Here is a 467,790-nt window from a genome sequence, read left to right on the forward strand (position 1 = left end):
AATATCCCATGTTCATACATAGGAAGAGTCAATATTGCCAAGACATCAATTCTTCAGTTGATCTATAGATTCAATGCAGTTCTAATCAAAATCCCAGCAAGTATTTTGTGGATTTTTACAAATTGATTCTAAGGTTTGCCTAAGGTGAATCATCTAGTTGACCACTCAATATTGAAAAAGAAGAAGAACAGAGTTGGAAGACTGGCCTACTTGACTTTAAAATATACTATAAAGCTACAGTTACCAAAACAGCGTGGTATTATCAAAAGACAAGACAAGTAGATCAGTGGAACAGAATAAAGACCCCAGAAACAGACCACAAAAATATAGTCAGTTAATTTTTGACAAAGAAATGAAGGCAAAACAGTGTAGAAAAGATACTCTCTTCAATAAGTGGTACTGGAACAATTGGACATCCATCTGCACACAAAAATGTGAATCTAGACACAGACCTTACATTCGTCACAAAAGTTAGCTCGAAATGGATCATAGGCCTAAACATAAAATGTGAAACTCTAAAACTCCTAGAAGATAATATAGGAGAAAAGCTACATGACCTTGGGTATAGTGATTACATTTTAGATATACCACCCAAAGGCATGATTAGTGAAAGAAATGATAAATTGGAATGAATTAAAATTTAAAACTTCTGCTCTGCAAAATACAATGTCAAGAGAATGGGAAGATAAGCCATATACTGGGAGAAAATATTTGCAAAAGATACATCTGATAAAGGGCTGTTATACAAAATACAAAGAATTCTTAAAATTTAACAATATGAAAATGAACAATGCAGTTAAAAATGGGCAAAAGATTTGAACAAATACCTAACTAAAGGAGATATACAGATATTGAGTGAGCATATGGAAAGATGCTTAACATCATACGTCATTAGGAATTGGCAAATTAAAACAATAATGAGATACACTATGCACCTATTAGAATGACAAGGCCAAATCTGAAACACAAACAACAGTGAAAGCCAAAGAGAATGTAGAGCAGCAGAACTCTCATTCATTGCTGGTGGTAATGCAAAAATGATACAGCGACTTGGGAAAACAGGTTGGCAGTTTCTTTGAAAACTAAATATATTCTTACTTTATAATCCAGCCATTGTGCTTCTTGGTATTTACTCAAATGAATTAAAAACCTATGTCTATACAAAAACACAATATTTATAGGAGCTTTATTCATAATTGCCAAATCTTGGACGCTACCAAGATGTCTTTCAGTAGGTGAATGAATAGACTGTGGTACATCCAGACAATGGAAAATTATTCAGAACTAAAAAGAAATGAGCTACCAATCCATGAGAAGACATAGAGAAGACTTAAATGCATGTTACTAAGTGAAAGAAGCCAATATGAAACAACTGTTTACTGTCCAATGATATGACATTTTGAAAAAGGCAAAACTATGGAGACTGAAAATATTAGTGGCTACCAGCAATTAGAAGGAAAGAAGTAATGCACAGGTAGAGCATAGAGAATTTATAAGGCTGTGAAACTATTCTATATAATGTTACAATAGTGGATCTGTGTCATTATATATTTGTCAAAACCCATATATTGTAGTATATCAAGAGTAAACACTAAGGTAAATTATGATGATAATGATGTGTCAATGGAAGTTCATCAATTGTGACAAGTGTAGTACTATTGTTATGTGGGATGCTGATAGCAGGGAAGGTTGTGGCGTGTGTGGGGACAAGAGTTATATGGGAACTCTCTGTACTTTTCCAGTCAATTTTGCTGAGCCAGAACTTGGTGTGCTAGAATTGGTGCACTCAGTAAGTTTAGGATTGAATAATTTTGGTAGGTTCTGGGTTATAGGGATGGTCCTTAGTTGTTCAATACCTGGTCCTAGGATGATTTAGGGCAGGGGAATATTGACTTGGTACATGAAAGTTTCATAAAGGAGATAGTTGAAGATATGGGCTCTGGAGTGCTTTGCATATATATCAAAGGCACACTTGCAAGGGAGTCTTTGCTAACTGTAGAAATTAGCTAGTCCTGGGAGGGGCAGCCTTTGCAGGATCAAAACCCCAAATGCTAGAACATCAAGAATAAAGAAAGTAAGAAAATATATTCAATACAATTTCCTCTATGTAGATTGTTACCTCTACAATTTCCTCTACGTAGATTTTTACCTCTACATTCTTTAAGGATGTTGATCTGAAGTTGTTTCGTTTTTGTCCTTGTATAATATTCTTTTTTAAAAATATCAGTCTCTAAAAGATATATGCCTTCTTTTCCCTCCTAATTCGTCTTTTGCTTTCCTTAATCAGACCCACCAAAGGATTATCTACTGTTTGCTTTTGCAAGAAGTAGTTGTTTGTTTATTTCTGTTTTCTGCTCTTGAATATCTGCTGAAATTTTCTCTATGATCACATTTTCCAGGTACTTTCTCCTTGCTGCTTTTAAAGCATGCCACCATGCACTCTATTTTATTTGAAATTAGTATTACCCTAGCTACTTCAGATTCAGCCTCTGACATTTTATTTATTCTGAATGTGATATATTTGAATATGTTCAAAGTACATTTTCCTTAGAACTTTGAAGATGTGCTGCCATACTCCACCAGATTCTAACCCTAATGGTGATATATGTGATAACATCTTTATTCTAAATGACTCTGTGGTCAATCTGTTGCAATTTTGTAAAGTTTTATTTCTAGATGCTTTTACAACTTTCTCCTTAATTTTCGAACATTTTAACCTGCTTTGCTACTGGTCTTTTTCATTTTGCCCATTAAGTCTTTGATGTCAATTTAAAGAAAAGTACATTTATTCTACTCTGAGAAAATTTCTTTTAATATATATTTTGTTTCATTCTCTCCATTCTGTATTTTCACTTCTTAGGGAACTGGTTTTCCCTCAATGCCTCATTTTTGTTGTTTTTATATATTCTTTTCACACTTTTGAATAACATTCTTGAAACTTTTTCCACTTGGTTCATTATTTCATTTCCATACATTACTCTGAAGTTCTGTCTTTTTAGGTATTCATACTGATTACTGATTTTTTTTCTTTATATTGGTCACGTCTGTACTAGTAGCGATCCCCAACCCTTTTGGCACCAGGGACGGACCAGTTTCATGGAAGACAATTATTTTCACATACGAGGGCTAGGGAGTTGGTTTGGGGCTGAAACTGTTCCACCTCAGATCATCAGGCATTAGATTTTCATAAGGAGCAGGCAACCTAGATCCCTCTCATGTGCAGTTCACAACAGGGTTTGCACTCCTATGAGAATCTAATGCTGCTGCTGATTTGATAGGAGGTGGAGCACAGGCAGTAATGCTCACTTGCCATCCTCACCTCCTGCTGTGTGGCTGGGTTCCAGGGACTGGTACCGGTCCGTGGCCTGGGGGTTAAGGATCCCTGTACCAAAATACCAAATCTGTTTTTGTTTAAAGGTTACACTTGTATATTATCTTTTTAAAGATGTTAACATTTTACTCTGATTGGATCATTATACAACATAGATATGTATATGTAAGATTCATTCTGTTTGTTCCTTGAATATATATTCCTCTATATGTTGAGTGTATTGCTTCATCTTTGATATCAGTTTTATTCACGTTTGTTGCTTCCTAATTCTTCACTCGTTGTGTTGTTTGAAATTCTCTATTTATTCAACAGTGGGTACTAATTCAGTTTTCTTTGACCACCATCTGGTGATTCGAGATTGAAGTGCGGGGAATAAGCTGATAGACAAGGTTTGTCTACTGTTACTTTCTGTATATAAAATCTCCCAATTCTTGCTGGATTTCATCATCTACCTGGTACTTTACTCAATCTCTCAGCCCAATTTATTATCCTCAGTTCTCCTGCCACTGTTTTACATATATGCAAACAGGTGGGGGCAATACATTTAGCTATCCCAAGGTGGTCCCCTGACACTAAGTGGTAGCTGTGCTTTGACTTCCCTCCCCCTCCATATATATGTAACATCTTACCCTAGAGATTTCCCACACAGCTCCTACCTCTAAGAGTGCTACACATGTTTCCGTATGACTTCCTCAATGTCAGATCCATTGACGGTATTGCATATTGCTTTCCATGTGGTGATAGACTTTTCTTTATAAAAATTTCTTCTATTTTGAAGTACTTGTTGTAGCAGGTAGAAAGACAGGCACTTCTACCCAGTGTGCCATCTCAATATTTTTGTGTTTTAAAAAATCCACTGAATCATAACATAAGAAATGCAGGACTGCTATGTAAGTTTAGTTTCTTTTTTAAAAAAGTGTATCCATATCTATCAAAGGGAGAAAGCCCTATCATATGACATGCCACATATAAACCCACTGTCCTTGTCATGTGGAAATATCAAAGATATTGAAATGAGATAAGCTTTAGTTTGAAATCCCAGCCTGCTTAGATACGTCACCTTACTTCACTGAGACTTTGTTTTTTTTTTCAGTTGAAATTGGTCTAATAGCAATCCTAGGTGTTGTTTTGAGTACTAAAGTATGTAACATAAAAGACAGAGTTCAGCAAATATTCCATATTAGAAAAAGAGAGGATGGTGAAAAGTTGGTCAACTGGTACAAAGTTACAATTATATAGAAGGAATAGATTATGGTGTTCAATTGTACAGTAGGGTGACTATGGTTAACATTAAAGTATTGTATATTACAAAATAGCTAGAAGAGAAGCTTTTGGAAGTTCTCACCTCAAAGAAATGACAAATGCATGAGGTGATGGATACACTAACTACCCTTATTGGATTGTTATACAACAAAAATATGTATCAAAACATCAAATTGTATCCCATAAATATGTACAATTATAATATGTCAATTAAAAAAATAAATATATATATATGATATTGCTTGCTATTAGTATGACACTGATATGAAGACTTTCATTGAAACTTGCTCTTGCTAGCAGTTTAAGTAAGAAAAAGGAACCCAGTTGATTCTGTAAAAGAAAAAAACTTTGAAAACATTTTCTATCTAAGAGCTTCCTCTTAGTATTATTTTTATTTCAACAAATATAAATCCATGGGAATAATGCTACTAGGTTTTTATGTGCTTTTGTTTATTTTTTGTCTCTATACAATGTGTTTGCTTCTGGTGTTATTTGGGATTGCTCAAAATTACATAAAATCCCTAATTTGGGCAACATCGCAAGACCTCATGTCACAAAAAATAAAAATAAAAAAATGAGGCATGGTGACGCATACTTATAGTCCCAACTATTTGGGAGGCTGAGGCAGGAGGATTGCTTGATCCTAGGGGGTCGAGGCTGCAGTGAGCTGTAATCATGCCACAGCACTACAGCCTGGGTGACAGAGTGAGACCTTGTCTTGAAAATAAAAATTAAAAAATAAACTACATAAAACCCATTATCGAATTGGCAAAAGACGTGAACAGACACTTCTCAAAAGAAGACATACATGTGGTCAACAAACATATGAAAAAATGTTCATCATTACTAATCATCAGAGAAATGCAAATCAAAGCCACAATAAGATACCATCTCACACCAGTCAGAATGACTAATATTAAAAAGTCAAAAAACAACAGATGCTGGAGAGGTTGCAGAGAAAAGGGAACACTTATACACTGCCAGTGGGAATGTAAATTAGTTCAGAAACTGTGGAAAGCAGTGTCAAGATAACTCAAAAAACCAGAACTATCTTCCTACCCAGTAATCCCACTAATGGGTATATAACCAATGGAAAATAAGTAATTCCACCAAAAAGACACACACATGTGTATGTTCATCGCAGTGCTATTCACAATAGCAAAGACATGGAATCAACCAAGATGCCCATCAACGGTGAACTGAATAAAGAAAATGTGGCACATGTACACAATTGAATATTACACAGCCATAGAAAGAATGAAATAATGTTCTTTGCAGCAACATGAATGCAGTTGGAGGCCATTATCCTAAGCGAACTAATGCAGGAACAGAAAAACAAATACCACATGTTCTCACTTAGAAGTGAGGACTAAACGCTGAATACACATGGATGCAAAGATGGGAACAATAGACACTGGGGACTGCTTGAGTGGGGAGGGGAGAGAAGGCATGGCTTGGAAGGCCTCTTATTGGGTACTATGTTCCCTACTTTGATGACAAGATTATTTGTACACCACGCCTCAGCAACATGAAATTTACCCATGTAATAAAACTGTGCAGGTACCTAAACCTAAAATAAAAGCAGGAAAAAAAACCTATCATCAAATTGCTCTCTAGGCTTAATTATCATACTTAAATCAATATTTCCTTTATAATTGTATCAACTCAGAGACATTGAGTGGTGATTTATGAAAGACTATGTGTTTGTGCATTTATGGAATTCACAGATATGAATATAAATCAAGATAACTTGGATGGACATAAAACCAAGCTGAAAAAAAAATCCTGTTATTTTGTTTCACTTCCTAAACATAAACTACAACTAAAACTATTCAAGTTTGTGTCATTACAAAAGAAATATCTTCCATCGATAAGAAGCTGCTTCCATTGATTTGAAGATGCTTCTCATCAGCTACATTAGTTTAGCTTTGAGCGACAGAGATTTTTAAAAACAAATAGCCCCTAAAATCAGTTAAGATCCATAAGTTTACTTATATTTATATATATTTTTTATCATTTGAAATGTTAATTGAAGCATATGGACTTGGATTTTAATTTCTAGCTTTAGGAAACTATTTACACTACTTAGTGAACAGAAAATCAAAAAGGAGTGTGGCTGTATCTATCCAACTTCATTATCAGTAGTGGAAAAACTGCAACCACATTGCTTATGCAGAAAGCCAAGAATGGTGTGGTTCTGGTTAAAAACATATGATCCATTGCACTGAATATGAACTCATAATAATTCAAGTTCACTACCTTTATCTCCTGAATTCCATGAGGCATAATCACAGTCCCTAGCAATACTACTTGTCTTAGTCTGTTTTCTGTTACTTATAACAGAATACCTGAAACTGGATAATTTATATAGAAAAGGAATTTATGGAGGCTGAGAAGTCCAAGATCTAGTGACCACATTTGATGAGAGTCTTTTCCCTGGTAGGGACTCTCTGCAGAGTCCCGAGGCAGCACAGGGTGTCACATGACAAGGGGGCTGAGCATGTTAGCATGCTAGCTCAGGTCTCTCTTCCACTTTCTAGAAAGCAACAAGTTCTCTTGTCATAATAATCCATTGATCCATTAATACATTGGTCCATGAGTGGATTAATCCACTCTTAAGGACAGAGACCTCATGTTGTAAATACTTCTTACAGGCCCACCTCTCAATATGGCCACATTTAAGATACAATTTCAACATGAGTTTTGGAGGGGACAGTCAAACCACAGCACTATTTAAAGTTGTTTCTTTCTGGACTAATACCCAGAATCTACAAGAAAATCAAACAAATGAGCCAGAAAAAAACAATCCCATAAAATAGTGGGCTAAGGGCATTAATAGAAAATTCTCAAAAGAAGATATACAAACAGCCAACAAACATATGAAAAAATGCTCAACGTCACTAATGATCAAAACCACAATGAGATACCAACTTGCCCCTGTAAGAATGGTCATAATAAAAAAATAATAGACGTTGGTGTGGATGTGGTGAAAAGGGAACACTTCTACACTGCTGGTGGGAATGTAAACTAGTACAAACCATCATGGAAAACATGGAGATTACTTAAAGAACTAAAAGTAGATCTACTATTTGATCCAGCAATCCCACTACTGGGTATCTATCCAGAGGAAAAGAGGTCATTATATGAAAAAGACACTTGCACATGCATGTTTACAGTGGCACAATTTGCAATTGCAAAAACGTGGAACCAGCCCAAATGTCCATCAATCAATGAGTGGATAAAGAAACTGTGATATAGATATATGTGTGTCTGTATATAGTGTGTATATATATACACTATATATATAGTATATATACACACATATATCTACATACATCTATATAGTATATATATATGGTGTATATATACATGGTGTATATATATACATGGTGTGTGTGTATATATATGGTGTGTGTATATATATATGGTGTATATATATACACACAATGGAATACTACTCAGTCATAAAAATGAATGAATTAATGGCATTTGCAGAAACCTGGATAGGTTTGGAGACTATTATGCTAAGTGAACTAACTCAAGAATGGAAAACTGAACATCATAGGTTCTCACTCATAAGTGGGAGCTAAGCTATGAGGATTCAAAGGCATAAGAATGATACAATGGACTTTGGGAACTCGGGGAAAAGGTGGGATGGGTGTGAGGGATAAAAGACTATAAATTCGGTTCAGTGTATACTGCTCAGGTGATGGGTGAACCAAAGCCTCACAAGTCACCACTAAAGAACGTATGTAACAAAATACCACCTGTTCCCCAAAAACTTATGGAAATAAAAAATAAAATAAATTTGTTCCTTTATTTCCCTTTTGTATCCACTAAGCTTCTTGAGCTTTTCTCGTCCAACGCTACCCATATCCCTGGAAACATCTTCACTATATATGTTTTATGTGTTACTGAAAGAAATCAGGAAGGTAAAATCAGATTCATTTTAATGAATGAATAAAATAAAAATACATTAACATGGCTATAATGAAGTGACAGGTTTCAGGACTCACTACCTCAAAGTATGGCACCTTGGCATTCGAGGCAGCAGCAGAAGCAGAAACGTCACTCTCACCTTACCCTGCCGTTCTCTCCCGAAGCAAGCCATAAAAGAAAGCTCTGAACTTACTCTAAAGCAGGCCATAAAGCCTTTACTTCAGAGTTCTTCCTCTCCCCAAAGGAAATAAAATATCCTTATCATCAAAGATACAGAAAAGCTGAGAAGAACCTGAGCAAACATGCCTTGCTAAGTTCCCACCTGCCTAGTTTATTACCATTAGATCACATCCTTTATCCTCTAATCATTTCTCTCCACAACTATCCATTCATCAAATTCAGCATAATATACACAGGTTTCCCTATTTTGGAGGGTCTTCTTTTCTGAAAGCTGCAGTATCATGTAAAATTTACATTAAATACATGTGTAGGTTTTCCTCTTTTTCATTTATTTTTGTTATAGCTGCTTCTGCCATGAACCTCATGATGAGTAAAGAAAAGGTATTAGGCTTTTCTTTTTTTTTTTTTTTTTTGGTTCTACAGAAGATAGAAAGAAAAAAACAAATGAGTATTTCAAGGACTTGTTATGACTATAAGATAAACATTTATATTAACGTTTTAGTTAATTTTTTTCACTTCAGGCAAAGATATGAGTTTAAAACCATCAATAGATATAGATCCTTTTCAAAATCTTTCCATATGGTTGAACATGTAAAAAAATTGTTTCTCCTGTTAGGGGGCAATTAGATGAAAGCATTGATTAACATAACCTATAAGTGGAAAAAAAGTAGATGTGGGTTATTGGAACAAGTCTACCTAAATATGAATGACCTGCTGGGTTCTTAATTAAATCTGTATGCCAAAACTAAAGATTTTCTGCTAATTAGAAAATGAAGAAAGTTAACCCAGTAAAATATACAGAATTTTGAAATGTCTTTCAAAATTTTTATGAAAGTATCAAGTTACTAGAGAAAAAATACACACACACACACACACACACACATTTGTGTGGGAGGCATGTCAAAAACTTGATTTCTTCAATGGTCTCATTAAAAAGGCTGCAAAAACCTCTTGATTCTTTTGAGATAGTCTAGATAATTGAGTAAAGATAAGAGTTCTTATTTGGACAGAAATCATATCATCTAGGACAAGAATACAATGAATATAAATTCTACAAAACTAAAATTGAGATTCTTAATAACAGTATAGCACACACTGATGAAGAAATGGCAGGGGAATCCCCATCAAACTAATATGACTTTGAAAAATACTTTGTATCTGATGTCAACTTTCAATGTGTCTTTACTGCAAAACAAACAAACAAGCGGGGGGAAAGACAAACAAACAAACAAAACCTGTAGTGATCGGGGACGATGGACGATGGCTTACACCTGTAATCCCAGCCCTTTGGGAGGCTGAAGCGGGTGGATCACCTGAGGTCAGGAGTTCGAGATCAGCCTGGCCCACATGGTGAAACCCCATCTCTACTAGAAAAATACCAAAGGAAAAAAAAAAAAAAGCCAGATGTGGTGGCACATGCCTGTAGTCTCAGTTACTTGGGAGACTGAGGTAGGAGAATCACTTGAACCCGGGAGGTAGAGGTTGCAGTGAGCTGAGATGGTGCCACTGCATCCCAGCCTGGGCAACAGAGTGAGACTCTGTCTCAAAAACAAACAAACAAACATCTGTAGTGCTTGTGCACTATGGGCAGAATTTCACTTGGTTTAATATCTTATAATACCATGTTCAAACAATCCAGTAATCATGTCTTTGACACAAAGGAAAAAAAAATATAGTCCTGGCTTTCATGTAATCTTTCTTTTGTAATTAAAAGAGACTTCAACGAGTTTGAAATTTAGTTCTTATTTTAGTTTTCTTTTCTTCTCAACTAGAATGGAAGGATGATGAATGGATCTCAGTAAAAACACTTCATACCTGTCAAATTATTATGTTAAGGATAAGTTTGTAAAAGGTAACACAATGATAACCCTAGAATAATACATTTTCTGCTCAATAAATAAATATGAGCTTTTGTGTTTTCGCTGCTTTGTATTTTATGTTTCTATTTTTCTTATTTAGTATGTCCTTTGGAACTATCATCTCACTGGAAGCTCAGGGGTTCTAGAAAATATTCCTGACAAAATATAAGAATTTATTTTCTGAACTCCAAGCTTTGACCATGACTCAAAATTCCTGGTTCAGATCTATTGACTTTGCTGAACAAAACATTATACAGAATAGTCTCTAGACTACCTCATTGAAGTAATTCCTACCCTCAGCTTGGATTAAAAAACACCTAACAGTTTTTGATGAAACCCTGTCTCTACTAAAAAATAGAAAAAATTAGCCGGGCGTGGTGGTGGGCACCTGTAGTCCCAGCTACTCAGGAGACTGAGGCAGGAGAATGGCGTGAACCTGGGAGACAGAGCTTGTAGTGAGCCAAGATGGCGCCACTGCACTCCAGCCTGGGCGACAGAGCGGGCCTCCATCTCAAACAAACAAACAAACAAACAAAAAACAAAACAAAACATCTAGCAGTTTTTAAAAGAGAAAAGAAAACAGGAGGAGGAAATGCCTGGGGTTCTGTAGACAAGAAATTTGTAGATGTGGCACCAATGATCTTTTCCCCTAATTTTACCCCCAGAAAAGGGCATTATATAGCTTTGGGCAGGTTAATCAACATCAAATTTTGGGTAGGCTAATTAACATCAAATCCTGTGTACTGCTCAAGCTGTAAGAATGAACATGGCTGCAGATATCTGTGATTTTTCTGATCCTTCTTGGATTCTGACAGGCTGTTTTAGGGGACCACACAGGGACCTTACTTAGTCTTACTATACTCTGCATAAGAAGGTTTTACACCACAGCAGCTCCTACTCCTGGAGAGTGTTCGGTCCTTACTCCATTACCTGACATGGTTCCCACTACAGTCATGCCTACCAGAAGCAGGCTTTCTGAATGCTCCTACACCCTGAGGCTGTTACAGCAAAAGTAGGTGCTTGCCTTTTAAACCTCCTTTATTCTTAATGACCAGTCAGAGGAGAACTAATGACTCAACCACTTTATGTAACACAGGAAATCATATTACCCTTCTAGTGTGGCCTCCCTATTTAAAACAATGCACACTAAATGCCTAAGCTTGGATACATTCAACACTGCGTTTTAACGTCTTTTCAAGGGCATGCGATCACAGAAATATTCTGCTAAGAATTCTCCACAACTTTAGGCTGCCACTGTTTCCCTTTTCTTCGTTCTACTAAGAGGAGATAAGCACAGGAAGAATTTTATGAGATGTTCTGTGAAATACATCTTCAGAACTAAAGCATTTAGAAGTATATAGAACTCAGGGCTAACTAGATTTCCTACATTATGCAAAATATTCTCTGAAAATTTTTGCCAGTTTCCTTTTTAGGGGAGGAGGAAATGTCAATCATGAGTTTTTTAAAAATGACTATTTCATAAAATGATGAATAGTTAATATGTACCATGAAGTATATATAATTCTTGGGTAATTTTCAAGAATTGGTTCTCATCTTCAGAGCCAATACTTTCCTTTTAATTATTCATCTAAATTAAATATATTTAAATTTAAATCTTTAGCTTGAAGGGGAACAAGAGTCCTGTGTACTGCTCTAGCTGTGACTGAATCAATTATGCTAACATCAGCATCCAATGATCACAGTAGGAAACATATTGTCTTCTTGACATGCATGGGTTGACTTAATTCTTACAAAATCTCCATGAGGTAGGCATCACTGTACATTCATATCCCATAGGTGAGAACAATTTGATGTTAGTTAACCTCCTCAAAGCTATATAATTCTCTAAGAACTGAATCAGAATTCAAATGAAATCTTTCTGACTCCAAAATGAATGTAAAACATATGTAATGTAGCCCCTTCTAAAGGATATTTCTCAGAGCGTCAAGGCTGTTCTTACAGATCAGACACCTTTGTGGAATATTCTAAGGCCCACATCCAAACACATTTCTGTGAAGTATCTATGGAAATACCTTAAATTCATCTTTCAAATGGTAGTATCTGGTTTAAGGGTTGCTCCTTGTTTTATATAACCCTTAGTGGGTGTATTAGTTCATTCTTACACTGCTATAAAGAATCACCTGAGACTGAAATTTATGAAGAAAGGAGGTTTAGTTGACTCACAGTTCTGCAGGCTTAACAGGAAGCATGACTGAAAGCTTCAGGAAACTTAAATCATGGTGTCAAGGAATCTTTGGGGTGTCGCTTTTCCAGCTGGAAATTCTGTGGCCAGTGGCACCTTTTCCTAAGTATTGCTCAGCTCTGCTGGGCTCTTTCCACCCACTCGGCCTGGCAGCCTACACTCAGCTGTGCCACTGGCCAGGATCCCACACCTGCCAAGGGAGAGCCAGGTGTGGAGCAGCAAGAAGTGTGTGAGCAAGCATGGGGTCTGGCCACTGCCCACAGCCAGGCAGGCCGGCTGCGGCAAGGTGGGCAGCTCCAGGAACCAGCACAGGTGCTGGCTCTGTGTGAGGCTGTGACTGGACCAGGCATACCACAAGCAGCTTTCACTGGGAGCACCACGGAACTCAGGGCACCTGGACCCTTGGAGACACCAGGAACCGCAGATCCTCAAAGAGGGTGTCGCTGCCCTGGCTCAGAGGGCCCCTAGGTCTGGGCTCCTGAAAGAACTCTAGCTCTTTTCTCTTTCTCATTACCTGCAACATGGCGAATGGGGTGGCATGTTTCAGTACTATTTGTGTTACAGCTCTTTTGGTCCCACCATGTGGTGGGTCCTGAGTTCTTGTCCCGCAACCAGAAAAAATTAGGTACATGGACAACTGGAGGGTGAGCAAGGTGAAGCGGAGCTTCATTGAGCTGCAGAACAGTTCTCAGGAGACCCGCAGTTCCACATGCAGATCATCCTGACAAGTGTCCAGTTCTCCGCAGAGAGGAGACCTGTGGTGGGTGGATCCTTCCCGCAGCTGGTAGTCCCAACATCTGTCCAAGTCTGGCTGAGTCTGGGGTTTTCATGGGTTCCAAAGGGAGGAAATGCATGCTGATTGGTCCATAGGGAGTCATGGGAGGTCCTGGAAAAAGCACCATAAGTTCTCACTCCAGGCCGGGGACTCCACCCAGAACTGGAGGCTGGCCCCCAGGCTTGAAAGTGGGGTTTCACCAGGGACTCACCCCTTCCCACCCAGAAGCCTGCCTGCCATCATCAACACACCATCCACGGCGCCCAGGCTGCTCGTGCTGAGTGGTGCCTGTAGGGCTACGCCGAGCCACCCTCAACCCCCTTGGCCTCCCTCCCATGCTAGTTTGTACCCAAAGTCCAGAGGGGACCAAGGTGACAGAGGGCTGGTGTGTTGGCATTGCCCCGAGCATGCACACACCTAGCCAGATTGCAACAGTGCCTGGGCTCAGCTTCAACTTCGCTCCCAAATCAGAGTGGGCACCAGGAGTGAGGAGAGGCCAGGTAGCAGGAGCAGGCATTTCCGAGTCTGCGGGGGAAGGGGACTTCCCAAGCCCCTGAGATCACAAGGATGCCCTGGTTCTGCTGCCCCAGCTGCGCAGCTGCAGCTGTGCCTGGGAGTGCAGAAGCGGGCAGGGCTCCTGCCAGTTCCCAGCTCCTGCTGGCTCTGCAGAGTGTGCAGCCCCGGCCTTGCCTCACCCACTGCAGCTGATGTCCCTCCCCCACTGCCGTCAATGGCAGAAGGTGAAGAGGAAACAAGGGTGGAGCAAGAGGGTGGGGGATGTGCCATACACTTTCAAATTATCAGATCGCATGAGAACTCACTATCACCAGAACAGCAAGGGGGAAATCCACACCCATGATCCAATCACGTCCCACTAGGCCCCTCCCCTGACATGTGGGGATTAGAATTAGAGATGGTATTTGGGTGGGGACACAAAGCCAAATTGTATCAGTGGGAATATATTGAACCTTGCCTGTTAATTTGCTCTCTCTTCTCACACACCTCTTTTTCTTTCATCCTGTCTCAGGAAAATAAATATTCTTCCTTCTTGCTTAGGAGTATTGCCAACCCTTTCTGCTCCCTCCAAGGGCTCCAGTAGTGCTCCTGAATGCTCATGACTGGGCCCTTGCTTCTAAGTCTCTCTTTACCTATAGCTACTTGGTCTTCCCCTGCTTCTTACATTCCATCTATTTGGGCAACAGGTCTCAAAGTTAAAGAATTATATAAAACACTGCTCTAGCATTTTGCTCTCTCAAATAACCACCATCTCTCTTGCATCTTGAGTCTCTCCCTTTCTCCCTCCTACAAACATAGTGAGCTACCTTGCTTTAAACTCAGGCTATCAGATAAGATCACTGGGCATTTTTACCTTTAAGCTGAAACCATGTCTCCCACTTATCGAGCCTCAGTCCTTCAACCAGTCAGGTTGAAGGTTGTAGGTTGCTGTATGTCAGGATGTAGGTTGCTGTAGTGTTTCTAGAAGCTGTGAAGAACTGCTTCTTACTCTACAAACCATTTGGTGATGAACAAGGTTTGGTTAGCCCCCTTATTTGATAATATGCTTCTCACAGTTATGGGAGAATGTCTAAGATTTCACTAACAATATAGTGCAAATGAACTACCTTGCTCTCAATGTACACTAGTGAATAAGATCATTGGTGAATAAGATTACATATGAGTTATACGATAATGCATAAAATTTCACTAACATAACATTTCTTACTATGTATGGCTTTTCTCAAGCTCACTGATCCAAGGGCTAATAATTCTTCCTTGTAATTCATCCTTAAAGAGCTATAGTTTTGATTTTCTAGCCCGTCTTTCATGTAAATGCCCAGGCAATCATGTGAAGTATATTTTATAATTCCCATTATTCTCATTTTTCAAGTGAGAAATCTAAAAGCTAGTAGCTTCTAGCAATTTTCTTAAGGCCACATATTTTGTACAAGCATTCAAGATTACAGAAGTATCTGTGTCCATAATCTTTCTGGAACACCATGCTTAAATGTTTTTTGCAAATAAGAAAATTAAAATGGTTTCTGCAAAAGATTATTGCTCCTATTAGCTCTTTGTTCTTTAAACAGGTATATCACTCAGGACTCTCAGTTACAAGTAACAGTAAATACAAATTAGCTTAAGCAAGAGCATTAACTAATTTGGCTGAAAGTTCTAGTATCAATTTCTAGAGAAATTTGATATCAATGTTAAGTATCTAACCTCCAGACAGGATCCATTGTGTCCAGGATTTTGCCACTGAAGATCATTGATCTTATTTTGCATAATTCCAGGAATGAAAGAAAGAACCCTTTCCATAAAGCTCAAAAAAGTCCCATAATGGAGTTTTGGGAGCTCCTTCTAGACCTGAAGGATGAGAAACTGGTCATGTTACCTCTGTAGGAGAAAGTTCCAGGAAAAGGAAATAGTATGTGGGAAAACCCTAAGGTAAAAAAGAGCTCAGGTTCTTCATAGAACTGAGAGAAGTCCATTTACAACAAGAGGAAGATAACCAGGAAAGGAGTGGCAAAAGATGAAGGTGGATTAGTTAAAAAAAAATACATTCAGCATATATATATATACACATACGTGTGTGTGTGTGTGTGTGTGTGTGTGTGTGTATATATATATATATATATATATATATATATATATATATATGCCCACATACTTATATATGGGCCGTTTGAACCTCATAAGACATGGTAAAACCTCACTTTTTCATTTAAGGTTAAAGTCTAGCTGGTAGGAGATCTTAAACAAGGATATGATTTTTTTCTCATTCAGACTTTGAGAAGATTAATTATTGTGAATGTTGGAAATGGGCAAGTTTTAGAGGATCAACTAATAGGGAATTTCAGCTAGCCATGAGAAGAAAGATCATAGCTTAGATTGAAGTGGCAAGCAAGGGTTGGAAGAAGTAGAGAGAACTAAGAAAATTAGGAGGCAGATGATTAGGGCTTAGTAATTACTTGTGTGCGGTGGACCTTTGTCTAGGGGGATAGTGTAAAACAGACTAATAATTTGAAACAAAACAACAGATATTTCTTGATTGCCTGGGAGACTTTACATTTTTCAATACCTCTAAGCAGAACTTGACTTCCTCAATGCCACAGTCCAGTCAACTTTATCTATAAACTCCTAGTTGCTTCATACTTTTATATTACATGCCCAGGACCTGAAAGTTGTTGAGTTTGAGTTTCCCTTTATAGAAAGAAAAAAAAAAAAAAAAGAAGGGCCTACTACTTAGTCCTTACAATCATCAAAATTTGTCAATTACAAGAGCAGTTACCAACAAAGACTCAGAAGTAGCTGTCAAGGGGATGGAAGGAGAACCAAGAAAGGCTTGCTATATTTCATTGAACCAGTGAAGATAGTGTTTTAAGAAGGAAGAGATTCTCAACCGTGCAGAAGTTTTGCTCAGAAAGCAGTCAAGATGAGAGATCAAACATAAAATGGAAGATGTTCAAAATGTCTTATGATATGGTAACACAGAAGATAAAAACAAAGGTTATTAAAACATATCAGTATAAATATTTGACTTAGAAAATGAAAGTTGCTGGTTGTAATGGGCTGAATCGTGTCACTCTGAAAAATTCAGACGTTGAACTCCTAAATTACAATATCTCAGAATGTGACTGTATTTGGAGATAACGATCTTTAAAGGGATAATTAAGTTAAAACACTTTCATTAGGCTAATCCAATTTGACTGGTGTCCTTATAAAAAGAGAAAATTAGGGCACAAACATACATAGAAGAAAGACCACGTGAAGACAGGAAGATGGCCACCTACAGCCAGGAAAAGAGGCTTCAGAAAAAGCCAACTCTGCTGGCATCTTGATCTCAGACTTATAACCTCCTGTGAGAACATAAATTTATGTTGTTTAAGCCAAGCTGTCTGTGGTACTTTGTTATGGCAGCACTGGCAAACTAATACACTGGTGATTTTAACAAAAGCAACGTCAGTAAAGTGATGGAAGCAGAAAACAGATTTGAGTGAGAAGAAGAACTAATAGGAATCAAGAAAATAAGGAAAGCAAGTTTCTTGGTTTTAATTTTAAGAAGCCTATATGTAGCATTGAATTATCTCTTACATATTCAAAAATCCTATCTAAAAATTGAAAATTAAATATGCTATGTACAGATTTCTATGAAATATAAAGAGTATTTAATTTTGATTTTGGAAAATGTTTTATATGCATGAATATTTGAATGTGTGCATCTTTACTAGAAAATATTTAATGTTTCCTTAAGATACTCTAATTTGAGATAAGTAACATTCAGATTGGGGCTAGGATGAAGTTCTTTTCACTTCCTATAAGGAATATTGTAGTGGATTATGGCCAAATTTAGACATTATGTTTTCTAAATCAAGCATAGGCATACATTTTGTATTGCCTTGCCTGATAGCGGACATACAGTGGATTTAGAATGATTCCCAAACATCTGTGCCATGTGGTTATTGTTGTCATTTAGGGAGTTATAAAGATCTATGAATAGGATAAGGCAAGAAGGAAGTAAAACATCTTATCCAATGTAAGGGCTATTATAATCAAGGGATAACTCTTTTATAAATAGAATATGACACTATCACACAGAGTCAAGATCAAGATGTCAGACAAATGTAAGGACACAGGCAAGTTCAGCCCACACCAGGGAAGCAACAGGAATGATATGTGTACTAGGCTTATGCATATGACTTCCCAGCCAACCAGAAGGGGCTTCAGTAAGCTGACAGCCAAGTGTATAGTTTACGTTAAAAGTTCTGTTTCAAGCCTTGTAGAAATGAATGTAGTTTGAATCACACAAACATTTTTTAAGACTTGGGACATGCATCTCAAGATCTGGCATATGTGCAAGTAGTCCATGCATTTCAACTCCAGAGAAGATAGCTAGTCTCTTCTTGGACTTCAGCCAGTTTCCTGGAAGGGTAAAAGAGCTGGTTGATGGTGAGGGCCACAAGACCAACACAGCTTCCTAAAGGTCTCCATAGTGACAAGAGAGGGCTGGGATGTTGACACTAGGTAAGCAAAGAGTAATGTGTGAGTCCAAAGTTAGTATTCCCCAGAAGCCAACTCCCATACACTTCATAAATGCAGGAGAATGACAGAAGAATTTGGAAGAATCATAGTTAGGAGTCTAAATTCTCTGTAAATTTAAAGCTTATCCTCAAAATTTTATGGCAAATAGAAAAATGGAAGAGTAATTGTAAAATGTAATTAATTAGAGTACATAATTATTTTAGAGCTATGACTTATTCTTAGCAAGTCTCTCATGTCAGTTTCATAAGAGTGATCATGACAGGTGGGCAGCTCCTTCACTGAGTTCATAAAGATTTAACCAAGTTTTAAACAAAAATAGAGTAAATCAATTTATTTGAAGAAGTGATTTTATTTCTAGCCAGGCGTGGTGGCTCACGCCTATAATCCCAGCCGTTTGGGAGGCCGAGGCAGGTGGATCACCTGAGGTCAGGAGTTTGAGACCAGCCTGGCCAACATGGTGAAACCCCGTCTCTACTAAAAATACAAAAATTAGCCAGGTGTGGTGGCGGGTGCCTGTAATCCTAGCTACATGGGAGGCTGAGGCAGGAGAATCACTTGAACCTGGGGTGCAGAGGTTGCAGTGAGCCGAAATCCTGCCACTGCACTCCAGCCTGGGTGACAGAGCAAGACTCCATCAAAAAAAAAAAAAGAAAGAAAGAAAGAAAGAAAGAAAGAAAGAAAGAAAGAAAGAAAGAAAGAAAGAAAGAAAGAAAGACAGACAAACAGGAAAAAAAAAGCAAAGCAAAGAAAAAAGAAGTGATTTTCTTTCTAGTAGGCTATTTCTAATAGGCTAATATTTTGTAAGCTTTAAGCAGACACCAGCTCAATAAAATATTGGAAAAAAAAAACCCACATATATCATAGGTCCTTTCAGTAAGCTGAGCACCCAAAATGGCATCTTATAGTTTCTCATAAATTGCAGTTCAATAATGTTGAATATAATAAAATGGTTATCAAAACTTAGAGCCGTGTTTTAAAAAGTTCCCAGATATCTGGGTAGCTAAGCTTATTTAATAAATTGTTGTGATGTAATGCTACTAAATCACCTAAGATTAAATTTAAGGATTTTTTTAATGAGTGCTCAGGTTTAAATTAACTTTGTATTTTTCTCTGATGTTAAATTTTGATTTGTGCCTTTAGAATCTGTAACTCTCATTCCTTTTCATATGATAAAATCATTTGATAGAACAAGAAAATAAATCCCAAGGTTATAAAATCAACACTACCATTTCTTTGAAATTTTGGCTGCTAAAGGATTCATGTCATTCTCAAACACAATGATAAAGAAATTAGCAATTTTCAAAAATCATGTGACTTAAATCCTTTTTGTTATACTCATTTCTCTCATTTAAATGAGTTTCTGAGAGAACTATTGATTTGTTCTTTTTCTCTGAAAGATTAAACACCTGGATTTTGTCATGTACTCACATTTGAAATTCAGATCATTTGTATATAATGCATTAACTTATTTGAAAAGGCAAATATGACAAATTAGTGTGAGATGATAGCATACTCTGTCTGCTATGATTTAAAGTGGTTCAGAAGCATGTAATAAGCCCCTGAAGCATCTGTTCTCACTGTATTTAAAGTGGCTCACTCTTCAGCAAGATCAGTGATTCCTTATATAAACCTATTAGCAGCCTTTTGATTATAAGAGGATGGACAGTTCTTTCTCATGAGTTAGTTTGCAAATATCAGTTTTCTTTAAAAAAGTCCGAACAGAGAACCAATAAGCTTCTTTAACTTTGACAATTGCCTAATACAATTTAAATTACATTTATTAACTTAGTTCTGCAGCTTTGGAAAGTATTTGCACTAGGCATATCCTATTTCTCCATCTCCTATCAGCTAATGTCCTCGGTAGTCTATTTCCAGTTACATGTGTGGAGATATGAGATCAGTGCAATATATTTTACCCTTTTCAATTCTTGTAGTTCCATGCTGAAATTATTTAATGTGGGATTAGTTGAATGGTGTCTGTCATAGAAAGGGATTGTTGTAAAAACTTTGTTGTCTTTTGCCACCTTTAGTTCACTGCCTTTTTATATCATATAACACTCAAATTTTCCTTAGAAAGGAGTAATAAATAATTTCTGTCAGCCAAAATAATTCAAACTCCTGAGAGGAGTAGAAGGTAATGTGATTTTGGCCAAGCATAAAAACCATAAAAAATCAAGCAAAAAGAAGAAATTCCCAAGATATGCAGTTTAAAACGTTTATAAAGAGATAGGTAAGTGGGGAAATGGTACTGCTTACTGTGGATTTGGAAATTATTTTAAAGGCAACATAATTTTCATGCATTCAAACATGGTATTTTGATTGCTTTACATAGCTCAGTACATGGGGAAAATCTCATACCTGTAAAGTCTTCCAGGTAATTCTAAAAATTGTTAAGTTTATATGAGAAAGTTTTTGCTCAAATAACAAAGGCAAATATTTGTTTTTATGTCAACTTCATATCAAATGAGGAGCAAATATATTTAGCAATACATATGCTTGACAAAAGATTTTTAACTAAGATGTTTATTTTCTCAATATTAAGTGTAAAAGAAGGGATAAACTAGATTCCTGTTTTTCATTCTCTGTGATTGTCTTTTAACTCTACAGATATATTTGGAGCATCAGAAAATTTCACAAAATTACATTAGGATGAGATAATACTCTCTGCTTTCAAAGAGTTCACCATCTAATGGAAAGACAGTTACCAAACAATAAAATAGCTAACAATAAGGGAAGCAGAGTAGCAAAGTATTTATGTCTATGTAGGGCTGTCAGAGAAGGATTCACAAAAAAATAGTTATGCTACTTCTTGTGAGAAAAGAAGACTTACATTATCAAGGTATTGAGGTATAGCTTGGGGTATGTGTTCCTGCAAAAGGAACAAACTGTAAAACGTGTTAAGTATAAGAGAATGAAGCATTCACACGTTGTTTCAATGTTTTCTGTTTATAATACCTCAATTTATCATGGTTTACATCTCTAGGCCAACATCATCCTGATACTAAAGCCTGAGAGAGATACAACAAAAAAAGGGAATTTTAGATCAATATCCCTGATGAACATTGATGCAAAAATCCTCAATAAAATACTGGCAAACCGAATCCAGCAGCACATCAAAAAGCTTATCCACCATGATCAAGCGGGCTTCATCCCTGGGATGCAAGGCTGGTTCAACACACACAAATCAATAAATGTAATCCAGCATATAAACAGAACCAAAGACAAAAACCACATGATTATCTCAATAGGTTCTCATCTAGTTCAACTTAATTGCTTTATTACTCCAATAAATTAACATTGAATTATTATAGGACAATAAATGAATTAATGGCAGTCAGATTGGTTTGTAGAGACTGAGGACAGTGAGGAATCCTAAAGACCAGAAATAATAAAATTTCAATGTGATGCGAGGCTCATAATTGAGAATCTGTATGTGTCTTCAAAAATAATTAGGTCTCAAATTGTGGCATCTAAAGAGTTACCTTGCAAACACTACTTCAACATTGTGATCTCGCTCTTATTATATCTTAGAATTTGATTTTGTGAAACACTACTTCAACATTATGGTCTTGCTCTTATTATATCTTAGAATTTGATTTCGTGTCTATGTGCCGAAACCACTTCATGGTACTAAGTTAGAAATGTGCTAATAGTTCTTGAGATCATGAGGATATTATTTCTCAGCAGATAATGCACTGAAGTGTTCAATTTCAAAATAAATATACTTAAGGTGCAACAGTGCACATTATGAGTTTCAGACTGTTATATTACCATTAAAATAAATTCTAAGAATATACCTGCTTGGAAAATTCTAATTAGTGTGATTACTATGGAACTGGAAATAATTATTTTAAAACTCGTAAGAGCCTATTTTGAAAAATAATCAGCAGTAGAATAAGAAACTGCCAAATGAGTCATTACTTTAAAAAGGTAAAATATTTTTCCTTTGAATTCTGCTAAATATATTATTTCTCAGATTCAAGGACAGTGCATTGAAATTACTTTATAGAATTTTTCTAAGAAAAATATGATATGGGAAAGTCCTGTTCATCAGGAGAAAAAAAAAAAAGAAAAAGAAATTAGGAAATACAGACACATGAACCAATAGGAATTGATTTAAAATTTACTTATAATTCACATTAGCCCTAAACTTCAGTCCAGGAGTTATGACTAATAATAAAAAATAAAGAAATAATTATTTGGTGATCCATTAGTTTTAAGCCAGTAAACACTAACAAATTATTTCCATACTTGCATATATTAGTCAACTTTTCTCACAATAATATGCATATCAAATAACTCTAAAACTCAGTAGTGTCAAATAGGAAGCAATTATTTCTTATTCATCTGACTCAAGATCTGCTGAGACTCAGCTGACTTCAGATAAGCTCAAGAAGGCCTGTATTCAAACTGTGGAATTTGTTTGGTTTGCTCCACGGGCTTCTCCTTCTTCTGAGATCCATAGGCTACCCAGAATATGTTCTTTTCTTGGCAGTGACATTAATAGAAGAGAGAAAAACAAGCCATATGACTTAACTACTCTTCAACATTCTACTTGTTTCAGACCCACTAACAGTCCATGGGCCAAAACAAGTTCTGTTGCCACACTCTACAATGATTGAATGGAAAACAGTATTCTGTTCACCATGAAGCTATCACAAGGGTGGGGATGCACAATCTGGCTACTAAGAAATAACAAATGAAGACTGATAAGTAAATCTGCTACAACTTTAATATTTGTTTATAAAAAGAAAAGTTGGCATGTATTTTTCTGAAAATTTGGATTTTAAAAAGTGTTTCCAAGAATTAATACGTGTGGATAGCAGTAAGTACCCCAAACTAAGAACAGAAATACTTAGAGATAAATAAATGCGTACACATGCATGCATACATGTATACAGGCCAGTCAGAAGGAAGAAGAGGGAAAATAAGCAAACTCATTGAGGAAGTACAGGAAAAAAAGCACAGAGGAGAAATTGGGAGAACCTGCGCTGAGAGATGGCTCTGGTCCTGCCAGTTTCCGGGTACAGCTCCATACCCATGCACCGCTATTGGTTTTGATATACAAGGCCTGCAATTTCAACACCTCTGAGAGAAACTTACATTTTTATCTTCATGCATACTCAATGTGCATAAGTGAAGCATTTTGTCTCGAATGTAAATGTACACAGAATGCTGTGTCCCTCAGATCTATCCTTGTGTTTCAGTGTTACCTATTAAGAGGAAAAAAAAAAAAAAACCAGAGTTAAAATTGAAATAACTTAAATCTTTCTACTTCTCACTGACTTTAAGGAGAAAAGAATTTCTTCATTGCTATTTCTATTCCCACCTTCCAATTATTCAAACCAACTTGCATTCAGAGAATAGCACTGATTGCTGTTTAGCATTCTGTTTAGTGACGGGTATGTTATTCTCTGGATCATCTGTTTGCTATGATCCAGTTCTAGACATAGAGAGGGAAATAGAGCAAAAATCTGGACCCTTTGTATCACAGATCTATGGATTTGAAAAGAGGCTCTGGATTGTCCAGTCCACAATGGATCTGGCAAGGCTGTGTGGACAGATATTGGATGAGCTTAACATTGTTCGCTTTTGTGCTACAAGACACACTACACCCTGCTGGTTAAGGACACACACTTTGAAGCCTCACTAGGTTCAAACTGCAGTTTCTTGCTTACTGGCCTTAGCAAGAAATTTTGCAAAAGGGGATGACTTTTAAAACAGGGTATGTTCCGCCTGTCCTTTAAATGATTATGTCTGTGAAGTACTTACAACACTTTGCTATTATTTCCACAATCTTGGAAAACATTCTGTCGGCATCTCCAGAACATCACACTTTAATCCCCTCCATCCCACAGATTGTGAGTTCTTTAGGTAATGATTCTTTTCCCTCCCTCCCCGTGGTCACAGGGAAAGAGTTGGTTGACCTATGATCTTAGGAGGAATAAAGAGAAGCTAGGAGGAGATACTAAAGTTATTGCACTTTTAAAGTAACTTAAGTCAGTGAATGTCTTCATCTCCAATTCAGTATTGCCCTGAAAAGTCCCACTCGCAACATGGAAGATAACAGCTGGGCAACTTGTCTCTCGAGATTCCATGGCAGTTTCTAAGTATTCCTTGCTGTTACTGTAGGACTTTAAGGGTGCAGTCACACAGGGAATGTGTTCTGAACAGTTTTATCACTTTAGAACCGATGAAGAGTTAATTTGCAGGTGAATCCTGATTGACCTAACCCCTCACTATTTTGTACAAATACTATCACTTGTGAGGTAAACTGAATCACTTGACATATTTAATGCAAACAAACTCTGAAACTGATTGTTCTTCACTTTCCTATGTTCCTTAAGCAAACCAGCCTAGTGACTCTATTTCAACAGTTGCTAATTCTTTTGAAAAAGTATCTACCCTCCAATTATCCACTAATATGTCGCTATCTTTCAGAGGTAGTGACAATGTGACATTTCCAATCACAATGCCTAATGCAGATAATTCCAGCAACTTTCAAAATTTTCTTCTATGGACAAAAATAAAAGAATGAGAACAGAAAAAAATAAATACACATATACATGTATACCTCATCTTGCAAACTAGTTTATTTAGTTGATGAGAGACACAGTGTCAGATGATATTACCTACAATTTAATGGAGAGGTAGTTTCCTTGTATGCTATAACTTCCTTTAGGTAGTTTCCTTGTATGCTATAACTTCCTTTACATAGGGGATTATTATAATGCTGTTTTCTGAGGAAAAGGAAATCTGTCAACATAGAAAGCCTGTATCAAAATACTACAGTGTACCATGCCACTCCTGTATGATGATCCACTGACTATCATCCATTCTGTCACATGGAACTATAAAGAATATACACTTCTATAGGCTAGAGCATAAATCTCACCTTTCTTAAATGTCCTTGTCGAGAATTAGACTTTCTCTAAAATACCTAGCTTTTATCTGACAGTATTTGCTTGCTTCATATTTACCAAAGAAGAAAAATGAAAACCAAAAGCAAAAAGCAAAACACTCAAAGAGAAAAACGAATTTTAAAATATATTCACTGAGTACATGTAGAATATTGATAATATCTTGATTTCACAGTACAAATGAACAAGTGTTATCTTTAAATGAATGGCACTGGTCCAAAAATCTGAATATCTATTATAAATCTTTTATAATCTTTGCAAAAATACAAACGAAACACATTTGTCGCTGACTCTGTGAGTAAAAGCAGTTTAAAGATGAAAATCAGCATATGAATGATACCCAGAAGTTAAGGTGAGAAGTTAAGGTAGTAGCATTTCCTATAAATCAGGGATTATGCACTGTTTTTACTTTATCCTCAGAATAATTACAGTTGCTCAAATACTATTAAAGATATATAATGGGATTTCAGAAACCACAAAGAACACATGTGCAGATTATTTTCAAAGACAAAGTTAATTTATCTATTGTTTGTAAGGATAGAACTTTACAGTACACATTAGAAAACACCTTCCCAAATTGTCTTGCCAAATATATGAGAAAAACTTTTGCAATAGTTCAATATTTTATCTCAATGTGACATTGCCCTGTTCTCAATGATGGCTTCAGAAAATAAAAAGTTCCAGCCAGTAAGCATTTATGTCCTTTGTACAGCCTCTCTTGGTTATCTCACTCCTATTTATTCAAAAATAAAATAAAAGTTAAGTGGACAAGATTTGTATTCCCACTTTTCCATTCCTAGAGCAACTCTATGAGAGACACTTAGGAAAATTTCCTTTCAACAAAGACCTGTGTCTGTGTGTGTGTGTGTGTGTGTGTGTGTGTGTGTGTGTGAGAGAGAGAGAGAGAGAGAGAGAGAGAGAGAGAGAGAGAAAGAGAGAGAAGGCCAAGAGACAGACAGGAGAGACAGACAAAGACAAGAAAATAGCTTTTAAGTAACTTAAATGTAGTAAGGATGAGAGCATTTCCATTGTTTTTATTCTCTGTCGGAGTGTTAGTCATCATTTAATTAGCAGCAACTGTGACCTCAGAACGCCACAAAATACCCTCATAACCTAATGGAAATATTAGGGTATAGATATGGGAAGGAGAGTATTTCTCCTTTTTGCACAGCAAGTATCTACTTTTACTGCATCCTTTTTACTTGACATCATTAAAATTAGAACGGGAAAAGAGGAGACAAAATGGAAATTGTTGATTTCTCACCTTGATTGAAATTCTGAAATATTTGAAAAGTAAGAAATAATAACACGAATAAAATATTATAAAATGGTTTAGGAATACCCATGTGTACTGTCTCATGATTACCTATTAATTGATTTGTGTGATAACTAAAAAATATATACGCAGTGGCCTTCAAACAGAATACACTTTTATCCAGCATTATTGAGAAAAGGTTGATGTAGCTAATGAAAAACTGTAGTTAAGTTTCTCTCTATAATCTGTGCAGCTGAATAATTTTATGTAATTTACAAAAATTAAAGTAGTCTTAGTATTTATTAGACATAAGTTATTCCTTGATTTCCAATACTTTGATGAAATCATTACAGACATCAGAGGTCCTAATATGTTAGATAAACTGGAGTCGTCAAAATTAATAATCTTCCAATTAATGGAAAGCCAGTTACTAAATTGTGCTGTAAATGAGTTCTAGTTCTAGTGGATCTCACAGATGAGTAAGTGTTTTCGATTACTTTTTTTATTACAGTGAAGAAAGAACAACCTTATAATACCGTAATGTTAAAAAAGTCGCAGATCTTGAATCACACACAAATAAAGTAAATAAGAAATTGAGTACAGCTATAGTGTTCTGTATTTTCCATGAATGTCATGAAAATATATATTTTTAGTCAATATAATGTACATTAATGTGTGTGCATAGAAAAATATACATGTGTACACATATATATGTATGTGTATATATGTGTATTTATATGCATATGTATGTCTACATATAGCTATAGCTATAGATGAAACTATGATATATTAGCTTTCTATTGTTCTATAATAAATACAGCTTAAAACAACATATATTGTTTATCTTGCAGTTTTGTGGGCCAGGCATCTAGGCATGGTTTAACAGAGCCCTCTGCCAACCTGCAATTAAGGTGGCAGCCTGAGCAGATTCTTATCTATAGATTCCATTAGGAAAAAGTCCACTGTTCAGCTCACTCAGGTTGCTGGCAAGTGGCTGTAGACTGAGGGCTCCAAGTTCTTGCTGGATGTCTGCTGGAAATGACCCCCAGTTCCTTTCCATGTGGACTTCCCCAACATAGCCTCTTATTTATCATGCCAGCAAGGAGAGTCTCCAGAGCAAGTCAGCTAGCAAATCGGAGTTTTACAGAACAAAATAAAATCCCAAGAGCAATATTCCATCAGTTTTATATATTGTGTGGGTTAAAAGGAAGTCTCAGGTTTCAGGTCCTGCTGTTATTAGTCAGAGTTCTCTAGAGGGAAAGAACTAATAGGATATATACATGTGTGTGTGTGTGTGTGTATGTGTATGTGTGTGTGTGTATACACACACACATATATATATAGTGGAATCTATTAAGTATTAACTCACACGATCACAAGGCTCCACAACAGGCTCTCTGCAAGCTGAGGAGCAAGGAGAGCCAGTACGAGTCTCAAAACTAAAGAACTTGGAGTCCATTGTTCAAGGGCAGGAAGCATCCAGCATGGGAGAAAGATGTAAGCTGAGAGGCTAGGCCAGTCTGGCCAGTCTAATCTTTTCACATATTCTAGCCAAGCTGGCAGCTAATTAGATGGTGCCCACATTAAGGGTGGGTCTGCCTTTCCCAGCCCACTGACTCAAATGTTAATCTCCTTTGGCAACACCCTCACAGACACACCCAGGATCAATACTTTGCATCCTTCAATCCAATCAAATTCACACTCAATATTAACCTTCATATCTGCCCAGACTCAAGAAGAGGGGATCACAGAAAGGCATCAACACCGCCAGGCAAAGATCATGGAAATCTACCCTCAAGTCTGTCCATAAATACCAATTTTGGCTCAGTAAACATAGTCACTGATAATATGGTGGCTCAATTTCATACGTAATTTATATGAAAGGTAGTCAAATTATGGCCCATAGGCCAGCTACCTGTTTTTGTAAATAAAGTTTTATTTGCACACAACCACATCCATGTGTGTATTGCCTATGGCTTCTTTTGGGTAGCAAAGGCAGATTTGAGTAGTTGCAACAGAGACTACCATATGATCCACAAATGCTATTAATAATATATTTATTATCTAGCCATTTAAGAGAATTTGCCAACCTCTAAAGAATAGGTTTAACATAAATTAATTCCTTTATCAAGTAGATTGATTGATTATATTTTTTCCAATAGTTTTTGAAACAATAGATACAACCTAACTGATACGGATGACTACTAACGCCAAGCTTTGTGAAACTGGAAATATGAAAATTTTCTCATAGTAATATAGCACCATCTCATGGAATATCATAGAAACTGTCAGAAAAATTTATTACTGTACTACTAAATTACTGAGCATCAGGAATACTCTGCTTTAACTTTTAAATTCTACTAAAAATAATATGCAAAAACTCTACCTTATGAATTTAAATAAATATATAAAATTAGATACCATCTAATCCAAATCTATCATGATCTAGATAAGGAAACTGGTCTTCTGAAATTGAGTTACTTAAACTTACACAGTAAGTGAGATTTCAGGCTTTTATTAAAAAGTTATAAATGTGTATTTATGTAATGAGTGTGTGCATGTTTAAATATGTTAAATATTTCAACAGTAAGAATACCGATTTCTGCATTTTTAATTAAACTTTTTATTTAGACCAATTTCAGATTTATAGAACAATTGCAAAGATAGTAAAGAGTCATTTTTCATACTTGTAAGTATGCACTAATTAACTTCGGTCTATACCAAAATAATGAAGATGAAATGATTTGGAGTGTCACATTTAACTCTAAATATGAAAGTACAAGAGGGCCTATATTAGTCTGTTCTCACACTGCTATAAAGACATTCCTTAGACTGGGTAATTCATAAAGAAAAGATGTTTAATCGGTTCATAGCTCTGCAGGCTGTAGAAGCTTTTGCTTCTGGGGAGGACTCACAAAACTTACAATCATGGCAGAAGGCAAAAGGAAAGCAAGCACATATTCACATGGCTGGCAGGAGAGAGAGACAGCAAGTACAGTGGGAGGTGCTACACACTTTCAAACAACTGAATCCTGTGAGAACTCTAACATGAGACAACAGTAGGGGGATGGTGCTAAAATGTTAGAAACCACCCCCATGATCTAATCATCTCCCACCATGCTCCACCTCCAACACTGAGAATTGCAATTCAACATGAGATTTGGGTTGGAACACAGAGCCAAACCATATCAGGACACTGAAAAATGGGAACATGTTAAGGCAAATTAACATCAGGGAGATGAGATACAACGCTTCGGCAAACCACTTCATTTAACAAGCTTCAGAAGCAACTGGGGTTTTTTGCATAGAAGGCATGACTGAGCAGAACGGAGAGTGCTGCTTTAAGTATCTGAATGGGGTCATGGGAAAGATGGGTCATGTTCTGTTTCTCGTTTTCCTCAGGCACAGAATGACTTCCAAGGGCCAAAAATATAGATGATTTTATTCCAAGGCAAAGGACATCATTCTAACTCAGTGAAAACAGAATGAGCAAGCCAGCGAGTTTTCTGTCACAAGAGCTCTCCAATCAGAAGCTTAACTCTCCTGGAAAGTTTGGTAGAGAAGAGTGGTACCGGACGGAACATCTTGACTGTGAGTTATCCAGGTTCTTGGCATGTTGAACCAAGAATTGGACAAAATGCACAAACAAAGCAACAAAAGAACAAATTAATGAAAAACAGACAAGTCAACAAAAGAACAGACTAACGAAAAGCACAGATTTATTGAAGTGAAAGCACATTCTACAGAGTGAGAACCGACTCAAGCAAGTGGCTCAAAAGCCCCCGCGCCACCCCCAGTTATAGTTTTTATTAAGCTAAAAGAATTTGGTAACACTCCTAGATGCCCTTTAGAGGCCTCCAATTGGTTACACCCTATGAAGGATTGGCCTGTGACCAATCAGAGGCTGAAGTGGACATCTGGCCCATGGTTAGAGGCTAAAGTGGAAACTTCTGTCTTGTTATCACAGGAGCGAAGATCTGGCCTGTATCCTGCCTCATCTTGCCTAGAACTGGCTGCACCTGCTGTTCTTTTGCTTTTGCTTAACCCTTGGCTACCCTAATTCCCTAGTCTCCTGCCTCAAAGAGGATGCCGTTCAATAGTTGAATGAGAGATGGAAGTCAGTCTTGAAATCTCTGTATTTGGATGTTTATATTTGTGGTGTAGAAATGTGGGTGGGACGTAGGGGATTCCCAAAGCACGAACAGTTTCAGGATGCACATTTACGGGTTGGGTTAAGTGCATTCCCATATATCCTGTCAATTAGACAAATGGCAATTGTGCCTCACTTACAGGAAGGGCAAACAAGAAGTTTGTAGGACGTTCCAACATTTTTAGACATGCTCATACCTGATGAGGATGTCCCAGACCCCACTGGTGGGAAATACTGGCCAGTATTTCTTTAAGAAACCAAGGAGATCAGGATAGCCGATTTCAAGAGCTTCCCTTCCTTGCTCTCACTGAGGCTTCCTGGGTTAAGAGAACCGTAAAATGTGCAGCTTTTGTCCTTAGCAAACTTACACAGGAACAGAAAACCAAACACCGCATGTTCTCACTGATAAGTGGGAGCTAAATTATGAGAACACATGGACACACAGAGAGTAACAACACACACTGGCGCCTTTAGGAGGGTAGAGGGTAGGAAGAGGGAGAGGATCAGGAAAAATTACTAATAGTTACTAGGCTTAATACCTGGGTATGAAATAATCTGTGCAACAAACCCCCAAGACACAAGTTTACCCATGTAACAAACCTGGTACCCCTGAACTTAAAATAAAAAAGTCAAAAAAAAAAAGTGGAGCTTCATAAAATCCAACGAACTGCAACAGTCATAAACGTCACAAGTTGGACAACTTTGAATCATAACCATAAAGAGCAAGTATGTTATGTTAGGAAGCAAATTTAATTTTTTAATTGTATTTAGCTCATTCAGTCTACAGTTTTAAATCCAAATGGACTGTCCCATTTTGGACGCCTGTCACCCCTCAGGGGGCTGCCTCAGCCTGTGTGAAACGTGCTTCTCAGGTCACCTCCCACTCGCACATGCCTGCTCTCCTTACTCTGCTCGGGCTCTGGTGTTCAGAGTCGTGCTACTCCACAGTACTCCGGCCCTAAACTCCACACTGGGCCTCCCCATGCGTGGACACCCTCCTCAGCAAGCTCAGATTTCCACACCGCGCGCCACCTAACCCACCCCATGGATTCCCTCCGCACCTGCGATGGGCTCCTTGCAAGGATACCCTCCTCTTCCTCCTGACAGCATTCGCTGAGAGCCCCGTTCCCTCCTCACTGGGGTCAAGCAGCCCCTCTCCGCAGATGCCCTGCTCATTCCCTCCGGTCTTCACTTAGCTCCCTCCTCTCCCCATTACCACACTGCTCCGCCCTTCCTAGGGCTTCAGGATTAAATTACTCCGGAATGGTTCAGGAATAAAAGGAAAAGGAAGGAAACGGAAAAGAAAGGAAGAGGAAGAGGAAGTACAAACTGAGGCTTGATAATGAATTGAAAAACGTTATAAAATCAATGGTTAGTCTTAGAATGTATTTTTAAATATATTTCATAACCTTATATATCTGGCCTCTAATTTGATTCCATTTATCTTATTTAAAAATCTGAAAGCTCTGGTTTGAAGGTGGCAGTGACAATCTGTAAAAGAAGGAGCACACGCCATGGTTGCCACACCCCTTGAATTACTGTACACCATACCACAATAATTTCTAGGTGTATTTCACTAGTACATTTCAGCCTTTCTAGAAAGTGCACTTCTTCCTCTGCTTTTCTATCATTTTCTTAATTGTATATCAACTGACATTAGATAAATGGTGGAATCCTGAAATAGGTTTGGCATTCCTCAATGTTGCTATAACAAAGCAAACATGAAATGAGAGCTCATGCAAAATAAAGAAGACACAAACTAGTCCAGAAATATGGGAAGATGTAAGCGATCTTCTTTGGGAATCATAAATGAATTTTATTTTAAAAATCATTTTAAAACCTTAAAAAAGAATTTACAAAAATAAGGTTTTAAAAACTGCCATTTTGTTATAAGCAAACCACTTAAATCATTGTCTTTCAAATTATAATATATTACTTTTGGGCAATAGTGTGTGTGTGTGTGTGTGTGTGTGTGTGTGTGAGACATCCCAAAATCTCAATATATGTGTATAATACATACATATGTAACCCACATATATGCATAAAATATATATAAAACCGTCAATAGTTAAACAGTAGTAACCAAAAAAAATTCATTTGTGAATCAACCATTTAGAATCCAGAAGATGTCCTTGTGTTAACCCTGTTGTAACTGGTTATTGGTTTTCAACTACTACTGATTTTTTTTTAAAGAATACATGTGTACACGAATATAATTGTGCATAGATGCAGGAATGTGATTATGTTATCATACTATGTTTTAATAATTTTTCTTCCCTTTCCTTTTCAGTACAGTATGAACCATACAGAAAAATATATGGTTCCTATGGATTCAGAAATGTGGAAAGCAAAGGTGTTTTAGAATACAGTGACAGCTCAGGGGAACTCAATATAGTTCAAATGTCCATGTTCCACCCTAAAGAGTTTTTATTTTAAGAAGTAAACCACACAATTCTAGTAATATGTGTCGCACTGAGAAAAAATTAATACAAAAGTTGAGTTTGGACAGGGCGCGGTGTTTCACACCTATAATCCCAGCACTTTGGAAGGCCGAGGCAAGCGGATCACTAGGTCAGGAGATTGAGACCATCCTGGCCAACATGGTGAAACCCCGTCTCTACCAAAAAAAAAAAAAAAAGTACAAAAAAATTAGCCGGGCATGGTGGCACGCGCCTGTAGTCCCAGCTACTCAGGAGGCTGAGGCAGAAGAATCGCTTGAACTCGGGAGGCGGAGTTTGCAGTGAACCGAGATGGCACCATTGCACTCCAGTCTGGGCGACGGTTCGAGAATCCATCTCAAAAAAAAAAAAAAAAAATTAAAAAGTTCAGTTTGGTTTTCACAATGTTCACAGCAATGATGACGAAGACTCAAATGGTAATGCAGTGTTGCAGAGGCACATGTTTACATATAAAGATTATTTATACACAAGGTGTGCATTTGTATACTAGGTGACAAACAAACAACAGACAATATTCTATTGGCAGTCCTCTCCAAATAACTGGAGAGTTAACAGCAAGAGTAATATATGGCAGTATTCTGAAGTTACCAGCTTTCTACAAAATTTTATAAGTCAAATATTGGACTCTGCTTTTAGCATATAAAGCATATATATTCTTCTAAGTAAAATCATATTCCTTTTTAAATATGACATGATATATTTTGGGTGAAATAGCAAAGTAGTACTTAATAAAGCTGTAATTATTGATTCTTTTAAGCTGTTAAAGGTCTAAATAGACCTCACTCCTCTATCCCACTCTTATTTCCTCCCAATAGTAAAATATGCCCAACTCTCATCTTTAGCACAACCAACTGACTACTTACCACTTCTCAGAATTCTGGGCAACACTGTGATCTGTTTCTACAATCTGAGTGTATCTATTCTACTAAAGCTAACTTTTTGTTAGGCAAAGTAAGTGGGAAAGGGTGTCTTAGGTGCTCCACTTGACTATGCCATTTAATTTCCTATTTGGAAGAATGAATTATATACCTGAAGTCACTCATGCGAAAATCAATTCAACAAAGGTACACTAAGTGCTTTTTAGTATTATCCATCAATTTTACTTTATTTTTTATATTAAATGAGGTACTTACAATTAAGAGCTAATTTACCAGACAGATAGCAAAATGTATACTGCTCTCAAAACATCACTCTCTGCTCTAGAATATATTTATTCATATTCTCCAAACTTCCACTTTTATGTTTTGTTCCAATAGTAGGCACAGAGAGTACTGAACCTTCTAATCCAATTGCATTTTTTTTTTTTTTTGGTGTTTTGCTAGTTGCTTAGATTACCAAATCTGATTTAAATTTTGAATATTTTTATAAAGTGCTAAAATCTAAGTTATATAACTTATTAATGATATGATCCTCTACTCATTTACAATGCAATAGAGACAATAAGATATTTTCATAAATGTTAGCAAGAGTTATGTAAATGATACTGTTTTAGGTGTTCCCGTTATCAATGTATTGCCTATCAGCTCCAAATTTCCTCTTCTTTGCTTTGTCACTAGTGGAGCTAAATCTTGTAAACTTTTCCCCTTCCGACTGGCAAAACATTAAGATTGCCACTAGAGGAAGCCTGCACTGCAGGAAAAAAAAAAAAAAAAAAAAAAAAGCGGGGGGCTTCCCTTTCTGTTTTTAAAAAATTCTTACTCCTGCAATGTTTACCTGGCAAGTGGGAAACCCAGACACGTATGGACAGTTTCCCAGAAAGTTCTGCAGGCAGTGTGGTCACTCCCGGTCAAGGTCAACAACACCTTCAGGGACTGACTTCTAACAACAGCAAAATAATTGACCTTTCCAAGTGCACACAGAGCTATTACCAAATCAAACTATATTTTGTGCCATAAAGTCTCTGTATATTGAAAGGAAATGAAATTTGATACAAAGTATATTATAATACCATAATGGAATTAAATCACAAATCAACAAAGTAAAGATATTTGCAAAATTCCCAAATGTTCAGACATTTTTCGTCGGCCGGGCGCAGTGGCTCAAGTCCGTAATCCCAGCACTTTGGGAGGCCGAGGCGGGCGGATCGCCAGGTCAGCAGATGGAGACCATCCTGGCTAACACTGTGAAACCCCGTCTCTACTAAAACTACAAAAAATTAACTGGGCGTAGTGGCGGGCGCCTGTAGTCCCAGCTACTCGGGAGGCTGAGGCGGGAGAATGGCGTGAACCCGGGAGGCGGAGCTTGCAGTGAGCTGAGATCGCGCCACCGCACTCCAGCCTGGGCGACAGAGCGAGACTCCGTCTCAAAAAATAAATAAATAAATAAAAATTTAAAAGTTCAGACATTTTTCTAAAATTTCTGAATAAGCTGATATCAAAGATGTTGAAAGAGGCATTTTTACATACGTTTAACAGAATGAAAATAAAACTACAACATTAGAAAATGTTAGACACTTTCAACTTTACCAATAATTAGTTGTTGGCCTATCTGAGGAAGCCATTTAAACTCCCAATGCCTTCATTTACTTGATTATGAAATTAGTTGGCTGAGTTTGGGTCTCTTCCAGCTTTTAGTTTTTAATGAATTTATAATAACAGAGCATTAACTCTGAAAATACAATCTCAAGAAGATTTCATTAGTAATAATATTGGAGAAAATTTATGATGCACATATAATTTTAATTTTCTTAGTGTTTGTCTGGATTTGCAGTTCTTACTTCTCAAAATTTAAACCTCATAGTGCTAGCAGACTAACAAAATAATTAGTGTCACATAACTCAGGGGCATTAGTGAAATCACTAACTGTGTAATGTCTTTTGCATTTCTACATTGAGAAAAATGTGTCCAAATATTTTATTGTGTTTTTTTGCCACTTCATTGTCATGAATAGAAACTTATGATTTCATAATAGATTAGCTTATTTTGTCCTGTTTGATAAATTATTTCAAAATTATACTTTATGTTCTAAAAAAAGAAAAACTACAGCACAGATTTATCATTAGCTCTGGTTAAAATTTAACAGCAATATAACAAAATGAAATGTTGCTTAATAAATTATTCATTGAAAGGGAGTTTATTTTAAAAACCTGTTTTTTCTCGTAGGAATCTCTGATTGGAAAAGAAAAACTACATTAGTTGTAAGCTTACTCTGATATTTTAAGGTTTGCATAGTAAAAAACCTTCAGCTTCTCCCTGTTCTGTCTAGAAGAGTATAAGAGGTTTAAAGTATACCAAGTACAGTCCAAGAGTCAGGACAATGAAAAATAAAATACTTTATTAAGCCGCTGTTGACTTAAGTGATCTAAAGGTTTTAATTATTAGGTTAAAGGTTATAGATTACATCAAATTCAAATGCTTTAAGCAAATATTAGTTATCAGGTATCCTTAAAATCAATTGTCATTAGGTAAGAAATAAAGAATCACATCAGATAAGATATTCATTGTAGACTAACTCATGCAATTTTAGAAAATTAATTTATTCTACTTTGGTTTGATTTGCAAAATAACAGAGAGACTTCTATAGCCCTAAAGTTGACTGGTCCTATGATGATGGGCATTGTGTTTCCTTTAAAAGTTTCTCCTTATGTCAACTCTTGATTAAACATTACGTAGCTTATACTATTTAATGGTCATTTTATTTGTTTAGTCCTACTCCCATGAGAACCCATTAAAATGATGGTAAATACATTTTTAAAGAAATAAATTACCATAAAAATGAGAATGAATGGGAAATACCAGGAGAATACCAATCAAGCACGTTAGAAGACCTTAACAATGAGATTTTAAAATGGTCTCAGGATAAAATAGGACAATCCGCTTGTACCTAATGCTGGTAACATTTTTCATCTAATGGCACAGGTTTGTGTCATTGCCTTGGTAGAAAAGGTAATGTAACCATGGCATGACTGTTCTTTGAAATAAGCAGTATTTTTGTACTCACAGTAATATAAATTCAGGTTTTGGTTTTTAATTATTAGATTAAAATTATAAGCAAAATCTGCAGTACTTAATTATCAAATAAAATAGAATATAAATTTTTCTCAACTTTGAAAAAACTGACAGAAATGGTGAGAATAAGAAGAGATGATGAAGGGAAGGGGAACATTAGTGTTCTCATTATATAAGTGAGAAGTAAAGAATTAGAGGTTTCGCATGTTTGGAGTTGCAGAAGTGATTAGCTAAGAAATAGAGAGTGGTGATAACTGAGTAATAGATGGAGAAGCTGAAATTTAAATAAATTTAAGGTTGATATAATTTTAAAAGTGTCATAGGTATAGTCCTTAGAGCTATCAGAACGACCACAAAGAAACCTAACATTGGTTTTTGGTTTGCTTTCGTTTGATTTTTAAAAATAATGAATCTGGTGTGGGAAAGAGGCAGGACACAGAGTTTTATATTTGATAAAACTGTATTTCAAATATGTATGTGAACCATGTCTTTTTGTCTTCTAAGTACCATATCTTAGATTGATATTTAGTTGGATTCAACTTTAAAAAATCACTGTATTTCCATCTTATCTCCAGACCTAAATAGACATAATAACCCAGGTTACCACTGCCATCAAGTGGTGCTTTAGTGGCATTAAGTTACAGAAAACCTTAAGTAACCAAAATAATCAAATCTATTTGAATGAAGAGAAATATTGTACCTTGCCTTCAGTTTGAATGGTGCCCAAATTACAGTATCTAGAACTCTAAGAATAACACTTACCCAAGAGCCTAAAACCATAGGAATTGATCATGCTAAATGATCCTATTTTGTTCACATTAACTTTGTTAATGTAGACAGCTGAATGTGAGAAATAATGATCTGACTAATGTTAATCCTAATGGTAATATCTTGATTTAATTAATACTTTTTATTTTTTGCAAGTTTTCAAAGTTGAACAGACAGTTAAACATACAAATCCTGGAACCAGATTGTCCAACATGGATGGCTTCAAAACTTACAAAATGTATAGTCTTTGGCAGTTTATTAAAATTCTCTGTACCTCAGTTTCCTTCTTTGAAAAATGGAAAAAATACTATTAATATATGTGAAGAGTTTAGAACCACGCCCAGGAAAAGCCTCAGGTGTTTTTATATGAATCTATTATTTAGCCTTAAAAAAAAAAAAAAAAAAAAAAACCAGTGAAGTTAGGACACTATGACTCTATAGTATTCCCATATAAAAGATTCAAAAACAGAACTAGAGATTTTCTCTTTACTATGGTAAAGTTAGGAGCTCCAAACTAATCTTTGTTACAAAATGTTGTAAATAACTCAACCAACAATTAGAGGATTACTCTAAACAAAGACTGAAAACTTAGATTTCTAATGTAGAAAAATAATACATATTAATGACCACAAATGTATTTTCCCTAACTGCACTTGAAATATGTTTATATTTTGTGTTTTTTTCTGTTTTGTACACATGATATATTTAATGAGGTATTTTAAATGAGGACTGAGTAAGGCCTTCCTCTGTGTTGCCTACTGTTTTGCACAATCCCCAACCATTCCACCCTCACCCTAGCTTCCTTTGTTCTCACATAAAACTTTAAAATTTGATTAAATAATAATTGCTTTCAGAGGACCTATTATGTTCCATAAGCTTTACATAGTTGATTTCATTTGATCTTTACAATAAAAATTGTACTCTGCCGTCTGCACTTTTGTGTCTCCACATACTTTTTTAAAGAAATAATCATCTTGATGTAATTGAATAACTTAAGATATTGATATATGAGTGTTGCATTACAATTATATAACAACTATATAAATATTTTAAAATAAGCAACTGAAGAGCATAAATAAAATATATTCTTTGGTATTTTCCATTGTTCCTGTGACTACTACCATGTGAATAACCATTCTAGGCTGCTGAAGAATGAGACGTGTCATCACCATCATCCCAGCTAACAGGTATCCAACTGCCAGACACATGAATGCGGTTATTTAGGTGATTTTACTCAATATTTCTATTGTTTATGCCAATAAGAGTGACAGTACCCTGTAAAGAAGCCACTATGCAATGGGACCCAGAGTGGGTTTTTTTTGTTTTGTTTTGTTTTGTTTTTTGAGACAGAGTCTCGCTTGGTCGCCCAGGCTGGAGTGCAGTGGAGCCATCTCGGCTCACTGCAACCTCCTCCTCCTCCCATGTTCAAGCAATTCTCCTGCCTCAGCCTCAGGTGCGTGCCACCACGCCCGGTTAATTTTTTGTATTTTCAGTAGAGACGGGGTTTCACCATATTGGCCAGAATGGTCTCGATTTCTTGACCTCGTGATCCGCCCGCCTCAGCCTCCCAAAGTGCTGGGATTACAGGAGTGAGACACCGCGCCCGGCCCAGAGTTCTTTCAGTGCTAAAAGGACGTTTTAACGGGGGAAACTTAAAGCTGTACAGCATCTATTTGACCTGTAGAAGGCACCAGCGGCCCACACAGCAGAATTACTGCATTTCGTTCGGTTTAGACTTGGAAATAATAACTCTCCTTGCCCTGCACACTCTGTAGATTGTCGAGGCCAGTGGAAGCCAGCACTGACACTCTCTCCTCTGGAGATTTCACCATGCTATCTCATGACTGAGTTTCAGATCGGGCCTCCAATTCACATAATTTAGTTACATTTATTAAAAGCTTTCAAATTATTAAGATCTTTATTTGTTTTCCTAAAAAAGGAAACGGATTTTAGAAAATTAGGATACAATCCAAATTCTAAAAATTATTAAATAATCGGTAGTGTCGTAGTAAAAAAAATACTCAGAATAGTTAAACTTCATTATTCAGTGTAGCTAAAAACCTGTTTTCCTGAATTAGCAAAAAATTTCCAATTATATACTTAAAGTTACAATTGTTTTCTGTAAATATATTTCTTCCTAATTGAGTTAATATCCCTTCATTCATTCAAGTTATTTCCTTAAAAAGGTATTAAGTGTAAACGCAAAACAGACCAAGTGCATGACCTTTGGCATCAAACCCCCCTAGTCCAAATTTTACCTCTTTCACTAGTTAGCTGGGTGTCAGAGGTCACTTCTCTGAGCCTCAATTCCTTTATCTGTAATTAACAAATAACAATACTTGCTTTATATTATTATTGTGAGAATTACATTAGACAATACATAAAAATGCTTAGCACAATGTAAGTGCATAGAATAAAGTCTTGGCAAACAATGATTCCATTACTGAATAGATACTATTAGTTGTGATTAGTTTATTAATAGTTTTTGTGTAGTGCTTGTTGCAAGGAAAATAATTTCTCTGATGTGTCAATACACTATAATTTATACAGTTTCTAGGAAATCCTTAGCCACATTTACTTTTGTCTTGAAGATTTATTTTCAGTCAAAGAAGACAATATTCTTAGGCCTAGTGAAGAGTGTAGCTACTAAACCATGCATTTTCAAATATACATTTTAAGATAGTAAATAGAAATTTGTTCTCTTGAAATTTTGGAAGCTTAATTCTTGTAATTTTATAAGTAATTAGGTGGCTATGAATAAATAATTCATTAATTGAATATAAACAGCTTAATTTTTGTCTGAATTATGCAAAAGTATGAATTGCAAAACCTTCATCAAGTTTAGAGAAATCTATTACTAAAATAAGAATATGGAAGAAGAGGCATATAAGCTTAAGTTCAAAACAATAATCATGAAATGAGAAAAAGAAAGATATCCTATAATTACAAATGAAGATAAATCAGACCTGTCGATAATATTTATACATCAAGTTACAGATCATTAAAACGATAAAAGAAAACTGCAAGACATATGAGTGGAAATAGATAGGGACACAATTGATAGTAGAATCGTCACATCTGTCAGCTCAGACACAGAACTATACAAAAAGTACAGACTATAAATAAAAAATAGCTAAGTAGGTCTTAGAGTTATATATCAAAATCAGTACATTGAAAATTAACTGGCCTATTTATTAACCATTCACTGCAAAATAAATTGCTAATAAATGTCAAAGAGTAATTTTATATTCACTATTATTGTTGCTGATAATAACAGTAACAATACTATAACCTAGCAATTAACATATAAGACCTACACACAAGAAATTTTTAAAAACAATTGAGTGGCTTGAAGAAAACATATTCTTTGAAATTTTCAATTGCCCTGTGAGCACTATCCTGTGAAAAGTTCAGGCTAGCTTGCTGGAGAATGAAGACATAGCATCACCTTCACCCAACTAACATCTAGCCAATAATGAAGCTATAGATTATAAAGCTATTCTTGACACTCCAGGCCAAGATGAGCTGCCAGCTGACCACAGAATTATCATGCAGCTGACCCATGAAAATAATAAACATTTGCTGTTTTAAGCTACTGAGTTTTTGGCCAGCTTATTCTAACTGATACTTCCTCTTAGGCAAGAGCCAAGACAAGCTCAGGCTGGCTTACTCTTGACATGGCCCACAACAGGTACGGTAGAGGAGAAAATTACACAATTTTGCCTTGTCACCATTGAGAGTGTAGGATGATTCTGAAGCAACAGCAGCCTCTTTCTTATCATCTCCAGAAAGCCAGCCCAGGCCTTGCCTTCTGAGTTTCTCAGACATGAGTTGCTCAAACATGGTGGTAGTAAGAAGAATAGGTTAAGCTCACCAGGTTGGCTTCCTCCAACCCCTTTCTCTTGTTAGAAAGAAAAAGAAAGCATCTTGACTTTTGCTATCATGAAGAATCACAGAATACCAATACTCTATCTACAAACCTTCTTTGGACTTCCAATCAGTTTTTCTTAACTTATCTAAGATCTGTTTAGATGTTGGAGGTGGGTGGTCAGCCAATGATGGAGATGAATATTCCTTTACCTTCTCTTTTAAGTCTCACGTCTCACTGTGGACTGTGCAGCTACCATTTTGGTGCCTTGGCAAAAATAGAGTCTAAAGAAATTCCAGTACAATGTCTTTTTATCCTGACTTTATAGAATCTTTGCACAGGGCAGTCCTTTTGCAATTTGGTTTGGAATGCAGATGCTTATATGGATGTTATGTAATGTTGTGTTATTTATTCTTCCCACTTTGCCATTTTCTTTCTTTCTTTTTCCTTTTTTTTTTTTTTTTTTTTTTGAGACAGAGTCTCGCTGTGTCACCCAGGCTGTAGTGCAATGGCACAATCAGCTCACTGCAACCTCCACCTCCTGGGTTCAAGCGATTCTCCTGCCTCAGCCTCCTAAGTAGCTGGGATTATACGTGCCCTCCACCATGTCAGGGTAATTTTTGTATTTTTAGTAGAGATGGGTTTCACTATGTTGGCCAGGCTGGTCTTGAACTCCTGACTTTGTGATCCACCTGCATCAGCTTCCCAAAGGGCTGGGATTACAGGTGTGAGCCACCGCGCCTGGCCCCACTTTGTCATTTTCAATCCTCTTGTTACCCGACCTCTCAGGAGCATTGTATATGATAGAAATATTTTTTGCACTTGGTTTCCAGAACACAATATGATTCTGGTTTTCCTTCTACCTTATAAACTGATTTTACTCATTTTTTTTGTTTTTGTTTTTGTTCAATTTACCTTGTCTTCCAAATCTCTAATTAACCTTAATGTCTAAATGATCTCAACAAGCAACGTTACTTAAATACCATCGATACACTAAAGAGTCTCAAATTTATGTCCTGCTCTGTCTTCTCCCCCTGGTTTGCATATTCAGTTGCCTACTTGACATCTCCACTTGGTTGTCTCATAGTCATTTTAGATATAATATGTCAAACACAACCTAATCCACTCCTGTAAAACTATTCTTCACTTTTTCTTCCACATCTTAGTAAACAATACTGCCATTCACCCAGGTGCTCAAGCCAAACCTTTGACATCATCTGTGAGGCTTCTCTTTCTCTCTACTCCATCATTTTCTTAGTAAATTTTCACAAATTTCTTCCTTTAAAGCAAATACAAATGTCTCTTACCAATTTCCTACCTACCTCCCTAGTCTAGGTCACTATTATCTCACACCCACATGACTGTAATAGCTTCCTATCTGCCACTACCACTCTCAAAGTCTGACCATGTCACTTCCCTGCTAAACATTTTCCAATAACCTTCTTTAATATAGAGAAAAAGACACAAATTTCTCTACAGCTTTTTAGACTATACATGTTCTGACTAGTGGCTGCCTAGTCAATCTCATTTGCTTCTACTTTCCTCTTGCTCACTCTCTTTTGGCCTTTTTCTATGAGAAAAGCGGAGACATCACGTTACAGGGTATGACTCCATTTATGAAAATGAACATATATGCACAGACAGAAACAAAGCTATTGTGTTTAGATGTGCAGATGGGTATATAGGTATAGAAGTATACAGGGAAAATGTCTGGAAGAGTGAAGACAAAACTGATTGCAATGGTTCCCTCTGACAATGGAATTTCCCAGGGCCAGAAAAGTCATCAAGGTGTAACTTAACTTTTTATGTAGCATTGAACTTTTTAACAAAAAGCATGTACTCATGCATTACTATTATAACAATTTTGAGTTTAAAAGGAAAAATTACTTTTGAGGAATATTATAAAGGCTAGTTGTCTTCTTTAATAAAGTTTAATTCTCCATTCTATGTAAACTCCAAAGACAAAGGGACTATGGACAAGAGACTTTCAATATGTTCCCCATCATATTCATTTTTATTGCTATCTTTCATTTGGAACACAAACTTTGGCTAGTGTACAGAATGTACTCCAGTCTTTAATAATTAATGTTGCAATATGCAAAGTAAAAACTGTGACATGTGGAATCAAACATGTCAGTTTTATATTTCACACATTGGTCACACTCATACATGAAATCTGGACAGGCTTATTCACAGGATCTATCTTCATTCATTGCCATCAAAGTTAAACCTGAAGCCTTTTAACTTCCCACTGATATATGTTCCTTAGGAAATATCAGTATCAATATATGTTCCTTAGGAAAATCAAAACATGCCCATTCAACCGCTTCCCTTCTCATACTGCTGCAAGAGGAACTTGATCAAGAAGATCAAGTTGAGGTCTGAATAATTCTCAGCATCATGCTGAGATTTTTTTTTTTTTTTTTGAGATGCAGTCTCACGCTGTCACCCAGGCTGGAGTGCAGGGGTGCGATCTCTGCTCCCTGCAGCCTCCGCCTCCTGGGTTCAAACGATTCTCTTGCCTCAGCCTCCCAAGAAGCTGGGACTACAGGCTCCTGCCACGACGCCCGGCTAATTTTTCTTTTTTCTTTTTTTTTTGTTATTTTTACTTGAGACGGGGTTTCGCCATGTTGGCCAGCCTGCTCTTGAACTCCTGATCTCAAGCCATCAGCCCGCCTAGGCCTCCCAAAGTGCTGGGATTACAGGCGTGAGCCACCATGCCTGGCTATCCTGCTGACTATTCTTCAAACAGCCATATCCATAATCTCTCAGCAACATCTACTCAGAGGCTGCAACCTCGTTTGACTGCTCTATATCTAGGCATCAGGGCACTGGAAGGGATAAGAAATTATACTTATATCTGCTCATATTTACATAAAGAAACTGTAGAAGATTACACAAAATACTAATAATCATATATTTCTTTGGGGATGAGAACCAAGACAATGTGTAACAGACATGTATGAGACTTTTTGGAATCATACAAATACGCCTGTTCAAAAATACTTAAATAAATGATGTTACTATAAATAACAAGCAGTATAATGAAGAAAACTAAATTGAATATAATGAAACTCGATGACAACTACTGTGGTCAATACAAATGCAGATTTTGGAAATATTTTTGCCTCTGGTAAAGTTTTGGTAAGAGAAAGCATAGATGCATATGTCTGCTCTGTCAGTTCAGAAGAGTTCACATCCTTATGATAATTTGCCTGAAATGTATAGATTTAACTGATTTCCTGGGTGAATTCCAGATTCAGTACCTACTTTAAAACATTCCATTAGTTGTAAAGCAAAATTAATGTTCTAAAAGAAAGTCTCTCCCATTGCAGAATTGATGATATATTCATTTCTCCTAATTATCTCTTTGCTCCTCAGTTATGTTTCTCCTGGAATAAATTTAAAAGGGAACCCATCCCACCTTCAAAATTTTAAAAAATAATAATTGCAAATAAGTTTGCTGTATTCCATAAAATTCTTTAATATTCGTAAATTTCTTTTCTTTAACAATGGTGGACTGAGTTCCCCAACTCTGAAAACAAGCAGAGTTGAGATGGAACTGAACTTTTCTGTACTGCTTCACTACATGAGAGAAGGCTTAAGAGTCTTGTTAGAGTTTCTTGATTATTACGCTAGATTGGGTTCCCCAGAAGCAGGTCTTATGAAGAGAACGTGTGTACACGTATGGTTTTTAAGGAAGTGTTTCCTAGAAGTGTGCGTCATGAGAGAGGTGAGGGTGTGGTCTCTGGAAAATTTCCATCTCAAGGAGTTCCAATTCGATTCTGCAGGGGAGACTCTGAAGCATGAGGTACCCCTCAGAGTTGTCCACACCTGAGAGTACAGAACTGAAATTTAAGCTTCCCACATGGAGTGGTGGGTCACATAAACTGGGTCTAGGTCAGTCTGCTGAAGAAGAGCCCTAGGTCTGGCCACTGAAAATATACTGAGAAACAAGAAACAAGGAGTAGAAAGTGCTTGGGGAAGGGGTCAAGGAAGGGAAGGAAGGTACAGAAACGTACAAAGGGATTAGGAATCGGGGTGGAGCTCCAATGTTTCCTGATGCAATTTTTCATCAGATCTTAATTGCAGATTCAGGATTCACTTATGTACAATCTGTGTACAGACCCAAGACCATTAGGTTTTTTCTAATTGTTTCTATACCTAATATAACTAGAATTCCTTTAATTTCACAGATCAAATCACAAACCTAATATGAAAGAAAATGTCTTAGCATCTCTATTTTTATATAATTTTAATTTTATTAACAAATAATAATTGTATATATCTTTGAGGTAAAATGTGATGCTTCAATATATGTATATATTATGGAATAACAAAATCAGGCTAATAACATAGCCATCACTTCACACATTTGTCTTTTTTTATGGTGAAAACATTTAAAATCCACTTTTAAGCAATTCTGAAATATACAACATATAATAATTAACTATATTCGCCATGCTGTGCAATAGATTACTAGATCTTTTTCTTCTCACCTAACTGAAATTTTGTACTCTTTTACCAACATCCCCCTGACAGCCCCTGCCTCAGACCCTGGTAATCACCACTGTAATCTCTACTTCAAATGTTTAGATTCCACATATAAGTGAGATCGTGCTATATCTTTCTTCCATGCCTGATTAATTTCACTTAGCATAATATCCTCTAGATTCATACACATTGTCACAAGTGACAGAATTTATTTCTTTTTTAAGGATGAATAGTATTCCACTATTAGGATATACCACATTTTTAATCCATTTATTTGTTGATGGGCACTTAAGATTGTTTTCAAATCTTGGCAATCGTGAATAATATTACAATGAACATAGGAATGCAGACATCTCTTCAACATACTGATTTCAATTCCTTTGGTTATGTACCAAAGGAAATTGAATATGGAAATTTTATTTTTAATTCTCCATATCCTCACCAACCCTTGTTTATCAAGGAGGTAGAAAACCTATATACTAAAAGCTATAAAACATCAATGGAATAAATTAGAGATGAAACAAATAAATGGAAAAATATTTCATGTTCATGGATTGGAAGATCCTACTACTACCCAAAGCAACACACAGATTCAATACAATCTCTATCAAAATTCCAATGTTATTCTTCCCAGAAATAGAAAAAAAAAAATTCTAAAATAAGTATTGAAACACAAAAGATGTCAAATTGTCAAGTAATCTAGAGAAAAAAATCTGGAGGCATGACACTATCTGACTTCAAAATGTACTACAAAGTTATAATAATCAAAACAACATTGTATGGACATAAAAACAGATGCATCCCCCAGTGAAACGGGATAAAGAGTTCAGAATTAAACTCAGGCATTATGGTGAACTGATTTTCTACAAAGAGGCTAAGAATATACAGGGGAAAAGGACAGTCTCTTCAATAAATGATTCTGGAAAAACTGGCTGTCCACATGCAGAAGAATGAAACTGGGCCCTTGTCTCACACTTTTTACAAGAATTAGTTCAAAATGGATTGAAGACTTCCATGTAAAACATGAAATTGTAAAACTAGAATAAAACATAAAGGGAAATCTACACAGCATAGATGTGGGCAATGACTTCTTGCATATAATGCCAAAAGCACAGGTAACAAAAGCAAAAATATGCAAACGAGATTGCATCAAACTAAAAAGCAAAAATAATTGGATTTTAACACATCGATAATAAGAATGTCTGATCATTGACCTGAACCACAGAGAAGGTTAAGTGACTAATGATAGTCTGAGAAAAGATATTTGTTATACCTAAAGCTGATTGAGGATCATCATGTAGAATATACAAGGAGTCTAAAAAGGAATAGATTGATAGAAAAAGATATGAAAAAACAATATACCAGAGGAGAAATTTGATTGCTGGGAAGCATGTGAAGTGATATCCATCTTCATCAGTAATCAGAGAAATTCATATTTATTTAAACAAGAAATTGCTCTAAAAACATCAAATCAGCATAAAGTTAAAAACAGAACTTATCAAATATTGGTAAGTATGTAGAGAAATGTAACCCATCATGCCGTGCAGGTAGAAGTGTATCTGATATTAAGAAGCAGTCTGGCGGTATCAATGATGCCAAATCCACTGATAGACTACAACTCAATGACCTGGCTTTAAGAATTATACCCCAGAGTAAAAACTGCACAGGCGGACACAGTTGTATTTTTGAGGCTATGGGGAGTCAGAGGCTATCTCGGTGTCCATAAGAAAATGCATACATAAACTGTGGTGATTAAGCACCAGGAAATACTCTGCAACAATTAGAGCCAATTAATGCATGTACAGCAATATAGTTAATGTTAGGTAAAAAGGGCTGAGGAGGATAATGAAATTTATAGCAACATATACTTTATGTGTTGAAAACATACATATACAAAATAACACTGCATATTGTGCAAGGACATGTATGTACCAAGATAACCAAATACTATGGCATCAGGGTAGTAGAAGTAGAAAAAGGAAGAAAGTTGAAAATAAAATTAAACAAATGACCTTCCAAAGAAAAATTTCTAAAACAAGGATCATGTTCCAATTTTATAACTAGAATCTTTTGAAAAACTTTGAGTACATTTTATTATATATTATATTTGCTGTGATACAAAGATCTATGTAGTAAATTAATTTATTTTCCAAACTCAGATGAATGCGTACTATGGAGCAGGCTTTGTGTCGAGTGTTAGGCTTAAAAAGATAAATGACCTGAGGAGCTTTCGATTCTAACAGAGGACAAGATTCGTATTTAATATAGTTTTGTGTCTTCAGGTGAATTTGGACCACTTATTTTCTCACACAATGAGTATGCTATCTATTTCATTCAATGTAAATACTTCGCCCTTTTGGATTCTGAGACTCAGGGTTAAATATTTAATCCAGTAGCAGTGGTTAACTAAACCTAAGTTTGTGATACAGTTTTCTCATTTCCTAAGCATTTTAGTCAGATTTTTAAATATTTATTTCAAGTGTGTATCAATGCCATTTAGTTACCATGAATTCTTTTAGAAAACAAAACAACTATAAAACACTTAAAAAATTAGCAAATCATATTAAAATACATTTGAATGTTTTTTCTGCATTTTTTATTGTTATCATATTTGATATTGAATTTCATCTCTGCAAAATAACTCTGAACCATATATTTATTACAAAATATTTCAAGGAAACCTAACAAGTTACAAGAGCAGCTTTAAGAAAATCTTAGCGTAAAAGTTTTGGTAGAAGTAATAGAATCTACCAAAGATTGGACTCAGTAAAGTGAAAACAGCACTGGAGTAAACAGCAGCTCAAGACAATAACTGTTTCTGTTGTTTTCATTTCCATTCATATTAATTAAACAAACACCTTCTAAACATATGAGCATTGATAATGTTGGAACAACACTGAGAGACAGATACTTTCCCTCATTTTATATTAAAAGGTAACTGAAGCTCTAGGATATCAGTGGCTTGTATAAAATAACCCAGCTTGACTTGAAGGCGTTTGTGAAAGACTATGTATTAGACCTTAGACCTGCTGTTTAGGCCACCTAGTGCCTCAAAACCAAAACAAAAACAAACCCTGGTTATCCATAATAACGTATATCTATTGCAAGGATGACAGTGCATGAGGTAGCAGCAGAAGTCAGTTTATCAGCTGCACGTCAACCTAGGTCCAATTCTTCAAATTCCATAATATAAAGGAGTTTGCACAACTACACAGAAACATGCTTGCCAATCCTTAAGTCAGAAATTATGGCCACATAAGTCACCCATTTTCCAAAGGGAAGAGTTTGCTTGGATGGTCTGGACATCATATGATGTACTATAGTTCTACTGGGCAGTCCTAGCTATGTCTGCATGAACAGCTAAAGAACCCTATTCGGTCCTGCCCGTAAGCCAAGTAAGAAGGGCCTCTACACCAAACTCATGTATTTAAAGGGTTATACGTATCACACATACACAGAATAAGAAATGTACTAAAGGGCATTCGGACTTTTCTGTTACTTAGCATAGATAAACTGTAACCTACATATCCTTTCTTTTGGTGAACACTGTTCAAGTTTTATAAAAAATCTTGTCAACATCTTTTGTTCTAAGTTCTCAGAAGAAAAGCAAATAAAAAATATCATGAAAGTTTATAGGTTTTATGATGCTACCAATTTTGGAAAAAGACACAGCTTCAGAGTATAGGGGACATTTGAAGAGTTAAAGCTCTTAAGTGACTGAAAAGATTAATCAAGTAAGTTGTTGCAACATTCTTCCCAGATACTAATTCTTGCATAATTAATTATTGTTTCCCAGGAATAATGATGGTTCATTTTATTGTCTCCCTTTACATCTTAATTTGTGGAAACTGATTAAGTAGGAGGATATTTGCAACAGTTGCAAATGGCTACTGAGGAATTTTTTTGGTATTAAATTGCTTCAAAATATGTATTAAATAACAAACAAAAATATATAGACGTAGGAGAGAAAGACCTGAAGTGTAATACTGTTTATTTCATGGATACATAGGTAGATATTGAATAATAGAATTGTAAATAGTTATAGTTTTATTAAAGTAATTTATAAATGTAATTAAATTTTTTAAATTAACTTTAGAATTCTAGATATCTAAATAATTCTGATACTGTTTTTATAACTTCTAGTAATTAAGAGGTGTGGTATGTAGGCCTCCATATGTTTTCTTGCTGTGAGATGCCGAGTATAAAGAACCAGCCTGTTTTGGGATCAGGCAACAGTCTAGGAAAAATTTGCTATGGTCACATGGGTGGCCTAGTACCTTCCCCTAACAAAACATGTGGCACTAGCAATGCCTGCTAAGATGGAGAAGGAAATTAGACTGGACCAAGTGCTTTAAAAAAATGACTGTGGGCTGGGCATTGTAGCTTATGCCTATAATCCCAGCACTTTGAGAGGCTGAGGCAGGCAGATCACCTGAGGTCAGGAGTTTGAGACCAGCGTGGGCAACATGGCAAAACCCCATCTCTACTAAAAATACATACACACAAAAAAAGTAGTTGGGCGTGGTGGTGTGCACCTGTAATCCCAGCTACTTGGGAGGCTGAGATAGGAGAATTGCTTGAACCCAGGAGGCGGAGGTTGCAGTGAGCCGAGATTGCATCACTGCACTCCAGCCTGGGCAACAGAACAAGACATCATCTCAATAAATAAATAAATAAATAAATAAATAAATAAATAAATGGCTGTGTATGTGACAGGCGCTAATATGCAGACACTTTGTTCAGCCCACCTAGAATACAATATCTAATGGCTGGTATTTTTCAAACCTTAAATCAGAAACCAGCAATCTTTCTGAAACAGGAAACTTTCTACTTCTTGAGTTACAGAGGGAAAGGATCTAGGGTCTGCCCATTTGGTAATGGGAAGCCATCACATCACCGTTCCTCTCTATAATTCTAATGTATTAATAATGTATTAAATGGCAGGATGTGGATGCTTATCCAGCGTCCAGTCACAATCAGAGACAACTGAGTAGAAGGTTATTTTGAATATGTCCTCCCATGAACAATAGCCTAAGAGTCTTCTTTTGAAAGGAAAACACAGAAGGAGACAGCGAGATCAATCCTGAAGCCAATATTAGCTAGACTTACCCCTTAGCTCACATGAGTTAAGGATGAAAATTCAGGGTTGTAAAAATAATAGTAACAATAATTATAGCTACCAGTTATTAAGCATCAACTATGTTCCAGAGACTTGACATACATTAATCAACACAGAAAATGTGCAAGGAGAACACTGATAGACAATGTTGATCAATTAAAAAACTGTGAGGAAAATGAAGTCAGTTATCCAGAGACACTGAGCAACTAACTACTAGAGGCAGGATTTCAACCCAAGTTGTCAGAGTTCAAACTTTTTACAGAAGGGAGAGTTTACAGAGCAGGGAATGGACCTCAAAAGTATAACTCCGGGTAATGTAAAGACAATCTAGGTTGGTGATTTGCAAACTTGAATGCGCATGGAATTCACCCAGAAGTCTTGTTAAAAATGAATTCGATTTCAGTAGGTCTGGGTGGGACTTAATCTGAATTTTTAAAGCTTTTGATGGCAAGCATTTGTTCAAACCTCATTATTTGCAGGTGAGTAAAGTGAGATGCAGAAAAGTTAGATGATTGGCTCAATGCCCAGCAGTTTGTTCAATGTGGACAAAGAAAGTATCTCCAAATTGTTCTGGTACATTTTCCAGTTTATTGAACAAATAAATGCTCAAAATGAGCATATAGCTAGAGAATTTCAGTCTATCCATAAATCCATTCAAGATAAATTCTACTCCTGCACAACTGGAACCTCATGTTACCATAATTTATGTACTATAGATTCCAATCTTCTCCCTTAGTTTCTGTTGCCATATTCAAGATTACCAGACAGATTCCTAAAAATTAGGTGAAAATGGATTTTTTCAAGTAAATTATGATTTAAATGCTTCAAAATAAGGCTTGCTTGTTTTTTTGGGTAGAGAGTAATAAGTTTTGTCATTCAAATATACAGAATTTTTTGAAAAATGTCTCAAGTTGGGAATTTGTTTACCATGACATTTTTATTTTATTTTTTAGAGACGAGGTCTCACTATGTTGCCAAGGCTGGCCTCCTAGGCTCAGGTGATCCTCCCACCTCAGCCTCCTGAGTACCTGAGACTACAGGCGTGCACCACTGCACCCAGCTTTGTTTACCATAATCCTTTAAATCAAGGGAACACTAGATACTTAATGAAGTGTATCAACAAAAATAACCCAAACTCTAACTCAATGACTTGGCACAGATTCATAACCACATTATTAATATATCTGTAAAGATTATGTTATCTCCACTCAAAGACATCTTCCTACATAAGGGAATAATAAATTCAAATTTATTATTTTATATTTCTCAGAGCTCATTATCTTTATTTGGAGAAACATTCCTTCTGACTTACGCATTTTAAGTAGATTTCTCTAGAACCTACTGCAATGCAGCTTGTTCTTGGCAAAAAAAGAAAAGGCAATTCATTTTCTGATTTCAGAAATTCTTTTAAAAATAATGTCAAAAATAAATTGAAAAATAAGGGGACCATACTCTGTCATAACTAAAGTGTTTTTCAGAGATAGGTGTCCCAAGCAATGACATCTACGGGATGGAATAAATTCCTCAGGCAAGCTGATTTTCATTTCTCTAATAGCCATTCTAATTAGGAGCAATGTATTTCTCCTGAACATATGTTACATATTCTCACCAACGGAAATGGTGTTTATACGTGGTATTCTTAGGCAAATTGCATCTTACTTGCTTGAATACATTAAGTAATTTCTTGGGGGTTTCTGAGTTGACTGTATTTTAAAACCAGGTCCCTCTCCTCTTTTGTCTTCCTTTGTGTGGCTGCCAGTTCCTAAGTAGCTGTTTTATGCCAAGTTTAATCAAATAGGATCACACCAACCCCAGCAGTTGGGTAACGTTCTTTTAAAGCACATCACAGTCATGTAGCTCTCTCACTCCATTCCGTTTCTCTCCTTTCTCCGTCCTCCCTCCTGCTGTCTGCTTTGACATGATTTTACTTTCTTGTCTTTTCACTAAAGGATTCACCTGAGAATAAATAAGATTAAATTTTACAGTTTGTTATGGTTACTTATCAGAGGAAACGAATAATGCCACTTGTTTCTCCTTCTCTCTTTCACTCTGCCCTCATCCCACACACACAAAAACTAATCACTTTACAGATTTTAGAATGCAAACAAATCATTTAGAAAATTATCATATCATTATGTTCTAATCAACCTGGATCAATAGCCATTTCCTGACATACTATTGCACTTCTCTAGGTCCATACTGTCCCCACTAGTGGGGATGTGTTTTACCTATGTAGGTACCTGTCAAAATGCTATCCCTCCTTCAAGGCCCAATGACCATCTCTTTGCATCTATTTCTGCTTTGTAACTGGTCTTTCTCACTTCAGTGCCCCAAAGACTAAGCTTTTTGAAATCAGTGTCAATATCTTGTTTATCTTGTCTCTCCACAGGAGTTATATTTGTGTTTTATTCATGGTGGAACTCACTGCTAGTTTGATAAAGGTCACAGGACAAATGTTAATAATTTCATGAAGAATCAGTGCTATAGAAACACAGTTGGCTGTCACAACTTCCTTTGAGTGTCACCAGAAATAGTAACCAGCCAGTTTTCTGATCATCCACTTTCTTGCACCAGAGTTCCATTTGCTTACAGATGCTATAGGTGCTGTGTGATTCTGCTGAAAATGTCTTACACAGATGAGGACAAAGCTGACAGAAGGCATTCCAAGGTATAAGTGACATCAGGTGGTAGAATACAGTTAAGTCTAGGAGTCCAAGCAAGAAGGAAGAGCATCATTAATAGCATAGGTTTAGGCATACAAGGAACCAAGTTCAGGGTGTTAACTGAATGCAATGGTTACACCATTTCATAAGGGTTCTATTTGAAAGTCACAAAATTGTGCTGCTTGCCATATTATAATTATTGTGCATTTATGTGTGCGTGATGATTAGGAATATACATACATTCACCAAAAAAAAAAACCCTGAAATTAGGTAAAACTTCCTGATGAACCTATACCTTAACAAAGATGATGACACTTATGTATATATAATAATTAACAAGAGTTACACGATCAAGAAACATTATGTATTCAGGCTACAGACCAATCTTGGTGCACATATGGATTCAAAAACTATATATCATAATTCTAGATCCTCCAGAAGTCAGAAACCCCTTGGTTAGGAACTCAAAATTTGAGGCTCTACTAGCAGATATTGTGGATTTGAATCAAGACTGTAGAATACAAAGTCCAGAAGAGATAGAATGGTGAAATGGAGCAATCATGACAGCATAGGTTAAACCTCAACCCTGTGGTGCAGTCTTTCTTTTTCTTCACTCTTATATTTCCTCCAGTATGTGGTGGATTTGAGCCTGCAAATGTTAAATAAAGTTAACAAAAGCAAAAATGCAGGTGACTCATGCACCTACTCTTGCAGACTTTTAAATATTCTCCATAAAACTCTATTCCACTACATGAGGGTGAATATTTTCTTTCTTTTCTCCTTTGATAACCATAATATTCCTGGTGCCTATATGATACTAGCACATAGTAACTGCTCAATAAATAATAACTGGGTGAATTAGTAAACTTAATTATGACTGAGCTGAATAAATTAATAAATGGGTACCTAGAGACCAAGGTTTATGTGACTTGTTGTTTACTACCTGGATGGGAACAACTTCTGGGAAAACGTGACAAATATCAAAAAGATGATCAATAGAAAGAGTGTCTGTTTTGCATGGCTTTTCTCAATATGGCAGAGAACTGTGACTGCACGCATACTAAAAACTCTGAAAAACTTCACAGAGGGAAGGCCATCAATAGATATTGTTCAATACTACTGTTATGTCAGACTGAAGCTTGAGCTTTAGAGATGACCAGCACTTCCTGCAGAATAAAGAATGCAGTACTGGAGGGAAAAAAAACACAGATACCAATCCCAGCTCAAGATCAACTGATCCAACTAAGTCATTTAACATCTTAGGATGTTGATTTTCTTATCTAAAAAATAAAGAGTTAGATCACCCTTTTTCAGATCTCTTCCAGTTTTAAGAGTCTGTAAAGCTAGTTGATCAGTTTTTACTTCCAAACCTTGTGTGTCTTTCTGTAAGTGCTTTGACTATTAACCTTCAGTAGGGTTCAATTCAAAAAGTACAAGTAAATGATTAGTAGCAACATTAACTGGGCAGCTGTTCCTAACTTTACATTGTTTAACCATCGTTACCTTTCTTTATTTTTTTTTAATATATTTACTTTATTTTATTTTTTTTATTATACTTTAAGTTCTAGGGTACGTGTGCATAACATGCAGGTTTGTTACATATGTATACTTGTGCCATGTTGGTGTGCTGCACCCATTAACTCGTCATTTACATTAGGTATTCTCCTAAAGCTATCCCTCCCCCCATCCCCTCCCCACAATAGGCCCCAGTGTGTGACGTTCCCCTTCCTGTGTCCAAGTGATCTCATTGTTCAATTCCCACTTATGAGTGAGAACATTTGGTGTTTGGTTTTCTGTTCTTGCGATAGTTTGCTGAGAATGATGGTTTCCAGCTGCATCCATGTCCCTACAAAGGACACGAACTCATCCGTTTTTATGGCTGCATAGTATTCCATGGTGTATATGTGCCACATTTTCTTAATCCAGTCTGTCACTGATGGACATTTGGGTTGATTCCAAGTCTTTGCTATTGTGAATAGTGCCACAATAAACATACGTGTGCATATGTCTTTATAGCAGCATGATTTATAATCCTTTGGGTATATACCCAGTGATGGGATGGCTGAGTCAAATGGTATTTCTAGTTCTAGATCCTTGAGGAATCGCCACACTGTTTTCCACAATGGTCGAACTAGTTTACAGCCCCACCAACAGTGTAAAAGTGTTCCTATTTCTCCACATCCTCTCCAGCACCTGTTGTTTCCTGACTTTAATGATTGCCATTCTAACTGGTGTGAGACCTTTCATTCTTTGCACATAGCTTAAAGAAAATCCAAAGCAGGTTGCAAAAAAAAAATAAAATAAAATACTTGAATTGATCAATCTAGACAGTTGATCACTTTGTAATAGTGTTTCTCAAAGGGTAATATTTAGATCTCTGACCTCAGAACCGCCAGAGGCTCTGGTTTAAAATGGGAGTTGCTAGACCCTATGTGAGAGTTTATGAGTCACTGTGTTTAGAGACGACATCCAGGAATATAATTTTTTTAAATAATCACCCTTAAATATATAAATCTTTTGAAAATCACTGGTAATGAGATTTTTTTTTTACCAACACAGCCATGGGCTTTTATGGATTAGAGAAAACAAATAGCTAGTAAAAAACAGAGAAAAATTACACAAATATATCTGACCTAGCCTGGCCTAAGGTGGAAGTTTTAAAGAAAAAGTGTAAAATGGAAGCTAACATTTCTTCCAGCTAAATGTTCCCGTAATTTTTTTCTCACAGCTGTAGAAAAGCCACAATTTTCCTTTTACAAGATTGACAGCTGTTTAATTTTTAAAAGCTGATTAACATTTCTGACTACAGATAAATGGAGAAATAATTCAGTCAAAACTGTTCAAAATTAATCTGTTGCTCTTCTGTTTTAAATGATATTCTGTCATTTCGCACACATTTTTCTCTTTCCTGACATATTTTCCTTATTTTTTTAACCAACCAGGCTGTGGCCTACGAAGAGTCTGTTGAAATGATATACGGGAGGTTTACCCTTTTCCTCATTGGGGAAGCTCTCTAAAGGGCAAAAGCTGCGTGGGACCATAAACTCCTTGAGAGCTGGGTGATGAATGCTCATATAATGAGCGATTTTTTTTTTTTCTTTTCCAATTGGGCTTAGATTAATTTCATTTCTTCTAGTAAGTGGATGAAGGCAGACATATTATAAAGGAATTTTTTTAACATTATCTGAGTTTACAATATCTATTTTAAAATTTGGAACTGATTAGTTTTTTAGATAATATTTTGATCATTATTGTTTTCTTGCAGAAACATTTATAAGTTGGTAAATTGGAATGTAAAATGAAGTGCTTTTTGGTACCTGGTCTGGGTTGTAGACATTACTGCTGTGTGTGCCTGTGCAAATACTTTTTACTTTTGAAGAATTAGTACTGCCCTGCTGTTTTTGTTTTTTTTTTGTTTTTTTTTTTGAGATGGAGTCTCACTTTGTCGCTCAGGCTGGAGTGCAATGGTGCGATTTCAGCTCACTGCAACCTCTGCCTCCCAGGTTCAAGCAATTCTCCTGTCTCAGCCTCCTGAGTAACTGGGATTACAGGTGCACGTTGCTACACCCAGCTAATGTTTTGTATTTTTAGTAGAGATGGGGTTTCACCATGTTCCCCAGCTCAGGCAATCCACCTGCCTCAGCCTCGCAAAGTACTAGGATTTCAGGCATGAGCTGCCACACCCAGCCCTGCTCTCTTAATGTTAGGTATTGCCATTTGACTTGCTTTGGCCAACAGAAAGTGTGTAAAAGTGAGGTGTCCTTTCTGGGGGATGGCATTCAGTTGCTAATGATTGATCCCACAGGGAAATAATGGGCACATGTGTTGGTGTGAAGGTGACTCTCCCGAGAGACACAATCGGAGAACTTGTTTGAAGGTTGCATAGCTGTTTTTGGCCTCTTTAATTGATTGCCAGTTTCTCCTCAAACGCTTGTTCTTAATTGTCAGAGTTGATTCTCCTGGAAAACTGAGGAAGATATTGTAAAAATCGGGCTGCTTCACAGAAATGTCCAGAATGAAACTCCACTGCCTTTATCTTGTGCCATTCATCCTGTTTCTGGAATCCAGTACTCAGTGTATTTCAAGTGGCTTCTTTCATGCAGTGTTCTCATCTATGTGTGCCTAATCTCTTAGAAATTTCTCAGCATCAATGTACCTTACCTATTAGTCTCTTGTATTGGTCTGCAGCTAGCATAGCTAACTAACCAGAGTTTCTCTTTCTAAAATTACAAAACAAAAAAACAGATTGTTTCACTGAAAATATCAGTAAAATTGGTTTCTTGCTCCAGTATTTTGTACCTCTCTCCTGTCACTTTAGTTATCTGTGGGACATAGTGAACCTACTCCCCAAACACATTCCAAACAAAATGTTTCAAACATTGATATGGTTTGGCTGTGTCCCCACCCAAATCTCATCTTGAACTGTAGGTCCCATAATTCCCAAGTGTTGTGGGAGGGACCCGGTGGGAGGTAATTTAATCATGGGGGTAAGTATTTCCTGTGAGTTCTCGTGATAGTGAATAAGTCTGATGAGATCTGATGGTTTTATAAAGGGGAGTTCCCCTGCACACACCCTCTTGCTTGCTGCCATGTAAGACGTGCCTTTCTCCTCCTTTGCTTTCCGCCATGATTGAGAAGCCTCCCCAGTCATGTGGAACTGTGAATTCATTAAACCTCTTTTTCTTTATAAATTACCTAGTCTTTAATAGATTTTTATTAGCAGTGTATGAACTGACTGACACAAACATTAAAACCAATTTCACAATTATATTAACATAGCACATAGTAGTATATGTTGAGACATATGAATGTACATGAAGTAAGTCTAACTTTATGTAAGGCATAAAGAATGAAGATACAAAAACATGACTACCAACAAGTTTAAGAAGAAAATTATTACGAATGCCTTTGATGTCCCCTGACAGCTGAGATTATCCCTGAGTATTCCTCCCCAATCCTATCCACTTATATCCTCTTAGAGATAAACAATTCAGGATTTATCATCCCTCTATTTTTATTTACAGTCCTACTGTCAGAGGCATGTGAACTAGAGCAACTCCATCTTGAATAGGAGCGAGGTAAAATGAGGCGAAGACCTACCAGGCTGCATTACCAGATGGTTAAGGCATTCTAAGTCACAAGATGACATAGGAGGTTGACACAAAATACAGACCTTGCTGTATTTTGTACAGACAAAATAAAGACCTTGCTGATGAAACAGGCTGCAGTGAAGAAGCCGGCCAAGACACCAAAACCAAGATGGTCACGAGAGTGACCTCTGGTTGTCCTCATTGCTACACTCCCATCAGCACCATGACAGTTTACAAATGCCATGGCAATGTCAGGAAGTTACCCTATATGATCTAAAAAGGAGAGGCATGAATAATCCACCCCTTGTTTAGTATATCAAGAAATAACCATAAAAATGGGCAACCAGCAGCCCTTGGGGCTGCTCTGCCTATGAAGTACCCATTCTTTTATTCCTTTACTTTTCTAATAAACTTGCTTTCACTTGACCCTGTGGAGTTGCCCTGAATTCTTTCTTGTGTTAGATCCAAGAATCCTCTGTTGGTGTCTAGCTTGGGACCCCTTTCCTGTAACACTACCACATATATTTGTACTAAGTTTTTGGTTTTTCTGAACTTGGATGCTTTTGAACTTTATACAAATGAAATTATACAATGAGTATCCATGTACATCTTATGTTTCCACTCGATATTATAATCAAGATTCATTCAGTTCTCTGGATATAGTTCATAATCATTTATTTCTCCACTGTAAAAATTCTACTGTACATTGCTCTACTGTAAAACATATATATATATTCATTCCAGTATTGATTGACATTTGGTTTTATTCAATTTCAGTTTTTTAAAAATTGCAGATAATGTTTATATTATTTTGTTTTATTCAGTTTTATATCAGGATTTTTAAAATAATTGTAGATTATGCTTATTTGAATAGTCCCCTGCATACACTTTAAAGTCACAGACTATTGCAATGAACCATACAACTAGTTGTTACTGAATTAAGTTTGAAAAATCTGGTTTGGTCGTGGTAGGTCACTGCAGAGGCAATTTGGTGCAGAATATTTTATGGATGCACACCATATCTAAGAGCCCTGAGTGATTCCATAAATTATCATAGCAAATAAAGATAATTTGAGATAAAGAAGAGAGGAAAATGGCTTCAGCAATCCCCACAGAACAAAACTGAAGAGTTGCTTTAGGAGTGGAGGCAACTGGAGAATGAGAGTTCACGGAAGAATGAATCAGCCTGGATGCTGAAATATATAAAGAGCAAAGCCCCTTCATGAACCAGCTAGAGTAGAGGCCAGTGTAGTTAAAACCTTGGGGAAGGGGATGAATGATACTCCATGGGTTAGGTGGAAAGTACCAGACAAGAAAATTGCAAGTACACAAGAGGTAATGAGCCTTGAATCAGAAAAGGTTTAAGAAATACAAATATATATATATATATATATATATATATATATATATATATATTTTCTTTCAAAGGAAGAAGGAATAACTTTATAGATAATAATAATTGGCACCTTTAACAATAACTTCACTATAAATTCGTTGCTTCATTTTGTAAAACACCTTGAAATGTTTACATATGGAAATTGGTAGTAGGAGCTAAATAACAAAGGCCAATAGAAGTGTGGTAATTAGGAATTTGAAAGGGAGAGAGAGAATTTAAGGAGCCTTGAAGCTATATGGAGAGAGTGAAAATTGGAGTAGAAGAGCAACTAAAAGCATCCTGGAAAACATAACTATACAAAAGCATTTTTAGATTGGGCGATGTCCACTCCTCCCTTACGTCCCATATGGGCTCTTCATAAAGTTTTGTGTTATCTTCACAGTTTTTATATGAAGGGATCTTCAGAGGGGACCTAGCAGTTACTGAGCTATTCATCTCAGCTCCCCCTAGTGTAATACAGATCACACATAAAGATAGAGGAAGAAGCACATGAGATTACAGAAGCGTAAATTCCTGAAATCTAGTCATTACAATTCCTTAGGCCATGGAATTGGCATTTTATGGTAAGCATACCTAGATTTCATGGGGCAGGAAGGCCCCAGCTGACACACTGATAATACTAATTTACATCCTTAAAGAAAGGTTAATTAATATTTTAGTTACAGAAGGGATTATGATGCTTTCTCATTGCAAAAAAAAAAAAAAAAAAAAAAAAAAAAATCCAAACACAAATTAAATAAATAAAAAGGAAAGTTTCTCATCAAACCTTCTCCATATTTCCCCCATCTCAGTATCAGCCCAGAGGTATTCATGGATATTTACTTGATCAATTTCCTTCTTGAGCATTTTCTTTCTATTTTCATACATATGTTGTATTCAGTAGGCCTTTTTAGTATCTATAAAAGGCTCTTTTTTTCTCATGCAATCTTTTCACCAAGAGCTTACAAATGTGAAATTCTGTACTTTCTGTGTTAGAAGGTTGTCTGGGTCAAAAGGGGCAGCCCTCTTACGAGTGAGACCCTAATTTAGACTTCTGGATGTATCCCCAAATTATGATTTATTTCCATATTTTGAATAAAGCTCTTTCCATAGTCTGAAGAGAGCAATTTTTGTGATTGCCCCTTAATGGAATATTGACACAATATAAGCCATTGCTAACAGAATGACTGGAAAAGTGGGTACAGACAGCAGGGAACTTTTCTGTTCTTTTCCCTACTTGGATAGAATCTTATTTTCAAGTGTGACTTTGGATGAAGTGCTCCTAGTCACTCTTAAGGCTGCTATCTACATTCTTAGAAGTTCCTTAGGGAATATTTCATTGCCTCTATTTCCGTGTTTGAAACTAGGACTATCCAGTTTTAGAATAGCTTAACCAAATCATTTTGCCTATAATTTCCTTTGTGGGTATGCAGAGGAATATGTAATAAAAATCTCTCTGAATAAACCCAAATATTCTCCTTTTCAATAATTAGAAAATAAAAATTCTAATTGAAAGCATTGTATCAGAGTTAAATGATCAATGTTTTATTTTTTTTAGTGGTACACAAGATATTGTGCATCTTATAATTTATAACATCTTAGATTTAATGAAATATGGTATTTTAGTCTTCATTGTAGCTATAGGACAAGCATATGAGCCAGTATCCTACAGTAAAATAAACCTACATGAGACTTTGTGTCAGATCTGACCTATGTGAATGAACAGGTTTCTGTTTTTGGTGAGTTGAGTGTGGCTGATACGGCATTGTGCTGGAGTTGATTGTGGCTGCTATTTGGGCTTGTGGTGCATGGTGGTTCAGAAAGTGCACTGGAAGCTTGGTTCTAATCTGTTCTTCAGCAACTCAGTGATTCTGTGAGCCATCTAACATCCACAAACAAATTCCTTTAATGTAGAGACTAGCCGGAGCAGATTTTGCTGTTTGCAATTAAGAACACTAATCAATACATAAACTATATTTGAGAATGCAGCCTATAATACAATTGCTGGAAAAAGGACTAACAATGTGAGAATGTGTACACATTGAGAATGTTTGCATACACTAATACCTTAAAAGATGCCCAAACTGTGATCCTCCTTGAGGTAAGAGACTGATAAGAAAGGAATGAAAGTTGTTAACATTTTATTCTGTGTTGTAGGAATTTATTACAGTGAAGATTATTGCTTTTATAACTTAAAAAGTGATAAGGTTTAAAAATAGAAATGGCCTCTTTCAAGGCAACAAGTCTTTCTTCTGAGGCTTTTGGCTATAGACTTACTGGAAGTGATTTAGATTCTATGGGGTTACTTTTTGTGAGAATAAGCACCCAGTCCAGTGCAGGTGGCTCTTCAGAACACTGTTGCCAAGTCTGCTCATATAATTTAGGGTCCCCATTTGGACACATGCACTCATTTGGCTGGAACAACAAATTTACATGTTTTTGCATAGGCTTAGCCACATCATTCCTTAAAAATATGTGTGTGTAATGGATTTTGTATAAGGGAACAATAGAAAGTTTTCCTTTTTCTTGTTTTATTTTTCTGACATTTATTAACTTACATGTGGTATCTTTGAAATAAAAAGTTTTCCATACGCCAAAGAATGAACCTAGATTTATCGAATATATTGATTATAAATGAAATAAATATTCATTACTGGAAGAATTACCATATTTAGACCTCATGTAAAGCAATAGTCAATTGTATTGCAGAACCAATTCAGAAGTACAGCTCAGAAATAAGCCTACAAGTAGACAAAACTCAGCTTTGTTTTGACACTGAGAAATCTGAGGACAATTATCTCAGAACAAATCAAAACCTTTCTCACCATTTTAAGTTATTAAAAAGTACCTGTCAAAAGCTTCTGGCTAACTCTCAAGAAAAGCTGTTTAACTTCAAGAAATGCTAAAGTAAATTAAAGGAAAAACAAAATGATAGATTCTGCTAAATAAGAAATGCAAAAAATACTCTGTATTATTTGCTGTGCTTGGATATTTTGTGAACAATCCTAAAGGTGCTAGTGGTTAAAATCATGTTATGAAAAGCAGTATGTACCAGTAATGCTAAATATGCATACTTGCCAATGGCCAAAGTAAATTAAATTAAAATAAATCTTTATACATACTTTAAATATGAAGAAAATATAAACTTTGTGATGTTAAACAAGGAGACAGTTTAGGATAATATGAAAAAATCATGTTGCTATTAGATAGAGAATAAAGTGTTTGCGTGTATTTACTGTAATATTTTCTAAGCTGCATCCCCGCCCACCAATGTGCTGATATTGAAATGTTGATGATTTGATTCAAAAACAGCATCTTAGATCAAGGGTAAGTCCTTTTCCTAATAGGCCACTAAGCTTGTGTTTGTTGCTAATTTCACTGAAGCATAATACAGTTTTAAAATTGCCTTTTATTTGAACCTTTTCAAAAAATGTTAATTAGGCCCCCACCAATTTCAAGCTTGTATTGTAATTCTACATGTAGACAAATGGAGTGTCTTATTGATTTTTGTATTCTCTAGATTATAGATTAGTACAATGACAAAAATGCTTATTTACAAAATGTTTTATGATTGACAATTAGTGCATAGCTTTCCTGCAGACACTTATCATCTTGGCTATAACACAATAATGCAATTAGTTTATTATTCAGTACCTAGCAGATTAATGTTCCTGCTTCCACAGAAACCTAAGCTTTGGTTACTGTGATATACAAATGTGAAAATACAAATGTGTTATCTCTTTCTCTTGGAAGGTAGTAATTTTGCCTCAATTCAGAGATATAATATTCAATACCTGGTATAAATGTGTGCTATTTAAGAGTCTACAAAGTTGTACTGATACGCATAAATTTTGCCGTATGATATTTTTATGGAAATTGAGAAAAAATCAGTGTCTTCTTATTTAATAATCTTATCTTCTTTTTAAATTTTACATTATGAAAATTTCTCAGATACCAGAAATTACATTAATCATTTTGGGCAAATAGTATTTTCTCGGGCAAATTAAATTTCATTTTAAATTGTTAGCTACTTAAACATTATCAAGTGCCATTGCTAAAGCACAAATGTTATTAGTTCCAAAAATCTTATATATACTTATATTAATTTTGCTCTATAATTCCAAATTATTATATCTAGGTTAATATAGATTACTTCCTGATTTCCTAAAACATAATTTCTCCAAGCTCCTTGGGTACTTAGTAAAAGAATATGGAATGTTTATCATGTATATTTCATTTTCATTATATCCGTATTTCTCTAGCATAAAGTAATTCTTAATTATAGATTCCAAATAAAGATGGATATAAGTATCTCATATTTCTTTAATGGTTTCTCATGCAAAATACTTGTGAGAATTAAAGGGAACACAATAACCATAACAGATTACAACCAGAAGAACAAAATTTGTCATTATGAAAGAGGATGTTATATCCTCCCACTAAAGAGAAATTATGATTTAATGTTTACCTTTTAATCCTTGCTAGACATTCATCCTTGTTTTGGAGTAATTGCAATGGTAATTGAAATTTGTCCAATACCACAGAGTTAGTAAGCAGTAGACTTGTGATTAGCAATGGTGGTATTAGGAAAGAAAGAAGCTGCCCAAAGTAACAGGAGTACAGAGTTTTGACTTGATACTATGAGGCTAAAGACAAAAAAAGCTCATTGCTAATGACTTGTGTTTAAAAAGGTAAAAATAATGACTTCATTTTTATTAAGAAACCTGGCAGGCGCCACCTTAACCAAATGATTGGCTCCTCCAGTTTCACTGAAGTTTTGATCCCTCTCCTCAACCTGCATATTATCAATGCCTGTGGATCTGTCCTTGGCAACACAAAACAGCTGCTCCTCTCACCAAATTAAAATCTTAAACACTTTGTCGCTAATTCTCATTAAAATTTTGACTGTGATAAATAATCTTATTTGGGACTTAGTGGCTCATTGCTAATGACTAGAGTTTAAAAATCTAAAAATAATTACTTCTTTTTTATTAAGAAACCTGGCAGTCACCACCTCAACCAAGTGATCGAGATTAACATCACCTGTCCTAAGATATACTGATATATATTGTGTATGTCTGATGTAATACACTAAAAAGGACACACCACTTCTGTTATATTTTTTCACAAAATTAATATCCTTACGCTAACCATTTAAAAAATCAGGTAAACCCAATTGAGGGACATTCTACTAAATACTTGACCATTACTCTTTAATGTGTCAAGGTAATAAAAGGTGAGAAAAGACTAAGAAACTGTCATAGATTGGAGGAGACTAAAGAGACATGACAGCTAAATAAAATGTGATACCCAGGACTGGGTCCTGGATCAAAAGAGATGTTAGTGGCGAAACTGGGGAACTTCAAATAAAGTCTATAGTCAGTAGTAGTACATCCATATTAAATTCTTAGTTTCAATAAACATACCACAGTTATGTAAGATGTTAACAGTAGGGGAATCTGGGTAAAGAATAAATGGGAATTATTGCAGTTTTTCTGTAAGTCTAAAAAAAGTTAAAATGAAATCTAAAATAAATATAAAATATGCTCACACAAATTTTTATAAACAAATAAATCTCTACAGTGATATTACTACATGAATCAAACTCTAATATCCATGAATCACTCTACTGCCTAGTAACAGTAAAATGAATAAATATATTGTTACATTTATACAATGGAATACTATTTACTAACGAAAAAATAGACTATAACATGGATGAATATCATAAATATTATGCTGAGAAAATGTGACAATCACCAAAAAGTAATTATTGACCAATTCTATTAATAAGAAATTATAGAATAAGCAGAACCAATCTATAATGATAGATACCATATAAGTGGTTGCCTGGGGCTTATGGTACTGGGAGGGGGTTGTGGATATTGACCAGAAAGAAATTGACTATGGAGTAACTTTTTGGATGTGATGAATATATTACGTACCTTGATGGTAGATGGGCTCCATGGGCAGCTACATTTATCAGAACTTTCTGAACTGTACACTTAAAATGAGCTCTTTTTATTGTATTTAGATGATGCCTTAATAAAGTTGATTTAAAATTCAAAAAATATTATTATCAAGAGATTTAGTTAAACATGCTTTGTTAATTCCTCATAATGGCATAGCACGGTCATGATTTCTGGTGTATAAATGCACTTGAGTGCTTTTTTTTTTCCAAATTTGGCATGGACCCAGAACTATTTTCTGAAGAAAAACCCTCTGCCACATCAGTACTGAGAGGAAGTGGCCATCTGTCTAGACAACTGTCCCTACTGGCTTCTCCAATTTCACTGAAAGTTTTGATCGGTCTCCTTAACCTGCATATTATCAACGCCTGTTCCGTCCTTAGTGAGCAACATAAAACAGCTGCTCTTCTTCTTGCCAAATTAAGATCTTAAACACTTTGTTGCTAATTCTCATTAAAATTTTGACTGTGACAAATAATCTTATTTGGGACATTGCCAGAATAATGAATGGTTATTCTGTTCATCCAGAAGTATAAATTATTTGGTCTTCCTAAATTTGCTTTTAATAAATTATATAATACTTTGGCATAAGACCATCAGCTTGGGTTGAGACAGCTACTAGGAAGAATACATAAAACTCAATACTTAACTACTCAATATATAATTACTCATTCAACTTTTTAAAACACTTCATTTATGATGTGAACTTTGAGGTTCCTGTCAGAAATCCAAGTGGATATGTAAAGCCAGGAATGAAGTATCTTAAGTTCCAAGAGGTATATTGTTTTAAATGGAGAAGAGACTGGGCACAGTGGTTCACACCTGTAATCCCAGCACTTTGGGAGGACAAGGTGAAAGGATCACTTGAAGCCAGGAGTTCAAGAGCAGTCTGGGCAACAGAGAGACCCTGTCTCTACAAAAAAAAAAAAAAAAAAATTAATAATTAGCTGGATGTGGTGGCACAAGACTTGCAGAGATAAACAGAGGTTATCTTACGAAAATCAAAACAATGAACTTGGACTATTTTCTGTATGCAACAGTAGTCCCAGCTACTAGGGAGACTGAAGCAGGAGGGATCACTTGAGCCCAGGAGTTCATGGCTGCAGTGAGCTATGATCACCACTGCACCCCAGCCTGCACAACAGAATTAGACCATGTCTTATTTAAAAAAAAAAAAAAAAAAAAAAAAAAAAAAAAAAGCAGGGGTAATAGGCCACATGCTGTATTTAACAAGTAAGGAGGCACTGGTACTGGCCAATCAGGAGAAACAGCCCCAGAGTGTTGGAGCAGATCTTGAAGATTCCCCCACCCATGCTGCACCAGGTTTCATCACTGGCTCCTGGAGGGAGAGGATAAAGATTAGCAGAGCCTTCTGAGATAGGGTCCATAGCAGAAATGGGTAAAGAGAAAGCATTCAAAGCAATGGTTATTTACCAATCAGTAAGAAGGTGTGATATTTCAACATTTTCATAACCAGGATGCCCGTACTAATGCATACTAGCTGAATATCAATCCTGAATGCAATGGATCATTATATCAGGAAATAGCTTATTATGAAGGTCGTTGGGAAAAATTTCTTTCAGAACAATGGAAATTTATATGGTTCTTAAGCATCTGGCTTTTTTTCTAATTGCATTTGCTATTTTATTTTATTTTTTATCATTGTGGGTGCATAGTGGGTGTATATATTTATGGGGTACATGGAATATTTTGATACAGGCGTATCTCTTGGATGTACTGAATCTCAAAAATTTCTTCTATGAGAAGCTTAAAAAAACATTTTCATCCAACTTCACCTATTGTATTACATAGTTTAAAATAAGATGCATTGTATTCCTGATTTGGTTGTATTTTATTTTTATTCTAATTTATTTATGTATGTATTTATTTACTGAGACAGAGTTACTCTCTTGTTGCCCAGGCTGGAGTGCAGTGGCGCAATCTTGGCTCACCACAGCCTCTGCCTCCTGGGTTCAAGTGATTCTCCTGCCTCAGTCTCCCGATTACCTGGGATTACAGGCGTGCACCACCACACTCCACTAATTTTGTGTTTTTAGTAGAGACAGGGTATCTCCATGTTGGTCAGGCTGGTCTCGAACTTCCGAACTCCTGCCTCTGCCTCCCAAAGTGCTGGGATTACAGGCGTGAGCCACAGCGCTCATCCTCTTTTCTATCTTTAGAAGAAAGTTTCTCATTGATTTTTATATCCTATTGCATGCATTTATTAAACCAATAAATGCTTATTTTAAAATATTAAACGTTTAAAAAAATTAATACATTTTGTATTAAAGGTATGTATTACACACACATACACACACACACACAAATAGGTTAACTTTACTGAGTTTAAGGAAAGAGGTGATAGGTGATATCTGAACTGGGAATTGAAAGACAAAGGTGTTTACTTGGTAGACATGAGGACGAGGACATTCCAGGGAGAAGTCATAGCATGTTTAAAGGCATAACTTTGTGAACATGGCAGAGCATACTTTGAGGCAGTTTGTTCTTTATTAGAAGAAATGGGTGGGGTGAGGAGAGATTTGCAGAGATAAACAGAGGTCATCTTATGAAAACCAAAACAATGAGCTTGGACTATTTTCTGTATGCAACAGAAATTTAATACATAATTTTAAGCATTAGAGAAATGTGAATTAATTTGTAATTTAGAAAAAAATACTTTAGAAGTAATATATAAAATTACTTTGAAGATAGGAGAGGTTAGAAACTGGGATGTAAACTGAATATTTTAAGCCAAATATAACAAGAAAAGTTGTTCCAGGCACTGTGGCTCACACTTGTAATCCTAGCACTTTGGAAGGCTGTGGCGAATGGATCACGAGGTTAGGCGTTCAAGACCAGCCTGGCCAAGATGGTAAAACCCTGTCTCTACTAAACATACAAAAATTAGCTGGGTGTGGTGGCAGGCACCTATAATCTCAGCTACTTGGGAGGCTGAGGCAGGAGAGTTGCTTGAACCCGGGCAGCAGAGGTTGCAGTGAGCCGAGATCATGCACCTGCACTCCAGCCTGGGAGGCAGAGTGAGACTCCATCTAAAAAATAATAAATAAAAAGAGCTTTTACATACATTATTTTGTTTAGCACTGTTCTAATCCCACCACACTTTCCACAGCCCCATGAAAACATTCCTATAACTGTACTAGTATCTTACACCTTTTCTAGAATGGTCTACCCACCTTCTTGCCTTTCTTGGGCAAACTTTTCCCATTCCCAAAATGCGGTCCACGTCTCTCCATTTGGAGGAAGCATTACCTAACTATTCCAGCCATTATGAGTCACTCTCTTCTCTCAATTTTCAGATTCTACCAAATTTACAGAACACTATTAAGAAATTCAATCTGGTTTTGTGTATTGATTTTATCTCTACCACAAGAGCATGTGCATGTTGAGTAGCAGAATCATATATAATAATTTCTTAGGACCTCTCTTCCCACCTTCCTCACAGTGGTTAGCATTAAGAGCACAGTGAAAACCTTTGTGTGATTCAATATAAAAAATTTTAACTTAATTCTTTATGACTAATGTCAGCTGCTAGTAAGAAACCATAAATAGCTAGCTTTAATAAGGTAGAAGTTGATTTCTCTGCATTTAATTTTAAAAGCTAAAATAAAGCAACCATGGTAGCAGTGGTGACTCCATTTGTCATCAAGGAATCAGTGCCCTACCCTTCTGATTCCCTACCCTTAGCAGATGACTTATATCCTCAAGGTTTCTTTGTGGTCCAAGGTAGCAGCTAGAGCTATCCAGGTGTCAAATGCAGGAAGGAAGCAGAAAGGGAGCAGCGATGGACAGAAACTATACATGACAACTCTCTGCCCCACCCATCTGAAAGGTATCTCAGACTTCCTCCCTAACAAATTCTGATAGTATTTCTTTATTCTCCACTAACTCCAAGTGTGGTTGGGAAATACAGTCTTGTAACTGGGCTCTATAAAATCCAAAATAAAATCAGAAGTCATACTAAGGAAGAAAGTTTGAGTGAGTATCCGGTAGGCATTTCACAGTCTCTGCCACAGCCTGTTCAATATTTTCATACATGTTTGGTGTCATTTAACCTAAAGGGCATTGTGCATTGTGCCATATTTGAATTTAACTGAGCTAAATTCAGGCTCTAGCCTGAATTTACATCCCAGCTCCAGCTGTTACCAGTCATTTGAACTTGGGCAAGATATTTTTCCACTCCATATCTCAATTCCCCCATCTGCAAAGCGGGAATAATAATAATACCTACATCATGAGTGCTTTTAAAGATTAAATGAGCTAATAAATGAAATCACCTGACTCAATAGCTGACTGCTCATGTTAGTATTTGTTATTATTGTCAGGTATGTTCTGTGAGGATAGGTCTAATTGCCATTTTGAGTAGCAAGATCCAAATTTGACTCCTCTAATGCCTATTAGGAGCTTTTGTTCAGCATTTATAATGCCTTGCTTTTCTTCAAATTTCAGCATTGTTCTCATTCCTAAAGAATCTGGAAATAGAATATGCGTATTATCATCACTCTTTCCCTCTCTATCAATTGTTTGAAGATGCATTCTTTAAAGAAGCATTCCACAGGAGGACTAGCCCCGCTGCCTGTAAAGAGTTTGGACATCAGGTCCAGCCTGCCCTACCAGTGATTTATTGCGCACCAAGACAGAAGTGCCAATAAAAGACTGCAGAAAAAAAGAAAGAGGTAATGCTCAAATATAAGCTTTACTCCTGTGCCATTTTGCTCAGGATCAGTCTTTCCATGCCTCAGTGGTCTATGGCTTAAAATACTTAAAAAAGCTCTATACAGCACCTGAATCTTGAATACCATAAAAAAGGAGAAATATTTCAGTCTATTATGTAAAACATTATTCTTCACGACAAGACTTGCTATGTATATGAAACTGCATTGCAAGCGTTTAATAGTAAAGTTTTTTTTAATCTTTTTGGTGCCTAAAAGAAGTTTCAAAGCTACAAATGATTTTTACTTGTTAATCATAATAAAGTAGTTTTAATTCTAGACCACTGCAGCATTCTCTGTTCCTTCTCAGGATGACCTGGCATCACTAGCTGGTTAGATTGCTCCTTATCTGATTGGAGTCTCGTCAGGAATTCTCACCTGTTAGAACTGCCAACTGAGGCGACGCCACCTCAGCTCATTGACTCATGGCATTGAAATGAAGCTAACAACTGGGACTGAAATTACAGGTCCTGTGGACAATGGCATCACAGACACATAATCTAGAGCTATGGCTGCATGTTGATCACAAGTTGGAGCTGGAATATTTTCCTTGCATTTAAATTGCTGATGCATTTCTTTCTTGAATCAGGGAAATGACCCATATTTAAAGCATATATTTCTGCAGTTTCTCTAGCCTCAACTATGAGTATAACATGGTATTGAAAACAGCATACCAGTGTATTCCAGGCATGTTATTGCAACCATTACAGTAAACTTTTATTTTTTAAAAAACAAACATCAACTATCTTAGACTATTGTGAAGACAAAGCAACTACGGAGTAAAACAAAAATCTATGGACCTGTCCAACTGTTTTAAGAAGGGAAGAAGTCATGCTGAGAAACATCACAAAGAGAGAAGACTCCTGATTCTTCTCTGCCTCGTCAAGGCATAGTCATTTAACGAGTGCAGCCCTGAATAATCTAACACCATCTCACACCAGCTCTATTGTTTGTTTAAAAATTGGGGCAAGATGCATCTCCATTTTGTATTCCTTTATCCATTTCTACATTATGAAGATGATAAAAATTCAGTATCACCATTTGAACCTAATTTATTTTAAGTGATCTAACTAGTAATAAAAACTGTATAATAATGACAAGTACAATATGATTTATGGCCAAAAGCAGTTATCTGGCAGACTGCATTACTATGAAAGGATTTATGGTCTTTCTTGATGTTGTAACAGTATGTCTGTCAAGCTGGAGGGTGCCAAAGGATGACATGGGTAGAGGTGACTTTCACTCAAAAGAGAGAGCAAAATGAGTTTAGGCATATGATAATTAGCTCAAAGTACTTTCAGCAGTGACCTTTGATTTAGACCTATCTCACCTTTGCTTATACACACATGATTAGCATCCTCACATTTAGCGTCTACATATTCTATTTTATCCCTCTGATATTCTTTATCTGCCCCATTGCCTACCTTTTCAGACTCATAAGTCTATAACACACAGAGTGGGAGGGAGTCGTGGAGTTATCCATGACAGAGGTTCCAACACCTGTGAGAATGATGCCAATATTGAATTAATTTGTGCAGAAAATATTACCTGCAAAGTGAAAAGTGGCATATTGTTATGGAAACACAAATTCTGCACAATGTCTGGCACTGGTAAGTATTTAAAAACACATTTGGCTAGGCATGGTGACTCATACCTGTAATCCCAGCACTTTGAGAGGATGAGGCAGGTGGATCATGAGGTCAGAGGATCACGACCATCCTAGCTAACATAGTGAAACCCCATCTCTACTAAAAAAACAAAAACAAAAACAAAATTAGCCGGGCATGGTGGCATGTGCCTGTAGTCCCAGCTACTCGACAGGCTGAGGCAGAAGGATTGCTTGAACCCAGGAGATGGAGGTTGCAGTGAGCTGAGATCGTGCCATTGCACTCCAGTCTGGGTTACAGAGCAAGATTCCGTCTCAAAAAAAAAAAAAAAAAAAAAAAAAAAAAAAAAAATTAGTGAATGAGTAACTCTGGACAATAGCTCAAGGAATACAGGCTTGAATTGCAAAAGATCCACTTGTTAGCTGCATAAATGGGGATGACCACTTACTATGATGGCAAAAGAATGTACTTCCCCAAAGTTTACCTAACAGGCCATTTTCATGTGTAATGAAAGAGAGAAGAAACTCTGCATTATCAGATAACCAGTATCTTCCTGTCTTTCTGCAGAATATACCAACTGATGCTATGATGGTAGGTCCCTAGAAGGCCTGTGTAATCTGCTCCCATCACTTGAGTTGCATGCTTACCAGGTGCCCAGCAACGAGTACACTATGGTGCTGGCTCTTGGCATTGTAAATATATATTTGAATTAATTATTATATACATTTATGGAAATAGGTATGTAAAAAAAAGAGTTGTTTCTATGAAAACTCAACTGGATCCTTTGAAAAGACTTCATAAACGTGAACCTATTTAAATTCATTTTCAAATCAGTTGTCTTGAGAAAACTAAAAAATTGAGAGAGATGATAAAATATATAAAAGAAATTTGTGCTTTATTGACTCCACAAGTATCTTTATAGTCTTGTTCTACTATAAAGAAACTAAATGAGGAAGTTATATGTAAGGAATTTCAGATGAAGATTAGGCAAGAAGATGGAATACAAAGCAGGGCATTCAGAATTTTAAAAATTGCCTTAGCACAATATTAAAATATTTATATATTAATGCTAATTTTTATAATCAATTTAAATAAAAATGCAGCACATTAAGCATGCATCATTTTTAAGCTTTTTAAGTGAAAGCCTTTTTATGATCCTTTTTTCAACTAACCAGCCCATCATTGGTCCAGATAATGGCAGGAAACAGGGCTTTATCTCAAACATATTTTAAATAATTTTAAAGATTGTAAAGTCTTATAGAAATTTAAAGTATATAACCTATATTCATATTACCAAAAATTCACAGTCAACAAATGAAGAAGTCATCATGAACCAAGGAAGAACTGATTTATGTACAGTTAATTCTGAAGTCAAGATATATACTGTGGCTTGAAAAGAGTGGACATAAAACTTCAGTGCTCCCACAACACACTTATTCTAAAATTGACCACATAATTGGAAGTAAAACACTCCTCAGCAAATGCAAAAGAACAGAAATCATAACAGACAGTCTCTCAGACCACAGTGCAATCAAATTAGAACTCAGGATTAAGCACTCAAAACTGCACAACTACATGGAAACTGAACAACCTGCTACTGAATGACTACTGGATAAATAGTGAAATTAAGGCAGAAATAAACAAGTTCTTTGAAACCAATAAGAACAAAGACACAATGTATCAGAATATCTGGGACACAGCTAAAGCAGTGTTTAGAAGGAAATGTATAGCACTAAATGCCCACAGAAGAAAGAGAGAAAGATCTAAAATCTACACCCTAACATCATAATTAAAAGAACCAGATAAGCAAGAGTAAACGAAATCAAAAGCTAGCAGAAGACAAGAAATCACTAAGATCAGGGCAGAACTAAAGGAGAGAGACACATGAAAAATCCTTCAAAAAAATCAATGAATCCAGGAGCTGTTTTTTTGAAAAGATTAACAAAATAGATCACTAGCCAGTCTAATAAAGAAGAAAAGAGGGAAGAATCAGATAGACACAATAAAAAATGATAAAGGGGATATCGTCACTGATCCCACAGAAATACAAACTACCATCAGAGAGTACTATAAACACCTCTATGCAAATAAACCATAAAATCTAGAAGAAATGAATAAATTCCTGGACACATACACATTCCCAAGACTAAACCAGGAAGAAATCGAATCCCTGAATAGACCAATAACAAGTTCTGAAATTGAGGCAGTAATTAAAAGCCTACCAATCAAAAAAAGCCCAGGACCAGATGGATTCACAGCCGAATTCTACCAGAGGTACAAAGAGGAGCTGGTACTATTCCTTCTAAAACTATTGCAAACAATAGAAAAAGAGGGACTCCTCCCTAATTCATTTTATGAGGCCAGCATCATCCTGATACCAAAACCTGCAGAGACACAACAACAACAAAAAAATTTCAGGCCAATATCCCTGATAAACATTGATGTGAAAATCCTCAATAAAATACTGGCAAACCGAATCCAGCAGCACATCAGAAAGCTTATCCACCACGATCAAGTTGGCTTCATCCCTAGGATGCAAGGCTGGTTCAACATATGCAAATCAATGAACATAATCCATCAGATAAACAGAACCAATGACAAAAACCACATGATTTTCTCAATACATGCAGAAAAGGCCTTCCATAAAATTCAACACCCCTTCAGGCTAAAAACTCTCAATAAACTACGTATTGATGGAACGTATCTCAAAATAATAAAAGCTATTTATGACAAACCCACAGCCAATATCATACTGAGTAGGCAAAAGCTGGAAGCATTCCCTTTGAAAACCGACACAAGACAAGGATGTCCTCCCTCACCACTCCTATTCAACACAGTATTGGAAGTTCTGGCCAGGGAAATCAGGCAAAAGAAAGAAATAAAGGGTATTCTTATAGGAAGAGAGGAAGTCAAATTTTCTCTCTTTGTGATGACATGATTGTATATTTAGAAAATCCCATCGTCTCAACCCCAAATCTCCTTAAACTGATAAGCAACTTAAGCAAAGTCTCACGATGCAAAATCAATGTGCAAAAATCTCAAGTACTCCTATACACCAGTAATAGACAAACAGAGAACCAAATTATGAGTGAACTCCCATTCACAATTGCTACAAAGAGAATAAAAATACCTGGGAATACAACTTACAAGGTATGTGAAGAACCTCTTCAAGGAACTACAAGCCATTGTTCAAGGAAATAAGAGAGGACACAAACAAATGGAAAGACAATCCATGCTAATGGATAGGAAGAATCAATATCGCCAAAATGGCCATACTGCCCAAAGTAATTTATAGATTCAATGCTATCCCCATCAAGCGACCATTGACTTTCTTCACAGAATTGGAAAAAATGAATTTAAATTTCACATGGGACCAAAAAAGAGCCTGTATAGCCCAAACAATCCTAAGCAAAAAGAACAAAGCTGGAGGCATCACGCTACCGGACTTCAAACTGTATTACAAAGCTACAGTAACAAAAACAGCATTTTACTGGTACCAAAACAGATACATAGACCAAAGGAACAGAACAGAACCCTCAGAAAATAATGCCACACATCTACAACCACCTGATCTGCGACAAACCTGACAAACACAAGCAATGGGGAAAGGATTCCCTATTTAATAAGAGGTGTTGGGAAAACTGGGTAGCCATATTCAGAAAACTGAAACTGGACCACTTCCTTACACCTTATACAAAAATTAACTCAAGATGGATTAAAGATTTAAACATAAGACCTAAAACCATAAAAACCCTAGAAGAAAACCTAGGCAATACCATTCAGGACATAGGCATAGGCAAAGATTTCATGACTAAAACACCAAGAGCAATGGCAACAAAAGCAAAATTGACAAATGAGATCTAATGAAACTAAAGAGCTTCTGCACAGCAAAAGAAGCTATCATCAGAGTGAACAGGCAACCTACAGAATGGGAGAAAATTTTTGCAATCTATCCATCTGACAAAGGGTTAACATCCCAAACCTATGAGGAACTTAAACAAATTCACAAGAGAAAAACAAACGACCCCACCAAAAAGTGGACGAAGGATATTAACAGACACTTCTCAAAAGAAGACATTTATGTGGCCAACAAACATATGAAGAGAAGCTCATCATCACTGGTCATTAGAGAAATGCAAATCAAAACCATAATGAGATACTATCTCATGCCAGTTAGAATGGCGATCATTAAAAAGTCGGGAAACAACAGATGCTGGAGAGGATGCAGAGAAATAGGAATGCTTTTACACTGTTGGTGGGAGTGTAAATTAGTTCAACCATTGTGGAAGACAGTGTGGAGATTCCTCAAGGGTCTAGAATCAGAAATACCATTTTATCTAGCAATCCCATTACTGGGTATCTACCCAAAGGATTATAAATTATCCTACTATAAAGACACAAGCACACGTATGTTTATTGCAGCACTCTTCACAATAACAAAGACTTGGAACCAACCCAAATCCGCAGCAATGTTAGACTACCTAAAGAAAATGTGGCACATATACACATGGAATACTATGCAGCCATAAAAAAAGATGAGTTCATGTCCTTTGAAGGGACATGGATGAAGCTGGAAACCATCATTCTCAGCAAAGTAACACAGGTACAGAAAACCAAACACCACATGTTCCCACTCATAAGTGGGAGCTGAACAATGAGAACACATGGACACAGGGAGGGGAACATCACACACTGGGGCCTATCAGGGTGTGAGGGACTAGGGGAGGGACAGCATTAGGAGAAATACCTAATGTAGATGATGGGTTGATAGTTGCAGTAAACCACCATGGCACGTGTATACCTATGTAACAAACCTGCATGTTCTGCACATATATCCCAGAACTTAAAGTATAAAAAAAAAGCCGCCAGACATTATAACATACAGTCAAAATTTTCTAAGTGATAAAAGAAAAACTTCAGTGCTCATCAATTGGAACTGTGACCCAAATTCTCCCTAAACTTCAGCAGGTTTACCAAAAACAAGTAACTATCTCTTCTCTTTCTCTCTCTTCATCTACCTGTAGATGTATAAAATATTTTTATGTATGTGCCCCATAATTTTTACATATATACCATATCTAGTTATGTGCACATGAAAATATACATATATACTGTGCATGTGCCTATAAATGCACTGTTACATATGTCTACAGAACACTCCATTTACTCTGTCATCTTATTCCCGTCAACTCAATTTTGAAGATTCAGAAGTGAAATTGCGGCCAGGCGTGGTGGCTCAAGCCTGTACCCCAGCACTTTGGGAGGCCGAGGCAGGCGGATCACGAGGTCAGGAGATCGAGGCCATCCTGGCTAACATGGTGAAACCCCGTCTCTACTAAAAATACAAAAAAATTAGCCGGGTGTGGTGGTGGACACCTGTAGTCCCAGCTACTCGGGAGGCTGAGGCAGGAGAATGGTGTGAACCCCGGAGGCGGAGCTTGCGGTGAGCTGAGATCACGTCACAGGTCACTGCACTCCAGCCTGGGCAACAGAGCAAGACCCCGTTTCAAAAAATAAATAAATAAATAAGTGAAATTACTTAAGAGGAAACTTCACACCTAGCTCACACCTTCATACAGATTTTCTGTGGCAGCAGGTTCTCAAACTTTCCTCTTGACATTTAGAAAGCCTCACTGCTGATCTTAGGTAATAGAACTTGACACCTGAACAGTACACCCTACATTTTCAGAACGCTTTGAATCTACTGATTAATCTACATACTATCTTTATGAAGTGAATAATTACAATTTTCACAAGTTTTTTCAGGCAAGACAACAGACACTCCATTAAAGTGTCTAATAACACAGGACAGTAAGGAACCATATTTCAACACTATTATTTGCAGAGGGAGAACTACATAGGAATGGTGAAATAATAGCTCACTAAATAATTATTGGGCATAATTATGTGCCTTGTAAACAAAGAAAAGAGGAATTGTTTCTACCCTTAAAGCAATTACAATAGAATCTGATATGTATGAAGAGATTTGTTTGAGGCACTGTTGAAGCATGGGGCAGAAACAACTCACTGTCATTTGGGGGAATGGTAGAAAATGTGCTTCTAAAATAACCGTGATAGAGCATCTTGAAGAGTGGGATTTTATTTAGCAGACAGAGAAGAGAACGATGCTCCCATGAGAGCACTGTGACATACCAATGTACGGAAGTGGGAAATGTCTTTCTCAGCCAAATAAAATTATACCAATGCAGCAGGCCTGGATGAATCCAAAGTTTCAGTAGGAGATTTTAGAATATGTAGAAACCACATGGTGAAGAGCCTATAAACCCATGCTATGAAATCTTAAATCTATTTTAGGCTCCCAGGACTCACTGAAGGAGTTGACATAGGAGAGCGAATGACATGATCCTATTTGTGTTACAGAAGATTCTTTTCTGTAAAGAAGGACTGGCTCAATTCATTAACTTGAACAACAAAGGGAATAAGTTGAAGGGAAGAAAGATGTAAATTGAGCTGCAGCACTGAGAATGAAGAGAAGGTAGCAGTTTCAACTCTCACTTTACAGGTATAAATAACAAAATTCAATGCTTTTAAATGTAATTGATAACTTTCCTTCTCTACTGGCTTCTTAAAATGTGCCCATTTTTTCTCCTCAGGACATTTCTAGATTTGGTTTTGCAATATAGTAGTACATAACCTAGCTCCCTGGGTTGCTGCATGACCAAATGGAGTACATATAGATTCAGAAATCACATAATTCCATACTTCATCTGAAGACTTTCTCGTCTAAAGTGACAACATTGCTTCTTCTTAACCTGGAGTCTAGACTTAAATAAAATTTACAGCATCAATTTCTATGTATATCCCAAATGAAACCAAATTGACCAACAGGTCTGCAGGGAGAACCAGTCAGCTGCAGCATGAGTTCTCACTTCTGTCTCACTTCAGAGAGAAAAGAAGGGCATGAAGTATCAGCAGAGGGTGTTCAGTTGCTCCATAAAAGTAACTAGAGAGGTCAATCAAGTACCTTGTGCCTTGTAAAAACCTTTCCGATTTTGTTCAAAATGAACAATTCTTCTTTTTCAAGCAATAATTTGAAGACATAATTTATATTTTATCATCTAATGTAAAATGTTAAAAAGGTAGTTTGAAAATTTTGAAAAATTGAATAGTTTTAAGAAATTATGTCTCTAATCAGTGCATAAGTACACAAGCAATACACACACGCAAAATGAAGACATCAAAGATTTGTTAATAAATGTTAACTTGCACACGTATGTTTATTGCGGCACTATTCACAATAGCAAAGACTTGGAATCAACCCAAATGTCCATCAGTGACAGACTGGATTAAGAAAATATGGCACATATACACCATGGAATACTATGCAGCCATAAAAAAGGATGAGTTTGTGTCCTTTGTAGGGACATGGATGCAGCTGGAAACCATCATTCTTAGCAAACTATCACAAGAACAGAAAACCAAACACCGCATGTTCTCACTCATAGGTGGGAACTGAACAATTAGATCACTTGGACTCGGGAAGGGGAACATCACACACCGGGACCTATCATGGGGAGCGGGGAGGGGGGAGGGATTGCATTGGGAATTATACCTGATGTAAATGACGAGTTGATGGGTGCTGACGAGTTGATGGGTGCAGCACAGCAACATGGCACAGGTATACATATGTAACAAACCTGCACGTTATGCACATGTACCCTAGAACTTAAAGTATAATAATAATAAAAAATAAATTAAAAATAAAAATAAAAAAATAAATGTTAACTTAAAAATAAGACGTAGCTAAAGAGATACCCAAGGTTATTCATGGGATAGTACTCAGGCTCTATGCATCATGTGGAAAGCTATGACATCATAAATTAAAAGCCAAATAATTTTGAAAAATTGTATTTTAGTACTAGCTCTATTATAGTTCATTTAGGTATGAGGTCTGATGTAGACATGTTTAGTTGCCACTTATTTTTACTAACTTACTTCTATATTAGAGTGTAAAGTAGAAATCATGGGGTCATGTTTACCAATAATGGTAAGAGGAAGATAAATGGCTGACAAGCATCCTATATGTCTTCAATTCATTTCAAATGATTTCACAAGGAGACTTCTTACTTCCCCTAGAACCCTCCATGAGGAAAACCCATGCTGACTTGCCAGCCTGATTTCTCAGAAAATATGCCCTTTTTATCAGATTCTACTCAAGGCCCCCACTCTGCAAACTAACATAAGGGTTTGGGGCCATGGGGGAGGCCTGAGAGTATGAGGCAGCAAGCACATCGGCAGACAGACAGCTTAGTGACATCAGGCAGAGAGCAGCAGCGTGCACCCCAGGTACTGTCTACTCTGCCTTCTTGAACATTAGTTTAGACATGTGAGTTAACCCAGCTGTGTCTCAGTTTTTTCCTCTGTAAAAAGTGTGAGAATTGTAATTACTTATCTCTTAAGGATGTTATAACACTAATTAAGGTCTCCAAACTCTGTGAATAAAAATCATCCTGCACAGATGTTAATTACTATTATTCATAGATTAGCCATGAGGCCAGATGCAGCAGAAGAAGTGGTAGGCAGGTTTTCAGCCTTTTTAATGAAGGCCAAATGGCAGTGAGTAGGAAGAATTATGGAGAAAAATAAAGCATTAACCAAAGACTTAACACGAAGAACATCACACTAGCAGAGCTGCAGTCACCAGGTGTCCACTGAAATGATGGTGGAGGGCACATCCCGTGACTGAAAATCACCAGAAAGTTCAATTATCTGTGGCAATATTTCATGAATAAAAAATATTTTAAAATGTGATTTTGAATCCTAGTGGAGTGAACAAATTGTCAGGAATATTGCTACCCTCTGAGTAATTAAAATAAGACTCATTCACTTAAAATACATCATGTGAGCCTACCCAACACCGTCCTTTTATTATTTTTAAAGACAGGGATTGCAGAATATGGCCAAATTAGACAATTCTAGAATCTTTCTCAATTATTACTTTATAATTGAGCTAGGATATTGCGCCTCAGGGACATTTAAAAGGCTCATTTAAAAAATAGTGTAGTTATTTTCCTATGATTCCTATCACTGCTTCCATATCCTTCTGGCCTCTGTCCATGATTCCCTTTTTGGCTACACCTAGAGAAGCATGAAGGACAGGTCCTCAATCCTCACTAACAAATCAGGCCATGTGAGGTGATTTCCATAAGATTTCTGGATCAGGAAAGATGGTTTGAGTGGAAAGTCTGGGAATTACAAAGACTTTTCCATCCAAAGATTGGAGAATTCCTAGGCACCCACATATTGCAGATTACTTCACATTTTACACTTTCTCATAAGACTTCTGCAAGATGATGTGAGCGTTTTCAATGTTACAAGTTGCTACAATAGTCTAAGTTCAGAAATACGAAAATGCACTTGAGATGTGTATGAGTGAGCAAAGGAATAGGTGGTCCAGTTGGAAGACTCAAAAACTTGCAGTAGGGGTCAGGCCTGAAGAACAACACTTGTTATCTGATATATCTGAACTGTATCTGACAACCATTTATTTTCATGGAGATCAGGTTCAGCATGAATTGAATTTGTATTATATGCAAAGTATAACCATGGTTGTTTTCACATTCCAGCTTCACAAACAACACAAGTACAAAAGGCATTTTTATCTCTTTTCTTTTTGATGAGAAACAGAGGTTCAGAGAACTTAAACGACATTGTAAGATAGTGTAGCAATGTAAGATGCCTTTAGCTTCCAGTCTAGTGATCTACCCAATGGCTCCCTCTGATGTCATAATTATTTAAGTATCCAAAGAGGCCTCTGGGACATGAGTGTGCCACTTCCTGATGGAATCCACCCTTGGTCACAAGAATGCACCCAGGCGCATTAATGCCCCACTTACAGAAAAGTAAAAATAGTAATAGCAGGTTCAAATTGCACCGAACAGCAGTAGCAGAAAGATGAGAAAAGAAGCTAAAATATTCACTGTTATCAAATCACCAAAGAGGATTGTCCATTCTTACAACCGTCATCTACGAAGAATCCACGATGTCAAGAGAGACTAGGTCTTTACCCTCAAAGACTGTACCATCTCTGGGAGGAGACAGTCATGAAACAATCCCCTAAACAGTTAATAAATTACAAGTGAAATAGTGCTCAAATAAATCTAAAAGTTTAATTGCCATAAACTCAGTACGTGTAAAATCAGCTGTTAGTTTTTGTCATGGTAGTCATATTATTTTTAATGTAAAAAATCTAATTTCAATTGACATAGAAGAAAGTAAAAGTGGATAAAAATAAAGCCCATGATATAACATCAATTGACATCCCTCTATCCCAAATGGGATTGCAAGCAACTTTCCGTTAGATTTTGGTGCCCTGGGCTTCCAATGCACTTTGAGACTGCATTGACAGCAGATAGAGTTGGCAGTATAATTACCATGAAGGAATACTAAACTAGATGCCAGAAATTGAATTGGGAATAAGAGGACAATGTACCTGGTAATGTGGCATGGGTCAGTCCCCTGGTGCCAGGTCCCTGCCAGCTTCGACCAAGAAAAAACTTCTCCTGAGCCTACAGGTGAAAGAAATCTGCAGGTTGATCTTAACCAACAACTGTACTTCAAAATACTCACTGTGACAGGGAATCCCTTCCCACACTCTTGGCATTTTAACTGGAAAACTGTAACTGCATTTTAGTTTTGGAAGTAAGTGTGTAGCAGATGAGATATCCTTGTTTGTTTATGTGCCTTAATTTCTAGAATATTCTCTTTATGGGTTGTTAAGATTGCTAGAATTAAGCTGTCTCTTCCTGCACTGCAGAACGGCAGTATACCCAGCACCCTGCCCGAGGCTGGTCAGATAATGAAGCAGAACAGCAACGTAATGAGATATTATAGCAATTCCTAACCCATTCCACACCTGACTGACCCCAGTAATGAGTCAATAAGGCCTGTGGCTCTGTAATAGGAGCTTATGCAGTAGAACATTGAGGCAGGAAGTTGAAAAAGAAAACCTAGAAGCTGTATTAGAGCAGCTCCTAGCATTTTTAATAGGCCAATTCAATCCATAATCTGACCTCCTGTGGAACCCAGTGGCTTTCTTGCTTCCTTTTCTGAATCCCTTCTTAGTTTTAAGCTCCTTATTTAAAAAAATTACAAAAAACAGAGACCTTCTTGTTAAATGAGACATACAAGATTTACAACTTCGAGGTATTAAAAAGTGGAAGTAGAGTGAATGAAAATAAACCTCATGATATAAAATTTAGTTTCTTCTCATACTAATGTCTTACTCTAAACTCTTCAATTTCTAGAATATATATCTGGTAGCATGATACTAGTAGAATTATTGCCTCCATCCTTTGGTTCTACCAATCCTTTCAATTCTTTTAATTCGGCAGCAGTTTCTATTGGTATTCATCTCTTTTTAAACATAATAATCATATGTGAAATGTTAAAGTTGGGTGTTCTGGACAGTTGTGTCATGATCTTAAATTGATTAAATGTGAAAAGGTAAATATCACAGTTCAGCATGTACCTCTTAAGCCATAAATGATATTGTAATTGGATGAATAATAGTATATCAAATGATGCACTGAACATTGATTTCTATGATGATTCCATATGGGATTCTAGCAGAAGAGAAGGATCAATTGAATTACTTTTCCTAGGAGGCTGGGGACAGAAAGTAGTGTCACAAACATTGACAATAAGATTATCTGGAAGAAGGAAACCTCTGTGTCTCCACAAAGAATGAAATACGAGAGAAAAAATGAGAATAGGAAAGGATAGATGTAAGAGAGTAATGAATAACTGCAAACAGAGAAAAAGGATGGTGTGGCACAGACACTGGAGACTTACCAATCATCCAAATTAGGTTTGGGCCTCATGACTAGTTTTGGGGAGTAAAATATGAATGGCAATGACATGTTATTTAGAGTCCCATGTAGCTAAGATAAGTGTTGTACCCCTGCATCTCTTAGTAGCCATGTGTTCCTAGATTAAAGCTGCTATGCAATAGAAATATGATGTAAGCCAAATATGTAATTTTAAGTTTTCTAACAGCCTCATTAAAATTAATAGACTAAATAATTCAATAATATTTTTTACTTAATCTAATATATCTAAGATATTATTCTTTCAACATGCAATCAATATAAAAATAATTATTGAGATACTTGACATTCTTTTTATCTTACTATGTCTAATAAATCCCATGTGTATTTTACACATATGGCACATTTGGATTCAGACTCCACACATTCCAAGTGTTCAGTAGTCACACAGGGTTAGTGACTACTCTGTTAAGTAACAAAGTTCTAGAAAGTCTTGCTACAAGATAAAAGAGGGCTGCTCTACATTCCACTGTCTTACTAAAGAATAGAAGCTGATGCCTCACTGCCAGAAGAAACACGCATAACAGATGTAATTGATTGTCCAATCAATCACAATCAAATGTGTGTACAAAACTTTGAATTATCATAACTCAGGAGCCTCCTTTTCTGCTTGATTGTTGAAAACCTAAATTTGGGGGATGATGTCTTTCAGTCTAACACTAAGGTTATTATTTAATACATCCTTTCAATCTGTCTTCTTTCTGATTTCTTTACTCTTCCCCTTCCTCTTGGTCTTATTTTTAATTTCACAGGAGTCACAAATGCCTAACTCCTGGTGGGGGGTTGAAGGACTCCGATATAGTGATCTGGCAGAGGCAGGGATTGGAGAAGGTAGAGGGGAGTTGAAAAGGGAGAACCATGCATATTCTTTCAGTTCTAGCTGCTTTATGGCCAGGTGTTTACAGTTGTAGTTGAAGACCCATGGAAGGGTAAAGTACCAATTTGTGGACCACTTGATCATCACTAGATGACTAGTTAACACCACCCATCTGACAAACTGTTGAAAGGGTACCCTTCCATTACTGAGCAATTTCTAGAGAAACTGTTGATCCGGCTCATGATTTGATTTGAATTAATTTTCTGGCATGCCCTTGACCTATATGAGAAATTTAGAAATGACTGTCACTCCTGAATGGGACATGAAGGGTTCCTAATTAAAGACTCACCCAAAAACTCCATGAGTAGGTCCCATAGGAGCATCCAATTGCATGGTAAAATGAGTCAAGTACCACTAACTTGACTACCATAATGAGGAGGATGGGCTGGAGGGGTATAACATACCTTTCATACACTTTCTCCAAATCTCTCTGACTCTCCTCTCATTCTCACACCCTTTGCTCCACCTCAGCAGTGGAGAGAAAAACTCGTTCTTCTAGTTCTTATGATCTCCTCTCCACAGACTTTAATAGGACACCTAGCCAGGTCTCCACTGAAATGGCAATTTTCTGTCTTTTCTCCCCTCCCTACACTTCTTTCCCGTGTGTGTGTGTGTGTCTGTGTTTTGTGATTTTGTATATGTGCATGTGTATTGAGAGTGAAGGAGTGAGAAAGGAAATAAAACTCATTCTCTCTCTCTCTATTCAGTTCATTGCCACAGGTAAACATTTTACATCTCACCTTCTCTGTAATTTCTATAGCCTCCCTACAGATAAAAGAGCTTCCACAGATACTCAAGACAGGTGTACGATGAGTTCCTGATGAAACCTTTTCTGCTTGGCTTTGTAAACAGATTTGACAACAGTTTCCAGGAAATTGCATTTGATGTTTCAAGGCTAGATCTGGCTGTCAAGTACGCTGAGTCATATCCATTGAGTCAGAGAGTGCTATGCTGTAAGAGAATTTGTCTAAGATTAGCCATCTTTGCTTTGAGATGAAGAAGTCAGGGGAGTTCCTTAGCAAATGATTCTGAAGAGGCAGAAAAGCTCCCCTTTAGGAGAGGTTGTATTGTCTGCTTTTCTTCAAGATTCTGCATTATTGTCCGAGCTCAACCACCTGGGAACTAGAAGCTTATAACTCAAATCACATTTTTAATAAACATTATGATGGAAGAAAGTCAAAGATGTAACATGGATAGTTTAATTAAGCTTCTGTAGACTCAAAACAAACACATAACTAAGTGCTGGAAGCCTAAACTTTAAGTTCTCAATACCAAAAAAGCAAAATGCCAGCAAGGAAGCCATAGACTTCTATGTAGATATTCACAAGTGAACTAGTGTCTACTGATCTGCAAGAAATGGTGGTCTAGATATGACAAATTGAAACATAATTAGAACCCTAAGGTTACAAATTAACTGGAACACACAAAACAAGATGAGTTGGCTTTCATCTTTAAAAGAAGCCATTTATCAAGATTGAGCATACTTCCTCATATCACAAAAGACTTAAGGGTTCACAATCAAAATAAAAGTACATATGAAACAGAGAAAAAACAGTTATCCTTTCTTAAGTGGCAAATATCTCAGCTGATCTTGATGGGAAAAAAAACAGGGACTGCGACGACATCTTAAAATCACCACAGACCCTACAAATGAAATTATCAAAATGAAAGTGTAGGATTAGCGTGTTCATAATACAAATAAATTATAAATGCTTGAGGTGATAAATATCCCATTACCCTGATTTGATTATTAAACATTACATGCTTGTATCAAAATATCACATGTACATCACAAATAGGTACAACTATTATGTATCCATAATAATTAATAATGAAAACTAAAAATAAATAACCAGGCCTACGTTTATAATACATTCACACATTTCTCATAAGATAAGGTTTTATTTTATTTTTTATTATACTTTAAGTTCTAGGGTACGTGCGCGCAACTTGTAGGTTTGTTACATATGCATACATGTGCTGTGTTGGTGTGCTGTACTCATTAACTCGTCATTTATATTAGGTATATCTCCTAATGCTATCCCTCCTCCCTACCCTTTCCCCACAATAGGCCCCGGTGTGTGATGTTCCCCTTCCTGTGTCCAAGTGAACAAGATAAGGTTTTAAATCAAATCATTATTGTTTCTCTTTTCTGTTAATTATTAAACAGACAGAAATAAAACTTTATAGCTACACAATTTAAAATATAGTTTTTCTATGGAAACAGTATATATACTTGACTTTTTCCAATAATATAAAAAGCTTTGCTAACAAAAACATTACTAAATAAAAATGAATAATATTAAAAATTAAAAATAAAATAGTGGAACGAAATTATTTCCACTATCTTTACCTCTAAAGTGCTCACCAAAATTCCATAATTAAACTTATTTCCAATTCTAAAAACACCCGCTATTCATATACAATACACTAAATGTTTTTTATTAATGTCATAAAACTATATATACTAGCTCCTAAAGAACCTTTAAAAGATTTGTTTACTCAAATAAAATATATCTGGGACAGAGACTAAATATAGATTGCATTAAAAAATATATTTATTACTTATTCCTTTTCCTTCTAGTTTTTTTTAATCAATTTAAATTAAAAGGGATTTATAGAAGGACGAAAAATAATTCTATTTTTTACCATTAAGGAGTAAGCAAGACACATTTATAATTAGTGATAAGGTAACAGTAACCATAAGACACACTGGCCAGGAGATGTTGGAGACTCAGCTCTACTATCCATAAAGTAGATCCCTGAAGACTAATGAGGAATTTAAGGAGTTCTAGGAAAAGTTATTGGACTCTCCAAATCATCACTCTCACCTATGTAAGTCGATTAACAATCCATTATCCTGGATATTGAGACATTTTGGTGGCCTAAAGTCATCCATTATGATGCATAAAGCTGAACAGAAGGATATACTCAGTTGAGAAATAGGTTCTGGTTATACATAAAAGCCTAGGGTAGGTGAAGTTTGGAGAAGAGGCAGCATAAGAAAAGGACTCTGTGATTGAGGAAGGAGCCCAAGAAAGGAAAGACAAGGCAACAACAAAGCAACATTTGGCATCTAGAAGTTCTCCTGTGTATGGCATGCACTGGGTGTGATACGTATTGGTCTTAAGTTATTACCCCTCCTTGTGTCCACTCTCTTTACTATGTGTCTTTAAAGTTCCTTTCATTAAAGGCAGAGTGCCCTTTCCTACTCATTGACTTTGGGATTGGCCATATGACTATCTCAAAAGGATACTAGCAGACATGATGTAAGTAAATTAGCAGCTTTAAATGTGCTTGCATATTCTATTGTCCTTCTGCATGCTGTATGAATGCTCTATGATTAAAGCATGACCCAGCTAGTTCACAGGTCCTGGGAAGAGGAGAGACATGTGGAGCAGAGATGAATTCAATCTGCATCTTGCAGCCAAATTCAGACTAGACAAACCCCAGGAAATCTGCAAATGCATAAGCAAGAATAAATGATTGCTGCCTTAAGCCACTGTTTTGTGGTATTTTGTTTTGCAGCCTCGTTAAGCCAACAGCTAACAGATATACTGATCTGGATACTAGAAATAAGAGAGTAAACAATGCAAAACGCTTGCTCTCAAGGGACTTACAATTTAGTAAATAATATCAATATGTACCCTGAAAGTAAATGCAGTGAAGGATACTATGAAACACCTAACCTGAGTCCTGATCAAGTGACGTCGAAGCTCAGACCTGAAGAATGAAGCAGAATGAGCGAACTAAAAGGACTAGAGAGAAAGTACAATTTGATAGCACACCAAAGGCGAAGGAAGTAAGATATGCAAAGACCCAGGCATGTGAGAGAGCAGAAGATTTTTAAGGTAATTGTGAGCAAATGGAGTGAAGAGTTTGAAGAGGAGACTGTTGAGAGATGAAATGAAAATGATGAGCTGCCAAGTAATTATAATTAACGAGTGTAACATATAAGAAGCACAGCAAGAATGGGTGTGAGATTTTAGTATGGTCAAGTAAGAAGATTATTGGGTTGCTGAGTCACAAGACCAGAGTTTCAGTGTATTCATTTATTTTATTTTATTTTATTTTTGAGACAGTTGTGCTCTTGTTGCCCCGGCTGGAGTGCAATGGCCCAGTCTTTGCTGACTGCAACCTCTGCCTCCTGGGTTCAAGCGATTCTCCTGTCTCAGCTTCCCAAGTAGCTGGGATTACAGGCGCCTGCCACCATGCTCAGCTAATTTTTGTATTTTTGGTAGACACGGGGTTTCACCATGTTGGTCAGGCTGGTCTCGAACTCCTGACCTAGGCAATCTGCCTGCCTCAGCCTCCCAAAGTGCTGGGATTACAGACATGAGTGAGCCACCAGTGTATTCATTTTTTAGCTCTGTTTTCTTGGATATATCACATTTGAGCTTCTACTATTTTGTTGCCATTCAGAAATAGTCAAATCCACTTTAAAGTATTGCAAATATTCTTAATAATCTTAATAAATCACACAATTCTATGCAAATGTTATTATATCTGATAACAAGAATATCCATTTAGCTATAATATTCTTTAAGAAAGATAAAGGTAATGACTAAAGTCATATAACATTTTAAGTGAATTTCTATTTTCAATTTTTATTATTAAGTTTGTAGTATCATTATTTTAAAAGTAATTTCAAGAGTGTCTATCAGGATATGCATGGTTAAATTTTAAAAATACAAAAAAGTAGAGTATTACCAATACTCATGTTATTCTCTCCAATAAAAATGCTTCTCTTTCTTCTCCAAACATAAATAAACACAATGCTAAATTTTGTGTTAATAATTCTCTTATTTTTCTTTGTAATTGTATCTTTTTTGAATGCTTCTTTAAATAATATACTATTTACTTTTGAACATTTTACTCTCTTACTGTGTTTATCCTGTCATGACTTGCTTTTTCACTCAAGATTAGTTTAGGAGCATCAGCCACACTGCTACATGTAGAATATTCAGTATAGACTTGAGTTTGTTTGCTATTAAACTCAGGGATGCCAGGAATGTTCTTGTCCATCTGTTCCGGTACACATATGCAGGGTGTCTTGAGACTGCTCCAAGGAGTGCGACACCTAGGTCACAGACTATGTGCATTTTCAAACCCACGAGGAATACTATTTTTTTTTCCTGAAAAGGTTTACCATCAGCAGTACATAAGAGTTTATACTGGTTCCTTCTTTGCTTGCACTTGGTATTGTGCATTTTAATTTTGCAAGTCATCCTGCACCCATCCCTCCTTTCTGTCTCTTCTTTCCTTCTTCCTTCCTTCCTTCTCTACACTCCATCACTGACACAGAAACTGAAAGATGTCTATAGCTAAGTTTTCTAGGGTGAAGAGTAGAGGCAGGGGGCTTGAAGGAGCTAGAGATGCTTTTCTGGCTTTTTAACACAGGCATTCTTACTTCAAGCTCCATAGTGAGACTATTGTCAGCTTGACAACCCTTATAGAAGTTTTTTCAGACTGCTTTAGCATCATTGATTGCAGAGTAGCATTTAAAAGGTGACCTCCTGAAACAGAGTCAGTGATCAGTGTCAAACGCTTTAGAGATAGAGCTTCTGTTTTGAGAGTCTGCACCAACCGTATTTTGGAAGGTAAGCAAATTGGTGAAATCTTTTACTAACCGACTGCAGCTGACTCCACTGTTTCCATGGAAACCTATATCAGGCAAGGTATTCCAAAGGTTCTTTATTTAAGAAATATCAAATAGCCCCAGGGAGTCACTAGTCATGTCAGACCACCATACCCGCAATAGCAAAGATTATCCCCTGACTGTCAGAAGGGGATAATCCTTCCTTTGGTTTCATGACTTTCTGACACCTCTTGAGAGGAATAAAATTCCATCCCGAAGCTTTCTCTTCATTTTTCTTTCTTGAAGCTAATAGAGTATTCAGAGTACAAAGCAGGAGGAAATAGGGGCTGGAGGATGTAGGCATTCTGCCTCTAGTGCCTCTATTTACTTATGTGAGCTGTCTGGAAATATTAAACACAAAGATTCAGAAGGCTTAGGTTTTAATCACTCCTGCTTACTGCTTATAGTAATACTTGAGTCTTGGGTTCTTCCTTTTTAGAATAACAGGATTGAACTGGATTATCTCAAAGGATCTTCAAGTTATCAACTGAAAAATATGATGCCATGTTCTATCTGACAATAAGACCTTTACACAAACTGATATCCCTTAGAAGATAATCAATAACATGAGCAAAGCTGAAGTTCTAAGAATATAGTTAGCACTGCAACAGGTTGCTGTGCATTGCATAACATTTTCATTTTGAAACAACCTAAGGATATATTTTTATCCTGCATAGACCACTTTGTTGGGATTTGGAAGGATTAGCTTTCTAATTCTACATTAAAAAAAAAAAAAAAAAAAAAAAAGTAGTAACTCTTGGGCCAGGCGCAGTGGCTCATGCCTGTAATCTCGGTACTTTGGGAGGTCGAGGTGGGTGGATCACCTGAGGTCAGGAGTTCGAGACCATCCTGGCCAACATAGTGAAACCCTGTTTCTACTAAAAATACAAAAAATTAGCTGGGTGTGGTGGCGGGTGCCTGTAATCTCAGCTACTTGGGAGGTTGAGGCAGGAGAATCACTTGAACCCAGGAGGTGGAGGTTGCAGTGAGTAGAGATTGTGCCATTGCACTCCAGTCTAAGCTACAAGAGTGAAACTCCATCTGAAAACAAAACAAGTAACTCTTTTTAGTGTTAATCACTGCATATTCATCATTTCCTTTGGCAAATGTAAGAAAGTTAGAAAGCACTAGCACATCTTCTAACTTTGCATAGCAGGAAACGACATTAAATCTGAACTCTGCTCATTTGTTCTCCAACACATCCCTGACTTCTGCCTTGGGCCTCCCTATAAAAAAGTAATGTTATCCAGTAGATAAAAGGGTGTGTTCCTGGGATCTGACAACCTGGTTTCCATTCCTGAATCTGTCCCTTCTGGGATCTTTGAATTTGGGCAACCTCCATATTCTCTCTGACCTCGGTTTCCACATATACAACATAGATATAAAAATGGTGCTTCCATCATAGAGTTGTAAAAAATAAACAAATACTTATGAAGCATTCAGTAGTGCCTGACTATAATAAGCACTCAGTAAATATTAACTGTTATCACTTTATCATTTCAGAAGCATTCCTTAGGGCACCATTTAGTGCACTAAAGTGCTTATTGATAATAGTCTAGTTGCCCAAATGTGTTTTGCCTCCAAAGGAAGCAGTTCATTGTTTACCTAATTGCCTAATGGACTCTAACATATTTTAATTTGTTTGGTTAATAATGAAACCCTATAAGAAGGTGTTATTCTTATCATTTAAAAAGTTATTAGAAAAAATTAATGCATATATTGAATGTGGAAAGCTTATTAAATTACTTCTTTGAAAATATGCTCAACCTATTAATATTTATGTTAGTTATTATTTTAAAAAGCAGTACAAACAAAACTTTCCTATGCTTTTTCAAGCAAACTTTTTTTAGTCTACCCAGAGTCAAACAGCTTTTTGATATATCTTAGTAAAATTCAGACATCTGGATCTTTCTATTTGTTTGTTTTCAAGTAAATTCAACTTTACGACATTCTCATCTTTTTTTCTTCCTTCTCTCCCTTATTCTTTGTGGTTTTACCCTTTTTAAATTCTTCAATAAACAAAGCTAACTAAAATTGTTCAAAGGTGACTTCAGTTATCTAGACCTTTGGTAACTAAAAGTGTTAGGGACCCAAAGGAGAATTTTCCTCCATTAAGCCACTTACCACAAGAATATTTGTATATTTATGTATTTAAATTTATCCATTTGATTTCGAGCCTATTTTATAAACAGATGAAAAGTGCTGTTTTATTTAACAACAAATTTGCTATGTAAAGTTTAACAAACGGTTTGCGAAGTGAATTGTTAATGTCATCAATTTTTTTCCCCACAATACATAATGAATTTCTTTTAAGCAAATCCCATTTGGACTTTTCCATCTCCAATAGGGGCACAATCAGGCCAACTGCAGCAGGAATGCAGCAAGATATTTGGAAGCCCTTCTACATTGTTGTGACTGGCAAACTGTAGGATGCTTTACTAAGGCAGAAAATTCTTTCTCTGAAGTTTTTAGGAACAGGATGAATAACTTCTCTGGGAACACTGCCATCCTGAAATCTGAAGGACAGACTAGAATTTCCAGATTATTTAATACAGTTGCATGTTTTCACATGCTTATCAAACTTTGCCTTCATTGATGGCCTGCCTCTTACAAAAGAGTGAAGTAATCAAAATGTGCTTTGCTTGCCTTTTTCTGCAATGTAGTGTGACTCATAATACTACCTGAATCCTTAGAGGACAGCTGGTGCTCTCATCTTCCAAAACTTATGAGCTGTCTGTCCACTGTGGGAAAAATTAAGTGAACTAGCATCACTATATGTAGCATTCTCTAGTACACAAATACTTATGGAATGACATTTAGTTCTCACAGACCAACTCTTTGAGAAAGATATTCTTCTCCCAACTTTGCAGTAGGAGGGTCAGAGGTGACAAGCTTGTTCAAAGCAAAATAGCTGATTCCAAATTCAATGCTCTTTCCAACAAGCTACATTTTTCTCTATTGTCTGATAACCCATAAAAATTAACCACAAATATGTCTAATTGGAATTTTTCAGGGACTGTGGCAAAGCAGGTGGGGAAATTGTTTTAGAGTTGCGAAAGAGGAGAGACTTTTTCCAGCTCTCTTCAAATTGTGGTAGTCAGGTTCATAGTCCGACCATGCCTGAGTCCCAAATTTCAGGGGTTTTGTTTGTTTGTTTGTTTGTTTTTAATAATGGCATTTGTCCTTAGGTGATTCAGTTGCATGGCAATCTGAATCTTGTAGAAAAACAGCACTATTCTTACCTCAGTATGTTTCTCTCACAGTCATTTTATGCATGACCAAAATAGATCATCTCTTAAGTCTTATTACTCATTTAATCCAAAAATATTAAGAAGCATCAAAAAATCAAGAGTGACACTATCCTACTTAGGCTTAATGGTTACTTTGAAATGTTTCTTTGGTGTCTTTGTCGGCACTTGTAAAGAAACATAAGCACTTTAACTTAATGTTATAAAAATAAGTGCCTAGAGATTAGTCATGCTTGTATGTTTACCTGATGATTCAAAACTTGATTATTCTGGAATGAAACTTCATCACCGTCTGTCAATATACACTTGGGCAAATTCACAGATATAACAAATTAGCATTTGTTAAAGTACATATTTTAGCTTGGAATTCATAATAAATATTTAAAATAGTTCAAATTACAAATGAATATATATTAAATGATGTGTCATTTATTTATTAGGTATCATTATTAAGTGATGCAATGCATATTGAGTGTTTTGCCAGGAGTCTGACACATAGTAAGAGTCTAATAAAATGTATTCTTGTAAATCTAAAGAGCATGACTTTATTTAATGTTTCCTTTTATTTTGCCTTTTATGCTGCTCTCCTCATGATAATTTGTTCCATTACTAATTTTTATTTATTTATTTTTTGAGATGGAGTCTCACTCTCTTGCCCAGGCTGGAGTGCAGGGGCGTGATCTTGGTTGACGGCAACCTCCCTCTCTCGGGTTCAAGAGATTCTTGTGCTTCAGCCTCCCAAGCAGCTGGGATTACAGCCGTGAGCCACTGTGCCTAATTTAAAAATTAGTGGATTTTTAAAAAGAAATTTTTTAACAGTAAGACAACTGTAAGTTAAAAAATATATATCAAGTTGTATTGTAATAATGTTAAAATAAGTTTACTATCCATTTTACTCTCAGATCTTGTGGATATCTGTTGCAACTCTTTTGTAGAATCTGCATATTAATCTTGATTTTCTTCAAGGTTAAAAAAGATTTGTTAATCTTTCCACAAGAACATGAGGATGAATGGGGTGAGTGAAATCCTTTGTCTATTTAGCACAGGATTCAAACAATAAAAATGATATCAAAAAATGATTCTGATTATAATTGTTCATGTACATTTATTTCCATAACTAGATTATGTGCTATTTGAAGGCAAAGATTTGATTTTGGTAATTTTTACATTCACTTATTCTTTCATTTAACAATTATTTATTACAAATTTGTCATGTACTCAGTACAGTGCTAGCCCCAACCATACTAGAACCCATGCATTTATCTCCATTTTACCACTGCCATGAGGATCCTAGCCATCAACACTGCTTGCCTGGACTCCTACAACAGCCTCCTAACTGTTATTATTTTAACTTGTTCCCCCCTATAATACATGCTCTGCAGAGACTAAAGTGATTTCTTCAATTACATAAATACTCAAATGGTTCTGATGTCATTTAAAATAAAATCTAAACATCCTGGCTTACAAATTCATGCATTAGATGGTCCTATCTTCTTCTTGGACCTCATATAACATATTACCTCTTGCCCACTACCTTCAAATCTTCAGACCTTTCATGTCTTCCTTCTTCCTTCTTTCCCGGTCATTCAGATATTAGCTTAAACATCCCCCTTTCTGATCATCCATCTAAAGTAGTCACCCAGTTACTCTTCATCACTCTACTCTGCTTTTAATTCTGTACGTGGCACCCATTGGTATCTGGTATTTCTCTCCCTACCCAAGAATGGAAGTTCTAGAGAGCATCTTGTCTATATGCGAGATTGCATATCTGTCTGTCTTACCCACCAGTGTAAGATCAGTGGCCAGAACATAGTAGATATTGAACAAACAGGTGTTGAATGAAGGGAAGGAGAGGCTACAAACCACAATACCAACAATAATGGTAATTCACATTTTCTATCTACAAGGAGTTTTCCAGTCAAATAGGAGAAAAAGGAAAGTAAGAAAAAATAACACTTGATTCCATGATAGAAGTACACACAGGATGCCAGGAAAAAAGCGTCTGTTTTATTTCTGTGAATAGGGAATGATATTGAAGAGAGAAATGAAAAGATTTAATTTGTAAGATAAAGTAAAGAAGGAATCCAGGATGAATCTTAGGTTGCTGATTTGGGGGACTGATTGACAAAAGTATTATTTCCCAGTATAGAGATAACATGAACAGAATCTGCCATAAGAAAATGTACATTCTATTTGGATGTCTTAACTTAGATACTTGTAACCCAAGCTGTAATGTCTAGTGATCAGTCAGGTAGAGGCATCTGGAACTCAGGAGAAAAATCTGAATATCTATCTATCTATCTATCTATCTATCTATCTATCTATCTATCTATGTGTATATATATATATACACACACTACCATATATAGGATAGAAAGTACTTTACTGCTCATTCTCACATCCATTATCTATTTGCAAATTAAAACAACTCTTTAAGGTAAGTGATATTAGTTCCATTCATAGTCAGATGAGTTATTCTAAAGGCACACAAGCAATAAGAGAGATAGAATTCAAATATTCTATTCTTTGTCCAGTGTTTTCTTCCCTATTCTTATAAACTATAAATATTAGGAATATAATAATGTATGGCAGAAAGAAAAATGTGTTTTTGATGGAATGGTGACAACAAAGAAGAAATACATGCTTTCCTATTTTTTAAAACTTTCCTGTATTTCACACTGAAAGTTGAAAGCTTTGGTGAATTTATGGCCATCTTTAGCAGGAAATACTCCAATAAGATGCTGATTCATCAATTTTCTCATCTTCCTTTCATGTTAGAAATCCATTTCATTAATTTCTTAGGTACGCGTGTGTGTGTGTGTGTGTGTGTGTGTGAGAGAGAGAGAGAGAGAGAGAGAGAGAGAGAGAGAGAGAGAGAGAGAGAAATGCTAAGTGGCAAAGAGTGAGAGAAAAGAGGACCACCAAAGTTATTTGAGTGGTTAAAGCATTAATTAAACGTACTGAAGGAAGAAAAATAATATAGTTTTAGGTTGTTCTTAATCACTTTTGTCAAAAAGATCTCAATGAAATAAATCCATATAGGAATATTTACCAAGAATATCAACCAGCCCTTAAAAATTGATTGCATTTAACCTATAAAATGGACCTGAAGGATAATTGCAGTGGATTTTGAAGAGTGGTCATTGAGTTCAGATAGAGTCAACAGAAAATAACACTGGAGAAGGCATTTCACTTTGTTTGCTCTAAAGTAGAAAGCGTACTTGATGTACATCCAAAGAGGTGTCTAATTGGTTATTATGAAATGGGGGACACAGTCAATAAGAATGATAAATATTTATGGTATTGAACAGGAATGGAGTGGAAAACTACATTCATGGCACTGAGCCCTTTGACCATATTACCAAGAATATCTGCTTTGAGAAGGATTTTAAAACATTATAACTAAAGAAAATAGAGAAGGCACTTTATGTATAAATTTGGATTAAACAATCTTTTGTGCATTTCTTTTCATACTTTTATTTCAACATGTATTACTCTATTATAAAGTAACAAATATATGAAGCATAGAAAATGTAAAATAAATTGATGCAAAACTAATGGTGATTTTGCCATTAAACATAATGGCAAAAAAAAAAAAACCCACACAATTACTTTTGCACCAAACTAATATTATCTCTTCTAACTTAAATCATGAATATTTTTTCCTCTATTACAAATTCAAGACACCCTGGAGTTTAAGGCATTTAGTTCTGAAGACAGAAACTCTGGAATTTAAATTCTGTTACTTACCACAGAGACTTGTGTAGTTTTGCTTAAATTACTCAATTTTTTCTAAGATTGCATTGCCTTTAAATCTAATGAAGATAATAAAAATACCTACCCCATAGCACTAATGTACAAATTAAATGGGATTATACATAAAATACTTAGCACAGTGCTTAGCAAATACTAATTAATCATTAAATTATTTGTATATTTTAATAGTACACAATATTTCATTATAAGTTTATACTCACATTTATTTAACCAATCCACATATGTCACCCCTGAGGTTGCTTCCAAATTTTTCCATTCTTATCAATGCTACAACAAGCTTTCCTGTCACAAAACGTTTATTATTTCCTTTCTTCCTTATGTACTCTTAAGAGTAGATAAAATTTCTAGTTAAAATGCAAGCCCATTTTAGAGTTTTAGTCATTTACATTTGGTTCAGGAAAGAAAAAAAGAGATAAAATAAAGGTGCCTCAGTGGTACAAGGATATGTGCCTGAGAAAACTGTAACTTCACAATGAGGGTGGGAGTTAGGAGAAAAAAAAATTAAAATTACAAAATCATGCCCTTAACTGATGCAACTTCAATTCAAGTGAACAATGTAAATTGCACGTTGGTGACTGGATTAAGGAAAGCCACGTATAATAGGTCAAAGGCTAAGCATTTCGGAACATTCCAGGCTTGCAATAGCAGCCTGAAATAATTAATCCTGCCACCAGTTCTCTTCAGAGAATACTGACAGGCATTATCCAACGAAGGGACAAAAAATACAAACATAAAAAATGTCAGTACCAAAAGTGATGGGTGTTCAGGAATTTTGTTAAATCTATATATAGAACACAAGGTTACACACTTATGTGTCACTAGAAGAAAAAAATAACACAGTCTATAACACATCTTTTAAAGGACCAAGACTTCAAAAATAATGGATCAGTTTGTTTCTAAAGAAAATTGTGCGTAAATCTGATATAAAAACTAAATCCAGCAGTATGTCAGCTGTGTTTGACTCAGCAAGAGAAGGTACAGAGGCTCAGTGAAGAGCTGTGGACAGTCAGTAGCCAGAAAAGAGTCGAGGGATTGGGGCTACATCCTCTTGAATCACATATACTTCTCCATGTTACAATGTATCCACCCCAAAACTGTAAAGTAATCTTGCCATGGAAAATTCCAAAGCCCAGAGAAGGAAGAAATTATAACTATAGAAAACTCACTATCTCCGAAGCATAGCAGTGCATGAAATTATCTATGCAAAGGTTGAAGCATAATGCACAATTCCCTTTGCTCTACATTTGGGTAAAAATGGCAAAATTTTCAAAACAAGAAAAACTAAAAACAAAGATAAACTAATGAAAAACCTCTACAATGAAAGATGTATTTCTACATCCTTACTCTTAGATATTGTATACAGTTTTTTTTTTCTTTAGGTAAAAGATATTGCAACATTTTAGGAAGTGCCCTGTTAAGCTAGTTTATAAGATAAAAGAAGGATAATGAAAAAATATAATTCAGGGTTTACGGAGCCAATAAATGGAGGAAGAAAATAAGTCGAAGTATTCCCTTGATTTTTCTATAAGATGATCTAAGATGGAGTTAGGAAATCGACTAAGTGGATATATGGGTAAGTGAATGTGGGTTAGACCTAAAATAAAGCCCACAAATTATCCCATGTAGCTAGCAGGACTGTTTATTAAAAGCCTCTTAACTATTTGCTGCATATTACATTATTTCAATTAATCCTCTCAACCACTCTATGAGAATACTATATTCCTCCTTTAAAAGGAATCTTGTGCATCTTGTTCAACATCATACAGCTGGTAGGAGGAAGAGTTGAGATTCAAATTTAGGAATTCTGCATGATTCTAAAGTCTGTTATTTTGAACACTCTGCTATTGAACTTTTGGTTAGCAATAGCAGCTCAATGCCAACATAGGGAAGGCTCACAAAACCTGGTTGCCTAAACCTGCTGTGTAAATTTTATATTTATATCTGATATCAAAATAGGTAATATAGCCTTGATATAGGAGCATCTGCATCACCAGATTTCCAGCTTGATTATAAGGCTTCCTAATCCTGCTAAAGAAACTACAGGAGAGACTTAGATATTGGTAGCTCAAATTGATCTGTACTCTTCTATGCAAAAAAAATTAATTAATGCCATTGAAAAGCTAGGATCTAGAACATATATGAAAATGTGAATAATTAACATGGGATATATAAAAGCAAAGATAAGGACTAGGTGAAGACACTTTAAAGATTAATGATAAGAACAAAAATGTGACATGTGATGAGTGGGAGTAAAAGGGATACTGAGAACTGTTAAGACCATGCGGTTGCCAAGGAGACACCAAACCATCTTGTGCATGACCCAGCTAGGAGAAATATTTATAAGAGAGAAAATGATTTTGAGAGAGCTATAAGGACAATTACATTCTAAGGCAGCGTATGAGACAAGAAGACATACTAGAATATTTGATTTTTGAATGCTTGGTAACAAAGACATGTTAGGGAAAATAGAAAAATATTTAAGAATTCCAAGGTTGAAGAACGGTCTGTGTAAAGAAAGGACTACCAGAGAACAATAAATGTATTTTCACCACAAGGCACTGGGGAATAATTATCTAGTAAACAATAGAGAGTGACTTTGCTAGTGTCATTGGGGATCAGCTTTCAGAAATATAACTTGATCTTAAGAAAATTACTTTAAGTCCTGAGTGATTTATTTTTTGATTTGCAAGACTAGATTTGCAGAATCAATTTATTTCTACCTATCATTGAACACATTCTACATGCAGTTTGGCTGTCAGACACCAGGCAATTGGTGATGTTGTATTTATAAAGCAAGACGCAATCACTAAGATTACTGTCATAACAGTTAAGAGAAGATATGAGCAAACCACACTGTACCAAAAAACCTATATTTTTATATAAAAACTTAACTGTGAATTTGGCTTATCCTTGCATATTACATAGCACCTAGAATCTTGTGTATACTAATGGCTTTTTGAATTTCATTGAACAAAGCATAAATACTAATTATTCACTAATCATTATGAATATTAATTAAGTGTAGGCACCTTCAGAACAAGATTTAAAGAAACAAAAACTGTGAAGAACAGTTGAGATTTTTATATACGACTTACTGGATGTTGTTGACAATTTCTCAATTTTTACTGGAGCAAAGATTAATCATTCTTCTCAGTTATTCTTCAAACAATGAGAATATTTCAGCATCTAGACAGCTGAATAATTCCTTGAAAAAATGATAAAATTTATTTGGTACAGTTTAACTGAAAACATTTTTGATGGTATCACCTTTGACACAAAGCTAACATCTCATCAACCTGTGTCAACATAAAAATTGCTTTCTGTTTGATTTGACTGTATTGGTAAATGTTAGAAGAACTTGCAAAATATTATGTACAAGCAACTAGTTACTCCAATAGAACACGCTGTATTTCTCAGAAAGAATCATAAGAATCTAAATTTTGAAAGAATAAACAGAAATTCAGTTGATCAAAAAAGAGACTTACATTAAGATATCAGTATGCATAAAGGAAAATGAATTTATTGATAATAATATCCAATTCACACTTTGACAATTGCAAACTTTACACTTGGTCCCCAAATACCATTGTTATTTATATTCTCACACTGAAGATAGTATTACAGCTGGTTTGTTTCCATCTTTAGGAGCCAAGATGGTATTCATTGTTAAAATTGGTACTCAAAATGCCTCATGAAAAGTTCAAGCCCTAGGTCTTTAAGATCTTCACAAGCAAAAAAGCATTCCTTGCGAAAGAGCCACATTTAATTCATTATAATAATGGTGTCCCTTTTTTCCACCAACATTTTTTCTTAAATAGTACGATATTCACTTTGTTCCTTAAGAGGACAAACTTGAATTAAATTACATGCCAATCAAGATAAACATTAGTCATTGCTTTTTGTCAGATCAACCTATTAACAAAAACTGCTATTACATATAATGCATTTCTCCCTTTTTATGGCCTTGTGGAGATTCATTTGTAAATTTTTCCTTATGGCATTGATTAGGTTTGCCTTAAAAAGTACATTTTGAATGAAATCAATGACTAGAAGCCATTGCCCACCTACTTCATTACCTCAATTTATAGCAGTATGAGGAATATTATTTTGACTTTTTGTGAAAACCTTTTTCTAAACAGTGTGTAATAAATAATGACAAAAGGCCTATAATATAGTTTTTTTGAATGCAGCTTGGTCAAGATCTCAAATGTTGAATGAAATTTTAATTTGATCTAAATAATTTTAAAATCCCATGGTTTTTATTAGTTTATAAAATAAAATATATGCATATATCCTATTACTCTTAAAATAAAAACAAATTCCTTGAGTTTTGAAGCTTATAAATGTTCTCAATTTTTCATATGAAAAGAGTCAAGTAAAAACAAATGATATACAAATATGTTGATCACTGCCAAATGTATTAGTGTTGTGGTATACTTTATTGCTTTAATTAAAGATATGTTTAAATGTACAACACGTTTTGTAATATAGCATAGTTAGAATGGCAGTAGGTTAGTGGGAGCAGTATATGTGACTGCAAAACTTCTGGTACTCTTCTATATGTCAAACTACATTTATCTCTCCATTTCTCAATCCTATTAATTAAAAAACAAAGACTCATTCAGAGTACCACAAAAATCGCTGCAAATTATTTGGCCTCTAGGTATCAGAAGACCTTATTTTATGACTTTGTCAAGCATTATAATTTTTGAAAAATGACAAAGTGAAAAGATTATTCTTAATTATATTGACTACTTGGAGTATGTGGTAATCATTTAGATGTTTGTGTTTTGGAGTGGGGAATGTGTGTGGTTAGGTAAGTTTGCAAGGAAGAGAGTTTGAGAAGTTAGGAAGAGAGTCCAAATGATATACAATGTGTTAGAAAAAATATATTTGTATTTGTCATTCATTTTGCTTTCAAGTATCAGCAATATCGCTTTTGTACAAAGAAAATGAGTAAGCAGCTGCTGCATGTGGTTCAGCTCAGTTGCTAGAAAGTTTTTTTTGCATTTGAGTTGCCCAAAGTCTGAGCATGTTCAGTTGTGATCACCGTAACTCAGGACTGGTTTAATGCAGCATGAAAGTTCTGTTGTTATGTTGATGGAAAAATACAAAATGTCTGAATTATTTCCATTGGTCTTGGGGAAAACTGGCTTCTGTGTCTGGAGCACTTCAATCCTGTGCCTTTTCCAGCACAATTATGTTCAGATTTCTGACTCCCTTTCTAATAGTTAGAGCAGCGCCTTCGTTTTCCAGCTGAGATACTTGGTGCTGATGATCACCCTTATAGTTGGCTTCTAAACACCTGACAAGACATGGAGGGGAAACTGTTTCTCTTGGCAGCTAGACATTATGGCCTTCTCTGTTTTATTTTATACAGGCTTTATAGCATTGTCACTTCACAAGAATAACTACTCTCATTTTACATTGACTAGTACATTACTCTACAAAGCTGGAGGTGCAGCCAAAAAAATCTTTGATCAGTGAGAAGGTATTATACAGATAGAATAGGGAAAAGTGCTATTTTCCACAAGGGAAGATTTATTAATTCTCTACAGCAGTGTCTCATTATTAAATGACTTCTTTTGGAGTGCTGAGTTGTTCATGGTGTGGAGGAGAACTACATCATAATGACTCATATTTGGAGAACAACTTGCTTACACATTGTAATTTAATTAATTTGGATACGGTAAATTGGCACACAGGATTCATCCCAACATCATCGTGCTATTACATACTGCAGAGGCTAGAAAACCAAAACATACACGTCTCATGCTCTCATATATGGAATTCTGGAAATTATATTCTCTATTTACTGCCATTTAGAAAGAAATAAGGCTGGTGACTTGGCTATTGCTGCTGACAAGTGCAGTTGAGGGGATGTCAGATTTTTCTGCATCTGTCACTAGTTTAGTGATTGTCAGGGCAGTAGTGGTCTGAGCAAAAGCAGTTTCCTGATCACTGATCTCATTTAGGACACTGTTGTTAAACTCAGTTACAATAGTAGCTTCATGATTTGCAGCTTTCTGGTTGTGATGGAGGTAGCTGCTTTCCTGACTGACCAACCTAGAAGTGTTTTCTTTGTTCTAATTTGAGTACCAGGCCTGAGTCCCATAAGTTACCTGTTCAGTAAATGTGTTAGTATTTTACTTATAGTATTAAATCTGTATGCTTAAATTATTTCCAGTGGTTTTTATTTACCGCAAGGTAACTCAGAGTAAAGTATTCTTATTTTCTCTGAATTTGACTGAAAATTAGATGATAAATAGAGAATGTTAAAAACTACAGCGTCCGGTAGTTGTAGAATAGTTTATTGTACACTACTTCTCCTTCAAGAAGAATGAGAACGGCTGCACAAAACGCAATATATGTCTGCATGAAGGTAGCTCCAGTTGAATATTGATGATATAAAACAACAATAATAAGATCTTTTGTAGTTTAAAAATAACCAGGTAAATAAAATATATGAAAATTTCACATGAATCAGGAGGAAATATAAATAGAATTAAAGTGTCCGAAGATCCTTTTATTTCCATGAAATGATAAAAAGATACATGCAGGTCATAATCACTAGCACCATCAAAAGACCAATAAAAGAATATACAGCTAACAATCAATAGAGGTAACATGAAATAACAAAAATGATTGATTAATCCAAGTAAAGTTAAGAAAGAAAAGAAAAAGGAAATGAAAGCAGTTTGGACATATATAAAATAAGGAATAAAATGGTACATTTATACTCCACAATAATTTTAATTACACTAAATGGAAACAGACAAAACAGACCAAAATTTTCAGACCTGGTAAGGAACTAAACTTAACTCAGTGTTGTATACAAATTACTAATGGCTTAAAAGAATATAAAAAGACTGAAAGGAAAAAGAAGGAGATGCCATGTGAGCACTAGCCAAAAGAATGTTGGTGGAGGTGTATACTGACATGTTATTTTTAAGTACAAATGAGATATTTGCAAAATTAACCACATGCTAGACCCTAAGAGTATAGCGTCTGGTCATAGTAGAGAATCTTCTTCTAAAGCTATAAATCAATAACAAACTAATAGCTTAAAAATATTCAAATGTTTGGAAATGAAACAATACTAAATGATCCATGAGTCAAAGAGAAAATCACAGTGGAAAATAAATAATTGTAACTGAATAATAATTAAAATATGACATATTTATGAGACGTAGCTAATGCCGTGCTTGGAAAGAAAGTACTGTCTTAAGTGCATATGTTAGAAAAGAATCTCAACTTGCATATCAAGAAGCAAAAGAAAAAAGTAGCATATGAAACTAAAAGGAAGTATTAAAAGAAATATGAGAAAATCAATATTATAAAAAACAATTATTTTCTGTTTTAACAGGAAAGTTGTTTTCTCAAAATAACTTTCAAAATGACAGCAGCTTGGCAAAACTAATGAAAACAAAATATAAAAGAGTACAAATTACCAATATTATGAATCAAAATAATATTTATAATAATAAAGGTATTGTGGGAAATGTCATATCAATACATTTGGAAATTTAGAAAAGAAGGTTAATCTGGAAAAACACAACACATTATAAGCCACCCAAGTAGAAATAAAATCTAAATATATTTATTAAATAACTGAATTCATAATAAAAAATTCACAGACTAAATACCAGGCTTAGATGACATCACTGGCAAATTCTTCCAATCATTTATGAAAGAAAGAATACCAAACATATGCAAGTCATCCAACATAGGAAGGAAGAAAAATTTCCAGACTGATTTTATAGGGTCAATAAACTTGATGCCAACACTTGGTCTCTACTAAAAAATACAGAAAACTAGCCGGGCGAGGTGGCAGGCGCCTGTAGTCCCAGCTACTCGGGAGGCTGAGGCAGGAGAATGGCATAAACCCGGGAGGCAGAACTTGCAGTGAGCTGAGATCCAGCCACGGCACTCCAGCCTGGGCGACAGAGCGAGACTCCGTCTCAAAAAAAAAAAAAAAGAATACTTCAATTAAAAAATACAGACAGATCAATTTCTCTCATTCATAAAGAAAGATGTAGAACAAAGAACATGAACCATGAACCATGAACCTAAATAAAGTATTAGCGAACCAAGTTCTATATATAACAAAGGTGATACAACATAAGCCAGTTGAATTTACTCCAAGAATGCAAAATTGGTATAACATTCAAACATCAGTAAATCTCCACCACATTAACAGAATTAAAATGAAAAATTATATCATCATCTCAATAGATGTTGTAGCAGGGGGAATAATATCCCCGTCCCCCAATGATGTCTACATCCAGTTTCCAGGACCTGTCAATATGTTACCTTATATAGCAAAATGACATTGCACATGTATGTGGTCAAGGTTATGGAGCTTGAGATGGGGAGACAATCCCAGATTACCCAGATGGATTCATTCCTGTATCATGAATTCTTAAAGGTAAAGAACACTTTTCAGCTGCGGTCAGAGAGATACAATGTGAGAAAAATTGCCCACCTTTACTGGTTTTAAAGATTAATAAAGGGGATCATAGGCTGAGAAGTACAGTAGTCTTTAGAAGCTGGAAGTCACTCTCAGCTTATAGCCAGCAAGAAAATGGAGACCTCAGTCATACAATTACAAGGAACTGAACCCTGCCTACAACTGAAATAAGCAAGAAAAATGGTTCTGCCTTAGAACCTTCCATCATGAAGGCAGCTTTGCAGATACCTTGATTTTATCCCAGTAAGACCTGTACCAGACTTATGACCTATAAACCTGTAAAGTAATACATTTGTATTGTTTTAAGTGACTAAGTTTGTGGCAATTTTAGTGTCAGAAATGAGAAACTATTACAAATATGTAAAAGGTATTTGATAAATTTTAATATGTATGCATAATTTTTTAAATTTCTTGCAAAATAACAATATAAAAGCTAACCTTTAATCTGACATAAGATGTCTACTGAAAAGAAAACTGAATGAGCATCCCACTTAATTGTAAAATGCTGAAAGTGTTCTCCCTGGGATGAGAAATGAGACAAAGGAGTGCAATATTATGACTTATATCCAACAGCATTCTGGAGGTTCTAGTCAGTAACAAAAACCAAGCAAGAGAAGTAAAATTTATAAAGGACTGGAGAGAAAGAATAAGATAGTTAAATTATTGTGAATGCAACATTTTAAAAGAATCTCAGGAAAACTACTAGAATTAAAAATTGAAGTTAAGACATTTTACTGGATGTAAAGTCAGTATAAAATTAATTGTATTTTCACATATCAGCAAGAAAAGTTAGAAAATAACATTTTAAAAGTGATACCATTTTGAGAGGAACAAAAATATCAATACCTATGAATTATCTCTTGCAAGATATGTGATACATCTACACATAAAACTATAAAGATTTATTCAGGTGTATTGAAAAAGACCTAAATGAAGTTGTTGGATTTTTCCCAAAATTACCTGTACATTCAATTTTGCATACTAATTTCAAATTTTATATAAATATGTATAGGTCCAAAGGTGAAAATACAAGCTTAAAAAAGAAGCTTCTGGGCGTGGTGGCTCAGGCCTGTAATCCCAGCACTTTGGGAGGTCGAGGCGGTCGGATCACCTGAGGTCGGGAGTTCAAGACCAGCCTGGCCAACATGGTGAAACCCCGTCTCTACTTTTAAAAAAATACCAAATTAGCCAGGCTTGGTGCTGCATACCTGCAACCCAGCTACTTGGGAGGTTGAGGTAGGAGAATTGCTTGAACCTAGGAGCTGGAGGTTGCGGTGAGCTGAGATCCACCATTGCACTTCAGCCTGGGCAACAAGAGCGAAACTCCATCTCACACACACACACACACACACACACACACACACAAAGAATAACCAACTGAGCATGTACTGTACTAATTATCAAAATGTATAATATAGCTAGAGAACTTAGGATAGTATGCTATTGTTACAAGAATGGAAAAATAGAGCAGGATAACAAGATAGACATAAGAGAAATTGAAACATACACACTGCACTCCTGAATTATGATAAAAATGACACTTGAAAAAGGAGAGTGTTTTCAATAAATGATGCTGGGTAAATAAGAAATCTATGATTTAAAAAAAACTTGGCTCAACTTATATCATTAAACATTAATTTCAGGTATATGATGCATGTAAGTATAAAACTTAATCAATATAACTTCTGGAAAAATGCCTTCACAAGCTTGTGTAAGTGGAAGCCAGGTTGAATAATATCATTCAGAGTATAGTCTCTGACCACAGTGAATGAGAAATCAATAAAAATAAGATCACAAGGATAGTAAACAACATAGTATTTTAAATTTTTCACAGTTATGATTATAAGAGAAATTACCTTTCAACCTTAAAGATAAGAAAAATAAAACATAAAATTTGTGGGATGCAACGAAGCAGTATTTAGAGAGAATTTTTATTTAATTGCTTATATTAGAACCAAATGTCACCAGAGGCTGGGAAGGCAAGTAGAGAGAGGATGAGGAGAAGTTGGTTAATGGGTACAAAAATACAGTTAGACAAAAGGAATGACTTCTAGTGTTTGATTGTGCCTGGGGAAATTATAGTTAACAACAATACATTGTATATTTTAAAATAGCTAGAGCAGAATTGTAATGCTCCCAGCACAAAGAAAAAATAAATGTTTGAGGTGATGGGTATCCCAATTGTGCTGATTTGATGAGTACACATTGTATACATGTATCAAAGTATCATATATACTCTCAAAATATGTACAACTATGATGTATCAGTTTTTAAAAATACAGTCTGGGTGAGGCGGCCCACAGCTATAATCCCAGCTCTTATAGAAGGCTGAGGTGGGAGGACCACTTGAGCCCAGGAATTTGAGACCAGCCTGGGAAACATGGCGAGACCACGTCTCTATACATAATTTTTAAAATTAGCTGGATGTGGTGGTATGCACACGTGGTCACAGCTACTTGGGAGGCTGAAGCAAGAGGACCACCTGAGCCCAGGAGGTCAATGCTGCAATGACTCTTGATTGGGCCACTGCACTCCAGCCTGAGTGACAGAATGAGACCCTGTCTCAAGGAAAAAAACAAAAAAACAAAAAGCAAAATTATAAAAGCAGCCATTAAAAAAAGTACACATTGCATTGAGGAAACAATAGTGACTGCAGTCTTCTCATCAGAAAATATGCAGGCCTGAAGGCAATGGAAATATATCATTAAAGTGCTGAAAGGAAAACTGTCATCTTAAAAGTGTATTACCAATGAAATTGTAATTTTCCTTTCAGCACTATTGTTTTTATGTTTTGAAAAAGTCTACTGTGTCATTGATAACTAAAATGTATATATTTATGGTATATAACATAATGTTTTGATATACATATACATTGGGAATGGCTAAATCAAGCTAATTAATATATGCACTATCTCACATACTTACTGTTTTTTGGTATTGAAAACAGCTATATCTACTGTTTAGCAATTTTCTAGTACACGGTACGTTGTTATCAAACAATTTTTATCATCAGTTTTGCCAATATCTGCCTTGTTTTGAAGTGTTTAATCTATTTACATGTATTATAATTACTGGTAAGATAGGGTCTATATCTACATGATGCTTTTTTTTTCTATATATCACTTTTTATGTTACTCTATTGTTCTGTTACTGACTTCTTTCTTTGTTAAGTAGATATTTTGTAGTTTGCTATTTCTTTTTTCTTTTCTTCTTTTTCTTTTTCTTTTTTTTTTTTTAAGACAGAATCTTGCTCTGTCACCCCAGACTGGAGTGTGGTGGTGCAATCATGGCTCACTGCATCCTCGAACAATTGGGCTTAAGTTGTCATCCTTCCTTAGCTTCCCAAGTAGATAAGACTACAGGTGCCCACCGACATGCCTGGTTATTTATTATTATTATTTTTTTAGAAATGAAGGTCCCCCTATGTTGCCCAGGCTGGTCTTCAACTCCTGGGCTCAAGTATTCTTTCCACTTCAGCCTTCCAAAGTGTTGAGATTACAGGCATGCACCAGTGTCCTTGGCCTGTGTGCCATTTTTTATAGTCGTTTCTTTTAGTATATTTATCCCTTAATTTTTACTGGATGCCAATACAATAGTATTATAATCAACATCTGAGTTTATGGAAGTATAGCTCATATTAATACCAATTTAAGTTCAACAGTATAGTAAAATTTTGTTTCTGTATAATACCATTTTCTGCTCCCTCTTTTGTTGTATTAGTGCCATTCAGATTACATCTTTATAGATTCTATTCCCATCAACAGGATTTATAATTACTGCTTTTGAAGTTCTTTTCAAATTAGAAAGGAGAGCAAAAAGTTACAGACAAAAAATACATTTGTACTGTCCTTTATATTTACCTATGTAGTTACCTATTCCAATATTCTTGTATTGCAGGTCTACAGGTGACAAATTTTCTCAGAAATTTATTGACTAAATTTTTACTTTGCCTTTTAGTTATCAATTTAAAATTTAAAAATTTTTAAATTTTACAAGAGAGACATTTTATATTTCAAAAATTAATACAACTAGAAATATAAATATAAAAGTAAAATCCTCAACAAACAATCCAAAGCCAATAACAGATAACTAAGTTTGATTAATCATCACGAATGCAAAGTTGGCTCAATACGAGGATCAATCAATTATAATAAACCAATTTAATAAAATAAGGACAAAGGCCATACAATCATCTCAATTGATGCAGAAAACGCATTTTCTGCATCAAAATTCAACACCCTTTAATGATAAAAAGTTCTTAAAGAACTAGGATAGAAGGAAACTTCCTCAACTGATAAGGAATATTCTTGAAAAACCCACAGCTAACATCATTCTTACTGATGAATAACAGAAGTATTTACTTCTAAGATCAGGAACAAGAAATGTACGTGTGCTCTCACTGCTTCTGTTCAACATTGTAGCCAGGGCAATTAGGTAAGAAATAAAAGAATAAAGATGTCCATGTTAAATAGGGAGAAGTAAACCTATATCCAGTTGCTGACATGCTTTTGAATATAGAAAATACTAAGGATTTTAAAAAACCTATCGAAGCTTATAAATGAGTTCAGCCAGTTTGCAGAATACAAGATCAATCAAGTATATTTCTTCAAACTATCAACAAACAATCTAGAAATAAAATTAAGAAAACTATTCCTTTTACAATAGCATGAAAAAGAATAAAATACTGAGGAATAAATTTAACAAAAGAAGCATAAAGAAGTATAAGACTTGTATATTGAAAACATTGAAAAAATTAATAAAAACCTAAATAAATGGAAAGATACCATGTGTTTATGGATTAGAAGATTCAATATTGTTAAAATAGCAATAACCCCAAACCGATCTATAGATTCAATGCAATCTTTAACAAAGTTGCAACTTCCTTTTTGTGGTGTTATCACAGAAATTGACTAACAGATCCTAAAATTCATATGGAAATGCAAGGAACCTAAAGTGGCCAGAATAACCTAGAAAAAGAACAAAGTTGGAGGACTCACACTTCCTAATTTCAAAAGTTGCTACAAAATTCAGTAATTAAGACAGTGTTCTGTTCTTATAAAAAGAGACACATAGCTCAATGGAATAGAAATGAGAGTCCAGAAATAAACCCTCACAGTTTTGGTCAACTGATTTTAAAGAGTATGCTATGACAAATCAATAGGGGAAAGAATGGTCTTCAACAAATCGTGGTGGGACAACTGGTTATCCACATGCAAAAGATGAAATTGGACTCGTATCTCATATCATATAAAAAATGACTCAAAATGGACCAAGTACCTAAATGTAGAAACTAAAACTATAAAAGTCCTAGAAGAAAAAAGGTATACATCTTCATGACCTTAAATTAAGCAATGTTATTTTAGAAATAACATCAAAAGTACAAGCAATCAAAGAAAAAAAATGAATTAATTGGACTTTATAAAAATTGTAAAACTTTTGTTATAATGGAGAGAGTCAAGAAAGTGAAAAAGATAATTCATAGAATCAGAGAAAATATTTGCAAATCATATGTCTGATAAAGGATTAGTATCCAAAATGTGTAAAGAACACTAATGATAAAACTATAGATAACCTAATTTTTTAAATAGGCAAAGAATAGACAATTTTTCACATAAAATATATAAGTGGCCAATAAGCACATGCAGACATGCTCAACATTATTAGTCATTAGGAATACACAAACCCAAATCACAATAATATACTACTTCCCACCTACTAGAATAGCTGTAATCAAAAAAGGCAATAATAAGTGTTGATGAGAATGTGGAGAAATTGAAACCTTCATGCATTGCTTATGGAAATGTAAAATGGTACATCTGCTTTGGGAAAAAGTTTAGCAATTACTCAAATTGTTTAAAAAACAATTAAAATATAACCCAGCAATTTCATGCCTAGGTATATACACAAAAGAATTGAGAATGTCCATAAAACTACTTGTATACTAATGTGCTTAGCAGCACAATTCACAACAGCACAGAAGTGGAAACCACTCAAATGTGCATCAATTCTGTTTATCAATAGATAAACAGAAGTGTTACAGCCATGCAAAAGAACACAATTGAGTCATAAAAAAGGAATGAAGTACTTATGCTTGCTACAACATGAATGAACCTTGAAAATATTATGCCAAGTAAAAGAAGCCAGTCACAAAGCGCTGCATCGTTTATGATTCCTTTAGTATGACATGTCCAAAATAAGCAAATCTACAGAGACCTAGGAGAAGGAAGAATGGAAGTAGTAGGTTTCATCTTGTGGTGATAAAAATGTAGAAATTAGTGGCAATGGTTGTACCACTGTAAATATGCTAAACCTTACTGAATTGTACTCTTTACAAGGGTGAATTTTGTGATATCTGAATTATAATGAAATTTAAAAAGTAAAACATGAAAAAGATAAGCTATGTCAATCTTAACCAAAAGAAATCTGAAATTATTTTGTTAATATTACACAAAGTAATCTTCAGAAAAACAATGTTACCTGGAAAGGAGGGATGTTAACCATTATACAGGGAACAATTCAGCAAGAAGGCAGAAAATCCTACATGCACATATATACTATTTTGGAGGTTCAAAATACATGATGGAAAATCTAATAGAATGGAAAGGAAAAATGACAAATCTACAATTTTGGTCAGACATTTCAATACTCTTGCCTCCACTTATAAATGGAATAAAGCACAGGGGTTGGGCTGAATAAAAAGAAAATATGTAAGAATATTGATGTAAACAATATTAAGCAAATTTATACAATTGGCAGTTTTAAACACTCCACTTAGCAGTAGGCACATACTGTTTCTTTACAGATTTATTGGGATATAATTTACATACCATAAAATTTACTTATTGTTAGTGTATAGTTTGATGCATTTTACTAGGTTTAGGTAGTTGTGCCCCCATAACAATAATACGATTTTAGAACATTAGGATCACCACAATAATTTCTCTCATGCGGCTTATAGTGAATTGTTGCTCCCTCTCTTAGCCTTAGGCAACCAGTGATGTACATTTTGTTTCTACTGTTTAGCCTTTTAAAATTTCATATGAATGAATTCATGCAGTAAGTAGTCTTTTGCATCTGATCTCTTTAACTTAGTAAAATCTCTTGAAATTGTATCCCGGTTGTTGCATGTATCAGTATTCTGTCCCTTAAATTGTGTGCATTATTCTAGTGTAGAAATACATCACAAATTATTTGTCCCTTCACTAGTTCACGGCCATTTTGATAAATTCCTATTTTCAGCTATTATGAATTATGCTGCTATGAACATTAAGATGAAAAACTTGATGTAGACATATGTTTTCATTTATTTTGGGTAGATGGCTGGGAGTAGAATACTTAGGTAATATGGCAAGTGCACGTTTAAATTTTTAAGAAGCTTACTAACTGCTTCCTAGAGTATGCTGCTATGTCTTGAGTGTGGCCCCTTAAGTTCATGTGTTGGGAACTTAATCTCCAATGCAACAGTGCAGAGAGGTCAGACTTTTAAGAGGTCATGAGATCATAAAGGTTTCGCCCTCATGAATGAATTAATGCTGTTATTGCAGGAGTGACTTGGTTATCAAGGGAGTGGGTTCCTGATGAAAAAAGAGTTCAGCACCTCACCCTCCACCCAACCCCTGTGTGTGATATTGCCCTTCTGCCTTCTGGTAGGGGATGACGTGTCAAGAAGGCCCTCACCAGATGCAAGCCTCTCCACTTTGGACTTCTCAGACTCCAGAACCGTAAGCAATAAATCGTTCTTCTTTATACATTACCCAGTCTCAGAAATTCTGTTACAATAGCACAAAACAGACTAAGACATGGATGTACAATCTTACACTCTTACCAAAGATGTACGAGAATTCCGGTTTTCTTCCCCCCCATACCAGTACTTGATACTGTCTCTCTTTTTGTTTGCTTGTTTGTTTGTTTTGTATTCTTTCTAGTATGTGTGTTGTGGTATCTCATTGTGGTTTGAATTTGCATTTTCCTAATGGTTACTGATATTAACATGTTTTGTTCTTAATAGCTTTTACTATATCTTCTGTGGTAAAGTGTCTATTCAAATATTTTGCCTTTTGCAAGGGTAGGATGTGATGTTTATCTCTTTATTATCATGCTTGAGAGTTCTTTATAATTTCTGGATACAAGTCTTTTATAGGACATAATGATTTGGAAGTATTTACTCCCAGTTTTTGGCTTGCCAATTTTTTTCTGAATGGAATCTTTTGGAGAGCAAAAGCTTTTAATATTAAAGATATTGATTATTTTTTCTATTTTTGATAATACTTTAGGTGACATACCAAAGAAGTTTTTGCCTAATTTGAATCACAAATATTTTCTTCTATGTTTTTTCCTAATTTTAAAACTTTATCTCTTATATTTGGGTATCTCACCCATTTCAAGTCAACTTTTGATATACATTTTTAGGACCACATAGAATGTTCGTCAAGATAGACCCTATGTTTGGCCATAAAACAAGCCTCAATACATTGAAGAGAATGAAAACCATATGATATATGCTTTCTACCGCAACTGAATTAAATTTATAATTTAGATTTCTAATTAAATTTAATTTATAATATAAATACATTTATAATTTATTTTTAACTTATAATATAAATATATACATTATAATATAAATTAATTTAATTTAATTTATATTTTAAATTTAAATTATAGAATGTATATATTCTAAACAAATACATAAACTAAACAAATATATAATATTTTATTTATTTATTTATTTATTTATTATGGGAATTGGCTCATATGATCATAGAGGCCAAGAAATCCCATAGTCTGTCATCTGCAAGGTGGAGAACAAGGAAAGCAAGTGTTGTAATTTAGTCCCAGTCTGAAGGTCTGAAAACCAGGAAAGTTGATGGTGTAATTTCCAGGTGAGTGTGAAGGCCTAAGAACCATGAAAGGGGGCACTGATTTAAGTCCCAGAATATGTATCTTTGAAGGCAGAACAAGGTGAATATCCCTGCTGAAGAAGAGAAAGTGAATTTGTGCTATCTCTACCTTTTTGTTGTATTCAGGTCCTTAATGTATTAGATAATGACCATCCACATTGGTAAAGGTGATTTTCTTTACTCAATTAATCAATTCAAATGGTTGTCTCTTTTGGAAATACTCTTACAGATATTTAAAATATCAAAAACATTAGAAATGTTTTTTCCAGCATTCTGGGCATCCCTTAGCCCAGTCAAGTTGACACATAAATTAACCATCGCAGTTAGTATATTTCAAATGTATATGTATATTCAAATTAAATAATCACAAAAGAATAATAATAAATTTTGAAGTAAATTATAATGAAAACACAGCATATAAAAATTTGGGAAATGTAGATAATGAAGTGCCTACAGAAAAATTTATCATTTTAATGCTTATATTGTGAGGAGAAAACCTAACTCAATGATTTATCCTAGTACATAGGCCAAAGTAGAAGTATCAGGAGAAATTAAATAATATTTTGAACTAAATAAAATGAAAATATAACCTATCAAATTTGTGGAATGCAGCAAAAGCAGGGTCTAGAGTCAAAAAGTAAAATCATAAGATCACATCAATAACTGCAGAGAAATATTGGAGAAAATCAAGCCTCCATTCATTTTTATCATTAGAAAACTAGGAATAAAAAGACGTTTTCACTACTTGTTAAAGAACAACTGCAAGTAACCTACATCTAGCATTATATTTAACAGAGAGAAACTGGATACTTTCCCCCTAAGACTGGAAACAAGGTAGGGACATCCTTCTCATCGCTCCTATTAACATCTTACTAAAAGTCCTAGCTAGTGCAATAAGACAAGAAAAGGAAATTAAAACTTACAGATTAGAAAGGTAGAAAAAACTAACCTTATATGCAGGTAACATGTTTGTCTATGTAGGAAATTCCAAAGAATAAACAAACAAACAACAACAAAACTTCTGGAACTAATAAGAGATTATAACAAGATTGCAGGTAACAAGGTGAATATACAAAAATCCATCACATTATTATATACCAGCAATAGGCAATTGAAATTAAAAATTAAAAACATAATACCATTTACATTAACACCAAAAAGGTTAAATATTTAGGTACACATTAACAAATTATGTATAAGATATATATGAGAATAACCATAAAACCCGATGAAGGAAATCAAAGATCTAAATAAATGAATGTGGGAGGACTCAATATTGTCAATATCTCAGTTCTTCTCAACTTGATATATAAATTCAATGCAATCTCAATCAAGATCTCAGCAAGTTACTTTGTGGATATCTACAAACTTTTCCTACAGTGATATGGAAAAGAAAGAGAACCAGAATGTCCAACACAATGTGTAACTAGAAGAATAAGTTGGAGGACTGACACTATCCAATATTAATATTTACTGTAAAGCTATAGTAATGAAGACAGTGCGGTACTGGCAAAAACAAACCAAAACAAACAGACCAATAGAACAGAACAGAAAATTCAGAAATAGATCTGCACAAATACAACAAATTGATCTTTGACAAAGAAACAAAGGCAATACAAGGGAGAGAAGATAATTTTTTCAACAAATGGTGCTTAAAAAACTGGACATTGGAAAGCAATAAAATGAATCTAGATGCTAATCTTACCTCTTCCATAAAAATTAACTCAAAATGAATTATAGGCCTAAATGTAAAACACGAAGCAATTAAACTTTAAAAGATAACGTAAGAGAAAATCCTTGTGACCTTGTATTTGGTAATGAGTTTTTAGATACAAAACTAAAAAATCCATGAAAAACAAATTAATAAGTTGGACTTCATTAAGATTAAAAATTTCTTCTCTGTGAATACCACTATTAAGAAAATGGAAAGTTAAGCTACATATTTGGAGAAAACATTTGTGAAACACATATTCGGTAAAGGACTTGAATACAAAATATAAAGAAACTCTTGAAACTCAACAATAAGAAAAAATGTAATTTAAAAAACGGTTAAAATATCTGAATAACTTCTATACCAAGGAACATATACAGGCAGCAAATAAGCATATAAAGTGATGTCCAAAATTATATGTTACTAGGAAACTGCAAATTCAAACAACAATGAGATACCACTAATGCCTACTAGAACAGGTAAAATTCAAACACTGACAATATCAAATGCTCTTGAGGACATGAACAAAAGGAATTTTAATTCATCACCGGAGGAAAGGTACAGCCACTTTGGAAGACAGTTTGGCAGTTTCTTACAAAGCTAAACATAGTCTACCCTACAAACCAGAAATTATGCTTCAGGTATTTACCAGAATGAGTTGAAAACTTATGTTAGCACAAAAACCTGAACATGAATGTTTACAGCAACTTTGTTTGTGATTGCCAAAATTAGAAGCAAATAAAATGTCCTTCAATAGCTGAATGGATAAACAAACTATGGGACATTTATACAATGGAATATCATTTAGTGATAAAATGAGCCATCAAGCCATGAAAAGGTATGTGGATATTTAAATACTTAAATATTTACTGTTAATGAAAGAAGAAAAGCTATATACCACATAATTCCAACTATATAATATTTGTGGGGTGTTGAAAGATGGTAGGGAGGAATAAATGGAGTACAGGGTATTTTTAAGGCAGTGAAAATATCTTGTATAATACCAGAATGATGGACACATGACATTATGTATTTGGCAATACCCACAAAACTGTGCAATACCAAGAGTGAATCATAATATAAATTATGAGCTTTAATTAAGAATAATGCCTCAATATTGGTTCCTCAATTTTAACAAAAGTAAGTCACCCATGCAAGATGTTAATATTAGGAGAAACCATGGGCAGGGGGAAGGAAATGTATGGAAACTCTCTGTACCTTCTGTTCTGTTTTTCTGTAAATGTAAAACTGCTTTAAGAAATAAAGCTTATTAATAATGTGTATATTTTTCAAAAACTACAAAAAATCTAATTAAATAGAGATCTATACCATGTTCATTGATCGTAAGACTCAATATTTTTAACACGGCAATTCTACCAAAATTGATCTACAGACCTGAGAAAATTCCAATAAAAAACATAATTTTTATTTAAATTGACAAGTTGACATCAATATTTGTATGGAAATGCAAGGGACTAGAAGAGTCAAAAGAAATTTGTAAAAGAAGAATAAGACTGTGGTATTTGCCATGCCTGATTATAAGATTTACCATAAAGCCAGAGTAATGAAAACAATGTGAAATTGTCGTAAGAATCAATGACATAGCAGAGTTCAGGAACAGACCTATACATATATGACCAACTGATTTCTGACAAAGATATTATGGTCATTCAATGAGGAAAGGATGGTCTTTTCACAAAATAATTCTGGAACAACTGATATCTATATGGAAAAATAATCAGTAATACCTTATATCTATTAATTTGAAATAGATCATAGACATTAAAACTATCAAATTCCTAGAAGAGAACAGAAAAAAAGTAGTCCTGGAGTAGACAAAAGACTACTTAGATGTGACCAAAAAAAACACAAAGCATAAAAAGAAAATTTGATTGAGGAAATAGGGTTTTATCAAAATTAAAGGAGTTTGCATTTCCAAAAATGACATTTAGAAAATGAAATGCAAACAAAAAATTGGAGGAAAATATTATCAAAATATATTCCTTATATATTCCTTGTATATTGGAAGATAAACAACCCAATTAAAAACTAGCAAAATATTAGAACAGACACTTGACAACACAAAATGTGATGCAAGAATGATCAATAAGAACACAGAGACGTATTGACATCATTAGTCATCAGGGAAATTTGGTTCTTCTCAATAATTTTAGTTTTTCTACTGAGATTCTCTATTTTATTCACTTATATTTCCTTTATTTAATTGAGTATATTTATAGCAGCTGATTTTAACACTTTTCTATTAATTCCAACATCTGGGTCATCTAAAAATTAATTTCTGTTGATTGTCTTTTTTCTTGAAACTGGGCCACATTTTCCTGGTTCTCTGAATGTTGAATAACTTTGGGTGGTATCCTGGATGTTAAGTTGTGAAGACTTTGTTATATTACTCCAGTGTTTAAGTTTTTGTTTTAGTATTCATTTAATTTGGTTAGATTTGCATTGCAACATCAGTCACTTGGGTAGCAACTCAAACCTCAGTTCAGTATTTGATTACTGTTTTTGTTTTGTTTTGTTTTAATCTTTGACTGGGAAGCATTGAATCTTTTCCATGCAGACATAATTCAGGGATAAAATGGAGATTTGTGCATAGATTATACCTAGAAATTTGGATTATTCCAGTGTCTCTTTTCTTTTCAGTATTTTATTTTCACTTTCCATCACAGGACATTTCCCCAAACTCTATACTCTATGTCAGGAAAATTGTAATTTTTCTATGAGTGTTTGCCCCTGGCAGTATTGTGTGCAATCTTCTCTCAAGCTAAAAGGCATTGAATGTGCCATTCCTTCTTCCAAGTGTTGATTCCCCTTTAAAATGTGCCATTTTGTTTACATTCCAGTGCTTTCTGTTTTTGCTTGTTTTACCCCTACAGGAGACGTTATCTGGGGGACGGTAAGATCCAGTAAAAGTCTACTCAGCAGTACTGAAAACTTATACTTCAACAGTTTCTTAAAGTGTTAAGCATATATCTACCACTCGACCCAGAAATTTCACTCTTGGGTATATGACTAAAAGAAACAACAACATGTCCACAAAAAACCTTATAAAAAAGTTTTTAACAATCTTATTACTAACAGGCAGAAACTGAAAATAACCCCAAATGCCCACTAGTTAGAAAATGGATATAGAAAATATGGTATATCCATACAATAAAATACTATTGAACAATGAAAAGGAATAAACTGCCGATAACTTACAAAATAAAGAATACATCTCAAAAGTAATATGTGTGCAAAAGAAGCCAGACGTAGAATAGTACATATTGTCTGAATTCTTTTATGGGAATTCCAAGAATATGCAAAGTGAATCCACAGAGAAACATAATCAAAAGTGTAGTTACCTCTATGGGTTGGGGCTGAAGGTGTAGATTGAACATTTCTGATCTGTGCTTTTAATTGAATGTAAATTATACCTCAACAAAATTTTTGAACAGAATGATACATTATGGTCCAGAAGAAGTCAATGGTAATTTCACCACCCATTCAATGAACTAGACATAGAATTGGAAATGGGAGAGCATACTACAAAGCTCATTTTTAAATTTTAAAGCCATTGCAATGGTCAAAACTTTTGAAACATGATAGAAATTTTGATAGATGTGCCTCTAGTCATCATCCATAGAGAAAAGGTCAAGAAATTAAAAACAAAACACAAAAACCCATTTCACGCATAGAAGGTGAAAGACTTATGAGTGTTTGCTCTTCAGTGTCATACCTGCATCTTACATCCACATCTTTTCTATGATGGGTTGCACATTGTATCAGCATTATTTGTGTGTGTATGAACTTTGCTCATTGTTTCTCTAGGGGCCACTTAATTAATGTTTATCAATTTAATAAGCAAATGTCCAGCTGAGCTATAATTTCTCATAGATTTATAAAACTAAAGTGACCTTAGGTGGCATGTGGTTGAGTCTCCTCATTTGCTAATAAAAATATTGAGGTTCAAAATGGTAGAGAGACGTACCCAAGGTCACACAAGCAGGGAACAGCAAATATGGGCCCTCAGATCTGATTTGAAGTCTGGTGCTCTTAACACTATGCAGTACAACCTCCTCAAAGGCTCACCTACTCTTTGACTCTCTGGGGAGAAGGTTTCATCACTTCCTTCATACCGGTAGACCTTTCTCTAATCAGTAGAAAGACATTTATTCCGATGGTTTTCTGACTGAGAAACTATCAGAAGGCCTGTCACTGAGAAAAGGGTATGGTTGTTTATGTACATAATCTTCTGGGCCAAAGAAATACAAATCAAGAATTTAGCCTGAAGACAAGACAAATAATTGTGAAAATCAATATTGGCAGGCTCTTTCTATCTGTGGTTTACTTTTTGGAGTCCAGCACTGTATAGTCAAGGTTTCTTCAGTTGCAAATGACAGGAATCCAACTACAGCAAGCTTAGAAAAGAAACAAAAATCTATTGGCTTAAAAAATGGCATTTCTACCTTGAGACATAGCAGGATCCATGGAGTCTTTCAAGGGCTCTTTTCTCCATCTCTCCATGCTGCTTTTCTACATGGAAGGAAACATAGTCACTGACAACTCTATACCTATATCCATCCGATTCACTATTGTTCATATGACACATCTCATGGAAAAAACCTGACTGGAAATATTTGGGACATATGACCACCCTGGATCAATCACTATACATGAGGAGAACAGGTTCTATTATAGACTTAGCCAGGATCACATGTTCACCTCTGAGAAAGAGAAGAGAGGCACACATTTTACTATCATATCAAGAATCATATGAAAAGGATTGTTCCTCTAAGGAAGGGAAGCTTAGCTGAGGGGAAAAAAAAAATCACTTCGACACAAAGATCCCTCATTAAACTAGAATCCTAACCACATGGAGTCCCCTCCTAAAGTTGTTTGACATCCCAGGGCACTGACTCCTGCAAACTGTATTTCTAAGGCTGCTTTGTCAACTGACTTTCTTCTAGGTTCACAAATGACAGGATTTTGAAATACAGGTTAAAGAGGAGCCACAGTATTTCTTTTCACTCTCAGCTTGTGGAGGACCCTCCAGCATTATTATCTTTCTCCCAGGAAGCATCTCCACTGTGGTCTCAGTTCCCTTAATGCAGCTTGGGCTCCTCATTCCTGGTAAAGCCTCCTCTCTAGCACTCCCCAGCCTGAGAGTGGTAGTACTTTCCTACTAGTAACTATCATCGTGTTGCCTCATCATCCCCTAGTTGGCTTTTTAGTTGTTTGAATCCTTTGTAATTTGTTCCCCATACTAAACTCTCTCTATTGACTTACAACATATAGATGTTATTTTTCTGAAAGAACTCTAAGATGTGTGTTGAGAAGAAGCAATCTCCCATATAAGGACCAGGTTCCCCAAAGAGAAAAGTCATTAGAGTTAATCAGCTAATCTTAAAGTAGGGGGGTTGGGGGGGGTGGGAGAACCTGCGGAACACTCTACTTTAAACTATTGGAGAAATAATCTATTTTTTATTGCTGTTTTTTAGAGACAGCGTCTCACTCTGTCACCCAGGCCGGAGTGCAGTGGTGTAATCATAACTCACTGCACCCTCAAACTTCTGGCTTCAAGCGATCCTCCCTCCTGAGCTGCTGGGATTACAGGTGTGAGCCACCACTCCTGGCCCTGGAAAATTACTCTCAGTGAGCACCTGCACCTGCATGCCTGGTCATGAATGTGAGCTGCTAACACTCTGGTAGGGTGCCTACTCCTTCCTCCCATCCACATACTGTCTATGATTTCCTAGTCTCCTAAGACATCCTTCTTCTCAATCAGGCCATCTTCCAAGGAGGAGTATCAACTCCTCCAGCCTCCCAGCTCCTGGGTGTACCTTGATACTTCCAAACTCACTGCAAGCGTCACTGGCACATGGTATGAAGCAGAGCAGGGGAGGCAGGACACAGAACACTGGGCATGACTGGGGAGGCCAGGCTTTCACAGCTTCATCTGTGATGGTTTCTAATCCTTGCAGGCTCCCATCATTGGGTCTCTTTCCATCTGAAAATGGAGGAAATTAGACCAACTGCTTAAAAAATCAACTCTAATGTGCTAGGTTCTAAGATTCTATGGTTAATTTAAGTGACAGAACCACCTTATGGCTGCTGTTTCATCAGCACTGTGAAAACTGTACAAGCCACACCTCAGAATGTTGGCTGACCTTAAAAACACCTTGTTAGTACTTGATATAGACACTCAAAGTAATTCTAAGTTGCATCTTACTTTTCTTACTTAAAATAAAATGCTCTCTGATTATGAAGATTCATACTGCATGGTATGAATGGTAAAGAATCATTTGTTTTCTCGGTCATTTCACTTTCAAAAGTATTTAAGAGGTAATTTTAATGGTGATATTTCAAGGTCAACATTTTCCGTGCTTTCTAATTCATTGTATTTGTATCGTTCTTCAAAGATTCTTCATATTCATTATCTTTTTAAGCATGAGAGAATTGGACTGTCATTTTTAGTTCTCATATGACACATGAATACACTGAGAGTTATATTAAGTGAACTGTCTCTAGAGCATACGTCTGGCTATCTAGAAAGTAATAACCATAAAGGGAGGGGATCTTTTTTATTAGGGTTGGGGGAAAGGTTTGTTTTATTCACTGATGTTTCTAGTGCTTAGAAGAGTGCCTGACACATACTAGGTGTCAATGAACATTCGTTGACTCAATAAATGAATGAATCTAATTAGTGACAGAGCTGGGTCTAGAATTCTCTACTCCCTCAGCCATTGCTCCTTTAGTGCTGACAAGAGTTGTTCTATGTTCTCAAGAGCCCCACATTTCGCTTGTCGTTTCTGGATGCACCTGTGGTTGGGTTTGTGAGGCAAGGCCCGCGAGCTTTCCTGGTGAGGTGCCACTGGTATCCCCGCCTCACAGCGACACAGGGGAGGGAAGCCGGGGGTCTCTGGAGGTTGCTCCCGCGAGACTAAAGCTGCTGCCTCCGATTTTCCAAGGACGCCAGTTAGGAAGGCCCGCCTGTCCCGCCGCCCGGGCACTGGCCTCACTTACTGGCCTCACTATGTCGCGGGAAGGGACCAGGGCTCTGGAGAACGCCCAGGCCAGCGGCTGGGCGGGGCTCTCCAAGGCTCCCACCTCGCGGTCCCCGCCTGGCGGCCGGCGGCTGCGGCAGGAGGCGGGGCGGCCGTGCTCCCCCTCCCGGACACTGCGGCGGTGGCAGCGCCAGCCCCGCCGCGGCCGCCCACGGGCTCGCGGAGTCGGGCGGGACCTGCGCGGGGCGGGGAGGAAGGGCCGGGGCGGGGCTGCAGCTCGAGAAGGCTGGTGGGGGCGCCGCTCTCAGTCTGGGGCGGGCGCTCGGGCTGCGCGGGCTCTGGGCAGCAGCAGCAGCAGCAGCAGCATCCTCTCTTCCTTTACTTCCCTTCCGCTTCTTTCTCTTCCTTCTCCTTCTTCCCCCCGCCCCTCCCCTTCTTCCCCTAACCCTTCCACCCCTCTGCTTCTTCTCCGGAGGACGCTAAGTCCGTGAGCGGCGGCAGTCGCGACCGCGGGTGCATCCAGTTTCTGCGCCCAGGTAAGAGACCGTCCCCACCTCTGACTCTATGTAGGGCGCCTCTCCTTTTGCCTCGGTCTCTGAGTAGAAAGAGGTGGGAATGGGGAGGGGTCGTGTCTCATCCTCTAGCACTCCTAGCAGGCAGTCTGGGAGTTGGCCGAGCTGCCCAGCCGTGCACCTGGCGGAAGATTCGGGCCTGTCCTATCCAGGTGTCCACTGCGGAGTAGGGGGCAGGACGTTACTGGTACCTGAGCCCTGGCTTCGTAGAAGTGCGAGTGACCTTGTTAGGTACCACTTTGAAACGACTGAAAACTTAGGCCAGGATAGAATACGTGTATCGAAAGCCAGTATTACCTGAGCTGTGGAAAGAAGGGGGGTGGATTCTGCAAAGATAGTGGAAAATAGGAATTCGAGGTAGGAGATTTTTTTGTTCATCCAGCTGTAGAGAACTGCACACTGGCAAGTGAGTGAGTGAGGGAAGCCTTGCCCATTTCAAATCATGTTTCTCTGTAATTCCTTCAGAAACAGCTGGGAGAGGAGGACTGATATTTATAATTGTAGGAAAATGAAAAATCTATGTCTGGTGGTGTTGGAGGGCGGGGCACGAAGAAATGAGTCTGGTTGAGCTTCCACACAGTCGTTTTGCTTTTTAAACGATGGGGGTGGACGTCTGAATCTACAGTACATCTATTCTTTTCTTCCTTTTCTTTTTAAAAGGTTTTTTTGGTGGAGAGAGGGGGACTGCAGTGCTCGCTGCCTTCCTTCCCCCACCTCGTCTTTTGTTTAAGGATGGAAATTTCAAGAAAGAGTGTGTGGGGGGCTAGGAATGGGGAGGTGTATATTTGGGTGTGTATTGGGGGGAGGGGTAGTAAAGGGGATGGAGTCAGAAGAAAACATCCTTGAAAACGAAATTAATGTTATTCTGCCTGGCCATCGGGGCTTCAGGATTTTGTCAGAAAATAAAAAGCTTTCATTAGCAACAAGCCCGTTTGTGACAATTGCTGTGTGCCATCTGTTGTAAGCCCTTAGCACAATGCTTCCAGGACATAGACCCTTTAAAATTGAGTCCAGTGTAAAGCGTTTTTGTTTAAATGCATAAGCATACAAGTATGCACACAAATGTGTAATACACTACATACATGTTACAAAAGGAAATTGGTACTTAAAAGACTGACTTTTAAAAATTGTATTTAAGGGTTTGGAAATTATGTTATGAATAAAATATGTAGTGCAAAACAAAAAAAATATATTGGTGGTGGTATATAACTTTGGGTGTGAGGCAAAGGGATTGATGACTGTTGGTAAGGAACTAACTTAAATGTTAAAGATATAATTTATTTTAAAATGATGCGTCCAGAAAAGGAAATGATTGCAAAATGAAATTGAGGTTTGCAGCCACAGTGAGGCGATGGAGAACAAAGCCTTTTATGTGAGCCACATTATGCAAAATGTCCCATGCATGAGCTGCAGGTACCAGCCCAGTTCAAAAGCATAGTTCTTTCACTATGTCATTTCACTGAGGACAATTATGATTTTTTTGGCAGTCAAATAGATTGAATAAATAGAATCCCTTTAGAATGTTGTTAATTTTATGCCCAAGGAAAAGATTACAGCCTTCCATCAGAATATAACACAAAATAGCACTTTAACTGGGCAATAGGTGTCTGTATTTTGGTAGAAATCCTTATGAATTTACAAATCATGGAAGTTCCAAAAGCCCCAGCCCCATGCACACAAAGAACCCTTCCTTCAAGAAAAAGTCGTTTTTTTTTCATTCAGTAAGGATTATTATATTTGTGTGTGTGTGTGTATGTTGATTTCCTGGTAATTTCATCTGATTATCATAGGTTTACATCTGCATTCATGATTTGTATATTATCAGAGCCATTGTGGCTTCAGGATCAGTGGTACATGCTGTTTATCTGTTGTTCATTCAATTTTAATTTTTCATATTTTACAGTTTGCTACAATATTATTTAATGTCCAAAGTTTTCTTTTTTAAAACCATAAGTAGAAAATTGCTTAACAGACATCTGAAGATCTAAGTAATTTAAAAATAGAGCTACCTTTTATAAAATAATATTTTAGTTATACTGATTTTTATTTTATTTATCTCCTCTCTTATTTTTTTTTCCCTTTTCTTATCAAATAACCTGTTTCTTTATGGCTGCTTTAGTCTTCTGTTTATGTCTAGACTGCCATAGCAGGTCCAGTGTTCTCAAGAATTTTGAATTTAGGATTGTTCATTCTCTCCAGCACCTCTCAGGATGATTTGTTTACAGCACCTTCTCAGGGAGGAGAGAGGGAAAGAATGTGCTGAAAGAGCATGACCCAGTGAAACTGGCACAGCCATTACCTCATCCTAGTAGGTACTTCAGATTCATTGAGGGAGCAGGCATCCTCTCAGTGGAAACCAAACACCAGGAGCACACCCATCTCAGGGCAAAAGCCTTTCTCTTCCCATAGCAGCCTCTACTAATGTCGTTCCACTGAGGTTAAAGGGATATTTTCTCTTTTGTGTATTCCTTTTCAGGGATCTTGAACTTGGTTAGAAGTATGTAGCCAGAAATGAAACTTGGCACAGAATCCTCTAAGCCTGAAGGAATAATTTCATTCCTTTACCCCTTTTGGTTTAAACCAGTTTCCAAATTTTCTAAACATCAGAAGGGAAAAGGAAGAAAAATGTTGGTATATTTTTGTGTATTTTCTTATCACACGTACGTATTTAGTGTTGAATTTTACTAGCAATTAGACAACAGACTGGACATGCTTTTAACAAATATAGTTGCACTGTTGACAATTTAAAAAATCATTATTACATTTGCTTATAGGACAATAGGTGCGTCCTTCAGTGATTCATTGATGTCCGTATAAGACTGACCATATGAAACTGGGGATTTTAGTATTCAAGTTGGTAACTCTGATTATTGAATCCTTTCAATACTTAATTTCCTCTTAACAGATTAAAATAAAGAATCTGAAATAACAGTTACAATAGAAGATAACACCACACCCAGATCAAAACTATCCTCCTTAATGGTAAAAGTAGTCACTTTAGGCAAGTCATTAGTAAATGCATGAACCTGAACAGTTTTGAAACAATCTCAAATTTTTTTGTCTCTGTTACAGATGAGTTAAAGATGCTAATAAACTCTCTGAGTCATATCTGATTCTCTCAAATATATCAAGTCTTTTTGCTACTTTAATTATCTCTTTACTGTTGCTATTACCTTTATCTACTCAATCTAGACCTTTTCATATAAGGGCTGTGTTTTGATCATTTCACCATATTTTCCCTCCCTTCACACCGTTCTTTTAAATTCGATATTTGGATGTTAGACTTACTGTTCTCTAGCTATTTTTGTTTCAGTAATGTTACTCTCTTGATAAAAATTTGGCCTTTATTTTTCATTAAGGAGAGCACTTACTACCATTTATGTATTTATTTATTTATTCATTATGAGAAACAACTTTTGATATTCTCAGTTATCAATTGCAGAAAATGGTTCTAGGCACCAAAAGCAGTTAAAGGGCTGCAAATTAATATGTAGTACACAAAAGGCCAAAGTCAAGGGAGAGAATGTGTATGGAGGTTTGGGTGGGTGGGTGTAGAGGAAGATGTGGAATGAAAGCAAATTCTCAGCTATTAAAAGCTGTCCATGTAGGGTAGAGATGAGCCTTTTTTTTTTTCTTTTTTTTTTTTATTATACTTTAAGTTCTAGGGTACATGTGTACAACATGCAGGTTTGTTACATATGTATACTTGTGCCATGTTGGTGTGCTGCACCCATCAACTCGTCTGCACCCATCAACTCGTCAGCACCCATCAACTCGTCATTTATATCAGGTATAACTCCCAGTGCCATCCCTCCCCCCTTCCCCCTCCCCATAATAGGCCCCAGTGTGTGATGTTCCCCTACCAGAGTCCAAGTGATCTAATTGTTCAGTTCCCACCTATGAGTGAGAACATGCGGCCTTTTTGTCTGAGAGGGTGAAGAAGGAATAAATGTTTTGTTTTTCTGTTTCAACATATTTTGTCCCCATCCCTCCTCTGTCATGTCTTTGAACTAAGGCATGGTGCTTCCTTGTAAAAATTATACAGTATGTTTATTGGAAGGAGTTTTATGGTGAATTAGGTGAATTCAGAATTTTAAAATGATGTGAACACAATTAGATGAATTTGTATGAAAAACACTTTGAATCTAATCTTTGATCTTTCCTGTTCAAGACATAAACTTTCCTTTGAATGGTAGTACTTTAACTGTAATACATTTTACTTAAACGTTTCAGTAAAATTCTATGGAAAGTTAGACAAAACAAAGTGCTCAGAATCCTCTTTCAGTCTGTTGTTAAGTTTATATTGTGGAAGTTGGGGAAAGTTTTAGACAATTTGTTTTCCATTAAAACACACGCCAGATGGGGCACATTTCTTTTCTTTCTTTCTTTTTTTTTTTTTTTTTTTTGCTTTTTGTTATGTTAATGAGCCTTTTAGGGCAAATAATTTACTTTTAAGATCACACACCTTGACTTTTTTCTTTCCTCCTTTTTTGTCTTCTCTCTTTCCTTTCTTCTCTTTCCCTTTTCTTCTTTTCTTCTTTACTTAGATTGCCCCTTCCTTTCAGTTTGTATTGGCGAAATAAACATTGGTCTTTAATATAGCCTGATATTCTTATTGAAATTTATTTTTCATTATATTTATATTTCTCATTTAACGTGAAGTTTTATGCTAACCTCTCCCCCTTCTCAAGGCTCTATCCCTATCTTGGTCCTTTCTTTGAACTTGGCTTTTTTTTTTTGGGACAGAGTCTCGCCCTGTCACACAGGCTGGAGTGCAGTGGCACGATCTCGGCTCACTGCAAGCTGCTTCTCCCAGGTTCACGTCATTCTTCTGCCTCAGCCTCCTGAGTAGATGGGACTACAGGCACCCGCCACCATGTCCGGCTAATTTTTTGTATTTTTAGTAGAGATGGGATTTCACATTGTTAGCCAGGATGGTCTCAATCTCCTGACCTCGTGATCCGCCTGCCTCAGCCTACCAAAGTGCTGGGATTACAGGCATGAGCCACTGCACCCAGACTAAACTTGGCTTTTATATCTCCTAGGCTTCAACAATTTTTTCCTTGTATACCAATCTTTCATAATACTTTCTACCTCAAAAAGGCCTTTAAAAATCGGAAGAAAAGTTACTACCCTATTTCTCCCCATTAGTTTGTATCCAAGTTTATTCAGTTTCCCTTAGGTTGTAGATAGTTGCTCACCCCAATATATCCTCATCAGCCTTCTTTGAATTACTTTAAAGACATTTTGCAGTAAAAAATAATACATCTATACAATGAATTTTTTTAAATAAAAAATTTGACTAGCCAACTGACTTTTTATTATTTTGTTCATCAGACACTATAAAACATGGTTCAACTAGTTTTTTTAAAAACTTAACTAGTAAAGTTACTATGTGTCAGGCAGTCCATTGTCTTTATTTTATGTTAGTTAACTGATTCCACTAATATATACCTATTAAGTGGAGTATGAACTACTGTACGAGCAATCAGTAAATGTTGAACTAAATTAATTTAATTTTAAGTAAAATATTCCTAATTACATTTCTCTGTATAGCATCATTGTTAGCCATCTTAATCTACCTCAGAAATGACCATAAAATACAGTGCTTGAATAGCATGAGTATATTTCGTCACTTAACTGTCTAGGTCCTTTACAGTTAAAGCAAACTCACAAGTAAATGTACAAACTGACTCTATTTGAGACAAAACAATCATTTCAATATGAACCCTTTATATTTATTTAAGTAGTAATGGATTTTAGGTGGCTACTGCATTGCATTATAACAATTTAAAAGTACAACATTGTGTTGTTAATGCATGGTGCTGAAATTATATAATGAATTGGTATGAGAAAGTATCAATTTTAGAATGAATAATATGGTATCATTTTGATTGGTATTAAGGCAATTAAATAATGCTCAGCTTTGACATTTTACTATTTTATTTGAGTATTGTGCCTCTCAAATTTGTAATTTAGTCTTCCCTTAAGAGTTTACTTTTTTGAGCAAAATAATGTATTAAATAATAGGCTGCCTATTTTTTATTGTTGATATGATACACTACATTCTTTTGGCCCACTTTGAAAAACAAGCAAAAAAGTTTTCAGGATTCAGTTATTCATTCTTTTTATCTTAGTAGGTCATCTAGTATAGCCAGGAAAATATTTGATTCTTTAATTTGCTACATAAACTTACTTATTGTTTGAATAAAATTTGCAATATGTAGCATACAATTTCTTTACTTAGTGGATGAGAACATGGAATTATAATACCTGTAACAGCTTCTCAGCCTGCTAATTTTGTCTACCTGGTGTTTCACAAGGGCTAACATGATGGTGGTAGTGGTGGTATTTGCATGTTTGTGTATAATTACTTTCTAAGATAGAGTTAGACTTTTATATATTTGCTTTTTTCATAGATGAAATCAATTATTATGCAATCAGTTGATTCCACATGAGAATAATTGGTATTAAATACAATTTAATAGGGGAAAATGACCAAGTATTTATTAATGAAATCAAATTAGATTAATATTAAAGTATCACTGTATTTTTCTGTTTAGATTAAGATAGTCCAGATTCCATTGTTCATTATTGAAATCAAACGGTAAAGCTAAATCTTGTGCTCAGAATTAGAGCGTCTCCATGTTGATCAAAACGTCCTAAGTTGCAATACTGGCTACTAAAATGTATATTTTAAGAAGTTCAGGTGACACTGCTTTCACATGGAAAATGCAGTTTATCTTCACTTAAACACCAGAAACCAGGACTGATGGAACTTTTAAGAATTTTGCTGCTAGGGAAACATAAAATACTAAGCATCTATTGAAACCTGAATCTCTTATAAAACAACCAGGTGACTATGATCTAGGATTTAATGTATACATATGTAACAAACCTGCACATTGTGCACATGTACCCTAGAACTTAAAGTATAATAGAGAAAAAAAAAAAAAAAGCTTTGGCCACTGTATCTCAGATGAAAGTTTTGCCTCATTCGGGATGAAGATTGTTATAGAGCACTGAGTGGCCTTTGGTGAAACTGAGCAGTTTTTTTCATTTGTTTAAGTTCTTATAGCTTTAAAACTCCGTCACGAATTTAATGTTTTTTCTTCTTTTGTCTTTAGTAGCACCATATTGAGAGTGGTCAATATCAAAATTGGCAGTATGAAGCTGTGTACAATCCTGGAGATTCTTACTGCCTTATTTAGCCCCTTCCCAAATGGTATCATGAGGGTTTTAATAGGAATCCAAAGTTCTCCATTTAAAAAATGGTATTTAAAATGGATAAACTGATTTTTAATAAAGTATTTTGCTTCCTGACATATTTACAATTTATGTAATGGAATAGCTTTTTGTAGCCCTGTTAATTACTGGACTTAGAAGGACTGTGTGTTTACATATCTGGAAATATTTAAAATACTATTAAATGCATTCTTTTTATAATTAGTTAATTATTTTCTACATTTACAAATGAGAGCTACAAATGTATTTTTTATTTCTGTGCCTCTGCGCAATCACTGAAGAGGCATCAATTCTCAAGACTTGCTACTTCTATTGAATTAGAGGATGTTTGATGGGGAAAAGAGACTATCAAGAGCAAATGTTGTGAACCTGTGGAGTACATATAAGTAAACTGGGATAGTGACCATTTCAGTGATTTTCCTTATCTAGTTAGTAGTGGAAGCAGGCCTGAGACTCAGTAATTCAGGCTCAAAATCAGTGCTTGGTAAGAGGTGTCACTGAAGACTCATCTCATTCTGACTGCCGTTCCCAACTCTGCTTGTATTTCTGTTCTCTGAGCTGAGGGTGGAGTGAGGTGGCAGTCATACCTGCCCAACTTTGTGACTCAACTGTGACTCTCACATGGATATAAAAGAGGGAGGAGCTCGGAATTCTAGGGTCATTCCAACCAGCTGCATGCCAGCTACACTACTATAAGCATTGAGACTAAATCTGATCCAGGAAACACTTACAAAGCTACTGCTCCAGGGCCATTCCTGTGGTTTGGATCTCTCAGGATAGTAGTTTAAACTCTGGGGATGTGTGCCCAGACTTGGAAAGCCAATGAGCTTTTCTGTGAGCTTGAACTATCCATACTGATGCTTCCAGACTGATTTGAGTCTGTGTTTAAACTTGGCTCAACATATAAGGGGAATGCAACAAAAATAGGCAGGTTGAAACTTTTTTCTCATCTATAGTGCCATTAAATTTTCTTAAAATTGCTTTCCTTTTGTGTTTCCCCCAGATTTAACATTTTTAGCTAAGAGGAAGTGAGCTAGAAAGGCTGTGGGCCTCTGTGTTTGTGCCTGTTTCTCACTTACCTTCCTACTCTTACGTGCCTTCCTGTTTCTCTGCTGACAGTGCTCCATCCCTCTTGGTGGTGGTTGTTTTTGTTTTTTTGTTTGGTTGTTTTTTGTTTTGTTTTGTTTTGCTTTTTCCAAGACTTCAAATTAAATAAGAATTGGGTGTTGCTGTGGTTACTGTGTTCAGCAGAGCTTCACCTGCAGCCATGCTACTTAAGCATTATAGAGCCTTTAGTTGACAAATACTTGAAAGCCATAAAGAGCATCTTGAAGGAAAGAAATTAAGTAGAAATTGTGCTTAAATATTCAAGGAGAAACATATTCCTGGTCACTGAAAACTGAAACCATACCACTGTCGAGAAAATTAGAAGAATTCTAATGCCACCGTTCTGTTAGAATATTCCGTGTAATATGTCTTAATTCTCTAGACGAAAATGTCTAATCATCCAACAGAATCAGAGTGACTGTTTTATCACTGAGTAGATAGAACAAAGTTTCTTATAATTTCCGTATACATTGATGAAAAATGGGTTGTGCATATTGTCTTCCTCTGAAGTGTCTTTATGTGGTACAAGGAATAAAACCACCTTAATTGTATATCAAGAGTCAACACATATAAATGCGGATCTCTTAAAGTAAGATATTTCATACTCTTCTTAGTTTATTTTATTTGATGGTCTGAAAATTTAAATAATCTGTAAAGAATTAAAATAATGCCTTTTAGAACATGATATTCTTACTTGGGAGGGATTCACTCTCTCTTCTACTTGAATATCAGGCTAGTGTGTCCTTTCTTAGATCACAGCCTATGGTTCATTCATTTATTTATTTAACAAATGGTTATTGGGTTCCTAATATTTAGCAGGCACTTTTCTGAATGTGGAGAATATCAGAAGAAACCGTATAAATTCCTGTCCTCATGGAGCTAACATTCTAGCAGCAGGAGACAGACTTTAACAAGTAAAATAATAAATGAACATTTCAGACACAAATAAATGCTGTTGGGAATATACAATAAACATATATAATAGAGCTTGTCTGTGGTGGGATAGGCTGCCTTTGGAGGCATGAGTGATGAGAAGTAGCCAGCCACAGGAGTACCCGGAGGAAAAGCTTTCAAGTGAGAGAGAATAGCCCTAAAGCAGGACGAAGCTTGATACATTTGGGAAACAGAAAGACCAATGGCACTGGCTTTTGACCCCGATAAGGAGTTTGTCTTTTATTTAACTTGCACTGCATTGTAATTTTTGAGGTTGTTAAAAGCAGAATTTTTTTAGGATCTTGTAAAAGCTTTCAAAGATTAATTATATCTTCTAAATCCCTCTAGATATATCTGTATCTTATTTGCTAATGTGTTAAATCACAAGAGAGAAATAATTTAGAAAATCAGAAACCAATGGTGGAAACAAGAATAGACTTTTGGTAAGCTGTTCTTATCTAATGCTGTAATGTAACTCAACCTGTATCTTTTTTTTGGCTGTTGGAGAATTACATGCATAATTAATTTTAATCACTTGTAGTCTCTTTGTACCCCAAACTAAGCTTTTCAAAACAATCTAAACAGAAAAGTACAAATTCGTGTTTGAGAGCAGTAGTCAAAAAAAAATTCCATTCTCAATATGAATGTGTCCTTTGGCTATTTCCCGACAGCAGATTTAGTTGTAAACAAGGTCAGGTGCCAAGCAACAACCAACATTAAATAACAGTGTAACACACATTTTGCTTCTTAGAGACAACGGTCTAAATCTCCTGATAATTTGGTAAGTGAGCTGATCCAATTTCATGATAATCTTGAATCATGTATGAGATTAATAAACAGTGTACCTCTTTATGCATCTATTGCTTATACTAAAATATTTAATGCACTTTTCAGATATTTATGGCCTTAGTATAATGCTCTATTGAGTTTAGCTTTAAATACAGTTTGCAGACATTTGATTGATTATACTTTTGGCATGGTTCAAAGCTGTTTACTTTTTTCCTAAGCATGCCTTCAATAAACAAAATTATTATCGTTATTATTTTATTATTATTATTTGTTTGAGATGGAGTCTTGCTTTGTCGCCCAGGCTGGAGTACAGTGGCGCCATCTCGGCTCACTGCAAGCTCTGCCTCCCTGGTTCACGCCTTTCTCCTGCCTCAGCCTCCTGAGTAGCTGGGACTACAGGCGCCCGCCACCATGCCCGGCTAATTTTTTGTGTTTTTTAGTAGAGACAGGGTTTCACCATGTTAGCCAGGATGGTCTCGCTCTCCTGACCTTGTGATCCACCCACCTCGGTCTCCCAAAGTGCTGGGATTACAGGCGTGAGCCACCATGCCTGGCCTATTTTTAAAATTTTTTTATTTTGTCATGTTATGGTAGTTACTGGACATTTCCAAAGTATCACATAATTTAGGAGCAATTAATATTTTTATTTTATAATGGGGTATTTAATTATTGTTGATTTTTCTTTAAGCCTCTTTCCTTGACTTCTGTTTTATTTTTAGTATTATTTTTTATTATATAAATTACTTTAATATGGAACCATTCGATATAGGGATCTCCCAGACTTGCAGTTACTTAAATGTTAAAAATATGGGACAAGCGTGGTTACTCATGCTTATAATCCTAGCATTTTAGGAGTCTGAGGCAAGAGTTCAAGACCAGCCTAAGCAACATAGTCAGACCCCAAATCTACAAAATAATTTTTTTAAAATTAGCCAGGTGTGATATTACGTGTCTGTAGTCCTAGCTACTCAGGAGACTGAAGTGAAAGGATTGCTTGAATCATGGAGTTTGAGGCTGCAGTGAGCAATGATTGTGCCACTGCACTCCAGCCTGCATGACAGAGCCAGATCCTCTCTCTCTCTCTATATATATATGTTTTATATATGTGTTATATATGTTTTATGTGTTATAGATGTTATATACATGTGTTTTTATATATATATAAAACAAATCAACAAATAATTCAAATATATATTAAAGTCTGAATAGTATTCTTGGAATTATATCCAAAATGTGGCCTTTTTAATATTGAGATATTACTAAGCATCAAATTTAAATTAAAATGTATTTCAAAGAGTTAATAAAAGAGCTTTAAAAAGAATCAGAAAAGTAATTAATTTCTTCTATATAGACAACCCTGCTTGTGCTATAGAATATCAAATATACAGCATATTGGGCTCCTCTAGTTGATAGTCACTAGAGATATAAGACATAAAACTAGTATTAAAAATAATATAATTTACAACCATATGAATGGTAAAAAAATAAAGTATGTCTTGTAAGTGCTAGCAAATTCAGAGGAGGGAGAGTCATTGCCATGTGCAGAAGTGAAACACATTATGTCAGAAGCAGCATGAGTGTGTCTAGGTTTGGAAAAGCACCTAGATAGGACAATAGCAATAGCAAAGGCACTGAGGTGACAGTGAGCAAAGCAAACCAGATTGCCTATAATAGAGGGTTTCTTTTGGAGAACAGTTGCCTGTGTGGGTGGTGCTGGATTTGTAGAGGTCCTTAGTAAGAGATTTGGGTTCATCGTAAGGCCACTGGCATCAGTGAAGGATTTTTGACCTGGGAAATGGTGTGAGGAAGGTGAAATATTCAGATTAGCAAGAAAAATTTGGGGAAAGATAGTGGCCTGCCTAGAGTTTCTACATATGGTGTAGCATAGAGACATCAAACTATTTAGACTGGGAAACTAAGGGACTTCTTTGGAAACTTTGGTTACAGATATTTTCACATACAATTAAGAAAATATCAACATTAAAGAATGGGATAGTGTGATGCTGGTGGAGATGGGTGAGAGTTAGAAGCCATGCAGAAATGTCAGTCAGTGAATAATATAGGCTTCTATTGGGGTTATGTCACATGCATGCCAAATATATATATATTTAAAGGCACTGGCCTTGGAAAATAAAGGAAAAGAACAAAGATTAATTTCTATTTAATTCCTTCTAATTTCTAGACCTTAATGGAAATGGACTTCATGACTTCACAGATAAGTTAGTAAACAGTTATTGAAAATCAGTTGTATGTGTGTATATGTATGTTAACAAATTGTCTTTCAGAAGATTATAAACACATCTTGTTAGATATTTATTTCTAATTTTAAAGATTTGCACTAAGACCTGTTAATATTTTTATAGTTAATGTACTGTGGTAGGGATTGGCAAGCTATTTTATCAAAGGGCCAGAGAGAAAATTTTTAGGCTTTGTGGGTCACGTATAGTCTCTATTACAATTACTCAGCTTTGCTGTCATAGCAAGAAAGCAGCCACAAACAATAGATAAACAGTTGTTATCATGTTCCAATAAACTTTTATTACCAAAAACAAGTGACAGTCCCATTTGACCTTCAAACTGTATTTTGTCAACCCTGGCATATGTTGTCATGGTTGAACATGAATCCAGAAAATAGCTTTGAAATTATAAAAACCATGCTGTTAAAAGATAAATACATGAAGACTATGTGAAGACAATAGTTAATATATTTCCCTTTATGAAGTCCCATGGATGGAATCTTTAGATTTCTCTCAAGTCAGAGCATGTTAGATACTGGAGACTCTTTCCTAAGCCATTAGCTTGGTTTTGTAATCAGTGTTTGTGACGTTGATTGTGTCTCCATTTTTTTCTTGGCTTCTAGTAATCTCAGAATAAAATCGTGTCCCCCTTCAAGTAACTGTGTAGAATCTTTAGTAGACATTTCATACACTAACATTTTCATGCATCATTTTCTTATGATTTCTCTTTATCCTAATTTTGTTGAATCTTTTTATTAAAAGGTAAAATGTAAATCAAGCTATATTCTGTGTTTTCATCAGAGATCTACTTTCAATGAAAGTCTGTGACCAGAACAATATTCACTTTTCAGAAGGAAAAGATGGCATGGCCTTTTTGGTCATATTGATCATATTGTATTGTCAATTAGGACAGATTGCATTGTTCTTGTTCGGTTTTCACAAGTGAGACCATTTTCTCAAAAATAAATTATAACGTGTGTGTGAATATGCTGTTGGAGGACATTTGTTAAATATGTTACCCATGCACTTAAAAAAAGTGGGGTGGATTTTTTGATTCTGAACCTTTCACTGTTTGTTATCAAAAATGTCTTTTAAACCGTTTTGCAACCCTCTCAACTTTAGTGATCCTGGTAGGAAGATGCTAAGACCCAGGTGTTTTGTCTTATAAGTGCATGGTCATGAAAATATTCTGAGAATTAGAATTTAGATATGTAAGCACTATTTTGTCTCTCCTCAGAATGCCACATGAGGTTTTCTCATTCAAACTGAAATCTGGGACTTACAGTATAACTATGAATTTTGATTTTGTTTTGTTTTACATATTCTCAAGTGAAATTGTACTGTTGCCTTCTAATTTCGATAATAGGTAGATATTGTGGATGCATTGGAATTATAATTAAACAATTGGCCTAATTTTCACTGTTCTATTAAATCAATAGTGAGATTGTTTGACTCTTCCAGAAATAACATGATGGACAAGAAGGCTCCTCATGTGACCATTAGCCCGAAAACAAAAAGTTATTAATTAGCTGTGACTTGATAATGATTCTTAGACATAATCAATGGGAGTGTCGAGGGAAATGGCAATATTCTTTAAAAGTTAAGAAAAATTGAAGAATACTGTACAAAAATACGTAAGTTAGAAAGTTCTTTGTTGTCAGATAGTTAGTGGTTTGTTCCCCCTTATCAGGACTTGTATTTGAGATAAGTTGTTCCCCTGTAATTATCTTGCATTGTTTAGAGTCACAGAGAATTAGAAATGTAACAAGTTGCATTTCAACCAGATGTGGAACATAGACGACACCTTGAGTGATGAGCCATGTGTATAGTCAGAACCAGATTTCAACAAATATTGTTGCTTAGGTGCAGTTGCAAGGAAAGTACAATAGGCATGAGACTGTACTATTGTTATGGTAGTGAAATATATAAAGTATTTCAAATATTAGCAAGAGGTTAGATTAAGCTAAGTTAGTCAAGATGAAAAGATGGTGTTGTACTTTGCTAAAGTGAGTTCAATTTTTATTTTCCTGTGGCAAAGAAAAAATTAATATTTTATTGTAGATATCAGATACTTATGGAAACAGTCTGTAGATAAAGATGTGAATGTAAATGGAGTATGAATATTTAACCTTGAGGATATTATTTTTATTATTTTAAAGTAATTATTTCAAGGTAAAAATTGCTTAGGATTCCTGTATTATGCTGGGTTATTTTTCGCATCCCAAAATATTTCAAACATAAGAGCAGCCACTGGAAACTTTGTGATGAATAAATATTCATGACTTTGTATCTTGTGATTAAAACATAGTTTATTATGTAAATAACTTCACTGATTTTATTCAGCATCCTTTTTCTGGGAATATAATTAGGAAAAAACATTGAACAATTGCAGTTGCCTTTCTAAAAATATTATGCACTTTCTTAAACCTGAAGAGAAGGTGCTGTATGTCTATGGAGAATCAACTCTCACCATTGAGCTGAGGAGCCCTAGTTTAGGCCAAGGCACATCTGCAAAATGCTTCTCCTTAGAAAAGTACTATTGGCTTAAACAGAGTGGCAGCACTTATTCATGCCATTTCTGGACTCATGTCAGCATCCTCAGGATGGAATGAAAAGTAACCTTACAATGACACGGCTCTCTGGTGGTCAGATTTGCTGTTACATATCATCTTCATAAAATCTAGGAATACATATATTCAGAACACAAACAACATTTCAGATTTTGAGATAACTATATTATTTTTAATATAATCTAATAATAGAATAAAATAGACCTCCTGTTGGAAAAATCCATACCAACTCTAATAAAAATTTCATTTTGCTCTTAAAAATAACATACAGATTTTTATTCGGTTGCCATTTAACTGCTTAAAAATTTGTAAGTTAAACATTTGAAGTTATACATGAACAGTGTAATGCCTCCTCATTGATGGTATGTAAATAAAGTTTCTTCTCTATTTCTGAAGTTGGAGAGAATAAAATGGAGAACAAAGAGGGGTATCATATGGTGATCGCTTTGTATAACTCCAGTTTGACTGAGTGCTGTTATTTCTGTGTACCCACATTGCTGCTCCGTTTTGTCATTTATAAGATTATACATTTGATTACCTAATTCCATAACTACATGTGGTTACTAAGGTCCACACTTATTAATACCTATACTTCTTTGAACAAGATGCCTAATATATGTGCGTGTATAAATATGTACATATATATAATTTTTAAAGGATAACTTTGCATAGACTAATAAGGGAAGTACTGGAAAAAAATCTAAGTTGAAACTAAATTATGACTTTCTTGGCCCTTGTTTCATTATTTTTAAGGTGACGATAGTTACCAAAGATCTCTTGAGTTTTTTGTTTTGTTTTTGCTTCACATCTAAGAATCTGGAAGTCAAATTAAAGCTATATTTTAGGGCAAAGACTTATTGTTTCTCAGGAAGTGAGAGTGAACAAAATACTCTATATACCACAATGGTAGCTCCATAGAAAAAGGGAATGTCAACAGGTTTACCATACATAAGGGATGCTGATCACTTTTAGGTCACATTAGCCATTTGAGAACAGTCAGAAAGTAAGCAACTGTCACCCTTTATAAAATTGTATAAAGTTTATAAAATTTTAAGTCAATGTTATGTTATCCCAGTGCTTGGTACTGGGATATCCAACATGAATAGATAAAGACAAAGCACTGAATTTATGTGGAAGAGAACGTAAATAAAATAACATCTTACTGACTCTTATTTATTTTATGGTTTTGTTGTCCACACAATAACTTTTAAAAATCATGATAAGTTACAAACTGTTCCATTATACTGTGTTTAGATTTATCACTCTGTATCATTGTATAGGCCGCATAATTTTTATGGAATAGTTCACTGTTTAAATATTTATCCTTGAAACATTCACTAATTTCAGTTTTGAAGTAGGGAACAAGACACCATAGTCACTAAATAAGTTTTGTTTCCTTGTTTGTACAGTATCTGCAATAATATTTTATTCTCTTATTCACCATGATATCCCAATTGTGTCTATGAAGGGAATGGTCAATAAGTATTTTTGAATAAATGAATGAATAGTTTTAGAGACACAAGCTTAGAATCCCAAAAGGTTTAACAAAACTTGTTTCATCCTATACCAAAAAGGAAATGGTGACTACTTTTGGAGACAATAAGATTTGAAAGAATTAACACTGTCTATTTCTCTTAAAAAGAAAAAGAAGCCTTCATTCATTTGTCTAAAAATATCCAATTTTTGCCTTCAACACAGAAATCCTTATAACACCGCCCTCTTATTGAGTCCTTGAGAAAGTCATTTGACCCTCTGGGCCTTAGTTTTCTAATAAAATAAGGGGATAAATTTGTCTCCAAGACTGCTTCTATTTTATGGTTAATTGGAAGAGCATTGCATTAATTCACACTTTTACACAAATCAGTCATCTTAGCTACCTGTTTGCTCAGAAAAGACTGCAGTAGTTGGGATGCTGGACAGGTAAGTTTTTTATTTTTATTTTTATTTTTGTTAGGGGAATCTGAATGTCATAAAGGAAGGTTGGAATTATAAGGCACCTTCCAGAGGAAACAAATCTATCCATAGCGAGCACTTACTTTATATTCAGCAAGTTTTTATTAAGAACCAGTTATGAGTTTCCTACTGTGATGAGCCATGTTGGCAGTACAAAGTAAAAGACAATCCCACATCCCTGCCCTCCTGGAGCTTGTTACCCAGTCAGCCACCTCACATCCTTTTGGTTACTAAACAGACTATAAATAAATGCTTATCATATCACTAAGTTACATTTTTAAAAGTCTTTGGGAGTAAGAAACACACATTTGATACACTTAAATAAGAGCCCAGTCATAATTATAGTTGTGTGTTAAAACCATCATTTATGGTCATGTATAAAAATGATGATTGTAATATATAACCATGTAAATAATGATACAAGTAATCAGAGCTGTTGGAAAGATGAGACTGAGACAAAGCTTTGGGAAAAGACAGATACAACTTTACATTCTTTGTAGATTATATTCACCCTTCCTGTAGCTGGTGTGGATTTTTAAAAGAATAAAAAATATTTTTGAAAAAAATAATTTGCAATAGAAAGGCAATAAGGTTGTTTTTCTTCACCAATGTACATAATACCATGTTTTATTTCTTTGGGCAGTTAAGTCTTAAAACAATTCATTAGATGTATGGATAAAACATTACTCATAAATCCTTTAAATTTTTTGTAATATACAGATGATCTACAAATGTCTATTTTAATACTCTGAGAATGTCTTCCACTTCAAATGTAAGTCCTTTGGAGGACATGACGCTTTGGAAAAGAAGGGAAAAAGGAGGTATGCCCAAAGGATTTATTGTACTGCTTTTCAAAGTGGAGGCCAGCTGTTTTTGGAACTAGAATTAAAATGTAAATTATCAAAGGGAAATAATGAGAGCCATTCCTTTTAAACAATGCCCAGTGCAATCAGAGTAAGAAAAGGATTTAGGGAGATTTCCTACTATGCACAAGTCACAAATGATGAAGTGAAAGGCTGGGAGGGAAGTGATTTGCAAGGAACTAAGTGAACACAACCCACTGATTGTCTAGGACACTTAGAAGTTGAATTAATTGAGGAACAGACCTTCAGTTCTGCTGGGCCTAAATCCAAATCACAAGATAACTGTGCATGGAACTTAGGAAGTCACTACATTAGTACTATAGCAGGACTGTAAATGGAACTACAGTGCTGGCATGAGTTGCATTTCAATTCATGTGGTTTTTGAATCAAAACAGAGGTCTTTTAGCACAATGCAGACAGTCAGTGCCACATGGGAACAAAACAGAAAGATTATATATGTTTCCTCAGGATCATCTATATTAATTATTGGACAAATACCCATAAAAGCTTTTAAATTTGAGGATTTTCACAAATAAATTAGTTTTTATTATGTTTTTCTACAAATTTAAGTGCTTCAGAAAGGCCCAAATGTTCTAACCAGGGCTACATACATAGAATATACTCATTTAACTATTCCTATTAAGTCCCAATATTTAACACCAATCAGATGTCATAGTTATCTGATGAGGAAATAAAATATTGATGAGGAAAGGAAAAAATGTAGAGATACTGATTTGCAATTGGTTTTTACACAAGTAAACCACTAAGTTGAGGGAGCTAAAGAACTTTAACCTCAAAAATTTGGGGGGTCTAGAGGCCCCCAAGACATTAATCAATGATTTTGCCTTTTAGTATGGGTTGGTGAACAGTTTCTATAGTGTCCAAATGACTAAAGATCAGATTGCAGTTAATGACTGAAATAATAAGGGATTTTGTTAGCAAATAAATGTTTAATTATCAGCTTAAATTTTGGCATTATCTCCTCATCCTCTACCTCCAGTATTTTATTAAGGTCCCTGACTCTTCTTTCTGTTTACACTTTCACTGGATGATCTTTTCCATTGTCCAATATTTAACAACCATTCATATTCTGACTACTTCCTAATCTGTATCTCCAGTTTGGGCATCTTCCCTGAGAATCAGGCTAATATATCCAACTGCCTGCCAGGTGGCTTCACTGGTCTTCTGCAGGCACCTGAAACTCAACATGTTCATAATGAAACTTATTTCAACATCCACCCTTACATTCCTCTTAGAGTCCCCATTTTAGGTCATGGAACTAACTATTCCAAGTCAGAAATGAAAAGTCATCCTAGACTCCTAAATATATATTTCTTTCAAATTTTTTCTCCCTTTCATCTCTACTGTCACTGAATTTGTTTTTCACCTTTCATCTAAAATATAGCATTTGATTTCCTTGCCTCCAAACTTTTCCTATTAAATTTCCTATTTATATGACCCAGAGTGATCTTTCTTAACTGCATATTTAACCAAATCACTCCTCTGTTTAAAATCCTTCCTCCAGTATTAATATAGCATATAAAACCATGCAAATCTGGAAGCATGCTATCTCTTCAATCTTATTTTCAGCCACTCCCTGCCTATATTTTTGGCCTCAGAAATACCAATCTACTGTAGTCTCCACACATTACTTGCTCTGTTCTTCCCATTATAGTTTTTTTTTTTTTTTTCCTCCTTGGCTAGCTGCTTTTAATCTTTCAAAACCAGCTCAGTTTTTGTATTTCTGTCCCACTGGCTATTTATACTTCTTGCAGGAAGTACCCATCATATTCATTTTTGTAAATCCATTTTCTAGCACAGTGCCTGGCATATACTATGTACTGAATAATTATTTGTTTAACCAAACAACAATGCAGGTTCACAGTTCTGTTTATCTTTTGCGAGTGATTACTTTGATTAAATTGGTGCTTGTCTACTGCACTGTTTCTCTCTACAGAGCTAACATCAGTCAAATGCTTTAGTATAACAAATATTTTTATCATACTTCTTAATATATGCTACCAGTCTCTTCAACACCCACTCCCAAAGAATACTTGTTCCATTATTACACCCTATCCTGGATAAACTACTTTCAACCTCAGTTTCTTCACTTCTGCCGTGGGGATAGTTTATTTCCCAAAGTTTTGTGAGAATTAACTGATGGAGAGCTTATGTAAACATGGAAGCATGATGTCAGGCACACATCATTGGAGTTGAGTAAATATTCAGTGAATTTTCATGAAACATGAAGACTCAACATTTTCTGAAATATTTCAACACTGTCATTGGAAAATAAAGATGATGAACAGCTGCTTATAGGAAAGAGGTGAGCTAAAACTTTAATCTACCAGAGGAGGCTACTATGGGGCTCAGTTTCCACATTTGTCATCACTTTGGATTCTTTACACTTAGCAAATCTCCAAGCAAAACCAGCTTTAGGAATATGTTATTTAAGTACTGAGAAATAATTTTAACATTTCCTTTATATAATAGTTAAGTATTTTGTTTCAATTTTAGAGATTTTCATAAGGTCAACAGAGATGTCTGTATGCTTGAAATCTATATTGTTTTGCTCAGGTTAATTTAATTTAATGACAATAAATGATTTACCAAGCACATTAACCATTAACACCAGCAAAGTAGTCAGAAGTTTAAGACATCTGTCTCAAGTTAATGCAGGAAATTAAAACTCCCATCTTTAATTCTTTCTCGGGGACTAAAATTTGAAATGTATATGTCTCTCTAGTTCAGTGTTTCTTGTCTTTGCTCAAGGATTAATTACATTACTCAGTCTCAATGAATAAGGAAATTAATAATTAATGCCTAAATATTACATAGGTGAACATTTTTGTTGTACTAATTAGTATCTTGTAATTAAAAGTCTTGTATGACAAGTATGTGGGACTGTTGGGTGAAATAACCATACATTCCAGTTAGATTCAATAAGTCAGTATCATTTATGGGGAGGAAGCTTATTTGTCTAAAATTAGAACCTGGGCTGGGCTGATATTTTGAATCAAGATCTGAAGTGAATTTTGGTTGCAGTTTAGTAAAATTACTTTAAGATATTTTGTCAGAGGGAAAATGAAAATTAAAGTAAAATTCAAACCTCATTATAGTAATTACTAAAGGAGTATGTAAGTTAATTGTTTAACTTGAAATTTAATTATAATGACTATTTTTATTTTTCAAACTGAGTCGTCATTGAAACTTAATTTGCTATTCAATCATGTATTCTTTAAGGAAATTTGAGACACTTAGTTTCTTGGTTAAAACTTCTTATCGGGAGCAATTTTTTAAAATAGCATATTTTAAAAATTTTAAAGTACTTTATAAAATCTCACACTTTCAAAAAGAAATGTTTGATTGTCACATATAAAAAAGCTTAAGTCAAGCGTTTTTGTGATGATGTGTTACCATCACTACTCTGATAGACATGGGGTTTTTTTTGTTTGTTTGAATGCTACATTGTTTTTACCTGATTCTATAATCAATAAATTTCCTAAGGACTATTTAGTTGTAATTCTCTTGAAATTAAAAAATAATATATATGGATCACTCAGATTTTGATTTAGAATCAATGAGAATATTCATATTGTGATACCTTATCACATAAGTATCTAATTAGCTCCACTTAAAAATGGCTTCCACATTTAAGTAATATTTAAAAATTGCTAATAAAGCCTAATCCTATTCAAATACTTCTAATGGGCAATAGGGACACTACAGTCATTTTCGCCTTCATGCTCTCAAGAGAGAGGTTTACGTTCACATTTAAACCTGACTCCATGAGATGCACAATGTCATTCTCTGCTGAGGTAATGGTGAAAGTGAATATGACTGAAAGCAAAAGCCACATCATAATTATCATGCAGAATAGATTGACAAGAGTATGGTTTCAGTGTTTGAGTTTTCTTAAAACCCTAAAGCTATGCGGCACAGGTTTTTCAGCAGAGAAGTTGCAACACATTTAAAACATATAGCCAAAAATGTGGGTGGAGACAAAAAAGTTGGTGCTCTTGTTTCTTATGGAAAAGTAAAAATCACTCAGAACGCGAGATCCTCCTGGGCACATAAATAATCTGTATTAAGAGTAAGATGTTATTTTTATATAATATCTTAACTGTGGTGACTTATTAAATATGATCAAGAAAATCATATTCTACCAACAGGACTGAACTCGAGAATAATAATCAGAAGCACTGGCAAACCATTCGAACACCCACATCTTCCAAGAAAATTACTCATAATAGCAATTTGCATTGAGGTATTAGGCAGCGTATTTTAATAATATGTGGGCTCAAACTCAACAAGAAAATATAGCAGTTCTTTTATTTTTGTCTACAGACTATAAAACATACCGTAACCTAAATGAACAAAAAGCCACATGTTTTTTGACGATCAAAACCTAAGTACCTACACTTCCTGCCCATTATAGAATACCATAAAAAAGTCAATGTTCCATCACAAGATTTATCTGCAAGAACCCAAACAATAGATATTAGAAATAAAATATTTGGATTTTGGGGGTAGTTGTTTAAAATTGTTCAATTTAATGCCATAATATGGTCATAAACTTGATGTGTTTTCAGAAAAAAAAAGTAAAATTATTTAAGAAAAGTGTCAGTTTTCATATAGTTTCTTACTTTTTAAAATTAATCATATTTCTATTGACTAGTAAACCTCAAACACATGCATTGCTAAATGTGGTTCTGGCTTACCATACCTGGTTTCTTTAGAGTCATATAGACTTTTAGTCAACAATTTGACTGTAGTTATGTCCAAAGTTCTGCCTTGGAATTTTTCCTTCATTGACCTAGCTTTAATACTACATTTTATATTTTATCCTTTCCATTAAAAAAGAAGGATCCCAAGGGTAGCTTGAATATATTTTTCACCCTCCAAACCCCGACATCACCAATCTCAGTTCTGGAAAAAAATAGAGCCACTGCATTAAATTACTTTGGAAAAGTTAGGTATTTAATGACTAAAAATGAAACAGACTGTACATTTTAAATTGTAGAAAATGTTTGATTTAGAGGCTTAACCTAGAACTGCCTAGACATGAATGAGCCAAGGAAAAAATTTATGGTAATACCAAAAGCATTTAAAATTACATTATTAAAATAGGTGGAGGCGAAATGAGGTCCTAGCTGACTTTTCTCACCACCCCATTTTGGGTAAGTACATGTTTTTTCTCAAATGATGGGAGGTTTTTAAAAAAAAATTTAATTGTGAAACTAATAATAGTAGGAGGGTGTGACGTAGAAGGCTGTTTGAGAGAGAGAATCCTACTGCTGTGTTTAAATAGAGTACCTTTGGCCCTCTATTGAGATTTAATTGACCCATCCAAGTTCAAAATTAAAGAGTGGTATTAGTTTTCCAAAACTTCAGAGGTTTGACAGTGTCACTTCAATAGCAGATATTTTTCCGGATACTACCTACCTAGGTAATGTAGGTACTTCAAGATTACCTAGGACCTCTAAGGCCAATCTTTTTTTCTGGCAAAGCTGCAGCTTGCCACAACCCATATCTTGATTTTTCTTTCTGGAGCTAATGTATAAGTAGATAACTAAAAGCAGTAAAGCACTAGAGTAACTCGTTCTTCTCCCAGGCCAAAGTTCTACATGAATGTGAAATTATGGCCTTCCTTGGTGCCTGGACTAAAACATCCTTTTTGTTCAGCCCCAAGTGACATTTCATTAAATTGATCATGAACTTCATATTTGATAAAAATGTGGCTTCTTAGTGGCTCACAAGTCTGCAGGCTTGATTTTAGGAAAGAGGCCACTTTCATAGAACTACCAAATATTCTCCTACCTTGAACTGCTGAAGTTTTGCTAGCCATATCTTGTAAACTACCTGTTGTGGATCATATTGGTCTGTTTGGGCTCAGAATTTCACTTTTAAGGTTTTGCTAGGGATAAAATATAATATGTTACATAACCCCAGGCTATTGAAATCTCCTTTGCTAGCATCTTGGTAGCAACTCTCGCATTCATATGGAGAAATTCTTACTAAAAATTTGAGTAGCCAGCAAAAGAAACAATAGCATTTTGTTTAGAGGATCTCAAGGAACAGCCTCACATGTTGATGGAGAGGGTAGTCATGATGAGGGTATCAATTCTTGATACTATTCTTAGTGATTTTGCTAACCCCAAGGGTCCCTTAGCAGATCGTCATTCAAGCCAGTGTCAGGTTGTTTCACAATTCTCTAAGTTTGAGACTATCAGTACTTTCAAGTAAGAGACTATCAGTTATGTCCTGATCACTCAGAGAATAGTGGAAGATAACTCCGTGCCATAGCTAAAAGAGACACATCAAGGACTGCAAAGTTCAGTAGAGGGCTCATCAGTTAACTCGTAACTTAAAATTCTGCTTTTAAAGCAGCCCTTCCCAAAGTATGGTCCCTGGACTAAGAGTATTGGCCTCACCTGAAAACATATTAGAAATATAAATTCTACTTCATATCTACTATGTTTAACAAGCCCTCTGGTGATTCAGATGCACACTAAAGATTTGAAAGCACTGCCTTAATGTGTAGTATCATCCCTCACCATGTAATATACAACAAGTAGAAGAAAAATCTACTGTCCTACAGCAGCATTGCTCCAGGGTAATTCAATGCGGCATTGAACCCGAAAGATGATACAAATAAAGAGGTCTGTTGTTGAAATTCGGGCAATGTATATAAATATGTAAAACATAAAATTGCTCTCACATAACCACTTGAGATTGGGAGGTAGATATCTGTTATAACCGTGAAAAGACCATTTCAGTAGTTTTTCCCCTCCTGTTGACCCTAAAGCTGGCAGCCATTCTTCTTGAATGCTCCCCAAACCAGAATAATTAATAATTTACTACTTCCCAAGGAGTAACAGAACAACATACCTGGACCACATACTAGGACTAGAGTCTTCACTTGGTTGTGTTAATTTCTTGTAGCTGCCGTAAGAAATTACCACAAACTTGGTGCCTTAAAGCACTGGAAATTTATTCTCTTATAGTTCTTGAGGCCAGGGTTCTGAAATCAAGGTATTGGCAGGATGGTAGTCCATATAGAGGTTCCAGGAAAGATCCCATTCCTTGCCTCTTCTAATTTCTATTAGCTGTTGATGCTTCTTGGTTTGTGGCTACATCACTCCAATCTTTGCCTCCTTTTTCACGTGGACTTCTTTTTGTCTCTCAAATCTTCTTTGTGTGTCTCTTATAAATGGGTACTTGTCACTGGGTTTCGGGCCCATCAGACCCAGGGTCTCTACATCTCAACATCTTTAATTTACACCTGTAAAAAAACCTTCTTCCAAATAAGGTAACATTCACGGGTTCTGGGAATTAAAGCACGGACATATCTTTTGCGGGGCCACCATTTAACCACCATACCATGTGGTAGCCACTTGCATACTTATGGTACTTATGGCTATAGTTTTTGGATTAGAGAGATATGGGGGACTCTGTAACTAAAGCCTGCTTTTATAATGTCATTATTAGAGTCCCATAACTAACCAGGGTAAGTCTTGTACATACTTCCATTAGGTCTTCCCTGACTTGGCACATGATTTTTTTCTAGGCACTAGAATATGGAGTTTCCAAGTTCAGCACCTTGGTCTAAAGAGGCAACGGAGACTCAACCATTAGGTTATACATTCCCAGTCTTATTTAGCACTGTATCACCTAGCACACTGACTGGACCGTAGTAGGTGCTTAGCACTTTAAAAAAAAAAAATTAAAGAAGGAACAATAGAGTTAAAAAATTGTTTCAGGCCCAACAGACACAGGCATTTAGGGAAGGAACAAACTGTCACACTCCTTATTCCAGAACTATAAAATACTTGAGAGGGACTGCTTAAGAAAGCGGGATGTTGTGAGAATGCCTTTCCCTCTCCTTCCATGTCCATAGTCTATACCAATGATCTCAAAACCTTTTGATGACATACGTATTGCTAAAACAGTATTGAACATACTGCCTAAATGCATAGTAATTTGTTTATTGTACTTTTAATAGTTTCGTAGTTCAGAACTTGTTTTATTTATATATATATATGTGTATATATATAACGATTGAAATTTAAAAGAGCAAATTAAGCCTAAAATAAAGAATAATTTCAAATATCTTGCAAATCACAATGGCTTAATATCTCAAAGAAAAATGTAATTTGAGTGAGTTTCATCATTAATGATATTGGATATAAAGCTATATTGCAAGTAGTGTTGATGATTTCCAGTTTCTTTGTCTGACTTCTCATCAGATCTGAATATGTTTTCATTGTGTATGTCTGAAAAGATTTTGTATTGAAGGTTAGTGACACTTTTTATTGCTGTGTGTTGCAGGAGTATACTTGTTTATTAGTATTATCTTCCATTTGTTCTTTATGCATAGGGAATTTTTTAAGTCACATATCTTTTTTATTTTATTTTATTCTATTCTATTTTATTTATTTATCTGAGACAGAGTTTCACTCTTGTAGCCCAGGCCGGAGGGCAGTGGCGCAATCTGACGTCACTGCAACCTCCGCCTCCGAGGTTCAGGTGATTCTCCTGCCTCAGTCTTCTGAGTAGCTGGAACTACAGGCATGTACCACCACGCCCAGCTAATTTTTTGTATTTTTAGTAGAGATGGGGTTTCATCATGTTGGCCAGGATGTTCTTGAACTCCCGACCTCAAGTGATCCACCTGCCTCAGCCTCCCAAAGTGCTGGGATTAATAGGTGTGAGCCACCATGCACAGCCAACTTTTCCTTTTTTTAATAGATTATTTAAATAAAAACCTCCTATCCACTGGCCAAGGCACACATAAACTGTCACTCATGTAATAAACCAAGAGCAATGAACAAGAAGAACTTTTTCTTACTCCCTTTATTAGGAACCATCCAGTCATCTCTTGGCCTCAGTAACAAGTGGCTTTTGACTTATAGGCCAAGTGAAGTCTCCAGTGTCAATTTACAGATTAGTAACATTTCATTTCAGTTGTTCTCCTTAGGAAAAAATTATAAATATAATTTCTAATATCTGCTTCCTACACTTCAATATAAATCACATATTTTTACTGCATCACTTAGTACTTGAATATCTAAAACTCTTCATTATTTGCTTTTGTTCAAGTATATTTATATGCCCCTCAGAATGTCTGTAATGAAGATGGGGTTCATGTCTTATACTTCTTCAGTATCTTCTATATCATCCAAGAATATCTTGTAAAAAGTTAATGCTCAAAATACTATGTGATTAAGGACTGTAGCTCATTGGTAAGTCTGACTTTTCTATGACTTTTTTGATTCATTACATATATTTAATAAATCAGAGAAAAATAGAAATCACCTCAGTCTAGCTTATTAAAATGGGCAGTATAGTATATAATATCAAAAAATAATGGGATTACAAACTGTAAGCTACTGCAGAATTGTAATTATTAGAATTATATAATTATTAGAATTTCTAATTCTATAATAATTGTGTTTCTAAGTTATGAAATAATTTGTTTTTGTTTCTTTTCTTTTCCCAAACCATTAGCAAGTTTGAGTTTTATTCCTTATTTCTTCTGCTGGGTATGTGAAGACAGTATCTGCTGGCCTGGTAACCTGAGGAATATAATCCAAATCCACATACATTGAATCTGAACAATTGAGTTATTTATCCTCTGATACTGATCTAAGATACACCTAGTTAAGATACACCTAGAGGTTCTATAAAATGAAGTTGGACCATGTTTAGGGAAAAATTTATAAAAGATAATCTTCATTTACTCATCACACCCATCCACTCTCCACCTTCTCTACACTGGTGAGGGGGTGAGTGTGACCCTAAGTGTCTGCCCATCAGGCTGCTACTCCTCTGGCTTCCTGTTGGATTCAGACAATGGGGAACAAGAATAGGTGATCAGCAGGTGAGAAAGGAGCAAGGCCAGCTCTTTATTTCCCCCTTCCCTCCAAGCCCTGCTGCTAAGATTCCCACAGTATCTGTGTCTCCCGGGTAAGTAGTTCAGGCCCCCTTTCCTGGCAGTAGCTCTGGTGGGGTCTGTTTACATTGTTCCCTCCCCTTGCTCCCATGGCTCCGAGATGGTAACAGTTTTCTACTTTTCTAGTTCTTGGCTGTTGCAACTTCCCTCTTTGGTTTCCGTAACCTTATCCGTAGCTCTTTATAAGGGATCCCTTCATCAAAAGCCCACTTTTCTAATTGGAGCCTGACACATACATATACTAAACAGAGCTTTAGTGTTTAATACAGATACTCAGCAGACTTGCTGCTGGGTGTATATAGGCGCAGCTGTAGAAGGCTAAAAATAGCTCTGTCTGCAGCATTGTTTTTTCTTTTGAAATTCTAAGCTCCATTTTGGGGGACTCAGTAAAGACTTTATCTTTAGGTGACAGCTTTTTTCTTGCAACCTAATCCTCTCTCTACTCTCACAAAGAACCTGATATTGGTCACCAGTTACCCTTGTTACTGACCACAAAATATTTTAAAATCGATGAATTTTAGAGAGGCATACATCAGCCTAGAACTCTGTTTTTCAACTTTCTCTCTTTTAGATAAAAAGATTGTATTGATTGTTAATGCAATTTTAGAAAGCACCAAGTTCTGTTTGCAAGTCTAGAAAGCTGTTTGCAAGTCTAGCCTTGAGAGTAAACCATATCATTTCTTTGAGGTTAGGAGTGTGAAAGGGTATGAAGTGACAGTCTAGGTATTTTTCTCCTTTGGAGATGCATCTGTGATCTCTACAACTAGACAGACTAAGGGAGAGCATTGACCTATATGCAAATACTAAAGACCTATTTCTAGGAGCTATTTGGTTTCAGCAGCTCCTTCAAGGATGTAAAACCCACTTTCATCCAGTCCCCTGGCAGGTCCATCTCTCTAGAAAGACATTCTATCAGAAACTCTCCTCTTTCCTGTTAAATATAGATCAGTTCCTTTCATCAAAACATCTCTGAATACATTTTGCATTTTTTCACATACCTAGAAAAAAATCATCATGGCATTTTAGTACCCCTTTAAGGTATCCTGAGGCATATGATATCCCTAGGCATCCCATTTTCTTTTTGCCTCTGATAATGACAGTGCTAACGAAGTGCATTTTTTGAATGAAACTTCATCAATTGTATTAGAATAAAACCATATTAAAGGATGGATCCAGCTTTTAGTACTCTGGATAGCAATATATTTGATACCTCTAGTATACAGTCCCATCTCTTATAATGCTTCTCTTCCCTTCAGTTTTTAGCCTGCATACATACCTCAGTACCAGCCGACGGTTCTTTATGCAGCCTTAAACATGGAGAGAAGTAGAGGGGACTGTTTGTAAATTCTTAACTTAACACCTTTGCTGCAATCTTACAGCATTCTTTTATTTAACAATTAAAGGGACACACTTAGTTGGTCACAGTTGTCTCTATAACACTATTGATCTTTTATATATATAAATAATTTATACCTATCAATTTTTTTATTCTTCTTTGTAAAAGAAATTGGAACTATTTAGCCTTAATCTTTAGTTTTTGCTCAAAGTTCTTATATTTCAGTCCTGCAATTGTATTTCTTTCTCTTTCTGTTTTCTCCTGCATGTCTATATTTTAAATGTAGGGTAGCCAAAAAGTGATTTCTGTGGCTTATATGAAAACATAATTCGTACAGAGTGGAAGTGTGCCTTATGGTCTTTGTGATTAATACCCTGTTATTCCATCTCAGGATGACAAAATAATTGTAGAGATGTTGTTGTTCCTTTGATGAGCTATCTGAACCCCTGGATATTCTCTGCTTTAATGGTGCATAATCAGCCATCATCTATCTTGTATTTTCTTTGTTTAAGAAATTAATGACAAACTGGCCGTGATAGTAATAGTTTGGCATTTTGCCTGGCAAATTCATTCCTACGTAAGTTGAATTTCATGTGTTAAAAAGAAAGCTTTTTTCCCCACTTAAGAAATAAAATATCAGATTCTACCCACTTAATATCAAAGTACTTTAAGATTGGAATGTACAGTTTTAATACACAACGATGCAACATAACAACTTAAAAGGGCTGGAAGAGGATTAAGATTACACACACACACATATATATATACACCTATGACTGTTACTGTTTATACTTTTTTCTAAAAATTAAAGCCTACATCATCCCAAGCATTTATATGTGCCCATTTTATCCTTCCAAATAAAAAAATTACATAATATTCTCTTAGTAACTAAAATTCTTGTTTGGAATTTTTTATTGATAAATTATTTTTTTAAAACGAAGGATTCCCTATTCTTTCTTTACATAGATGGAGTATCATGTCAGGAAAAGTGATATTTCTCACATGAGCTATCTTAATGTGGACATGATTAGGGTACACAGATGGCACTATACGATAATCTTTCTACTGGACTGAAAAAAAATAGAGGACAAATTTTAATGCAGTTAGCTCAGCCCAGGAGAGAGTGAAAAAGTTCAATTCTAAAATAAGAAAAAAGGAATCTTATATTATTCTTTCTGGTGTAAGGCAGGATTGTTCAACCAAAGCTAATATGTTAGGAAATCATCAATGTATTCACTGAATATTGAATATATAAAGAGAGAGATGAAATCTCTCTCTGTCACCCAGGCTGGAGTGCAGTGGCACAATCTCTGCTCATGGCAACCTCTGCCTCCCGAGTTCAAGCAATTCTCCCTCCCTCAACCTTCCCAGTAGCTGGGATTATAGGCACCCACCATCATGCCTGGCTAGTTTTTGTATTTTTTAGTAGAGACGGGGTTTCACCATGTTGACCAGGCTGGTCACGAACTCCTGACCTCAAGTAATCCACCCGCCTCAGCCTCTCAAAGTGCTGGGATTACAGGCATGAGCCACCGCGCCTGTCCTGAATACTGAATATCTTAATAAATTCCATTGCATAGGAAACTAAAAGAGTCTTTTAAAATATAGAATACATAATCATATGTAGTTGCATTATTATGTAAATATATGATAACAAATATTTGTGTACTAGACTAAGGGTTAAACATGTGCATTGCACTCTTCCGTGTGTGTCTGTGTGTGTGTAATAATTTACTCTGTCTTTGTCGGCTTCAGCTGCCATAACAAAATACCATAGATTGTACGTCTTAAACAACAGACATTTATTTCTCACAGTTCTGGAGTCTAGAAAGTCCAATAACAAGGTGCCAGCAGATTTAGTTCCTGGTAAATGCTGTCTTCCTGGACTGCAGACAGCCGTCTTCTTGCTGTGTCTCCACATGGTGGAGAAAGGGGAAGAGCAAGCTCTCTGGTCTCTTCTTATAAGGGCTCTAATCACATCATGAGGACCTCACCCCCATTAACCTCATCTAAACCTAATTACCTCCCAAAGGCCCCATCTCCAAATACCATCACAATGGGGGTTAGGTCTCCAACATAAAAACCTTGTGGGGACATAATTTAGTCCCTAGTGTTTTCCTCATAACAATCTTATTAAGTAGGTACCATTATCAACCTTATTTTACAAATGAAGAAACTGACATGAGGAGATGATGGATAATCTATCCAAGGTATCACAGATAGTAAGTAGTAAAGTTAGAATTTTATTTTGTGATCTTATTTTGTCTTTATGAACAATCACATTTTAAAGGCACATTAAATATAATAGATTAACAAGTGGTTTCATCTCTGAAATTGTTCCAGCTCTGTGCTGTTATGTCAAAGCTGGCCTCTACCCATGATAACCAGAGTGAAAGGTGAAAGTGTACTATTGTTTCATATTTATCATTCCTTGTAATGATCCTCAAATGTTCAAAATATGGATGCATCTTTAGGAAGATTTCCTAACACAGTTCAAAAATTATTAGCATGAAGTACTTGTATAAAATGCAGAGCATTAATAAAAATCACAGCTTCATATTCTTAATATATGTAGAGCTGGATGTCTCTGACATAGAAATATATTTTTTAAAGTTTCTAGTAATGTTTTAAAAATCCAGCTTGTAATCCTGGTCCTGAGGAATGGATGTCTTGCTTGTGGTGATTTAGAATAACTGGATTCTCATTCTTAAGGTATTAATTATTCACTTGGCTCTACACCTTACTGACCCACATTATCCTTGCGAGTACTACCATTCTACCACTACTACTACCACCGTTACCGTGAATGGTTTTTTGGATTTTCTAAGTGCCAGGCATATTATTAAGCATGATATCTACACTATTTCATGTAATCCTCAGAATGTACCCCAGTTTTATTGACAACTGCTTAGGACCCAAGGTCAAAACCTCTGCGTCTTTGATCTAAAGCAGTATAAAAAGAAGTGACTATCACTCATACTCCCTGGCATCTTGTCACACTTGTGCCTTCGAGTAATTTTTTAAATGAACTTTATCATGTAGTAAGGTATATCCAAGGTGCTAAATGGTGAATCCTCTCACTTTCAAGAATCTGAAAGGATTTATAAGATCTTCCAGTGCATCCTTAGCAGTTGTAATCTCAAACCAAGAGGATTGGTTTTCTGCTTATAGTATTAAAAATATCAGGTCTTGGGGGGAACTTTAGATGTCACTGTTCTAGACCTTCATTTTACTAATGGGAGAACTGAGGCCCAGGGAATGAAGCAACCAGTTTAAGGTAATGTACCTCACTTGTGGTATAATGAAAAACCATCATTTTACTACTCAGGCTTGTAGCTCTGAAACCAGTGTGGGTCCTAGTGAATCTATGTTAAATATGAGAAAGAATGGTGGAAGCACAAAGGCTGCAAACTGGGTCTGTGTCTGTGATTAGGGAAAGCCTGCAAAGATACCGAGACATATAGGCCATGTGGAAGGGAGGAAGAAAAGAGCCAGTGACAGACTAGGAGTAGCTCTACTTTCTCTGTTCTGTTTATTGCACTTTTCCTTGATCCCTCAAAGAGGAAGTGTTGTGGTCATTGTTGTTCACTGTGATCACATGTTAACAAGTAGAGGCCACAAGTTACCTGCTTATTTCCTTAGGTCAGACATTAGCCTATGAAACAATGTGCCTTCCTCATGTGAAACACTTAGCTCACAATAGCATGTTATAAACTGCAAACTCCACGTAAGTCACATTCAAAAATTGGGAGTTGGGATAAAGAACAATCTTCATCTTTGTGTCATAGTCTTTGTTATAGATAAATTGTTGTCATTGTAGGAATCTTAGGGAAGTAAATTGGTGGCCCACTTCTTCCAACACACACACATGTACACACACACACACACGCACAGATCAAAAGAAATCAGGTGGATCACTTTAAGGAGAACCCCATTCCACTTATAGGTAATCATTTTAATCACAGTTAATATTTAGTTAGTGTTTTACTGTATAAAATGTGTTTCAATACCATTATTTCATTGAACATTACAACCTGTTTTGAGGTGGTAGTTATTCCTTTCTTGGTTTTACAGATGAAGATATTAAGAATCGTGAAGGGCATGAATGGTTTGGCTATGGCAGCTACCCAGATGAGCTTTCGCATGGGTATTGGCTCGTCTTTTCTGCACTTTCACTGAGTCTGGCAAAATCTTCCTAAATTACCTACCACCTAGTCTGGAGAGGTACCTGTTGACCTATGTATCTTATCTGGGGAGCAGTGAACTAGCCGCTAGAAAATGACTGCATACATGCACAATTGCATCCTATGTTATTGCCTATTTTTGGAAGCAGGAATGATACAGTACAAAAATGGAGGCCTAAGGAAGTTCATTCAGTTTAGATTTTTTGAGTGAATGGGATACTTTGGTATAGTAGAAAGAATATTCAATTGGTGGTCATATAATGAAGCTCTGGACTGCAACTCTTATGAGTTCTGTGACCTGAATATGTAGCTTATTCTCTCTGAGCATCAAATTCCTCATCCATTAAAAGAGGACAGGGATATCCACTATATGTACTTCATAGGATTGTTGGAATGACTAAACTCTATGCATCACATGAAAGTTCTCTGAAAATGGGAGGATACCTGAGAAGTGTTCTAGAGGTAGGGACATGGAGATGGGGAATTAGCCCAAGTTGTGTCCTATTAGTGTAGATACCTGAGTTGCATTGCCATCTTTGCCTTTCCTTCTTAAGTTAGGATGGTCCAAAGTGAACCACAAACCATGGGCCACAATATGCTACTGCCCTTCTCAACCACTCAAATGAATTGCAGCTGTAAAGGAAGATATCTCCACAGTGTGTTTTTATCTTGATTTTATTGGGACTGCCAAATTTTTTTTTTGTTAAATTTTAAAAGGCTGCACTATGTTTCCAGTATTGATTATTAGTGTGTCCTGAGCATTGGGATAATAATACAAATAAGTAGGTAATTTTTTTTTCACTTTGGCAGAACTCTCTGCTGCTAAAATGCCAGAAATCCCATTTAATAAAGTAGAATCATTGTAAAAGGCTTGGCTAGACTCCCAGAACAGGAGGTTCCCCAGTGAGAAACCACCTGTTAGTAAAGTCTTCATCACACTGTTTGGAGTCACAGAAGAACGTAAATTACCCAGAGGAAGCAACACAGAGGGTCTGGAGGGAAATTACCTCCTTCCTAACAACTCAAAGACTGGATAGTTATACCACTATTGTATGAGTGGTTGCATTCCAACTATACCCTCTGTAACTAAAACTTTTCAGAAAGGAACTGTTCTAGGGATAGGGACATGGAGGTAGAAATAATATCGAGAGCAAAGGAAATGGGAAAACTGAGATTAAGATTAACGCCAACCAAAATATGGTCCATGCAAAGTAATTAAGTAACTAGAACTCATTCACAGTAAGAGGTCAGGCTGCCCATTGAGAAATAGTTGAAATTGGCTAAAGGGGATGGTCACTGTATTTGAATAATAAAGCAACTGGGAGTTTAGGAAATGTTAAGATATTTTGGATTTTCTCCAGCATCTGTGTTGTTTACCTCTAATCACAATAATAATTCATATGGGTAGAGCTCAGTATTTCCAAACCTGAATCACACAGGCTGCCTCCTGCCCATCAGAAGTCCCATAGAAGTGTTTGAGGCATACAGTGCTCCCTCCACCTGCCTGAGAAGCAGTGAAGGATACTGGTTAAGAGCATATGTTCTGGAGTAACTTTGTGTAAGTGCTCTAAGCTCTTTATACCGTAGTCTTTTCATATGTCAAGCAGAGATGATACATATATGTAGCTCATAGGGCTGTTGAGAAGATCGTATGATTTTTAATACATGTAAAGTGCTTAGAAAGGTAATGTTATCTGACAAATAATCATCGAACAAAGTTGAATGATAGGGACATATAGATCAAGCTATTGCTATTTGTGAAATTCATTTTACCTCTGTAAGACATTTTAATTTTTTCCCTAGTATTCTGGCCCTTTCATGCCCAGTATATATGGGGTACTAATTAAGAGAATGAGTTATGCAGTCCAACTGTTTGTGTTTAAATTATGGCTCCACTCTTTATTAGCTCTAACCTTGGGTATTTAACATCTCATGACTCTGTTTTCTTATCTATAAAATGGAGATAATACCAATCATATAGTTTTGAGGTTGAGTAGTGAGTCAATGAAGTGAGACATGGAAAGTCCTAGAACAGTGCCTGGCACATCCTAAGTGCTCGTCCAATGCTAGCTATCATGATTATTATTATTTTCCTCTGGAACTCACTTTTTCTCCATAACTGGGACCACTAGATGCTCCCTTAAAATCTACCCCTTTCCTAATATTCAAGACGAAGCCTGGCCTAAAGTTAAAGATCCAGGAACACAACTCACAAGTCTGTCTCAGCAGTGCATCATCCTGTTCTGCCCTCCAGGCAGATTCAGATCTTGGTGTCTAGCTCTCATATGTGGGTTTCTACTGTAATTCTTTTGTCCTGATTTCTATTCTAGCACTCTATGAAACACTCCCGGGACTTTTCCATCTGAGGTGCTTTTCTACTGCCTTAGAGAACAATCACATTACTGAGATTCATTGGCAAATCTCTCTGATGTGCACTGCCTACCAGGCCACCATGCGTTTTTTTGATTAGTAGCAGTTTGGGAATTGCAGGCCCTAGTCCTCATGCCTGTAGGACTGTGCTAGATATCCTGTAGGTCTTGGACCCATCATGTTTGACTATTCCATGGAGCTTCTACTCTTAGTACTTGAAACCCTCCCAGGACCATGGAGAGTCTCTCCAACTCTTAGCCCCTTTCCTTGTCTTTCTTGCCCATCAACCACAACCTCTGATGAGCAAATAAGGCCTATTGCTAGATTAACTGATATTCTATGAGTCCAACCTCCTTTACAAAACAAATACTTGGAGATTCAACTAAGTGGAGTAAAATTTTTCAACTCAGCACATAAATTATTCTGTTTAGAAATTATAATTCAGTTTTTACAAACCTATTTTAATTTGTGAGTACAAATGTGACACTTCATTGTGTGTGTGCATGTGGACATAGTTTCCTCAATAAATTCTGGAATTATCATTTTCATGAAGTAAGAAGTATATAAAATAGATGAAGAAATTGGCTGTCATAATGTATGAAGATTACTAATATCTGACTAACCGTGTTTACAATGGCGGTCTATGTCAGCTATGCCTATTCAGAGGAAAACAACATAGGTGGTTTTAAAAAGAACAAACTTGTTATTTGGGGCATGGGTATTGGTTTCATAAGGTAGACATTGGCCCTAGAAAATCATTGCAGTGCAATAAATTTAGTGACTCAGGTGCCTTAGAGCTGAAAGAGAAAAAAATCCCTTAGTAATTGGGATATGGGAGAACTAGGAGAAATGATCTTCCCTTTCCCTTTCCCTTTCCCTTTCCCTTTCCTTTGCTTTTCTTTCCTTCCTGCCCTTCTCTTTCCCTCCCCTCCCCCCCTCTCCCCATCCCCTCCCTTCCCCTCCCCTCCCCTTCCCTGCCCTTCCTTCCTTTCTCTTTAATTTTTTCTCTCTTTTTTCATCTTTTAACTAATTTATAACAAATTTTCTCTTTCTCCTGTTTGTGGTAAGTAGAATCTTACTTTGTGGGTAATTTAAAAATGGAAACTTCTTTGTTGTTTTTTTGAGACAGAGTCTCACTCTGTCTCCCAGGCTGGAGTACAGTGGCATGATCTTGGCTCACTGCAACCTCTGCCTCCCGGGGTCAAGTGATTCTCCTGCCTCAGCCTCCTGAGTAGCTGGGATTACAGGCACACACCACCACACCCAGCTAATTTACAGGTGCGTGCCACCACACCCAGCTAATTTTTGTATTTTTTGTAGAGACAGGTCTTCATCATGTTGGCCAGGTTGGTCTTGAACTCCTGGCCTCAAGTGATCCACCTACTTCAGCCTCCCAAAGGGCTGGGATTATAGTAGTAAGCCACTGTGCCCAGCCAAAAAATGGAAACTTTGAAGATATTAACTTGTTTCACTGAAAAGTAAAAATAAAAATCTCATTAAATACTCCAGAAATCCTGATTATTAATTAAACTTAATTATTACTACCATAAAACTATTCACAGTGGTTCAAATTAAAAATAAAGCATTTGTTTAAAAATCTGTGCTCTCCAAAATTAACTACATGACCATTTGCATTTGAGTTAAATAAATGTAATAAGATTTGAAATTTAGTTACTCAATTGCGCTGCATTCATTTCAAGTGCTCCAGAGACACATGTGGCTAGTGGCAACCATGCTAGACAGTATGGTTTCACATAATTTTATATTGGATCATTGCAGAAAGTTTGACTGCATAGCGTGGCTTTAAATAATTCCTGTTTAAAATTTGTAGTTTAATAGATTCTTTTTTTTTTTCTTTTTTTGGGATGGAGTTTTACTCTTGTTGCCCAGACTGGAGTGCAATGGCGCAATCTCAGCTTACCGCAACCTCTGCCTCCTGGGTTCAAGTGATTCTCCTGCCTCAGCCTCCTGAATAGCTGGGATTATAGGCATGCGCCACCACGTCTGGCTAATTTTTGTATTTTTAGTAGAGATGGGGTTTCTCCATGTTGGTCAGGCTAGTCTTGAACCCCTGACCTCAGGTGATCCACCCGCCTCGGCTTTCTAAAGTGTTGGGATGAATTAATTGTTTTTGTTGTTTGTTTCTTTTATCTCTAATCTTCCAATATTTCAGCCTCTTCTTTTGCCACTGTTCTGGTCTGTTGTATTCTCATTCATCTCAGTACTCTTACACATGATATTCCTCTGAATTTCCCTTTTTCTTCTAATTTTTTTCTAATCCATGAAATTTAATCCAGATATAGTCTGGCAGAAAACTTTCCCAGGCCTTTACTCTCTGGTTTAGGTGCCTTTAGCGTCTAAGGGTCTCAGTAGTACCTCATGCTTATTTTATGAGTCATCACATGTATCAAAACTGTATTTTAATTCCTCTCCTACCTTGAGCTGCTTTATAAAAAAATCTGGTAAAATATATTAGTGTTATTTCAATTCAATTTTTGACAACTATGAAACATTTTGTTCCAGTTTTCTTTTTGAGAATAAATGTTGGGAGAAAAGGGGAAATTGGTGTTTGAATATGAAAAAGAGAAATAAAATGGATGGCAGATGGTTGGACTTTTCAATTAGGCCTTATTGGGCAAGATCAGGAAAAATAAAGGAGGTAAAAACAGGTTTCAGAACTGCACTCCAGTGGTATCCTTGAAAACTGAGCCATGTGTAAAAAGGACAGTGACTTTGTCATGGATTTATCACAAGAAGACTTAATGCCATGGACCTAAAAATATTGGACCAGAGGTTTGAAAAATACTTAGTTATTCCAATTAGGTTATTTATAGGCAACCACAAACCTTTTCAGGCATGCACACTACTTTGTATCTCTGAGAGCTCAATAGATCCTAGGAGCTGGGATCCAAGAGACAAAAAAAAAAAAGTCAAGTCTCTAGTCATGCAACTGAAAAGCATTGACCAATTAGAAGACCACGCCATGCTTTTACTTTGGATGTTCTCTTCCACAAATCTTTTACCAATTATTGCTATTATGGTAGCAGTAATTAGCTATTAAACTAATCTAATTATGACTAGTTTAAGATGCATAGGATATAATTGATTTAGTATTTGGTTAGAGTTATGTTTTTGATTGCTTGGGTTTAGTAAATAAATATATTGCAAAGACATCATTTAAATTATAATGTTCTCCACTTAGTTTTAAGATTTTCAGTTGTAAATAATCTTATAATAGTGGCTTTTGGGAGCCCAACCTCTTTAAATGAAAAGGGATTTTTGTGTAATTATCTGTTTGTATGCCTGCTCTTCTGTCAACTCCCAGCAAATGTACACACACACACACGTACACACAAATACGTGCACACGCATATGCATGAACAACTTGAAGACATGAGTGTGTCTTTTATTTATGGATCCTCAGAATCTATCTCATGTGGTTATTTGTTAAATGTTGAGATGAGAAAAGGCAGGAAGAGATGGAGGAAAAAATGGCAAAAATTGTTTCTATACTGAGTCCTTATAGTATCATTCTACAATTATAAGCTTGCTCTAACCACCTCATATTTGTTCTTTAATTAATAATATGGTCTTTTAAAATTTGTTCTGATAACTCATGCTATTTCTAATTTGTTTTATTTCATACAAAACTATAAAAGTCAACTTCTTACCATTTCTTAACTTGTCTCACGAAAGTGTTCCTTTGGAGAAGTGTCCCTGCAGTGCTTTCTGGTCTGCTTTTAGGTAAGGTCTGACTTCTGCCGCTAGAGGCCTGAGAATGTTTTTCTTCTTTTTTTGGTCTCTCTCTCTGGGGAGGAAGCAGCTTTCAACATATTCTTTCCTTGTGAATTTGTAAAAGTTGAAATCAAGGCATGCTTGTTAGTTAGTAATTATAATTCTTATATATACCAATGAGATATAATCATAATACATTTACAAAGAGAAATCATAAAAATGTATGCACTGAAATTCACTGCCCATATTTCACATATGAGGAAACTGGAATCTAACCTAAATTGCCCAGGATAAAAGGGTAAAACCTGAGTTATAACATTTTAACTGTTTCTAAAAGAAATCATTGAAATAATCTATGGTAGTTGTCTAGTCCCATTTTCTTTTTTATCTTTGTAGATGCCTCTTTGTTGAAAGTTTGAATGTTGGTAAAATACTATTATTTGCCTGAGTCAAATTAGAGACTGTAGATTCAGCAAAGTAAGGGAAATTGTTGGTGTAGGGATTGCCTTTTAAACTAGCTCTCAGTCGCTAGATTTAGAGTGGTTTATATAGTTTTTGACATACAGACATCTCCCTCATTCTGAGACATCTAATTATAAACATGACAAATGTTGTAGGTGTTCAGATCACAGAGTTTAGGAATGACTAATGGATGACTGGGGAAAATTAGCTGTATTACTGTATTATTTTTCTTCATGAACAGATCTGTTTGCCGTAACAAGTCCAAAATTTCAGACTGTGCTCTATGCCATCCCAAATGCTTTGAATGATTGAAATGGTTCACTAAAATAGATGATTATATGTTAGTATAAAGAAAAATTAGCTTGTCCTTGTGGACATAGTTTCAATGTTAGTCTTTTTTTTGGAGGAATTAGCACAGGTACTTTGAAAACAATATCGATTATATTAGGAACTCACAACCATCTATTTCCAACTCTTGAATTAGTTTGATAAAAATCTCTACATGTGATTAAAGTAATGTCAATGAAATAATTTAGATTTATTCAAATTATACTACTTAATGAAGAATACATATTGCAGTCAGGCCCATTTTTGTAACATTATTAGGCAATATTTGCTGTTTGGTGTGGGAGAGTTTGAGGACGCTTGAAGGTGACATTGTTTCTGTTTTCCTGAAAGAATGAAGCTGGAAAACAGTGATATTACTCTACAGATATTAAACTGTACATGATTGGCTGATTCCAGTCCAGCATTCAATTAATTATACTGTATTTATCAGTAACATATTAATAATAAAATTGCTTAGGTTAGAAAAAAAATCAACTTCTACTAAAGGTTACAAAGAATGGATTTTAAAAATACCTAGTTATATTATAAGGTCATTAAAGACAACTAATATAGTTTTGAAAATACAATGACATTAATTAAAATTGCCTGTATTCCCTCAAAACTGAAATCATCTCGTAACATCTTTCTTAAAAAGTGTTCTTTTTATTGTTGGTGTAATTATACTGCTGTGTATGTATATGTGTATGTGTATATAGGTATACTCACACATTCAGATAATTATAATTGTGTGTGTAAATATATACCATTCTGTATCCCACCCTTCTCATGTAATATAATAAGCTTTCTTTTCAATGCTGCATGCATCGTATTATAGGAATAGACTATGACCATTCCCCCGGTGTTGGGCATTTTAGTTTTTTCCAAAGGTCATGGATTAATAAAATCATAGAGCTGGAAGGAGACTTAGGGAAGATTTAATCCAGTCCCTTTCCTTTTATAATTAGATTTTTATGGTTAGGACTAAGGTTTTAAAAAAAATTGCCTGAGAGATTATTTTATTTTCTTTAGGAAAATAATATAAATGACATAGTTCCGGAAATACTTTTGTCTTAAAAATAAGTAAAAGAAAAATAAACTAAATCAGTCAAGGCACATTCAAAATAGAATAAAAAATGTGCATGAGTAATCTATCATTGGAGTGAGTAATATATCATTTGCTATAAATATATTTTCACATTTTAAAAGGCAAAATAATTGCATATAACTTTTCTAGTTTCTATCATTGTAAGAGGAGGACACACAAAATATGGTATTGCATGAAAACTGGAAAATAAATTTCTAGTCTACTTTCTCTAAAAATTCTGAGTTAATTTCATGACTATATAGAGTGAGAACATGTTGAAAAGTAAACCTGGGTTTTAAAATTGTTTCCATTTCAATAGTCTAAGTTATTACAAAGAACAATAATACTTTCTCCATTCTAGGATGTAACCACTTGGCATTTAACTTATTTTTCATTTTCTTATATTTGTTCACTACACTATAATTTATAGCCTCCATAGCAGTTTAAATGACAATTTGGTTAGCAAACACCCTTAGGTCTAAAACACATGTTAGTTCTTGAGAGATTTCCCTTCGCCTCTTCTAGTTGTGCAGAGGTGTAATTTTTTTAATGGATATATCAATGGGCTGTGCTTCATTTTCCAAAAGCACTGTGATGGTGAAGCCAAGCCTCTAAAAGATCAAGGCCCAGATCTTCCTCAGGTTTCACCTTAGTTAAGACTGTTGCACAAGGAGTCCAAAGAATCCGAAATGCTGAAATTTGTTCTGGGCTATGAAGAATATTTCCTTACCAAATGACCCAAAGCTATCATTGAATTATGACTTCAAGTATGATCAAACATTTAGCAGGCTGGTTTGTGTTAAAGTCCCAAGACACTACTAAAGAAATGATTATTTAGTCCAAAGAATCATAAACTGTAGGTTTGTCTCAGTTTCTTACAGAGTAGAATTTGATTTTATCAGCTATTAATGCCTACATTTATCACCTAAGAAAATGGAATCTCTAGTATTAGCTTTTGATTAAAAGACTCCCTACAAATAACTGTCTACACTTACCACATTCCTTCAATAAAAGTAGCTCTAATCCATCCTGAATACTTTTTCTAGACTGATTTTTCCCTAAAATGACATTTGGAAATAGATATTGGGAAGTTTACTTGCCTCTCTAAGACTTAGTTTTCTTATCTGTAAAAAGGACTAATAGTAGTATCTTCTTTATCGGGTTGTAGGTTAAGCAAATAAAGTGGCTGGATCACATTAAATATCCAATAAATAGCTACATTTATCAAGGACCTACTAGGTACCAAGTACTTTACATAATCATATGATGGCAATAATACCCATTTTTCACACAAAGAAAGTAGAACTTTGGATGGCAACTTAATTAAGAGATAGTGGAGCAAAGATTTAAGCTAGCTTGGTCTGAGTGATTCCATGATCTAAATGCTGCATATTTCTTTCTGCATGAAAACACTTAAAGATAGGGAATACATTTGTTTCATAAATAGAGGAATTGAAAACAAATTGTGGAGTTTGTCTAATATCATGGCAGAAAGCTAAGAAAACAGTAGAAGATCGAATTCTTGACTCTTTCTTTCTTTCTTTCTTTCTTTCTTTTCTTTCGTTCGTTCGTTCGTTCGTTCGTTCGTTCGTTCGTTCGTTCTTTTTTGAGACGGAGTCTCGCTCTCTCTCCCAGTCTGGAGTGCAGTGGCGCGATCTCGGCTCACTGCAAGCTCTGCCTCCCGAGTAGCTAGGACTACAGGTACCCGCCACCACGTCCGGCTAATTTTTTGTATCTTTTAGTAGAGATGGAGTTTCACCGTGTTAGCCAGGATGGTCTCTATCTCCTGACCTCGTGATCCACCACCTCTGCCTCCGCATGAGCCACGGCTCCAGGCCGCCACTTTCAAAATAGAAGAGCTACCTGGTTCTCACTGGATGAGAGGGACTGAAGACTTGAATTTCTGTCTTTCCTCACTATCCCCTCTGCCATGTTCCTTACTAACATTTCCAGTTGCCCAGTGGCATTTTCTCTTGAGTGTTCCACTGCTACATTAAGCTCAGTATGTCCCAGTCAAAACTTGTCACCTCTTCCACACCTTCTCCGTCTTGCCGAGTTTTCCTTATTTTTAAGGAGAACACTTCATACCCATGCAGCCACCCAGACTCTAATTGACAGAGCAAAAGCTTTCTCTCACCCCCACATTTAATTTGTACAAATTGTGTCACTTATTACCTTTGCTGTGTCTTCTTTTGGACTTTATTTCCACCTCACTTATTCAGGCCTTCTGTCCCTTATTAAATTAATTGCAACGACCTTTTTCCTGGGGTGTTTCTGTTCAGTTTCTACCCCTGTCATTTTGTCCTACATAATATACCACCAGAAGATGCTTTCCAAATTCCATCTTCTGTCCTATCACTCTCCTGATTAATCATTTCTGATGTCTACCCAATTCTTAAAATATAAATTTCAGCTTCCAACAACATACCAATGAGCGCTACTTAAAATATACTTTTTTAGATTTGTCTCTTCCTGCTACTCCCAATCATGGCCCTGAATCTCTGGCCAGCCTGGAATGATCTCACCATTTCTCACATACTCTTTCCCCTTACATTCTTCTCATCATCCCTTTGTTATGCTACTCTTTCTCTGTATTACCATTTTGATTCTGTTCTACCAGGTAAAATCTCATATATGCATTATTCCTAAAGTATTTTATTTCTTGGCATTTCTCCTTGGAGTAGGAATTGTTTACTCTTTCTTGTCTAGATTGAAGAGGCAAGAAAATGAAGAGAATAAGAGCATGGACTCTGCGACAGATCACCAGGGCTCAATCTCTCTTCTCTACCACTTACTAGCTGTAAGACCATGTGCAGTTTCTTAACATCCCTTTGCCTCAGTTGCTGCATTTGCAAAATAGGGACAATAATGGTACCTGTCTCGTAGGTTGGTATGAGGATTATATTAAATATAAAGCACTTGGAACAATGCCTAGCTCATATGAAGTGCTACAAGAAGTTATTACATAAAATAATTAAGAATTGGCTGCAGCAACTGGTTTATACTTACCTTATGACAGAGATCACATTTTATGTCATGTTATTTGCATGCATGTCTTACCTAAGCCTGCTCAGTCCCTCAGCCCTAATTTGAGAATGAGATTTTTGCTTTTTTCATTGTATTTTCCCATGGTGGGGTGGCACTTGATTCTTGAAAAATTCAACTTTCATCTCGGTAGTTGACTAGTCCATTCTCAATAGAATTATTCTAAAATTTGGGCCAGTTTTATCTGATCATTAATTTTTTCGCATCTCTCCAAGTAGGCTAATTTCAGTTTTTAGAAAACTAAAAAGTCTCATGGAGGATTTTTTCAGTTTAGTGTTTCTTTAAGCACACAAAGCCTTACATTCAGTTTATCAAGAGTTTGTCACTTCAACACTCAGCAACATGAGTCATGATTCTTATATTTTTGCAAACTGCACCAACAGATAATGATATGGTACCTTTGGAAAGAGTGTTATAGACTGCATCTAATTTAACCATATGGATATCTTTGATCTGGATATATATTACCCTTAGTAGGTGAGGAAGCAGGAGGCAGAGGCACAGGGCAACCAAGTAATGTTGATGGGACTGCTCCAGTGCCTGGGGCCACCAACATGTGGGAACATTTCTCTGTGACTCTTAACTTCCAGCTTCCAGGATAACATTCAAGATGATATATCAGGACCACACTGTAAGTTTATGGCTGAGCCAGAAATTGAACCAGGTCATGAAATCTTATTAATAAGAACCAGAGAGTTAGAAGAGATTTGGGGAATCATCTTGTTCAATTGTAAATGCGTGAATCCTCTTTAAACAGATTTATGACCTGAGCTTATTTGGGCCTTATTTGAATTCCTCCATTAGGAAACTCATTATCTCTTGAGTCAGCTTACCCCATTTTCTCATTGCTAGATGGAACTTCTTAGTCTCAGGCCATAGCTTGTCCTGCAGTTTTCACTCATTTGTGTAAGTTCTTCCCTTAAACTAGATATAATATGTTCCATTATCTTCCATAAGATGTTTGTTCCTGGTTGCGAAGACAGATTCCATGCCCTCCAGTGAGTCTTCTTCTCTGGGCCAAAATATGCTTAGTTCTCTAAAACATTTCTGATATAACTTTTTTTTTGTATTTTGTTTTTTAAAAACACAAAAATTTCATTTTGGGGTGCCATACTCAAGTAAGTATATGCATAATCCACTTTTTTTGGTTAATGATTAATGTGCTCTATCTTCTTTCCATCTCCATCTTGTTAGGAAGAGAAGCAATGATATGCTCATTCCATCCTTTATCCTTTCTTACTCTCCCTCTGCACCTGCTGCAGCCTCCCTTCACAGCCAGTCAACGTCTCTTCCTTTCTGTCTTTGTCTCTCATACACACATCCCTCCATACACCCATAGGAATGTCAGTGCCTTGGTTCCTACTCAGGCTAAGAATTATCTAAGCAAGTGTAGTTCATTCTTGCAGGCTAGGTGTTATAAAAATAATTTGTCTTTCAACCACACACACTAGGATTTGAGTTCTAGCATTGCCACTTACTAGTTATGTTTCTCTAAGAGAATTATTTCAACTTGATGCACCTCCATTTTATCAACCTACAAAACTGAAGTTATAATTCTTGTCACACTGGCCAGTATTGACTGTTAAGTGAAATAGTAAATGTGAGAGTGCGTGGCTCACAATAAATACTCAAGAACTACTTGTTTCTGTTCTGTAGGTCTACATTCTCAACAGCCCACCTACCAGTTTTATTATGGTTTGCTGCATCAAACACATATGTTTGCTTTCAGAACTTAGTCATCCATATTTGTTTAATATAGTAAATCTTCAATGTTCAAAATTAGTATAGCATGTTTGAATTTAAACCCTTGTAATTGAAAGAAGTGAAAATCCAAACAGTGCTTTGGGCAAGGCAAATGTTGTGCAGGAGATGATCATTAGAAACAGCTTGTCATGTACATGCACAGTGCCCCTTGGCACTGTTTTAAAAGTGGGAAAGAAATGGTTTTACATATGGCAAGGGATCTTGTGTATTTATCTAGCCAAGCATATTATTAACGTGTCTTCTTTAGCAGTTTGAGTTTGTGCTATGCTGTAATTACACATACATCTCCCCCCTCAAGGACTTCTCTTCTGCCTTACTTAGGAAATTAAGTAAAATATATATATATCTCATATATATTACATATATATTTTTATGTATGTATAATTATATATAATTAAATATTTTTTCTACTTTTTCCTGTATTTTTCCCCTGTAAAATAAGTGATGTCACTGAACTGCATTGGGTAAGGGTAAAATCTCATCAGAAAGATGTCCGGTCTTTGTCATCAAAAGTTTCTCAACCTCACCCCCATTAGCAGCCACTGCCCCTGGTTGTTCTGTCTCCATCATAGCTCCCTTGCACCGTGTGCTTTCAATTCTGAGGTCATCTGGGGCGCTTGGTTTGGCTATACTAACTCCCAAGTCCAGCTTCTCTGCATTAATATATCTGGATTCCAAAAGTAAATACTGAAAGGGAACACCTTCTTGAGGGCAAAAACCACTTGCATGTCATCTTTCCCCATTCATCTTCTCTAATGAACACAAACACAGTCTTGCTTTTGACAATGACTTACTGTTTTTCTCGTATCTCCTGAACATGCCCTTCAACTTGTTCTCCATGTTGGAGTAGACTAATTTTGGAAAAATACAAACTTATCAGTATTCATGTCCCTGTTGAAAGGTCTTTAGTAGCTTCCCATTTGTCTTCTGGTACAAAGACAAATCTTTCCATAACTGACATGGTTCTGCATGGTATGACTCTTGCTTATTTTCCTAGTCTCACTTATACCATTCTCCACATTGCCACATTTTACCTCAAATACACCATGTTTCTCTTTTCTAAGGCAACATGCATTTTCTTCTAGTTCACATTCTCACCCACTCTCCCTCTTTCTGGTTAATTCTGACTCATCCTACACAGGAAGGGAATCCTTATTCAAACTCCTTCAGGTTCCTTTGCCTCAGAATACTCACTTCAGGTTTTAATTATGTTAAACCTATTAATACCTGTCTTCTCTACTAGACTGTAAGCCTTTTGAGAATGGGAACTGGGTTCCCAAACCGACTGGTTTTGGTCACCATGATATCCCCAGTGCCTAGCATGGTGCCTGACATGCATTTAGTTATTGACTTGTTAAACAAAAGTAGGTGCTGCTATGGTAAGGGAGGAATATTAAATGGGTTTTGACCATTAACTGTTCTAAAATTGTAGGTAAATTTGGTAAAGAAAGCTATTATTTCAAAATTAATTTACTAAAAGTTTTTAAGAACAGTGGGAGCTTTTTAACCTAGTACTTAAATGATTTTTCTCATGTTCCCGACCCTCCCCTTAATAAAAGAATAAAAAGGAGGGAACATGTTCTACAAATACTTTATTTATATTTATTTTCTCTTATTTGATATATGTTATTACCTTAAAAATGTATTTCTTTGAGAATGAAAGGTTAAATTAGGTTTTAAAATGCCAAATAAGGAGAAATTTTAATGATAAGATCAAATATATATAAACCTGGTCTCTATTAGTAGGAATTTCTAGCTTTAAAAAGTCCTAACATAAGGACATGAAAATGAGATACTGTACTTTTGCTGCCGTGTTGAAAAGATAAATAAATCAAGTTTTATGGTTAAAAGGAGTTTCACAGCCAATTTTGCTATTCTCTTCACCACCACTTCATCACAGTGATTTTCCATAAGGGTTAATATGCTAGATATGTTATGAACAGCTGACAATTACATATCATATAACTACTGATTTTTTAAACAATCAATTTTATTTTGTACATATGAGGTTTACAACATGATGCTATGCTATACATAAAAATAAAAGATGATTACAATAGTGAAACAGATTAACATATCTATCATCTCACATAGAAGCTATAGATTTTTAATTTTCATTTGGAGCCCCTCTGGGATATTGTTACTGATGGCCTTCAGAGCAAGTGTGTGTCTGGGCCGTTAGCCAAGGATTTAAGTTGGTGACTAGGTTTATTAAGGAGAAAATGGGTCCCTTAGGATTGTTGAAGGTATATAAACACCAAGCTGAAAACTAGAGTCAGAAAGCTGTTGAAGGCCAAGGTACTTGGCTTCCTGCTTCATTTCCACCAGAGTTCTGAAGGGTATAGCCAGCCCTGGGTTATGTTGGAGTTGTGAAGTGATACTTAAAAAGCTCATGGCCAGGTGAATCTCAGGAAAAGTGAGAGCTTGCAGTCTGCTTTTTGTTTTCAGAAGATTTAAGAGCACAATTCATCAAAGTACTGACAAAGGCTTGAGTGTTGAAATACCTCTTTGTGAATGAAAGAAAGAGAAGTTAAGTACTAATGACCAAAGACCATTTGCCCCCTTAAACCTTGAGGGAGGAGAAAAAAAAAAAAAACAGGATTGTGTAACACAGAGATGAGTAGTTAGAACTACTCAAAAAAAAAAAATTATTGTTGTCACTGAAATTGCTTAGTCATTGTTTTATATCCAAGAACAGTCAACTGTGAGTTGGTACAAAAGCGTTATCCTATTTAATATAATGCTAGCAATGAATTAGAAGGAAGTTTAGAGATCTTCTAGTCAAGGCTGTTTTATAGGAACGAACATAAGTGGATTAGCAATTTTCAAACAAAGTACAGAGATTTCTGATTGCTGTTATGTATATATTTATTGTTTTTACATTCTTCTGATTCTTTCAACATCAGACCAACATCTTTGATGGCTACGATTGCAGTCTGAGCTCCAGGACCAGGATGCTACTCCTTGGTGACTTCATACCCTTCTTAAAAGTATGTCACAAATTGTCCTCCCCACATCAACTATTACTGCACTTCCTGCTTAGTGTTGTGCTGTATTTTGGTCTGGTCTGTCTCAAGTACCTACTGGCATTCCTGGAACCAAGTTTGTTCATCCATAAATCCCACGTTTTACAGTGATTGTCAGGTTATTGGGGGCAAATATTTATACTTTGGTGAGAACATAAGTGGTAAAAAAGTGGTCTGTGCCTTTCTACTCAGTGACTTTTAGAGGATTTTACTTATGAGTAGAAATGTTGCTTTCCTTCATTCTTCTTAGTATTTTAATATAGATTAACTAAATAATGAAAATCCATTTGTTAAAGAGTTAAGGTCTTGAGGGTAAAAAGTCTACAGCAAGACCTAGGAGGTAGAAGGAGGTATAACAGCATATATATTTAAAAGTTTTGCTTTTATCACGTATGTTTTCATTAAGAGATCTGTACAATTTTATGTTGTGATTTGTCACCCCCAAGTGTCTAAATTTTAATTTAAAATTTTATACTTAGGGATATAGAAACAGATAAAGATAAAACAGAGATGGGTAGTTGTCTACTCTTACAGTTTTGGCCTACCAGGCAAAAAGTTACAGGAATTATTAATAGAGCTCTCTAAAGTGTTTATGAGACTAGTTTGTGATATATTTAATAAATACCTTAGATATGAAGTAACTAATGAAAAATTAGAACATAGGAAACAGAACTAAAATTATTTATCACTGTCTTAATAGCACCTTATTAAAGAATGACTAAATGCATATTTGTATCCTTGTATTTTACAGCATATATTTTTTAAAAAATTATCACATATTACTTCTTAAGGTTTCACTAGGAGAAAATGTGATTATTTCTAGCTTACTGTATTTATTTGCCTTATGCAATCTTTGTCTATTTCTGTGTGGTTTCACCAGTTAAGGATCTACCCCACAATGCTCTACTCACATTCCACAAACCTGATTCATGTGGTTTTCTAACATTGAGCCGATCTGAGGAGGCAAACTTTAGAAATAGTACTTATTACCTTAGATGCTCTCTATAGTGGTTAACCCAAGGGGAGCTTGAGATATGGGCATACTGCCAGCTGTTGAACCGAAGCAATTTTGGCTACAACTGATTTGTGGTTTGATCTATGCAAATGTACTTAACTTTGGTCTAAGTTTTAGGAAGTCACTGCAATTCATTTGAGCCAAATGTGGTAAGTGCCTAAAGACAGTGACTTTACTGCATATGTTTTGTCAGCTGGATTTTTTTTCTTAGATAGTGAAAGTTATGAGTCCTTTGTATAATTTATGTGTTACAGCATGATAGAAAGGCAGTTATATCACTTTTTAAATAATTATTTATTGCTTATTCCATCAGCCCAGGAACAATGCACAGTCTATAAAAAAGGATTGTCGATGCTGGTTTCTGGCAAATAGTATTCCATTACATTCTAATATAATAGTATGGACCATTATATTCCATATTCTCCTGCTTTGATCAGTATTGTTATAAGAAAGAAAGAGAGAGGAGAAGTATATTATATATGAGTATGTGTATGTATTACAAAAATTAACTGTGCATATAAATAACAAAGTATAACTTTATTACATCACAAATACTAGGACAAGCAGGTGCTACTTAAAGCTTGAAATGGGTGATTTTCAGGCAAATAAAATAAAATCCTATTTTACTACACAGTGAGTAAAATACATGGAGATTGTTACTACATGCATACATGTATACAAACAACTTAAATCTATAAATAGGCATGAGGAAAGCATATATATTTTTCTCAATTCAACAATATTATTTCTGAATCCAATTTGGTCATGATTTATCTTCTCCTTCCTGCCAGAGATAATTTCAAATATCTTTTTCACTTTTTGCAAGTAATGAGTTTTCACTCTAATATTATTCTTGATTGGGTGAAAGCATTTTTTTCCTACCTAATAATTTTCTATGTGTATGAAGAGGAATGAGTTTAGCTCCACTTCTTATCTTAATCCTGCAGTCTGGAAAATTGATTTATAGTTATATATCTTTAAACACAATCTGTTACACTAAAGTAATTTGCTCCTATCATGAAGTTTACATGAAAATGGTAACATCCTACTGTGTGTTATACATGTACACAAATCACAAGTCAGTGAATGTAAAACCATCTTCTAATCAGTTTTTAAAAATGCATATTTGTAAGATTGTGTCTTTATTCACGGTAAAAATATATAAACTGTGTATAGAATTCTCTTCTTGTTTTTATTTATTTAAGCCACTGTATACAACTCTGAACTGAAAGGTCAAATACTCCCTTTCATCTCTGCTCAATGCAATTATCCTGAAACTACATTACTTTATAATATTAGGGCAAAACATAGTATTTGAAAAAATAAAAACATTTAGAAATAAATGTTTAACAGAGATATTACTATTTCATCTAAGGGTACATATGAGAGGGAAAACCTCATAAAATGTAAAATCAGAAATTATATAAAATAGTGAAGTACAGCTTAGGGATCAAATCAATATTATGTTCGAGTAGGAAATAACCATTTTTTGTTTGAAGAACAGGCAATAAAAAATTCAACCTATTTGAACTACAGTTCTGTTCTATTAATGTATCAATTCTAAATAAGCATCAATCTTTGTATCTATATATTCCAATTTTAATGCATATTTGACTTTTAACACTATGTAATTATGTCAGCTTGTATGGAATATATTTATAGTACTTAATATATTTATAGTACTTAAGTACACTGGGTCACCGTGTAGCAGTATTCCAGAACCTTCTATGAAGGTCTCTAGAAAAACTGTAAATTTCTTTTCTCTAGGAAAAACTGATGGGAGGTCAGTCGGTACATGCTGAATGTTTATTAGACAAAGCTTTCCATTTCTCTCTTTCAGAGAAGACAATTTTAATACAACTCAAAATGCTTTTTTAATTTTAGATTGAATATATTTTATTATACTGGGAACTTCTCATCTCAAAAAAAAAAAATTCCTTATCATCCAGAATAGAGGAAGATGTCTCTAGAATAAACATTTAGAAAATACTTTAAAAATGGGTATGAATTTTAAGCCAAAGCCTTCTCGAGAACATGATTGTAGATCCTAGTTTTGGAAATGAGAGTTCTGTCCATCTTAAAGTGATAGCAGTCACTTAGAAGATCTGTTGACCTCTGACATAAGATTGTTTCCTTTACTTTGGAATTAAACATCTCAGTAAACCGATGCTGAAGAAAGAGATCCATTTACAGAAAGTGGTGAATTAGTCAAACCTGTAGTAGTCCTCCCCACGATTTGTTTTTCTTAGTTTTTTTTTTTTTGTTGTTGTTGTTCTACTATACTTATAATTCAGGCTGTAATTTAGGAAATACACTGCTATTTGCCACTAGCCATCCTGAAAGTGAAGTATGGTATCCTGGTCAGAGGCCTATTTCCCTAATGGTGATTAAAACTGGGCAGAAAGCCCAATGTAATAAAGCAGACTCCAAGCTTTTTCACCAACCTTGGTCTGGGAAAAGCAACATTAGAGGTTTTATGTCTTGAAAAATGTACAACGTCCATATGATTAAGTGCTCTTCATTTTCTTCTCAACCTCAGGGTGCACATTCAGGCCTTAGTTGTGCCAGCTGTTCTCTTAACCCATCACCCAAATATTGCTTTTGAATATAATCTGTCTTGACACAAAGCCTTTTAAGTTTTCTTTATTACAATTTATCTTTCTTATACTAAATTAAACTTCATTTTCTCATTTGAGAAAAGTGAGCTCTTTGGAAAAAAATAAAAACAAAGATTTTTTTATTCTGCACATGTTAAGGCAATTCCTTTTTCCTGTCTTAATTGAATTCGGTTAAGCATTCAAAACCTTCATCACAAAGATTGGCTGAGCTATTTTTCTTTTTAAACAATGCCAAGTCTTGTTGGCACCCATGACGAAGACCATACTGTGAGAGGGCAGGCTGCCAGCAGGTTTAGCATTCAAGTCCACAGTTTGATGACGTCTTCCCCAAGCTTCATCAAGAGTCTTGCAGCAGAGCCACCTTGCAGGCCATTGGTGTGGGTACTGTACAAGTGTTAGTTTCTGTGCTTTTCAGAAGATTTGGAAACAATGAAAGTGATCCATTCACTTTTTCATATACAAAAAATTAATGATGGAACTGGGAAAGCTGAGTGAAGTGTATACCATAGCCTGGGCCACTTTTGCAACTTCTTGTGAATCTGAAACTATTTCAAAAGAAAACATTATACTGAAAAAAAAAGCCATAAAAATGAAATATGAAGAAGCCACACTGTAGTACATAAATAAGGCTCTATTAAAAAAAATTTTTAAATGGCAGAATAAAGAATACATCATGAATTTTTTTCTTTCCATTGCTTTAGCCACATGTGTGAGAAGCTCATGCTATTCCTAAATCCCTTTACAATTGTCTTTAGTAGAGGGCACAATAAAGAACATTAGGCTATTCTTTAACCAAAGGGAAGTAATTTTAAGTGGAAATTTAAGTCTGTCTTAATCTCCACCTATGCTTTCTTCTCTTTACCCTACCTCTCTCTCCACTTCTCTGCATCCCTTCTAACATTTTTCCTTCTTTGTCTCTCCACTCTGACAGTTCTGGTGTTAAAAATACTAAAGGTTGAGTGTGGTGGCTCCCGCCTGTAATCCTGGTTACTCTGAAGACTAAAGTGGGAGGATCACTTGAGCCCAGAAGTTCAAGACCAGCCTGGGCAACACAAGTGAGACCACCTCTATACAAAACATTAAAAAAAAAAAGCCTGGTGTGGTGGTGCATGCCTATAGTCCCAGTGACTCAGGAGGCTGAGGTGTAAGGATGGCTTGAGTCTGGGAGGTTGAGACTGCAGTGAGCTTTGATAGGGCTACTGCACTCCAGCCTGGGGGGACAGAGCAAGACTCTGTCTCAAAAAATAAAATGAAAATACTAAAAATACTGCTAGATTACTCTTATTCTATTGTATTAAGAAAGTGCTACTTGGGCTAAAGTTTTGTGGCACCTCATTAGGATCAGTTAGGTGTGGGGAAAATAGAATGAAAAACAAACAAACAAAAAAATTCTGGTAAACATATCATTATTGCTAGTTACCTGTAAGAGAATGACATCAATTTTAGTGGTTAGGAACCCAGCCTCTAAAATCAAGCAGTCCAGCTTAAAATCCCAATCATGCTCTCTCCTGTGACCCTTAGCAAGTGACTCTCTGTGCCTAATGTCGTTATCTTTAAAATGGAGATGACCATAATATTATCTACCTCACATATTTATTTTTAAAACTATGTGAATTAACACTTCCAAAGAATTCCCAGCATAAAGCAGCGCTCAGTGATTATTAGCTTAATTATGTAATTGAAGACAAATGTTTACTACTGCCAACTTTAAAATGTATCTGGATATTTGAAATACAGTTTACAAAACTTCACTATAGAAGAACGTGAAACAGGAGCAGTAAGAGATAACATGGTTGTGTCATGGACACCCAGCACTTCACAGCTGCTGCAACTCTCCTGTTGCAGAGTCCACTTTCTAAATATATGTAGGGCAGGCATACATAAATAATTTAGGTTTTTGATGTTTATCATACATTATTAAAATACCAACTTCTAGTGACTGCTATTTTCAATTCGCTATGAGGTTCCACATTTTTGTTTTGTTGGTATGTCTCCCATTTCCACTCTAGATTTAATTATCTAAATAGAAATGTTTTAATTGATGTCCTGTGATATTTGTTTTAACTTTGAAGGAAATTGCCCATATTTTCATGTCTGATGAAAATTAAATAGCCTGTATAGATTCTTCCAGGGTTTGAAACAACTTTTTTAAAAGGTGTCTAACATTTACCCAGTCACAGAGTTTTATTGGCTTGCCTTCATTTAAGTAGTTTTATTTGTTGAGAATCAATTAAGAAACGGTTTTAAACAATGAATAAAGTAAATATTCATATCTTATGTCTTAACATATGTGTATTCATTTTCAAGTTACAAAAGCAAGTGATATTTTTTCTTCCATAGTTAGACTTCAACAAACATGGAGTATTTTATACCATGGAAAATACATTGGTTTCCCTTTTAATATTGATCTATTTTTTCCTTATATGGTTGTGCAAAAGACACATATCTCTCCTTTTCATTAGATTCTGTATTTAATTAAAATTAACTAAAGAAGGGATTTTGTGGGGTTTTGTTGAAATTGGCATAGGAACCTGCTGAAATATTAATATTCTGCATCACCTATATAAAATTTCATTACCAGAACTTCATTGACATTTACATCATTCTATTAATGCAATTATATTTTGTCATATTACTATTTGCTTAATAGATAGGAACCATGATAATAAAGATAATTTTTTGATCAATTGTCTAGGGTTAGGCAGTAATAAAGAATGAACAGGAAATCTGAAATTCAAAATACATGGTAGTTACATTTGCTTCATTAATTTCTAAATCTTAAAGTAACAATGTTGATTTCAGCATTCTCAGAACCAAGGGCAGGATATATGAATAAGTCAACAAATTATAGAAAAATTCAGAGATTCTGTAATTAAATGCAGTATGCCTGACCCCTGCCTTGAGATAGAAAATAGCACAATTTTGAACTACGTAAAACAATATTTTTAGTCCTGTGTTCTATTACTAAAAATAAAAATGTCAAATAAAAATGTAAAGTTTTTAAATTAACATTTTATAAGACTTGGTAAATTATAACTTTCTTCAGCCTTAGCAGATATGATAGATGAACCTTTTTCAAATTATGCATCAAAATAAAATTGAGTTGCTAGTAGAAAGCCCAAATTATTTTGCACAACTGAGCCTATAAATGTGTTTTACTGCTACTGTTTCCCATGTTTTACTTAAATAAGTAACATAAATTTGTTTAATTAAAGTGTGACAGTTTGAGCTGCATTTGACATTTGTCACAATTTTCCTCATCATTCCTTGCCTAATAATGTACATACTCAAATAGCTGATAGGCTTCTAGCTAAAAATGCATATTGACTAAGAGTAGTTAATATGAAATCACTAGACTGTCACTGTGTCAAAGAGGGAGAGCTTGATAATGTTCTGCCAAGGATGAGGGTCTTCCTTAGGAGAATGATAAATAGAACTTTAGAATATAATAATGTAGTCTACTAGACTAGTAGACTCCACTTAGTACTACACCCATTAGCTTTATTAACTGGGACTTTTTATTCCTTTTGGAGGGAAACTACTAGGTTCTAGTTTACACAAGGAACAATAAGGTCATTGTATACTTTTTCTTCTTACACATTTAATTTTGAATAGCATTGAATTTCTGGCTGAGTCTGTGGATACCTGGAAAAAATATTTAAAGATGATTACAAGCTCGCATTGCTTTATTTGTTGTTGGAATCACATTTTTTTTCCTTAGAACCTTGCAATGGAGATGCTCTAAAGTTTGTTTGTTTTCTTTACTACATACTGTATGTTCTAGTCCATTAGCAGGATTTGCCAAACATGATGCTGCTTTATCTATCAGCCATTTTGTGTTGTTTGAAGTTCATAATAAGATTTGTATCAATATTTACTATAATAATCAGGCTCTTTCACCTGTAAATAGAAAAAATTTAAAAGAGTTTAGACGAAAATATTAATGCATATACGATATAAAAAGTCCACAAGTCCTGTTGGTATAGGGATGGCAGGAACCAGGTTTACCATTGTAATCATTAGCTTAGTCTTGTTCTTCTCTCTTTCTGTTTCTCACTCTCCATCCCACTGTTTCCCTCCTTCCCACTCTTCCTCTCATTTTCTCTCCATTTTGCTGCTCTGCTTCATCTGGAAATGCTGGGTTCATCATAAGGCTCTTTCTCCATGGTGAAAAGAGATACCAGTACCTTCAAGCTTACAAGATTGTTACATGTAGTAACTGAGAGGAAAAGAGACCATCTCCTGTACAGGCTTCACGTATCAGGGAAGACTGTTTTTGTCCTGTGTTAGAAATTGAGTTTCAGTTGGCCGAGTGCGGTGGCTCACGCCTGTAATCCCAGCACTTTGGGAGGCCGAGATGGGCGGATCACGAGGTCAGGAGATGGAGACCATCCTGGCTAACACGGTGAAACCCCGTCTCTACTAAAAAATACAAAAAACTAGCCGGGTGAGGTGCCAGGCCCCTGTAGTCCCAGCTACTCGGGAGGCTGAGGCAGGAGAATGGCGTAAACCCGGGAGGGGGAGCTTGCAGTGAGCTGAGATCCTGTTACTGCACTCCTGCCTGGGCGACAGGGCGAGACTCCGTCTCAAAAAAAAAAAAAAAAAGAAATTGAATTTCAGTGAGACCGACTCTGACACAGAATGTAGCTTGCTGAATGTTTCTTGGGATAAATGTCCATTGAAGGGAAGGAAGAGGAAACAGGAATGGGCAGAGGGAGAACTTGAGCTGCTTTGCAACCCAGTGACAACATCTCCCAACAGAAGAATGCTTTTCAGCTTGCCTCCTATTGGGTGAAGATGGTTCAGCCTTCATACTCCTGCATTGATCCATCACTGGATGTGGGCCACCCAGGGAAGGGGAGGCAATATCTGAAGGGGCCCAACACCGGTGCTTTCTCTACTGACAGTAACTTCCCTTGTGGCTAGGACATTGTTTCATTGATGGGGACTGGGCAGTACACCAAAGTGCCACTCCAGCCTAATGTGGCCTGAATTCCCAGCTCTCAACCAATCAGTGTCCCCAAGAAATGGAGTCCATGGATTGACCTATATTATCCTGTGACTGAGGCTGGGGTAGGATTGGACTGTGTGTGGTCAACCACATCTAAACCACATAAAATTGGCTCCCCACAAAAAAGATGAATTTGACTCCAGATGAAGGAAGGGAAATGCTGAACTGAGATATACATGACAACCTCTGTCTTAAGTCACTTAACTATGAAGCCAGCTTGTCTTTAGGTTTCTAATGTAAAGGGAATTATGATAGTAGAATACATTTTTATTCAGAACATAGAATTTGGATATGTTTTATCCCTAAACCTATCTTCTGTGTTATTGAGCATGTATTAGCTCACCATATAGCATATATTAAAGGACAGCCAGCTTCCATGAACTTCTGTTCATATAGTGTTGATGATGCTACAGTTATTTGTGAGTTAAAATACATGAGAATTCTCTTTGTTTATTTCAGAATAATGTATTCCTATGTGTATGTATACATTTATTTTACTGTGGAACTTCTTTTTTTTTAAGTAGAACATCTTAGAAAAGAAGATACACTAGGAAAAGCTGGGGTGATTTGACCAAAATCTCAAAGACAGCAGTAGAATCAGTGTTGACACTTCACTATTCATACTTAAAAGGTAATATTTGTGGTTCTGTTGTAGAGACTGATTATGTGTCTTAGCTCTTTTACTAAATGGTAACTCTCTGAAGGCAGAGTGCTATGCTTGCTTTCTATCTCATGCAGTATAGATATCCAACATTGCACAATATCGACATGAAAAAATGTTTGCATAAGTGACTGTAAGTTAATTGTGCTGATTTTTTTAAAAAAATTCATAGTTAATGTGAGAATTAAGGTTAAAATTAAGTGAAATAATGTCACCATCAGAAATCCAATGTCAGCAGCATTGACTTCAGTGTTAATACATTTTAACCTCTCAGAGTCAGCCTCTCTAAAAACTATGTCAGTCCTTTCCCCTTTGACACATGTGGCAATATGTGTTCAGGTTGATATATTGTTGGTCGTAGGAAGTGAACAGATTTTTGCAAACATATTATTGAATGAAGATTTAAGCCCCCATTTTATACCAAACTTTCTGATGCACTCTTAACACACATTATCTCATTATCTCAAAGAACTCTGAGAAATTATTACCCCCATTCTAATGATGAAAAAACTGAGACTCAGACATATTTAATCACTAACTGATAGAAAAAAAGTCTTAGGATTCAAACACATGGCCTGGGCTCTTTCCATTCTACCAGCTACCTTGAATTTTTGCCTGTTTCTATAAGATTAAACAATATTTGTAGTAAATAAAGCTAAATACTAATATACTACATGATAGTGGTCTGTTTAAATGAACTATCTGCATTTTACAGAATCATTGCCTGTTTTATGAAATATTACTGCCTTAAACATACTGCATTTTATCTTGTCATTCCTACAGCTGTCCTATTGATTAGGGAGATGTAGATTTTAGTATCTTTTTTAGAACATGACATTTTATGTTAACAAAGCGCTGAGTTTAGAACTAAAGTTCTGAAATTGTCCTCAGGGCTTTGCTAAGTCTAGATTATTCATACAGCGGTAATGACTGTAAACATGATCTGAAATTCTCCTTTTAAAAATATTTTCTTAATGTGAATTTTGTGCAGCCACCACAGAGAACAAATTATGTTTGCTTATACTTTTATTATTGGCTGTAATACATGTTGATCGAAGAGAAGAATGTGAGCATTATAAAGTATACCTTGTTTTAATGTTTATTTTATTACTGGTCCTGATACCTAGATTCAATGTTACAGTTACTCCTTTGTTTAAAAAAAGGTGTTTAGCCTGGGCAACACAGTAAGACCTTGTCTCTAGAAAAATAAAACAAATTAGCCAGGGATGGTGGCCTGTGCCTGTAGACCCAGCTAGTCAAGAAGCTGAGGCTGGAGGATCCCTTGAGCCTACGAGTTTGAGGCTGCACTAAGCTATGATTGTGCCACCACACACCAGCCTGGCTGATGAAGCGAGACTCCATCTCTTAAAGAATTTATAATTTAATTTTTTAAAGCTGTTTTTAAATTCCTTATTGTATTTTGTCGGTACAGACTACCTATTGTGGGTCTCGTTTATCTACCAAAAAAAAAACGACTTTTGAAATTGGAGGCAAAAGTGTAATAATTTACTGTTCAGTTTTGCTTATGACAATGCCAGAGTTTGTGGTAGTCTTTGGAAAAATTTTCAAGTCACATGAGCATCTTTTGCCTTAAGAGAGCACACACCATTTACTTTTATCCATCCTTTCATCATGGGGAAGATAAAATGGAACACATGGAGCCAGGAAAGGTGGGTGACAGCTGGAAGAAATTTTCTTAGAGGCTTCAGAGCCCTTCCAGAGGATTGATTTGAATCCATTTTCTGCCCGTTCCCTTAGCTTTACCCAGGTTATCATCCCTGCAGGTAGCTGGGAGCTGGATCTCATTGAACTTCTGATATGTTAGACAACCCTAGAACATTCCTAAATTTCCTTAAGCTTGATTCCTTTTTTAAACAGAGGTAAAAATCTTTACCTCCTCTATTTCTTCTAAGAACAATATAAAGAAAATGCATTTGCATTTGAAAAAAAAGATTTTTAACTTTTGTGAGGGCTATTTGTGTTGACTTAGGAAATTGACTTCCCCCTGAGTGCAGCAGAAAGGCACAGACTGACTTTTTACAGCACTGAACGTTTAGTGATAGGTGTTCGGTGGTTTATATTTCACTACCAGGAAGTCAAAGAAAATGTATCTGATGGCCAGGCGCAGTGGCTCACGCCTGTAATCCCAGCACTTTGGGAGGCTGAGGTGGGTCAATCACTAGGTCAGGAGTTCGAGACCAGCCTGGCCAAGATGATGAAACCTCATCTCTACTAAAAATACAAACATTAGCCTGGCACCGTTGCGGGTGCCTGTGTTCCCAGTTACTCAGGAGGCTGAGGCAGGAGAATCGCTTGAACCCGGGAGGTGGAGGTTGCAGTGAGCCGAGACTTCAACATTGCACTCTAGCCTGGACAACAGAGAAAGAGGAGTCTCAAAACAAACAAACAAACAAACAAAAACACCTCTTTCTCAGTGATTTTGCTTGAGGGCAAATTACTGCAACTCAGCAAATACTTATTTTGTGCTTTTATTCTGCCTTTTAAATAACCTGGCCTTCTTGATTTGAGATTCGCTAGAAAATAAGGCCTCCTCAATTATTTAAATGTCCATTGGCAACTGTTAGCAATAGTGAAAAAAGAAATCTTCTTAAAGAACTTAAATGTGTTATCCCTGATCCCAAAGGCACACTGAAATCGGGCCGATGGAAACGCGATGGCAGTTGTGCACCATGTCTGCAACTGTGGCAGACACACAACAGAAGTTAGTAATTGGGCTGCTCATTACAGACAAGGAGAGGCCTGTTAACTTTCTGTAACTGCTGGAGCATGTCTATAGTTTCCTTGCTGTGGCACTAGATTCATCAAGTGCTGAGTCCTCCTGGAAGTGACGGGCTAACCTGCTGTACAGACTGATTCTGACTGTCCTCGTGTGAGTCACATTGGGCAGTGTTTTGGTGGTACCTGACTGCTGTCAAAGCTTATTTCCCTCTCTGTTAACTGAGGATTTATGTACCAACAGGAATTTAATCAGTACTGTATTTTAAATAATTTTGTGCTTGGCTCAAACAAGAAGAGTTAATCAATTCATTAGGGGTGGATTATAAATCCCACCTCCTATAACTTTTCTTTTTTTTATTGTGTCAGAAGTTTGGAAATAAAATACATGTTATTATTGAAAACATTTTATTGAATGAGGATTTCAAAATTTAGGTCATTTCTTTTCCTTTATTTCTGAATTGTTTTCTTCTGCATGACATTTGACACTTTGTCAAGCAAACAATTGAGGATAGCCCATTACCAAAGATTACCTGTCATTGGGAAGCAGGTGTTCACACTGATGAATCAGAACCGGATAAATCTAGACCAACAGAGATATATGTTTGCTTGCAGAACTAAGCAAGACTTTATATGTGGAAGAACTAGAAGACGAACAGATATAAGCTGTTAGTTTTAGTGTTGGCACCAACACTGCTGCTGTAACCCCACACTAGTCTCCAAATATTTTTGTGCACATTCAAAATTCACATGAATTTGTCATTTGCACTTTCTAACGTAACACTCCTATGATTAATCTGTTTCTGGACAGTTGTAGATCAGGGATCCGTTCATTCAAAATGTTCCCTTCTGAAAGGGCAGAAGGTTAGGACCTAGCTTTCTTGCTATGATAAATGTCTTTTCAACTTCTGCTTCTTTCTTGTTGCTTAAATTGGGATGGAGAAAACTCCCAACTACCATTCATTCTCTAACCTCATACCCTGCTTTATCTTCTTGATAGCAGTCATCGTTCTCTTAAGTATTTGTGTTCCACTTTAGGAATGTAAGCTTCAAAAGTGCAGGAACCTTGTTGACAACTTCTTCACCACCATTATATCTCAGTTCCTAGAAAAGGGTCTGCCTTGCCCTGAAGCACGTCTTCAAAAAACATTAGTTAAAAGAATGAATAACTAACTCCCTCGTATATTCTATTTGCTTGGGAAATTTATTTTTATTTTATTTTTTATTTTTGAGATGGAGTCTTGCTCTGTTGCCAGGCTGGAGTGCAGTGGTGCGATTTCAGCTCATTGCAACCTCCGCCTCCCAGGTTCAAGCGATTCCCCTGCCTTAGCCTCCTGAGTAGCTGGGACTATAGGAGTGTGCCACCGTGCCCAGCTAATTTTTGTATTTTAGTAGAGACAGGGTTTCTCCATATTGACCAGGATGGTCTTGATCTCCTGACCTCATGATCTGCCCACCTCAGCCTCCCAAAGTGCTGGGATTACAGGCATGAGCCACCACACCCGGCCAAGGGAAAACTTTCTTACAGTAGAATAAAGATGCAGGTATGTCTCGGTTCACAGTCAGGCTGTAAACATTCTATTTAGGTGTTCAGCACCACTTCAATTATACTAAAAATGAAATTGGCCAGATTAGAAATTTAACCATCATTTATAATGTTTTGCTTGTTATTTAAGCAAAATATTACTTAATATGTTATTGAAAAATTACAAATATAAGATTGTTTATATGTGAATTATAGGGGAAAATGTAAGTTGATTTAAGCCATTTTCATTCCAATATAATACTTTCTGCTCCAGTGCTACTTTGGGGGAAAATTAAAGCATTAACTCTTGATTAGTACAGTTGAAAGATAATGGAATCTGGCGAAGTACTTAATATGTAAGAGGGATTAACAGCAGATCTGTGTCATAGATTAATATTTTCAAACTTATGGGAAACCCTAACTTTTGCTGCAGCTACATTTATTCCAGACATGGGATTTCCTTTTGTAGTGTATAGATTCCATCAGAATTCTGACTGTTTTTGGTCCCTTGTATGTAACATGAAATGCAATAATAATATTACAATGGATGAAAATATTCTTTATAATAAATAGGTCTGAAGTCAATTCTCATATACCTCTTTTGGGGATTTGCAATTTTATTTATTTTATTTTATTTATTAAATTTATTTAATAAATAAGAAATTAAATGTAAATATTTATTTAATTTTATTCATTAAATTATGCAGGACTTTAGTTATAACAGCAACACAGAAGGAGTTAAATACACCTGGACTCACCCAAGAGGAAGCCGGTGACTCAGAGATGTGGGTCCAGAAATCTGTGGAATGCTCCGTATTTGCTTATTAGTAGTGCATTTCCAAAGTTTTCAGGAAATTAGAGCTTTGGGGAACAGATTTACTTTATTGTCAAGGATTGCCTATAGCTGTACATTCCTTTGAAAATCAGTTTTCACTCAGATGACAAAATGATGCTTTGGTAGGGATAGGAGGATGCGTACTTTCCAAATTGGAGAAAATCTAGGTTGCGGTATTAATCTTAAAAGCACCCCAATGGTAGACACAGCTGCCTGCCTGACATGTGCCTCAGGTATATCCTACATGTTTACAAAGCTCAGTTGCAAATCTGAGTATTAATAAGAAGATGTTTCATGAAAGCTTTTCAACAAATAATTAATAATGCATTCAGTTAACCATAAAAGCATTTCAAGGAAAAACGCAGACTTTGAAGATGAATAATTTGAATAAATGGATAAAAATAAGCTTAGGGGCTTTTGCAGGTTCATCACTGAACTCTGTTACTTCATTATCCACATAAATACAGTGTTATTCAGATACATCTTAACTTTCAAATAACTCATACATCTTATTGCTGTTTTTATAACCCTTGAATAGGGTAGCCTCTTAAACTATTTATATACCTAACATTGATAAAATAAAAAGTAAAAATAAGGAAAAACAAAAGGACCTTGGTTGGGAATATGTAAAAATTTTTTGCCGTACATTTTTGAGGTAATGGCAACAAGTTTATTTAAAAAATAAATATTGCTGGAGTCCTGGGCAAGATGGCCGAATAGGAACAGCTCTGGTGTGCAGCTCTGAGAGAGACCAATGCAGAAGGTGTGTGATTTCTGCATTTCCAAGTGAGGTACCCGGTTCATCTCAATGGGACTGGTTAGATGGTAAGTGCAGCCCATGGAGTGTGAGCGGAAGCAGAGTAGGGTGTCACCTCACCCGGGAAGCACAAAGGGTCGGGGAACTCCTTCCTCTAGCCAAGGGAAGCCCTGAGGGACTGTACCATGAGAGACAGAGCTATCTGGCCCACATACAACGCTTTTCCCATGGTCTTTGCAACCTGTAGACCAGGAGGTTCCCTCGAGTGCCTACACCACAAAGGCCTGGGTTTCAAGCATGAAACTGGATGGCTGTTTGGGCAGACACCAGACTAGCTGCAGGAGTTTTTTCTTCATACCCCAGTGGCACCTGGAAGGCCAGTGAGACAGAACCATTCACTCCCCTGGAAAGAGGGCTGAAGCCAGGGAGCCAAGTGGTCTAGCTCAGTGGATCCCACCCCCACAGAACCCAGCAAGCTAAGATCCACTGGCTTGAAATTCTTGCTGCCAGCACAGCAGTCTGAAGTCGACCTGGGGCTCTCGAGCTTGGGGCGGGGAGGGGCGTCTGCTGTAACTGAGGTTTGAATTGGTGGCTTTCCCCTCACAGTGTAAACAAAGCTGCCCGGCAAAGCTACCGCAAAGCCACTGTAGCCAGACTGCCTCTCTAGATTCCTCCTTTCTGGCCAGGGCATCTCTGAAAGAAAGGCACCAGCCCCAGTCAGGGGCTTATAGATAAAACTCCCTTCTCCCTGCAACAGAGCACCTGGGGAAAGGGGTGGATGTGGCTACAGCTTCAACAGACTTAAACACTCCTGCCTGCCAGCTCTGAAGAAAGCAGCAGATCTCCCAGCACAGATTAGAACTCAGGATTAAGAAACTCACACAAAACTGCACAACTACATGGAAACTGAACAATCTGCTCCTAAATGACTGCTGGATAAGTAACAAAATTAAGGCAGAAATCAATAAGTTCTTTGAAACTAATGAGAACAAAGACACAAGGTACCAGAATCTCTGAGACACAGCTAAAGCAGTGTTTAGAGGGAAATTTATAGCACTAAATGCCCACAGGACAAAGTGGGAAAGATCTAAAATTGACACCTTAACATCACAATTAAAAGAACTGGAGAAGCAAGGACAAACAAATTCAAAAGCTAACAGAAGATAAATAACTAAGATCAGAGCAGAACTGAAGGTGATAGAGACATGAAACACCCTTCAAAAAATCAATGAATCCAGGAGCTGGTGTTTTGAAAAGATTAACAAACTACATAGACCACTAGCCAGACTAATAAAGAAGAAAGAAGAATCTAATAGACACAATAAAAATTGATAAAGGGGAGATCACCCCCAATCCCACAGAAATACAAACTACCATCAGAGAATACTTTAAAACACCTCTACACAAATAAACTAGACAATCTAAAAGAAATGGATACATTCCTGGACACATACACCCTCACAAGACTAAACCAGGAAGAAGTTGAATCCCTGAATAGATCAATAACAAGTTCTGAAATTGAGGCAGTAATTAATACCCTACCAACCAAAAAAAGCCCAGGATCAGATGGATTCACAGCTGACTTCTACCAGAGGTACAAAGAGGAGCTGGTACTATTCATTCTGAAACTATTCCAAACAATAGAAAAAGAGGGACTCCTCACTAACTCATTTTATGAGGCCAGCATCATCCTGATACCAAAACCTGGCAGAGACACAACTAAAAAAGAAAATTTCAGCCCAATATCCCTGATGAACATCAATGCAAAAATCCTCAATAAAATACTGGCAAACGGAATCCAGCAGCACATCAAAAACTTATCAACCATGATCAAGTCGGCTTCATCCCTGGAATGCAAGGCTGGTTCAACATGTGCACATCAATAAACGTAATCCATCACATAAACAAAACCAATGACAAAAAACACATGATTATCTCAATGGATGCAGAAAAGGTCTTTGATAAAATTCAAAACCCCTTTGTGCTAAAAACACTCAATAAACTAGGTACTGATGGAACATATCTCAAAATAATAAGAGCTATTTATGGCAAACCCACAACCAGTATCACACTGAATGGGCAAAAGCTGGAAGTATTCCATTTGAAAACTGGCACAAGTAAAGGATGCCCTCTCTCACCACTCCTGTTTAACGTAGTAGTGGAAGTTCTGGCCACAGCAATCAGGCAAGAGAAAGAAATAAAGGTTATTCACATAAGAATAGAGGAAGTCAAATTACCTCTGTTTGCAGATGACATAATTCTGTATTTAGAAAACCCCATCATCAGACCCAAAATATCCTTAAGCTGATAAGCAACTTCAGGAAAGTCTCAGGATACAAAATTAATGTGCAAAAATCACAGGCATTCCTATATACCAATAATAGACAGACAGCCACATTTTGAGCAAACTCCCATTCACAATTGCTATAAAGAGAAAAAAATACCTAGGAATACAACTTACAAGGGATATGAAGAACCTCTTCAAGGAGAACTACAAACCACTGCTCAAGGAAATAGGAGAGGACACACACAAATGGAAAAACATTCCATGCTGATGGATAGGAAGAATCAATATCATGAAAATGGCCATACTGCCCAAAGAAATGTATAGATTCAATGCTATTCCCATCAAGCTACCATTGACTTTCTTCACAGAATTAGAAAAAACTACTTTAAGTTTCATATGGAACCAAAAAAGATCCCGTATAGCCAAGACAATCCTAAGCAAAAAGAACAAAGCTGGAGGCATCATGCTACCTGACTTCAAACTATACTACAGGGCTACATTAACCAAAATGTCATGGTACTGGTATCAAAACAGATACACAGACCAATGGAACAGAATAGAGGCCTCAGAAATAATGCCACACATCTACAACCACCTGATCTTTGACAAACCTGACAAAAACAAGAAATGGGGAAAGGATTCCCCATTTAATAAATGGTGTTAGGAAGACTGGCTAGCCATATGCAGAAAACTGGACCCCTTCCTTACACTGTATGCAAAAATTAATGCAAGATGGATTGAAGATTTAAACATAAGACCTAAAACCATAAAAATCCTAGAAGAAAACCTAGGCAATACCATTCAGGACGTAGGCATGGGCAAAGGCTTCATGACTAAAACAACAAAAGCAATGACAACAAAAGCCAAAATTGACAAATGGGATCTAATGAAACTAAAGAGCTTCTGCACAGCAAAAGAAACTATCATTAGAGTGAAGAGGCAACCTACAGAATGGGAGAAAATTTTTTCAATCTGTCCATCTGACAAAAGGCTAATGTCCAAAATGTACAAGGAGCTTAAACAAATTCACAAGAAAAAAATAAGCCCACCAAAAACTGGGCAAGGATATGAACAGACACTTCTCAAAGTAAGACATTTATGTCGCCAACAAACATATGAAGAAAAGCTCATCATCACCGGTCGTTAGAGAAAAGCAAATCAAAACCACAATGAGATACCAACTCACACCAGTTAGAATGGCGATCATTAAAAAGTCAGGAAACAACAGATGCTGGAGAGGATGTAGAGAAATAGGAATGCTTTTACACTGTTGGTGGGAGTGTAAATTAGTTCAACCATTGTGGAAGACAGTGTGGTGATTCCTTAGTGATCTAGAACCAGAAATACCATTTGACCCAGCAATCCTATACTGAGTATATACCCAAAGGATTATAAATCATTCTACTTTAAAGACACATGCACATGTATGTTTATTGCAGCACTCTTCACAATAACAAAGACTTGGAACCAACCCAAATGCCCATCAATGTTAGACTGGATAAAGAAAATTTGGCATATATACACCATGGAATACTATGCAGTCATAAAAATAATGAGTTCATGTCCTTTGCAGGGTCATGGATGAAGCTGGAAACCATCATTCTCAGCAAACTTAACACAGGAACAGAAAACCAAACACCACATATTCTCACTCATAAGTGAGAGCTGAACAATGAGAACATGGGCACAGGGCAGGGAAAATCACATACTGTGCCCTGTCAGGGAGGTGGTAGGCAAGGAGAGGGATGCCATTAGGAGAAATACCTAATGTGGATGACGATTTGATGGGTGCAGCAAACCACCATGGCCCATGTATACCTGTGTAACAAACCTACATGTTCTGCCCAGGTATCCCAAAACTTAAAGTATAATTTAAAAAAAAAAAAAAAAAAAACAGCTAAATCCCGCCAAAACCAAGATGGTGATGAGAGTGACCTTTGATCATGATCACTGCTATAGTCCTACCAGTGCCATGACAGTTTACAAATCCGATGGCAATGTCATGAAGTTACCCTATAGGGTCTAAAAAGGGGAGGCATGAATAATTTACCCCTTGTTAGGATATAATTGAGAAATAACCATAAAAATGGAAAACCAACAGCCCTCAGGGCTGCTCTGCCTATTGAGGAGCCATTCTTTATTCCTTTACTTTCTTAAAAGACTTGCTTTCATTTTTAAAAGCAAATAAATAAATACTGCCATCTTCCAAAGTTTTTGCCCCACTGAAAACACTTAGAGAAAGAACTATCAGAGATTGAGATATTTTCATTTCAAAAATTTATCATTGGTTTTAAAGTTTCTTCAAAGCACGTTTTCCCCTATTGTTTCTGCCTGAATTTGAACATGCCAGAACTCCTTAGAGAATTATATAGGTAGGAAAATCTATCAGTGCTCTAAACTTAAAAACAAAAGATGAAAAAATAATATAAGCTGGCCATATATCCATATATATGTATATATTCCACTTTATCTGTGATTTTTATTATTTCTTTGTCTTAATAAAAGACATTGGTAAACAAAGCTGCCCAGAAATTTGGACTGGGCGGAGCCCACCACAGCATTGCAAAGCTGCTGTAGCCAGACTGCTTTTCTAGATTCCTCCTCTCTGGGCAGGGCATCACTGAAAGAAAGGTAGCAGCCCCAGTCAGGGGCTTATAGATAAAACTCCCATCTCCCTGCGACAGAGCACCTGGGGGAAGGGGTGGATGTGGGTACAGCTTCAGCCGACTTAAACATTCCTGCCTGCCAGCTCTGAAGAGAACAGCGAATCTCCCAGCACAGTGCTCAAGCTCTGCTAAGGAACAGATTGCCTCCTCAGGTGGGTCCCTGACCCCTGTGCCTCCTAAAGGGGATATACCTCCCAGCAGTGGACAACAGACACCTCATACAGGAGAACTCCGGCTGGCATCTGGTGGGTGTCTCTCTGGGACAAAACTTCCAGAGGAAGGAGCAGTCAGCAATCTTTACTGTCCTGCAGCCTCCGCTGGTGATACCTAGGCAAAGAGGGTCTGGTGTGGACCTCCAGCAAACTCAGCCGACCTGCAGAAGAGGGACCTGACTGTCAGAAGGAAAACTAACAAACAGAGATATTGGATATTCAATCTTTATAAGCTTAGTTTTCTCCTGGGAATAAAAATAGTGTTTGCTGTGTTTCGTCTTTGTGAAGATTAACTCAATAATTCATCTGACAAACTTTGTAGAATGGTTGAGTTATATTAAATACTTAATGCTCATTTCCTATAATTCTTGTTGTTTTGTATTAGAATGGTATTCTAGCCTTCATAAAACAAATTCTGTGATTTAGACATTTGAAAGTTCTTCATTTTCAATTGATACTCATTTATTTCTAGTTGCTGCATAACCTAGTCATTTTATGTTCAGTGTGGTGACAGCAAATGGGTGAAGTAGTTCCAATTTCCCAGCATGTAACTGACCTTCTTTAGCCTTAACTTTCATTTCCAGCCATTGTTATGGCAGCTACAGCAAACATGTCAGAGTACAGAACATTCCATTAAGAGCCATACCGCGTGCCTCGCTTCCTACGACGTTGTTTTATATGAATAATACAATGTCTAGAGGTGAAATTAGTTGGAGTGCTCATGACTCAGCCTCTTTTTCCGGGGAGTGAGTCATTCCACATTTATAGATTCCTGACTTTGTGCCGTATACCACACTAAGTGCTTGGAATACAAACATAGATTTGCTGGGTCACTGACCCAGAGCAACCCACAGTCTGGGCAGGCAGGATATGGCATTCATTAAGAACAATATGGGCTTACACATAGCCAGCACTGTATTAATGTTATATGTACCTGTCAAGGCAAAGTGTGATTAAATATACAATAATATGAGCTGTCTAGACAACTTAATTCTATGTTTTGGAACATGTACCTCTGACCCTTCAACCCTATATTGATATATTTTGCCTAATTACATCACCACAAATTTAACTTCTTTATTGTTTTGTTTAAATACTAAGTTTTTATTCATTTGCATATCACATAAAATCATACCCTCCATGAATAGGTCAGTTGCCTTTCCTTTATTATTCTGCCAGAAACTCACACTTAATATGTCTAATAAAGCCCATTATCCTCTACTTTTACCCAGCAACCTGATCTCCCTTCAGGCTTTCCTGTTTCTAAGAATGTCCTGGGAGTCTGTTTTTCTTACACTCTCAAAATTCTCTTGGCTCCTTTCTTCATCCTGTGCCTTTCCTGGCCAATCAATCCTTAAATTCTTTTTTTGTGCGTGTGAGACAGGGACTCTGTTGCCAAGGGTGGGATTTCAGTGGTGCAATCATAGCTCACTGTAACCTCATATGCCTCTGGCTTCAGCCTCCCCAGTAGCTGGGACTACAGGTATGCACTACCATGTCTGGCTAATGTAAAAAAAAAAAAAAAAAAATTGTTTTTGTAGTGGTCTCTCTATGTCGCTTATGCTGGTCTCAAACTCCTGACCTCAAGCAGTCCTCTGCCTTGGTCTCCCAAAGTGCTGGCATTAGAGGTGTGAGCCACCATGCCTGGCTTTAATCCCTAAATTCTGTATGGACTGTAAATACTATTATGGACTGAGTTGTGCCCCACCCCAGTCATATGTTGAAGTTCTAAGTACCAGTGTGACTGTTTAAAAATAGGACCTGTAGCAGATAATTAAGGTTAAACAAAGTCATGAGAGTGGGGCCCTAATCCAGTAGGGTTCCTCTTCATAAGAAGAGGAAAAGAGGGTTCTTTAAATTTCCCCACCCATCTTCATGTCTGTCTTTCTCCACCATGTGAGGACATAGTGAGAATGTGGCTTTCTACAAGCCAGGAAGATAGCTCTCACCAGAACCTGACCATGTTGGCACTTGATCTCACCCTTCCAACCTCCAGAACTGTGTGAAAAAGTAAATTTCTGTTGTGTAAGCCACATAGTCTAGGGCATTTTATTATGTTAGACTATATTAGGCCATTCTCTTGCATTGCTGTAAATAAATACATGGGACTGGTTAAGTTACAAAGAAACGGGGTTTAATTGGCTCACAGTTCTGCAGGCTATACAGGAAACATAGTGCTGGCATCAGCTTCTGGGGAGGACTCAGGGAGCTTTTTCTCCTGGCAGAAAGCAAAGCAGGAGTGGACACTTCACATAGTCAAAGCAGGAACAAGCAATAGAGAGAACGAGAGCTAAAGAGAGAGTAGAATGGGAGGTGCCACACTCTCTTAAATGACCAGATCTCATGAGAACTCACTATTACAAAACAGCACCAAGCCATGAGGGATCACCTCCATGATCTGAACCCCTTCTACTAGGCCCCACCTCCAGTACTGGGGATTACAATTCAACGTGAGAATTGGGTGGGGACAAATATGAAAACTATATAATCCTGCACCTGGCCTTTTCCAAATCTCATGTCCTTCTCACATTGAAAAATACAGTCATGCTTTCCCAATGGTCCCCCAATGTCTTAACTCATTCCAGCATTAATTCGAAAGTCCAAAGTCTAAAACCTCATTTGAAATAAGGCAAATCCCTTCAATCTACAAGCCTGTAAAATCAAAAAGAGTTATTTATTCCCAATATACAATGGGGGTATAGGCACTGGGTAAACACTGATATTCCAAAAGGAAGAAATTGGCCAAAAGAGAGGAGCTAAAAGCCCCATGCAAGTTCAAAACCTAGCAGGGGCAGTCATTGAACTTTAAAGCTCCAAAATAATGTCTTTTGACTGCATGTCTCACATCCACAGCACACTGGTACAATGAGGGGGCTCCTAAGGCCTTGGTTAGCTCTGCCCTTTTAGCTTTGCAGGGTGCATCCTCCCCACACCCCATAGCTGCTCTCACAGGTTGTTGAGTGCCTGCAGCTTTTCCAGGTGCAGGATATAAGCTGCTGGTCTGAGGTCTGGAGGGTGGTGATTCCCTTCTCACAGCTCTACTAGGGAGTGCCCCAGTGTAGACCAGATGTGAGGGTTCCAACTTCACATTTTCCCTTAGCACTACCCTAGTAGAGGTTCTCTGTTGGGGCTCTGCCCCTATAGCAGGCTTCTGCCTAGGCTTCCAGGCTTTTCCATACATCCTTTGAAAACTAGGTGGAAGGTGCCAAGCCTCATTCACTCTTGGACTTTGTGCACCTGCAGGCTTAACAACACATGGAGGCTGCCAAGACACAGCAGTTTGTGCTCTCCAGAGCAGCGGCACGACAGCGTCTGGGGTCCTTTGAGCAGAGTCTGGACCCAGAGCTTCCAATGCAGTACGGTATCCTGAGGCTGTGCCAGGCAGTGGGGCTCTGGACCTGGCCCACATATTCATTCTTCCCTCCTAGGCCTCTGGGCCTATGATGGGAGGGGCTTCCATGAAGGTCTCTGAAATGCCTTCAAGGCCTTTTTCCTGTTGTCTTGGCTATCAGCACTGGGTGGGGTTTCATTATGCAAATTTATCTAGCAATTGGTTGTTCCACAGCCTGCTTGAATTCCTCTCTCAAAAAAAGCTTTTTCTTTCTCTGCCACATGGTTAGGTGGAAAATTTTCCAAACTTTCATGCTGTGCTTCCCTTTTAAATATAAATTCCAACTCTTAATCTTTTCTTTGCTCCTGCTTCTGAGTGTAGGTTATTAGAAACAGTCGGGACACCTATTGAATGTATTGCTGCTCAGAAATTGCATCTGCTAGATACGTTGTATAGTCACTATGAAGCTCAAACTTCCAAAGACCCCTAGGGTATGGACACAATCCAGCCAAACTCTTTGCTAACACATAAAACGTGTGACCTTTACCCCAGTTCCCAGTAGTTCCTCATTTCCATCACAGACCTCATCAGCCTGGATTTTGCTGTCCATATCACCATCAGCATTTTGGTCGCAATAATGTAACTAGTCTCTAAAAAATTCCAAAGGGGTTATTCTCGTTAATATTGATTGAGGTTGGGAAGCGAGGTTGTCCTGTTAGGGTTATAAAGATAGTTCGGGTGCTGTAAGCGCTTGTTTTTTCCTTCATTTTTCTATCTTCTTCTGAGCCCTCCAGACTGTTCCAACCTCAGCTTGTTACGCAGTTCCAAAGCTGCTTCCATATTTTTGGGTATCTTTATAGCAAACCCCACTCTTCAGTTCAAAGTATTAGGCTGTTCTTACATTGCTATAAAGAAATACCCAAGATTGGGTAATTTATTAAAAAAAAATTCAATAGGCTTATGGTTCTGCAATCCATACAGGAAACACAGTGTCCGCATCAGCTTCTGGGGAGGCTTCAGGGGGCTTTTACTCATGGTGGAGAGCAATGCAGGAGCAGGCACTTCACATAGTGAAAGCAGGAGCAAGCCAGAGAGACAGGGGTTGGGGAGGAAAAGAAAAGGGAGAATGCCGGGAGGAGGTGGCACACACTTTTAAGTGACTGCATCTTGTGAGAACTCACTATCCTGAAGACAGCACCAAGCCATGAGAGCTCTGCCCCCATTATCCAGTCACCTCCCTCCAGGCACCACCTCCAGCAATAGGGAATACAATTCAACATGAGATTTGGGGGGAGACAAACATCAGAACTATATCACAGTCTCAGCAGACTAATACACATATCCATGCAATAGTTTTAACACTCTCCTTTGTATGGACACTGTCTCCACCTGAATTGTCTTCATTACCATTCACCTGGACTTCTGAAGGAGCCACTTATATGAATACTTATTTAAGCACTCCCCTCTCTGATCCAATCATCTATATAATATTACCAGATTAAATTTCCTAATTATGCCATTCTTGAATTTAAAACCTTCTGCGGTCCACTTTCACCTACAAAATTAAATATATTTAATTGAATAGCCTCCTCAGATTGTCATTCAGGGTCATTACTTCCTATATAGAGCCAACTTAGCTTTCCATCCAATTACTGCTCTTCTTGTGTGTCATACTCCAGGCTAGGTATTTTTCCAAACACCCCCTGGGCTTTGATTCTTCTGTTACTTTGTTTCTGCGGTGTCCTGTCCATTGTCTGAATTGGTCTCCTTCCCACTCCATCTCCACCTATCAAAATTCCTTACCTCCTTCAAGGACTAACTCAAATGCAACTTCTCTGTGAATCTTTATCTTCATAACAGGATTTTTCTCCCCTTCATTGATCTCCCAAAAGCTCTGTTAGTATTTCCTTGTGACAATAGGAATTTTTTTTTTCCATCATGGCTTTTTGTTTTTTGGCTTTTTCACAACCTCCTTTATCCCACTAGATTCTAATTAAGTGAACTCTTTAAGATTAAAGAACACTGGATCCCTAAAATACCCAATGATGCTAAAAAAACAAAACAAAACAAACAAACAACAACCAAAAAACCCTACCCAGTTGGGTACGGTGGCTTATGCCTGTAATCTCAGCAATTTCAGAGGGTGGATCACTTGAGCCCAGGAGTTTGAGACCAGCCTGTACAATATAGGGAAACTCTATCTCTACAAAAAAAATAGAAAAATTAGTTGGGCATGGTGGTGCATGCCTGTAGTCCCAGCAACTCAGGAGGCTGAGGTGGCAGGATCGTCTGAGGCTGGGGAGGTCGAGACTGGAGTGAGCCATGATCATGCCAATGCACTCCAGCCGAGACAACAGAGTGAGACCCTGTCTCAAAAACAAAAAAGAAAAAACAAAAAAACAAAAAAACAAAACAAAAAAGCCTATTCTGTATCTTAAAAATATGAGAATTACAAGAATTACAAACAAATAAAAAACATTGCCATTTTTAATGGAATTTTAAAAATATCTTATAACTGCAGTATTGCCAACATTTGTTTCTGTAAGGTGTAACTCCAGTAGTAACTTTTGTGTTACTTAAGGAGCAACAATTTCTGTAACTTTAACAAGGCAGAAGCATAAGAAATATAAAAATTGTGAATTTTCAGCTCACAATTAACTTTGATAATCCAATAGCTAAAAATTATCTGCTATTTTCATTTTGTCCTCCTTGTGAGGTATAATCAGGCCTATTTTAGTTTGACATAGGCTTTATAATGTTATCTGACCATCACAGTATGATTAATAATATGGAGGCATGAAGTCATTTCTCATTGGGGTGGGGATGTGGCAGGAGGGAAGAAGAGCTTTACCAATCAACTCAAGATTATTTGCTGACATTTATCTTACCTTTTAGGTGAGGAGAAAGAGACAGAGGATGGAGAATTGGTGCTTTTAGTATGCTGATACCTTAAGCCACCTGGAAGCAGATGCTAAATCCTATTGAAAAGAATTTTATTTGTGTTTTGCTTAGGGCATTGTTTAGCAAAATACTACATGAAAACTCTTGACCTGTGTGTTTGAAATGGCAGATGTTCACAGTGAGGACTGAGCCTTGGGGCAACATCAATCTTCACAATTCTGTGCCTATTTACTCAATAACTGGCTTGGTTGGGGGGAAGAAAAAAAGTTCCAGGGAGTCATTTACAAAGCAGCTGCTCCTGGCACTGCAAATGAAAGTGTTCTTCTTAAGATAAGAAAAGCAAGCAAACAAACAGAAGCCACAGGACAGCTTGAGCCCACCAGGTCAAAAATGAATACCTCTATTCTCTCAGAACTGTGTTTCTAATTTTTATATAAAAATTGTATATATTTAAGGTGTACAACATGATGTTTTGAGATATATATATATATATATATATATACACGCAGTGAATTGATTACTAGAGTGAAGCAAATTAACATGTCTGTCTCCTCACACAGTTATTGTTTTAAAAAATAAGAATACCTGAAATCTATTCTTCTAGCAAATTTTCAGTATACCTTACAATATTATTAACTATAGTCATCATGCTGTGCATTAGACCTCTAGGTTTAGTCATCCTGTATAACTGTGACCTTATATCTTTTGGCCAACATGGCCTCATTTTGCCAACCTCCCCACCTCCTGATAACCACCATGCTACTCTGCTTCTATTAGTTCAGCTTTTTAAGATTCCACATAAGTGAGATTATGCAGTATTTTTCTGTGTCTGGCTTATTCCACTTACCATAAGGCCTTTCAGGGTTTTCCTGTTTTTGCAAATGTCAGGATCTCCCTTTTAAAGTCTTAATAATATTCCATTGTGTATAGTATTTCACAATTTTTTAATCCATTCATCTGTTGATGGACACCGGTTGTTTTCATATTTTGGCTATTGTGAATAATGCTGCAATGAACACAGGAGTGCAGATATGTCTTCAAGGTACCGACTTCATTTTCTTTGTGTATTTTCCCTGTAGTGGGATTGCTGGATCAAATTGTAGTTCCCTTTTTAATTTCTTGAAGAACCTCCATACTGCTTTCCATAGCGCTTGTACCAATTTACATTTCCATCAACAATATACAATGTTCCCTTTCCTTTTCCCCACATCGAACACTTACTTTTTTATTTTTTTAATGATAGCCATACTAACAGGTGAGAGATAGCTATTTCATTGTGGTTTTTTATTTTCATTTCTCTGATGATTTCTGATACTAAACACCTTTTCATAAACTTGTTAGCCATTGTCATGTCTTCTTTGGGAAAATGTCTATTTGGGGTCCTTTGCTCATTTTAAAATTGTTGTTTTTAGTTGTTTGCTTTGAGATATTGTTTCATGTGTGTTCCTTATATATTTTGGATTTTTTTTTTCTTTTTCTTTTCTTTTTTTTTTTTAAGACACGGTCTCACTCTGTTGCCCAGGGGGGAGTTCAGTGCACAGTCACAGCTCACTGCAGCCTCGACTTCCTCCTGGGCTTAATCGAACCTGCCACCTCAGCCTCCTGGGTAGCTGGGACAACAGGTGCACATCACAATGCCCAGCTAATTTTTTGTATTCTTTGTAAAGATGAGGTTTTTCCATGTTGCCCAGACTGGTCTCAAACTCCTGGACTCAAGCACTCCACCCTCCTTGGCCTCCCAAATTGCTGGGATTACAGGCATGAGCCCCCACACCCAGCCCTATATTTTGGATATGAACCCCTTATCAGATATATGGTTTGCAAATATTTTCTCCCATTGTCTAGGTTACCTTTTTATTTTGTTTATTGTTTCCTTTTGTGGACAGTTTGATGTAGCCCCACCTGTTTATTTCTGCTTGTGATGCCTGAGCTCTTGGTGTCATATTCAAAAAATCATGGCAAAGTCAATGTCAATAAGCTTATTCCCTGTGTTTTCTTCTAGGAGTTTTATGGTTTCAGGTCTTACATTTAAGTTTTCATTCCATTTTGAGTTGATTTTTGTGTATGATGTAAGATAAAAGTCCATTTTCATTCTTTTGCATGTAGTACCCAGTTTAACCTAACACAGTTTGTTGAAGAGACTGTCCTTTCATTGGAAGTTATATAAGGCAAGGATGGGACTTTATTTTCTTATTCTCACCACAAAGGGTATTTTCAACTGCTTTTTTAAATTTGACATAGAATTGGAAAAAATACAACAGTAAGCACCTTTATTCATTTAACAATATGTATTGATATTTTGTGTGCTGAAAACGTTGGGTTCAAATACAAAGTTCACATATCTGAAAGAGTATTAATATTTTGAATACAGTTGGTTTTTGAATCATGCTGTATTGAAACTCTATCTCTACTAAAAAATGCAAATACTAGCTAGGCATGGTGACGCGCCCCTGTAATCCCAGATACTCGGGAGACTGAGGCAGGAGAATCACTTGAACCCAGGAGGTGGAGATTGCAGTGAGCTGAGATCGTGCCACTGCACTCTAGCCTGGTTGACAGAGCAAGACCTTGTCTCCGAAACAAAAAAAAAAAAAAAAAAAAAAAAGAGAGAGAGACTAAGGAAGATTTTTCTTGGAGATGGGGCTTCCAGTGTTGGGGAGGAGGAACACTGGAAGAGGGACAAGTAAGTTGGAATGTCTTTCCAAATACATCATGGAACACATAAAGAAGTCAGGCTCCTGTATCATAAAACTCAGCTTAAAAAAAAAAAAATTCCACAATATCATTTTGTTTTTGCTATGAAGGTATATATTTGGGAGTGCATGTAGAAGAAATGAAATCCAGTCTATTTAAAAGAATATTAAAGATATCAGGATGCTGATCTGTGTCAAAGAGCAATTAGCAAGAAGTAGCTATAGTCAAATGATAAATTGAGGCCTAAAACTTGCAAGTAAACAAATGGGCAGGTTCAGGTTAGACTTTCCCTGACTCCAGGCAACTAGTGAACCACTTTCTCTTTTTAAAGAGTTGTTAAGTGGCAGTATCATCCTGGTATTCATTGCTCAGTATGCATTTATTGATTATAGAGCAGGTTTTTGTATGAGACATCATGAAATCCTAGGATGACAGCATCACTTATTTTATATTGTAGTAAAATATATGTAACATACAATTTAATATTTTAACCATTTTAAATGGTTCAGTTTTGTGGCATTAAGTACATTTGCATTGCTGTGCAAGCTATCATTTTTTCCCTAGTGAATATTTAGATCTAAATCACAATCCCTTTCCACTGTCTCCTTTTTTCTTAGGGGATAATGATTGATAATATGATTAAAATGAACACATATGCAGTGTATCCACTCTGTCTTTCATAGCCTAGTGTTCTTATGTACATTCTGTTTTAGCCATCTCTTGCACACACAATAGTGCACATGCAACCCAGCCACACATCCACTGAGTGTGTTGAATCACTGTCCTTCCTGCTCTCTTAGCATTTTTTCTTCATATTTTAGAAACATATTTTTCTCTTTTTTCCTTTACTCTCCTAGTATTTTTATTTTAAATTTCTCATGCTTTCTCTTTAAATTTGTGGAGCAAAACAAAAAATAAACAAATAAGAAACTATGCTTAACAGGAATGTTCCAAATATTCTCAGTTTATGGCACCCTTAGTATCTCAGTAATTTTGTTTTCAAGGTGCCTCTAGGCCAAAAGATGTACCTGACAGTTTCATTTAAATAACATAATATGTTTAAGTCCTAACAACTTAATAGCCTTTTGAAAAAATAATACACATAAATTGAAAGCAAATCTATTTTTGTTTTTGAAAGCAAACCCACAATCACTTACTAATGGGATTTGTGCCTGTTGAATACTGCCCAGCCCTCAAACCTTGCAGTCACACTGGACACTATTATTCTTATTTCCTTTAATTTTTTATGGAAAAAAGGTTTTTGGTAATTCTTACTTCATGTTGATTTTCATGCAGTATTTGCTTTTATATCACATACATCATCAAAACCCAACCTTGCAAAGCTGTAACATCATTGAGAGGAATGTAGCATGATCTAATATTGAAATTGCAAACCACTTTAAGTTAATAGCTTTTATGCTGCCTAATGGATATTGCTGTGGGTTTTTTGTTTTTGTTTTTGTTTTCATATATTGAAAACATTTTGGCCAGGCGCAGTGGCTTTTGCCTGTAATCCCAGCACTTTGAGAGGCCAAGGTGGGTGGATTGCTTGAGTTCAGGAGTTTGAGACCAGCCTGGGGGACGTGGTGAAACTGCATCTGTACGAAAAATACAAAACTTAGGCAGAGTGGTTCACGCTTGCAATTCCAGCTACTATGGAAGCTGAGGTGGGAGGACTGATTGAGCCTGGGAAGTTGAGGCTGTAGTGAGCCATGATCACACCCCTGCACTCCAGACTAAGTGACAGAGTAAGACCCTGTCTCAAAAAAAATAAAAGATAAAGAAAACATTTTACCATTCCCCTGAGAGTTTACAATGGTGCCCTGGGCCACCATGACAGTTAGGGAGCTGTTGGCTTTATAGCCAAAAAATAGTATTTTTATCCAAGTAAAATAATGTCAGTTGTTTGAAATCAAGATAGATATACTGAAGGCATTAATCTTAAATGTCCTTTATAATTTCAGATACTTAAAAAAAATCTCCACAGATGTATCAACCTATCATTTCGTTATTATAGGACAAAGTTTACTTTTCTTAAACACCTGCCCTTAGGATTAAAAATCAACTATTTCATATTCAGTTGTATTTTCTGTGGTTTACTAGTATTTTCTTTGTCTTATTTTATACTCTTCTTTTCAGTAAATAACTAGTTTTAGGCTAATTTAGTTTTTGGACTTAGCATAGGAGTCTAATAATGAAACATTTCTAACGTGTACAAGAACATATGCTGTTTTCTATCCAATTAACTCACAAACATACTTCTAGAACCTAACTTGCTTTTTAATTACAGACTGCCGTAGATGCTCCCTATGGCGAGTGGAGTCTCTTTTGTCAGTTTGAAGTTGTTTTGTTTACTATCTGTTCAAGAGGCAGGCTGACTTTTGGCACCAAAGTTTTTTTTTTTGTTTGTTTTTTGTTTTTTTTTTTTTTTTTTGTCCCTGGTTTACCTTCTTTAAACCTTGATTTGACAACATGCTTTTCTGCATATTTATTTCTCAGCATATTTTAGTAGCAAGGCTTAGGTGCAAGAAACCAATGGAAAGATTGATCGTTTACCACTGGAATTGTCTTATTTGAACTTTACTACCATTAGCAAAGGTTTAGACTGATTGTCAACCCAGGACTAAAAATCTACAGACTCTCTGTGCATATTAAATCAGATTAAAGACCTGTGTCAGTCTGTACAGACTTTTCTAACATAAAAGAACAGAAATGTATTTTTCACAGTTCTGGAAGCAGAGAAGTTCAAGATCAAGGCAGCAGCAGATTGGTTTTGCTGAGGTCCTGCTTCCTGTTTTTCCCTCCGCCTTCATATGGCAGGCAGAAGGTGTGAGAGCGCTTTCTGTGATCTCATGCATAAAGGCACAGTCCACTTTTTATATTTCTGGGATCTCTTTTGTAGGGGCACTAATCACCTTCCAAAGGCCCCACCTCTAAATATCACATTGGGGGACTAGGATCTCAACATATGAATTTGGGGTGGAGGGGACATAAGCATTCAGTCTTATGACAGGATCAAAATGCATGAGTTTTATTATTTTTGATTAAACATCTCTTAAGAGCAATGGTAGTATATTAGGAACAGAATGTGTTAAAAATTCTTTTTGGTTGGTTGTTTTAGAATATGAGCATAGGAATTCTACTTTAAATAAGTATAAAATAAAAATAGGACGTAATTTTGGCATTTAATGTATGTTTTTTTCCAATAAAATGTAGAACGTACTTGTAAGCTTAAAGTTGTATTATACGTAACCGTTGTGTGGATGTGTTTCAGTCAGTGCATTTTACGGAGTGAGGAACAAGTCACTTCTGATTTTATCTTCCTCGTTAGTGAAAGAAAAAGCCAGATTGTTCAACTGATTTAACTTACTGGGTATTTTTCTCTTCTTCTTTTAGATTTTATTGATCTAATCCAAAGTATCTTATAACTTCTGGCTGGAATTAAGGTCAGTACTGTATTTGTGTCAATCATGAATAAACTGTGAAATAAAATAAAGGCATCATGGGTCTTTAGATAGCTGCATCAAAAATATGCTTGCAATGTGTGGTAAAAGCTGAAATTTAGTAAAACCTGGATATATTTCAGAGTTGGCTTACTAGCAAACATGGTTCCCTGAGTACTGTTTGTTTTTCTAATTAGTATAATTTATTTGGTTTTTGAATATTGAATTTATTTCATCTTACTACTACCTGAGTTTCAAATAATGAAAAAAAAATCCAACTCAAATTCATTTGTTTAATTAACAGAAATATTAAAAGAATGACTTCTTGGAAGTCTGACCTTTCAAAGAATGGTCAGCTTGCTGAATTTGCAGGAAAACATTTTGAATTCCACAATTATATACCCAACGAGGATGTATTCCCTAAAGAGGATAGAGTTGAAAACGTACTTTTCAGTAAAAAATTTCAGTTAGCAGAGTGTCAAGATGTCATTCCTTTTGTTCTGTGCTTTCGCTAATTGGCTTTAATTGAGACTTGAAACTAGCTTAACTGAGTTTAGAGTAATAACAGAACCTCAGAAGGCCCTCACAGCAATAAGCTTGGGATTTTATTTATGCCTTCTATTTTTTTTTTTGGAACATGTATTCAGATTAAAAAAAAAAAACTAAACACTGAATGAAATGAAGACTTTTATTGCTTATAAAAGAACAACATGCCAGGTGTTGCTAAACTTTTTGTATAGGCTTTTGATTAATAATTAACATAAAGGAAAACATTAGCTTTTCATTTACCCTTACACTAATCAGGAATTTTCTCTTTAAAGCCCATGTTTAACCCTTCCGATTGCAGTGTCTGTCATATAACAGGCACACTGTAAATATGTACCTTTTCTGGCCTCAATTCTGACCTCACTTTCCTGCAGCCAAATGCACATAAACACACAGACACTCTCTCTCTCTCTCTCTCTCTCTCTCTCTCTCTCTCTCTCTCTCACACACACACACACACACACAAACACACACACACACAGATGAAAAACTACGATTATTTCTCTTTTCAGGTACAAACTGTGCTTTCTATCTTTGAAATCTGTATAGAATGAAGCAAATAGAATATATTAAAATTATGCCTATAGATAATTGGAAACTTAATAAAGAAAAAAGGTGAAATGTCTACAAGTATTGATTTAAAGTCTATAAACTATATTATTTTATTAAGTGTTTTCATTTAGTTCGGGGTCAAATTTATTGAAGTCTCTCTTTTTTATTCACTTTTTAGCATATACTATGGAGATTTGTGAACATTTAAATGTGCAATTTTTAAAGACTTTTTGAACTTTTTTCTACTTTTACCCCTTACTAGACCCTATCCCATCCACCTACAAAACCAAAATTACAAGTAGAATGAGATTTTTGTAAAGTATACATCATTGAATCAGTAATGTTTTTAATGCACAGAGTTAAGTTTTAATAATAAATCTGTATGAGAGGTAAACTTTTCCTTTCTCTTCTTTAATAAGAAGTAAACTCTTCCCTTCCTGATTTTTTATTATATAGTTGATATGGTAAACACAGCAGTTTGCAATCTCATCTTGCTTTGACCACTTTCCAGAAAGAAAACTGAAAAGAAAAAAGATTTTTGTTAGATTATAAAAAAAGTAACCGTAATGCATAAAAAATTTTCATAATCTGATTCCCTAACCATCTTCCACATGGAGATTTCTGTTGTGAGAATATGAAAATTGAGTGTGTTTGGTCAAGATGACTTGCCTATTTTCAAATTAATAAATACATATACCAGTGAAAATAAAGTGTACATAGAAATGGAAACATGTTTAAACCTCTCTTTCTATCAGGTGTTCCCACTTGGATATGTGTGGTTTAGTATTTATTAGTATTGTTTTCCCTTCTATCTGAAAATGAAAATAATATTAAATTACATTCGATTAATCAGTTACCTAAATCACATTTTGTAAAAGCAGTTAAATGTAGTAAGTCTCTTAAAAATATATTAACTCACCAGAAACAGCCAAATTATCAAAACAGAATATATATAATGGAAATTACCATTTTTTTCAACTGTAACTAAGTACTTTTGGTTTAAGATGAGAGTTGCCCTCACAGAAAAATCATGTTTTTTTGTGAAAATATTAGCTGAGCAAAATAACTAGTGTTGTCAGATAAACACAAGCTGCCGATAGAGGTATATAAAATAGAACATCAGAAATGCCATTGCAATATTTTATCAATTCTGTGATGCATGTAATTTTACATTAAATTATGTAAAATTAAGTTATGCTATAGTTAAATTGACAGCATTTTTTTTTTCCTGGTAGTAAATGAGGTGTGTCTTGTAATGAATGGTATCTTAGATTTTATGAAACACAATGTTACTGAATTTAGACTGGAAACGTGTTTTAATCTCCTAAAGTTATTCCAAAAAAATGTCAGAATGAAGTCCAGAAACAAGGAAGGTAAATTTGGCATTGATTCTTAGCAACATTTTAGGCCACACTTTTTGCCTTTTAAAAAAATATGTATTGGTTTTTCTGATCTACTTCTTTTTCTTTATTATTAATACTACTACCAGCATTTTCGTATATTTTCCTCCAGTTTTTGTCATGGTTTGTTTTCATGAAAGGTAAATTAAATTTTCTATTCTATACATTCCAGTTACTTGAAAAGGTGATTTTTAATGGCTCTGTGATATACTATCCTGTGGATATTTCATAATTTATTTCACCATTTGCCCATTGTTGGACATTCAGACCATTTTTAATATCTCACTATTATAAATAGCACTTCAACAAATACGCTTCTAAAATGTTTATGTTCATTGCTGACATTGTACTTAGGATCAATTTGTAGAAGTGGGATTATGTAGTGTAAAGAAATAAATATATTTGAGGTGACTAATGTGTACATTGTGAGTGTTCCACAAAATTATATACCAATATGCACTTCACTGGTAGCAGAAGCAGTCTGAGTTTTGCAATACTCATGCCAATATTGGAATTAGGATTTTAAAAATTTCACAGTTTGATAAGCAAATGATGGCTTCTCAATTTTAAAATATAAAATAGGAAACAAGTGCTTGTAAAGGAATACTCATGGGTCATTAAAAGTATCAATCTAAACAGCATAACTTGTTTTTTAGTTAGAATGAATAGGTAATGTTAATTTCATTGGTTCTGCCACTGTCAGCCTGGGAAGGCTGTTTGATCTTATGCTGTTGAAGACAGAATCAAAAGCTAAATGATTTTCATCCTTATAAAGATAGATGATCATGTTAATTATATTAATTATAGTTTTCTTGAGAAAGAGGTTGAGGACTCTAAGGAATGGGACAAGGGAGATGATCTTTAATAGAGTTCTCAAGTTTACTTACAGTGGAAATACTGCTCAACAAGTGACATGAGGTGCAATAGCTTTTCTGGAATTGTTTGGAATGCTGTGAGCAGAAAAGGACTAATATTACTCTACAAATCTAAAAGTAAAATGTCATATTGTGTGCTAGCTAGTGCTTAGATATTTTATAAATTTCTCTCCTCAAAATTTTAAAAATACTTACTTTTCTATATTGATACTATCTTTTAGTCTCATTTTGCAAAATCAAAAGTTAAAAAGAAAATATTGGATATAACTTGTTACTATTTTGTATGCGTTTCTTCTTCATCCTATACACTAACCTTTTATCCTTCCTCTAATGCAGTCAGTACTTAGCATATATATTCCATGAAGACCCTACCTCCAACCCCATCCTATCTTGCTCCCAAAGAGGGATCATGTTCGTCATACTGACACCTAGTGCTAAGGGATACATTGCTTAACACAAGGCTGTCAGTGCTATAAGACTTCCCCTGCCTTTGTAATTGCACTTGACTATATTAAAGTGTTCTGGTGGTATCGGTTGAAGTACCCGAGCTTGAAATTAGGTGAATTCATGCTTTCTTGGTGCTTAGAATTCTTAAAGAGATGATTTCCTATGAATTTTTTGAAGAGATGGAGTGTCCCTCTGTCTCCTAGGTTGGAGTATAGTGACACAATCATGGCTCACTGCAGCCTCAAGCTCTTGGGCTCAAGTTATCCTCTCATCTTAGCCTCCTGAGTAGCTTAGGACTACAGGCTTGTGCCACCATTCCTGGCTATATTTTTTATTGTTTGCAGAGACTGAGTCTCGCTTTGTTGCCCAGGCTGATCTCAAACTCCTGGCTTAAAGCGATCCTCCTGCTTCAGCCTCTGAAAGTGCTGGGATTACAGGCATGAGTCACTGTGCCTGGTCAGCTGCCTATGATTGAATCATTAATATTTATCCGAAATTATTTATCAAAGCCCTGATTTTGATCCAGTGCTCCAGCACAAGGTGGATGCTGTGCTTCTTTTCTACCTGGATCTAGTCCTTCCTGCTAATTCTAATGATGCCCTCTATACTTCTAGACTGCTAAGCTGCTTGTGGTGTTCCTTGGTCAAGCCCTCTGATTTTATTATCTGTAAAATGGAAACAAAAATAACTTACACTTCATTTTAAGATTAAATGAGATATGGCCGGGCGCAGTGTCTCACGCCTGTAATCCCAGCACTTTGGGAAGCCGAGGCGGGTGGATCATGAGGTCAGGAGATCGAGACCATCATGGCAAACACGGTGACACCCTGTCTCTACTAAAAATACAAAAAAATTAGCCGGGAGTGGTGGCGGGCACCTGTAGTCCCAGCTACTCGGGAGGCTGAGGCAGGAGAATGGCGTGAACCCGGGAGGCAGGGCTTGCAGTGAGGCGAGATCGCGCCCCTGCACTCCAGCCTGGGCGACAGAGCGAGACTCCATCTCAAAAAAAAAAAAAAAAAAAAAAAAGATTAAATGAGATATTATTGTGAGTCTTAAAAATTGTAACTTTTAATCCGCTTTTAAGCGCTCTATAAAAATATGCTAATTACTTTATTACACATTGTATACTTGTATCAAAACACATTGTGTCTGATAAATATGTACAATTATAATAAATAAATTACATTTTAATGCAAAAAATAAAGACTCTTAGAACAATGTCTGGCATATGGTGATTGCTAAATAAATAGGAGTGTTTGCTCCATTGAGCCTTGAAAACAAACAAACCAAAAAATACTCTATTAAAGTCTTTTATTCTAGATTTTACATGTGTAATAAATTCTGATGCTTCTCTTAAAACAGAAAATAAAATGAATGAGGATCTTTAAATTATTCTTGTAAAAGCTTCAAATTATATACATTAAAGAAGCCAGAACTTATGTGTGTGTGTGTGTGTGTATATAATGTATGATATATGTAATTTTAAAAAATATTTCTTTTACAGAGATAGGGCCTCACTCTGTTGCCCAGACTGGAATGGAGTGCAATCATAGCTTAGTATAACCTCAAACTTCTAAGCTCAAGTGATTCTCCTGCCTCAGTCTCCTAAGTAGCTAGGACTGTGGTAGCGTGCACCAGCACACCCAGCTAATTTTTTATTTTATGCCTTTTATAGAGACAGGATCTCTCTATGTTGCCCAGGCTGGTCTTGATCTGGCATGAAGTGATCCTCCTGCCTTGCTTTTCCAAAGTGATGAGATTACAGGCGTGAGACACTACACCCAGTCCAATATATAGAATTTAATGCTGTATTTTAAACTGGCCAGAAAGTAATTTCTCTATGCTCTGCTGAACAGTGTTATATCTTTCATTAAAGAAGCTGTTAACCTAAACAGCATATTGCACAATTAAGCAGACTTACACTTAAAACAAAACAAAACAAAAGAACAGTGTAGAAAATGCTAATACTCTAATGAAATAGGAAGTGGGGAGAGGAGGATGTTCTTAATGTCTAACCAGTAAGCTTCAGTGCTTTGAGCTTTCCAGAATCAATACAAAATTTTGATTAGCTTCTTGGTCAACTTCCAGTACCTTCTCAGGGAGATGCTATATTTCTCTTCCAACTTGCTTCATGTTGCTTCACACATTTCTTATAGACTTGTTATGCTTCATGTTATGATTATATTTGGATAGGTCCATTCTCCCCTAGCAGCCTATAGGTTTTTTAAGGAGAAACTGGAGACTACCCTTATGCGTGCTATCTCAATAGGGCTTTGGAGGAAATGGACACTTAAGAAATGCTTATATAATGAATTTCCTTAAAATTCATAACAATTATAAAATTGTGAAACAAAATATAAACAATTGTATTACATATGAAGACTAAATATAGAGCTACATATATGTGTGTATATATGCGTGTATGTTATAATAATCATTAATCACTGTATCCTCTTTCTTGGCACCCTATCTTTCTCTCTTGAAAAAACAAAAAACAAAAAAAACCACAGATCCAATGCTTGTTCTTTAAGATTCTTCCAGTGGGTAGTATTTTCATATTCATCTTTCATGGCATCAACAAGCCTATTTCCTCAGTATGCCAGGCTGTCAAAATGAAAGAGCAATTCTGGAAGCACATATCCCCAAGATTCTTCATTAGGTCATGTGAAAAAATGAGGAGGGATAGCAAGTTTGTCTGCCACTCTCACTTCAACCTCCTCCCCATCTCTCCTGTTCTAAGTCATGTCATGAGCTATTCTGTGATAGTCATGTTTTTAACAGGAAAGGATTACTTTCTATTAAAAAGAGAGAATATGTATTTATGATGCATCAAATTTCAGAAAGCTTCACAAGAGAAAGTAAATTATCCTAAGGATTAAATGGTCTTTTCAGTTTGAAATGTGATTCTGGAAGCTTTGTATTTCTCCTTAAAGTGGTAAACAAATAATTGGGCATTCTATAAATCTTTCCAGAATCTCAAAGTCACTTTGTATCATATGTAAATCTAATCATTAGAATCCTGGATTTTTGTTTTTAATACAAAGATATTATACTATGCTAAATGTAGGAATCAAATAAAATGACAAAATAATCACCTTTTTCATAAGTTTTCTAAATTTCCCAAATTAAACCTAATAATTATTGCAGCTTCAAATATCTTAGGGGTGATTATTGTTTAAAGTCCTCTCTTTTTTTTCATGTGGGAAAAGAATGCTCTAGCTGATTCTTCATTTCTTAATTAAATATAGTATCAAATGGCTGCAAAAGACAACCACTGGCTATGTTTTCATACAAACCCCATGCTTATGAAATCAATTCTGTGGATTTAATTCACTAACCAGCTATCTTTATTCTTTTCCTAAATTCGTCTGTAAAAAAGAATCCCATTCCAAAGAATAACACAGCTGATCTCTTTGCAGCCCATTTATATCATTAAAAAGTATTATAACCTAAATATGGGCCTTATATCTTATTAGGGTACTTTGTAGGATTTAAAAACAAAAGAAATGAATTTCTTTATTATGTAAGAAATTATTTATATTCTACTTATTGCAGAATAAGAACTGCATAGTAGTAAAAGGGATAAACTCTCTTGTTCCTTTGTGAATCAACGTGAGACTTGTTAAGCTTCATCAGTTATTTACCTGAGAATAGAAGATTATCCATCGTGTATTAGAAAAAAGGAATATGACATATAATACCACATGTGATAGATAGGTAAGTAGATAGGCATGCTGGTTTCAAATAGTTTTGCCAATGCACAATACAAGGACTTTACTTTCAGGCATGCTTTCTGAGTCAATTTTGTTGAAGAGGGTAAAATTGTGTGCCTTTTCTGAACTAATCTCTCCCAGTTATTAATAATACAAAAATGTTGAAAAATCATTTGCCATAACAAACCGACATGGATTAGGTTTCATTCCGTATTATTCAATGTCTTATGGTTATCAACTTTGTGTTGCTTTAGAGTCTTCTTTCTTTTGACCATTTCAAATCTAATTAGTGAAGAGTTGAATAAAGAAAACACTGAATGCATTATATGTGTACATTATGTCTATCTTCTTTCTTCTTTCTCTCGTTTATCTAAAGTTGTATACCTGTCAAAGTTTGTAGTTCAAAACTAGAGCAAGTGATCTCTTAGTACATTGCTTTTTGAATATTAATAAGTGTATTAGTCCATTTTCACACTGCTATGAAGAACTTTCCTGAAGTTGGGTAATTTATAAAGAAAAGAGGTTTAATTGACTCACAGTTCTGCATGGCTGGGGAGGCCCCAGGAAACACAATCATGGTGCAAGCAGAAGCAGGCACTTTCTTCACCTTCTTCACAACGTGGCAGGAGGGAGTATGTGCGAGCACGATGAAGTGCCACACTTTAAAACCATCAGCTCTTTTGAGAACTCACTCACTATCATTAAAACAGCATGGGAGAAACCGTACCCATGATTCAATGACCTCCCACCTGGTCCCTCCCCTGACATGTGGGGATTAACACATGAGGTAAGATTTGGGTGGGGACACAGAAGCAAACCATATCAGCAGGTATTTGGAACTGAAAGTACTATTGTCTTCATTTTATGAATCGAGAAACTTAACCATTAAACCAGAAACAATTTTTATTTTTATTTCATTTATTTACGTAGAGACAGAGTCTTATTCTGTCACCCAGGCTAAAGTACAGTAGTGTGATCATGGTTCACTGCAGCCTTGACCTACCCAGCTCAAGTGATCCTTCCTGCCTCAGACTCCTGAGTAGCTGGGGCCACAGGTGCACACCACCATGCCAAGCTAAATTATTTTCTTTTATTTTTTGCAAAGATGGGGTCTCACTATGTTGCCTAGGCTGGTCTCAAGCTCCTGGGCCCATGCAGTCCTCCTGCCTCAGCCTCTCAAAGTGCTGAGATTACAGGTGTGAGCCACTGCACCTGACCCAGATAGAATTTTTATAAACAGAGCATTGCTCTGTGAAGTATGTTAGTTCTTAGAAATACAGAAAAGTCTTTTATGGAATAACAGTAAGTAGAAAAATACACATTTATCTAAATGTAACTACTTACCTATGATATACATCATTTAGTGATGGCTTAAACTATAAGATATTAATCTTCAGAATAATAAAGAGAGTAGAGAGTGGGCTTGATATCATTTGCTTAAAGATCCTTCACCTAGAATGAATATATACTTTTTCCACCTTTTCCTCAAAACGATTGCCTTCTATTAGTGTTCTGCCAGAAGTAGCTCTCTGGTACAATACTAAGGTGCAAGTACCAGCTGATCTACTTTTAAAAAAACAGCTACGGTGGCATCTTTAAGGGGTTTTAAGTCAGCCATAAGGAGTATCAGACCAATAGAGGAGAATAAATTAAACAACAGGAATAAAAAAAGGGAAGGGGTAAGGAACTTATTGAAAATAAAGATGTAAGAATTTCCTCCTTTAAATTTTATTTAAGTTTTGGAAATATGGGGTAAAAAATGAGTCAGCGAGCAGGATGTTTAACTTGACAAGCAACTTCATAGTTGCAAGCCATTTCAAATTTCATTTCGACTTTCCATTATCCCTTAGAGACTCGAAGACCTAATTTAGACCGTCTGGCTACACTATCACAGGGGGAGGATTTGTGCATTTAGGGTACCCCTTGGGGTTTTCTACCTGTTTGGAAATTAAGATGTAAAGTACTATTGTAGTATGTTAGAGGAGTGTACTGGCAGGCAGTTAATTTCCTTAGGTGAAATTAATGCTCAGAGAGAAATTGTACTTACATATTCAGGCTAGGCTATTACATAGGCACTTCAATGGCAATGGAGTGAAATTACCTTTTCTTCTCTTTCATACAAGTGTTGTACAACACAAAAATTACATAATCTTCCATGTTAATAATTACTAATGTTACGTTAAAATATTGTATGCTATTGAATGATTACGCATGTACTGGAAATGTACACCCCACAGGGTATTTACCAAGTTTCACTATCAGGCATCATCCTCTCTCTTCCACCATATCTGGAATTGCTGTGTTCCTCTTTCATTGTAGAGACTAAGTAGATATGTATTAATTTTTTGATTTTCTTATATTTAGATAGTTTTTGTAAATTTTCTTCTTGGTGATCACTGAAGTTCTCCGTTAGAGACTTAGTGGCAAATGTTATTTTAACTTTGTGCTTAGAAAAGAAGGACACTCTTCACCTTTACATAAATATAAAGAGGATGCAAACATCAAGTACTTCATTGATTAACAAGAAAACTTTTAGAAATGTCATGTGTTTTGTCACCACAATGTGTGGCACGATACTAGCCAATGGCATAAAAAGTGTTTGAAATGTGATGTGATTTACTTTTGCTTTCAGAAAAGTAAACAGTTTCTCTTTGGATTGAGCATAGTATCTTCTTCATTTACATGTCATGGACTGCTTAGAGAGTTTTTACAAGTTCGTTGTCTATCTCGTAAAGCCCACATAATTGTAGTTTTTGATATGTATCTCTTTATTTCATCATTTCGACATAGCCATAAATGGTATCCCACATAGATATTCAAACAATGTACCATTTACTAGGACATAGGAATCCTAGTCATTAGCTAACATGACCCCACGTGGAAATACACCGCTTTACGGAGTGGAAGGGCAAGGGAAGCAGATGGGGGAAGAAGTATGCTGCTCAAAAAATAGAAAAGTATATATAAAGAAATCCTAGCCATGAGGTGAATGATAGCCAAACAGATGTTTTTTAAAAAGTAAAAGAAAAAAACAAAAAGTAAAACAGCCTGGATGATAACACATTTTTGCCTGGTCCAGCCTTTGGGAAACCAAATTACATTCTTTCATCCCATAGTTTCATCATGTATTTTTATCGGAGAAAGAGAATTTGTACATGATAATATTTCTAAATCACACTCTAAATCATTCTATGTACTTTCAGAATTAAAGCTTTGCACACATGAAGTAAGCCTACATAAGAAGGTGCAGTTCCAATACAACAGAGTAGTTATTAATAAATCGAGTAGTGAGGGTCCAGTTGTAGTTCATTTGAGAGCAAGATTCTGTGAATGCTTTAAATGTATTAACAGTGGTTACTTTGCTCTTCAATGGCTTACAGTCAAGAGAGGGGAAAACTAATGCGTATAAATAGTAACTAATACATGATGATACGATCAAATACTAAGCACAGATATAACTGTATAGAGTGACCCAGAGAAGATATAATTGATTTTGACGGGCCAAATTTTTTAAAAGGGACCTTCAGCTGGGTTTATAGGTAAGTAGAATTTAAATAGCCGCAATAGAGAGTTGGAGGTACAGAAAGGACATTTCTTGAAAAGGGTCTATGGAAACCAAAGCACGCATAAGGGAATGAGAACTCAGAAGTTGAGAAACTTGAACAGAGGGTGCAGGACAGGTTTACTGTGGATCTGTATCCTGCCTCTTCTTTTCTTCCTTCTTTCTTAGTCTTCCACTTTTTTTTCCCTACAAATATTTGTTGAATTACTAGTATGTGTATCTCTTCTTTAACTGTGAGCAGAAACCCAATTCATCATGAGATTTTTCGTCCTCTCTTCATGCACACAGAATAGTTACATAGATATATACTGCTGTGAATGTCTGTTTCAAAAGCTTCCTTTAATGAAAGTCTATTTTTGTTGCAGATTTTAGGAAGAGAAAAAAATAAACATGGATATCTCAACATTTGGAAACTAGATGTTCCAACTAACCCTCTTGATGTCTGTAATTATTTTATTTTGGCACTAATATTATCAAGCTTGTTTATAATTAAAGATAAATGAAATAGTAAAATTAACTACTTTATCTCCTTATTTAAATTTCAGATGGGAAATTTGGAATTTTACTGTTTAAGTCCTTTGTTAAATATCTAAAAGGGCCCTACTACAGGGAGACAGATTAATTAAAATCAAAATTGTTGAGGGAATATAATTAAAAACAAAATCTTATCCCAACCCAGAAGTCCCCTCCACCAAAGTAATAGAAAAAGAAAACACTTCTACTATTAGGCATCAAACCAGAATGTGATGAACATTACAGGCAATCCACTAAGAGATTGCAAAAACCAAAAGAAATCTCACTTTTCTATATTGCCAAGTAGATGTAGCCAAGAGTGGGATTACACACATGCTTTCAAGATAAACAATAACCAGTACTCAAGTAAAAGGACTTGACTGCACCATCCTAAATTCTTCAGGTAATTGGGTTGATCACCTGTGTTAGCTAATTGACTTTCTCCAAGGAGAAACCAATTTCTCATCCCTTTATAACAGGAAGAAATTTTGCAACTTGGAGCAAGAGTAACGCTGAAGATAGGCTCCTGTCCTCCCATAGGAACTGGGAGATAGGGGAGCTTTCTCCCTTGATGTTTGCATTTCAAAAAGATAGTTCCAAGGTTCTTGAGAAAACATTTCTGAGTTGCGAGGCTAATGGGAGGCTTAGTTAGCCATCATTAAGATTTACATAAATTTGCAAAGAAGAAAGAAATTCTATAAGAAAAGGGAGAGTAGAAAGCAGCCTCTATCTACCCTTGTTTTCAGCATAAAGATTTAAATAAGAAGTATATTTGTCCTTACAGTGTAAAATGAATGAAATGAATGTTTTTTAAGAAAAGTAGTCAATGGATATTTTGGGTTTTCTGAGTATATTGTCAGTATATTCTAAAACAAAGAACAAATAGGCTTTAAAATGGAAAGATTTAAGTAAAAGGATCACTACTCCTTCACACTCATAGTAACTTAATTGCTGGGTAAATTATTGGGGGGTAGTACTGCTCATATTTGACTTTTACAAGGGAAAGCAGACCTTGTGGAGAGCAGAATGGATCATATAAAAAAGGTCTTAAATTTCTACTTGAAATGTGTTTGAGACTGGACATCACAGCTTTCTGGTGCATTTAACTTAAATTGCTCAACTGCAAGATCTCCAGTGCTCATTCAAATGCTAATGTGGGCCATCTGCCTCCCCACCCCCACCTTTTTTTTTCTAGCAGGAACAAGCTGAAGGTCACGTGACCCTAATTACTGCAATTATGAGATTTCTGGGAGTAATCACTTAGGTTGCACCCAGAGTGAGCATCTGCTGATGATAAATAGATCAGGAGATTACTAAAGACAGGCTTCCCTGTAAGACATCCAGTGATTAATTTCTTAATATATATACATATGCACAGCTAAATCCATATGCTCTAATAAAAGCATTCTTTTCCTCACACTTTTTCCTAAAATGCCTCTTTAAAATGTAGTAGGAACAGCATAAAATGTGTATTTTTTTGTGTGCAAATATAATTAGAATTCTAAAGAGGGACATAGGGAAGATTTAGTAATGACTAATAATGAAGTAGCAGCCTTTACCTACACAAATTTTAGTTCTCTGTACAAGGAGAAAAGAATGTCACAAGGGCTTAATCTTTCCAGCAAAAGTATTATTTCATATTATTTTATTTTGTTTTGTTTTTATTAATTTTGAAATGAAGACCTAATTTCTAATGAAAAGGTTATGTGCTTAAGGGAAGATTCTTCAGGCCACTTAAGACCTTCCCAGCAAGATGAATTCTTTTCCCTTTCGAGAGGTCATTTGCTTATTAAAAGGTGGTTGTTTCATAGGATATTTTCTCACAGTATTGTTTACTTTGCTCCCTATTACATTTTTTCTTACTATAAAGGACTTATAGTTTTAAATTTTATTGTGTATTAATTGGACTTATTTTTAACCTCTCCCATCTCATGCAGTAATTTTTGAATGACACACTGTCCATGCTAAATATCATGTTGGGAGATGTGGCAGTATTTTTGCAGTACCATTGGTTGGTCTCCCCATGTTGGTTAATGACAATGACATTAAAGGTTATGCATAGTGTCTTTCTTCTTTTGAAAATCTCTCCTTTTGCCAATTTGCCCCCAAAATATGGTTCAGAGCTTCTTATAATTTCCTTTATAGTATTGAGGCAGGCTAAGCTTATTTCCAGTATGTGTAAAATGACTCTGAATGAATTATTTATTCACTAAACAAATGCTTTCTTGAGCACCACATCATGCTGAGAAGTATGCTAGAAGAGAACAAGAAAGACACAGTCTTGCTCACTTTTATTCAGGTGGCAACAGCCTTCCACGTACATACATGTACTTTACAACACACTGATATGATGCACCAAAATATAATGTATCATTTCCCAAATGATTTGACCGCATTTATTAACAATTTCAAAATACATCAGTTGATGGTTTTTAAAAGTCGTTTTGTGGCAGCACCTGTCCAATCCTTCCTCCCCCACCCACGCTTTTGTCATTACTAGGATATGATTCAATTTATTCTTCAGGCATAAAGGGGGTTTGATTGGATTTTAACCTTTTCTCTCCTTTTTATCTGTCTTTATGCTTCCTTCCTTGCTTCTTGTAAACTCTTTAATCTTATTTCAAGAAAAAAAGTCTTTTAAGCTGCTTTAGTTGTTAGGATTGATACCTTTCTCTTCTAACTTTTCAGAGAAAGAACCGTTAAGAGACTTTGCAGTATCGGAGCTCTGTCAGCTGGGCCCCTATGCCTCTCAAAGATAGCATCAAAAGCACATTCATGATCCATCTCAACTGATAAACCAGGAGATTGGGATTGTGTGATCAATAACACATTACATGGTCCATTCTATAGCATGTTTTAAAGGAGAAACTGTTTGCTAAATTCCTTAATTTTTGTTTTCATAAGTACTAAAGCTCCCATGGTATTCTTTTTCCAATAAAATTATAGATTAAATACGTAACAGTGTAGTTCAGTTCAGCTTTGTAAGACTTCGTATTAATTAAATCATAAATTACACAGAAAAATATTTTGACAAGCCATATTTTTAGAGCTTTGGTTCAGAAAATATTGTTTTCATAAATAAAATTCAAATGGGGGAGAATTTGTTCATTCAGTTTTAAAGCAGCAGCAAAGACCTGTGTCAAGCTACTTCTCACACTGGATATAGAACAAGATTCATCATTTTTTTAACTAGTGTCCCATTAGGATTGATGGGCCTCCATTTTTTTTTTTTCACCAGCTGGATCTCAGCTGTGAAATGAGAAAAATATGTTCAGTAAAGACAGTAATATAAATTCCAAGGAGCTAATCAGATTAGAAAGGCATGGCCATACACTTCTGTATCAAAGCAGAGCCCTATTTACAATCTCTTAATGGATTGGCCAATGCAGAACCAATGGCACCTGTCACAAAACAGCAGTTTGAACTCTAAAAACTAGAGTATCATAGATGCAGGAAAATAAAATGATTTGGAAGAAGTCTTGCAGATTGGGATAAGTGAGACTTAAATCACAGTGAAGTAGTTGACAAGTCATAAGCCTCAGGTTGAGGAAAATATTGCCCCTTCTTATATGATGTTTCAAGAAATATTAGTGACAAATAGTTTTTAAAAATAACTTTTGAAAGCGCTGTGTAAACAAGCATTGTATTTCTGATTGAGCGTTCAAGTCCATATATGAAAAAAGTTTCAAAATAATATATGTAAGAGGCCTGCCCTTGAAGGTCTCTGCAGTTGTAAGGACATGGCCTAAGACCTCAATCCAGGATATTTATTTAAAGCTCCATACTGAAGTTTTTGTTTTTGTTTATTTATCTTTGGTAAAATCTTAAATTTTCCTCATTAAAGGAAAGTATCAGTTGATGCTGCCCCCTCGGTAACATAACAGTTGCATTTAAACTGTTACAACTTACACGGGAAACCCAGACCACTGAATCAGAGGGATGTCAATTAACTCATTGAAGCCTACAATTATTGGTGATGGAGTAAGTGTAGTTGTGACTCTAATAAATTTACAGTTGTCTTTTCCTGTTTATGGTTGCCAATCTTGGTCTTTAGGTATGACGTATTATATACTTAAAAATCTGGTAAGGAACAAATTAAAATCTGACATTTGTGTTCAGCTTAAATTAGTTAAGTTAGTAAATGGTTCTTCAGCCTTATTTCCTGCCATCTCTCCTCCCTTTATTCTCTGTGTTTTTTTCTGTTTGGAGTGAATGCTTAGACCTCAGTTACTCAGAGTGGTCTTTCCTACACTGGGCCAGATACCTTCACTGTGCACTCCCATAACACCCCGAATGCAACCTCTCATGGCATTTCGCTTTATTCTCCCTCCCTAATCAACATGTTTTAAAGATTAATTAGATTCCTAGTTGTTTGAAGTCAGAGACCACACATGCCTTGTCATTACTGTCTTTCTGGAACTTAGTGCATTGCCTGATATAATTTTAGTGTTATGTTGTCTACATTCGCTCTTACTCTCATTGCTGTTGTTGGGTTGCTGTTACTATTCCAGTGCCTTGTGTGCCCTTCTCTGTTGCTGTCCCGAGTATTCCCTTTCTAACCACCCTGTCTGAGCTCCTCGGCCTACGTCTTCTGCATGCAGGAGGCTGGACCCAAACACTAGGCCCTTCTCTTGCCCATCTCTTCCAACCTGCAGGAGTTTCTTCTTCTGCGCTGGAGGCGCCTGTCATATTCAGCAGTCAAACTGCAATATTTACTTTTAAGGAGCTTGACAGATAAAAAGAAATCTCTTCAAACTGCATGAGACCTATTCGGCTCCATTGGGCTTTTTATTCATTTATTTTTCTCTTGCCAGGTGGTCCGAATCAAAGATTGAAGTGCCCTAGATTTCCAAATTTGTCTTCTATATATTCAGTGTTAAGTGCTTAGTGTTGTTTATAATTTAAACATAACTTTTATAAAACTCTATTTTGAAAAGCGATGACTAACTATGGATATACATAAAAAGGATGTTAGCAGAAATGAAAAGTTCCGTTTAAGTCCTTCTTAAGGCTTGTCTCATTTAGACAAACAAAAGTTACATTGTTTGCCTCCTCACCGATGACTGGTACCGTTTTTACTTCCCCCATTTGCTAAATATTCAAAATTTATTTGAGCTTATTTCTTTTTAAAATGCAGTGAAACAGTTTAGTACATCAAAAACTACATATTGTGGTGTGAGTAAATGTTGTTTCACAGCTTATTTTAGCATTCTAGAAAGGGTTGGCATGGAAACCTTGAGAAGGCATTTTAGATGCTCAGTGATACATAAAGGCGTTCGTTTTGAAAGTCCTGTGTATCTTATTTATCCCAATCTAGAATCAGTTTTAACGGTTATTTATATCTAATTTTAGAAATAAGATTTTTTTCAACAGGCAGAAGTAGTTTCTTTAGTCTTTTTCTTTTTTCTTTTTTTTTTCAAACACACATAATCCAGAATCAGGGAGAGTTTTCAAGGATTAAGCAATATAATTCACTGGATAGAGATATACATTGGAATCATTTAGATTTGGTTTCAAATGCTGGTTCTTAGCTTTATGATAATTGCTACGTTAGCCTCAAAACGTGAGATTAAACATTAAGATAATAGCAATAAAAGGAAATAAATAAGGTCATACATGCAATACACTATACAGTATAATATGTTACCAGGTAATATATGTAATATGCTTGCATAAAGTATACATTCATCAACTTTCATTATTATATGTGTACAATAATAGAGCGGGAAAAAGAAAAATTCAATAAATAACTTTGACTCAGGAACCTTTTCATCATTCATCCTCTTTTCAGTCTTTCTGTCTTGTCTGAACATTGGGAAATGGTGGTTCAATTGAATTTCCAGACATTCACTAATTTATTTATGAATAAGCTTCTATGGATTACAACAGGGTATGAAAAAAGTTAATATCAATTTTTTTCAATTCATTACCTGTTGTGTTTGTTATTTAGTTGCTGGTGGATCTCTCTTACCCCATGATAATTAGGGACCATCAGTGTTCCTAGGGATCCAGAGACCTGGTTTCAATTTTTGTCTTGTCTGCCAAGCAACTGTGTTACCTTGAATAAGGAAAGTCAAATTTTGAGACCTGGGCTTTCTTGTATATCAATTAAATGGAGATGAGCCATATGAGTTTTAATATGCGTTCTAGCTTTTATCCATATTTTTTCCACTACGATATTAGAAATTAAATAAAGACTATTCTCTATCTACTATCTCAGCAGATATGCTCAGAGGTTGTCAAACATTTTGTAAATGACTTGTGTTAAGTGAATTAGCTACTAATTTTTTAAAAACTTAGAGTCACAAAACAACTAGCAAATAAATGACAATTATTTCTAAATTTGTTTTTAATATAGAGATTAATTTTTCATATCTATATTTAGAAATGACATCTTCTAATTTTATCTATGTGTAAAACAGCTGAAAAAAATTGATATAGTCTATACCAAAATAACCCGATAATAAAAGTAAGTTGTAATGGGAGAATAACCCAAAGAAGCAATTTTCATGTGAAAAATTTTGCAGTGTATGAAGAATTGTTATTCACGGAAGGCTAATCTGTTGGCAGTGTCTGTTGCTGAGCTGAAGAGGGTTCTGCCAAAGCAAACCCATTCCTGAAGGGACTGAGCCTTCGAGAGGCCTTGAATTAGATATGAAGATAATTCTGCCTCTGGAAAAAGATATCATAGCGTAATTATATAGACATTACTCCTCAAAAGCTCCAACCCTTCTAACTAAAGCTTTACCAGAAGAATCCCAAAGAAGATAAACTTTCAAAATTCCACTAAATAAAAACTCCATTGTCCTTTCAAAAAATGTATACATTCACAGGGAATTTTGTATTGTTCAAGATTATATAAATAACTTTGTCCAAACTCTTAGTTTCTACATTTCTTTACAATTTCTTTTTTTCTCCTAAGAAAGTCTGGGGAAAAAACTCTTCACTATAGTAACTGATTAGTTCCATTTCCTGTCATATTTCTTTTCTTGTGGTTGCTGGTTTCTAGCCAATTCTATTTTTGCATTTATTTTTCCCCATTACATTCTGTTTCTTTTTTTTCTGGGTAGAAGAATTTTTGTGCTTTTCATTTTGTCAAAATAGAATTCTTCTTATGTCATGTCATGATTTTGATATTTTCAAGCTTAAAAAGCAACACAGAGGAGGTTTGTTTACATAATGAAGCATATCATGGGCTTTTTAAAGAAGGTCTGATAATTTAGAAAGTATTTTCAACTAGCAGTGGATTAGCAATGCCTATTTCTTTCGTAAGTCCTATTCTTTTGAGCATAGTCAGCTTGATGCAGCTGTGGTTTAAAAGAGGAAACTAGGAGTCTAGGAAGTGACCTCATGAAAATGCAGAAAATTAAGAGATTAAATAATAATAATATACAAAAGTAAATAGCATATTTCACTAAGTGTCCGAGTGCCTGAGAATTCTGAAAGTGGAGGGAAGTCAAATTTAAAGAATATAAAATTAATATCCACATATGAGCACATAGAGAGAAGTACAGGAGTGGGAGGCTTTCATTTTTTGGTTTGTCTGTTTCCCTCCCTCCCTCCCTCCCTCCCTCCCTCCCTTCCTCCCTTCCTCCCTTCCTCCCTTCCTCCCTTCCTCCCTTCCTCCCTTCCTCCCTTCCTCCCTTCCTCCCTTCCTTCCTTCCTTCCTTCCTTCCTTCCTTCCTTCCTTCCTTCCTTCCTTCCTTTTAGAGCACTCTAGATTTATTTGGGTAAAATATGTGAGCATTTGCTTAGGATATATGCATTTATAAATGTAAAAGAGCAAGGATTCTCCCTGGCAGCAAATCTTTCCTTGGATCATTGAAAACCAACCAAACAGTGTCTTCTAACTAGATTATTTTCATACTAGATCCTTGCAGAAGTATTAGCTGACCTAAGTCCTGTTTTCTGCCACCCTGAAAGTGAAAGAAGGAAGTGCTGCTATAATAAGAACTGTAACTAAATCTAACAGCATCCCTGTTTTCTGATGATGGTCATCATGTGTTAGAAAAGTTTCATTTCATACCTGAGATGTAAGATGTACAAATGTCTTTCCTAAGCTTGATCCTCCATGGCAGATCTATGGATGGAATATAGCAGGGAATCTGTAAAACTGACCGACTACAAAAACAACAAACACTTTTTCTTCTGTCACAGAATTACTTAATTAAACCAGGAGACTTGTGAATATATGAATAGGACAGAGCTCCAGGCAGATGGACTTTTATTAATTCCGCACCCTCACTATCTGGAGCTCTTTATACTAATCCTGGCATCTGGGGGAAAAGTGATTGCAAAGTTACACATTAGAATTGCTTCATTTTCTTGTGGCAGTTCTTAGTGTGATATCTGGTGGACATCCTTCCTGTATCACCCTGTGTAGAAATAAAAAAGAACACTTAATCCTCACCTACTCTACCCTGTATTTTTCTCCATAGCATTTCTATATTACTGATATATCTGATATGTTTTATATTTTTTTGTACAATTAATTATTGTTTCACCTAACTAGAATGTTCATAGAGCAGGAACATTTTCTGTTTTGATCGCTGATGAGTCCCTAACGTCTAGCCGAGTTTTTGGCACATCATAGTTGCTCAATACTGTCTGTTCAATGAATATGAATCTAGTCACTATTTTCATGCATACAGCGATGCCTACTGTTCTCTGGTCTTCCCCTCACAGCCGTGTACTCCACCTCTCTTCTTTCTCACCACTTGCCACAATTCCCTTCCCACTAGCAGCTTTCTTCACAACAATGAGGTTACATTCTTGATTAAGGAACCATCTCTTCTAGATCTTTCTCAGGTGCTTAGTGTGACACCATGTGTGGCTATGCCCTCTTAGAGGTGAGGGCGGAGCTTCTAATTTGGCTTCTTTATGCCTTTGCTTCATGAAGGACAGTGGTTCTCAGAGTGTCCCCTGAACCAGCACCATCGGCATCACCTGGGTACTTGTTAGAAATTTAAATCTTTGGGCCCCACCCCAGACCTAGTGAATCAGAAATGTGTGGCTGCAGCTCGGCAACCTGTGTTTTGTCAAGTCTTCCAAGTAATTCTGATGCTGAAGTTTGAGAATCAGTGAGAATATATAGATTGCCTCCTGGTTTTGTTTTTAACCTTTCAAAATCCCTGTAATTTCTCTGAGTATATTTCTTTGGGAGATCAAAAAAGATTCATATTATACAAAATTCTCTCTCTAAGTTAATGCAGGGGCTTAACATTTATTTACTAAATTATGGGCATGGTAGGCATAGATTATGTGTCCCTGTAGAATCTTGCAAGGTAGAAGCCATTTTCCCCCCAACCCACCCTGGAGAATAGGCAAATTCAAGTTTCTAGAAGACTGGGCTGAAATTCCCATTTTTTTTAAGTGTATACCTACTCCCTTCATCCCCCCAAACTTCCCACATGGTATATATATAAATTCAACCCTAGAACCTGTTGTAGGTGAACCACAGTTCTTCAGGACAAATACTCAAAATCAGTAATTGTATGTAAAGCTAAAAATTAAACTACTTTGGAATGGGAAATATTACATAGATATTATATAGTCTTCTTTCTTGGTAATTCTATGTAATTCTGTTTTAGAGAAAGACAGGAATAGTTGCTCACTTTAAAATTTTTATGTACTAAATCTGCTTTAATTGATAAAATAGCAATAGAATTTTATATTTGCTTTTTTATTAAAACTACTTCTGTCATTTATAGGAAAATATTTCAGGTGCCACATTTCATTCTTAACTTGTTATAATTTGGTTAACATATTGACAGTTCAGCCTTTTGAATGCTTGGCTTCTAGTCCCCAGACCTTTCACTATAGCTGAAAGAGCACCAGAACTTGGGTTCTTTCTCAATAGAGGACCTGGAAGGATAGCTGGGCCCATGTCATCTTAGGACTATATATATATACACATGTGTATATATATGTGTATATATATGTATGTATGAATATATATATATGTGTGTGTATGTGTATATATATCCTCAACCATTTTTTCACATTTTAAAAAGCATAATGACATATCTAGCCTTTTTCTCTGGGGAAGACCAATTAATTATATTTCCTTAAGAACTTTGTGTCTGAACTGAGAATGAGGAGGTGCTACTTGTCTCTCAAATGGAGTTTGCTGTAGTACAGATTAGAACTGACAAGGATTTTAGTTAGAAAGAAAAAACTGGTGGTGTGGATGAAGCAGCAACAGTTATCAAATGTGGTGGAGCGGACACTAAAGCTTCCTTGCTTGCAATATTAGAGCAACAAGGGCATTCCAATTTGAAAAGAAGTAAGCAAGTTTAGGAAGACAAAGGCTATTGTTGTCAAGATTATAAATTAGCAAGGCATTCAGTCAAAACCAACTTATAATTAATGCATTGTACATCAACTAACATGATAAGTAAACTTCTTAACAAACACTTGTATGTGTGCTTTGATAAAGAGATAATAACTGAACCTGTCAGGTGAGGAACATTACTGGGTGTAAGTGAGAAAAGCATATATCTCCTATGGAAATCATCCATGTTACTGTTAAGTCCATTAAAGCAACTCTTCAAGAAAAAAATATATGGGTCTGATCACCACAAATGTTACTTATTGACATATCCAGTCTTATAATGACACCAGGTCTCCTAAAATTCCTTTATAATTATTCTAAAAATAAGTGGGAGGCAAGCAGATTCATCATTCACTAAAGGGCATCAGCAAGATGAAAAATGGTCCATAGAGAAGCAATAAATACTTTGAGCAAATACATATGTCACTAAGTACCTATAAGCTATTTATTTCTCATTTTGGCCATAACCTTTAATTGTACTCCCATCTGTCCTAGACCAATTACTCACATCTTGACTGCTGAAGTCATTTGTTATAGCCCAACATTTTCTTTTCTTTCTTCTTCCTGCCCCCTGCCCCATTAATGACTGTAGAGGAGAAACAAACTCAATAATTCTATGAGTATTGAGAGCAGAGTTTTCCTTAGGTATATTTAATTTTGCCACATGAGGAAGAATTACAAAACATTTAAAATAACAGTAACTTAAGCCAACTCAAGTTTAACATAGTGCTCCATTATCATCAAGGACCCAGATGCTCTCTGTATTTTTGCCCTGCTGTCCTCAACATGCAACTTCCATTTTGTTTCCAAGATGGCTGCTTCTGCCCCCACTGTCTTATCACATATGCATCCCAGATAGCAGGAGGGAGAAATGCAGAGATGGGCGTGACCTCTCCCTTTAAACATATTTCTGACTAGTCACACATACTTCTTGTTCTCACATCCCATTGACCAGACCTTAGTTATTTCATCGTACTTTGCTATATAGATGATATGTAGTCATTATTAAAAGTAAACATGTGCCCAACTAACATTTGAGGATTCTTTTACTTAAGAAGAAGGAGAGAATTGATAATGAAGGACAATTTTTAGCTTCTGCTGCATGAGAATTAGCCCTATTTATTTGTTAATCAGAGGAGGAAGTGCAGATTATTAGTGCTGCAGTGAATGTTCACTGTTCAGTTACATGATTATGGGACAAATATAGACAGGAAATTAAATATCTCTTGCAAATTATTTAATTTGAGATTTTAAAGTTGTCTGCTATTCATGAGGTTGTGTATTTTTCTCAGCTTGAATTAAAACATAAATTCTACTAATTTGTATTTATAAGAGAACAAATATTTATGAGGTTCCATGCAGCATGCAAGGTTCCCGATATGTATTATTATTTTTTTATAAGCATCCAGTAATATAGGTATTCACCTTTTTTGTAGTTGAAGGGTCTGAAAATTAGAATTGGTTAGCTTGCTCAAGGTCACATAGATAATAACAAATAGAGTTGAATTTTGACCCATGTCTGTTAGGTTGCAAAATATGTCTTTTCTCCCATATTGTTCTGTTTCCTAGTTGCTTCTCAGTATTTATTAGCACTGTGTTCAATTTGTTTCATTCATCTTTAGATTCTCCACGTTACAAACAGTATATTTAGCTGCTGATCGAATGAATGAAATACAAATACAAAGTCCACTATTTTCGCCAATGCTGTGAAATGCTTTTATTATTTGTAGACTATTTTAAACCATCTCATGCCTTTGCTGTGTTTAATTTCTGATTAATGGCCAACATTTTATTAAGCAAATTCAGTGACATGATAGATGGGATATTCCAAATAGTATTTTTTCTTCATAAGGAAAATGAAAGAGAAAAAGAAATGAAAGAGGAAAGAAAAGATAATGTCTCTCTCTTTATTTCTAAGTTCTTATTGCACCTGACTGTCCTTGTGTTGTGGGCTTGTTTTGTCTGTATTCTGTGTCCCCAAACGTCTACTCTTTATCTTGCAGAAACTTTTCCTCATTATTTAATAGCATAGTCTTCTAAATTTGTCATTTAATTTGAGAAAGCATGTGTAATGCCATTTAGTGGTTATTACATTTGATTGCTAGAGTAAAGAAAATATAAACACTTTTTTTATGAGGCTGAATCAGACTTTCATAAAATAAGTTATAAAATAATTAAATGAGTGTTTGCCAAATTTATGCGTGTCAACCTTGAGAATAATGAGCCAGAAGCTGAGGAAAATTTACCTTCAATACCCTTGAGTTATTTAATCTTTGGCTCATATGACTTATTTGTCAGTGTACTTTACAGTAGTTTAAAACATTTGTTATGTTAACTGAATTTTGAAATTCAAATAATGATGTTTGGGATATATGGATTGCTGATATAAGCTACTTTTACAGACAATTCCTCTTTTTGTTTTTAATGTTAAATTTAAGTGAGCTTAATTATTCAGGTACAAATAGTATTGGGCATTGACCAAATTAGGGTACTTTTATGCAACCAATCTTAGACTCCTAAGGGCAGGATCTTATTGAGAAAAGATGTCTTTAAATAGTGTTTTCTGAAATACTATAATATAAATGTTGATTGTTTCCTCACTTTGGCTAGTTAGAAAACAGGACTTCAGCCAGGCATAGTGGCTCACGCATGAAATCCCAGTACTATGGGAGGCTGAGGTGGCGGGATTGCATGAGTCCGAAATTTTGAGACCAGCCTGGGCAAAATAGTGAGACCCCATCTCTACAAAACATAAAAAAAATTTAGCCAGGCATGTTAGCTGTGTTTGTAGTCCCAACTATTCAGGAGGCTGAAGCAGGAGGATCACTTGAGTCTGGGAGGTGGAGGCTGCAGAGAGCTGTGACAGCACCACTACACACCAGCCTGTGTGGCAGAGGGAGAGCCAGTCTCAGGGGAAAAAAAAGAAGAAGAGGAGGAGGAAGAAAAAATGAAAATGAAAACAGGACTTCAGCTCTTATATGTTCTAGGATCTGTTTATTTCATATACACTCTTCTTCATCATCCTCATTTTCTTTATCACATGCCTAATGCTAAGTGTTAAGCCCTTACCATGTGTTATTTCATTGAATCCTTTCGCAGTTCCAAAACCTAGGTAATATTGTTATCCCTATTTTAAAGATGATGTAACTGAGATTGGTCAAGTTAAACAATTTCCCCAGGGTCTCATAGCTTACAGCTGGCTGGGCCTGGATTCAAGTTGAGACAGTCAGAAATCCAGAGCCTACCCTCTAAAGTATACTATGATGCCCATGTGCCTAATCTCACAGATTCTTAAATGTGGAACTGGCCATGTTTCGATGACCCTGCCTTTAGTGTTGTCTCACTAAGTCTCTTCTCTCCTTTTTAAGCTGGCCTCCTAGAATTCAAGACCACAAAATAACCTCCTGTTCCTCTGCATAGAAATCAATGTGGACTAGTTGTACAGGCTATTTGCATTTCACATTTTGATTTAATTGGTTGATTATTTTAATTAGCCAACACATTTGATGAATTTTTCACCAATGAACTGAGTGGTGATTTTCATGTATCTTAAAAACTAGGCTTAGCCTGCTGCCTGGTGAACTCATGAAATAGCTGGGATTTGCCTACTCCTCCCCACCCCCCTGACACAAGCACTCTCCCTTCAGATCTTTTCTTTTTTCTTCAAGTGGTCCACAATGCATTCCCCTTTGTACCACTTCAAAACCAAGCTTTGAAAAATAAGTGCAATTTTACTTTCTCATTATTCTTCTCTACTGCCCCCATTTCCCCAGCCAAGGTATGTTTTTATTATTCTTATTTTTAATTTATTTTTATTTTTTATTTTTCAGATAGGGTTTTGCTCATCACCCAGGATAGAGTACAATGGCATGGTCTCAGCTCACTGCAACCTCCGCCTCCCAGGTTCAAGCGATTCTCCTGCCTCAGCCTCCCAAGTAGCTGGGATTACAGGTGCCCACCACCATGCCTGGCTAATTTTTGTATATTTAGTAAAGATGGAGTTTCACCCTGTTGGCCAGGCTGGTCTTGAACTCCTGACCTCAGGTGATCTGCCTGCCTTGGCCTCCCAAAGTGCTGGGATTACAGGCTATGTTTTTAAATATTGTTTTTTCTGGTTTCCTAATTGCTCTGTTTTCAGTACAAACATTTTAGAAAGTACAGAACAGTATAAAGAAACAGAAAGAAATACAGATCCCATGATTCTACCATCCAGATGCAGCTACAGTATGCATTTTGGGAAACTTCCTTCCAGCCTTTAGTTGTATGAAAAATTTCTAAGACATGAGGAATTATTTTTTAATAGGATACAGCCCTTTGAAACAAAAGCAATGTTTATGCTCAAGGCATACTTATGATTCTGGTTCAGATATGCAAAATTGTCTCATTGTTCTAGGGGTTCAGTGAGGATCTAAATCTGTCTGTGTTAGGGACATCGATGTGATGCCACCCTCAAAGAGGACAGGAGAGGTGCTGGAAGACCAAAACCATTCCTGGGACAACTAGGATGAGACAGGGGTGAGGGGAGCTGGTCTAGGTAAGAGAGTTGACAAAGCGAAGATAGGTCTTTCCATGAATTTTATTAACACAAGGAGAGTGAGAGCAGGAACCATGCCCAGTTGGAGGGAATGGGACCTGAGTGCTGGCTGAAGGAACTAGGGCATCCCAAGAGACCTGGCTCCAAAGGGCTGTCCAGCAGCCTGGCTACCCCAAAGGGCTATGCAAGATACCAAGACCTGCAAAAGTGCTCAGAACCTCCACCTTCAAGCATAGACCAACTTGATTATTCCTGAGCCCTGCAAGTAACTGATGTGAGACCTTTTGTTAGTTTGCCATTAGTACAGTCAACATTTCTTGAGTATGTGTCCAGCACTGGCTAATCTATCTCCTGGTGTTATCTTATTTAGCCCTTACAACAAGTTGGTTACTGTTAGGATATCCATTTTACAGATAAAGAGTCAGAGTTAAGAGAAGTTAATGGTTTTGCCCAAGGCCACTTGGATAAATAGAGAAATAGGAAATCCAGCTCACTGATTGTCTCATTCTAATTCTTACTCTTCGCTGCCACATGGTCTGTGATTTAGTCATTTGCCAGGGGGTTATGGTAGTAGTCTAACATACTGGAGGAAACTGTTGTGTATGGGGGTGGGTGGGAGGCAGTATTTTCTGGAGGTCTTCAAATTATTTTACCAAGGTAACATTGCTTAGCCCTTCTAAATTGCTCTATATAAACCAGGTCTATAAATATGTCAAATATTCAAACTAACTTCTGACTTAGAAGTATTCTGAGCTCTTGATTCTGTCAACATTTTTCCTTTTAATTAAGCTGGACTTCAGTTTTATTCACATAGAACAAAGAATTATATAATCAGAATATCTCAATTGTCACAACTTGTACAAGAGTTACAATTCAAAATTTAACGGAATCACTGACCTGAAATAGGAGTTTTAAAGTTAGTCTGCAAAGACAGGAAGAAATACTCATGAAACATGAAATTTCAAGGTCATGTACCCTGCCTGCCATCATCCCAAAAATGGAATACATATATTTTTTTAACAGCTTTATTGGGATATAATTCATATACCATATAATTCACTCATTTAAGTTATACAATCCAGTGGTTTTTAGTATATTAACAGATATGTGCAACCATTGCCACAGTCAATTTTAGAACATTTTTATTACTTCAGAAAGAAATCTCCTAGTGTCTTCTGACTACTACCTCTCCACCCTTTCATGTCCTCCCTTCTCCTCTCTCCCACCCCAGTCTGAAGCAACTAGTAATCTACTTTCTGTCTCTATAGATTTGTCTATTCTGGATATTTATAGAAATGGAATGATACAGTATGTGGACATTGGTGACTGGATTCTTTCAGCTAACATGTTTTCAAGATTCATCCAAATTGTGGCATGTGCTCACTTTGTTCTTTGTATTTCATTTTTTCTAAGGGTTCACACCCTTGATGCCGATAACATGTGCTTCCCTACTTATCCTGGACAACTTCACTGTATAACCATAACATTTCCAAGGATCACTTAGAATTATAAATGTTGTACATTGTGGTAGACAGGTCTTTGATCCCTGCAAAGCTTTAAGAACACTTTTCACTACTTCAGAGATGCCCATGTCCTCCTTAGCATCTTTTCATCCCTCATAAATATATTTTTCAGCCATTGAATGCTTGGTTCAGTGAAGCCTTGCCTTGCAGTCTTGCAAAGTGTCTTTTTTTTTTTTTTTTTCTGCAGAAGAAAGCTGATCAATGTCTGTGAAATAAAAAGAAAGCTTTAAAACAAACAATTAGAAAACAGTAGGGTCAATCCATTTTGAGGAGGTTTGTAGTTTTAGACTCCATTAATAAATTACAAGGCCAGAATTAAACTGATATAATCAGTGTCTCCAATTGTGTCCTGTTACAAAAGAAAACAAACTGAACTTATGCAAATGACTATATTGCCATAAAATAATAATACTCCTGAATAGTTTCCAAATTTTGGAGAGCCCAGGTAGACAGAAAGTTAAATTTTGCTCAGAAATGTATACTTTTACCCAACTTCTTTATACTATAAATAGCTTGAAAGGATTTTCTTGACTCTTCTTCAGTCAGAGCAGTCTTCCAAACAAAATGTTGTTTGTTGACCTTGGAACTGCCCTCCACACACCACGCAACTCTTTGTCAGTCAGGTGAGAGCTGTTTATTGGGCACTGTGGAATCCAGCAGCTTCTCACATGATTCCAGAGTCTGGTGAACAGAAGCCACTTCTGTGTCTTGGGTGATGGTGAGACAAGACATGGTGGATCCCTCACTAAAATTTTAACTAATAGAATATGAAGCTATTTCAGAGCCTCGCTTTGTGTCTTAAATTTAGTTACTTGTTAATCTAAAGAAATTTTAAAATATGATAGTTTTTTTTTTCATAAACCTGTGAAATATCTAAGCACTAAGTGGGCAGACAGAACATAAATTTAGGTTTATCCAAGACAGAAGTTTTCATCTTCACCCTTTGTTTCAATTTCCATCCTATTGGGTTGCGTCGAACCAGTGTTTCCTCACTGAATATGTTCATTGTGTGTGTACGTACTATAAGGATAGCTCACAGCAGTGGGGGCGTGTGTTTTATAGGATTTTTTTCTGCATAAGAGTATACAGGCATACCTAATTTTGTTGTGCTTCACTTTGTTATTTTTGCTTTATTGTGCTTCACAGATAATGCACGTTTTAGACATCGAAGGTCTGTGGCACACTTACATTAGGCAAATCTTTCAGCACCATTTTTTCAACAGCATGAGCTCACTTTGTGTCTCTGTGTCACATTTTGGTAATTTTCGCAATATTTCAAACTTTTACATTATTTATTGTATCTGTTATAGTGATCTGTGATCAGTGATCTTTGATGTTACTATACTATAGTAGTTTTTGAGACCCCCAAAACTACAAGAATCACTGAAAGAAACACACAATCAATTTCCCATGTGAGTTGAATTAATTTATGCCTCGATAGGCTTATGTGCAAATCAATAAGGCAATTAGCATAATTAAGAAAAAAATAAAAATTCAGAATTTCTGTACTGAGACTATATTTAGGTAAAATGGTTAAATGCACCAGAAACTTTCATCCAATCCTAATGAAAGATAAATTGTATGATTTTCTGGATAATGCAGTTAATTAGAAAGTAATTACAGGTGTATGTGTAAATTGTACTCTCTTTCTGTCCATACACGAGTTTTGTTTATGTGATTGTATTACAGCCTCCATCATTATTTAGCACAGTATTGAGAAACTAGTAGCCATTCTTTTAATATTTGGTTTGTAATTGAGTCAACTCATTTTGTAGGTCTGACATAGTCATGGGGTGATTCTAATAAATCCTGGACTTACAGCGAAGGCTCTCTCACTGATATTCTTGTATATGTCACTTATTATTTCCTTCATCCTCCTCAGATTCAGCCTTTAATACATTTTATCAAGAAGCAGCATTACTATGTTAATTTCCTTTTTATTCTGTTGCTCATAGAAGCATTAATAAGCACAGAAATAATAATATCAACAATATTTGATGTTTGGCACCTATGCCCAATACAATGCATATGACTATCGCTGATCTTCAGGTAGATAATAGTTTCCAGCTCACCAAGGTTAAGTAACTTACCCAGAGTCACAGTCAGGCAGATTGAACCAAGTCTGTCTCACTTGAACATCACTGTAGAATATTTTGATCATCCATGCACACCATCTTTGGCTGTGTCTTCACACAGAAATCTGTTGGTTATTTTTTGCTGAGGAGACTTTGCATTTTTGGATTCGTGCCTATGAATATTATCTCTGTTAAATACTTTACAAATGGTTAATACAATTTATGATATAATGAAATAAATGAACTGAAACTTGAAAATAATATTTAGAGAAGGGAGAGAAATGTCAGAGTAGGTTAATATTTTAGATTCATGAACTTTGTGGTGACTGACTTTAAAGGTTAAAAGAGTTAGTGAAATTTTGCTATTTTATATTGTTGGTTCATATTCCATATTTATATCATTGGCTCAAGTTCCTCAAATGTTTTTTAGCAAAATAATAATGATGAAGTGAGCTTAATGTCTGCTATTTTTTTTTCATCAAGTTGAAATAAGACACAATTCAAGAAATCAGTGGGTCAGAGCAAACGGACAGAAGAGTACTTTTTTTTTTTTCCTCTGTGTATGACTCTGGGTATAAATAGAACAGTAATAAATTGGTTTTGGAAAAATGTGGTACATATTGGAAAAGATGAAGGCTAACACCTGGTACACTTTGGATGAAAATACGTATCAAACCTCCATATTATCCCCTTCTGCCTCTGCAGTTAATAAAAACACATGGTGAAATCGAGATGCTGAAAAAAACAAGCATTTTTCCTAACACTGATGACACTGATTTAATCAAATCTGTCATTGAATACCCTAAAGTTTGTTCAATGAAAAGGATGTGAATTAGTTAACTTAAATATATATAGATTAGAGTAGTTAACAAATAATATCACTGTTGCTTGTAAGTTCGGGAAAAATAATCAGTGGTTTCCATCTTGTCTTTTAGAATCTAGTATAGATTACTAGTTTTATTAACTTTTAATTAAACACTATACTTATATAATAACTGGTTTTTCAAAAAATATTAGAATGAAACACATCTTTTCTGTGTGATCTTGATGTTTAAGGCAGAATGCAATATCATTTCCATAATTTATGATATTCTGGACTAACATTTTAATTTTTCTCTAAACCTTGTGTTTATTTGATCTGCTGATCTTGCAGTTGTCCAGAATCATTGTCACTTTGGAGATTGTTTTTAAGGTTACCTTAAAATATGCAGATTGTTTCTGTTCTTATAAAATGCCAAGTATAAAGACCAAAGTAAATAATGTATTAAATATTAATGGAATTGCATTTCTGTAATTGTTGTGAATGCATTCTGTAGGTAGTGAATTGTTGGGTCTAATTAATTATATATTTACCTCTGCTCCTTCACAATTTGGCCACTCTTTTGACCTAATTTATGACATGAGTCAGAACAGCTGAATTAATCATTTAATGCAACTAGTATTTTCTGAAGAAAATGAATACTCTCTATGCTGAGTATCTATCTAAAGTCTAGGAAAATGAAGTCAATTTGGCCAATTTCAATGAGATGCTCATTTGAGTATTAAATAGAAAGTTCCTAAAGGACTATTCTCTAAAGAATAACTGAAAACTAGTGCTTAATTTTTAAGAGCAAAGACTTCATGGGTTGTCTTTTATTATAATTATCACTTGAATGAATGTTCAATTATATAATTGAATTATATTTCTAATTAATCTAATTATATTTACACTTACTAGTAAATATCAATTTTTAAAATTAACAATCTGCTTTTTTATGTCAGTGATGATGGAATAGCACAAATTTGTTATTGACAAATTCATGTAAGACTCATTTGTTTTATTGCTGAAACCACATAAAAGTCACATTAGTGCTGGCTGAGGTGGCTCATTTCTATAATCCCAGCACTTTGGGAGACCAAGTCAGGAGGATTGCTTGAGCCTAGGAATTCAAGAACAGCCTGGGTAACATAGTGAGACCCCATCTCTACGAAAAATAAAAAAAAAAACTAGCCAGGCGTAGTGGCATGTGCCTGTAGTCCTGGCTACTTAGGAGGCTAAGGCAGGAGGGTTGCTTGAGCCTGAGAGGTCGAGGCTGCAGTGAGCTGTGATTATGCCACTACACTCCAGCCTGGGTGACAGAGAGAGACGTTGTCAAAAAAAAAAAAAAAAAGTCATGAAGTTTACAGTAGTGGATTTTGCCCAGAATCTGTTACTGTGAGCTTGAATTTAGATAAAATAGAAATATGTAGTGACCACTTTCTTTCCATAATTATAGGTCTGAGGAAAAGTTAGATGATATTTTAAGGAAAGTAAAAAAGGTAAATTTCATATTTTAGCATTTATATAATGCATTTCTGGATATTGTCTCCATTAAAAAATTAATGAAAATCATAGCACTGGCCAGGCATGGTCGCTCATGCCTGTAATCCCAGCACTTTGGGAGGCCCAGGCAGGCGGACCATGAGGTCAGGAGTTCGAGACTATTCTGACCAACATGGTGAAACCCCATCTCTACTCAAAATACAAAAATTAGCCAAGCGTTGTGGCATGCGCTTGTAATCCCAGCTACTCAGGAGACTGAGGTGGGAGAATTGCTTGAACCTGAGAGGTGGAGGTTCAGTGAGCCAAGGTCGTGCCATTGCACTCCATTCTGCATGACTGAGCATGACACCGTCTCAAAACAAAACAAAACAAAACAAAAACAGAACTTTATCTGATGTTCATGTCATTGATTAAACATATATAGGGTTGTTAAATGATAGTCCTAAATACACCAAAGTGTCTAATGCACTTAAGAAATGCATTGAGCATTTTCAAAATATATTTGCTCTTGATATCCTCAGTCTACTGTTTTCATTATACAGACGTACGTTGGAGATACTGCGGGTTTAGTTCTAGCTGCCACAATAAAGCAGGTCACATGAATTTTGTGTTTTCCAGTGCATATAATAGTTATGTTACACTATACTGTGGTCTATTGAGTGTGCAATAATATGTCTAAAAAGTACATACCTTAAAAAATAGTTTATTGCTAAAAATACTAATGATTTATTTTATTTATTTATTTATTTATTTTGGAGACAGAGTTTTACTCTGTCACCCAGGCTGGAGTGTAATGGCACAATCGCGGCTCACTACAACTTTCGCCTCCTGGGTTCAAGCGATTCTCCTGCCTCAGCCTCCCGAGTAGCTGGGATTGCAGGCACCTGTCATCATGCGCAGCTAAGTTTTGTATTTTTGTAGAGATGAGGTTTCACCATATTGGCCAGGCTGGTCTTGAACTCCTAACCTCAGGTGATCCGCCCACCTCGGCCTCCCAAAGTGCTGGGATTACAGGCATGAGCCACCCGCGCCCGGCCATAATGATCATTTAAGCTTTCTCCAAGTCATAGTGTTGCTGATGAAGGGTCTTGCTTCAATGTTGATGACTGTTGACTGATCAGGGTAGTGGTTGCTGAAGGTTGTGGTGACTGGCAATTTCTTAAAATAAGAAAACAATGAAGTTTACCACATTGGTTGTTTCTTCCTTTCGTGAAAGGTATCTCTGTAACATGCAATGCTGTTTGATAGCATTGTAACTACAGAACATCAAATTTGGAGTCAATCCACTCAAACCTTGCCTCTGGCTCATCAGCTTAGTTTATGTAATATTCTAAATCCTTTGTTGTCATCTTGACAGTGTTCATAGCATCTTTACCAGGAGTAGATTTTATCTCAAGAAACCACTCTTTTGCTCATTCATAAGGTGCAACTCTTCTGTTAAGGTTTTCTTATGAGATCACAGCAATCCAGTTACATCTTCAGGCTTCACTTTTAATGCTAGTTCTTTTTCTATTTCCACCACATCTGCAGAATATTAATTCTTCAATGAAGTCTTAAATCCCTCAAAGTCATCTGTGAGGGTTGGAATTAAGTTAATACTTCTTTTAAAATCCTGTTAGTGTTAATATTTTGACCTCCTACCATGAATCATAAATGTTCTTAATGGCATCTAGGATAGTGAAATTTTTCCAGAACATTTTCAATTTACTTTGCCCACATCCATCAGAAGATGCATAATCTGTGGCAGCTACACTCTTATGAAATGCATTTCTTAAATAAGACTTGAAAGTCAAAATTACTCCTTGGTTCATGGGCTGCAAAATGCATGTTGTATTAGCAGGCATAAAGACAACATGGATCTCCTTGTACCTCTCCATTAGAGCTTTTGGGTGACCAGGTGCTTTGTCAATGAGCAGTAACCTTTTAAAAGAAAACTTTTTTTCTGAGCAGTGGGTCTCAACAGTAGGCTTAAAATAGTGAGTAAACAAACCATACTGTAAACAGATATGCTATCATCCCGGCTTTCCATTTACATCATCCAGGCTGTTCCATTTACAGAGCAAAGGCAGAGTAGATTTAGCATCATTTTAAGGGCCCTAGGATTTTTGGAATGGTAAATGAGCATTGACTTCAATATCAAGTCACTGCTGCATTAGCCTGTAGCAGGAGAGTCAGCCTGTCCTTTGAAGCTGTGAAACTAGGCATTGACTTTCCTCTCTAGCTATGAAAGTCCTAGATAGGATCTTCTTCCAATAAAAGGTTGTTTTATCTGCATTAACAATCTCTTGTGTAGTGTAGCTGTCTTCATCAAAGATTTTAGCTAGATCTTCTAGAGAACTTGTGGCATCTTCTCCACTAGTATCTGTTGCTTCACCTTTCACTTTTATATTATGAAGATGGCTTCTTTCCTTAAACCTCATGAACCAACCTCTGCTAGCTTCCAGCTTTTCTTCTGCAGCTTCTTTACCTCTCTCAGGCTTCATAGATTGAAAAGAGCTAGGGCCTTTTTCTGGATTAGGCTTTGGCTTAAGGGAATGTTGTGGATAGTTTGGTCTTCTATCCAGACCACTGAAACTTTTTCCATATCAACAATAAGGCTTTTCAACTTTCTTATCATTTGTGTGTTTTCTGGAGTAGTACTTTTAATTTCCTCTGAGAACTTTTCATTTGCGTTCACAATTTGGCTGTTTGGTGAAAGAGGCCTAGCTCTTGGCCTATTTCAGTTTTCAACATGCCTGCCTCATTAAACTTGGTCATTCCTAGTTTTTGATTTAAAGTGACAGATATGTAACTCTTTATTTCACTTTAACATTTAAAAGTCATGGTAGAGTTATAAATTGGCTTAATTAAAATATTGTTTTGTCTCAGGGAATAGGGAAACCTAAGAAGAGAGAGAGAAATAGGGGAATAGCCAGTCGGTGCCACAGTCAGAACACACAAGACATTTAGCCATTAAGTTCATTGTCTGATGTGGGTGCAGTTTGTGGCATCCCAAAACAATTACAACAGTAACATCAAAGATCACTGATCATAAATTACCATAACAGATATAAAAATAATGAAAAAATTTGAAATACTTTGAGAATTGGCAAACTGTGACACAGAAACAGTGAGCACATGCTGTTGGAAAAGTGGCACTGATGGACTTGGTCAATGAGTTACCACAAATCTTCAATTTGTGAGAAGTGCAATATGTGTGAAGTGCAGTAAAGCAAAGTGCAATAAAATGAGGCATACTCAGATATTCATTTTGCAATGCTGTATAGTATTCATAAATCTTCTTAGAATACAACACTTCCTTTTACTTCATCACTGCTGTCTTAAACCAACATGTTGGGTAATAGAACATTTGGAAAACATTCAAAACTATTTTGTATCTGTTTCTGTATTTTAGGATTGTGTCAGGTTTCTTTAGATACCACGCATGTATTTTAAAGATTTAAGGTCAGTTTAGAATGATATGTTTTTCTTTCAATGTACTTCTCTGTAAAAAACAGCATTGAAATTTTGCTTTAGTACTGTATGAAAATGTGAGATCAAGTTTTATTTTGTACTTGTTTAAACAATTGTGTCATAAATCCATGAAGTCTGTCTCTCTAAAAGCTTTCATTTTAAATGCTTGTGTCTTTTTTTAAAAAGGAAAAAAAACAGGCCTGGCATGGTGGCTCACACCTGTAATCCCAGCACTTTGGAAGGCCGAGGTGGGCGGATCACGAGGTTAGGAGATCAAGAGCATCCTGGCTAACATGGTGAAACCCTGTCTTTACTAAAAATACAAAAACAAAATTAGCTAGGCATGGTGGTGGGCGCCTGTAGTCCCAGCTACTCAGGAGGCTGAGGCAGGAGAATGGCATGAACCTGGGAGGTGGAACTTTCAGTGAGCTGAGATCATGCCACTGCACTCCAGCCTGGGTGACAGAGTGAGACTCCATCTCAAAAAAAAAAAAAAAAAAGGAAAAATCAACCTTTTTCGTTTTTGTTTTGTTTTTTGTCCTCTATCCCAGCAACATCAAGGGAATCTTAAACCTGACAAAAATAACAAAATGGTATTGGGAGAAATCTTTTTTGCAGTGGGGAAGGAACCTTCACTTTGACTATGAAAAGGAAGTCTATCTATGATATAATTTTATTATATGAGCTTAAGGGCTTTAAAATAATTGTTATTATTTTATGTATGATCTCTTGGAGCTGGTTCTTTTCATCATAGCTCTCATAACTTTCCAAATTGCTGCTTAGGCCAGCGTAGAAGGATGTAACCTTGAGCAAGTCATTTTACCGAGGAAGCCACAACTCCTCTTCTGTAAAATAGGGACTCAGTAAACACTAATATATATTAGCTATTATTTCCTTAGAAGTCATTGAATTATTCGGTAAAAGTAGAAGAGCAAAATAATAATCATGGACTGCTTAACCTTAGATTTCCCATCCATTTCTTCAAAATACGCTAACCCAATAATGTGATATAAATCTGTAAGTAGTCAGCATTGTAAACCATCAATATTTTTATAGGGGTTGGAATAGATATTATGTGCACATTGAAATACAATTACGGCAAGTACTTGATTACTCTGGGCTTGAATAGCCAGTGTCTAGATTGCATCAGCCTTTGTAAAACCTGAATATTCTTCTTCTGGCCATTTCACTGCTCATTAAACTGTATACCAGAACATGAGCAGTGTGAAGAGATTCAGATAAAATGGAATTCAAACTATTTTTGCCTGTTAGAAAAAAAAAAAAACCTGTTAATTTTTTAGGGAATTTTAGCTATGGGATAATAGTAAGAGTTTTCTTTTTTTGGTGGGTGGGGGAGGAAATCTGGCAGTGATCAGATTGTTTTACACATTTAAATTAGGTTATTTATGCTCTACCACTTACTGAAGGTAGTTGTGAGTTTCCTGTAATGTGCTGAATCTTAATTTACACTTTACCATCTGTCTATGCTTAAGATTTTAATAGATTTTGCCCTATAGTATCCTCTTGCAGATGAAATCCATCTGTAGGAAAGCATCCACTTTTGTGCATCTACCTAGCCTGCACTATTGGGTCTCTAAACCAGAGACACAAGTGTTAGTAAAATTCAATCATTTTTATTTTTTAATGCTACTTTGTTTTGTTTTATTTTCATAGTGTAGAGCTTTGAATAAACATTAATTAGTTGACCTGGTAGCAACAATATTGTGGTAACGATGCAGATGACAGTATTGTAACGTTATTATTCAAGTCATAAGGCTAGTGTCTTATTAATCTGAAAGTTTGATTTCTACATAAAATAATTTGGCTTTTCTCTTGCAAGAGTAAAAGATGGTAACAAATCAAAATAAAACCTACCTTATTGTTTGTTTTTAGCACAAAATTGCTGCAGTATTTTTTGTTAACAGTTTTAACTACTTATTTTAAAAAGAGAAGTTCAGGATCTTTTTGTGACATCAAATGTGCACAGTTATGCTTTATAAATTATGGATTGAATGTGAGAAAGTTAATAGTACTGAATTAAATTCACATACAACACCAGATGGTATTTAACAAATTTAAGAAATGCAACTTTTTGTCCGGGCACAGTGGCTCACGCCTGTGATCCCAGCACTTTGGGAGGCCGAGGCGGGCAGATCACGAGGTCAGGAGATTGAGACCGTCCTGATTAACATGGTGAAACCCCATATCTACTAAAAAAAATACAAAAAAAAAGTTAGCTGGGCTTGGTGGCAGGCACCTGTAGTCTCAGCTATTTGGGAGACTGAGGCAGGAGAATGGCGTGAACCCTGGAGGCAGAGGTTGCAGTGAGCCGAGATTGTGCCACTGCACTCCAGCCTGGGTGACAGAGCGTGACTCCGTCTCAAAAAAAAAAAAAAAAAAAGAAATGCAACTTTTTGTAATTTGTGGTCACATATATTTTAAATGTGTATGAATGTTGTTATATATACGCATACATAAGTATATATATATATCTCTGTATACATGTAGATCCCCACTGTGTACAGACATATATACACACACATATATATACATATTTATATGCAATGACAAATTATATGTTTGTGCATCTTAATGCTACATATAACAAATCAAATGATTATGTAGTTATGTATTATCAATATTGTCATAGAGATAATGTCTGTGGAGTCAGTGTCTGGACAGTGTCTGTGGAGTCAGTTAAACTAAATTTTAATTGGGTCTGCCCTTTACTGCTTATACGATTTTTCATCTCTTTGAGCCCCAGTTGCCTCACCTATAAGCTAGTGCATATCAAGCCATATGCATATCATATGGAAGGTAGATGAGACAACAGGAGATGCTTCAGGCACAGATCCTGGGACTTATAAAGGCTCAAAGTTGGTCACTTTCCCTTAGGAGTAAAGCAGTGCAAAATTTGTTTGATTCTCAAAAGGCCATACTATGTTACAAGTCAGAAAAAGAATCTATATGCATGGCTTCCAAAACCATGTGGTTATTCTCCAAATAATCCAGACTTTAGAAGAATTAAATAACTGAAGTTATTTCTCTTTTATTTTCCACTGGTCTTGTCTTTGAGTAAAACAAGAAGATCAACAGAAATATGAAATTACAGATTTTAATAGCCAGTGGCTAGGAAAATGGTTTAAGCATGGAGCACACTTTATCATACTTTCCAATGAGCCAATAAATAGAATAAATTTTTAAAAATTAATTTGATACATATTTGGAAAGAAAATAGAATTCTCACTTTACCTGTCCAACTGGAAAAAACTGCTCCAATTATATATATATCCTAAATTTTATTTTTATTATAGATACCATAAACTGGCATTGATGCATCCCCTAAAATACTCTTGTTGGCTCTTGCAGGGGACGTGTGAAGAGATATGCTCGTGGAAGCATGCACCTTGAGGAGAGGGTGGCCTCTGTGCTCTAGCCTTGAGGGACTTTGACATGCTACTTCTCAGACATCCTTCACACAGAGCCACTACTCCCCACAAAAAGAAGACCTACAAAACAGTCACCTGAATTCTTTTTTTTTTTTTTACATGTGTTTGCTTTGCCAAATAAAAGTCCCCAGACCACCTCCTTCCGCTTAGTTTTTAAGTTCCTCACAAGTTGCCATTTTGTAGTCATCGTAATCTTCAGGGTAAATGAACTCCAAATAATCAGACATTTAAGTTATAGCAAAATGTAAAATACCAGCAGATTTTAAAGCTTGAAAGATCTAACAAAGAAAAAAGGGATATTTCTAATAAAAATGATGTATTGATGAATATTAATATTGAAGGTTCTGGAGTCACATCACAGGTTCAGATTCCTGCTCTACTACTTATTTGTGGTGTACCTTTGAACATGTTACTTAACCTGTCTGTGCCTTAGTTCCCTGTCTCAAATGGGGAAAATAAAACCACTGACCTTGTAGTGGTTGTAATGTAATAAGGATTAAATGAGAATTCCATGTAAAATACTTAGCACAGCTAAGTTAAAATAAGGGTTAATTTTTGCCTTAATTCCACTACTATTATGATGTTTATTAAATGTGGTTCCATTGCATAGAACTCATGAATGTGCTTGAAGGCTGGAATTCTTTCACATTTTTGATGCTAGAATACAGTCAGTCTTTTTACAAAAATGATATTGATTGTGCAGCAGTCTTTAAATGGAAGAAAGAAAATAAATGAAACACAAGGCATCTCCTTTTCTCATTTTTTAACTCAAACAGTGAAGCTTTATATGGTGCTTTTCTCGATAAAGCACCAGAAATAAATTGAGTGCTGTTTATTAGCTGGACGCAAAGTGTCCTGATTGCTTCAGTTCATCTAGTCATGTAAATTATTCAGCATTCCACACTAAATTGGACTTCAGGATCTAAGCATCAGTAGGAAGATATTTTCTGAGTAGCTTAACCAAATGTACATGATTGTAATAAAAACTTCTAAGGCAATCCTATAAGGAAACAAAACACTCTGATTTGGTAAGGAAAATGGGGAGTTCCACAAACCTCATATTTTTATTTAGGCACAATTAGCTTACATTCAGAGGGACAATTAAGATGACAGCCTGCCTAGAAGGGCTTTGCATTTGTTTATTTGTCCTGTTCCTGATACCCAAGATATTCTATCTTCTTTCTAAATATTATTTTCTTTGCTAAACAAATAGCAGAGCTTTTGCTCTTAGCTGGATCCACACATAACCTTGTGAATCATTTTCAGATGTCATAGAAATGACATAAATACAGAATGTCAGAAAAATATTAGCCAGAAATGCAATCGATTGTTCAATGGTACCGTAAGAGACTAATATGCCTGATATGGTTTGGCTGTGTCCCCACCCAAAATCTCATCTTGAACTGTAATAGTCATAATCCCCACAACCCCCCATGTGTTATGGGAGAGACCAGGTGGAGGTAATTGAATCATGGGGTGGTTTCTCTCATGCTCTTCTTGTGATATTGAATGAGTTTTCATGAGATCTGATGGTTTTATAAGTGTTTGGTAGTTCCTCCTGTGTTCATTCTCCCTCCTGCTGCCTTGTTGAAGAGGTGCTTTGCTTCCCCTTTGCTTTCCACCATGATTGCAAGTTTCCTGAGGCCTCCCCAGCCATGCAGAACTGTGAGTCAATTAAGCCTCTTTCCTTTCTAAATTACCTAGTCTCAGGCAGTTCTTTATAACAGTGTAAGAAAGAACCTGTATAGTGCCCTAACATATTTTTGTCTTTCTGTGTTTCTAGAATGTTGACTTTTTTTCAATCATAAGGCTCTTTGCCCTATAGTCACAAGATGGCTGCTACACGTTCAGCCATCACATCTATATTCCAGGCAAGAAAAAATAATTGGTAAAGGCTTTCTCCTGAGGATTTTTGTTTTGATTTAGGAAGAAAGGCTCTCTCCAGGAGATTTTTCCCTAATATTTTCTTACCCACTCCTAAACCTATCACTGGGCAAGGGAAATGACTGTGAAGTAGACAGTGAACAGTGTCTACCATGCCCTCTTTCACAAATGAGAAAACCAAGGTCTCTTCACCTGAACAGACTTGTGCAAGGCTTCAGAGTAAACTGAAGAGAAAAAGATGATCATTTCTGGCTCTGGTGGCTCCCACTCTACCAAGCTGTACTCTCTCCGTTAATCAATTAAGTGTTTATTGAAATCGTCTCTAGAACTGTGTTATTATTCCCAAAAGTCAATCTTAATTACATGTAAGGAAGAATAAGAAATCTAAAGTATATTAATTAATAAATCAGCATACCAGATATCTGGAAAAAATACTTTGTAAAAGATATTTGTTTATTCCTTCAACCTTTACAGAACCTGATGTAGATTTAAATGTCAGAAAACTTCTTGAAGCATATTGTTTTCTTCTCTGCAGCTACTGTATAGTCTGTCGCCTGCTATTTTCATGGCAACAATCACAAGTTGGACACTCTTTTTAGCTATAACAGGACTATACTGAATAGGCCAGCTGAGAGCTATTTTACAAGAAAATTTAGCAGTCACTTTGCAGTAATGGATATTGGTTTGTGGCACATCCGTTCTGGTTTCTGCCTTGTTAAACACTTTAAAACCAGCTCTAGTTTAGTTAGCTTCTCTTTCCGACCCTCTGGGGACTGTAAGTTTACTCATCTTTACAGTTGGTGGTGAGCAATTTTTGATTTTATGCCGCTTCAAATTATGGAAAAGGGACTGATTTATTTTAAGGCAAAGTGACAATATAGTTTGTAGATTATTTCAGAATTTTAAAAGGCATTTTTAATAGTTTAGAGAAAGGAAGCAAACATCTTGTTAATTCCTTATTGTCAATCCCGGGGGAAGCTATAGTGGTAAATTAGTCAACCACGTTTTACATTGAAAACATTTATAATGTGATTGCTCTTGGTGTAAGACACTTAATATAATGCCATATTTAAAAACAACATCCTGTCTCTCCTCTGGGACCATCAAACCATACTCAAAACATTGGAGCTATTCACAACATATCTCTTATGAAAAAATGAATATGCAGTGAATCTATACACTTAATGATTATAGAAATAAAGTATATGTAGCTTTATAAAGTAGTATAATGTTTACTCTAAATTTTAGTAGTAAGGAGTCATGAGTTCTGTATTAAAAATATATTATTAGGTCTAGTTTGAAAGCTAATTAAAAGACTCAAAGAAATAGGACTTTATTGCATATTCTTTCACAAAATTGAATTCTAATTCCTACACTTGATATTTACTCTAAACCTGAAATAATTCTTCTGAAATATTGATAATGGATATGAAACAACCTCCTGGATAGTATTTCTTAATTTCTAATCTAGGGTAAGCCAGATATAGCTGAATGTTTAGAAAATGTTGCAAGAGATCATTTTTAGATGATTAATAAATAATCAAGATTAGTTCCTGTAGTTAACAAAAGGCAGAAACAGTTGCAATATTCAGAAGTCCCAATAATAGAATGGTTTTGTCATGGATTAAATATTTCTAGAAACACTTCCTACTTGTAAACACTTGTTACAGTTCTCATAATGTACTTTCACTTGATTTAATATATATAATTAAGTAATTAAAACTTCTCAGTTTGGTCAGATCTCAATTTCTCCAAAATAGAGATATTAAATCATGTGTATAACTTGCATCAGTGATTTTAATGTAGGTAGGTTCTCCTAGTCACATTGAGGAGGTCACCCTGACGCCTTCTCATATCATCCCAATTTCATTTTTGTTCAAAGCAAAATCTAATAAGAGGAAGAAAAATGATGCCAATGCTGTCAGATCTCAAACACCATCTGTAAAGAATTCCATATTACCATGCCATTAACTGTGTTGGCATAGGAAGAAAATACTGGATTGGGTACAAATTTACAGGACTAGGTAGAAAACATCCAACTTATCCTTTTTTATTAATGCTATATTTAAGCCTACAAAACTGAAGGGTTTAGCTATTGTTAGACAGAAATAGATTGCATATGGTATCTGTTAGAAAGCATCATCCCAGTAAGAAAAAGCGTGGTCTTGATGGCTCACTTCTTCCTCACTTTTTTATTTTCATCAGTTGCTTTTTACTACCTTCATTTATCAATTTCCATTTAATTTCTTTTAAAGGTAGCATACATAAAACATTATTTCATATTGCATTATTCACCCTAGAAAGCTCATTGCATTCACTTGATAAGGTACATTTCATAATTTTTAAAAAGTGATTTCATTTTGTATGTACTTGTCCTTGCATAGAGCCCAAAGAGCTCTGTTCTGTTTTAGAGGACATTTTGATAACTTCCTTTATGTGCAGAATTAATGTAGGCAAGCTGCATAATGCTATTTATTTTCAGGATTTGGTTTTCCAGTTTAAGTAAGAATTCTCATTTTAAAGATTAGCAATCTGGTAGAAAAAGTTTCTATAATTTGAGCAAGTTTGCATGCACTAAAATGTTCTCTCTGTGGAAGTCATAAATGGTTTCCTTTCTGGGGAAACCAGCATATAATATGGCCAATTGAGAAAGAAAAGGGACCAACTATTGAGAGTGCGTGTGATATGCTGTTACTTTGTGCACATCAAATTATTTATTCCATATAATGATCTTGTGAAGTAGGGACTTACTAAAGTCTAGGTTATTTACCTTCCCTTCCACTTTACAGCTAGCAAATAACAGAACTCCATTTTAAACTGAAGACTCATCCCAAAGTCATGCCCTGCTCAATATACCATACTGCTAGTAAGATTAAATGGCTCAAAGTAAATAAATACACTTTTTGATGTAATAAATTATTTCTGTTTTGGTATCATGGGGCATGAAGTTTCTACCAAAGCAAAAGGTTGCATAAGTGTTTATTGACAGAAAATATTCTAATTTATTTCTCTACTATAAAATATGGATAAGAACATCTGTAAACAAAAACATCCGTAATAAACTAAGAATTAATTATAGAAAGACCTAGCCTTTTAAACTTTTTTTGTTGTTATTATTTACTGTAACACTAAGAATTAATTATAGAAAGACCTAGCCTTTTAAACTTTTTTTGTTGTTATTATTTACTGTAACGTTGTCAATTGCTAACCTCTTATGAACAAAAATGTCTCATAGGGCATTTGGAACTTTTACATGTAACGACTTCCTGCATTCATCCATCTGCTTCTATTTTTAAACATTGGGGTTTACAGACATTTAGCACAGTGCCAGGAATATAATATATTTAAATAATATTGAATTTATGCTTTTAATAACATCAGCGCTTAGAATGAAATAAGCTATTCAATCTGTCACCCTTTTTGCATTTGTGTATTACTACCATCATCTCCCATATAGTCTCTTCTTTTAAAATTCCTATTATGTGTGTGCATAAGACTTATTTTGAAAACTACTTACTGGCCAGGTGCAGTGGCTCACGCCTGTGATCCCAGCACTTTGGGAGGCCAAGGCAGGCGGATCATGAGGTCAGGAATTTGAGACCAGCCTGGCCAACACAGTGAAACCCCATCTCTACTAAAAATACAAAAAATTAGCTGGGCGTGGTGGCACACACCTGTAGTCCCAGCTACTTGGGAGGCTGAGGCAGGAGAATTGCTTGATCCCAGGAGACAGAGGTTGTGGTGAGCCAAGATTGTGCCACTGCACTCCAGCCTGGGCAACAGAGCAAGACTCTGTCTCAAAAAAAAAAAAAAAGAAAAAGAAAAGAAAAAGAAAAAAGAAAAATACTTATTTTGAAAATCAATTAAAATTGAAATTAATTTAGCTGGGAAAAATATTAAGACTCTAACAAGCGCTATTTGAGAGCACTACACTGTCACAAAACTGTTAAAACATTAAAAAGAATATATTTTTAAGAGGGAGTATGGTACAGTGAGAAGAGCCCTGTACCGTAGATCATTAAAACAGAGATCCTGGTGTTGCCTGGTTCATAAACCAGATGCTTGTGTTTATGAATGTATGTATGGAAATTTAAAAATTCCTGGGCTCAACAACTTTACAAGAACATATAAGATAACATACAGGGAGGTGCTTGGTAAACGATACATTGATTTCCTAATGTAAATGACTGCTCTGATTATTGTTGCTGTTATTAATAGCACCAATTAATGGTAGTGCTTGACTTAATAAATGATAGTAGTTATTGGCATAACTTCTCAGTTGAAGTCCAAAAAGTGATTTCAAGTAGCTTAAACTATTTTTATGCCTCTATTTCTCTTATTTTTGGGCTATCCCTCCTATACTTACTTAATTTGTCCTCATCCCTAAATGATGTATTTGAGAATGTTATCATTGCCTAAATAAATGTATTACATTGAAAAGAAGAAGCATCTCTAATTTCTTGATTGTTAGTGGTATGCTGGTAAAGTGGCTAACAAGGGGAGTGGGGAAAGATATAAAATGTCCTAATTTGTAGAGTTAGAGGATTTCTGTATGTAAATACTAGTCCTGTGGCCAGTTTCAAGCTGCCATCATGATGTCACTGACCACAGAGTTGGGAAAAGAAGCTCACAACTGACTCGAGAGTGGGTGGGACCTGGGTCCACCATATACACCATGGACCAGGGATCCAATGGGTGTGTTCAAGATACCTGTTCCACAGTGTAAACTATACTGAGAATGAAGGCATGACAGAAATATACAGTTCGATCTCAGGAGATGACCTTTTAGCCCTTTGACTCTCATCTTAATACCTGTTTCTGTTTTTTAATAAAGCATTGAAATTCAGTCTTTTGGGTATTCGAATCTAAACTCTCCCCACAGATCCTGGCTTGGCTCAGCCTGTAACCCTTGGCAGCTAGATGGTCTCCAGAAGAAATCCCCTGTTTATTCTGTCTGCTCCAAATTTGGCCCACCACTCTGGCCACAGCGTCCTGTATTCTAGGACTGCTCTTCTCCACTCTGTTCTACCTGAGGGTGTAGGATTCAGACAGATGTAAGCATGGTACCATTGTGAGTTCAGATGGATGCTGCCACAGTAGGCTGCTGTGAAGAATGCAGACTGGAGAATGAAAGTCTAATAGCTTGGTTTGGGGTCGGGTGCAGTGGCTCATGCCTGTAATCCTAGTACTTTGGGAGGCAGAGGCCGACAGATTGTTTGAGCTTAGGAGTTTAAGACCAGCCTGGACAATGTGGTGAACCATTGTCTCTACAAAAAATACAAAGCTACTCAGGAGGCTGAGGTGGGAGGATTGATAGAGCCTGGGATGTCGAGGCTGCAATGAGCTGTGCCTCAATTGTTCCACTGCACTCCAGCCTAGCAACAGAGACTCTGTCTCAAAAAAAAAAATTAAAAATAAATATAAAATAAAAGCCTGTTTTGGGACTAAAATTTTAGATTCATTTTGGTAGCAGGTAAACTCTTGCCATTGAATTTAAATACACAATAACTATCTGATAAATAGTATATATATATAATTTATATATACATTATATAATATACACACGTCTTATGTATATATCATATATAAATATATATATTATTTATTTATATATATATGTAATTTACTTTCCGCCTCGTTTCAGAAGGGATTTAAAGTGTCAGAATCTTAGGGGAGGCATCGAATGGGCAAATATAATCATAAATCCTGGTTCTTGGGGCTTCTAACTTCAAGTCTGGAAAATAACGGATGGTTCATACAGAAGACAGCAAAAGGGTGCCCACTGCCCGTCATAATCCTATCCTTCATTTTATAATCCTAGGTCTGTTTTTTGGTTTATTGTTTGTTTTGTATGTTTGCTTCTATTTACTGCCTAGAATTCAACTATGGGGGTTTATTTGATAGAATTTATCCACTAAATAAAGATTTATTGCACTTAAAAAATGCATGTATTCTGAAGAAGCTAAGATGCCAGCAAATATTAACTCAGTTCAGTTATTTTTTAAAAAAATTTTCCACTTTCCGGGTGGAATCTGCTGTAGGGGAAGCTGTTTTAATGGAGGCCGAGCGTTGGACAATTTTGTGTTATGGAAAATTCTGGGAAGAAGGAAAGACCCAGATGGGACTGTTTATTGAGGCTTATGACTGGACTGGAGGTAAGGTAAATTAGCATTGAGAACATACAGAACTGCAGGCAAAGTTCTAGTTTTTTAGTAATAAAGGGGCTTATCTGTATGTTTTCACTATGAAGGAGTCAAAATAGAAATTCAACTTTATTACTTTACTTCACAACTCAAGTTTCTTTTATTTATCCATTCAGCATTTGTTAAATTGTTGGATTCTGCTAGGCGTAGAGGTACCAAAAAGTACTTTCAGCTCAGATTTGTACTATCATTCAAAGACATCACAAGTCTAGCCAGGAAAACCAAGCAATATTTAATATTTGTCTTTTTAAACTGGAGAATGCTAATATTCTACTCCCATCCTTCAAGGATGAATTACAAAATCTAGTCACATTCTCAGCATCTGCAGTTTGTAACTGGCCTGGCATCCAGAAAGACAGCCTAGTGGTTGTATCCTAACTATCCTTTTAATGGTATTAGTTCTGGAAAAGCTGGATTTTCTGCTTGAAAAGAAATGGAAAAGAGAAAATCATTTTTAGTCTTTCTTTTCTTTTCTTTCTTTTTTCGAAGCAGGCTCTTGCTCTGTTGCCCAGGCTGGAGTGCAGTACACCATCATAGTTTACTGCAGCCTTCAACTCCTTGGCTCAAGTGATCCTCCTACCTCAGCCTCCCAAGTAGCTGGGACTATAGGCACATACCACCATGCCCAGCTAATTTTTTAAATGTTTCTTGTAGAGACAGGATCTTGCCACATTGTCCAAGCTGGTATTGAATTCCTGGGCTCAAGCGATCCTCCTGCCTTGGCCTTCCAAAGTGCAGGGATTGTAGGTGCAAGCCACTGCATCCGGCCCCAGGTCTTCTTTCTTTTGAAGATTTGTGATTCTACCATTTATTAGTTCCATTGCCTTAGGCAAGTTATTTCATTCTCTGTACCTCAGTTTCATTATCTCTGAAATGGAGACAATACTAGGATCTGCATCCTAAATCTGTAAGTATTACGTGAACCTTGTAAAGTTCTTAGCAGTGTCTGGAACATAGTAAGTGCTACAACTCTGCCCTCTACTGCTTAGAGAGAAACGTGAGGCCCAAACATGGGTGCCAGATTTCAACCTGAAACACCTCCACCCCAGCATACACACACACATATGGGCAACATAATCTGGCCTATTAAAGAAAAAAAAAAAGGATTACACAGTGAAATAAACAATCAAAATGGAAAGAAATATCTTAACTAGAGATAATCTGGCATAAAACCATTGTAGCTGACAATCGCATATTAAACCCCAAAATGTTCTAACCTACTTTGTAAAAATATTTAAACTGCATATATAAAATTATGTTTTTACTGCTGAGATTCTTTTTAAATTATTAAACAATGCAGAACAAAACAAAATAAGAATATTTAAGTATAATACTTATCATTCTCCTAATGAAAATACAGAGTTAGGTGCTGTATATTAAATATGTATTATTATAATTATACATTATTTGGGTCAATGAAGTTGACATCTACCAGATAAGGAAACATATTTTGAATCTCTGTGTTAACAGAAGATACTGTCCTTTCTTTTGAACTATTTTAAATAGTTTACCATAGTTAAGTCATACTCAGTAGGATCTGGAAAATCTGTGATCTCACATTCACTGTTAATTCAAAATACGCTGAATAAAATACTATTCAGGTTCATCTGAATCTTTGACTTATGGTTTCTAATTCTGAGACCAGACAACAGACTTGTGGCACCATCTTGTTCTCTCACATAATGTGAGCATTTTGGCTGCATTGAGAAGCCTAAACTTTAGTCCAGTACGTGTGTTTGATGACAAAATGTCTCTGTTACCTGTCTGGTAAGAAGAGAAGACTCTCGTCCAGTTCTTCACAGATGGTATGGAGGTAGATAGCAGGAAAAAAAATGTATTTTTTCTTTCTGCTTATGCTGCTACATTCCAACTTGGTTATAGAGTGTAAGCATGCACATTCACACCAGAGTGAATCGTGTGGAGGCTCTTGTCCAGTATAGCCACTATCCAACTCCAGCATCAGGCATCACTGGAAGACTCATCAAGGCCTTCTTCCAAGTGGGTTTACAAGTACCAGAATAGTCTGTAAAATGAGTCCTTGGCATCCTGAAATGGCCCTGGATCCCGGGGGCTCTGAAGAGTGAGAATGAGCCAGGTTGTCTTCAGCTTAGATTAGGTCCTGTTTTACTAGGCAGCTAAAGGTAACAGGTTGAAGTGATGTAGAGAGGAAAGATGAGAGAGCCTTTAATGGCTCAAGTCCACGAGCAGTGTGGGAGTGGAAAAAGCACAGGATGTGCACTGAGGGAGTTAGAATTCGGCTCATCCTCCTCTGTGCTCTCATAGTGCCTTATGAAAAACTCATCGCAGAGCTGAGCACATTGAACTCTAAACAGTTTTACGTGCCTTTCTCCACCACCGTATCACGAGCTATTTGGAACACACACAATATTTTCTTCTCCAAACTTTTAATTTTGAATAATTTTAAAGCTGCAGGACAATTGAAAGAATAGTACAATGAATGTCTATGTGTCCTTCACTAGATTCACTAATTGTTAACACGATGACATGTTAATGTGATCTCTCTCATCTCTTCAGGAAGATATATATATAGCATATATATACATACACTCATATATCTACATAAACACATACACACACGTTTTTAAAATTTTATTTATTTATTTATTTATTTATTTATTTTTTGAGGTGGCTCTTGCTCTGTCGCCCAGGCTGGAGTGCAGTGGCATGATCTCGGCTCACTGCAACATCTGCCTCCTGGGTTCAAGCAATTCTCGTGCCTCGGCCTCCTGAGTAGTTGGGATTACAGGCACAAGCCACCAAGCCTGACTAATTTTTGCAGTTTTAGTAGAGACAGGGTTTCACCATGTTGGACAGGCTGGTCTTGAACTCCTGACCTCAGGTGATCTGCCTGCCTCGGCCTCCCAAAGTGCTGAGATTACATGTGTGAGCCACCGCGCCTGGCCACATATTCATTTTTTCTTCTGAACCTTTGCAAGACACTTCACATCTAAACACTTCATCTTGTATCTTTACAGACCCATACATTGTCATTACCACAATACTATTATCAGAGCCAAGAAATTTAACACTTATTCAATAATATTATCTAGTATGTAACCTGTATTCAGATTCCTTCAACTGTCCCCAAAATGTTTTCAAAAAAAAAATTAATCCAAGAATAAGCAAGGTTATGATGTTTCTTTAGTCTCCTTTAATCTAGTAAACAGCACCTGCTTTTTAAAAATTTTGTGACATTAATGTTTCTGGAAATACCAGGCCAGTTGTCTTGTAGACTGTGGAAGTTCTTATTTGCTTACTGATGATTAGGTTCAGAGTATATTTATTTTTGGGGAAATAACCAAATAGATGATATTGGACACTTTTTATCAATTTACTTGTTAAAAGTAATGAAGAAGGAATCTGTAGGGGATACTTCAAGGTCATGGGAATATCCTGTTTCGCCACACTCTTTCACCCAGCAGTTTCAGCATACATCAGTGATTCTTACCTGAGTCTATTACTATATTGGAGGATGAAATGGTGATTTTTTTTTTAAGTTTATCATTCTTTCTGCCCTTACTAACTGGCATTCTTCTCTAAAGAAGACTTTCCCCCCAACTCCTCTCCTTTTCTAAAGCTTCTCCCTCTGTCTCCCCCTCCGACATCTCATCTCCTCCCTCCCCTCCTTCCTCCCTTTGTTAGTGTATCTCTATAGCCTCATGGATTTTCCTTCAGTAAATGTCTTATAATCTAATACCATCATTATTATATTTGACACCCAAATTATTTCAAATTTTGCCCCTCCCCTGGGCGTGGTGGCTCACACCTGTAATCCCAGCACTTTGGGAGGCTGAGGCAGGCAGATCACTTTAGGTCAGGAGTTCAAGATCAGCCTGGCCAACATGGTGAAACTCCATCTCTACCAAAATAAAATAAAATAGAATTAAATTAAATTAAATTAAATTTAAAAATTAGCCAAGTGTGGTGGAACATGCCTGTAATCCCAGCTGTTCAGGAGGCTAAGGCAGGAGAATCGCTTGAACTCGGGAGGCGAGGTTATAGTGAGCCGAGATCATGCCACTGCACTCCAGCCTGGATGATAGAGAGAGACTCTGTCTCAAAAAACAAACAATCAGAAAAACCAAATTTGACCGCTGGGAGCCCCTCCAAGACAGTAGTGGTGTCCTTTCACCAAGTCTCATTTGTCAGTCTTTCAACACTTCTCTGCTTTCTGGTGCAACAAGATGTCCAGAGACTCTTTGTATTTTCCCCGTCCCAGTCCTGGAGTCAGCCACATTTTTTTTCAAGGACTTCTTGTTCCTTTTAGTGATAAATGGTATTTATAAATGAAGTATTTGCTTTGAGAGTACTTGGTGAAATATGAAACGCTATATTATTATGACTGTGATTAGTGCTGTGAAACAAGCATTCAGCTTACTTGGAACAGTGCCAAATAGAAGCACCAATATGCATCTGTGTGCAGGGAATAAGTAGGAGGCAGGATATATGTGAGGGGGAAGCCCAGATGACCAGAAAACAATAATTCTTTTCTTTTTAGCTTCACCTGGACTATTTCTTCTGACCATGGTGGCAAAAGCAGGCATGAGGATGGAGGAAGAACACACACAGAGATTCGATGATTTTACACATCCTCTTTTCATTAGTAGCTAGGCTAAAAATAGAGAAGAACAAAGACGCATGATTGTATGATCTATCTTGGAATATCTTTTATTCTTATATTTTTGGTTTTTGTCAAATTCAGGTGAAAGAATGTCAAACGCCTGTGTGTATGTGTGTGTGTGTGTGTGTGTGTGTGTGGTGTGTGTGTGTGTGTGTGTGTGTGTGTGTGGTGTGTGTGTGTGTGTGTGTGTGTGTGTGGTGTGTGTGTGTGTGTGTGTGTGTGTGGGGGGGGGGTGTGTGTGTGTGTGTGTGTGGTGTGTGTGGTGTGTGTGTGTGTGTGTGTGTGTGGTGTGTGTGGTGTGTGTGTGTGTGTGTGTGTGGTGTGTGTGGTGTGTATGTGTGTGTGTGTGTGTGTGTGTGTGTGGTGTGTGTGTGTGTGTGGTGTGTGTGGTGTGTATGTGTGTGTGTGTGTGTGTGTGGTGTGTGTGTGTGTGTGTGGTGTGTGTGTGTGTGTGTGTGTGTGTGTGTGTGTGTTGGCATCTGAACTTGGCAAAGAAAGTGATCGGGTTTGGTAGGGCCTTATTCCAGCTTTTTCAAGAATTCCTCGCTTTTCAATACTGAACAGAACAGGCCATTCTGATAAAGAATCCAATACATATGTAGAAAAATTTAGGCTCATGGAGAAGCTCGGACCAGATTGTCTGATTCATGAAGGTTCTTTAGTTTCTAGCAGTTTGTCCTTGGAGAAGTTATTTAACCTCTCTGAGTCTCGACCTGCTCACCTATAAAATGGAGGTAATAAGAGGACCTTCCTCATAAGGTCTGATTATTATGTATAAAGTGCTTAATATAGTGTAGGCAAATTATAAGCACACATCAAATATTAGCTCTTATTTTTATTACTTACAGATACATAAATGGACATGTCAAGAAAATATGATTACTTCTTATCAATGTTTGAAAATTTTAAAACAGTCCAATTAACAAATGAATTACTCAGTCTTCAAACTATGTTGTCTAACTTTATTTTGTTATTGGTTTCTTTAACTTTCTTCTTTTGAGGTGCAATATTTTTAAAGGTTTTTTGGCTCTCTGTATTATCCAGGACCACCAACTCAATATAAGGCACATTGGTGAAGCACTCAGCATGGCCAGGGACTCTTGTAGGTGTGAAGGGATCCAAAAATATAATGCAATAGTTCTCTGCAAGTAGCCAACTCTGGTGGTACAGATCATTATATAAACAAGGAAATGTTGTTTTGTTTGGTAATTACTATTACAAGATATAGCAAAGGTATAAACTTGGGAAAATTAAGGAATTCCTTAAACTTAAAGGTCATGAAAGATATATAGATGTTCCCCAAATTAACAGTGCTGAAACTCATTCTTCAAAATAAAACTAAATGTAAAATAATTTTGCTGAATGACTAGAATATTTTTAAGAAAGTGTGCTTTGACTCTAAAGCAAACATGAACACATATGTGATTCTGGATATTATACTTTGGGATTTATCACAATGCCCAAGGCACTACAATATTACTAACTTATTTATTTCCCCTGGGCATCTTGTAATTTAAGAGAGTAAGATATCATTTTCCCCTTTCACTGGAGCACATGAGTCACAAAGGTCGCTACACACTGGGAGTGTCTCCAGTTTGAAAAAAAAAAGCTAATGCAGGTCAGGCACGCTGGCTCACATCTGTAATCCCAGCACTTTGGGAGGCTGAGGAGGGCGGATCACTTGAAGTCAGGAGTTCGAAACCAGCCTGTCCAACATGGTGAAACCCCCTCTCTACTAAAAATACAAAAATTAGCCAGGTGTGGTGTTGTGCACCTGTAGTCCCAGCTACTCGGGAGGCTGAGGCAGGAGAGTCACTTGAACACAGGAGGTGGAGGTTGCAGTGAGCCAAGATTGCACCACCACACTACAACCTGGGTGACAGAGTAAGACTCTGTCCAAAAAAAAAAAAAAAGGAAAAAGAAAAGAAAAGGAAAAAAGCGAATGCAAACAGCATCCCTATGAAGCAGCAGAAAAACTGAAACCAATGCCTCAAAAGCCCAGCGGTGATTGCATACCAGCTCAAATACCAAAACAGAACGTTTTCTCTTTCTTGACTCCTCAACTAGTCTTATAATATAAAGCCGTTTTTAAAAATTGGGGGTCATATTTCATTTTTGAAAAATTGAATCATTAATGTTAGTTATCCACACATCTCAGAAAATTAAAAGAAGAAATACATCACCAAAACTGTTTTTGGATATTCCATTGCTTCCTGGGTACCTGATTAGTCATATTATGCACATTACTTATACGAATCTGCTGTTGAAATTTTCAGCTAGAGGATTGAGATGCCAGACCTTAACTCCTGCCAGGTCTTTAGCCTTCTCTCTGCTATAGAATCAGTTTTTATTATATACAGAATATAGGAGAGTACAGAGTAGTAGAATGGAGTTTTAAAAGCATGCCTGTAGTATAAAAGCATATGACTTGAATTCATATCCAATGGTTTAGACTTCCTGTGTCCGTGTTTACTCATCTATAACATGGGTGTAATGAAAGTAACCACCTCACAGAGTTGCTATGAGGATTAAACAAGTTAATGGCTGGTGCAAAAGTAATTGTGGTTTTTGTCATTAAAAGTAACGGCAAAAAGATGCAATTACTTTTGCACCAACCTATACAAATCGATGCTCAAAAATTGCCCTGTGTTTAGTAAGCACTTTATAAAAGATTTTCACTGTTATCTATAGAGATCTATGAGAACAACCTTCCTTCAGAGGCCATATGAATGTAGTTCAAGATTAAGGACACCTGCATCGCCACCAGCTCCCAACCCACCATGGTATACTTCTCTAGCTCATAGTGAAATCCCTTGGCCTCTCTCAGACTAAAACAACAGTGTGGCTGGAATTTCCAAGCTCTGGAATCCAGTCCCAAGCTCTGAAGGACAAGTTGATATTAACATAGCCCCTTGTGGGCGCTGGCTATGCTGTTCGCAAATTCCTCATAGAGGTTTTGGTCTCAACCAAGGTAAAATGCTGTGGAAGCTGAAGTAATTTTCTTTCATCTGAAACAGACAGGTGTCTTATTCACTTTATAGTTTCTTTGTAGTTGAAAAAATAAGCTTTTTATCTATGGTTACCAGTTCCCAAGTATCGAGTGCAAAACTTGCATATACTAGGTGATAAAAATATGTCGAGAATGCTGAAGGTAACTTTCTAACTTTAAGCAATATTTGTAGATTTTATTTAAAGCATATGTTATAAATACTATCTTGGAATCCTCTTTGTACTTTCATTTGTCTCTCAACAGTCAATGTGAAATGAAGGTCAGTTAATCTTAAAATATCCTTGATTAGAGCATTTTTTTTTCTGGATTTTTACCTGTTATTACTGATTGCAGCTAATGAAAAAGGGATAATATAAAGTGGAAAATGAATAGAAAAATGAAGGGAAATTCAGTTGCTTTAAACAATACATTTTAATTTGTAATATCTATATGGAAGACATTGATATAATTCAGTATGCTTTGTTCTCGGTGCAAATTCATATTCACATATAGTTTGACCCCCTTACCTCATTTTTGGAACCCCCTGTTGGTTTCACGTGTACAAGAGGCAAATACCTTTACATCTGGTGAGGAAATAATTTATCCCAAGTTATTTGGAATCATTTATGCTAGTGGTTTTTCAAACTGTATTTAATGAATCAGTGGCACCAGCATCACCAGGATGCTAATGAATGCATATTGGACTGATGGCTTACCTCTAGACTTTTGAGTAGAATTACAGAAAGGCGAGGCCTGGAATCTGTGTTTTAGCACAGCTCTGTGGAGTAAAAAAATAAAAACAAAATCCAGGGGTAGCCACAGCCTTTGTGTCTACTTTCATAGCCCTTTCCCCATAGATAGTGCTGGGGGGCATTGCAATCTTGTTTTATAACATATTATGGTGGTGGTTGTTTTGAACCACAGATGCAAAGAATTGACCTTCTCATAATCCTCATTTCTTTGACTCATGATCACCAGATCATGCAAGCCTTTTTTCATGCTTTATGTTATTTTAACTTTTTTTCCTTTTATTTCTGAGCCCCACTTCCATTATCCTGCCCCTGCATGCCCTCATTGCAATATGTTGTAGAGATGGCCATGCTGTTCTGTTTCTGCCTTTCTTTCACTCAACACAGTTTAGGGTTTCCAACAGCTGCACAGGACGGCAAGACTCCTTCTGCCACCTGTGATGTGTCTCCGCCCCTTTCTGTGAACACCTCAGTTGTCTTGACTCCCACCATCATAAATACCGAGCTCAAGCACTTCACTCAGATTCACCACTTGGCTGCTTCACTTTGATTAGGCTTCATGATTACTCTTACCATTTAATTTGTTTTTAAATCTAGACTTTAACAACTCTTTTTCATTGATTGTGTTTTAAACTGCCTGGATAACATGTATTAGGAGGAATTGCAAACTCAACGGAAAATTTCTTTTTGTTTTTATTTTTTTGAGACAGGAAGTTGCTGTCTCCCAGGCTGGAGTGCAGTGACATGATTATGGCTTACTGTAGCCTCAGCCTTTTGGGTTTAAGCAATCCTTTCACCTCAGCCTCTCTAGTAGCTGGGACTACAGACACACACTACCATGCCCAGCTAATTTTTTTTTTTTTTAATTTTTGTAGAAACAGCGTCTTTCTATGTTGTACAGGTTGGTTTTCAACTCCTGGGCTCAAGCGATCCTCCCACTTCAGTCTCCCAAAGTGCTGGGATGGTAGACCTTAGCCACTATGCCCAGACCAAAAATATCTATACATTATAGATTGAGTTATATCTGTATTTCCTTAACTATTTCCGTCCACGATTTATAGCTTCTTTAAAATGTCAATCATAGGTATATCCTTATCCAAAATTTTTTTCTTTTTCTCACATTTGTCATAAAATTTTGTGCTTTCTCTCTGAGGCCGTTATCTCTTTGTTAACTAACCTGAGTTCCTAAGAAAGTCCAACAAGAAGTCACAAATTCATCCTCTCTAGTACAAAACATCTGTCCTGTGTGGGCATCATTTCCCAATGGAATATGAACTCTTAATACAAAGGTCATAATGTAGGATTGTTTTCTCTTGTTATTTGCTCATCGGGTCTCTTAATCAAAAATGCTACCTTTGAATCTCTTGTCAGACCGCACAGATGTGTAAGAAGAAAATTTTTCTAAGCAAAGATTTTTAAATATAAGTAGCCAAGCATTTAATCTAGGGAAGAATGCAACCAGCTGGTCAATAATGATGAAATACTTTTTTGTCTGTTTTTCATTCTCCCTCACTCAGCGACTGCTGACTATGCACCTCCAGGCCAGAGGCCTATTGAGAGGGACATTCACTCTTTCCAAGATAATCCTCATGATAGGATGCACTTAATTTATGCTGTTGATGAGACTGAACTGAACTGATTTGCATATCATCAATACATGTAAGTCCTGAGTGGAGGACCAACCATCCTAATTAATATATCCCCTGTCATGGACTTGCTGTATCTAGCAAATTCTGGAATAATGCTGATTGCAGGTGGCTGCTGAATATTGACGCTGTTCAGGATTTATAAGGCTGTATTGGAAGGCATGTGAAACTAAAATCTTCCTTGGAACAACGTCCCTGTTTAAAACTACTCTGATTCAGACCCAGCTGGGCATTCAGCAATGCCAGCCATTGAATAAGATCTTTCAAGTGCCTCAGCCTGCTTCACCTGTCAGACTGGCTCAGTGGTTTATAAATGAAACTCTATTTGTTTCCAAAGCTCTTGATACTCCAACTCTTCTCTATCCATGTCGCATATTCTTGCTTCTCCTTCTGATTTGAGTGTCTTAACTCTCCTAACACACATCATCAGTTTTCATTTAATTCTTTTTTCAAGTGATGCACAAATAGTGCTGAATCAGTCCTGGCATTTCTGTGCTGTTCTATTATCTTCACAACCCCGGTTTGTTTTTTCATTTTTTTGTGTTCTTCTTCAGCTTTTTTTCTGTTGTAAAATAAGTTTCTTTTTCATCACACTTGGCTTTAACTCATGAGTGTCAGTTTCTCAAGGTTTTCTTTGGTGCATTTCTTAACACAGGCCTCGCATCCCCTTCTCTCATCGGCCATCAATCAATCATACATTTTGTTAAATAGCTTCAAAATAAAATTAGAAATTATAAGAAAATTGGAAGCATCCCCATGCCACTAGAAAAATCTGTTGTTGAGGCATCAACTGCTTTTTCCTAATATGTCATCTATATGCTTATAAGCATTCCAGTAGAAAGTGTGTATAAACTGGACATTTGATTCCCTTTTCTTTATTTTTTTAGCTTCACTGGGTTAAAAATAAATAAATACCATGCTGCAGCAGTACATACAGTGATCTCAGTGACAATATATCTTCCTCCCCACCAGCGACGACTTCTTCCATTTTTTTTAGGTCAATGTCCACAACACAAATTAACATTATTTATTGTACACCAATGTAAAAGGAGCCTACCAGATATTAGAGAAAGTTGTGTAAAACACATCAAGTTTGGCCCTAACATAAAACCAAGGACCTATATAGATGAAAGTTTATTTAAATATTTAAATGATTCTATAACTATTTTCCTTGACTATGTTCCCCATTACTCTGGGTTAAAATGGAGGAGAAAGAGTTGAAAAGGGGAAGGCAAAACAAAGATAATGGAAAAGTATAAAAAAGCAAAACGCAAGAGTGTGGTAGTTCAAGAAAAAAGTCAGTGGTCCTGGGGGTGGAAATTTCTCTTCCAGACAGATCTGTTGGCCCAGATTCTTACAATAGCTATTTTTGCATTCCATTTGAAATTTAAAAAGTAGATAGACCATGCCTGGAAAAAAAATTGAGTTCCGTTTTACGGAATATTAAATAAAACACTTACTTCTTCAATTATATGTTTGCTATTAGTAGCAAAAGGAAAAAAGCCACAAAACTATGGAAAATGAAACGACTAGAAATATAACATAACATGATCTCTTTCTCGCCAACTTAATGATACTGTTGAGAAGGAATATACATATATAGACGTTGCTTATGTATAATATTTCCTTTTGATTTAAAAGCCAGTATATCTTTTACCTAAAATCCTTTGCAGCTAAGAAATCTGATGATAGAATGAGCCATGAAGTTTTAGTAGAAATAGAAACAGTACGCCCACTCTTCATCTAAGTTCCTGTTTCTTTTCACACTAGGGATTTGATATTCATCATCTTTATTCTTTGGTTCCAATCAATAGGAGAATTTGGGACTTTCATGCACATGTAGATGTACTATTGAATACTTTCTAAATATTCAAAGTGTGCTGTAGTTCTGTTTTATTAAAATATCTATAAATAAATACCTGCATAGATAATTAATTCTCTCTTCGCATCTCTATTGTAACCGTGGTACAAGCACTAGAGGAAGAGGAGACACTAAGAAATTATATATGTAATTCCTGGTGGCCATCACCCTAGGGTACACTGTCCCCTAAACAGCCAAGAGAATATGTCTGGATTTCATAAATTTTTGGAATGTGGATTTCAGTTATTCACAAAATAAATATATGCATTTTCAGAAATCATTCCACTTATGATACTGCATTTATTAAACCATCAAAGTAGACATTTTATTATTTGAACTGGAAATATTAGATGCTGAAAATAAAAGCTATAAGATCTTGCAGAATTTAAGCTTCTTCAGAATAATCTGGTCAAGTTAAGGTTAAAGATTACCAAATTTAAATGGATTGGCACTAGCTGACCTCTTAAGTACTGCTGGCTCTCCAATTCAGTGAAGTTGCTGAAGACTGAAGGAACAAGAGAGGTTTAAAATATTGAGATATATTAATTTTCAATGCTTAGAAAGCAGTCAACAAAATAGCTCCTTTTAGTAGTTTTCAAAAACAAATCAGGCATTTAGATCTACTGTCATGAAATGTAGCATTTGATTTTGTAGCATTTGATTTGATTTCAGTCTTTCATGAAATTGTAATGGCCCCACTTGTGGAGAATTTGATTAAATGGAGGTTCATTTCCTGCTTTCAGGAAGATCAGCCAAGAAATTAATGACTCCAGAAGATAGTTCTGCTTGACTGGTTGACTGCTAAATAAAAATTTTATTTAGTAAAAAATCCTCTACACTAGTTCTCTTAATTTTCCTTCATGGTTTGCCCATTTCTCTTGCAAGTATTGTTTGCCTATAGGGTGGCTGTATCTCCAGTGAATATGGTTTGTATTAACATTTAGGTTATAAGTAAGATAAAAATAAATTTACTAGTTATAACCAAGGATTCACAAGTAGATAAGAAAAACTGCTAGAATAATTTTTGTAGAAATAAAAAAAGTAAGTAAATACTTTTTAAAACTTGAAGTAAAGGAAGAGAGGTTACTCAAACTCCCTATAAATTGCCAAAGATGAAAAATCTAAAATTTGTGTATTCAAATAGCTAACCAAGACCTAAAATAAATGAAACACTTACACTACATGATTTATTTCATGATTTCTGAAACTTTTAGCCCTAAGACTTTTAGGAAGGTAATTTATGCTTTTATATGAGCTTTAGTGTTTTAATTTCAGTGTTCATGCATGCATGAATGAATATTTATTGAACATTTATTGTGCACCAGTTATATACCAGACCTAGTTCTAGGTATTTGGGATATATTCATGAACAAAACAGGCAGAGTCTTGCCTTCATGAAGCTTACAAGTGAATGGGGAAAGACAATAAAGGATAAATATAACAAGTAAATTAATTATATGGCACATTAGAAGATGATAGCAAAATGGAGTAAGGGAGATCGGGAGTAGGAATTACAGATTGCAATATTGAATAGGATGGTTAGGTGAAGCCTGCTTGAGAAGGCAATACCTGAGGGAAAACTTCATGGAAAGAATAGAATTGTCTGAAATAAAAAAGTGTCCACACACCGAAATTTAACTATTAAAAATGTGTTAACTTTTTTAATGGACATGGATTACATAATATGATATGGTCTTTTCTCATGTAATGTTTAAGATTCACCATGATGTTTGATGATTTCTAACTCGATAGAATAAAATAAGGGTATGATTGTGTTAAGATATGTACTTTACTATTATCATCTGTACTTCTAAGATAGTAGTTAATTTCAACAAGATGTTTCAAAACAAACATAATAAGCCCGAATTGTCAAACAACAAAATTCTTTAAAAATACATGAGCATATATTGCACTCATATGATTCTATATCCTCTGCCAAGATTAAACCAGATAGATAGTAATTAAAATTATGATGTTTTCCTCACCTCCACGAATGCTTGTGTTTATACATACACATTATTTAAATATGAACTGATGGAATCTGAAATAATTCTGAAAGTAAAAATCTGTGTTTTTACTCTTATCTCTTTTATGCACAGCCTACTTACATAACAGGTAGTCTGACTAAACTCCCTCTCCTGGAAAAATAGAAAATTCTTAATTCTGTGTTCAATTTATCTCTTCCCTTTCTGCTATCTTGTAAGTATAAATGGAAAATTCTTAGTTCTATGTTTATCTCTTCCTCTACTGATACCTTCTAAGTGTTAGGCTGAATTACAGACTAATTAGCTGAGAAGTCCAGGGATTGAATTTCTGCTCCACTACTTACCAGCTGTGTTCCCCTGGGCACTTTACTAAACCTAATTAGGCCTGTTTCCTCAACTGTAAAATAGAGACACATGACTCTCAGAATTGTTGAATAAAGTAATGTACTCAAAAAGACTGGCACTTTGTAGGTTCTTAATCATTTTATTAGAATCATGTCATATGCTTTTCAAATTGGCAAATATTAGAATAAATAACTGAATGTAAATTACTGAAAAATGGACCAAGCCCGTATATAATAACAGGCATTATAGTATAATGATGGTTTTTGTTTTTTGTTTTGTATGTTGGTGATTCTGAGAAAGGAAAGAGCTTTATGACATTATGTGCTTGTGGGAATTTTGGAAGCCATTATGAAAAAGGCAGAACTTTAAATGAACCAAGAAGGAAGTGTAAGATTTGCGTTGGAAGAGAAGAAATTAGTGATTCCTGAAATAAACTAATGATTATGGTAGGCCTCAATGGGTAAGGGATTTTTGTGAAAGGGATGATATGGGAAGCATCTTAGCTGTCCATTCTTTTGTCATAATAGCATAGTTCTGTAAGGGCTGCTTCACATAAATACTTTCACTTGCTGCCATATTCCTAAAATACACATTTTACTTCCATTTTTCATTTCATGTGTTTTACTTTACAGTTGCCATTTGTTTACTAAAAGCCAATGTAAAACATACTTTCCCTACTAAGGAGAATGTGCCCTTAAAATTTGTTTGCTTAATATACATGTAATCATATAGTCTTTACGCAGCCATGGTTACGTGGTATGTTTGCAAAATATATGCTTATACACAGAACCCTTTTGCATAGTATTCACTATAGATCCTAAAACTTATGAATGAAGAACTTCTAAAACAATGGCACCATAATATTTATTACAATTATTATTATGAAGGTACATTACATTAATAGAGTGCCCTCTACTCCATGTCACTGCCACTCGTGTCAAGAAGACATTGTACATCTTCCAAGTCAATACAGTCTCTCATACTACTTTCTACACAGGTAAACACTATTCTGATGTCTGTCTCTGAATATTTATCTGCTCTGGAACTTCATATATTATTCCATATATTTAATTTAGTATTTACTTTCACTAGGTATTGCCAAACAGTTTTCCAAAGTGGTTGGATTAATTTAAGCTCTCATCAGCAGTGTATGAGAGTCTTAATTGTTCAACTATTATAGGTTTCTTTTCGACCTCTTGAGAGCTTTTAATTCCCAACATAGTCCTTAAAGTGTAATGAGATTATGACTTTATAAATTGAAGTAACAATTATTTTTCATAATTGTAGTTCATGTGACATTGTTTTAAAAAAGAAGTTTGGTTTATTTTACTTTGGTAAAAGTATGTGAGAAGAATAGAACTTTGAGTATAGTTATTTCATAAGCTTAGGTGGTAATGTCATATGAAATCTAAATATGGCTTTTAAGCTAGCTATTTTATTAAATTGCAGTCAGACTTTGAATGCTGACAATAAGAATAACCTGTCTTTCTTTCTGTCTCTCCATTTATACCATCTCATTGGCTTTACCTTGATAAGTGAAGTAAAAGCACTGATGGAATAAAGAAAAATGAGAATTTATTACTTTTAGAATTGTGAAAAATGTGTCAGTGAACTATGAATATCTCTGAGGTTCAAGATGGTGCATAATCCAAAAATAATTTGAAATGTATTATGTACATACATTTGGATAAGAATCTAAGTGATTTAAAAAAAAATCATCATACTAAGATTGTAAATGAAATAGTCAAGCTAAACTCTGATCATCATGACTCAGAAGTATTAAAGCCTGATTCAAGAGCAATTGGAGAGTGATTTCCAGTTATCTTGTCTTACTCTTCACCCTACTTGGTTGGAATAAATTCATCCTTCTCATTGCAGTACAACTCTAATTAAAATCACGTGAATATGTCAAAGATGACCACATGCAATCCATATCTCAATATGCTCTTTGCTTTTTATAAATATACTTTATTTTGTAATTTGTTTTTCATCCAAGGTCAGTGGAGATACTGAATATTTTGTTTAAATATTTCTTACTGGGTTTTATGTATAAGACATAGTTAAAATACATATAAAGTAAGGCAGATAGTTATAGGACTTTGGGCTTGGATAATATCAATATTATTTTCAAATTTTAAGTAAGTTAATAGTCCAGAGCTCAGTGGCATAGAATACCTAGTAAACTTAAATGAAATATCAAATAGACAACAAGCTAACAAATGTAGTCCATTTTGTAATCATAACAAAACTTGTGGTAGGAGTCAAGTGATTCAGGGATTCTACTTTTCAGGAGAAATGTCTCTCAGCAATAAATTTGTCCATTGTTTGCCGTCAGAATTATTTGCATGAGTTTCTCAACATATGGATGTTTTTATAACTAGTAACTGAGCTTCACTGATGGTGTATAGTTGATAATTTGTATAGTTTTTTATGAAAAACAAAAGACAGCCCTGAGAGTGATTTACATATATTTATCCTGTAGATGCTTAGTGATTGTCTTTTAACCCCTGACCAGTTGTTCTTTATCACATAAATCAGGGATCCACTAAAGCACATGTCTTTCATTTATGGTACCATTTTAATCCATTTGTCCATGTAAAAGAAATTTTTAAAAATGGAGATCTACAGACCTGCAATTGAATTTGTTAAGGAATTCAAAAACATTTGTAGAAGATTTTCAGATTCCCACATGAATCAGAGTCTCATGGCATCAAAAAAATCAATAGCTTTTGGAGCCATGCTTCCAACAATTTGTAATAATCTGGAAGGTGCCATGGACTGAATTATAAACTTGTCATATTTTAATTAGTGGCCATGGAATTCAAAGACTTGCTGTCTAGAAACTGGGACCTTTTTATTACTTTTTTTCTTTCTTTTATTTATTATTATTATTATTTTTTGAGAAGGAGTCTCACTCCGTTTCCCAGGCTGGAGTGCAGTGGTGTGATCTCGGCTCACCACAACCTCCGCCTCCTGGGTTCGAGCAATTCTCCTGCCTCAGCCTCCCGAGTAGCTGGGATTACAGGCATGTGCCACCACACTCAGCTAATTTTTGTATTTTTAGTAGAGACGGGGTTTCACCATGTTGGCCAGGCTGGTCTCCAACTCCTGACCTTAGGTGATCCACCTGTCTTGACCTCCCAAAATGCGGGGATTACAGGCGTGAGCCACTGTGCCTGGCCCCTTATTACTTTATTTTTTAATGAGTTATTGAGATATAATTCACATGGCATGAAATTCACTCTTGTAAAGTATACAATTCAGCAATTCAGTGGTTTTTAATATATTCATAGAGTTGTGCACCCATAACCGTTACTTAATTTCAACATTTTCATTACCCCAAAAAGAAGCCCCTACCCATTATTAGTCACTCTCCATTACCCTCTGCCCCCAGCCTCTGGCAGCCACTAATATCCTTCCCATTTTTATGGATTTGACTATCCTAGGTATTTCATGTAAATGGAATTATAAAATATATGGCCTTTTGTAACCACCTTCTTTCACTGAGTATCATGGTTTTTAGGTTCATTTGTGTTGTGACATGTCAGTACTTCCCTTTTTCATTGCCAAACAATATTTTATGAATATACCACATTTTTAAAAAGTTTTATTATTAATATTTTGACTGACAAATCATAATTGTATACATTTATGGGATACCATGTGATGTTTATTTGTTTTTTTGTACAGTACACTGTTATTACCTATGGCTCTCATGGTACATTAGATCTCTAGACTTGCTCATTCTACATGATGCTATTTGGTATCCTCTTAACCTACATCTCTTCATTCCCCGCCACCCCCAAACTGTCCCCCAACCCTGTCACTGGTAACCACAGTTTTGTTCACGCTCTGTAAACTTGAATTATTATTATTATTGTTATTTATATCTCACAAATAAGTGAGATGATGCAATGTTTTTCTTTCTGTGTCTGACGTACTACACTTAGCATAATGTCCTCTGGGCTCATTTACATTGTGGCAAATGGCAAGATCCTGTTCTGTTTTAGAGCTGCATAATATAGATACACACACACACACACACACACACACACACACACACACACACACAGACAGACACAGAGATTAGAGTTTCTTTATCCATTCTTCCATCTACAGACACTTAGGTTGTTTCCATATCTTGGCTATTGTGAATAATGCTGCAATAAACATGGGAGTCATTTTGTACAACTCGTACTACCCAATCCTGCATCCATGTATAGCTTCTCTAGGTATTAGGTTGAACCATATGAAATTGGCATTTTGTAGGTAAAAAGTAATAGAATTTTATCATTTTGTATATTTAAGACTAATGTGCTAATTATGACACTTTTTGTCTTTTTTGACCACAATATATTTTTGTGTGGACCAACTTTGTTGGAAGAGAAAATGTCATCTACAGTAAATAAAGCAAGACAGTGATCAGTGATTTTGGATATCACGATAATTTATAAAATACTTAGACATCTGCCTATTTGATTTAGAATAACAAACTCAAGAATACTAGGGGAAAGCATAAGTATTATTTCTATTATAAATTTTTGAAAGTACAAATTTTAGTAAGTGTATTCATATCTCTATAAAGGTCATTCCAAAATATTTTGGCCATGAGGCAGCATTAATTTGTCGAATTTTATTTTAAAAATCTAAAAATTATCATTTAGCACATTTTAATACCAAGAGAAGGCATGATTTATCAAACAAACTCTTTCTGAGCATTTAAAAGCTGTTAGCCCCATGCTAGGTACTTTGCAGAATTCAAAGGGAGTAGGAGACTGGTCTTTATTTAAAATAAATTTACATCCTATAATAGAAATTATAAAATATATTGATTACAAAATATATGGCAAGGAGTCGCTTACAAGTAAAAGGCAATTTTTATCAGAAAGACTGAATATATAGAATAGGGAAGACAATATGGAATACAATGACTTCTCTTGTGTTTACACATTCCAATTCATATACTAGTGTGATTTTTCATATGCAGTCATTTAAAAAATATTTTAGGTGCTTTGGATACCAGTGTCCCAAACATGTAAAAATGACTGCCCTCATGGAACTAGCAGGGTGAAGTTAGAAATAAATAAGAAAAGTTTATGTTATGATAAGTGCTATGGAAAAAAGTAAAATGCAGCAGGGGATGAAAAGTGGGAAGGGCATGGTTGCAACTTTCATTATGGTAGTTAGGAGAGCCCTGGTTGGAAGATGATCTATGAGCAAAGGCTTTAAGGAGGTAAGGAATATAAGCCTCCATTATTCATTCCTGGAGAGTTTAGGGAGTGATACACAAATAAACAGACCAATATATTTAGGGAATGAAATCAAAGTTCTTTCAGAAGAGGCACAGGGGTGAATTAACTGAATTTGGAAGTATTGCTGAATCAGATTCTTAAAGATCAGGCATCTACAATAAAGCAGATATAACAGAGGGGTGGAGTCATAGTATCTCATCAAAGTGAGAAAAGGAAGTGTGAAGTTAGGTTTCTATTAATTGATTAATTAATTTATTTATTGTTTTGGGAGACGGAGTCTTGCTCTGTCGCCCAGGCTGGAGTGCAGTGATGCGATCTCGGCTCACTGCAACCTCCGCCTCTTGGGTTCAAGAGATTCTCCTGCATCAGCTTCCCAAGTAGCTGGGACTACAGGCATACACCACAACACCCAGCTAATTTTGGTTTTTTTTTTTTTTTTTTTTTTTTTGGTAGAGACGGGGTTTCACTATGTGTTGGCCAGGCTGGTCTCAAACTCCTGACCTCAGGTGATCTGCCCGCCTCGGCCTCCCAAAGTACTGGGATTACAGGCATGAACTACCACGCCTGGCCTTCTATTAACTAATTTATTAAATGAAGTTTCTTGAAAAGGAAATCCTGTTTCCCTCTTTTTTCCATTCCCAGAACCTGTAAAGAGTCTGAAAAATATGTACGTGTGCCATCACAGTTGGTTAAATGAATGGATGAATGGTGGTAATCCAAGGTCTAAAATACTGTCAGACAAAAGAAGGGCAAGGCAAGCACCAGTTTAGGCTTTTGGGCATAAATATGAAAGATCTAAAAATTCACAGAAGTATCTCAATTGTCTGTTGTCTTGTATTCTTAGAATATGACATACCTAAGGGCAGTAATTATGTTTCACATATGGTACTTACTCCATGTTGGAAACAAGTGGGGAAAAAAAAGAAAAGAGAGTGTACCAACTCATTCTCATGTTCTGAGCTAGGTATCCCTAAATATTAAGTGACCTCCAGAGAGTATGATATGTTCTTGGAAGCTGTGCTATTTTTTTAGACTGACCAGGACCCTTATATGTGCTTTCATGATAGAATATGATGCATGTTTCAAGACATAAGTCTTAGGCATCATTTTTTATGTTCAGAAGTGAACAGAAGACAATACATTAAAATAAAACATTCGCTTTGAAAAATCACCTTATTATCCAAAATCACTGAAGAAAAATAGACATTTAACAGGGAGATTGTATTTAAAGGGACTTTTTTTTTTTTTTTTTTTTTTTTTGCAGGGTTGGGAGAAGAATTCTAACCAGTATGTAGGATTCACTAACATCTGAAATCTCTTGTGATTATTACCTGTGGTAGTCATACATTTTTAAAATGTGATTTATTCGTTTTATAGCTACATACTGGGGAAAGAGGGTGATGATGGTGGCAGCAACTGTCTTTTAGACATCAAAAAAGCAGTTTGACCTTATCTATAGATGAGTTAATCTAAAAGCATTGAATCATATGAACTGAATAGTGAAAGAACAGTTTGGAAAGAAAATAAAAACAGTAAAACATGAAGGTCAAAATTCTAGCCACATTTGCTGAGGGGTTTAGAAAGATTTTAAGAAAATTTGCGCCCTCCAGTGGTTGTTTCGGAATGAATTATTATCATTATTATTGTAATTTTTAATTTTACCTTGGCTCTCCATTTTCCAGCTTCATTGTTTTTGGTAACCCAGGAAAGTTTACCTTGTCTATACCTAGAAGGTGCCTTGGGAGACCGACTCAATTTGATTACCCAGTTTTATGCTTGCAGAAAGAATGAGGCCAGTAATGATAAAAGTGCCTAGTATATGATGATGTTCAGGCTCAACAAGATAGGTTCACAAAAGGGCAATCATGCTTGATTTATCTGATTGCCAGACTGGAAATGAAAGAAAAGCAGTGACATAATTACCCCAAATTCCTCAGACCTCAAATACAATCCAGAAAAGATATTTGCAAAAGTCTTCAGAATGATTGCAATGCATTTTAAAGAGGGACATCACTGCGTTAGCAAATACAAGAAGGTTTACAAAATTACAGACAAAGGATGTTTCTGGAATCTGTATTGCTTGCAAACAGAACAAAAGAGAGCAGGGAAAGAAAGTCACTTGGTTAGAGAAGAAAAGCAGAGGGCTGAATCAGGAAACTCTGTGGGTGCCTCGGTTTTGTGACCTTGGTCATATTCTTTGGGCCTCAGCTTTCTCACCTATGAAACAAAGGATGTGGACTAGGCTAAGTGGTTTCCATGAAGCCAGTATTTGGACAGAGGCAAGCGGTAGCAGAATTGATCTCATACAAAAGAACTGTAATTTGAATATTTATGAAAGCAAAATTAGCTAGTGATTAAAAAATGGGGCAGAAAGGTGGCTCAAGGAGAATGCAAATTTATCTTAATGAATTCAAAATACAGTATAAAACTGATAGAGGCTATTCTTTCAAGAAGAAAAAAAAAGAAAAGAAACATATCATCTGTCTCTCAATTTCCTTCCCTGTAGTCTCGTTCTCTCTCCTCTGCCATCAAGACTTTCTGTTTCCCGTAACCATGGTGATGCTTCTTCCCAGCAACCTTCTTCACAGCTGGCCTTTTTGGTTCTCATCGAATTTTGCTCCATTCACTGGTTCAGGTTGCTAACAATGCTGTAAAAATTAATTTATTTATTGACATTTTTCTCCTTCCCTTTTCTCCAGGAAATAAATGCAGGGAATTATTCCACACTTAACCTCCCTACACAAGGGGCACTGTAAAACAGGGATATTCAACTGCTAATTTCAGTTGCTAACATGGAGGGGATACAGATTATGCCAAAGATCATATTCTCTGCCTGGGCCCTCAGGGACTGAAAAGTCCTAGGACCAAGCTTGTTGCCACCTCCTTTTGCTTTTGTATGTAAATGGAATAAAATAGATTGCCCCCAGAAATCACATATTGGCCCTGGTTTTCTAATTCTCTTTGTTTTTTTTGTTTTCTCTCTTGTAAGGAAAACATGGCCAAGTGCATAATTATAACTGTTAAAAGGGTATTGAATTTTCTGCAGAAAAATATACATAAAAATATGCATTTCTTTCATGAACATATTTATTTTGGAACATAAATAAGCAATATGCGATAGTTTAAAAATATTGTAATTATCTGCCAATGACAAATCTCTGATGTCCTTAATGCAGACAATAAAAATTCTCATAAATTAGTATTTAGTGATGTCCAGTTTGTGTAGCTTAACTTGTTTGTAATCCTGTATGCCTGAAAACTGTTTCTGTATTTAAGTGGTGTGTGTGTGTGTGTGCGTGCGTGTGTGTGTGTGTGTGTGTGTGTGTGTGTCTGGCATTAACACAAAGGAGACCAGATGATGACATTCATAGGCTGATAGACTCGACTCCTGGGGACACACTTGGATGGAGGCAATTAAAATGCCTGTCAGGCATTTGGTACCAGAAGCCCCTATGGCAAACCGCTAAATCGTAAGTGAGGGCTGCATCCTATTGTCAGTGAATGATGGCGGAGCTGAGTAGCTTGTCATCATTCTCGAAAATTCTGAGGCTAGTGAGCTCTCTCCCTGTCTCCCACTCGCCTTATTTTCCTGTTCGCCACTGCGGGGACTTCTTCTAATTTGCAGCTTCCCTTTCCCCGGTACACACAGACACGAGCTGGTGGCTTGCAGACTGCGTCTGTCTGGAGCTAGAGAGCCAGAGAGCCAGCCTGTGGGGATAATGCTCCCGGAGAAGGATTCTGCAGCAGTTCTCAAAGGCTAGAATTCAGTGGGGTTTGCTGCATATGCGCTGGTAATGGTTCGGGGCTTTTAATTTTATTTTGTTTCATTTTTAATTCGTTTTTCAAAGGATGTGCTTTATGTAATCTCAGAGTAAAGATGTTTTAAAATTCATTATTGAGCTTCCTGAATATTCGAGTACTGCATTTTTTTTGTGCTACAGACCTCCAGGCATAGATTTATTATTTGAGTATAAAGAATGTATTTGCTTACTGGTGAGTTATAATTTTTGATATTTAGTTAACAAATCCATACACATACATATTTTTTCTTTCTTTTTTTTTTTCCGGTAGATTCTTCAGCTTGTTGTCTCTAACCGAGGAAGCATTGATTGGGAGCTACTCATTCAGAAAATTAAAAGGTACCACATGTTTTGTTTGGATGTTTTAATGAGGGAAAATCAGGGGAGAATTGGAATGTTTTTATTTAAATTAATTTATCTATGATTGGTCTTTTATCCTTAAGCTTAAGTTGATCATTGTCTATTGCATATACCATTTTCTATGCAGATACTTCTATTATCTAAGGTTGTTTTGATTAGAAGATGACTAAAAAATTGTATCTTTTGCCTATGTTGCAAGTTATTAACAAATATCAACGTTTTTGGCTTATTTGGAGATTTTATCGTTGTAACAGCTTTATTTTAAGTCCAAAATTCTCCATCTAAATGAAAATTCATTAATTTGAATTTAAGAGAAATATGCTAAGTAATGATTTTATCTGAACGAATCCTGCTAAGTGATTTGTTTAAATGGTTAAATGAAATGCCTTGCCCTTCCCAGGTAGAATGGGTGCTAGAGACGAAAGCCCAGGGATGACTCAGTATTGTTGTCTTTACAAATAAAATACTGTAACTTCTTTATCTACATTTCAGTCTTTAGCAATGGATATATTTAAAGGTCGAGGTTGTTAGTTCTTGAAAGAACTTATTTTACATTTGCTTTATTTGGAATTGACAGCATAAGAAAGTAATCCTTCATCTTACCATGAATGCACTTGAATCCATTTGATCCTGGGCCTCATGCCTTACATGAAAAACATTAATTTTGAAATTCAGCATCAGAATATATATTGATTTGAGATGGCTACTATGGATATTACCTTTTCTTTAAGACCATCTTTAACACCTATTAATGTCAATAAAACCTATATTTGTAATTTGCCTTTAAAAAATGGAAGACATTTTCTGCCCTGCTGAGAAGAAGATCAGTAACACCTTTTAAGCCTTTCTTTGGGATCTGCGTATAATATTTCCTCTCCAGACTGTCGGTCCAAAGCATTTTACACAATTAGTTTAGTTTTTAAAAAATATACCTGAAAATAATGTCCAACTACTTACCCTGAAATATTGTAAGTATGTGAGTGTACACCTGTGAGTGTGAATATTTGTAGCAGAGTAATACATTGTCCTTTGTTAATATCTGCAATGTATAATCATGAGAACCTTAATTTATTCATTCCACAAGCACTTCTTAAGAGCCTTGCTGCTGTAGGTAATTATTATGGGAGAGAGAGGGAAGGGGTAGATGACACTGTCCTCAGCCTTCCAGAGTGTAGGCAGCATCACATAAAGATTTTTGAACAGGAGAATGAATTCGTTAAAATAAATCAGTGTGTTCTAAGAAAGGAAATTGCATTATTTCAGATATTGAACAAAAGCTAATACTAGTCTTGAGACACATAAAATTATATTGCACTTCTTCCTCAGAAATTACTCAGTGGAATCGTGTATGAAATCCCCCAAACAGGACTGTTTCTCCTAGATATTGTAAAACTCTTGAGACCACTCTGTCTTTTTAAAAGATTTCACTCAAAGTAAGTCAAAATATTTATGTTTGGTGGAAAAAAAATCTATTTGGTATTTTCCCAACTAATTAAATCCAGAGAGCATATATTTCACATGAAGATCTATTTCCTAATCTTCAGACTCATTCAGCAACTCATTATATTAATTTTGAACTTTAGGATATGTGTATGAATTGGAAAAGGGTGAAATTATTTAACTGCTAAAAAATGACTCCAATGCGTTGTCAATAGGAACTAATAAGTTCTGTTAGGATTTGTCTGGATATTGGAAGAAGGGGCATACGATCTCACCAACAGGCCTCTGGCATCTAAATTTTGGAGGACCAGTTAAAAATTCATCTAGCGCTATGCTGACAAAATGCATATAATAAAAAATGAATTTATTAAAATAGTAGATTGAGTGGTCAAATCAGAACAGAATTTGACTACTGGAGTCAAATTCTGGGACCTATATCATGGTTTTTCTAGTCAATATTGTGATGGGTTAATTCCGTTACTGATTTCACTCATTTTTTTTTTCACTTATATTTTTAACACATAGTATAGTACCTGGGTCACAGTAGGAATTCAGTACATATTTATTTAATTATTTCATGAATAAATGAATTTGTCAGCATTTTCCCCCATTGATTTTTTGTTCTTGCCTTTCTTAAAATTATACACTGTGAAACAGACATCTGGTCATTTTTTTAGTTACCCAAAATATTCATTACATGTTTCTAATAAATAATAATTAGATCATTAAACTGGATATAAAAGTGACAAACCATGTGTATAAATTTCTTTAGGCTGTATAGAAAAGGATTTTTCTGGTTTCAGATTAAAATGGAAAGAATTCTTGAAATGCCCCCTTTCACTTTCATCAGCTGGGGGACATATGCCAAACTGCAGCCTGAGCTTTGCTTATGGACGCTTCCTAAATACCACTCCCAGGCTTGACATTGTTTATTGCTTTTCATGTCTTTGGCCAACATTTTGCTGCAGCAAAGGGGAGGAGGCCTTTCCCCCCACCCCTCTCTATAAATGTAATTTGAGAAATGATGTCATACTTACCAGTCCATAATGAGCAACAAAGCATTTAAGGAGAGGTAGGTAGGTAGATAGATAGATAGATAGATAGATAGATAGATAGAATCTTTTGTATATATTTAAGGACTCTATCAAGAAACTTCTAGAATCATATGGTTTTAGCGAATACTGTTCTTTCTTGCTGTCATTTATTTTTATTAATAAAAGTATAATTTTTTATTAACTATGTGACAGACAATATCCTAAGTCCTTAACATATATTATCTCCTTTAGCTCTCCCTATAATCCTGGGAGATAAGAATGGTCTCCATTTTACAGATAAATGAATTGAGACTACAGTTGGGCAAACCCAAGTCTGGCCCCAAAGTCCTTCACATTAAACACTAAATTTTACCACATTTTTTTTCTAGCATATTTTTGGTACCTAGTCATTGTCTTCATGTTCCATGCAGTAAGGTTAAAACAGTATACTTGCAAATATCTTGATTTATCTGCAAGTATAAATCAAGATCTCTCTCTCTCTCTCTGTATCCTATTTATCTATGGTAGAAGTGAATATGTCCTCAAATACTTAACTAATATTCAAGCTCTATTATATTTTAATTTTTATATTTAACTTGAAGAACTTTATTCTTTAAGGATGAACGTCAAAGATAAATTAGAAAGTTTTAAAATAAATGTATTCATAAAGCATTTTTCCATGTCATTATAGTCAAGTGTTATTTTGAATTGCATAATCTATATAAGAAAATTAGAGAAACCAAGTGCTATGTAGCATAACTGATGTTATAACTTGCAAGTGTTTGGGTTTTTTTTTTTTCTTTTTAAAGTGAAATAATGGCAGAAGAATGTTCAGGTGTCCAAAATAAATAAACAAGCAGGCAACAGGGCCATGGGCAGAGTAAAAATACCAATTCAACCTCAAGGATAACTAACTCAGAAAAATCACTGAAGATGCTAACAATTACACAAATATGTATTAAGATTCTCTACTTGCAAAGGAGTATTTACAGGAGAACATTTCTGGAGCTCAGTTGGAGTCAGCAAAATAAGATGAGGAAGTGGTACCAAGGCTCATTGGTACCATAAGAAAGACAAATCCATTTTTTTTTTCAGAATTTATTTTAGATTCAGGGAGTACATGAAGGTTTGTTACCTGGGTATATTGTATGATGCTGAAATTTGGGGTATCAATGATTCTGTCACCCAGGTACTGAACACAGTACTCAATAGTTCATCTTCAACTCTTCCTACTTCCTTCCCTCTGCCCTTTAGTAGTCCCCAGTGTCTATTGTTGCCATCTTTATGTCCACAAGTACCCAGTGTTTAGCTCCCACTTATAAGTGAGAATATGCGGTATTTGGTTTTCTTTAGCTCTGCATTAATTTGCTTAAGATAATGGATCCAGCTGCATCCATGTTGCTGCAAAGGACATGATTTCATTCTTTTTATGGCTGTGTAGTATTCCATGGTGTATATATACCATATTATGGATAATTTGTTAAGGGACTTCATTACAGGGCATGAATTCTAATCATTGGAATGGGACTTAACAGGAAATGCTTCACAGAGCATGAGTGTTTTGAGGTGGAACTTGGGGATGAATAGAAGTGTTCAAGGGGGAGACACGTATGGAGGAGCTCCAGAAAGAACAAACACTAGCAAAGGAATCAAAGGAAGTGAACACGCTGGGAAAGCACAGACTGATCTCATTCATATTCTAGAGTATAGAGCAGAAAAACAGATCTCTTAGAGAATAAAGTTGCATCATATGAAATGGCTAATATTCATCTTTTTTGAATTATAAAATTAGAAAATTTCATTCAGTTCAACTTAATACATTGGAAGAGGGCTTTGAATGCCAGTCGAGGAGATTTGTTTCTTATTCAGTGGGAATCTATTGACTAGTTTGAGCAGGAGACTACTATGATCAAACTGTGTTTTCAGATTATTTGTTTTATAGCTCTGTGTGAGATAAATCAGAACTGTGAGTGAGAGCATGTTGAATAAAGCATCACTTCAGAAGCTGTCATAGAATAATCCCAGGGGAGAAACAGAAGTCCAAAGAGGGTATTGACTGTGGACATGAAAAAGAGGTCATGATAATGAAAGATGCTTCTGAGCTCAAGTTCATATACAGAGTAGAACAATTGCTTGATTGGTAGGAGGAATGAACAGCAGAAGGACTCAAAGGTGACTCTGAAGTTTCAATTTGATAACTGAAAAAAGCAAAGGGAGAAAGTAGCTGAGAGCTACACGAGGAAAGAGTTCTTTTATTTTTATTGTATCTCTAGTCGCTAGCAAAATGCCTAGTACATAGCAGACAGCCAATAAATGCTAAATGAATGAGTGAGAGCGTGAATAAAAAATGAAGAGGTATGTTTAGGACATGAGGCTGGATATGTGGGTGGACTGGGCTCGTAGATTGCAGAACATGCAGATCCAAAGCTGAGAAGGGAAGTTAGGGAGGGAGGGCGTGGGTGACATTAACAAGAAGGATAAGAAGAGGACCAGAGGGAATCTCTTGGCAGTACCTGCATTTAAGATGCAAAATAAGGGACAAGAATTAAAGTTGAATGAAGAATTTTTTAAAAAAGCAAAGAAAGAAGAGGACAGGGAAGGTTACAGAAAACAAAGTTAAAACTCAAAATTTCCAGAAAAACTGAAGAATGAGAATAAAGAAAATGCTGCTGGTTTATTATTTATTTCAATAATTATTTTGTTATAAAAACAAATCCACATTTTGTAAAATTCGTAAAATTTAGAAGAGTATAAGGAAGGAAATAATAGTCACTCATAATTACACAATCCAGAGATTATTGTTAACACTTTAAAAACATTTTGATGTATTTTTTATCCTATTGCTTTTAAAATTTCATAATCAAAATCATAAGGATATAATTTTGAATTCTGCCTTTTTTCATGCAGCAGTGTCTTAAGCATTTCTTACAAATTTTGCTACCTGCATACTATTCTCTCACTTAAAGATTGGACATCTTTATTTCCTACTGTTTCCAGTTTTTCGCTATCACCATAATGCTGCAGTGGAATAGTTTGCACATTACTCTCACACAATATTTTAAATAATTTCCAATGGATAGTTACAACAAAATCACTGTATTCTATTTTGTCAAATTCCTAGACAGATAAAATTTGGTCGTTTCAAAATGAGCCTCGGCTTTCCTCCAAGGAGAATCTGAGATTACGTTAGCACCTGCCATGTGCCAGCATCTGTGAAAGGCACTTTAATTATCACAGTACCTCTGATGTCGATTCTATGATACCCACTTTACTAATGAAGGGACAGAGACTCAGAGAGTTGCACATGTATTTTAGGTCTAGTTTTAAATCTGGGTCTGACTCTAACCAGTCAAATTGTGGAGAAAGAAACAAGATCTTGAGAAATGAATGAGTAAATAAGGATATGAAAACAATAGGAAAATACACTTAAGAAGTCCAGAACTCAAAGAAAAGAGAGATAAAATACGAAAAGCAAGAAAGTGGTGACTTCAGTGGGCTTTTGCTGCTTATTAATATGGAAAATCGCAAGCCAAAGGCAGGGGCAGATAGAGAGGGGTGCTACATGTGTAATCAGAAAAAGGACAAATTTATAGAAAATGTTCTAAAGGAAAGGGTATAAAGAATGTGGACAAGGATTTGGGCTTGCCATGCAAAATGTAGCTTCCTTATAAATAAGAGCAAGGGAAAAGAGAGTGAGACTTTTGAAGTGGCAAAGAAAAAATACGTGAAACCTAGAATATCTCATCTTGACTTTACCCTAGACTGAAGGATATTCATTCAATGAATATTAATTGAATACCCAATTCCACCCCCTTTTCCTGCCCTTATGGAACTTTTCTTCTAGAGAGTGGAGCTAATCAGTGGGCTAACAAATAAAATTACTCAGGCAGCTGTACAGAGAATGAATTATAAAAGGGTAAAAGTAGATGCTAAGATATTTGCTTCTTAAACTTTAAAGCAGAGAAGAGTCAACTGGGGATCTTACTAAAATGCAGACTCAGTCAGTAAGTCTAAAGAGGGGCCTGAGATTCTATATTTTGACAAGCTACCGGGTAATGATTCTGCTGGTCCATGGAGACCATGTTTTGATTAGTAAAAGGCTAGAAGGCAAATGTCCATTCAAGAAAAATGAGAAATGATTGGAGGAGTGGTTGGTGAGCAAGTCTGAAGTGAGCTCTTCTTATTCAGCAACATAGCATACTTTTAAACCTCTTTGATGGAAAGAGTGAATTGCCTCTCTACTCCTGAGTTTTAAAATTCCAGCTGTTGTTTTATGAAAAATCCATTAAATCAACCCAGATGAGCTACTGGCATTACATTCTTTCTGCCCATTCTCAGTGCTTATTATGCCATATCATGAATTTCAGTGGCTTGGGTTTGGGGATGTGGTTCTATATAACCCTGTGTCCATTTCTTAACTCCAGTTCTATTTCCTGCCTCATGATTTCTTTGGACTTTAATGTCCTTTCTGCCTGGATTTCCAGCACAGTACTGAGCTGCTAAATTCTCTGGCCCCTTAGCTCTTGACATCCATCACACTCTCACACTCCTCTGTGGGAAGCTTCCGAGTCTTCACTTTCCATCCTCTTGCCACCCACTCCTACTAAAAGCCCTGGGTGATTCTGCTTAAAGCCATAGGGAAACAGAAGATAGTCTCTGACTTCAGGAAAGCATTTTTTTTTTTTTTCCGTTGAAATCATTTTTTTTTGTGGTGGACTGTTTTGGTTGGTGACAGCAACCTGCATCCCTCTGAGGGATTTGTCAGAACTCTACAGGAGAATGCATCTGTGTGTAGACAATCAGAGTGTTCAGAGGGGCCAAGTATTCATAAAAAGCCTTGACAGACTCTGTCAGGAGGAATGTTACCTTTCTGCCTCCAGTGCTAGACTGTAACTCTAGTCATCTCTTTTAGCTATGGGAACTTGAGAGCACTGACCTGTTTGATTACCTTCACATCACTCATTGTAGCTATAAAATATCTAAGAAAAAAATCAAATAAATGTAACATACCCATCCTTCAAGGCAGAATACTCAAGTGCATGTTAAATATCTGTGGTGTCCTCATCCTTGTTAGCATTTATCCTTTGCTTAAGGGGCTAGTTCTCTCTCTAGACGATGCCATGACCAGGTCTCTAGACTTTGTCATCATTTTATAATTTGGTGTGTACTTAAACAGTCAAATAGGCATGGGAAAAGTCCTTAGAAACTAGAAATTTAAAATTGTAGTGAAGTATCAAATTAGTTTTTATGTAAAGTCAAGTTAAATGGATAATCACATTTCCTCAAGAACACTTAGGCAAGGTCCTTTAGGAGAGAAGCCATGTTAACAGCCACCATGTCACTCTATATGTTGTCTACCTAGAAATTACTCTAGATGCACATGCCAAGTCGAAGCTAAGAAAATGAGTGTTGTACATGGGTGTGTGCATGTGTCAGTCTATTCTTTCTATAATGGACAGCACTGGTCTTCTTTGCATAATCAAGCTGGAATTGACTATTTGCAGAATTTGAATACTATACCCATGCATTCAATTGTTAAGAGTCTCAGGGTAGCACAGAATCATCTCTGGTCTTCCAAGATTGTCTCTCTTTCTCAAAATAGAAGTCTGAGTAAGTTTTGTTTTTTGTTTTTGTTGTTGTTTTGTTTTGCGGGTTCCACTTGGGTCTGCCTCAGATGGTTTGCATTAACCTTTTTTTCAGATTCTCTCCTGGTGTTAATGACTACATTATGACCATTTTAAAAAGCCAGATGTACATTGATCCACCTATGGCAATTACTAAGGAAAAAATACTCCATTTAATGCATTATAACCAAAATATATTTCTTCACTGTGTGTAGGAACTTAAGAAATGACATCTCTTTTTGGGAAGATCTTACATTTTATACATTTTATTTCCCAGGTGAACAATGGTTGTACTTAGTTTTCTTTAAAACTATTTTCTTGCTTTTTATACGATTTTCTCATGGTAAAATTTCATGTTAACATATACAGAATAAGGTGAAACATCAAGCATTAAGGATTCTTCTGACGTAGTGCCCAAGAGCCACTAATTAAGATAATTTTGAACATAACTTTAGGAAAATGTGTGGTACTTCAGAATCTAAAAACAAAACATAAGTAGACTACCTATACTTTAAATAGTGGGAGCATAAATTCCTAAAATAATTGACTTTCCAAGATGACATTTGAGGAAATATGAGATCTAACAATCAAAACATTTTAAAAATCATATAAGAACTCATGAGCCTTAGAAATTCATGTAATTCTGGCTATACTTTTCCTCGGTAGGAAAGTGGATAATCCAAGAGATAAAAGAGAAATAATGCATGTAATATATTACATTAAGCATGCAATGTGTGCATGCTTAATGGAGTAAGCTCCCTATGTTAAGTTCGCAAACACAACCAGAATATAGACTGTGAATTATAAAATTGTTAGAATAATGCAACCAGTTAAGAAGATGCATTTAGATTTTAAGGACAAAAAAAAAAAAAAAAACCTTCTGTACCACTTTTAAGTAATATGAAATATTTTCTAATATGTAGTGTTCCAAAGCTCACAATGGTGTTTGGAACGGGAAAGGCAGACCTTGTTATTATATTTGCTATAGATGAAAATACTGAAGTTTGAAGAATGCAAGTGACCTACTGAAGTCACTGCACTAGAAAATGGTAAACCTGGGACACATCCTTGTTCTGACTCCAGAGACTTTAGTTCCTACTACTATGAAGCTAAAGCAGATAAATGAGTGTATTGTCCTAATCTGTAATATTTTAATAATGCACTGACTTGATTGCTAAAATAAGGAACCTAAGGCAGTGGCGACCTCTACTAAGTGGATTGCCCTACCTTAAAAGACTCCTGCCCTTCCAAGTCTGGATTAGTGTGGCATGGATTTATGTAAATACTAGTAAAAATAGCACAGTCTTTACTGAAATGATTTAAAATGTTTCAACATTAAAAGCAGATACAGCTAAATATATCACAGGAAATGAAATAATAAAATATTATTGATTTAAAACACATTTGAAAGAAGGATAAATTAATAAGAACTCATTGTTCAGTTCTGAGTTCCACAGAATTTTAAGTGAATGGTAAATAACTCAGTAAGAATTCAGGATAGCAAAAAAAATTAGTAAGGTTTCAAAAGAGCACATCTACGGAGAAACATTTTAAAACATAGGCATTGTGATTTGCCTGTTGTTAGGATAATTAAAAGAGCTTGTAAAGAAAAACTTTAAACTGGATCTCAGTTCTGGTCTCAGGTGTAGACATGGAAGGGGAACATATATAAAGAAAATGATGACCTCAGGGGCTGCTGAATTAGGGTCAAGCAGCCCCTGAGGTCATCATAGGTTAGGTGTCCTGAGGCAGACACCCATGGGAATGGGTCCACCAAGGCCATGCTCAGTGCAGCTGCCCATCTCTTCCACAGTTCTCCTTTCTACCACCCCATCTATGCTCTTATTAGCACACCAGGGCTACTGAAGTGTGTGTATCTGGTCTGCCTTCCCCAAACACCATCACTACCTTAATCTTCCAGACAAACTAGAACACCCTTCCAGTTGTGTTTTTCCCCCTTTAGTGACTCTCATTTGCTATCTCAAACGGTACCAGCTAATAAATACGGTAGCCACTAGCCACATGCAGCTATTTAAATTCGAATTAGGAATTTTTTTTTTTTTTTTTTTTTTTGAGACGGGGTTTCACTCTTGTTGCCCAGGCTGGAGTGCAATGGCGCAATCTTGGCTCACCACAACCTCTGCCTTCCGGATTCAAGTGATTCTCCTGCTTCAGCCTCCAGAGTAGCTGGGATTACCAGCAAGCGCCACCATGCCCGGCTAATTTTGTTTTTTTAGTAGAGACAGCATTTCTCCACGTTGGTCAGGCTGGTCTCGAACTTCCAACCTCAGGTGATCCACCCACCTTGGCCTCCTAAAATGCTGGGATTACAGGTGTGAGCTACCATCCCTGGCCTCAAATTAATAAAAATTTTAAAAATTGAAAGTTGACTTCCTTAGTCATACCACATTTCAAGCACTTGATAGCCACATTCTTTTTATAGAACATTATATATTATATTACATTTCCATTATCACACTGGGTTTGATTGAAGAGTGCTGCTCTGGAGCATAACCAGAACCTTCACCCAGGCATCTGAGGCCTAGGCTTACTCTCCTCCTTGCCCACTATTCTTAGCACAGAGTTTTCACTCCACCTGCTACTGTCCTCTTCATGGTCATTATTACAATTAGCGTTAAAATAGTAATGACTCCTGTTTATTTAATGCATATTATTTGCCAATTACATACCTTTTTACTAGATTATGAAAAAACAAAACAAAAAAGTCTCATAAGACTGTTTGGTTTCTTTTTGTTTGTTTGTTTTTGTTTTGTTTTGTTTTTAAGCTTAATTTCACAGAAGAGGAAAATGAGGTTTAGCAAGGGTAAGTCCATTTTCCAAAGACAAACAGCTAATTGTTTGTGGGGTCTGAAATAAAATTCAGGTCTGTCTGGCCCCAAAGCCTAGGCTTTTTCCCTAACCTGTGGGCGCCTCTGCCAGGAGTCATCTGGAAATGTCTGGAGACATTTTTGATTGTCATAACTGGAGCAAGAGCTACTGACATCTAATGAGTAGAGGTGGCCAGGGATGCTGCTAAATCTCCTACAATGAACAGCTTTCTGCAATAAATAGTTATCTAGCTCGAAATGTCAATAATGCCAAAGTTGTTCGTTTTCTATCTCCTTCTACAAGAATTTAAAGTCAAAAAAAAATAACAATTATCATTTTTAAGTTAAAGTAATACCTACTTACAGTAAACAAATAAAAGTTTAAAAACAAACCAAGCAAGAGAGCCAAAAGAAAGTGAAAGTCTTCCTCCTTGTCCGCATCCCCCAATCTCACATCCCAGTGAAAACCATTTTGATACTTGATACCCCAAGAGGTCTTCTGATTACCATTTTAGTTGTAAATAGTATACTTCCATTTCTTAACTTTGGACAGTATCTATTGATTTACTACAATAAAAAGTGAGAAATTTAGCACACTAACACTTTCTCCCACTCCCCTCTATTTGTTAGGTTATTATAATTTTTATATTGTCAAAGTTTATTATGAATGTATTCTGTTCTGTATTTATAATTAAGCAATCTGTATTTTGTTTATGTTGATTCAAAAATATTTTGAATATATTCGAAAAATATATTTCCCTGTTGAATCAAACACTGTAATCAGAACCACTGAAAAGTAAAGGTAATCTCGTGTCTTCCCAACTCCTGCTTTTCAAGTGAAAATATTCTAAGTGTTGAGATCCGGAGACTTTAATGCCTTTTCAACCTAATTCTTCTTCTAAGCTGGGTTCAGCACACTTTTTCTTTAAAGGGGCAGATAGTAAATATTCTTGGCTTTGAGGGTCATCTAATCACCATCACAGCAGCTTACGCAGTTTCTATCGCAGCTACAATGTACTCTGTCATTGTAGCACAAAAGAAACCATAGACAATAAGTAAATGAATAGGCATGGCTGTGTTTCAATAAAACATTATTTACAAAAACAGATGGTGGCTGTATTTGGCCCACAAGTCATGACTGACTTACCCTCATTTTAGGCTATATTCGTGTCTCCCAGTGTCTTCTATCTCATGTTATCTTTTCTGTATTTCCTTTTGGTTTGACTGGAGCTCCTTCTGAAGGCATTTATTCGTATGTGACCAGTCACTGATAAATCTGAGTCCTTACATGTTTTAAACTATATATTCACATGGTACTTATACTTGATTGATAATTTGATCAGCTATGCAGTTTTGCTCCATTACATTTTAGCATCCAGTGTTATTGATATGAAGCCTGAAATAAGTCAGGTTCTCATTCTTTTGTGAAATACTTTGATGGTTTTCTTTTTAGTAGGCTTTAGGAATTTTGTGCAGCTTGAAAATGATGTGTCCAGATGAAAGTCTTTTATCATTTAATCGATTTGGCAATCAGACTGTTTTTAATGATATCTTTTTAATTCAAAGGAATTGTGGTTTGCTCTTCTTTGATTTCTCTTGCTATTCCTGCCTCTGTTCTGTGATTAGGGGATTCCTAATGATAAATATGGAACCTCCGGAATCTATAAGGTCTCCCTTTTCAAATATTTTCGGTCATTTTTTCACTTTTTCTCCATTCTAGGATTTTTTTTCTTTTTGTCAACTGAATCATCAACTTTACCTTTAGTCCTGCTAATTCTATTTTTAAAAATCAATTCAAATTATATAATCAATTTAAATTCAAATTATTAGGTAGTCATATATTAATTTCCAAGAATTCTTTCTTATTTTCTGATTGATACTTTTCCATAATTCATTTTAAAAGGATGTTCATTTTTAAAGTATATAAATAACATTCTTTCAAATCTCTCTGAGAAAAATTAAGTTCTTTCTTCTTTCCTGAATTACCTCTATTTCCTCGAGTGGTTTTTAAAATGTATTGTTATTGTTTGTGCTGCTTATTTTTCTCAAAAATCTTAATTTTGAAGTTTTTATTTTATTAACTTGTATTTTTTAATTAAAAAAATGAATGAAGAACTAGTTGAGGATCATAGGGCAGAATCTGTCAAGATGCAGGTGTCAGCAGGGCACAGTAACTCTCATCTGTAAACTCAGCACTTTGGGAGGCTGAGGCAGTAGGATCACTTGAAGCCAGGAGTTCAAGACCAGCCTGGGCAACACACCAAGACCCCGTCTCTACAAAATATGTATGTGTGTATATATTATATATATACAAATTCTATATATAAATTATATATAATTTGTTTATATACAAATTATAAATAAATAAAAATAAATAATATGTAATATATAAAAATTATATATAATTTATATATAATTATATATTAATTTATATATAATATATAATTTATATATATTCTATATATACACATATAATTTATATATAATATATAAATTAATATGTAATTAATATATATTATATAAAATTAATATATAAATTAATATATAATTAATATATATTATATATAAATTAATATATAATTATATATAAATTATACGCAAACACACAAATTAGCTGAATATGGTGGCTCTCGCCTGTAGTCCCAGCTACTTGACAGGCTGATATGAGAGGATCACTGGAGCCCAGGAGTTCAAGGCTGCAGTGAGCTATGATTGTGTCGCTGCACTCTAGCCTCAGTGACAGATGAAAAAAAAAAAAAAGCAGGCATCCCAGAGGAAGTATGGAGAAAGAGCTGGCAAGCTGACAATGAGCAGATTAAGATCTTCACACATCCACCATGTGTTTTAGTTCTGCCTGGATTTATCTGTATTAGCCCAGGTTCCAAAACTGATCACATGCTTTCATTAAAGACTAGTTCTTATTTTGAGGATGAAGGCTTCAAGGGTCAAATGTAGTAGCAAGGGAGAAGAAGAGGGGTCTCAATTGTTCTGAATAAGTTTCTTAATGAATTGCCATGATGTTGTTCCCATAGTCCTCTAGGACTCTGTATTTGATTACTCTAAGCTTGGGGTTTCCTCAGGTTTCTTTGGGGTCCTACTATTAAAAAAAACATGTTTCCCTGTGTTTTTTCTCTTTCTGTCTCAGCCCATCTGCATTTGATGTCTAGAATATCTTCAAACTTTCTTCTAAGATTACACTGTATTTTTGACAATTTTGTCATTTACTGATACTTAATAGAAGAAGTGTGTGTGTAAGAATTCTATCACTGATCACATTTCATATTTTTTACTCTGAATAATCATAATAACAGTATATATTTGCACTGCAATCTTTTGCACTTATTATTTCATTGCTCTACCTCTAGTATTAACTACCTGGTTGGAAAAATTCCTTTCCTGGGCCTTTATTTTCTGTAAAATAATGGTAAGATCTAATTCTCAGTGTTGAGATAGAACACACAAGTACACATTGTAAGATGTAGAATATAAATGTCAACTGTCTTTATATATAAGACTTTCTCATGGATCCAGAGTAACAAATGAAAACCTTGAGATTAGTTACAGGAAAACCCCTTCCCTACTGAATAGGAATTACAAGGTGATCCCAAGGAGAGGCAAAAAGTAAAACTCCTTCTACAATTCAGAAGAACTAGAAATTATATGGTGGTAGCAGTATTAAAATAAGCAATTGCACATGGATATATTTTTCACCTCACAGAAAGACAAAGTTGAAAGCAGACCAAGAATGTAGTTGATAGACTCTCAGCTAAGTAAAAATAAATGTGAAATTTAGGTTTGGCATAGAATATATGACTTAATGTGTGTGATCCTTTTCTTGGCAATATTAAGAATATGAATATTTATGTTAAAATGAGTATAATTTAGTGGTACTAATTAGCTGCCACAAAACTATTATTGATTTTATTTGGCTTCAGTTAATTGAAAGTTTCTGCTTTCTCAGTAAGATTAGGACATGAAGCACCCAGTAAAAGGAGATACCATCTCACACCAGTTAGAATGGCAATCATTAAAAAGTCAGGAAACAACAGATGCTGGAGAGGATGTGGGGAAATAGGAACACTTTTACACTGTTGGCGGGAGTGTAAACTAGTTCAACCATTGTGGAAGACAGTGTGGCGATTCCTCAAGGATCTAGAACTAGAAATAGCATTTGACCCAGTGATCCCATTACTGGGTATATACCCAAAGGATTATAAATCATGCTACTATAAAAACACATGCACATGTATGTTTATTGTGGCACTATTCACAATAGCAAAAACTTGGAACCAACACAGATGTCCATCAGTGACAGACTGGATTAAGAAAATGTGGCACGTATACACCGTGGAATACTATGCAGCCATAAGAAAGGATGAGTTCATGTCCTTTGCAGGGACATGGATGCAGCTGGAAACCATCATTCTGAGCAAACTATCACAAGGACAGAAAACCAAACACTGCATGTTCCCACTTATAGGTGGGAATTGAACAGTGAGAACACTTGGACAAGGGCGTGGAACATCACACCCCAGGGCCTGTCGTGGGGTAGGGGGTAGGGGAAGGGATAGCATCAGGAGATATACCTAATGTAAATGACGAGTTAATGGGTGCAGCAAACCAACATGGTACATGTATACCTATGTAACAAACCTACATGTTGTGCACATGTACCCTAGAACTTAAAGTATAATTTAAAAAAAAAAAAAAGAAAAGAAAAACAGTAAAGTGGCTTAATTGTAAAAATTGAAGAGGAGATTAAATGTAGAGAGAAAGTTAAGGATCACAGTGACCTTTTACTTCAACGCACTAGAAACCGTTTGTGGATATGATAAAAGGTGTATTTTCCTTAAATTATGAAAACACAGCATCTTTATTGATAGCCTTTATTCTTAGGAATAAACTGAAAACACATCAAACAGACAAAGCACACCATGTGAATGTATGCAGCGTGATGCATATACAATTAGATATATGACTGCTATTCACTCTTATTTTCTGCATGCAGTTATTACATTCTAACGTTGACTATTTGCAGAGGATAAGTCACCAACCCTAGTTAAATGTTAATGGATCTGGTGACATGACATACTTTAAATTCAAGGCCTTATGCAAAGGAATGTGAATAAAATGCATTTGTTTGGCTTTTTAGGCCCCTATTAAAAGTAAAGGAAATGAAACCATAAACAACTATGCTTAAATATTGGCATAGCTGAGGCTGCTTTGTTGCAGTAGAAAATCATATTTACTGATGGTGAGGCTCTGTTTAACCTACCTAGCCCATCTGAATGGTAATTGAAATTTAGAAATGTACTTGGAGATTTAGGCAAAACATGAAGTGCTAACTCAAAGCAAGTTCATTTTGATGTGTTTTATGCTTTAATATTCTGTTGTTGCAAAAAGGTGGCGCAATTTACAAGTCTTTTTTCTAACTCATACCTAAGGCCAATAATTAATGTGGTATAGATTACTTTTGCCCCCAATACCTATTCTCTCTTTATTCCTCAGTAAAAATAGGACTCCTGCTTTTGGGAGATTAATGGATACTTGGCCATTCAGAAAAAGATCCAGAATTTCAGCCTCCTTTGTGTGACCATATGACTAAGTTCTGGCCAGTAAGCTGGAAAAGAAGTTTAGTGTAAAATGTGTATCAACTACTTAAATGGAGTAAGTGTGCTCTTCCTCACTTCTTCCTCCTTTCTTCTGGTGGGAATTCAGACTTAGTGACTGGAGCTTCAGCAGCCATTTTTAATATGAGATATTCTCATTATATATTTCTATTTTGTTTAAGCCACTGTTAATTGGGGTTTTTCTATTTACAGTCAAACTTAATCACTTGACAATTTTATAACTTTATATTTATTTTCAAAGATTCTAAACCATCATTTCATCATTGTTCTGTATATAAATCAGTTTTATATTAAAATTGTTACCAAAAATATACCAGTCCAATCAGTTACCAAGTTCCATTCAGTTCTACTTTCTAAACAGGCTTCAAATCCATTCATTTATTTATCCTCATATGAACTGTATTAGTTCAGTCTCTCATCATCTTGAACCCTGATGACTGCAACAGCTCCTGTATCAACTCTTGCTTCACAGGAACCATTGTACACATGGTAGCTGGACTGTTTCTCAGAATACAATCTAATCATGATATTTCTGTGGTTAAACCTTTCAATACTTCCCATAGCATTCACCCTAAAGTGCAGAATAAACTGTGCCATAAGGTCATCCATGATCTTGCCTCTGCCTGACTGTCTAGGTCCATCCTGAGGTGATTTTCTTGCAGCTATTGCATTTTTTTGGCCTGGTACTCTCTCTCTATGCTGCCTCCCATCTCTCCCCACTCCCACCCTCCTCTCTTTTGCTCACTGAAGTCCTGCTCATTGACTGGGTCTCAGATTAAGCCTCTCATCATCTGGTCTGTTAGGCTTGACCATTATGTACTTTAGAGCCCCTATACTTCTCTCACTTTAGCATTTATCAGATCAGTGCCCATCTTCCTACAAGACTAGAATCTCCATGAGTGTCTGTCCTATTCTTTTTTTTTTTTTTTTTTTTTTTTTTTTTTTGAGACTGAATCTTACTCCGTTACCCAGGCTGGAGTGCAGTGGTGCAACCTCAGCTCCCTGCAACCTCTGTCTCCCAGGTTCAAGTGATTCTCCTGCCTCAGCCTCCAGAGTAGCTGGGACTATAGGCACCCACCACCGTGCCTGGCTAATTTTTGTATTTTTAGTGGAGACTGGGTTTCACCATATTGGCCAGGCTGTTCTCAAACTCCTGACCTTGTGATCTGCCCACCTTGGCCTCCCAAAGTGCTGGAGTTACAGGCGTGAGCTACCGTGCCCGGCCTTGTGTCTGTCCTATTCTTAACTTGAACCCCAACACCCACTGCACAGACTGGTAGAGAATAGTTGCTCAGACAATGTTATCGATCAGCTGATACTTTATTCTCTTCTCTTCACCCAAAAAGCGTACCTAACTGACATCCCAACCAAGGTTCCACTTATCAAAATCCCATCCATCCTCTGGATCATCAAAACCATATTTGTACCTTCTCCTTTTAATTAGACATTTATTTTTCTTGTGATCATATATCAGACTTTAATTACCGTTATTTCGTTTATAGAATTCCAAATTGCTATTGGGAACACATTCCAGAAAAAATCAAGTGTTTTAGAAATGTTTTATAATAACTGCCTGTATTTAAAAAAACCCATTTATTACAATTGCCTTCATTTCAACAGAACAGAAATTTCTGGAGGCTATGGCTAGTAAATTATTCCTTTTTTGCAAGCAGAATGTCAGGCACATAACAGGCATTTAGCAAATATTGAGTATAATGTAGTGGAATAAGTCCATACTTTGAAATTGGATACCCTTGGGTTCAAATCCTCATCAACTGTGAAATATTGGAAATTTACCAAGCCTCAGGTGGATAAAACAGGAATAATAATAAAAAAAACTTATTAGGATATTGAGGGAGTTAATGAAGATAATTTGCAGAGCAAAAGTTATATAACTAGTAGTAATTACTATGACCTTCCAAATTACATTACTGCCTTCTTAACAAACAAGGTAGGTGCTCAGTTCTTTCTTGATGTTGTTTTGAAACTGAATGGTAAAGTTTGATAAAGACAAAGCCTAACATTAAACAAAAGCTAAGACCTATGAAAGGAGCATTGAAGGGACTGCACAGTTGCCTTTACTATGCCCCTTTGCTCCTTTCCACCCGTTTCACTCCTACCCAAAATAAAAATAAACAAACAAAAAGAGCCCACACACATCGACAGGTGAAAAGCAGCAAGATGATAGATGGAATTGTATATTATCCAAAGTCACCAGAAAGGCCTGGAAATTATATACAACCTACATTACACCACCTGAGGCCATTCTGCTCTCAGGAGAAAAGCTGGCAGGGGCAATGTTAAGAGTTCAGCTGTTTCTCTTGAGGTTTATCTGCAATGCAGATTTTTCCAAGCCTTTCCTAGCTGTTGCAGCCTCCAGACCCACCAGCTGCTCTCAGTCCTCCCAGCTGGCTTAATAGGATTTGTCTTCTCTATAGCCTGTTTCCGGGGCTGTCTACCATCAACACATATTCGGGTAGACAGTTTTTCCCCCTAACTAGTGTCAAAATCCCTAACAATCCCCCAAATTGCAAAGATCCATTGTCACCTGTCTCAAAGAAAGGATTATTTTTTGTGCTTTCTGCCTCTAGCCACATACATAGATGTTATCTTTTGTAAGAGTCCTCAGTCAGTCCCTATTAAGGGCAAACCTTCTTTTTTTTTTTTTTTTTTTTTTCTGTGATTTTTTTTTAAAAAAAGACTTTATTTTTTAAAGAGAAGTTTTAGCTTCCCAGCAAAATTGAGCAGAAGGTACAAGGTACAGAGATACCCCCCTGCTCCCACCCCCACACAGCCGCTCCACTATCAACATCTTGCACCAGAGTGGTACATTTGTGACAGTCGATGAACCTACATGGACATATCGTTATCATCCAAAGTCCATAGTTTATATTAGGGTTCATTCTTGGTGTTGTATATACTACAGGCTTTGACAAATGTATAATGACATATATCTGCCATTGCAGTATCATACAGAATGTTCTGTTCTCTTTTTTTTTTTTTAATTTATTTATTATTATTATACTTTAAGTTGTAGGGTACATGTGCATAACGTGCAGGTTTGTTACATATGTATACTTGTGCCTTGGTGTGCTGCACCCATCAACTCGTCATTTACATCAGGTATAACTCCCAATGCAATCCCTCCCCCCTCCCCCCTCCCCCCTCCCCATGATAGGCCCCAGTGTGTGATGTTCCCCTTCCTGAGTCCAAGTAATCTCATTGTTCAGTTCCCACCTATGAGTGAGAACATGTGGTGTTTGCTTTTCTGTTCTTGTGATAGTTTGCTAAGAATGATGGTTTCCAGCTGCATCCATGTCCCTACAAAGGACACAAACTCATCCTTTTTTATGGCTGCATAGTATTCCATGGTGTATATGTGCCACATTTTCTTAATCCAATCTGTCACTGATGGACATTTGGGTTGATTCCAAGTCTTTGCTATTGTGAATAGTGCCGCAATAAACATATGTGTGCATGTGTCTTTATAGCAGCATAATTTATAATCCTTTGGGTAGATACCCAGTAATGGGATGGCTGGGTCATATGGTACATCTAGTTCTAGATCCTTGAGGAATCGCCATACTGTTTTCCATAATGGTTGAACTAGTTTACAATCCCACCAACAGTGTAAAAGTGTTCCTATTTCTCCACATCCTCTCCAGCACCTGTTGTTTCCTGACTTTTTAATGATCGCCATTCTAACTGGTGTGAGATGGTATCTCATTGTGGTTTTGATTTGCATTTCTCTGATGGCCAGTGATGATGAGCATTTTTTCATGTGTCTGTTGGCTGTATGAATGTCTTCTTTTGAGAAATGTCTGTTCATATCCTTTGCCCACTTTTTGATGGGGTTGTTTGTTTTTTTCTTGTAAATTTGTTTGAGTTCTTTGTAGGTTCTGGATATTAGCCCTTTGTCAGATGAGTAGATTGCAAAAATTTTCTCCCATTCTGTAGGTTGCCTGTTCACTCTGATGGTAGTTTCTTTTGCTGTGCAGAAGCTCTTTAGTTTAATGAGATCCCATTTGTCAATTTTGGCTTTTGCTGCCGTTGCTTTTGGTGTTTTAGACATGAAGTCTTTGCCCATGCCTATGTCCTGAATGGTACTACCTAGGTTTTCCTCTAGGATTTTTATGGTATTAGGTCTAACATTTAAGTCTCTAATCCATCTTGAATTAATTTTCGTATAAGGAGTAAGGAAAGGATCCAGTTTCAGCTTTCTACTTATGGCTAGCCAATTTTCCCAGCACCATTTATTAAATAGGGAATCCTTTCCCCATTTCTTGTTTCTCTCAGGTTTGTCAAAGATCAGATGGCTGTAGATGTGTGGTATTATTTCTGAGGACTCTGTTCTGTTCCATTGGTCTATATCTCTGTTTTGGTACCAGTACCATGCTGTTTTGGTTACTGTAGCCTTGTAGTATAGTTTGAAGTCAGGTAGCGTGATGCCTCCAGCTTTGTTCTTTTGACTTAGGATTGTCTTGGAGATGCGGGCTCTTTTTTGGTTCCATATGAACTTTAAAGCAGTTTTTTCCAATTCTGTGAAGAAACTCATTGGTAGCTTGATGGGGATGGCATTGAATCTATAAATTACCTTGGGCAGTATGGCCATTTTCACAATATTGATTCTTCCTATCCATGAGCATGGTATGTTCTTCCATTTGTTTGTGTCCTCTTTGATTTCACTGAGCAGTGGTTTGTAGTTCTCCTTGAAGAGGTCCTTTACATCCCTTGTAAGTTGGATTCCTAGGTATTTGATTCTCTTTGAAGCAATTGTGAATGGAAGTTCATTCCTGATTTGGCTCTCTGTTTGTCTGTTACTGGTGTCTAAGAATGCTTGTGATTTTTGCACATTAATTTTGTATCCTGAGACTTTGCTGAAGTTGCTTATCAGCTTAAGGAGATTTTGGGCTGAGACAATGGGGTTTTCTAAATATACAATCATGTCATCTGCAAACAGGGACAATTTGACTTCTTCTTTTCCTAACTGAATCCCCTTGATTTCTTTCTCTTGCCTAATTGCCCTAGCCAGAACTTCCAACACTATGTTGAATAGGAGTGGTGAGAGAGGGCATCCCTGTCTTGTGCCAGTTTTCCAAGGGAATTTTTCCAGTTTTTGCCCATTCAGTATGATATTGGCTGTGGGTTTGTCATAGATAGCTCTTATTATTTTGAGGTACGTTCCATCAATACCGAATTTATTGAGCGTTTTTAGCATGAAGGGCTGTTGAATTTTGTCAAAAGCCTTTTCTGCATCTATTGAGATAATCATGTGGTTCTTGTCTTTGGTTCTGTTTATATGCTGGATTATGTTTATTGATTTGCGAATGTTGAACCAGCCTTGCATCCCCGGGATGAAGCCCACTTGATCATGGTGGATAAGCTTTTTGATGTGTTGCTGAATCCGGTTGGGCAAACCACCTTGTAGGGCTAACAGAGCCAGGACACGGTGGGTGAGCTGGGAGGCAGCTGCCTTGAATTTGCAGGCTTCCCCAGGTGTTAGCACTGCTAGGCTACTTGATTTCAAATGCTTCCCTTCTCCTTCTCTATAGCAGTAATGTCTATTCCATCATTTGAGCCAGGATTGTGACTATGTAGCCTTTCCTATAGGTTAAGCTTATACTTTCTTTACATGCACAGATTCTTGCTCAGTTTTTTATGGCTAAGCAAGATACACTGTTGAGAGGCTAATAACTCAGGTCAGTTCAGGATTAGACTTCTTACATTGACAGCTGTATGGCTCTTGGCAAGTTACTGTATAGGCACAGGTTTCTCACCAGTAAATTTCAATGGTACTTACCTCATAGACTTGTGAAGAATGATTGCCATATTCACTGTAACACACTTAGTCAAGTGCTAGGGCACTTCAACATGGGCCATAAATGGTGGCTGGTATTCTAATTATTTATAGTTATACTTACATTTAAAATTTTTATTTTTATTTAGTAACTTAAACATTATAGTTATGGGTAGCCAATCCTTTCAGTTTTTATTCTTTTTTCTTTTTTTCAAGTTATAATAATGTAGGATTTTATTTTTAGAACATTTTCATGAAGAAGTATCTCATTCCTTTCTACATCTTACATAAAAATAAATTCTCTTGTTAGGCTTAACTCCAACCACATTTCACACTTTAGGCATGTGAATTTTTTAACTAGACAGAAAAATACTGTATTTTAAAGATAATGAATAATCTTTGACATGGAAAACATAGCTTTTTTATAAATTATGTCTGAAATACAGTGAGCTTGCAAGTCAATAGGCTATATCTGGGCGTTTTTATTTCTTTAGTGTTTTCCTCTTGTGCTGCCAGTAACTTACCAAATGCATAAATGAGAGAAATGCTAATTTATTATGGTTTCATCAGTAATGATTGTTGAGTCTACTACAAATCAGTTCTCGGGAGGTTGAATCACACTGGTTGGCAGTATATTTTTCTGTGATGTGTGACATACAGATAGAAAGGATAAAGGATGTTCGGCATTCTAATCTTCTTTGAAGGAGTACTAATATTTTTTAAATTAATTTTGATTTTTAAAGTCTCACCCTTTGTATCTACAAAATAAAATTAAATTGCCAAAAAGACTCTACTTAATGACATTTAAGAAAGGAGTCTGTTTACTTGTGCGACATGCATGAACTCTTCCAAGCTTCAAGCTCTGTTAATAAAGCCCTCTTTGCACAGACATTATGTGTGTGAAGTCTCCCAAACTAATTTATGCACACCTGAGTCAAGCGAACACTGTTATTGTTATTTTTCTAAACTGCTTGTCACCTTTTGAATTTTATCTAGTTTGGAAAGGAAATTGACCAATATGCCTTAGTTTTTTAGCTCAAACAAGACTCAACTATGCATATTCTTTTTATATTCCTCTCAAATGGAACAAATCAATTCTCAGTCAAAAAGAAAACAGTTGAAAGAGTTAATTTACTGTTTAGGTTAAAAATATAATTGGCTTTAAAGACAAATGTAAAAACTATTAGGATTTTTCTCTTCAAACGTATTTGATTAGAATTCACAAAGGATGCAAAGGTATACTTGGCTACCCATCCAGTCATAAAATAAGTGCTGCTGATCGTGAATTGCATTTGATTTCACATGCTTCTCCTCAGGCAGGCTAGCAGTCACCTTGGCCTCTTTTAGCTGCCAGAAGGATTGAACTTTCTGTAAACTCAATAGATTAGAATCCCAGGACTTTGAACAGCTGGTGTAAATAAGAACATGCATCCAGAAATATATTCTAAGTTTCTGTTACTAATCTTGATAATTAATATCCACTACCAATAAAAAGTACACATTCACACTGTGAATCTATTTGGATGAACTCAGAAGAAGAGGAGCCAGCTCTCCTGACTGAAAGAGACCAAGAAGATTCAAGTTCTGAGAACCCTAGCGGATTCTGAACATGCCAAAACTGGACCAACTCTCCAACAGAGTTGATGAAAATGTGAAGAGCTGCCTGTTGGACTTGGGGCACTTCTCTAAGTCAATATTACACATTATAATTCTCTACCAAATCTTAAAATGGTTTCAGAGCTTGTACTGTTATCTGGAAATAAGAGCTAGGCTTCAAAGAGATACTTTGTTGGCGGCCGGTCTCTGGTGGTCCTAGGAGGAAGGCTAATGACCCGCAGGTAGGCATCTAAAGCTCATAAATCAGTGGCTTGAAGTGAAGCCATTTATAACAGAAACCAATTAACCACAAATATCAAAAAGAGATAAAGCATTCATAAGAAAGAGGCTTGCCGACTCTGCACAGCCATGTTTCATTTAGCTCCAATCCAGAGTCAAACTGCCCTTAAAGCTTGGAGAGAAGAATAGTTGGGTGAATAGGATTGCCTGTCCAAACTGACCTGAAGCCAACAAATTTAGGGGGAAAAGAAACTCCTTGGTTTATTTAGAACTAAATTACATTGTGGAATCTAAAAAAATATGTAGGCCCAGCTATTATTTTTTCTACCTACCACGCTTCCCACGAAAGATACCTTAGAAAACTGTGACACTCATTGATAATCACAGATAAAGCTTTACCATTTTCAGTGTGCCTTCATAGTCATTGTCTCATTTGATGTAGAAACCTCAGAGGGAGGGAGCTCATCACAAAGGATTAATGGATTGTGCATGAACAATCTGCCCCCAGTGATGTTCCGTTTACCTTTTATATGTAGAAGAGGTAAGCAGGCACGGGGTAACCATTTAAGCAAGCATTTTCAAAGCTTTCTGCATGCTGGTGGGCAGCTCCTTTTGCTCAATAGATGTTAATAGCTAAGAAGGGGTTACTCCCAATCTTTAATCCCTGTGAGGTGTGAGATTTCTCATCTTTTTATATCCTCCTTTCTTGGCCACATAAAGAATAGCCATGACTTTTCACATTTTTGACAGAATATCTCTCAATTTTTGGAATACAACGCTATGAAAGACATCTTTTTTAGTAACAGTTTCAATCTTTTCATCAGAGGAAAGAAACCACAATTGCTCTTAGTGGTTTCAAAGTTCATCTAACTATCTAAGGGCTGTATGTGCTCTGGTAGGGGGAAAAATGAGAAAAGTTTGTATAATGCCAAGGTAAAGCCACAATGTCCTACTTTTGCTTGTCAGAGGAATGTGCAATTGTGTGGAGGGACATTACAAATTCTAGTTAGCTGAGGGTTCTGCCTTGCTGACCTGCAGCAGGTCTCATCATCTCCTGGAGGATTTTGTTTTGCATCCTGTGTGTATTCACCAGTTTGTACCAGTTTCCATTAATTTATCCGTGAGATTCTCTGGATCTCTATAGCAGTAAGAAGGATTGGTGCCAAAAAGAAGGTTATAGATTAGGGTAGGGCCCAAGAGAGATGAACAGATTTTTAGAAGGTTTGCATTTATTTAATCACAGCTTCAATTCGGTTTTCCAAGCAGTTACTGAGGTGTTCATTAAGTCTGTACCCAGTACCCTTGAAACAAGAATGCTGTATAAATCCTTGTCTTAATCTGCACTAATCCAGATGAGCTAATTTGGTAGTTTGGCTCTTTAGTTCCCTAAAGTGACCTTAACACAGGGTGTTCAGTGCCCTAGCTGCATAATCATAAATGGTAGCAAAAAGGTTTTTGCTCCTGGTCTAAAGAAACTTACCAGTATTCATGTTGGTGATACGTTTGTTCTCTAGTACCACCATCAGCAGTTCAAATGTAATTAGAACTAAGAAAAGGGAGATCCTCTTAAGTGTAACCACCTTGCTTTATTTTCAAAGCCTTTCAAATGGATTTCCATAAAACAGTTATGGAGGTCTTTTCAAATTGTACACATAGGCAGGCCCAAACCCCTGCGCACATGCTTTTTGTTTGTGCAGAGAATGCTATTAGGTTCTTTTATTGCTTAAGCAAGAATAACAAATAATTATCCTGCCATAAAGGAAAATACTGATAATTATAGTTTGCCAAGCATGTTGTATAAGCGGACAGGAAAGACAAAGTGTTGGTGATGGCAAATTCCAAAACAGAATATTTCTGCAGACTGAAATAAACTCCCACTTCTAATGGCCTCCCCATTAAAATGCTGAAAACTTTAGAGGCTGTTGAACAAAGCCTGATGGTTATGGTACATTATATGTGACCAAAGAGATGAAGATTTTGAACATAGTAATTTCTCACTGTGTTTTAGTTAGTGCAGCAGAAATATACTAAAAGGGTATGTGCGTGTGTATGCAAATGTGAATAAATAAGCTCTGAAAAAATGTTTATATAAAGGTAACTAGGCTGTTTTAGAAAACAATTTTAAAAATAGTTTCTTCTAGCTATTGTTCTTCTAGCTATGAACTAATTGTTCATTAGTCCTCTAAACAAACATATTTCAGTGAGACTCATTTCACTATCTTAGACAGTTTTATGTGACTTTTAGACAGCACTTATGGAAATATATTTATTCAAAATTAGATTTTTGGCAGAAAATATGTACAAGAGAACCTCATTATCTAGTAATAATTGTTGTCACAGAAGGAAACATTTAAAGTGAATCTTCCTCAAACACAGATCAAATTTTATTAAAAACGTAGTAAAGGAACGTTTGAGGCAATGTTTAGTTTGAAAAAATAAAGTTAGATCTTATAAAAATAAGGTTATTATGACTATGAATAGAAATGTTTGTATTATAATTGCAACTATATGCTCATTCTAAGAAAAAGGAATTAATTGAGTTTGTTTGGTTTTATTGAGAGTGACTTCCCTACAAGTTTTATCAGAATGTAGTTCAATATCCTCTATGCCACATTTGGCTTTTTCAGCATGCTCCTTAAAATGGCTGTTGGCCCTGGTGTGTGATGTTCCTGTTGCTGTGTCCAAGTGTTCTCATTGTTAAATTCCCAGCTTGGGCAACAGAGTGAGAACATGCAATGTTTGGTTTTTTGTCCTTGCGATAGTTTGCTGAAAATGATGGTTTCCACCTTCATCCATGTCCCTACAAAGGACATGAACTCATCCTTTTTTTTGGCTGCATAGTATTCCATGGTGTATATGTGCCACATTTTCTTAATCCAGTCTATCATTATTGGACATTTGGGTTGTTAATGGTGCAGCACACCAACATGGCACATGGCACATGTATACATATGTAACAGACCTGCACATTGTGCATATCTACCCTAGAACTTAAAGTATAATAACAATAAATAAATAAATAAATAAATAAATAAATAAATAAATGTTTTTTTAAAAAGGCTGTTTAGGTAAAAATATTTAAGTACCTATTCAGTTTTTCCTAGATTTTAAAAAACTATTTTGATACAGAAATAATTATTTGTTAAAGTGAATATTGTGCCCTTATCCTTGTGGTTTTCCCTTTTTCACTGGTAACCAGTCTAACCATTCCAGATCTTCATGTTCTCATGATTTGCCTATTACTTGAGTACCTCTCCTCCATTGCCTTATACTTGCAATTTAAATTAACAGTTGAGTGGTATCCCATTTGTGTTGTGTTGTCAGATATTAGCATCTTCAGACAAGCATCTGGAAATCAACTCAAGAGGAAAGACATTGACCTTTTGAGAAAGGATAAAAGTTAGTGTTAACCACTGGATAGATAGATGCATGTTCATGTAAATACTCATCTTATAAACGGTCAGTTTTTGAGTGACTATGTTCACATTATGATAAGGGGGCCCCGCAGAAAAAAATTTTTCAAATGTGTAAAATAATCTTCCTCACTCAAAATCACATATCAAGCCTCTTCTTTAAGAGAGCATCCATTTGATTGATACCACTAGAGAAGACTTTAATAAATTGTTCAGTTTTTTTTATTTCTGGCTCTTTCAGAAAGTTACTTGAAGACTGTTTCTAAATATGAGTCTATGGGTAAAAATATAAAAGAAATGAAAAACTTCCAGGTGAGACTATTTAATTTTTAGGCACTATAAAAGGGAAGATTTTTCCTCTTGGTATTAACATGTGAAGAAAGAATAGAGAAAGTAGGTCTTGTGGGGTGCACCTGTAATCCCAGCATTTTGGAAGGCTGAGGTGGGAAGATAGCTTGAGCCTGGAGGTAGAAGCTGAAGTGAGCTGTGATCACACTACTGCACTCCAGACTGGGCAACAGAGTAAACCTTGTCTCAAAAAAAGGAGGGGGCGCAGAATTGGGGTTAAAAAATAGAGTAGATTCATTCTGTGGGCAATGTCTAGTAAAAAACTAGGTAATTAACATCTATCTCTATTAAATTGGACATTTGAAAGAGCTTTAGAAAAATCTGTACCAATCCATTCTTTTGTTTTGATGACATTATTATTATTATTATTATCATTATTTTGAGACAGAGTCTCTCTCTGTTGCCCAAGCTGGAGTGCAATGGCACGATCTCAGCTCACTGTAACCTCTGCCTCCCAGGTTCAAGCAATTCTCCTGCCTCAGCCTCCCAAGTAGCTGGGATTATAGGTGCCCACCACTACACCTGGCTAATTTTTGGGTATTTTTAGTAGAGACGGGGTTTCACCATGTTAGTCAGGCAAGTCTCGAACTCCTGATCTCAGGTGATCCACCTGCCTCAGCCTCCCAAAGTGCTGGCATTACAGGCGTGAGCCACCACACCCGGCAATGGTATTATTTTGAATGCAATAAATAATTATCACACTTGATGGTTGAGATAATGTTTCTGAATCATTTTATTTTGCATATATGAGCCCTGCTTGGAGCTAAGTAACTGCACAATTAAATTTTCATTTAAAGGAACAATAACAGCAGAAAGTCAAAAGCTAACTCAAGTAACAGGTGGTAAATGTTTGATATCTGTATTTTAGGTGACTTCACAGTAAGTGAATAGCATTAATAATATTAAATATATCATTTTCTGTTGTGTTCCTGTTAATCTTCAGCAGAAATATTTATTAACCTTAAATGTATTTTGAAATTGTTTTATTGTTAATGATGAGAAAAACAAATAGCATTTACCAGTTAGTATGATAAGGTAATAACCCCAAAACTCATCTACTCAACAACATGTTTCTCTGTTATGATGTACATGTTCCAGGTACATTTCCGAATTGGTGGCATTCTGCTTTCAAATACAGTTAGGAACCATATAACCATTGGATACTATTGAACATTTAAAACATTTTCCAAAGTTGAAGATGTTTTGAATATTTAAAGTTTATTTCTTTCAGTACTTAAAGAAACATAGACTGAAATACTGGGAGAAACAACTGGTCCACTGACTGCAGACCAAGATGAATTAGTCAAGAGATAATATAAAATTTGAGCCAAGGGTCAGTTCATCCCAAACAGATTTTGAAAGATGGTAAACTATTCCCTCCCTCTCAGATGTCTTCAAATTAATGTTTTGTTTGTTTGTTTGAGACAGAGGCTCACTTTGTTGCCCAGGCTGGAGTGCAGTAGCACAATCTCAGCTCATTGCAACCTCTGCCTCCCGGGTTCAAGCAAACCTACTGCCTCAGACTCCCAGGTAGCTGGGATTACAGGCACCCACCACCATACCTGGCTCATTTTTGTGTTTTTAGTAGAGATGGGGTTTTACCATGTTGGCCAGGCTGATCTCAAACTCCTGACCTCAAGTGTTCCACCCACCTTGACCTCCCAAAGTGCTGGGATTACAGGCATGAGCCACTGTGCCTAGCCTGAATATTAGTACCATGTGGCTGCCTACCCCACTGGTGTGCACTATTGCTGGATCCTCTCCGGTGGGGTACCCCTTTTACTCTAGAGTCCTTATTCTGAAAGCCCCAGTCTAAAAGTTTGTTGCTTAATTCTGCTAATATTTCTAACTACCACCTTCTTCTTCCTTTTGCTAGTCAAACTCCTCTAACATATCCATTCAATTTATTGTCTCATATCTTTTCTGTCACACTCTTTCCTTAGCATTTTGCTAGATTTCTTTTTCACTCTATTATATGCTGGAAATGTTTTCTGAGAGATCTCCTGTAATCATCTTATTTAAAAATGGGACAGTTGCCTTTTACTTTTTATGTTGAATGACCTCTCTTTGCCACAGTAATGATGCAGTGGAAAGAATCTAAAAACTTGATTTCACTCTTGACTCTACTGTGTACCACTGACTGTGAGTCCTTAGGCAAGTTAGGAAACATCAGAAGCCTGATACAAAGATTAAATACTGTACACATGTATAAGAGGATATTATTAGTGGCTACCCATTTCTCCTTGAAATCTTTTTTTTTTTTTTAAATGGAGACAGTATCTTGCTCTGTCACCCAGGCTAGCATGCAGTGGCACAGTCATAGCTCACTGCGACCTTGAATTCCTAAGCTCAAGTATCCTCCTGGCTAATTTCTAATTTTTTGTAGAGATGGGATCTTGCTTTGTTGCCCAGGCTGGGAAATATATTTTTATTTGATTCTGCAATGTTGAATTGTATTGTTTTTACTGACTTTTCCTCATCCTGCCACTCTGTCATTGGTCTATCCCAAAACTATTGGCCTATCCCAAGATTCTTGTTCCACATATTTGACGAGGCCATCCACTTCAATTCTAGATTAATCTTTGTAAAACACAACTAATTATATCTTAGCCTAAAACCTCCAAGAAATTCTTCTGAATGCAGAAATAAATATGCATTCCTCCAATTAGGATTTCAACCCCCCTGTTATTGACCCCTACATACATTTCCATTTCTATCTCCCACTGTTCTCTGTTATGCGCCAACAACCTGTAGTTCTCATTGTCCCTTTGCATCTGCTCTTTCCTCAATTTCTTCTTTTGCCCCTCATCTCCTGCTTGCCTAAATTATGTGTAACTTAACAAAACTCATATTAAATACCATGCTCTCCAGAATAATTAAAATTGAATGTAATATATTCTCTAATTCATGTAGCCCCTGACACATACTTTTTCTTCTGTGCTCTTACCTTATACTTTGTGTTAATTACCATCCCAGATTTGATTATATATAAGCTTCTTGAAATCAGGAAGGGTGTTTCATGGATTTTTTAGCAAGATCTAAGTAGATGAGGTGTAATTTAATGCCTAATATATAATAACAAATGTATATTCATTCTGAATATTTTGTTATATAAAGGAATGTTTTTCCCATTGCTCAGGCTTAAAATTCTGAAAAAATCTTAAATTTCCAAAAATTAATATTTACCAAATTAATTTTAGATTTTTCTATCAGAATCATGAATTAACATACGTCATTGGGCCATTAATTTTGTTTGAAAATAACAGCTATATTGAGTGATATATAATTCACCTATAAAAATTCACCCCTTTAACTTAAACAGTTCAGTGATTTTTAGTATATTAACAGAATTATGCAAGCATATCCACTATCTAATTTTAGAAGATTTTTATTGCCCCCAGTGGAAACCCACCAGCAGTCACTCAATTTCTGCCTCACCTCTATCCTAGACAACCTCTAATCTCCTCTCTGTGGATTTGTCCCTTTTCCTGGACATTTCATATGAGTAATACAATAGGTGGTCTTTTGTAGAAGGCTTCTTTCACTTAGCATCATTTTCAGTGTTCATCCATTTATCATACTTCACTGCTTTTTATGGAATAATAATATTCCATTGAATGGATATGCCAGATTTTATTAATTCGTTAATCAGTTGATGGACATTTAAGTTGCTGAGTCATTGATTCTTTTTTAAAGGGAAAGGAAACCCAGTGGTTATTTAGTCTGGTATCTTCCTTTACTACATGTCAGATTGTGTCCCAAAGTGGTATTCCTAGACTTACATAGTTATTGCATTTCTTATTATTTTAGATGCTGGGTTGGTACAACACTTACATTCATGCACTTTCCTATTCATTCTTTCATATGCATAATAAATACTTATGGAGCACTAAGTGTTTATGATCTGAATAAACAAAAATAATTATGGTTCATGTCCTCATGAGGTTCACAGTTTAATTGGGAATAAGCTTTTATTAAATAATCATATAAATAAACACAAAATTAGAACCATGGCAAGAGCTATAAAGAAGAGACTGGGGAACTGACCTTGTCAAGGAGTATATTTTATCTGTGATCTATGGAGAAGCAATAATTACCTAAGTAAAAAGGGTAGAGAAGAGCATTCCAAGAAGAGCAAGAGCACATGCAAATGCCCTGGCTATAGGAGCATGGCTTATAGGGGAAATGACAGAGGCAATGCAACAGGAGAGGAGAGGGTAGGGGAAGCAGGTGTGGAATGAGGCTGGAAAGTAAGGTTAAATGATGCCAAATCTTCCAGGACAAGGGAAGGGTTTTACTCACTTTCTGAGGAGTATTGGACCACTGAAGTATTTTAATCCTAGAGATAATGCAAGCAAAAAGAAAATGTGCATTCTTTTTACTTTTTTTTTTTTTTTCCTCCCAGGGCTTAGCTGTGTTTAAGAAAGGCAAAATTTGCTGAATGATACATATCTTTTCTGCCAAAACTTGTGGTAGAATCTGTGGCATTTCAAGTTTTCTTTTATGTGTTTACCAAATAACTTGTTATCAAAAGTAAAAACTTGTGTTATTTTCACAGGATAAACAGCCTCCTTATTAGAATTCTCCAATTCAATTTTGTAAAGAACTATTCTTTCCAATTATCCTACAGAATAAGCAATCATGGCTACTTGAGAAGTATTATAATAAATATAGAAAGGTCACATTTTTCCATTATACAATAAACATGTTTTAGACCTGTAAATTCTAAAGGTACAGAAACCGTTCTCTAAATTCCAATTAGCTAATGCCTATTTCTCTAGCCTAAGTGCTTTTGGCTTCAGAGCCATTCCTCCCAGGCACTATATGAATGGGACCCAGGAAGCTTTTGTAAAAATAATGTAAAGCTTTTGTAAAAAATAAAGGTCATGCCTCCATGGGCGTGAATCCAAAGCTTTCATTAAATTCTACAAAGAATCTATTACACAAAAATGTTAAAAACTAGGGTTTTTGAGAGTGGAAAATAATCTATAAGTTACTAGGAAAAAATATTTGGTCACTTTTTATACTACTTACAGAAGTTGAAACCTATACAGTTACACAAGACACCAAATATTTATTTATTTATTTATTTATTTATTTATTTATTTTGGGAAAATAAATGCTTTTTATTGGTAGTGAATGGCTATGTATGCACTCTATATAGTAATAAATAGGCCACAAACCATTAAAACATATTTAAATATCCCATCTCTTCTATAATTTAATATCTACTATTTTTTTTTTATTATTATTATACTTTAAGTTGTAGGGTACATGTGCATAACGTGCAGGTTTGTTACATATGTATACTTGTGCCTTGTTGGTGTGCTGCACCCATCAACTCGTCATTTACATCAGGTATAACTCCCAATGCAATCCCTCCCCCCTCCCCCCTCCCCCCTCCCCATGATAGGCCCTGGTGTGTGATGTTCCCCTTCCTGAGTCCAAGTGATCTCATTGTTCAGTTCCCACCTATGAGTGAGAACATGCGGTGTTTGCTTTTCTGTTCTTGTGATAGTTTGCTAAGAATGATGGTTTCCAGCTGCATCCATGTTCCTACAAAGGACACAAACTCATCCTTTTTGATGGCTGCATAGTATTCCATGGTGTATATGTGCCACATTTTCTTAATCCAATCTGTCACTGATGGACATTAAGACACCAAATATTTAAACTAACAGCTGTTATGTAAGCTAATATCTTGAAAACAATATTCTCTTTTTTTAAATTATGGACCTCAGATCATACTCAGGGATTATATTGAGTACTTGTGAGGAAGGTAGATTCCTGGACCCACTACAGACATTTAGAATCAGAATCCCTGGAACAGAACTCAGAACTCTGGATTTTTAACCAGGATCCCAGGTGATTTTGGTGTCAGCACATGTTTGGAAAGGTAACATAGTAAATAACAACATTCTTTCTGTGTTCAGTGTTTTGAAAAAACAAATTTATCCAATTCATTGAGTTTATAATAATAGTACCATGTAATACACACTGAAAAAAATATATGTAATATAATTTACAATTTAAAGATGAATTATGGACCAATGAAATTAAATAACTTGCCACATAGAGATCTGACTTTGTTTATATTCTGTCATAAAACCTCTTTCTGTAACTGCTATAGGTTACCTACTACTAGTTCCCTACTGTAAGAAGTATCTAGAAAAAGAAAGCTTCTTTTAGAGAGTGGAGTTATATGAGTTTATAACAGTGTCAGTCAACATCCACTGAAACCCATCGACAAAGTTGATCATCAACAAAGTTAAAGATTTATAAAGAACAAAGTATAACACATGAGCCTCTCTTGCCAAGCACAACTGTCTGACACTTTCTAAAAGAAGCTCTCAGAGGTAACACTTCACCGGCAGGAAAAGTGTGAAAATGAGAAAATTTGCTCCAAGTTGTTACAATTTAACAAGCAGGGAATATAAAGAAAAAACAAAATATTACAGTATGTAAAGTAACCCTAAAACCTATTAGCATGTGTCACTACCAAAAATAAATAAATAAATAAATAAAGCTCCATGTAACTCATTAAAGGAGTGGAAAAAGACAGGTCTGTTAGGTTGCTTTAAGACATGAGCTTTAATAAGCATTTTACCCGAGAGAGACGGCTCTGTGATATGTGTGCGCTTTGTCACATGAATTACATTTCTTTTCATGCAGCACCTTTATTGGGGATTAATAATAAAACTATTAAATTTAAAAACAAATTCTGAAATCAATTCTATTTTATAGGCCTTTACTAGAAAAGAGCTCTTTGCCAATATAATATGGTCTATTCATAAAATATTTTGAGAGTGAAAAGATACAAGTTTTCTAATTATTTGTTTATTTCTAGTTTCTAGTTACAATTTTGAAATGTTTGCATTTCAGTAATGAAGTCAGGGGTTAAAAAAATTTAATTTGACTTTTAAGGTGGCTTTATCACAATAAAATTGATTTCTTCTAAAATATCTTCACAGTTTATTTCTTTATGAAAAAAAGATTTTAATTCAAATTATTTAAGAGAAAAGATCATTCCTTTATGTAATGCTAAAAACCAACTCTTCAGGAAACTGGTAGCCAGAGTTTTTTTCTGGGCCTATTGTAACTGAGTTTGTCAGCTGCCATATAACAGCAGAAATAATATTTCTTATGATGCTATTGAAAAGTGCCATTCAGTCGGCAGCTATAGCAAGTAATATATTAAACGAATTAAAGAGAGCTATTAAATACATTATTTCAAGACTTTTAGGTGATGCTATAGCTGATCAATATTTGAAAATATTTTGGGAAATGAATGGCAAATGTCTCTTTTGGTCGTGCATCAACTTCTCTATGACATAGAAACATAGCATTAAAACAAGTTTTACAGGAAATCTTATTTAAGGACATAATGCTATAGCTTCCTTTGGATAATTAAGGATCTTATCTTTTGGTTTAGCAGTGGCATTATGTTTTCTTATTAACACAATAGAAATCTGTATTCCTGGTTTTAGTGTTATTTCAAAGTTATATCAGGATCTAATGAAACATGGCCCATTCATGGCTGCTTGCTACTGTAATAAATTCTCAGAGACTATTGCTAAGATTACCTTCTATTAGATCAAGTTCTCTTACCCCCGCTGTGCACATCAGTTGGTCTCCACACAATCAGTGAGAGTACTTTAAGAACTTGAAGTAGACTTGCTGGACATAGGGAATGCATATTCTGTTTATGCTAACTAGATAGAACCACCCAAAACATGAGGCAAAGAGAAAGCCACAAATGGCTTCCAGTCTCTTAACGTGTTTTTTTTGTTGTTGTTGTTGTTTGTTTTAATCTGTTTTCTTTTAGCTGAATGACTCTCTGTTTGGTTTTCTTTTAGCTGAATGACTCTGTTTGAAATTAACATTAGGAAATAGAATGAATGTGAAATGGCAAAAATAAAATCATAAACAAAAGAAAACAAAACTCACTAAACTCTCTAGGATCTGTAGTCCTTCATTAAGAAAGTGCCTCCAAAATCTTCCTTAGCGCCAAAGCCCCTGCTAAAGGTGAAATCGTGCAAGTCACTAGTTGCTGGGGGAAGCCCACAGTGCAGGTTGCTGACTTTGCAGTTTTGGGAAGGCCCTACATGGATCAAGGAGCTCAGTGGGGGTAGTGGAGAACAGCTCTACATTGGAGTCTTGGAATTAGACCACTCAAAAGACTCAGAATGGGATTTTTTTAATTGTAGTTTTGTTATTCAAAGCCACAATTTTAAAAGATAAAACATTTTAAAGTCTGTCAACTATTCATTGGCTTAACATAGCTCTAAAAAACATTCTAACAGTGTGAGGTTGAAACCTACCTCTGAAGCAAACTTTTGTGCCTGCAAATACCAAAGGTAACTGATGTAGTCCCAGACGAGCCCAGGGTAACCCAAGCAAGGAGTCAACAGCCCTCGCATTCCTTTGGAACAACAATAATTAGAGCAGCTGGAATATTTGCAACCTCATTGGCTCACTTGCTGTGTTTTTAAGCCCAGGCTTTAATCTTATTTTTATGTTTTTGTATAAATCAGACACATGTGGCTTAATTATAGACATTAAGTGGCTACTAGGAACTTTAGATGAAAGCTTTTCAATACCGTGCAATGTCCGGGTTCTCTAGTGTCCTCCCCACTCTGCATTTTCTGTCTCATTGTGCCCCTCCTCCTGTGTTGATTTCTGCACTCCTCCTTCCTCCATTCCGACTGCCCCTCATCTCAGTGGTGCCTATTTACTTAAATCTAAGCCAATTAAATACAACATAATAATAGAACATCCTTCTGAAAAGAGCACAAAGGGTGGGGAATTGCATGGCCACTGACTGAATAACGGAAGAATGGGGAAACATCTTAAAAGAAATCCCCAATAGATGATTGATCTATTCTTCCTTTGCCTCCTATTTATAGGGAGGCAACTTCTTCTTCGTTTTTGTTTCCAGCAATCTCTATGCCAAGTCCCCCGCCTTTCTTTGGTAAAATCTTAATGATATATCATCATGTGTATTTCCAAGATTATTGATGTGAGAATTATTGTATTATGCATTCAGGAATATGGTTATAGAATTTCCAGAACACTTGGGAGTGATAACATTGTAGATTGAGATATATTTCAAGGCTTGCTTTTATGTTGATATATCTTCTGAGCCAGTAAGTAATATTCTCACTCAATTAAGAGTTACTCACTTTTTAAAATGGGTTATTACAAGCAATCACTTTAGTAATAAAAGGTTGGCTGCCACTTTTAAGAAAATAATTTGGGTAGGAAGAAAAGATATTTCACATTAGCATCACAGAAGGGGGAGGGGAGGGTGCCAGCTTAGTCCCCACTGTGCTAATTAAGTGATCATGCATTGCCTCTTGAACAACATGCAGCAAAAGATGAAGAACTAAAATCAGCTGGAGATCACCCTTAATTGTAAATTCTTCTGCAAGACTCCAGTGAGTTGATGAACTCCCTCTGCTTCTAGAGCTTTTAGCTTTTCATGCTAAAAGTAGATTTGTCAGAATTTCATTTTTCTGGTCAGATGACTGTAGCACAGCCTGTATTTCCCTCTCTCTGTTGTGGTCCCCTTTCCTAAATACATGCCTTTCCAAATTATCCACAATCAGGAATGTCAGAGGGTGTGGAGCTCAGGCAAAAAACATCATCAGTCAGCTGAATTCCAGTTTCTATAGACCACAGCTGGAATCTGAATGCTCACGTTGACCTCAAAAATAGCCTAGTGCTCTGTCCCCTGTGTTCAGCCAAATGCCTCTTCAGTGAAATCTCTGTATGTGCCTGCAGGTTGACAGATGGCTCCCAGCAGGTGAACTCAGGGCTATTAGTGAGTGAAATGCGTTCTTTCTCTGCCACAATCCTTCTCAAAGACAACCTCATGTCTTAAGAACCTTACAAAAGGCTTTTAGATGATAAGCAAAACTCAAGAGAAGAGTTGAAGCCAAGAAACCACAGATTAACATAACCATAGGGTTTCTGCTCAAGTTAATACATAGTTTCTTCATGAGAGAATACAGTAGTGCTAAGTGGTAAAAGAAAATATCATTTAAAGACTGATATTGACACTTTGCAATTTTCCAGAATTGTCAAAGCACTTTTCCAAGTACATAACTTTATATAATCCTTACAATGACTCTATAGAGGAAGTCTCATTAATAGTCTTCATTTTGAGAGTGGCAGGAGGCAGCCAAATGACTAGGCAGATAGGGGCAGGTCCCCAGTGAAATGCCACCTCCAAGTCAAAGACAGTAAAAAGCCTAAAAGCCAAGCAACAAGTTAAATCCTCTGACTGGATTGAGAACTTGTCTTCCTGTTTGTTGTGCTTTCCTCTGATTTGTGCTTACCCTTCACCTATTTTACATATACCTACTCTTTCCTAATTGATTTTTCTATGCTATCACGCCCTCCTTTGAGTGGTGTCTTCACTTTAACCTTTTCTGCATACTCACAAACCAATCAGCACAGATTCCCCATTCTGAGTTCATAAAAGGCCCCAGACTCAGCAACACAGGAAGAACTTGCCCACCACCCACCTTTGGGTGAGGGCACCATTCCTCCCCCATCCCATATCCCCTCTCCACTGACAGCTATTTTCATTGCTCAATAAAATTCTTCTTCCTCTCCACCCTTCAATGTCCTGCTGTGTATCCTCATTCTTTTGGGCATGGTACAAGAGCTCAGGAACCACCAAACACAGGTACAAGCTATAGCACAGGCGACCTGGCGCACACAAGCGTGTCCAAGTGAGACCCGGGTGGGGCATCACTGGCCTGGGGTCCCCAGCTTGCAAAGTAATCAAGAAGAAAAATCCTACATCAATTTTATTGCTAACAGTGATGATCCAAAAAGTTAGACTTGCCCAATATTACACAGCCAGTAAGTGTTCAAGTTCAGCTTCTATATGTAAAGTTTGAGTTCTTTTTACTTCAAAGACCAAATTTGATTAATTCCTAGTCAGAATGGTTAGGAAAATAAACTACATCATTCATTAACTCATTCATTAGACCTTTACTAACCCACTTACAAATCAGGGAGGCATTAAGCAGGGTATAAGATTTCATTGCTTATAACAGAGGAGCTCATCTACACAAAGTTAACCAGTACTGAGCACACCTTTCCATGTTTTGCAATGCATCTTTCAACTGTTCATTCATTGGTTGAATAGTTACTGAACAAGTATTTGCTACCAAACGGGGTGTAGTGTAATAAGAAAACAGTCACTGTCTTTCTAGAGTATACACGTTAGTTGGGGTGGAGTGGGGCAGACATTAAACAAATACATAGTATGCATTGTTAGTGATAATGTGTGAAAATAGACAGTGGGATGGGTATGTATTAGTCTGCCCAGCCTGCCATAAAGAACACCACAGACTGGGGGGCTTAGGTTCAATGAAGCATGGGCAGCCATGTAGCAATATGATTGGACAAAAAGGATATTATCTCATAATAATAGACTAGGCGGGGGGACCCAGCAAGACCTGTCTGTTCAGATGCTTCATGGCCTCTTTGCAACATTCCTTCCTTCCATTAAACAAGGTAGATCAAAGCATTTACTTATGGCAAATTATTACACAGAAAGGTGGGAAGGAGGATACAGTGTCGGAAGTCATAATGATATTTTTAGGTTTTATGGCTGACTTTGGGAAAAGAGAGCTCTGGTTTCTGTGACCCACCTTAAGGAACAGGGATTCTAGTTTCTATGGCGTGTGTTGGAGAAGAATGAGGCCTAGAGACAGACAAAAGGACAGGAGAAGATCAGAAAAAAACTGCTTCCTAGGCCATCATTTTGGGTTATTGTTTTCTGAGCCCCAACATTAGCCAATGAGCAGAGTGAGGGGGTTATGGTTGAAAAATTACCAAAAGACATCAAGTGTAGGTTGATTCTTACCAAACCTACCTAATCAGATTCTTGCTGAAGGCAGACCAAAGACACACATCAAAGCTGGGGGATAAGAAACTCAATCAGATATCCAGCGTGATCAAATGTCAAAGGTGGGGAATTCACTCTAAACTGATTTTAGATTCTTGCTCCAAGAATCCAAAGGAGTCAAAGTCAAGTCTTCTAGTTAAGAAGAGGGCTCAGAGAAGCCTAGCTAAAGTTTGGTCAAGGAGAGACTCTTTGCTTCTCTCTGGTGTCTCCTCCTCTTCTTATAAGGACTCAGTCCTGTTGGATTAGGGCCCTACCATTATGACCTCATCTAACCTAAATCACCTCCCTAAAGCCCTTATCTCTGAATATAATCACATTAGCAGTAAGGACTTCAATATGTGAATGTTGGGGGTGGGGGAGGATACAATACAGTCCATAAAGGGTATAAATTAATAACTCTTCAGAGACACTTTAGCAGCATTGTTTGAAGTCTATTGTGTACGTATATGGTTTAACATTTTTTATCCTGCATATGTTTTTATTTTAAATTCAAAATATTATGAAAAAGTAGTTTATATATTTAATAGATACTAATGGCTTTTAGAATTGAAATAAAGCAGAAAAAAGGTCAGGAACATGAATTTCTTTCAATTTCAATAAGCGTTAATTAACTATATGTGGTAGTTTACATGAATATCAAATGAATGTAAGAAACAAGAACCATACATGAGTGAACAGAAACACTCCTGGAGTGATTGGGGAATCGAAGAGTTCATGGAGAACACTTCAATTGAATGAGGAATTGAAAAATCTAGAGGAAGGAAGAGACAAAGGGAGCAGGGAGACAGGCAGAGAGAAGGAGAAAGAAGAGGACTTTGCAGGAGAGGAGAGAAATAAAAAGATGGAATTAATAGGTCTGCAAAAGAACTAGTCTAAGAAAATGTGAGGGTTTATAACAGTAGAAAGTTCAGGATGAATACATTTTAGTCACAGTACAAAAGTCCTTGAGGCTAAACTGAAAAATTCAGATTTTGTCATTTCAAAAAAAAAGTTTTGACCATGAGAGCTACTAATAAATCACTAAGTGGTATCCCAGCAAGATGAGTCTTATGACAACATGTGAACCTGCTCAGTTTTCTTGGAGCCGCTCTCCAATTTTTTTCTCCTACCACATGAACCTGGGTACTTGTATTGATTTGTTCTACCGTTTTTTAAAGATTGGTGTTCTGTTCGAATGGCTGTTATCAAAAAGACAATATGTAAGTGTAGGAGAGGATGTGGAGAAAAGGAGACACTTGCTCACTGTTGATAGGAATATAAATTAGCACAGCCATTATGGAGAACAGTATGGTGGTTCTTCAAAAAATTGAAAATCAGATATCCACTACTGGAATATATCCAAAGAAACTGAAATCAAATGTCAAAGACATATCTGCATTCCTATGTTGATTGCAATATGATTCACAATAGCCAAGATATGGAATCAACCTGTGTCCATCAACTGATGAATGGATCAAGAAAATATGGGATATACACCTAATGAAATATAATTCAGCCACAACAAAGAAATAGATTTGCAACTACTTGGATAAACCTGGAGGGCATTATATTACATGAAATAAGACAGACACATAAAGACAAATTCCTCATGGTCTTACTTATATGTGAAATCTTTAAACGTTGATCTCATAGATGTAGAGAGTAGAATGGTGGTTATCAGGAGATGTGGCAGTGATGTTGGGGGTATGTTGGGGAGATGTTGCTCAAAGGTAACAAAGTTTCTGTTTGGTAGGGGAAGTAAATTCAAGAGATCTATTATAGAATATAGTGACTGTAGTTAATAACAATATATTGTATTTTTGAAAAATGCTAACAGAATTGACTCTAAATGTTCTCACCACAAAAAAAAAAGACAACTATGTGAGGTAATGCATATGATATCAAGCTTGATTTAGCCATTTTACAATGTGTACATATTTCAAAGCATCATATTCTACATGATAAATATGTATAATTTTATCTGTTAATGGAATAAATAATAAATAAAAGGTTGGTGTTTTGTATGCAACTTAGAGACAAATGAACAGATGGCTTTCTGTCAAGGAATGTTACATTTCTTCAGCTATATTCTGATGCTGAGCAGAAAACAGAAGTGTAGTATATAAATAAGCAAAAATACTGACACATGTGCCCCATTGCTGCTCAGCATTCCCTATATTGCAGTGCCAAATTGTATTTTATTTATAAAATAGAATATGTATTTATATGTATATATATTTAATCAGAGTCAGCATATACTAACAATTTAGCAAAATAAGTTTTAAGCTGATATCACCAAGCATCCTTGAGATGAAGATATTTATTGCTCACCAGATATCAGATATCCATTTATCCCCCATGTTTCTCCACCCCTTGCATTTAAGCAACATGTTCAGCCCAGTGGGCTGTAGGAGGAAGTGATGTGTGTCACTTCCTCATTAAGGCATTTAAGAGCCTGTGCTTAGCCCTGCAGATGTCTTCTTTTGCTGCTGCTGTAATCCTGAAGGCTGTGAGTTGAGCCACAAGAAGGATGTACCTAGATAACTCCGTCACTGCATGAGAGAGAAGTGACCTGGAGAGTCTCCCTACTCATATCAGGATTTGTGTAAACAGGTTATAACCTTTATTGTGTAAAGCCTCTGAGGCTTAAGCCTTACTTTTCTGACTAATCTTTGTTTATCCTTCACCTACTTGTATACTATTTTTACTGCCTTGAATTATGTTGAGATGCTTCAGACAAGACTAGATCATTTCTACTAAATCAGCTTAACCCAGCCTCTTAGTCCTCTACAATAGCCTGGAGCTTCTGTGTTTAGAGATGAAAGGAGGTAATTCGTACTGTCTACCTTACCCAAGTTCTCTGCTCCACTGAAGACCATATGTTATTTGCATAGGGATTTGCTAACAGCTCTTAATTCTTTCAAGTTATATTTTGAAATAAGCTTCCTTTGCAAGAAACATAAGTTTCTCTTAAAAGGAACTTTGACAAAAGCTCCAAGAAAGAAAGATCATTCTCTGATATTTTCAACTATCAGTGCCTTTGGGACGGACGCCATGACTTCCTTCTACTCACAAATAAGTAGATAACTAATTCTATAATAAGCATATTAGGGAATAGAAATGGTTTAGTAGCATGTTAGACTAAATGATTTTATGTTGGCATCTGTTCCACTATTTAAAAGACTGCTTGGATAATGGATATTTTCCCAACTGTTTTGGACATTCAGTCTTTAATAGCTAAAATCTTGTGATCCTGGACGAGTGCACTAAATTACATGAATTGCTCAAAATCTTGGTAGGTCAGATTGATAGTGGAGGTAGAGTACATTGTTATTGTTGTTTATTTGAGAATTGACTGAATAGGCTAATGTTAGTCATTGAGGTTAAGCTTAGCCTGTAGAAACACTATTCGGAGGCCAGGCTTGGTGGCTCAAACCTGTAATCCCAGCACCTTCGGAGGCCAAGGTGGGTGGATCACCTGAGGTCAGGAGTTCAAGACCAGCCTGACCAACATGGTGAAACCCCATCTCAACTAGAAATACAAAATTTAGCCGGGCATGGTGGCGCATGCCTGTAATCTCAGCTACTCAGGGAGCTGAGGCATGAGAATCACTTGAACCCTGGAGGCGGAGGTTGTAGTGAGCTGAGCCTCAGCCTCCCAAAGTGCTAGGATTACAAGCATCAGCCACCATACCCAGCTGATGTTTTGCTTATCTGGCAAAGTCTATCAAACATGAGATTTAAAAACTAAATGATACTTACGTGAGAATGTGTTTCAAAGGAAACTAAAGAGTATATTCTGGCTCAACAATCCCGGGAAGATTTTATCTTGATGACTTTGTTGTTTAATAAAACCTGAGTTCTTACATCAGTTGAGAAAACCACACCATGGCAACATTTTCTCCAGGAGACTGAAAATCTGTATGAATTTATCATTATAGCCTCAATGCTGTAGGTAGCAAATAACTTGGACATAAATATGCCAACAGCCAAACATATATGCAGCCTAAGCACATTGCATGCATGTCTTATTTTACAGAGTAACCAGCTGATAAAAGCTGACTTAGTTTATAGCTGAACAAGTATTTTGGATTCCTCATTAAGTGATTTACTCAGGTTACTTTGTGATGCCAGTGTGCAGTGTACCTCCTATTCTCTGCCTTGTGTAGGCTACCTCTTAAATATAATTGTTAACCAGTTGACTTTGTCATGTGTTGTAAGTCATGATTCTCAACAGTGTTCATATCTGACTCTAAAAGGTTCTGGAAGGTAGCATAATCAAACCTGGTAGAAATAATGGAATGATAAAATGGGAGGCAGAACTGTGGCTGAGTATACTACAAATTGTTCAAGAAGCTGAATATGCTGAATAATAAAAGTACTTTGTAGGTACTTCTAGTAAATTAAAAGTTGCCATCAGTGAAATATCACTCCTCAGAGAAGCCACAAGCCCTTATGCTCAAAAATATCTCTAGCCAGAGTTGAAAATGCAAAACCAATTCTCAGTGTCTGTGGAGTTGGTATGTAACTAAAAGATTTGGGCACTTTCCAGCCTTGTGATGCTGGCAAGGACACTTAAACTCTCTTAGCCTGTTTTCTCATCTTTAAAGTGGGGATGATAATAGAGGATAATAGTGAGGAATAAATGACTTAATATATATGAAGTGCTCGGATCATTGTCTGGCACACAATAAATTCTGTATAAATGTTTGCTAATATTATGTTTTGAGCTTTGCAGGCCATATAGTCTGTCAGAATCATTTAAGTATGTAATGTATTTAATGCTAAAACTCTGTTGTTAATGTTGTAAAAAAAATTAATGTTAAAGTAATTTAATGCTATTTATATGGGTAAAAATGATCACTTCTAACTATCCTACATTAATTTAAAACTTTATATGCCTTATGGAATAGGCCATAAGTTGCTCTTTAAAAATAAATCCTAGATAGCAGGTATCTCTATCCCATTATCCCATAAAGCCTGGAAAATTGTAATTACTTCTATTTTTTTTAAATAAACGAAACGTCATAAAAGTCAAGATTATGTGAAAATGGGGTATTTTGGGCAACCTGCTCGGGTCCGAAGCTTCGTTCTTCCACTCTTCGCAATAAATCTTGCTGCTGCTCACTCTTTGGGTCCGTGCTGCCTTAAAAAAAAAAAAGAAAAGAAAAGAAAAAGAAAATGGGGCATTATTTTATGACTAATAGGTACTGGGTAGCCTGAATTTTTTAATAATCATCTCATCCTTTGGCCAATAATTTCCTCAATTCTTTTGGGATGAAATAAGCTTTCAAGTATTTAGGGTTAGAATTTCACTTTTGTTCATATATAACTACTGAGTTAATTTTTGGAAAGACTGAAAGACAGAATTTTTATTTATTATTATTATACAAAAAGTGTGCAAAGGATATGAACAGACACTTCTCAAAGGAAGACATTCATACAGCCAACAGAAACATGAAAAAATGCTCATCATCAAAGACAGAATTTTTTTAGTGTTGTTTTTAATATTACTTAAATAATGAACACGCTCTTTGATAACAGATAAGTTAAATATTTTCTGTAAATGGCCAGAGAGTAAACATTTTGAGCTTTGCAGGCCGTGTAGCCTGTCAGAACCCTTCAAGTCTGGCATTATGGCATGAAAGCAGCCATATACAAGGTGGAAGTGCGTGGGAGTGGCTATGTGCCAAAAGCACTGTATTTTTAATAAAAGGCAGCAGCAGGATGGTTCTGGCCCATGGACCATAGTTTACTGATTCATATTTTATAAAATTCGTTTTTTGTTATTTTTACTAGGATGAAAGACATACATATAGAATGTGTACTCACACACTTATCCGTATGCATGTGTGCTCACTTAAAAATCATGCAGATGAAGCACAAAAAACAGGCACTTTAAGAAATTTAAGAAAAATATATAATTTCAAGAGAAAATAAAATATTATATTCTATCCAGCATTCATTTGTTAAGTACACAAAGACTCTTTCTATCCAAATAAGCTCCAGAGCTGGCCTACCATTCCACTTTAGTTCTGAAACCAACCTAGAAGGTTTAATTTGCTTATAATCAAAATTATCCTTAAAACTTCTCTAAATAGTCTTAAGTTATTGTGTATAGAACTCTGTATTATACTGTTATATATATTCCATATGTGAGAACCACTGAGCTGGACTCAAGAAAAAAAAAGCTGTGTGCAAAGATTTGGACAGTCAAACCTTTCTTTTTAAAATAATTATCAAATTATTACAGGAAATGGAGAATTCTACCATGTTTCTTCTTTCCTGCAGACATTTTTAAATGTTTATTTAAATGTTAAGACTTTCTAACTTTAATAGGTACTAATAGGACTTGTTTGCTGCTGCACATTGTGTGTAAATGTGTACAGATTAGAGGAGCTAACATGTATAAAAGCACTTAATACACAGCATCTGGCCCAGACCATAGTTTTTGCTTTTGAATCAAACTTGTATCTGCTCATATCCATATACGCATTGGTCCTTAGAGGTTCATACAGAAGAATTGAGCCATCTGCATCTTTCCAACTTGCATTTCCTACTGTGTCTTAAAGAAGAGTTAATAGGTACCAGAGTTTGAGTCTGGGTTCCTTACCTGTAGAGCAACATTTTCCTGGAAGACATGACGGGGTCCACTCTACCAGGAGTAAAATCACATAGGTCCTGACAAAACGCATGGAGATACATAGATTTAGACACCCAGTGTAAGAGAACTGGACTTTAAAATGGTCCTCAGCTCTGCAATCCCTTAGGTATTGTGCATCCTTTGTAGTCCTCTTTATAGATGAAGATGGTTACACCTGAATGGCTTATGAAGTAGAAAACAAGCCGCCTGCTTTCTAGTAATTCTGTTTATTTCTACGTACCACTTCAGTAAGAAATACTCTGTATTGTTATAGGTGGAGTTCCTAAGCAAAACTACTAATCCAGAATGACATTTAGGATTCTGAATGTCAAAATAAGTTTAGTACTCCATGGAGAAAATTTAATGAGTTGTTAAAAAATTGCTTTCCATCCTGTGCTGGAGAGAATCAATGCAGACTGGGCTAGAGGCCCAGTCCTTTAAAGATTACTGGATATAATTAACAATTTACTAGAATGAATGTATTCTCTTGGGAGAAAATATGATTGTCTGCTATTTATTAGCTGAAGACAATTTAAAAATTTATTCTTCCTTGGATGTAATACCTATAAAGTGCCATTGGAGTGGATCTCAAAGTGAGAAAAAGCATGCAGCAGTTAGCATTTTCACTGCTCTATTCTATCTGTGATAGTTCCCAGCCAGTGACAAATGCTCAGTGTATGACCACTATAAAGAACCATGATGATATCCATCTCATGGTCTCATAGTTGCCAAATACAAAAAGAGAAAGCCACAAGATGAATTCTGTTGCTGAGCTACTTGACGTGATTAATGTACATAGATCGGGGATTAAACTATTAATTTTCTATTTTTTTAACAGAAAGAAGCCAGAAAATATTATCAACCCTTTGAGAACACGACATAACGAACTTTGTATTTTACCACTTCCTTGAATAGGTAAGACTCTCTCTACTCTGAGTTACCCACAATTGTGAAAAATAACTCTTTGCTAACCTTTTGTTTTTTAAAATCTTTAAATAAGTAACAATTCATTTTAGTTTTGGAGAAATAACTTATAAATAGTTATTTCTAATATTTTAATAGTTATAGCTAATAAATTCAGTATTATTAAAACAGCACTTCATAGTGTTGAGCTGACTTAATAGTAAGAGAATGACAAGCTGTTTCTCTGAAATCAGGATTGAATTCAGCCTCTCTCTCCTGCCTTGGTTAACAATGCCAATGGTATTTCCTCAATACCTGTTACATGCCAAGCATGGGCCTACATGACTTAATTTGCGTAAATCAATTCATTTATTTCTTACAACAGCTCTATGAGGTAGATATGGGGATCATCCCCATTTTATAGATTAGGGTCATGAGGCAGAGAGAGAGGCAGGTGGATGCAGGGACTCACCTGAGATTGCATACATGGCTCTGGAAGCAGGCACTGGAAAGAACACCAGCCCCAGCTGTTATTAGGAGAATAGTTTCTTGTTGTGGTAGAAATGTCTAGCAATCAGACTTTCCTACATTTTGAGTAGTTTTTATCAAAATTTACGGAATAAAAATAACAGTGCATTTACTGAACAAGCTGTAAATGCATAGCAGGTAAACTTTTATGTTTGCATTCGTTCCTCACAAAATTTTTGCATGAGTAAATAAAGGAATATATACACTTTAGCTCTGTTACAAGCAGAAGCAATATTTTCCTTTATTTTACATCTTTCTTTAAACCCAAAATTCCTATGATAAAAGCATAATAAAATTATGGAAAGATTATAAATGAATGATTTCTTATTCTAGGAAATATATTCCAATTTAGTTTTTTTAAATTAGAAGTACTGAATATATAATCTTAAATTGGCCTCAGCAGTATTCACTTTCTTGCTTTTATTATTTGTTTTTAAGCAAGAAAATTTATAAGATGTTCAAAGCAAAATATAAAAAACAATTATAGTCCGGGTGTGGTGGCTCACACCTGTAATCCCAGCACTTTGGAAGGCCTAGGTGGGCAGATCACAAGGTCAGGAGTTCAAGACCAGCCTGGCCAACATAATGAAACCCCGTCTCTACTAAAAATACAAAAAATTAGCCAGGTGTGGTGGCACACACCTGTAATCCCAGCTACTAGGGAAGCTGAGGCAGGAGAATCTCTTGAACCTGGGAGGGGGAGGTTGCAGTGGCCGAGATCACACCATTGTACTCCAGTCCAGGTGACAGTGCAAGACTGTCTCAAAAAAGTACATTTATTACAGCAAATACCTAAGTATCCACTGCACAGATTAAACAAATGCTAACATTCAGCTATATTAAAATCTTATCTAAAGAAATAAACCATGACAGAAGTCATCAAAGCTCTTCTTGCTCCTTTTTAGTTTCTTCCATTCTTCCAGAGATGTCAAAACCCTAAAGATAATATAACCTTCCTGTGTGTGTTCTAACACTGCTAAGACATGTGTAAGAAACAAATGTCAAACAATTATTAACATTTTAAAGGTTTACATAAAGGGCATCACACTGTAGATATTCTTTTGCAGCTCATCTTTACCCAATATTATATGTAGAGATTCTTTCATATTGAGGGATGAAGATCTGGTTGATACCTTCTGTTATAAAGTTGACTCATTTTAATGCTTTAATCTTCTGGTGCTTAGTATTATTATTTATTATGTCTAAATAACTTTCAGCATTTTAAAGTTTTAATGTTAAAATTGTTTAAGCATGGCTTGCAAAGCTTATTTGGGAATTATTATAAGGAATTCAAAGTTTTTAATGTATAATACCATGCCAATCCTGCTTATGTTTTATTTTTTTCAACTAGAAAAACACTTTTTTATTTGGCTTGTAAGGATTTTACCAATCTAATGGGACTCATGATTTTCACTCTTTTGCCATAACACAATAATTAGAATCTGTTTTATCTCCCTATACATGAAATACTTACTATTCCCAAATATAGTATAAATTACTACCTTTAGAATTTAAAATACTTAAAAGTGAAATACCTTTGGCCCATGTTAGTTGCTCATATTCTCCTAGAAAATAATGAGAAAAACTAAAAAAGAAAGTATTTTTTTCAAATCTTTTTCTAACACTATGGCTAATTTTAGAATTTGTTTAAGGTGAAAGAAATGTTAGTATATGGTAGTGAAATTGTTAGACATAGACTTTCCCAACTTTTATTTTCTGAGGGAAATAAATTATTTTGTCAGAGTTGGGGTAGGAAGAGGAAGAGAAAACTAACCTTTTTGGGCAAATAGGAGTAAATATGAGATTTTATATAAGTCTCTTGGGTCAGAAATGCATTACCATTTTGCACAGGAGGAAAATAAGGCCAAAATACCTCAGGTAACTTACTCAAGATCATATAATGATTGCAGAGCCTGCATTCAAACTCATCCATGTCAGGCTCTGAAGCTGTTCTGCCTACCAGAAAATAAATTGGAAAAACCTAATCTGTTTGTCACATATATAGAAATTTTATTCATGCCACTAATATTTATTGGGATCCTTTTATGTGAGTTGAGGGTCAGTGTTAGGAAAGCAAGGAAGACACAGTACCTAAAATGAGAAACAGTCTATTGAAAACCATGAAGATTAATTTAGTGATACCACTAAACGTGACCATTTAATTAGACATTTTTATTTTGCTGTGATATCCTTACACTGTTTACCAGGTGATTGCCTTTGAAATTACCTAGCCATGCCAATTCAGTTAAACTGGATAGGATAATGGGAGTGAAAATGTTTTGCAAATGACAAAATCTTTGCAATCATTTGCTAATATTACTAATTCTCATATTCCGTGAATTTAGAGTTGAATACTTCTATCCTAATACATGCAGTTCTAAATGTGTTTGAAGTTTGAGTCTTACTGACTTATATAGAATTCACATATTTTTCGGCCAAACATGGTGACACACCTGTAATCACAGAACTTTGGGAGGCCGAGGCGGGCAGATCACAAGGTCAGGAGTTTGAGACCAGTCTGACCGACATGGTGAAACCTCCATCTCTACTAAAAATACAAAAATTAGCCAGGCTTGGTGGCAGGCATCTGTAATCCCAGCTACTCAGGAGGCTGAGGCAGGAGAATCGCTGGAACCCAGGAGGCAGAGGTTGCAGTGAGCCAAGATATTTTTCACACGAAAACCTTAAATATTACAGTGCAGTGGTTAGCAACTCTGAAAGTTTGTTTCCAGCATCCACCACCTCTTAAAGGCATGATTTAATCTCTTTAAGACTTAGAGTAGATAATTACAGTTCCAAGCTCATGCCTGTCCAGGATCTTATCATGTCTTATCTCTACCTCTATCATTCATATCCACTGTCTCTCATGTTTACTACTATCATAACCCCCTGTACTCAGTCTTGTTCTTCTACAGTCTATTGTCACATGGAAGTTAGAATTATCTTTTAAAAACATCTTAATCAACTGATATGACTCTCCTATGCAGAATCCACCAATGACTGCCTGTAATAGTCAAAAATAAAGCCCACACTCCTACAATGGCCAACAAGATCCTACATATACTGGCATCTTCTATCTACGTCATCTCAACATGATCTCCTCTCATGGAGGCAGAGACTATGATGTTCAGAGCTGTATTACTAGCCCCTAGAACTACCACTTCTCCTGGTGGATGGACCCTCACTTGCTAAAGGGATGACTAGGTATACAAGGGTTACCATGGAACAATGCAGGTAGATGCTCTGCACACAGAGTACCCTTGAATGCACAACAGTGATAGTCTTTGCCCTTTTAAGGATTCCTTTGGTTTGTTTCAACAGAGCGCCGTCACATCTGCAATGCTAAAGCACTTTCATGTTTTTGACTCATGATTTTATGGCACTATGAGAAACTTTATTTAGCTGATTTATAATTTCAAGCCATAATGTATAATACCAGAAGAAAGAAAAATGCACATAGACAAATCACGAACTAATTAGCTGGATGAGAAAGCCAGTTGGAGAGCAGGAAATATTTATTATTCCTTGCAGTCTTTTAACTAAATAATAATACTAAGATTTACCACATTTAACATAGGTTAGATTTTACTTTATCTTCAGAATAGATTTATATCTTTTCATCACTTATAGATGAGCAAAGTTTATCCTTTAAGACAATTTTCTGTAAAACGGGCTGGGATTTTTTGTTGTTGTTGTTTTATTTTTATAATATTCCTAGGAGAAGCGCTTGATGAGTGTTTATATCGTTGAGAACATTTGGCAAGAGAAAGACAAACAGTAGAACCACATACCCCAACATTTAAGGAAATGAGAAAGAAAACCTGGTATTTTCACTATCCTCTCTGAAAATAAATACTTTGACTTGCACTGATTACTACTTTATCAGCATTCAACTCCGCTCCGTGGCACTCTGTGTGAATAATTTTAAAGGCAGATTAAGCATTCTAAAAATAAATGCTATTGGTAAATTAGGATATCAGATGCTTCCATTATAAAAGCCTATCCTATTCTGTACTATCAGCTGGCAGTCATATCCAGATCTCAAGCTACTCTGGCTCTTATTGAGCAAGAACCTATTCCAGGGGTGAGATTTTGAAGAGGGATCTCTCATGGTTAACTAGAGACAGAAAGAGGGAGAATTGCCCACATACTCTGGCAGGAGTTAAAATAACAATAACAGCCCTCCTACTTAACAGGCTGAGTCATCAGCACATTCTACTGATTTCTCAGTAATTCTGGGCAGATTGTTTGGGCTGGAATTCTGTAGGCAGAGGTGGGCACCACCTGCTTCAAAAGGCTCTAGTTCTTATTAGGAAGGTGCTGTTATTAAGTCTTGTCTTTTCACAGTTTGATCAAATGGAGATAGGAAAAGAAAAATAAATGGTGCTAATGAGCACTTTTTCTGATGCTTAGAATTTTTTAAAATGGTGGTCCAGGCATGGTTACTATGCAATTAGTTCTTTTACTGGCTATATGTCATTTTGCTTAAGCAGAATAAGGAAGATTATTAGATGGTTCCTGAGGGACCTCATAATCCAAGGGCTCAGAAACAGATCTTATGAGAGTCCAGAATCAGGAACTAAACATGGGCCAGGAACCAAGGCCACCATTCTCCCAGTCTCTCTGGGGCTCCTCAGCCTGATTCCTCTGTAGCTCCCTTTAATTCAAGATAGCTATAGATAACCTTTACATAGAGACTAGATTTCCCTACTGCCCATTACACAACCACAGCTCTCAGGTGTGCTTTCTCATGAATGCCAGCTTCAAACAGTATATCAATTTTGAATGACCTGTGCTGCTTAGCTAATAAGTTGTGATCAATGGAATAGACCAGGTGGTACATATATAGTTGCCAGGATCCTATACCTATGGGTGGGAAGAAGGAAGAATAATCAGTGAAATGGAGTCTTGATGGTAAGACACCCTCAAACGCTATTAAAAATCTCATGGTACAGTTTATTTATACCCTAAGTATTCCCTTCCACAAAATTCCCCTTTATTGAATTTCATTGTTGTATAAGCAGCCAAAGACTAGGATGTTAAGAGATTAGATGAGCAGGGAGTATAGCCAGCCTCCAAGGGAAAGACAAATGGATAAAGGACTTGTTGCCTGTGGTTTTTGTGTAATTAATACTTTACGGAGTATTTACTACATACTATTTTTTCTTTCTTCTTCACATACTTATGTATATTTTATGGTTGTCAACTTATGAAAACCTGATTACAAATACTGATCGAGAGTCTTTTCCATACTGGTTGGTGCTCTGAAACTGAGGATGTCTAAAAGCCCTTAAAAGTCTTATTCAAGCTCTCCTTGCCCCTTGGGCTAGAAAGATTGAAGGACGCTACAAGCAAAAAAAAAAAAAAAAAAAAAAAAAAAAAGAGAGAGAGAGAATAGATGGAAAACAAAATGAACATCATAGACAAATCTAGAGATAGAACAAGGAGTTTAAGGAAATATTTCAGGTGCAAAGTTAGCATTCAGCCTTTAACTTGCCACATTTTCCTGTAAAAATAAAACTGCTTATAAGATGCATTCATCTGTCTGTCCTGTCCCTTTGATGCAATATGAAAAATGTGAACTTAGCAAGAGATGTGTGGGTATGTGGATGTCTGTGTGTTTATATGCACACCTTAAACCAACATTTCAGTACACATAGCTCCAAAGACCATTCTTCTACAAAATTTAGCATAAATGTGATTATGAGTTTGGGACACTTGAAAACCTCAGTCCTATGGTCATTGAAACCAATTTTAATTTGAGAATAGAGTGTGATATGAGGAACTTGGCAGGCAGACCCTTCAGCTTCTGTCCTGTGGACCTCGCTGTTCCTGAGGAGGTAAATGGCCATTTTCCCAGAAGTGGCATGTTTCCCTTTTGTCCCTCAGGCTTCTGCTGTTGGCAAAAAAATGTAGTTAACAAGGAAACATTTTTCTTAATGGTTATAATTTAACCGCAGCATAATACCTGCCTAATTCTCACTGAAATAGGTAAACAAATATATAAACTTCTTTTTGAGTCAATCATCATTTTACAAGAGAGACAAGAGGATGTGATGAAGCAGAGATCTTTCCAGTTACTCATTAAAAAATATTTTAATTCTACCTTGTTCAAGTCTCTGTTCTATAAAGCATGAGAAATCCAAATAAGGAATTGTGTAGAAGCATGAAACCGCAACATGTGTTAAAAGAAACAGCAAGTCCATTTTAATTGGATTATGTAAGGCAGGAGACTGAGTTGAGTCAAAAGGGGTAAATTGAAATAGGATTGTGGAGATACTATAAAACCTAACCTAGGGGCATGTACTTTATTCATTAGATAGTGGAGATTCAGTAGGCAACACGGTCTCTGGGCAGAGGAATGATGTGATCAAACTTGAATTAGGAAGTTGGATTACACTGCAAAGATATGTAGAGTGAATTAGACAGTAAATTCTGAAGCAAAAGAAAATTGGAGGTTTACATCACTAATATGTGTTTACACCTTCAATATGTGGTGGTGGACAAGAAATTGAATGGAAAAGAAATCTGTAGCTAAGGATTACAGTCAGGACTGGAATTATGGACTAGGTATTCATCTACCTATCCAGTATCTGAAGTATTTGGAGTGAAGGGCCATGGAGAAGACAATAACGCCCAGAAAAGAGCAAAGAACATTAGGGAACATTCACATTGGTGGGGAAAAGTGGAGAAACAGAAAAAAATTAGATGGATATTTAGAAGAAGGAATCATGTCATGTTAGAACCAATGTTGTTATTACAGGAAATGACATTTAAGTCAAGGAGAAGACAGAACGAACAACAAAAAGGTGTCATACTTCATGCTCAGTAGGTTCTCAGTGACTATTAAGAGACAGAAAAACAACAGTAACTACAAAGTCTCTATCTTCAACTCCTTCCCTCAGACCACCAAACACAAACTTTCAACCATGCTCTGGCCATGCCCATCCAGATATGCAGTCGTCAGGCATCACAAACTCACATGTCCCTCTGTGTTCTTCCTGGCACCCAAAGTTTTAATGTACCTCCATTGCTATCCATCAAGATGTCCAATTAGAAATCCAAGAATCTATTGTTTAATCCTAAATTTGCTTTAATTCCTAAATTTGGCCGGGCATCAGATTCTGAAATATCTCAGAAACCTGAGCCATCCTCTTCCTCACTCTTACTCTCTCAGTGCATCTACCAGAACCTTTCAATGGCCTTTGATTAGTTTCCCTCTTCCTGACTCCTTTATAAACTGACTCTCCTCCATGCTGTCACTGTATAATTTTCAGTGTATATTGGTCATTTATTTTTCCTACTTCAAATTTTCCTACAGTCTAAAGCTCCAAACATATTAAGTGCCATTTAGAACAGGGGTCAAAGCATCTGTTTCTGGACAATCTCCAGTCTTTCCTTTCTACTCAATTGCCTTTTCTTCATTCTAACCTCAGCAGGTGACTTGTTGCTTCCTCAATTTAATTATTTATTTTTGTATGCCACGTTTCTCTCATGTTACGATCATCTTTGTTATTTCTGTTACTCCTGTCTAAATACCTGTGTTCCCCTGGTCTGCCTTACAGAAACCTATGTCTGTTCAATTCAAATGTCATTCCTTCTATGAAGCTTTTTCTCCAATCCTAAAAAAGTGGTATTAATTGTACCTTTAGGCAATGAGGGGCATCTGTAGCCTTTTAAATGTATCTGCACTATAGAAAAATCATCTTGGCATGTCATTATTCCTATCCACTTGGTGAAGTCTCAAAGGCAAAAGTTTCACTGCTTCCAAAACCATGTTATTAGATTTTAAACAAAACAATATTTAATAAATTGTTGTTAATAGTTGTTATTAAGTTATGATTAAAGGAATGAGTAGGTGATAAACAAATGGATTAAAGAGGTGAAAAGACATGAGCTGTAGCCTTGAGATAGCAGATTTACAAAATAGATTTTATGGTGATGGTTACTGTTTATCATCCTTTCATGTAGTAGGGGAGGGGGGTTTGTTTCGGGTAGGAAAAAAGACTAGGTTTGTAGTCAGAAAGCAAGAAAAGGAGGAAGACGTTGTACACATGTACCCTAGAACTTAAAGTATAATAAAAAATTAAAAAATAAAAATAAAGAAATACAAAATTAAAAAATTTTTTAAAAAAAGAATTAATAGAAAGCCAGCCATGTAATCAGACCTTGGTAGGTTCTTTGCTTATGTCATCTCATACAATTTTCTCAGCAACACTAAAAAATAAAGATCCCGGTTTTATGGGTGAAAAAAAAAAAGGAAAAGGAGGAAGAATGAGCTGGTATTGTGAGACCATGAGGGGATATTTGACAAAGTTTTGGAGGAGGCGGGAAAAGATATGTTAAAGAGCAAATAAATTAACAAAACGAGGGCCACCCATTCCTCTAAAGAAAGGTGATAACGATGAGGGCAAATGAAGAGCGCCTAGAGAGACAAGACGTATACCCTTTGCAGGGCTTCTGTTTTTTACCATCTCAGGAAAAGGAGGGCTTTCACTTTGCCTTTGGCAAACATCAAGCTGTCCTAAGATTCCCTGAATGTGTTTGCACTTTCTGTCCCCACGTTGGCCAGAAAGCAGATGTTACAAAACGACCAACCCAGAAGCTGGGCCATCTTTGCTCCAGCCACACCAGAGAAAGGCATGAAGAGAGAAATTCAGGAAGAGCTGCAGGAAATTCTTGCCTCAAGTCTGCTCTCTCACTTCTCCCACTCCACCTCCCACAGGGTGTTCTAGGTGCTGTCAGGATTTGCTGTGCAGGCAATAAATTGGGGACAGTGACTTAAATGTTTCATTTAATCCTGCTACATGTATTAGTCTCATCTATTTTTTGGAAAATCTCATTATACTTTTCTTCAAACCAAGTGTCTTAGCTAGGATTAGCTTATTGCTATAACAAACAGATATAGAAATGCATTCCAACTTTGTTTCTTGCTCACCCAACAGTCCAGTCTGGGTGTTCCAGTTGAAACGTTGTTTGTCCTCTTCGTAGTCAGCCAGGGTCCAGGCTTCTTCCATGTGTGGCTTTGCTTTGTCATTTTCTTCATCCAGTGAGTGGAAGGGAAAAGACCAAGGAGGAGCAAAAGGCAGTTGTGCATGAGGTGATCTTGGAAGTGTACGCAGCACTTCTTTCTGTTCACCTGCCATTGGTTTGAACTCAGTCATTTGAACACACCTAATTGCAAGGGAAGTTAAGAAATGTACTCTAGCTATATGCTCAAAGAAAAGGGAAAAAAGGTTTTGGTAAATGGTTAACAGTCTCTGTTATGCCACAGGAAAATCTGTCTACAAATTAATATATTTGAATGCTCAGATCAAATAGCTCAAGCTGTGGCAAAAATAGATGTCAGTTATACCATAGAGATAAGAGTGTGGATTGTAACTTCAATATCATGTTAAAATAGTAAATGTATTAGATACACCAGTTTATTGAACTTAATTCTTACAATAATAGAAAAAGCAAGCATTTTGCTTAGGCAACATAGCGAGACCTCATTTCATCTCACAAAAAGTAAAAATAAAAATTAGCTAGGAATGGTTGCACCTACCTGTAGTCCCCGGCTACTTGGGAGGCTGAGATGGGAGGATTGCTTAAGCCCAGGAGTTGGAAGAAGCTTGAGAGAGCTATGATCATGCGACTACACTCCAGCCTGGGTGAAACAGCAAGAACTCTGACTCTAAAAGAAAAAGAAAATAATAAATCAGATATTCTACATAACTCTCCTTATAGAAATAATCATTGTTTCCAAAATTATAATGACTTCAAAACCATAGTGTCTATTGCCATTCTTGGTTTCTTCAGTAACTTCTTATTAAAGGAATCAATTGATTAATTAATGTAGAAAGCCTCATTGTGGAACAAAATAAATATTTGTACTTTAATGAGTTTCTAAAATTTATCATAAAAAGACAAATTGGCATGGCCAACTAAAAACTCATTTTTTTACTGAAGAAGGATATATGCCCTCTTAAGGAAAAATAAAGAGTAAAAGTATAATAGAAAAAAAAAACTGAGTTGATACTTTTGCAAAAATGTTTAAAAAATTGTGATTTTTTATGAACTTACAAATAACCATATATAGTCTTGACATGATATTTTGTATTTGCTCCATCCATACTGTTTATTTGGACATTTATAAACATTACTATTTACGTGGAGGGTAGCAGTGCACCTGGTTTATATGAAAGGAATATAGTGTGTTACAGTGTTGCATGAAAGCTGTTCTGTTGGATAAATATTCTACAAAATAAATTTATCTGCTAAATAATTCTATAATTGAGTTTCTTTTTCCTGTGACAGAAGAATGCTTGGGTGTTTGCAAAAATACTGCATTGCAGTAAGTGTGTGATCACTGGTTTTTCCCTGAAAGTTAAAACTCACTTTCTCTTTGAGAGTAGGTGCCCATTTAATAGAATTCTCATGACATCAGAGGGTATTTCAAAGGGAAGAAAACTGGCCTTTCCTACAAGCATGTAAGCAAAGACAGTGTGATGTTTTCATCTATGTGAAATTAAGTAGCCAACAAGACCCCAATGTGGCTGAACTCGGAGGCTGATTCCTTCTGAGTGTCTCTGTCAAATCTTTCTTCCTAAGAGGTGTGATAATTTACTTAAACCTAGTCATTTCTTGAGATTTTTAGTCTTTTCTTTTATCACCCACCCTCTGCACTTTGCTAATGAATGTCAAGGACTCCAGTTGTACCATGTGCTCAGTAATTACTACAGAAGGCAGTTTGATTCTGAGACAGTTGTAGTCTCTGTCAGAGAAATTTAGAATTCACTAAAGCAAGTACTTCAGTGAGGGTGTGCCAAAGCTTGAGTCATTTACCACCATTGTGAACAGAGCTCTAGGAAAGATCCAGTAGTAATCAATCCTAAATAAAAAGCAAAGGGCCAACACAATCAAAAAAGACCTTTTTCTAACACAGACAGACTGCTGTGGCACTAGAAAGTTCTTCCTACTGGGAAGCAGGGTGTAAGCCTTCTTGTTTTGAGCTTGTGTGTTCCTTTTTGGCATGTGCTGACAATTGGAGTGAGTCCTGCTTTTGGAGTGTGAGAATTCAAGAGAGAACTTTATTTTAAAAGCAAGGGGAATTGAAAATTATAGTATAATATAATGTTATATATACACACACACACATACACTTGTAAGTAACAGAATTGAAAATATAGCAGCATAAGATAATACACTGCATATGCACACTGATACATAATATCCATACACATGTATCTATGGATTATTTAAATATATACTGTAAGATTTGACTGAAACATGAGGACAGGGAAATTCTTCATTGAAGTACTATAGGGAAGTAACATACCAATGTATATTTTTAATGTAATTTTCTCATGGCAGAGCTATGTAACTATATTACATAGTTCAAAATATTCATACATGGAAAACACACAGAAAAACCTTGTAACTTCATTTTCTCCATGATAGTTTAAGTAATGACAAGCCTGTCCTGCAATTATTGTTTCTGGCATCCAGGATCTACCATGCTTAAGAGCCTACAAAGACTCACCAGCTTGTATAGGATCCTGCAGAGCTTCGTCAGGTGAATTTTTGGAATTGTACATTAAAAATCTAAAAATCACAGAATGTCAAATGAAAGCTCAGCACCTACCTGAATAGTGTTCTCTGCAAGCGAGTGTACTGCTGCTATATTCTGCTCTTCTCAGCTCATCTGGAATCCCAGAAAAAGGAGCAGTTCTGGCTGGGTGTGGTGGCTCTTGCCTCTAATCCCAGCACTTTGGGAGGCCAAGGAGGGCAGCTCACTTGAGGTCAGGAATTCGAGACCACCCTGGCCAATATGGTGAAACCCTGTCTCTATTAAAGATACAAAAATTAGCTGGGTGTGATGGTGGGCGCCTGTAATACCAGCTGCTCGGGAGGCTGAAGAACGAGTATCATTTGAACCCAGGAGTCAGAGGTTGCAGTCAGCCAAGACCACATCACTGCACTCCAGCCTGGGCAACAGACTGAGACCCTGTCTTGATAAGACAAGATAAGATAAGATAAGGTGGAATGAGATAAGATAAGATAAAATAAGATATGATAAGATGATATGAGATGAGATAAGATAGGAAAAGAAAAGAAAAGATGGGAGTGAACAGTCCACAATGGTCCTTTTAGGGATGCTGTTACCAGTAATACTTGTAACCTAACCATCAGCCTCACTGGTCCCTTTCTCTCCTCACTTACTACTGTCATTAAAATATAAAATTACTGTCCCTTATTCTTGTGATGGTTATGGTGAAATGTTAAACATATGTTCGGTTTAATAAAAAGTAAATGCCACATGAGTGTATGGAAAAATTAATATGTCTCCTTAAATTTTTGTGATTTTTTAAAAATTTGTTTTATTTTAATATTAACAATCTTTTTGTGTTCTAAATATTTTTTTAATTCACTCTTGGCTAGGTCCTATTTGCCTAACTTGCATATGATGGGTCTACTTTTATAGCTAAGTATTTTTCTACAGGCCCACCGCATAATATTGCCACATCTATTAAGACTTTTCCAAATAAGATTGAAAATATATTGGAATATATGGAATATTGGAATAATTTTTGCAGAAAAATTAATTATTTTGGCAATGTAAGTCCTTGAATATTTTTTCTAGCTCCATTTTTTAACATCTCATAAATGTAAATGAATTGTATACATTTCAGGCCTGGAGGATTTAGCAAATGTATGCCCCATCATACCCCTCCAGAAGTTTGACAGAATACAAGTAGCATGCCATGGAAATTAACCTGATTTCTAGAATTCACTCTGGGGCACACTAAGATAAATCTGCTCAAAGAGAGAAGTCAAACAGTGTATGAAGGCTCATCCAGTTGGATCAAACTTGAGTTGCAAGGGAATTTCAAATGACAAGGATTCTCTGTATGCTTCCTTTTGGCCCAACTCAACTGATATTGTGAATAAGGCTACTTTCAACTTAGAATTCCTCTGAATCACAATTACAGCTGCAGTGGGCACAGCACAACACAAGCAGCCTGCCCCAATCCCCCCAAAAAAAGAAAGAAAAGAAAAGAAAGTACTCTGCTTTATATGACTCATACCTTACTTATATATGACTAATACTTACCTTTCTCTGGAAAAAAGCGAGTGTTTAACATAATTAACTAGATTGTTGATGCTGCACAGATGTAGTAGGTTAGTATACTTTAAAATGCATATAATACAAATGTTTTGCATCCATCCATTTTTTTAAATATGTATGACTCAGAAGGTTTTTATTCGTGTAGTACCTATTTTATCCTCTATTATTGCATTTACTGTGTTATAATGTATGTTTTTTCAAACACATCTGCCTTTCTGAATACAGTGTAAGCAGCTTATTGTCAGAGTCTATATCTTAATCATCATCATTTTCCTAATGCCTAACAGCGTTCCTGATATAAACCTGGTATTCAATAAATGATCACTGAATAAGATACTAGAAACCAACATAAATTAATTGATGGATTGATAATGATCTTAAAATTAAATGAAGGCCTGATACCTGCTCATTATAGATCATTATCAATCTATCAATTTATTTATTTTGCTTTCTATTACATAATTCAATAATTATTTATTGAATACCACCTTTATGTCAGGCCCAGTGCTTTGGTCATTTAGGCCCTCTGTTGCTTAAGCAATCCTCTCACCTCAGCCTCCCGAAGTGCTGAGATTACAGGCATGAGCCACCATGCCTGGCATTAGCACAAATTTTAATAAAAAGGAACTCTTTGGGACATCATGTGTGACTGGACCACAAACTGAATTCAAAACATAATAATGTCAATACCCATCAAAATTGTATAAAACATGATATTTTATCATTCTTTTCAAAACAGATACATGTAAATAGATGATAGATAAGTACTGTAACTTTAATTCATGAAACAGTCTGTTAAGTTTATTAGACTGTATTAATTTGAGGATTAGGTTTTGTTTTAATTAATTAATTTTTTTGAACATAGAATCTAGCCCCTTGTTTCAGTCCCACTCACACTGCCATAGCTCAGGTCCAATTCCTTTCAAACAACTGTCTCTGAGAAATGTTTCTGTCTTTAGTCATGTCTTCTTCCAATTTACTTTCCATCCCACTGCTGGATCAATCATCCTAAAAACTAAGCTTGAGTGTGCCATTTTCTTCTCTCCATCTTTCATGGGCATCCCATGGCCTTCAGGACGGAGCCCAGGCGTGGCTCATCGCATCCCTTTACAATTCTGCCATTGCCTGACAATCGGCCTCATTTCCACATGTCCCACTTCACTTCTATTCCATAGTGAACAATTTTGTACTTTACATGAGTTCACAGCCTGGTGAGGGAGATATAGAGTAGAGAGGACCTCTGACCCAGAGTGAGGGCTGGAGTTATGGAGATGCCAGAAGATGCTCATTTTGGTATTTTTCTAGAAGGTGTTGCCTAACCCAAGTCTCAAAAACAAACAACAAAAACAAAAATGTAGGATTTGGTCATCTACGCTCTTTCTTCCTAGAAAGCTTCTTGTCGTTTCTTTGATTACCTCCTACTTGTCCTTTAAATCCTCCTCCAAGCAGTGTTGATTGACTTCCTAGTGTGGCAGGAGGTGTTGATGTACCTCCACAACTTCCCATCCTTATCACCATCACAACATTTACCACACTGTATTATTGCTGTTGGTTTGTCTGTGACCTCCTTCAACATGAGGGCTATATGTTTTTTTCTAGTATTCCCAGTGTGTTCCTACTACTTGATACATAGAAACCTATCCATTAATTTTTTAAATACAGTTAAAAATAATTAATTGCTTCATGCATTAAAATTTGTAATCTTAGAGTTGGACAACATCTTAGTAGTCACACATTCCAGCCTCCCATCAGTCAAAACCAGAATTGATTGTATAATGTTCATAACAGGATGGTCATTCAGGTTTTGCTTGAACATGTTCACTGATAAGGAGTGCAATAAGGTTCAAAGAAATGCAAAAAAAACTACTATGACTAATTATGCTGTAAATCCATTTACACTTGTATTTAGAATGTGATTTAATTTGAACACGTTAGAGACAGAGCTTTAGTCAGATGGCTTGGATTGGTGGAGGAAGGATTGTTCATCAAAAGATAAAGGGACAGAGCAGATCCCATAAAAAGAAGGGCACACAACAAATGGTATCTTGCTTGTAATTCCCCAGGACTTTATCCTTCCACTGTCTTAAGTAGCCAAAAAGCCAATCCCAATCATAGAAAACTATCAAGCATCTAATTTTTGAATATATGTTCTAATACATTCTCCAGTTTCAATTCTCTATTCTTTTATTTTGTCTTTTCATGACTGCCATTTCTTTTCCAACTTTTAGACTTTTGTTTGTTTCTTAATTTTAATTCTAGCATCTTCTTCCATGATGTGTAACATGGCCTCCAAGTTTACCTGGATCATGGCCCTGTTACAATACAAGGAAATCTCTAAAGCATCTAGTCCTCAAGTATTGATTATTATTTTTAGATTGTTATCAATCCCAGCCAGTGGCTTCTTTATAATATGGCTCTCAGGTATCTCAGACCCAAGGATCTTCACTCTGTGGTGGTGCAAATACTTATGGCCTAAATTCTGCTTTGTAGTGTCTGCAATTCTAGCGAATATTCTTCAGAGTTGTGAACAAAGAAGATTTACTTTTATGGTACTTTGTTAAGTGAACCTGGACCAACTCTGACAGGTCTTGAATCAGATTCTACACTGAAAAAAGTTTAAAACAAAATACATTATTTATCCAATTCCAAATTATAATTTTCCTCTTAAGCTTTTAATCTTGGTATTTAAATGTATGCTTATTTAATAAAAATTTTCATTAAAATATAATTATTTGAATTTTTTCTCCTTATAAAGAAAAATTCTAATGTAGGGGTCAAAATTTATTTGTTCAGTGGCTCCATAGTTAGTTACGTACTTATGAAACTAACACTCTGGTTTAGCACCATGTCCAAGTTTATGTATCTAGTAAGCGGTAGACCCAGGATTCACCCCTAATTTTCTGATTGAAAATCTGTTACTTATTCCACAATATCTCTGGTACCTAAGTGCAGGTCCTAAATTAAAAATCACTGGTAGGGGTGGGAGGACTTAAAAAAAAAAGAAAAAAAATTACTGGTAGAAACTAAAGCTCTAAAGCTTTTTTTTTTTTTTTTTTTTTTTTAATTTATTTATTATTATTATACTTTAAGTTGTAGGGTACATGTGCATAACGTGCAGGTTTGTTACATATGTATACTTGTGCCTTGTTGGTGTGCTGCACCCATCAACTCGTCATTTACATCAGGTATAACTCCCAATGCAATCCCTCCCCCCTCCCCCCTCCCCCCTCCCCATGATAGGCCCCGGTGTGTGATGTTCCCCTTCCTGAGTCCAAGTGATCTCATTGTTCAGTTCCCACCTATGAGTGAGAACATGCGGTGTTTGCTTTTCTGTTCTTGTGATAGTTTGCTAAGAATGATGGTTTCCAGCTGCATCCATGTCCCTACAAAGGACACAAACTCATCCTTTTTTATGGCTGCATAGTATTCCATGGTGTATATGTGCCACATTTTCTTAATCCAATCTGTCACTGATGGACATTTGGGTTGATTCCAAGACTTTGCTATTGTGAATAGTGCCGCAATAAACATACGTGTGCATGTGTCTTTATAGCAGCATAATTTATAATCCTTTGGGTAGATACCCAGTAATGGGATGGCTGGGTCATATGGTACATCTAGTTCTAGATCCTTGAGGAATCGCCATACTGTTTTCCATAATGGTTGAACTAGTTTACAATCCCACCAACAGTGTAAAAGTGTTCCTATTTCTCCACATCCTCTCCAGCACCTGTTGTTTCCTGACTTTTTAATGATCGCCATTCTAACTGGTGTGAGATGGTATCTCATTGTGGTTTTGATTTGCATTTCTCTGATGGCCAGTGATGATGAGCATTTTTTCATGTGTCTGTTGGCTGTATGAATGTCTTCTTTTGAGAAATGTCTGTTCATATCCTTTGCCCACTTTTTGATGGGGTTGTTTGTTTTTTTCTTGTAAATTTGTTTGAGTTCTTTGTAGGTTCTGGATATTAGCCCTTTGTCAGATGAGTAGATTGCAAAAATTTTCTCCCATTCTGTAGGTTGCCTGTTCACTCTGATGGTAGTTTCTTTTGCTGTGCAGAAGCTCTTTAGTTTAATGAGATCCCATTTGTCAATTTTGGCTTTTGCTGCTGTTGCTTTTGGTGTTTTAGACATGAAGTCTTTGCCCATGCCTATGTCCTGAATGGTACTACCTAGGTTTTCCTCTAGGGTTTTTATGGTATTAGGTCTAACATTTAAGTCTCTAATCCATCTTGAATTAATTTTCGTATAAGGAGTAAGGAAAGGATCCAGTTTCAGCTTTCTACTTATGGCTAGCCAATTTTCCCAGCACCATTTATTAAATAGGGAATCCTTTCCCCATTTCTTGTTTCTCTCAGGTTTGTCAAAGATCAGATGGCTGTAGATGTGTGGTATTATTTCTGAGGACTCTGTTCTGTTCCATTGGTCTATATCTCTGTTTTGGTACCAGTACCATGCTGTTTTGGTTACTGTAGCCTTGTAGTATAGTTTGAAGTCAGGTAGCGTGATGCCTCCAGCTTTGTTCTTTTGACTTAGGATTGTCTTGGAGATGCGGGCTCTTTTTTGGTTCCATATGAACTTTAAAGCAGTTTTTTCCAATTCTGTGAAGAAACTTGTTGGTAGCTTGATGGGGATGGCATTGAATCTATAAATTACCTTGGGCAGTATGGCCATTTTCACAATATTGATTCTTCCTATCCATGAGCATGGTATGTTCTTCCATTTGTTTGTGTCCTCTTTGATTTCACTGAGCAGTGGTTTGTAGTTCTCCTTGAAGAGGTCCTTTACATCCCTTGTAAGTTGGATTCCTAGGTATTTGATTCTCTTTGAAGCAATTGTGAATGGAAGTTCATTCCTGATTTGGCTCTCTGTTTGTCTGTTACTGGTGTCTAAGAATGCTTGTGATTTTTGCACATTAATTTTGTATCCTGAGACTTTGCTGAAGTTGCTTATCAGCTTAAGGAGATTTTGGGCTGAGACAATGGGGTTTTCTAAATATACAATCATGTCATCTGCAAACAGGGACAATTTGACTTCTTCTTTTCCTAACTGAATCCCCTTGATTTCTTTCTCTTGCCTAATTGCCCTAGCCAGAACTTCCAACACTATGTTGAATAGGAGTGGTGAGAGAGGGCATCCCTGTCTTGTGCCAGTTTTCCAAGGGAATTTTTCCAGTTTTTGCCCATTCAGTATGATATTGGCTGTGGGTTTGTCATAGATAGCTCTTATTATTTTGAGGTACGTTCCATCAATACCGAATTTATTGAGCGTTTTTAGCATGAAGGGCTGTTGAATTTTGTCAAAAGCCTTTTCTGCATCTATTGAGATAATCATGTGGTTCTTGTCTTTGGTTCTGTTTATATGCTGGATTATGTTTATTGATTTGCGAATGTTGAACCAGCCTTGCATCCCAGGGATGAATCCCACTTGATCATGGTGGATAAGCTTTTTGATGTGTTGCTGAATCCGGTTTGCCAGTACTTTATTGAGGATTTTTGCATCGATGTTCATCAGGGATATTGGTCTAAAATTCTCTTTTTTTGTTGTGTCTTTGCCAGGCTTTGGTATCAGGATGATGTTGGCCTCATAAAATGAGTTAGGGAGGATTCCCTCTTTTTGTATTGATTGGAATAGTTTCAGAAGGAATGGTACCAACTCCTCCTTGTACCTCTGGTAGAATTCAGCTGTGAATACATCTGGTCCTGGACTTTTTTTGGTTGGTAGGCTATTAATTATTGCCTCAATTTCAGAGCCTGCTATTGGTCTATGCAGGGATTCAACTTCTTCCTGGTTCAGTCTTGGAAGAGTGTAAGTGTCCAGGAAATTATCCATTTCTTCTAGATTTTCCAGTTTATTTGCGTAGAGGTGTTTATAGTATTCTCTGATGGTAGTTTGTATTTCTGTGGGGTCGGTGGTGATATCCCCTTTATCATTTTTAATTGCGTCGATTTGATTCTTCTCTCTTTTCTTCTTTATTAGTCTTGCTAGTGGTCTGTCAATTTTGTTGATCTTTTCAAAAAACCAACTCCTGGATTCATTGATTTTTTGGAGGGTTTTTTGTGTGTCTATCTCCTTCAGTTCTGCTCTGATCTTAGTTATTTCTTGCCTTCTGCTAGCTTTCGAATGTGTTTGCTCTTGCTTCTCTAGTTCTTTTAATTGCGATGTTAGAGTGTCAATTTTAGATCTTTCCTGCTTTCTCTTGTGGGCATTTAGTGCTATAAATTTCCCTCTACACACTGCTTTAAATGTGTCCCAGAGATTCTGGTATGTTGTATCTTTGTTCTCATTGGTTTCAAAGAACATCTTTATTTCTGCCTTCATTTCGTTATGTACCCAGTAGTCATTTAGGAGCAGGTTGTTCAGTTTCCATGTAGTTGAGCGGTTTTGATTGAGTTTCTTAGTCCTGAGTTCTAGTTTGATTGCACTGTGGTCTGAGAGACAGTTTGTTATAATTTCTGTTCTTGTACATTTGCTGAGGAATGCTTTACTTCCAATTACGTGGTCAATTTTGGAGTAAGTATGATCGGTGCTGAGAAGAATGTATATTCTGTTGATTTGGGGTGGAGAGTTCTATAGATGTCTATTAGGTCTGCTTGCTGCAGAGATGAGTTCAATTCCTGGATATCCTTATTAACTTTCTGTCTCGTTGATCTGTGTAATGTTGACAGTGGAGTGTTGAAGTCTCCCATTATTATTGTATGGGAGTCTAAGTCTCTTTGTAAGTCTCTAAGGACTTGCTTTATGAATCTGGGTGCTCCTGTATTGGGTGCATATATATTTAGGATAGTTAGCTCTTCCTGTTGAATTGATCCCTTTACCATTATGTAATGGCCTTCTTTGTCTCTTTTGAACTTTGATGGTTTAAAGTCTGTTTTATCAGAGACTAGGATTGCAACCCCCGCTTTTTTTTGTTCTCCATTTGCTTGGTAAATCTTCCTCCATCCCTTTATTTTGAGCCTATGTATGTCTCTGCATGTGAGATGGGTCTCCTGAATACAGCAGACTGATGGGTCTTGACTCTTTATCCAGTTTGCCAGTCTGTGTCTTTTAATTGGAGCATTTAGTCCATTTACATTTAAGGTTAAGATTGTTATGTGTGAACTTGATCCTGCCATTATGATATTAACTGGTTATTTTGCTCGTTAGTTGATGCAGTTTCTTCCTTGCCTCGATGGTCTTTACATTTTGGCATGTTTTTGCAATGGCTGGTACCGGTTGTTCCTTTCCATGTTTAGTGCTTCCTTCAGGATCTCTTGTAAGGCAGGCCTAGTGGTGACAAAATCTCTAAGCATTTGCTTATCTGTAAAGGATTTTATTTCTCCTTCACTTATGAAACTTAGTTTGGCTGGATATGAAATTCTGGGTTTAAAATTCTTTTCTTTAAGAATGTTGAATATTGGCCCCCACTCTCTTCTGGCTTGGAGAGTTTCTGCCGAGAGATCTGCTGTTAGTCTGATGGGCTTCCCTTTGTGGGTAACCCAACCTTTCTCTCTGGCTGCCCTTAAGATTTTTTCCTTCATTTCAACTTTGGTGAATCTGGCAATTATGTGTCTTGGAGTTGCTCTTCTCGAGGAGTATTTTTGTGGCGTTCTCTGTATTTCCTGGATTTGAATGTTGGCCTGCCCTACTAGGTTGGGGAAGTTCTCCTGGATGATATCCTGAAGAGTGTTTTCCAACTTGGTTCCATGTTCCCCCTCACTTTCAGGCACCCCAATCAGACGTAGATTTGGTCTTTTTACATAATCCCATACTTCTTGCAGGCTTTGTTCATTTCTTTTTCTTCTTTTTTCTTTTGGTTTCTCTTCTCGCTTCATTTCATTCATTTGATCCTCAATCGCTGATACTCTTTCTTCCAGTTGATCGAGTCGGTTACTGAAGCTTGTGCATTTGTCACGTATTTCTCATGTCATGGTTTTCATCTCTTTCATTTCGTTTATGACCTTCTCTGCATTAATTACTCTAGCCATCAATTCTTCCACTTTTTTTCCAAGATTTTTAGTTTCTTTGCGCTGGGTACGTAATTCCTCCTTTAGCTCTGAGAAATTTGATGGACTGAAGCCTTCTTCTCTCATCTCGTCAAAGTCATTCTCCGTCCAGCTTTGATCCGTTGCTGGCGATGAGCTGCGCTCCTTTGCCGGGGGAGATGCGCTCTTATTTTTTGAATTTCCAGCTTTTCTGCCCTGCTTTTTCCCCATCTTTGTGGTTTTATCTGCCTCTGGTCTTTGATGATGGTGATGTACTGATGGGGTTTTGGTGTAGGTGTCCTTCCTGTTTGATAGTTTTCCTTCTAACAGTCAGGACCCTCAGCTGTAGGTCTGTTGGAGATTGCTTGAGGTCCACTCCAGATCCCGTTTGCCTGGGTGTCAGCAGCAGAGGCTGCAGAAGATAGAATATTTTTGAACAGCGAGTGTACCTGTCTGATTCTTGCTTTGGAAGCTTCCTCTCAGGGGTGTACTCCACCCTGTGAGGTGTGGGATGTCAGACTGCCCCTAGTGGGGGATGTCTCCCAGTTAGGCTGCTCAGGGGTCAGGGACCCGCTTGAGCAGGGAGTCTGTCCCTTCTCAGATCTCAGCCTCCGTGTTGGGAGATCCACTGCTCTCTTCAAAGCTGTCAGACAGAGTCGTTTGCGTCTGCAGAGTTTTCTGCTGCGTTTGTTATAGTTTACTATGCCCTGTCCCCAGAGGTGGAGTCTACAGAGACAGGCAGGCTTCCTTGAGCTGCTGTGAGCTCCACCCAGTTCGAGCTTCCCAGTGGCTTTGTTTACCTACTTAAGCCTCAGCAATGGCGGGCGCCCCTCCCCCAGCCTCGTTGCTGCCTTGCTGGTAGATCACAGACTGCTGTGCTAGCAATGAGGGAGGCTCCGTGGGTGTGGGACCCTCCCGGCCAGGAGTGGGATATGATCTCCTGGTGTGCCTGTTTGCTTAAGGCGCAGTATTGGGGTGGGAGTTACCCGATTTTCCAGGTGTTGTGTGTCTCAGTTCCCCTGGCTAGGAAAAGGGATTCCCTTCCCCCTTGCGCTTCCCAGGTGAGGCAATGCCTCGCCCTGCTTCAGCTCTCGCTGGTCGGGCTGCAGCAGCTGACCAGCACCGATCGTCCAGCACTCCCCAGTGAGATGAACCCAGTACCTCAGTTGAAAATGCAGAAATCACCGGTCTTCTGTGTCGCTCGCGCTGGGAGTTGGAGACTGGAGCTGTTCCTATTCGGCCATCTTCGCTCTAAAGCTTTTTAAATATTATTTATATCTAATACATACAGGAGCTATTTATTGGTCTTTCTATATAATAAAAAATAGGCTCAGAAATAGTATACAGCTGTGAAGCATAAGTTGTATACCATGGTCACATAAATACAATTGCCCAGTTTCATATGGTAGGTTGTTACCAATCGAGCAGGTTTATAAAGTCAATGTTGTTATCTGGACTGGATTCTCTCTTTAGCTCTAACCCTATTCCACCAGTCTCACTGCTTTGTGAAATAGCAAGCAATGGAACGGATGCTGGGATTTGACTTCTCCTTCCAGATCTCTCTGGAAGTGTCTAATTTCATTAAATAATTTACTGTATCTGTTCTTAGTTTTTCAGTGTGGGTCAAACCATATACTGAATCCTATTGCTGAAAATGTTCAAATAAAAACCATAAAATGGGCTGGGCACAGTGGCTCATGCCTGTAATCCCAGTGTTTTGGAAGGCTGAGGCAGAGGAATTGCTTGAGGCCAGGATCCCAGGCAACATAACAAGACCCCTGTCTTGGTGGTGGGTAAGGGGGATTAGCTGGGTATAGTGATGTGCACTTATAGTCTTAGCTACTCATGAGGCTGAGGCTTGCTTGAGACTAGAGTGAGCTATGACTGTTTCTCTGCATTCCAGCCTGAGTGACAGTGTGAGACTCTGTGAAAAAAGAAAAAAGAAAAGAAGAAGAAAACACAAAATAATAACAAGTAATAGGTACCATTTCTTAAGCCCTTCCAACTTGTCTGAATTTATTTGTATTATCTTATCTATTTCTAGCAATAACCTAATGTTATCTGTGTCTATCATCATTTGAAATTACATGTTGTGCACCCACCAGCTCTCTTCTTTCTAATTGTTTATTAGTCATGGGTATGTGATGAAGAATGATGAGTCATCCTTATAGGTATTTTACAATGAGCCTGAAATAAAGCAGGGAAGATATGAAACAAATATCTGGATTTTCAGCATATCTATTTCATGTTGTCAAGAACCTTTTCCTCTGTTTTTCTTAGAAGACAAAGAGGGAGAATATAGAGTTGCAGGCAGCCCTGCAACTCTATATTCTCTATAACATTAAATATGTTAATAAGACCCTGTCTTATTAACAGATGTTTAAGCTTAGAACTTCTCAGCATTTATAAGCAAAAATATGGATTCTGCATAAACTTCTAATACCATTAAGGACAAAAACAAAAGTTTCTGTTTTGTGGTACTGATATGCATAGTAATAGTACAAAGCATAATTGAGCCTACGTGGAAAAGAGAAACAGTATTTATATGCTTAATTATATTACACAACTGGTCGTTTTAGCCTTTTGTTCATCTGTGGATATGGAGCAGCACAAAATTATAAGGCCAATGTTTCTGATTGAACTGGCACATTACATGATGATAGGTCAGAACACATTATAGAAAACATTCTAGAGCTCTCTGTGGAAAGCACATTATTAAAATGGAGACATGCCTATCTGACACATAGTGTATTTTTCCTTTAGATTTTGCAAGAGTTTATTGTTTCTCTTTTTGCCAATTTTTGAGAGTAGTTAGTGCTGCCTGGTAATAACTGTCATCAGTGACAATTCCTGTGCTTTGTGATCTTTCTAATATTGTAATCCAAAGAAAACCAGTGAGGTTTGTGATTATGTGGGAATCCCAGGAAGGAAAGTTCTATTCTACTTAATGATATTTTCAGCACACATGTCTCAATGATCTAGATACTAAATAATTCAATTACGTCTTTGAGAGCTTTACAAATTCAGAGTTATCTACCACACATTTTCACCCTGCTTGTTACCCCACATCCACCTCCAAAATGATCTAACAGGTAAAGAAAATTGTAACTCAATTTGAGATATTTTAAGCAAGTGTACTTCTATCACAAACCGTTAACGAACGCCAAGGAGTTTCTAAAATAAATGTTTGAAAGACAGTTTGAAAATGCCAGGGACTGCCCATTGTTTTCATAATGTGAAGTAGATTTTTTTTAAACCATGGACAATTGGTAATTTTAAACATTCTTGGAAGATATTACAAGTAGGATTAGGCACAACAGAGCACTGCCTTATTCCCAGTAAGCTAGAATACAAGCACCCTATCTTGTGATTTAACTCCATCAACTCATCATAAATGCTCTGGACAAAGGAAGTAAAAGACCCAACTTCTATTCATGAGAATAGTCATGCGATCTATCAACATAATTGCCTTAACCCTTCACTTCAGTTGGTCTATAGGGATGTTCCATGTGTGTATTTTTATCACTCCTCGTTTTTTTCTGAGGTCCTGTGCAGCAAGCTTGGCTGAAAGCACTAGTCTTCAAATGTCAATGTATCAGAGTTACCCTATTGAGCGTGTTAAAGTATCAATTTGCAAGTCCCACATTGAGAAATTCTAATTTGTTAAACCTGCGTTGGAGCTAATTGACTGAAAACACTGTAAGACACATTGGAATGGATGATCACCAAAGATCACTTCAGTTTTATGATTTTAAAACCTTTTCTCAGATGGATTGAAATAGTTTATCTTAAAAATATTTCTAAACCTATATATCATGTGGTTGCTATTATGATTACTAGACCTCTATATATCACCCCATTTATACAGATTTAGAAATATTTTTACTAGACTCTATTCGTTTCCAGTAGTTTGTTTTACTTGGTGTTATTTTTCACATGCACCGGAGCATATGAAATGAAGTTAGAACTTGAATTCCATACTTCGACCATGACAGCCCTCAAAATTAGATTCAAAACTATTCCCCTCTTATCCAATTTGCTATATAGTGTTGGCCAAACATCCACAGCAGGCAGAACCTTTTTGTGTTTATCCTGAGGTAGGTAATTGATTAATTAATATTCCTTCAACATTGAATACATATTTGAAAGCTGAGAGGTGGAGGTTGCAGTGAGCCGAGATGGAGCCACTGCACTCCAGCCTGGACAATGATGTGGGACCCTGTCTCAAAAAAAAAAAAAAAAAAAAAAAAAAGAAAGAAAAGAAAAAAAAAGAAAATGAAAATGAAAGCCAATGTATGACCAAAGGCTGTTTTGATAGTTTTTTATATTGCTATCATGGTTTGGTTATGCACACCAAAGTTTCACATAACCCCTTTTAGACTTTGAAGAAAAGGTATGGAAAACTTCAAATTTTTAAGTGGGTAGAAAATGAGAAAATGGTTTCTTTTTTAGTAAAATGTATTTCTGATTTGCATCCTTAGTCCTGGAGTTATCCAGAGAAAATAAATTCAAAATTCATCAATAGCTCAGACTGACGGCAGAGTTATCAGGGACATTTTCTTCTGGGCATTTCTGCTTACTTCTTATTTCTTTGCTTTAGTCTGGGAAATGTGACAGCTGTACCTTATTTTCTTGTGTCTGCAAGCCCTCAGGGCATATGTGCTCAGGAACTACTTTGTGGTACACTTAAATAAGTATATCTATTCACTACTTGCTCTAAAAAACAAAATGCAGGAAACATCAGAGTATATATCAAATTACTTTTTTCCATGTGCAATATTCAGGCAATGCAATAATAGATGGAGGTACAGGTGAAAATGCTTCTCTTTTTAAGCCAGCTGTTAAATGCATTAAGTTTTAATTTGTATATGCAGTTTTATAACACTTAGATAACCAACCAAAATAAGTTATTTGGCTATCTCCAATATAATAAGTCATTTATCATTTTAAAGTTATTACTCACTTACTAGCTACATTTGCTTGAATGATAATTAAAAGGATATTCCCAGGAAGAACAAAGGAGAAATACGTAAAAAAAAAAAGCTAAGTAATTTATTCCAACAAATCAGATTTTTCTTCTACAGTTTGTTAACCTGTAACCTATCTGAAAGGTCTAAAATATTAAAGTTTTGTGAGACATTTTGTGTGAAAAATATTGTTGCCTATTTTGTACTTCATTTGCTTTACATGAAAATAAGCTATTGTATGCTAAATAATATTATATAATTTTATTGTAAGAGCTATGCTCTAAAGTAAAATGTTAAAAGGCAATATGTACAGTTATGTATTTATGATATATATTCTGCAGGATTTCAGAAAAGATTTGATAACTTTCAAAATTGTAAATAAAATAAGGAACAGAACATAGTGCTCAGGACTTAGAATAAGGTAAATACTGCATTAAGCATTAAAATTCTTGGGAATAAAAGAAAATAAGGGAACAGATGTATTTCCTGTTAGTCTAATTATCAGAAATAAGCAAAATAAGCTGGGTGTGATGGCTTATGCCTATAATCCCAGCGATTTGGGAGTCCAAGGTGGATGGATTGCTTGAGCTTAGGAGTTCAAGACAAGCCTGGACATTATGGCAAAACTCTGACTCTCTAGAAAATACAAAAATTAGTTGGGCATGTGGCATATACCTGTAGTCCCAGCTACTTAAGAGGCTGCTTGAGAGGCTGATGTGGGAGGATCACTTGAGCCTGGGAGGTTGAGGCTGCAGTGAGTGTGATTGCACCACTGCACTGAAGCCTGGGCAACAGAGTAAGACCCTGTCTCAAAAAATTAAATTAAATTAAATTAAAGTAAATTAAAGAAATAAGCAAAATATAGGTTATCATCTTATTTCTAACTTCCAATATAAGTTAATTTATTATGCATATTTTTTGGAAGAGGCAATCACATCACAAAAGATAAGGTTTCAACAGTAGTGTTACAGATTTGGAGGCAGACTTTTGGGCTGCCTGTGAACAAGTCCAAATTTTTTCTTACACACAGTAAAAGAGGAATTCATGTAAGTATCTAGACACATACTCAAGTAAGATTCTAGAATTATAAAACATAGAGCATTACAATCTTAGGCCTGGAAAATACTAAAAGCAGATACATTTAAATATAAGAAAATCCTAATGCAGTAGAAATTGAATTATTGATGTTCCAGTCAATACTCTAGAAATCTGATAAATAACAGCAGTGATGACTAAAAGACCTACCCATCAGCTACAAAATGAGTTTCCAAGAGTCTACATTAATTATCATATTAGATAAAGAAGTTTCTATTAAGTAATTGAAAATTGGAATATGTCTGTCCCAAAATTGTTTTGCCACAGTACCCATGTTTCATATTGAGCTGGATGTTTCCTTTTGTTCTTTCTTCATTCCTTTTGTTGATGTTGTTGTTGTTTCTTCCTATTTTTTACTTGCTTCTCTCTCTCTTCTATCGATTCTATTTCTTTACTAGAATGAATAAAAACATTTGGTTACTTATTGTATTAGTCCATTCTCACATTTCTATAAAGAAATACCTGAGACTGAGTAATTTATAAAGAAAAGAGGTTTAATTGCCTCATGGTTGCACAGGTTGTACAAGAAGCATGCTGCTGGCATCTGCTCAGCTTCAGGGAGGTCTCAGAAAACTTACAGTCATGGTGGAAGGCAAGTGGGGAGCAAGCACCTCACATGACCAGGGCAAGAGTAAGAGAGAGTGAGGGGGGAGGTGCCACACACTTTTAAACAACCAGATACCATGAGAGCTCACTATCATGAGGACAGTACCAAGGTGGATGGCGTAAACCATTCATGAGAAAACCACTCCATGATCCAGTCACGTCCTACCAGGCCCCACCTCCAACACTGGCAATTACATTTCAGTATGAAATTTGGGTGGGAACACAGATCCAAACCATATCACTTATAAAATTCATAAATCATGGTACCAAAACCTTTTAATCAAAAGTACTTGTTTTACTCAACAGTATTAAAACATGTAAGCATTAAGTCTACCTAAAAACAAAATTGAAGAATGTTACATATGTTAAAAAGACCAGAAATTAATTCATATACCATTTCAACTTGAAATGTAAGCTCTAGAAAGACCATCCTATTCTGGTTATATAACAGTTTTATTATGCTGATATACGATCATACAGCTTAAATCATCAATAGGTTAGAAATCTGATCAATACCAAGTCTCTTAGTTTGGCTCACATCATTGGAATCGAAGGTTAATGTCACATCAGCAAACACTAAAGAATCTTAGATTTTTCATAATTTTCCATCAGTGAAGTTATTCAGAGTGCAGGAGTGATCAGTGCTCAGAGGTTGGTATGAAAACATTCATGTTCTTTTCAAGAACATTAGAATGAAAAAAACAGATCTTAGGTTTTTCAAGGGAAAAAACTGGAATTTTAAAAAACAGGAGTTTTAGCTTTTGATGAAGTAGAAATAAATGTGTCCATAGAAACCCTCAAGTATCAAGACAAAATTGTTTAACAACCAAAGGTAGCAAACATCAAAGCTCACCACTCAGATTCATAAGTAACATTTCTAGTGGCACAATATTGTTTCTTTTTTTAAATAATATACCTTACCTAGAAAGAGTACTTGGGCCCTTTACTATATAGCATAATAGTCATGATACAATAAAGTCAAGTGTAATACCTCACCCTAATATCAATAATAGATGTTTAAACGTCTTGGATTTTTTTTTTTTTTTTTTTTTTTTTGAGACGGAGTCTCACTTCGTCACCCAGGCTGGAGTGCAGTGGTGTGATCTCGGCTCACTGCCACTTCCGCCTCCCAGGTTCAAGCGATTCTTCTGCCTCAGCCTCCCGAGTAGCTGGGACTACAGGCGCACACTACCACACTAGGCTAATTTTTGTATTTTTAGTAGAGAGGGGGTTTCACCATGTTGGTCAGGCTGGTCTCAAACTCCTGACCTCATGATCCACCCGTTTCAGCCTCCCAAAGTGCCGGGATTACAGGCGTGAGCCACTGCGCCCGGCCATGTCTTGGATTTTTAAAAAAATGCTTGCCACACACAACAGTATTCCCATTATATATTGACATATGTTTTTTGTCCTAAAAAGCAAGATTCCCATTGCAGTATGTTATAAATTGTAAATCATTGTTTTAGTCTTAGATTTCCTTGCTCACATTATCAAGCTAGTCTTTGCAGGGAAGGGAAATAAGGTGGCCAAGATGGTGAAACCCCATCTCTACTAAAAATACAAAAAAAAAAAAAAAAAAAAATAGCCAGGCGTGGTGGCATGCGCCTGTAATCCCAGCTACTTGGGAGGCTGCCGCAGGAGAATCGTTTGACCCCGGGAGGTAAAAGTTGCAGTGAGCTGAGATCGTGCCACTGCACTCTAGCCTGGGTGACAGAGCAAGACTCCATCTCAAAAAAAAAAAAAAAAAAGAAAGAAAGAGTTCAGGTTGCTTCTCAGCCTGCTCTATCAAAGCAGGGATTGTGTGGCAGATGCTCAGCTGTTTGGCAGTTAGGAGCAGTTAAGATCTGTGATCTTTTGCAATTTGGAGAGTTTCCCATTGCACAGTAGGAACGGAATGTTAAAAATTCCTAGTATCTCACAAGTTTTTTAGTAGATTTGGAGATAATTTGACTTTGTCTTCACTTTTTTATTTTTATCTTTATTTGCTTAGAGACAGAGTCTTTCTCTGTCACCCAGGTTGAGTACTGTGGCACAATCATCGCTCACTGTAGCCTCAATCTCCTTGGTTGAAGTGATCCTCCCACCTCAGCTTCCTAAATAGCTGTACTCAGCTAATTTTTTTTAAAAAAAGGTTTTTTTTTTGTAGAGATGGGATCTCACTATGTTGATCAGGCTGGTCTTGAACTCCTGGCCTCAAGCAATCCTCCCACCGCGACCTCCCAAACTGCTGGGATTATAGGCGAGAGCAACTATACCCAGTCTTTATCTTCTTTAATTGCACATTCATATAGTTTTCAAAGAGATTCGGGAAAAAATAATATTACATCAGGAAGAAGAAATTAAAGAAAGCTATGGTCACTTTTAACTATGTTGAAAATACCATTTGAAGAATAGAGATAATCTGTGACCCCAAAACTTTGATTAGAAGTACAAGTGAAATTTATCATCTTATGGGTGGTGTTTTAATAATATTATGTTGTGATTATAAATGAGTGTGGCCAAATAGTGTCTCCTTTTGTTCAATAAACTTTTCCCTAAAACAGAGGCAATCGTTTCAAGTTATATTTTCTGTAAAAGTAGTTTTGTCAGAGCCATGCTAATTTGAGTTTGAAATCTCCTAAAATGATCATTACTTACTAAATGGTTAGACTATCTTCTTTCAAAAAGCTCAATAAATTAAGAAGTAATACCTGATTAATCTGCATACATTTTAAGGAATATTATCTGAATAGTCTTACCAGGAAGTTGGGTGATACTTTTTGGGTACTAATTTTGATTTGTTTGTGATTCTGGTATTAAGCGAAATCAGTGGAGCTAGCCAGCCTTTTCTTCTTCCAAAATTAGCTTTTATTAACTAATTTTAACAATTCAAAACTCTAAAGCATTAAATACTAAGGAATTCATTTTTTAAATGTCTGTCCTCTTGGAAATAAATTATCTTAATATTTTAAATGGATGATTACCAAGTAGCACTCTTTCTATTTAAGTGTTGGTGTGCTAGGTTTAAAATAAAGAGTCTTGGTCACTGAGAAATCTGTTCCAGAAAGCCCTATGGCAGGGGGGTGAGAGAAGCCAAATGTAACTGAGAGTTGTGGGTGCTTATATTGTTGTATTTTCTTTTAATATTTGGTGGCTAGAACTCCTAGAGTTAAACATGGACTAAAGTACAAACCTAAATATTTCCCAGATCCTCTTGGGGATGTTAATAAATATGGTGTTAGAAAAAGTTTTGTGGCCAATTGGTTTGGGATGTTTTGCACATCACTGCCTTTGCCTGAGATTCAAATATCCAGTAGCACATCAAAAGCTTTTAGAAGGCTCATAGTGTTCCTGCTCATGTAGCTTAGCATCTCATCTGAACACTTTACCTCTGTGGTCTTCCTCTCCAAAACACATAACCTTAAACCAATCATGACAAAAAAATCAGACAAATCTCGATAGGGGGGTATCCTATGATTTATCTGATTAGTACTCCTCAAAACTTTCAAGGTCAAGGTCTTAAAGGAACCTAAGGAGACATGAGAACTAAATGTAATATAGTATCCTGGATCAGATCCTGAAATGAAAATGAAAGACATTAAGTAAAAACTAAAGTAATCTAAATAAACTGTGGACTGTTGTTAAAAGTAGTGTATCAATATTGGTTCACTGATTATATAAATGTACCATATTGATGATGCAAAATGTTTAAAATAGGGAAAACTGTATGCAGGGGGTAGATGGGTAGTCTCTGTAGTATCTGCTTAATATTTTTGTAAATTTAAAACTGTTTCAAAAATATAAAGCCTATTAACTCAGAAAAAGCTACATCAACAAGGCATGTTATTTATGTGAAACTTTTTCTATTTACAGTGTTCTCTGTGTACACAAAATAAATTGGGCCATATAAGAATATGGAAATCTTAATTCAGCTCTTTGGTAAAACAAACAAACAAAAAGAAATAAAAGCATGTAAAGATTAGGATACTGAAGTAGGCAAGAATCTATCAGTAAAATGTTGCGATCCAAAAGGTCACAATCAGAATCTAGATGATTTCCTCAGTCTTTTACATACGTGAAGATGCCACAACTCCATGGAAATACAATGCTTAGGCTACCCAATTAGATATTTTGATATGTGACCAGAAGAAAATGGCAGAATGGAGTGTAGAACACTGCAGAATGGTTTTTATAAAAAGATGTAGCTAATTTTTCAGTGTACACAGGGAGAGGTTAATTCCGAGAGCGCTCTCTTCTCATTAGACTACCATGTCTGGTACATTTGCCATGAGTGTCTTAGGATAGCCATTCATTCCTACACAATATCTGGGAACAGATTTGCAAGTAACTCTCATTGTTGTACTCACCAAGTTTGCAGGCTCCCATTCCTATTCCAATGTTGTATATGTAATGATTAATGATATAATTAATAAATAATAACAAATGTAATAACTACTGTTTATTGAGCATGCCAGGAACTGTGTTGAGTCCTTTATTTTATTCTGCTTACACTTGGTAACAAACCAATAAACTAAGCATTGTTCTCGTTTAATAGATGAGAAAACTCTCCTGTGCACACAATTCTTTACACATAGTGAGGTAGCAATACTCCCTGATTTACTCATAAGCCCTTCAAATCAATGTTTTAAAAGGTAAATTTTTACATCTTGTTTAAATATGTTCTTAGGGAAGATAAATAGAGCTGTTTTGGGAATCAGTTTTGGGAGAGATTTGATGCTGTAGTCAAATTGGCTTAAATGAATTAACTGATCCAGCTCTTCCTGCTATGAAGAGAAAATAGAGAGAGCAGAGGATAGCAACAAAATTCAGTTAAAAAACCCCAGACAAATGCTTGTTAGTAATCTGATGGGAAAACTTACTTTATTTATACTTTCTCCAAACAGAGCTTGGTAGTAAGAAGTGGATTTGTCTTAATATAACTTTTGCTTACTTGTTTGGAGGTCTTTGCTTGAGATACTTTTTTGAAAAAAGGAAGATGTTCTTAGTTTCCACCAAAGACAGTATTGTCTGTATTGTCATCCTTACTGTGGAGATGATAAGCCATCAATAAGGCTACATGGTGAGCAACAGCTTTCCAAAACTGAGTGGTGAATCACCTCTTTTCAATTATATATCTAAACTTGGTAATATCAGCTTGTAAGAGAAGGTCATGCAGTATCTTCCATCCAATTAACATGCATAGAACACCTCCTCCACAACTCATTCATCCTTTGCTATAATTTACAACTTCCTGTTATATGTCAATGGTTTTAACTTTTTCAGATCTTATTCGATTTAGCTAAGAAATAATGCCATAAGATAGGATGTAGGCCTAATGCTATATTTCCTTTCTCTCTGTAAGATTTATATTAATAGAAAATGTTATCTCCTCTTAGTCTATAGATAGGGTCCAGGAAAGTTTATTAAAAAATTAAGTTAAAGCTGTCTTTCTTTTAATTCACAATATCCAGAAAAGCATATCTACCTTTGGCTTTAATTGAACACCCTTGAAACCAATATGTTCTTAGAGAAGATAAATAGAGCTGTTGAACACCATTTTAGCTAATCATGACTTTCAGTGAGATCTAGAAAAAATAACTAACATTAGCCATTTTGGCTAATATGTTAGTTATTGTCTTTTCTAGATCTCACTGAAAGTCATGATTGAAGAAAGTACATGGGATAATTTTCCATGGTATAGAATTCCTGCTGTCATTCTTCCTTCCACATTTTCTAGCCAGTTTTCTCATACTGCAGATTTTCCCTATGCTGAAGGATTCCTTGACTCTACCGTACAGTCAACATTCAAGACCATAGTTAAATGAAAGTTCATTAAGATGTGTACCTAAATGCCAAACACTAGTTTTTTTCATTGTTCTTTGGTTTTTGTTTGTTTACAAAGAGGAACATGTGTAGAATGACAGTGATCTTATTTTAAAAGAACTAATATTCCAGAAATGGTCTGTAAAACTCAAGATGAACTAATTGACCCATTCTTGATATTAAACATAGGTTATTGTACATATTTTCTTTGACTATAGAAAGCCACTTGTTTGCTACAAACTTCTCCTATCTTGGTACAACCAATATCAGATCAGAAGATTTCCCCAAAGTAATAGCTGCTATTTTTCCTCTTTAAATTGCAGGAGAAATAATAAGGCATTGAAGAATGGCAGATGAACGGAAAGACGAAGCAAAGGCGCCTCACTGGACCTCAGCACAGCTAACAGAGGCATCTGCACACTCACATCCACCTGAGATTAAGGATCAAGGCGGAGCAGGGGAAGGACTTGTCCGAAGCGCCAATGGATTCCCATACAGGGAGGATGAAGAGGGTGCCTTTGGAGAGCATGGGTCACAGGGCACCTATTCAAATACCAAAGAGAATGGGATCAACGGAGAGCTGACCTCAGCTGACAGAGAAACAGCAGGTAACTAAGGGCTCTGCTGTCACCAAGTGCTTGCTTTGTGCTTTGAAGTCAGTTTAGTCTGAAAGTGAATTAATATACAGCACTGATCCTCTTTCACTAGTGCTAGGACTGAAATTCCAGTCAGTCAGAGGAAATAAAAGAAGAGAAAAATCATGGCAACTAACTTGACATTAGCTACATTCTCAATCCCATTCCCCTATTTAATTTTTGTCACGTGAATTTTTGCAGGCTGAGTATATGTATGTTTTGCTAGAAACCTTCGGCATTTTAACTCATTGAAAGAATATTTTACAAATAGTTTTTTTTTTAATTCTCTTGAATGACTTTGTACCTAAATCCAATGGATTGATTTACAAGCATATTTTTAGAGCAGAAAAATGCAAAATACATAAATATATACTGTAATTTTTTTAACCCATCACTCAACAAACTACAGTTGAGCATTTTCTACATGCAAGGTGTTGTGTTAGCTTCTGTGCCAGTGCATGTGCAAGACATGGTCCCAGAACTCCATGGATCAGATGATCTTGGAGTAGACATGAGACTTGTGCGTATGATTATTTGGATGCAAAGCATAACATGTAAGTGCCACATGAGCAGTATAGAAAGGCAGAGTTTAAAGCAGATTATTTCTGCTTTGGGCCAAAGATGGTGCACAAAACCATCTTGGGGTACTGCAGCAAATTCACAAGAATACAACAAGGTATTTTAAATATTTAAGGGGAGCAGTGATAATATCTGTCAAACACTGCATGAACTATAAGCTCAAGATAATTTACAATTTCAACATTACATTATACTATATTCCTTTAAGATATCACATCTTTGCAAAGATAGGTTTTCAGCAGTTGTTCTGATAAAAGCAAGTACCCTGCAGAAATCCATGTGAAATGGAAGAAGAGAATGATAGTGTCCAACCTGATTCCAGGATTTGAGAAGCTGTGCAGTGCCCCACAGGCACATATGTTCAATTTAGTATGAAATTGTGGTTGAGAATGAAATAAAAATATTATTTGCACGTTTCATGGTTACAATGAGGATTAAATAAGATACTAAAGTGTACAAAGTGAATGGCTCAAGAGACAATAACTGTTAGTTACTTTTATTATTACTGGTGGTAGTGGTGGTATCAATATGGATGACATAGCACTCTTGATCAAGCAATATTTTTCTAAAGCTGAGTATACACAACTTTAAGAAGGTGGAACTTGGGTGTCAGGTGCGCTAAGAGGATTTTGAAGGGATTGCAGCATGAGGGGATGAGGACATGTTATAGCATATTGGTTGTGAGGAAGAAAAGAGTTAGTATGATATGTCAAGGTTTTTTTCACCATCGAATCTTGCAGCACCTGGCATTAGACCTTCAGTATTCCATAAATGTGTGTTGAGTGAGTGAGTGAATGAAGGAATAAATGAATAAATTCAAAAAGAAGAAAGTCCTCTTCACATTAATGGTGAAAACGATTGAAAAGTCTTACTTTGTCCCTTGGGCTCTCACCAGTTGACTCTCAGTGACTGTTATGAAGGCTTGTAATACACTAAAAAAAAAAAAATCACTGCAGTATGCTTGGTCATGCAGTGAAAATCAATACCATTCACTATTTCATCTGTTCAGTAGTCTTAAGTATTTGAGAGCATCAGAAAAATCTCTTTGTCAAGACAGTATGTCATCACCAGCTTCTCTGAGAAAATAATACACATTTAAAAGAGGCTAACAGGCGTTTCTTTTAAATGATGGGTTTAGGAGCATCCAGAGTTAATTTTAAATTCAGCTCAACATGTATCAAACACATTTGGTATTAGATTTGGGAGATTGATTACAAAGGTTTTGTGTGTATGTTCTGAGTGACAAAAATTGTAAACTGTCAGCCATGGATTACCAGAGTGATAGTCAATCCAAACTAAACTATGGTGTGATTTTTAAATTAACTTTCCTCTAGAAATAACAAGCCGAGTATTGAATCCATGAGATATGCATGTGTAGAAATCTATAGAAAAAGGAAAATGTAAAATATTATCTTTTCATACGTACAGAGGATGTTCCAGTGGTGAGTTAATGTGCAACTAAATTTCTTTCCAAACTCCAATTTAACAAATAACAAATTTTATCATTCATGGTTTATTGACAGCTGTTTCACAAATTGTGTAATAAAAATCATCTCCAGCATAAACAGATGCTCTTAAATCCCAAATATGCTATTTAGAAATGCTATCATTTGATGATGGAGACTATAGATATGAGCTGGCATAATATTTTGATGTGATTATTTTAAAAAGGACCAGGGATCTATACATCAGCTCACTGTTTTATACAATCTACCAGTGTATTACATTTTTCCCTGTAATGAATAGTTCTCAGGCCACTGTTAGCATGAAGCATTTCTCAGTGACATCAGGTCCATAGCTGTATGTTGTAGTATCCAGGACATTACCGATTAAATCCAAAAATCTTTCTTCTACTTTCCTTTGTTGCTATAATCTTCTCTTTGCATTTTAAAATAACATTTTCTCGAAGGTTGTTTCTTTTTAACCATCTATATAAATAAGATCACATGATAAATAAATTGCAATCATCATCTTCTTCCCCCTTTTCTCCTTCATTAGAGTGGGCTCACTTCAACCAAGATCCTTACTTTTTCCCCCCATCCACTCCTTTAATGTTCGTCTTCATTATGGGCAATCATAATTTTTAAAGATGCAAACCCATAGTCAGTGTATCCTTGATCTTATGCACTGACACCAGAGGGTGGGAGAGTGGATAATGTTAGAAGGCAATAATAATTTAAATTGGCTGGGGGCAGTGGCTCACACCTGTAATCCTAGCACTTTGGGAGGCTGAGGCGAGCAGATTGCTTGAGTCCAGGAGTTTGAGACCAGCATGGGCAACATGGCAAAACCTCATCTCCACAAAAAAAAAAAAAAAAAAAAATTAGCCAGGTGTGATGTCACACACCTGTGGTCCCAGCTACTCAGGAGGCAAAGATGGGAGAATCACCAGAGCCCAGGGAGATCGAGACTGTAGTAAGCTGTGATCAGGCCACTGCACTTTGGCCTGGGTGACACAGCAAGACCCTGTCTCAAAAAAATAATGTTAATAATAATCTAGATTTTGTCCCTTTCTTTATGATTTAAAACTATCCATAGGAAGATAGAATAGGTTGCTCAACTATAGCATAATTTTTTCATTCTTTAAGATTTTTTCTTACCACTAAAGTGTCCTTTTTAGAAGCCATGCCACAGAAGCATGAAAAAAAGAAATGAGAAGCTATTAATCATCTAGCCACTTAGGAAAGCTGTTGTTATAATAAGTCTAAAGTGTAATTTTTATCTTTGTCTTTGTTTTTTTAAATTTTTATTTTCATGGATTTGGGATTACAAGTGCATTTTTGTTACGTGAATATATTGCATGGGGTGAAGTCTGGGCTTTGAGTGGACCTATCATCTGAATACTGAACATTGTACTCAATAGGTAATTTTTCAACCCTCACCTCTTTTCCACTCTCCCCACTTTTTGAGTCTCCAGTGTCTATTATTTCCATCTTTATGTCCATGTGTATTCATTATTTAACTCTCACTTAGAAGTGAGAACGTGTGGTATTTGATTTTCTCTTTCTGAGTTATTTCACTTAATATAATGGTCTCCAGTTCCATCCATGTTGCTGCAAAGGATATGATTTTATTCTTTTTTATGGCTGCATAGTATTCCATTGTATATCTACACCACATTTTCTTTATCCAGTCATCCACTGATGGATGTTTAGGTTGATTCCATACCTTTGCTATTGTGAGTGGTGCTGCAATAAACATATGAGTGCAGGTGTCTTTTTGATATAATGATTTATTTTCCATTGGGTAGCTACCCAGTAGTGAGATTGCTGGATGGAATGGTAGTTTTATTTTCAGTTCTTTGAGAAATCTCCATACCGTTTTCCATAAAGGCTGTAGTAATTACATTCCCATCAACGTTGTTTAAGAGTTCCCTTTTCTCTATATCATTGTTAACATCTGTTGTCTTTTGACTTTTTAATAATAGCTATTCTGACTGGTATAAGTTGATATCTCATTGTGGTTTTAATTTGCATTTCCATGATGATTAGTGATGTTCAGCATTTTTTCATATACCTATTTGGCCATTTGTATGTGTCTTCTCTTGAGAAATGTCTATTCATGTCCTTTGCTCACTTTTTAATGAGGATTTTTTTTCATGTTGAGTTGTTTGAATTCCTTAGTCCTTTGTTGGATGCACAGTTTGCAAATATTTTCTCCAATTCTGTAGGTTGTCTGTTTACTCTATTGGTTATTTCTTTTTCTGTGCAGAAGCTTTTAAATCTAACTAAGTCCCATTTGTCTATTTTTGTTTTTGTTACATTTACTTTTGGGGTGTTAGTCATTATAGTTCTTTGCCTAGGCCAATGTTCAGAAAAGTTTTTCCTAGGCCTTTTTTCTATGATTTTTGTAGCTTCAGGTCTTACATTTAAGTTAATGCATCATTTAAAAATTGCTTTCCAAAGTGTAAATAATAAGAGTAATGGCTTGTAATAATTCTTTTCTGTGTTATCTTTATTGAAGAAAGCAAGAGGAATGCATTTTGGTCCCCACAGAGTTTCAGCTCTGAAGATAATTAGGAGCCTTGTCTTTAAGTTTCAGTTACAGGGTTGGGGCCCAAACTCATATTAGAACTTGTATCAAGATCTTATAAGAGGGCAAAGGGATTCTTTGTAAAATTTGTAAAATATTGACTGGAAAATTATTTTAGAAAATGGAAAGTGACCTTTCAAATTTTAAGGGAGAAAAGCAATTGATTTATGTAATCATTGTACATGTGACTTAACAGTGTAGTTACACTGGTTTTGACTTCATCTAGTATTCCCTTAATAGTATTATATCAAATCCTATCTTTACTGTGCCTGTTTATAGAATCATTTGGAATATGGCACTTTCTAGCAGCAAAAACAGGGATGTGCAAACAAAGTGGTAGTTCTGTTTCTGACCTTGCTCTAAAAAAGTAATAATTTTGCTGTTGCTCACTTTTCATCTAAAGGAGGAAATTTCTATTCATCCCTCACAGAACTATTATGGAAATATATATATATATATCTACAGCTTAGAAATGTGTATAGAATTGCAAGCTGCCATAGTGCTCTTCAGTTTATAAAGCACCATCATATCTTTTATCTCATTTTATCTTTTTGCAATTTCCATGAGGATATCTGTCATTAGTGTCTTCTTTTTACAAATAAGATGACTAAGGCACGGAATGGCTGAGCAACTTGCCCAGTATTACACAGTAAGAAAGTAAGAGAGGTGAATTGTGACACAGTGTTCAGGAATTTCATGCTCCTCTCTTCTCAACTGTCCCACCCTCAAGAAGTGGTATGGATTTTTTTTTCTATCGTTTATAATTTACATGGCTTTATAAATATGCTACTCATTGTAAAAGCTTTCAAGACTTTTTTAGATGAGTGTATTTTTTTTTCTTGCTCTCAGGATTAATTTTGCAAATGTCAGGATTTTTTCTTTATTAGAAAACAGTGGTGAAGTCCGCTACTTTTCTGTCACAGTTGTGGATGATATGATTGAAATCTGGAAGGGACCAGTGAGATGACTTTTCACAGTAGATCACATGACTACTACGAGAACGCAAGTCTCTTGCCCTACAGACCAGTGCTCCTTCCACCATCCCTGTCTGCCACATTGAGAACAGCAGTTAGTTGCAGCAGTTATCAATTACAGGCAAAGCAGACAACTCTTCTATTCCAGAACTGCCACATTCGTGTAATTTTAAGTGATATGATATCATAACTTGATTCCTAGTTTTCAATCTGAGTAGAGGAAAAGGGGAGGCAATTTTGAGATATTTATTGATACCAAAACATTTTTAAAGTATTTAAAGTCAGGCTTTGGTGATTTTTTACTATCTTAAAGTACAGTGCTGTGAACACTAGTAAAAAAATGCTGGTCACAGGCCAGGCGCGGTGGCTCACGCCTGTAATCCCAGCACATTGGGAGCCGAGGTGGGCGGATCATGAGGTCAGGAGATCGGGACCATCCTGGCTAACATGGTGAAACCCCATCTCTACTGAAAATACAAAAAATTAGCTGGGCGTGGTGACAGGCGCCAGTAGTCCCAGCTACTCAGGAGGCTGAGGTAGAAGAATGGTGTGAACATGGGAGGCGGAGTTTGCAGTGAGCTGAGATCGCACCACTGCACTCCAGCCTGAGTGGCAGAACGAGACTCCGTCTAAACAACAACAACAACAACAACAAATGCTGGTCAGGGAGTAGAAAGTGCCTACGTGACCATCAAAAGCCAGTATCAGCAATCTCCTTGGGTAAATGTATGTAAAGATTAAAAGGCAGTTCCTCACTATACTCCCCACAATTTACCAGGATTCCTTTGTCTCCCCATCATTTCCAGGCATGCTATCCAGACCTACCCACTGCCAAAGAGGCAGGAATGGAAAAGCTTTTCCAGGCTTTGCGTTGTCACTTTTTCAGGGAGCTCGTCATGGAGCTATGTCTTCTAAAGCCTGGTCCTACACTATCACATCCACATAACTCCAGCAGCCAAGTGACCAACACTCAGTTATATACATCTATTGTTGCTGCGGTTATTAAGTTTGAAAACACATGAAGGAAAAGTTTGGCAGCTCTCACATGCAAAAAGCTGAATATGCCTTTCATAACGCTTTTCTCTCTGTTCTGCTTTTCAATCTCAAAAGATTCAAACCTACCTTTTCTCACCTCTCTCTTTCTCCCCTGCCTCCGTTTCTAGATTTCGCGATTTACTAATAGGAGTCAGCATCCCATTTAAAATATGGCCTATTCTATGTAATATGATATTAATTTATGCAGAGCAGAATAGCACTGAGCCATTTCTCCTGCAAAATGACTAAAGCCATGCACACCAACCCCCCCAAGCAAATAAACAAGCTCGCCTAACAATGCGAGAGGTTGCAGATTTTCCTTTCCTAGTTGCCATGCCAACCACTCATTGCTCTGGCTGCCATTTCCCTGAGCTCCGCAGAGAGAGGAGTGTGCAGAACAGTTATTTAGCATTCAAGGGTGGATCTGCAGAAAACCACACAGCCTCACTGCGAAGCATCTGGGCCTGGTGGCACCGAGGGATGAGGACAGAAAATGGGGATCTTTTCAGTGTTTTCCTTCTAAAGGTTAGGCATCTGGGGCTAGAAAGAGTGAGAAAGAACAAGGATTGATAGAAAAGGCAGTTCCACAAGGTTTGTATTGTCACGTTTGCTTTGTCCTATGTGGTCTCTCTACTAGGTGAAGCTGGTTGTGGGGATTAGTTTCAATCATAATATTTGGCTTGGCTTGTTGATGAATAGGATTTGAACCTAATTTAGGGCTAGCTTATATGGATATTATAATAAAGAATTGTGTCTTTTATTCTTGATACAATATGAGGTTGTATATAGCAGGTATTGCCAGCCAGAGCTTTTGATATTTTACAAATTAGAGGAAAAAACCAACGTCAGATAAAGTTTTGTTTCATTGTACAATTATAAGGTACTTTGTCCCATAAAAATCTGTCTTTGCTCTTTAGTCAAGTCTTAAGGTAGGATGAGATTTTCTTAAGATGGTAATTCTGAATTGAAATGTGAGGAAGACTTGGTTTCTCAAGACTTGTTTCCATTAAACCCTATGACTCAACAAATTGAGGTATGATTTTATTCCTTGGAATTTTAATTGCCTACAAACACTTCAAGTTGTGAAGAGCAAGGCTCTATCTAACAATATAATAGGATATTTAAAAACTGAGGTTAATTGCATTAACATATACTTCTATGTGTGTTCCTCAAGAAAATTCCTCCCATGCACTGTGGAAATCAGTCTCGTTTCTTGTCTCGCTTTGTGCTAAATGTCAGAACTACATCACAAGCACACACACACACACACACACACACACACACACACACAAAAGTATTTTCTCAGATGTTTTGGTCCACTGAGATTTTAAAAATTATTCTGTTGAATGTGAATCTTAATGCAACAGATTTGTGCCAATGACAATTCAGACCTATTTGTGAAAATTATTCTTTCTAGTTTGTTTTTAAGTGCAAATATAATTTAACTATCATTGTAATTTTTACTTGACCTTTCTCTCATCCTGTATTTTCCATGATCTTAAGTTTTCTCTCCTCTAATTTGCTGTCATGTTTGTCATCATATTTTTCTTTTAACGTTTTTCAATTTTTTTGATATTAAAAACACCTCCATTTAGATAAAAATTATAAACAATTCTTAAATGCTTTTTTATATTTAGCGAACAGATGAAAGTAATAAGTAATGGAAGTGAGTCTTCTATATTCATTTTCGGACTGTCTAAGCCTTTGTTTTGGTTAGGATTATGCATGGCCTTTATCTGTCCTTTGTTATATTTTGAAGTATTTTCTCCTCACAAAAGAGAAAAAGATAAAAAGATAAGATAAAAAATATAATGGTTTTGAACAAATAAGTTGCTCAAATATCTTGAGAATATATTTCTTATCAAGCAATAATGTGTTTTTAAGTGTGAAATATATATATACACATATATATATTCTTTGATTATATTACTTCTGCATGTCTGAGAAAGATATTTGCCACTGTATGCCAAATGCTGCCTTGCGATTTAGCATTGGGTTTCATTTTATTGCGGTTGGGAGGTTAGTAAGTAGACTGCAGAGTACCCAGCAGTTATCACTCCTCTTTTTTCCCCTCCAAGCTATTGAGATAAACTGACTCTTTCTGCTTCAGTGTGTCAAGCCTTTTTCTCTTCCACTCATTCCCTCACACTTCACTGCTCCCCAGTACATTACATAAAGCACGTGCTTTGACTGTCAGGGGAGTCTGGAAATCATATCAGGAGAGGATGAACAGAACAACTGGTGCTGCATTGCAGACCTGGTAGCTTCAGCATTATCTGACCTGGCATCGTGAGTCCTGGGGGAAAAGGACACTAAACCGTGTCCTGCCGGCTCACTGTGTAGCTCGTCTCACTGAATGAGTCACCATTCAGCAACACTCATAGAAAATGCAATTCAAAAACCAGCCAAGCTGACGAGCAAAGGAAGGGGAAAGCATATGTCATAGGTTCTCATGCAACTTTTAACAATGCTTTTAACAATTTTTGCAAATGCTGGGTGGTTATTAGAACACAGAAATAAGAGTAAAATACAGTCAATTTCAGGAATATGCAAGAAGGCATTAGGCAAAAATAGAAAAGAAAGGAGGAATCAAGATTCAGAGAAAAATCGTCCTAAATACATATGATTCAGCTTAAGCATCCTGAAAATCCATATTTTTAATTTGGAAACAAAGGTCAAAGTGATGCTGGCATATGAGCACCTCTGATTCTTGCAAAGCATCTCTAGTATGAATGATCGGTCCTCTGACTGGTCTAAAATTTTCTCTTTTGTGACACGTTACATTTGCCGAATGTAAATGGGCAAGTTTACATTGTGGTGTTTTCATTCCCATGCAGCATTTTGCAACAAGTCATAGGAAAAACATTTTGGAAGGGTACCACCCTACGCAAAGGTTCTCAGAAGTCTACCGTTAAAGATAAAGAGCTGTTGTTGATTTTATTCTCTCAAGTGAGTCTTCCTCTTCTGAACACCAAGCACCATGTTTATATCTTGCTAATGCAATTGATCATAGCAATCATTTTACTGAAGTTACTTGTTATTTGTTTTTATTCCAGTCACTAGGTTGGAAATGCTTTGAGGTAGAACCTGTACTTCATTCATCTTTCTTTTCCTTTTTGTATATAACACAGTGCTTATTTTCTATAATATGTGGGTGCTAGAACATATTTTTTGAATTAATATAAAGAAGAGAGGGCTGGGCATGGTGGCTTATGCCTGTAATCCCAGCACTTTGGGAGGCCAATACGGGCGGATCACTTGAGGTCAGGAGCTGAAACCAGCCTGGCCAACATAGTGAAACCCTGCCTCTACTAAAAATACAAAAATTAGCTGGGCGTGGTGGCACACACCTGTAATACCAGCTACCCGTGAGGTTGCAGCCCAAGAATTGCTTGAATCCAGGAGGTGGAGGTTACAGTGAGCTGAGATAATGCCACTGCACTCCAGCCTGGGCAACAGAGTGAGACCTTGTCTCAAAAAAAAAAAAAAAAAAAAAAAAAAGAAGAAGAAGAAGAAGAAGAGAGAGAGTATCCATATATAGTTGTGAGAATGGAAATCACATAAACAAAATGGTCTACAAAATTTATACTACATTGTGAACAATAAATCTGCAGGAAAGACTATGTTAGAAAGGAAAACTGTGGCTAACGCCTGTGTCCCAGCACTTTGGGAGGCCAAGGCAGGCAGATCATGAGGTCAGGAGATCAAGACCATCCTGGCCAACATGGTGAAACCCCATCTCTACTAAAAATACAAAAATTAGTTGGGCTTGGTGGTGCACGCCTGTAGTCCCAGTTACTCAGGAGGCTGAGGCAGGAGAATCGCTTGAACCCAGGAGGTGGAGGTTGCAGTGAGCTGAGATCGTGCCCCTGCACTCCAGCCTGGTGACAGAGTGAGACCCCATCTCAAAAGAAAAGAAAAGAAAAGAAAAGAAAGAAGGGAAAACTGAGAATGAAGAGGTAAATCAAGAAACTGAAAACAGTCGAGATTCAAAGTAAGGACTTTAGAACTGTTGGTTAGGACAGAAAGAAATTAGGTAGGAACTCCAAAATACTGTAGTGAAAATATATAGTGGAAGACTTAACTTGTTCTGAAATTGGGAGTGAGAGTTGGGAGTAAAGAAAATATATCTTTGACTGACGATAGCTGTATAAGATATCAAATTGGAGATATTTTCTTGATGATGAAAATTACTGAACTGAAAATAATATGAAAAGTCCAGATAAATGAACTTTCTAAAAGATAATCTAGTGGTTAAGAAATACACAGATACAGAAAAAATTTTCATGTTCATTTCTGCAGAATTGAGGCCAGTGTAATAATTGGCTTGGGTTGAAAATGCCACTGAAATATCCTGTAAATGGAACTCTATAATGCATGTCCTTTTTGATCCTCTGACTATAAATAAGGATTGCTGCACTGTTCTAGGTCAGGAGCTCAAGTAAATCTCATTTCTGACAAATGGGCAATCTAAATCTTAAAGCATTTGGATATTCTAAGTCATGGATTTAATATGTGCCTCCATTAAAGGAGTATACCAGTATCATCTTGGAAAGATATTATGTATCCTATTTTTGAAGACCAAATGTCACCAATGCCCTTTATTTTCTCTATTTCATCTTTGAGTCTATAAAATTATTTGCAAATGAGTTCTTAGATAGTAAACAACATTTTCATATCAAATTAGGAAATTTATACATTAACTTTAGGAAAATATTGTGATTTCAGTTAAATATAATTCCTTAGTTTCATTTTAGTTTTCATTTTTCACTTAATAAAAGCTTCCTGTGATCCATAATTTTCTTTTTTCCTTTGACATATTTGAATGAAAATGCTCCCATTTACATTTTCTAAATCTAATCATTAAGTATCTCAGTGTTTTTAGTGAAATTCTTCTGCAAGGAGGAAACTAATAATAGCAATAATAATTATCAACTTACTTTTATAAGCGCTTTAAAAAAATAAATCAGTTCACAGGATACTTTTTCTCCTTATTGCATTTTGCATCTTCAGCCCATGTTTGTTTATGTCTTTCTTTAAAAATTGACTTTGGTTATTTTTCTCATCAGCTTGAAAAATAGAGATTTGTGACTAAAGCTTTAAAAAAATTGGAATAAACTTGCTTTCCTTTGAGCTTTACTGGAACACAAATGCTGACCTGGGGAACGTGGCTTTTTCTCCAAATATTGCACTAACTTGGTGTAGATCACAACGCATGTAAGATATTTATTTTCTCCAAGCCAGTTCTCATCTAGTTTTTTAGAAGTCCTGATTGCTATAAGAAAAGAAGCAAATAATTAAGTTTGAAGCAAATATAGTAGCCACTTAACAAAAGTCACATTTTAAGAGAGGAAGTTCATTCAGTTCGGATAACTATAGTCCGCTGCTCTCATGTAAATATCTGCCATCCTGAAGAAAAATGTGTTATGAAATGCTCTGCAGAGCACATTTAACTTGCACATATGATCCTAATACAACATCAAAAATACTGTTCAAGGAGTTGGCTATTTTGGTGACACAGGTTCCCTTTCTAGTTGGATTTCACTCTTTAAGGGTGAACATAAATTACTCTAGTTGACAATTTATCATCTTATGATGGAATTACTAGATAAGTTTGAATTTAATTTTTTTGATGTGAAGAAAAAAAAACTCCCCCAAATTATACTTATTTTAAAGTAAATTTTATAATATTGAGCATTTCTTCAATTCTAACTGGAAATGCTTGAGTCTCCGGAGGCCTGAATAATGGTAAGTTTCAACTTTTCCCTGTGTTCTTTGATACAACTGAATGTGGAAAAACTACAGTATGTAAATAGAAAGTGGTTTTCTTTACCAGTTCTGTGGGAAAATGAAAATATGAAATTTTCTTTTAAAAGAGTATTTTGGACACTCTAAACTCTATTTAAAATGTTGAGGTATTTCTTGTATTTTATGCTATAAAGTTTCAGGTAAGACACTTTAATTAACATAATGATTGCATTAAAACAATACTACTCTTCCTATAGTTTTTGATCACCTTCTAGTTGTTTTCAGATCATGTCATTCCTGCCTCTTTGTTTCATGTGTGCATTTCAGAACTATCCAAGAAAAAGAGCAAAAACAACAAAGTTCTCTACTTTTATGAGAGTTTTTACTTTCACAATTTTTTTAAGAAAACAAACCCAAACTACAAACTCACATAAAATATTTTTGGAGGGGGTGGCCTCTGTAAAAGTTGGGAGAAAAATGACTGATAAACTAGCAAAGGGAAAGGAAAGGAATCTGAGAAACCAAGCTATTTTTAGGCATATTCTTACACCCAAGAATTGGTCAACTGCTTCATGATCAGGGCTCCTGTACATGAAATACTGAAATTGTAATTTCATTTTGGAAAACAAAGGTACAAGTCCTGATTTAGAAATTTTTCTTCTATGTTGGGAAGAAAATAATATATTTTTCATATATTATCATAGTAAACTGAATTTTCATTGTAGTATTTTCCTAAAAATTTTAAAGCCTTTTAATGAAATCTGATTTTCCATATCCTCAGCAAGCCCCACGTATCTATTCGATAAGATTGTGATTCTCATTCCAAATGAAGCTCTCTTCGTAGACCAAGTATGTTGTAGGGGTATAGTAATATCTGCCTACCTAGGACCAGCCCTATGCGGAATTAGAAAGTAAATGAAACATGAGTTCAGCACTTTTCTATCTGCTTCCCCAATCCCATCTCTTCATTTTCTTCAAGTCAGCAGGCATATGCTCATATGCCTAAAATCCCACCATAAATCCCATTACAAAGCTTAATTTCCTTGCCCTATATCAGGCTACCTACCTAGACAGCATCCTGTTCTTACATTTTTCTCAACTCTACCACTCCATCAAATTTTATCTACCTTTCTTTTTCTGCTGGGCTCCTACAATAGGACAACCAGAGCTATCACAATAACAAGTTATAGTTTTGTGCTTCTAGATATCATTTCTATTCTGATATAAAACTTCATTGTCTTCAAGTAAAGAGTGAGTTCTTTGGCAAGTATAGGTATAATAGAGATGGAATTCACGCTTTGAAGGTACTTCTAGAGGTGTGCTTGCTATCAGTGAGAAGCAATACAGTCGAGAGACGCAGCTACAGAAAATGACATAAATAAACAACATCGAAGCAAAATCATCAATGTAAAATTTTATTTCAACAAACGTCCGAGAGATGTTTTCTAAAGATTGGTATGTTATTTGCAAATTTCTCAAGGTACTTTTGAAATTATTATTATTTATTTTTTATTTGTCTTACATAATGAAGAATTAAAATTAAGAAATGTATTTAATAATATTTTCCATGGGATGCATTTATCAATACAGAACCTAAAAGAAATCATCTTTATTCTAGAATATTTTTGGCATGAAGAAATTTTAAAATTCTATTAAAGTCTTTGCTTTGTACTATCATAATGGTATCAAATACAAATATGCCATTGACCTTGCACTTCTTGCTATAAAAAGAAGATTTGCAAAGTCTCTTGATTTTGCTACTTACAGGTCTGGCAAACAGTGTTTTAACTATCATCAATTTTATATATTTAGAATTTTTCCAGTGAAGGTGCTCCCCTTCTCTTTGGTTGTGGCTGAGCTTTTATTTAACAGCATTATTAAAGAAAGAATAGTAGGATGGTTCAAATTTACTTTACTTTTTCTTTTTTTTAAGTAGGTATTTCAGTTTTCAGAAGTTCATAGTGTAATTGATTTTACTGTACCTCCCCCCATAAGTTACTAAAACATGATTATCTGATTATATATTCAGTTATGATTTGAAAATTATGAAGAACTACCATGTCTATTTAATATTGACTTTTAAAGTCTGCCAAGTCATTTCAGGTGCTTGTGTAGAGAGAATCTTTGCAGACAATACTTTTGTAGCTATAATGACATAAAATATGCAGGCATAGAAAATGAACAGTCACTTATTTACAACATTAGTAGTTAGTGAGAAACTTGCTAAGAAGAAAGCAGATTAGGTTGATGATTGCTGCTGTTTGTGAATTCTTAGAAAGGTGATGGGACGGAAAGGAGGTTTAAGCACTTATGGAGTTTTAATAAGGAGTTTAATAAAGAGTAAAATAAGGAGGTTTAATCTAATTATGCAGAAGTCATGTTGGTTTTTCCATGTGACCATTGAGTGTACCTTATGATGTATTTTGAACAAAGTGATTTTTCCTATCACATGGCTCCTAAATTCCATATGATTCTAGGTCACAAGGCCTCCAAAAATTTGCTAAGTTATGTTAGGGATGAGAGAGAAGGATCAAACAAAAGTTATTTAAGCTGCTGATCTTTACCATTTTATTGTAACAAATATAGCTTCTCCTAGAAGAAAGATCTGTGTTTACAGAGGTAACTAGTAAAGACTATTCTTGGTATATAGAGAACTTAATTTCAAAAGTTTATTCCAATGACATATTTTTAGAATCTAGAATTATTTTTTCCATCATATCCTCTGTCTCAGGCCAGCATTGACATTCCTATGTTTTGCAGCTATAGAAGCATTGATTTCTCCATAAGAAACCCTAGCCTTGCTCCTTGTGTCCAAGACCTGTGAGGTATCCACATACAGATGAGACTTTAAAAGCATGGACAGACCTCTATGTGCATGAGTACTAACACGTGCATAAACACACACACACACACACACACACACACATACACGCACACACACACACTATTGCTTTTCTGCAAGCACACTATATTTTATATTTTGTTTATCTCACAGTTACTCTTTCTCAGGGTGGATTTATTCAAGGTCTCTTTGTTTTATTGGTATTTTATTTTCCCACTAATATTATTTAAAATGTCTCATGCTACATTCCTTTAGCAATGTCATGTATTTTAAAACTTAATGAAGAAGAGAATATAATCCAATTTCCCCACATCTACAAAGAGTAGTACAATTGTAACAGTTTTGACGAGATTCAAAACAGAACATTTCAGAGTTCCAAAAGTACTGTCAGTTCCCTCAGTGCCTTGATGATTGGATTCAATTTGTTGGTGTTAAAGCTATTTGAAAATTTCAGGGGAGCAAACCTCTCTAGAAATTTGTATTTCTCAAGTGAAGATTGATAAAAAATTACAACCTTAGTTAATCAGTAAATGTGTAATATATGGGCCACAAACAGCATAAAAATGCAATACATTACTCCATTGGACACCCCCAATACCACCAGCAGTAGAAAACCTTAACTAGAACATGATAAATATAAAGCTAAATTGTAATGATATTGGCTTACTGTATTTCTTCTGCATAAATGTGTTTTCTGTTTCCCTACTTTCAGCTGGGCACTTAAAATTAGAAGCAAAATTTTACAGTAGGTACTATCTCTGATTTGTGCTTTTCTTTTTTTTTTTTTTTTTTGAGACGGAGTCTCACGCTGTTGCCCAGGCTGGAGTGCAGTGGCGCGATCTCGGCTCACTGCAAGCTCCGCCTCCCGGGTTCCCGCCATTCTCCTGCCTCAGCCTCCTGAGTAGCTGGGACTACAGGCGCCCGCCACCGCGCCCGGCTAATTTTTTGTATTTTTAGTAGAGACGGGGTTTCACTGTGGTCTCGATCTCCTGACCTTGTGATCCTCCCGCCTCGGCCTCCCAAAGTGCTGGGATTACAGGCTTGAGCCACCGCGCCCGGCCGATTTTCTAATTACTTTTGACTCCGTAATGTAGTGTTTTTAACCTATGATGTCCTTTCACTGATAATAGTATTAATTTACTACATTTTCCTCCTTGACCAAATTTAAATGCTAGGCCAGTTCTATTAAACTCTAAAGACTTCATCTGAGTACATTAAGGTGTAATCTAAACAAGATGGTGGGTTTGAGCATGTATGTGGAGGTACAGGAAAAAAAAGAGCAAGAGAGGGAAAATTATCCTATAATTATACACTGTACTCACAATCCTAGTCTACCAATTTGTAAATCCATTTCCTAAGAGGACCATATGAGTGACTGTGGCAGGATCAGTCAACATTTGTGGCCACTACTAGTAAATCTTAAAGAAGAAAAATAAAACATGTCCTTCAACAAGATTGCCCCTCTTTAAACAAAATTTAAATGTAGGAACACCGTATCTTACTCATCTTTGTATCCCCCTAATGACTAAGAATAGCTCCATTGTCTATAACAGGTGCAAAATAAATTCTCTTAAATTTAAGTACCCATCAGAGCCGAATTTTGTGCCATCATAATTCCTTTATCTTAAATGCATTTGTCTTTGTTAACTAACTTCACTTCAAATGCATTTTTCCCCATAAACGAAATTGATCCTTGTTTTAATCACTAAATCTTTAGAAGAAATATCTGGGGAGAAAAAAAAAAAAAAAGCTGGTGGGCAAAGATCTGTAGCTGTAGTGTTGGCCAGTGTGACCCCTGAGATTAATAGAAGTCTGTCTAGGGTGAGACATGCCAATGCTGGCCTCTAATTAATGCAAAGGTGCCAGGGAAACAAACAAACAAAAACCCAAGAATTTGCTCTTTTAATTTCCTCATCAGTTGATTACAGGAAATAGTTTCAGAGGAACCATTTACTCTCCAAATTGAGCAAGGAGTAGAAGCAAAGAACTTTTCTTCTTTCCCTATTTTTATGAATTCGTCTAGGGTCTTTGTTTAGCAGAGTGCTTCAAACTACACAGTGCTTTCCTTGTTGATTAGTTTCCATCAGCAGCAGCAATTAGTATTGGTTTCCTAGGCAACCATTCTGTACCCTACTGAGAAAAACCTTTTCTTGACAGGAGCATTCTGTCTAAAATTGTTTTGTTTTCCTTCTTCCACAAGCGTACGGTAAGCTTATTTGTCGTTTTCTTTGAACACAACATTGTTATTACAAAGATTTTTAAAACATTTACAGGCTTTTATATTCCATATGGTTGAATTTACAGCCACTGTCTCTTACTTCTCTCTTAACAACCTGAAAGAAATCAACAAAAATATGTTCTCAAGCCTATGCCGAGGTGCTTGGATTTTTTTGTTCACAGTCTAATTGGTGAACCTTTGCACGTTCAAGTAATCATAGCTGGTCCTGCTGAAAAACCACAGGGTACGAATTCAAAATCAAACTTACGAGTCCACAAACAATGTTACATATCACTCAGAAACAAGTTGAAGCTTCCAGGATCATTGAAAAAGTTTCATCTCCGTTGCTCTTGTTATTAATCAACCAAGCAATATTGATAGATAAATATAACAAAATAACTTTAAAAATGTGCTAAAAGCAAAGCCTGAGGTTGTCTTAACATTTTTGTTGTGGCAAATAGTGTGATCTGAAGAGCATGGCAGTGGTGCAGCATGAATCAGCATTGGGGAAAAAAACAGAAGGTCATGATGGCTATAACTGCTGAGTAGTATGATATGACAGTAGAGCAAAGTTTACTTTATGTACCTTTTAGTTTAAATAATCAGTGGCAGGAGCCTGATGTATTGTTTGTTAGGGTCCCAGTAGTAGCCCAGCATTTAAGCAAGGAGGTACTCATTGGGAAAAATGACAGAATCATCTCAGTGTCTGACAAAAACTTTCAGATCTTACCTACATTTTGTCAATCAAATGATGTTCATAGAATTCAATGATAACAGGACATCAAGAGTGATTAAAACAGTGGTACCTAATTTAAATAAGCACTTGATTTATATTATTTTATTTAATTGTTACAACACACCAAAAGATGAATACTACTTTTATTCCCACTTTACAGATGGGGAATCTGAAGGTTAGAGAGATTGTTACTTAACCAAGGTCTTTTGGCTAGTAAGAGATGGAGACGGATTTGATCCCAGGTTTGGTGACACTAGAACCTACTTTTATATAAAATACTGATGTAAATCATAACAATGTCTAAATGGGACAAGCATATCTTTATCCATTATTTTGCCAGTTTTTCCCATCTGGACAATGTGTAAATATGTGTATTGAATAACATCAACAAGAAATGAAAGTGCCTACTGTAACAACTTGTCATACAAGGTTGCTTAATAACCTTGTATAACAGTGTGATGTTTATTCATTAGTTAGGTGAAATGTTTAAGTAGCTTAGCATGATACTGTTTGGGTTTCATCAAGTAGTTTTCAGTGGATGACAGCATTTCTCAATTAGTTTCTCAAACTTATTAATCTCCTGTATTTGTTTCCACCAATATATTTCCTTAATAGGAAGAAAAGGTATTTTTTGTTTCCAAAGGACTACTTTGATTCTCTTTTCTAAATACTGACCCCATCTTTGTTTCCCAAGAAAAGTTTTCAAGACAGATTTCACATTTTGTCTTCAGGCATTTACCTGGATAGTGATGATGGGCTATCATCTATTGCTCTACTGCCTGGATTAGATATTTAAATCCTTTATTCTTATCAATCTTTAATCAATAGCATTTTTGGAAATTATGAGATGAATTTTATTTAGAAAGGTTCCTTTTTAATGTTTTCCCTCTAATTGATTTGAGAGCAGATCCAAGTTGTCACTCATGCATAGCCGTGACATGACTTTACAATCATGTTATAAGATTATTACTTATAGAAATTGTCTCATCATATTGATAAAATATCAATATGATAAAATAATAACAAATAATAGCAAATTGCATTCAAATACCAATGTAAGGGTCTTACTGCAGTGCAAAAACTACTGTTAAATACATCAAAATCCTGACATTCATTCACAAAAGAGAGAATGGAACATTCACAAGAGAAAGAATACAAAAACATATTATATACACTTATTTACTAAGATAATTTCTAACATAAACTAAAAAATGTCCAGTGCCAGAACATTTTAGAAGTTCGAAAGAAAGACAATTGAGCCTTTCAAAATATCAGATTACAATAAGCAGTTTTATGTTTGTTTAATGTTTTCAGCTATGAAGATCAATGCTACCTTTCAATTACATGTAATGAATAATAATTCCCCAATTTATGTGTAATCTAGATTCATCTTTAGTCTTCTAAACAACTAAGTCTTGTTTATAACTTTACACATATGTTTGGAAGACAAAGCAAGAATAAAAGAATAGAAAGTATAAAAAAGTATTCTACAGGAATAGAAGGTAGAAAAAGTAAGCAATGGAAAATTAAAATGTAGTCTAATCAAGAGAATTTTTCATGTCACCAATTGTGTTCAGAATTAGACAGGATTATCATACCTTATAGAGCACTGTCTAGAATAGACAGTCCTGAATTGGTACTTGCTGGACGGAATCTTGAGCAGATGGTAGCCCAGGACCTATGCATCCAGGAAATTGGGTGTGAAACCAGAAAATAAATAACAAAGACAATATTTACTTCTCTCATATCTTTGTCTTGGAAAAAAATACTTCCCTTGTCCATTAACATAGCCATCAACATCAGTGATATTGGATTAACTATATTTTCAGATGGTTATAATAACAATAGCCTAGTTGGGCTGACCTTTAGTGCATATCACGATTGCTCTTTCTTTAAAGCAGAAATATTGAAGTAGAAGACTCAGAAAAATACATGACTAGGGGAAAATAAAGATGCATTGGTGAAGGACTATCTGGAAGTTTTTATTTTATTTGTATTCCAGGCCGTTATATAATTATGTGGCAAGCTTGTTAATATAATTATGTAATTGAGTCCCCACAACAACCTCTGAGACAGGTACTAAAATTGTTTCCATTTTATGGATAAGGCATCAAAGAAAAATGAGATTGAGCACATTTCATAGTATGAAATAACTAGAAAGTAGCAATGCTGGAATTTGTACCCACATTTTTCTGAATTAAAGTCTGTGAGATTCCCTCTGATGTGTACTGTAAAAAACAAACAAACAAAAAACAGCAATCAGTAATCCCCTAAATATATAGAAAGACTGGATGGATGGATGGATGGATGGATGGATGGATGGATGGATGGATGGATGGATGAGGCATTTAATAGACAAATGTAGAATCAGTGAAGAAATTATATATATAATCACACACATCATAATCATTACATTTATATTTTTCTAGGTCTGATTTTGTGACTGTCTTTCCTTGTCTTCTGAGTTTGTTTGGAAACTTTATCGTTAATCTGCCCTGAACTTTACACAAACCCTGAGTGAATCTGCTCGTGTCCCCAGGAGCCATGCTATAAGGATGACGCTCACCCAGTAGATCTGCTGATGAGGGTTCCAGGGAAAGAAGCCCATTTCTTCCTTCCTTAAGAATGCTTCTGTCTCTGCTAATGGCAGCCCTTACTTAGAGGAAGATTTTCAATTAATTGGACCAACTGAAATTCCCAGAACATTCTTAGGCTCCTGTTTTCCTAAATTCACTGGTGAACTTTATATTATAAAATGTGTTATGCCCTATTTGAAAAAGTTTAACAATATTATTTTCTAAAAAATCCTAAAGATAATATGTCAGTTAAGCCAACAGCTTGTTTGACTATGCTAAAATAATGTTTCTCAAATTCTCTTAAATTCCTTCAAAGAAGAAAAAATTTATCAATTCTCCCTCGGATTAAGTTTTTTTTTTTTTTTTTTTTTTTTACAACTTTTGGTTAAAAATGTACAAAAATAAAATTAACTTATTCATGAGTTCTAATTCCATTATGGGACATAAACACACTTATAAATTCATTTTCTCCAAAACAACGAAACCAGTAATATTCAAACTCTCTGCTGCTTCTCATCTACAATAAATGATACTGCTTTGCTGAAACTAAATTATCACTCACGATTGAAATATAGTACTGGCTGATACCGTGCCTTTGTTTAAGTTGGACATTTCTATACTGAACCGGAGACAAGTAATACTTCTATTCTCCTTTTGTCTCTGTTTCAACTATTTTCAAAGTCTATTTATACAGTGTACCACAATGTTATTTGGGCTACACTTGTATGACTGCATCCTTTATGTATTAAATCCACCGCTCCTTTCTTATTAGCTCTCAACATTTAAAATAATTCTCCATGGTATCAAAACTGTAACCTAAAATACAATACCAAAGAAAAAGACTGAAATAATGTAGAATTGCTCTGTTATAATTTGCTCATATAACCAATGGATACTTATTTATTTTGGATTATCTTCCCAATCTAAAAAAAATTAATACATGTAAAACGCTCTCAGGCTCTAAAAATATTTATCAATAGTTAAACAAGAATGCAGGATCCCCATTTAAGAAATACTGTTTTGATATATATATATCAAATTCTTAATAATAGAGTAAATAAGATAATTTGAGGTTTTAAGGTTACTAAATGTAGTAACAAGCATGACTTATTTCTGAATTTTTGTAAACATTATGAACAAAACCTTTCATATTAATTTTCCATTCTGTCAAAAAAAAAATCCTGTTAAGCATCCAATCTGAGTAAAACTCAGTAAGAGAAGCTTCAAGAATTGTGTATTGCAGCACTATTCATAATAGCAAAGACATAGAATCAACCTAAATGCCCATCAATGATAGACTGGATAAAGAAAATGTGGTACATACACACTGTGGAATACTATGCAGCCATAAAAAAGAACAAGATCATGTCTTTTGCCAGGGCATGGATGAAGCCACTATTCTTAGCAAACTAACACAGGAAAAGAAAACCAAATATTGCATGTTCTCACTTATAAGTAGGAGCTAAATGATGAGAACATATGGACACATCAACATCAAGGGGAACAATACACACTGGGGCCTATTGGAAGGTGGAGGATTGGAGGAGGGAGAGGATCAGGAAAAATAACTAATGGGTACTAGGCTTAATACCTGGGTGATAAAATAGTCTGTACAACAAGCCCCCAATACACAAGTTTACCTCTGTAACAAAGCTGCACATGTACCCCTGAACTTAAAAGTTAGAATTGCAACAATAACAGAAGAGAGTCCTTGACTTGGGAAACTTTACATAGTGTGGGAGATAAGCCATGTGAACCAGGACAATTCTGTGTGAGATGTACTAAATGCCATAGGAAGATACTACAGTTTGCATACATGCTAATAGAAAGATGCAAGAATGATCCAGAAGACATAAAGGTCCTATATATATATCCCAATTTCTGCCATGATTGTTCCACCTCTTTATTATACTCAATTTTCCATAAATCACTGGGGTGCTAGAAGAGGCTACCTCACTCTATTGATTTTTATATATTTTAATTGCATTAAAAATTAATATATGTAAGTGGCGATTCTCAAAACCTAAAATAATTCTTTTTGTAACATTATTAAACAATTTAGACGTCTAAGCAATATCTTTACAGTTAATTTAATTTTCTGTAGCCCTTTTTGTGTACTCTTTCCCATGAAAAAAAAACATCACTTTAGGAGCCCAGCCCTTCAGAGAATGTTCAGAGAAACCCTACCCAGTAGCCTGGCTTTATGAAAACAAACAGCCCTTTCTTCTCTACTGCCCTCTTCACTGAGTAGCATAGCAGATAATCTTCCTCATGATGCTTTGATGACTGTTAATGTTATTTATTTAACTGGTGTAACTGAAAAATTCTATTCCAACACTAAAACAAACAGCTAATAAGATAGTATTATCTCTTAGAAATAAAATAGTCATCTTCTAAAGGTAAATTCTCAAAATATCTAACATGGTCTATGAGATACATAGGTAGGTAGGCAGGCAGATAGGTAGATAGATGATATATTAGGTAGATTAGATAGATAGATAGATAGATAGATAGATAGATAGATAGATAGATAGATAGATAGATAGATGGATGTTGCTCAGTTATGGCTAATCACTTGTTACATAGCTTCCAGCTATAATCAGGAATGGAATTACAATGATGTATTTTAGATACACAGATAGCTAAGCAGGTCTGAGAGTGAGTATGTTTCCTTCATACCATTAAAACAGTTGATATATCTCTGTTAATCATTCACTCATGACTGTTAGAAAGTTTTGTGATTATGTGTTTGTTATTTCTTCCATTGTTCTGCTTAGGAGAAAGAACATTATCATAGTCAGGGATGCTAAAAACTAGTTATTTGGCGTCTCACAGACTGATCATTTTAATTTTGAACCCTCTTTTTTTTAAAAAAAAATGAAACTGAGATGATTTTATGTCATATGGCTTTAAAGATCTTTAAAACATCTACTATCTAGAAAAATCATAGTTCTTTAGAAAGAGACCATCTGACATATCATTGCCTGTTTACAATTTATCTTATTTTCACTGATCCTGGATAATGCTATTTAACCACAAATATACATTTTGAGGCATGTTTTCATATTTTAAATAATGATATTTCTGCATATCAAGCACACAAGCTTATATAAATTACATTTTTAGAATAGTATAAGAAAACTATAAAACAAATTTAAGTTAAATTCAAAATGAATCCTCTCTTCTCTCCTTGAATTTGTTTTACTAGGTATAAAGAAATTAAATTGTTTCTATTTTTGTAAACAGCTTTTACAAAATAAAGTGCCAATTACCTTCACATTGGAGGTTAAGACTTCAACATATGACTTTGGGGGCAGGGGATACAAACATTCATTTTATTACAGAGATGTCATAGACTTCAGAGTTGAAAATAAATTTCTGTTGTTGAAGCCAAAAAAAAAAAAAATGTTCAAATACCATATAAGTATTTTTTTCTCAGTTCTGTGCTCATTTTGCTTGCTTAGCTTAGCTCCTAGAATACCAACTTCTTTTCTTCTTCTTCTTTTTTGTATATATGTGTTTATGTTTTCTCTGCAATTATAAAAGTATATTGTACTTTTTAGGGGGAAGAAAATGGAATTCTAACCCACTATACTGTTTAGTTACTTTTCCTCTTGCTTTCTGTTTCAGACTTCTCATCATTATATTTTATTTTGTTACTGTTTATTACAGAGGAGGTGTCTGCAAGGATAGTTCAAGTAGTCACTGCTGAGGCTGTAGCAGTCCTGAAAGGTGAACAAGAGAAAGAAGCTCAGCATAAAGACCAGACTGCAGCTCTGCCTTTAGGTAAATGAGAAGATCCTCAGGTCAGGCACTGTGTCTGTTGCACCCTGATCACAGGATAAAGTCTTCATGTTCAAAAGATAGGCCATATCTTGTACTTCATCCTTACATGTAACATTCATCAGACACCTTAACTGGGTATGCACTAGGACCTATTTTCATCTTTTCCCACTGGTTCATTGTAGTGTTTGCATAGTCTTTAGTTAGAGGAGTGAGCTTACAGTTAGACTTTTCCCTAAGGGGCCCTTAATTTTTTCATTTTCCGGACCACTAGAAATAGTTATTGTTAAAATAAAGCCAATGCATTATTTCATGGCTCCACCCATAAAGATAATATACTAAAACTTTCATAAGAGATGATTATTTCCCTTTACAGGTTTTGGTGAATGATTATACTGTAGCCTTGTTTGGGTCTTCCTGAACTGACTACACAAAACCTATAGCCAGAGCTTTGTTATAATCATGAATGACTTTGTATCTTATATGAAGTACTGAACTTCACTTGGTTCATCTAAGGGCGCTGAGAGAGTGCTGTTCTCTCCCTTAGTAACAAGACAAATGCCCTCTAGGCCAGGCAAGTCATGTAATGCACGCTTGCCAAAGGAAACACTCTCAGTCAAAGCCTTGCTGCCCCTACTCATAGATAGATGATAGATAGATAGATAGATAGATAGATAGATAGATAGATAGATGGATAGATAGATAGATAGATAGATAGATAGATAGATAGATAGATGTATATACATGAAGAGATACAAGAAAGGAGACTGTCTTAAATTCAATATATATATTTATTTCACAGGTATATACACGCAAGTCATAGAAAGGTATGGTTTTAAAGGCCTAAAAATAGCACATATCCATTTCCCTCTCTTACAGTCTAATATATCCGTGATATTTGATTTTTTGATCAGTATTCCTTTAATTGTCTATTAAAAAGTAAATAATAAAAATAATCTTCCCTCCCAAAATAGTAATTTAGAATACACTCAGTATTTTTAGTACTGTGGGATTTTTTTAATTATTAAGGACTATTTTCCTCTTAAAACACATAGATAAAGAATTATCTAATCTAAAACATTAACCTTCAGTTTATTGTTCACTTTTATTCCTTGAAAGAAAAGAAAACTCAATTTTTTAAAACTTGAAATCTTAAAATACACCATGCAGAAGCCCATAGGATAAGGAACTAAAAAGTCACCTGTCATCCCAAAGCTGCCTCTACTAACTACTTTATGAAATTGAAATTCCCCTAATATTTTAAATAGATTTAACCACTGGCCTTAATTGAGAAATATTTCCTTTTGAAATTTCTTACTGTCATATGAGGGGATCACAAATCATGTAAGTGTCTTGAAAAATAAAACTTAGATTGACTGTAAATGAATTACATCTTTTAGAACATTTTTCTCTGGTTCGTCTTCACGTGTATCGATTGCTAAGACCAGAAGTTTACTCAGCACATGGCTTTTGTCTGAAAGTTCGCTCAGGCTATGAAAGTTTATTTTTCCTTTTCTGAGAATACATACAGAAGATGGGTTTTGAAATTAGACTCAGTGAACAAAAGGTTTAAAAAATATGTCCCCTAAAATAACTATGAGTGGTCAAGATAACACGTTTCCAGATTGAGCAGTTGAACAATAGAGTTCTAATAGTTTTTTCAGTCAGTAGCTGAATCCAGACTAAAAACGTCTGCCTGCCTGTGTGTGTTTTCATATGGTAAATTAGGGCCAAAATGAAATATTTTATTAATTGAACAGGTAGACACATTAATGAGAGTAATGATGGAATTTTAGCAGGCATCTCTAATCTGTTTTTCTAGAGATGATAAAATCACTTTTTGGGAGAATATCAAATGCTTATCTTATTTTTTAGGTTTTCAAAAATACATGAATCAGGTAATGGGCCTAAAAATAAATCAAATGCAGCTTACTATTGAATCTTTTTCTGATTTTATAGAAAGGTCTTTTTACAAATGGCAGAACTTCCTACACATCTACCAGCCTAAAAGGATTAATTATTGCATCTCATTTTTCCATTGTTTGATCTTTAGCAGCTGAAGAAACAGCTAATCTGCCTCCTTCTCCACCCCCATCACCTGCCTCAGAACAGACTGTCACAGTGGAGGAAGGTAAGGCCATTGGACTTTTCAGGATTTGTCTTCTGATAAAGAGTGAACAATGAACTTCAATCAGTAAGCTCTGGACTTTGGTATTGGTTAGTATGTGACCAAGCTTTGGAGCTATCTGTTTCAAATAATGAAGAAGAAACAAAGACTTTAAATAAATAATCACTTATTTTTATAAAAGCAAAAGTAGAGGAATTTGGTAAATAAAAGAAATCTGCTTGATTAAGAAAGATAATTTTGTGTTCAGTTGCTAAAATAACTGTAGAGAACCCATTCACTTTAGAATGCTTTAACAGGAAGATACAATTCTACCTTGTAAGTGACTGAACAAAAATTAAAATAAATATAAATGTAATCTCCATAATAGTAGGAGTCAGATTTATCAATGAAATCAACATTTCCTTATGAAAGTGTCAGGAATTATCTGTTTTGCTCACTATAATATTGCCAAGACCTTCCCCAGGGCTTGACCTGTAGCAAATTTAATAATTATTAATTAATAAATGAAGAAGTTAATGAATGAATCTGATGTTGAGAGCATTGAACTGGAAGCTGAGCTCATGACTCTTTCCTGTTGAGACCTGTTATTGTCCATGGATCTTTTTATGAACTTACTCACCATGGAATGTCATGTCAGCTTTTCAGTTCTCATTGATAAAACAAAAAGATGCCTTTGAAGAATATTCATTCAGAATTTGAGATGAAAGGCACTACTTAAAAGGGAACAATTACTGGTTCTCTTAGACCAGTTAACCTTTGTTTATTGTTTGAGAGTTGTAAGAAAAGGCAGAGGAGAACTAGGGCTCCATTGTTGTTTCCATATTACTTAGTTTTCATATATTAAAACCAGAAGTTTAGAAGTGTTTATGTTATTCATTCACACATTTTTTTTTTCCTTTTTACTGTGTTTAAGACTGAAGAACATTTATTTTAAAAGACTTGTCTTTTTATCATTTGTAATTAGGTCCATTTAAAATATTCTTTGACTTCCTAAATATAAAAAATTGAATTAGTGAACCATATATTATCAACTCTAATATAATTTTATTTTGTTACATATTTATAAACCTAAATTTATCTTAGCAAGGTTTTTCTTTCTTAAATTGAGCCCTTTTTTTCCCCAATTTACTGCCTGAAATAATAAACAAATTAAATTTTTCTGAGGAATAAAAGAAATGTTAGGGATAATAATCAGTGCATAGCAGCCAATGATTATTAGTTAATGTGATTTAATCTTTTAATTTATATGTTTGAAAAGTTCCTTTTGACCTTGTGTTTATCCATTCACTGGGCACATATTTACTGAGTCCTACAATATTTCAGGTACTCTTCAAATTCTGAGTATATACTAGTGAACAAAATGACATGATCCCTGCTTTTAAAGAGTACACTATAGCCCGTAATCCCAGCACTTTGGGGGGCCGAGGCGGGCAGATCACTTGAGGTCAGGAATTCGAGATCAGCCTGGCCAACATGGTGAAACCCTGTCTCTACTAAAAACACAAAAATTAGCCAGGCATTGTGGCGCACACCTATATCCCAGCTACTCGGGAGGCTGAGGCAGGAGAATCACTTGAACCCAGAAGGCAGAGGTTGCAGTGAGCCAAGATGGCGCCATTACACTCCAGATAGAGCAAGACTCTGTCTCTAAATAAATAAATAAATAAAACAAACACTATCTAGTGAAGAACAGGAATCCAATAAATAAACTTACCAATAATTTTAAATTGGATTAGCATTGAAAAGGAAAAGAATAGGGAGCTTTAAAATATTACAAGGGAAATCTTATTTTATTGGGAGGTGAGGGGATGGGTAAGTAGCTAAGACCAGAAGCATGAGGAGAAAGTGTTGGCCAAACAAAGATAGAAAAAAGCACAAGGGTGCTCAGGTGCCCAAGAAGATGAAGTGGCCCAGGAACTGAAGGTGGTCCGTGGCTAATGGGTAGTGAGAAGGAGTAGAGCAGTGGAGGGGAGTGTGAGAGTAAGCCGTGGTCAGCTGGGGTCAGTGGCCTAGATTTCACTCTGAATGCAGGGGGAAGCCTGACATGACCCTTGTACCTCCTTCAGGCCATGGAAAATGTTTTTAAGCTCCTACTTAAAGCTTTTCAAGCATCAGAGAATCCTCTTAACCCAGAGAGGGATATGATGTTGACAGAATAGGTTTACTCCAAAAGTCAGCTTGAGGTCAAGTCATTTAATCTTCTTACTGTATATGGAATTTGGAACAGAAAGGAAAGAAGCAGTGCCCTCCATCCATCTGGGAATTCACCCAGCCTGCTTCCTGTAGGGCAATATGATGGATATAATGAAAGCATAAATAAATAAAATGTAGAATCACCTTCACATTTGGGTAACTTAGGTGTCAACTTTCCAGAGTTCCCTAATATTTTGGAATTACTTTCTTCAAGCTGTTTCAAGATATTCAAGGAAAACACCAACTAACCTCTTATTGAAAGTAATTCAAAGTTATTTTCAAGCCAAACTTGTATTTTTAATTTTTTAAGCATTGAACTATCTGAAGTTCTGATTATTTCCTTTTAAATGTATACCCATTTTTTGAGATTTAAGAAAAATAGATGTATATATTTTATAAACTCTACCTCTATAAAGACCAGATAATATTCTCACCTTAAATATGTAAAAGATTTGTGGTATAGACAAACTACTGCTTGTCTTTTATGTTAAGCCACACTTAAGTAATATACAAGTATTTTTTAAGTTTAGTTTTGTCAGAAAATAAATTAGTGACAAGTCACAAGACAGGATTGAACTGTTCAATTTTTCAAACCAAGTAGTTTGTAAATACTCAGCCCAAATTCCATCAATATATTGCTTATAGCAGGTCAGGTGGAAAGGGAGCAGGTGGATTTTTTTTGCCTTATCTAGCGGATTATTTACCCTCCTTGATACCCTCAAAGCAACTTTAATCTGAGGGAGTAGTGACTGCTGCAGTCTGATCCTTTTGTACAAATGGAAGAAAGCTCTTTTGTTAGATTAATTCAGCGATTTTGAGGATACACTTTCTTTTTATTAATTATCAAACTTTTTAAAGCTGTTCTTTCCCAAAGGGAAAGCATGAGAGCTTCCACTAAAAATAATTTAAAATGTTAATTACTATCATTTATGAATATTTATTATAATTAATGTAATATTAGTAATTCCCAGGACATGTGCTTATTCTGGAAAACATTTACAAGGGATTTTGATCAAAAAAAAATGAAACAAGCTGCACACTTAGAAAAGGAACTATGGTACAGTAAACCAAAACTGTACTGGTTATGATGTTTTCAAATTAACCTCCTTTTTCTTTTTGGCCTAATCATAATAGTTGTCATTTGGACTGAGCTATTAGAATTTGGAAGGCTGTGAAGGTATGGAATAATCTGAACATAGAACCAGGATTCTTTCTGCGCTTTTAGGTTTGCTCCAGAATTCTAGGGTGGTGTTTTCCTGTGTCATGGATGTGGTGACCTAATCATCGCTCATCTGAAAGTAGTTTTCTCTTTATGTCATTCTGGGGCAGCAGTAACAGTCAGCAGACTGAGGAGTCCTCAGTCAAAAGCTGGCAGAATGGAAAGGGCTTGGAAATGTGGAGAACAATGTAAGTGCAGCCAGCAGCCATCAACCATATGCTGTGATGCCACAGCAAGCAAAAAGCACCGAATCACTAACATTCCACAAGATGCAGTCTCCAAAGGAGGCTGGCATACCAAGGCTGGGTTTTACATGGCAAACCTTACATTAGCCCAGTGTAAATTTTCAAATGCTTTATTAAAAAAAAAAAAAGTTTGAATGAAAGCAAACTAGGGAAAGTAAAGTTTATTCCTCCATTGAAAGCAGGTAAGCTTTATTTTTGAAGATTATAATTATGCAGAAGAACTATGCGGAAGTCCAAGGTATATAAGGTTACCCTGTTTTTAGCATAACACATTATTAAATGAAATAGAATATTCTGTGGCAAAAGCAGAGTCCCCAGAAGCATGCCCACTTCTAGTAAAAGGATGCATACATTCAATCCTGACCTCAAACAGCAAACTGTTGTGAAATAAATTTAATTTTTCATATGTCTCTCAACTCCAACTTTGATGTGTTAAATGAGGGGAAAGAACAGAGGTACCTGACAACTTGTTTGAGTACACTGAAGACACAGATGCTAAGATGTATGGAGTCAGACATTGTGCTTGGCATTTTCACAGATATCTTCTCATTTAATCCTCCCCGCAACCCACAAAGATAGATAATATTCATTTCCACTCCTTTGCCCAAAATGTCATGGTTTATGTCTGGATAAGTGTCTTATCCAGAATGCAAATCCAAATCTAAATTCTGCAATCACGGTTGCACTACATCCCTAAGGCTGTTTCTTATCAAGGTTCTTACTGTGAGACTATGGAAGTAAATTATCTTCAAATGAGAGTTATTTGTTACAAGCTACTATACTAATTTCCTTTAAGAAAAAAAAAAGCTTAAAAATAAATATTCCATTTATTATTTATTTATTTAAAATTATTATGTCTTCCATCTCCATTGAGAGTGATCCAGATGCACCTGCCATGCACAACACCATAAGGAATGAGAATCTAATGTCTTCTATCATTATCATTAGAATCAAGTGCCCTGTTTGGCTTAGCCCTCCCTGGTCCCCATAAAGCATAGCTTCCCCGGCATATCTCTAGAGCTTGCAACGTAGATGGACTTTAGGCTTATAGGTCTTAAACAGAGACTTGGAGTACAGACAGCTCACAGTACCAAGAGAAGATTGGACTTTGCCAGACACTCTTTTTGAAGTTGCCTTGGTCCCAGGCCAGACAAGTACTACAAAGAAGCTACTTTTTCCACTGGAGCTTTCAAATTTTGTGGTATTCTTTTTGTTGTTTCCTGATTAGAGTGAAAGTTTTCAGAATAGAAAATACCATTTTTTAAAATGCTATAGATCTGAAGCTAGGCTCTGGACTGTTTTTAAATTTTGGCACTTTCACAAAGAACAATGACAACAGGAAAGAGATGGCCAGAATCTGCAAAAGGTTAAAACAATGAGTATTGGTTTACTCTCAGCTTGAAATTCTTCAGTTTTATACTATAGTCTGCGGTACCTCCCAGAAAATAAATGTTGAAAAGCAGAGAGGAACATATCCCATTTTCATTTATTGATCATGGAAGTACCCTATGGAACATATCAGGAGTTTTAGAAGTAACTTGCATACATGGGGAGTTTATAGCCCCAGAGATCCACTGAGAGAAATATGAATGGCTAGGACATGTGACAAGCCAGGGCTATGATTCAGTCAGTGTTGTAGGCCAGATCTTGGACAATTATCTGCTCAGCTGCGAAATCGTGCCGAGTTGAACTAAGAATACCAAATGTTATTTTAGGCTTCTGCTATCCCATGATATAAAAAGCATTGTGGCTGAGAAAGTTCTGAGCATCTATCCAGAAACATCTTCCATGGAACAATCAGTAAATAATGTGCTTGAAAGATTAAATGTATTCACTCTACAAAATGTTATTTTAGTATCCTCATGATTTCAGACTTATTTCTAGTTGTCATCACTTGGTTGCCAAAAATAAGTTACTGTCCTAAAAATATAGTATATTTGCAAATTAATGCTATAATTTTGTCTTCTTAAAATCTGATATAAATAAAAACTGTACAGATAGATACTATAGATTTTGTTCTTATTATTGAGAGTCATGAAGTTTTAAATTGATTTCTCAATATAAGTAAATAAATAGTGATTAGCAAATTTAGTAACCACCACATAGGCCTGAGATATAATGTCTGCATCACATCAGAAGCCAAGTGCTCATTGAATTATACAAGAATCCAAATGCTAAGCAGACTGATCTACAGTTGTATATTTAAGGAGATATATTTAAATAATGCAAATTTCCTAGGCAAGATACAGGAAAGAACAGAAATGAGAGTAGTTACTTTAGCATTTCGATAAGAAACATGCAATAAGAGATTTGAAACATGAAAAACAGCCAAGAGCCAGTGGTACAAATGAAACTACATGGAATAAAGTCTTGATGAATCTGTAGCCGACTCTGCAGAAATTTTCAGCTAATTGTATCTCTACTAAGCTTTCAGGAGGGAAACAAAACATAAGAAAACAAGTTTATAATATTAGAGGCTTTCTTAAAACAGTATACTTTCTCTGCCCTGCAAATCAGAACCCTGTTTAAAATGATGTCCCTAGGTACTACATTAGCCTTAGCATCCAAAGAAAGAGCTATGCTGACTGCTCATTTCTTATTAAGGCAGGGAAGAGGAATAATGCATTGTAGATTTTTCTTAACAGGACTAAAATTAAAAATGACTTTCTGGTTAACGTTATTAACTAGAATTAAATTAACCAAAACACTAACTACTTGTGCATCCTAGAAAATTAAGGCTATGTTTTAAACAGGACTATTTTCTTCATAATCTTACAGGCATTAAATCCTAACAACTTTCTTCTTTTTTAACTTATAAATATATTGATATAAGCACGAGTAGAGTTAATCTTCCTGAAAGAATTTCTTCCAAAGAATGCATTTGTTTTGTAAGGCTTTGTTTCTATTCCAACGATTCCTTGGTTATTCTGACTTGTTTGAGAGGAATGTATAGATGATTTTTATTTTGCAGCAGGACTGTCAATGCTTTTGGTTCACTTAGATCAATGACAAACTTGCTTAAGGGATAGGTGGAACTGAGTGGTTACTGAGGCATGAAACATTCGCTGTCTCCCATCCTCCATCAGCTTGATCTTGCTAATTTCCCTTCATCCTGCTGTGCTGCTTCTGTGGCCCTTCGTGTCCTTGTGTAGGTGTTTGTCTCGTCCGTCTGATCTTGTGTCTGTGTTGTCCAGTTCTCCCTGCAGTTTCTTCCTGTGTGTCTGTTTGTAGATGAAGGGGCTGAGGATCAAGTGGGTCCTCTACACAGGTTCCCCAGCCATGAACCTACCACCAGCGGGGAGAGGCGTAGACTCCTAGCCCCCTCCATCTCGGTGTCTGTGCCTGATGATGACCCTTACAATTCCGATGAGGAGTACTATGAGCATCCTTTGTTCAGCTCAGAATGGACCACCTCTAGTGTGCTCCCCAGTGTCACAGCGCAGAATGCAGAGGCCCACTTAGGCCAGGAGAAAGGTGAACCAAGCATGGTCTCCTTTTGCTCCTCCTCCCCGGCCTGCAGCTTTGACCACCTGCATCATGTTAAGTGTGCCTTCATACAGGGTGGGAGGGATAGGAGCCTGTTTTCTCTGCATGAAAGTGAAGTTCCTATATAAGTTGAATCTATCCAAATGCCTTAACAATTTATATAAAAGAAGCCTTACTAGAGGCATGTGAGCACTTCCTTTTTCTGTATCATTGCTTCTGAGAAGAAAGAGAGAGAAAGAGAGAGAGAGAAGCAAAAAACTATTCTGTTAAAGTATGACTTCTTTCTGCTCCCTGCCAATAATCAGCGGGGGAAGAACATATTCTTACCCAAACCAAACAAGATGACTCTTAATATAATTTTTTTACTCCTTAGACACATAATGTTACTATTAAATAGTATCTTTAAATAGCATTAGCTTTCTTTTTAGTGCTGTATTAATGTGATAGATCTTTAAAAGAGAAAGAATGAAGAATCTGTTTAGAGCAGAATAAATGTTACGGAAACAATGTACTTCCCCATATCATGTAATCATCTACAGAAACTACAGAGGCTTCCCCAGGTGACTAAATCTTGGCCCACATCAGTAGAGCTGGACTAAAATGAAGGAAATGATTCAAAGCCTTTGTCATTCTAGCCTTATAAAGCTGAGAGACTCAAGTGTATAATTGGTTATCGTGAGGATAAAATAAGTAGGTGATGGTTTGCAATATGTTTCATTCTAACTAGGTAGTTTTGGTAAAGAAAAAAAAAAGGTACAGCTAAATATATTTTTGCTTAGGCGAAGAGTTTATTTCCAAAAGGGACAATATTTAATATGAAAGCAGATAGTTCTAAAGCAATAAGGAATAAGCTTACAGCTCACCAACTACAGTCATCATAATAAGCGTCTTCAAGGACCCTTTTGAAAACAGAACACGAATAGCTCAGGCTCTCCGATAAAGAAATATAAGTCCTATTAAGTGAAACTAAGTTCTTCTAAACTAAATTTCTAAAATATGTGTGTTTTTAAATAAGGAACAATTGTAGTGGAAATAAATATGATTTATACCAAATGAGAAAATGGAAAGCTAAAAAGCTACATGGATTTGAAAACATGTACATTAACTTGATTAGACTTTATTCAAAAAGGTAACATTATAGTGCAGTTATATTAAAATTCTTTTAACTGTAATCAAAATCTATGACATTATAAAATTTTCCTAAAATGACAAGTTAGAATCTAAATTTTTAAAATGCTACTTTAAATTCCATAATTAAATTACAAAAATAAAAATGAGTGCTAAATGTGAAGAGATAACGTAGCTCTTTATTTCCCTCTCTCTCCCTCTGTTTCTCTCTGAGGATATTAATATTTCTAAAAAAAAAAAAAAAAAAAGAAAATTCCTTTTCTTCTTATCTGTAGTCTTTCCCTCAGGGCCATTTAAACAATGCACAATTATTTCATAAGAATTTTGTAAGAATATTCCATTTATAAAACTATAAAACAGCTCATATACTTCTCTCTAATTCCTTAAGTGACAAAATGGGATTTACTTATTTTTACTGACATTTCAAGTGTAAATGAGAAACAAATTAGTGCAATAACTCATGAACTTGAAAAGTTTATCTTTACATCTTAAATGTTAACTTTTTTATTTGATATACATGGTTTGGGGGGTGGTTATTTTGGCCGTTTGATTGCCACTCAATGATCTTTCCTTGATGATTTTGTTTTGAATTACAGAAATAAGACTTTATTACTAATGTGCATATTTTTTCTTTAGTGTCAAAGAGAATTATACATGAACTGATATTTACTGATATTTCAGGGAGTTAAACAATATGGTAATAGTTGTGTCCCAGAGGTAGACTTTTCTAAACAGATTTAAATTTAACCTTGACCTTGTTTTTAACATATTTTATTTTACTTCTTGAAAATGTTCATTTTCTCCAACATCATAATGCAATGAAGCTAACATAACTTGACTTAGGTAGTCCCTTACCTTGTAAATGCTAAATAAATTGTATTTTAAGTAAATTTGGTGGACTTTGTGATAAAGCTGTTAAGGTAGTTGGTTGGATATTCTTTTGAGGCAAGGCTTTTTTTATTCCCAAAGATTTCTTTAGCAAAATTTGCACATTTTAAATAAAGCAGCCGGGAATTCTTATGTAGGGGCTTCCTGCATTGGCGAAAACAGCACATGTCTAACAAATTGAAATACTTTTTTTTTCAGTACATCAGTACATCCATCTTTTCACAACCATCTGTTATCCGGCAGCACCATCTCTTATTTCCAGCAAGCTTTCCACATGCGTGCAACTTACTGCCATTTCCAATAAGGGTAATCAATCAATACAACCCTTTCAGCTCTCAAGTTTTAAAATAAATTGCCTTTTAATGAGACTTTAAAAGTCATCACTATTAGCAGATTATACATCATAGTTTTCCAACCAGTACATAATGTATGTTGCATTAGAATATTAATTTGTTCATCCAAACGGTAAAATAAAAAAGACAGCTGAGGTCTTCATGAGGTCATTCTAATGGAGCTGAAAGTGTTCCTTTAGTAATATTTCTGTCATTTCATGTATTGTTCTGTGGTCATGATGTCAACATCTTTTTCATCCCTAAGAAGAAGAAACGCTAGAGAGTCGGATGGCTGAGGAAGAGAAACCTGCTGCTCTTCCTGAGAAAGAGTGTGGGGCTGCTAAGTCCTCAGACCAACCCAAAGGCCTCAGTAAGGGCCAAATGGAGTCTAGTGCGGAGGCCCAAATAGTTCCCGAAGAGAGTGCCCCGGCAGGGGCCCCACATGAGAAAAGTGTAAAAGAGGTCAAGGAGGTGTCTCCAGAAGTAAAAACCCCTTCCTCTGCTGGGGAAGGTGTGTCTTTCTCAGGATTTGCATGTGTTTTGTTGCAAATGATCTCTCCAGTGGCTTACCAACCTGATGCCTTTCCAATGCTATTTCGCTATTTCATCGCTGGGTCTTATGATAACAAGTCCACTGTTGTAGGCTTCATGTGCAGAGAGCGTGGCTTGCGCAAGTGCCGTGTGGCAGCTTGGTTTTCCAGTGCTGTAGCTGATTCCTGGTTTTCCTTTGCCATGATACAATACGCTTTGCAGCCAGGCTGATGATGCTATGTGAGCTTCTTTTTTTATTTTATTATTTTATTTTTTTACCCGCCCCCCTCATCTCAAATGTTTGCCAGTCACATTGCTAATACATGTATATTTTTGTTTTTATTTTGGGGACAGCAATTCATATGCTTTTATTTCAAATCGTACAGTTGGATTTTGGCACATAGAGGCTTAAATTGTGGAATCGTTTTTGTTTGCAACCAAAATGTGCTATATTTTTTATGCTTCAATGAATACTGGTTTGATTTTCTTGAGCTCCTGCTGATGCTTCTCATATCATTTTCTCCCCATGGCAGCCAACCCTTCTGATCATCCCCATATCTCTTGAGTTTTCATTCATCTAACCTTTATTAGAAGTTCATAAAGTATTTTTTTTCTATTGTTACAACAGGACACATAAGTATATAAGGTAATGATGATCCATACACTTGCTCTTTTAGAGATGGTTGAATTTTATTATTTTATAAAAATGTGTTATCTAATTTCTGTGGAGCACCTCTAAAGCCGATACTGGCCAATGCTTCACCAGTTGGTCATGCTGCAGGGATTGAGGTCATGAGCATGGGAATAAAGTTATTTCAATAGTTGACTGTTTTGAAAAGTTTGTTACTCACATGACTTCCCAGTATCAACAGTGTAATTCAGATTTTCTTATATCTATCGTACAGACTAAGTAATGATTAGGAATTTAAATTTTTCAATATGTGATAGAAACTGGCTTGTAAATTCTTAAGTCATATCATATAAAATTGATAGCAAATATTTACTTATATTTCTGAAATTTAATTTCAGATGAATTCTAAAAATTTATGCCAGTAACCTGTGGATGCCTAAAGAATTGGCCCTGACATTTGTTGATCAAGTTAACTGAAACTATTAACATTACATCATTGTGCATTACTTGGCCCTCTGCCCATAGCCTACCAATTCATTTTTAAATGATAAAACCAATGAAAATGTTCAGTAGAAATCAAGTCTTATCTATATTTAGTCCTTACTAAATATTCTTCAGTACCCTAACTTAGCTGCTTACTCAATATTCATTAGCTTATAATCTTTATGTATAGAAGGCACATGAATTTCGTTTCTTCTATAATACACATCACATAAGGTTTAGGAGAGACAAAAACAAACAAACAAATAAAAAAGAGAAAAGAATATCCAGAAATATACTGTTCTTACAATTCCTTTGCACATTAATTTATAACCAGAGTTCATTTTAGTAATAGTACACATAAATCTCAGTCCTGACCTTTTCATATTGATTTTTACATGGGTAGCATGCTTGCATGTTCCATAATTTTTGTTGTTATTCTACCATTCATTTATCACTTCAAAATATAATTTTAAGCTTATTTCCTGAATGCACTTGCCTATTATTTGTTTAAAAATCAACCCGATTACTTCAGATTTACTTACAGCCTCGAAGATGGAGTTCCATGATCAGCAGGAATTGACTCCCTCCGCAGCTGAGCCTTTAGACACGAAGGAAGAGGAGTCAGAGAAGCAAAGTAAGCCTGGTGAAGACCTTAAACATGCTGCCTTAGTTTCTCAGCCAGAGACAACTAAAACTTACCCTGATAAAAAGGACATGCAAGGCACAGAAGAAGAAAAAGCACCCCCAGCTTTGTTTGGGCACACTCTTGTTGCCAGCCTGGAAGACATGAAACAGAAGACAGAACCAAGCCTTGTAGTACCTGGCACTGACCTCCCTAAAGAGCCTCCAACTCCAAAAGAACAAAAGGACTGGTTCATCGAAATGCCAACAGAAGCAAAAAAGGATGAGTGGGGTTTAGTTGCTCCAATATCTCCTGGCCCTCTGACTCCCATGAGGGAAAAAGACGTATTTGATGATATCCCAAAATGGGAAGGGAAACAATTTGATTCTCCCATGCCAAGTCCCTTTCAAGGTGGAAGCTTCACTCTTCCTTTAGATGTCATGAAGAATGAAATAGTTACAGACACATCACCCTTCACCCCTGCCTTTTTACAGCCAGATGACAAAAAATCTCTGCAACAAACCAGTGGCCCAGCTACTGCCAAAGATGGTTTTAACATTGAAGAGCCCTATGAGGATAAACCTGACAAAACGGCAGAAGCACCACCCTCAGAGGCAATGACCTTACCCAAAGATACTCACATTCCAGTTGTAGAAGAACATGTTACAGGGAAAGTTTTAGAGGAAGAAAAGGAGGCCATAAATCAAGAGACTGTACAGCAGAAAGATACTTTCACCCCCAGTGGACAGGAACCTATACTTACTGAAAAGGAACTTGAGCTGAAGCTTGAAGAAAAAACCACCATTTCTGACAAAGAAGCTGTGCCAAAAGAGAGTAAACCCCCAAAACCTGCAGATGAAGAAGCAGGCATAATTCAGACCTCCACAGAGCATATTTTCTCAGAACAGAAAGACCAAGAGCCTACCACAGATATGTCGAAACAGGACTCGTTCCCTGTAAGTTTGGAGCAAGCAGTTACAGATTCAGCCATGACCTCTAAAACACTGGAGAAAGCCATGACCGAACCATCTGCATTAATTGAAAAGAGCTCAATTCAGGAACTTTTTGAAATGAGAGTTGATGACAAAGATAAGATTGAAGGGGTTGGAGCTGCAACATCAGCTGAGCTTGACATGCCATTTTATGAAGATAAATCAGGAATGTCCAAGTACTTTGAAACATCTGCCTTGAAGGAAGAAGCAACAAAAAGCATTGAGCCAGGCAGTGATTACTATGAACTGAGTGACACTAGAGAAAGTGTCCATGAGTCTATTGATACCATGTCTCCCATGCATAAAAATGGTGACAAGGAGTTTCAAACAGGAAAAGAACCCCAGCCCAGTCCTCCAGCACAAGAAACAGGGTACAGCACTCTCGCACAGAGTTATCCATCTGATTTACCTGAAGAACCCAGTTCTCCTCAAGAAAGAATGTTCACTATTGATCCAAAAGTGTATGGAGAGAAAAGGGACCTCCACAGTAAGAATAAGGATGATTTGACCCTCAGCAGGAGTTTAGGACTTGGTGGTAGGTCTGCAATAGAACAAAGAAGCATGTCAATCAATTTGCCTATGTCTTGCCTAGATTCCATAGCCCTTGGATTTAACTTTGGTCGGGGACATGATCTTTCTCCTCTGGCTTCCGATATTCTAACCAACACTAGTGGAAGTATGGATGAAGGGGATGATTACCTTCCAGCCACCACACCAGCACTAGAGAAAGCCCCTTGCTTCCCTGTAGAAAGCAAAGAGGAGGAACAGATAGAGAAAGTAAAAGCTACCGGAGAAGAAAGTACTCAAGTGGAGACATCATGTGAGTCTCCTTTCCTAGCCAAAGATTTTTACAAAAATGGTACTGTCATGGCACCGGACCTGCCTGAAATGCTAGATCTGGCAGGCACAAGGTCAAGACTGGCTTCTGTGAGTGCAGATGCTGAGGTTGCCAGGAGGAAATCAGTCCCATCAGAGACTGTGGTTGAGGATAGTCGTACTGGTTTGCCCCCGGTAACTGATGAAAACCATGTCATTGTAAAAACGGACAGTCAGCTCGAAGACCTGGGCTACTGTGTGTTCAATAAATACACAGTCCCATTGCCGTCACCTGTTCAAGACAGTGAGAATTTATCAGGGGAGAGTGGTTCCTTTTATGAAGGCACTGATGATAAAGTTCGAAGAGATTTGGCCACAGACCTTTCATTGATTGAAGTGAAACTGGCAGCAGCCGGAAGAGTCAAAGATGAGTTCAGTGTTGACAAAGAAGCATCCGCGCATATCTCTGATGACAAATCAGGACTGAGTAAGGAGTTTGACCAAGAGAAGAAAGCTAATGATAGGTTGGATACTGTAATAGAAAAAAGTGAAGAACATACTGATTCAAAAGAACATGCCAAGAAAACTGAAGAGGCTGGTGATGAAGTAGAAACATTCGGATTAGGAGTAACCTATGAGCAAGCTTTGGCCAAAGATTTGTCAATACCAACAGATGCATCCTCTGAGAAAGCGGAGAAGGGTCTTAGTTCAGTGCCAGAGGTAGCTGAGGTAGAATCATCCAAAAAGGTGGAACAAGGTCTGGATTTTGCTGTCCAGGGTCAACTAGATGTTAAAATTAGTGACTTTGGACAGATGGCTTCAGGGCTAAACATAGATGATAGAAGGACAACAGAGCTAAAACTTGAGGCTACACAGGACATGACCCCCTCATCCAAAGCACCGCAGGAGGTAGATGCATTTATGGGTGTCGAGTCTGGCCACATGAAAGAAGGCATCAAAGTTAGTGAGACAGAAGTCAAAGAGAAGGTGGCCAAGCCTGACTTGGTGCACCAGGAGGCTGTAGACAAGGAGGAGTCCTATGAGTCTAGTGGTGAGCATGAAAGTCTTACCATGGAGTCCTTGAAAGCTGATGAGGGCAAGAAGGAAACATCTCCAGAATCATCTCTAATTCAAGATGAGATTGCTGTCAAACTGTCGGTGGAAATACCTTGCCCACCTGCTGTTTCAGAGGCTGATTTAGCCACAGATGAGAGAGCTGATGTCCAGATGGAATTTATTCAGGGGCCAAAAGAAGAAAGCAAAGAGACCCCAGATATATCCATCACGCCTTCTGATGTTGCAGAGCCATTGCATGAAGCAATCATATCTGAACCAGCAGAGATTCAGAGTGAGGAAGAAGAGATAGAAGCCCAGGGAGAATATGATAAACTGCTCTTCCGCTCAGACACCCTTCAGATTACTGACCTGGGTGTCTCAGGTGCCAGGGAGGAATTTGTGGAGACCTGCCCAGGTGAACACAAAGGAGTGATTGAGTCTGTTGTGACCATCGAGGATGATTTCATCACTGTAGTGCAAACCACAACTGATGAAGGGGAGTCAGGGTCCCACAGCGTGCGTTTTGCAGCACTAGAGCAGCCTGAGGTGGAAAGGAGACCATCTCCTCATGACGAAGAAGAGTTTGAAGTAGAAGAGGCAGCTGAAGCCCAGGCAGAACCCAAAGATGGTTCCCCAGAGGCTCCAGCTTCCCCTGAGAGAGAAGAGGTTGCATTTTCTGAATATAAGACAGAAACCTATGACGATTACAAAGACGAGACCACCATTGACGACTCCATCATGGATGCTGACAGCCTCTGGGTGGACACTCAAGGTGTGCATTATTATTATTTTTTTTAAATTTTCTACTCTCAACTCAAACACAATAACCTTATGGGATTTTTTTTTCACTTAAACATTTTAAAATACCTCTTTATCTCTTTGTTTTGCATTTTGTTAAATATACAAAGGATTTTGTACACTTGTTACTAATGTTTTCACTGTTGTTGTTGTTGTTGTTGTTGTTGTTGTTGTCATGATTTGCTTTGATCCACAGATGATGATAGGAGCATCATGACAGAACAGTTAGAAACTATTCCTAAAGAGGAGAAAGCTGAAAAGGAAGCTCGGAGATCATCTCTTGAGAAACATAGAAAAGAAAAGCCTTTTAAAACCGGGAGAGGCAGAATTTCCACTCCTGAAAGAAAAGTAGCTAAAAAGGAACCTAGCACAGTCTCCAGAGATGAAGTGAGAAGGAAAAAAGGTTCATTTAACAATCACTTCTTTAAAAATGTTTTTGAAGTAATTCATTATTACTTTTTTGCAGAAGAACTGCCTAACAGTGGTAACTAATTATTTATAAAATTTCGTTCGGTTTTGCTCCAAGTGTTTATTTTTTCCTGATGGTATGCTTTTTGTGTTTTCTTATTCATAGCAGTTTATAAGAAGGCTGAACTTGCTAAAAAAACAGAAGTTCAGGCCCACTCTCCCTCCAGGAAATTCATTTTAAAACCTGCTATCAAATATACTAGACCAACTCATCTCTCCTGTGTTAAGCGGAAAACCACAGGTGACTGTTCAATTCTGCAATGTGACTGGCAAACATAGACATGTATTTTTTTTTAAATCTCATTACTGTAGCAGCTTCTTCATTTTGTTTTTCTTCCAAGAATCTCAGCAGTTATGAAAAATTTGCTATTAAGTGTCTTGTATCATTATTCTTTTTTTCCCCCTCCTTACAGAAAAGGTCATGACCATCTGTTTCTTTGTCATGCTCAGACATAACAGTGCGTGATTGTATCTTGGCATTGTGCTCTAGTGTCACGTTCTGGGGATTCCTATTTTCATTCTGTGTGTTTGGTTAGACGATGGCGATGAATTTAACTGTGGTATGCATTCTCATTATTTTGCTTATTTATCCCTCTCATGCTTAAACCCATAAATATTTGTCCTATTTTCTACATTGTTACTGCCAAATCTGTTACTGATGTTGATGAATTTATTGAAAACCACCAAGAATGTGTAGTGATTTAGATACTGAAAATGAAAAGCAAGCCAGGAAGTGAAATTGTGGTTTACAAAATTACTATGACTTTGCTTTTGTTGGAAAAAAAAAAAAAAGAAAACAAAATTTTCTGGTAATTATATCAGATTTTATTCCTCATATCCAAAATTAACAAGGTTTTCACTCTACTAAACTACATCTCTTAGCTGACCTTGTGTCATGGAGATTTTCTTAAATATGTTGGATCCAAACTACTCAACTTTTCTATATAATTTAGTATTCAAAAATTTGAAGCGAAAACTCTTCCTTTTTGGAGGAACTTAAGTTAGAAATAAACTTCAGTTTATTTTTACTTTGCTACCTACTTTTTTTTTTTTTTTTTTTTTTTTTTTTTTTTTTGAGACAGAGTCTCGCTCTGTCACCCAATCTGGAGTGCAGTGGCGCGACCTCGGTTCACTGAAACCTCCGCCTCCTGGGTTCAAGCAGTTCTTCTGCCTCAACCTCCTGAGTCGCTGGGATTACAGGTGTGCACCCAGCTAATTTATATATGTATATATATTTTTAGTAGAGATGGGGTTTCACCATCTTGGCCAGGCTGGTCTTGAACTCCTGACCTCATGATCCACCTGTCTAGGCCTCCCAAAGTGCTGGGATTACAGGCGTGAGCCATCGCGCCCAGCCTGCTGTCTACTCACTTCTCTTCTTCAAATACATATTTTTTCCTAAGTTTATAAAACTGATAAAACAAAGAAATAAAACATGTTGGAAACCATCATAAAAACCCCTACAAATATCTGTAATGCCAACTTTTTTCTAAATTTCAGTGCAAAGTATTTATTTTATATGTTTAATTATACTAGGATAATCTTACAGTATATTTTATTTTAGAGTTTATTAAGTGGCATGCTTGTAGCCTACAAAATGACAGATCGCTAAATCAGAAAAGAATGTTTTTCTTTCCATTGTACATCATCAGTGCCTCTATATAAATCTTCGGATGGTTTTAAAGGTTAAAAGGAACATTAGCCTTTGTGAGAAAGAGAAAATCAAGGTAATTGATGGTTTTATTTTAGTTATTGAAAATTCCAAGTATTTTGTATTTGTGTTCTTCATCTAGAAATCATATCATGTGCTTTCCTTCAAAAACAAGAATCTAAGGCCGAATTGGAAAATGGAAGGCTTGTATATATGCAAACCTTGATAAAGCTTCAGGATGAAGAATATCTCTGAAGTTAGGAGTTAGAAATTAACATGACACACCTCAGTTCATTTTCTCAGGTTTTTAGCTTCATTAAACTTAGAACTTCATTAAACTCAATAGCAAATTAATAGCTTCATTTAACTTAATAGCAAAATTGCTTGGGCAAGCAGAATCTCTTGATTTAGCATAAAAACTCTATAACCTACCTGAAGAGGATGAAAGATGTCATCAGGATTGTGGAATTTTAGAGAAAATGTAAAATGGTTTAGTAAAGTGTTTACATGTCATTGATATGCAATTTACTACATTTAAAGTAAATGGTGTTTTTATTCATTCTTTGAAAGAAATTTAAAATATTTGAACTAATTAAGATGTTCCTTTATTCTGGTCTAATGTTAAGGAGAACACATGTATCAGATATAGGTGTCATTGGTTTGAAGCAAGCTATACGTGTCTCAAGAGTTTGAGTTATGTTACAGAGGTAGTAGGAAGGCATCATTTTTACTGCTTCGTTAAAAACGATAAGTCCTAGAATCTGAAAAATCTCACTAGCTAGTCCTACATGGCATAAAGCATATTGTAGATAGTTATTATTTTTGTGTCAGAACTGTACATGTCATAAAATACCTTTTTGGAACTTATTCAGAGGGCTTATAAGGATACATATTTTTTTCTGAGGGTTTCTGTTTTATGAATGAAAATTAAGGAGGAATAAACACACAAGCTTGATTATTTTATCTTCTAAGCCCAATTTTCAAACATAGATGGTTTTCCAAACCACAAAGGATTGTTTTAAATCATGAGAGCTAAGCCACCTCAGGTAAGTCATCAACCAAAATGTGCTAGAGATAATGGAGTTTAAAATTGAAACCAGAAGCATAAAACAGCAGCAAGAGAAACAACAGTAACAGATGTGGTAATAATTTCATACAGGAAGTGCATGTGTAGAACATGTTCTGTATTTACTGAACTTAAATTTTCTCTCGTGTTTTCTGTTCTTGACAAGCTATTTTTCTTCCCTTCTCATGTGGCATTTTCACATCAAACAAGTATGTCATTCATTTTGTGAAATGAAGGGATGCAAAGGGAAAGGGGTTGGCTGATCATGACATCATGACAGTTTGAAATGTAAAATACTGAAATATCTATAGGTATGCCAGTGGCTTCCAGAACAAGAAGAGGGTTTGGAAATCTCTATGAGCCCCCTTCTGTATATCATGCGAACCCCAGAAACCAGTCAATGTTCTTTCTCTTAAACTTTGCAACATTCACATTGCTATTCTGTAACTTCTGTTCTAAAGGATCTATCCTTACATACTAGTGACTCAAAGATACATTGGTAATCAATAGAAAAATTATTTGGTGTGCTTATCTGTGCTTTGGTAGACAATGGGTTATATTAATTAGCACACAGTATAGTTGGAGCCACATGCTATGTTATTGCTATTCAGGTTACTTGAGTTATTGAATTTGAGTCTCAGAATAAGCAAACTTTTGCTTTGCATTAGTCTGTTGACACAACAGAATATCCTAAAGGTATTTAAAACTGCATTTATGAGTTTTTAGAGACTAAATTTGGGGTTGTTTGTCTTTTATTTTCAACAGCAGCAGGTGGGGAATCAGCTCTGGCTCCCAGTGTATTTAAACAGGCAAAGGACAAAGTCTCTGTGAGTAAAAAAAGTTTTCCTTGTTCTTCATTTGAAGTTCCTTTGGTATTAGCTGCAACATCGGAATAACTTTTGATATTGTTTAAATATTTACTCTTAAAAGTCATTTTAAATAGTTCACTCACCCAGAAGATTCTCCGTGGCATCCAGGCATGGAAGGATTAACGTCTTCTGGGATGGCATATAATGGTAATTGGTGAGGACACAGCTGGACTGCTTCCTTACTAGTAAGACAGAAACATAGAAAGCAGGACAATGATATGGCAAAAGTAAGGAAGTCCAATTTATTTACTTTTCATAGAATCAAATTAAACCATATAACCAACAGTAACTATATTTTATAATACACTTTCATTGTTTTTGTTGCAAAATAAAAATATGACCAAATGAAGCATTGTACACAAGCAGAAGGAAGTATAAATCAATTATAATCCCCTTATCATAAAGATAAACACAGTTATCATTTTGGTGTAAAATCTTAATTTTTTTCTATAAATTTATAGGCTTAACAACAAAAATGAGAACACTGTGTATCAATTTTTAAATTCAACAGTAAATGTACTTCCATGTCGTTGAACATTTTGTAAGTTTTAATGACTACATAATACTGCATTTTATTTATTTGCAATGATATACTTAATTTCCTATTATTTGACTTTTAGAATTTTTGTTGTTGTTTTAACAATATTACTGTAGAGAACTTTTTGGCTAAGTTCAGTTCATAAATGCGTTTGTGTGCCATTTCCTTCAGATAATTTTCTACTAGTGAAATTAAAGAAAAATGTTTATATTTAAAGTTTTTGCTACATATTGTCAAATTGCCCTCTGGAAAGGTTCTACCCACTTATACATTCTGTATAAGAAGAGTGTTCATATTCATTATTATTACCACGTATTTTATATTGTTCTATATTTGCCAAATTATGGAGATGGCATATGTTATTATTTTAAAGATTTATTTTGGTTGTATTAATGGTGTTAACTTCTTCATATATTTATAAATCTTTTCTATTTTTTTCTGTGAATTTTATTTTTATATTATTAACTATATTTTAATGATCAAAGCCAACATGAAGTATTTTCACTCCTTTATGATTGAAAGAAAAAAATTAAAAGGCTACTAATGAAATGCTAAAATTATAACAAATAATGTGAATGATATTAATTAGTAGCTTGTAACAACATTCTGAGACTGAGCAAACATATATAATATGTAAATCACAATTCTTAGTTTACCCTTCTAAAAACCAGTAAGATTTTACACTTCCACTTTTATTTATTATGAAAAGTAGTGATTCATTTCCTGTGGCAGCCAAATCTTTGATTTTGAACCTGAGGGGTTTTACGTTGATAAAAGATGATACTTGATTTTTATACAAATGTATCAGATATATTCCTGAACATATGGCAAGAAACAAAGTTCATTTATTGCTTTGGTAAATATTAGGCTTTATTATAAACACATTGTGATTTCAAGATTTGTATCTCTTTACCTTCTGTTTCCTAATTAATGATTTATGGTGGTTAGCCATAGGGCTATGGAGCAGACCATGTTCAAATCTTGAACATCTTTTAGTTATATGATCCTTTTCTTCCTATGTCGTAATTTTCTAAAAATAAAGGGGAGGACAAAATTCCTGTATCATGAGTTAGTTATAAAAATTAAATGTAATAATGTTATAAAACAGTATGCAGTATAATGCTTAGAACATAGCATTCATTTAATAAATGGTAATAGTTGTTAGCTATTATTTTAATTAACTGAATGGTGGAAGTTTTCAGGAGCAGATATAAAAAATAAGTCTGACCTTTCCTCCTTTAGGTTGACATAATTTGGAACATTTTTAGGAAATTTTTAAGCCCCTTGGTCTTTGAGTAACTCGATAGAATCAGCACTTGGAACAGAACCATAGGCATCATCTGACACAAAACAAACTTTTTTCCTTGTAAATGCCAATCTTGTCTTTCTGAAGAAAAATTAGGCCTTCATTCTTTCTTTTTTTCTCATTTATTAGCCTTTTTTCCTTCCTAATATGATATCCTTGTCCTATAAGTTTTCTAAAACCCCAAGTAACTTTTATTTGATTTAGCTCTAATATTCAGTCTATCCATCAGAACAGTTCTCTGATTGTTTTTTGTAGTTGTATGCTCTTTTAGATTCACTTTTTTTAACCTAAAAATGTTTTTTCTATGGGTACATTTTAGGTATATATATTTATGGGATTCCTGTGATGATTTTTTAAATTGCTCTTTATTAGGAACCAGACCCACCCATAATCCTGCATTTCACTTGGGGTTTTCTGTTGTTTGTTTAGCATTAGTAGTCGTCTTTCTTAACTACAAGCAATCCAATTTATTTTTCTCTTCTATATCACACTTTTGAAATTCACTCTTTTGTGGGTAGCATCAATCAAAAAAGAATGACTTGTGCTGACCCAATTACACTTCCCACTCAAGATACTGGGTCTATAAAACAAGAAGTGATTTTTATAGTCTGTAAATACTTATGTCTCTGTTGTAGCTCCAGAGGTTAAAACTTGAGATAAAAATCTCAGTTTTATCTGTCATTTCTGTAACAGATCAAATTAATTATTTGAAGATAATAATCTCCTTGGCTTTGTCATACTTATCTATATTTTTAACAGTCACCCATGAGATGTATGGCATGCTGGCATAGCTTTCTCCAAAAGTCATACATCCTTCCCAATTATACTTGCAGCCAGTCTCCCCAGGGATTATCAACACCTGTAAATTAAGTCATGATTTTTATTGGCAATCTTTTCAGTCCTGACTTTCCTTTTTAGAATTCATAACGCATCATGCAGTCTTTGCATAAAAATGTTTTTAGTTCTGTGGTATAACTTAGTTCACAGTATGTCTTTTAGTTATAAAATGAACCAATTATATATAAACTCTGAAAATTTTCTGTTGAAGTCAGTGTAGATTACCTGAAAATAAGTTTTTTCAATCTTTAAAAATGCTTTTTTTCATTAGGCCTCAAATATATCTTGTTCTAAAGTTCTTGAAACATGATTAATATATGGATTATATGTATACCTTGAAGGCTGTATTTATTAAAGGAATAATTCCAGCAGTTAGGATATTGAAAGATATTTCCAAATGTGTTATCAGTATAAAACCTGTGAATTAATTAGAGACTATATACGTAGAATCCAAAAAGAATATTTTATCTACATTATCCTTAAATGAGAGAACTATGTATAGAATCATTTTTTAAAAAACAAAATTTAAGCAATCAGCATTATTTTTTAAACCAGCAAAAAGAGAGTTTTGCTAGTCACTTGTAACATTCTTTCTATATTAAGGCTTATTCTGTTTTTTAAAAAAGAGAGACTTACTTTGGTCTCAGGATTTCACAAAGCTAATTCCTTCGTATCTAAGCAACATTATTCTTTCTTCTGTCCTTCTATCTATCCATCCACCCACTCATCATTTATTCAACAATTATCCACTGGGTCTTTACTATGTACCAAACATAAACAATCACATTTGGAAGTAAAGAGGAGCAAATAATAAATAATAAACATGGATAACTGTTCTAGACCTGGTTACTAGAAAATAAAATGGTTTAGCATTATTTATGTGTCTTATTTACATAACAGATTTTTTATTTTATTTTTAATCAGGGTGTCCATGTGCAGGCTTGTTACAAGGGTATATTACGTGATGCTGAGGTTTGGGCTTATATTGATTCCATCACCCAAATAGTGAACATAGTTCCCAATAGGAAGTTTTTCAATCCTTCCCCCACTTTTGGAGTCCCCAGTGTCTATTGTTGCCATCTTTATGTCCGTGTGTACCCAGTGTTTAGCTCCCACTTATAAATGAGAACATGTGATATTTGGTTTTCTTATAACAGATATTTTTCTATGACTATTATTAAGTTAGTTTTGGCTAAAGAGAGCTGTTCAATGAAAATCTCATCTAAGTACACATCTCTATCATTGATTATAACCATTTATCATGTGTTCTTATTAAAAAGACTTTGAGTTTCTTATACGTTTATACTTCTTTTTTTATTTTCCTTTTACTTCATAGTTTGGTTTATTTTGTGCTTTTGTTTGTTTTCTTTCATGGCTAGAATTCTACCTTGTCAAAGATTCCTGCTTTACAGGGTAGCACAAAGTCCCCAAGATACAGCTCAGCCTGCCCTAGCACGACTAAAAGGGCTACATTTTCTGACAGTTTATTAATGCAGCCCACCTCAGCAGGCTCCACAGACCGTTTGCCATACTCAAAATCAGGGAACAAGGTAAGGCAGCAGGTCAGTGAAAGGTGCAGAAAGAAATAGAATTTGGGAGATTATGTTATAGAACCTAATTCAGGAAGTGTATGAAAGCAAATACTTTACGTTCTGAAGTATTTGACACATAAACAGTAGGCCCTTTTAAAAACAGATACAAATTTAAAATTTTGATAAATAGTATACCTATTTTTTAAATGTAGAAAATGTCTTTTTCTGGATATGCTTCCCATTATTAATTGATGGTTTGATTATCTGGTAAAATATCAAATGCAAACTTACAAAATATATTATATATAATATATAAGAAATAATATTGCACAGTACAATAATAACAAATTATATTGTATAGAATATAATAGACAATTGAAACTTAACATCATATACATCAGGGTTTAATACTATCTCTTGACATCTACCAACTCAATTGTCTTGAAACAATTACATAAATTCATTAAACCTGTTTCTTCAGCTTTATCATGTATCATGTTCTGTGGTGAGAAACAAATCATAAAAGAATGTAAACTATAAAGAGTTCCTGTCACATACATGCACAATATATGGTAGTGGTCATTGTTAGAAATATTATGCATGCAGTGAGCTACTCTCAGTCCTTTCTGATTAATAAATTATCACGCTAATGAAGATTTTTCAATAAAATTAGTAATTTGCTGAAGATTGCTTGAGTACATTTATTTTACCCAATTATCATTTAGAACTTGAACTCAGTTATCAGAACTCCAAAATAATGTATTTTTATAAAACATCTAGGCAACTATACACTCTTTCTAAGTTCTAAAGTAGAAATGCTTATAAATATATGAAATCCAGTAGTTTGTATTAAAAGAAATTCATCTATCAGCACAGGAAGAAAATAGCAAAATCAATATCACTTCGTATAAATTAAAGACTTACAAGAACCCAATGTCCTTTTTGTTTTCTCCAATCAGGATGGAGTAACCAAGAGCCCAGAAAAGCGCTCTTCTCTCCCAAGACCTTCCTCCATTCTTCCTCCTCGCCGAGGTGTATCAGGAGACAGAGATGAGAACTCCTTCTCTCTCAACAGTTCTCTCTCTTCTTCAGCACGGCGGACCACCAGTAGGTTTATTTTGATTTGACTTCCTTTTTAAGCACTTTTTAAATCCTTTAAGTGGAATAGCACTTATATTTATATTTTAATTTGTAAAAATAAAACATGCATTAAGACTAGATTATATTTGCCCTAAGAATCAGAAAATCCAGAATGTAGATGGCCGCAAAATAGCTGTTTGAGTAAAAACAATTGATAGAGGAAATGGTAACATATTACCCTATTATCTAAGACTGAGATAAACTTATTTCTCTAAGAATATATTTTCCTTTTTGCTTCAAATTTAGCGCAAAAACGAAAATTCTAAAGAATGATCAATGTAGAAACCAAGTCAAAGATTTTTAAAAACATACAGGTATAAAAGCTTAACACTTATTAGATTTCCAAGTCATAAAATCGAACTAGAAAGTCAACAATCAAAACTTAGGATCCTGTTCAACTCGTTAAAAATTTGCATTCCAAATGAGATATAAATATAGTATAGTCTATGCAATAGTTTCAAATTATCTTGATTGATGGCCCATTCATGAACTGATTGGCAATTATAACAGTTTATATAATGCTCCAATCATTACACATTTATATGTTGCATTGTGGCAAACTATCTAGTAAAGCATAGATTCAAATTACTTCCATAAGTATTTTTCTGTTGCAACCAAAATAGCTACCAGTTATTGAGCACATATAGATACTAAACTCTTAAGATACATTGTCACTAAATTTAATTAGCAAAACCAATGAGTAGGTATTAATAAACTCAATTCAATCTACTGATGAGAAAACTGACCCTCTACAGAGGGTAAGTTGTCCAGTGCTTCACAGCTAGTAAGTGGTTGAATTTGGTTTTCAGTCTGCTGATAACTTAACAGCCTGAAGTCTTAATGTCTTTTCTATATTGATTTGGAAGAAATAGTACTAGACAACTGCTCTGTAGAATTATTTGGAGGAGAGTGTCTGTGTCATTTAAAAACCATTTTAAAATGGTGGAAATTGCTACCACTATCACATTATAGTTGGCTTCAACACTTATTTTAATAATAATTGACCCACTTAAATATGACTATTGGCATTTAAACAGTGTTTTAGCCTACAAGAAAAGTGTTTACTGTAATAAGAGTAATTGTGTCCAACATTATTTAGTTTCCTAGAGTATTAGCATCCTTTGAAATATGTGCTAAGAACACTGAAATCACAAAAATTATTTTATCATAGCAAAAATAAATTATTTAAATGAATTAGCAGGGAGGGCATTTAAGATTTAGTACTTTCCAGGGAAGAGACTTTAAATATCTAGAGTTGAAATTGAACATCATTAATAACCCCAAGGATGATGAGACAAGACAAAGATACCAAGTACTCTCCAAAAGAACATCTTGAATTATGCTTGTATTTGTTGCTATAAAAGCAAAATGGCACTTTCTCCATAAATCTACTTCTTCAAACCACTGTGTTCTGCCTTTTAAAGTGTATCTGTATATGAATTGATTCATTAAATGTTCAGCACCAATTCTATTTTGACTTTTTAAATTTACTGATGTTTACAAGCATTTTGCATTGTATTATTTGATAGTGAACATAACTGACACGTTGATCATTTTAAAACATAGGGTCTGTCTTACCTCTATATACCAATAGCTGAAAGGCATAAAGATGATTGGAAGAGCAAGCACTCTGCCCACTTCTACGTGCCTACCACCCCCTTAGTGGTACACAGGGATGTTCTAACATTTTGTGCAGCTATTGAAAAGATTTGAAGGAAACAATGTTGTGCAGGAAGCTCATCCACCCAAGAGGAAGGAAATCCATTGTCACTGAGGAGTTGACAAGATAAATAAGAGCACAGTTTAATCAAGTAACTTGTAAATAAATATCTTAAAAGTTGTTTCAGATCTTAGATTTAACCTCTTCAAGTTCAGAACAAATAGGAAACATTCAAATTTATTGTTTTGATGATAAGAACAAATTTATTACAATAAAAATTGATCATATATATTGAACAGCAGTGTGAAGGCCTTAATATTTGTAGTTTATCCTCTTTCTCCAGATGTAACACAAAACCTCCTTTTATGAAGCTTAAAGTGTTTTCTACAAGTATGGAAATGACTCCTCGGAAGTTTAGAAAAAATTATTTCATATAGTAAAAATTGTTATTGACATCCAGAATATTGCTTCAGTTCAGTCTCCATGAAGTCAAAAAACCCCTCAGCACACTTTGATGAATTCTGAATTCAATACATTTTATTTTTTTAAAAATGTTGCCTACCTACTGTATTCAGCTCACATGAAAGTCACCAGGGCTAGATACAATGGCAAAAAATACAGGGACGATTCCTCTCCCCAGAAAATCTGAGCTATTCAAAACTGGTGAAGTAATAAAGAAAATATTTGAGAAAGAAATAATGTTTCTGGTGAAAGTATTCAGACAGACTTAGAGACAGACATCTACATTGAAAACTTAGTCCATAACAAACCAGGACATGGAAGTTACAAAATTCCAAGTTGGATGTGGTTGTATCATCCTAGTCTTGAAATTCTTGTGAAAAGCAATAAAAATCACAGAACACATGCTAATTTCTCACTTTAGACTTCTCATATCCCATTTCATATTATCAGTTGAAGAATCTAACTATCTTGTGCCCTGTGTTAGAAAATCAAGACGACACAGGGCACTTTCATTTGATATGTGAAAACTGTTCACTGAAAGAAGTACAATTGTTCTGTGTTTCTCCAGGAGATAGAACCTATAGCAATGGGTAGATTTACATTTTCCATAGATCACAATTGTCTAAAAAGCTCTCCTGAGCTCACATCTTATAAATATTTAGGCAAAGATTACCTGTCCACTTCTCAGAAAGAACTTCCTATATTTATGAGCAATTGCATTAGGTGACCTCTAAGATTCCTTTCACTTCAGTGGCTTTAAAATTGTTGTGTATTTATTCTCTACAAAATTTCAGAAGATTCGTTGATTTTTTTACTTAATCAGCAGTAAAAAAAATGAAAATTATCCCTTTTCTATAAAATATGTTATAAATGAAATTTGCATGCTTAGAAATGTAAATCCTCAGGGGCTAAATATTGTATCTGGCTTAGACGTTAGTAGCATCTGGGTGAATGAGCCTCAATATTCTCATTTCTTAGGAATAATAAGAGCTGCTCCTAAGAACCGTATTGTGCGTGTTTGGTTATCAGTTGGTTGATATTCACATAAGTGCTTTGAAATTTATAAGGTGTTGCATTCTTATTTCTATCATTCTTTCAGAAAGGTATTTGAAATGTCATTCAAAGCACATTCAAAAGATGAAAGAAACATAGTGTAGGAAAATGGGGGGTGGGTAAAATAATAATAGGAGGCTGAGCTCAATTTGAGGCAAAGAAATGCATCTCAGATCCTGTATAATTAACGGGGTCTTGGATTTAACACCAAACTGCCAAACTAGTGATGAAAACAGAGGAGAAAACACAGTCAGGTACGAGGCTCGATGGGAATATACTGGGACATCCCAAGTTTCTAAGGCAAGAAATAGACTTTGTTTGTTTGTTTGTTTGAAGCACTGAGATGATTTTCCTTATGAAAAGAATACATGATATAGTAGAGCAATGTCTGACAGCTTCCATAAACACATTTATATACCTCATAGTGTTCCTCAATATAAGGATAGAATATTGAAATGCAGACCTTTCTATATGGACCGAAACTATGTGTCCTAAATACGTGGTTCTATATTGTACGTTCACCTGGATCCCAGAATGGATTTACTACATAGAGGAATGAATGATCTACATATCATTCAAGGAATCTTCAGTAAATATGGGTCTGCATACAACACTAAGAGTAAATTCTTTTCCAACTAAAGGCAGATCCATATGCCTTAATAGTCACACAAGTAGAAAATAGTTTTTGACACATTTATAATGAAAATTAAGGAGAACAAATCAGAAAAAAAAATCAGGTTTTTTTCTTTGTGTTGATGGCAATGCGTGTTCAAAAGAATGCCACTGAGTTATGCACCTGATTTCAGAAACGAGACTCTCAGCTTCTTGAGCACTCTAGTGATCATTACAATAATTGTTTCTAAATACCTTAGAAATGAAACATATTATGACTTCTAACAATCTATGGGAAGAGGGATGTTTTGAGGAGAATTGTCTGACTCTGGTTTGGTTTTGGTCTTGCTTGTTAATACAGGGTCAGAGCCAATTCGCAGAGCAGGAAAAAGTGGTACCTCAACACCCACTACCCCTGGGTCTACTGCCATCACTCCTGGCACCCCACCAAGTTATTCTTCACGCACACCAGGCACTCCTGGAACCCCTAGCTATCCCAGGACCCCTCACACACCAGGAACGCCCAAGTCTGCCATCTTGGTGCCGAGTGAGAAGAAGGTCGCCATCATACGTACTCCTCCAAAATCTCCTGCGACTCCCAAACAGCTTCGGCTTATAAACCAACCACTGCCAGACCTGAAGAATGTCAAATCCAAAATCGGATCAACGGACAACATCAAATACCAGCCTAAAGGGGGGCAGGTAAGAATTGCATGAACACATATTTGCTGCCAGAAATAATTATTACCTTGCCTTCTTCATGTTGAAAGCTAACAGTTCTTAAAAGGGAAGCAGATGTGTTAAAGAGCTACTGGTTGCAATTTATTGCTAAGAGTTTGGACTTTAGGAAGATAGCATCTGAAATATAATGAAAATCACATAACGTGCCCATTCCTTCTGTTTATTCTTGGGTAAAAAATTTTACCAACTTTTAGTTGATTGACTAACATTTTTTTTCTGAATGTATCTCTATTGCTTTATGGTTTTTAACTTGAGATTAAAGTTATATTTCTGACATAAAATTGAGTTTTCTATATTAGATTCTGACCATGAGCTCATTTGGCTATCTTTTACTGATTCCAATTTTATCTCCTTCTTTATTTCCCAAGGATTTCCTATGACATTTTCTACCATTCCCTCATGTTTACTCCAAAATAAGGATGTTTCACCGAGTTTCAATTCTGGTTACTATTGCCTAAATGTTGCAAAGGGCAGGTATTCGTGTTGATAATAAAAGACACATGGTTCTGATGAATAAAATTATAGACTTTGAACTTCTACTCAAGATTAATTGTATTAAATAGAGCTATTAGTAAAGCTTACTTACTAACTCTTCAGCTCCCCAGAGCAAACATTCATATCTTTTCAAACCAGGGTACTTTGAGTTCTGTCTTGACGTGAACCTTGCTTATACGCTATATGTTTGGACAAAGCAATTGGCCTGGAAGGAAATAATACAAATATTATTTAATGTTTATCTCATAATATTGATCTATTCAGGATAGTTTGACTTTTGTCATTGAAGAGATATAAAACAACATCCTTTTTTGAAAGAAAGATAAAAACAGTAACTTTGTACATAAACTTATAATGCCCTTTCAATATTCCAAGAAAGTCTTTTCTTTTTAACGTCAATATTTTTTTCTGCCACTCTTTTTCTTGTCTCTTGTGTTTTGTGCCACTGCTTTCTGGTATCCCTCCTTCATGCCAAAGAAAATCTATTTTCAGGCAAGTTTAGAAAAAAGATCTTGCCAAAATGTAAAGCTATCAGGCACTCCTACTCAGCAATAAAGCAAAAATTCAGTGTTGCTCTTTCATTTAGCAACAAACTTCTGTGCTGTCTCATTATGGCTCCGTTCAGGAAAGCCCAAAGAGTTAAGAAAAATCAACCAATGGGGCAGGAGGGGAGAGGTCAATATGCCTTTTCAGAACAAAGATAACATTCTGTAATAATAGAGTCGTAGAAAGATACTTTTTCATAGACAGATGCTATGAAAACTAGAAGCTACAAGAAACATTTTTAAGCAAAAAGTAGAATTATAAGCCTATAATTCCTAAAAAACTCAAACTATTCTTGCATTCACCAGCGTTTTGCACATCCAAGAGAAGGAAATATTTTGAGCTTTTTGGAAATATTCAAATGTTGCATCATCTTTATATTTATACATAAATAATTTAAAAGCATAAGGTGAATAAAATCAATTTAGTACCATTTGGAAAGTTCTGCATTTTAGCCTTGGACAAGCTCTCCTCTAAAATAGAGTAACCATTACATATATTTAAAATCAGTTCTTTTAAAATAAATATTCCCATGTCCTGTTACTCTCCTTAACTAGATATGGGGTTTACTTAGTTATATTCTGGAAAGCATTGGTACTTAAAAGAATTTGTTTCCTCTTAGAATCACAAGGAAATATAAATTATCTCCAAGATATTTTTTTGAAACTAAAAAGGTAGTTAGAAGAGAAAATTATTATTTTAAGTTGACATCGAAATTTTATATGTTTTTCTTCGAAGGACTCCTTAAGATAGGCACAAAGAATGGTTTTAGCCTCAGCTTTGCAGGAACTTCTAAGATTCAATCAATCCAAAAAACGTGAAGACGTCTGTTTTCTTTTTCTGATTCTTTATCATATCTGGTTTTGAGTATTTTTATGTCTTATTTAAATTGACTTCTACTATATTTGGTAATTCATAAAATTGACACAAAATATCTTATAGTTTTGAGCTGAACTAAAACTTCCCTAGAGATTATGGTGGTTAAGGGCTAGTAAATACATATGACACAAAAATTACTGAAAGAACAAAAATAACTTCAAAATCACAGTGTCATTTGAAGCAAATCTGTTTTTTCATCAGGCAAGTGTTATACCTGCTACACGATTATCCTAGTTCAGCAATGATGACTTTGGAAAAAATCCACAACAGTGGAGTTATGAGGTGACTTTTTGCAGAAGTAGGAAGTATTTCCTCACCAAGATAAGAACCAGATGAAAGATATTTGCCTTCTATTTTGTGATAGATGGTATAAATTCACTTAAATTAAAGAGTAAAATGAATTGGGAAATAATAGCACATTGCAATAGAACTGTCTGTGTAGGAAAAGCCTATCATTCAACTCTTCAGCACTATCTCCTTAAAAGTCTCCTTACAGTGTATGATCTCAGATACAGGGAGTGAGGAGTGGTTTTTTCCATACATGTAAAACTGGAGATCTAATAGAACGACTGAAGGAAAAGTATTTTAAGGCTTGTTTGAAATTATCAAAATGACATGTTAAAGACCCTTTATTAGATGATTGAGCATCAATATATGCACACTGTTGAAGACATTGAAACCACTAGCACATTGTTCTCAATTGTAAATTGATTTTCCTAAGGCATTTGAATGGATAGTGGCCAACTCAGAAATATTTCAAAAGACAGATCAAGAGCTATGCTTTCTTCAGGGGCCAGATTTTGTAATAGTGATATATGGTCTCTAGGAACTGAGAAAAATATTCATGCAATTCTTATTAATGAAGATGGGAGTAAATTTGAAGATGTAACTTTCAATTCCTCTGCACAGGGTCTATTGTGGTAAAATTTGAAGCCATTAGGTTGTATACAAATGATTTAATTATGACAACTTTATTATTGGGATTTTTTTGTGTGTTTGTTGTTGTTGTTGTTGTTGTTGTTGCTTTTGAGATGGAGTCTCTGTCGCCAGGCTGGACTGCAGTGGCGCAATCTCGGCTCACTGCAACCTCTGCCTCCTGTGTTCAAGTGATTCTCCTGCCTCAGTCTCCTGGGTAGCTGGGACTACAGGCATGTGCCACCACGGCCAGCTAATTTTTGTATTTTTGGTAGAGACGGGGTTTCACCATGTTGGCCAGGCTGGCCTTAATCTCTTGACCTCGTGATCCGCCTGCCTCAGCCTCCCAAAGTGCTGGGATTACAGGCGTGAGCCACCGCGCCCAGTCTATTGGGGTTTTAAAATGTGTGCAATCTCTAAGAATTGGGAGAGGAAATCTATAATAAAGATATATGCATCTTAGGAACTCAACAGCTTCCCAAATTATTTGCCTCCAGTTTGAACATTTATTGTCCTTCTGTTTGTAGAGGTTTTGTGCTTACAGCAGTTATCTCTTCTGTTAAGGACCAATTTCTGTTGGCAGAGGGGCTCAGCTCAGTGAGGCAAGTCAATGCCTAATGGAATAGATAAGCTAGCTGAAGATACAAGGAGCTTTACAGAAGGCAATAAAGCTAATCTTTTCAGTGAAAACAAATTCATTCCATTGGAAAGAATATGGGCAATCATGGATTCAGTGTAGACAATTAGCTTGATTGATTTAACTCAAGGCATAGGGAAGACTATCTTATTAAGTGTATTAATTTGAAGCTGTTCTGTGTAGTTAGCTCCCCAATCTACATTAAATCTAAGTTTTAGAATAAATAATGCTAGCTTTTGAAGAACACAGCTGCTTCAGTTAAACAAAGGTAGGAAAACAAGCAATTTCTCTAAACATGTAGCATAAAAAAATTTAGGCAACAACTCAAGGAATAGTGCTTTTTACCTTTTCTATCTAATAATCAGATTTTAAAATAGTTACTTGCATTTATATGGAATACTCCTATATGTTTTGACAGATATCTTGTTTTTCTCCATTGGCCTTACGAAGATGAGTATAAAAAGTACAAGTTGGCCAGGTGTGCAGTGGCTCATGCCTGTAATCCCAGCACTTTGGGAGGCCAAGGTGGGTGGATCACCTGAGGCTAGGAGTTCGAGACCAGCCTGGGCAACATGGTGAAACCCCGTCCCTACTAAAAATACAAAAAAAAAAAAAAAAAAGCCAGGCGTGTTGGCAGGCACCTGTAATCCCAACTACTTGGGAGGCTGAGGTATGAGAATCGCTTGAACCTGGGAGGCGGAGGTTGCAGTGAGCCAAGACCACGCCATTGCACTCCAGCCTGGGCAACAAGAATGAAACTCTATCTCAAAAAAAAAAAAAAAAAATAGATAAATAAAATTTAAAAAGCACAAGTTATATGCCCTTGTAATAATTGAAAGTTACTAAAGAAGTGACTTCACAGATGTTGTCTTCATTTACTGCTCATTGGATAGGATAATTAGAGCATGATCTCTGCAAGGCCATGTCTGTGGATCTGATTGATTGCCTCTGAATTATGTGCTTTTGCTCCATTAATGGCTACAGTCAGTCATTTTCAGGTTAGCTAGGCTACAAATGATGGCATCATCATGCAAGTCACTCCTTTTTAAAGAAAAAACGGTACTCACCCTTATATAAAGAACTTTGTAAAATTTGTCAGCGTATTGCTTTCCCAGTCAGCATTGCCCTGCCATCTTTTTAAAATGTTTATTTAGATAAATCTATTAAACGAGAACCTGTAAAACATACCATTACATTCTAGAAATAAAGCAATCTTAGTTTCTATATCTCCATTCTATATGGATCTATTAAACTAAAGGATATTAGACATCAGAGATATCCATCTCCTTCTAATCCAACCCTCACATTTTCACAGAGTAAGAAACAGAAGTTCTCACATTACCCGCATCTTGCATATAGGGCATTAAATATCATCCTTCCATGGCTGAGCTATGAAGTCAGAGTCTATACTTTGTCTTTAATGAATAATTAGTCACTCGTGTGCAAGTATGTAATTTTGTATACCCTTAGTCTTTTTTGTTTGCTTTACGTTTCATTTCATAACATGAAAATAAATGGTAATTCTATTTAACAGTGTTTTCCATGCCAAAGTTTTTTTTATCACATCAGGATTGAAATTTGAAGCTTCTGAACTTTTATAATATTTTCATGAAATTATTTAATGCAAATACCATGTTATATTGATACACTATTAAAATACATGTTATATTAATACACTACATTAAATTTGGAAAGGTGTGTTGCATTTTTATCATATTTTTTGTTTTCTCCTATAATTCACAAGTTATTTTTTAAGTAATTCTAAAAATTAAGGTTTTAAAATAGAAACTAGTTAGCTTTTTAATTTCTATGGATAATATAAAGAATCAATTATGAAATATTGTAATTATAGTATCAATCTTGGCATCTTAAAAATAACATGGGGAGTTGTCTTCTATTTCTTTGGTAACTCCAGAAATACAAAGTTTTACCTTTCTTTACTTGACCATTGAGTCAACAAATATTTATTGAGTACCTACTACACCATGCTATGTTCTACATACTGAAATATAACAATGAACAAAACAGATTTCTTAAATTCTTGACATCATGGAATTTACATTCTACGAGGAAAGGTGAGCAAAAAAAAAAAAGTGATATAAGAAAAATATGGAAAACAGTATGGCGATTCCTCAAGGATCTAGAACTAGATGTACCATATGACCCAACCATCCCATTACTGGGTATATACCCAAAGGATTATAAATCATGCTGCTATAAAGACACATGCACACGTGTGTTTATTGCGGCACTATTCACAATAGCAAAGACTTGGAATCAACCCAAATGTCCATCAGTGACAGACTGGATTAAGAAAATGTGGCACATATACACCATGGAATACTATGCAGCCATAAAAAAGGATGAGTTTGTGTCCTTTGTAGGGACATGGATGCAGCTGGAAACCATCATTCTTAGCAAACTATCACAAGAACAGAAAACCAAACACCGCATGTTCTCACTCATAGGTGGGAACTGAACAATGAGATCACTTGGACTCGGGAAGGGGAACATCACACACCGGGGCGTATCATGGGGAGAGGGGAGGGGGGAGGGATTGCATTGGGAGTTATACCTGATGTAAATGACGAGTTGATGGGTGCTGACGAGTTGATGGGTGCAGCACAGCAACATGGCACAGGTATACATATGTAACAAACCTGCACGTTATGCACATGTACCCTAGAACTTAAAGTATAATAATAATAAAAAAATAAATAAATAAATAAAAAAGAAAAATATGTTAAAAAGTGCTAAGTATGAAGGATAAAAATAAAGGTAAGAAAGAGGTTCAGGATATGTTAAGAGGAAATTGCATTTCTGATAGGATGACTAGGAAAGGCTTGAGAAGGTGATATTTGAATAGAAGCTCCAAGGAAGTAAAGGAGTAAGCCATATGAATAACTAGGTAATGAGCCTTTCAGGCAAAGGCAGCCACACATCCAAAGACCCTGAGGTAGAAGCAGGCCTCACATGTTCTAGGAACAGCAAGGACATCAGTGTGACTGATGCCACATACATCTTTGAGTGTAGAAATTTTATGCTATTATTACATTTTTTTAGTATTATTACATCTGTTCAAATAACAGGACTTTTATATTGCTAAACCAAAAATCTAAGAATCAACTTTTCCTCTCTCTTTCTCTCATCCCATATCCTAACCATCTTTAAGTGCTAATGATTTTGTGCCCTGAATAGCTCTTAAATCTGCCCGTTTCACTCAGTCTGCTCTGCACTGTCTTAGCCTAAGCAGAATACATGATCTCTTGTTGATATTGCCACAATGGTAATTAATTTTTGGTTTCCCTACATCTGTTGTTTGCTCTATCTGATGTACTCTCTATATTGTAACCAAACTTTCTCACCACATTTTTCATTAAATATTCCAGTGTATAATTAGTTATTTAATATCTATCTTGTTTCACTTACTAGACCATAAGCTCCATGAAGTCAGAGATGAGGTCCATTTTGTCCATAATGTCCCATACATAGTAGGTGCTCAATAAATATTTATGCAATGAAAATTGAATGGTATTATGCCATATTCATGGGGAGGTGCATTATTTTAGTGACACTGTTGATTGATTATGAATGTTTTATGTCATGACAATTATTATCCAAAGAAACTTTCTGTGTTTGTCTAAACGAAGCTTGTCCAACCTGTGGCCCTGGGGGCTACATGTGGCACAGGATGACTTTGAATGTGGCCCAACACAAATTCATAAACTTTTTAAAAACATTTTGAGGTTTTCTGTGATTTTTTTAGCTCATCTGCTATTATTGGTTTTAGTGTATTTTATATGTGGCTCAAGACAATTCTTTTTCTTCCAATGTGACCCAGGGAAGCCAAAAGATTGGACACCCCTGGTCTAAAAGAATATTGAAAAATTATACATCAAATAGAATATTGGATTTAAAAGCTGAGTTAGTGGTTCAGCACTTCTATTAAAGTATTGCATTACCTTTGGTACTGATTTTTTTTTTGTCCTTATCTGTAGACCAGAAGCAACAAAATCATGCTTGTTTTTGTATATCGCACCATTTCATTTAAATAGACTCTTAAGTCATTTTAAACTCTCACATACATGGTACTACTTGGAGCATGATAGTAGTTATGCATTACAGCTCATCAAAAAAACATTCATTTAGGTATTCTAATAGATTCCGTATGTGTTTGTACCACAAGGGCAAGCTGAAATTGAGTAAAAGAGCTGTGTTTCTGAAATAGAAGACAGGTGTAACGAGGGAAGAAGGAGCCATAGAGAGGGAGGAAGAAGGAAATAAAATTAGTAAAATGTGAGGTGGAATCTTTTTAAATATATTCTTATAAAGTTTTAGGCATTATCTGTATTAGTCTGTTCTCACATTGCTATAAAGAGCTACCCAAGACTGGGTAATTTATGAAGAGGTTTAATTGACTCACAGTTCCTCAGGCTTAACAGGGAGCATGACTGAGAGGCCTCAGGAAACTTAAAATCATGGCAGAATACAAACTTCCACTCTCTCTCCTGCCACCATGTGAAGAAGGTGCCTGCTTTAAGGGCAAGCAGTTCCACACACTTTTAAATCATCAGATCTTGTGAGAACTCACTCACTGTCACTAGAATAGCAAGGGGGAAATCTGTCCCCATGATCCAATCACCTCCTACCGGGTCCCTCCTCCAATTCAACATGAGATTTGGGCAGGGACACAAATCCAAACCATATTGTTACCCTCGGATCATTTTTAGGCCCTTTAAATGCTAATTACATAGTTTACTTTCAATTTTATATTTAAGAAAATGGATTAAGTCTGGAAGCAACTAATAAATTATAGTGAAACAGGATTTTCCCTCATTTTATGAAATTATAGTAATGGTTACCACTGTGAACGTCTACTGGGTGCGATTAACATGTAAGCATGTTTATAACATATAAGATGAAGAGAGAAAGATTACAATGAGTTTTTTTCCTCTTTCGCATATTTATTCTTTCATCAAACATTTATTAAGATTGCTGGGCACTAAATGACAAAAGAGGAATGGGAGACAATGAGGCATGGTCTCTGCAACCTAGGCAAAAGGGAGGTTTTTTGCTTTTTGTTTTGTTTCTTGTCCTCCTCTAATGTCTTCCCCTTATTTAATTTTAAGTTTTTTCCAAGCCATTTCTTTCCATCTTCTGAGAGCTACAATAAGCGCTAAATAAGAGGAGTCATAAAATACCCTATGAACTTTTAAAAATACTATTGGTCAACCCAGCATGAAGAAATTTATTACAAGGCTTTTGTTTGTTTTGTTTTTTTGATAACAAAGTCATCATTATATCAGAGTGAAAGCTCCCTGAGATCAGGACCCTGTCTTTATGCAACAGAATTTTGTAACTATAATTCAAATGTCTTTTGTGGAGTAATGAAAAGGTTTTGAGTTAGGTTGAGTAAATATTAATTTTTAAAAATTATGAGAAAATTACCACTTTGGGTTTGCAAACTTGAGGCCTGTTGAGCCTTTTTATCTACTGTTCATTCACAAGCCAAACAAAGACATAGGAACTAATGAGGTTATTTTCAGATAACTGGGCAGAGTATTTAAAAGTTATTTTCTTCACTGATTTGGCCCACTATTCCTTAGAATTTCTTAAAAATTTAAACAAGAACAAACTTTAATGTCAAAAAATTATAGTATACAAATTTGAAAAAGTTTGTTAGCTGTTCATTTTCATGAATCACAATGACTGTTGTACTTATAATGTTTCTTCCAGCGCCCATTGAGAGACCACTTACAAATACTTAATGATGGGTCTAGTGACTAAACTCATTAATGTCTATTCCACTAAAACGTTCTTTCCAAATTATTCAGCATTATCCATTCACCCAGGGTTTTTCAGTGTGGTTCTGCTTACTGTGCCATGTGACACAGCTTGCATAGGAAAATTGGTCTCTCCAACTTTTCTTTTAGAGTTTTGTGGAATTGTGCATTTTGACATAAACTGTTATTTCTTCCTAAATGTGTATTTAAATATACATATTGTTTATATTGGATATAAAGAATTTTAAAGAAACTATTGTTCAATGTAGGCAGGGATGGTTAAAATTCTGATTATAATATTTGTATACATTTTAACCAGAGTGCAAAGTTTTTAACAGATGAATCTCTGAAGAACATCATGTGTGCCAGAGAACTTTCAATCTTCAGGACTATCTGATGTAGTCATAGTTTGTTTTAGTATAGGATACCTGAGGATTTTACAGAGGCCAGATAGTTTTCATTAAAATGAATATTATGAAATAAAAAATACTTTTGAAAGAGAATATTTTCATAATGCAAGAACAAAGGAGGGCTTAATTTTATGACATCCTGAGAAATGAGGGAAACCCAAAGGAAAAATTTAATCCCTTGCAAGGTTAAAGGGAAGTCAGTTGAGTGCCACTGTTCACTCCCCTTTCTCAAAAGCATTCTTTCTGATACAACTTAGATGGAGGAAAAGAGAAATGGTATTGCAACCTAGGTTCATACCTAATGGATGCCTGAGGGGATCTAGACAAATCCAAATTATTTGACTCCTAGTCACCCTCCACATCTCACCACCTTGAGCTGGCGTGTGGGTCTTTTGCTAAAGAGAGCAGTGTCATAGAGTGTCAATTTTAAAAAAAATCAAAATCTCATTGCTCAAGAAATTCGAGTTGACATTGGGATGAATGCCTCCAGCTTACAAATTGTTTTACTAAAAACTGTGCATTGAGAATGTATTTTCTTTCATTTTACATGTTTCTTAGAGATTTTTTTTTTCTTGTCTGCAGGCATATCCTGCATTTTCTGTTTCAATCCTTTCCTAGAGCAACCCTGTTTTAGGGGAACAGGTGTTAATGTATTGAAAGGAATAGTTAAATATATGCAGAGAGAGAGAGAGCACTGTGGCAGATCACTTCAATTAAACCATTGTGATAAAATCCAACTAAAGTCACACAAAGAATATCCAGAAAGAAATTACAATATTCTTCTCTATCATAGTGGAAGAATAGAAAGAATTAGTCAAAATTAAAATAAAGCAATTCTGATGAATTTTATGTCATTAACCTATGCTTATACAACTCTTCATGCTATATGACCCTTATGTGAATGGAAAGCCAACTATTTGTGCAAATAAATCCAATGTTTGCATAAATTTCCTGAGACTAAAATCCTTTTTTGCAAGCTCCCACTGGAGGTATTGATTGCACCAAACCTTGAAGAATAATCTGTTACAGACTCAACTTAGAATGAGAGCACCCTAGGGAGAGATAATAACAAAACACAGGGATGAACTTGAAATGTAAACACAGTCCTTAAAGTATAGAATGTAACAGAGTCTGGCCAAAATGTAAAGTAACAGAGAAGTCTGAAGAATCGGAATTGCTGAGGCCTGTGGCTGCCTCACTAAGAAGTTTTGATGTATTTAATAAGAAATAGAGCGCTTGGGGGAATTTTGAATAGGGGAGAGCTATAGGAAGATGACCCACTTGATTGATCTATTTTTCACTGCTATGAAGTATGTAGAAAAAAAGATTGTCACACTCTTTCAAATACCCTACTTTGTATTAATAGTGTAAGTAAAAATTTTACTTGAAATAGGCCGGGCGCAGCAGCTTACGCCTGTAATCCCAGCACTTTGGGAGGCTGAGGCGAGTAGATCACGAGGTCAGGAGATGGAGACCATCCTGGCTAACACGGTGAAACGTCATCTCTACCAAAAATACAAAAAATTAGCTGGGCGTGGGGGCGGGCGCCTGTAGTCCCAGCTTCTCAGGAAGCTGAGGAGAATGGCGTGAACCCGGGAGGCGGAGCTTGCAGTGAGCTGAGATCGCACCACCGCACTCCAGCCTGGGCAACAGAGCGAGACTGTCTCAAAAAAAAAAAAAAAAAAAAAAAAAAAAAAAAAAAAAAAAAAAACTTCTTGAAATAAATTGGCAGAGATTAAAATGTGATTTAGAGAAAATTTTGAACAATTATTATTCAGATTTTTTCCTTCATATCATGAGCACAGAAAATTAGTTTTTTCGTTAAATAGAAGTTAATTTTTTTTCTAGACAATCTCTAAGATGTTAAAATAATTTTCCCTTGACATAGGTTTTTAGGAAAACAAATGTTTTTCTAAAACTGAAAATCCCTTCCCAAAGAAATAAATATTTATTTAGATGTATCCATAGAACCCAGAGTTAAAACTATAACTCTTGTTGTTGTTTTTTTTTGTTCGTTTGTTTTTTGTCTTTTGGTTTATTTTAAAGCTGATCTAGAATATGGCCTTCTCCTTCACAGCAGCCATGTGTTTTTCTGTTTTATGAAATGGTTTCTGAGGACTGCTGTTGTTTGTGGAATGAACTCTAAGATGCTAATTATTTGTAATTGACCCTAGAGATCTTTGGTGTGAAGTAATTTGTACATTTGCTCCGGCATAAATGTGAGTCATGTGGAACAGGCAAACGTTCAGGTGCAAGTTGTCGAACTAGAGTGTAACTCTTCATAAGCACTCAGTGTCCATTATCCAAAGAGGTTTATGCTTCTTTCTACCCTACCATTAAGCGCGATGGAAAACAAAGGTCTGGAGAGGCAGTTACATTTATTCTGTCATAATTCACCTCATTTTAGACAAAAAAATATATAATATAAACCTATTGCAATATGGAAATATGTAAAGAAAGTGCCAGTAATGCATGTGAAAGGATAGGATTGCTTCATATTACAAGTTGAGCAGACATAAGTGGAGAAAGTCTACCTGCAAGAGAGGCAAGCAGGTTTTTTTGATAGAATATCTGTGATTTTCTAGAAAATCTGGGTAAAATCAACAGAAGTCAAATTTTAAGTTGTAGGACTTTAAGATTCTAAATAATCTCTCAATAATGCTGGCAATGTGATCATTTAGGATTGACTCATTTGTTTTGGAAATCATAAAAATGGTCAAACAGTTGATTAAATGTTAATGTCAAACAGATTTATGCAACTGAATTTAGAATTTCCAATTTTGTAACAAGTGAATCAGATTTCATGTTTGGCTTGTGATCACTTGGCAATGAGTCACTAGATTGGTACTCTAATGATCTGTAAATTAAATTTTTAAACATAGTATGAAATCCTGTATATTCTCAAGGATTAGTAAAATAGCTCACATCATGTCTATGTCATTGCCAAAATAATTAGATATTTATTGAGAATCCTTTAAAGTATTATTATTAGAAATAATAAGTCAAAATTATTTGCTTTCTCCCATCCAAGTACTAATCAAGCCCGACCCTGCTTAAATTCCAAGACTAGATGGGAATGGGCACATTTATGGTGATATGGCCATAAATAAAATGATTTGCCTTCAACTTCAGAAAATAATTTCTCTATGAGGTTTTACATGTAATGGTCTTTATTGGTTTAAAACTATCTCCATCTTATGTGAAACGTTTATAGTGCAACTACACTTATTGTTAGATACAGACTCTGTGAATATCTACAACCCTGTTTAAGTCACAACTTTTATTATGCCCTAAAGAGTAGCCCAATAATTCTGTCTTCTGAATTCAAATTTTGACAAGAGGCTCTCCCCGTGGGTTGCTGATGAGAGTTGTCAATGATATTTCCCTGCAAGGGACAAGCTATCTTGTCAATGTTAGGCAGGCACTGTGAATTAAGCTTTGCCTCAAAAATAGTCAAGATTCAATGTCTTTTCGAATTTTTTATTCTTTTTTGGAAATACCAAAAGATGTGTTAATATTCTTGCAGATGGTTTTGTATCTAGGGTAAATTTATTTAGAGTTTTTAATAAGAGGATAAACTGTCCCCTAAAGCATTGAAAATGTTTTTTTTTTCTTTAACTATTGCAGAGGTGGAGAAGAGAAGAGAGTAGAAGTAACTAAAGTAAAACAAAATGAACAAATAACAATAACACAATAAAGCTTTCTTTCCATGCTTACATTGCTTTTTTGTCCTCCAAAAGATGCAAGGTTCAAAAGACATATGAAATAAGTCATGAAAGTTGTAACGTTGTACATTAAACCAGAGTAATGTCCTTCCAGATCTGGATCTGCTGTTGTCTTCAAGATGAATGTTTGACTTCTCAAAAATACAAATAAAACACCTAACCTCAAATCAGCTGGCCTCCATCAAGGCCTGACCTATGTCTATATGACCTAGTTACAAGTCAGCTAACCAACGGGCATGGGTTTTCTTGCCTCTAAAAATGGAAAAAAATGCTTCCATATGATCATTAATGGAAAATGACTGCTCTTGAGCAGTTGCCAGAAAGGGGCCTTCAGGAGGCTACTGAACCAAACCTGCAAGGGAATTGTGAAACCCAAACTTTCTTTGTTGACCCTCCTGGGAAACCGGGGGTTCTTACCCTAGATGAATGAGAACTCTGATGTAGAGCATTCACCATGTGTGAGCCCCATTTGTGCTGTATGGACCAACAAAACAGTCAAGTGCACGATAATTGTGATGGCTGACTCTGATGGGGTGAGGGAATGGCATATCCTCTAGGGTCCTGTGCTGAACGAGATTTAGTGTTAACCACTATTGACCCTTACCTAGAGTGAGCCTGAGTCCCAGTGTTGCTGACAACATTGGTAGCCTCCCCATCACAGATGATTCAAGTTTTATTTTTCAATCCGTACAACGGTTTCCAGATCATACCTAAGTACAGTGGGATTTCGAAGCCTCTCTTGCATTTGACCTGTGGGGGTGCAGAAGAGTAGGGGCTCAGATTTACATGACAGAACTGTTCTTCAGTTCCAGAGTAATATTTTCTCTTAAATGAATGTGTAGGTGGAAGGGAATCTAAAGCCTCTTTGATGCTACCCATTCTGGTTCCCCTTATCCGGCATCTTGATAGAAAAGTGCACAGTGAAGTTACCTCCAATTCCTTTTAGGTTAGGATTTTAAACAAGAAGATCGATTTTAGCAAAGTTCAGTCCAGATGTGGTTCCAAGGATAACATCAAACATTCGGCTGGGGGCGGAAATGTAAGTAGAAGCGCCTGTTAGAAAGCTGTCCTGATTGCGTGGAGCCACCTGCGCAGCCAGCACCCTGCCTTCTTTCCCACCTCTTTCCAACACACTGCTCCTTTCTCACTGCTGTTCCACATGTCTCCCTGGTATGATAGGTTGTAGTCTTGCATTTTCAGTGATGGACTTCCCATCCTTCCCTGTAAGATCATCAGGGAATTTCTTGCTTTGATTTGGGAAAGAAAACCTCGATGGAATGCACCATGGTTTTCTGGAGAATGGCAAAACCACTTCACTTGCCAACTTTGTTGCTGGCCTTCTTGTCTTCAATGTATCTTCTCACGTTGTTTCTACTCCACTGCAAAAGTCAGCTGGGCACATATTTTTCTAGCTCCATATAAATTACCCATGAGGCAAAGACTGATATACTTGTAAATGCCCAAAGTATGTAATGTCAATCTTCGGTGGTTCATTATTCATGAAAGTAAGGATATCATTTAGAATAATACAAAACTAGTGGAGCATGGTTCATCTATAATTCAAAGTGAAAGGATTCAAGTCCAGTGTACACTTTAGTTTGATGGGATTTTTTTTCCTGTCTCTTTCATTTAGTGTAAATAATATCCTGTGAGAGGAAGGGAATGATGATTCCATGTTTTTTAAGTGTGGTTGAGGCAGAGTTGAAATGGTCAGACAATCTCAAGCTAAAGGAAGGATGGTTCTTTATAAAATAAGAATAGTTTTTCAAAGGTGATCAGGCTAACTGTATCCTACAGATCCTATCTCTTTGAACTTCAGTTTCTGATCATCCGTGACTCAAGTAATTTACAAGGCGTTGAGTCTAGAATCTCACCTGTCTATTAACTCTTGGCTACTTGCTTCCCAACTGGGCAGAAGTAGAATCAAGCAGTGAAAGAGAGAGTGAGAGAGAGAGAGAGAGAGAGAGAGAGAGAGACAAGCAAGTGCCTTCTACAAGCAGCTGTTGCCTGATAATCAAAGTAGCTTCACTGAGCATAAAACTGTCACTGTCATTGAAAGTCCATAGCAATGTTTGCTGGCCCCCTTCAAGTATGCTAGGCTAAGCCTCAGGGTTAATCTTTACATTTATGTGGTTGCCACTCTTCCTTATTCCCCAGACTATAAGTATATACCATGTGGTACTTTCATAAAAGTAGCCCCAGGCCTGGTAATTACTTGAGGATAACAGAGGATGAACCCAGCTATCCTTTACACAGGTGCTGCTGGACAAAACACCTAAGTGGAAAAGGATAAACTAGGATAATTAAAGATCTTAAAGTAAGTAGAGGAGCTTTATCTCCCAAAACAATAGTCTTAAATTTTCCTCTAGGAAAGAATCCCTTGTTTAAATATGCAGACATCCTGGCCCTGTCCTCATGATGCCTGTGATTCAGTAATTCCCAAGTACTCTCGTGCAGATGACAATGGACCAAACTTGGAGAAGCACTGCTTCAAATATTGGGAGAGGAAATATTTTCAGTAAAACACAGAGAAGAAAAAACATGTTGCTATCATTTTATAATTTGGTATGAAAGAAAAATTTCATCTAGCTAAGATATGACAATGTAATAACAACTTAGAAAAGCACGTTCAGAACTTCTTGTATCTTAAAACAATGTTGGTCTTCTTGTAACTATGAGCAACATTGGTCACTTTTATGTAAAAATCACTTTATAAAGAATAATGCATCTCTTCTCTTGGCTCTTTGCTTATGGAAAGGTTTAACGCAGTGTTGCTTAGTTCTCTGAGTGGAAGCTTGCCTTGTTAATATGTTTCTATCCTCCTGTGTCATAATCTGCTTTCAACTAATAAAATCTTCTATTCTAGGGTTTTCTTTCACTTGGGTTCTTTCCAATCCAAACATGTGGGAGAATATATGGAAAAATATGTCTTCCTGTGTTTGTGTGTGTACTTCAGTTTGGGTTTCTAGCTATGTTGTTGCATGTTGTGACTTTGGGCATGTTTCTAGATTTTATGTATGAGCTTGGGTTTTTGTCCATGTTTGAACTATTTTAAGCATGTTTTATGTGGTTCACATAGGTACAAATTGTTACCAAGAAAATAGACCTAAGCCATGTGACATCCAAATGTGGCTCTCTGAAGAACATCCGCCACAGGCCAGGTAAATAAATAATTTTTAGTAGTTTGAGAAATATTTAATTGGAATCGAGAAATGAATGAGAAAATTTGTTGTTGTTGTTGTTGTTGCAAAATACCTAATTGGAAGGATGTTTTAAAATCTAGATACTTCACATTTTTATTAATAGAAACTAAAATTGAAATTTTCAAGGCATCTTCATTGGGGAAAAGTGAACCCAATCATACAATGAAGAGGACACATTTTAATTAAAAATTAAAAGGTACATAAGGTGCATTTATCTTTATGTACTCAACATGCTTATTGGAGCTCCTTTGAAATATGTAGTCTATAAAATACATCAGATCATGTATTCATATATAATAACATTGAATGGAGGTAGCATTTCCAAAGTTTTTTTCCTAAAATTGGCTTTCTATATTATGTAAAATAAGGATTGTGCTTTGCAAAGCTGAAGAAATGTATTTATCTGGTGAATTTCTCAGATTCTTTATTAGGTCAGTAAACACCATGAATCTCCAGCAGAATGCAATGTTTCCTCAACTTACTTGACCATGAACCCCTTTTGGTTTTTCAAAATATCTCATGCGACTAATGCTCTAAAGTAGAATTTATATTCATACTTACTGGGAGATTTTCTCCCTTTAAAGTGTGAATCTAACATTATGAGTCACTTTTCCTGAATATTGTGTATTACATGTTTTTGTTAAATTCTACCTCTGTAGAGTGGGCATGTTGGCTCATGCCTGTAATCCCAGCACTTCGGGAATCCAAGGCAGGAGGATTGCTTAAGGCCAGGAGTTTGAGACAGACTCGGCAACATAGGGAAACCCCTGTCTCAATAAAAAATTAAAAATAAAAATAAGCCAGATATGGTGGTACATGCTTGTAGTCCTAGCTACTTGGAAGGCTGAGGCAGGAGGATCACTTAGTTTCAGGAGTTCGAGGCTGCAGCAAGCTATGATCACACCACTGCACTCCAGCCTGGGCAACAGAGCAAGACCCTGTCCCAAAGAAAAAACTCTACCTCCATAGATATGTAATAAAAGATGACTGTCAAATTTGTAATTTTCTTGAGAATATTTTGACACAATTCATTTATCCCTGAGAACAAAAGGAAAGCAAGTGGTTTTAACTGTCTGTGTTTGGCATCTTAACATAAAAACAAAGTAATAGGTTTTTTTTCCCATGAAACAAGGTATAATAACAGTTGAGCTGTTAGCTGACAATTATTCTGCTAGTCAGGAGAAAATTATTAATAAATTATTGGTTGAAAAGCAAAGATAGGTAGAATAAATTTCAAAATGGATAAATGCATTGAAAACATCTGGAAATCAGGGTTCATTTTGTCAATGGGTGTTGATTATAAAGCAAGTCAAAGAGTTACAAACTATATTTATGAAGTCTTCACTACCAGTTTCAGAACTGCTGCCATGGAATTAGCTTCTCTGTTTTTCATGAGGCAGCAGGAAGGTTGTCCCATACTGCACATCTTCGAAATTCCCCTGTCCACAGCTGAAGTGTACAAACACTGAATTGACTTTGTACTGCTGTGTCAACAGCATGGCTGGAATACTTGGCAACACTGCCTATTTTCTTTCAGAATACAGAAGAAAATGCTGCACTCTTTAACCTAGACAGTAAGGTTATAGTTAGTCAAACTCACCTGTGATCTAGATGTACGGAAAAAAATTTATATAGCCAAGGAACTATTCTGTGTATGATTTGTTGGTCATAAAAGGCTGTTGTCATGGACTCCCACCTATTTCTAAATCTAGCTCTTGCTTCTATTATAACTGAATCAAATGACTAAATTCATAAAGAAGTGTCAGCATAATAATCCTTGACAGCAGCAACCTTTTCACAAAATTATTTTGGAATGTGAAATATCTAAAGAGAAAATAAAGAAAATAAACATCTGGAGGCACACATTGAAATACCTGTTCTTCTCAACTTCATTTATAAAGCTTGACAAAGATAATAGTCTTTCACAATTACTGCTCCTGATGGGTGAAAGAATTATTTGAAAAATCAAAGGCATAGATCTCTGAGTTTAAGATATCTGGATTCTCTAACAGTTGCATAAGAATTTCTAGAGGGACTTCATCAGAAATAGACTTCTTAAGCTTCCTTTTCTGAATATGTTTTGGGTCAATAATATGTTATTATTTTTCCCTCTCAGAAGACAGTTCATAGTGAGATTCCATCTCTACAATAAAAATAAAAATAAGCTGAGTGTGGCAGTGCACACCTGTAGTCCTAGCTACTCAGAGGGCTGAGGTGGGAGGATCACCTGAGCCCAAGAAGTCAAGGTTGCAGTGAGCTATGATCCTGTCACTTCACTCCATCCTGGGCAACAGAGCAGACCGTCTCCAACAATAAAAAATGACATTTTAGCAAAAATTTAGCAAGATTATGTTGACACAACATATAATCAGAAAAGTAAGTGATCTCTATCAGAGGCTACCAAAAATACAAAAATAAGATCACAAAGAAGTTGTTCTTATCTAGTTGAAAGTCCAACATCCTCTAACCTCTAACCAAGATAAGTCTGTTTTATGAATCATTACGAATCATGTTCATCTCATCACAACCAACAAGTAAGACCCATATGGCCAGGTAAAATGTGGGAAGAATAACGCTCTAAAAAATGAGGCATATTTTGAGGGAAGGATAACTACATCTCTAAGCATGAGTTAAATAACATCATACAGTTTATAAGCCTTAAAAGAAGAACGAATGGATATTTCTCCAAAATGTAATCTAATTGTGTAATATAATTTCAAGAGGTCCCTGGCCAGGCAGTTGGGTATTAACATGGATGTCTAGATATTGCATGAGAAAAATACCTCATGGCTTAAGAGACCTGTGAAGCCTTAACAAACCTTCCTCCTTTGTCTACAGAGATACATGAGCAACAAGAGAGATACATGAGCAACAAGATTCCAAAATTGCAAAATCTCTTTCATATTTCCATACAGTCCCTCAGGCTTTGTTTCAAAATCAAACTCCCAAGCAAGGTGCACTTTATGTACTCAACATGTTTGTTGGAACAGCTTTGAAATATGTAGTCTGTGAAATACATCATAACCAACAAGTGAGACCTACGTTACCACTGGCTTTCCAGAAGAATGCATGTGCTCAAAACAAAGCTGCTGTTAAAGTGAAAGCAAATCTCTTAGGTGGAGATGAGTAAATAAGGAGTCTCATTTCACTTTTTATGCAGGTCAAACACATCAGCAGACACTCAGAAATGGTCAAGGACAAGCTCAAGGACAACAAATAACTTAGCCAGTGTAGAACTTTCCATATTTGCGAGCTTGAGAGAGACATGTAGAGACGGGGAAGACTACACTGAAGAGTGCAGCGTGGCCCTGTTACAATCAGCAGATCAGGGTTCTAGACTGATTAGCATTAGGGAAAATGGCGTGGTCAAAACTCTGTCTCAATATTATCAGATCAAGGTCAGCGTCAAATTGGTCCTATGGCATCCACACAAGAAAGAGAGGATGATCTGTCACTTCATATATGAATTAAAATGGGAGGCTTTTAAAGCTTACTAGTCGTAAACAACTTAGCTCCTGACTCATTTCATCAGTGAAGCTTTCAATGTTGAACATTTATAAATGAATATATTGCCCACATGTGCACCACTTCCAGCCTAAATCTTCTTTGGATAAGTAACCTGTTACCATGAAGAATAAAGAAGAGTTTCATTTAAATTTAACTTGGTCCCTTAGAAATAAGAGACTAAATGTTCCAACTTTTAGAAAGGATTCAAATAAGATATTTTCATTGTGCTAATTTTTATGGTGTTTGTTATACCAAAAAGAAAAGCCCCTCTGATTTCTTAGGTTAGACATGGGTAAAGGAGAAAGGTATTAATATGTGAAACAATCCCATATAATAGTATAAGAAGGGTTTTATGGTCTTGGATCATCTGACAAAATGATATGGGCTAGAAATTCTAAAAGATTCCATTCACATATATTGTTGGAGGGATGGTAAAGTTAATAAATTTGTGGTTTGCAGCAGTCTATCTACTGCAATCATTTTTGGAAAATAATCACCACAAATGCAAGATATAGTTATATCAAGGTAATTCTTCCCTCGTAGGTGGCGGACGTGTGAAAATTGAGAGTGTAAAACTAGATTTCAAAGAAAAGGCCCAAGCTAAAGTCGGTTCTCTTGATAATGCTCATCATGTACCTGGAGGTGGTAACGTCAAGGTAAGAAACAAGGTTATGAGCCAATGTTGTCTTTTCAAAAAAAAAAAAAATCTTCTGAAATACTCTTCATCAAAATAGGTCCCAGATTGAAGACCTGGACAAATAAGAAGTAGGGATAACAGTGGTGAATAGAAGTCATTAATATCAGCCCTGGGAGATGGAGAAAGAAGTAGGGGCCAGTTAAGATGCCTGAGTTAACGAGGACTGATGCTTGTCTTAAACAGATTGACAGCCAAAAGTTGAACTTCAGAGAGCATGCTAAAGCCCGTGTGGACCATGGGGCTGAGATCATTACACAGTCCCCAGGCAGATCCAGCGTGGCATCACCCCGACGACTCAGCAACGTCTCCTCATCTGGAAGCATCAACCTGCTTGAATCTCCTCAGCTTGCCACTTTGGCTGAGGATGTCACTGCTGCACTCGCTAAGCAGGGCTTGTGAATATTTCTCATTTAGCATTGAAATAATAATATTTAGGCATGAGCTCTTGGCAGGAGTGGGCTCTGAGCAGGTGTTATATTCATTCTTTATAAACCATAAAATAAATAATCTCATCCCCAAACTGTAGTAATTGTTACAATTTTATATTTAAAAAATGAATAGTACATGCAGAAATTGACCTGATTTCCATTTGCAACAGGAAGACACTGGCTTTACATGGGTTCAATTGGACAATTATTTTTGCTCTGCTCTGTTTTGCATGGAGTATTATTTTAAAAATTGCATTTTTACCTTTCATGTGCCTGAAGGCTATCCACTACATTCTGAAGGCCTTGTTAAATCCAAGCTGCTCATTTCACTATTCTGTTTCTGAGTGAGAAGATAAAAACTGCCCATTGTAACTTATTTCAGGTTAAATTAAACCAAGGAGTCTGATTGCAGGAAGGGAAGAGCATGTAAGAAATAAGTTTTTTTAAAGTGTTATTTTGTATAAATGGGAAGAAAGATTCAATTAAGTTATTAACATTTGGGACCTGGATAATTATATCAGAGTATGTCAATCCAATAAATTATTTAACTAATTAAAAAAATAGATTGCAAAGCATTTGAGCTGTGGTTGAGGAAGTGGTGTAAAAGTGCATCCCTTAGGAATGATGCACTTTCATTAGGATGGACTCGTGTCTGATTAGAATGTCAGTTGATCAGCTAGATTTGTGTCCACACTACCAGTTTCACACCCCCTTTCCATCTGTTTGATACAGTATTATAGATATAAATATATATATATATTTCTCTGTGGCCATTTGTGATACTTCCTCATATACTTGAATATTATACTTCTTTATTCACAGTATCTGTGTCTCCTGCACCCTTTGGTGTTGCAATTTTAGATATGTGAAAGTAGATGTTAGCAGGGTTCTCTCCCTATTTAAAAAAAATACATTAAAAAAGACAAAAAATTTTAGCATGAAGTTGCTTTCTGTAACAACTCAAAGCCGTAACCCTGTTTTAGTGCCAGATACAAGTCTCTCCCGTGATGCTAGAAAAAAATTATTTTTCTTTGCTTTCACCAACATGGAGTTTGTGGGGGTGGGTCCAGTTATACATGAAAGGGTTTACAGATTGTTGGTTTAAGATTATGGATTTATCTCATTTTTAATCACAGGATAGTTTGGGGTTTATGCCTATTATTATTCACGAAACCAACTTAAGATGTTTTCTTTACTTTTCTTTTTTTCCATTTGCTAAAGTTGAAAGTTGAAACTAACAGTAATAGTTTGAAACATGTTTTCTCATTTTTCCAAGTAGTATCTGTTTATTAAATTCTCTAATAGAAGATGTTTGTCTTTCTTACCCAAAGTAAAGATCCCCTGATCCGAAAGAAAAAAATACAATACTTTGGGAAGCTATAGCTATAAAACACTTGAGACACAGATATCTAAATCAGTTTTTTTCCAAGACTCCAACATTGCACTCTGTAAAGTAACACAGTGTGATCTAGTATTATTTATCAGAGATAATACTGTTCTGACTGTATATACAGTCTAGAACTCACAAATCAATTAATTCCTCTCACAAATCATTCATCTTAGACTTACAAATAAGCAATGAAATAGTCAATGGCCTGATTAAGACAAAGAGCTACCAGGCTGGATGGACACTTTTTAGTATTTTATCTTTTCTTTTTCTTGCTCAGGGCTGGTAGGTTGGATCTGAACCATTAAAATCATATGGTCCACTAGGCGTATGATCTCTTTGAGCCAAATCAGTTCCTGAATATAAAGGAGGAAATGATGAGGATGGACTGAGGCAACTGAGAAGTATAGAAACATCCAAGTCAAAAGCCAAGGGATGCAGAGACAGAGACACAGGTGATTTTGGTGACCCAGTGGATATGGCAACCAATGTAACTGCCATACAAGAAACCCTAGGAGCAAACCCACACCACTCATTCTCAGCTAAGAGATTTTACACAGGCAAACATGTCTTAAACCATTTATAAATCAGTTATTTGATATAATAGTCAAAACCTTAGAAACCTTAGGATCATAGATATGTCTATTTTCCGCCTTTTAATTGCTGTGAGGTTTGATTTGACCAATCTGGGCAATTTATTCATCAGCTTCCCTTGAAGTGCACCAGAAAATAGAAGAAAGGTGTGTGGAGACTTAGGGTATTTTATTACATGTTTTGATAGTCTTAAATAGTGATTAAATTTATCTAGAAAGAAGTTAACAGCTCATTAGAAAAGTTTTAACCTGTGAAATAAGTATTTTTCTCAACATTCTTTAAAGTTTTTATGTAAGTTAACACTAGGTAAACATTCTACATACTAAAAGTCAGTTTATTACAAATACATATCAAAAATAAAGATTATACAAGGCACCAAACTACTAGATTTGGCATTAAAACAAATGTTTATTTCTAATCACAACAAAATTATAATGAATAAATGTTCTTGCTTTGTATGGAAATACAATTCTTTATTAAAGTTAACAGAAAGGAACTGATCATTTGTGCCAGTCAAAGAGAGAAACACACAGGTTAAATGTCTTCTTGTGGGGTTAAGGGGTAGAACCTATCTTGCCTTCACTCTCAAGATAACGACTCAAATTAAGCTTTTTGAGCACCACTCTTGTGGGGACACACATACGCTGATCTAGGAATGAAATCTTCGTGGTCTCAATTCTAGATCTACTTTGCCAGTTTCTCTCTGGCTTTAGCCTTTGAGAACCTGTATAAGAATACATAAGTAATCCAGAGCTATGAAGAGTTAAAAGGCCTACTTCTCCAGTGAACTCACCCTCTGGGTCACTTGCAACCAAAAATTGGATACCTCATAATGATGCAGGAAAGACCTGAGTTCTTGATGAGTTCCAAAGGCCACGTTCATTTAGGAACCAACTCTCTCTGGATTCACCTGCTGAATTCCAGCAGCGTGATGGGCTGACATCCCACCTACAAGCATGACACCTGTGTAACACCAGCTAGGTATGGCTGAGGAAGGCTGAAAGAAAGCCATTAAATGGAAGAATGTACTGATTGTAGTGACCTTCTCCACACACACACACACACACACACACACACCCCTAGAGTAATACAGCAAACATGGAATAATCAGCCAATATATAACATCAGTATTTTATTAAATAATCTGAATGTGGTTGATTTTGACATCGCTGCAATTATAATTTTCTTCTATTTTTCAAGTCACAATAAGGAAAATAAACTACTCATGGTCTAAATACCAGAGATAAAGTAGACTCATGGCTTGGTAAGGAAATTTTAAGCATTTCTTCAAAGATTGACGTGCTAAAATAAGTATTGATGTTTTGGGTTTTTTTACACCTAGGATTTTAGCTTGGGTGTGTAGGTGAAGGCCAAGACCCTCTGCAGGAAAAAGCTTATTTTCAAACTCAGAAAATAAAATGTCAATCATAAAAATCTACTTCAACTTTAGCAAAAAGAAAAAAAATCAACAAAAAGTATACTCTGTATGCTGGGATTCCGAGGTTCCAACACACCGTTACAAATCTGTGGGGGGTTTCTTTCTTCTGATAATTCTAGAGCCTGTTACCATAGAAAGGCATTTCTTCAATGGCTGGTTGTAGTTAGTTCATGTTTTTCAATCAAATTTGCAAATGTATTTGTTGCTGTATAGTGATTGTTTTGCAAAATAAAATTGCTTGTCACCTAACTGCTAGTTTTGGTTTCAGACTGTTTAATTGCTTCTCCTCTGGGAAAAAAAAAAAAAAATTTTATATATATATATATATAGAGAGAGAGAGAGAGTGTGTGTGTGTGTGTGTGTGTGTAATACAACCAAAGAAAAATTGTGAAAACAAGGCTATTATTATGGCTGAGTTTCTATTATGTGTCAGGCCCTATACTAAATGATTTTATATCAGCTCAATTAATAAGGAAATTTATTTTTATCCCTACTGTATTAGCAGGATGCTATCTTTTGCAAGTGACAAAAACTCTAATTAAACGGGCTTCAACATAAAGGTGAATTTGTAGGCTCAAGTAACTGACTACCCAGGTGTATCTGCCTCAGGCATGGCTGGATCCAGGCCCTCAAACAATGTCATCAGGAATCTTTCCTTTTCCAACTTTCAGTTTTGTTTCCTCTGTGTTGGCTTCCTTCTCAGTCAGGCACCCCTTCCATACTGGGCACCAGAAACTCCAGATTTCACAACCTACCAAAGAAAGCCCCTTTGTAGTAGCTCAAATCCAGGGTCTGAAAATCACTGAACTATTAATACTTGGATATCCTGCCTACTTATGCTAATTGACCAGGCTTGGCTCACATACCCAAGTCAATCACAGGTGGTTGGAATAGTAGGAGAATAAGAGGAGAAGTGGCTTTATTGTCCTCCATACTACCTGAGCTAATCACGGAGAGGAAACATTTCCTCCAAAGTTAATTCAGGCTACTCCTGCCAGAAGAGAGGAATTGATACTGTACAGGCCACAAAAACATATATGTGGCATAGCTGCACCCCTGCTCATCTTTTAGCTCCTTACAGCTCAGATTATGCTCAGGCTTCACCAGGGAGCTTGACAGAAATACAAATTTCTGGGCTCCACCCCAGACCAACTTACTAACATTCCCCCAGGTGATTCATCTGCACTCAAAAATTTGGGAAACACGCAGCTCATTCAGTCCCTGCTAATGTGTTTAAGGAGAAAGAGCTCCATTGCAGGCCTCTAATGGATAAAAATTATCCCAAAGACTATTTGAGACAGCATCCCTACCTCTGATGTCAAACTAGGAACCAAGACATAGAAAGCTGTGACTGGTAAAGGAAATACTTCTGTCTGTATTAGAGGTTTTCCAACCCTCAAGACTATTTTAACTTGACTAAAACCTACTAATCTTATTAATGGCATCACTTCTCATTCAGTCTGCCTTTGCTAATAATGAAGATTTTGTAGAACCTAGCAAGAATTATTAGTGTATGTCTAATAATTCCTTAAAATCAGCAACATGTTGTCACTCAAGAGTCTTCAAACCACGAGGATTAAATTTGTCCAGTAGCATGAATCACCATAAAATTGTTGGTTTCTTTTTTATTAGTTAACAAGGCAAGGAAAGGTTTATTTGCCTTGACAAGAGACAAATAACTGATAAATAATGGAGGATGTACAGAAAATCAATGTTCCTCTTCTTGTTTATGATGTGGCACTTGCTTGTAGACCTGAGACTTCAAGAATTTAGGGCTAGAAAATTGTCAAAAGTATACAGTCTAGCAACATAAAATTGTTTCAAAATATTAAGCCCTTCACTAGATTTTCTTGAGCATGATGAAGCAATATCATAGACACACTCTTTAAAGCCCCTTTTTCCACCTCTCATGCCTTTCCCTCACAAATATGCGTCAGCTGTTCCTACTTCTACTCCCTTAAATTCCGAGACAATCTGTGTCCCAGGCCTCAATTGAGGTAATAAATCTGTGGCCTCCAAATAGGCTTTATTTGGCCTTCAAAGTGTTTTCAAATTTCAGAAAGTTCACACACACATCCCAGATTTGGATCTTCACTCTTGGTGACCATTGATCAGAACTGTCCATGGGTACCTCTGAGATGGGGTTTCTTCACTTGACTTGGCCGCTATGCCTAGCTATGCTTATTGTTTTCTCCCACTCCTCTTCTTTCACTCATTATGATAAGCATTAAACTACAGATCTAGAGTTTGTAACCCTTGACCTAGGCACACTTGTCTTTCTCTCCAATACTGTCCTCTTCCTATGAAACAAAAGTCCAAAATCCTAGAGCCCCTAATCCTAGAGCCAGGGAGTTAGGTAGGTTTAGACTGGGATCCTCAGGGTGACGAAGAACTGGGAACACCAATATTTATAGCTTTTGTCCTGTCTCAAAAAAAAAAAGGAACATTTATGTCATAGTAGCAACTGTTAACATCCATGATAAACATATCTAAGTTTCTGCACACCCCTTATGTTTATCATTGAATCAAGGAAAAAAAAAAAACGGCAGTGGAGTTTGTTTCCTTGTCATGCCACCTATGGTAAAGATCTCATTGTCAAGTGAGAAATGATAAAAACTATCATCTTACTCAGTAGGACTGAACATATAGGATACTTGCCTATTCCTTTTAGGAACAAAGAAAGGCATAGATAGGAAACACTCTAGCCTAGACAAGCCAATGTTCTTGAACCCAAGGCTGATCTTCAGGCAACTTACATGTTAATTGAATAAGTTGCTTCAATATTGAAAGACTTGCTGCCCAAGCCTCCTCCCCCTTACCAATGCCCACGTTGACCACCCAAACCTATTCTTCTGTGCTCTACAGACGTCCTCTGATTCCAGCATATACAAAGGGACAGAAGAAGGTCTTCAAGATCCTGCTCCAGTCCCCGCAAAAGTCCTGGCTTCCAGGCATCACCGGTGGCTACTGTCCCCCAAAGGCTCTTGAGAACTAGCTTGTGCCTTACAAACTGTTGCAGGAAGCCCAGGTGGGCAGCACAGGAGGTCTATACTGACACCTAGCAGCCTGCTTTCCTGCCAGACAGCCTGCCACAGCTCTTACTTGCCTGCCTCATCCCCGCATTACAAGTCAGAAGGAGATTGGAACCCCCCAGAGGAGATAGTGCCTTTAGTGACATGTTGGTAGGCAGATACCTCATGCACATATAACCATACCTTAACTATGGTCACCTGTTGTCAGTCACTAATCCCCTAAGAACCTCTCTCATGTGGTTGCTTATGAAAACTAGTCACCACAGGGCTTGAACTCTTAGCATGGTATAAAAGATAGACAACAGGAACTAAGGGGGTAATACAGGTTCCTAAGGCCACAAACAGAAGGATGTTGTAATAGATAGGCTAGCCTATGGGATGATTCGGACTAACAGATGCCTAAGGTAAGGAGTTTTTTATGGTCCATATTCATAGTCACCTCCATTTTAAACCTACCCAAAGCCCAACTGATGTGGGTATTACCAATTTTACTTTTATTCTTATTTAATGATTGTGCCAGGCATCCTTAAAAACATGCGTTAACTCCTAATTGTACTGTATTTATCAATATCATCATTTTACAGATGAGGAAACTGGGGCTTAGGTCATTTAAAACTTAACGGCAGAGCCAGAATTTTAACCCAAACAGCCCAACAATAGATGTTTCATCTAATGGATTAGGTTTAACCTAATTAAATATTCTAATAAAACATTTTTATGACAGTTAATGATATCAAATACAAGATATATAATACCTTATTATATTTCAGTATTACAAGGGCTAGAAAAATGTTTATATATTTGCTATTCAGCAAAGGATAAAACAGGTTTATGAATAATAAATATCATTTACGTAAACAGAAATGCTTTTTTTTCAAATAAATAAATACAAGTCATCCAATGACAATCAATTTGAAGTCATTGGAAGCATTTTTATGTGGTTCTCTGCATCAAGTCATGGCTTGTACAAAAAAAATCCAGCAAGTGACATCTAAGTCAAGCAAAGATCAACCAAAAATTTCTAAAATTCAACAATTTATTTGGAAATTTCTAGGAAAATTGTATACGCTATTTGTACTGCAACACACAGCACTCAGTAAGCAGTCTTATAATTCATATTGTTTAGAGAATAAAAGCAAGTTTTCTAGTATATATGTTAACTTATAATAGTGTACCAGCCAGTAAATATTTTAACATCACCCTTGCTTCCAGCCTCATTATAAGCATGACATGTCACTTAGATTTTCCTTATGAAAACAAGGATCTGCAGTTCACAGCACAAATATGAGAACGCCCTATTAAGCCTTAGATGTGGAATGCACACTTCAGACATTCTCGTTGAATTTTGGGAATATTAGTAAACAAAAATATGCTGATATTCTTTAGCATCAGAAAACTAAGACACAAGCCAAGGGGACTTCTCAGCCATTTTTCTGCTTCAAAAGCACAAAAAGCAGAAAACACTCATTACGTGAATACCGGAGTACCAATATTTCATCTTTTCCTGTGTAACCAGAATGTTGAACAAGCATGACTCATATGAATTTTGATCAAAACACAAATTTATTTTTGTCTCTCACAGTTCCTTTAAACATCCTACTGAATGGTGAAAGAAATCTTCCCCTGCCTCAAGCCTAAGACTTGGTCAAACCCATGACTTTTTAGTCATTCTCAGATTATAAAATTATTTTGATTATACAAAGAAGTCTCGATTATAAAGAGTCTCATTTCAGACATTAAAACGTCCAATGCATGAAATAATGAAAACGCTGAACGGATGGCGTAAGATCTGTACCATGGATTTGCCTTCAGGCTGCAAGCCTGCATTGAGGTTGTGGCATAGTTATCTGTTTCCTTCTCTGTGGACTCACTTTTTTCCCTCCTGACAGGCGCTGGGTTTGCTGGGTTAGAAAAAGTAAGGAGGGGTCTTACTTGATTGGGGATGGTGCACTCCATGACTGTGGTGGCTTAAGCAGATCTTTTCTCTTTTTCCGTGGACATCCAGTGATACACCTCCAGCCTCTTTCTACTGAGGCATCTAGCCCATCTAGGCAGTCCTACTGGACAGGACCCACGATGTCTCTCTCCAACTCTCTCTCCCACCTATCTCTCACGTGGCCTGCATGTATCACCTACCCTAATAACTCTATTGGAGGCAGATCCCAACTCAGCAGCACTCCTCAGACCTGCCAATCAGAGGCATCAGCTTCCTCTAGCCACTAGATTTCTCCAGCCTGAAAAATCTAGTGTCTACCAACATCTGTGTCCCCCAACACCATGGAACACATTTCAGTGCTTTCCAAGTAGTCCTTTTAAATCACTTTATTAAACTTAGGATAGGAAGGTAGCACCCCCCTACACCTCCCCCAAAAGAGAAGTGTGACACACAGACAATGTGGGGAATCCCTTATCAGTCTTCTCTCACCAAATCCCACTCTGTCCCATTTTTATATCTTTTATCTGATAGAAACAAATCTTCGATATCATCTCCTGTGTCCATCTATCTGCACATGGGAAGGAGCCATTTTTCACTCTCATTTTTGTGACCTGATGTTAATCAGGCCAGCCCCTCAGTAGATTCTCATATGAAAAGAATATTGTTTTAACATCTTGTTGCAGTTGTCTTTTCCACACTGTTGGCTGGAGTGGCCTCATAGTGTCTGGACCCTTTTAAACAGAAAACAAATAAAAACCATAAACACTCATTGAATGCTACATCTTCATCTGCTCTAGTGCCCTCAAGGCATTCAGAGCCAAGTGAGGGAAGCAGATCATACACAACTAACCATAGCCCAAGATAAACAGTGATAAGTGGTGGAAGCTTAAGTCACACAAAGATCCAGGGGACAAAAGGGGAGTCAGAAAGGACAAGGAGATAAGGGACTTCAAAAGCAAAGGCATAAAGGCATGAGTGAAGGACACATTCTGAACATAAAAATCACCTGGTATATCTGGAGTAGAAGCAGGTCCAAAGAAAGGAGGCCAGGAAATAAAAATAAAGGAGCTTGGAGACAGATTTTGGATCTTCTGTCATATTCATATTCAAAAGCTTGATTTCTATTGTGTAAGCTCGCAGAGTTATTAAAGGTTTTGAGGAGAAATGACGTGATCAGATCTGAATTTTAAAAGAGTAATTTTGGCAACAATGTTGAGATTGTACTTTAAAAAAGATTGTTAGGGCCGGGCGCGGTGGCTCAAGCCTGTAATCCCAGCACTTTGGGAGGCCGAGACGGGCGGATCACGAGGTCAGGAGATCGAGACCATCCTGGCCAACACGGTGAAACCCCGTCTCCACTAAAAAAAATACAAAAAACTAGCCGGGCGAGGTGGCGGGCTCCTGTAGTCGCAGCTACTCGGGAGGCTGAGGCAGGAGAATGGCGTAAACCCGGGAGGCGGAGCTTGCAGTGAGCTGAGATCCGGCCACTGCACTCCAGCCTGGGCGACAGAGCGAGACTCCGTCTCAAAAAAAAAAAAAAAAAAAAAAGAATGGCAGTGGTGGCATGGAGGAAGGAATAAGCTTAACACCCTTTTGAAATAAAAGTGACAGAACTTAGTGACCATGGAATATGAGTTGGTTAGTCGAGAAGGAGAAATAAACCTGAGGCTTTTCACTTGCATAATCAAGTAGATGATAATGCAATTAACTAAGATGCAGTATGCAGGTGAAGATGAGGTGTCAATGGGTTATCCAGAAAGATAAGAGAGAGAGAGAGAGAGAGAGAGAGAGAGAGAGAGAGAGAGAGAGAGAGAGAAAGAAAGAAAGAAAGGAAGAAAGAAAGAAAGAAAAAAGAAGAAAGAAAAGACTGTTACATCTGAAATTGAGAGAGCGTCTTTTTCTTCTAGTTGCTTTGTTTGTTCTTGGTATTCGCTCATTAGACACCAGGTATATATTTACCTTAGCTCTATTTATTTTGTTTAGAGAGAAAACATCTGATCATCGAAGAATAACATTCTTAAGTCAGCAATGGCCAGAACAAAGTTATTAATTTTCTGTGGTCCCAAAATATTTGACATTTATTCTAATGTTCTCGTTTGCCAAAGTTCATAGTATCTTACAGGAATTTCAAAAATTCCTGTAACATATAAATGATGCCAGTTCTAGGGAATAGATGAAGTCATTCAGGCTGAGCTCACAATTGAGAGAATTAAAAAGTCCAAAATGAGACTTAGTGTAATTTTCATATTGAATGACAAGTAGAGAAAAAGGGTGATCAGAAAAACTAAGGACCAGTCATTGGAGGGATGTTCCTAGGAGAAAATGTTACAAAAGCCACAGGAGTAGATGTTGCACAGGGTTAAAATCTGCATCTGCCAAATGTGAGAAATGAGAAGCTGTTGAGTTTTAGAATGGATCACTCTGACTTTGCAGAACAATGGTGGATGCTGAAGATCTTGGGGTGTACTTCTTCATTTCACTTGTATATAACAGTGGCAAATTGCAATATCTTCTCCAGCTCCAGAAGGACCATCTGAAAAGAATTTCCCCACTCATAGCTTGGAGAACTTTGAATATAAATATTTTCCTCTAGAAATGCCTTTCGTCCAGGGCACACAATGTTTTATCAACATCATCCATGATAAAAAGGCATCTCTCTGTGCTTTGGCCTCTCACCTCGTCACTCCTACAGCTGTTTTTGAAAGCCAACTTCTACTTTTATTACTGGTTCATAACCACCTGGATTTGCTGTCTTGCTGGCTCATGGATTCTAACTGACACTAGCTTCTAAATGAATATAAATCGATTTATTTGCTTGTATAATGAAAAGTCAAAATGCAATTATTCAAAAGGGTAAACAGGCTTTGGTAAGTATATGAAGCAGCTTCACCTCAATGGAATGTTGGGTTAAAATAAAGTGATTAAAGTCTGTTTCATTACTTATTCATCTGTTTATCTTAGATTAAATCCTTTAACCAACCCTTCCAGTTACAAAAAAATGATGATGGTAACCTCGCTTATGTCCTTGTATTTTAGCCAATTAGATTTCCAAAGTGATTTGTGATTTTCAAATGATAATTTTTGAGTTTTCTCATTTATACATTATAAGAATAGTGGATGATGAGTTGATGAATTTAAAATCTGCCTTCAGGGCCAGTCTGGAAAACCACTGTAGATTAATTCTGGTTACATAATTTATTGTGATTTCTTCTGCAGCTACACTTGAATGTATTATACAATCATGCAATCATAAAACTGCCTTTGAATTATTTTCTATTTTGATCCAATTCCTATGCTCTCATATAACACGTGTGAGCATACTCTAAATAATCTACATTTTATGATGTGCTCATTCTAAAATTAAGTTAGTTTTTAATTTCTTAGTTAGTGGGAAGTGTTTCTGACAACTCCAGCATGAAAAGGAGGGGAGGAGACTGGGTTTGCAGGCTAGCTCTTAGAGAGAACTTGTAATTCCTCCCAGTTACATCGCCCGTGCTTTCATTCCTGGTGCCAGAGGATCAGTCATGCTTGATTAGAGAAGCACATTCACAGCAACACAATTTGTGCAAAGCAGGAAAAATTCAAGAGGAGATGGGGCATTTACCTTCGTATTGGAAGGAAATTTTGCAGTAATATAACAACAAGAATCACAATAAATAGTAATTTAAAAATTGGTGACTTCCAGTCTTTTTAGAACATAGTTTAAGTATAGGAAAGCAAGTAGAATACTTCTTCCTGATCATCAGATCCACATTCAATGTCATTCCTTCCCTTTGTATAGCAAAATTTCTCACCAGTTTTCTCTAGAGAATCATCAAAGTTTAACACAATTAATTACATTAATTTGACAGGAAGAACCTATCTGTAATATAAGTGAAAAAAGTAAACATTGAAGAAAAATTAGCAAAAACATTCACACACTAGAAAAATAAATTCAAATTACCAACTGTGATACAGTACAAATCATGGAACAAGATGAGATATCTTTATTGTTGCAAAGGTGTTTCAATCACAAGGGCCATTATTCTCTATACAAGACACTTGGCTGAATCTTCTTTCTTGTGTTTGAACTAATAGCAAAGCTCGTGCTCAGCTATTTCTAATTCCCCAGACATGACACCTAAGAGGAACCCATAACACCTATTCCCTGCATGGTGGAATTTTCCTAACTCCCTAAGCTATGGTCCTAACACTACTAGAAAGGAAACTTCTCAAATTCTCCTTTTGAAGAAATGTATATTGTTCTTGCCAGCTAACATATTTTCTTCAGCAGACAAACGTAATTCTTACACAGGTTGGGTAAGGGTGCTTGTCTGTAATTCAATAACAATATGAATTTTACAGCAAGAGCTTATGGATTGGTATGGGTGTGAGAAATCAGTCTTTTCCTTGTGGAAAAATGATCTTTAGGATCATTCCTTGAAAAAAAGATTAAACCCAAGAATGATCTCTTATGTAAATTAGAGTTTATAAACAGAGAATAACCAGTTTTAAGAAGCAGAATTAAATAACACTCACTTGTTTGGTATTTTCAGCAATTTATATACAGACACATAATGGTAAATTATGGTTCTTACTGCTTATAATGTATTTAATGGAATCAAAATGTATTGCTTTTCAAATACGCCTTAAAGGTTTTGATACATTGCCTCTTTTAATCTTCACAATAACCCTATGAGATAAATATTATTATATTCATTTCATGTTAAAGAAATGAGAACCCATAAGGCTAAATAACTTGTCCAATATCACACAGATAATAAATGACTGAGAAGTGAATTACATCCTTATGATTGAAAACCCATCTAAACAATGCTAATTATAAGAAGTGCATCAACTTCTTATACTCAAGAATTTATTGAAATTTGCAGTTATATTTTTATTAAAATAAAACCCTCAACCTAATCCTGAAAGGAGAAACTGTGCAGTTGCATACAAAGAACATGAGCTTTCTCATTCTGACCTCACTGTTTCTTGGTTATGTAAATTTAGGCAACTTACTTTTTTCTGTGCCTCAGTTTCCATACTTGAAAAATTGAGACACTGCTAGGTACACACAAAAAAATACAATTAAAAAGTGGGTGAAATTCACAATAGCAAAGACATGGAATCAACCCAAATGCCCATCAATGATAGTCTGCATAAAGAAAATGTGGTACATATACAACATGGAATACTATGCAGCCATAAAAAGGAAAGAGCTCATGTCCTTTTCAGGGACATGGGTGGAGCTGGAAGTAATCATCAGCAAACTAACACAGAAACAGAAAACCAAACACCACATGTTCTCACTTATAAGTGGGAGCTGAACAATGAGAACACCTGGACACAGGGAGGGGAACAACACACACTGGGGCCTGTCGGGGGGCGGGGGCAGGGGAAGGGAGAGTATCAGAATAAATAGCTAGTGCATGCTGGACTTAATAGGTAGGTGATGGGTTGATAGATGCAGCAAACCACCATGGCACATGTGAACCTGTGTAACAAACCTGCATGTCCTGCACATGTATCCCAGAAAATTAAATTAAATTAAATTAATTTTTGTTGTTTAAAAAGTGAGTGCATAGCTCACAGGATTGTTGTGAAATTCTATTTTATTATTTTATTTTATTTTTAGAGACAGGGTCTTGCTCTGTCACCCAGACTGGAGCACAGTGGCACAATAATAACTTACTGCAGCCTCAAATTCCTGGACTCAAGTCATCCTCCTGCTTCAGTCTCTCAAGTAACTCGGATTACAGGCATGCACCACCACACCCAGCTAATTTTTAAAACTTTTATTTTTTGTAGAGATAAGGTCTCATTTTGTTGCAGGTCTGGTCTCAAACTCCTGGCCTCAAGCAATTTTCCTACCTTGACCTCCCAAAGCCCTGGGATTACAGGCATGAGCCACTGCAACTGGCTTGTTGTGAATTTAAAATAAAATAATGTGTAGAGTTGTCTAATAAAATACTTGATAGTAAGTGCTACATTTTTCTGCTGTTCCACTTTTTATATTTTTATAATGCTTAATAAAATATCACAGCATATATTTTTACCAGAAGAATATACTATCATATTTTTTGTACCATGCTGTTCATTAAATGTGTATTATCTTTGCAATTCAATATAGGTTTGCATTATTTTTTAAGACTTTATTGCATTTCATTTTGTGAATATATGATAGCTGAATAAATTATGTTCAAGCCTTTGGTCTGTTTTCAAATTTTCACCATTATAAGTGGTTCTGCTTTCCCATATCCTCACACAGATTTTCAGTTATTTCTTTGCAAAATTTTTGAGAAATGAAATTGTTGAGTCAAATGGTATCCACATTTACAAGGGATTTTTATATATGTAGCCAAATTGTCTCCAGAAACTGTGTGCTAAGTTTTATGTTCACAATAGAGGGATACTTCCCCACTTCAATTCGTTTTCAATTTAAATCCTTTTGATGACAATTGATGAAACACCATTCTCTTATTAAGTTTAAAAAAAATTAAAAACAACCTATGATTTAGATTAGGGATTTGCACACTTTGTCTGTAAAAAGCCAGGTAGTAAATATTTGAGATTTCACTTACCATACCCTTTCTGTCTACTCAGGTCTGCTGTTGTAACATGGAAGTAACAATAGACAAAACATAGATAAATGAGTGTAGCTGTGTTCCAATAAAAATTCATTCATGGACACTGAAATCTGAATTTCATATAATTTTCACATGTCTCAAAATGCATTCTACTTTAATTTTTGTTCATTTAAAAATATAAAAACATTATTGGCCAGTCATGGTGGCTCATGCTTGTAATCCCAGAACTTAGGGAGGCCAAGGAAGGAGGATCACTTGAGCCCAGGTGTTCGAGACCGGCCTGGACAACATGTCGAAACCTGTCTCTACAAAAAATACAAAAATTAGCCAGGTGTGGTGGCTCACACCTGTTTTCTCAGCTACTCAGGAGAATGAGGCCAGAGGATTGCTTGAGCCTGCAAGGTCAAGGTTGCAATGAGCCAAGATCGTGCCCTGCACTCAAGCCTGGGTAACAGCATGAGATCCTGTCACAAAAAAAAAAAAAAACAGAAAAGAAAAAATAAATAAAACCATACCCATATGTAAAAACCATCATTAGCCAACACAAACAATGAACCTCATTTGGCCTAGGCTGTATTGTAATGACTCCTGAGTTGGTTAGATGTAGTGAGATTTCACGTGGTTCATACTTCCTGATTTTTACCTCAGGAAGACAAGGGAAGAGGTAGTAGCATAGATGGAAAAATCAGCCATTAAAGAGACTGGTACCCTTTACTCTAAATAAAAAACTATAGCTTTCGTGATTCTAATGACTTCAATCCTGGTCTATAATTTACTACCAGTGTAAATTAGCCTTTCCAAACCTCAGCTTTTCCTCAACAATAATGAAGTCAGAATCATCCATATGATCCCCCTAATTCATATGGAAGTAGTTAACTTTATTCTTCAGTGTTCTGGAAAACTCATGCATGAGGTGATGCAATAATATATTAGATACATGTGTGAAAATGGAGAGTGAAGCTGATATTTATACATAAGCAGCTATCTTGCATTGCTTTCCTTGCAGCAACAATTAACCTGACACTCTGGTACTTTGAAGTAATTATTCCTTTGCTTTTGTCTGATGCTTTTAGTTTTATTAAACATTTTCAGCCTTTGATTTATTTAAGTCTTAAAGTAATCCTCTGAGATATATATTCTTGCCACATTTTATAGAGAGGAAACTGATATGAAGTCATTTCCCAAGATTATGCAGAATAAATCTAGTTAATAAAAGAGCTATATGTTGAACACAGGTGTTCTAACGTCAAGTTCAGGCTTTTTCTACATCCAGAAGGATCCGCTCACATATGAAAAAACTAGGTAACTACCTTTACTGCTGGCCTCCTATCCTGGAGCTGCCACTCATTGCCTGGATCTCACAAAAATTCAAAGTGAGTCTGCCCCATTCTTCATAGCCCCTGCTGCCATAAATAGTCATGGTTTAGAACATGACTTTTCAACTTTAAATAACATCACAGTTTATCAAACCACTAGGGATTCTGTGTCAAAAGCAGCTGTAGTATTATAAAATATATCTTTGATCTTTGTCCCTGTTTACTGACATAAAAACCCTAAAATCCTTGGAATTTCCAAAGTGATGTATATTTTTGTGTGCTCATGAGTTGACAGATGGCTGGCAGTCCCTTGGTAACTTCAGGATAGGGGCTGGTCACAGGAAAGACCAAGGCATGATTAGAGAGTTGAGACTTTTCAGCCCTATCCCTCAACTTCTGGGGAGGTGAGAGGGGCTGAAAGTATTGATCACCAATACCGAGTGACTTAATCAATCATGCTTACATAGTTGAGTGTTCATAAAAGACCAAAATGACTGTATTCAGAGAGCTTCCACATAGTTGGACATGTGGAGGTTCCTGGAAGGTAGTGCACCCAGAGAGAGCATGAAATTCTGCATCACTTCCCACTTGCCTTTCCTATGCATCTTCTCCATCTGGTGCTCATCAGTATCCTTTGTAATATCCTTAAAATAAACCAGTAAATGTTAAGTGTTTCCTTGAGTTCTGTCAGCTGCTCCAGCAAATTAATCAAACCCAAGGTGGAGGTTGTGGTGGCCTCAATTTATTCCCTTCCATGAGAAGCACAGAGAAAACAATCTGGGGCTTGCAATCGATATCTGAAGCGAGGGGAAGGCTTGTAGAAATGAACCTTCAACCTGTGGGATCTGATGCTATGTCCAGGTAGATAGTGTCAGAATTGATTTAAAGTAGACAAGGTTAGCTGCATTGTGGGGTGTGAGAGTACAGGAAAAACAAACTGTTTGATTGTTTTTTCTACAGACTAGATTAAACCCTGGGCTAGGCAATTGGAGGGCAAAATGATCAGAGATGAACAGACCCACAGAGTGAAGCTGACTCACATGAACAAGGAAGCTGTAGTGAGAACTGCTGCTGTAGTCCATTTAGCATCTTTGTTTCATCCACAGTTCTATCTCAGTAGGGTCACAGCATAACTTCCATGTTTGTGCAATTTCCCTCCTTATAATACTCCCCTTCCTTTAAGCTAGTCTGAATGGGTCTCTGTTTCTTCCAACCAAATAAGCTCCAAATAAAACATCCTGATTAAGCCATTGAACATTTTTATTTCTTTCCTACAATAGGTAAATACCTACATAGGTCCATAAAATTTGGGGGAGGAATTCAAGAGTAATTAAATATGTTGGAGAAGAGCCAAGATGGCTGACTAGATGCAGCTAAGAGGAGCTTTCCCCACCGAGAGACCAGACCAACAAGATTGGCACACTCCAAGCAGATCTTCAGAAGGAAGGTATTGAGAATGGACAGAGGGAGAGTGCAGACCCTGGGGAAGGAGTGAGTTAAACAGGCAAAGAGTGGCCCACTCTCACCACAGACCTCTAGAATCCTAGCTACAGGAGACCTCACAACCCCCGCAGACACTTGAGCTCGCAGGAAGATCTGTTTGGAGAGTTGTCAGGGACAGGACTCTAGTCTGTGAGGAGCCCAGAAGGTTTGATGTGGGAATAGCTACTGTGGAGTATGACCAGGGGCACCCTTCCCTCAAGGCTCGCCACACTCCTCTAAGTGGCTTTGGCTTTTGTTGACTATTGGATCTGTCTTGCCCATGGGATGGCCTACAGCTAAAGCAGTGTTAAGAGGAAAGTTTAAAGTGCTAAACACCCACATCAGAAAGTTAGAAAGAACTCAAATTAACAACCTAACATCACACCTAGAGGAACTAGAAAAACAAGATCAAACCAACTCCAAAGCTAGCGGAAGAAAAGAAATAACCAAAATCAGAGCTGAACTGAACTAAATGGAGATGTGAAAAACCACACAAAAGGTCAACAAAATCAAACATTGTTTTGTTGAATGAATAAATAAGACTGATAGACTGCTAGCTAGACTAATAAACAAAAAAGAGAGAAGATCAAAATAAACGCAGTCAGAAATGACAAAGGGGACATTATCACTGACCCCACAGAAAAAAAAGCCCTAAAGACTATTATGAACAACTGTATGCACATGAACTAGAAACCCTAGAAGAAATGGAGAGATTTCTGGAAATATACAAACTCCCAAGATTGAACTAGGAAGAAATTGAAAACCTGAAAAGACCAATAGCAAGTTCTGAAATTGAACTGTAATAAAAAGTCTACCAACCAGAAAAAGCCCTGGACCAGACTGACTCACAGCCAAATTATACCATTTATACAAAGAAGAGCTGGTACCACTCCTACTGAAACTACTCCAAAAAAACTGAGGAGGAGGGCCTCCTCCCTAACTCATTCTATGAAGCCAGCAGAATTCTGATACCCAAACTTGGCAGAGATACAACAAAAAAAGAAAACTCCAGGCCAATGTCCCTGATGAACATAGATGGAAAAGTCCTCAACAAAATACTAGGAAACCGAATTCAGCAGCACATCAAAGAACTAATCCTTTATGATCAAATAGGCTTTATTCCTGAGATGAAAGTTTGGCTCACCATATGCAAATCAATAAATGGATTCATCATATAAACAAAAACCACATGATTATCTCAATAGATAGAAACGACTAAAAACAAACACCACATGATTATCTCAACAGATAGAAAAGAAAATGCTTTGGATAAAATTCTACAATCCATTCATGTTAAAAACTCTCAACAAACTAGGCTTCAAAGGAACATGCCTCAAAATACTAAAAACCATCTATGACAAACCCATAGCCAACATCATACTGAATGGGCAAAAGCTGGAAGCATTCCCCTTGAGTACCAGAACAAGACAAGGATGCCCATTCCCACCACTGTTATCCATAGAACTGTAAGTCTATGTCAGAGCAATCAGGCAAGAGAAAGAAATAAGCATCCAAATAGGAAGAAAGGAAGTCAAACTATCTCTATTAGCAGATGATATGACTCTATGCCAAGAAAACCCCCATAGTCTCTGCTCAAAGGCTCCTAGACTGATAAATAACTTTAGCAAAGTTGTAGGATACAAAACCAATGTATAAAAATTAGTAGCATTTCTATACATCAATAACATCCAAGCTGAGGGCTGAATAAAACATGCAATTCCATTCACAACAGCCACAAAAAGAATAAAATACCTAGAAGTACAGCTAACCAGATAGATTAGAGATCTCTACAATGAGAATTACAAAACACTGCTGAAAGAAATCAGCAATGGCACAAACCAATGGAAACATATTCCATGCTCATGGTTAAGAAATATCAATATTGTTAAAATGACCATACTGCCCAAAGTAATCTACAGATTCAATGCTATTCCTATCAAACTATTACTAATATTTTTCACAGAATTAGAAAATAAAATTCATATGGAACCAAAAAAAGAGCCCGAATAACCAAAGCAACCCTAAGCAAAAACAATAAAGCCATAGGCATCACACCATCCAACTTCAAACTATACTACAAGGCCACAGTAACCAAAACAGCATGGTACTGTTACAAAAACAGACGTAACCAATGGAACAAGCTAGAGAACCCAGAGATAAAACCACACACCTATAGCCATCTGACCTTCAACAAAGTGGACAAAAATGAGCAATGGGGAAAGGACTTGTTATTCAATAAATGGTGCTGGGATGACTAGCAAGCCACATGCAGAAGATTGAAATTGGACCACTTCCTTTCACCGTATACAAAAATCAACTCAAGATGGATTAAACACTTCAATGTAAAACCTAAAACTATTAAAAGAAAGCCCAGAAGAAAACCTAGTCAATACCATTCTGGACACAGGAACAGGCAAAGATTTCATGACGAAAACTCTAAAAGCTATTTCAACAAAAACAAAAATTGACCAGTGGGACCTAATTAAACTAAAGAGCTTCTGCACAGCAAAAGAAATTATCAACAGAATATATAAACAAATGACAAAATGGGAAAAAAGGTTTGCAAACTATGCATCTGACAAAGGTCTAAGATCCAGAATCTATAAGGAACTTAAACAAATTAACAAGTGAAAAGCAAACAATCCCATTAAATAATGTGCAAAGGACATAAACAGACATTTATTTAAAGAAGATGTACATATTGGAAGCAAAAAAGTATATATACACACACATATATTTACACATAAGATTGTAAAAATATTAGAAAAGAAAACCAGTACTTACAGGTTGAATCAACATCAAAAGCTCCATATCTATGTAAGCATTGAGCACATTCAAAAAATATAATTAAAGTAGGCAAATTAGATTTTGAATTACTTCTCAAAGGAATCAAAGAACACTGACTATTACACACTATGATACATACTTTGTGTTAGTCCTGTTCCATGTTCAAATGTTAATTAAAGGCTTAATGGTAGAAATTGGTAGACTGTCTGCACTTTGATGGCATGTTTTTTCTGCTTTTCCTAGTGGGAAAAAAAAAAAACTCCACTTTCTTGGCTAATCCTTTTTATACAACAGTTAGGATTGTTTAAGTCTACCTTTCAATTTTTTATGTAGCCATGTTTTCTATACTAAAATAATAAAAATCAGATAATTAACATTTTGTTCCTTTAACATATTCAGCCTTCACCTTTGGGTGGGGCTACTTACCTGCTTTTACTACTGCACATCTATTTTGGATTCAGTTGGATTTAGGATGCCATGCTTCATTCTGTTTGCACATTAGAATCATCTGCAGAGCTTTGGAAAAATATTCAGAAGCTTGCCCTCCCACCAAAAAAATCTGATTTAATTGATCTGGGCTAGAACTCAGATATTCATACTTTTAAAATTCCTCTGGTAAGATTCTAATAACTAGAATTTTAAATCATTAGTTTTGAGAAGCCTACCCAACCTCTTCTAGATACCTAGTTATTCAACATGAAGATTGATTTGTGGCTTAGTTCTCAATGACATAAAATAATATTGATCCAGGTGCACACCACTTTGAATCATGAAACAGAAAAAGAGATGGGTCTTGGTATATTGGTAACTCAGAGGTGCCATGTGAAATGTCATTTCACGGAGGGACTTAGGAAAGCTTATGAGATCTTGGTTTCATCAATTGGAAGGATAATGCTGAAAATAAAGAAAATTAAAGTATTCCAAACCAATTAATATTTACTTGTGTTAGTAATACTGCCCAATCATAATCACTACTGTTATTCACTTTCAATGCCAGCTACCCTCAATTAGTTCCTTGGTTCTATTAATAGATATTGCTTGCCTCTTTAAAAGAGGAAACACTAACTTTCAGAGTTTGATGATATTTAAAATCAAATCGCAAATGCTTCTGCAGATTAGCTTCCCCTCCTTTGGGGAGAAAGTGCTTCCCATGATTATACTGTTGGGTTTTCTGGAAGCAGACTCCTGGATACACTTGTGGGTACAAAAAGTAATAGTCATATTCACTGTGGAGTGAGACATTTCTCTCTACTAGGGAGAGGTCAAGGTCTGAGGTCAGCACTGCTGTCCTATGGCTGAGTCATGGACAGAAGCTGCCATTCTGGGAGAGAGCACAAGTGAAGAATGAGGAATAAAGAGACAAGAGCAGCAGCAAGGAGGAAGCACTTCAGCAATACCTTCTTTCCCTGTTTCACAAGGCAGCTTAAGCATTACAGCCTCTCTTCACCAATTAAGGTATTTCTGAAATTTCCAGTCAGTCACACACAAACAAACATTTCATGAATAGAAAAATGTCAATAGAATATTTAAGTGCAAATGTTGCATTTCCACATTTTACAAGAATACACTTTTTAAAATAAACTATTTAATTTTTTATAAATTGGCTCCTCTGAAGAAATGGTTTAGAAGCTAGGAAAACATGAATTGCAGTATTGTTTAACAAGTGGTAGTATAAAGAAGGTTTTTAAAAATTTTTATCTATACTTTAGGGAAAAATTAAATTGATATGTTGTTTTCTAAAGGGCAGTTCAGCATTTTTCACCTTAATAAAATGAAGCCTCCTCCATTATGACATAATATGAAATGAAAGCTTGAACATCTTCATCATCATCATATGACAAACAGGATTAAAAATATTTCAAACCATACTTGTGTCAAAGGAAAATGAATACTGGGTGACTCAAAAAATATGGCTTCTAGCACCACGAACCTTTTATACAATTTAAACACTGAAAGATGTGATTGTCTATAAAACAAGAAACAAATTAAGGAGGCTTTAAGATATTGAAGTCTACCTGAAGTACAATATATACATTTCTTTCTGCCTTCTTAAATCTCTGTAGAAGAATAAGATTTTGTACTCCTGAAACAGACTGTGAGACAATTGATAGGAATCAGAGAACTGGTATAATTTTTTTCGGCGAAGCCACTGAAATTAAAGTTAAAACGGATATCTGGCCAATTAAAGAATTGACCATTCGTGTTTTATGATTTCAAATATGTGAATCTAAAATGGTGTCAGGAACTAGCATCTACCTCTGTACTGTGCAGGCTTCAGTGTGTGATGCTGAGTCACTTAACCCTGTGCTTCAGGGATGTGTTGACTAATAAGCCCTAATAAGAAGTCAAGTGAAAAAAAATGTAAGTGCATTGGATTGCAATATTGAGACAGGATGAAAAAGAAGACTGAGCTACAGAAGAGTTCATTTGAAAGGCTAAAAGCCTATGTCATCATGTGAAAAGAATGTTACTAATGATATAGTAGAACAGGCACTGTTCCAAGTGCTTTATCTATATTGTAGTAATTTTAAAACTTTCCAAAATTTCTTTGATACTCCTCCTCATTGAGATTTGAGGTTTATATCTCTTCCTCTTGACTCTGGAGCCACCTTAGCGACTTGCTTATAACCAATAAACTGCAGCAGAAATGTTGTTATGTGACTTTTGAGACTAGATAAGAAAAGACTGTGCAACTCCCTTCTGGTACTCTTGGGATGTTCACTCTGAGTGAAGTGAGCTGTAAAATGTCAAACCACCCTGAGACTGACACTTAGGAGAGGCCCTGTGTATTCACTCCAGTGGACAGTCCAAGTTGAGCTCCCAGTTGTCAGCCATCATCAACTGTCAGCATGTGAGTGATTCATCTGCTGTACATGGTCCATTCAAGTCTTCAAAATAACAACAGCCCCAGCCACATCTTACTGAAATTGCAGGAGAGACTCTAAATGAGAACGTCTTGCTGAGATCTCCCAAATTCCTGACCCATAAATCGTGAGCACAACAAAATGGTTGTTTTATGCTGCTAAGATGTAGACTAACGATTTGTTATAAAACAATGGTAACCAAAAAATAGATTAACTCTAATCCTCATAACAACCTTACAAAATAGCTACTCTTATTCCCATTTCTTGGATGAGGAAATTGATTCCCATTGATATTAAATGGAATTCCCAACGTTACACGACTTGTGGGCAGCAATGCTGATATCTGAACCCAGGTAGTCAGGCTCCAGAGTCATTTCTCTTAAGTATCTTGAAATGAATGTTGTCATGTCTGAATTTATGTGCCATTTCAGATCCTTTTGGCCTCACCTGTCTCTGGAGCCAGTCACCACTTGTTTCAGCTGCAGTCACCTCTACAGAGATTAATGCTAAGTGGACTCTTGCCAACTTCATCTTGCCTAATGCCCCTGCTACCTACTGTCAACTAGTGACCCAGAAATTCCCTATATTGATGCTACGACATGAGATGCTGTAGTACCCTCTCTGAGCCCACACATATGTGTCTAGGCAGTGTGGAGGAGCTAACACCCCATAAAGCAAAATGTACCTCCAGAAAGAACTCTTCTCCTTTTCTTCTGTAGACAAACTCTCCTAAGAAGCAGTAGTTCCAAAAGTGGGCTCCTAGAAGGTAGTCTCCAGATCAAATAATCAATTGCATTTGATATCAAGTAGTACTCAGTCTGGTAATGCACCATCCTATTAGCTGTGCCTTCTTTCCCACTTCTTCTGCTTTTCTTCACTCCTGCCGCCTTAGATTGTACTCACCAATAAGAACTAACAGATAGGCCAGTGTTTCAAGTCCTGCTTTTTGAGAAGCTTGGACCAAGATAATGTCTAAACATGTTTTTATCAAATTATTATGCCTATATATACCTAAAATATATAGCATTGTTTTGCATATTTTAAACTAAAATAAATATTATTATACCATAAGATCATTTCACAAGTTGTTCACTCAACACTGTATTTTGGAAATTTCCCTATGTAGCTATATGGAGCTCTAATTCATACATGTTAAATGTTAAATATTATGTTATTGTATACATATGTTACAGATAATTTATGTATTCTCCTGTTTATGAATATGCATAGGATCCCTAGAATTCACTACTAAAGTATTAGTGTAATGAACAATTATTGTTCTTCTTTTTTTGTGTGTGCATGTGATAAGTCCTCCAGGGGCTACTTAGAAAGAGAATTGTTAGATTGAAGTACGCAAATGTTGCAATTTTACTAGATATTTTAAAATTGGTTTCCAAATGATTTTATAAAGTAAATCCTTACTGGTACTTCTGCAAATTCTTAGTAAAACTCGGTATGAGTCTTTTAAAACTCATTTAATTTTGTGGAATTGGAAAATAGTGAAATTGTTGGTTTTATTTCCCATTCCCAGATTATTATTGAACACACTGATTATTATTGAACACACTGATTATTATTGAGGCTACTGATGAGATATGAGCATGTTATCATTTCTCATTTTTTTTCACTTTTTGTCTTTGCTTTTTGATTTTGCAGTAATTCTTAATATATTCGGGGTCCTAGTTCTCTGTCGATTGAATGTATTGCAAATATCTTTTCCCAGTATAGAATATCTATTTTTATTTATTATGGGTCTTTCATTGTAGAGACTACTTAATATTTTAAAAGATCTATACTTTCTTATGTAGCTTTAACTTTTTTTAGTCTTTTACAAGAAAAATTCAATTTATAAGAAACCAGGAGTTTAAACAATCTATGTTTAAAATTAAATTTTACTTTTCAAATTTAGGTCTCTAACTCATCTTAAACTTACTATTTGGTACAGTTTCACATAGAAATCTTATTTTTTTCTCAATAGAGACAACACATCCCACTGTGTCACGTGATTTTCTTAGATTTCATTGTTGGACATTTTATTCTTTTCTACACGTTAATTTTCTATTCCTATGTTATTGTCACATTGTCTTAATTACTATACAGCATTATAATTCATCAACTAGTTTCTTCTTTTTCAAACCTATCTTAGCCATTTTTGATTCTGTACTTTCCTATCTGAATTTTAAGAACAGTTTTGTAAGGTTGCATTAAAAATCACAAAAAAATAGATTTAAAGAATATCAAAATATGTCTGTATTAAAATGAGTCTTCCTCATTTTTGCAAGTCTTTATACCTTTAAACAATTTATTATGTTTTTTCCACAAAGGTATTCAATAATTTTTGTTAGACTTATTCCTGGTTACCTTACAGACTATTATGCTATTCTCTAGGCTTAACATAGCAAACTTTAAAACAAATAAATATGATATATTCAGAGAATGATGAATTTTATGAAGTAAAACACAGAAGAATGTAATAGAACATTTCCGGAACATGATAGGGTAGACTATTTCAGGCAAATTAAGAAATAGCCTCATATGAGGTGAAGAAGTTATAATTAGACTGGTGCCAAGCCACATGAAGATATGAAAGAAAAAATGCAATACAATGTCCTCAAGAAGCCAATGTGTATAGAGTAAAATGGAGCAGAAAGAGATGTATGAAATGACATCAGAGCATGGAGAGCCTTATCAGCTGGTGTAAAGAGCTTACATGAGTATAGGCCACGGGCTTTGCAGCTTTATTCTGGCACTGAGGTATTACTGAGACTGTCGTCTTTGAACAGATCCGCTATTTGGGCTAAGGATGAACAAGACACATGGGATGTATCCACTTCCACATAGTGGGAATGACCCCAAGGTAAGTGTGCCCTTTGTAATCACGCTTCACCTTCAACTTCTAATGGGTTGCCACAGAGTAATCATCATACGCTCCTGACTGACGCATGATACAGCAATCATACTTCACCTTCAACTTCTAATGGATTGCCATGGAGTAATGGTAATGGTAGGCTTTTTTCAAAAACTGCTTTCATTAACTACTATGACTGTTAATATTATTAGTAGCTTTCATGTACTTACAAAGCATTCCAGATTCTGCCTACTGTAGCAATATTTTCCAAAACCCAGCCAGAGTTCTCCTCTGTTCAGCCTATCTGCCAAGAATATTTTTATACACATCTGGCAACTTGGAATCTGGTCACTATGAAAGTGTGTCCTTCTGTTAAAAAAAGAAGATAACCTTGAGGGTCGACATACCTTTAGTTACACCTGTCTAAATCTTAGAGTTTCCTTTCACATGCTTCCTAAGGTCCAGTAACCAGTTTTCTCTCCTGGCTCAAGGTCACTACGTCACTGGGCACCATCAATGGGAAAGATCCACATCCAATCCAATGTCTTGCACAGTGAGATGGTAATAACATGTAGTGATTACCATAGAGCTGGTTCATTGGCTGTGGTGGTGTAATTTACCACACAAATTCAGTTCTTAACTTTCCTCCAAAAGTGCTTACCTGAATTCAAAATCAGACGTATGACAGAAGGCAGTGCAGATAAACTATTTAGATAGGACAGGTTTTTTCTTCACACATGAAATATTTGGGGGTTTTCAGTGAGTACATGAGAAGTAAACCACAATGGTAATATTGATTCTTCACTGAAAAGTTATTTTAAAATCTGATATTAACAATGCTTATTATTATAGATTTCCCCACAAGACTCACTGCCTCAAGGGAACTTGGGAATGGAAAGGGACATTAGCTCTTCTTTATTTTTTACCATCAATGGAGTAATTCTTTCCCATGTCCTTGAGCAGTTTTCATTCACATGACTTACAGCACTTCGTCCAAACCCTCACAACTAACAATATGCAGTATTACAGTAGAAAGTAGGAAGAGAGCTTTGAAGTCAGACTTCCCAGTTTCCTTCATTTATTGTATAACCTCAAGCAGGTTGTAAAACCTTGCTATGTCTCAGTTTTCTCCTCTTTAAATATTGTTTTAATTGACTAATGTGCTTAAAACAGACCTTGACATATAAAAAATATTCAATGTAAATTATCTGTACATTATCCATTAATATTTTTCTGAAAAATGCCCTACTCCTCTGCCTTGAAATCTCACTCTTACAAAATTACCTTGTCAATTCCTTTACAGTTTACGTAGGACATTAAGCCTGAACTCTTCTATTCTTATCCTTCCCCTTTTCCTGCTAACTTAGCCTCTACCATTATTACTTTTTAATTTCCCATTGTAGGAATTATTCCTGCAGCCAAGGATGATCAATCCAACTATGCCTAAAATGTAGTCTCTTTCAGAGTCTTGTTTGTTAATTATTTCCCTCTCTGAATTATTCTTAGCATTCCTTTTTTTAATGACCCTCTATTTCTGACCCATAAATATGTCCAAGTCTCTTAAAAAATATGTGGTAGAGCCATTTGGAAGATATTTTGGCATTTTCTACAAGGCTTCTCATAGTCTTAGCCTACAATTCAGCTATTATGCTACTAGGTATTTAACCAAATGAGTTGAAAACTCACATTCACAAAAAAACCTGCACATGAACACTTATAGGAGCTTTATTCATAATTGTCAAAAATTGGAAGCAACTGAGATGTCCTTCAATAGGTGAATGGATAAATAAACTGTGACATATACATATAATGGAATATTATTCAGCAATAAAAATAAATGAGCTATTAAGCTACCAAAAAACGTAAAGGAAACTAAAATGCATGTTGCTCAGTGAAGAAGCCTGTCTGAAAAACCTACATCCGATATGATTCCAATTATATGATATTCTGGAAATGGTAAAAACTCTTAAGACAGTAAAAAGATCAGTGGTGGCCAGAAGCAGGGAGAGACAGGGAAAGGGGTGACTTGACGGAGCATAATAGACTTTTAGGGCAGTGAAACTATGATACCTTCATGATGGATTACATTATTTGGCAAAATGTATAGAATTATATATTACAAAGAGTCAACTCTAATATAAACTATGGACTTTAGTTAATAATAATGCATCAATATTGCTTCATTAGTAATAACAAGCATACCACACCAGTGCAAAACTGTTAATAACAGAACAGACTATGGCTAGAGGAAAAAGAGTGTTTATATACTGCAAAGCTGCCCTAAGAAATAAAGTCTATTAATAATACTATTAATATTTAAAAACTCAAGAAGATTAATACAAATCATTTCCCAGCAGCACTTAGATTAGCATTTGCTTGAGTAATTGGAGGAAGGTGTGTGCATATAACAGGACATGGGAATCTTGGGGGCCGTCTTAGAATTCAGCCTATCCCACTATCCTATTCTATCCTGTCATCCATCAACAGCATTTTTTGTGACAATAAAGTTGATGTCCCCTACACTTCCAAATGGGGCCTTTCTTTTCTCTTTCCATTTATTTGCCTGGATTATTTTATGTACTTCCAAGGTTTTAACTACTTTTTATACAATGTTAACTAAAAAATCATTCTCTTCTACCCAATTAACTCTTTTAAATTCCACACAAATATTTCTAGCTACCTCCATTTCAGATTTCCAAAAAAGACTCAAGGAAAACTCATAAATGCCATTGTATGCACACATAAAATAAGAACACGATTCTTCTTGTCAACTCTTTCTCTTTGAATGAGATCACCACTTACTCAGTTGCTCAAAACAGAAAACTTGGAGCTTTTGCTGACATTTATTGAAAGCTTAGTATAGATCTGAGACTCTCTTAAATTCTTTTTTTAAATTTTTATTTTAAGTTCAGGGGTACATGTACAGGTTTGTTACATAGGTAAACTTGTATCATGGGGGTTTGTTGTATGGATTTATGTATGTTATCACTCAGGTATTAAGTCTAGTACCCATTAGTTATTTTTCCTGATCCTCTCCCTACTCCCAGCTTCCACCCTTTGAAAGTCACCAGTGTGTGTTGTTCCCTTCTATGTGTCCATGTGTCCATGTGTCCTCATCATTTACAAGTATTAACATTCAGTCCTCACAACATCTCTATGGGGGAAGGTATTCTTTGAAAATCTTAGCAGAGTTTTTTCACTTTTCTAGGATATTATATTTAGTTAATGGTAGGGCTAGAGCCAAAACCGTCTGGCTCAAAACCTAAGCTCCTCACCAATGTGCCATTTTTCTTTTCCTATACCCACTTGGTCACACGTCCTATTAATTCTACCTCTGCAATATTCTTCAAACTCACCCCCTTGTCTGTAGTTGCTATTATGATCAGGGTTCAGGATCTCATAAAACATTTCTCCAATCTCTATACTGGTGTTCATTAATACAAGTCTTGCCTGTTTCAAACAATCCCTACATTCCTGTCATGTCATTCACACTTAAATTGATATGAAGTTTCTACTTCTCTGCTTAAAGGTCTTCTAGGCAAACTTTCTAGCCTGTCATAGAAAGTCTCCATCTGATTCCTGCACATAATTTCTGCCTTGACCCTTTGTTCATAACTGAATCTGCAATCATATCTCCCATGATTCTTTTCTCTTTTCATGTCTGTCTTCTCTTAATATTCAGACTTCCTTGTGAGCAAGAGTCCATGTAATTCCATATAGCTATATGAGTATATAAAATGCACTCAACAAATATGCCTTGAATAAACTATATTTAGAATCTTTCTTTGTTTCAAGATCCATATTTGAGATCATAAGATCCATATTTTTGAGTTTCATAATAAAAGATATCTTCAAGAAAGTAAATGAAGAATTTATTTCTATGGTGAAAAGTATCAATATTTACTATGTTGTTAATTATATATGAAATATTACATCTGTTGAGATTACGACCTGGAGTCTGATTCTTCACTTCATCGATTACACAAATATCTTTGCTCTGAAAGATGAGGCCAGGCATGGTGGCTCATGCCTGTAATCCTGGAACTTTGAGAGGATTGCTTGAGCTCAGGAGTTTGAGACTAGCCTGGGCAACATAGTGTGACCCCCCATCTCTACAAAAATAAAGAATTAGCTGGGAATAGTGGTGCACACCTGTAGTCCCAACTGTTGGTGAGACTGAGCTGAGAGGATCTCTTGAGCCTGGGAGGTCAAGGCTGCAGTGAGTCGTGATCGCACCTCTGCACTATAGCCTAGTTGAAAAGTGAGATTCAGTCGAAGAAGAAGAAAGAAGAAGAAGGAGAAAGAGAAGGAGAAGGAGAAGAGGAGGAGGAGGAGGAAGAAGGAAGGGGAGAAGGAGGAGGAGGAAGGAGGAGGAGGAGGAGGAATTGCAGGTAGTTACTATTCCGATTGCTTCACCCCACCTCACCCTCCTCCCCGGCCTACTTGTTTTACTACTAAATAATATATCTAACAACAATCCAAATAT

General features: G+C 36.0%; 1 protein-coding gene across 26 annotated transcripts; it reads left to right on the top strand.

Annotated features, from left to right (window-relative positions):
- The first annotated feature begins 124,778 nt into the window (after positions 1-124,778).
- MAP2 (microtubule associated protein 2) lies at positions 124,779-440,719 on the top strand. 26 transcript variants are annotated; one of them, XM_077957477.1, is made up of 19 exons: positions 124,779-125,008; positions 173,910-173,993; positions 206,675-206,724; positions 277,626-277,693; positions 325,051-325,127; positions 359,512-359,796; positions 384,236-384,349; positions 386,400-386,477; positions 398,143-401,868; positions 402,091-402,297; positions 402,469-402,603; positions 405,845-405,906; positions 410,009-410,179; positions 411,121-411,268; positions 415,450-415,790; positions 430,163-430,255; positions 432,296-432,377; positions 436,470-436,582; positions 436,807-440,719. In XM_077957477.1, exons 6-19 carry the CDS (start codon positions 359,535-359,537, stop codon positions 437,020-437,022), a joined length of 5,748 nt encoding a protein of 1,915 aa, XP_077813603.1. In that variant the 5' UTR covers positions 124,779-125,008; positions 173,910-173,993; positions 206,675-206,724; positions 277,626-277,693; positions 325,051-325,127; positions 359,512-359,534; the 3' UTR covers positions 437,023-440,719. The 26 variants fall into 26 exon arrangements, with proteins under 26 accessions (XP_077813603.1, XP_077813605.1, XP_077813601.1 ...); XM_077957479.1 differs by having other exon boundaries at positions 386,403-386,477; XM_077957475.1 differs by lacking the exon at positions 173,910-173,993.
- The last annotated feature ends 27,071 nt before the right edge of the window (positions 440,720-467,790 follow it).

The sequence above is a fragment of the Macaca mulatta genome, chromosome 12, assembly GCF_049350105.2.
Source record: "Macaca mulatta isolate MMU2019108-1 chromosome 12, T2T-MMU8v2.0, whole genome shotgun sequence".
NCBI lineage: Eukaryota > Metazoa > Chordata > Mammalia > Primates > Cercopithecidae > Macaca > Macaca mulatta.

Coding starts and splice junctions, on each gene's coding strand:
- MAP2 (XM_077957477.1), top strand. CDS start 359,535: ATGGCAGATGAACGGAAAGACGAAGCAAAGGCGCCTCACTGGACCTCA. Junction 401,869..402,090: donor CCTCTGGGTGGACACTCAAG/GTGTGCATTATT, acceptor TTTGATCCACAG/ATGATGATAGGAGCATCATG. Junction 402,604..405,844: donor TGTTAAGCGGAAAACCACAG/GTGACTGTTCAA, acceptor TATTTTCAACAG/CAGCAGGTGGGGAATCAGCT.